The 576,716-nt window shown below is 39.5% G+C and overlaps 8 protein-coding genes across 19 annotated transcripts in view; 5 read left to right on the top strand and 3 right to left on the bottom strand.

Annotated features, from left to right (window-relative positions):
• The window catches only part of PHLDA1 (pleckstrin homology like domain family A member 1), a 568-nt gene extending 25 nt beyond the window's left edge, over nucleotides 1–543 (top strand). The window contains exon 1 of the mRNA XM_088522918.1: nucleotides 1–543. This exon is cut by the window's left edge and continues 25 nt beyond it. Coding sequence (XP_088379044.1) covers nucleotides 76–543 — 468 coding nt within the window. The 5' untranslated portion in view covers nucleotides 1–75.
• Nucleotides 544–129,331: 128,788 nt separating this feature from the next.
• Nucleotides 129,332–134,892, top strand: KRR1 (KRR1 small subunit processome component). The gene is made up of 10 exons (XM_088522975.1): nucleotides 129,332–129,450; nucleotides 129,913–130,088; nucleotides 130,558–130,692; nucleotides 130,878–131,003; nucleotides 131,110–131,193; nucleotides 131,950–132,006; nucleotides 132,563–132,733; nucleotides 132,896–132,973; nucleotides 133,074–133,167; nucleotides 134,750–134,892. The coding sequence occupies exons 1-10, from the start codon at nucleotides 129,354–129,356 to the stop codon at nucleotides 134,890–134,892; spliced, it is 1,161 nt and encodes a 386-aa protein (XP_088379101.1). The 5' UTR covers nucleotides 129,332–129,353.
• Nucleotides 134,893–138,750: 3,858 nt separating this feature from the next.
• Nucleotides 138,751–144,557, bottom strand: LOC104570944 (glioma pathogenesis-related protein 1). The gene is made up of 6 exons (XM_010218002.2): nucleotides 144,257–144,557; nucleotides 141,154–141,399; nucleotides 140,870–140,979; nucleotides 139,564–139,646; nucleotides 139,046–139,072; nucleotides 138,751–138,962 (listed from the first exon to the last, which is right to left on the bottom strand). The coding sequence occupies exons 1-6, from the start codon at nucleotides 144,434–144,436 to the stop codon at nucleotides 138,811–138,813; spliced, it is 798 nt and encodes a 265-aa protein (XP_010216304.2). The 5' UTR covers nucleotides 144,437–144,557; the 3' UTR covers nucleotides 138,751–138,810.
• A 1,467-nt stretch (nucleotides 144,558–146,024) lies between these two features.
• Nucleotides 146,025–151,581, bottom strand: LOC104570948 (glioma pathogenesis-related protein 1). The gene is made up of 6 exons (XM_010218005.2): nucleotides 151,361–151,581; nucleotides 149,991–150,236; nucleotides 148,850–148,962; nucleotides 147,931–148,013; nucleotides 146,675–146,701; nucleotides 146,025–146,587 (listed from the first exon to the last, which is right to left on the bottom strand). Exons 1-6 carry the CDS (start codon nucleotides 151,538–151,540, stop codon nucleotides 146,343–146,345), a joined length of 894 nt encoding a protein of 297 aa, XP_010216307.2. The 5' UTR covers nucleotides 151,541–151,581; the 3' UTR covers nucleotides 146,025–146,342.
• A 4,103-nt stretch (nucleotides 151,582–155,684) lies between these two features.
• On the bottom strand, nucleotides 155,685–162,552 carry LOC104570947 (GLIPR1-like protein 1). The gene is made up of 6 exons (XM_088522917.1): nucleotides 162,382–162,552; nucleotides 161,002–161,247; nucleotides 159,327–159,430; nucleotides 156,566–156,651; nucleotides 155,940–155,966; nucleotides 155,685–155,844 (listed from the first exon to the last, which is right to left on the bottom strand). Exons 1-6 carry the CDS (start codon nucleotides 162,550–162,552, stop codon nucleotides 155,690–155,692), a joined length of 789 nt encoding a protein of 262 aa, XP_088379043.1. The 3' UTR covers nucleotides 155,685–155,689.
• Nucleotides 162,553–163,277: 725 nt separating this feature from the next.
• Nucleotides 163,278–169,922, top strand: LOC104580732 (uncharacterized). The gene is made up of 6 exons (XM_088522944.1): nucleotides 163,278–163,413; nucleotides 164,838–165,043; nucleotides 165,272–165,338; nucleotides 166,496–166,586; nucleotides 168,571–168,680; nucleotides 169,255–169,922. Exons 1-6 carry the CDS (start codon nucleotides 163,278–163,280, stop codon nucleotides 169,533–169,535), a joined length of 891 nt encoding a protein of 296 aa, XP_088379070.1. The 3' UTR covers nucleotides 169,536–169,922.
• Nucleotides 169,923–171,904: 1,982 nt separating this feature from the next.
• Nucleotides 171,905–420,243, top strand: CAPS2 (calcyphosine 2). 3 transcript variants are annotated; one of them, XM_088522966.1, is made up of 18 exons: nucleotides 171,905–172,007; nucleotides 174,186–174,232; nucleotides 175,438–175,483; nucleotides 175,604–175,723; nucleotides 178,253–178,426; nucleotides 179,281–179,403; nucleotides 180,326–180,393; nucleotides 182,199–182,318; nucleotides 183,649–183,723; nucleotides 184,568–184,663; nucleotides 184,757–184,850; nucleotides 188,016–188,131; nucleotides 191,955–192,031; nucleotides 193,572–193,726; nucleotides 194,662–194,781; nucleotides 195,787–195,883; nucleotides 197,525–197,710; nucleotides 420,218–420,243. In XM_088522966.1, exons 1-17 carry the CDS (start codon nucleotides 171,927–171,929, stop codon nucleotides 197,698–197,700), a joined length of 1,785 nt encoding a protein of 594 aa, XP_088379092.1. In that variant the 5' UTR covers nucleotides 171,905–171,926; the 3' UTR covers nucleotides 197,701–197,710; nucleotides 420,218–420,243. The 3 variants fall into 3 exon arrangements, with proteins under 3 accessions (XP_088379092.1, XP_010226551.2, XP_088379093.1); XM_010228249.2 differs by lacking the exon at nucleotides 420,218–420,243 and having other exon boundaries at nucleotides 197,525–197,721; XM_088522967.1 differs by lacking the exons at nucleotides 171,905–172,007; nucleotides 174,186–174,232; nucleotides 175,438–175,483; nucleotides 175,604–175,723; nucleotides 420,218–420,243 and adding an exon at nucleotides 177,536–177,712 and having other exon boundaries at nucleotides 197,525–197,721.
• KCNC2 (potassium voltage-gated channel subfamily C member 2) lies at nucleotides 214,102–312,145 on the top strand. Of its 10 annotated transcripts, XM_088522958.1 has the most exons (6): nucleotides 214,102–214,883; nucleotides 301,421–302,351; nucleotides 302,675–302,806; nucleotides 304,764–304,931; nucleotides 309,898–309,992; nucleotides 311,030–312,145. In XM_088522958.1, exons 1-5 carry the CDS (start codon nucleotides 214,233–214,235, stop codon nucleotides 309,957–309,959), a joined length of 1,944 nt encoding a protein of 647 aa, XP_088379084.1. In that variant the 5' UTR covers nucleotides 214,102–214,232; the 3' UTR covers nucleotides 309,960–309,992; nucleotides 311,030–312,145. The 10 variants fall into 10 exon arrangements, with proteins under 10 accessions (XP_088379084.1, XP_088379089.1, XP_088379083.1 ...); XM_088522963.1 differs by lacking the exon at nucleotides 302,675–302,806; XM_088522957.1 differs by lacking the exon at nucleotides 309,898–309,992.
• Nucleotides 420,244–576,716: the final 156,473 nt, after the last annotated feature.

The following is a 576,716-nucleotide window of genomic DNA, read 5'->3' as shown; positions in this document are numbered from 1 at the left end:
GCTCCGCGGCCCGGGGCGCTGCTCGCCCGTCTCCGCCTCGGCCCGGGCTGGTGCCGCCTGGCGCCCGGGGCCGCGATGCTGGAGAGCGGCTGCAGGGCCGTGAAGGAGGGCGTGCTGGAGAAGAGGAGCGACGGGCTGCTGCAGCTCTGGAAGAAGAAGCGCTGCATCCTCACCGAGGAGGGGCTGCTGCTCATCCCGCCCAAGCAGCCGCCGCCGCAGCCGCCGCCGCAGCAGCAGCAGCAGCAGCAGCCGGCCGAGCCGGCCGCCAAGATGAAGGAGCTGCACTTCTCCAACATGAAGACGGTGGACTGCGTGGAGCGCAAGGGCAAGTACGTGTACTTCACCGTGGTCATGGCCGAGGGCAAGGAGATCGACTTTCGGTGCGCGCAGGAGCACGGCTGGAACGCGGCGATCACGCTGCAGATGGTGCAGTACAAGAACCGCCAGGCCGTGCTCGCCGTGCGCTCCACCCGCCACAAGCAGCAGCAGCTCCTGGCCCCGCCGCCGGCCCCGCGGCGCCGCAGCGCGTCCAGCTCCGCGTAGCCGCGCGGGACCCTCCGCGCAGCCCGAGCGCCCTCCGCGCAGCCCGCGCTCCGCCGCCCCGTGGACAGCAGCCCTCGGCTGCTGCTCCGCCACCCTCTGCGTGCCCGCAAGCATTTCAGCCCGTGTTATTTATGAGCGCCGTGAGAAGCCTCGTCGTCCTTCGGCGCGCTGGGACTCCTCCTTGGGAGACGCGATGTGCTGTAACTTGATTTTAACGTGTTTTATTTATTAGCTGTCGTGGGTTGTTTTGTTTTTTTTTCTTGTTTGTTTGTTTTCTAAAAAAAAAAGAAAAATAAGGCTTGTTTGCAAGACATTTCTGAATGTAGACCGTATCTGAAAAGGAAAGGGTCAAAAAAAAAAAAAGACAAATACATTACATATTCTCTCTAAAGAAACTAGGAAGTTCTGGGTAATTTGACCATGTGCAATTTGACAAGAGTTTGTCCTTTTTTTTTTTTTCCTCTACTTTTACCCCTGCTCATTGAATTGCATGGGAAAAGGCGGGGGTTCGGATGCTGGCTGAAGCCCTCCCTGTGAACGGAAACGCTTCTCTCTAATGAAAATAACAGTAAGAATCTGGGTGTAAAGTGGCTTTCTTATAAAATATATGTGTGGTGGAAGATGACTACAACTTTACGCACATCTGGGTACTCAAAAATAATGATCGTTGCTTCAGGGTTAAAAGTAAGTCAGTCTGATGTGTGAGTTGAGGGGAATCTGACCAATTCTCTTGCCGTATGTGACTTGCGCTTGGATCCAAACCGTCTGTGTTGTGTTTACTCATTCTAGGCAAGAAGACAGGAGCTGAGACGTGTTTACAGACACCCCTAGGCATCCGAGCCCAGGGCTTCATCTGCATGGTCAGTCTGTGAAGGGTCTGGCTTCTTGACCTCGGCTAAATTTTCATGCAAGTTTTCAGATGTCTTGCATTGAACTAGCCCCTAGCTTAGTTATCTACATCTTAGTGTGCAAACGGATTGTGTTGATCACAGCTTTCATAAGCTGCAAGTGGCTCTGTAGCCGAGATAATGATCATCAGCTGGTGCTGCGCGCTGTCAGAAGTTGAGATGTGTGCGATGTTGCCTCTAAAAATGCCGAGGAAGCTACGAAGCTGGAAAGCCAAGGGCTAGTGGCACCGCTGGCATCTCCTCCTGCGCCTCTCCGAAGCCAGCGGGGCTCTCGCTGTGGCTCCAGTGGGAGCCCCGGGGAGCTTGGAGGAGCGCGCGAGGCCAAGGGGAGCCCCAGGAGCTCGCAGGAGCGCGCGAGGCCGGCGGCCCTTGCTAGGACGGGGCCCTCCGTGACGGGCTCGCACAGCAGTAGCTCACTGTCTCCGTTGCATGTTAGATGCAGAACAGCGCAGCCTGTTATCGCTGGTTCAAGGTAAAAAGTTCCAGCTGGTGGGGGCTATTTATTTTAACTGATGTGGTGAAGGAAAACTGCTTTGGGGCCCTTTACAAGTTGTGTGAATGTAAACAAGGTCTTTGAAAGCTCTGCGTCCAGGCCTTTTTTCAGTTTGGGTAACCAAGGTGTAATTTGACTGTAAAATCCTGTGCTTGGTTCCAACCCTCTAAGTGCTTAAAAGTGACACTTGAAGGAAGGTCTTCAAATCAGTTACTGCTCTTCACTGTCCTATTCTGATTTCCTCTGTACCCTGAAGCGAAGCTTGGTTTTGCAGGAGCTAAATGGAGGTCTCTGACTCTGCAGTCCTCTTGGTCCCCTGCCATCCCTCTGCAGTCCATGCGGAGATGGCCCTGGAGAAGGTTGTGTGAGGAGCTCGGGGTGGGAGGTTGCAGCTCTCCTGGCTGTTACCTGGAGGCTGATGGAAGTAGAAGGTGCCCGGCATCTTCTAGGATTAAGATTCACTATCTTGGCAATCGTAGTAGCTGATTTCCCTGAGTCTGTGCATCTGCTGGTGTCGTTCTGCTAATGCTTGGATATTAGAGCTGCAAGGGGATTCCCTAATGAGCTAGGTAAAGACTCGCAAAATAGACTGCGATTTGTCTCCTCTCTTTAGAGTTGTTAATTACAGTTTACTGAGCAACTAATCTACCTTTTCAGATACACAGACTGATAACTCACCTACTAAAATGCGTTTTAGCCTACTGAAGAATAAATGTAACTGTTAAGAAATAATTTCTATGCGATCGGAGACACGCATATGCCTCAAGAAGAGGCAGTTATTCCTGTCCTGTGCGGACTAAATCCCAAACCTACTGAATGCCACCAAAGTGTATGGATCTGGTCTAAAGCTGAAATGTTAGTATTTTTTTTTTTTCTGAAAGTTTGTACTTTGAAAACAAAAGACGACTGTTTTAGGGTGATGTCGCTGACATTAAGGTTTGTAAAGAAATTTTGGAATGAATGTTGTTGTATTTTCTCGTTCACCAGGTCAAGGTCAGTGTCCACTTTCATGTTACGTTTCTTATTTCAAGATGGTGTTCAGGATGTGCTCCAAAACCTCTCGGAGTGGACTCGTTCCCAAACTTCTGCCTGTCAACGTTGCCCGCTGTGTTGTTTTTCTGAAGCACTGGCTTTGGTCAGCCAGTTAGGCCCAATCTCCCTCTTGCCCCTTGGGACTCTCTTGTGAGCTGCACGGGAGCGATCAGGCCACGGCTGCGGCCTTGCGCTGTGTCAGTGTAAATCAGGCTGAACCACCCCAGATGGTCAATCCATAACTTTATTGTGCTCTAAATTCACTGTTTTCCCCTACTGGTAGCAACTCTAGACCAACAAATTGCTGGGTTATGTCACATGCTGTTATTCCTGTTTTCTTCATCTCGTCCCTCTCTTACTGCGTAGCCGTCGTTGGAGCTCCTCGGTTAAGCACTGTCACTGCCAGGCAAGCAGCAGCTGTGGAAGCAGGTCCTGCAGGTCTTCCTCCATCCTAGTGGAGCTCCGTGAGAAAAGGAAACACGTTGCCCTCCCCTTTACGGAGACGGGGCAAAAGAGGTTTATGGCTTTAATGTAACGGAGTAAAAGCGCCGGTAAAGCAAACACAGGTATAGTTAGCAAAAGTATGAACGGTCACTTAATATAGAGGTCAGAATCACACGTCTTAAAGTGAAAAAGTGATTGAGGGGCAGAATTCAGGAAGAAAGTTCAAGCCGTGGCATCCATTTTGTACCATGATAATTTTGATTTGGGGGGCAAAGGTGGGGAGATCAAGTGGATGTTATCTTTGTGACATCCTGGAGTATTTCCTCTTTTTTAAGCTTCATGATATGCAAATGCCAGCTTCTAAAATATAGCTGCGGTGATGTACCAAATGTTTTCTAGCATACCCTATTGTGAGCAGGAATATCGGTGTCGTCAAAAAAAAAAGTGTGTAAATATGACTCATAAATAATTTGAGAGATGTGATTTATTTTTCATATTTTTCAAAATGCATTCCATTTCAAATAAAGAGGTATCTATTGAAAGAAATCTCAGTTATGCTGAAAAATGGTTCATTTGGGCTTTTTTCCTAGCTTAAAAATGGTTACGGCTCAAATTAAGTTTTTCCAAGGACTTAATTTTTTTTTAACCCATGCAGATCTCTTCCAAAGGAAAGACCCATTTCATTGACCATTTAATCTTTATACACAATCTAGTTACGATGCTCAGCGTCCTCCTCCTTGCCCCGTGTGCTGTGAGACATGTGGGACGCACAGAGGGTCCTGGGAACCCGGCGATGCTTGGCTGGGAATCCAACCCAGCCCACGCAGAGCAGATCTTCAGCACAGAGACCTCAGGCTGGTAATCCGGACCAACAAGTGCCTGGCTCTGTCTGACGTGAGGAGTCTAAAGTGCAGAATTAAATGTGGCTTCTTGCTATTCTATAGGCACCTGGAGTGCAGTGATGGAATTTCAAGTAACCTGTAAGTAGCCAGAAAGGACACTTCTAACACAAGGCATAGCCTTCTTCTAGAAACGTGTTTTTATTACTACCTCATGTGAAATGAGGTGTAGAAGAAAAATGCGTGATGATGACTGTTACTTTGCCACCTCTGCAGAAGTAGAGTTGTTTTTGTACCTCGACCTCCTGGAAAGTCAATCGGTATTGTAGTAGGGACTGTTTTTAAGCACCTTCTAGGAGTATATTAACTAATTGTATAATCTAATCCTTAGCTCCATACATATATATGTGTGTATAGCCACTAATGCTGTTGTCCTTCACTGGAAGGATATCAATAACCTCTTCTGTAAGAGGGTTATTTTAGTAACAGAAGTATAAGACACTGTTTTAAATAGTAAGTGTTCAATATAGGCATTTGAACTTCCTACTTGATCCATAATCAATGGATTAGATTGCCTACCTCTCACATACCCAGCAGTTTTGAAGAGTTAGGCACTTTTGATTAAGCATCTGTGGATTTGTTGTCTGTGTTAAGTTCCCACCATTGCTTACAGCTTTTTGAGAATGTTCCTTGTGAGCTCTTAATGGCAGTGATAAGTCGGCATCTCTGAGCACATACACAGAAAAGGGGCATAAATATACATAGAGCAAGAACTTTATCTGTCACTTTCTGTCCCTGCATCAGTGGTAATAACTGTAAAGGTGTGTAGATAACATGCTTCTCTGCTTGGTTTTGATTAAGTGCATGTAAAATAAGGATGCTCACATGTTCGTTGTACCTATGAAATGTCCCTAGAAAATGACCTCTATTTTCCTAGTGGGGAATTTTGCATTAATATGGTTTTCTCAAAGAGTTTGCTGTCATCTGAAATAGAAATGGGAGCAATTTCACTCTCTCTGTGAAACTCAGGAAGTTACAAAGTTAATATCTGTGGGCCTGAACCAAAATCCATTGAAATTAACAGGAATATTACAGCAGTGTTCTTGGCCTTTCATAAAAATGGTTGCTGCTTCTCTTTTTTTGTCTGATTTTTAAATCTACCGAAGCAAGACCTCTGCCCATAATTTGTGCCAATAAATGTAGTGATTAGTATACTAATATTCTGGTTTTGGCTTTCCTTTTTTTTCCCTAAAGAAGCAAGGCGGGGGAGTAATGCATTTTCTGTTCATATTTGGTTTCCATCAAAAATACATGCATCTTCCAGTCTGAACTGTTCTTTGCCCATTAAGCTAGAACCAGACCAGAACTATTCGTAGCACTTTTGTTGAATTCAAACTGGAGTTGAACAACTTCCTCTGTAGGCAAACCCAAATTAGAAATAAACCAAAGCGTCTGCTCTGATTGCCTATTTCCAAGCAGGAATATCTCAGCCCTTTTGAAAATGTACCTAAATGTCTTTCTTCAACTACCTCTTTTGAAGTCAGCTGAGAGCTTAAGAGTTTTATATATACGCATATATATATATATACATACATAAAGAAACAGAAGCATTTATCCCAATATAGACTAATCACAGACACTTTAAACAACTTTTTGGTCCTTCCACATGGCTCTGGTATTCTCGTATTCATGGCCTGTCAATGACAAAGCTGTCCCAGAAATGGTGGTTTGGATGATACTTTGATTTACCTTTTCTGTAAAATGATGTTATGACAACACTGGATTTTGCATAAACACCACTTTTATTCACCGTATTTCATAATCTTTATTTTGCAATAGTTAGTTTAATCTACGACTGCTGATTACATACCAATAAATACGTATAGAATGACTAAGCATTACAATGAAACCTACAGTGCTCTGGGGTGAGGAGAATATTTCAAAGGAAACAATTTACCACACGTTTTGTAAGGTTTCCAGTGAGATGAGGAAATAGCTGCTTTTGTTTTTAAGATCTTGTCAGTGTTTTGTAAATATTTTCGACGTTTATGGCTCTACATATGGTTTTGATTATAACACATAGGCAACTTGAGTATTGGGTCATGTGCTGTTTAGGAGGAGATTATTTCATTGATGTTCTTTCTCAACATTCCTGCTTTTTTTGCACCTACTGCAATTTTTTAAGCAAAAAATATATACAGTATGCAATAGCAGCAAAGCTAGAGCTCTGCCAGAGGACTAACGCAGCTTGAGCCCTGCTCTCCAAGGCTCTCCGTTTGCTGGTGCGGCGTTTCCACCACAGAGGTGAGCAAACACGGGAGCAGAAAGCTTGTGTCACCTGCTGAAGGTTATGCGGGCTATGTATGTGGTGCGTAGGTAGGTGTATATGTTAAATACTCCTGTATTCTTAGGGCTTCTTTTGAAGGTGGTTTCAAAGATGCCTACCATGATCCCAGGTCGCATGGAGACCCAGCTTCATGCCTCCCCTGCCTGGCTGGTCCTAGTGTTTAAAAGCTCCCGTGGGGCAGTTACTCACCTGCTAGAAATGAGAGCAAGATGAAACACAGCTACGTTTCACAAAGGATTTAGTACAGCCTTCAGATGACTTTAGGTTATTAAATGAGCTTCTGGTTATTACCAGCACTAGTCACTGTGCAAACAGTGTGCTAAAAGTGAAGGGAGTTGTGGGTTATTGCCAATTTCCTGAGCTATTAAGTTCCTCTATTTACCTCGAAATACAAGGACAGGGAGAGGTTATCGGCCCCATAATAATTTCAAAGGACTGTATAGATATGAATCCAGTGTTAATTTTAGCTTTTCCAGATGTGGAAAACTGAAACGAGAGAGGGGAATGACTTTCTTCTAATTTATTCTTTTATCCTTTGACCCTTTTGTTCAGCTAAATAAATATTTTGAAACAGCCTTTTTTTTTTTTTTTTTTTTTTTTCTGCCCCTGCCATTTGTCCAAATCATTTTTTTTTTCTCCACCAGGAAAAAATATCACCGTGCAAGGTTGCAGTAGCTCACAGGCACCGGGCTTATCTCCTGCCGAGGAGCTCTGCAAGGCTATCTTTGTGTGCCTTTTGCAAACAGCCCCTTAAACTGCTAGCGGAGGTGAAAAATCTTCCATGATCCCTTCTGTGCCAGCAGTTCCTGCACTACGCAGATGACCTCGTGAGGAACTCTCTCTTGTATTGCAAAGAACGATGAGCTCACGAAGAATTACTGTGCTCCTCTAAAAGTCAGCTTTTAAGTGGAAAAGTTATTTCTTTGTTTGCCTTTTTTAGGGCTGTTATTACTCTTAACCGGTCATGGACTGATGCCTGAAGCTGAATTACAGGCATGTGTACTGGCTTCTATTTTTTTTCCCTTTTATCACGGGTCGTTGCTGTTTCCTGTTCCACTCGGGCGCGTTTCCCCGCTCCCGGCCGCTGCGCCGTCGCGGCTCCATCGCCCGGAGCGGGCTGCGTGCCTGTGCTCCGCCGGGTGCCGAGTGCCGCATCAGTGGGAGGGAAGTAACGCTGACAGCTCCGCTCTCCGGCAGCGCATTGCCGGCATTCCTGCCCGGGGCACCCCGAGAGCCTGGGAAAAGCCTGGCATTTCTATGGGCCCTCTCCAGAAACTGTCGGCTGGGTTTTGGAGGTGGCAGGAATACGGAGCATCTCTTTTTGGTGCCGCAAAATGAGCATTGCAGGCACGAGGGGAAGGGTTGGCCGGGAAGATAGGGCTACCTCATGCCCAAGAGTGTCATAAGGTGTTACAAAGTGATGGTAGCCAAACACCACTTATTTTGGATTCTTAGAACAGAGAGTGACTTGTACAAAGTGGAGAAGATGGGGTTGGGGATGGGTGCACCTGTGATGCCACTGGGATCCTCCAGGCCGGTCAGGAGAGGCACTATGGCACCCAGTGCTTGGGCTGGCTCCTGTTTTGGCTTGGGCTGGACACGGTGGAGAGCAGCAGCTGCTGGGGACCATTTGACTGCTGCCCCGGGGAACTGCCAGGCTCACTCCCAGGCTCTTTGGAAATCACTCCTCTGCGTTTTCCCGAGGGCTTGGAGAGTCGTGAGCCACAGCTGCCTCCAGTTGTGAAACTGCAGCAGCGTGGTGATCCAGCCCAAGCCCTGCCACCCATCCCCCTTTGCTCTCCGTCACGGGGACCACCAGCAGAAGACTGGGAGCAGAGGACTCAGGGAGGCAGCAGGGAGTTACGCAGGGTTTGCTCTGGTTTTGTTGGTGCTTTAAATACATCTGGAGAAACCTTCCCAGGTGGCTTTAGCTCTGAAGGTGCCTGAGCATGCGGAAAAGGAACTGTCTTTGCCTTAGACCGTCTCCAAGGAGCTCACCGGTCTCTTGGGGATGTGCCGAGATGCTGCTTTGGCAGCGGATCTGCTAATGGCAATTTCCTCATTGCAAAATTGTACAAGTGCTAATCCAGCTCAACAAGAGCTTCTCCATAAAACTCAATAGGGTTCTCCAAAAGATCTTCAACCCTGCTCTGTAGCTGAATTCATAATCTCAGGACCTCTTAGCAGACCTCTCCTAGAGTGGGGTTGCAGTGGAAGGCTCTCTAAGGTGGTAATGTAGAGAAATGTTTAGGTCCTATCTCAGGAAGAGAGAGACCCTTTTTTAATAAACAGAGTCTTAGCTGGTTTGGGAAGGTGTAGTATCCATGCTTACCACCTTTATTCCCAGGGCTTGGGAAATCTGAGCAAAGGCAGTGTTTTATGGCAACCTTTGCCTGGGCATGTGGACCAGCCACAAATAACAGGGAAAGCTTTTGACTGGTAAGTAAAACCACGTTAAAGCTGAACTATCATTTCCAGAAAATACTTTTTTTCCAAGTGTTGTCTTTAGTTCTGACTGTTTCAACCACAGAGTTACCTTTTGGAAGGTAATTTTAAGCAATCCAGACATTTTCCTGCAAGACTTGTGTGCGAGAGTCTCCTTCACTCCCGGAGCTCACCCACCAACAAAAAGTGCTCACACAGGTATCCTTAACATAGCATTTAACTGTTCACAGCAAATGTAAAACTTGCATAAAAGGCAAGATTATATACATGCAAAAGTGGCACAGCTACAAATATGGCTTCGCTGGCTGTGATTTTCTGTTTTTTTTTTTTTTTTTATAATTTACCTGAATCTTCAGGGGATGTAATGGTTAATTTTCAAAGCTTTCGACTGAGGGTTTTTCACTGCATTCACTCAAATGGAGTCAAAACCTTAAATCAAGCTGAATTCAGGAGAAGTAATTTATTCTTGCTGAGCTCTGGATATGCCGAGCCCTCTTCTTCCTCCCTCATCTCTGAGTTGCACACACATGTTGGGTGGGAGAGGGCTGTAAAACACGGTGCCAGCAGCTGTTCCACAGCACCCGCTTGCCTTCCTGATGGATGAGGCTGCTGCAAAGCTTTGGCAAATATTAGAGAGGTGCAACTGTCCTTCCCCTCTCCAGCTGCACGCGCTGCATCCTGCACAGTGACTGATCAGTGTGAAATCTGGTTTGCCTTTGCCGCTGTCAGTTTTGTCGTTCTACTGCAGGTACCTGTGAGCTAAGGTGCACCGAGAGCAAGGAAGTGCCTAAAAACACTATTTATGTGGTTCTCCTAATGATTCTCCTAACCTCACACATTATGACCTTTCTTCAGCCCTGACCATGCAGCATCTATAAAATCCGGTAGCTCCCCTGACCTGCAGCCTGGTAAAGGCAGGCTTAAGCGGGTAGGGATCGGTATGCATCATTTTGAGGAAAAAAAAAATAACTTAAAAATCCCTTTGTCACGGAGAAATGCATCTCAGGGCTGAGAGTTCGTTCAATACTTGTACCTAGTCCTATGCATGTAGCCACTTTCTCTGAAGCTGGCAGGTTTAGCCTGGCTTTTAGTTATGACGCCACCACATGGAACTGTCACACTTGAGATAACAGAGGCTTCTAGCCATAAGATCTCTGTCCTGCCCTGCTCTGGGCTTTTGGGACTACTAAATCAGACCTTGTGCATGCGCATTAAGGCATCAGGACACAGTTGTTTTGAGCACTCAGGTGTTGACTGTGCAACACCAGAAGGCTGCATCTGCAGTTGGCAGAATGACAGAATGACAGAAAGGCCGAGGTTGGAAGGGACCTTCAGAGATCATCCAGTCCAACCCCCCTGCTCCAGCAGGGACACCCAGAGCAGGTGGCACAGGGTGGCATCCAGGCGGGTTTGGAAGATCTCCAGAGAAGGAGACTCCACAGCCTCTCTGGGCAGCCTGTTCCAGGGCTCTGTCACCCTCACAGGAAAGAAGTTCTTCCTCACATGGAGGTGGAACTTCTTGTGTTTCAATTTGTAGTTCATTGCAGCTGGGCTATTTAACAGCATTGCTATCGATGGCTGCAAGGTTAGTGGGCTAGAGAGTTTAAAAGTGCAGCTGATTTTTCTACATGTGCCCCCTCGCAGCCCTGAAAATAACTTGGCTACTACCAAGTAGCCAAGTGGCTCATCACTACTCCCCCTGCACCGCCTCAAGCTCAGTTTTTGTGTTCTTCCCCTCTCTCCTCCAAGAAACCTTGCTCTTTGGCATTGGCAGCCCCAAAGATGTTGCCAGCCCCTGGGTTTACCTGCTGGCTACTCACAGCATTCAAATCGCTTGTATGCTGAGACTTGCATGCAAGTGAATTGCCAGGTCTGAGTGGGGAAAAAAAGAGAGAGTATCGAGCAGCCAGGAGTGCTTGATAACTGCTCACCCTCAGCAGGCTCTCATGCCCCTAAATCTTGTTGTGGCTTAGGACTGAGGCAGCGTTTGTCATCAGAATTTTTTACATATGAGGTCTGCAGGGCTCTGTGGCCAGTTCTGCTTGCTGTCTATGCTGAAGTCTAAGCCTGTATCTTTCTGTGCAGAGGAATAGAAATATATGAACACTTGGGGCAGGTTGTGGGAGTGGTGGGGAATTTGGGGTTCCCACCAGGAACAGGGAGTCCCGATTCCTAAGGAAATAGCTGAATTCAACGGTGAGGTAGTTAAGAAATATCCAAGGTTTTTCCTCTGCAACTCCTTGCTGCCCTGCAAAAACTTTTTCCGCAGAGTGAGGCTATCGCTGCTCTCATTCGTGATGCCTGTCAATGTAAATCTAGCAGATGAGGAGTCTGCACAATTCACACCCCTTTCTCTAATTAACTGGGTGGCCTCCTTGGCAATCTGATCTCCTAATCATGCAGACTCCCTGCGAGGGAAGGGCATGCTGCACATTAACATTTGCCCTTCAGCTTGGGGCTCTACCCAGCAGCATATGGAAAGCCTCAATCCGTTGGTGGGAGGGATGCATTGGTGAGATGACTCAAGGAGCAGGGTCATCTCGCATGTTGCTGCTCCACGTAAAGGTCTGGAGGCTGCGGGGCACTACGGCCTCTCCCTACCATTCCCCGGCTTATATTAGACACCACGCTGATATCTGAGGGAGTCTTTCCAAATGACTTGGAAACACCCTGTTGGCACAATGGGCCTGGCTTTGCTTAGCCCTTGTGGAGGTCTTTCCATGAGTTTTTTGCATTCACAACCATCTAACAGCACCAAAGCCCAAAAACAGAGGACTCATTACCTCTAAAGAGTAAAAATCTCAAAGAAGTTCCAAATGACCATGACAAAGATGTTTTCATTCACAAATGTCATAGCTCATTAAACCTTCCCAAATAATTAAAAGGAATATGTAATGCAAAAACATGAGGTGTTCGGGAAAAACTAAAAAATAAAGCTCTGAGGGTGAAATTGCAGCACCACCCAAGTATGCGGCAAAATTTTCACTGACTTCAGCGAAGGACTTTGCCGTTACTGTTGACTTCTTTGGGAAGCTCGTGACGCTTTTTGCCTTTTCACTAGTCACTATAAAAATACATGAAGATTTTTCTTCTGTTGTGTGAGTCATGATTTGGCCTTCTTGGTTAAGGAGAGAAGAAGTAGACACCATAAAAGTTCAGCGTCAGCTTTTCAAGAGTTCACTCTCTAATATGATGTTTTCTTCAGATGATCTAGTCATCCAGGCCCCCAGGAGGAAGTGTAGAGATCACTTTGGAAAGTCTGATGCTTGTTTAGATGTTGCAAAAAGAGCATGTTTGATAAGTGCTCCCCACTTTTGTACGCCAGCCCCTTGAACAAACATCTGGCCTGAACTCCAGCCCAAGCAAGGTTGTAGCAGCAGTTTCAACCCTTAAGTCTGTTATTGTGCTCATCTGTATGGATTTAAACCAGCTGATGGTAACAAAACATGTGTTGGTTATTAATGACTGAATTCTGCCTTCTTCCCTCTAATTTGGCTGTAGGAACGGGCATTTGCCTCCTGCGAACAGCAGTGGAGAAATTGCTATTAGCACAGTTTTATGAGTCACTCATATTCCTGATAACACAAATAGGAGGCAAACAAAAGTGGCAGGGCGAGATAAGCGCTCAAGGAGAGGACGTGTACCCAAGGGAAGGGGCAGGCTGAGCCCAGCATTGAATGGCCGTGGCAGCTGTTTGCTTGCCGGCAAATGCCTCATCAGTCTTTTCTTTGTGTGGTATATGTAATTACTGAGATACTTCTCCTCTATTGCTCACCTGCCATTTGAGCCAGGTCCTGGGATTGCATACCCTCACACCCGTCAAGATCAAATGTGCCTGTCTTGCACAGGGGGCCACCAAACAGGTTTTACTCATTGACCAGTAAAGCCAGCACAGAGAGAGGAATGGAAATCTTGGTTTTGTTCTTTTTAGTATTTTAATTCCCTTTGTCTTCAGACTGAAATTAATTCTTGCACCTTTACACTGTGATTTTCTTGTCTTCGGTGTCAGCACTGCCTAGAAGTGGTGATTAAAACTGCTGTTCAGTGGAGAGGGTGGTTCGCAAGGGAGACCTTCCTCTGTGGCTTTGCATCCTGTTTGCTGCACCAGCCTCTGGAGACAGGCACTTTGGCGCAGGGTCCGTCTTCTGGTTGTATTTGTACAGCATGTCCATGGTGGGATGGTTGAGCAGGACTGATCATCCTGTGTTGTGACGATAACACTGACAATAACAGAGCATTAGTCGGTCGTCTTTGAAGAGGACTTATCTGCCAGTGCAAGTCATGCCAGCTGAATGCGGCATGAAGATTGTTGTTGTTTTTCTTATCCTTTAATGTAAGTTTCTGTTTCTCTGAGGAAAGACATTGACTTCATAGCATTGTGCAAAAAAGGAGACCGGGGAACTTCATCCAGCTCTGACGCTTCACTGTCTCCTCCGTTCTGACTCACCTTCTCCTCACTTAATTATTCTGTCTTGTCCCAAATCTGTGCTTCTGTGAATGTGCTCGGCTCATAGCAAGCCTCTCCACCATTAGCATGAGTGAGGAAATGGTTGCGTGATGTTGTTGTCAGTGAATGGTTTATCTAGTTATAATTCCCATGGCTCCAGTTCTGGGAGTGCTTATACATAGACCTCATTTTGCAGGAGTGGCAAGGGTAAAGGTCAGTATTTATGAATCATTTCCTCCTGGCTCTGGCAATGAGGTTGATTTGCAGAGTGAGTCATGGAGGAGCAGCCCAGAGTGGCGACAATCTCCCAGGCGAAGACCTTCAGGTCCTAAGTGACCCTTGGGCATTGCCACCAAGTTAGCATCATTTAACATCCCTAGTCATAAGAGTTTCTATTTATTGAGTACTGTAGGTGCCGTAGATCCTGTACGAGGTGCTTGCCAAATACTCTGCTCTCCTGGAAGTGTCACCAGGACCTGCATGTGTGAATGTCTGGGTGGTAAATCAAGGACTGCACAGCAAAAACAACAGAGGAGCCTAGAAGCTCTTCCTCTGTTCAGAAGAAGGCTTATATTCTGCTTGAGAATGCTCAAGTTGTTATGGAAGGGGAAAGATTTTACTGTGGGGAATAACACGATATGAGAAAGTAGTTGCCATTGGACTGATCACCACAGTGACGTTTTCTCCACGCTTGGGAGTTTTATTCAGTAAAACCACTTAGAGCTGTGTTTATTTCAGTGTTTGGAGAAGTTTTAACCCACCAACAACACAGCTTCAGTAAAAAGGGGAAACTGCTGCATCTTCTCACATCAGATCACATCAGATGTGTTTTCTGTTTCTCAAAGCTGTGGCTGACACACAGAGCCAAAGAGGGGAAGATCCATCAGTGTTATTAGCTCCTCAAAATCTGGTGAGAAATAGGATCCCAGCACTCAGGCAGCTATCCCTGCCTTTTCTGTTGGCTGACAACACATCTTAAAGTCCTTTACTGCCCTGGCATCTATGTCTATGACTGATTTGTTGCAATGCTCTATCTCTGACACAGAGGTCCTTGGAAGGAAACTGCTATGAGATGGAGCAGATGGAGCACTACCATTATTTTTTTGAGTATTTATTAGTGTCTAGGAGCCAGCTGAGCACTGGGTACTGCTGCGTTATGAGCTCCACAAACACAGAGCAAGCTCATTCCCTACAGAGCATGAAGCCTGAAAAGACTGAGAGGCAGAGAGAGGTTGCATATGATACCTTTGTAATTGCTCATGTATCATATCACCAGTAAATTACTACCTAAAGGATGCATCCTCTCACTCAAGAGATCCAGTTTCAGGGAAAACATTAAATTCCCTATGTGCTACAGGAGATCTGCAGGAGAAACATCTCCACTCCCTGCGCCTCTCCGTGCAGCCTCCTGCCGATGCCGTCACCTCTCTCTACCCCGATCAAAGCCGAGGGCAGAAGTTTTTGGTGCTAACAGCAGGAGGCAAGCGTGTTGACTAGCTGCAGCTCCCAGTGAGGTTGTTTGCATTGTGATCCCAGCTCTTTCCTGGACAGGACATCCATCTAAAAAACTGCTGGAAAGTCACCCTGAGATTTCTGAATGGCTTTGCACACCATCGCCACAAGGGCCTCAGTCTACAGTGGTAGCTGCAAGCCTAATCCTGGAAACCTAATTAGCAGGGAGACAAGCTACAGGGGAATTACATATGGTGCACTCACTTTTCGGGAGGCAGAAATGGATGGGCACAAGGAGGAACTGGTCACAGCGCTAATTCTGCAGCGCCCGAGGGCTGAGCAGCTCCTTCATCTGGGATATCTCACACTTCTTTCAAACTGGTGTGTGGATTTTCCTTCCTTCCTTCCTTCCTTCCTTCCTTCCTTCCTTCCTTCCTTCCTTCCTTCCTTCCTTCCTTCCTTCCTTCCTTCCTTCCTTCCTTCCTTCCTTCCTTCCTTCCTTCCTTCCTTCCTTCCTTCCTTCCTTCCTTCCTTCCTTCCTTCCTTCCTTCCTTCCTTCCTCCCTCCCTCCCTCCCTCCCTCCCTCCCTCCCTCCCTCCCTCCCTTCCTTCCTTCCTTCCTTCCTTCCTTCCTTCCTTCCTTCCTTCCTTCCTTCCTTCCTTCCTTCCTTCCTTCCTTCCTTCCTTCCTTCCTTCCTTCCTTCCTTCCTTCCTTCCTTCCTTCCTTCCTTCCTTCCTTCCTTCCTTCCTTCCTCCCTCCCTCCCTCCCTCCCTCCCTCCCTCCCTTCCTTCCTTCCTTCCTTCCTTCCTTCCTTCCTTCCTTCCTTCCTTCCTTCCTTCCTTCCTTCCTTCCTTCCTTCCTTCCTTCCTTCCTTCCTTCCTTCCTTCCTTCCTTCCTTCCTTCCTTCCTTCCTTCCTTCCTTCCTTCCTTCCTTCCTTCCTTTTCCTTCCTTCCTTCCTTCCTTCCTTCCTTCCTTCCTTCCTTCCTTCCTTCCTTCCTTCCTTCCTTCCTTCCTTCCTTCCTTCCTTCCTTCCTTCCTTCCTTCCTTCCTTCCTTCCTTCCTTCCTTCCTTCCTTCCTTCCTTCCTTCCTTCCTTCCTCCCTCCCTCCCTCCCTCCCTTCCTTCCTTCCTCCCTCCCTTCCTTCCTTCCTCCCTCCCTTCCTTCCTTCTTTTTCTTTTTTTTCTTTCCAGCAAATTCTCTGGAAACTGGTGACACTTTGTTGCCAGTAATCACACAGACTCCCAGAATGGTTGAGGTTGGAAGGGGCCTCTAGAGATCATCTAGTCCAACCCCCCTGCTCCAGCAGGGACACCTAGAGCACATGGCACAGGGTGGCATCCAGGCAGGTTTGGAAGATCTCCAGAGAAGGAGACTCCACAGCCTCTCTGGGCAGCCTGTTCCAGGGCTCTGTCACCCTCACAGGAAAGAAGTTCTTCCTCACATGGAGATGGAACTTCCTGTGTTTTAATTTATACCCATTATCCCTTGTTCTGTCACTGGACACAGAGAAGGGTTTGGCCCCATCCTCCCTACATTCTCCCCTCAGGTATTTGTACATATTGATCTGATCCCCTCTCAGTCTTCTCTTCTCCAGGCTGAGCAAGGCCAGCTCACTTAGTCTTTCCTCATAAGATAGATGCTCCAGTCCCTTAATCATGATAGTTGCTCTTAAAGGAAAGTCAGTAATGGACTGAGCTCTGCTCTATGGCTAGGGGAAGGCACCTGGCCTCGAGGACCCTGCAGTGTTTATGGCTAACACAGCTTCAGCCAACACAACTCCAGGAGCAGAGCGGTTTTCATACGGCTCCACTTGGGAGTATTGCCGCTTCCTTATTTTTAAAATAGCCAGCAGCGTGAAGTCTCAGCATTTCACACGTTTGAAGGCCAGATTGTTTCCTCTGAAAGTAATCCGCAGCCACCTCCAATTACTAGGGAGAGGCAATGGTTGTCTTACTAATACAATGTCCTATTTTACTAATACAATGTCCTGGGTTGAATAGTTCCAATACTGACAACTGTACTGCAATTAACAAGGAATAACTTCAAATCACAGAAGTAGTTGTCACACATGCATGAAGCTGTTCTTCATCCTTAAGGCCTTAGAGCTCAATGGCATAATGTTAATTAACTAAATCCTCTCCATTCAGTTTAGGGCTTGAAGCTTTTTTCATATATCTTCAGTATCTTCAGAACTGGTGGCCATGATTCACAGGGAAAGCCTGGATATGTGAAACACCTGTTTCAACAGAGTTTTGAACCTTCATGGTCAATATTTGACATGAGACAGTTCTTTCTTCCCCCTGGGGTTTGTCAGTACTGCTGTTCAAATGCAGATTAACTCCTCCAGCTCTGTGTTGGAAGGTCCCCTATCTACTTACTTTACTGGACCAATCGACAGTCACTGAGAAAGGGGATATCAGCTCATTCTGAATTTGCACATTGTTCTTTCAGCTCTTGATATGCTTTTTTTTTCTTAAAAGGTTTCAATTTTCTCCTGGGTACCCATAAATCTGTGACAGGAAGTGACTGTCTCTCACTCAAAAATTCTTTTGTGTTTTTCATTTTTTCCCCCATCATAGAAATATGGCATGCTTTTGTTTACATATTTTGACAGTGACTCCTCTTGTTTTGATATAATCTTGAGTGCCTTGTGCTTTAAATGTGCTAATAGTGTTAGGTATGCACGTATGTGTAGCCATAGTCAACATTGGGTCATTTTTCACATATGATTACTCACTGAATCAAGCATCTTGTGTACAAGTCAATGGTTTTTCAGCTTTTCTTTTTGGTCGATATTTCTTTTCTTGAAATCTTATGTCATAAGCCTCTTTGGAGAAGGCAGAGCGAAAGAAAACACTCAGGAGAATGTTGCCTTATTTGTGTGTATAAATTAAGTCAGAGAACACATCTGTGGCAGCTTGCTGTTCTTGGTTTTGCGTACATGGGGAGAATGGAGACAAGGCCATGGACACAGGATGAAAATGCTCTTCACAAAAGATTTTGAGCTTTCAAATCTGGCTTTAAGTGGGAACACCAGGATCCAGGGCCCAGCATTCTTGTGCCATTTTCTTTACGGTGAATTTCCCCTGCAATGTGACCGTTTTTCTTGCTGTCCCCATTCCCTGCCTTCCAGCACATTGTCAGAATAAAGCATGCAGATAAGTGTTCAAGCATTTCCTGTGCTCATAACCCTGTCTCCTGAGGGACAGTTAATCTGATCCAGCCGAAAGCTTTAGTACCCAAGTCTCAATGTGTCTCTTACGTACCCACCCTATATAGTTTCTTTACTGAATGGTATAAAACACTTTAAGACTCTTCCTCTGTCTACAACTGCCGGGGAACAGGGGCATTTTTGCTTCAATATTAAGTATCATGTATCTAAATATAATAACATTCTACATTATATATAGCTTCACTCTGTGTGTGTGTATATATATATATATAATAATATATATATACATATATACACACACAACACATTTTTTAAACCAGTGGGCTTAAAAAAAACTCCAGCCAGGGGCCAACATATCATGCACTGGAAAAAAATTACAGTTCTGAAAATGTAAAAGATTGAAACTTGTCTGTGGCTTTGTTTCTTCTGCTTTATAACTGTCCCTGGATTATTAAGGAAAGTGGTAACTGGACAACTGGCATGCATATATCTTTTAAAAACAAGACTCTCCCCATTTAGTGTCTGTTTCCTAAGCCTTGTCACAAGGTTAGGTCTGCTTTATGTATGTTCTGCTTGACTAACTTCACCATCCACTTTTTTGGAAACTATTTAGGCTTTCTGTAAGAGAAAAAGAAAGCCTCTTCTCTTAAGCTGAAGTTGTGCCAAATCTAATCTCCGGCCAACAAATATTTTTTTCTTCCCTTAATTTGATTTATTTACTTTTTATCCTAGCCCCGTATATTGTTTCATTGCATGGAGCTGTGAGTGTAGTAGGTTGGCAGGACACCTGTTGCGTAAATCTTTGTGATTTTTATAATGATGTGAACTCCTGCTGGCAAGGACAGCTGTATCTCACATTTAAACAGAGAGTATAAGGTATCACAGGAGGAAGGAGAAAAAAAAAACAGCATAAGAAAAATATGCATGAGTGGATGGAGTCTGCTGTTAAGACTTATAAGCTGAATGAGTTACAGTTGAAGCAGATAATAAAAGAAAACCATCCTGTTTCTTCTAAGACAAAGTGTGTTTTCTTACAGGAGTTTCCTGAGGGTTTTGCATTTCTGACAAGGGACAGAAAGGACAGCTGGTCCACACAGAAACACACATGCTGATTAACCTAGACGTTGCTTTACACCCAGAGGATATTCAACAAGCAGGGACATCGCTAAGGAATACTGGCAAAACTTGCAGGAATCCCTCATATGGAAACAAATTCCCCTAAATTCCTCAGACTTGTTGGCTTCAGCAAGATCCTCTGCATGGTCAAGGAGAGCAAGCCCTGAACTTTGCAAAACACAGGGTTTTCTCCTCCTGCTGCCCTTCAGCCTCATCTTCCTCTTCACCACAAATTTCCGTGCCTGGGAGCTGTGACAGACCCACCACGGTGGAGATCTGCTGGCCCCCGGTTTGGATGAGCTGTCCCATCAGTGACAGCAGGTGAAGGTTGCTGGCCAGGGCAGAAAGCCATTTCTTGGGTGAGATGCAGGGAGCTGCTGGTGCTCAGACCCCTCAGCTTGAGGCCACGTAGGAGGCGGCCACTGGCCTGCTCGGCCCTGCTGAGGAAGACACATTTTTGGCATGTCCAGCAGCATGTGGGGAGGGTGGACACTGGACCTCCCTAGGCTGGGAGGGTGCAGGCGGCTGCAGGGGCACCTGCAAATTATGAACTGCAATCACACATTTAAATCTGAGTATTTCACCCAGTGCAATAAGCAGCTGTCAGAAACAAATGTGAGAAATGGCACTCTGAGTCTGCAATGGAAAATTTGCCTGTACACAGAGCAAAATTGGACCTTCAGGGAACAGCCTGAGAAGGAAAGTATAATAATGATGTAGGAAGGGTGACAAAGGAAGAAGTCAATGTTTGCAACCAGATTATTTGGACTTTTCCTTCAGCTTTAGACTACTCGTGCTATTGGCTTAGATCATGTCAAGTTTACCCATAGTCAGATAGTATTCTCCACAAGCGTATCCCAAATATTTAATTCATTTATTTCTCTCATCCACTTCCCTTTCCTCTTCCATTTCACTAGCACAGATGTCAGTTCAACAAATAAAGTACGTGGGCAGAACAATGGAACTATTCTGTTGTAAAAAAGACGAGATTATTTCATTCTCCTGCTATTAACTTAAAAAGAAAAGGCCTTTTGTACCTTTTATACAAGCATGTGTAATGATAGGATTGTGACCCTCATCTCCTTAACTTCTGAGGAAATGATTCATGAAGGAGGGTATCTGGTTTGAAAGACTGTCGGTGTACCCTGCACTTCCTTTTCCATAGAAACCTCTTTCAAAGAAGAAGAAAAAATTAATTCCTGAGTGAAATGCAACACAGGCAACCTGGGCTGGGCTCCTTCCTTCCCCCATCACGCTGCTGCCTGATCCTAGCTGTGCTGTGAAGGAGTTTTAGGAGTTTGTCATCTATTTAGATATATAACCTAATTTTCTATGGTTCTGCATCATATTTTCTTTTATGGGGATAGTGGAATGAGGGAAATGGGAGAAGAAGTGGCTAGCAATGGGTGAAGGAGACATGTATTTTCCGTATGGAAAAAAAATACATGATTTTGAGGGTTTGCCTAAAAACACTATCTCTCTGGAATAATCAATGGCTAAATAAACATGGAAAGAAATAACCTCTTGGATATAAGAAGTTATTATTTTTATATGCGACAAAAATATTACTGTTGCTACTGTAAATATTGACTGTAAAAACAAATGTACCATCATACTGAAAACATGGACTATGACTCTTTCACTCAGAAGATGCAGTGTTTTTCTTTTCATGCCTTGAACAATTTTCTTTCTGTACCTAGAGATGCTGTGAGCGTGAGGCCTTCAAGCATCTCTCCACTTCCTGCACGCAGACGTTTCACATGGAGCCAGCTGGATGGCGCGTTGCTGCGGCTTAGCGAGGTGCGGAGGCCGAGGAAAGCCCAGTGGATGTGGCTCTCGCCCTCCCAGCTACGCACCAGCCCCTGCTCTGCATACCCCATCTCTGGCATCCTCCCCTGTCATAATTCCTGCTGTGCGTTTGGCCATACTGGAGCCTTGGAAGGGCTGACATTGCTCTAGGGTAAAAAAAAAAAAGGAGGGGAGAGAGAGAAAGAAAGAGAGAGAGACGGGAGGGAGGGAGGAAGGAAGGGAGGGAGGAAGGGAGGGAGGGAGGGAGGGAGGGAGGGAGGAAGGAAGGAAGGAAGGAAGGAAGGAAGGAAGGAAGGAAGGAAGGAAGGAAGGAAGGAAGGAAGGAAGGAAGGAAGGAAGGAAGGAAGGAAGGAAGGAAGGAAGGAAGGAAGGAAGGAAGGAAGGAAGGAAGGAAGGAAGGAAGGAAGGAAGGAAGGAAGGAAGGAAGGAAGGAAGGAAGGAAGGAAGGAAGGAAGGAAGGAAGGAAGGAAGGAAGGAAGGAAGGAAATACAGACTCTTTGGCATAGGGCAGTGAGTTGGCTTTGGGATGGGCTGTAGGGCTGGTGGAGGGACACGCTCCCGGATTGGTGGCAGTGTGGGCAGGATGCTTATTCCCTACATCAGCCCAAGTGCCTCATCCAGCCATCCAGGAAAAAAAAAAATGGAAAAAATGTATATATACATATGTATTTTTTGAGTGAACGCAATTGGGTTTTTCTCCTCCCTGAGCTGCCTCCACCACATAATGGGGCTGGTGGTGGTGTTTGCTGGCGTTTTGATACACTTGACAGTCCCATTTCTCTCGGTCATGAATCACATAGCGCATTGATAAGGACGGACATTACTCACCAGAAAACCATGGGCCTGATGCAGTGAAACCGTCATGGTCTATTTTGAAAATGTTATCTCATGCTCGCTTCCTTGTACATCAGGCATTAGTCTCAACAACAACAATCTGTTAAGAGAGCTCGTTACTTGTTTCTAGGAAAGCTCTTCTGCTATTTACTGTCATTCAGTTGTGTTTTGCTTGTGAACGGCACACCCATAAGCGGCTACAAAACATGGATTCAGTGGAGCCGTGGGGTGGCACGTCTCCAAGCGCAGAGCTGTTCAGTTTTCTGGCCACATAGCTGGTCATGCGCATCCAGCGGCCACTTTGCGCTGCCCTTGGGCCATTTTTCCATACTCTATTCTGTGACTGACATTTGCAAGGGTTTGAAATTTCTGCCTAGATTTTATTGAGAAGATGGTTTAGCAAGCCGTGATTAGTGTTTTCTCTCATTTCAGATCTTCTTGCCATTTATATCATGACTAGTGTTCATCTTAGCGCAGTACTTGGGTTTTAATTAAAAACTGGCCAGTGTGACCGGCCGTAACTTGGGAAATAATGTAATAAAATGAATAAGGACAAGGAACAGAAACTACTTTATTTGAGACTAGATTTTGACATCCTTGTGATGAACAATAGCCTAATCTTTGAATAATCCTGTTGCTTTCATTTTATGTATTCCTGAGGGACTCCTTCCACAGAGGCAGGTAAGACACAGTCCAGCACAACCTGGGCCATTGCAGCTGCTCATCTTTGGGTGTCCAGAAGGTTTTCTTGCTCCAGCATGCCAAGTATTCTGGATATTTCACAGCATGTTGCTGTCCCAATCTCCTCATCTTCCTTTAAAGGGCCGCTAGAATTGGACTGTTAGATTCCAACACTGAATTTAACGTTCTTTAAGTTTCTGAACAGTCATCAAAGAGGTCATTAATCATGTATCATGTGTCTTTAAGAGACGACTGACTTTCTCCATTTTAGGTCAATATTGAAGTACATCTACCCTATAGTCTGATGACCATTAGTGGTTAGCACAGAGCTATGGAGCTACTAGAATTTATGCTGGCCTTCCCACAACTAGGAAAATCTTAAACTATTTTTCCACTGCATGAGGGTGCCCAGGTCCTCCATCCCCTATAGTCTTTGATGAGGGTGGAGCCTGCTTTTGTTTTCGTCCTGCACAGGGGCAAGCACATATTAGCTATTTTAATATATTACATTTATCCTCATTGCTCTTTCCAGCCACATATATGCTTAAACTGGCCTTGCTTCAGCAATACAGCAAGGCAAATCCATAATCGGGGAGGACAAAATACAATCTTCAGGGGATGCCTGAAGAGAAACCTCATGCCAGGGCCACATCTTAGCAAAGGTACCAGTATGCTCCCCCATCCCATGTATCTACAGGTCCTTGTGGGGACACTGTGTGGCAATGCCAAGCTATGTGGGCAGAGTAGGGCTACATCAGCATGTAGACCAGCTCAAAAAGCATCAAAAATGATGTCAAAAATTGTTTGTACGTATTTGAGCATGGGTGTAAATTTGTCTCTGGGAGCAGTGAGTATGCAGGAGAAAACCCTGGCTATGTTGTTCCTAGATGGAGGAATGAGCTGCTCAAGGCTAGATCTACTTCAAAGTAGACACATGAAGGAAACAGATCTATTTATAGATGGCTAGGTTCAAGAGCAGCTTTATACCTTACCTTAACTTAAAGGTTAGAGAGAATACCCGAAGGCAGAGAAACCTTTTGTTTTTCTTCCTCTCAGCTGAATAAGATTAGTCATTTTTAGACTCCCCTGATGTCTTTTCTTCGCTGTGTGCTCAGTTGCACTCTGCTGCTTCCACTCCTCTACTATGGTTTCATGCTTTTACCTGTAGCAGAAGTTCATGGTAGGTTACAGATTATTCAGAAAACATAGACAGTCTTGGTATTTTCTCAGCCCAGAGAGCCTCACATTCATCCTTGATTGAATTCCATTAACTCAATATGTTATGCACATTAACTTCTGCTATGCTATCCTGAGTGCTTGACACAGTTAATGACACCAAATCCTACTCTAGAAGCGTAAATGTAAATCCATGTTCCTGCTTGCCCCATTCCAGTAATATTCATGCAGATGAAAGCTACAGTAATTTACAAATACACTGTTCAAGTGTTTTATATTCCCACTCAGCTGCTTACAGGGCCTGAAAATGTGGTTTCCTAGGAATTCAGGAAAACAACATTTTAAAAAAATGGGCTCATGCAGGAGTTTTGACGTAGTTCCTTTTTCTTCTTGCAAGACAATATATTTTTACAACTGGGCCTATCTATTTCTTCTGCTATTACATGCAATGCAAAATCTATATAGTAATCACATTTGCGAATCAGCAGCAGCCATTTCGATCAGCACCTGGAGGTGTTATCAAGCTCTTAGCTTGTGGCCTGCTTTAGTAAACAGGGAGAAACAGGTATTTCAGAATTTTTACTAGTGCAAAAATTAGGTCAAACTTGTATGAATTAAAAGACTATAAGCTGTGGCAATACCTGGTCTTGATGACAGCACAAAGCCAAAGTGCAAAGCAGTGATGGGGCTTTCACAGGCAAATGCAGCCTTCCCAGAATTGGGTGTTTTCTTGGCAGAAGCAACAGCCTGATGTGCAGTGCTGGCATTCCCCAAAATTTTGCTCTTATACCGGGTAGCAGGAGGACTTGAGTTTCACCTATGGAATTAATTCCAAAAGCAAAGTGAAGATAGCATTTCCCATTACAAATTCCTCAGAAATCCTAATTTAGGGAATTGATATTATTATTTTTTCTAGGTTCAAAATTTCTGGAGGGAAGCAATATCAAACAGGAGAAAGCATGTCCCAGTCTGCATAAACGGCCTGTGTAGCAAACGGATACACTTGCAGGAAAACAGTCTGTCTCTCCCGCACACACATCCAAAAACACCCATATACAGAACCATTTTTAACCTATTACAGAATGAGTTTGTGTGTCAGCTTTCATATTTTAGCATTTATATTTGTGATACTGATTTTATGTCCCACTGAGCAGAGGAGACATTATAAAAGCAGCAATCTTTTGGGAGCACATGAGTATTTTCCTGACTTCCTGCATATATTAAAATTCTCTTTGAATGGTAACAACAAAGAGATACTTCTTGCTCAGAATCTGGTGTTTGGGTTTTACTGCAAATAAGTTACTTGCAGGAAACAAACATGGAAGTTTCTATATTCCTCCAGAATGCAATTATTTCTTTATAATTAAGAAATCAGTTCATTGCTGCTTCTCTCCCTAGGGATAATTATTTAATGTAAACGAGTCCTTCCCGTGCAGACACTGCCTCTCTTTCTCAGGTTTTTCATCTTTGCCAGGGCTGATAAAAGGAGAGCTATGGCCGAGAGCTTGGCTTGTGTTTGGGAATACAACCGAAACCTCACGTTGCAATGGCAGCGGGATGAAGGGCTTCTTTGTGCTCCCCATCACGTGTGGCAAGGCTGCAACCTGCCTGCCCTGCAGCCTCACCCCGGGACATGTCCTTCTCCTGCGGTCTGCACTGCGGCCAGGTCACAAGCCCTGCCCCACCGCAACGAGGAGAAAACCACTGTAGCCTCCAGCATCTGCCTGGGCCAGCTGGTGCATCTCTCATCATGTTTTCCCACTTGACCAACAGACTAGAAGAGCCTGCTTAATTGTATAGTTTGTTTTATATCTTTTCAAAGCCTTGATAGCAGATTGTTGTTACGAGGGAAACAGCGAGCCCCCTCTAGGCAATGCTCAGCAGACGTGGGTTACTGTTTAAGGAGGTTCAAAGCACAGACTGTGTGCTGATGGTGTTCGAACAGACCAACATCACTGCAGATTTTGTGGGCTTTGAGTAACAGATGATGTACGAGTGGTCTCACATCTCTACTCACTCACCATACTCCCTTGCACGGCTCTCCCTGTATTCCCATGCAGCGCGAGTTGCCCATTTGGTAGATCAGGAGCTTTCCCACTCCTGCCCTTCCTTTTTCCCTGGGTTTGCTACGCTTCCCACAGGCTGCCTCAATAATGCCAGCCAGCATAGTGCTTGTAAGGGCTGATGGACCAGCCTGCCCTTGCCTCCATGGCAGAAGATCTCACTGGGACGATGCCACCAAGATCCCATGTGCCACAATGCCCATCATGAAGGAGGGGGATCCAGTGAGGGCGCATCTGGATAATGCACCTCCAAATTTTAAGAGTTTCTTGGAGTGAAGCTGAAACAAGAAATCTGTTCTGTGAACAGATGGATGCGTTTGGGGACTGCCCTCAATTTAGGGCACTTTTACTACTGCTATGAAATTCTGAAAGCATTCTGAAAGCATTATTACGAGGCATACATGTCCAATTCTGTAAGCATTTGAAAAAAAATTAATTATGCAAGGATCATTTATAATCCCATTAATCTTTGGAAGTCTTTCATTTTTTACATGGTCTGTACTTTACATGGATAAGTTTTAATTCAAGTAAATGAAGGTGAAACTATCATAGTTACTTCAAATTGGGACATAGATATTAGCTAATTAGTTAACATGATAGTTCAAATTCTGTGCTTTTTAAGGGCTATGGAATTTGGATGTACTTGTAGCAGCATTTAAGTGCATGTTAACTGCACAAGAATAAAGCTCATTCCTTGTAATTTTGCCAGGAATATTTTCTCAAATAATTAGGGTTTAGGCAAACAAATGAACAGGAACCACGCAAGAATTGTTGAAGGATCACCCGGTGAAAATTACAGTCTTCAAAGTCTTCTTGTGAAAATGCTGATTGATCTTAAAATTGCAAGGCCCTGAAGGAGTGCCCATGTGTGTGTGTGGTGGCCTCTCTGCCGAGGGCCGGCTGCCCCGAGGCACCTCTGCCCCACCAGCTCCCAGCCAAGCCACCACGACACCATGCCAGGGCCATCCCTCTTCGCCCTGTCCCACATCCCAGTAGCTGGTGGGAGTCCTGGCTCCCTGCCAGCTGATCTAGCTGGGAGAGCTCTCAGAGAGCTTTGTGAGTGCTCATCTGAGGTCTTTCTCCACCTATGCGTCTGTGAAGGACACTGCGTACTGACCAGGCATGTGACGTTTCCTGGTAATTTGGATATCTTTACAGCTTTGGGAGGTACAGTTCCATCTGCAAAGGTGCTGGTGCCCATTTAAGCATATAAGCATTAACATTTCCCTTTCTTCCTGGACTGCTCACTTGTGCTCTGCTCCATCAGGGAGAACCCATGACATGGCTCCTGGCTGGCAAGGCTTAATGTTTAGGCTGCCTAGTGCAAATATTTGTGGTGGCGTCTTTGAAACTCGCATTTTACAGATATTCCTTTAAGAGATTCATAAAATGTGAATGTCTAGTGAGCATCCCTGTCAGAAAGTAAATTCACCAAATGCTTGGGGGAGAGAGGGCTAAGAAGAGATGATAAGAGCAAATTCAGCTGCTAGCCTGAGTGAACGTTCTTAAACATTTCCATTTTAATTATCTACCTGGCTTTTAATCTCTCTTTTGAGGAGATGACTGGAATAATATGCACGCCAGCAGATGGGAATTAACTCATTCTGCACGCAGAGGACAACATCACCTTCTTGCAGTTTAGGATATCATGCTGTGAACAGTTAGGATCTGATTTCTCAAGATGGTAGATAAATCAATACACATGTTAACTGCAGAGCTTCCAAAGCACCTGATTAGGATCAGTTTCTTTCCAGATCCTCCTGGGTTTAGTAGGAGAAAAACCGTATATTCATAAAGGGAGTTGGGCATCTGTGCCTTCCTGACAAGGAGAATTCTTCCTTCTGGTTGACATATAGAGGTTCTGATTTTACATAATCAGGTTGTTTTCTTGCTTTATTTCTGTCTTGCCTCCTGGACATGCAAGCCCAGTCTGCCCAGCAGTTCTGCTTCACAAGAAGGGATGTGAAGGAGTGTTTTCCTCGCTGTCCTTTTATTATGCATTTATTTCAATAGATATTCCTTCATTAACAGACAAAAATGAGTGTGTGGGCTCTGGCCCCAGAGCTGGGTATTTTGGCACAACACTGAGGTCTCTTTGGATCTGGCAGAACTCTAACTAACAGAAAAACGATTTAATGGAAAATCCCACTCGGCTCTGCTATTGCTTTAAATCCTTAATTACCTAGCTCTATGTAGGCCTCACGTTCAAGAATAACTTTACCAACCACTGTAATTTCTTTGAGCTCAGTGGTACAAGCATTTAATATGATGCTGCTTCTTATGTCTTAATGAGACCTAAGCTATTTCATGTTGCTCTTTCCTCCTTGGAGGATGCTACTTGATGAAGAGTGTATGAATGCATGGAGTGGGTCCACTTTAACAGTCCTACTTCTACATCATCTTTCCTTAGTATGTGGGAATAAAGTATTAAAACTTTTTTGTTCTATAAATATCAAATATATGTATATATATTCACCTTTTACCATGTTTTTTTGAAACACTGCTCTTGTCCTTCCGTTGCAGTAACCTTTCCTGTTTGGTTGACTGTCTGCACAGATAGATCGGCGGCACCACTGACCAGACGAAGGCTGTTGGAAATGAGCCAGTTTGATTAACTGGTTAGCCATTTCCTAGCAGTAGTTTTAACCTAACGAACACTGGTCGGTCTGCAGTGGAACAGATTGCGGTGTGGTTTAATACACGTAATTATTCTCTGCTTAGACGGTGTTTTTTCAAGCTGGCTCCTGTTCCAGAGTGAAGGCTTGTCATAATTGATCAGCTTTTAAATCTCTCTGTAGTGTAGCCTTGTAAATAGCCTGTTAGTATGCATTTATTACAGCATGTGAGAATGCTTCACAAAATCAAATTTAGTATTAATTGCTTTAAGTGACTCTCTAGAAATAAATCCTCAGAGGGTGATGAATGTTATTAATGCAGTCATCACTTCTGGCTGGTTCCTTCTCAGCAGACAAAAATGAGTTTTAATTGTTAGGGGCCTGAGGCAAAGTCAAGATGCTCCAAGTGTTCCCAAAATACTAAATTTAAGATGACTACTCAGTGATGAATGCTTAGTAGAGGTACCGGCATGGTCTTAGTTTATGCTGGTGCAGCTATTTCAGGGAGTGTGAAAAGGAAGATTTTGGGGGACATTGTTATACTCCCCATCCTAGCAGCTCCCTGCAGATACACTAGTGAGAAGTATATAGGGAGCAAGGTGTCTTCATGAGTATTTCCAAGTCTGGGTGACAGGGCAGGAGGAGTAGGCCTCCCTTTTCTCCAGGGTAAGCTTTGCCTCCCTGCTGGAGGATGCCTTTTAGCCCAGAGCACGTCCCAGGGCAGATCAACCTTTAATGAAGACTGATGTGGAGGAGGCAGCTCTTTGCAGGATGGATCTCACTGAAATGGCTTTGTGCCCTCCTCAGCTGTCTGTGGTTGTGGAAAGGCAGCCTGTCCTGGCCAGACCCCTTATTGTGCAAAGGCTTCCTGGTTAGGAAGCCAAGCACTGCATTTATTGCATTCATATAAACAAAATGATGCACTTAAAAATCTACCCAAATGAGAGGATTTGATTTTTTTTTCCTAACATCTATGCTGTAGATCAAAGCTAAATTAATTTGAGAAATCCTAAGGCTTGCATTATGCAGATGAAATTAGATGATCATATTATTTCCTTCTGGCACCATAATCTATGAGTGAGGTTTTCTTAAATACATGACTCTTTCTTGATTATGCAGGTTTTTCTGAAAAGTGCTATTATTTCTTCATGTAAATACAGCCAGGGGAAGACAGCTTCTGATTTATACACAAATCAATACTCCCTTCTGATTGAACTCTGTGCTGCAAGGCTGTAATTATATTCATGGATTTTGTGTAGGTGTGAGACAGGAAGCAATTATCAGTCGCAGCCATGAAAGAATATAAAAGAAATCACACTTTCCTTTGGAGCCATAATGTTAATGACATTAGATAACGTCAACTGCTTTCACATGACTTCTGCTAACTGTTGTGTAGCCAAGGAAAAAATAACGGCAGATAGAACCGAAAAGCAGTGAGAGCTGTGGTTGAATAACATCAGCATGAATTCAGTGTGCTGCAATGTTTTGGGCTTTACCTTGCTGGAGGTAAAAAAAAAAAAAAAAAAAGAAAAAAAAACACGATATTTTAATTTGAATCAGAATATGTGATGGGTTTTAGTTCAAGTATTTTTTCCTCCACTTAGCTCCTACTTAATCATGGTTGTGAGCTGCTCCTCAGCAAGCCTCTGCAGTAGCAGGTGTTGCAGGAGCATTTAAAGAAAGCATCACCCAAGGCACTTTCACCGGGGAAAGAGCTAGCAAAATAAATGCATAAAAGTCTTCCCGAGGAAGATCTGAATCATTTGAATTATCAGCACTCGCTCACCAGTGGGCTCAGAAGGGATGTCACTGCAAAACATGCATGGCTACCATAGAAAACAGCCGTCACCTAAACATTGATGTGCCATGTCCAACACTGAAATGCATTTGAGTCACCAGGAGGACGTTGACTTTTCTTGTTTCTCGTTAGGTTTTGTGTGGGCTTTACAGTGCATATGTACCTTTAGTTTGTCCCCAGAGCAAGGCATCCAGCAGGGTGGTTTGCAGCAGCAAAGGCAGAGCCAAATATTGCAGGGCCCAGGGCTCACCAGTTAGCAGTAGTGATCAGCAGGGCAAACCAGCGCTGCTCAGTGGTCACAGCAAGGTCAAGCAAAGCTGGGCAGGGGGATCCCTCGGATACACAGGAGACCACATAGGGCTTAGGGGTTCTTAGAGATCACTGAACTGATTTGCCCCTTCCCTTGTTTTGCAAGGTGCTTTAAACGATAATGATGGACCTTGTATCACATCACACTTATGATATCATAGACTAAAGGGCTTCTATTTAAGGCTGTACCTTGTTTTCAGTTCTAAGGGGGCCACTTCCAGCCAGCTTGAAAGCTGATGTGCCTGAAGTGCAGTGGTTTTTTACTGTAATGATAGAAATTAACCTTTCAATTACCAACGTGAGCCTTGCTTATTCCATTCCACTAGTGCTTTTTTGTTTGTTTGTGTTTTGTGTGCTTGTTTGTTTGCTGTGTTTATAAAAATTCCTGTCTTTTCAGGAAACAGTGACTGCTAATGCCAGTGTTTGCACTTTACTGCAGAGCTCACTTAGGGTGTAAGGCCAGGAATATCCAGCCCTGTACGATGCATTAACTTCTCTTTTCCCCACCCAGGCTGAGATTTTTTTGTGTTATACCCTCAATTCCACCCTGAGATGCCAAAGCAGCTTGTCAATGACCATGCTCACAGATCTCACTGAAAGAGCACTTCTGAAAATCTAATGATTTATCTGGGGACTTAAAGGAGGACTCAGAAAGCTAATTCCCTCTCTCATATGAAATAAGAGTTGTGAGGGGAGGAATAACGAACCAGGACCCCTCCGTCTTTCAGGGGCTATGCAGAGGGTGAGTGATTTCACGATAAACAGCATGATGCCCACTGCAGCTCTACCAGGCTGCAGTAAAACGCCCTGAATACGCTCCGCTCTCCTTTGACCAAACTGCAGCTCAGGAAATGGCCGGGAACAGCCACAGGCAAACACTGAGGGCAGCTTCACATTGCGACCAAGCCCAGAATAACCGGAGCCTATATATATTTTTTTCTTTTACTATAAAGCAGGCAGCCACTTAGAAAATAAACACAGCCGCAGCGAGGAGGCTGTTCCACGAGAGCTGACCCGCTCCCTGGCCTCCCCTGTGGCCGGCTGGGCTTGCTGCCTTTTTTAATTTGGGAGTCACGCTGCTGGTGGGAATGCACATTCCTTGTGATTTCAAACAGCTGGATCCCTGATCAGGCTCCTGGGCCTCAAACCAGACACACATGAAGTGGACACAAACACGCAGGTGCTGGCGAGTAAACAAGTAAATAAATAGAAAAGCAAGCCCGGAGTCACTGTGCTGCTAACTTGGAGGGGATTTCATGGCCTCCAGGTTTCTGGGTAACCCTCGATAAACTAAGGAAGAGCCAGAAAGGCTCGGATGTCTGATTCCTGGGAAGGATCCCAGCAGCTGGGCTCCTGCACGTTGCTTTGGAAAGAGCCGTCAGCGTGTGAGCCTGGAGGGGGCCGGGCAGGCGCGTGTAGGTGTAAGAAGCGCAGACATGGGGAGTTACGTCAGCCTGTGAGCACACAGCCTAAATATTGGGGTTTTGGTGGTGGGTTTTGCTTTCTTTCTTCCTTCGGGGGGAAGGAGAACATATTGCTCCCCCCTTGCTCTCAGTTCTTGCCTTTCGTCATTCATTGCAATCTCGAGCTTCCTGTATTTGGGTAAATAATGTTATCATCTCTTTCCAGAAATGGTCCGGGACAAATTCTTCTTGGAAGTCCTTCCCACGCAGTTGTATTTCAGTGTCTTTTATTTCCCAGGCAGGCGGCAGGACCTCATGGCGAGCGCGTCTCAGCTCCCCCTCCCCGCCGGCAGCTGCGGAGGCAGCAGCGCCTCACAACACGTGCCCTAAAATGGGGAGCAGCCGCGTTCGCCATGACGCCCGGGGGCATCGCAGCGGCCTCCGGCCCTGGGGCTCCGGGGCGTCCCGCTCCTCACCATGCATCCCACGGCCACGCTGCCTTGAGGAGCTGCTGAATGAGTCACCCCATCTCTGGGGGAAAGAGCATGATGCTACATGCCTGATCCCGACGAGCCAGGTTAAAAGGTTTTTTTTTTTTTTTTTCTCCAATTAGAAGTATTTTTGGCCATGAGCACCTGTGAGTGATAAAACCCTCTAATGCCTCCTTAATGGGTGCAGTTATTCCTGTTAAGGAGGTTATGGGTGATCTTTGGCCCTGTGTGTGTGCAGGGCCTAAGGCCTAAGGCACAGCGTGTCTGGGGAAGCCGGAGAACAGCAGAAGGATCACGTTCAGAAAGGAGCATTTTTATTGTTTTGGGCTAGTTTTTACTGATTTAAAGCACAACATAAGGGGAGCAGAGAAGTTGTTGAGCCGATGGTGCAAGTACAGCTCAGAAAGGGCCCTTGAGCTTGCTTTGCAATGGGGTATTTTGCTATGGAAAGCAACAGATTCTTGGCTGCACAAATGCAAATTTTATCAGCCAGTGAGCTGGGAGAAGGTGAGGAAGGAGAAAGGAGAGCTCTGCCACTCTGAATATCTGCTTTTCTTGCAGTTCACACCTTGGCTGGTCACACCTCACGTCTCCAATAGCAGCCTCCCCTGTCTCACCTGTGCATCAGGCCTGTGCTCCACAGCTCTCCCGACATGCTGCAGTTACAAGCAGTGCAAGATGCATGAGCATCACCAGCAACAAAGACATTTCCTCCTCATTTTCCTCTTGTTTCCCACTTGTTTCCAGTTTCACTGGACGGCAGCTCTCAGAAGAAGCAGCTCGGTCTCTGAGAGGGATGCTAAGCCCCAGAATAGGGCATAGAAACAGCTGATATTTTAAGACAGATGATTAAAATAGACATCTGCAAGGCTGGAAAACTGCAGCTGCTTCATGCAGCTTTGGGAGATGAATCAGCAGGTTCAGGTACAGACACGGCCCTAACGTACTTAGCTCTGGTATTTTGATGCACATGTGGTCATATACGTTGAGACGGTAAAACAGGGTACACGTAATCAAATTAACACTGTTGATTGCAGGATACCTGGATACCTCAGTCCCCCTGAAGTCAATGCCTGGTCTGATGGGGGGTGCAGGCCGGATCTTACTAAATCATGTTTTCTGAGACAGGAGGAATGCCAACGTTTGAACTCGGATGGGAAAGGTTAAGGGACACGTGTGAGGGGTGATGCTAGCCAGGATGGCTTGTCTCTGCTTTGGAGAATAGGCCTTTTGCACCAGGAAAGAGAAGCAGGCTGCTCTGTAGTGCCAGCTTCAGCATCTCCAAGTGCATCCGCAGAGTGCCAGATCCTGTGTTCTTTTTTTCCCCTCACATCTCTTGAGATAAGAGAGAGGATATTTTTTTCATTTTCCATCAAAGAACTGTAGCAGATTTCTACTGTGAAAATCTTTGTAAGGGGGATGCCATGAAGGGCCATCTGGGCAAGCTGGCTCACAGGGAGGCACATGTGTGCTTTGCACACCACACTGATTAAAGGGGAACTTAGTCCCTTGGGGGCTGTCCCATCTGAAATAGCCAGCTATTCAAAACACCGGAAAGTGCCAGTCCCGTAATTAAAGTAATTTGGGATGCCTGCGGCAGCACAGCAACAGCAGCAAGGACGGGGAGGCTGCCCTGGGAGGCAGGAGGACATCCCATGCAATGTCCTCTGGGATAGTGCATGTTCAGCTGGTCATAGGTCACTAAGCTCAGCGCATCCTTTTCCCAAAACTGCTTCTTTTTTTTATTTTCTTGAGATTTTCACTGCCCTTTGCTGAAATTTGGGTTTCTGTGCTGGCCTCTCTTTACTCCTCAGATCTGACAGTGAGTTGTGTGAAGGGACAGTTTTCTCCTGAGAGGGTTTGGGCTTCGTAGCTGGGCTTTCAGGCACTTGCTGCCACCTTGACTCTGTTTATTTTATTTTATTTTATTTTATTTTATTTTATTTTATTTTATTTTATTTTATTTTATTTTATTTTATTTTATTTTATTTTATTTTATTTTATTTTATTTTATTTTATTTTATTTTATTTTCCTCTGCGTGGTGTCCTGTGGGGTAGGCATTCTCTCTGCTTGCTGACCCCTGGGACATGTATATTTGGGCAGGGGCACCAGTCCCGGGGGGAATGTCGGCTCGTGGCTGCATTTCCTCACCTGGGGACAAGTCATACCTTTTCATGCGTAGTCTGCCTCTCCGTGACACATGCCAGAGGCAACCTCTTGCCATCTATCAGTCCCCTTTAAAGACTGGTACTTAATCTTCCATCTTTGGCATTCATTTTCTTGGCTTTATTTTTGAGCTCCTGCGTTCAGTGCAGGTTTTTCTTTGGGGCTTCTGCTATGAGGGCTTCAAGGCACTGCTGAACTTTGCTGTAACAAATTCCTGCTTCCCTCACCCTCAGCCCCAATTTCTTTCTGCTTAGGATCTCTTGTCTTTAATCCAGTGAGTATTCTTAATATAACTTTGTCTATTTCTGTAAATAGTTTTGAATGAAAGAGAATGCTCTTCAGTGTTCTAGTTATTATAGAAATATGAGTTTCTAAATATTTACTAAATTAGCTAAAAAAAAAAAAAATTCCTCGGGAGGAAGAGACTGGCAGTAATATCAGCTCATGTTAAGTGTTTTGTTGGAAAAAATGCATTTTTATGCCCTGGAGGATAATTAGTATCTGCAACAGGATCTGACAAACGCAACTCTGACATCAGCAGTACCCCAATTTGTATCATCAGCAGCCAAAAACACCAGTTGACATGGGGACAGAGCTGGAATTGCAGCTTTCCCGCAGAAATGGCCTTGAGTGGAACAGGGTCAGTATGGGAGCCTGACCACCTCAGAGAAGCCCCGCTCAACCCTGGACCCGTCTCGCTTCCCAGGGGTGCTGCGGAGCTGGGACGGCACAGGGTGGAATTCTGGTATCCCTCCCAGCCCTGGCCAATAGTGCCCAGCAATATCCATCTGCTTGGAGTTTCCTTTCTTCGAAACTCTTAAGATTTGTTATCTTATCTCTTCTCACATGTTATTCAGAATGAACTGTCACTATGTTTTTTTTTCTTTAGCAAGACAGCTTTCCCTGTGCGTTGATAAAATCTTTGAAATCACAGAAGAATATTTTATATAAAACTAGAAAGGCAGTGACTATAATGTACAGTGAAATAAAAGCAGTAGAAGACAAAGCCAGGAGAAGCAAAATATTAAAAAAAAAGGTAAACCAAGCCTGGGCCTAATGTTAGTTTTATAGAGGTCCGAAGGGAGACACAGGGTTATGTGACTTGATGGAGGAGGTGTGATTAGCCACAGTGCAGACGGAAATTCCCAGGACAAGTGAACACTGCTCACCTCTGCTCCCTCCCTGGTGACCCCTGAGGGGAAAGTCCTGGGCCAGGGTTGCATGGTGGACCACAGAATTGGCTCATGGTGTGACCCTTCCCCAGTGCATCTTGCTGCATGCAACGGGGCTGCATGGCAGCAGGGGACATGGGAGCTCGCTGCTTCTGTCCCACCGCTTCCAAGGAGGCCTGATCTGAGTGCCTGGGGATGGAAAAATGTAGTTCATCGCCCTTGAGATGAACTTTGTGTCCCTGCTCACTCTCAGCAGTGTGTGGGGATGCCCCCGCTTTCATAACGGGGATTTTGTTGCATTGGGAAAAGTCTGTGATGTGCCACCTACACAGCACCCACCATGAGCAGCTACTTCTGCTCCCATTTCCTCAATTAGTTTGTGGCTACCATCATAAAGGAAGAAAAGAAAATCTATTAGCAAGATGCTGCTTTGCGAAAGTTGAATGCTGAGTGATTGGCAGCTGTATTTCTTGAAGCTCTTTGGCCTTTCCAGGAGAAATCAGTGCATGCAAACCTCTTGTGATGGATTAAGCAGTGGACCTTGGCAAGACAACTCTGTCCCTTGGATGTAGCATGTCCCTGTCCTTCTTTAGCTCTAGAGACTTAATATGTGGGTTACTCCACCGGGGTTGCTTGGCTTTGGACAGGGACCTCAGTGAGGCATTGCAGTAACAGAGCCCAGGTGACCTGTTTGCTGCCTTTAGCTGCACCACCCAGGCAAGGTCTGGAAGGACCCTCTCTCCAGGGAGAGACTATTTGCTTTCCTTGCTCACCTTCTTTTTCTGCCTTACCAAGCGGCAGTGATTTTAGCCACAAGCATGCTTGGAAAATGTAGGAAAATACAGCTGTGTGTACCTAGGTTAGCATATTCCCATGAGAAACCACCGCTCCTCGCAGGGGCTGCCTCCTCTGCCTGGTCTAGGTGGGTCCATCCTCATCCACCAGGCATCCTCAAGACCCCAGAGCCCGTACATTTCTAAGACTCTTTTTGCTTCTGAGAAGTCACCCCCACCTTGGTAAAGTTAAAACGCTGATTTCTAAATGCCTTTGGTGCCCTCCTTGCTCTGTGCTCTGTTGCTTTCTCGCGCTCTCGTCCTGGTGCTGAGTTCAGCCGGTGGCCTGAAGCGACCCGTACCTACGGCGTTATCTCACTTCCTCATCAAGCGTAATCGAGGGCAGGACATCCTGGCGGGCAGCCTCTCCTGCTGGGAACAGCCCCTGCTCTCACACGGCTCCGTCGCAGCTCTCCTCCGGGGAGGGCAAGGGGAGGCTGCCAAGGGAGCGCGGTTTCCAAGCAGAGCTTCCGAAAGATCGGGTGCTGTGGGGAGGAAAATTAAATATTGCTTGCCTGTGCCTTTGCGCAGCTGCTGTTTTCTGGGACGCGTTGACTTAGGAAAGTCTTTCTTTGTGCAGCCCGCTTTCAGATGTTGCTTAAGTGCAAATATGGGCTGTTAGTTCAAATTTAGTAACAATCAGGATTGATGGAAAATCTCATACTGGGATGCGACAAAGAAATTCAATTACATACATACACTTGATTTCTATGCTAATAAGTCTTACAGTAGTGCTAAAGAAGCCGCGTTCTTGACGGCGGTGGCAGCTGGGTTTTGTCACTGCGCACTGTGTTGGCAGCATACTAATGACTCATTGCTGACTGCCGACAGCTCACCGGGTGGCTTTGCGCCGTGATTCAAAGTTGCAAGCAATCAAATATGGCTGCAATGCACAGAAAAACTCTCCCAAAATGTGAAGAAGGTGACGTAGGCGACTGGACCTTGTCATTTTATCCAGTGTGGTACAGTGGAAGAATTTTTTAAATAGCATCTTAATTGTGTTTATTAAAAGTCAGTATTTATAACCAAGTTAAGGCAAAGACGCATCAATAAGCCACCAGCTGCTTGGAGTTTTCCCCCTTACCCTGTCCTTGAAGCCTTTTCCCTGCTCTGAGTACATACAGCTAATAAGTAACTGTACCTGGTGGCCTTTTGAAGATAAGGGCATGTGGCATGGCTAAAGCAAATGGTGTGTTGATGCAGATAATCAAATGCTTGGCAGCTCCCCGAATTTCAGGGATGCAGGTGGGAGCTGTGAATGCATATGGGTCTCCGTTGAGGTCTGAGGTGTTATTTTCCCTCACAAAAAAGCAAAGATCTTGGCTGCAGAGCGACCCCGGCGAGGGAGTGGGATCGTCACTGCGTATCGAAGCTGCTCCCGGAGCACCAACCCCGAGGCATCACTGCCTGGCCGGCAGGGCAGGCATTGGCTTCCGAGCGCTTCGGGATGAACAAATGTCCTTGTTCCCAAACACAAATAATGCTATCTCGGGGAAACTCTTTCTCACAGCTATTTGACTAAACAGGAAATCTGTGGCTTTGACTTGGGTATTAAAACAAACATTTTGCTATTCTTTCAGATGCCCAATATTTTAATGAAATCTGCTGTTTAAAAAACAAACAAACAAACAAAAAACCTTTCTATTAGATCCATGCTGTTCCATTATTTTTACCTACTTATAATTATATCTAGTTAAATCGAGAGAGAGAAAGGTAGAAAGACAGATGTGGCACTTATTCCCTTGCATTAAAGCTGCCCATACAGGAAAGCCATAGGTGCAGAGCAGCTCTGCAGGTCCATGACTCGTGAAAAGGAACGACGGGGAGGGAAGAAGGCAAGAGGAAGAGGGAAAATCCAAAATCTACTGCCTTCAACAAGAGACACCAGAGCCATAAGGGTTACTCAGCTGCTAGCCCGTCGCAGATGGGGCCTTGGCTCAGAATAGACACTGAGGCAGGCTGGGGCTGGCTGGAAATGTCCTGAGGTGAGGTGAGCACACAGTGCAGACAAGAAGAGTTAGGACTGACGGAGGTACCAAACTCCTCCAAGCTCCTCTGACTCACAGCACGGCTGCCATCCCACAGCACTGTGTCCTTGTTGGCCGTGGATGGATGGAGGGTCGATGTCCAGAATGTGGTGGCCTGGGGCTGGCTGATGCGAAGGCATCAGGGTGGCTGCTCTCAAGAGACGTGTTGGGATCTCGAGGGGCCCAGCCAGCGGAGACACATGGACCTGAGTCCCACCACTGAGGTACCCCAGGGCAACAGGGTTGCTGGGCTGTGTCAGATAGCCTCCCCCCGGAGGATGCAATAGCAGGAGCTTCATGTTTCTGCTAATTCTGAGCAATTTTCTAACAGCTCATCTCTCATTTTGACCTGATCAAGTTTCAAAGCTAATGTGCCATTAACCTGAAGCAAGAACCCTGCAGGATGACTGCAGGCTCCTAAAGTCGCTGCTGCTGGCCCGTTTTTTTTTTTTTTTTTTTTTTTTTTTTTTTTTTTGTGTGTGTGTGTGTGTTACTCATATCTGAATAGACTACAAAAACGCCTCCCTTCCTGGTGTTTCTCTGGAAAGCTTTGGGAGGGAGAACAAGCCAATTGCTCTTCCTTCTCCAAAACATCTAGATATCAGTCATGCCACCTACACACACTTGAATTCCAAACACAGCCAAATCACTGCTTGCCAATCTGAACATTAGTATTTTAGGGCAGGGCCTTAAAAAGGCAGGTACTCTCTTTCCTCAGTACTGTTGTTACCAATCTCTGCTGTAAATCACTGAGAGCTGTGCCAAATACCCATCAGATATGATATTTTCATGTTGAGTGTCTGTTTGAAGCCAATTTTTCATTTCAAATTGCTGCCAAATAGTTCCACTGTTCTCGGGAACAGAGTCAGGGAAGAATATACATTTTTGCCTGTGTTAAAACATCTCAGCAGAATCATTTGCTTATGTGGCACGTGGACATCCACCTGTGGCTTTGCTGATGCACCCAGGGAGCCACATGTGAGTCTGGAGTTTCAGGGTGCTTTTACTGTTAGTAGACATTGGTGCAACCCAGATATTTGTCTGTGCAAAGCACCTTGCCCCAGATTTAGGTACGGACCAAAGGATGTGCCACTGCCAGTCCTCCGGCAGCTGAAGTGGCCAAGGTCTGTTCACTTGATCCCTCAACTTCCCCCTGCCTGGATGGTGTCACTTGAACAAAACACACTGCAATTGGTGGCCTGGGGGGCTGGGTTGCTGCTTTTTGACCCCAGAAAATTACATGCAATTCCTTTAAAAGAATACCAGGTTTGCAAAGTCTGTGTAGCCTTCCTGCAGCCCCCTGGGGTACTTGGATAGAGCCTTTAATTACACGGTCACACGGTACTTTTCCCCACAGGATGCCTGAGCTTTTCAGGGCTCAGGATGGCTGGTGCTTTTCTAATGAGCAGCTGTTCAGTATTTGATTTTATCCTCCTTTCTCAGTGTGTGATTCTAGGGACATTATTCAAGCTCTGCTATGAATACAGAATTATTAATTTCTTCGTGAACGCTTTTCTGTGCTCTCCTGGCTTAATACATTTGTGTTTCACAATACAATTTTTCCAGCCTCAGATGAAGCGGGAAGAGGAGAAGCAAGGAGAAAAGAAAAAAAAAAAAGAAAAAAGAAAAAAACCCACATTTATAATGTGTGAGGTCTCCTAATCTAATATACATACCTTCTAAAATGAATATCCCAAAAATACAAAAAGTGAGTTATTTATCTTAATCTATCTACCTGAGAGGCAGTGGACATCCATGTGCATATGGTGGCAGTGGGATGACTCTGAGCAACTGTAGTGTAGATGGGTGAGTGGGGGCTGTGCAGCTCTTGCCCTCAGCATCAGATGGGGCTCCCAACGCTCTGCTAGACAGAAACTGAAGAATTCCAACAACTTTTACCTGACCTCTCTCCGCTGATAAAACTGCTACATCTATCAGCTGAAGGAAGAGAAGAAGACAGAAGAAGGAGGTGACAACCATAAGTGCTTCTGTAATTCATGGCTGTTTTTGCAGCATGTTCTAACAAGGTCAACAGTATTTTTCAGATGGGATCAAGTGGATTAGGCTGTTCAAAAGGGTTCCCCCAAATACTCAAACTCTCAAGAGAGAGTTTCCTAAAATCTCTAGACAAAATCACAAGCCTCTTTTGAGTTGCCAACAGGAAGTCTACGTGACCTAACTGGCCCATCTTGAATGGCAACCTAATCTACACATTGTCATCGAGCTTCAAATTAGTGAGTTCTCACAGTTGGCAAAACTGAATTGGAAGTACTTTAATTTTGTTTGGCTGAAGTCCAAGAACTGAGAGCTGTTTGAAGGGTGGAGTTGCACAAAGCAACACTGATTGACTCAGGTGATTGTTGTGCAAATTAAGCTTCTCCTGAAAACAGACCAGATCACCAATAGTTGGCAGTTGCTTTATATAATTATTACTTGGTCTAGTATTCAGAGTTCCTTCTGTTCAAACAAGTTTGCAATATGAGGTTTGGAGACAAGCGGACGAGGAAAGTTTTTGTCAAGAGGATGTAATAGTCATCATTAGAGGGTGGTGCTATGCTGAGTGTCTGCTTTGGACCAGCTGATTAGGAGAAGAAGCAGATGAGGTCTTCCTCACACAACTGAAAGGAGGCCCTGGGCATCATGGGAGAATTTATTCATGCCAGAGTCTGCTGGAGAGGCAATCTAAAGTTTGTGTTGTGCATGATGGTACTTCCTAATGAGGTTGATTGAAGAACCCATGAGGCAAGGTGATCTGCTGGACTTCATGCTTACAAACAAGGAAGAACTTGTTGGCGATGCAAAAGTCAGGGGCAGTCTCAGCTTAGGTGACCACAAGGTGATCGAGGTCATGATCCTGAAACAAAGAGGAGAAAAAAGCAAAAAAGCTGGATCCCAACCCTAGACTTCAGGAGAGCAGATTTCAGCCTGTCCAGGGAGCTGCTTGAAAGAATCCCATGGGATAAGTCCCTAGAAAAAGACAGCTGGAAAGTTTTCAAAGATCACCTTCTTCAAGTGCAAAGAGGGACCACTCCATGGTCAGGAAGTCAAGCAAATGTTGACAGGAGGCTTACATGGATGAACAAGGAACTCCAGACTAAACTTGAACATAAGAAGAAAATATTGAAGCAGGGGCAAGTGATCCAGGAAGAATACAGAAACACTGTCCAATCATGCATAGACAGGGTTAGGAAAGACTAAAGCCCCTCTAGAATTGTATCATCTGGTGAGGAAAGTGAAAGACAACAAGAAGGGCTTATGCAGGTCTATCATCAACAAAAGCAAGATGAAGGAAAATGTCATTCAACTGCTTAAAGAAATAAGAGGTCCTGAACCCTAGTGGCAAAGCACATGGAAAAGACTGGAGGCCTCCATAGATCCCAGGAGTTCCCAAAGGGAAAGCCTGGAACAAGAAGGAGTTACTCTTACTAGAGTAGGATCAGATTAGTGAACCTATAGACAAGCTGGACACATTTAAGTCCATGGAACTTGATGTGATGCAGCCATGAGTGCTGGAGAGCTAACCAGTGACGCCACCCTTGATCATCTTTAAAAAGATTATAGCAATCAGAAGACTGGAATCCTGAAGACTGGAAGGGAGGAAATGTCGCTCCTGTCTTCAAGAAAGGCAAGAAGGAATCCCTGAGGAACTGCAGGCAGGTCAGCCTCACCTCAGCCCTGGGAAAGGTGATGGAGCAAATCTTCCTGGAGGTCATTTCCCAACCTATGAAGGACAAGAAAGGACTGCAAGTTGTTTTCATGGATTTATAAAGGGGAGATAATTCCCAACTAACCTGATAGCCCTCGATGAGGAAATGCTGGCTTGGTAGATGATGGGAGATAGTGGATGTTGTTTACCTTGATTTTAGCAAGGCTTTTGGCACTGGCCTCCATAACTTCCTCACAGACAAATTGATGAAGTATGAACTATGCAAGTGGATAGTGAGATGGACTGAAAGGTGGGTGAATCCAAACATCTGGAAAACAGCTTTGCAGAGAAGGCCCTGGGGGTCTTGGTGGACAACAAGTTGACAGTGAGACAGCAGTGCACTTTTGTGGTCAAGAAGGGCAATGGTGCCCTGAGCTGCACTGGGTAGAGTGTTGCCATCAGGTGGAGGGAAGGGATCCTTCCCCTCTGCTCAGGTCTGGTGAGGCCACCACTGGAGTGAGGATTGTCAAGTGCTGGAACAGTTTGCCCAGAGACATTGTGGAGTCCCCAGCCCTGGAGACAATCAAACCCTTGGTGGACACAGCCCTCAGTGACCTGCAGTAGCTGAGCCTGCTTGGGCAGCGAGCTGGGCTAGACAGTCACCAGAGGAGCCTGCCAACCTCAGCCAGACTGTGCAATGAGTCAGGTTTTAGTGGCCTAACTTAATAGGAATGATTATATTTCCTATTCAATAGGCATCTCATAAAACATGTTCCTGCCTTTATGAGGGCACTCAGGGTAGTCAGAGGAGTTGCCTCAGCTGTCACTAAATGTTTCTTTGAAATGAGACTTGTGCCCTTGATGGAAATAGTGATAAAACCTTAAGTGAAAGATGGGCCTGGATCACACCATCAGTCATTGGCAGAGCAGCCTTTTCTCTCTATGCCTACTGTTAGCCCCACGCTTTCTGATAAGAGCTGGCTGCTGGGCTACACATATGGTGGGAATAGGGTTGAACCTACCCTCTCTCCACAATCCATGCTGAACTGTTGGGGAGAGAAATACGCAGCTGTGTGGCAGTGGGATGGAGATGTTTGTGTTGGGCTCCAATGGTGCTATGGGGCTCCTGCCTCTGGCAGGGGGTAGAAGCTGCCCCTTCTGGGGGTCTTCCTCCAGAACTGAGCCTAGCTTGTGGTCTCTAATGTGTGGACAAGAAAGGTGAGATAGGAAAATTACCAAAGAGGAATGAAAAGCCCAGCTGAGGCTCAGCGCCTGATAGGTCTGATAGGATATCTGCACCCTGGCGGGCTGCTCCCTTTCCTCCCCAGCTGCAAGAGAAAAAGAAATGTGAGCGGGAGCTCGGCGGGATGGTGGTTACTATGGCTACCCCACACCGTCCATCCAGGCATCCATCTGCTTGGCTCGCGGGGCTGGAAAAGATACACTGCTGCTTTTGAAAGCTGATGGTAATCTATCCTAGCCGGTTGGATAGGGATGATATCCTCTGAGATCAATTTTGCCCAGCACTTTTTAATCTATGAAAACCATTCTAGCAGCAAAGCCATGCCGACAAAGAAGGGTTTGTTTCTTTGCAATAGTTGTCTTATTGTCCGTGAGGAAGGGGGGGATAATGATAATGGACCAGTAGATCCCTAGCACGTTGAAACATCCACTATCTCTGGTGGGAATTTAACCTTTTGGATTTGCTTGAGAGATTTTATATTCTTGCTAGTGAGACATGGGGCTTGTTTGATATATTTGTGAAGTACAGAGAATGGAAGTTGGAGCTGGAGAGGCTACTCTACATATTCACCTGCTTGTGAGTCTTTTGGATAACCACATTACGCTGTGGGATAGGCACATGGATATTTTGGGACAGAGTGTGTCACTTTGCATTAAAAAATACTTGTTTCACTGGATAGCTTGGGACCCATTTGAAAAAGTGCCACATATTACAAAAGACAGTATCAAACTTTGATCATGTTGTAGACAATTAGAAACATTGAGCTAGGATAATTTGCTTACAAAGTGTTTAAAAATATTTTTAAAAATCTCTCTGCTGCAGAGACAATCCTTTAGACACCACATGCTGTTCCATTTCGGTGACCTTCCCTGTGAAGATGGTCTTTCTTTTAGTGACTGGTTTGTGATCAAGAGGTTCTGCCAGATGCTTATTTTTTTTTTTTTGCTCCTGGACAATTTCTTAGCCCCCAGCATTCCAGTATTATAGGGATTGTCCCATTAGCTTCTTTGCATGGCTATTCGTCTTTAGAAAAGTCTTGCAAAAGCAGAATTCCCAATGGACATGCATGGTTGATGTTCATGGACTATATGGAGCCTGTATTGTCCTGATCAGGTAAAAGTGAAAAGCGCAAATACATATACAGTGCAGGCTTATCATGTGCATATCGTATATTCTTTCAAACTACATGCCTTGAACGCAAGGTATAGCTCTATTTACTTCTCAGTCAATTATTTGCAACAGAGTAGTGACTTTCTCCACCCATCTTCAGTGTGTGCTGGAACAGTTGGGACTTCCAGAAAGGTGAAAACAGGTTCTCTAATTCCTTGGTTAGTGTTATCATGTGGAGGGAGAGATCATTTCACAAGACAGTAATTTGTCTTATGATTCTTTTTGCTGGGCGCTTTATCTAAGTCTGCTAGGAGGCTGATTTCTGTTGCACTAGCAAGGCAGGCTCTTCAGCCCTGAATGATAAAGGTGTAGGCTATAGATTAGAACCTCTTAAAATCATTTTAACTAGTATGCTTTTCTTGTTCTTGCAGTTTTCTGCTTGGTTGGTTGGTTTTTAGCAAAAGCAAGCAGACTGTAGGATGGTGACAGCAAACAATGATCTGTATTCCAGACTCCAGGCATAAATGTGTATATGTGTATGTGTAAATACACATGTATATAGAAATATACAGATTCATTTCTACTTATCAGCATAAATCCATTAAAAAAAGAAAAGACAACAAATAAACAGACAAAAAGAAATAGTTCCCTAGCCTGGCCTTTGGTGTAGCAGAAATTTGGCTTCAAAAACCAGTATTGTCTTCCCAGGGGAGAGTGGATTTGAGTCCCTTACCTTGGCGCCTTACCTTGACTGTTTGGGTGTGCTAACAGGCACGATGAAGTGTATGCTCTTCCTACAACAGTTTCTTCATTTTCAGGCTTGCCTGTTGACTGGTTCAGTGCGTATATAAAGGAGTTAGAATACAGTAACATCATTTTCAGATGTCTGATTTTTGACTTGGAAAATTGTTGGTTTCAGCTCCTCTGCCAGATGGCTGAGGAAAGAGCAGTCTGTTCTTTGTGCTGAATGTTTGTGTGAGAAGCGAAGGAAGTAGCACCCAATTAGCATAAAAAGCCATTGCAGTCTTCCAAAAATCAAGGGATGGGAAGTCAATGGGACAGAATGAGAAATCACCTGCCTAAAATAAAATGAACTGCAACTATAAATCAGAAGGGCTCGGTGAGTGAGACCTAGTTCAGTCCACAAATCTCAGAATTGATTAGCTTTCACAGATGACAGAAATAAAGGACCACTCTGGCTCTAACGCTAGGCTTCTTGACTGTGTCATTTACATGGGAAAGATTATAAGGGTGCCTTCAAAAATATTACTGACATCCAGCGCATGAATCCAGCCTCTGCCCTGGAAGCTGTTGGGAAAAATCAATGGCAAAAGGGGTCCTGAGCTAGTGGGAAATTGTACCCAGGACTTTGTGGTTCCCTGAGGCTCTGGAATAAGCGCTTCCTCACCACTCTCTGCCTTCTGAAGGCTGGCAGGGGCCAAGCTTTTGGGATGTGAGTGTGGAGTGAGGCACTGGGCAGAGGGTGCCTCCGCGTGACGGGGTTGGCGGAGAGGCTGCTGGCCCTCCACAGCTATCAGAGCGACAGGCCGTGCCCCTGTCCAGGCTAGGGCTACATCCACCTCCACAGTTCTGTATTTGGCTTTTTAAAAACTGCACCAGATTTGTGTGCAGGACCCCCCCCATCCTCATTTTATTGCTTTAACTTGAGGGGTACAAAATCTGTTCTTCTGTACCTATCCCAGATGCGCTTCCAGCAACTCCGGTCCTGTTTTGTCATTTTCTTCCTTCTGAAACATGATAGTTATTGCCAGCCTTCCTCTGAACATTTGTGCTCACGTGCACTCCAGAGCCAAAAGCTTTTTGTAGCAGCATTTCAATGGAGTCACTGTTCTAGGGACATCCCATGGGGAGTATGTTTCTGTTGACCTTTAGCATATAGCACAAGCTTTCCTGGGTTTTTCAAAACTGTGAAGGGAATGTGCTATGCACAGAGCAATTTGAAACAATACAGTTGTGTTTTTCTTATGGACAGGAAGTGAAAATGCTGTATTAACAACCCTGCAATTGTTAATGGCGGTAGCAATCATCTTACAGCATCAGCCAGAACTTAACCACAGTTAATGAAAACATTGCTGTGCACTAAAAGATGCCCTTAGACTTCTGGTGACACAAGCAAATAAAGTTAGGAGTGTCAGTGGAGCTGAAATGAGAATCCCCTGGATCATTCATTGCAGGGATGCACAGTGAGATAGAGGAGAATTAGCTGGGAAGAGGGAATGGGCACTCATCCCTGTGTTCATCTGCATGGGCATGCTCCACTCCGCACAGTGGAGAGCCACACTGGTGTTCAGATCCCCCTTGGATCACGGCTGGAGCAAGCTCTAGTAAAATAGAAAAGTCAGAAAAAAATATCCTTGCTAAGAATTACCCTCGCTTTGCTTTTGGGTAAGGACACCAGGACACAGGCCAAATAACACGACCAAGGTGAAAAAGATGTCTGGAGCAAAGTGCAGCAACCAAAATCTCCAGCCCAGCTCCGGGCCTTAACACTTTCCTCTCAGCTGGGATGCGTGTGCTGTAATGCTCAATAACAAACCAATAATCAACTTCTCTGCTGTGTTGCAGCTTATTATTGCATGGCTATCTTCTGCCATGCCAGCCATTTTCCAGACAAATTCCTCCCTTCCTTCTCTTTAGCTTAGGTTCCCTTCTCTTAGCTGGGGTAGGCTGTGGTGATTTATACAGGTCTGAGTTGCTTTTTCAGACCCCCAACTGGCAAGAAGGCTGGTAAATAGAAAGGGCTGTGTTTCCTGTAGCGGAGGAACCGTTTAGCTGTATCTCTAGATGCATGATTTATAAGGACATTGTTCTGGGCTCTGTGGGAGTCACGCGCCGCTGCCCTTCGCTCCAGCCACATCCGCTGCAGGTTTGGGTCACTCCTCAACTTTGCTGACTTCTGTGAATGAGTGCTGACAGCTCCTGAAACTGAGATCAGATGTATTCCTGCCTATAAAATATCTAGCTTTAGATCCCCAGAATGAATCTATCTATCTGTCACTTTGGGCCTGTTAATCATCTGTCTCATTTCTAGGACAAGAAAGGACTGAGTATTCCCTCCGAGTGTCCTATTAGACATTTTTCTTTCTTGACTGCCTTTTTCACATTTGCATCTCAAATACAGAAAATTGATAAGGAAAACACAAAGTTTTGGGAAGATAAATGAATATCTTGCACCCTTTAAAAGAATTCTGGGAAACATGGATGCCCAAAAGCCTGTAGGAGAAGTCCAAGGAAGAGCATTTTATCAAGTATTTTATTGTTTTGAGTGATTGCTCATCTCTCCGATACTCCGTTTTTAATATGAGGCTTACACTGTATATCACTCTGTGAAATGTGAACAAGAGATTTGATATTGTAACTGCAACTTCTTTTCCTCTAGTCCAAATTTTAATCTCTTCTCTTACAAATAGAAGCTTTTGCTTTGTAAAAAATGGCTTTAGCATAGGCTTTGGGCCCCAGTTTTTGGGCATTCCAAGGTCAGACTTTTAATCCCCTTGGAAGCTAGACATCTGTTCATATGTAACCAACCACACCTGGCATTTTCAAGCTGCTTCATGCCCAAGCCTCAGTGGGATCATCAGATCAGCTTTTCCCTGGCCTGTCTCATGTTTCATGTCCTTTTTCTTCTTCCCTTTTTTTTTTTTCCCCCCCTTTTTTTTTTTTTTTGATGTTCTCGGAGCATACATTTCAGGCTGGGCCTCATACAGGCGACAGCTAGAGGTAAGACTGGCTGTGTCTTCCCATTTTGTCCCATATAGCATTCATATATATACATATATACCTGCACCTGGTATATATGTGTACATTTATACTACACATATATATACACCACATACACCACTGTACTAGGATATATTAAGCCAGGATATTCTGCCCTGTTTGAAGCCCCTCTGCCCTAAACATACGCTTTAGTGTAATTTCGATGTGAGTTGTCCTTAACATGGCTTATTTCATCTGTTATACTTTGAATGATTCATTGAATTGTGAGCTTGACTCTGACTTTCAATCCTCTCCCAAGTCACTGAGGTTTTCATTGTAGATAACTGATTGGTCTTAATTATATATTTCCACAAGTGTCATCTCTCCTCGCAGCCTGCCTGGCTTGACTAGCTTCTATAAATCTCAATTTTAGGTAATTCGAGCTTCCTGCACACTGTTTGGGAATATCTCACAGTTTAGGGGCTTGAGGATGCCCATTGTGCAAGGGAATGCCTTGAAGTTAGGGAGTGCAGTGCTGAAGGCTGCAACACCAAAATGGACTTCCATTGCCTTCCATTCCAAGTCCTGGACTGAAAGTGTCAGCTTGTCTCCAAAACCCTACAGTGTCTCTGACCATATGTAAAACCCATAAGGTGAGGGAACTCTGAATCAGCTTCCTCCAGCGATCAGCTAATGCTCTGAAGTATGATGAACATGGAACACTGTTTGCTTGAATAGCTGCTAAAGTTATTAATAGTCCTAAAAAACATCCTGGAAATTCTTTTCAGTCCATTCTTAGTACTTGTTGACCTCAAACTGGCAACCACATGAAAAATGTTGGGAGGGTAAGCACAGATTAATACAAGAAAATAGAAACCACATGGTGGAGGGAGGGAAGATCAACAAGACAGTATTACTGAAACAGAGGACTCCTTCTTATTTCTCATCCCACTTCTTGTCCTCCTCAGCATTTTTGATCAGTGATTACTCCTAATAATTGTTCTTCTTTTTCCTATTCCTGTAAAAGGGTGAGTCTATCTGGATGACTCCATCTTTCTCCAAATAACGACCCCACAAAGATGGTATCTGTTAGTACCATTAATTATTACTTTTATTACTTACAAGGGAAGACCTGTGTTCAGCTTAGTATTCAGGACCTTGAAGAACTCTTTGGACACGACAGGCCATCACTATGAGCTGTAGCTTCACCAGATTTGTTCAGCTGGTTAGAGCTTCCTTTACATTTCCTTGCAGTATTACTGAAAAACCCTCTTCTTCCTCAAATAGGCAGTACCAAAGCATTCACAAGTTGCAGAGGGATGTGGCTATACCATGTCTGAGCTTCTCCATGAAGCTTTCAGTGGTGAACAGCTCTTGGTATCCTCTAGAGAGCTGGTGTTTAACACATGCTCCTGGATTCCAGGGGAGCTGCGGATTGCTTCTAAAAGACCCACCAAAAGTAAATGCAGAAAGCAACTCTACAAACTGCATGTCAATATGTAGGCTTACATATATATACACTCTCCTTTAAAGAAAGGAGAAAATCTCTGCCTGTTTTGCCCTGACCATATGTTTCAGGAGGAGTTTTGGCCATTTTTGATATCATGCACCTGGGTAGAGGCATATGACATTAATCCTGGTGAAAGACTTTGCAATAATATTTTTCATTAGGAAAGCTGCATGTTTGTACTATAGTTGAATAGTATTAATAATAGCTTAACTAATAAAGATGAGTTTTCAAAACACATTTTGCTTTCACTGCTCGGTCTGTAATTTTTAAATGGCTCTGTGCCAAAGCTTTGAAATCCAAAGATTATTATTTGTCAACTATTAGAAATTGTATGTTAAATGTCTAATCTCATGTGTTTTGTGCTGTGTGTACTACAGAATTAACCATACTACAGAAATATTATTTGGAGGCTTCTGATGATTGTACCACTGTTGGGAATTTGTTGGCTCTGGCCATAAAGCAGTTAATAACAGATATCTTAGCATGGATTTTGAATGCAGTTTTCCATCTATGCAGTGGAGAGGCAGGTATAGCTCTATAATGTAGCAGCGTGGTGGGCAGCTCAGCTGCTACCACCATACCATATGTCATTAGGGAATAGCCCATGCCAGGAAGAGCTAAAACTTCACAGTCTCCTGTGCGATCCTCACTCCCTTCCAATTTCCTTCTTTTATTCTTCCCTTCTTTTATTAGTAGATGAGTCCAACTACAGTTAATAATTTCCTTGCACTGCTTTGTAAGTGCATCTTTAAATAAATGATGGGACTGAGATATTGACCTCAGCTTATTACTATAGTTTCCTTGCTTCCTTTTAGATTTATGGAGCCTGCTGATACAGCAGGCTGGTAATGGGTTTTTGGATACTGCACTTTGCTCCTCACATATTTCATTAAGTAGACATTTAATAGTGTTGCTTAACAAAAGTATGACTCCTACAGTCGGAGAATCACCTTTTATCCAGCGTTATCTTCATTATACCTCTTCAGAGAAACACAACAAACACGCCCTGGTAATTCTTTTCCGCCTTGTCTTCAGCACTTGGGAGCAATGCATGCATCACCGCGCTTGCTCCTTTTGTTGTGAATCCACAGCAGTATGTAATTACTATACTTTTAGACATCCTTCACTTCTAGGGAAGCTTGATATAATGATGGCATTTGTTTTGTCATGTGATCGAAGGAGGAAGCTTCTGGGGTGCTAGCTGTATTGCAGACAGTCCGGTCTTCCTGGAAAAATGTCACTCGGAGTCCTCTAACCTAAAAATGAGGCAATGAAGTAGAACAGGCAGGGAAAAAAGGTGCCCTCCTGGACTAGGTTCATGATTTTTCTCATAACCCAACTTATTTTTTTACACTATCCAAAAAATGGGAAAATAACATGAGGAAAAATCTTCTTGTCTTTTCTTACAGGTGACTTTTACATTTTATCAGAAAGCCCCCAATACAGTATTTATAAGGGTCCTTGATCATTCCCATGGCTTTCTAATATAGCCCTGCGGTTAGTTCGGTTCCCCAGCTGAAAACAAAGCAAAAGGGAAACAAGGAGCCACCCAGTACTATTAGATACTGGAACACAATATTAGATATTGGGACACACCCAGTGCTTGCTTCACTTCCGAATTGTGCACATTTCTAAAGTGAGCACGAGTAATGTGAAAGCTGGCTGTGAACATAAGCAAGGCAGAGGCAGAACGTACAGATAAGCATACTTGCTTAAGAAACATAGCCATATAACTAGAAGATATCAAATGCGACTTTGTCCCAATGCACTGTGCATTTCTTTCGCATTATGGCCTCTTACTGTTCACCTTTCACAAAATACCCCCATGCTCTGGTTCACTGAGTGATCATGAACAGAACAAACTTGATGAGTATGAACTTAAAGTTTTCATTGTCTAATACTTTTTCCAGAGGGTTGGCTTGATTTTCAAAGAAACTTATGCATTTTTCCCTATTATGTCCAGTTTCTAGATAAACCAAATAGATCTACTCCAGATCGACTTTCTTTGCTAAAAAAAAAAAAAAGAATTAGTTTATATTTTCCACTGGCTCTTCATTGCCACTGACACAGGTTGTGGAACTTCTTCCAATGTTATGGGCAGATATCTTAAGAAGAACCCCAAAAGGTATCAAAGAAAACTGGAGCGGAAAAGGCTGGTGTGAACATCTGTAGCTTCTGCATATCTGTAGATGGTGCGACTTCATCTGTTGTGATCTTCCCTTAGTAGTGGTGATACAGGTTATGTTTGAGATCATAGAATCATAGAATGCTTAAGGTTGGAAGGGACCTCTAGAGGTCATGTAGTCCAACACCTCTGCACACGCAGGGTCACCTAGAGCACATGGCACAGGGTGGCATCCAAGCGGGTTTTGAAGATCTCCAGAGAAGGAGACTCCACAACCTCTCTGGGCAGTCTGTTCCAGGGCTCCGTCACCCTCACTGTTAAGAATTTTTTCCTTAAGTTCCTGTGGAACTTTTGATGCTTCAGTTTTCAGCCATTTCCTCTAGTTCTGTCAGTGGCCACCAGTGAAAAGAGGCCAGCACCATCCTCCTCGCTGCCTCCCTTGAGGTACTTATAGACACTGATTAGATCCCTTCTCAGCCTTCTCTTCTCCAGGCTGAACAGGCCCAGCTCCCTCAGCCTCTCCTCATAGGACAGGTATTCCAGGCCCCTGATCATCCTTGTAGCCCTGTGCTGGACTCTCTTCAGTAGATCCACATCCCCCTTGTGGAGCCCAGAACTGGACACAGTACTCCAGATGTGGCCTCACTAGGGCTGAGTAGAGGGGCAAGATCACCTCTCTCGACCTGCTGGAGATGCTCTTCTTAATGCACCCCAGGATCCCATTGGCCTTCTTGGCCACTGGGGCACACGACTCCCTCATGGTCAACTTGCCGTCCACCATGACACCCACGTCCCTCTCTGCAGAGCTGCTCTCCAGGAGGTCAGTTCCCAGCCTGTACTGGTGTCTGGGGTTATTTCTTCCTAAATTCAGGACCTTACACTTGGCCTTGTTGAATTTCATGAGGTTTTTCACCACCCAGTTGTCCAGTCTGTCCAGGTCCCTCTGGATGGCAGCGCAGCCCTCTGGGGTATCGGCTATTCCTCCCAGTTTGGTATCATCAGCCAACTTACTGAGGGAACACTCTGTGCCTTCATCCAGGTCATTGATGAATAAATTGAACAGGACTGGACCAAGGACTGACCCCTGGGGGACCCCGCTAGCTACAGGCCTCCAACTAGACTCTGCACTGCTGATCACCACCCTCTGAGCTCTGCCATCCAGCCAGTTCCTAATCCACCTCACTGTCCACTCATCTATCCCACACTTTCGGAGCTTGCCCAGGAGGATGTTGTGAGCGACGGTGTCAAAAACCTTGGTGAAGTAGAGATAGACGACATCCACTGCTCTCCTCTCATCTATCCAGCTGGTCATTCCATCATAGAAGGCTATCAGGTTAGTCAAGCAAGATTTCCCCTTGGTGAATCCATGCTGACTACTCTTGAGAACCTTCTTGTCCTCCATGTGCCTGGAGACAACGTCCAGTTTTATGCCGTTCCATCACTTTTCCGGGGACGGAGGTGAAGCTCACTGGCCTGTAGTTGCCTGGGTCCTCCTTCTTGCCTTTTCTGAAGACTGGTGTGACATTGGCTTTCTAGGGATCACTAAGGAGTCTGAAAGGCAGTTGAAGGCAGTGAGTCTCCAGCCCTTAACTTTGTTTTGCTTCAGATTTAGATACTCTTCTTATTTCTAAGAGAGTAGTAGCCTGCGGTATTGAGGATATTTTCTCACATTAAAGAATAGCATGGCAATATTACTTGGCAATAACTTGTGATCTTGGTGGGCTTGCTCCAGATTAGGCTCCCAGTTGAACAAAATAGTCAACTGCAGTGCTGTCCGCAGCAGTTTTATAAACATCTTAAGCTTCTAGGCATAGCTGGAATCCCCGCTTACAAATTTCAAAACTGATGTTCGCAAAGGTCATGGACCTGTTTGTTAATTGAGACCTGGATGTTTCCAGGCCCTAATAAGCCTATAAACAAAACTGCTGGAGAGAGAGGCGCTGGAGGGCCTGTCCACATGAAATTTTCATGCTGTAAAAAAATTGGAAGGATGCATTTGGAACTCACCAATTTAATGACATGTTTACAAAACCTCAGGATATCTAAACAATTATCAGTTGCTTGCATTTATTTAGACTGCTTGCTTCTACTTCTACAAATAAACTGTATTATCCTCATTCCATTACTCTTCTTGCTACATATTTAAAGCTTCCATATAACTGGCTGTTCATTTTTGTTTAATCTTGGATCTTGCGAGACAGATTTGGAACACATTCACACTGGGGAAATTCAGCAGAACTTTGCTGAATTTACTGGAAAAAAGTGAGATCAGATTCTTGCTCAGGGAGACCCCTTTGTATGAGAATATAAATAAGCCTAAACAGATAAATGAATGCAAGCAAAGTTGTCTTGGCAGCAACAATGCACCTCCTAGAAATTTTCAAGAGAGAAAATACTTTAAATAAATGTACCCTTTTCAATCAGCTTATGCTGAAAAAGTGAGTCACTTGGATATTTTAAATAATCATTAAGAGAAGGCTGAGGTTCAACAGGATGCCTTCAAATGACACGTTCCAGGTGTGCCTAACACCACTGGATCTGAGGTTTTTATTCCACATGTTGAAGCCTGCTGTTCTGGTCTGGAGCCCACGGGCAAGGAGCTTCTACAAAGAGCAGGGAGCTGTGTACATGACAGACTCATTACAGCAGGCTCCATGGGTATGTGCGCTGTACAAGCAATCTGTATGCACTTACCCAGCTGCATATCTGCTTTACAGCACATGCAAATTAACTATATTGATCCCAAGGGACAGCACAGGACAGTGCTTATGGACTTTGCCACTTATTTTGTTCTACTAACTCATGATGAGGTTGTAAAATTCAACTTTGCATTGAAGTCTGTTCTGCAAATGTAGCTTCTAGTTGTGTCTGTCTTTCCCTTTTCTTGCTTGTTTTTACTGATATGAGTACTGCCCCTGTGAGAGTATTGCCATGGGGACCCTGAAACCTGGATGAGGCTTTTGAAAAAGAGGGCCCTTGAAAAGCACATGCCCATCTGAGCAATGTGTAGGGTCTCTAAAACTAACATAAATATTTGAGACATTAGACCCAACCAAACTGTGATAGCAATCTGTGAAAGGACCCTGCCCCTTTGGCGGAGGCCTGAGCTGACTGTGTGGTTGCCTGGTATTAAATCTGGAATGCAAAAAATCACGGGCAAGTTTACGGCTGTCTAAGCATACTGGAAATTATGTTTTTTTGCTCTTCTTGACTATTTCAAATAGTCTCGAAGTGCACAGTGGAGAATGGTGGTTCCTGCCAACCTAGTTTGTATCGCCCTGGTTGAGTTGGGAGCCCTCATACAGAGAACATGGAGGAAAAGGCAGCCTAGGCCGAGAGGACAGCAGTGGTGACCTGGGGCAGAGTAGCTGAGCTCTGCCACCAGCACAGGGAAGGGGACATCTGTCCATAACGCACCTCACCCTTCTGCTCGACACTAATGAGCAAGCCGTAAGGAGAGCGCTGCCAGTAAAGACCTCTGAATCTGGAGGGGAGCCTGTGCGTTTCGGAGTGGAGGAGATCAGTGTGGCTCTGAGCTGAAATGCCCCTCTAGTCCCCGTGTGAGTCACCAAGACCTGGAGGTTGTGTTCAAGGTACCTTGAAATCTCCTGTAGCTGCTTTGGCTCTGCCTCGGTCACTCTACACACTCCCCAGGCATTTAAAGCTGGTTTCTTGCAATAACCACTCACAGTTTATGCATAATTTTAACTTGCTTTTTCTTCTGGAATCTTTTAATTGTGCAATCAATGTACTCTTCTCCCTTTAAAATCCATATGAAGGCTTGTGGGCAAAATTGGTATTCACTCTGCAAATGCTGGCATTTAATTTAAACAGTGTCAGGCAAACTCTAAAGAAATGATAAAGCTTTAATGGTCTCTTCATTCATCATTTGTCATTTATGTCGCCCCATACTATGAAAAGGCATTGCAGGCTCTTAACTGTCCCCAGGAACATTCTCCATGTGAAATTGCTTCAGAGATGATTGAATATTATTTAACCAGAACTTTAAGTGCAATAAATAGTACATTTTAGAGGCTTCTGGGAAGACTGCTGGGAAAAGATCTTGCTCTCTTTCAGAGTGTAAACAAAAAGCAATAAATTAGCTGGACTGATTTCAGCAATATGAGATAGATTACACTATATCAGAAGCTTTTATATGAGCTTGGTCTTTGAAAAAACAGACACTTGACAAAAAAAAAAAGAGCAGCCTAATGCATGTGGAAGACACTATGCATTGCCTCTTAAAATCTGCACGGAAAGCTGGTAAAGGCAGAAAATGCGCAAGGCAAAAGACTGCAGTGAAGTAAATGACGAAAGAGAGGCACTTCTTAGGTTAATTAGTGCCTTTAGAAACAGCTCATTTCAAAAATTATCATTGTATGATATATCAAATAAAAAGCTTGAGTTAAAAAAGTACAAAATACAAAGCCAGATGTGTCATTAGCAGCAAATATAATGGCCTGAAGAGACGATTTAAATCAACCTAGACAATCAGGCAGTACAATGGGTTTTTATTATCAGTAATGAAGAAAGCAGAAGAAATCACCAAGTAATTGGTGATTAGTAAACAGGGAACTGCCAACAAAATAACAGACTTCTATTTTTGCTCATCTGAAGCAGTGAAAAATGACAAACTGAGTGACTGAAACGTGTGAGATCTTACAAAGGTAATAAAAACTTTAATTGCTTTCTGGTATTGGAGTTTTTTGTTTGTTTGTTTTTTGCATAGTCTGTATTTTTGAAGCCAAAGGGCTAGAAGCTTATTTTAGAGCAGAAAAGAGAAAGAAAAAGAGAAGAAAAAGAAGACAAAGAAGAGAAGGCAATAGGCACGAGTTTCCCTCCTCACCCACATTTAAGTGCTCGCCTAGATGCTGCTACTCTCATAGTGCTTCAGAAAGGTCAGCAGAGTAGGTCCTGCAAACGTAACACAGTCATTGCCCTGCTGAGGTCAGGGCCAGAATATGCCCAGGGCAAGCGGCAATGTGGAAATGGGGAGCTGAGCTGGCTCAGATATAGTGGTGCTGAGCATTGTTGAAGCCTAATTTTCCTATCTGCTCTGCACCGCCACTTAAATCAGCTATGTGGCACATAATGTGGCCAAACTTGAGCAAGTTTTCACAGATATAAGCCTGAAACCAAGGCTACTACTTTCTCCCTCTGCCCGGCCATATTTCCCATCCTTCCCCCCTGACAGGGAGGTATTGCAGCTGTTCAAATAAACCGTGTCTGGAAACACTTACATGAGCAGGCAAGACAGTGGATGCTGATTCTAACACTCTTCTTCAGAAATGGCCAAAAAACTTAGCTGAAAATTGTCATAGAAATCCAGTTAGAAGTAGGACTTTCCTCTTCTCCCCCAGGATAAAAACTTCAACACTTACAATCACATACTAGTAAAGATTTTTTTTTTCAGTCTATATAGTAGGATGCAAAGATCTGCAATTAGCCCTGTATAAAATTATGAATTATAAGATCCCACCTGAACTCAGCCATTTATTTTAGGGCACACAATTCTTGCCCTGTAAAGTTCACAATCTCAGTTTAGCTATGTCAGAGTTAAGTGTTCAGGACTTCTCAGCATGTGCATACCTTAAAGCAGAGCTCATGAACAATCTCAAAATGTAAGATGTAATAAATAATTTAAGAATGCCATTATGCAAAAAATCTCTGTAATGAACTTTTAGCAATTTGAAGACTGGGCCTTGAAAATGCTAAGCTATGTCGACAGGAATTATCTTTAAAAGTTGATGTTAATCAGAACTGCATCTTTATATAATTTACGTTTTTACATTTGGTGGTGCTGGGTTGACGTGTTTGTTTTGCTTGTGCCATTTGTGCAAAGGGGCTGCAAAACGCGAGTTTTCAGATGCAGCAGAGTTGAGCATCCCTTAGGGTGAGGTGAAATGTCCACCCTGAGAGACATTGCTAAAAAGCTGAGTCTGTTCATCATTAGTGCATCTTGTGTGGCCAGCTCAAGCAGGGTTAAGAGTACTGCGAGATAAATTAGTTGCTCTGCATTGCTACAGGCTTGATGAGAAACTCGGGGAAGTTGATGCAAAATGACTTCCTGCTTACCTGGAAAACAGTTAAGACATTTGACTGAAAAATTCCTCAAGGGTAGAGCTCATATTGTATTGAGAAGCCTTGAATCATCCAGGGAATTTAAAATGTTGTCCTGCCAATGGCACAGGCAGGCTTCGTTGTGTTATCTACGCTTCCCACTCCTTAAGGTTACTTGTCGCTCCTGCATGTGGTTTTCCCCGCCAGGCTCGGGCGACGGCGGCTCTGATGACATCGGCTGTGACATGCTGGAAGGCCAGCGGAGCCCTTCTGCCGTGGAGGAGAGTTTAATCACCAGGGCAGAAAAAGAGAGAATGACAACAAGTTGCTAGGAGCGAGAAAGGTTCACTCTGCAGAGCGCTGCGGAGGAAGGAAGGGAGATGTCTCAATGTTATTAGCTGTGCTGGCTGAGGTGATTGATAGCTCTGTGGTTTTCCAGAAGAGGAGTTGAGCTACTGAAGCAGCCTTCCCATGCTATCTGTATAGATGTACAACAACAAGGCAATTCAAATCTTTCTAAGCCCTTCCATATCTCTTGGCACTTTACTTAATAACTGCTTCAAATGGCCCAAGGGTGAAGTCCCTGTCAGCACTGCTACAACAGCTCTAATGGCACATGGCTATCGCCTTAATGACTCCATGTACTGCTAGGTTTAATGAAGAATGTGCCACCTCAGTGAGGCCAAAGATACCAGAAAATAGGGTTTGGGAAATAACGGTGTTACTGTGGAAATGTCATCTTCTAGATGATTGAAGAAATTCATTTAAGAAAGTTATAAAAGCCTCATATAAATTCGACAGCTTTATGTAAATGCAATAAACCAAAGGGCACGGGGAGAAGAACTGAAACTCGTTCTGCATTTACGATGCGCAACAAAATTATAATTCAGATGAAGACAAAATGACCTATAAATGTGAAACACGTGGCTTAACACAGAGCGTGTCAGCAGCAGCCCCACAGGATGGACATGGGGGTGTTGTGATGGTGCAGATAGTGAGGAGCCATCAGGACTGCAGATCCTGCCTTTCCTGCCATCCTGATTTTCAGGACAAAAATGGTACCAATACTCTCCTCCCTGCTGGCCAGAGGAGCTGAGCCCATCGTGGTGACTCCAGGGCACAGTGGGGACTGTGAGCCCTTGGGTGCTGCAGCCCCAGCTGAACGGGTGCATGGTGCTGGTTGCTTTTGAGCAATAGTTCCTCAGCATAAATCAGAGCAAATTCAGATAGCACAGGCAGAAGGAGGCCAGAAGAAGATATAAACAGATTTGATGCTGCAACAGCAGCGAGCCTGCCAGGTTTCCAGGTAAAGAGCTGTCCACCACATGAGACTGACTCATTAGTAGGTATTGCTGCTCTGGGGAGTCTTGTAGCTCACTGGGTAAGAATGTAGAGCAGGGAGCAAAACCGTAAAGCAGAGAAGAAAAGGAATCAATGACAGAGGTGTATTGCATTTTAGACCTTTTTCTCATGCTCAAATCTAGAGCATGGCCAGCTACGAAGTTGTTTTGTCTTTATGTCTAGAGCCTGTTTCAAACCATGGGTGATTAGATCTGCAGATTGCAGCAAGATCTGGTATGCTTGTACATTGCACAAGCACACTGGGAAAAAAAAAAGTACTATTTTGGACGTATGACAAGGATAAAGCAGGTCATTGATACTGCTTAAGCATTGCAATCAAATCTTAAGCAGCATATGTAATATAGACCAGAGCAAATAGCACTGTCAGTGTCAGCATCTTCTCTCTTGATAATGAAATCCCTGATCATGCTGTCCCTTCAACACAGGTTTCTTTTGATTGTCATGTGAGTCCTCACCAAACCCACCAGCAACCTGATGGCCATGGTTCCTTCTTGGACGAGAAGAGGGTTGAGACTCACACCTATTGACTGTCGTGACCCTAGGGATCTCTGACTGTGACATTGCTGCTTTGGGAGGACTCCACGAGCTTTCCTGGGGTTTGACCTCATTTTCTGCTATGTAGGTGCCTGAAGCCTGAAAAAAAATAAAGTAAGTTACAGCTAGTATTTTTTGCAGTCTGTGGAAGGATGTTATAACGCAGCAGTGATATATGAGTGTTTTTCCTTTCAGGGAGATCCAGTAGCAGAGAAGTAAACACTTTTTTTCTTCAATTCTTGGATTTTATCCACCTGTCAATTAAGCAGGAAACTGAAAGCAACCACACCAGGCTTTTAGATCATGAAATTATAATGTTTATTTATTGCATTTCTTTACAGTTTGATTTAACCTCAATCCTGACTTAAAGAAGAAAGCACAAGAAGAATGGCTTCAAGCAAATACGGGTTTCTAGGTCAAACAGGCCTTAGGGGCTGAAGTTATGTGTATGTGTCTTACTTGCCCCAGCCATTTAGATCCACGCTTGTTTTTTTTTATAATGATTATTCATGTACTGGTAGCACCCACTGGGCAAGCAGATGTTGAAGCATAAGAAACCCTGAAGAATTTATGGTCTCCTTGCGGCTGAGGTGCAATAAGCTCGTGACACAAGGAAGAGGAAGGAAGGTGGGAGGAATGGCAAGGATAACAAAAACAGGATTGTGTGGTTTTACAGACAGAGTATGTGGGTCGACTGTGGTTCTGAATCACTTGCAGGAGTGACACTGCTGAAATCCAGAGGGCTGACACAGCGCTGCTCACCCTGCATGCCGGCAGCTCGCGTGGATGGCTGGATGGGACACCTGGAGCAAGGACCAAGCAGCAGACCTGGGGCAGCAGTGGCAAGCTGGCAGCCGTTCCTCTCCCATCCATCATGCTGTGAAGAAGAGGAGCTAGGAAGAAGGGAATGCTTCCAAAGCAAACAGCTAACTCTTTGGGAGAAAGGGGAAAAGAGGCAGAGAACCATATAACCTTTAGTTTTTGGCCTAGACTTTTGTTTCTATTGTTGTGCTTATAAGCTGATGGTATAAATTCAATTTTGCCTTTGATGTGTGCCAAGAATTTCTTTCCAGTGTATAAAGTAATTCATTCAGTTGGGAGGTCATGATAGTCTAGGAATGATCTTATCTGTCCGTGCTACAGTTTGTAAAATGCCTCTTTCTGATTCATACTTCTAATGTTTGCCTTTTCAGGTGGGTGCGTCCTGGCGTGCGAAGCCATATGAAACACTAATCAGTAAGGTTTTTATTTTTACAAAATCTCCCATTTCCGTGGCAATCATCATCATTGAAACTTCTGCGTGTAAGAGCCGTAGCTAGTTATGAGCCTTTGGAAGGAGCACAAAGACAGAGTATCAGGCCCAAAGAGTTTCAGTAGATTAGGTCTGACATTAGATGATGCAGTGAGAGGTGATGCCAAACTAGGAAGAAGCAGAGGTAGGTCTTTGTATGAAACAGTAAGTTTTTGACGTGTTTTAAGAAGGCGTACGTTGTTTCCTTTGGCAATAAGCACATGTTTTAAGATGTTTTGCCAAAGCACCCCTGCCAGAGGCACAGTGGGAAGCGGCTCATGCTGATGCTCTGAGTTTTCTCTCTTCTTGGTCATACAACCTTGTGATTATTTACTGGGGAAGCCATGTTCACGAGCTAGCAACTTGTGCCAGATGAACTCTAAAACCCACATACTGCCTTTTTCTCTCTCCAGACAGAGAAGCAAGGGTGAGGAGGAGGCATACAGTCTGGTCTGTTCAGATCTAGCTTTCTTGGGTGCTTGTTTTGCTTCTGGACTTGAGGGTAAGGAGAAGCTGCCGGACTTTCCCTTGCAAGTGTGCTAAGGATGTTTAAAAGATGCTTGAAGGCTTGACAGATGCTTTCCTTTCCTTGTTTGCTTTCATTATTAAAACTAAATAGCAGCAAAGCGCCAAGGGCCAGGCTGCCTGTTTACACTCCAAAATTCAAATACACAAAAGTGATTTATTTTCACTTTGAAGGAAGTAGAAAGAAGTTATGAGAAATTCACTTATCATCTCAGGTGTTTAAAAAAAATGCTTGAGTCCTGGATTCAGATGTCCTTTCCTGCCTCTTTAGCTTTTCTAAACCCTTAAACTGAACATCGCAGAACACTCAGTGTGATAGAGTTTAAAAAAATGGGAACGTGAGCATCCTGCCTTATATTCAATTCTGCAGCAGAGTGACAGGTTGCAGCTAAGTGAACAAGATACTACAATTCCAGCTGCAGACTGAGCCCCGGCCTATTACCACAAAGTGTTGCTTCCTGGGCCCATATTTGATTTCCATGCCTGAGTAAACCCACCCACATGCCAGACTGAGCCCCGCGGCGCCTGACATTTTTGTTCTGAACAGGTTCCAGGATTCGCTAGCTGACGGGGAAAGTGCACAAATATTCAGCCATGGAGGGCCTGTTTCCTCTGAATTTATGTTGCCTGAAGAGGAAGCCAAAAGGGAATTCAAAGGCAGTCTTGCTGTGATAAAACACCTGGAGGGGGTATCGAGAGTCATCCCCCTTGGCTGGACACAGCTAAAAGTCTCAAATCATTTTTTTTTAGAGAGTTACAAAAGAAATTAAAGTGGTTCATCAATAAGAAAAATACAGCATGGAAACGGCTGTGGATTGACTGTGCCCCTTTTGCACCGCTCCTGCACTTGCAACAAGATACTTGCACTCAGGACCCAGATGCATAGAGAGTGCTATAGCTGCACCCCAGCCCTGGCCGCTTTTGGGAAACAAGGATTTAAGAGTCTGTATGCTGCAGCTGGGGACTTCGTAATTGAGCACTTTGGAACATTATTAATTTAGAAGGCTGAAATCCCCAGCATCATCATGAAATCATCTTTTTCTTGTGTTTAGGTGGAAAAAGCAGCAAGAAGTGACAATGAAAATGGGAAGAGCAGTGCAATAAAAAAGGGAGAAGCAAGGGGAGAGAAGGAAGAGGTTGCAAAAGGGTGGTAGGGCACAAAAAACAGCAAATAGAAACAGAAGAGTGTTAGATTCAAGAAAGAGAGAAACAAAGCAGCAGCACAAATGCAAAAAATAAATGGATATGAAGAAATTCAATGACCACGATTAATCCAAGTGAAATCCAGGAGATGAAATAAGAGTACAATGAAGCAGCTCAGGCGGGAAGGAGAAGAGTGAGAGTGAAGGGAACAGCATGTACTGAGAGCTGAGTGCTCAGGCTAGCACAGATGATGGTGCTTGAGAAATCTTCCTGGGCTGCTCAGGATTGAGATGCTGCCGGCTCTGCTGCAGAGCGGGGGGTGAGCGGCCATCACTTCTGATCTGCTCCAGCAGTGCAGAATGACTCTAAGGGAATGTATCAATTAAAAAAAAAATGAAATTGCTTGTATGGTGCTTTACCTATCTTAGTTTACACCAAAAGCGAGGCGCACTGGAAAATAAATGAGCTGTGATACCGGTGCTGCAGTGATCCACCAAGCTCCTTGTGGAAAAGGTACAATTGCATCTTCTGTAGGTCCTAATGATGTCCACTGTGTTGTAAAAACCTCCAAAAGAAGCAGTGTAAAACCGTACTTCATGGATTTAGTAACCTTTTCCCCATGAAAATGTATGCCAAACTCCTACCAGTTCATTTCCTAAGGGCTTCAGCCAAAAAAAAAAAAAAAAAAAAAAGCCCCTGCTGTGAAATGTCAAATATTGGACAAGACTGCTCAGGAACAGGAAAACTGCTGATGTTGGCAGACTGCCTTTTCTTATGGTGACAGCGAATCGAAAGCGGACCGTCAGACAAGCGATGTAGAAAAGGAACTTACTCTGTCACTTACTGGCCCAAATATTACAAGCACTTTGGGGTTTATAACCACCACAAAACCTAGTGCAGCACCGCGTCTGGTTAATTTTGGTAGCGAGGCACCGCGGCACCCTGGCAGTGGGTTAAAAGCTCCATTTCTGATATACAGATGGGAAAAAAAGAGCTTGGGCCAAGAACTGAAAAACACAGATGCCTAATGGTAAGCTCCTGCTCTCATGTTCTTGCACCTAGGGAAGTGCTCCCCACTCAATGCTTTTATTTGCTTAAACAGAGACACTTCAGTAGGACTTTAAACAAGATTTTCAAAACAGAAACTCCCCTTTCCTTGTGCAAGACCACATAAATCCTGAGCAGAGATCAGACCTTGGATCCATGCTGTCTCGCTTCTCCAAACAAGAAATCATATAATCTACCTGTATCTTTGCCCTCTCATTTGTAGGTTGGGGTTGCTGACCCCTCCTGCTGGCAGCCGTGTGGATACTGGGTATACATGGTGGCTCACTCTGGGCAGACTGCAGGGCATTAGGTCAGGCAAGAGCAGGGAGGAGAGTAGTGCTACGGGGCTGGGACAAACACTGTGGCTTCCGAAACCTGGGCCTCTATATCTAGCCCTTACAAACTTATATGCAATTTGCCTATAGAGCAAAGAGCTTGGAGCCAAGACCTGGCTCCAGGTCTTGTCATATAGTTAGATTAATTTTTGTTTTGGTCTTTTTTAGAGGTAAGGATACTGTGTTCTGTGCAGTAGCAAATAACATTTATAGATTTATCATTTATTTTGTGGTTTCCTCTATTCAGAAATGGATATAAAATCATCAGGTAATACACAGTAATATACAACAATATACAGTAGCAGATTCAAATTTATTTTGCTGTGGAAATAAAAGACAGAAGTGACACCTTCAGTGCAATACATTATCAGTTTTCACAATTCTCATGAGGAAATTGTGTAAATCTCTATCCAGATAAAGTCAATAGACTTGTAGAAGAGTTAAACAAGGGTAATACCACATGAATCAAACAATGATTTGAGTATCCTGGATAGGAAAACAGTCTGTCTTTCTGGCTGAATGTACTGTGCAGTGGTTTTGCACAGGTGGTTAGACTAAGGGGAGTAGAACTGCATGAATAGCCAATGCAGTTGATAAAATATGTTCAAAATCTGGAGGGGGGGGGGAGTTTTTTAAAAAATTAAGGGAAAAAAGTATTTTTTTTGTACTTTCTAAACTAGTCATTTGTTAATGAAATGTCATTCGAGTTCAAACATGAAAACAATCCATTTAAAAAACAAAAGAGGTGAAATGAAGGAAGCTGAGCAGAGCTTAGAGAAGAGATTGCGTTATGGTTTTATTCTCCCATCCCCAAACAACTTGATAAAAATCGTTGTTTCTGTCCACCCAGACTGGTGGGTTTTGTGCAGAGAAAAAGTTTCAGCCAGGACTTAAGCCCAGCCCAGCAGATGGTTTATTAATAGCTGGGATGTTTGCGTACCTGGCTGCAACATATGAAAGGGGCTCATTAGGGTGCAGGATGGAGACTGCTGAGGGACATTTCTCAACAGCCCCCCAAGAGCAATGACCCAGCGTGGGTTGGACGAGGATGCAAACAAGCTGCAATAGCAGTCAAGGATTAGGATATGCAGGCCCGTCTATTTCCTCTTTGTGAATGCAAGAAGTGAGTAGTCCTCCTCGGAGTTACCGCTGTGTTACTCAGCCTTGCACAGGGCATTCAGTTTTTCAGCATAGATTAGATGCCTGGGAATGTGGCCAACACCTTGCTGACTGCTAATGTCACACCGCTGGGTTGCAATGTGGGACTCCTCTCAAAAGACAGCCACTGCCGTCAGCGCTGTGCCACCTTCCCACATAAAATGTGCTTTTGTGCCTACTCATAAAAACACAGGCCCTGGCCACGCTCCCCTCTGCGTATGTGCACGGTTCCTTCTGCTCTTCAGTTCACGTTGCCTCAGACCAACCGTAATTTCCCAACCTGATTCCTAAGGGGCTCCTTTTCTTAAGTCTTTTCTCCTACTGTCGCGTGGTCACTGGACAGTCTTAGTTGAGGAGAAGGTATCAGTGGAATTACCTTTGCTTAGGGAAATGGCTCCTAAAGCACTGCTTCTTTGAGCTTTCCACTGCAAAGTGATGAATTCCCTCTCCTGGACACAAAGGCAAGGTTGTAAGGGACAAGGTTGTTCTCATTTGACACATACTGCCTGCAGTGAAGAAAACAGAGACATCACTATCCACTGAACAAGCCCACTGGCTTGTATTTACATGTTCATTCATAGGGACTTTCCCTCCTTTATTGTATGTATCGATCCCTGTGCTTCAGAATACCACCTTAGATGATGCTAGTGGTAGTGTTTGAAGCTAAATACTCCTATACAACTGTGTAAGCTACAGCTGACATCTCTATTCAGCTGCTCTCTGTCCTCCTACATAATGGGCCTGATCGACACAAAAATTCTCATTGGCTTTGTTGATTTGTCTCCAATTTTCTAACGAGAGCACAGGAATAGTAAACCTGGCTATAGTAAACCTGGCTATAGTAAACCTGGCTATCTGGCTGTGCTGGCTATAGGGGCATGGGCGAAACATTAATGTTTATGCATGGTGTTGGACCTTATTGTGCAGTATTTGCTCTTTTAACTTCTCTTGTTCTACTGGGGGTGGAGTTACATCCAGGATCTCTTAAAGGAGGGGTATGTGCTCTTGAAATATTTTACTTAAGCCTCTTGTATCAATAGGAGGGAATGACCTTTTAACAATGTCTTTCGTCTAGCTTCATTCTCATGGTCAATGAATCACACTGAGAGCTTTGATCGACTGAGTGTGAAAATTGCACCATAAGGTCGTCTCTCTCTTTGAAAAAGCAGCTGTTCCGCTTTTTCTGTCTAATTGAGTTTGTCTTGCAGAAAGGACATGGAGTTTCTTTCATATTTCAAAGTGATGAGTTCTTTGCATGATTTCAGTGATTTTGACAGCAGGGGGGCACTTCGGCTTATTGCTGCTTCGTTCTCAGAGGAAATTTAGTAGGTTGCTTTCATTATTGGTAAAATGTAACACACACCAGGCTGCTTGATGGCATTCCTGCACCAATGTGGTGCATGGCACAGTGGGTGCTCTAAGTCCAATTTATTGCTGTCAGGCTGGCATTAGCAGGGACAGTTGCAGAGGCAGCATTTGGGTTCCCCAGGAGCAGAGTACCTGTACGAGCAGTGATTCTCCTTGGTTCCTATTTGGCTGGCAGAAATAGCAAACTGGTGGCTGGTTCCCACATTTCCCTGGAGCACAGTTCCAGGCAGAATGAAGAAGAAAATGCAAAAAGAATTAAAATAAAAAAAAAAGTGGCCAGCAGATCCTTTCCTTCCCTATGTATGCAACAAAGCCTTAAGCACCCTTTTTGTAGTAAGGAATATCCAAAGCTGAGTCACAGCAGGCCCTGTGCACTCTGCCTACGCTGAGATGAGCACATGGATAGAAGCAATGTCAAGGCAGGGTTCAGACTATGACTTAGGCAATTTTGGAGATAGGAAAGCAAAACTATTTCTCCTGGAGTTATAAAAGCAAAACTTGATAAAATCCAGAAAACTTTTCTTTAGCTCCAATAAATGAAAGCAATAAAAGCTATGTCAAAGCATTGGTTGGAGTCTCCCTACTGGAAGTGAAATATTTTCCCTACTGAAACTAAACAGCCTTAGTGCCAGCTATCTGGATGCTAGGTTTCAGCCAGAGGAAATAATTCTGTGTGCAGACTAGAAAGTGGTGCAGAGAAGCATAGCTTTATGGAGCCAGTGCTGCCTTGAGAATGGCCAAAAAGGTTCTGCGCAAGGGTCTGCCCAGCTCAGTACTCTCTCTCCAACACTGACCACATCTGGATGCTTAGGGAAAAAAATCATAAGCAACAGGATAAACGATCTTTTTGTGTGACACCAGGCAACTTTTGACAATAAGCACTGTAAGCTGTTTGGACCATCACAGACACATCTGCTCTCAGCAGCCACCTCACTGTAAAAATGAACTAGTCACACTGAATCACACAGAGTCACAGAATGGTTGAGGTTAGAAGGGACCTCTAGAGATCGTCTAGTCCATCCCCCCTGCTCCAGCAGGGACACCCAGAGCACGTGGCACAGGGTGGCATTCTAGTCCATACTCCTTCCCTCCTGCTTAGTCCGGCAAATCTCCCAGGTTCAGTGAGGAGGCAATGTAGGCTCAATATGCCTCTAGACCTTTAGAGATGATGTGATCTTCATCTCCAAAGGTCACAGGTCTTATTGCTTTTTTATCAGTTTCCTTGGCTTAGATATTTTGTCTCTGCCCTGGTAAAATGAATGTATGAGCTTCTTTTCAGGAAGTGATTCTGAAGGTTACGAAGTGCATTTTGATGCCTTGAGCCACACCATGATTATCAGATTCTGCAGAAATTCTCTGGAAGGACTGATTGTTGTTGTTGTTGGATGTTTTGTTGATAAAAAGAAATTGGAAGTCGTTTCTGAAGTCACCACACTCAAATGATCAATAAAAATTCTTAAAAGCTAAAGCTAGCTTCAGTTTTAATGAAAGGTGCATTAACTCACATCCTGTTGTTTGGCTCTATGATTGCAAAACTAAAATGACTGAACACAATGTGGCAACATGCATGCTTTAGTAGCGCTCCTGCCAACTGTTCTTGGCATAAAATGAGTTGACTCATCTTGAAAATAGGCCTCTGTTACTTAAAACTGGGGCAGAATGCAAATGCTCATCTTGCTGACCCTTACTGACATCATTATGGGTGCACACACTCAGAAGGGACATGCAAAGGATGTATTCTGCTAAGCCGATATATTGCAATAACATGAAATCAGTTGCATGATTTGATAAAGCTGTAGGTGAAATGGTGAGAGCTCATATTCAAAAAATGCGATGCAGACTGCGAGTGTTTTGGGAGGTCTGTCTGTGTAAACAACTCTGTCTGAGCTGAGCTCACTCTTCCTGGCAAGCAAAATGCTCTGTACCCATTTTGCTGGTTCCTTGGGGATGCACACTCTATTATCCTGACCTTGAAAATAACAGGTGTGAGGAGACAGGAGGCATGTAAGGGAGAAGAAGGGCATGGGGAGAAGGATTGCTAATGAAAGGTGGCCCACTGAAAAGGCTCGCTCTAGACACTGGCTACATTGCTTTTCATTTCTTTGTACTCTTGGCTAAGCTATACTATGTGAGAGAATAGATTTACATTTTCCCACTCGGTTTTATGCAAAGAGGATGGTAGCTATTCAGTTTTTGACAGATTTTCCTTCATTATTTTGTGTCACAGAGGCTAACAAATGTAAGATGATAATGCAGAAGGGGTGTAATCAGAGCTGTGCTAACTGTTGAGACTGAGCTGGATATGGCATGCATTTCTTCTCCATGCATGGGAGTCGTGTGAAAGCTATTCCCAAGGTGTATAGCAGCCTTTTTGTTCAGAGTAAAGCTTTACCTGTTAATACATGTAATTATTCCGATTTATATAATCCTGAGTAAGAAGCAAGGCAAATGATGCTCCAAAAGCACTGATTTTTCCTAAACCTGTGCACAGATTTTTGTCTCAAGCATTGGAACAGCCATGGCCTTTATCATGGTCAGATCTTCCTGGCACTTTCTGAAAATCCATTAGCCTAATAACAATGACAGTACTAAAAAGCAGATAAACTCCTGCTTCTACTGGAAGTATAAAAGGAACAAAAGGCAAGGGAATCAGGTAATGATAAAAAAATAATTGGGTAATTGGGTAAAATGAGCCTTTTTTTCCTTTCCTCTCCTGGATTCAGGGAAGCCTTTTCCACAATGTGGAACCAGGATGACACTGGACATCTTTCCATGTCCTCAGCTTCCTCCCTTCCTCCTCTTTACCCCATTATTATCCTCCCTGTATGAGGCAGCCGTACTAGTGTTGGCTTAATGCAAGCTGTTCCTCAGATAAAAGCTCTGAGACTGGGAAGTGGGAAATAACTGGGCACTCATCCCTCTGGCTGGAGTAATCATGTGCTGCTGGAGCTCAGATAACAAGTGACAGGTTTGGAAGGCACTGGATTCCTAGACAGTTTTGCCTAGAGCTCCTCATTCAGATGGCAGTGCCGGGAGTTATGACTGGGTGATTCCCACAGCACCTGGGACCTTCCTGTCCCCTGCTCTTCCTGTGAAATCGTGGGATTTCTGAATTCCTCTCTGCATTGCAGTGTGTTTCAGTGTCTGTATTGTGGATCTTTTAGGACAACATCTGGGAGAGATTGGATTCAGTAGCTCAGGATGATCCTTGTGGTCTTGTCTTTTCATCACTCAAAAAGGGACAGAGGCAACAAACCATATGAGGAAAGGTCTGGGGAATGATTGAGGACATCAGAACACTAGATGATCCCTCTTTTACCTGTGCTTTTGTGGGGAGTTGATAGGAAGCTTTACTGGTTTGAGAACTGCGGATAGTGAGGCCAAGCACCCTGCTTTTCTGAAAGCTGAATGGCAGACTGTGCTTTTCCACTCATAGCATCCCGCTGGAGATTTGGCAGTTGTAATTCCTCCAGCTATCCAAGGCAGACATTGCTTGTTTAATAAAGAGCAAAGTCTTGAATGAATATTTATACTTTGTGCCATCATGCACATGGCCGGACAGTGTGATCATAATTGTATAAACCCCTGCAGTGCTTTGTCTAGTCCAGGACAGAGAAAACACTGTTTTTCAGCAAAGCTGCTAAGCTGTAACTCAGCTGCCATCATAAGGCAAGTCCTGCTCTGTCCCGCCGAGTCCTCGACAAGAAATGCACCCTAAGGATCGAGGTGCATCTTCTCCTCTGTAGGTGGGTGTCTCCTGCGCAGAGTCCAAAGTGTTCTGTACTTTTGGCACTTATGTGGATAAATCATCCTCTTGATGCCGAAGTGTTTGGGGAGTACAAGCACATCTCCCTGTGTGATTTAGAGGAGTCAACACGCCGTGGCGGCAGGCTGAGGGTCATGCAGCTGCTGGCCATGTCTTTCTTAAGGGGTTTTTGTCCTTGGAGCAGGGGTGACCGAGGGCTTGTGAGTCAGCTCTGAAACCACTCAAGCTTGCGGCCCAGCGTGTTACGGTAAACTGCCGCCGATTTGGGGTCATGCTGCTAAGTCGTACTGTAAACTGCAGCTGTTTAGGAACTGATTCACATCCATTTCATCCCTTTCTGCTAAGCCTCAAGGTCTACCTGGTGACCTTGCTTCATCTGTCTTGACTTGCAGGTCAGTATGAAACTAAGAATGAAGCTCCCCTGCAGAAGCAGAAGCTGGTGCCCCAGTGCCTCCATTAGAAAGAAATCATTTATTTCCCTCAGTCTAATAGTCCGTAGAACTATCCATTGAACTCCCCACTTGTGACCTAAAATCTGGGCCTGGCAGATGAGCTTTGACAAAGTTATCTGTGATTTAAAGAGAGTCTTTATATTAGATAAAAATGTAGCAAATGACCAGTCAATTCTTTGAAATTTGGATCCAAGATTTTTAATTTTGGTGAGCTTTTCTCTGAACCTTGATGGGCCTAAAACAAAGAATTTTTTTTGTCTAATTCTATTCAAACACAACAAATTTCAAGTAATTGTGGGGAGAATCAAACCAATCTTTTTTTTTTTTACTTTTATTATTACAATGCTGCTCAAAGACCTCAACTGACAAACCCCACTGCACAACCACATAATGGAAACCTGTCCCTCTTTCAAAGAGCTTCAAGTTGACAGAGGGAATGATATTATTGAAATTCTGCAGTGGGGAGGAACTGAATCATCTTACTTCACTTAAGCTATTAAAATTGGCATCTATTGTGATCTCTGCTCCTAGTCAAATAAATTGCCTTTTTTTTTTATGATGATGATTTTTCTGAATTTTAGAGTCATGCTGTATACTGGGGGTCATGTCTCTTCATTGACAGTAGAGAGGAGGAGTCTGCTCAAGTCATATAGACCAGATGTCTAATTTTTAGGTGGCTAAATTTAAGTGAACTGAACCCCATTCTTGTCTCTGTTTTTGTTGCATTAGAGTTAAAAAGCTGTAACTATTCTCAGTTCACATAACTTGCTCTTTTGTTTCTCTGTCACTGCATTGTCACTTGGTTCCTTTAGCAGCCTTTCTGTAGTGTTCAGGGCTTCAGATCCAAGACTTTTGTTTTGTACATCAAAAGCAGGACCAGAAGTTTTTAAGCACTACTGATTAAGGAAAATCAACATCGTATTTTCACAGACATCCAAGAAATAAACTGTATATGAAAAATATAGAAAAGCTTGATGTTATTCAAAAAGTTATTTCACTTTTCCAGTGTGAATGTATATGAAGGAGTGCAAAGGAACATTTGAAAAGCCTAATGCTGGATTTCACATGACTTTTTGCTCTGCATGAGGAAGTAGGGTGAATATTTTGTCATACAAAAACTCTTTATGTCCAGGAACAGGTCCAATGCCCCATGCCATCTAATTGCTCCCAAAGCATTTCAACATGAAGGGTCAGATTAATCTACCTCTCTGTGGCTCAGTCTGTGGTCAAAGGGAAGCGACAGGCACCTTCTAAGAGTGAGCTCTTCAGGAGCCCGATTTTATCTCCTGGAAGAGAGAGGGCTGGGCTATTTCAGTCCCTGTGCTTCTGTGGCAGCTTTTGTAGCATATGGTTATGTTTCCTGTTGTTGGTAGTCTTTGCTTTGTGTCCAAATTTCAGTGTGTGTTCAGGGTGCAGGAAGGACCTTATATACTTTTCAAAGTAAAGCATTCAGCTTTGAGGAAAAACTGTTCAGCACTTCAAACAAGGCTTTGAGTAAGGAAGTGCAGGCAGCCAAACCATATGGATGTTCCACAAAACCCACATGCAATTCATATCTCTCTCTCTCTCTCTCTTTTATTGGTGCAAAATTTGAAAACTAAGCTCTGTGTTTGCCCATTTCTAAGGAAGAAAGGAAGAGAAGGTGAATTACAGACAAGTTGGCTCAGTTTCGGTCCCTGCCAAAATCCTGAAACCATCTATCTAAAATCTACAGGATAACAGGGAAGATAAATCACAGTCAAATCTTTAGAAAATAAATCCTTTCAAATGAAATTCATTTCTTTCTATGACATGGTAGCACATCTTGTAATGAACAAAGGAAGCAGATGTAAAGTATCTTGGCGTTAGCAAAGCTTTTGACATGAACTCACATCACACACTAGTGAAATATTGTCCAGATGAAGCTATGGTAAGATGAGCTTCAGAATACTTTGGAAAAGGGGAGTCAAATAGTAGTCATCAATGGTTTACTGTCTAACTGAAGACTACATTGTGTGAGGCTTGGCAAGAGTCTGTCCTGGCTCTAGTAGCCTTTAGTATTTTCCCTAGTGATCTCAGTGATGGAATAGACTCTATGTTTATTCAGTCTCCAAGTGATGAGAGCCTGGGAGGGGCTATAAGGATGCTGGCAAGATGACTGCAATTTTAAGGGGTCATGTCAACTTGGAGGAATAGCCAGTAGGCAGATCAGTACTTACTGAACTGAGTTCAATGCTCTTAGGCTTAGGAGCGATCTGCTTCAAGATAGGAGGCGAATATGTAAACATCAGTTCTGCAGAAAAGCACGTGAGAGGGTTGATAATGCATGACAAAATGAAATGAGTGCTACACAGATGTGCAAAAAAGCTAACATCAGATTAGGATGCATAAGTAGGAGTTGTATATGTAAACCAGCTGAGATGATAGCTGTTCCACTTCACTGGCAGCTTCTCAGCTGAAGTATCATGTTGGGTACCATTCTTTGAGAAAGATGGAGAACCTAGAGGAGAACAATGAATTACTCAGGCATCCGGATAATATAATCTACAACAACAACAACAAAAATGAGGAATAAATGGTGTTTATAGCTCAGAGAAGGAAAATCTGAAGGAAATATAGGCTACAGCCTTCAGCCATGCAGGGTGGTGGTTCATCTCCTCCATATTCTGGCAGAAGTGAACAAGGAACAAAGGGATTAAATTACAGTAAAAGAAATATAGCTTGGATGTGTGAAATGCAGGGGCATAACATTAACAGAGGACCCCAAGAAACTGAGGAACCCTCATCACTAGCAGTTTTTAAAAACAATGCCTTCTCAACTCTATTTTCTATGAATATATAATTTTATCCACTTTCTGGTATATTAACACTTATGCCCAAATACCTGGTAAGAAACAGCAAGTTATTAGCAATAACAAATTTCTTATATTGCTGGTTGCTCCAGCATTTCCCAAGAACTTATCTCCCCATCTCCTCTACTTCCATCTTCCACAGATGCTGGAAGGAATGATTTGCCTTCGCTTGCAGCCTGCATTCTGACTTAAAGTGCTTCAGCAGCTGCTTGTGCCGTCCAAACGCGTATGCTGGTCTGGGAATGGAGTCTTGTTGGCAAGGCCTTCAGCAGCGCCTGCAGCTTGCCATCACCGAGCTGAACTTCACCAGTGTAATTTCATCCCTTTAAACAAAATAAAAGCAGGTCTAGTAGTGGTGGAGAGGGGTGGAGTGTCCTAATCTTTCTTTCCTCAGTGTTAGCAGCATCTTTATGAGGACAGAGAAGTACTACCAGCTGGAGAATTAATTTAGAAAATTTCCTTTTATGGAATAAATCTTTTTTCTAAAAGTACCGAAGAGAAGCTTATAAAGAACGACACTAATTTGAAAAGCTTACGGTTTCCTTTTAGGCTGCGGATTCAGTCTAAATAAAGTGCATGCTGCCATTGCAGAACAGACATTTTCAAGTGCACTAGCAGCAACAGGGAGATTTCGGTTATTTATTCTGTATTTTATTCAAGTAACAAAATAAACATTGTCATTCTACATTAAACACCCATATCAGACTGGATGGATCCGATTCTCCTTGGCAGAAACAGTTCCAGCTGTGTCAGCGGATGGAAGAAAGGAGAAGGGATAAGAAGGGCGAGCTGTGCAAGTGAATGAGAGCAGCTACACTGTGCAGACCAGAGGAATTGTGCGTTTGCAGGAGTGATGACAACCTCAGAAAAGGACACTCCAGGCACCTTAGCACCCTGTCACTTCAGTAAATATGTACCTGGTCTGCCCTTGCTGGCCTCCAGACAACCATTCTCAGCTCACAGGTGGTAGCACTGCTCACTCTGCAGTGCTATGGTGATTTAGGAATCCTACTCCAAAAGACAACGTGGTTAATTAAAGTTGAGTCTAGATTGTGATTTTGTCAAGCATGGATGGCTTGCTTTTGTGATTTTTCTTAAATCTTGATGCTGAGCCGTTTCAGCCTGTGCTTTTTCATTATTATATGTTCTTCCTTGCATTTGTCATGTAGGCTGGTAATTCCATAATTTTTGCTGATTTGGGACCTGGCAACAATTTTTTGAGGTGTTTTCTACCCAGATCTCCAGCTGATGCTGGCTGAAGCTGTTTAATAGGTCTTCCCAGAAATGGGGCTCCTCCAAAACAAAAAATTTCAGATCGCCTCAGGTCAGAGCCTCCCTCCATCCTCCATGTCCTCCAGCTTTTCTATCTCAAGTGATGCTGTCATCTACCTCCTCTTTCATTAAGAGACTTGAATTTGGTTAGATGAAGTATTTCATTTCAACTGATCCAGAATGATTTCTTGAGGACCAGAAACGCAGAGAGCATAACCACCTGCAAAGCCTCAGGCTGATGTTTTAGACATTTTTAACTAAAGCAACAACCTATTGCATAGGATAACGTGAATGTTGAAGTTGGACTCATTTAATTAGTGCAGAGGATCAGTGCTAATTTTACATTCTCCTTAAGGAAGGTTTCTTGCCCTTTTCACATTGTGTCAACAAACCATGAACCTGTCAAATTCCATTGCTTCCCTGTAATTATGGTGTGGGCATGAGGAACGAGCCACAGAGTCAAAGGCAGAGATGTGGCTCCATAAATACATTTGTCAAACTGATCTCAAGCTGGCAGGCAGCGACCATGCCAAAAAATATTTAGCAGGTGCAAGCATGCCAGCCACTTGTGGTATGTAGTATGTTGCTTTAACAAGGAGATGGCCCTATGTGCTGCCTTAATATCTGTGGACAGTTACCACATGCTTCTATTTATTTGCCATGGTACTTTGAATGATGTTGTGCAGAGCTGAATTTGACAGCCTCATAAACCTTCTTTCTTCAGTTTTTCATGTGTGCCCCAACGGGAGGGATTTTCTCTCTCTCTCTCTTTTTTTTTTTTTTTTTTTTTTTGTTATTCCAGGTCATTAGTAAATTCATTTGCTTGAACAGGATTAAGTTCCTGTGAACAAGTGAACTACAAATGAGCAAAGAAAATGTCCCACCAGCCAAGCCCAGTGGAGACAGGTCAGGGAGAAAAAATAAAAGCAGTAAAGAGTCAGGAAGAGAAATACATGAAGGAAAAGAGATTGCAGTAATAAACTAATGTGTAGAGGGAATCATTCTTGATTGTGAAGGGTAAGCTTGATTAAAAGACCAGGGGAAAAAATTTCAAGACTAATTAACGAGAAACACAAAGCCACATGTGTGAGCCTTGCTTACAAGTATTCTTTATATGTCAGCATCTTTATTTTAGCAAGCTGGTTAACTACTTCACTAGCTTTTCAGCCTGGAAGGACAGAGGGGCATTAATGCATGAGGCAGCCAGAGTAAGAAGAGGGATGTGGAGCCTACAGTTTTGAATAGCCTCAGGCCTCTGTGAATGCACAGACTTCTGCAAAGCAAATAGACGGTAAGGCAAGTGGGGACTTTCGGTTTGTTTGGGTTTTTTTCTGGCAACCAGATATAAGATTTGCTGCTACTGTGAAGAAGAGACAGGGCAGGGGACCTGGGAAGCTAGTGGAAGAGAGCCAGTCATTGAGGGAAAGCAAAGGAAGAGACATAAAATGCTGCAGCAACAGAACACGGCAGCAAGCCCAACTCATACCTTAAACGTTCCCATGGTACCACCCACTAGCTTAATGCTGAGGGAAACTATGGCCGAAATTCACTGAGCACTTTAAGCTGGCGTGAGATGGCATTGGTGCTGAAAAATGGATGGCTTTGTGGTTGTGGCAGGTTTCTCTCTCACATTTAGCCAGAAGGAATGGGAAAGTCGGGACAAAATGGGACAGTCTGAAGAACAAGTCAGTATTTGTTCAAAATCAGAGCTTGATTCTGATCAACTTAGGGATGAGAAAATTGCTTATCTTCACATGTGCCTCCCCCAATAAAAAGTAGCATGTGGGGCCTGACTTGCTAGATTTGGTTGACTGTGTAAATCTGTTTAAAAGAAACTTCCCTTGCCGTTTTCTTGTGTCAAGAGGACACAGGACTGTCATGTAGTCTTGTGCCACTGTTTCTAAAACCAGTCAACAGTGCTCACAGAAATAAAGATTAAGGCAGGAAGGAATGGACACGATTGGAACAAACTGGCAAACAAAGCGGGGAGATGGTGGGGCAGAACCTAAACCAGAGCGCAGAAGGTGGATTTACACCAGCTCTCCCCCACGTCTCCTCTCGTGTCTTGCTCACCTTCTTCCCCTCCTCCCGAAGCATTTCTGAAGTTGGAGAGGACTGCACCTTGGGGCTGACTTTATCAGAAAACCCACCCAAGTTGTCACGGATAAATGTCAGCTGGATAGTGTTGGTCACAGTCAGTGAAAATGTGGGAAGGTAATTTAAACAGTGTGAATTCATGGAGAGAAATAAAGAACAAAACTTTTCTCCTGAAAAGGAAATGCATGGAACGCTTGCAGCCAGGCCTCCCCCATGTGTCCCTTAGGGTATAGCTACGGGGGCAAGCTGCCTCCTTTCGCTCTTCCACCCTTTCTCTCGGGTCCCACCAGTTCTTTATTTTTGTCCTACTCCACAGCTGAGGGTGGGTGAGAATTGGGGAGAGCAAGTACCTGGTCTCGGGTCTGAGGATGTGCCTGCAAGTGCTCAGGACAACTCGAATCCTGATTCCCCCTCCTTGCCAAAATCCCTTTGCCAAGAGGATGCTGAAAACTCTGGTCATGCAACACACTCGGTGTGAGTTGAGCAGGTCAGCACCTCCAGGTTGCCTGGTGGCCCCGTACAAGGTGTCTGTTCTGCAGATATCAAAGCAAGAGTATTCTCTAAAGAAAAGGCGAGATGCCCATGGCATCCCAAGCACAGCAGCTTGCTGGCAGGTTTTCACAGACTGCTATAATAGTCTGGTACCTGTCATAAACCTAAACTACATATGTGTAATTTACCTAAACTACACAAAGTGTTCTTTGGATCCTGTCCTGTTCATGCATATGGCCTTGGAAACACTGGTGCTTATGCCCCTTTGTCCTGATCTTTTAGGAGCATGTAAATAAGATACAGAGACACTTTTGTAGAGTATAATTAATGTCATCCATGCCAACAAATGCAGTGGCATAATTACTGTAATAAAAATCCCGTACTTGTTTCTAATTCTAATATTGTCTAATCCTTGATTTTAAAATTACATCTTATGATTTTTGGAGGATGGATTGAAGTCTTTAAACACAGTGATGGCCGTCACATTTATAAAGTGTTTCTCTGCACTCATTTGCTTTTTGTTCTGCTCTGAAGACTGCCTGAGAGCTGCATATTTCATTGTCAACAGTTTGGGAGCAAATGTGCTCCTCTATTTCTAAATCTGCTGTTATGTCTGTTTTGGAAATTCGGTATGTGGAATCCAGTGACTATTTCACAGATGTGGAGCAGGACCTCCCCATCAGCCATCAGATCTGACCAGATGAAATTCGTAACATCTGCTGCTCTTAGTCAGACACAGCTCTCTGTTATTCCAGCTGTTGCTGAGCATGCATTAAGCAGTTCCAATTAGCTAAAACCTTCTCCTAATGTTACAGCAGCCTGTTTTTTTGCTGCAACTGAAGAAATATTTTTCAAACCTTAAGGATTTATTTGTAGCCATTGTGGGGCAACACCCTCTAATGGACCTTCAGTTTTTTGGGACCTAAATACCAGAAGCCACTGACTGCTAGTAAGAAGAACAGCTTGCAAAGCATCTTTCCTCTATAGAATTCAAAGTGTGCTAGAAGTGAATAGCGAATTCTCTCTTCTACACTTAGGGGGAATTAATTATGGAAAGATTGAGACAGCAAACAGGTTGCCATAAATTAAGAAAAAGAAACATAAGACTTTTTGCTCTGTGATCTACTATATAATGCTACTTACTAGGGGCTACTTCTAGCTGATGCATCTTTTGCATCAGTTCCTGCCATCATTCACTGTTGTGGTGCTCATGCAGAGTTTGTTTTGAGAGGCAGTGGATTATTTTTGGTTTAGAGCAAGGATTCCTGATGGAACAGACCTTTTGGCAGTGTCCTCCAGCTCTCCAGGGCACCGTTGTGCTGCCCACAAGAGCTTCTCTCCAGAGTGCCTCCGTGAGCTGGAGCCTGCCCTGGTTGGCTCCTTAAAAGCTCTGTTTCTTTCCATTACAAGAGCATGAAGACTTTTAGTAAGGTCATTTTTTCTTGTTAGTGTCTCTGACAAGAGAATGAGGCATCATATTTAATGGCCAATATATTTTGTTAATTATGGCATTTCATTATTTTTCTTTGACCTTGTCAACAGTCAGCATTCTGGTCATGTATATGCATTAAATGCATTAATATCCCTCTTTCTAATGATCCAAGCTGTCAGGCAGGGGTTGAATAACCAGGCAATGGCTCTGTGGAATAATGGAAAGAGCAAAACCGTACAATGAACTTGCCCAATTCACAGAGTATATGAGGCATCCAGTGACTGATATTTCATCCCTGTGACAAGAGCCGGAGGAGAGCACCAGGCTCCTCTCTTCCCAGGGACCAGCACACATGGCTGGGCAGTGAGCAGAAGGGTTTGGCACTGGCATTGCAGCAAACAGAGGTGGCCAGCACTAAATGGCCCAGCAGCATCAGGTCAGAGGCTATGGCATGTACACTGTCAGGGGAAAAATGGAAATGCTCCCACTGATGTCAGAAAGTGCAGAGCATCGGGCAGGACCCCCTTAAAGCCCAACAGTTTAGCTGAAAGCCTTTGGTACGGTCCTTTGAAATGCCTCGGTATGGTCACTTACCTTCTGCTTTTCTCCCTGTCTATGCCAAGACCCTGGGCTCCTTTGTTAAGACCCAAAACAAAGAAAATTCCCAAATCCTCAATGGCAGTTCTCCCTTTTCTTCTTTTCTAATAGCACTTTTGAGAAAGTGGCACTTTTCATGCAATATTTGCCTGGGGATATTTTCTCCTATTGGATTTTTTTCATCTTATTCTTTTTTACTTTTGTTCTTTTTTCTTTCTTTTTTTTTTAACCCAGGAAAATCCATGCTGCCCTGATATAATATAAAGTTGTAGTGGCTTGTCAAATAATTTGTCATTCACTCTTCCGGTCAGTGAAGCTCAGCATCTGTGTGAGAGACACGGTGTTTTGTGTCTTGTGCAAGTTACATAGCAGAAGAAAGCCAAACAAAATGAGCATCTGTTATGGTTTTCCTTCCCGGTGTTTGGGATTCTAAATATCTATTATCACACACTTTTCCTGCATTTTATTGCTAAGCAGGCAGATAAACACATAGGCATGACTGCTGAGCTCCCTTCTGCAGCGCTATGGCGCTAATTAAAAATGGAACAATGCAATGATAACATTAAGGTTATAATTAAGCCAGAATCAATAAATCAAAGGGTTCAAATTATCCAGCCAGTAAATTTGTCAAGCATGTAATGAAATCAAACCAGGAGGTTAACCCCAGAAGCAATTACATTGTATTAGTTTTTCTTCAGAGAATTTAAGGTGGAGCGAGCTTCCCCTCCTTTGGATTCAAGCCCCCCCAGGTCCCATGCACTGCTCTGCACCAGCTCACAGAGATGCTCCATTCATGTGAGTGCCCACAGGGTATTGGCACCAGTCAGGTTTCTTCGCCTCTTAGGGAAGTTGTTTGCCCAGTCTGTGAAGACCTCAATTTGCTTCGTGATATGAGAGCTACAAGAAGTCAACAATTCCACTTGAATCTTTTCCATCACATATTTTTCTCATTCTGGTCTGTTTTGTCTTTTTGCACAACACCACAAGCTTAACTCAGCAATGAATTGATTAGCGGTTGTCGTAGCTTCTGAATATTACTTTTTAATCCAGAAGGTAATGGCTATTTTGATGGCATTTTAGTGTTTAATCCTAGGAACTCATACCCACATTCACACGTACTCCATACACAGGATTAAAGGAGAGGAAAGGGAGGTGTCTCTTCATTAAAACTGGGAGAGGAAAGGGAGGTGTCTCTTCATTAAGCTCAAGATGAAGCGATGAGTCTGCACTCCTGCCCAGAGCCTGCTAGTTCTCACAAGGGAGTTACTCGTTATCTGGGACAGGGAGACTATGGTGGCTGTGTTGGGATTTATACTTTGATGACTTTACTTCACAGAGAATAAAGTAAATATTTTCTTTTGTCCAGGTAAGGGATGGGGGTTCTGAGCTGTAGATGTTGTTCATTGATGGCACGTGTAAATGAGACAACTGTCAGTCTTCTGCATGGCCTTTGCTGTTAGAGAAATTGGTTCCACTTTACACATTCCAATCCCAAGGACAAATTCAGAGTAAAATATGTTCACAGGAGTTCATTTTTAGAGATGTTTCTTGTTTTCAGCACTTTTCTCTACAAGCAAGCAATGTCTGGTCCCACGTCCTTCTTAGGCTTCCACACTTCCTAGAACATAGACTCTCTCCTCATTTAGCTATAGACAAGGGCATCCATTTCTTGGCCTGCAGAACCAAGTGACTGAATCAGACTGAGCATGGTGTGAAGGCTCATATAGTCCAAACCAAACCTCCATATTTCTCTCCTTTGTTTTGCATTCTCATGTGCTTTTCCCAGCTGTCTTGCTCCTCACCAATGTATCAGCTGTCATCATGACAGCTCGACTAAGAGTGGCAGCAGCAGACCCCAGGCTCTCCTTCTAGGTGTTGCTAGACCACTCTTTGCCCTCCTAAGATGTACACCCTGCTGCATACTTGAAAGCAAATAGCAAATGGCCGGGATACTGCCTTTCACTTTGTCTAAAACATAATGTAATACTATAACATGGAATTGAATTAAACCATCTCCCTTTTCTCTTGAGATTATGCATGCAGGCTATGTATGTGGGTAGACCTGGCTGCTGGGACTCCCTGATTTCCTTGGTTGCCTCCCCAGCAAATTTGGCTATGACAGCTGCCTCTTGGCTCAGAGAGGGAGGCAGGGGCTGTCAATGAATGAAAAGGAGGGAGCACAGGAGGTTTAATACTGGCTGTGTCTGCCAGAGCTTCTCCATGGTCCAGAGGGAAAGACAGAAGACATGAGAGGGGCTGGAAAGCTGAGGTCTGCACCCCAGAGATGGAGGAAGATTTTGGAGGTGCCTCTGGAAGGTGCCTCTTAGTGCAAAGTGAACAGTCCGGGTGCTGCATCACCTGTCCTGTTCTTCAGCATGCTCTGACTCACATTGAGATGCAGTGACTATCCCTCCAGTTCTCTATTTTTAGTAGGGTTTATTTTGGTTTGAGCCATGATGCAGAAGGATATTTGCCTTAGGAGTGTCCTCTTCCCGCCCTATCATCGCCACTCCCCCAACAGCTGCCTCCTAATCTCCCTGTTTTGTTTTGGGCGGAATAGTGATGTGCATTTATCACCTATCAACAAGGCAGCTTCTGCCAATGCAGTGTGGTGTGGTGTTTGCATCCATAATGAGGAGGAATGATGCTTGGGAACAGCAGAAATAATTCCAGGCCAACACATGATTCAGGTTAGAGCCAAATTCTCTGATGACAATGACACATGGAAAAACTCTCTAGAAATCTAACTAGGGCATTTCCCTTATTCATAATGGTAAATCTCAATGAGAGTGCATGAAAAAGTTACCTCTACCTGCTTACCACAGTCTCCTTCTGCTAGATAGGTTTCATTTTAATAGGGAAAAAAAAAACTTTTATTTTTTTTTTGTTCTTGTTCTGTTCCTTTTTTTTTTCCTCTCATTCCATTTTATAGTTTCCCTAATTTTGCAGTTAGTTCAGCTGTGAGCAAGGTGCTTTGAAAAGAGTTTGCATGGGCAAAGAGAGGAAAAGAATGCTCATCTCTATATGACTTGTTTCTCCCACAAGATAACCAATAATGCCAGGCTGTGGGGGAACATTTACAAATTGTGGGGGCAGAAACCCCTATTGTAAATATCATACATATTAAATATAGCTCACTAACAGTGAACTCATCTATGTTGCAGATAGTTGCTTATATCACTCTTATGCAGCCAAGAACCATGCCAAAATTGGTGGCATTTTCCTGGAATAAGGTCACTCAGAGCAGGTCCTTGGAGTTACTTTTCAGTTGTAGTCTGACATTACATCTTGTTCATGAAGCCAATTTGGACTGCTATATCGGTAGACATTTTGAACCAAATAAAAATTTGTTTTCATGTTATCAAATCCCATTAATATCAATGATTTGAAAGCAAGGTTGCCTCTTTCAGTGGCTTTGACCTCTTTTTTAACTCGCAATAACACTGGCAGTGCTCGTTACTCCATTTTCAGTCTATTAGGGAATGGGCAGTGATAAGACCTGAATTGAAAACGTCATTCCTCCTTAACCAACTTAAACACACCAAGGAACGGATACCTTATTTAACTTTTCACTTATGTGCAGTGGTTTCCTCCACCCTCTATCATAACTTGGTCATTTGATCTGCAGGAGAAACTGCCCTTAAGTACGTGATAATATGAAATGCTTAACAACAGCCACCACTCTTTTTTTTTTTTTTCAAAACAAAACAAAACCTTGCCCGATATTTTTTTTAAAGCAACAAAATAGGAGCTTTGAATTCTAGCCTAAGAATATGATTGTGCAGGCAGTGTCATTTCCACTAAATAGGGCAGAATTTCAAGATGTGGTCACGTATCACCAGCGATGCCACTTAAACAGCTTAACGTCTCCTCCATGTGATCATGGCAATGACAGCACTGGCAACTAAAATTGGCAGCCCTTGAAACAAAAAGGTCTCTTACACCTTAGAAGTATAGGAGGAAGAGAGAAAAAAAAAAGAAAAACCTTAAATGACTGACAGGATAAATTGCGATAGATCCAAAGTTCCAAAAAAACTGTGAGTGACTAGTGACTAGCACTCTGGTGAAAAAACTGTGAGTGTGAGAAAAGAGAATCTCCGGTTCCTGCCAGGTGTAGTCCTGAGTTTATTTACAGATATGTCAAGGTAACTGCCTATGCAATTAGTGAATCACCTACATTTAAAAAGAAAAAAAAAAAAAAGCATTTTCTTGCTTTCCTCTCAAAGCTAAACAGCTTTCTCTTGAGAATTCTTCTGAGAAATGAAAATAAGTGCATATTTTAAAGAATGTGTATCGAGCATTTGAAATCAGGCAAAAAATAGAAATTTTTATCTGATAGAACACTTAGGGGAGGAATTTTCTTATACTCCATAGTAATGCTCTACACTAATGTCACTGTGTTCTGCGTAGCCTTTCAGAGGAATAGTCTGTTCTCTGATAGCTCATTATGTATTTCAGAACAAAATAAAAATGAAAAATAGAAGTGTGCATAATTAGTTAGCCAATGGCTTCTGTTGGTCCCATCCAGCAGTCTGAATATTTATCATACTCCGACTGACTGGGGAAAAGGGATGAAGATCTCAAGAATAAATATTTTCCAGACTCCATAATTAAACCAACCCTTTTACTAGAACCATGGCTCTTAATTGCAGCCGTACACAAGGAAGTTCATTGCTCCTCTAACACCAAATCTTGTTGCCAAAGACAAAAATGCACCATTTATAACATATGGTAAAGCTGGAAGAAAGGGACTAGGCTAAATCAAAAGTGCAGAAAGTGTCAAAGATTGGCGCACTTATCTATCGGCAGCTTCTTTACATATGCAGATTGTACATTGCCTGTGAGCTGGGCAGCATCTAGGGTTGTAGTACCCATGATAAAATGTGGAGCTACGTTATCAGCTGCATTAATCTCAAATGCTCCAACTCATCAGCTGCACCCTGCACAGCAATCCATCCCCTCCATGGGTGGGATTTATGTTCCAGGCTTTGGAGCACCTAAATGCCCTTGCATTTATGTTAAACCACTTGCATTGTTTACTCTCCAAAATGCATATTTTTCCCTTTTTTTTTTTTTCCACAGGAAGGTGGACATGGTGACAAGTTCAAGGTCAGTTAAGTTGTTAGCCATTAGGGTTAGAAACAGATACCATATTCTACTGCAGAACAACAGTACCTAAATAAAAAAAAAATAATAAAAAAAAGCAAAAGTGGAAGAATAAAAACAATGGACTCTATATTCCACTATGCTTAGCTACTTTAAAAAAGGAAATATATATATATATTTCCTCCATCACTGGTGATCTGCAACCTTCGTTGCAATGTTTGCCAATGGTGACTGCTATAGTATAAGCAGACCCAGGCTCCCATAGGAGTGCTATTGCTGCTGTATTCGTTCTTCTGCTTCGTGGCTCTCAGTTCAGTAGCTGCTGGCTTCGAGGTCACAGAGAGAAATATTTGCTTTTTTCCTTTGTTCCATCGAGACAATTTATTGGCTCTTCCAGATGATCATTGTGTCTTATCATGGAGCAGAACAAAATAAACCTGCGACTGCCAAGCTTTCTGTATTCTTCTCCACATTGTTCCATGGCGCTTTAGTTAATGGGTACGAGCCCAAAGTAACATGCAAAAACAAGAGCCTTTTTTTTTTGAAACCTGAGACAAGACTGAGAGGGGTGTTCCAAGACAGTCCTGATTCCTGGGGAGATGGGATTCTTTTCTCAGACCTGTCAAAATTCCCCCCTGTGATCATTGCCTTATACCCACAGCTGCTGCCAGAGTAGCTGATATTTGCAAAGCTGCCTCAGGTCTTCAAACTTATCTAAGAGGTATAAAGTAACATTGCTTCTGTGTTATGCATATAGAAAAGAAAGCATAAGAAAAGGAGGATGTGGGTGATGCATCCAGTAGCACAAAATACCTTGTTCCGTTGTATTTCAGTACACTCTCAGTTGAGTTAATTGGACGCTTTAGAATTCATGGTATTGGCATATTCTAAGAACCAGTACAGTTGCACTTTATTGACACGAAAGATTTTCCTTTTCATCAAAAACATTCTAGTTGTCATGCACAAAAGGGTTTCGGAGAGGGAGGTGCCCCAATCCTATTACAGCTGATGGGAATTAGAAGCTCTGCCCTCCTCCTTGCGCAAAGTGTTGCATGCACGAGTGCCCTGTGTCCATACAGCAGCACTACCGTGACTCTGGGTACAATGACAGCACTTAAAATAGCGAGCTGACCTCTTCCACATCCTGACAGGCTTTTTGCTCCAGTGAGTTCTTCTGATGCACCCTGCCTCGCATAAATCTTCTCTATTGCCTTTGCTTTTTTTCTGCCTTTTTTTTTTTTTCCCCAGCAGGCATGCGTGAATGGAAAAGAGAAAGGGAGAGTAAAGGATTTGCAAAACCAGGAGCGAGAGCTACTACAGAGACCATCATGAAAGCACAGAAGTGTTCTGTTCTTCCAGATGTGCATCTGATGAAGTCAGTGAGCATATGATGAAGGCTGCAGTCCTTCCTGCCTTCATGAAATGAGGGTACAGCTCATTGCCCCTGGGTCGCCAGGCTCCCGAGCGGGAGCACAACCCTCTTCACTGGGCTTAATGACACGTTGCAAGGCGTTTGAAAGAGAGTGAGGCATGTTTCAAACTGACATGTTCTGAAAGATGCATCTGGTTGGTGACAATTCATTCGTCTTTTGCCTCAAATTGTTTAAAATGATTGTAGTGAGAGAAAGGCAGAGGTAAAAGCCTAAGGTGCAGAGGGAAGGAAGAAGTCATCATTTCCAGAGGAATATGCACCAGGGCAGTGTTAAAAGCAGTCGGTGTCCCTGTAAGGGTACATACACCTTTTTAACCACTAAGCTAATAGTAGCACAGCGTGCTTGGCTGAAAGACTCAGGCTGGGATGTCCCATCTCTGTTTCTAGCTCTCTCTCCCAAAACCAAGTGGTTCCTCCTCTCCTGCTGGGACGGCCTACATCACTTGCTCAAGAAGAACCTTGAGGATGGCAAGGAGATCTAGGTGGAAATAGCACTTTGAGCACCCTCAGAGAGGGATGCCCTGTCTTTTGTCCATCTCTTCATGGCCGCTTTAGCCCTGTCTTCTCCTGTGGGACAACGATCACAGGGTCCTTCTGGGAAAACCATCATAACTTAGAGGTGCTAGTAAGCAAACATGTCTTTATGAATTTAACTCTTTGCCCTGCTGAAACAATTCTTCTTTCCATTTTAAGCTTGTTGGTTGTTTGGAGTGGACTTAGTTGAATCTAATAGGCATCAGGCATGTTTTATGTAGGCAACAAATGTAAATTAAATGGTGTCATCCCATTTGAGGAGGGAGGATTGTTGCAAATAAAGACAAGTAGCCTCTTTTGGAAAGGAAAGATGTATCTATCTCCTGCCTTACCAATGTTGCAGCCCAGTCTCTTGAGCTCCTGGAGAAAGTCAAAACATGAGGCTTAATCATAAAGCATGACTGTGTTGCTAATGCGTAACAGGCTAGTGGGCAAACACCTCCAAGGCCAAAGATCCTCAGCCCCGAGGAGATCTCAAGTGAGAATTCCTGCAGCCCAATGTTTGGACAGCTGTGGCTTTTCCTAGCTCCTGGATGAGTGGTTGAGAACTGGAAAGCGGGAATGGAAAAGAGATCTCAACATGGAGACTCCAGCAGTCTCTATTTACAGCTTCCTTCGCAGCACCCATGTTTTTACAACTCATTCTTGATCTCAGATATGACCTACTTGAAAAGCTAAATAGAAGTTTTCCTAGAACAGATCTACACCTGCAGCTAATGCTTCATATTTTACAGCTTATGTATTAAATGAATTACCTTGAATTACTTGAGCTAGTCACAGTATAGGCCAGCTCCACTAATTTTTTTTCACAAGTCTACTGATAATCTTCTATCCCAGCATGCAAAATATCTCTGCTTTTCCTGTCCTGGTCTCTGGAACAGAGTTCTTTTACCTTTGTCAACCTGCAGTGCAACTGCTTATGTATTCCCTCTGCCATAAACTGTTTGCATTACAAAGCAGACTTTTCTTTGGAAAACTTGTCATGTTCCATAGCCACAGGTGCAGAAGGTATATTAGCATGAATAATTCAAACATACAAATCAGCTGAGGGTATGCACTTTAATAATGTGTATTAGCATAGAATACACCAGCCTAGAAGAGGAGCCTAGGAGCCATGGAGCCTAGAAGCACCATGAACATTTCTGGTATTAGAAAAGAAAAGCATCAAATAACTTTCATTTGATACTGAAGAAACATTTCATTCATTCAAATGCCTAGGAAGTTCTAAATGTGTAGAATTCAAAGCATCACTCTATATCCAGCACTTTCAAGTGTTTCAGAGTTTGTGCTGCTCCTGTGCAGGTGAGAGGGATCCGTGGTCTCGGGCTGTATCATGAGCAGCAGTCGGGTGCAGAAACGGCCGCTTCCTTTTGCAGAAGCCTCTGATTTTCAGAAACCTGCACTGAAAGAACATATTGACTGCTTAAACATATGACATGTTGAAAAGGGTTGAAATTGCACATTCCCTGCTGAAAATGTCCAGGACCACTTTCATTTTCCTTGGTTTCAAATGTAGAAGACTACCTAGTTTAAATAAATAACAATAAGCTGCAAGTTTAAACTGTACCTGCTCTGTCTTCCTACTCTTAGATCTCTGCACCAGATATGTAGAGGAGACTCATGATTAGAGGAGACAGAAGGACATAATCTATCACCCAGAGGGAGCTTTTCTGTTGATTAAATGTTTTTGATCACTTCCTAATATGTCTGTCACTGTTTTGCCTTTTATGTTTCATGTCTTCTGCTCTCTTGAAATCTATCATAGGCTCTTCACCAAAGTGAATGCTTTGGAAGCTCAGTGTTTATTGCTAATACTCACATCTGTCAGCTGAACTCTTCTAACTTCTGATTTTCCAGGGTCACGGTTTTTGCTAAAAAGTATGTATTTGTTCATCTCTTTCATACACACACATTTCCCAAGATCGGGGACATGATTTGGTAAAATCAGTTCTGTGTGGGGGGTCAGAGTAACTGACTTTGCAGAGCACAGCACAGACTTCCCAAATGGAGATGGCTTATTTGACCAAATTGCAGAGATCTTCTCACTCAGGCTGTTTCACTTGGAATAATTTGTAAATATTACACAGCAAAATTCAAGAAATGAAAACTGTATTGTTCTTTATTAGCACAAGTCTACCATATCTATTCTCTTTAATTTTACTTGTTTCCTGCTCCCTGGAAGTATGGATTATAAAACATTTTAGCAACACAGAAACAATCATTTTTTGTGTATTGGAGCATTCAAAACTACCAGCAGAATTGTAGTAGCCATGCCTTCATAAGCACAATAAATCACTATGTAATCAGCTATCTAACCAGAAGCTTTGAAAATACATTTAAGTTTCTACATTAAGCTTAATCACACATCATGTCCAGATGGTAATATGAAGAGGATTCAATGTGCGGAACATGAAAATAATTTATTACTCAGAAATTATATATGAATTCTTGCATTAGAAATCACTTGCTCCTCTAGGGATAGTATCTGAGTATTTACACGGTTAAATTGGATTTCTCACCCTTCTTGTTGAACTGAGGAAATGTGCTATGTAATATTTGCTTAGATACTTAGACACATACCTAAAGCTGAGTATACAGCTAGTTTGTGAAAATCATGACTGCCTCACTCCTTTCTTTGTTGATTGTGTTTTCCCATCTATTATATCTCATCTTAATCTAAAATTTTAATCTTGTGGGCAGGTTACTTGTCTTTAATACCTACTGCCTCTAGCACAGCACTCCTGTCATAGCTGAGGTCTTTAGAGCTATTGGAGTACAAATATTTTTAAAAGCAAGCACTCAAGCACTACAAGGGCCTCCCTCCTCACCACGCAAAGATAAATACAGCATGAAGTTGAAGGATTTAGCTCTCCCTAGCCGGTATGACCTCTGGAAAACCTTTCAGGGCAGAAATACAGCATTCAGTATGCTTTTACTGTTAATCTTCTGCTGAGAAGGCACTTTCTAATGGTTTTGGAGAAGCAGTAATTCTCTGAGAACTAGATCAAAACTACCAGTTTGGAGTCACTCCATGCAATTGCAATTTATTAAGATTGAGGTTCAGCAGAATCCTTTTAGATTGCCTGAGTAAAATGACTCAAAAAACTAGGTTAGGAACCTAAACAAGTGTGTACTTCAAGGCTGTTGGTTACCCGCCACTAATATTCCATTTAGTAGTACTAAGCTGTCCTCACCATATCTAAAAATCAAATTTGGGCAAATATGGTTAAAGGAACCTAAAGAAGGCTCTATGTCTTAGAAAGGTTCTCTGCTGATTCTTAGCTGTGGTTCATGGGGCTGTTTCCAGGAACCCACCAAATGAAAGTCTGTTATAACCATTACCAGAAGCATGGCATTTTTTAAAGCCTTTTTTATTAACTAGAGAGCGGTTTTCATTGGACAGAACATCTGAAATGTGACCGTGCAACAGGTCCAAATCCAGCTGGGTTCCCTTTGCACTATGTATGTAGTGCCTGAGAGCAACAAGGAGGCCTTTTCCCCGCCTTATTTTTTCCTATAAGACAGCCATAGGTGTCTGAAAGGAATGGAGTGCACCAGGAAACATGGGGAAAACAAAGCAGTTCATAGGTGAGCCTTGATACTTCTTGGCTGTACCCAGTGTGGAATAAAGGGGTATAGCAAGCAAGCAGTTGTGACCCAGTGACAAGACATGGTGCCTTTGGAAATTTTCCCCACTCCTGTGCTATCTTTCCCCGGTGCAACACGTGCAAGTTGAGCTTTTAGAGAACACACATCCATATGGACTGCAAAAGCAGCCAAGAAGATGTAAGGGCTATGTATCTGGCTTTCTGGACTACAGCAGTTAATTAGGTAATATTAAGTTATACTACCTACCTCTCGGTTGATGGAAGGAGCTGCAGAAGACTGATATCAATTACATGCAGTGATTAAGGATATGACCCCAAAAGAACCCCATTCATTTTCTCAGCAGCTTCAATATCACCATTTTAAAAAATCAATACGTAACACTGAATTATGAATAAATTTCAGGTGGAAGACTTGCAAAATATTGATGTGGCTGCTGAGCAGTTGGTACCACAATATTAATGTGAGCTATGAATCTAATTAGCAAGACAGCAGAAAATTGACTCAGACAAGGTTAAAGTATATTGCCTGCTGCTTCTCAGAAAGATTGGGTAATTTGCTTGAAATTTCAGATTTGCTATTCTGCTGATAGGTTAAAGAATGAAATTATGAAAGAAACCGATAAGCCCAGAGCTAAAAGGATGCATGCGAGATAGCCGTGCTTTTGTTGTCTGCAAGGACAAATGACTAAATTTGAATTTTCTCTTCTCTTGAAGATCTCCACATTTCTATCAACTGAAGATTTTTCATCCCTGTATTCAAACCTCTTCCTGTCCCCCAATTACCTCTTCTTTTTCCTTCAGCCCTGAATGCATTTATGCTTTCCCCATCTTTTGATTTCTCTGTGTTGACCACATGCATGTATAACTCCTCTGTGAGCACATCTCCTGTCTTTCCATCCCCTTTAAATATAGGAGAGCAGCTTTTTGTTTAGAATACTTTTTAACAGAAAATTACATGACAAGTAAGTGTTGTGCTTGCTCCTTTCAGCTGCTGGTGGACAGTGGGCGATGCTCTTCTTGGGAAGCACAATTACTGGCACGACTTAGCACGAGCCCCACCAGCTGTGGTGCGGCTCGGGTGCCTCGCAGGAACAACGATGTGAGCAGGCACTGTACGTCCTCCAGCCCTCAATACCTTAGGCTGTTATAGTAAATGGGATATGAGGAAGTGTGGTTATAAATGAGGACTTGTCTCCTTTCCATCACCCACAATAAGTATATTTGTAAGAGGAGGGGAAGAAAGCGTGAAGATTCAAGAAAAGCCTGTTTATATCTCGTACGTGTGTGGTCCACAAGGGGTCAAATTCAGCCTTGCAGTTAGTGGAGCTTCTTCAGCAATGTGTCTTTGGGCCGCTTTGGGGCTCTTTGGGCCGCTTCAGGCCAGTGGTCTTTACCTTCAGCTTACTCCTGCAGAGCTGCCCAAGGTGGGCATGCTATTGGCATCCAGGACTGCACCATGCTGGGGCAAGGAGCCACCTTCCTGGCATCTGAGCCAGCCGGGGAGCGTGTGGTGCTGCAAGGCCGTGGGCTTGGAAGAGTTGCTCATGGGCGCCTGAGGACAGTGTGATCCTGGACACGTTCTGCATTGCCTAGATGTTCATGTGCTAGGAATTCCTGGTATTTTTCATAACCTTTCGGTGCATAACCATAACCATTTTGCAGGGTTGATATGGTTAGAGATGGACTTTTTTATCCTGTGAAAGGAATGGAGTAGGGAAAAATGTCCCAAATCTCTGCTCCAACAAGGAGCGGGGCTTTCCCACAGCTACAAATCAGTCATATCTAGCTGAGTGATATCCAGCTTCAGTTTACAGACGTGACAGATATAGGCACATCCAATAAAATAATACGGTAAGGCTCTGCAGGCCTACTCGAGTGGGCTGAGGCCAGTCACCCCATGTTATCAAGGCATCATCCGTCTAAACAGATCACTGTATTACTGCTCCGTGTCACCCTGTGCAACTCAGCCCCATCTCATTTTGCACCACTCGGACCCTCCAGCCTCCTTTGCTACCTGCCTGCTTATTGAATGCAGCCTCCAGCATGGGAGCAGCATAGGAGCCATGGGATGCAAAGTTGCTAGTTCAATCACATTTTATTATTTCCTGTTTCAAACACTAATCTCAACATTAACAGAGCCAATAGGATTTTTTTTTTTCATTTCTTTCCTTGCAACAAAATGCAAGAGATGTCAGGGTTTGTAATATCCACTTTCCCGTTCCCACAATCACAAAAGGCCATAACTCTGTGTTTTACAGTTCATGGACAGTGCACTTGGTATTTCATAGCTGCAGTCGCTCGGGAGAGCGGGGAACTGCAGACAGTCACATTGCAGATGACAGTGGAGACAGCATTGTTTTAATGTGTCAAGAAAGCCACTTTTTTGTTTTAATGTGTCAGGAAAGCCACTTTTAAAGTCCAGCAATGTATATGAATATCACCAGAGCCATCCCAAGAGGAAAAGTACTAGGCAGTGACTGTGTACAATTGTGCATGTGCTTTTGTCCTAAAGTTTATATTTACCAGAAGTGTGATAAAATACTTGAAAAGTCTTGCCTTTGAAAATCAGAATCCCACATGATTTTCCCCAGGACAATCATGGTGAAATTACCTCCACTGCTGAGGTGCGGATCTTTTTGGTGTGGTTATTACCAAGCTCACAAGACAGATGGACCGTCTCGTTATTTGGAACAAATGGGAATTGTCTTTACCACAGCATTTAATTGGTCATCCCTAGATGATACAAGCTGGGCAGGACATTCTCATACATAATAAATATTCATGCTGGAGAAGGATTGCCAAGTTCTCAGAGTGCTTTTTTTTTTTTTTTTTTTCCTCTCCTGAGGAGCAGCTCGTCTTGGTGAGACTCGGTCCTTCTCTTCATCCTCTGGCTCTTCCCTCTGGTCCTCTGTGCTGCAAGTTTCTGCCCCTCTCTTCTTTGTTCACAAGGTTTCCTCAGCCTATCAAATGAAATCCCTACAGATTGGGATTTTAAGGTCCTGTGGCTCAGTTGCAGCCTCTGCATGGTGCCTGTGAGGTCCAGGGGCTCATTCTTCCAAGCACATCTGCACCGTGTTATATCTGTCCTTGACTAACGCAGAGAGCAGAAAGGCAAGATCGAGCTACTGTCTCGGGGTGATATTTCTGCTAATTGCCACTGCTGAACACTGGAGTGCAGCCCAGGCAGAATTAACCTACGAGATTGCAAATTATGCACATTGCAGCTAGGAGCATAATTGCACTACTATTATGCACCCTCTTTCTGTAAAATATCATTATTTTATTATTTAGAAATATCCCCTCAGCAGCAGCTATAAATGTACTTTTATTCCACAGCAGGTTAATTAGACATCAATTAAAATATTTATTGAATAACTCTTATTAATTAGCTACAACTACTATGCTATATGAAAACCTGTTTAAAGACATGTGAAATCATCTTAGGCTCTTCTGCAGTTACAGCTGATGAAACTGTAATTTATATGATATGTTCAGAAGGAAAAGTCATATGCATTTTTAAACTTTATGATTTTGTCATCCCTTTTGAAACATGACTGCATTCTAAAATACAGATGGCAGATTAAAAAGCTGTCCAGGCATTTTCCAGGGCGCTTTCTGAGGCGGCCGAGGACAACCCAGAGGAGCGCTGTCTTGATTTGTGTAGCGTGAAAGCATTTCCCCTGCTTCTGCAGGGCGGCATTTGGTAAGGAGGAATCTTTAGCAGCAGGACTCAGAAATTACGGCCCCCAAGGCCCTCCTCTGGGTGACCTCCTAGCACACAAGCTGGCTCCACTGTCACCGCAGAGGTAGGAAGTGTCTTAGGACCAAATGGCTTTTGGCTGACAGCCTCCCCTTCCTGCTCAGTTCACTACCATGTCACTCCTCTCCTGCCCTTTCTTTGCTGCCTCTCACCTTCTATCTCTCTCTTCTCTTTTTTACTTCTTGTTTTTTTCTTTTTTTTTCTTTTTTTTCTTTTTTTTCCTTATTTCTCTTTCTTTTTCTTCATTTTCCCCCAATATACTAGGTTCTTCCAACCAAATTTGCCCTGACAGGGATGCTCACAAAAATCATCAGTAAATGGATTTCACCAGCCTTGCTGAAACAGCAGCACAGAATCTGCTGCTGTTCCCCCCGCTTCCTTTGGCAGGACCCCATTTTCACAGTCATAACCTACCTGCTATTCATAAAAAGCAGCTCAGCAGCAGTAAAAACAATGAATGCTGCAATCCATCGACCATGTGAGTAATCACTTCCATGACATTATACCTGCTCCCACCTCCTTCCACGCTCCTACTGCAGTCACGGTGCTCTTGGGGCAGGTCCAGGTTTCTATGGCGGATCTGGAAAGCTCTCTTGCAGCTTATCTCCTGCAAACTTCAGCACTTACCAGCTGCTGCAATTTTAATTGTGAAGGGTGTCCAGGGGAATTAGGGCCATTTGCATCTAGTAAGTGTGGGCACCACGTTTGCAGCTTGCCAAGCTTGCCTGATTGCACATGAGCACTGACACTCTCCATGCACATGCCCCTTCCTAGAAAAGATGTTAATAACTTCACTGCAAAACTCAAAGCAGAGTGTTTTGCTTGCCCCTAGTTTGGAAAGATTTCTTTTTCTTTTTAAATACATTTGTGAAAAACAAAAACAAGACCTTTATAATGGGAAGAGGTATCCTAGAGTTAATGGCAATTAGTATCCTACAGGGGAAAATATGATGTTATTGCTGTTTCTTTCTTGAAAGATTAACTATGCCTGTAGTTTAGTAAATGGCTGCTTGTAGAGGGTATGTGGCAGTGAACAGATGCAAGGAAAACTGTTTTTTAAATTCTCCTCTTGATGCACTTATTGAGACTGCGAATCTGAAAGAGATTTCCCCACAGACCACCGTGGGTTTGATTACTAAGCTCTGTTATTTTCACATACTTTAGGCTGTAGTCATGCGACAGCAGTGCTTTTGGTGAAAAATCCCCTATTTATTAAGCTTTTCTGCTTATTTAATATGAGGGCCTCCTTTCCCATAATGGTTTGTTGCAGACTGGAGGAAGAGACAGATTTTCTTATGTCTTGCTTGTATTTTTGTGAGTGTCTTCAGAAATCCAGAAGCTGATCTGAGATAAGCAGGCATCTCAGATCCTGCCTGAGACCTTGATATCTTTGAGCTCAGCGGAAATCTCCCATTTCAGCAGGGCCAAAGCCCTATCTTTTTGGCTATGGAAAGGTATGAAACTGTGTGCGGGGAACTGTGGGTCTCAGCGGTATTTCTTACCATGTGTATTTTGTTAAAATTTGCCCCTCGCCCCTCCTAAGGTGACTCTTGTCATTACAGCAGGATGCCCCTCAACCAAAGATCCTGTGCAGAGGCTTCATCCCCAGCCTCATTTCCCCCATACCAGGGGAGAGAGGAGATCTTCTCAGTGGGAAAGAAAAGGTTGATATGAGAAGTACTGAGAACCCCCTGATGAGCAATTTGACAGTCTATGCACTGAAGCAGGAGACCAGGAAGGACGATGTCGTGACTGAATGTAAGCGTTGCTGGTTTGAGCAGTTATTGCAGTTCTTACCTGTGGCTTGCACACTGGGTGAAGGGAAGCGCTTCTGCTTTCCGCGTGCACATGCAGAATTGCTGCTTCGGAGGGGTCCCACACAGCCAAGATTTTGCTTACCCAGTGGCACGGTCAGCAACTGGGAGCAAATGTGTGTTCAATTCCTGTGCATGACAGCACCACTGAGAGTATGTTGGGAAAGAAAATAAAAGAAAACTTGTTTGAACTGTGTTCTCCTGACCTCATTTTAGCTCTATGATCAGTGTGAGCGACAAATGGCTTTCTCGAGCTCAGCAACCGCATTGCAGCGGCTGTGATAAGTGGTATAAAAAATGGAGAGTCGCTTGCTGTCTCCCAGGGTGGTCGGAGATGCCTCCAGCGCACCTGCTATGACCACATCAGGCACCAGGACAGAGCACGAGTGTGTATCACCATCAGGCTTCATCCAGCTCAAGTGCAGCCGCGGGACAGTGCTAAGCATCCCATGTGTGCGCCCAGGGGCTCCGTGGCTTCAGAGAGAGCAAGGGCAGAGCGCTGGGTAGAGGAGCTGCTGCAGTGCTTTGGCCAAAAAGTAAGGGGCCCCTGTGCCTTTTCTTCCTAGCTAGGGAGAGGAAGTTTTAAGTCATGAGGATCCTGGGAAGTGGATCCTTCAGCTGCACTGTGGGGAGCACCAACTTTCTCTTCCTCCTGATCTGAAGAAGGAGTGAAACGAAAGACTTCTAGATGTGGAAGCAGAGCAGCAAGGGGATGGCAGCTGCTTTAGCCAGATGAAGTCCACCATTCTTCTCAGAGGATTGGGAAGTCAGAGTCATTGATTGCTTTCTAGCACTAGATTTGACTCCTCCAGGGTGTTGTGACTGGGGGGTCTGGCAGTGGCCTCTGGCCTCTGCATTTAGCTGAGGAAACCTTGCTCTGGACTAAACTGCCCAGAAAAGAGCACCTTCCTAAAAAAATCCTGTGCCTTAAAGAAATATCTTTGACTTCCCTTCCTCTTATTCCCAGCCTGCCAACACTGTATGTTCAAGTCATCTTCCAGCAAGTCTGATTAGCAGTGGCCAGGACCCCCCGCCTAGGATAGACACAGCTTGTTCCCTACTGACTTTGCTCAGATAATTAGCTCTTAAAATATATATATGCAGATCCTTTAACTACAGAAGGCTGCACTGCAGCATTTGACCCTCTGAAAACCTGCTTACTTTTCAACAGAGTTTTCTGCACATGCGCAACCCTATGTCCTGGGCTCTGATTGCTTCCAGCCTATTTGCTACTTCCTACCCCTTGTTCAAGGGCCACATCTGGGAAGTCCCTGAGCCCTGTGAAATCACCCCAGGCAGCAGTGTTCGGGTCTCCTGACCAAAGCACTTGATTTTGCAGTGTTTCCCCCTAGAGTTCTCCAAACTCTTAGAAGGCATTTGGTTCTCATGGCAAATTACCAGAAAGCAAAGTAGCTGCCTTTGTTTCTCCTAAAGATGCTGTTTGACAGAATCCCAGCACAGCTCGCTCTTCCTCTAGAAAACTGAAAAGAGGAGCTGCAGCTCAATAGTTTTGGAATCTTCATATACCCAACAAAACAGCAAGAACAGGGCAGACCAACATAGACCCTGCAGGGCATCTCCACTCCCTCTTTTCTTCAGCTTGATGAGGGCCTGAAGCCTGAAGAGGTACTAGCTGAACTCCACATTTAACCTCAGGGCTTGCAGGGAAAGGAGCAGCGCGAGAGGAAAGCGCGAGGGGCAGAGGCGCGTTTGGGGCGGGCTGGGCAGAGGTTGCGGGCAGCAGCAAGGCTCGCCCTGCTCCGACGTGCTGCGGTTTGTGCTGGCGGGGTGATGCCAGTGCATTGCTAAGATTTGCTGATTGGAGAATTCTGCACGTATATATATATAGCTTTTGGCTTCTGGGGTGTTTTTCCCAAAGAGCTGAGCAAACAGAAAAGCCCTCACAATCAAAGGGACTTTGACACATTTGGATGTGTCCGCTGACGGCTTCCTACTCGTGAGCCTGGCACCATGCACGTCCATGTGATATTTATGGACGGGATTCAGTGGTGTTTTAGGAAAAGGGAGCTACAGAAGAGCCATGTAAGGGGAAAAAATGACAGAGAGAAAATGATAGAAAGAAAATGCTAACTGCACTGGAAATCACAGAGATAGGAGAAAGCCACAAGCTGTCCTAGCTAACAGCTCCATTGCGTGCGCTGGTGGGAGAGTTTATAAGTGACCCTGCCTTTCCCCTGGGTGGCCAAGGGGTTGGGACGGGCCTGGACTACAAGACTGTGAAAATAGCTAGAAGCTGCTTTGTCCTGGGGGTCTATACTGTGCCCATGATGAGGCCACATCACATCATCCCTGCCTCTTAAGTCCTGCCTCTTGACTCTCTTTTTTATCCTTTCATCTGTTGGATCTTATGCAATGGGCAGGTAGTACTTGGTCTTTTTATTCCACAAGAATTCATCAGTTCCTGGCTTAGGAATAGTAATATACATCTTCAAGTAAATTTATACCATATTTAAGCAATATTGGTAAGACTTAAAACCAAATTCCAGATTCCAGCCGAATTCCTCCTTTTTGCGTCCCATTTACATCATGTGCACATCATGAGCAACACAAAAGGGACCCCTCCAAGCTTCTTTGGCTCTGTAATAATAGAAGGTTGATGACAGCAGAAAAAAACACAGAAAACTAAACATCATGCTAGCTTGTGTCATTTAAGTATTTAGCACAGTATTTAGCACAGAAAAATAACAATGCAACTTTCCAAGCAAATGCAAATAGGCTTGATTGAAAACTCCTGCAGAAGGCTGGCATATTGTCTAGGCCAATGAAATTCAAAATATTGCCATAATACCTGCCTTATAAAAATGCATGTATTTCTTCAGCTGTGTGTATTTAGACCTTTTAGCAGTTCTAATGAGCTTTCAGAATGAAGCTACTATAGCAATCAGCCTCTGTGTAACAAGCAACATTTAAATATTAAAAACGTAAATTAGCTAAGCTAGTTAATTACAATTTTCCAACTACTGAAAAAGTGGAAGTAAGACTATTAACTGCTTTGAAATTCAGATACCAGCTCCTCCCACACAGGGTACATCCGTTTGGTGGAGGAGATGAAGTTACAGAACAGTCTCCTGAGCTAGCCAAAACAATATCCGTTCAGCAGGGCCGAGCGCCCTGCATTTCAGAAGCCATTCAGAGACACGAGAACAAGACAGAAGCTTCCAGGAAGCTTTTTCCACCCTCCACACCTGCGTCGGGGCCAACTCCATGGCAGGAGAGTCGAGCGTCACCTCCACGGCCTCCCATGCCCACAATGGCCAAGCTGCCCATGGCGGGTTTCCTCTCTTGCAAGAGAGAGACCTGGAGAAGCAGTTGTAGTGAGGACATTTGTATGTTTTACCTTAGAGACGGACAGATAGAGAATGTGGGCAACCATAGGGTAATACTCAAGCCAGTGTTGTGGGCCTGTTTCCTTCAGTAAAAATAGCCAGATTCCTCTTAAATCTACCTGCTGGGGTTCTGCCAAAGCTCTGCATCTGGCTTTTATGCCTCTCTGCTACTCTTACAGCACTCAGCTGTCACACATAGCTCCACTTACTGTAAGCTGTGCAGTCACAGAGTAAATTGTCTATCAGGAAGGATGACAGAAATGGATCCAAAATTATAAATGTGCACGTCTCAGGGTGCATCATCCACCTGTGCTGTATTGTGTTTGAGAACAAAGAAGGAGCTCGGAAATTTCTTTTAGCTTCTTCTTTCCTGGAGCTGATTGAAGGCACTTAGAAATTGTTCCTATTAAAAGGGCTCTAAATAATTTTTACTCTCAATATTGCTAGAAGTTGTGTATTATTTCCATTTGCCGTTATAATGGGTTTTACTTTCTGCATTGTTTTAATTCAAAACTTATAAAAGATAATGTCCCAGAATGATGTGAATGTAAAGTCACAGAAGGAAAGTGAAGAAAATATATTTGAATATACTTTTTCCAAAGAGTAAAAGGGCTTTTTAAACTGTTGCTCAAGGAAGCTGTTTTGGAGTGCCAGTTCTTCAGAGGTTACATGAGCGAGCAGTTGTGTTCCTACAACATTTCCAGATTCTGCAGGTTGCCTTTGTTTTCTTTCAAGTAATCTGTAATTTTCCATCTGTCTGTTTGACCTACCCTGGTATTGATTAAAATCCCTTCTGGCCCATGCAGCCAGCAGGTAGAAATGAAGCTCAAAGCTCTTACATTGTGTATTGGAATCTATCAACACTGGGCGGTATCTTTTCATTTGCAAAGCCCTTGTTGGCTTAATTCAGAGTTCACTGTAGGCAAACTCCTCTGAAGAGCAAGTGACAAAATGACAAGGTTTGCTCCACTGACCTGCTTAATAGCAGTTGCACCAAATAACACTTGTGTTGTCCAAGTGGCATGTAGACCATAGCATTTTTTCCTGTTAACTTCTAAAAACATGCAGTACCTTGGAACAGCTGAGAGAACAGTTGCTTTGTGCTACACTGAGAAAATTCTCAGGTGAATTAACAAAAACTTAGTCATTGCAATGATAATCTCTTATTTATATTAGCTCACTGTCCATACTTCCCAATCCTGGAAGACCCCCTGGTGCCTCCCCAGTATTTGACATTGCATACAGTGTAAGAGGTGTCTTCTTAGTATAGATTATAAACTCTCTCAGGCTGGAACAAATAGAAGAATTGGTATTATTTCCTTTTCACAGATGGGAAAATGTGATTTAATGATACGAGACCATTTTAAACAGAAAGCCTGTGGCAGAACTACAGATAATCCAATTTGGTTCAATCTTATCATCCCAAACATCTCTCATCTCTACTTGTCGGCTAAACGTTACGTTTCTAAGGCATGGAAATGAATGCGTTGTGTGAAACTGTGTAAAATTATTTTTATTTTGCCTTAACGATGCTTTTTTTTTTTGGTCTTGATTTCTTTTTTAATTTTTGTTGTTGTTGTTACTGCTGTTGTTGTTGTTTTCCCCTCTGAAGGGCTATGCTGGTAGTAAAAAGCCATCACTGAGTCACTGGAGCAATGTTACTTCCACAACTTTTAGAATCAGCTCATTCTAACCAGTTGAAAGAATTTAGCATTTCTCAGCTGGAAAGGAGTGATTTTAAAGTTTATCTTTCTGGTTGCTTCAAATTGTGAGGCAAGAAGTCTATTACTGCTGGAAAGTTCAAAAGGACTCAGGTCAAAAGGAAAATAATTGGGGTCTATAAAAGCCAGGGCTGCAACAGCCTTGCTGATTTCTCTGCAGAACAGATTTTATCAACTCTTTCCAGTTAGTTCCCTTTAAAAGGATAACTTCAAAGATGTGCTCTGCAGAGACAGTGCTTCAGTGCCAAAATGCAGCAGCGAGGAGTTTATCAGCAAGATTGCTATTTGCAGATACGGTGCTTTTATCAAAGCAGCCCAAATCAATGTCTAAGTGAACTCCTAAAAAAATACCCGTATTTGACCATGGTGCTCAAATGTTACCATCTTTATGTTGTTCTTTGTGCTTGTGACTTAGGGCAGACATAAAAGCCACAAACCCTTCAAGAAGTCCATCAGTGGAGAAAGGCAGGGACAAACATCTGTGATTCATTGTCGCCTTCCAGGAGCGAGAACCCTCTGACCCAGGCAAGTTAAAAGCAAAAAGCATCTCCTATCATCTTGTTTTGGCTTTCCTTCCTTTCTCCCAGTTTCTTCTATTATTTCTCTGTTAATTACTGCATTTTCTAGGGCAGACAGCCACGTGGAACCACAAGCACTTGCCATGTTAATTCATGCTGGTGATTTCTAGCCAAGACCAAAACTCTGGCTTCATCCAAAATGCCCCTGCTTTCTTTACAGCCTAGTTTGGTAAGATCCTTACTGGATTCTCTTTTACCTTCTGCATCTGTCTGAGGGAAACATTTTTTGCCTGGAGATTCTGATCCAACCCAAAGTTCCTGTGGACAATTCCCGCGTGGATTTGACCAGCTAGCACCATCAGTTCATTTCCTCTGGGGGGACTGTGGGAGGATGAAGGGGGTTGTCGCCAGTTCAAGGACAGAGCCACGTGTTCACAGTAGATAGATGTGGGGAATCTCTGCTCATGGCACATTTCTATCTGCAGAAGCTGCTCCTAGGGCCACATGCATTTGGCATTTCCCTGGTTCAGCGGCGCTGCTGCCTTTGAAGGATATTGTCTTTTCAGAGAGGTGACTGTGTGTAACTACTAACAGCTTCATAATCAATAGACCTGATGACCAGAGCATAAATGTGCCAAGCCCTACTTGGTACCCATTTTCCTCTGGTAACTATTCCAAGTCAGCAAATCTGCAGGGAGAACCTTTAATTTTATTGAGCCTTCTAGCTGCTTGGTAAATTCATGGAGTAAATTCATAGGTATATATATATTTATATACTGGAAAAAAATGAGGTTTTTTATTTGCATACTGAATAAATTTTAATCAAAGGTCACACAGGCAAGCGCTGACTCTGTCGTTGTCATTTTTACAGTCTCTCCTTGGAGGGGAGCCACATGCTAAAAATCAGCGTAGTGCAGTCATAGACCTGTCACTGCTAAGTGGCCTTTGAAATAGGAAATGTGAGCTTGATAAAACCCAAGATGAACAAGGGCCAAGCTGACTGGCCATGCTGCTCTGAGCACTTAATCAGAGAGGCACTGCAAAGCCTGACACCATGACTGGGCTCTGCATGTTTAGAGTTTGTTTTCCATCTAGCCCTTGTGGATCACAGAGAGAAACATGCAAGCTAATTCTAAAAGACATTAGCTATTTTATATAACCCAGTGTTTTATGCTTCCTCTCTCTTTCTTCTGTCTGTAGAAAAGAGGACAGGACTGCAGTTCAATCCCATCACTATTTTGCTTGCCCAGCTTTTTGTCTAGGCTTGCAAGTATCGCTCAGCTAGTTGGAAATACTCTTCTAAGCAAGAGGAAAACTTTGTGGAAATGCCAGAGATGTGGGCCAATTACTTTTTTTTTTTTTTTTTTTTTTTTTTTTCTTGCCAGGACAGAACTTCCAGTTGGAAAAGGAAAGTACACTGAGGAAAACAGGAATGTCTGGGGCCAAGGACCGTTCCTCCCTATGTGGCAGCATTACTTGTGGTTCCTCCAAGTTGAACTTGGAGCATCTTTGGTGTGGTGCTGCCCTGCTGCTCTTGGCTTGTCCCTCAGGGTCAATTCTGTGTGGACCAAGGACATGTCCTCTCCACTGCCACCTGCTCTGCCACAGAAAATGTTCAAGCATTTTTATTCCTCTGTTGGGGTTAAGTTGTTGTCCAGATGACACCACTGTCTGGTATTAAATACTTCCAGGACTTATCAGCAACATTTGACTTTTTTCCCAAGCCACAGCAGCATGGTGCTCTTGGAGAGAAGAGGCATCTGTGACCAGTGTCTTAAACCCAAAAGGAAAAGGGAGGTTGGGTAGGGGGAGGAAAAAAGAATGTTACTTTTTATTATTATTATTAACAAGGCCGTGGAGTATCCTTCTCTGGAGATCTTCAAAACCTGCTTGGATGCAGTCCTGTGCCATGTGCTCTACGTGACCCTGCATGTGCAGGGGGGTTGGACTGGGAGACCTCTAGAGGTCCCTTCCAATCTTAACCATTCTATGATTCTATGATTCTAAAATTATTGTTGTTATTATTTATTTATTTGGACCCAGTGGAAATCTGAAATGACTGGGATATAGAGTGCCAAATGGCTTGCTGAGGAAAAAAGTAGCATGCTGCAGAAATAGATATTGAGTACAGAGATAAGGGGAATTGGTCTTGTATGTTGCAGATAAACTTGAATAATGGGGTCACACACTGCAAGCTCTGTAGTCCAATTTTGTTTCCTTCACACATCAGTCAGCCTTCATCTCATTATCTCCATCTAAATTTCCTTCTATTCTGCTGCATCCATTGATGGCTCTTATCTAATTACCATATGCTTCTGTAGCTATTCTTTGTGGGCAGCATTACCCTGGTAACAAAACAAAAACAAACGAAAAAGGAAAAAGATGCCTCATTCAGCAAGGCTGTGTCAAAGATAATGCTTGATTATTTATTTATTTATTTATTTATTTATTTATTTATTTATTTATTTATTTTGGGAAACAATTTTCATATTCTGTGTTAGTGAAGGAGAAGATAGCTTGCAGTTGGGATTTGTTAGAGTACAATTTTCTAATCTGAATATAATCAGGAAAAGTAGCTTTTTTAGGTGCAGGGAACAAAACCTTGATTCTTGCTGCTGATTTATTTTTCCTTTCTCACCATGAATTTGGTGTTCGGATGCTTAAAAGAAAAATATATTATACAGCACAAGCAGCAATTCCTGTAACTATATAAAACAGTGAGTTAATGTCTTTTTTTCACCCCCCTCTATTAGAAGACCTGATTTATTATGCTACAGTGGGAGGAATGTTTATAGTGGTAGCAAGTCTCTAATGAGGAAAATATTAGTTTCATTATAGCGCAGGTAATAAGTGAAATACGCATCTAACCTACAATTGGCTAAACATCAAAGCAGTTAAAATAAAATATCTGTAATTTTTTGAAGAGCAAGTTTTTAGCTAAAAACTGAGATGTCTTAACAGTGTCCTTTCAAACAGCCTTCAGAATGGCGAGCACCATTTCTGGAAGTCTATTTAAATTCCTGTAAGCATCTGAGCAACCAGGGGCAGAGCACACAGAGGGACAGATAATAAAAATCAATGCAGGCTTTTAATAAAGGACAGTGGTGAAGGAGGTAGATTTAAAAAGAAAAAAAAAAGAAAGATAATTGCTGCAGCTCTGGTAATATTTCAGTCACTTTCATCTGCTTCAAGCTGCAGCTTTCTCTCCTAATTAAGACCGGGAAGTATTAAACCTTTCTGCATTCAAGCGCGGGAAGGAGTGCAAGAGGGAAATAGAATGGTGAGGAAGGCAGCCTGTTTACTTTGAAGCAGGATACAGGGGGGAGACCTTTTTTATTATTTATTTTCTTGGGCTGAGAATAATTACTTTAAAAATAACTTCTTGAAATTTTCGGCTTTTGATTAGAGGTTTATGAGGAGTGTCTCTATTTAGTATATGCAAATATATGCATATACATAGAGTTATTGTCATGAATATGTAATATATTTGATATAGTATAATTATTTATTATAACTTAATGTAATATATATTAAATGTTAAAATATACTCTATCTATTATAAGTTGCATACAAAGGGCAATGCACTGATCTGTGAGGGCACAAGCTGACCAGTGTGCATCCTTCTACGCCGTCGATGCCCGTGCTGCGTGCCCAGTACTCCTCCAGCAATGATTTCCAAGCCTCTTACAAAGAAGGGCTTATTATATGGCATCACTATCACACGATTAAGAGTAAATCTGTTTTGCAACACGGTTTTGCAGCTCCTTAACAACAGACATCATTTTAGATATTCGCCGCTGAGCTGCTGGCATCGAGGGACGGAGCAGGAAGGGCTGGAGCAGCTTTGCTGTTTCCCACAAGCTTGCAGCCAGACGTGTTTTTTCCATAAGAATCGATAGTTTAAAACGTGGTGTAAAGTGCTGAGGGGAGGTGGGGCAGGAAAGGGCAGTCTCCAGGGTCATGAGACTTGCCTGCCTGTGCAGAGAAGACGAGCCCAGTGCTCCATTAGTCATCCTAGGCTGGAACGCCTGGTCCTCCCAGTGCTTGGGATGCTGTGAACCCATCCGAGCTGCAGGGTGGGTTTCTCCACAGGTGAAAGCTTTGCAATCAGTAAAAGCCTGGCACGGTCCAAATGTGTGTGTGAACGCAGCAAACAGGCACATATGTACCTATCAGTAAGTACGTTCTTCCAGAAAATCCTTATCCTTAAGGTGCTCTTTCATGGGCAGTATCGTTCGGGCTTTCCAAACTACAGCGAGAGGTTTTAAGCTTGCAGTTTGGTACTGCAAGAGCACTCATGTGCACCTGAGTAAGAGTAAGTAGGATGTATTACTTCCTCTTTGGTGGCGACAGCCAAATGAGTCCACTGCCGGCATCAGTGATTCAAAAAGGATATTGAAAAAATTGGAAAGGATTCAAGAGGGAATTAGCAGGAGGATAAAAATATGGAAAACATAAGGAAGACTCCAGGAGAGCAACCTATTTATCTTATCATCAGGGTGGCTAATGCAACCTGGGAGTATCTGCAGAGGGAGGAAATGTAAATTTATTAGCAGAAAATTATTTAGTCTAACAGATAAAGCTAGAGCATCATCCATCAGGAAGAGCTGAAGACAGAAACATCTTAGGTTAAAAATAAGGTGTGGATGCCCAATAATAAAAGCAATTAATAATGAACATCATTAATAGCCGTGTTAAATTAGATCTTTTTTTTTTCCTGAAGTAGATGCTCTGGCTCCAGCAGGTTAACATGGAAGTGAAGTTCATGTTACATAAAACATCAGAGCAAATGATCTCAGTGATGTTTTCTGGCTTTGTCTTTAAATCTTATGACATATTTTGTTCCTAGCTCAATATGGAAGAAAAAAAAAAAAAAAAAAGAAGTTTTACTTCAGTGCCTTTAATTTCTGCTAAATGCTTTTTGCATTCATCTTCCAGACTCTTCAACTTCCTGTAATGAAATTTCAATTGATCTTTAGCTCATTCTGTGTAAATGTTGCCACCACACAAGTAATGTGTAATGAGTTGTTTCCCAATCAGTTCGTGATAAGCAAAGCTTCAGAGAAGCCTTCACAACATCGCAGGCAACTACAGCAATAAATGAGCTGATTAGGAAGCTGCTTTTGTGACTGGAGGCAATGTTAGCTGAAATTCCACCCTTCTTAAAAAGAACTGATGGGCCTTTTCCCAGGGACTTGTGAGGTGGCTAGTAGAAGTCCAGCTGGTTTGGTGGATCTCCTGTGACACAAAATGAGTTTTGTTTGTAGTTGTGTTTATTGCAGGTGTAGGTTTAGGAGGATATAATTAAATATATATATATATCTTTAATTACTAGTTTGTGTGTGAGATTTGAGTTTTTTTCCAAGGTGTTTAGCTCGTTTTCTATTGGTAACCACCGCTCTGGGAGGCACAAAAGAGAGGTGGCAGGAGCTGGCTCAGCAAAGCAGGGAGACTTGCATAAAGGACAGGAGGCATTTTGGAGGAATTTCTGGGTTAGAGCATTCAGTAGTATTAATATATCATTGTCATTGTTTTGGTACAATGGCTTCTTACAAAATATTATTGTTACTGTTAGCCAAAGAATTTACACTGCTGCTGCAGATGTGTCCACAATAAATAGCATTTTCTTCACCATTCATGTACAAATTGACCATATGTTTGTGCTAAGGCAATCATAATATATAATAAAGAAATCATAAAAAAAGCAGAAACCTGTAACTGTGCTTAAGGAGAAAGTCTTGCCAAATGCTTCACTTAAAATTGAGGGAAGAGTTATTTCTCAGGCCAAGACAACAGATTAAAGATATTTGTCTGAATGACTTGTACAGCCTTTTCTACTCCTGCTGTGGAGTTGTTAGAAGCACTTTTAGTTTCCATTTCTTAAATAGCACGGTATGTGCAGACACACACGTTCCTAACCCAGATTAGGTTGGTGATTTGGGGCATTAAATGTAGGCAAAAACATTTTCCCCAAGAAGCTGATCCGTACTAGCACACCGACATCTTGTTTAACCAACTAACTATGCAGTTTTTTTCAGTCAAAGTGGAGGAAGAAGAGGAGAAAATCAAATGCTAACAGTGTGGATTATAGCCTGGACATCCAGAACTCACACAAAAGGACTGAGTATTTTGAAGGTTTTAGATTCAGTATTTCAGTCCTATCAGCTCTGTTATTAAAATCAAGTATTATTTTCTGTTCTACCATGGACAAACACACTTAATACAAATCCTCTGCATTTAAATAATAATATTTTTAGGCACCAATCAGCAATAGACAAAAGTTTCTACTGGAAAGCTTTCTTTTTCATACTTTAGAGATTTCCCCAAAGTCTTGTCTCAGATTTACATTTCTTACTTTTTAAGAAGCCCAGAGTCTTGACCAAGTTCAAAAATTGTACATTCTAAAATCAGAATTTGAGATGTTTTTTTCCTTTGGTATACTGACATTTTGAGACTGTCCTCGATCCTTCTCCCAGAAAAAGACAAATCAGGTTGGTTTTGCTGTGTCAATAACAGATTTTTTTCAGTCTCATCATATAAAGGCATATGTGGTTTTGTTGTTGCTTACCTCTTCTTGTTTTCCTTTTTTTTTTCATTTTTAAAAAATGTGACTCATGTCTGTGGCTGTATTTCAAAGCAACACTCCCCACTACAGGTCATCCCTGAGAAAGAAGACCAGCTGTGACCATACTGTCTTGCATACAGAAAATAATTTGGAATTTTTAACTGGATTTTATTACCCATGAGGTGACTCACCCATTGTAAATGAAAAAAAATAATAATTAAAACAATCATGTGCATGCTTGCAAACTCATAAGCAAGATTTCTTACTAGAAAACTTTTTACTAGCCTTCATTACTTACACTTTTTTGAGACAAGTTGAAGAATGCAAAGGCTAAATTAATGGTAGAGTTTGAATGAATGCACAAGGGAATGACTGCACTGCAAAACGAACAATGATGAGGGATAAAGTCACTAACTGTTCATTCTCTAATTTGTCAGGACTTAAATTCTGAGCACCACAGGAGAAGCTGTTAATATTAAGATTATTAAACGTCAGGTGGTGTAATTTAGTTCTTGGCGTTGTTAGTGGCATTCAAATTTCTAAAGCTACTATGTGCTGAATAACTTAAGCAGTTGGCTTCCCTTGCAGCTCGTTTCCCTATTTCTGATACTGGGCACTTAGTAGCTCTTTTAAATTTCCCTACGAAGGCACTGTTTTACGTCAACTGCTTTTCTAATCTTCATAATGCAACGATAAGCCTTGCTCAGAATTTGAATGTGTGTGAGTCACTCGGTAAGAGCCCACACGATATACGCATGTATCTGCCCCTTGTATTAGCAGGGAGGAAATAAATGCCTCCATGGCCCCTCCGTCAATTGGCAGCAGCTGTAAGGTTTTTTTTCCTGTCACTTCCAGGTATTTCAGTGAAAGGGCATGTGTGTGTGGAATTAGGTAGATGTCAAAACAAGTTTCCCTGAGCCAGTTCCAAAGTAGCCGCAGGAGAGGCAGATGCAGATGTGAACATAGAAATGCCTGAGTCTAACGATGATGTCCCATCCACTGCTCAGGAGAAAAAGGTGGAGGTGATATTGGATCGTTCCTATTGCATGTGAAAGCAGATGTTATCCTGGGATCCCAGGAGAGAAACGATGAGTTTTTGTTGTTTTACTTGACTTGGTCACTCTTTAGCAATTCTGTAGGCCACCAAACACAATTTTCCAAGCAGGAGTGAGTCTAGACTCACAAACCATACGTTTGATATAATCTGTAGTCTGAACAATTACGGTAGGTGTAACATGCAGCTGCCTCAGGCTTTAATTCTGCATGTGAGGCTGCCAGGGTTTAGTGTCAGCGCAGTGTCCTTGAAACAATTCTAGGGATCTGCTGATTTATATAATATGACTGACATTGTCATGTGGAGGTCACGCTACTGTCAGAGCAATAAGGTGCCTCCAGGACAGCCGGCGTGCGCGGGGAGCTGTGGGAGCTGCTCAGGATGGCAGCGACCGGCAAGGCAGAGATCAGCCTGGAATCGCCTCTGGGCTGCCCCTACCGCTTTTCTAGGTCCCTGTTTTGCCCTGTCGCTACATATTTTCAGTTAAATAAATACCACATCTCTAAGCTATGCATCCACTGGACAAATTTGAGGAAAGACCAACGGTCCCCGATATGGCCAAAGTGCCATTTCACAGCCATGCTATTAAGACTGCTCATGTGTGATCTTATATGGGAGCTAAATCAGTAAGGCATCTTTCTCCACATGCATCTTCTGTGTTCACCCTGAGATCTGTGCCTGACTTTCTAGCTCTCAGCTGCTCTGGGGGTGCTTTTTGTATGTTCCAAACAGCAAGAAGAGCACGATCAAAGAAAGATGTCATAACAAGAAATTCATCCTTGAGAAACTCTTAAATATAAAATATAGGAGTAATATCTACTGTGCTTTGGAAGCATGATTTGCACATGACTTTGTTTTGCATTTGTGTGGTTGACTCAGTTTGCCCTTATCTAACTTCCCATCATAGATGCTGCGTCAGGGTATCAGTAGAAAGTATCTCATTCTCTTTTATTCAGCTGGTACTTCCTAAGACATGCTAATAATTTGTTTGGTGTTAGATATATTCATGATGAAGGTTGGATAATTTTGCCCGAATGACTCATACTCACTAATACACAGCTCTGTGTATCTAGGAAAATGCATTTAGTACTCCTTGGCACTTGAAATATCAGCATTATAAGCATTAGAACAAAAGTATTGATGTGGTTCACCATGTGTCTTAAGCTCTTATTGACGTGGTTGCATCAGTTAAAAACAGACAGAATTCAGAAATACAGCTTTGTCTTGTTTTAGCGTTTGTGCTGAAGGAGGCCGAGGTAATTCACAAGGACGCTTTATTCTTCCAGTAATGACTCAAGCAAGAAAGATTCTTTTAATTACATTACAGTGACAAAAAAGCATGAAAACATGATTCATGATGCCCTAGAGATTGTACGCTATCTTGGTGGCAGTTGTTCTGCCCAAAGAAAATTATATAAAGAAACCTATTTACATTTTGTGTAAATATACTCCTCTGAGGATTAATATTTGCAGGGGATTTTTTGGGAAAGGAAAAAAAAAAAAAAAAGCAAGCCTCATATCAATGCAGCTATTTAACTGAGAAACTGGAGATCACAGGAAGGGATACAACGGCACCAGAAGATAAGTAGCCCTGTTTGCTAAGACAAAAAAATGTGGATGATGGAATTCAGCCTGGAAACATTATTCTCAGAGGCTGTATTTTAGCCAGCTCTGGCCCTGTTTTAGGAAGTTTTGGGAATGGGAAAAGGAGGCTGGACCCCTGAGGGAGACCAAGGCACATGGCTTTCCTCTTTGAAGGAGGCCAATGTTGTTTGCTTCTGCGGTTGCTAGTTGGGTGGAGCTGCCTCATTCCTTCGTGGGACAGAAACTGAGACATTGTGAATGTGAATACCCGAAATGCTGTCATGCAAAATTGCTGTTCTGGTTGGCAGGCAGCTTGACCAGCCCACAGAGATGGGCATTTGCTTTGTTCCAGGCAGCTTTGATCACATTTGAAGCCATGTTTCAGAAGAATGAAAGAAAGGAAGCAATGCGAGGCATGATCTCTTACGCTTCTTGCCAGGCTTGGGTCCTGCCTTTTGGCAGTCTTGTACCTTCTGATGAAGCAGCTGGAAATGGGACCTGTTGGAGGTAAGATGCTGCTCTAGAAGGAAGCTGTTTTTGTCATCTTCTGTATATAAAATGTATAAATTAGTCAATGTATTTTTTCTAAAAGAAAACAAAACAACAACAAAAACACTACAACCTTTCAAGGAGTGGAAAGGGGAGTCCCATGGGATTTTTTATTGTGTTTCCAAGTCATTAATTATTATCAGCTGATAAGTCAGAAAAACACGGCTCTGCTGGCTTGTAGTGTGTCTTAGTAACAAAGCAGGTTCCGGTAGCAGCCGCTCAGCATGACTGGGGCTTAGCCAAGCCCTTTGTCCCTTCTTGGTTTTGGGTTGTTCCTTCACCTGAGTCAAGCACCACAACTGCTTCCCCTTGGCCTGGGTCATGCTCCTTGGTGCCCCTATCCAACTCCACATGCAGATCCAAGACACATTTTTACAAAATTCTGCAGCATGTTGAATTCAGGGTTAGTTGTGAGTGAGGAGAACTGGCCAAGGGCAAAGAGAGAGAGCATATTCTTTGATCCTGCTTTGAGATGAGGTTGGGCTAGGTGACGTCCTGAGGTCCCCTCCAACCTACATTATCCTGTGATCCTATAATCTAAAACACGAGCACAAGTTCTTGTACCCACTAGCCTGACTGAGCCTGTCTCGCTCTCTGTTCTGCTTCCAGCTTGTGCCTTTGGCCATGAGTTTGTACCTACATCATCATTTTGTGACTTAAAAATCTGCCCTCTTTTGTACTTCTTCTGGATGTGCACACAAGGAAAAAGAGAACATTTGAGTTCAGGGAAATTATCCAGCCTGTGTTTTCTGATGGATTTCTACAGTTTGAGATCTGTATTTGCTTTCTGTTATCAAAAGTGAGAGACTAGATCGTCCCTCAAGAAAAATTAGTTCAAGACATCCGTACAAGTGCCAATTAAGGAACCTGAGAAAAGTAGCCACTGTGTGGAGAAAATACGTAATATTTATTCTTTATGCAGTTACATGACACACTGCTTTCTGAGGCTCTAAAACCTTGTGGTTAACCTCTCCCTTGACTAGAATAACCCTGCGATATTATCTCTCAGAGAAGCTGGGTGCAAATGTCTTCAGGATCACAACAGATCTGCAGATCAGCCTGTGGCATCACTATCTCACATCCTTTCCTCTTCAGTTGGGGTAAATCCACATTGCTTGTTTTGAGACTTTTCTTTTGTTTCTCCTATTAGTCTTATTTTCCTCCTGATGAAATTCTTGCTAGATGAAAACCAGGTAAGTTAAAAATCAGCTTATGAGAGTGTTCTGTTTAGCCTCAAAAATTTCTGTCTGACTCCATCTCTCCAAATTGTTAATCACTGCTGCTTGATGAGCTCAAAGGTAAGGAACCTAGCTGCATTTTACTTGCATTCAGTGTAAATCTCAGGCATATCTCAGTTTAATCTTAATCATTGAATCTGTTTTGAGGGGAAAGACTGCTCAGACTACTTACAATGTCATGATATATGCACCATTTTCCACAAATATAGAGCAAGCCAGGAGAGAGGACAGGAGGGACACAAATATTTTGACACAAATAGTCAAGAAAAGCATTTTTCTGGTAGTTAATTTTCAAAATAGATTCTTCTACATAATTAAATCTTTTGAGAGGTTCATCTGTATGCTTGTCCCAGCTTCGAGCCTGGTGTTTTGCTGTCCACAGTTATGCGTAGTTGGCCATTCCTGAAGCTCCATAATAAATCTGTCATTCCCTATGCATTCATGAGGGATTCCTTTACGGTGTTTCGAAATTGTGTGCTTGGAAGGAGAAGAGAGTTTGAGAGGAACCAACTGACTATTGAGGGAAGAAATGAACCCCCCAAGGGCCAGATTTTCACAGCAATGCACACAAGTCCCATTTCCAAGAGCATTGCACATGCCACCTATATTGTACACTGAGACCTTCAGCCTCAAAACACATGCTTCAAGTATGAAGAAAGACACTTATCCCATGCTCTGCATTGACTTGAGGTGTAAAGAAATAAAAGAGAAAAGCACTGCTGCAAACATGAGCAGTACTATGCACTAAAAATAACAGAGTAGTTTTGAGGCAGACTGTTCTCATACATGGGTGTTTTCCCTTCTGTTTCTCTCATGCAGTGCCGTTAGTATGTCCACATAAAAAGATAAAAAAGATTTTAAAAAAGTTGTTCCCTGAGGCATATATCCTTGCTTAGGAGCTCATCTTTAGATGTCTCGGGTATAAATTTTCCCAAATGCCCAAGCCTGTTATTGCCCAAGTCATTACAAGAGGCTAAGCCAGGCATCCAGAAACCTGGGGATGGGGACACGGGAAGTAGTTTCCTCCAGGTGTCGACCATCGAGGATGCGATTGCTGGCAGGCAGAAGGAAGCTCTTGCCCCCTTCACAGCAGGGCAGAAATGAAGAGCGATGCTCACTCACGGACAGCAGGATCTTACACAGCAGGCTCCCCCAACACCTCCTGAAATGCAGGACATCTGCTTGGGGTTTTGTAGGTATTCCATGGGGAGGAGCCAGCCCCGGGCGGAAGTGGGGATGGGAAGCAGCCCCCTCACACAGCATGGCTTTCCTGAGCAAGCTTCAGATCTGTGGCGAGCCACCACGGAGAAGCTGCTGCCTTTACTTATACGGCCGCCAAAAATGCAGGCGGGTTCCCAGCATGCCGGGTTTGGGTCCTCCATAGGGAGAGAAGGAAGGTCCAGGTGCATTAAAGGAGCTGATCTTCAAGGGACTTCAGGGGGGACCTGAGAGACAGCACGATGGCAGAGGGGAGCTCAGGCTGGTACGTGTGAGCTCGGTGCAGCTTTGCACAGTGCCCACAGCTCCGGGTGTCCCTGGCTCCCGCAGCAGCATCCCGGCACCTTCGCCGCGGTGCTTCCCCCGCCACCTCGCTGGTGCTCAGGAGGAAGCTGGGGGAGCCTCTCGCGTCAGGGAGCTGCTGATTTTCACTGTTGTCTTTCAAATGTTCTCTGGGCTTAAGGGTAGCAGATGGCAACATTTATTTCATTGCTGCAGCTCATATTGCCAGCCCTGCACTGATGCGAGCCCAGCAGGACAGAACAATCCCCCTCATTCATAAAATCCGAGCGTTTCTGTCCTTTCCTTCGCTGCCTGAAGATGCTCTTTCTTTTTTCCTTTTTCTTTTTTCAGTGCTACCGATTTATGCTCGAAACTGTTTTAGAGTTTTTGTGAAAAATAACAGGTGGCACAGGGTCAGGGACAGAGAGGCAAAAGCGTTTTTGTTTTTGCTCCAGTTCTTTCCTAGGCGGTGCTGGAGCCGCGTTACGGTCAGTGATGAAGTGCTAAGGCTGCCGGGGCATTCTGCTTAGCCAATAAAAGGAACAAAGCACATGTCTGAGCAAAAAGCAATATTTTTCATATCTGAAAGATTGATAGAGCCCACAAAGCATCGACACTTTGAAGTCACTGGGCAGGGGAAGGTTAAGTGCACGCTGCACTAAAGATGACAGCCTTAGAAGTAGGGAAACATAAAAAAAAAAAACCCTTCTCCAGTGGAACGGCAATGCATATGAGCTGTCTCGGATGGCACTTTGATCTCCTCAGGCTCTTTTTGATGCTGCATCTCTGCTGATGAGGTTTGTGTCGTAATGAGATATTACTTGTATTTGGACTGGGAGCTTACAAGGAATAAAATAACTCCTGCTGCCACTGCTTTTTAAGCGGAAATTAAAGATTCTATAAACTCCATATAAAATCTGTGGAGGCTTGTTTCAAGCGATTTCTGAGAGACTGCTCGAAAAGAAAAACATCCATTTCTGCAGCACGTTAGTCTGACTCTTGCTATGAAAGTGGCTACAACCAATAGTAAATGACCGTAAGAATAAAATGCTGTTATGGAACAGGGATTACACAACCCTTTCTGCAGCTACAGCACAGTTGTAACCTAAAGTCCTGGTTAAATGAGACTGTAAATATCAAGACTAAAAGGCTCTATTCAGGTAACATAATTGGATTTCTCAGTAGTAAAGCAGCAAATCTGCTCTGGGGTTCTTCAGCCTGGGAATTGCTGTGCTCTGGCACAGTAATTCAGAAAAATCCTGAGCCATCAGGCTTCTCAATGGGTAGTAGTAGCCTTGGATGCCTCTAAAACCCCGTGAACTGTTTTCAGCCCCCCCCGAACAGAGGGGCTGCTGCTGCTGCTGAACAGGAGAGCAGGGTCCTTCCTCCCACCCCAGAGGTGCCCAAAGTAAGAGATGAGTCAGGAGGAAGCTGCTGGTAGCGCGATGTCCAACATAACATAATACCTGTACCATGACACTGAAATTCTCACCTGAGAACCTGCATATAATCAGTGTCCTTACAGTAACTACTGTTCTAATGCTCTGCTGGCCCTGCTTTGGCAGCCTCCCCTATTTAGATTGCCCTAGGTCATGAATTTTATCACAGCATGCCAGGTAGATGCAGTGGAGATACACAGCAGTGTAACAGCTACCATGGAGGGATATCAAATATTAAATATGACTTTTGTTTGAATATAATATATTGCTTACCATCTTTTACTTAGGAAATATGTAAGATTTTATGGTTTAAACATTGAAAAATATGCATTAATTTTACTTAACTATCTTTTCCTTAAAATAAGTAAATTTGAAAGTTAATTCAAATTATGATGATCTGTTTTGAAGTTACCGTAAGACATTAAAATAGCACAGTAGAAGTTGATAGATAATATCCAAGAAATAATTGCTCTCTGTCAAAGTCTTGAAGACAGCTGGAGCTCTAAAAGCCAGGAAGCAAAAGCTAAACACCTTGACCCGAGTTTTACCGAGGAAATACTCCAGCAGCTTCCTCCCTAAGAACAAAAATATGTGCTTGGCTTTGCTTTATTTAATTTTGGGTCAATAATGAGCTCCCACAAATTTGGGAAACTGAATTGTGATTTTAGAAGTGCAGGGAAACCTGTCTTTCTTTTTCAACATAGTTATAAAAACAGTGAGCGAGAGACTCAGTTCTTAAATTTTCAAGGGGGCTAATTTCGACTGTTTAAATTCCTTGGCTTTCTTTAGGCAATAATGCAACAAAGCAGCTAATTTCCAGGGGAACATATATTTTGAGAAGGATAACAAAACACCAAAAATAAATATATCACAGATTTATGATTTCTGTGGGTTTTTTTCTGATTTCCAATTTCTATCCAGAAACAAGAAGGCAAAACACCTAAGATTTTTTTCTTTAATTTTCATGTATTTTTCTCTATCATACATAATGAAGTGTCTAAACAGTATATGTTAAATTGTGTAAAGGATTAAATATGCTCATCATGTATCTTCCTCATTAGCAAAAGCAAACACCGAATTCCGTATGAGGACAATATACAGTTTCAAACCAACCCATCTGCATGGTGTGTACAAGTGAGATCTACCTTTCACTTGCAGAAGAATTGAAAAATAGAAAGACAGAACAAGACTCAATTATTCTAATAACAATGTCTTGCTGTCTGATGTATATTGCAATTAAAACTCTTTATTATAAGCACTCTGGCTGAAATTAACCCATTCATATGCCCTGAACACTGAATATGTGTCACAGCTAATTATCACATATCCCAGTGAGCAGAAAGAAACTTTAAGGAAAATGTGACTGCACTTTTAAAAGCACTGATAAAAGTGGAATGAATTTGAAGACCAGATGAAAAGGCAGGGAGACAAAATCGGACATCTTGGGAAAAAAGCATCTTCTTGTTATAGGAGTGGGCGGGTGTAGCTGGAGGTTCATCCCCCTGGTTTTGGAGTATCAAGTTATTCCTGTGTCAAGCTTTACTCCTATTGCAATGTATGCTCTGGCTTTACTCCTCGGAGGCAGAAATGAGAGCTGCAGTCCCTTTGGAAGGGAAGGTTGAAGGGTTATGTAAAATATCCTTGCTGTTCTTTCTCATGTGCTAGGGGCATAAATCACAACGTAGTGTTTGCTCTAAGGTTCCTCATTCCAATTAGAGAGAGGTCACAGCCTGTTTGCTACCAAACACAATCTCATAAATGATAATGAGAGATCTTTCTTTTTTTCCTGACTGAGAGGGGGAAGAAGGAAAGGGATAAATGAGGCATTGTGGTATTCAAAACATTGTAGGAATCTTTCTACCACTTCCGTGTAGAGCTCTGTGGAATGGGCAGATGTTACTCCTAGGGATTTCATAAAAATTCTCTAGTACTTTGGGATTCCTTGTTTTAATTTGCATTGCTATACACAGAAACCAGCTTCGTGCTGCTTTTTTGTTCACCAAAAGAGCAAGAGACGCTAAAATATCCTACAGTCTTTTCAGAAACTGCAGAATACTGGTGGTTTTCCAGCAAACCATTTCACCTGACCTACCTGTGTTTCCCACGGTGCTTAACCCTTTGATTTTCCAGTTGGACTGACTCATGCATCCCAAGGCATCACCTGCCCTTGAGCGCGGTGCTCACCTGGTTTTCTGTCTGAGGCACGGATAGCTTGGCAAAGCTGCCCCAACTTCTGAATTCATAACACGTGGAAACCACGAGCATTTTGCCTCCATTGTGAATATTTTGGGTAAGTCTGTGTGTAAGCTTGTAAAGTCACAAGCCACCCAAGCTACTTAAAAGGAACTTTAATGTTCCATTTAAAAATAATCAGCTGAAATAGCTACCCCTCACAGTTGCTGCTTAACTGCTCCTTTAGATACTTTGGAGGAAGTAGCAAGAGAGAAACTGCTGAGTTTCTGGATGGGAGGAACAGTTGTGTGTTTTCTAACAGTGAATAAGAAGACTCAAGATTCTGCAAGAGGGTTAACCCTATGGCAATTCAGTACTTTACCCCACATTGCAAAATTTCTTTGCATATCCTTCTCCCAGTTCTAGGTATTTTAAGGAAGTGTTGGTCTAAATAAATAGTTCAAGAACTTTCACATCCTTATCCCATTTCCCATTTACTTTATGGTAAATGGAAAATACGTAAAATATTTGACATGTTTTAAGTATTTTTTGTCAGTGATGGAAGAGAATTACTGTTTCATCATTCAGCTCTGATCATCTTTTGGCCAAGACCCAAATACAGTCTGATTATTAGATTCCTACAGGGTAGATTTTGCTAAATACATTTGACTTTTCTTATTTGAGCAACAATCTTGGTAGCATTATCCCCCTTTCCCTCTCCTTTTCCCAAGCCTGTGGTGTCTGCCAATATCAGTGCCATGACCTTTATAGCAGTTCAGTTGGGAACATACTACCTCTTTCCTTCATACCTAATTTGCTGATCCTTTCCAACTGTGTAAGAGCCCAAGTGAGAACTTTTGATAGCAGTGTCTGCTGGTGCCCATTTTTTAACCCTTATCTAATTTTGGCAGGGCTGCAATTCCTGCTCTTGAACGTGATAAAAGGATCAGCACGCGGCCTGGCCCGTAGCAAAAGGCTGTGAGAGCTCTTGGGCAGATTGTCTCCATCCGGCACCTGCTGAAATGGGGCCGTTTGACCGGGGTGGTTGGCAGCGTCACTCGGTCCTGGTCAGCCGGGGTGACCTTGCTGGGTGCCCATGCTCCTAATTAACCCAGGGATTCCCATAGCTACTGGCATATGTCTTCATTGCTGCTTCTCTCTATTTCCTCTTTCCTGATCTAGAGAAGGTCCCAAATGCTAATAAGAAGCATTGCTTAACCAGGGAGATTTAGGAGGGTATTTTCTACTCTGTTGTTTCCGTAGTGCAAGCCTTAACGTGCAGAGCAATGTGGGGAAAGAACTGATACAGTCGCAGATCCGAAGGTGAGAAGAGACCATCAGATCAAGCATAATCACTTGCTATAATATAACTGCCTAACAGTTAGTTAGATTTTGTGTAAGTCTCCATATAATGAACTAAATAACTTGTGTAAGATTAAAGCATGTAATCCAGAAAGGCATCAGATCTTCAGCAGAAACATAAAGGAGCAGAGAATCTATTTCTATTCCAAAAAATTGATAGTCATTCTTCTTTAGGAAAAGGTTTTTGTGTAAAAATTTTATTTCTTCTTATTGCTTCTGACTCAAATTATCACTGAGTCTTTTATCTGAATTAATACCTTTTTAATAGCAGGTATTTATATACCCTGTAGAAGCAATCTCTGGCAACTTCAACAAGCAAATGGCATTTTTTTTTCTGGAGTTCTTGGCAATCTTCCTGTCTTGTAATTATTCTGGTGAATCTCTTCTGCGAGCTAATTTTAATTCTGAGATACATGCGGTCACTAACCTGATGCTGTATTCCAGGATCACAAGCCAAAGCTGCACACTAAAAATCACATCACAGCATCACAGCATTGACAACTATTTTCCTGTCCATACATGTATATTTTTGTTGTTGTTGTTGCTATTGTTGCTGGTTTTCTTTTTTTTTTTTTTTTTTTTTTTTTTGTCACAGATTTGTTTTGAGCACTTCAGCTGCCTGGATTGTCCTCTTTAATTCCTAACTCCAACACAGAGACAGTCCTTTCCAGATTCTTATAACCCCCTGCGCAGGTGCCAGCATTTCTTCTCCGCAGGGGTGCGCTTTTGCATTGAGCTGTGTTAAAATACTTCTTTTTGGGGGACAGCTCCAGCAGAGCAAGCAACCCAGCTAACTGCACATGACTCTTATCACCATCTACCCCCTTAGCAACCTGGGCATCTCCCAACCACTGGTTTTGCAGTGTTTCCCTCTTGACAAGCTTTTGGATACTTGAGAGAAACGCTGCCTTGGTTCTACCTTGATTGAATCAGAAATCTTGCAAATCCTTTATTTTATGGCTACTCCTTGCTGCTAATCACATAGGTCTTAATCCATGGGCTGTGTCCCGTAATATGTAGCTGCAGAGAGAAATATTTTCTTTTTTTTTTTTTTTTTTTTTTTTTGAGATTTCACCCAGGCAGCCTGTAGTGAAGTACATAGTGTAGAAGTCTCTCGTGTGTTCACAATTGCCTTTTATCAACCAAACTTGTAAACCTGAAAAGTGAAACGTGCATTAAAGAATGTAGGTTTGCTCTTATAAATCACTGGAGCCAATAACTAAAGGCACATCTTTTTAATAACTGAATTTCACGTCAAGCATATCTATAATTACACCTAGGATGAAGTTAGAAAGATAGCCTTTAGTTGTCAGCCAGTGACCTCCTACTTGTCCTTTTCAATTGTCACATCTCCACCTTGTTTTAAATCTTCTGAAGTTACTCTGTTATCACATAAGCTACTGAAAAAAAAAAATAAATAAAAAGTTATTATCTCTCCCTACCCTTCCAGGACTCTTGGGGTACACAAGATGCCTCTGCTCCTGCTACAGGAGCACAGTATCCTGCATCTTCCAAAAGCAGAGAAACAGGTCATTTTTTGTACCATTTTAAATATTCCTCTTTTCTCAGCTGTTGGAGATCCCCACTCATTTTCACGTTGTTTTTTGAATGTATTTGCATTTGATAATTTTCCTTGAATAAATAGTAATTCCCACATTTAGAAAATGAACCATTCCTGCGTTTGCCCAGGGAGGTACTAGTGTTACCAGGACTGGCTGCCCTTTTCTGAGTGTCTGGACAGTCCCAGGACACCACGTGTGCAACTATGAGCTGGTGATAGAACAGCTGTGATGCCAATGATCAGAAACTGTAGCAGTTTGAGCCCCCCACATAAACTAAGAGCTGTGCTAAAGGAAGGAAGCTTCTCAGTCCATCTTCTTCTGTCTGCCCCGTTTCTGTCCTCTGAGTCCCCTATTGCTTTTCTTTGGAAGCTACAAAAGCAACTTTTTGCATTAAAAGTGCAAGTTCATTTGAGAAATTTCCAGATGCGAAGCTCTTCCAACCTACTCAGACTTGGAGTCTCCTCATATGACAGCCTTTTGAAATGTCCACAAATATGTTTTCTCGCTGCCCATTCATGTATTAAATACTCATCTCCATGATGAAATGCCTGCCTGGGTTTCTCTTACTGAGCAACTGTCAGATGTTTAGCACCAGTAGACTTTACTGCTCAAAGGCACAGACTTCTTAAAGCTCCTCTCAGTCATTTCAAGCGCTGTCTGGCTGAAAGTCTTGGGGAGGGGGGAGAGGAAAAGGAAGAGGCTGTTACTGTCAATGGGATTCCAGCTGGTTTGTATATAAAGTCTTTCCAGGACACCAGAAATGCCTCATTCACCATTTGGACGTCATATTCTAAATAATACCAATTATTTGGTTGACATCTACCACCCTGCTGAGGTATGTGATAATGGTGCCCCTTGTCTGCAAGGACAAGCACTTGCCTTCCTCCAGCGGCCAGCGAGCCAAGCCAGCCCTGGCCAGGCTGGGCAGCAGGAGACCCCGCGGCTCCTCGGGGCACCCTCGGGCTCCCTGCGGGCAGCGCAGCGGGGCCAAGCCCACGAGAACACCCTGGCACAGCTTCCTGGCAAGACCTGTGATTTTTGTGCTGCTTTAGGGTAAATTTAAATTACTCGTATTCATGCTCATCTGTGGTTGGCTTTTCCCCCCACACCCCCCTCCTCCTTCTTCTAATGTTCTGATCTACCAAGCTGCAAGCGGTTTGCTTGACAATGTGGGGCGCTTGAAGAGCAGATGGTCCCTTTTCTTCCCCGCTGTGGCATGCAGAAATGAAATGCTATCATTCAAACTTCAGCCTGTGATACTCTTATCTGAAAGGTTGATTTAGCAGCTACTTTGCCACCCACCAGCTCTATTTCCTTCCACATCGGATATGATTTTATGACAGGCTTAATGTGCAGCAGCTAGTGACTTGTGTTACTGCTCTAGCAGACCATCTCCAATTGTCCTAGCGTACACACACAAACTCAGGGAAAGGTCTTGCCCCTGAGTGTTTACAGCTTAGGCAAGGGATGTGGTTTGTCCAAGCTCAATAGCGGATCTGATAACGCATCCCCAGGTCTCCTTGTTCACTGCGCGGTTTCTTACACTGAGTTCCCTTCATCAGGGCTGGTGTAAAATGAGTAATATTCAGCCTCTGAAACGCATTTAAGCCCAGACACAACATCTGGGAAAACTGTTTGCTTTCTCCATATGCTATCTCATGAACAATTGCCCAAAAGATGAGTAGCGAGAAAAGGAATGCTACATGCCCCACTGCTGCACCGGGTGAGTGATTTGCCTTTCTAGAGGGTTGACGGGTATAAATCTCACTTGCTACCATTAGGAAGCAAATAACACAACTCCTTGATACTCTTATTCAGAATATCAAGAGTAAAACTGGTGTTTGCCTAGGTCACCCTGACTATTGAGAAAAGGGTTACCTCCTTGGGGTCTGAGAAACTTCTTTCCCGGTTGCTAGAAGAAAATCAACAGACTTTCTCAGACATCCCTATGTGGAGCTCGCATAGCTCAGCTCCTTGAGGCTGGTGATAAATGGTGCAATGCTGGCCTAGAGCTAGATCAGCACATGGACATCCGAAGCTTTTGTAAGCCCTAAAAATGTATTTAAGCAGAGTATTCACGAGGCTAATTAAGCAACAGCAGCTGCTTTTCACAGGCCTGTCTGCAGGCAGCAAAGGGAGAGAAGCTCCTCTGGGAATGACTCAGAGCACCTACATTGAGCTCCTGCTCTGAAGCACCTCCTGAGGGAGCCTCTGCTCCCCATGTGGATGCCCCTCTCCATCGCTGCACATGGCTCCTCTTCCCAGCTGTGTCCCCGGGCTCCTCCATTGTCACTGCGGTTCTCGGCCAGAAGAGACATCTATAAGATCTGTTAAAGGTGAAAAGGATAAGCATCTTCTAAATGACTTCATAGAGTGAAATATTTTTGCAAGCAGAAAATACTGCTTGCTAAGTACTGGGTTTTGAACCTTGTCCTAATAGTTTGAAGTGAAAAAAAACAACGGCCATATGGGGTTTAGCAAGTCACAAGCCAGGTTGTGATAAGCTGCTTTGTTTGTCAGTTCCCAACTGCTACTTTGATAAATCACAGGGGAATTTTCTCACTTGCTGGACTGCTGGCTATTCCAGGGGTGGATATGGAGAACAAAAAGTTTCATGTTAGATTTTATGGGCTGGAGCCTGCAATCTGCTGAGTTCCCTGTGAGTCACATGAAGGCGAAACAAGCATAAACTGACTCCACTGAATCATTGTTTTCGTGGGGAGAGAGTTCTCCAAGGACTTAAAGCTGGTGGAGATACTGTGCCAGCCTTGGGCTTCAGACACGTGTCCTTTGGCATAAGGAGCAAGGAGGAATGGAGACATTTGGGAATGGGGCTTCTCCGTGCCCGACCCTCTGTTCATTTCCTCTGAATGTGAGTGATGTCTGCAGCAAGTTATAGGTTTAGAGCTGTTCCTGCAGCTGCTCGGACCCCGTTGCCTGTCGTCTGTATCTACACATGAGCACATTTACTGATGTAGACCTCTACCCAGGGCAAAGGTAGGTCTTATGTGCCTTTTGGCACAAAAAAAAAAAAAAAAAAAAGTGAGATTGTCCCACAGAGAGACAGCTGATTGCTGTTATAACCTCAGCCCAAAACACTGTTCCAGACTTGGCCGTTCGAGCTGCCTGGCTCTGCAGAGAGCAGCGAGCTTGGCTACAAAGCAAGGCAGGTCTCGGTGCTAGGAGGAGCAGCGCATTTGGCCTCTCTGAAGCTGTGTATTTCAATATTAATTTGTCTGTGATTCTGCTGACACCTTCTGATTATGCTGCTGTCCCAGTAAAATATAGGGTGTGCTAAAATCAATTTCCCACCCACTACTCCATGGCAGATAAGAGAGAAAATATATATCTCTAATTAAAATATTCTTATCTACTGGAAAGTTTAAGCAGTTTGTAGGATTGATTTGAATAAAACCGATGATGAGGCTGACTCAAGTGACTGGAAAATGACCTCTTCATCATAAAATCCCAGAATAATGTTGCAAAGCAACCTTAATTTCCTACAGTCTGTCAAAGGAAGGACTTCTCAGTTAGTTACAGCATATAATACGGATACTCCTGAAATGTCCTCTGTTTAATGAACAGCTGATACTGGCTAACCTCATGGAAATAAGAGAGAATTACTATCAGCTGCAAAATGCATTCACTGGATAGTGAAACTGGCAGTCGGTATTATGCCTGCTATAAATATTTTTAATTAAAAATTGTTTTCCATCTCTTCAATTGATATAATGGTGATGATGCTTACTGAGACTTACTGAAGATGTAACAGGATTCCCCTTCGCAGAGCTATTTATTCTGCTGTAATTTTGCAATAGTGGAAATCTGCATAATAATGCCTGGATTCTCGTGTAAGAGAAAAACGGGCAGAGAGAGTGTTTTATCTGCGCGTCCCCGAACAACCCACCCACACGAGCACTGCTGCGAATTCTCAAAAAGCCTCGCTGCCCAGGGCTGCCTGCCCAGGTGTGACTCTGACGTGATTTCAGGGAGCTTCTTGTGGAAATTCCAGCCCCTCCAAAGCCCATGAGGCACCGTGCACACTGGAGAAGGGATCTGCTCGGCGCGGTGATGGATCAGCGCTCGGCACTCTTGTAGAGGACAGGGCAGCGCCTCGCTCCCCGCTCCGGTTCCCTCAGCGCCTTGGCATTGGGCTGGCGTCGCAGGGAGGGAGGAAGCCTGCTGGGAGCGAGGAGCTGCTGAGCCCGGCTCCACAAAATCCACGGCAAAGCGAAGATATTGCTTTACCTAAATGGGCTGCAGAGAGGAGAGGAGACCTTGCTGACAGCTCTGCCGGGCCACATGTGGTTGCTCTCTGCATTAGGCAGGCAGGTTTCCAGGACAGACAGGAGAGATTGCTTTCTAATCTCCATTTCATTCTGTTTCCTTCCGTGGTTTAAGGTCAATATTCCGACTTAGACGTTTTTTTCCATCTCCTTCCTCACTTTCCCAGTCCCCTGCCTTCCTCCTCTGTAATTTCCAGTACATTTGTCCCTGATCCGCACTGAACTTCGCCCTCCGGTTTTGTTTTCTAGAGGATACCCGTGGCCCTGGTGCGGTTTGGTGGTTTGTTTTCTGACAAGCCTGGAGGCACAAGTCAAGACAAAAGCCCCACTCTACCCATCCCTCTATGAAAACGTGATAGGACATGTATTCATACTGTTCTACAGACCCTTTGATCTAAACCCACTGCTTTGATTTCACAATATTAAATTCTTTTTGCAGTTCATCTCTCATCCCTTTCTCAGTGACAGTAGTTTCAATAGTTTCAAGTCTTTCTCCAGACAGGGCTATCACCTTTTTTTCTATCATTTCTTCCTGGGCCTTATCCTTCTTCCAAAAATCACCATTGTCTGTCTTCCCCATCTAATCCTTTCAGCTGCTTTTATGGTCTGCAGTCCTCTCATTTCCCACCTCGATATTCCTCCTCAGGGTTTGGTGTGCGGTTTCCTCCGTGGTCTCTTTCCAAGGGCAGCAGTGTCCACGCTCACAAGCTCAGCTCTTCCTTAGCTCAGCTGAACTTATGACAACCAATGTCTGCTTTTCTTTATGTCTTCATACCGAGCTTCACAAGTGTCCTAAGGATGGTTTCGTCTCAAAGTTTGGCTATTAGCTCAGTAATATGGACCTTTATTTCTTGAAAACTCTTCCCTCCCCCTGCATTGCTGGCCTGGACACGTATATATATGTATAATATATGTGACTGTGTGAATGTTGCTTGTTTCTGCGTTTAGCCCAACTAACAGGGAAGGTGAGCTGTTATTTGTGCATCGCGTGCTTGCGGTAAAGGGCAGAATTGTTATCTGGTGAAAAGATAGCTCCAAAGAATGGGAATTAGCCCTATGACCAAATCCATGACTGCTTGCAGGTACGAAGGTCGTATTAGCAGAACGATGAATGAATCAAAGGGACTTTTCTGTAGGTGGCTGGGAGTTTCTCATTTACTCTTTTAGTTCTGCCAGGCTATTTTTCAGCAGGAGATCACTCAGTCCTTTTGTTTTATTCACTTAAAGAAAGATCTCTATATTAGCAGGAAAAAAAAAAGATAACAAAATTGTGATTTTTTTCTGCATGTAGTCTTAATTACCTGTGACATTTTGTGCAAGATGGATGATATTTTAAGAACCAGCCACACCAAGAGCAGTTTCCACTTGCCCGTGTGATTGTTTCCTGCTCTGTTGTAAACTAAAAGGATTAAGCACACCCTTAGCCAAGATAAATTTGAAATACAGTTCTCCAGTTATTTGAATCTAAAGGCAGTATTGATTATTTAATTATGTAGAAGTGGTCCAGATGCTGCGCATTTACTACAGATTAATGACTGTCCCAGAGCAGTTAATGGCCCTTCTCTCTGCCATCAACACAAGCTGCTTATTAATCCCTGGAAAATGGCTTGCATAACAATCATAACCTGCTGTTAAAAGTTTATAAATAGATAAAAGTGTCACACGGATTTACAAGGGGTGAGGCTGAGTGAGATCCGCGTGGCGTTTTGGTGAATGGATGCCATGGACATGAGCTCATCTGATTGCCTGAACTATCTCAAAATCCCAAGTTGCTCTTTTGGATTTGAAAATGTCATGTAAGAAAGTGCCAAGTGGCTGGAGTCCTATCTAGTGACTAGGAAATAATTCCCATGCTGCACACAACGAAGAGGCAACTTTGTTCTGATAGCAACAATCTGCCCTTTTTAACTTATATCCCAAAATGCACTTAAGGGAGGTTGCTCAGCTGTGCTGTTTCATTTGTTGACTTATTTTTAAAAGAAAAAAGCAAACAAACAAAAAAGCCTTTGCATATATGTGCACATGTAGAGCTGAATAAGTCCCTGGCTGTTCACTGAAGCACAGCAACTGGTTCAGGGCTTGCTAGGCTGAAATCTAAATTATTCACATCAAAGTGAATCAAAGGGGGTGTTTTGCAGGCAGGTGCCTCTGCTGTTTTCTGGGCTGTTATAGCAGTGAATAGGGTATGGGCTCAGCACTGCCAAAGAAAGCGGCTTTTGGAAAATGTGCTGCTGGCACAGCCAGGAGGGATGATTCCTGGTTATTGCTTCGGAGCAGCAGTGATGTAAACCTGCAGTCATTTACAGCCCTGGATGAATGCACCGAGGAATGGAGTGGGGTCTGCACGGACATCCTGCGCATGGGAAAAATTAGGGAAGTGGCTTCCTCATCAGACCACAGAGCCTGAAATAAGAGAAAAGTTGAGAAATTCCTGTCCTTTCCAGTGAATCAGACCGGAAGGGCTGCGAGGGACCTCTCGAACACTATTTTCCATGTCTGTTAGCACCATAGCCTGTGTTCACTATTGCTTTTGGCAGACCTGTCCGAAGGGGTTGGCACCATGTGCCCAGGAGGGCTCCAACCCCTCCAGCAGCAGCCTTGCCCTCTCCTGCATCCTCAGATCCTGCTGCAAGGAGCCTCTGCCTCCCTGCTGCTTCAGCCACGTTCCCTCCCTCCCTCCACGGGGCTCCCGGGTCTCTTCACAGCGAACACACAATTTGCCCCAGTCTGTGATTTTTCCCTCGCCCGGTGCTAAACCGGGAGGCGCAGGAAGCCCCGCTGCTCCGTGGGGGCCCCTGCGCAAGGAATTGCCCTGTCCCTCCTCTTGGCGTCCCCACACGAAACCCACCCCAGTGCAGGACGGCTCAGGTGGGGATGCTCTGCTGAGGAGCAGCGGTCACTGCCATCTAGTGGGATCCAGGAAGGGAACTATCCAACCATCGGATTTATCAGCTGCGGAAGGGACCCAACAACAGCCCTCATCTCATTTTTCCCTCTTTTTCCCCCTTCTGCTCTCAGGGGAGGGCCCGATGGCCTGATGTATCTTTTCCTTCAAGGCAGCTCCATGGGACGCAACAGAGCCCCATGTTTCAGGGAAGATCTCACAGGAGACACCCGTGGTTGGTCCTTCGTGGGCCCGCAAGTGCCATCGCCCTCCCTGCTTAAGGATGTGCACAGACAGGCATCTAATAATTTGCCAAAAAAACACGTATGGAATCAACAGCAAATGCACAAGTGGAGGTGACTCTGGGTCCTATTTGCCCTGGGAGATGAGGCTGGCTCAGAGCTGGGAAATGGAGCAGGCTGCAGGGAAGCAGGAGGAAGCCTTTTAGGGGCTCTGTATAGTCCAACGGGGACACAAGACTGGACACAGTGGACTTGTATTTTTTAATACAGGAAGAGTAGCAGTTTTGTTTTGAGGGTAAAAATGGTCTCATTCTTCTAGCTGGATAAGTTGCCAAAAGCTTTAATAACGCAGAAAGGAGACACTGCTCGTATAACAGGGGTGCTCCGGGCAGGGCAACCTCACTCGTGCCAGAGAGCAGGATTTTGTGAAAAAACTGAGACACGCTGGCATGGAGCAACCTCTTAGTGACACTCAACCATCAGGTTAGGAGGAAAGTTCCTCGAATTTTTGATTAACTATTTTATTTATGTGCAGGTCAGATAGGAGGAAAACTTTTCTCGTCGATGGGTCAGTTAGACAGCACAGCAGACCCCATTGGCAAAGTAGGAACACCCCGTGGTGTGGGCTTTTGTGAGGCTTTTACATATGTAAATATTATATGTATATATATACACTTAATATATTTATACACGTTTAATGTATTAAATATATATATATTTTATATATATATATATAATATATATATATATTATATATATATATATATATATAAATAGAGAGAGAGAGAGAATTGGTGCTTCTGCTCTGGCCCAACAACTTTCCAATGCTGTGATGCGGCTTATTTTAATTAGGTTTTGGAGGGTTTCTAATTTATTTTTTAAGTATGTGTTTATTCATTTTGTTAATGGAAAATGCTTGCCTGCTGCTTAGACCTTCTAAAACATTGGATTATTTCCTCACTTATTGTTTTTTAGGGGCATTTTTCAACTAACAGTCTCCAAAATGAAGGCTGGTATCAACATACTGGCAATATATTTGGAGTGTTACATTTTCGTTTACGTCCATTCATCTATTAAAAAATAATAACAGTAACGGCGCGAAACACCCTTTTCCCGCTCATTTTTACAGCACGGGCCGTTCCGGGGCGGGACGAACCCGCCGCTATGGCGGCCCCTAGGCGGCGCAGGAGGCGACACTACAACTCCCGGCGTGCAGCGCGCTGCTATGGCCGGGACTACAGCTCCCGGCGTGCAGCGCGGTTGCCTCCTAGTGGGGACTACACTTCCCGGCTTGCAATGCCGCCACTTCCGGCGGCGGGCGGAAGTGGCTGCTGGGAGGTGGCATGGCGGCGGTCGTGGAGGCAGAGGCGCCGGAGCGGGAGCCAGAGCAGGAGCCGTTGGCGGGGCGGAAACGCCCCCACAAGAAGAAGGCGGTGAAAGGTGCGGGGGGCTGTGCGTGGCCGGCGACCTCGTCGGGAGCCGCGCCTGGCGGGGAAGGCCTGTGCTGGGCCCTCCTGTGTGTGGAGCATGTGGCGTTTTATATATATATTTATACACACAGACACACATACATATAAATACACACATAATGCACATGTTAAAATGCAGCCGTCATGATGGAAACCGATTGGAATTTTTCTATGCGTGTGTGTTTGCGAGTAGCACGTAAATCTGACATATGCTTATATATATATATACGCACACACATATACATATACACACGTTTATGTGTAACTCTTTGGATCAATAGTTTTTTCAAAGGCAGGCATGACACGTAACTGGCGCTGCACGAGCCCAGCCGAGCGCCTGCTTCGGGTTAGTCCCTGTTACGTGGGGAGGGGGGAGAACGGCTGCTGATAACGACAAAAAGGGTTTGAGCAGACATTGCTGTTCTGTTCACAGTCGATGAATCTGAGCTCCTCACCGTCCCAGATGGATGGAAAGAGCCGGCCTTCACCAGAGAGGACAATCCTAGAGGGCTGCTGGAAGAAAGCAGTTTTGCAACGTTATTCCCAAAGTACAGAGAAGCGTACTTGAAAGAGTGCTGGCCACTGGTCCAGAAAGCCTTGAGCGAACACGTATGAAGAGTTGTTTGTTATAATACCGTATTTTATTGCCTAGGACATAGAGATACTGCATAAGTTAGTGCAAGTAGTGTGGGTCACCTCTCCAGTATTGCCATATTTATATTCAAAATATGCTTGCATTTACAATTTGTTATAGTGTAGTATTTCAGTGGAAGACTGTGTAGCTAGACCTACATTTCCTTATGATAGTTAAACTTTCAGTGAAGCTCAGTGCAGCAGCAAGAATCTAGAAACTCATAACTTAATTGCACCCAAGTAGAAAGAGATGGGAGAGATGTATGACATACATATTCAGTCACGTTTTTTTGATTTTTCTTAAGCTGGAAGTTATTTTAGAAATTCTTGAAAATGGATCTTCATTCACAGTATAGTGTTCTGTTTCTTAACATCTTAATGCTGAGCTGAATTCTGAGATATTCTTGTTTAGGGATTAATTCACTATTTCTCGTCAAATTTGCAGTTTGTGAATGCAACGCTGGATCTGATTGAAGGTAGCATGACTGTCACTACCACTAAGAAGACTTTTGATCCATATGCAATCATCAGGGCTAGAGATTTAATAAAACTTCTAGCAAGAAGTGTTCCATTTGAACAGGTCTGTACTAAATCTTGTCAGTTTGTAACAAATTGTATTGTAAGTGTTAAAGAATATTACATTTTCAAAGTTTGGGACTTAGAGGTAATCACCTGAGGTGAGAAGAATGATCCCTGGTATTTCCCTGACTGCTCTAAGTCGTGCGTCTGCATTCAAATGGTGTCATCTGCTTCTTGTGTCTTTAGGCAGTCCGCATCCTACAGGATGATGTTGCATGTGATATCATTAAAATAGGATCTTTAGTAAGAAAAAGAGAAAGCTTTATAAAAAGAAGAGGACGACTTCTTGGGCCAAAAGGATCTACTTTGAAGGTATTTCCTATAGGTGTAGTGACTGTGAAGTTCTTAAACCTGAATCTTTGTCAGCTTGGTGGCTTATTTCTTGTTCCTTTTCTTCTTTCTCTGCTTGTGTGTGTAGGCCCTGGAACTGTTGACAAACTGTTATATTATGGTGCAAGGAAACACTGTCTCAGCCCTTGGACCTTTCAGTGGGCTAAAGGAGGTAAGGGGAGACATGGATATTTTGTGCAGCGAAATTCTGGGCCCAGCTCTAGGGCATGATCATTAAAAGCAGGATCTGGCAACCTGAGAAGGGTCTCACTGATTTTCAGCTCTGTGTTAGTAACCTCTGTTTACCTCGGTGGCCATATGCTTAGCTGCTCATTTTCTTTTAGTCTCTGACTTCCTTCTGTCCTTGAAGTAAGGACGCTTTCTAAAATACCCCCCTCTTTTTTTTTTCAATTGGGAAAGAAAGAAGAAAAGTGGGGAGGATGTCTTCAGATGTTTCTAAGTAATATTTTTATTTTCCTCTATTTCTGCTTGTGTTTATGTTGCCTACAATGGGGAATTTATGTGGGTTTTTAAATAAGAAGCTTAGGAGTGGAAATATTGCAGTGTTAATGGCATGTAAGCTAAGGGAGCATCTAATGTTTTTTAGTAAGATGTAAGTAGGGAATGCTTGTGAAAAGAAAAATTTTCACACGATGCTGTAAAATCTATAGTAGCAAGGAAGCATTATGTGTGCTGGGATGTATTAGAAACATGACAGACTAGTGATATTTCTGAACTAGTGTGTCTTCAATTTGGCTGAGCAGGTTAGCTTTTTCAAGCTATCTACAATTTTGGAGTGATGGGGAATGTTTTTAAATTCCTTTCCAAGTTTCAGTCTGAGAAATTTTAATTCAATATCAAAATTTGATTAGAATTTGATATACTTGCTAAACTTTTTTAATTCTTTTTTCCTTTTTATTAAATATAGGTTAGAAAAGTTGTTCTGGACACAATGAAGAATATACATCCCATATATAACATCAAGGTGAGTATGTCTCAGTGTGCATCTTTGTTTCCAATAAAGTACTATTTCTTGCTGTAGGACAATAAACTACCACAAGGCAAAAAAAAAAAAAAAGTATATTTTTTTAGAACTTCTAGACTGGGCTTTTAAAAAAAATCTCAGTTTGATATCTTTCTCTTCCCTAGGGTATATTGCCATCATATCATTAACAATATCTGAGAAAACACCAAAGGAAAAGTGTGCATTGACTTTCCTTCCCCTCATGATTGATTGCCTGATGTGCTCTTGTAAACTGAGCATCTCTTCCTGGGGGTTTAGCCCCTGTCTTGAGACATGTTTGTTTTTCTGGTTCAGCTGTTCACAGTTAACCTCCCTGCGACTAATTTCTTTATTACAGTGAGAGGTGGAAGGTTCAGGTGATGAAGACTGAGAGTTTAATAAATGGTGAGATTAGAGAATTTAGTAAAATTTAAAAGTTGGAGATCTTGGGTACTATTGTAATAGCTTTTTTTTGTTTGGCTGGTTGTTTTTTTTGTGTTTTTAATAACTTCTCTATGATATTCTAAAACTACCGCAGACTTTGATGATCAAAAGGGAATTATCAAAAGATCCTGAACTGAGATCACAAAACTGGGAAAGGTTTTTGCCTAAGTTCAAACGGAAGAACTTGAAGAAACGGAAGGAGCCAAAGAAGAAGAACGTTAAGAAGGAGTATACACCATTCCCACCTCCACAGCCAGAAAGTCAGGTCAGCTGAAGTTGATTACACGGGCGTATGAGATGTTTGGAAATCTTGATCTTGGCCGCAACAAATTGGAAGCCCTCTTCTATCAAGTTCTGATTTCCTGATAGTGCATATATGACTGATAGTACATAATTATTTCAAGCTTCTCTTTATTTGTCTGTGCAGATTGATAAGGAATTGGCAAGTGGCGAATACTTCTTGAAAGAAAGTCAGAAGAAACGAAAGCGATTAGAAGAGATAAAGGTAAAGTTGTTCTCACCATTCATTTAACAATTATTTGACTGCTCTCACTTTCATTTTTGTGCCTTTGACCTGTGCTTGGTATCTTTATTGGTAACTTTAGGCAAAACAAGCAGATGCAATTAAGAAAAGACAAGAAGAAAGAAATAAAGCTTTTATTCCACCAAAGGAAAAACCAGTTGTGAAAGCCAAGAAAGGTAACTTTTTCTTGTTCTTAAACTTTCTGCAGTTGGTTCTTAGGCTAACTGATTATGTATCCATGTAGCTGAAGGCAGTAAAAGAACTGAAGAAAAGCAATCCTAACAGTTAAATCCAACCCTGGGTTTCTAGGGAGAGCAGAAAGATCAAACAGCCCATAGCTCTATACAATGGCAGTTTTCTGGGGAGCAGCCTCATGATGGAAGTAAAGAGGCTGCCTGAACTAGTCCTTTTGATGACATCAGTGCTGAGCTTGTGAGTTGTAGTGAAGCTGCATAGTTTTTGCACTCAAATGCATGCTTTTTGTTTAAAGAAAGCCAAAAGCAATACTTTCTTGGAAAGTTGTGTCACAAGTAAGTGTTGGTGTAAGATAGAGTAGTAGTTTTTCTTAAAGTTAGCAGTAAATTTCACGCTGTATGAAGGGTAAGAACTTTGTATTCTTCCACAGATATTTCTTTAGTGCATAAAATCCAATACAAGCTTTCTGGATTCGCTGATTTTACTACAGATTTATTGCAGTAGATATACTGTGCACCTGTTATTGTGTGTATTACACAAAAGCTTCTTACAGACCTCCCCCCCCACTTTTTTTTTGAGAAGAATCTGTGTTCTGATGCTCTTATTCATTATACAGCACTTGTGTGTGTGTGTGTGTGTGTGTGTGTGATGACAGTAAACTTTCAAAATTCTGCTATTTCAAATAACTCAAATACTGTGCTCTCCCAGCTGTTCTGTTTTGAACTTAAATCCTTTAGTCTTCCAAGAATAAATTATAACAATATTTTGAATTTAGAGGAGATCCTAAACGGACAGCTGATACCAACTGTTGGAGGTAGGAATTGTGTAGGGAAAAAAAGAGTTGGATCCAAACCCATGGCTCTTGCCCAAAAGGGAAAGCACCACAACTGGGCTAGCAGAGTAGATTATTGACACTGCTCAGCATTAAGCATCTACCTGAAGTCCCCTGACACTCTCTGCAGAAATTTCATACGAAAAAATCACAGAGTTGGATCAAAAGTGTCTCCTCCCTGCCCCACAGATTCTGTTTTCAACAGTGGCCAGTGGTGCATGGCCAGGGAAGGAGCGTAAGAATGGGACAGGCGTGTGTGGGAGCCCATCGTCTTAGTTAAATGGAGAAGGATGGAATGGCATGAATGGTTCTCCAAGTGTAAGAACTCGCTGATAAACTTCAGCCCTCGTCTTGGTGGGGCATAGCCCCAAAACAGTGATTATGTGTTAATTAGTGGAATATCTAAGGGGAGGATGATGATAGTTTGTGTATGTGCAGTGTGTGGCACATTTTCAGATGCAGATGTAGAGGTTTTTTGGTTTTGTTTTTTGTTTTTTTTTTTTTAATCTTCTCTGAATTTTGCTCAAAGATGCTTGTGAAAAATAGTAAAATAGTTTCAATAAAAGTTATTATAATGGCTTTTAGAATCCTTAGTAATATAAAGCAGAATCTCAACCAGTGCTGCAGGACAGAATTCAGTGTTTGTAGATGTGTAGTCATCTTGCAGACTGCTATAATGTGGAAAAAGTAAAATTCATGTTTATTATTCTTGTGCTTTTTTTACTGCATAGCCTCCACTGAGAAGAAAATTGATATTGAAGCTATAAAGGAAAAAGTAAAGAATGCAAAGAAGAAGAAATTAGGAGCGCTTCCAGTGGAAGAAGTCAAACTGAAGATTGCAGCAGATGAAAAGAAAAAAAAGAAAAAGAAATAATTCACTACCCAAAATGCTTACTTTTCTCCTATTCTAAAAAACATTTTCATATTTGGGAGATTTGAGACTTAAAAGTTTAACAACTTATTGATGTCAGCATATAGTGTACATGAGGAAGGACTAGGTAGAGATAATTCTCTTCTCCTAAACACGCTTAAATAATGGAGCTAAAGCAGCTGTATAAAATAGTCAAGGCTGATGAAGAAAACATGCTCTGACGTATTGCTTGAGAAAGTAAAACTGTATTTGGATAATACCCATGTTTCTAAAAGAAGAGTTTTGTAATACAATCATTTTAGGAGGTTGGCACAAACTCTTAGACATCAGGTTCTGAGAACTCGGTGGGAGGCCAAGGTAATCTTTTTTTGTGAAAGACTATTAAACTAGAAGCAGCCTCAGTTACAATGATAACTTTTGCAAAACAGACAAGATCTATTACTATATGCTTTTGTTTCTGTAAAAGCTAATTATTATTGTGTCTTGTCTTGGTGTTAATAAACTATTTTTAATAAATTTGTTCTTCAGTTGTCTAAATAAGTCATCTACCCCAAAACCTCTGTCTTGGTTTTCTGGAAAACATTTCCTAGTTTAAGGTGAGAATTAAACAGCTATAAAGTGTTCACAGAATCACAGAATGGCTGAGGCTAGAAGGGACCTCTAGAGATCAGCTAGTCCAGCACCCCTGCTCCAGCAGGGGCACCCAGAGCATGGGGCACAGGGTGGCATCCAGGTGGGTTTGGAAGATCTCCAGAGAAGGAGACTCCACAGCCTGTCTGGGCAGCCTCTTCCAGGGCTCTGCCACCCTCACAGGAAAGATGTTCTTCCTCACATGGAGATTAAATTTCTTATGTTTCAACTTGTACCCATTCCCCGTTGTCGTGTCAGCAGCCACCACAGAGAAGAGCCTGGCCCCATCTTCCCTACATGTCCCCCATGTTGATCAAATCTCCTCTCAGCCTTCTCTTCTTCAAGTCACCTAATCAACTGATTTGTGTTAATAAGCTTCCATGTGTTAATGTTGCCTTGGAGAGAATGTGTTACAAAGCAGATGTCCTTCCATGTTGAATAGTGCTACAGGATAAACTGATACCTTTCTCTAAGGATAGTTATTTTTGAATAGATTGGGTTATAAGAGATAGGGTTATGTATTTAACTGAGCCCCTTCTTTAAAGGAAGTTCAGAGGTTTTTGGTTTCCTGGAATGTGGTGTGATGAAACAGTTACAAGAACAGCTGATGTTATTTAACGTCTCAGATTAGAGAAGCAAATGTTACAGAGCAACACAAAATTCATGATCGTGTCTGAATGTTTTTGCCAGATTTTGGAATTCTGGTTGCCTGCATATGCAGTGCAAATGATATTGCTAGAGCACTGCACCTCCCTGCTTTTAGGTTGGTAACATTTTGTTTGAAATTAAAAGGTGAAAACACAACCCTTTCCTTGTCTACACGTATGAATAAGGACTTGAGGTAGCTGTGATTGAACAATCAGTACATGTGCACTGGGAAGCAGCTAAAATTTAGGGTGAGGATCAACAGTGGTCTTGAGTTTCATGATCACTTCTTGCAACAACTCAGTGAAGGGGGAAGAATGTTCTCAGTCCCCTTTGTTATCTCATAGTAATAGAGCATTCTGTCCTCTTCTCTGCCACAATAACTAGTTTCAGCAGGTGCTGTGCTACCAAAGGAGCTGAAGCATGCCAGTTTAAATGTCACAGGGTGATCTAGTGGCTTCTTAAAGGGTTACAATTAAGAGCAAGGCTGAGTATGACCCTGTGATCACCAATGGTTGCTTGAGTGCTAGTGCAAGCGCTAGCTTCATATCCCCTGCAAAATGTGGCTGTTTCCCAGCTCCGTGGGCAGAGCAGCAATGCAGGGATGCCCAGCTCGTCCCGGTGGCAGCCTGCTCTTGGAGCTGGGCCTTGGGAATTTTGGGCTTCTTACCCACAGCTGTGGCATCTATGCAGATTTTGCCTCAACTCTATAGTAAAATCCCTGGCAGACTTCAGGGAGTCTTTTCCTTCTCCTGCCAGGGGGTGAAAAAGCTTTTCATTGTGTTCAATCTTTTTAACTTGTTATGGCTGACAAGTTTCAAGGATTGTTGGCTGGATATTTACTTAGTTAAACTGGAAAATCAAGAAAACCCACTTCTAGCCCTTTAGACAAGTAATTAGTGTCTATATACAAAGGGAGACTGGCTGCATACTCTTAGTCCGTGCTGTTACTACTGGTGCTTTTGCCTTGCATTTGCAGAGAGAATGTGGCTTTACAATTTTAACACTTATTTGTATATAAAAAACCCCTAAAGAACAGAAAAAAATGTGAATTTGGAAGTCTGAGAAAGTATTTTTGGTATTGTCAGGAACAGTGTGAACTACTGCAAATCATTCCCGCTAGTTTTGGAGGTCAGGAAGTAGTGAAAAAGTAGTGGAAAGCTGTATTTTAGAGTGACAACTTACCACATTTTGCATTTATTATATGGAAGTTGAGAGCATATGTCTTAAAACAGGAATAGACAACTGAAGTGTTTTGGTGGTCAGGAGGGAAGTATCTGGATTTTTGGTTGTCCTTTAAAATGGTATTTTGTCTGAAAGATTCTGTGTTGTAAGGCTTGTTGATTTTGATGGTGTTTTTGTTTTTCCTGAGCTCCACTGACTTGTGGCTTTTTTTAATGAAGATTTTTATTTGGAATTTCCTTAGGGCTTCTGAAGTACGTGGTTAAAAATGCAGCACTGTGAATGTTTTAACCTTTAGCGGCTCTGTGTTTGTCCTGTTCACAGCCCTGCAGAACAAGCAAAGACTAAACGCAGCAGGAGAGATTCCAGCTGAGCTCATGCCGGCTCCCTGGACACCATAGCCCATGACCTTCCCTCTCCTGCGCTTCTCTTAGCAGTAGGACCTGGACGCTGAACCAGGCTCTGTACCAGTGTGGGAGCTCCTCTGTGCAAGAGCAAAGTCAGTTCTGCTGCCTCTGCGCTGCTTTTCCCAAAAAGCAAGAAGACACATGAGGAGGAAAGTAACTGCCCTTTTTCACAGATAGACCCAGCTTTGCTTTTGCAGTGAAGCTTGTATATTTTAAGACTTCAGTCTGCCTGGTTTGGCAGAGGGATTTGGGTTTGGCTCTTTCACAGAGAGGCCAGTAGGGATATTAAGATCGATGTTTTTAAATCGTTATAATAGTTTTAAGGTTGTTGAGAGAGAGAGAGAGAGAGAAGAAAGATTGAGGCGTACATAACCACATGTAAGCACAGGTGAAGCTTCCCGGTATAGACAAAGAAAGTGTCTGAGAGCAGATCCTAAAGAGAGAAGCACCAGCACTCTCAGTGCACAGTGAGACTGGGGAACGAACTGCAGGCTGCGGATTAAGAAGCTTACAGGGGTCCAAAACCAGCCTGGTAAATGTTCATTTAGCTGGCCAGCTACGGAGCACTGAGCTGCCTGTGGGAGCACCGGGGAGCCGTGGCCCAAACCAGCCTGGTAAATGTTCATTTAGCTGGCCAGCTACGGAGCACTGAGCTGCCTGTGGGAGCGCCGGGGAGCCGCGGCCGCCATGCGCGCAGGCCGGGGCCTCAGCAGGCCGAGGGCCGGGCTCGTGGGCTGCAGCCGCCCTGCAGCGGCTCTCGGTGCTGCGGGGAGCTCCCCGTGCCTCCGTGCGCGGCCTCGGCAGCACGTGCGGGCACCCCCGGGCCCCTCGCACACTGCTCCGCTTCAGGAAAACAAGAAAAACCAAGGGTGGGTTTGGAACATGGAGGCTGCCACCAGCCTTCCTAGCTGCAGGAGGGAACAAAGGTGATCATTTTGTATCTCTAAATCATCTGTGGATGCAATCAATCTCTCTATAAATCTTTCTGCTGCCAGTACCTTGTGCATAGGACAGGAACGAACTGACCTAACTGCTCTTGCAGTCTTCTGCATGTGTGTTATTCACTGGCAGGTGCTACGGACCAGTATTTCTGGACGATCCAGGTGGCTGGAATCACCAGTGTGAAGAATAACAGCCTTAAAACAATAACGGAGATGCAGTACTCATCACATGCAGGTCTGTCCCAGTCTGGATACCATCTGGAATCACCTACAAACAAAACAGATTACTTGTTTTCCGGCATATCTGCACCAGAGGCAACAAACAGAAGTAGTAATTTTGGTGATACTTACTAATGACTTTGTCACGCTCAGCATTTTCTGGAGACAGAAAAGAAATGAGCATAAGCAGACTGAAACCTCAGCAGTAGCTTGCGTCTAAGCAAAAGGCAATTAACTGTGAGCCTCTCAGTAAGCTAGGAAGCTTTATATGGGAGCTAGATTTCTTTCCTGCAAGCTACAGTTCTTTCCTCCAATCTCCCAGGTGTTTTCCCAAAATTACAGCTTTTACCAACAAATTCAGTGCTTCTGGCAGGGGAGGGGGAACAAATAAGGAGAACAACATCTTAAATGGCAGCCGCTGCATGACCCAGGCTGTGACCTGCATGACCAGCAGCATCTGGAGCAGACGCCATCCCACCATAGAAAACTGGCCATGTTCCCCTCTCCATAAGCACCACAGAAACCTTGACCTCGCAGTGCATCCTTCAGGAGCTGGAGGCTGCTGAGCATCATGTCCCACCAGCATCCTTTCAGGGACCTTTGCTTTTCTACGTGTCCCTGGGGAGGAAGGTTGCTTGTCTTGTACTTACTGCACAGGTTGTTGGCGCACTGATCGCCCTGGCACTTGCTACACGCTGGTCCCCTCTCGTACGGGCGCCTTGGGTAGTTGCCACTGCAAAGTAAAGCGACACTACTCTGAAACCACCCTCATGAGCAGAACGTTAACTGCTAGTCAACTGCTAGGTATTTATATATATTTATGTTATGATTTCATCAGCACCAAGGGAATCTTGATCCAGGCGTCCCCTTGCCTTCCAGCACTGAGAGGCTGCATAGCAAGGATCAAGACAGCAAGGGAGAGGACAACCTGGGCAACCACTGGATTTTAGCTAGGGAACTGACACCGTCAACCAACAAGATACTGGAAATTCTAAAAGGAATTAGGTGTCTAAGTCGGATTTAGCTGCCTAAAGCCTTTCCTGAGCAGGGCTAACCTTCAAAACTGACCTCAACTAAATGTCACAGTAAGGACTGGTCGTCCGTTTTTCTCCCGACCTACTAACATGGAGTGTAGGGCTGTGTGGGGAATGTTTTTGTGCTTTGGCACAGAAAAAGATCCGCGCCGTTTCAAGGCATCTTGTTGGGGAAACAAGGTTGGTTCTTTGAGGACAAAGGATGGGCAATAGCAACGCCAAACCTCCTTGAGTTCATGGGTTGTCATAGGCTTGGCCCAAAACATTATGTACATAAAGTTTTTAGATTTAGGTTTAAACTGTGGTGGCATTAATTAGGTGAAGAAGGTTTTAAAAAATCCATCCTAGTGGCAGTTAATATCCTACAAATGATGCATATCTAATGCAGTAACAAGCAGCACCACATCTTTGCCCTTTCAGAAGGATCTCTGGATGAATTTGTGCCTTGAGCAGGCCCAGCCACACAACTCCAGATTCTCATACTCATGCTAAGACTATGAGTTAAAGCACTGCACATTGCTCTCTCAATATTTATCCAAACCATTGAGCTACAGGCTTAATTATGCAGGCCAATGTGTAAATATTTGCAGACTTTGGGCCTGTGCCTTGGCAACCATCTGGGGCCCTCTTGGCACTCAAGAGCAATAGATCAGTTTTCAAATGATTGCTTTAGTATGCTAATTTCAGCATCTTGTATTTTACCCTTTCTGACAGTGCCATTGTTTTTTGGCTATGATCTGTAGTCCTCATTAAGCCACAAACAGTTTGGTGGTCAGGGTGAACATCTTTCTCTTTTGGACACCTTTTCCCTCCACAAAACATGACTGTTAGTGAGATGGCCTGATCACATAAGGCTATGAGCTGCGGGATGGCAGCAGCCAGGCAGAAAACTTGTAAAATTTTTGTAATAAAAAAAGCTTACGCCGGTCCATAGTTGCAAATAAAATGTGCTGCGTTGGTTCCAGAGAAGCCCGTCACGCTTGGACAAAAGTGAACAGCACAGCCGCATTTGTAACTTGTAGCCCAAACGATCTGAAAAGACAGGCATGTTAAGACCTGTGGCCAAACCCTTGTTTTGTCATCCGACAAGAAGAAGTCTTCTGGCAAGGCAGTAAGTTCAACCTCACATCCTGTATGCAGCTAAAAGGTTCTGTGTGTGACCAGCAACACAGGCTCATGGCTTAGGTAGTGAAATGCAATACCTACCTGCGTGTAATGACCGCACACTCGTCTACAGCTATTGGTCTCATAAGAGTAGTAATTGACCTCATTAAACCAAGAAGTGATGGCTTCTTTTGCAGAAAAAATCTGAAATGAGCCTGTCCACAGGTTTTCTCCAACAGGAGTGAATTTGGGGTGAGCTTTCCCTGGCTCTTTGAGGTAGATATTGTGTTCGAATATGCATTTCTTTGCCCAAGCTTTTGCAGTCTTCGCTAAATCTGGATCCCAGCTCTGCAAAATAAGGACAATTAAAAATCACAGAGGTATCTTACCAGAGCAGTAATTAAGCAGGAGTAATTCAGCTGTAATGTGGATAAAACCGGATATCAGTATCTTACATGTTGCAGTTTTACTTGTTTGTTGCTTCTGTTGAGACTCACAGAACCTTATGCTACATCATTTTACAGATTCATGTCTGATTTGTGTTTAGTTGCTCATTAAATATAACGGAGTTTTGGGGGTAGTTGGTCACCTTGGTCAGTTGTTCTCTTGAATAATGAGATGTGTAAATCAATCACATGGAGTATTCATAAGCATGTTGGAATTTTGGGAGAAATTAAGCTCAACCCTTTGTATTTTGTGACCCCAAATGTTAGAGCTGAATTTGCATTGGGCAATCACTCATTTGCTTGCCTATTCAGATTGTATAGGGTTATAGGAAGGTCTTTGTTTGTACTGTAGGTGTTTTCTCTCCTTCTTTGGAGATATTCAAAAGCCTCCTGGACCCAATCCTGGACAACATGCTCTAGGCGACCTTGCTGATGCAGGGGAGTTGGACTAGATGACCTCCAGAAGTCCCTTCCAACCTCAGCCATCTTGTGAGTCTGTGATTGTGTAATAGTATTAATGATGCTCATATAACGGTATTAACGATAATTCAGTTTCAAGATACTTTCCTTTTTTTTCTGTAAGTGCTGTAAGTCAGCTATTGGAGTGTGTGCAAACATTTATATTTACAGAGTTGTGTCTGATTGTTAGTTTACGAAGACTCATTATGCTGATTTTACTTGTGAAGTGAAAATACTAACCTGCATGGGGGGAAAATGCACAGGACATGCAGGTTTTCTTACAAATATCATAGCTGTTTGGGAAAAAATAATTGCATGTTTTTTTCCACCATGTATCTCTCAGAAATAATTCCACAGCTAGGATGAGCTGTTCTTTGATTTGAGGAAGGAAAATTGATCATTTGACTGCTGACTAGTAATGCAAGGCAGCAGCAAAGTAGAATATGCAAAACCATGAGGCGTTTGAAAGTCTCTTTGTGAATCCCTAGTGAAACTAGTGTGAATATTTCTGCTCATTTTGCAGAGCCTTGGATCAGACTTAAAAGCAATTTAGGAGAATGTGTAATACAGAACAGGAAAGAGGAGTCACCTTAGTCAAAGAAAAAAAGTGTGATTCAGCATTCTTATTTTTTAACAGAAGTGTTACAAATGTCGCTGGTTGTGTGTTGTTACTTGTAGTCTCTATTAAAAAAATACTTTTTCAATGATAGAAATGCCCGGAATTCACACTCTTCATTTTTATGTATTTAAACAGACAATTACCTACATTAAAATGAAGTTCCCTGTGACATAAAGAAATCATCTTGCTTCCTCATTTTCAAAATGCTAAAAGCCATTTAAAAATTAATAAACATGCTGTTTGCAATTCCATTACTTTTACTTTCATAATTGACTTTGTCATGCATTGTACTGCTTCTTTCACATTAACAGTTTCCTGGGAGAACTCATACTTAAGACTAGAAAATGATGAAAATTAAAGTTATCATGATTTGAATTATTGTGTTAGTTGCAATAACCTTTTTTTTTTTTTTAAGCCTTTTTTCAGGGAGAAGAATTTCAACTCTTTGGCATTTTAAAAGGAAAAATCAGGCACAAAATCATGGTAATTTTAAAAGACAAATGCTGTCCTCAATAAAATGTACTAAGATCTTCCTAGTGAAAGGCCAATAAAATAATCTTGATAGAGTCTGGAACAATATGCACTGGCAGCTCCAAATCACACTGGATATAATTCTTAATGTCCAGTTGAAGAAATCTGAAGCAAGAAGTAAGTGAATTGCCACTACCTTTGTTAGAGTTTGATCACCAGAAATAGAAAATGGGCTTTTTTTTAAATTATCTCTGGGGTTCTGTTCTGGTGGTGACTGTGTAGGATGTTAAAAGAAGCGACTGAAGAAAGGGAGATCAGAACTTGGCAGTAGCTACGATCCATATGAAAGATTTGGGGAGATGATCCCAAGAGGAAACACTGAATAACACCATGGTTACCCAGCAAAGCAAGAGAATGAGAGGCAGCTCCCAACCTTCTGGATCAGAACAGCTCCAGGATGGGCCTGTCCCCAGGTATAACAGCTTTGTGTATGCAGTTGCAGCCTCCTCCTTGCTGTACGCCACTTTCAGGGGATTTAGGATATATTTTTCTCTATGTGTATTTTATATATTTTGTATATCTTATGTATATATATATATATATACTTGCACTGTGCTTGTAGATATCATACTAGTGAGAAGAGAGAAAGCAGAAAGGCAAAATGTTGTGTGGGCGGAAGTCTCAGCAGTCATTTCTGCTGCACTTGTTCCTCTTCCCTTTTGAGCCCCCTGCAGCCCCTGTGCTCAGGAGCAGCTGTTCATAATTCTCGTTTGGCTCCCTGGCTGTGAGAGTCCTGCTGAGAAAGTGTAAAAGAAAGCTATGCAAAGGATTTGGTCATCTTCTCTGTCCTCACCACTTTGAACGTGAAAGTTTTGCTCAGTCTGCATCAAAATTACACCCTGGACAGTCGAACTGCAGTGCCTGGGATTGAGGAGGCTTTTCACAGTGCAAAGCTGCAGCATAAGGTTGTAGGTTGAAATCTTGACTTTCAGAATTTGGTAATTAAGCAATGCAAAACAATGCACAAATATATCCACTTACCACATCAACCTATCTGATAATCTCAGTCTTATTGTCTGCCTTAAAAAAATTGCTGTTATGGCCCTCCCCTCTTTTCCTTCTAGAGCCTGTAGTTACAAAATAATTTCTGAGTCTTTTAAGCACCATTGCAATGTTACCCACTTGCAGGTCAGCTGTGAAGGTCCCTTACCATGTAAAGCATGTTGCTAGCTTCCGGATTCACTGTGGACCGGAATCTGTTGTGGGTGCTCACACACTCCTCAATAAATGCTGGATCTTCAATATCAGGCAATGCAGATGGTCCATAGGAGCTGTAAGAAGGACAGAAGTGCAGTAAGGCCAGCACATGAGTAAAAAGTCTGCTTGCCATGGTTCTCAGCCTCTCATCTTCGGCTTTAAAAGAAGAACAAAAGTTCAGCTGTATAAGGTGCTTTTAACTGTGCAGACAGCGTCTGCTTGGAAGGCTTGTGGGCTGGACTTTATCTTGATGCATGGTATTTGTGTCAGGAAATGAGTCACTTTGAGCAGCGTTGCTATGAGAATAGGGAAATTAAGCTTTGAGTTCACCAGAGCTGCAGGAGCGTTCTTTCTCCTTTTTTCCCTTTCTTTCTTCCTTTTTTATTTATTTTTTTTTGAGGTGGGCAAGCTGCCACTCTCCTGTACTTTGACCCCCTGTTTTTAAATTCTTTTTTTGTTTTGTTTTTGCCCCTACATCTTTTTTTCTTAATGCATATGGTATGGGTTACAATAAAGTTTTGGTTTCCTGCATTTTTTTTAATGAAAATAACATTACTTTTAAAGCTGTTACTCTAAACTAAAATGCCATGACAAATCTATTTAGCTAAACCATGAATTTACTGTAATATGAGCAGTCACTTTGGCATCCGTTGAGTTTTTGGAGGGATAAGATTGGCTAAGGACTGCAAGTCAAACATGCTGCAGTCACGGGTGATTCTCTCCTGTGATCCCACCCCTGAGCTGTGTGTGAGTATCCATTTCTGCTCCCTAAATCATTCCCACTGATTCGACCGCCCCATAGAGCCGGGTGCCATGGGGCTTGGTGTGGCCGAATGTTGGGGTGTCCAGCTCTGGGCTGCACAACCCTGAGTCCCCCACTGACCTCCCACTTGTGGTGTTTCAGGTACCCAGCCCCTCCTGCCCAGACCCATCACCTCCATCACCCTCCTTTGGCGTCCTGTTGAAGGTCAGGCATTTAAATCTTTATTTATCTCTAAATATTCAAGATTGTGATGGACAAGAACTAACAATGGTGAAAGTATCCATCTTCTTGCACGGTGACATTCTGTAGCACATAACAAGAGTCTGAACCCTTAGGGACCATATTTATTCTGCTGGATGCTATGCTCGCTCTGAGCTGCAGAGACATTCAGGATTTGAATCACTGAGGGCTCAAAACACAGGACTAAGATAAATGAGGAGAAACAGCTTTAAATATTGATAGCACAGCTAAGCACTTCTGATTTCATACAGTCTATCTTAGCTTGAAATATGGGTTTGTTTACTTCTGTTCACAAATGAAGTAGATAAAAGGTGTCTGGGGGCTGAATGGGTATATATACAAACTGGACTCATCAGTCATTTGGGCTGTCTCAGAAAGGCTGAGCTCTTCATTTCCGAAAAAGACTGTCTTGGGCCCCTTTCATGCTCATTGACATCTTCATTTTCTCCCCCTCTGCCTGCAGGCTCAGACTGACTCTCTTCCCTCCTGCTTTAGCTCTATATCTTCAGATGTTTTCATCATCTCATATCTTAAAACTCAGCTGTTCCCAGACAGCCCATCTCAATCTTTGCTGTGTTAACCTTTCTCAATACACTGTTAGCCTTCCTTGATACCCTTTTAGCTATGGAGGACAAAGCTTAACTCTGAGAGGAGAACAACAGAATGTTAAGTGACAGTAACAGAATAACTTTAATGGAAATTGATACACAAAGGAAAATTAAGCATAGGACAAGTTTTAATCTTAATGTACTTAAAAAGCAGTAAATACAGTTACATATCCATTATCTGGGCCAGATCTCAGAAACTCTCAGAGGCATTAAAGTAGGTTAGAGCTACAGCCATGCTCATAAGTCCTACTAGCTTTAGCCACTGCACAGCCACTTGAATCTTGCCTTGAGTAGAAAAATAGCCTTCTCCGTGCTGGACAATCATCACCGGGATAGCAGCGAGAGAGGACCATGAGTGTTTTTTAGATGTGTGCGATTCTCCCACAGTGATGTGGCTGCAGGATAACTCTCAGCGTCCTAGATGCTCACTACACATACATAAACGCATGGGGATACCAGTGTTGTACTAGAAGAACTCCCCCGGCACTCAGGACCAAAAACAACGGCCTCAGGATCGCGACGCTGAGGCAGTAGCTGTCGCACGAGGTGCGAGGCCGCCCCGCGGGAGGCACCGCGGGCGGGCGGACGGGAGGCCACGGGGCAGGGGGCCGGGGGGGACGCGGCCGCGGTGGCTGCGGCTCCGCGTCCCAGTCTGGGTACCAGTTGGCATAGCCTGAAAAACAGCAAGGGAACAGCCGTTAAAACCCGCGAAATGTACCTGGACTTGTAGGAAAGTGATGAAGAACAACTTGATACATACTGATCAGTTTCTCACGTTCTGTGTTTTCTGTTGAGAGATCAGAAAAGAAAGCAATTGTGAGTATCAGCCATTAATTACCATTCATTAATTATCATTTCATTAGTAAACATTCATAAATGGTTATCAATGAAAATATGTGAGCCATTGCTGCTGCCTGGCTGAGGGCACCTTCAGTGCCAACCAGTGTTGAAAATTTCCCACAAGGGAGGAACTAAGTCAACAAGAGCAGGTTCCCAGCGCTTAGGTGGGTCTAATATTATTTTATTGAAACTGCACACAGTTTGAACACAAAACTAATTTAAATAAAGCAGTTACAGATGGACAAATCTCACTAAGTACAAAATTCATCACATCTTTGTTAAGAGCTGTGATGCATTTGCATAGCTTTCTGTGTGCAGCCTGCAGGAATTACTGACTTGCCTTAAGGGATCTTATGCCACTACCATGCAACTCCTAAAAGCTCTCATCTACCCCCACATCCTGAGAGGTTTGTGGTTATCCTATGGTGCATCAGTCTGTGCTTCAGCCAGGATACCACAGAAGGAAATCGGAATACCAAATGTTCTTTTGTTTCTACAGATGAATCTACCTGGGTGAGGGCTAGCAGAGAACTGCTCTAAAATCTTTATGATAGTTCATAAGTTCACATAGTTGTGGGTCAGCTGCATGTCATTCATTTAAAATACTATTTCTGACTCTAATTTGGAACTAGCGTAATCAAAAAATATCCACTCCTGCAAACTATTGTGCAAAAAAAAGGCTCTTATTGCTGTATTTCAGAAAATCACAGAAGTTAGAAATAGCTGTGTTTTTCAGTTGCTCACTCAGAACTCTATAGTTTTCTGGGAATGTGATAGGACATATTAAACAAAGCCAGAAAGCAAAGCTAAATATGCTGTTTTTTCCTAAGAGAAAGGAACCAGAGAGGAATATTTGTTGGGGATAGTGTTTTAGATTTAACTTTTTGATCAGATAAAGAGGTGGAAAGTGATTGAAATTATTTAACTTTCCATTGAAAACTGTAGTTTCTGTAACTGAGGGCCTTAAAGGGCAGAGTATTAGAGTATTCCAATTACTTTTTCTTACTCTCTTCTTAGCAGTGTTGCTTTTTGGTGGGCTACAGATCTGCTATGAAAGTAAGTAGTACAAATTGACTCACAACTGTATTTCCATTGATAACTATGGTACTTTTATTTATCAATAATTTCCCAATAATTTCCTTTTTTTTTTTTTTTTTTTTTTTGCTTTAGTCTTACCACAGAGATTGTTTGCACACTTGTCTTTACTGCATCCACTGCATGACTGTCCTACTTTATAAGGTTTTGTTGGGTAATTTCCCCTGAAAAGCAGAAGAATCATATTTTGTTATCTCTGTTTTTTTTTTTTTTTTTTTTTTTGAAGAGCAATACACTTTCATCAAACTGTTAGAATAATTCATCATGGGAAGACATTATGGAGGAAAAATAGCTTTAGCAAAAAAAAACAATTCTTACAGTAGTTTTAAATTGCTTCTGGGTCAGACTGAAGCTCTCAGTCACATGGGGATCGGGTGCGTGGTGACCATGGACAGTGATCAGGAACACTGCACCTCTCTGCATAGGGTACAGGGATCTGCACCTAGTCCCTCATTACCCTCATGCTAAAAAAAAACAACCCACAATCTGTAAAATCTATGTCCAGAAACTGCAATGCATAGGATAAACCAGAAGAGTGTCTTCCTTTTACTTCTTCATTTAAAATATCTAGTTTTGAAGTCTAGGGAGGGCTGTAGAGAGGTGGACTATTTGTTAAATGGAAAGTTTGCACTTTTTTATCTTTTCATAGAATCATTATGGTTGGAAAAGACCTTCAAGATCCTCGAGTCAAACTGTTTTCCTGCAGAGGCTGAAGTCAAAATGGATACAGTTCCACCACTCTTCCTAATGGTCAATGCTCTGAGTGAAATCTGCTCACCAGTTTTTTTTTTCAGAAAGGGATTTTCTGCAGTCAAGGCTGAGAGCAGCAGTCTCTACTTTAAACGCCTTGGGGAACTTCCTCTCAACCAGTTGTATTTTTTTGTGTGGTTTGTTAAGATTGCATCTTTGTTAAGATGTTACTGTTGGTAACATCTGATACCAGACCGGTTAGAGAGTGTTTCAAAAATAATGAAAAACCCAAAGGTTGTAACTGACTTACGCTGGTCCATAGTTACAAACAAAATGTGCTGCTTTGAAGAGTCCTGGAAAATTTTTAACTGTTTCACAGAAGTGAACTGCACAGCCAACCTTGTAACTTGTGGCCCAAACAACCTGAAAGGCAAAGTGAGATATGTAATGTGCCCATTGAAACACTGAAAAAGCTACTAGATTTCACAGGATTAAGAGAGGAAGCCATGACTAGAGTGAAGGGCTCTTGTGGGAGTTTAAAACAGTCAGCACAGAAACAACAGCAGGAACCTAAAGACATAAAGGGAAGCTGAGGCAAATGATTAACTGATTTTTCTGCATTTACGGTCAGGTTCCCCTGGAAACATGAAAATAGATGACTTATATTTGTAGCCTTATTAAAAGGCTATGGATTAAGAGAAAGCAATATATTGTTTTCTCAGCTTCTAATATCTCTCCCTCTCTCTCTCTATATATATATATGTATGTGTGTGTGTGTGTGTTTGTGTTTTTAATGGCCAAAACTGAGCAAGCTTGGTAATGAGCATCCTACCTTCAGGGTAAGCGCTGTCTAGATACGCTGCACGCTGCCGAGACGGTGATACAATCAGGACACATTTATGTCCTGTGGACCTCTTTGACTGTTTATAAATCTTTCAAATAAACATTATGTTTAATTAAAAAGAGAAAACATAAAGTCTCTTAAAAAGTCATAAAGTCTCTTAAGATTTAGGTCTCTAGTGGTGAGCTTCAAGCATGCCTCCTGTTTTTTCTAGAATGAATTTCTGCTCTGAAAGGTACCTAGTCTCGATACCTGTATCAGCACCAGCCACAGAAGCTTTTGTGTATGTGGTAGGACCCAAGAGCACGTCCTAGCCTGGCACAGACATGCCTTGTGGCAAGGAGCAAGGTGCTAATACTTGTGTTTTTTGTTAAATTATGAAGTTCAAAGATGACATCAGTTTGAAATTGCCAGGGGGATAGTCCATTTCCATGGTGAGAATAGGGCCCAGACAGCCCTCCTGCTCTTTTCTATTTCCAAACTCATCCAGCACTAGAACGGAGAAAAGAAATCCCTGTTGTAATTTCTGTTCCAAAGCACTCTGATCCAAGCCTACACTTTGATCCCATGAAATCGCTAGGTTATAAACCTCTGGATAAGTAAGACTCACCTGGGTATAGTGACCGCACTGGCCCGAGCAGCTATTGGTATAGAAATCATAGCTTCCAACTTCACTAAACCAGTCACTGAGAGCTACATCCACAGAGAAGATGGTGGCCGTGCCAGTCCAGATGTTTTCTCCAACGGGTGTAAAGGTGGGGTGCACCTTCCCTGGCTCCTTAAGGTAGATATTGTGCTTAAACTGGCACTTCTTTGCCCATGCCTTGGCAGTCTTAGCTAAAGCAGAGTCCCAGGACTGTGGAATGAGAAGAAAACAAAACATAACCCGCACTGCAATGATTCAGCTGAATTCAAACACCTTTAGGCAGATATTTGCTATAGGATATGGAGATAGTAAAAATTTTAATTTTTTCAGCTCAAGTTTGAAAAGAATCATCCAGGAAAAAGAAATCATACAGAGCTTTTAAATGTAATGCAACCACTTTAATTCAAAATGTTCTTGTATGTTTGTCCTGCTCATGGTAGACTTGGTGGATCTTTGGTCTGACCACCTACATTTGCTCTTGTGCTCTATCATTCTTAACCAAACACAGGTTTTAACAAAATGGCAAGAAATTAGAATTGCATGCAGTCTGAGTTTTAAACCTTTCTTATGAAGTTCCTTTCATAGAGTGAGCCACACCATTCCTGCGGTTATGCATTTGACTTCCTTTCCAGCTAAACTGCACAGTTGCAGGGCTCTAAGTAGTGGTATACACTGATAGGGTGAGTCCTTATTTAATCTTTTATTAACATATTCCTCTGAATAAGCTGAAAGGTACCAATATCTGTTATATATATATAGGAAGCTGTTTTCCAGGCCAAAAATTAGTATCCATACTCTCCAAACCATGTTATATCAAGTGAAGTCAGATGTCTGTAAGCACACCCTGACAAAACCAAAACCAAGAACTTTTTACAGCATGTGTTTTGGATTGGAAGAAACAAGGGGAAATCCTTGGATCTCCCTGGGAAATCCTGTCGGACAGATTGACTCTTCTAGGGCTTTTTAGTACCAAACAGCCTCCCTGTGTCATGAAACATGAACTAATGTAAAAAAAGTTACTATAACTTTTAAAAAGTGGTAGATTAAATACTGAAAGATGAGTAACATTTATATTTTTACAATACAGCAAGACTGGCTAAAGGTTAGCAGAGCAACCCATCCCTAAAGAAAGAAATCCCTTCAAGTTATTAAGAACGAACAATGCTGTGAAAAATATTCTTTCTATTCATTTTTTTTTCAAAGAACTATCGTATATATTAATGAAATCACTGACAGAAAGGGAAAGAAAGTACAAATCAAATGGAGAAGATAGATGGATTATTTTAGCAGCACAATCAACATGATTTTCAGGCCGATCACAAACACTGCCTTACCATGCGAAGCATATTGCTGGCTGGGGGGTTCACCTTGGATCGGAAGTCGTTGTGAGTTGCCACACAGTCTTCAATAAACTTAGCATCTGCTATGTCAGGCAAGGGATTCTGTGCATAAGCATTGCAGCAAATGAGGAGATCCAGGAAGAACAACACCGCACAGAAAAATGTGATTTTCATAATTCCTCAACGCTCTCAGGCTTTTTTTATATTTTTAACAGAAAAAAAGCTCATAGGTGGTGATAAAACTGGCAAGCAGTTCTTCGGTGTGTTTATCCTCTAGATGAGGAAACACTTGAAATTTTGAAAGCAGCAGGAAGTGAAATTGCTTCACAAGGTGACTATTTTGCCTGTCACTGGCACAGGCTATACCGAAACAGGCATCTGCCATGCTCATCACCAAGGAGTCATGCAGAGGCAAACTTTTGCCTTATTTATACCTGTTCCATTTGATTATTTGCTAAGGAACTCTGGAATTTTAGGTCTATCAAGACATACCGCAGTACAGCTTTCCTAACGTGTGTCAACCATGAAAATAATAGCTTTAACAAAATACAAATCTGCGCTTAGTTGATTATTTTATAAGACCTTTCCCCTGTTTCAGAAGTGCTCTAAGAATAAACAGAATTAGAGAAGCTGCATATATTGAAATTTAACTTCACTAGCAGAAAACACATTCCTGGACAGCAGCTTACTATGGAACAGACCTTCTGGCCTTCTGGTTTGCTATGTAGCAAAAGCATGATTTAAATATCCCAGTCATGAATATGTGTTGATTTTATTCTTTATGAACCATTGTTGGTAGCCTAAAATTATTACAAGAGCTTTCTGTGCTCCCAGAAAGAGAAACACTATCAGCATGGGGTGTCCTAGTGTAAAATTACAAGTCTGATCATTTCCTGAGACTTAGGGATTGACTGTGTTGGGATTTGTATGATCTTGTTGACCGTTCTACAAGTTAGATTTTTTTAATTATTATTTTTCAAACCTAAAACAAACTCTGCAAACACACAAAAGCATTAGAACAGTGTTGGGTGAGGAAAATAGTTATACCTGGGTAACGGGAGAGTTAGGGTTAATAACCTTGCGATCTGCTTCTGTATCTAGCTTGCATGTGAAACATTTTGTAACAAGGAAGTGAAAACAAGGGATAGCTGGGTAGTGCATTCTGTAACTGGGTCACATACTCTGCTTTTGTGGCAGCACGCTCTGCTCAAAACCATAGGGTAAAAATGAAAAAGATGTGACTAGATAATAAACCCGCAATCTGCTTCTGTAACTGTGCCTGCTTAACTTTGCGGACACTGGAATAAGAGAGAGTCTGCAGTGCATCCTGCACTGCATCCTGCCACCTGCATTAGCTGCAGAACTTGCAAAGATCAGAGGGAAGATAACTCGGAGCCCTTAGGAATGTCGCAAAAAAGTAACCACAGAAGTAAAAAAAAAGAACAGAGAAAACCCTATAAAAAGCACGCGGCAGTGCCTGTACAGCGTGGGTGCTTGGGTATTGTACAGGTCCCGTCGCCGGCCGGCGAATAAACCTTGCTTATAATCTAACGGGTTGAGCGTGTGGGTGGTCGTTGACATTTCGGACCTAACAACAGCCACCCAGTTGGAGAACCAAAGTCTGTAATTCAGATTTAGGTAAGTTTAAAATCTGTGGAAGACTGCAAACAGCATTCATGGATCTGACTCCCTGATCTTTTTCAGGGCAGGCCTCATCACGCCAAGCATTTGTTGAAATGATAGTTCTGGCATTGCCTTTCCTGGTTGTTTGATAACTTTTTTTTTCTCTCTTAAAAGATACTTTTGTTTTGCCTCGGAGAATTTATGAAGATCTGTGACATCTAAGCAAGCACTGTAGCCCTCCAACATGCTCACAACTATGTCTGTGCTATAAATAGGAGGCATATATCAAATACTTCTTTGTGCACATGTGTATGAGTGTCTGAATTATTCTCACTTTCCTCTTAGCTCTTCCCTGGTTCCTGGACAGATATCAGGAAGGTAGGGGAAACTGTAGGAGGGATGCCTGTTGGTGTTCTGGAGGGGGGCTTTCTTCCTATGGGTGATGTAAGCTTCTTCCCTACCTGTGAATCCCAGGATGTGGGTTTTCCTATCAGCTGCCTCCTTCTGGCCTGCCAGGACTCTCATCTCCACCATGTTTGTGCTCCTCAGAGGCCTGCAAGGAATCATGCAGGTGCTCCCAAGCGGATGGTGTGTGCGGGAGGGAATGCAGCAGCCCTAATTATGATGATTCATTTATTAATCTAGCAGTCCGGCACTTTTTTATTAGTACTGGCAAAAAAAAAGCTGTGTTTGGAAACTTTTGACTTGAGACTTTTGTGCGGCAGAAAGCTCCCCATGGCCTCTCCAAGCTGTGCTGCTTTTCTGCAGAGCTAGACTCTAGCTCCATCTAGTGAGACTCTCTGCATTGAAAGATGTGCAATCCATGCTCAAGATCTTCACAAAAAGAGAATGATATTTTTTTGCCAGCCTTAATCAGGCTTTCGTGTAAACCAGGATAAAATGAAGCCTTAAGATTGGCCTATCCACCTAATATTTGACAGGACAACCTTGCCTATCGCTGCAGGAGTCTCAAGTGAAATCTAGTATAATTAGGTAGGAATAGGCAGGAAGCTGTGTAAGATTTTGAGAAAATTCCCATGTTTACATCCACCTTTCTCATTTGTTCCCTTCTGCTTTCAGATTAGAGTGGCTGGAAACATAAAGTCTCTCTTGAGTTTGCCCTGATGTATGATTCAGTCACAAGAATGGGACAAGTGGGAACAGCTGGCGCTCAGCAACTTGCATACAGGGCAAGCTGGTATGTAGGAGCTGCCCGTTTACAGCTTTAGGTGTGTAATTTTAGACTTCTGGATCTGAGAATGTAATCTAAGCTTTAAAAAATAAAGCTTGTATTTGTAAAGTTTTGGCTGTGCTTTAGTAATTGTAGAATAGGCAATCTGAAGAAACAGTTAGCACTTATGTCTAATCGTTGTTTTCAACTTTATCTACAATAAAAAATCTAGTTTATTTTCTTTGAGAACCTCCTATCATAAGAATAAATATTCTTTTTACATAATCACTGTAATTATCATATAGATTTTCATAATAAATAACCATGTTTTGACCTAAACTTTCAAATACCCACCTAGAAAAAAAGAAATATGAGAAAAGTTATTTCTGAAAGTTAAACTCCTGGAAACTTTCCGGAAAATCAAATTCAGTCTTGAACATTAAGTTAATGATGGAATTTGACTGCAGGAGGATATTAGTTTGCTTTCAGAAATGGTGAAACTTTATCCAATAATAATTGAACTTCAGCAGTAATATAATAAATAATATAGGCATTTACCCTGTAAGACTAAAATAGTCATAAGCTTTTTTAGGGTATTTTAAATTGTCAGGATAGTCTTATCACTCTGCTTCATCTATAACCATGAAAAAATATATTGACAGGAAAATAATTTTAAATTCTTGTATAACTGTTATATGTCTTTCAATGAAAGTGAAATTGAAACATATTAATGAATAACTTGATATTTTGGATATAGAGTGGCAAAATCCATATTGATTAAAGAGACCTGAATAAGTTTACAAATAAAATTTATTATTGAAACTTCAGAACAATTACAAAGCCAGAAACATGCAATGCTAAGACAGAATATGCTGAACTAACAGTATATGTTAAAACAAGGAATACGCAAAGATTAAAATGAATCATATTACTATTTCAACCCTTTGACTAACTTTTTCTCTTCGGAGGGAGTTAGGAACAAAATAGTTAATAATAAATCTGAAACATCCCATTTTGAATAAGGGACAATAAATATATTAGTTTATAAATACTAAGTTGTGCTACCTTCACAAACACAGAGATTTCTAAAATCTTGTCTTGCTATACAATCTAATTTTTGCTTTTTATTCAGGATATTCTTTTGTTTTATGAAAACAGCACTGAGTACATAATATGATGCTAACTTTCTTTTGCATCTAAATTAAGCAATGGCCACTTTAAATAATAGCTTAGTGTGAAATCTAACAGCTGTTTAATTGACATTTTTCTCTTTGAACTCTGTAAGTAAAATATGGCTTTTCTGGCAAATTTGATACTGGTTCCAAATCTTAACAAATGCAATCTTAACATTTTCCCAGATAGAATTTTTCCCACAAATATTTTCCTAGCATGTTATCATGGTCTAAGAAGCATAAAATAATAACCAAATTATTGTCAAAGAAAGTTGTCTTTAAAATCATGCTAGTATGACCTGTTTGCTTAATTCACTAAAGATTACACTGAGGAGACAGTATGTATTTCAAATAGAGTTATGTGGACACATGCATGTTTACAAAACGCTTTTTTATAAAATAAACAGCTATAAAAGCAAGAAACATCACTGATGGTCTCAAAACTGCAACAGCAATACAAGCCTCATCACATACAATCCTGAATTCCCAGGGGGGATGCCATCTTGGATAACCTATAAATAAGCACATAAATACAAGTCTTACTGTGACTAAACCTATCTATAGTAACTAGACAATATAAGTAACAGTGTAAAAATATAATACGTACGGATAATTTTATCACGTTGTGGATTTCCTGGAAAAAAGAAAAAAAAGGAACAGTTCTAGCAGCCAGCTTTAATTTCTTTCTGCTTATCTTTATTAGTGAACTAAAGCAAATTAATCAGATTTACAACTAAGAAAATCTGACAAACTCTCAGAGTTCTCAATGATAAACCTTAAAAATAAAACAAAAGCTGAAACGTTTCCTAAAAGCTAAACAACAGTACTTTATAATATATTAATAACTCCATAAAGATATTACTGCTTATAACAATAAAAAAAAATGGAGGAGAGGGACATACTACAGGGTCTTTTTATTTTCCATTGGAATCCTCTTTTGTCTTTCTCAAAATAGCAAATACTTTTTAATATTCAGAATATACACATAAACTAGAAAATACTATCAAATACAATTTTATGGATGATAAAGACAAACTGATTCTCAAGTGGTACCTAACTCTGTGATCAAGTATAAGCTATTTCAGAGGTGTCTGGTACCTAAAAATTAAGACCCTATTTCTAAACTATACTACCATATATAATGATGACCAGCACTGAGTAAAACCATTTACAACATTCTTTATCAAGTAGTGGCTGACTTACATATTATACTTTGCATTTGCTTGTACTTACTGCACAATTTATTTTCACAGGTGTCCTCTTTTGCACACTTACTGCATGGTGCTCCCTTTGTATAAGGCCTTCTTGGAGAATTACCACTACAAAGGAAAAAGTTTCTATGAGATGAATTGCCTTATTCATAATTTTAAATAAATCATTTGTTGAAAAAATACATTGAAAACACAATGAGTTGCTGACAATTCATTAAAAACCTCAGAATAATCTCTCATTTTCATTGTTCCATCCCTGATACAGAAAACAGTCTCAAAAATGTTGTTTTTCTGATGGGAAAGGCTGTTGTTCTTATTCAGACTTTATATTGGTAAATAAATTATTAAAAAAAAAAAAAATTAAACAACATTCTGGATTGAGCTTGGTCTTAAATAGTGGAGGTAAAATACAAAGGATTTTGAAAGCACAAAACTTTAAAGCTGACACTCTGAAAACAGCTTAAGACAACTTATTCAGCCAAAAAAAAAATCTTGTGATCTATTTATTCTTGAATTATCATCTTGAGAGACAAGACCTCAATTCAGCCTTAGTGAAGACAGTAGGATCTGTACATGTTTAAGTACCTCATCAAACTGAAGACTGAGTGTTTAAGCATAAAGATGAGCCTGCAGTGCTTACTCTGATGACGTTCTCAAAATGGCCATTTATACAAGTAACAGCTGAGATTGGTAATTTTCAAGATGATGTACGTAAGTCTAACTGAAGCAAAAATCAATTTAACGAAAAATGTAGTCAGTAAATGAGTGAAGAAACTTACAATACAGAGGACAGAATCCTGTCTGAGGAAATAAAAGATAGTTTGTGCATATAGAAATCATCTTGGAGAGCTTTGTACTTTCTTTAGTGGCAGTTAACACACTGGAAATTCAAACCTAGTGGAAATCTGAGGTTTGGGTATGCCACATACCTTTTAATTAAAAATGAAACATGCTAATTTACCTCTCCTTGATTTTGAAGATGATCTAATTTGTATTACAAAATGTTGCGGAATCAGCATGTGAAATCTCCAAGAAGCCTACAGCTACAGAAACAGGAGAGATTTCCTATTCTTCTGAAGTAGACTTAAGATAAAGATTGCTACAGAGCAGTAAAACAGAAACAGTACTGATACAGCAAAATACTGAATGCACCCTCTCCTTGAAAAAGGAAGCAGAGCCACCACATGCTAGTGTGTCAGAAGACTTTGTTAAAGGGCTCAGTAGACATTTCCTTCACATTATAGAATGGAAACTATATGATTGTAAATGACACAAAAGTAGAAGGTCTCTGGTCCATCACGAAGAGGCCAGGGAAGGCAAATTCTAACTGCTGTTTAAAATAGCAATGCTACCAGCCAACCTGAGACACGAACAGTGTGCTGGATCCACTGAGACCAGTCCAGACACACAATTTGGCTTCACACAGCAATGCTATTAGGCCTCCAGGAAAAAAAAAAAAAAAAAAAAAAAGTGTTTTCTGGCCTCCTATAAATGCTGCAGCGCCATACATTCACATAATGCATATAATTCTTGGTAATTTAACTGGTAACCGTATTTCATAAATCACCATAGTCTCTATCTAGTCTTCTCTTCAAGACTCCCAAGCATGTTGGTACTTCTTGCCTTCAGCTGTGATTATCAGCAGTGGGAGTTAGATGTAAGTGTTCATTTTTTCTAGTTTGGACTTTTTGATGCACAAACTGAAGAGCTAAAATACTAAAGAGCCTGTCAACCACATAAAAGAAAACTAGCTGGGAAAGCTTATTGGGATGCTGGAGAAGACTGACCAGCAAGTCATATGATATCCTGATAGATCTATGAACATTTGTAGGGTTTTGCAAACCTCTGAAGCAGAATTAAGAAGACCATCATAAGGTCTTCTAGAGTCAAAGGTTCCTCAGTCAGAATAGATGAAGATTCACCTGCCAAGAGTAGGGTGGGTGGAAGGGAGAAGACTGGAAAAACAGCTTGATGAACTGGGCCTGGTAGCATGGGTGTGGAAACTAACTTAAGGCCTGAGAAGGATGTGAGGACATGTGCAAATGTAGTCTATGCTTCTGCCAAACACTGGGCAATTCACATACTGGTGGTCCTAGCAGCAGAATGTCTCTCTTCTTCAGTTACGGATCTACAAAAGGAGTAAAAGTTGTACACTGAATGGAGCAGCTTGCACTCTCATGGACAAGCTGTCCTTACACTGGCCAAGACCGAGAAGAAACTGCACTTTCACAGGGCAACTCTGCACTAAGGGCCCAAATCTCAGAAGGAGACCTGAAAATCAAGTGGCACAGCAATTAAATGGTCAAAAAAAGATAAATAAAATTTTATTTTACTCAATTATACAGAAATAAAAAGCAGTAACTGTGCTGTTACCAACTGATTTTTAAAGATTAAAAAAAAAGAAATGGAACATAAAGAGCTGAACTCCATTAAAAAAAAAAAGCTGTAAGAGGTAATTTGACCTGTGGAAACTAGCCTACAACAACATCGTCATTTCTTATGGTTCATATTTAAACAAAAATCAATAACAGGGGCCTAAGATAGAGTTTGGGGTTTGATTGCTTAGTCTTGGCAAAGAATGAGTTATCATGAAAGTTAACAAAATAAAAGCAAAGCTAGTATATTATCTAATACTTATGGTTCTTTGAATAAGCGAAGCAGCCCATCACCATTTTCTCTGATGGCATTTACAATGCTAGCAATAAATGGGGATCCTAATTTATTTCCAGTTAAATACTATTACGGTTGTTTTCATCCTGTTAGTATTTAAAATAACAACTTACCCTGGTGCATAGTTACATACAAAAAGTGCTGCATTTTTGAATGCTCCAACTTTCTTACAAAAAGCAACAGCACAGCCTACTTTATAGGAACGGTCCCAAACAACCTAAAAAAAGGTTTTTAAAATAAGTGAAAACTGTACTCAATGCTAACCTGTTGGAATATCTAGGTAATTTCAATTATTTTCAGAGATTCTATATATTATTTTTCTTTTGCAACCCCTGATCTGTTTACTCGCAGAGAATTTTACTGGTAAGCAAGCTTTTTAAGATGAACTTCTAAATATTCACACTGCAAGATTCAAATCTGTCTATATTATCTATTATATTATTACATTATTATATTCTATATTTATTCAAATTTCAAGATTAAGTGAACAAATTCTGCAAATTTCCAGTCACCTACAGAATTTTAGTAAGAGTCATGGGTTACATGATCCATGTGTTTTTTTCCAAGAAAAGAAAAGGCAATTAATGGCAATTTTCAAATAGTTTAATTAGTTTCAACACTGCTAACTCAGGACTCCAAGCAGGGATTTTCCAGTTTGAGAAAAGTGGTTTGGCTGACCCCAGCAGCAAATTTAACACAGCTTAGTCTGAAAGCTATGCAATGCTAAAGCTTTCAGAGGTATATTCCATAATGAAAAAAAAAAGATGGTTTACTATGTCTCACTGTCTCTGTTCTTGCTTGAATATCCTGTGCTTATTGCTGGAAAGTCTTCCTACACCTTTGGCATGTGACCAACTAAACTGTACTGAAGCCATTTAAAAACTGCTGGAACATATATCTAGATCTGGATGATCATATAGTCCACTTTTGGGAAACTCAGGGATGTAATGGATTAATCCCAGGATTTTCCCACCACAAAGAATACAGACCTATCAAAGTGATTTGAACAGTCTCAAAATTTCCAGCTCTTCAACTAGAAGTACTTATGTTCAGCAGATGCAATCGTTCTTGGAACAGGATCTTAATGTTTAATAATGTGTTACCTGGATACTGGAGCAAGGACTGAGCATTTCACAGGCCTCTGTGTAACAGTTTCACAAGCTTTTTTGCATATTTCTGTTGAGATTTCTGTCGCTATATTGGCAGCTCTACATGATCTATCTATGATTTGTGATTATTACTCAATTTCAAGTCTGAGCCTAGAGGTCTGTGATAGCTCCTGGATCATGCAGAGTCTTTGCCTATGGATTTTGAGGCAATGGTTAGTTACTTTTACATTTTCATTAGTGCTTAACTCATGCACCCTGCTTGTTTCTTAGTTTCTGTTGTCTCGTTCTGTTAACATTTTTAGCGAGTTCTCATAGCTATTCTGCAGTTACTATGATTCTTTCAAAGAGGATCTTTGAACTTAGAGAATTCAAAACTGCATGGGTGTCTGGCTGGTGATCTTGATATGATTTTATAGCGTTCTTGCAGTGCTTATACAATGAAATGTTGACTATGAATGGACATACACAGTGAGGATAATATTGCAATAAAGGCAATAAAATTAACCACTGCAGGGCACTTTGCAGTATAACTATAGCCTGAGATTCCAAAAAAAGAGACAGTAAACCGGCAGTTGCTACAAAACTTATATACAACTCTATTATTTACAGCCCCTGCTGTTTATCTGGTAGGCACTCTACTATGAACTATATAGAGCATTCTACAGCAGACAGCCCTTACCTGAGTGTAATGACCGCAAACTTTTGTACATTTGCGTGTGTCAAAAGTATAGAATCTGACCTCATTATACCATGTTGCAATGGCACCAACGACAGTGAACATCTGATGACTTCCGAGCCAAATATTCTCTCCAATAGATGTAAAATTAGGATGGCACTGGTATTTCTCCCGTAAGCGAGTATTATGTTGAAAACGGCATTTATTTGCCCATGCTCTGGCAGTCCTCGCCAAGGCTGCATCCCAAGTCTGAAAAACATGAATTTTGAAATAGTTGTGCAATGTGAATCATAGAATCATGGGATCATTATGGTTGGAAAAGACCTTCAAGATCATGGAGTCCAATCTTAAGCCCTTCACCCCCCTGCCTACTAAACCACATCCGTAAGTCCCCCATCTACATATTTCTTGAACACTGCCACTCTTTCTGTGTAGCAATTCTTCCTAAAATCTAACCTGAAACTCCCCAGATGCTACCTGAAGACATTTCCCCTTGGCCTATCTGCAGTTTTTCTGGAGAAGAGATTGACCCCCACCTCACTACAACCAACAGAACTTTTAACCATCAGGTAAAAACAGTCAGACAGAATAAAATAGAAATAAGATATTATATATTGAAAATAGAAACAAGGTATCACATATTGGAATTACATAAGAACAGTCTTTCTGTTACCTAGGCAAGTACTTGTGTTTTATTTTCAATAACTTTTCCTATTGCAAGACAGAAAAATAAACTGACTCAGTTAAAAATCTTTCATTTTTCTCCCTTACTGTCTATAAAAATAAACATTGTAAGAGCACTTGCTAGCAACTGAAAAAAAATGTTTGGAATGCATTTTTATCTTCAGATTAAAAAGCTGCTTTCATTTACATTAAGTAGAATTTGTTAATCATATTATTATTAACATTAATTATAATTGTTATATTTTTTCTTTGAAATAGATCATTAAGGATCTATTTTATCTACATAAAAATCAAGCCAAAGAATGTAGATTCAGATATATATATATTAAATATTTTTATCTAAAGAAGAGCCTCTGGCAGGGTTGCTTCATGGCAACATGGCTGCTTCATAGCATAAATATATCAATGTTTGTCCAATAACTCATTCTACTGTCTCTTATTTCTTCCCGATATGGTTCTGCCATACAACTTCTTCTAACTCCTGAACAGGCCACACCTTCAGCAGCGGCGTTCACTCGTCTTTTGCTACCCTTAAAGTCCTTCCCTTCTGGTACCCCCAGCACTACTGCTAACGTGAACCTCTTTCGCTTGTCTGTTCGGTCACATCCTAGTGCGTGTTGTGTCTAACTCAACTCCTTCAGGCGTTTCCTATGCCTGAGGATGAAGCAGCGATGTGTGTGTGACACCCCCGCTGCCTACCATGTAGCGCATGTTGCTGGCGGCCGGCGAGACCTTGGCGCGGCAGTCGTTGTGGCCGCGCACGCACTCCTCGATGAAGGCCTTGTCCGTGATGCTCGGCAGGACAGGCCTCTTCCCGCCCGCGGCGCCCAGCACGGGCCACAGCGCCAGCAGCACCAGCCACCACCTCATGGCTCCCAATGACCACACACAGGGGGCTGGGGGGCTGTTTCCAGAAGCTTCTGCGGAGATGGCGGGAGCCCAAGGTAGGTCTGTGTCCAAGAGGGGTCTCTTGGGACAGCTGGGATCCTGCTTGGTGGCCACGCAGGTGTCCAGGGCCCCCCGAGTGTACCTGCCCTGAGGGCGTGCGTGTGGAAGGGCTTTTGGGGACGGGTTATAAACGTGACGGGGAACCTCCTCCCTATTGATGTGGGAGGTAGGTGAGAAGGTTTTAAAATATAAACGTATTGCTGAGAAACGGCTCCTCCAGTGCGGTCACCGCACCTCCCTCCTCTCAGCACTGCGCGGCGGCTGCATCCAGACTCCCACGCGGCCACAGCGCCCGTCACCGGGCCCGATGAGCCCCTGCAGCGCCCCGCGGCGGGCGCCGTGGCGGGGGCGCGCTCGGTGCCCGGCGGTGCCGGCAGGGGGCGCCGTGGCGGGGGCGCGCTCGGTGCCCGGCGGTGCCGGCAGGGGGCGCCGTGGCGGGCGGCCGCGCTCGGTGCCCGGCGGTGCCGGCAGGGGGCGCCGTGGCGGGGGCGCGCTCGGTGCCCGGCGGTGCCGGCAGGGGGCGCCGTGGGGGCGGCCGCGCGGCGGTGCCCGGCGGTGCCCGGCAGGGGGCGCCGTGGCGCGCGTAGGCGGTGCCGTCGCGCTCGGCGCCGAGCGGAAGGCGGCGGGGGCGGCGCGGCCGGGCGGCCATGGCGCTCTCGATGGCGCAGCAGGTGCTCGTGTCGGCTGTGCTCGTGCTCTGCGTGCTCGTCGTGGTGCCCAGGATGCTGGGGGCCGGCAGGGCGGTGCGGCCGGGCCCCGCCGGGCCCCGCCAGCAGCGCGGAGGTAGAGGAGACCCGGTGGCCTGGGAAGGGTTTGGGGGGAGTGTGTGTGTGTGTGTGTGTGTGTGTGTGTGTGTGTGTTTAGGGGCACGTTTTACATTGCCTCGGTCTTGAGCGGCGTCCGGGTGTTTCCCGGGCCTGGCGAACGGGAGCGGCGTTGCGAGCCAGCCCCGGTGCGTGCGCTTTAACATATAAAGGTACTTGAAAGTTTATCAGTGTACATTCGGCTCCCAGCCCTCGGCGTCCAAAGGTCTCTTTTAACATTAGCAAGTAACAGCGTGTTTCTGTGAGGCAGCTCTGGTCGACTCGTAAGGCCTCCGGAGGCAGCATAAACGAAGCAGTGTTGGTGAGATGCTCCAAAGTGCACATCTGTGTGCCGCCCTGGCGGCGCTTTCCGGGGCGGAGGAGATGAGGCTCGGGCAGCCAGCAGCCTGTGCCAGCCGTGCTCAGGCCTGCCGCGTTTCGTGGGCTCAGCCGGGCTGGATAAGGGTCTTCTGTTTGGGGTTTTTAATAGAGCATGAGTCTTGTATTACACATGTTTAATTCTGAAAAAAATAAGATCAGCCAAACGCACAAAGAGCCTTGAAAGTCATAAATCCAGGTAACCTGTTGAGAGATAAGTCTTAAAACTTTCAGGAAGCCACCCCAGCCTCCTAATGATCTGCTGCCTGTTTCTGCAGCTTTCTGCTATCTTCAGCTTTTAGTAGTTTCTTTTATGCATGTCCTATGGACCACAGATTTAACTATAAAAAATAATAAAGTCCATGAAACCAGTTGTTTGGCAGTCAAATCACATGCAAAAGTATAATTTTTAAGAACTATTTTAAGGCTTGTGGGTGGTGTCTCTTCAGTACTTCATAGCTATATACTTGAATTGCAGAGGTACAGTATTTTTAAGCCTGTGGGAGTACCCTCACAGTCCTAATTTTATTTTAAAAATAACCAAAATAGTAACAAATATTTCAGCAACACTTTTTTTTTCCTTTGGGCTGAAAGATTCAGTTTTTACTTAACTCTTTTCTTTTTTGTGGGGAAAAATATTAATCTGTAGCTATTTGTAACATTATTGGTAAATTTCTCTGAGTATATTTTATTTTCAAGTTTAGAGTGTTTCTTTTGTTCTTCTAACCTTTCTGTATTTTCCCCGGAATTTGCTAATGTTGCTGTTACTGAAGAAATATAAAACTTGTATCTTGAAAAAAACACACAAAAGCTTGGTTTGAGAGTCTTTGTTACTTAGATTTAACTTTGAATTCTACTTAACAAAGAGTAGTGTGTCATAACTTTGATTTGAGTTTGAGGCTGATCACGCCATGTAGAGGAGTGATGAACAAAGAGGGCCTTTAAAAGAAACTTGCGAGTCTAATCGTAGCTTTAATTTTTTTTTCTCACCTTGTCTTCTTTTTCTCAAACATCTTTATCTTTAAGGTAGTCCTCAACCAATTTATCAAGCTCACCTGAATCCAGGGAATTCTGAAGGTAAAACTTACCAGAGTATTCAGCAGATGAGAAATGCAATGGAAAAAGAGATAAAGAGTGAAAGAAGAAGAGGAAATGGAAGAGACTTAGCCTTTACTTTGATGCCATTGTATGCTCTTGGTGTGGGAGTGTTTGCAGCATACAAATTTCTTAAGGTAAGCAATAGGAATTTAAGTCATAGAAAAGGAGAACAATCATGCTGTTGTCATTTATATTATGAAGGTTACTTTAAAATAGGGAAGAAAACAAGGTAGATACAAAGATCGTCTTAATGAAACACAAGTGATTGTGGTCATTATTTGCTTTCTGTAAAGTTTCTAAGTATTATTTTCATGTATGAAAAAATATTATGCACTCTTGTAATATAATTGTATTTATTAAAGATGAAATCACAGGAAGAAAGTCTGTCCAAGAAGGAAAAAAATACAGAAGACAAGGCAAAGGAAACAGGTAAGATACCCATTTGAAATGCTTACATTCCTGAAAAGTGCAGATTTCCTACTAAAGCAAAACTGCATGTTTTCATTGATGCGGTCTAGTCGAACAAGAACAATCTTATTTAAATGTCACTACTAACATACAAAAATATTTTAAAAGTATATTATTCTATAAACTTCAGTAGATAAGGACTTGTTTAAAACCCCAGATGATGCTATTCTTCGAAACAATATTCTGTAGTAATATGTTAAGACTGTTCCCCAGTAGAATAGGGTGTTTAAATAGGATATAACAATCTGCTGATGAATTGGACTGTAGTAGTGGTGGAACAGTATGGATAAAGAATTGTGTATGCTCTTGTATTTCTGGGCCAAATGATAGACGTGTCAAAAACATAAGACATTTATAGAAGACACAGAAGGATCAAGTGTTACCTTTTCATACAGCTTTTGAATGTCTGATTCTGTCTATTCTTCATATGCTGAGAATTAAGACTTTACTTGGAGAAAAATGGCATATCCAAATTCCACTGTTGTCCTACTCCCCACCTCCCAGCCTCCACCTCCTTCCTTATCTGGACATATTTTTATATTGATAAATATAAAATGTAAGTTTGATATTGCTAAAAGACAGAATCATCTACTCGTGTCTCTGTATACTATGTGCATACCAGTTTCAGCAGCACTGGACTTAGACTGCCTACTCACTATGTTTAGGTTTTGTTCCTCAAAACAGATTTGTAATTTAGGGGGAAGCATACTCAGCTCTAGTGCCTTTGCCTTTTCCAGTACTGTTGTAATAGCTGCAAGTCTGGCTGGTCAAATTAATGGCAGTGTAGTAAGTATAAAGATACTACCTCTGGCTCGGGAAGTCCTGGAACTGCATAGTTTTGGAGACTAGGAGAGGAGGAAGGTCCTGCATGCTCCCTCAGTTTTTGCCAAGGTACCCTGTATTTGGGCAATATTGGAGACAGTTTTTTTGGATGAAATGGACTTTTGATCACATGTAAAAATTTTGTTCTTAGCCCACTATTTCCCTTTCATTTTCTAGAATTTAGAGAGAAAAAACTATTGTTTTCCTATTTTTGCATATACCCAGTTAAAAATATGATTTAAAGTCTTTTTGGTAGTGAATTTCTTACACAGAATTTGTTTTTTTTTTTTTTTTAGAGCATCAGCTTTTAGAATTGGAGCATCATCTAGCACATACAGAAAAAATGTTAAACTCTTTATTGACTCAGTTGGATCCACTGTCAAACTGGTGAGTAGTTCTGTTAGCATTGTTTTTGTCAATTGAAATTCTCTAAAAGATTTAAAAGGTAGTGATACAAAACTGGGTGGAGTGGCTGACACTCCAGAGGGCTGTACTATGCCTGTGCCTAGACAGGATGGAGAGTTGGGCAGAGAGGAGCCTCATGAGGTTCAACAAGGACAAGTGCAGGGTCCTGTAAATGGGGAGGAATAACCGCAGGCACCAGGACAGAGTAGAGGTAGACCTGCTGGAAAGGAGCTCTGCGGAGAGGGATTTGGGAGTCCTGGTTGAGAAGTTAACCACAAGTCAGCAATGTGCCCTCATGGCCAAGAAGGCCAATGGGATCCTGGCCTGCATCAGGAGGAGCGTTGCCAGCAGGTGGAGAGAGGGGATCCTGCCCCTCTGCTCAGCTCTGGTGAGGCCGCACCTGGAGTATTGGGTGCAGTTCTGGGCTCCCCAGTACAGGAGGGACGTGGAGCTTCTAGAGAGGGTCCAGCAAAGAGCAACAAAGATAATTAAGAAACCGGAGCATCTCTCTCATGAGGAAAGACTAAGCGAGCTGGGCCTATGGGACCAAACTCTCCTTGCTGGTGGCCAGTGACAGAACAAGGGGTAATGGGTGCAAGTTGAAACACAGGAAGTTCCACCTCCATGTGAGGAAGAACTTCTTTCCTGTGAGGCTGCCAGAGCCCTGGAACAGGCTGCCCAGAGAGGTTATGGAGTCTCCTTCTCTGGAGATCTTCGAACCCACCTGGATACCACCCTGTGCCATGTGCTCTAGGTGTCCGGGCTGGAGCAGAGGGGCTGGAGTAGATGATCTCTAGAGATTCATTCCAACCTCAGCCATCTGTGAAAATTCCTTATGTATGGATAGGAATCAGTTTAGGAAACTTTTTAATTGCTCAGTGGTTCTTTAACCTTTTGTAGTTAATACCAACTCTGGCATTTGTCATCCTCACAGAGACCTGCTGCCTTTTGTTCACCAAACATAAATACAAAAAGCCCAGATCTATGATGGAGTTACCATGGCTTAACCAGGTTGTGTGCTCTGTTGAAAGCTAATGTGGACTTAGAGTAATACTAAACACAAACAAACAAAAAAACCACCAACATCCTCAAGCTTTGTAGCATTCACAAGCCTTTATGGAAATTAAATTTCTGCTAGCCTACTTCGTTTTTTTTCTTTTGATTAATTGACAATTAGAAGAAGACAGAAATAACTGTCAAGATATAGCTGCTTATTTTTTTTGTTTGTTTTGAAAGGAACTTAGTAAGCGATGGTGTAATTTTAAAGGAAGCTTAACTTTCGTTATAGTGCAAAATAAGGACATAAGAAATGTAATATTTAAGTATGAATGCAGGTGTGTAGGAGATCCTCAAGGAGCTAAGACCTAAACAATATTTGAGAAATACACAGGCTGCACGTGATGCGTAGGCTGACATCTTCTGTGAATCTTTGCTTAAAACGTACAGAATTTGATAATTGTTCTTTCAGTGTACACCAGAATTTAGCATGTGTTAAAACTTTTAAATAGTTAATTTACTAACCAATTTGGCAGCTTTACAGATTTCTACAGATGGAGAGGAGAGAGAGTAGACAAAGCCTGAAGTAAATGAAAAGAGTCTCTAAACTGTTATGATCTACATTAGACAATGTTGTCCTGAAAATACATTTTTTAGGATTTTGTTGTTGTTGTTGTTTTTTTTTTTTTTTTTCTATCTTCAGTAGTCACTACTCCACTTCTGCTAGCCTGTCAGTCAGGTTCCAGTCGAAGTGCAGTGACTGCATTAACTGGTAAATGTATGTTTTGGGTTTCCTGCTTTCCAAGTGTGCAGTATCAAAGACAACTGTGACCTAATCTTGTCATTAACTTGACTGTGCTATTTATCAGCTGAAAGAAATATTCCAGTCTTACATATTTACAGTGAAATGTTATCAGACATTCACTTCTGAGGCAGTCTTTCAGCTGTTGACATCTATCTGCTTTTCTAGTGTTAATGCTTTAGCTTGTGAGCAGAAAGATGAAATAATGACACAACTCCAATCAATTAGACGACTGATGAAAGAAAGTGGATTGGATAAATCGGAAAACAAGATGAAAGGTACTTGAATTTTCAGCAGGATGAATATTGTAGTATTTTGTAAAAGATTAAACAGATCTTGCTATAATACCTCTCAGTTCCTGCACCTTTGGTGATAAAGTATTGGGAATTAATTTTAATCTGGAGGAGTACTATTCTTCTTGCCTGCCGTGTATCTAGTTACAAGTTTGTGATGCATCATAGTTCTTTGAGAATAAATGTTAAAATACATTAACATTTATACATACTGGAAGTAGAATAGACTACATAGTCATGTTCTGCTATGTTTAAACAGACTAAATTAAAACTAACTTTAAACTGAGAGTTCCTGGACAGTAACATTGGGTAATCCTTACGTTGTTGTATTTAACAACAGAATGTATAGTAGTTTCATCTGGGGGCTTTCAAAAGGTGTGTATTAGTCCAGGAAGAACCTAAAATGTTGACTGGTTCCCTGGAAATTTTTTTCTTTGTGTAGTCTTTTTTAAATGAGAAAAAACAAATGAGTACTTTTAAATTGCCTCTGAAACTATTCACTGTTACACTAAATCTGTTACACTTCTTTTTTTTTTTTTTAATTTTGGTAAATTTTAAGATGCCAGCAAAATTTGTAATGAGAAACTTGAAGACCTCATTCAGTCATTTGCCGAGCATTCTCTAGAGAAAGAAATAGATGACCAAGAAGATAAGAATAATGAAGATTTGCTTGAGGATATTGAGGATAATGATTACAAAGTAGAAGAGGATCAATTATGTGAGGAATGTGATGTAAATCAAATGTTTGAACCAGATGTGGTAGAAGAACAAGAAATGATAAACGGAGATGGTTTTGAACCAGAAGAGATAAGCCTGAGGAGACGTATTAGATGTGAATGAAATAGGTAAAACATTAAAAGGCATATGTTATTTTCACAATATTGTATGCACTTTAAACTGTTTTGAACCAAGTTACATGCGCTGCTATATGCTTTAAAAAGAGAGTGAAATATTGTCTGTGCTTATATCTCTGGCAGTTTTGTAACTGGCTTCAATGGCAGTAGAATTTCACTTGGAATGTTTACATACTTTTTCTATTTATTTTTTTCTATAGAAGATATTTCTGTACTCTCTGTATATAATGGATTGTAATTATATCTGAAGCTTCAGTAAAATATTGGATTCCCTTGTAATTAAAATAGATGTTTCAAAGATGTTTTGTAGCTAATAATCTTATTGCATCCTTTAATTGTGAGTTTCTTGAGTTCATTTGAGTATTTGTACTGGTGAGTTGAGCTCCTCATGGAAAACTTCAAGTGAGATATGAGAACCAGTATGAGGTTTAATCTCAGAGATGATTTTATAGACAGATGAGAGAAATTTAACCACAGACGCTACTTCAGAATAATTACATCTGTTTGCTAAGACAGCATTGTTTCAAAACAAGTCCTGTAAGTTCACTTCTGCTGTTTCCTGAGAGTTGACACGTCGTTTTGTATGCTACATTCAACCTTATACCATAGGTTGGCTCTCTCTTATTTCTTACCCAGCTGTCACTTGTAAAACTCCTTAGCTGCCTAATAACTGACTAATGCCCATTAGAAGTATTACCTGTGTTTCATATGTATAATAAAATTACAGAATCCTGCCTTTGAGTTAATTGTACTCTTTTTCTTAATACTGATGTTAGTAACAGACATACTACTATATATCACTCAAGAACTGGAGTCTTGCTTTAAACCAGGTTGTAATACCTTGACCGGTGTTTCTTCAAAGGTTTTAGATCAGTGCTCAGAAAAGCACTTTTTTCCCTTTGTTTCATTCCTTTATTATCTGTTCAGTGGGTGCACATGCTTATGCCAGTGACACACTTTGAGGGCAGAAGTTAAGTTTGAAGGTAAGTTGACAGTAGAAAGCTGATAGATGAGCAGCCTCGGCTTTCTCTGGAGCTGAATGATTTTTTTTCCCAAGACAGGAAAATCCCAGTGTTGTCTGCCTGGGCCTGGTACTACTAGACGTCTTTGCTGGGTGCTACCCAACGCAGTATTTTTAGCATGCTTTCAGGGTGGGTCATCGAACAGGCGTAAGGTATTTAAATGGAACAGGTCTATCCGTATCTATATGTGTTATATAGGTGTGCGCTATAACCAACGCTGCGAGCAGGGAGCGGGCGCGGGGGGGCGCTCTCGGCCCTCGCCCAAAGGCCGCGCCGCCGTCGCCATGGCAGCGGTTAGCGGCTAATGGCGGTTAGCGGCGCTCGGCGGCCGCTCCCTGCCGATCCGCGCGGGTTCCTGCCCCGCTGCTCCCCCGGGAAGCGCCCCTGGTCCCCGCTCCGGCGCCCGGGAAGCGCCTCTTGCCCCCACGCTGCCTCCTTCCCCCGCGCAGTGTCCTTCCGGGATCAAGTGGCTGGATTAGCTGGCGTGTTAACGCCAGGAATGCAAGTGTCGTATTCCCCTCTCCCGCCTTCCGCTAGGCAACTCGGTAAAGGGGTTCGAGGTGATGTGAAGATGGAGGCGTTTTCCCTTTAAGCGCTTTGAAGAAGGGCCTGTGCCTGGAAGCCTGCTTGTTTTTTTTTTTTTTTTTTTTTTTTTTTTGTTGTTTTTGTTGTTTTAATCTTTTCTAGTCGTGTTTCACAAGCGTGTCTCACGTCTCTCAGAGGGATCATACCGCTTGGTAAAACCTGGGAGCTGAAACCCGTACCGTAAGTAGGAATGGGGGCCAGCCTTGGTGTGTGGGGACATAAAACGGGGACGTGTCACTTCTCGGGGCTAAGCGGCAGGGTTGCTGTTCACAGCTGGCAAGCGGGAAGGAGGAGGGAGCGGGATAAAGACAGGGTTTGGTGCTCCTGGTGGTTTCCTGGGAAGTGGCGGATCGGATCCTTGCAGAAAATAGTGCAGCATAGGTCAAGGGGATAGTTGTAAATCCCGAATGAAAAAGGATTACACTGGCAGGAGGTGACAGGCTGGTAATGCTGACATGAGGGTACCTAAACATGGACAAAGCTCTGGGAATGAGGGGGTGAAATTTGAAGCTAAGGGGGAAATTTGAGTAGACCTGTGGTATAGCATTAGTAAGGAAAGATTAAAATTAAGAGGCTTTGAAAAAGGGAAGCTAGCGATGTTTTCCTAGTGTACAGCAGAAAATACCCAAGTTATCAATGATAGACATATTTTGTTTTGTTTTCTAATGCAGTAATGTTTATTTACAAAAGTGTTTACATAGGAAATATATGATTTTCTAATAGTCGTTTCTATTTTTTCAGCTTACTCCACAGGTCATCCTCAAGTTTGCATGGATTTGGAGGTTAAAGGAGTTGCTGCATCCCCTCGAAGGCAGACTCAGCTCTCCTCGAGGGGGAAGAGAAGTAGTCAAGTATGTTAATGGGAAGCATTTTCCTGCTTTGAGACTCTTACAAATTTCTTAATTACATTTTAGGAGCTGTTTAGCTCAAGCTTAGTATATATACTGGAGAGAAGGAAACTTTAAAGAAATCCCCAAAACATATATTTTCAGGAGGCCTAATTACAGAATGATGTGTAAAATAAATCTCAGTATTCAGCATTTGTTATGAAGGGAATTCTCAGGAGCAGATAAGGTAGGTATGTGATCCTCATTAGATAACTGTAGCAGAAACTTTCAGGCTAACTTTTGAAAACCAGTAAATTACATGCTTGACTAATAAAAATAGATTATAAGAATTAATGCTTTTATAACCAGTGTAAATACCAGTATTTTTAATATCAGATGATGATTCTTTTTTTCAGAGATAATATGTACTTTATGATGATGAATTAAAAGTTAGTCTGTAATCTCTCCTCAGCCCCCCAAATACCTGTTTAATTTCCATATAGTTGGTGGATGACCATGATTAGAATTCCTGGAGTTCAAATGCCAAATTGCTGGTTTTTTTTTGTTTTGTTTTGTTTTGTTTTGTTTTGTTTTGTTTTTTCTTCATTAGATTTGGAATGTCAAGTTTTTTTTTTTTTTTTTTTAATAGTGTCCATTTTTTTTTAGGAAGAATGGAAGATTTGTATAAATTTACTGTAGCTTGTAAAATAAATGTACCTTTTTTTTGCTAATTTCGTGACTTTTTTTCCTTCTCTTCCTCATACCTATCTGTTTCCAAATGTAAACTTCCTGGTACTTCTTGGAGGCTTGTTGAATCATAGTTTTAATTAAATTAATAGTTAATAGTTTATTAATGGTTAGTAGTCAATAATATAATTAACTATATTTTTAATTTTAATCTATCTTATGCTACTAGTAGATTTGGACTGTCTTTAGGGTGATTTTATGGATGTGATTGCTTTCCTCATGGTTAGATGCCATATGGAAAATAAATTATTTATAAGTTATTATATAAATATATATGTCAGTTATATAAATATATAATACTTATATATTTCTAAGACTTCAAAATCTATAATGTGATGTCTTTATTTTAAGGCAGTTGAAATGATACAGAAAAAAATATAATTGTTATTTAAAGCACTGCAAAAATGTGTGTGACTTCGTGCCCTGTGTATTTATCTGTAAGCATGTTCTGAAGAGTAAAACTAAATTGTGTTACATCTTGATACAGCTTTTTACATATTTGACCACGGGGTAGTGGTGTTTTATACGCACAACCATCCTGAAGTGAAAAACAAACAAAAGCTTTTTTTAAAGGCACTAGAGGGTAGTGTTGCTCAACTGCAAACTTCATTTTTTTTCTCTTTTCCCCATGAGAAGGCTACTGTTCTCAAATCATGAAAGACACTGGGGCCACAGCTGGAAGCAGGATGTCTGCTTAATTCAGGTTGTGTGCTGAGGTCTTTGAGCTGAGCTGACGACTGTTCGTAACCGAGATGCCAGCCTCAGCTCAGAACATCACTGAACGGCAGGTTTTTTTCACACTGGGAGGCTCATTGGGAGAATTGTTACTATATGCTTGCCCCAGGTGCACAGTCCTCCTTAGGGATTTTCTGTTAGCTGCTCTCAAAAATGTGATGGTGGGATAGATGTTGTCTGTAAGCGCACAGCAGCTGTGTAGTCATCATCATGTGCTACTCTGTGAAGGCTGAGATAGTGCAGAACAACAGTGACTATGACTCCCTGGGGAAGTGTGTGGCGGGGGCAGCTGACTGTGGTTTTACAGGTTGGATGAGTGGTGGCTTCAAAGACTCCCTCAATGACAAGGAGCATATGACCTAAGATCTTGCCAACTGTGATTGTACAATCAAAGTCCCAAGAGCATGAAGTATTTTTTTTTTAATATCTTATTAATAACTGGCATGGACACTATTCCAGATCTTAATGACTAAAAAACTTTCTCTCCCGAGGAATATTGAGTGTTTTAATCTCATTTATAATCTATAGAAAACAATTTTCACTGAGAAATTTCTTTGTTTTGTGCTCAATAGTATCGATAGTTTTGTGCTTGATAGTATCAAGGTCAAATATGTCTCACATATTTTGAGATATCCACGCTCAATATTCTAGAGGAGCCTGAAAGGAAAACTGTTTTAGACCTGATCCTTTTACGTATGTAATAATGTATCATCCTTTCAGGGATGGAGACCAGATACACGGGCTACTCGTGGTCCTCGTCCACCTGAGTAAGTCTGCTCCTATTTTTTTTTTAATCAGTCTGTTTAATTATGCATTATTCTAAATATAAATCCTATCAATATTAATGAAAATATATTTTTATGTATATCAATGCTCTGGTGAAATTGATCATCATCGGTTTGTTTTCTATGATTTTATATTTAAAGTAGAATTTCTGAAGCATGTATAATAGAACTAACTTCACTTGGTTTTGGTAGAGCTTAACTGCAGAGTAGTACTCAGGGAGGGTTATACTTGAAGTGTTAATTTATGCTTAGCCTTTCTTGAGCATTTTTAATAAAAAGTTATTTTCTCTTTTGCAGACTATTATATTTTAATTGATACTTGTCTTTGCAGGTAGTAAAGTTATAGAAAAACTGTTGTGAAGGGCTTGTACAAGTGTGTGTGTATGTATGTGTGTAATTTTGTGCAGTTTGTAAAATTTAAAGCCTTTTTTTTCTTTTTTTTTTTTTTACAGCCTGATTATCTTTCTAGAGTATTTTTCATGTATACAGGAGCATGATCTAGGGTTTTTTATGTCTGAGAAAAACAACCTGTGTATGCTGTCAGTCATTCTCTAATGAAAAAGACTGGAGATTAAGACATTCTCTCATTCCAAAAAGCAATCTTGTTATAATAGGATTGTTTGGAAATATTGCTAGTAAAATAGGTAAAATGCACATTTTAATACTACTCTAGAGTATATCTGGATGTTTGGAAGAAGTTTTATCATGCTTGAAATTGAAATTTCCATATTTTAAGGTAGGTTTTCCAAGTTGTTTTATGTTGCAATAAAACTTGGTTACATCTTCTACACTTTTTTTTTTTTTTTTCCTGCTGTAGTGCTAATAGTGTAGCTTGCCTGTTGGGATACTAGCCATCTCTCACTGAAAGGGAGCTGGACTGAACCCTTTTCAACTGTCCTCCTTTGGGAGATTACAGTAGACAAAAAGTACAAACAAAGTTCACAAGCCCATTGCAACTGTCGGGGTGCTCTGCAAGTGGGCATGGAAGAAAGCTCTGTGGCTAGTTCTGCAAATCACTAAAGGGAGTAATAAGCGTTTTGGCAAGTAGGCCCTCTCCAATCATAGTGACACTATTTATAGTAGAGATTTTTTTGTGAAGGAGCAAATAATTAGTAAATGGTTGGCTTTTGCTGTAGTAGAAATATAAGAGAATGTATTGCTAATAAAATCATTTTAATGTCCTGCAGGGTGCCATGCCTAGATCTAGGGAAGCTGGGAGATTCTGATGAAGAGGTAATTATAGATTAATTTTGTCTTGAGTAGTTATTGAAATTCATGTGTTTCAGGAATTTATAAAATATAGTTTTGCTTTGACTCTATTGCAATTACCATTGCTTGTCCTTGTCGTTTTAGGATGGGGACTCTTGCATACCATATAGCAGAAGTTATCCTCATACTCGCCCTCTAGATTCATCTTCAAGGTGGAGAACTTCATTACAATCACCATATGCGCACTGTCAACATGCTCAACAAGTCAGTTTGTCATGCTAAATCTCTTTGCAGTATACCCCTCTAGGAATAATGTACAATAAAGCTAAGAATTTTTGTCTATAGCCTCTCTCCCTCTCTCTTTTATTTTTTTTCCATTCGATTATCATATCTCCAAGTTCTACTCATCCAAATTTATGAAGCAGAGAACTTGAACTGGGTGATCATCAGAGGTGCCTGACAACTCCAACTATTCTGTGATTCTGTAATTACCCCACTACTAAAACTATTCCTGGAATGCAGGAAAAGTTTTCCTTTTGGACACCTGAACTGAATTTGAAAAAAAAAAAAAAAAGGAGGAACGTGGCTTCTTTTTATTTGATCATTCATACAAGAGAGGTTTTTGGTAATTAACTTTTTGATTTCTCTTTTCCTTTAATGTAAACACATGTCTAGAAAGTCTTATCAGAAGAAAATGGAGGTAAAGTAGCTGAAAAAATACGTAGTGACGAAATAACATTAGCAACTCAATGGTGGAGTGCTGTAGTGTATAGTTGGAAAATGTAATATGTTTTAACTTCTTTTGTGTGACAGGAAGGAGCTTATTTGGAATACTGTTTTTAGTGTGCTGTCATTGTACATCAGTTAGCATTTTGAAAGTGTTTCAAATATGGTAATTAGATAAAAGGTCAAAGTGCTGCAAATGATATCCTTATATCTTCACGCAATAAGATATCAAAACTTTAAAATAATTCAGGAACAATACCACCTAAATGATTTTTTATAGGAATGTACAATACATAATCGTGACAAAATGTTATAAATATGATATTTGTATGTGCGTAGCTTTGCCACTGCCCATTATGTCTCTTGGGTCTGTACAGGGTTGCTCCTAAGCTGATGCCTGCGTTGCAGCAGACTCTAGGAGAGTTTTGCCTGAGCCAGGCTGCCAGCTCCTTGTAGATTTTCCGCCTCAGCTACAAGCTTTGGGCTGCGGGCTCACAGCTCCGGGCAGTGGCTCCCTGTCCTCCATGGTTGGAAACTCCTCCAGAGAAGGCACAATCTCCTCTTCCCTTCAGGGGGCTTCCCTTAACTGCTCTTATTGAAGGAAGTTACGAGAATTATGGACAGAAGCAGAAAACCTTTCCATCACAAAAATGAATAGAAATATTTGTCTGAAAAGGTGTTTTGAACATAGGTAACATTCCTTTGCAGCAGCTACGAGCCTTTTCTTTCATACTGTTTTAAACTTTTGCATGCTACTCAAAGCTTAACACTTCTTTCTGAGAATTTATAGCTAATGAAAACATAACCACTTATGCTAATTAGGGCTTTAATTTAGACTGTATGTATGCATAATGTATATGTGAATTTACTGATTCTGAGATTACTGAGATTAGTGGACTAAGAGTATTTCTCAGAGTATCCATGCACCTAACATAGATATTTATGCACTTCTTATAGTAGAAGTATAAACATTTAGCTGAAGATTGGTTTTGTTTCTCCCTGCTGCATCATAAGCAGGCAGTATAAACATACTTCAGTTTCTATACTCCTTTTAGCTAAAATCACCTAAAATTTTACCTCTTTACCATATTTTTAAAATATTAAGTTCATACATATAAATCTGTCCAGCTGCAGGAATGCTAACAAAAGGTTGATAATGCTTCGACCATTTTCTAAACTGTTTCTCTCTTTCTTCATTGTTCTCCTTTGTTTTGTCTTCTTCCTCCCTGCATTCATTATGTCTAAAATACTGTAGTGCTGAATTTGTGGGGATGCATCTTCTATGTACTTACACTCTTTTGCCATCTCTTTCCTTTTTCCTTTCTTTGATCTATTTTTTTAGTCTTTGTTCTTTTATTTTTCTTTTCCCTTTTTTTTTCTTTTTTTCCTGAGAAGATTTTCAAGCAGTCTTGAAATACTTTAATGTATTCCTCTGAGCGGCCTTTATTTCTGCATTGCTTGCTTCTTGGGTCCTGACTGAGCATTCCTTTAGCAAGATATATTCCAGCTTCCTCCATAACAGACTGTGTAAGTAAATCTTCCCAAAATAGGTCACTTTCAGAAGAATAATTTAAATATGGTCTTAACACTGAGGAAATTAACCAGTGAGAAGGATATGGGCAACTTTCAAGAATATCAATATGTGTATATATATATATATATATTTTAAAAGGATTTCCCAGAACAGGATGTTCCCTCCTGTTGTAGGATCAGAAGATGTGCCAAGCAAAGATGTTAGGTGAGGTCGTCTTATTTTTTGTGAGTATTGAAGGAATTTCTCCTAAATATTGAAGATGTTAATTACTGAAGAAGAGAAAAGAGAATGAAGTGTTGGACTTCTCTCATTTCTGCTGTTGTTATGTTACGTAGTGGGATTCACAGCCTTTTTGACCAGTGTTGCTCTAGGGAAGGAAGTCCCAAGGTTAAAAGACCTCTGCCACTTACTATTAGAAAGTTAGATTCAAAATAATATATCAGCCCATTTTCATCCATTTAAATCAAATGTCAGATCTCCAGGTTCACATAGTCCTTTTAATGTCTCAATTTTATTTTTTATTTTTTCTGTAGCATTCTTCTTTGGAGCAAAAGACAATACCAGAAAATCTGCCCTCCCCAGCAGACAAGTATAAAGTAAAGTATCAGCAGTATGAGGCAGAGATGAAGGAAAGATATAAGCAGTACTCTCAAAGAATTGCAGAAAAGAAAAAAGACCACAGCCAATGTCAAGAAGCTTCAACAAAGGTAACTAACAAGAAACAGTTAAATTTTAATGGCAAATGTGTGATGGTATTTCATTACAGTGTGTAGAGGGGTTTGCATATATGTGTAAATAATGTTCTTTTTAAAAAACTTCTTCCATCTATTGTATAGCTATTTCCATCTGTGGTTTCAGCAGCTGAAGTTGAATATGGTAAAAGCCATAGGAAGTTTACCAGGAAGTTTTATATCACTTATATAAAAACAAAAAATGGTGAAGGAGTATAGGGTTAAAATAATGGAAGATAATACCTGTCCTTTTTGCTTTAAGCCTGTATGAGATTGAGTACAGTGCTTTCTCTTGAACCTTTGTCTATATCCTCTGTATGGGAGATATTTCCATAATACCTGCAAACATGGACCAAGGTCTGTGCTTTGCCTCTTCACTGTTCACACTGTATTTTACTTCTTTGCTGGGCAAGAAGCAGCACTTCAGCTGAGGTGGGCTTTTCACTTTGTGTAAGATAGAAAATTCATTGGTTTTTGTTGGCTGTTGCTGAACAGAACAGAGAAGGGATGAATTCTTCTTCAGTGAGATACTAGGGGTTTATCTTCTCTGCTGCTATTTTTTCACGAAGCTTGTAGGAACGCAATATTTTTGAGATTTTCTGCTTTTATATGGTTGAAAGCTGGTGAGGATTTGAAAACTATATGGAGAGAACACAGCAAGATTCTGAGAGTTCTGTTTCTGTATTTTTTTTTTAGCCTGCCTTTCTAAGAAATTAGCACAAAGAAGAAGAATATAGACTGGGGGAAAAAGAAAAAGGAATTTTTAATAAAGTTTTTTTTTACAGTTATTTAACTTTCTTATGAAAAGCATGTGTTATATTTTTGTATAGGGTACACACCTTGAAGACAGGCAGAATGAACATATGGCAGCTCTTGATGAGAAAGCTCTCATTCAGCAAGGCTGTACAAGCAAGCCTTACAATATGCAGCACAGCATAAAGAAATCAGAAGCTGTAAGTTTTTTCAGCTGAATTTAGCCTGTATAGACTACTATCTACTAATTATCTGTAATACTTTTTTTTTTCTTGTAGCATGTATACAAATGAAAATGCAATTTATGAATAATAAATAGAAATAAATACATAGAAATAAGAAGACTAACTCTAGGTAACTTATGTGAACCTGACTATACTGTTATGTTTGCTCTGGTATTTAGCTCGTCTTTGAGCCTGTATTCCATGTTCATACAAAGTGTGAACACATCTGTTCTTGCTCTGCCTTGTTTCTAGAGCAAACAGTGTTTTCCCTTGTTAACTCCTGAGCTTGTGATAAGACCTGTCTTTGCAAGCAGTATGAGCTCTATTTTTACTATTGGATTAGGTCATTGGATTTGACTCAGTCTTAAAACTGCCAAGCATGGAGTTTCTGCAGCATCTCTACGAATCATATTCCTCTGCTCTGTTGCGCTCTCCATGAAGTAGTTCTTTCCAGTAACCATCCTGAGTCCCAAGGCTTCACCTGTGACTTTGACCAGCTGTTACAGTCGGCCACTGTCAAAAAAAATCTGGCTCTGTCATCTTTATTACTGTCCTTTGGTTGTAGGCTGCTTTTACAATGCCCCATAGCTTCCTCTTCTGCAGAATAAACAAACCAATAAACAAAGAATAAGTTTATTGGAAATAATGCAGAGATAAGGAAAGCTGTCTTTCAATAGAAATACTAGAAATCTCATGTTTATTGACAGCTGAAATTGATAGACCATTTAGTATGTAGCAGAGAATATTGTGTGGCTGTTCTTCATTTGAATAGGACTCCTCTATTCAAAAAAGGTGGGGGAAAAAAACCTTGAAAATACCAGATTAGTTGCAATATTATTAAGTTGTTGGAGTGTCTGTTGTTTTATTTCATTTACTCTCAGACATTTTTTCCTTACAGGAGGATGTAGCTGCAGAGAGGAGAAAACAAACTGTAGTAGAACAGGTGATGGTGGATCAGTTATCTAGGTGAGGGACTAATTAAATATGTTACAGTTTTCCATGGGGAGTAATTCAGATCTGTGAACATTTGGCATTTATTGCAAAGGAGGAGTTTTGACCACATCAAACTTTTCCACATTTTCGAGTGTGCTTTAGTAATCCTGGGATGTACTAAAATTGTCTGGTGATGGCAATATAGTTTGATGATGACGATATAGTTTGGTGCAGGCTAGTTCAATAATGTTTCTCATTATTTGTTTAAAATGAGCTGTGGGTATTTCCGCATTATGGTGCCTCCATACTTAGTTACTGTGCCTCTAATTGTTTATACTTATACACTATAAGTGTATAGTGTACACTTGATACTATAGCTTATCACATTTTGATCTTTTTGAGGTTGAAATGTTGTTACACTTCACCATTACTCTTTTTTGTTTCAGTTCCAACTGCAATTTAGCAATGTATATTGTAAAAAAGTCTGTTGACACTTTAATGCTATTTAAATATGAGATATTAATAACATGGTCGGAAAACTCGCATGAAGGTGCGAAGTTGTTCATCAAACATGTTTACATTCCAAATGTCATTGTAACAGGATTAAGAATATGAAAGTTAGAAACAGTGTTCAATACAGAACAATCAGTTTTCAAAAATAATGCTTGTACCTTGCCATATCTTTACAAATAGATAAGCAAAGCAGATGATTATGGGGATCATTTTAACAATACGCTGGTTATGCTGAAGTGGTTTTAATCCTATTGATGAAGTGGTTTTAATCCTATTGATGCTGGATTAAATGCTCAGCGTTGTGCTCTTGGTTCACTAATCGTTCTGTGCTTAAAATCCTTCAGCTGCTCCTCTTTTTTTATAATTCTTGTGTTTCTTCTCCTGCTTTGAACCCTTCTATTGACACTGTCAAAACAATGTTCAGTAGTGCCGCAGCTGCAGCAGGATGAACTTTTAATTTAAAAATTCTCTCTGTTTATGTTCCAAATATAACTGTGCCAGCACTGCCAAGGGAATTGGTAGCAGAGAGCAGGATGGTAATCGGGGAAGATTAGTTCAAAACTGTCACATGAAAAATCTATAAAAGGAAACACAAAAGTTTTTTTTTTATTTTGTTTTAATGGAGCTAAATTTGTAGTTAAGTCAGTGCAACTAATCTGTGTAAGGATGGATCTGCATAGATCAGAGAGTAGCTTTATAGATTATAAAATATAAAAATTATTAGCCATGCAAAACTATTTTTTACCTTTTGATTATGAACCATTTCGGTAATGTAAGAAAAGATGCAGTCTAATGTAGTTTTTAAGAGCTACCTCTTTTGCTTTGATTCTTAAACTGATAAAGAGATTATCATAATGTGCAGATTTCAGTTCATTTCTCTCCCACATCCTTGTTGGGACTTTGGGATCCTGCAGACTGGGTAGCCAGTGCCTTGAGATGAGAAGTTTCCGTGGGTGATTTTATTGAATGATGTCATTACCCAGCACTGATTTATTTGGAAGAGGCCACCGATGGAGAAGATAAACGAAACAGTGGGAATGAGGCAAAAAACTCCACAAACCTTTTGTTCAAACCTTTTGAACTGTACACATGAAGTTACTACCAGTGTTCCATTACCAGACTGTTGTTGCATATATTTGACTTTGAGTAATAGGTTCAGACTTTGTAAAAAATACACAAAATGAAGCATGATTAATGTTTATCTCCATATCTCCATGTTCTTACTGTTGCTTTTTTTTTTCTTTTTTTTTTGGAGTGAAAATATGTGAGATCATATGCTTCCTTTTGGTTCCTGTTACTTATTCCTACTTGCCCTTTTTGTTTAGGGCTGTTATAAGTGATCCAGAGCAATCAACACGAGCTGATATTGATTTGGCATCTCATGGACTTCCAGGACTTGGGACAGCACCATTACGCTTTAGAAAAAGAACACTACATGAAACAAAGTAAGTTTTCCCAAGTGGTATTCTTTAGAAATTCTTTTTTTGGGGCTCTGATTATTTTGGGCTCTGTTAAGCCTTCCCTGACAAGTTTGTTATTGAAAGCATGTCTCTACAAGGAGAAAGGAGTGCAGACTATGACAGGTGGGGGAAATTGTAATAATTCCCTGGCCTGCCTCCTTCCAGGCCCTTCACAGCCATGCTCACCTCCAGAAGCATAGAGGCAGGCAGGGGAAGCCAAATTGTCTGCTCTCAGGCAATTGTCCTAGTGCCTCCCAGCCCTGACCCAGGAGAGCCATCAGTGAGTTGGTATTTTTCCATAATCTTTTCCTAATCTCTCCGAAGTATTTTTACGTGCTTTGTTCCTGACTTAGATCCAGTAGCTTAATGCAAGTTCATTTTTCTTTTTTCTTTTTTAAATTTAATTTTTAGTTTTTATTTAGAGTTCTCATGCAAGCTGGGAGTGCTATCTTGCCAGCTGCCTTTGAGTTGGCTGCATGCTTACAATCTTGTTTTTTTTGATTCCCATCCTGAGGTGCAAAAATTGTATGAATATATATTAGCAGATACTGATGTAGATCTTCACAACATAATCAGACTTTCTCTCGTGTTTTGATTTCTGCTGAAATAGGTAACTGGGCATCTAAATATCATTTCTTGCTTGTGAACATTGAAGTGGTTACTCTATGATCTTGAGAAAAAGCAAGCAAATGCTTGAGAAAAGCATTTTGATAAAGAGATTGCTGTATAGTTCTTATGTACATATATTTTTGTTGATCTGTCCCAATATACAGGCAGACATTTCTGTTTTGCTTATTTTAATACCATGTTCTTAGGCTTTCTCAAAAAGTTTCTGTTTTATCTATATTCTTTTAAAACAAAGAAAGGCAATAAAAACTGTTATTTTTATGAACAGTTACCCAGTCTCAGTCTCTTACATCCATCATGTGGACATACTTCCTTTTCTGGAAATAGTGATCTATGCTCATGGTTGATATAAAGTATCTAGGTCAGTAAAGAAGACTCCACATGAGTATTTTGCATGAAAATGTATTGTGTGGAAGGAGCATGGTGGAGGTTTAATTATTGACATGAGTGTATCTAAAAAAGATAGATTTCTATAATTTTTGTGGATGCAGTCTTTTTCTGTGGTGAGCAGTTGTATGATGCAATTGCATCTCTGAGTTTCTTTCTAATTCAGCTGCAAGGGATCATCACTTCAGCCAGGTTGCCAAGGATACCATATTTCATATTTTTACTGTTTTGAAACTGCTGATTTTAATGTAATATTGCTTTGTGAGAATATAGGTGTTAACAAGTTGAATTGTTTTCACAGAATAAAGACCAAATCAGGATTAACTGAAAACATGCTTTCTAACAAGCTACGCTTTGATAGTAGGATTGTATCAAGGTAATCACAAATTTTTGTAAAGATTTTCAGTTTTATGAATTTATGAATGGTGATCTTTACCCTCTTGAAATAGTTAATTGCACTGAACCTTTCTTTCCGACCCCCGTGTTTTTAAAAAAAAAAAAAAAAAAAAAAAAAAAGCATTTGAGATGTGGATATGTATATATAAACATGTATAAATACAGATTTTGTTGTGGCTGACTTAGTGGTTTACAGTCCCATTGCACAACATTAAGATGCTTAAGTAATGTTATAATTACATGCATCTTATCTCTGTGCAGGACACAAGGGCTGTATAGAATAGTGCTCTTAACCATTGCACCTCAGTTAGTTAAATTTGGTTTTGGCCTCATTTTAACATGCAGCAACCATTGCATGACTTTGTTTGTAGCTCCTTGCATACACTGAACCCACAAGTTTTAGTATCTTTGTAATTAGTCCAAATTTTCTGAAGCCCTGGACTACGTACCCCACTTGTTACATGCAGGCGAGGATTCAGCCACATCGCTTTATACACCACAGTGAATGCAGAAGTCCTGATTTAGGTAATCCTTTAGTTAATGAATGAAAATTACATTGGTATCCTAGAGATGCAGTTTTGAAAGGTGTTCTTAATATTACGAAGAAATAAAATTGAATTAAGACATGTGTCCTAATATACGGATTGAATTACATGGTATTTAAGTGAAAAGGGTCAGGTATCTCATTCAAAGAAAAAGATTATGCAGTAAGTAGCGCTGAACATAAAATACATATTTCAAAATAGAAGCATTATTTCTGTTTGAGTTGAATGTGGTTTATATAAATGCAAAAATAAAAAGACGCTTTTCAATTTTCCTTCTAGAAATGGTCGTGATGCTTGTAGAGAATTGATTGGATTTTTTTTTGCATATGACAGATCCATTACTGTGTATGAATTTCGACAGTTTGGAAAAAATAGGTAGGATAAGTCCTATTTGGAGCATGTTACCTATTACAACAAATCTAAGAGGCTTAGCAGTTGTTTTAAGATCCATTTTGAATTATTTCACAGAACAAATGCCTTGCCTTTCATTCAGAAGGGAATTTATCAACACCAGCAAGGACAAAAGAAGGGAAAAGCTTATGCTCTCAGTGACTTTTATATTGTGAGTATTCTTCTATTGAACATATGTCAATTTTATTGATGATTTAAAAATAATATCTAAGTATTAGTGTGGCACATTGTGATTTAGCATTTAGGGCAAGACTTTCAGTTAATTTTGTTAGGCTTTTCCCATTTAAAGTTTTCAGAAGTCTGGATTATTTTGCTGTCAATGTTTAGAGCTTCCACTTTAGTTTAACCTACAGTTTGTACTTTTTTTCTCTAGAGGGCATAAGGTTGCAGACAGTGAACGATTGGTAAACATTAAAGAGTGTTAACATGAAGAGCTTAGGCAGGAGGGTTTGAAGATCAGATAGATTGAAGTATTTGTTCAAAATTAAGAACCTTTGCAAGGTCTGCTGGCACTTTTCACACTGAGGAATGACTGATTTTTTTTAAACCTGAGAAAATGTGTAGGATATATGAGTTTAACCTAAACTTTGAGGAGATTTACCACCATATGTTTAGGAATAGTTTTGAAAATAAACCTTTGCAAAAGGTATTCATTTGAATATAAAAAAACTAAAGTCAAGGCTAATCTTATCAGTGACTGTAAATGATATTGCATCTTCTGTACTGCTGGATTTGTGGGTTAGGTGTTCTTAGTTTATAAACATGTAAGCATTATTTTCAGGTATAGAATGTTTCCATTGATTTTTCAGACTTTAATTCGCCATCTAATCTTAAGCTTAGAGTAATGATGTATTTGAATATGAAAATAAAAGAACAAAACATTTGTTTTAGAGTAGTTCATCTGATCATCTACCTTCTCTTAACTGTTTACGTGTGCCTACCATGTGAAGTTTGAAGATGAAATAGATGACTTTATTGTATGGCAGTTGCAGCCACAGACAATTTTTATGGTCACTATTGATATGTTTGCAAGATGTAGATGCAGGTGGAAAGAATAAAATGTGTTCTGGACAGAGATGCTTCTTTAAGGCATCCAGAAAAATGTGTTCTTACTCAGTCTGATAGCTATCGGAATTATCTTGGCTTATCTATAAATCCCCATATCTGCAAAGGGGTTTTCTGGGCTAGCATTAAGATGTACAACTGCCTCTCAAAATCCATGTGCCTGGCAGAGTGGCCCTTGATACTTTATGGGTTTTGGAGACTTCACAACTGAAGCCTGCATGATATCACAGTTAGAGATACTGCTTTTGTGATTCTTCTCGGGGTTCTTTGCTCTTAGTCTGCTGCTTTTCCCTCCCTTCCTCCCTCCCTTCCTCCCTCCCTTCCTCCCTCCCTTCCTCCCTCCCTCCCTCCCTTCCTCCCTTCCTCCCTTCCTCCCTTCCTCCCTTCCTCCCTTCCTCCCTTCCTTCCTTCCTTCTCCTTCCTTCCTTCTCCTTCCTTCCTTCTCCTTCCTTCCTTCTCCTTCCTTCCTTCTCCTTCCTTCCTTCTCCTTCCTTCCTTCTCCTTCCTTCCTTCTCCTTCCTTCCTTCTCCTTCCTTCCTTCTCCTTCCTTCCTTCCTTCTCCTTCCTTCCTTCCTTCTCCTTCCTTCCTTCCTTCCTTCTCCTTCCTTCCTTCCTTCTCCTTCCTTCCTTCCTTCCTTCCTTCCTTCCTTCCTTCCTTCCTTCCTTCCTTCCTTCCTTCCTTCCTTCCTTCCTTCCTTCCTTCCTTCCTTCCTTCCTTCCTTCCTTCCTTCCTTCCTTCCTTCCTTCCTTCCTTCCTTCCTTCCTTCCTTCCTTCCTTCCTTCCTTCCTTCCTTCCTTCCTTCCTTCCTTCCTTCCTTCCTTCCTTCCTTCCTTCCTTCCTTCCTTCCTTCCTTCCTTCCTTCCTTCCTTCCTTCCTTCCTTCCTTCCTTCCTTCCTTCCTTCCTTCCTTCCTTCCTTCCTTCCTTCCTTCCTTCCTTCCTTCCTTCCTTCCTTCCTTCCTTCCTTCCTTCCTTCCTTCCTTCCTTCCTTCCTTCCTTCCTTCCTTCCTTCCTTCCTTCCTCCCTCCCTCCCTCCCTCCCTCCCTCCCTCCCTCCCTCCCTCCCTCCCTCCCTCCCTTCCTTCTCCTTCCTTCCTTCTCCTTCCTTCCTTCCTTCCTTCCTTCCTTCCTTCCTTCCTTCCTTCCTTCCTTCCTTCCTTCCTTCCTTCCTTCCTTCCTTCCTTCCTTCCTTCCTTCCTTCCTTCCTTCCTTCCTTCCTTCCTTCCTTCCTTCCTTCCTTCCTTCCTTCCTTCCTTCCTTCCTCCCTCCCTCCCTCCCTCCCTCCCTCCCTCCCTCCCTCCCTCCCTCCCTCCCTCCCTCCCTCCCTCCCTCCCTCCCTCCCTCCCTTCCTTCCTTCCTTCCTTCCTTCCTTCCTTCCTTCCTTCCTTCCTTCCTTCCTTCCTTCCTTCCTTCCCTCCCTTTCTTCCTCCCTTTCTTCCTCCCTCCCTCCCTCCCTTTCTTCCTCCCTCCCTCCCTCCCTTTCTTCCTCCCTCCCTCCCTTCCTCCCTCCCTGCCTGCCTGCCTGCCTGCCTTCTCACAACTTTGGAGTAAGTTGTAGAGTGTCCCCAGACCTCAACCCAGAGGGAAGGGGAGAATCAGTAAGACTTAGAAGGGGCTACATTGGGAATTGTGTATTACTGTTAGTATGTCTTTATTTGGAATTTATGAGTGAAATCCAGTAAATTTAAATAATTACTGTATATTTAAGCATTGCACAAATGATCTGAACTTTTGGATGACTACTCTTTAGTTGTTTGTAGCTGCTAAATATGATTTTTAGGTTGCTTAAAATAGCTATGGAGGGTTTCTTCTAGTTTGAAAGGAGTTTGTTGTCATAGAATCAATGTAGCACCTTCTACCTGGAACTGTCTTTTGTAATCCAGAGATTTCTGAATGCCATAATGATGAAAGAAGAAGGAGAGGAAAAGGAAAAGTAGAGCCAGGCAGTGAAGGAACAGTGCCCTGCAATCTCACATTCCTGAGCTGTGCATTAGGCCACAGGAGCCTCTTGTACTAGGCAGGAGCTGGATGTGGAAGATAATGAGTATGAGCTTTGAGCTTGGAGCTGTTTTGGGAGTGTGTTTGGTGTGTGTGTATGTGCCAGAAAGGCTGTGTTAAAAATATTAACTGGGCTTAGCTACACTTTTCTGCCATTTTGTACCAAGAATTATGCGTCCTGAAAGATGTGCAGGACATGGTGATGTGCAGAAAACGTATGATTGGCTTGTGATTCATTATATTCTCTGTCCTCAGGGAGCTAACCTCACTTTCCGGAGTGCTGATCATAACCTTCCAGAAAGTGTTAAGCAGAACCCCATTCTCACCCTTCGTGTGACAAGTATTGATGGAGCAGCTATGGATTATCTAAAGTACGTGTAGCTGTTTTTCAAATTACTCTTCCTCCCTTACAAAGAAGTTAAGTATATTGGATCTGCTAATGTTATTTTTTTCTCAACAACAGCCAAATTGTAGAATTTGTTAACAGTATAAATAATATGATAGATGTGAATGGATATTCTGTAATTCAGTAATCTTTTAGTATGATAAGGAGTAATTTTTAAATAAGAATTAATTAAATTATGAAATTATCCCATTTGCTTTGTTTGAAAATTTGAAGTCTTTTCTTTTTTTATACAAGTCATATATTGAAACTTTCCCATGATGAACTGAAGTGCTACATTTGGAGAAAGCCTTTAACTGATCAGCAGTATCACTGAATCTTTTATGACGTGTTTATGTTTAAAACAATCAAATAATTATGATAGTCAGCCATGGTAATTCTAGTGTTTAACAGAGGCAGGGGAAAAGACTATAGAGTGCCTGTGCATGCTTCCTCTCTCTCTCTCCCACTCTCTCATGTATGCTCTCTCTCTCTCGTTTTTAATCTTTGCCTTCTCTTCATTTGTTATTTACTTTCATTCTCCAGATATTGCCTCATGTGCCATGTGAAAACTAAGAACACTGGGTCATCATTCTTTATCATCTCATGTGCTTTCTCATTCCTTTGGGTATTGAACCCTATGTTCCAACAGAACCTTTTTTCACAAGCTCCTTTCGTAAGCCTCTGAGGTTCTCTGTATTTTGTAATTCTTTGTTTTAGTATTTTGGTGCAAAGTGATGTGTTCTGCTCACTGCAACATAGGGTGATGCTTGTCTCTAGCACCAAATCTGCATTTCTGATGAAGAAGAAAATGAGTCCTCAATAGTATCCTCTCTGCTGCTGTGTGTCATCCAGGCCATAAATGCTGGGAGAGCTGGAGTAGGGAGTATACCTAGCCCTTCCCAACAGAATGAGCTGTTGTCATAGGGAGAAAATTATTTCCTTTTTGTGCATTGCCTCTCTTTTATGATCAGTGAAATACAGGTATGATGTTGATACAGATCAGAGATAATACATTTATGTATCAGAAAAGCTCCTCTGGAACAGTGTTTCTGTACTTTTTTCTTTCAAAATGGTTTTGGTAAATTAGGTTGTTTCTTAGTCTGAAAGATGGGAATTTCTTAGAACTTTTAAAAATCGTTAGGTGAATGGGTAATATTTGAATATGCACTATTTTGTAGATAGTATTCTCATCTTACTATCTACACAGAAGTAAACTGTCTAGGGAATGCAGTGTCTTCCTCTGAGGTGTCTGGGTTTTATTGCTGGTTCTTATCACAAATAATATTTTGGCATTTATTAGGGTGTTGCCTTAATATTGAGGTTACTTAACATAATTGAAAAGTTGGAGCTCGGTGAATCAAATTTTGGTAAATAGTTAACCAAAGTTAGTTAATAGATGTTACAAGTTGGATTTTTGTAATAGAATCACAGAATGATTGATTTGGAAGAGACCCCAAGAAATTCTGTAGTCCAACCTGCCTTGCTCCGAGCTGGGACAGCTAGAGCAGGAAGTCAGGATGATGTCCAGTTGGGTTTTGACTGTCTCCAAGGATGGAGACTCTACAATCTGTCTGGTCAATCTGTTCCAGTGTTCAACTGCACTCAGAGTGGAAAAAAAAAATCTTCTTAAGTTTAAATGGAATTTCCTGTTTGTCGGTTTGTGCCCATTGCCTTTATCCTTTCATGGGTATTTCTGATAAAACGGCTCTCCATCTTTACTCTCTCTCCAAGCAGGTATTTATACAGAATAAGAAGATCCTCCCCCAAAGAATAATGGGATCCTCTCCCAAGATTTCTCTTCTTGAGACTATATCCCAGCAACCTGAGTCTCTCTTCGTATGCCAGATACTCCAGTTCCTTCTAGAGTAGGAACAGCAATAACAGATCCCCAGTTAAATACATTCGCTATATAAAGATTGCTTTAGTTAGAATAAATATAACTATTATTTTCTTTCTGCAAGTGCCTAGATACATGAAGCTTGTTCCTATAGTAATACTCTCTTTGAAGTCCCTTTACACTGAAAGCACTGCAAAGGAGCCGTAAGTGAGGTAACAGTCCATAAAACAGTAAATTTAAATTGACTTGCTTATAGAAATGTATAGTTTTATGATGCTTAATGTTAATTTTTCCCTCCCTGCAAGGTTTCTATGAAATGGAAAACAATACAATTTAATTTTGGGTAGTTTAGGCAAGACTTTGTGCATCTCTGAAGTGTATCCTTCTGTTACACAGCTCCCTTCATTCTTTGCTAATCTGGTACCTGTGGAGTTTTGAGTTGATCAAATATTATCTCTAAAGGCTCTCTTGAGAGATATCAAGACCTGCTCTTTAGGTCACAATTCACATCTGGATATTCTGCTATCTATGGCAGAACAGATTGTGTCTTTTTTATTCTCTCTCAGATTAAAGTGTTTTCTTCTAGATTTTGAATTCTGTCGTTCTCTTCTGAGGTGGGGGACTACTGAAATCTAACTCACTGCATTCTCTGGTACAACACTCTTGAAGTGACTTCTTGTCCACAGAGAATTCTGCTCACAGCGTTTGTTGCAGGTTTTCAGGAGGTTCTATGCCCCACTGTCACAGATCACAAAATCTCTGTATTTTAGATATGTTTTAAAGAAGATGAACTGTCCTTGTAGCTGGTTGTTGACTTTCTGCCTATAGATTATGGGATTTTGGTTAGACAGGCTTTTGCAGACTAAACTGCATAATGGGAATTGGCCAATTAGGAAGTGAAAATCCTTCATTAGCAGAGAGTCTTTGGCCTCAGAAGAAAGAAGAAAGTACTCTCTGAGAAGGCACTAATGAGCAAACAGCACAAAGTTGGCTGTAGTGCTTTTGCCTCTGCCTTCCTACTCCAACTAAAGTAGTGATTTTTTTTGTGTGTGTGTGTGTATTTTTTTCCATACTATTTTTCATCCAACTTTATAACAATTTCTGTGAATGGTGTTTCTCTATAGAAATGTACCCACAGAAAAGTCCTTCTATGGAGTCTCTTCTGAGGAACTTGCCAGACAAACCAGAAGTTTTTAAGTATAATTTCTAGACCAGATGTTCTGATGTAAGATGTTCTGATCCGGTTTTAGATCTGCAGTGTCGCTACTGTTTCTTGTCAGCATGGCCATACCTAGAAAACAAACTTCTTTTTTCCTTAGCTTTGAGTATTATTTTTGTTTATTATGTTATTTTTGTTTATTTTGACAGACCTACAAGTTAAACTATATGAATAAAAACAAAAAGAAATGGCGTCAGAAGCTCAGAACGGTCTTTGAGTCAGGATCCATGCCTGCAACTCTAGTTAGTACTGCTTTCTTCAGAAGATGATGCATCATATCATGGAAAGATACTTTTCTTCTTTTTATTGTCTCAGTCGCACACTTGAGAGGTCTTCATACTTGAAAACTCTTCATACATGAGAAATGCCCTTTCTGAACCGAATTCTTCCTTTACTGTTTAGGGAGACATTTCTATCTTTTTAGTTTAGCAGATTTCTGACAGTTTCTCTTTGGAGCTGTTTGTAGGTTTCTTGGAGAAAGTGCAGCCACTGCAGTTAAAAGGTTTGGATGTCAGTGATGGATCATGTAAGTTGAATCAGGTTTGTAGTATGGAGTACATGGAGTCCCTTCTATAAGGAATTGGTGACATCCTGTGAAATACGTCCACACAGATAAAGGGAAATGTTTGTAAGGGTATCATAAAAATGTAATGTAAAATTCAAATTTTGTACACCTTTTTTCTTTTTTTTTTTTTTCAATTTGGTAACATTACATGTAAATCCACCAGTGAGTATGAATTTGCTCTATTTCAGAGCTAGTTCTATGGAACTTGAGCAAGAATTTGACAAGCAAGAGACTGATGACAACAGAGTTTTCAGGAAGATCCAAGGTTTGTGTCTTCTAGAACGCACTTAATTTTTTCTGTTTTACAACTCAACACAAAGAAGAGTAGTGATATTTTAATAATTTTGTTATTAAATTAAAAGTTAGATATTTTAATGTTATGAATATTACTGGAATCTGATATCAGAATAAAGCAATCAAAAGAACACTGTCTCCTCTTACAGATATGCCTTTTAGTTTGCCTTCTTTCAATACAGAGATCTGCCTAAAGATCATGGAAAATGTACAGAATAATTATGAATGTAACCAAAAATGTTACTCTGTAATGACATAATCTATGAAAATATGCTAAAGCATAGCACTGATCTTGTGTTAAATTGTCATTGTTTTAAAAGTTACTGGCAAAATGTACAAAAGACAATCCTATTCCTTCAGTCAATTTTGTAATATGCTAATTTTAGATAGTTCTTTTGACCATTAATTATGTATATTGAAAAGTTATTATTTTTCAGTCTTTAATATTATATTAACTAATATGTGAGTGTGTCACAGAATACCTAAGTGAATTTTACCAGGTTCCTACCTACAGTCTTTTAGACAAGAGTGTGTCTTTGTGTTTAAAGTTATAGAAAGAGATTTGTACACTGTTGCTTATTTTCTCTATAACCTAACAAAAATTGTTGAATTTGGTCAAATCCTGATTTGCTCAAGTATTTACTGCCATTAGCTTCTTCTTTTAAAAAAAAAAAAAATTAATGTAGTCTTCAGTGACTAAAATCTGCTTGGACACTTTTAGAAAAATTATTGACTGATAAATAAATCTTCTAATTCTACCAATTTTTCTTCTCTGGCATAATACACACAAAGTATTCATGATTATCTGGTTATATCTAAAATACGGTATGACCTGGAGGAAGGTTACACTTACGTATTTTAAGACCTATTTTAACATTTTGAGTGTTTGATGGGAAACAGCTATCTTCCTCCATTTTGATTTGTAATAGTAAATATTAGTAATTGGAAAAAAAAAGGATAATAACAGATTACTTTTGTAATCTCTTACCTACAGGTTCTAATATGACCATCATTTTTACCATATAAATAATTCTGTGGATATTATTTTGGAACAATTTTGCCAAATCATTTCCATTTGTTCTTGTTTCAACATTCATTTAATCTTTTGTACAGTAAAGGAGTAGTTCTGTGCCCCATAATCAAAAGTTGGTAAAAGTTTGTATTGCTAAGTATGATGTTGGTATATTACTTTTTATGTTGAATGATGACATGTAATCATTTCTAGTGGAAACGAGCAGGATTTTTTACTTGCACATGTAGAGTGAAAACCATTCTTTCTTTCCTTGTGTAGCCTTTTTAATGGTCTATCAGGTGTGGCTGTCCTTTATAGGACTTATATTTAAATATTGAGTAACTGATAGTTTCATTTTGAACTAGTATTTTCTCTTCAAAGCTGAGGATTTTTCATCTTAACTAGTAGCATCATAAGTAGTTATGGTTTTATTTTTTTTAAGTCATCTCCAAAACATCATGCTAACTTCATGTAAATATTTTTTTCTCTGGATCCCCAGGTATGCTCAGAGAGACACTAAGTAAAAGGGGAGTTCGTGTTATAACAGGCTTAGGCAAGTATTTCCGACAACTAGACAAGAGCAGAAATGGATTTCTCTCTCAGGCAGACTTTAAAGCAGCTCTAAAATTATTCCATTTGGAAGTCCCTGAAGGGGTGAGTCTAGCTAAAACTGCTTAATAATTATTTTTGCAGGTGTGGTTTTTTTTTTTTTTTGCTTGTTTTTTTTTTTGCTTTTGCATTTTGTCATTTCTGTGTTCAGTCCCATGTGAAATTAAAAAATAAAGTTACTTATGAATGAAATGTGCATAAGTACTTTTTGTGTTACAAAGAAGAAAGTGGGACTGCTATCCATTTTTGTCTTTTTTGATCCTTTAGAAATAATTAATATGATTCTATTTTCTTCTTCAAGTTGCTTTTAACTTACATGACAGAAATTTTGTTAACACTATATATGTTTTGTTGTAAAAATTACCCACATATAGCAAAACTGCAGATAACTCAGATAACTTTTTTTTTTTTAATGGTGATCAGTGACCCTTATTAGCTTGCATTAGTTTGGTGTATCTTGGAGTCTTTTGGGAAGATATTGTAATATTCTACATGACAATTGCATTCTTGTTGCACATAGTAAAGACATCAAGACATTTATTGACACTTATCAAGACATTTATTGGTTCCACTGTGTAAAAAAAAAAAAAGAACTTTACTGCCTTGCATTAATATCAGAGAAGACCTAAGATATCCTTGTCTCTTAAGTGGTAGTGGTAGAACTTTTGAATTTAACAGGGATTGTCAATGTTTCACCATCTTAGAGTGGAAAGGGGCATGTCCTTGAACCATACTTTTTTTTTTTTTGCCTGCAGTAACTGCAAGTGCTCTGCTTGTTAAGAAATAGTTTATATTTTGTTATCAAAGTTTTATCTCCATCACTGTGGTATGTCTTGTATTTTAAATGCATTGAATTTCATCATGACTGAAAATAAAAAATGAGTGTTCTGTATTTTCTTTACAATGTAATAATGGCATAATTGTTGTATTCATATGTATTTTATAAGAATTGATGTTGGGAAATTACTTATACATTACAGGACTTTGAATCCTTATGGCTTATTCTGGATCATAGCAAGACAGATGAAGTTGACTATGGAGAATTTATTCATGCTGTAGTTGGAGAAATGAACGAGCATAGGAAAGCATTTGTAAGAAAAGTAAGTTTCATAGCAGATATTCTGAATGTAGATATTTTCTTCTGTAACTTTTTAGTTGGTTATTCACCACATTTTGATTTTTCTTAAAATGTGCATCTAACAACTCTTTAAGCTGTCAGATATATTTATTAAAATAAATGTAGTTTAGAAGACGCACATTATTCCCTTGTTGAATTAGTTAATTTTGAACTCTGCATTTTGGAAATAAACCTTTAACCATTTTGAGTTTATGAGAATGTGTGCTATTCTCACTGTTTGGTCTAGTGGATAAAGCATTGGGCTGTGTGAAACTAACTCTTCCAGAAACCTGATTGCTTGATTTTGGACAGATCACTATCTGTGTGCGTATATTTTCCTCTATGTGTGAAACATGGGAATAATACTTGCCTTCTTTGAGCTCTACTAACGCTTGGAGGAACTGTATAAGACATTTTGTAGCTGTGTGTAGACATTTTTATATGTGTAGCTAAAACTGAATCGAGAAAGGGATTGGTAATGTAATGTAGAGCCAGCTGCAGTATAATGCATTGATTACAAACTAGTCAATATTTAGGTGACTGGCTGTCATGAAGATCATGAAAAAAATTATATATTTTTATATTTCTAAGCACTGAGGATCAAACTCTCCTAGCCTTATATATCGAATATGTTTTTGAGCAAAACTGTTGAAATGAAAATGAGGCTGCTGTAAGCAGTGTTGAGGCTTCCCTGCTTACCAGAACGACCCCCGGGAGTCTTTGTAATTAGAGGATGCAAGAAGGAAGTAGCATACGTGCAGATTCTAAGGATAAGCTAGAAATTTTGGAGAGAGAAGACAACTTTTTGCGTTTGTTATGTGACATTTGATATGAAGGTGGTTGAGATAAAATAATCACGAGAATCCATATTCTAGATTCACTTTCTGGTATTCATTGACAATGCTGGCAGGTTAAACTTGCTTACATAAAGCAAGTTGACATAATCCTTTGGGTGGATCGAAACATACTTCTCTTCCCCCTTGTTTAGGCCTATATGAAACTAGATTTCAACAAAACTGGGACCGTGCCTATGACAGATATCAGAAAATGTTACTGTGCAAAGAAACACCCTCTAGTATTGGCAGGTAATTCCCTTTTACTTTTAAAAACAAAACAAAACAGAAAACCTTGTTAGCAGAGATATTGGATTCAGAACTTATTTGTTATAAATATAACCTCTTTTCTTATTGACTTAGACTGGAAATGTTGGACAAAAAGTTTTCTTTTTCCTCTGATTAGTTATAATGTGTTCGTTACATGACTACAAATTGTAATGTAGTTCATATACCAATTTTAATACTTGTTTTTTTTTTACTCAAATTACAAATACTTCATTTTTGCAGATTAGATTCCTTTCCCTACCTGTGTAGGACTTCATTTACATAGTTACGTCTCAAATTTTGCAAGCAAGTAATCCATGACACATATGACGTTACTAATTTTCACTTCAGAGGAGAAAGTGTTTTTTTAATGACTGTTTTTCCTGAAAACATGCAAGGCTTCCAAGTGTCATTAAATGTAGTTGGCACTTGAATTTCTGAATAAATTATTCATTTATTTCTGGGGCATGATTTGTCATCTTTTACAGAAGAAGTGTTGGGATCTTCATTATTTTTTCAGGACTCTCAAAAAGGTTCAATTTTGGCCATTGAAAAAAATAGGACTTTAAATCTTTGTAGGTTAATTTCTAAAATAACATCTCCATGTTCAAATTAGTTCTTGTTAAAGTCTCCCTTGTGCCCTACCCCTTGCTATTTTACCTGCAGAAGGGAGAATGTTTTCTGTATTGTCAGTGATTTTAATAGTAACACATGAAGATACAATGCCATGGAGATGTTGAACAGAGGAAAATCTTCATAATCCTAGCCCTCCATAATTCACTTCTTTGGACAACCATCCACTTTTTCTCCCTATCTTCAGAAATGAGAGATCAGTAAACTCAATTTTTCATCTGATCTGTCAGATTTTTTTTCTGTCCTGTTCCTGAAAGAAACTGGACAGAAAAAAAACAGCGATTGCATAAATTGCATGGAGATGGTCTCAGTAGTCTCACAGTTGCTTATGAGCAAGAACTGTAGATTTTAAAAACATTTTTCTGTTAGAAGCATATACTGCAATGGTGAATATAGTTGAAATCAGCAGAGTCATGTTCTAACAGTGAGGACAGTAATTCATTGCAATTGATATTTTCCAAAGGATAAGAACAGCAAATATAAAACTTATTCTCAATGCCATATAAATCACTTCAAATAGAATCTTTATGAAGTCACTAGTATACGTGAGTGTCACTTCCAGGACACTTTCCAAATGTAAACTCCAGTCTTAAGATTTTTCTAAAGCTTTGAACTTGTATTGCATTAAGGACATGTTTTTTTACAAAGATTACTTCTGAATGACCAAAATACTAATTTGGAAATGCATCATTCAATTCTTTGTCATTTGAAGAAAAATTTTCCTGCTCTTGTAATCTATTTAAATTGACTTTGGCCTTATGATTTTTTGTTCATATTTAATATTATGTCCTATTAAAGTAAGTCATTTCTGCAGCTGATACTAAGTAAGCCAATGTCTTCATTGGCTTCAGTGGAATCAGAATATTTTAACTTGTTTAAGAAAAAAAATGTTTGTAAGCTAAAATTGAAATGTTTATTGCTTTAAGTATATTGAGTGTTTTATATTCAGTGTTCGTGAAAATGTATTTAATAGAAAAATATATACTTTCACAGGCAAAGCTACAGAAGAAGAAATTAAATCATCATTTCTAGAAACATTAGGAGATTCCTGCAGCAATCCCAATGAAGTATCCTACTGTGAGTTTGAAGATTACTATGAAGGATTAAGTGTTGGCATCATGGATGATGATGAATTTGTTAATATCTTAAGGAACCCTTGGGGAATTTAGAGTGGAAGAAGTCAAAAAAAAGCGGGGAGGGAAAGAGACATTATAAAAAAGGAGCAAACTAAATAAGTGAGGATTTAGTCTTGACATGCATTACTTCACAATTAGTGTCTCACATTGTGCCCACATTCAAGTGCTGGAAATTTTACACGCTTTTAGAATAGTAAATAATGAGTTGCTTAATGTCCTTTGAGACTAAGTACTTCGTAAATGTAAATACTGTTCACTTTTTATTGGAAATAGTAAAGGCTATTCCCCATACCAGAAGACATTGTTTGCTTGATATGAGGAGAAAGCATCTTATTTTAAAGTAACAGGAAACTGGAATATTCAAATGTGTAGAAGATTAAGAGAAAATTTAATTTTATAATGCATTGTGGAAAACTTTAAATTTGACTATATAAATACCCATGGGAGCTTTTGTTCAGCATTTTCTGCTTATAAAAATATTTGTTCTGATAACATTCTTTTAGTTTCTTTTTTCTTATTATGGTGATTAACCTGAAAGAGAGTTCATCCTTCTCCCATTTTGAGGATGTCTGCAGTGCTGAAAGTGTGGAGAAATTCGCATCAGTTAGCTTTTGAACTGGTATGCAGACGACCTGTGCTGACTGTAATTATTCATCTTGGTCAGGCATCCAAGGCTGAGCATTGAATCCCAATGGTTTTAATAACAATCTTGTGTCTGCATATGCTGTGGAGCCTTTCACTGCCCAAATAGATTTTGTGATGCACTTAATTCTTTTCTATATTTTGCTAAGCTTTTTTCTTTTTAAGACAAAATTTAAATATTCATCTTTTATACTTTTTATGCTATTTTTTAAACTAAAACTAAGCAATTATATCCCTTATCCACACTGGTGTATACAATTTCATATCTACTTTGAAAGAATAAAACAGAAAAGTATAAAAAAGAACACTTTGTCACAAAAATTAAACCATAAAGTGAAATATTCCTTGCTGCTTTGAATATTCAGCTAGATATGCCTTTCAGTGTAATTAATCTTGTTAATTCTGTAAGATTCATTGTGTAAAGAAATTTAAAAAATGCATTATTAATTTTCTATATATTTTTGATAGCCTTTGTTTTCTGTATGCCTGTCACCAAAATTAACTGTGTATCGAACTGCATTCCTTGAGCCTATGCAATTCAAAATACAAAAGTTTTCTCCATGCTTGTCTGACTTTGTTTTGAATATATAGGCTGTGGCTAACAGAACTTTCCTCTGAGACAGAATTTCTGTTTTATGGGAATTTGAGGTGAGTGCTGAAATGGGACTTTGCTTCTGCTGTGAGTGGTTGGCTTATTTTAGATATTTTCTGAACTTGTTTTAATTACTTCTGCATTATCTTTTGATTATCAGTTTATTTGCACTCTGTCCTCACTTACAACTAGCATTGCAGTTTCTTCTCTAAATCCTCAAACGAGGGACTTTCTTAGTTCTTCTGGGGTTATGCAAGTCTGTACATGTTGGTTGTCACAGGAAAACAAATCCTGCCAAAGCTTCTGTAAGGTGGTAATTCTGGTGTGACTTGTTAACATTTCCTTCCTTGACACTCCTGCTGGAATTTCTCTTGCAGGAAATACTTTGTTAATTGGACTTCTCAGAATTAGTGGTTTTATGAACCCTGTCTTCAGCTAGTTTTATGGGGATCTGCTTCTTTCTTTGTCTATTCAAATAACTGACAAACATCAAGCGAGATTTTTATTAGTCTTTCAAAGAATCATCTGCTCAGCTTTGTTCACTTATGAGAGTTGGACAGTGTATAAAGTTGTAACTCCATTTAATGAATGTGAGAGTGATTTGAGAGTACCGTTGGTATTTACAATAACGAGTTCAAAAATATTTTGCTGGAAAAAAATGAAATTTTAAAGTCAAATTGGAAATGATTGTGAGGTTGTACTTGTTTGCTCAGGTAGTGATTTGCTCCTACCTTTAGGTTTTCACTTCATAATTAAGATATTTCAATGCATCTTTTGCATTTCCCTGTAGCTTTCAAATTTGAAATGCATTTAAATTTCTCTCCAGTGGTAAGGAGGACTCTAGATGATCTCCCTGGTGATGCTCTTAGAAATATTATGCCATGTTATCCTACGGAATGGAGAAAAAAAGCCCATAACAACAGCCTGTATCCTTAGTAGGTCAACTTGCAAGCAGAGGCAACATCTATTGCGAATTAGTGTGCTTTCAATTTTGTTCTGATCACTAAAATTAGGTGCTATTAAGTGATTGTTACTTCCATAGCTTTGATAGGTGTGCATTTTTTTTCTTCATCTGAAGATGGCTGTCTAGCAGGGTAATCCAGGATAAATTCTAAAGGTCAGGCTTAAATAAAAAGTGACTAAAAATATAGATAGGTATTTCTTGCTCTGGTGCTTCTGTGAAATGTAATGGGCATACAACGTCTGTTACCTGTAAGGTCACTTATGCATCGATGGTTGCCTCAGACCATCAGTCTGATGTCTGTGGTGAATTTTTAATAGAGTTTGCACAAGTGCCTAAAAGTCATTCTCCATCTGCCTTCTGTTGTCCATGGTGTAAACTCAGGAGAGGAGCAAGAATTGCAGACCAAAGTCCAGCTTGCTTAGTTATTAGAAAGGCACAGAAACTATTCAAACCACTCTCTCTGAGGTCTATTTTGGTTGGTTGGTTGGTTGGTTTTCATGACTATACTGAAAACTATATTGAAACTATACTGAAATTGGCAATGCTGGAGATTGTAGTTTGGATTATCACGCTTTGGAAATCAAATACTTCAGCAGGTACTCTGAATATGGTGCCTTTATGATTCTGTGAATCCCCTCCCCTCTTTTTTTCACTGAATATCTAAGGCATTTATAACTGTTGCGTGAAGATATTTGAAATTTGCTTGCATGGGTGAATCATTCTGAGATGAGAGTAACCAGATGTCATGCTCCATTCTTTACAGTTTTGTACATGAAAGTTCTCTTCACTTTTGTCATCCAGATATAAGAAGTGCAGCTGTCAAGATTTTTGTTTTCAGTAATGGTGATCTTAGTGCTATATTTCTGTTCTGATTTGCTTTTGTTAAATTATAAGTCACTTGAGGAACCTGAATCCCTTTTTGTTGATGGATACTTTGTAGCTTAAAGCTTTTCAGAGGTATCTGCAGGGATTTACTGCCTTTAAATATGTTTCAGATAAATGTAATCTTCGATATTTGCTACATTCCTCAGTATTGCCCAAATTTTTGGAATTGGAATATGTTCTCAGTTAAAAGCAGTGTTCTTGGTCAGAGAATCTGTCTACTTAACAGAAGAATGAGAAACTGGCAGCTTAATAAAGCGAGTTGGTGTTTTTGTACAATCCTATTTTACGCTTCCACTAAAAAGTCTTGGTTCCTTGCTATAATTGAGACTGTAAGAAGTGCCATACACTGCAAATAATTTTGCCCTATTATATTCACATACACTTAGAAGACAAGTATGAATCAATGAGATGACGTAACTCCTCATTCCTATGAGCTCCACATGCACTAAGGGTATCCTCCCTTCTGCAGAACAGTCCTGCTAGCTGCAATATTTTTAAAAGCAAAACATAAAGACCCCTTGCGATAAGACACCAGGATTAATGTGGTTCCTTTTGCAGCTTTTCCACATATTTTATGCCAAAAATCCTGTTTGGTTTTAAGTTGGAAGTGAAGCTCGCCATGTAGTGCTAAATTTAGGCTCAGAACAACTCTGTTCCAAGGATATCTCTTGGTATCCTCCTTTTTATCTATCCCATTTCTGGGGTTACTGTTGGTAATTCTGCAGATGTTCTTCCTTTGATAGTTTTCCCAAGGCCCTGACAAAATTCATTTTGGGATAAGCTCACCATGGTGCTATCTGCTTTGCACTGCTTTGTTTCATGTGTGGAAACTTCAGGCTGTTATAGGAAAGCACACCTGAAAATCACTGGAAGTTAAAAGAGCAGCTTGAGTGGTTTATCTTAAAGTAATATTCCCTTTTTTGCAGCTTGTGCTAAGTGAACATTTAATGTCTCCTATGACTAATTCTGGGATCCTATGTTTTGTCTTAGCATGAATTAAATCCTGCAGTCACACTGGTAAAATTATTCCCCTGAAGTCATTTCCTTCGACAATAGTACTTGTCTTGCAGATGTTAGTGATTAACTGCAGTTTTCATTTGTGATTAGTCCATGAAAACAATTGCAATAGACTTGAATTCTTCCCCTTTCTCAGTATGGTGGGACCAAGTGGAGGAGCAGCTGAGGCTTGGAAGCTCAAAGCTTTAGATAATGATGTTATAGCAGTCCAGGACCTCATGTAGAGTTCTGAGGAAAAAAGAGATTTAAAACACTTAATTGTCAATCCAATGATTCAATCTAAATCTTTCTTTTAAATAGTTTTTTGGAAGAGCCTGATGAACAACATAATTTAAAACAAGTTGCATTATAATACTCTGCTTCTCATGGGTTTGATAAGATTTCTGAGGAATAACTGTTGTGTATGCTATTGTTACATAGCTTTAAGTAACCATTGGGAAATAAGCACCCAGAAAAGCTTAATTATTATTATTATTATTGTTGTTTTTTGGTTATCAGTGTCACAAAACTAACTTTCGACACCATTTGTGGTCTTTCCTGATACTTACTTTTCCCAAACTCTGTGATTTCTAAGATCTCTTTCCAAGTTTATTTTGATATCCCTCCAAACCATATTTGTTCAGGAGCATCTTCCTTGTATACTCAGTAAAATCCACAACCCTAAAAACACCCAACAGCAAAAATCCCTGTGAGACAAGGAGACTGGAGAGATAACCAAAAAAGTCCAGACAAACTAGCTCTGATGGCATTGTTACCTATCCAGTTTGGGATCGTTCATTATCTCTGGACCTTGTCAAATGCCCTTGGAAGTCTGAATATTGTTCGGCGAGGAATGACTAGAGAAGGGCTCTGTCACTAGCCACGGGCTGGACAGCCTGTGTACAGGTGTGACTGCATGATGGAGGGAGAGAGCTCCTCCCCTGTGCGTGCTTCGTAAAAGCTGAACACAGTTTTTGACCCTTGTGTTCCAGAAAGTAAATCTGCTCAGTTCTCCATCTTTCTGTGTTACAGCTGAGATCCTTAGAAGAAATGTAATTTTTTCATTCTTCCTTCTGGAGTGTCATCCATGAAGAAAAGCCTTCACCCACTTATATGTCAGTATAAATATTCTCCCTTCACCTAGCATAGGTCAGTATAAACATTCTTCACTGGAAGAAATCAATCTGAAAGAGCTTTTACAAGGTTGTCTACTCCATTACCCTATATCATCTGGACAAATAGTGTGTCTAGTCCCTTCTGGTCTGTGATGGAGATTCCACAATATCCTCGGGTAATCTGATCAATTGCTTTGCTGCACTTATTGTTAGAAATGCTTCCCAACTGACTGACCTGAACCTTTCTCTTGCTAAAGTTTAAGCTGATTACTGTTTCTGCTATCTCATCCTTTTCTGACACTATAGTTTGAAGACCTCTCTGACCTGAGTTCTGGTAAATATGACCTCTTAGGAAAATTACATTAAGTGGACATATTTAGCCCACTTTCATTATTCTCCTTTAAACGAGCTGGTGCCTCTCTTGTCCTGAATGTGACAACCTAAACTAGGCACAATGCTCCGATTAAAATCTTACCAACGAGATACTTGTCCTGCAGATTTCACTTCTCAGAATGCTGTGGGGTTAGTTTGTTTTGTTGGTTGGTTTGGGGGTGGGGGACAACCTGGTGTTGTTAATTTTGAGGTTGTGATGAGATTTAATGTGTGGATTTCCTTCTTCAGTTATGCACCTCTTTCCATTTTCTTGTGCTGGGAGGTGTTCCAGCTGGAAAATCTTTAAGGACTCAGCCAGGTGGGAGGTTTGTACTTGTGTTTCTTTTCTAATGTTAATTTTTTCATTTTTCATTTTTCTTTTTTTTTTTCCTTTCAGATGTTATCATTGTGTATTTCTGATGGCATATGGAAAAATCTTTTCTCTTAAATGAAGCACACTTTTATTAGGTTTTGATATGCATACCTATCTCACACGTTATAAATGCAGGTATGCCACCTTCAGTCTACAGATATTTTACTGTAATTTCCAAGCCAAATCTGGCTTTCCCTGGACTGTGTTCAGTAAGTAGGACTTTTATTATTTCCTGCTGCTCTGTTTTCACCATTTGCTTAAATTAGGATTTCCCTTGCCTGGAGAACTAAAAGGTTTTGTTCAGTTAAACACAGTGAAAGAGCACTGTTACCAGGTGAGATTTTTCTTCAACCCCCTTATTAACTTACTAGCATATTTATTTCTACAGTGCCTTCTTCCTCCTCCCCAGTGAATTAATTTCCTCTAATAATACATTAAATTATGAATGCCTTTCAGACAGAAGGAGCAACCACAGGGCATTTTAGACATTAGTCAGGTTTATTAGCTAGTTAGTATTCTTTTTGGCTTAATTGCATTTTTCTCTCATTAAAATAAAATGAATAGTAAAAGCTGTAGTGTTACTAGTTCTTAATAATCACAGACATGAAACTGTTCCTTTGCCATTTTACTTGATAACTTATTAGATTGACTTGTGCTCTTAGGCTGTACAATTGCAATATCTGATTGCAACAGTTAATGTAGACTGTGTATTCATTACTTATATCTATGGGCACTTGAAAGGTGGAGGGAAATGGTTCTGACATTTTGAAAAACAACCCAGAATAACAACAGCACAGAAATGCTCAGTTTAGACTGTTGCCTTTTCCTAATATCTCTGCTGATACAAATTGTTGAGAAATATTGAACAAAAAATTGTTTTCAATTTAGTAATCTAAATAAAATGTCAATGGAGGTTGGCGATATGTCTCTGTGCTACTGGAACTGCATTATGTCAGTTCTGCACTGTGAAGCTGAATGGATGGCTGACAGAATAGGACACAAGTGACGCTTCCCCGTGAGGAGAGATGATGGATCCTTTTGCCCGTTTGTATTCCAGAACATATTTTGCCTAAGGAAAGGACAGGGCAGTTAGAACGTGAGCTTACACATGTAGCCTCCTAAACAATCTTAAAAATTAATGTTAAAAGCTTAAGCCAAGAAGATATTAAAAAATATAAATGATAAGTAGTGGCAATTTCTTGCAAGATTAGTATAATATTCACATTAATTATGATGCTAGTAGATTTTAAACTAGAGCTCCCTTTTCTGCCGGAGAGGTAGGAATGTTCAAATCGTAGTATTAAGAGAAGTTTAAACATGTACGTAAGATGACAGCTTTGTTCTCGGTGTATCTCTTTTTATATTCTGACTTCCACAGTTATTTCTCCTTTTGATACAGAAACTTTAAGCTGGGTCACATGTCAGTTACTGCAGTACTCTCTCTCCCAGCGTTGCAGCCCCTGCAACAAAGTCAATCATGGGTTGAGCTGTGCAAACAACTCTTGCAAGATCCAATGCTGGCCTCAGAAAGCACAAAACCTAAGTGCTAGAAAAGGTGCAAGAGAAAAAGAAAAGATGACAGGAGACGGAAGACAAATTAATGGTGATATGCAATGATACAGCTAATTTTAACATAACCACAAATATCCCAGCTTGCTTCTTTCTTAACAAATATCAACAATATCAATTTTTAGAAAGAAAAGATTATTGAAAATTCGGAGCAAATCTTCATCTCCACATAGGTTTGTGGAAATACCGAACTACAGCTCTGCATGGAAAAGGTTTTAAAACATGAATTTTGTTGTTTAGGCAGTTCCCAAACAGATGATCTTTAGAATTCATCCTTTTGTGGCAAGGTCCTGAGAATCTACCATGTGATATTTTTGTCCTTCACTGCACAAAGTTTTAAAAAATAACAACAGTTGCATGATATGGAAATGCGTCTTCCATTTTGTCTGTCAACATGACAAGCAACTACAATGGGAAGGATGTTGATGGGTTTTTTTGAGTTACTTTTTGTTAGCCTCCATCTTGTGAAAACGCAGATGAAACGTGAGTAGAACAGAGTGGCAAAAGTGACTTTCTCGTGCGTGCCCTGCCAACAGCTGTCTTGCATATACTTAAATAGCTTTCCTCACCTCAGCAGCGGTAGATTGACTTCTGTCTCTTTGCCAGTCTTGCTAATTTCCAAACTGCAAGCTAAGTAGAATGTCATAGGCTATAAAACTGACACCTTGAATTCCAGTGGGGACTCCCAGGAAGCTAGTAGTGATACGCAGTGTGCACTGTGTTCTTGAGGCGAAATTTTGCTTGTCAGAAAGCATGTAACGTACTCAACTCGTTGTAGTTTGCATGCAGGAGAGGCATGAGGAAGGGGCTACAGCAACCTCATCTCAAGAAACAGACACAAAGTGTTGTGGCAAGGTCTCTGTTAGTCTTGGTCCACAGTGTGCTGTCACAGGCAATAGTGCATTATTTAACCTTTGGCAGCTACTTCAGGTGTTTGTGATATGGTGTTAAAATCTTCAGGCTCTCTACCTACTCTGCAGAAGGAGCAGGGTCTTCCAGATTGGAGGTATCTTTTGGGCTATAGAGGATCTTTGGGAAATTACCACAGTTAAGCTAACTGGTGAATGTTAAAAGTGGTTCCTGCTCCAGTTTCTGCTTTGGCAGGGCAGATCAGTCTAAGGTCTAACCACATCTCTCTGTGCCGAGCTTCTATTGTAAAAGACATTTGGGACCTTGGGCAGGAATACCAGTGTATCAACTCCTCTGTTTCTCCCAGTTCATAGAAGTCACTCCACAGCTCCACTTATGTCACACGTGCAAAAGACAGAGGTGTGGGGTTGGTGCTTTACTGCCTATAACTGCCTTCCCCAATTCAGTGCACCAGCTATGCCGAGAAGGTGGTGGGCTCAGTGAGAGCTACATCTTAGTACTATCTGCAGTAAAAGTACTGCTGGGCCCACACCTGCCCCAGTTGCTCCAAACTCTCCCTTTGTGCTTTTGAGGATATAGAACAACTAGACCACTGCAGTTCAAAACAAATTTGGGGAAAAAACTCTCAAAGATATCAAATGTTGCTGAAATGCTTCCAGAGCGACTGAAGGCAGGTGAGTCTGACGACTAAGTGAAACACTTGTCCAGTGTGACTAGTGCTAACTAATTAAGTATATAAGCAGACTTGCTTAAAGACATGCCAAGACTTAAAAAAGGAACTTGCTGTTTTACAATCTCTTGTTTTCTTTTCCTCAAACCAAGAGATGGGTTACTAACTGAGAATCAGATAGGCTGCTTCTGTCAAGACTTCATTTCTTGAACATGACCTTGCGCAGCTCTTTAAGGATCACTGCCACCTTGCCTCTGAGGAGAAAATGCTGACAATTCGGCCCGGGATGAGTGTGGTATTTCTCATTCTGGCTTTCCCCTGCCAGGTAGGACAGTGATCCAGTTTACGGCTTATGGCAGAAATCTTTGCCAGCACCTCTAACTTTTGCGAGAAACACTGAAGCACAAGCAGAGGAGATGCAGTGTTTATCTCTTGAGAATACTGTGCTGTTTCCATGGCAGTAGACAGCTCAGGCCAGATTTGGGCAATCTTGTCTGCAAAGTAATATGAAAAAAATTCAGAGAGAAAAACTTGACTGTGGCTGAATGCAGACAGTCAAGATTAATCAAGCTTGCATACACTGAGATTGGGTCTGCTATAAGAGACTGCAAATGGTATGAACGAAGCTCTTTGCTTCCTGCATAGCTAAGCCATCTGATTTAAAACCTGCCTGCCTCAATCAGTGGAGCTCTGCATGAGAATTCAACCATTTCCACTCTGAGAGCTTCCCTTCTGCCACATAAACTATAACTACTACTACTACTACTAAGACAAGCTCGTTATAAAACATAACTATTAAAGTATGAAACAAGAGTAGAGAATTAAATATTACTACAAAAGTCTGTTGGAATGGTAAGAAAATGGTTGCTTCTTTAGGGGTGCATGAAGGATCATCTATGCAATCATCAGAAGATAAGAGATTAAAGCAAATTGTTGCCTTGTTGGCATAAATACACTGTTGGCTCAGGCTAAAAATTAACAAAAATAATGCAGTTTGTTGGTCACACAAGGTGTGATAGATGAGGTAGACTTCTTTTAGCTTTGCTGGAATTCAGAAACCACATGGAACAGTGCCAGAGTGAAACATGAAACCATTCCTATAGAATTTTAGTCAGTGGTCCTATTCTTAAAAACATAGACTCGCTGTTTAATCACCATTTGAATATTAATTGGTGATAGTGAGCGGTCTGCTTGATGATAGATACCCTTGTTTTTTGATATTGTTAATTAGAGTATGTTTTGTCCGGTGAGTTGAATTATATCCAACTGAATCAATTCACAGACTTAGAAACTAATGATTGCTCTAAGTTTCTTTCTGAGGTATCACTTGTACAGTGGTCCTGTAAATTGGCTGTTTCTTTGTCTTTGTCAGTGAACTGAAAATGACAGATGTTTCAGGGCAAGATATATTACAGTTTTTTTTTTTTTTTTTTTTGCTTTTTTCTGAAGAGACTGCTAAAATAGGTAATGAGGCACCTTGCCTGTTTAGACCGATATTGTACATTCAAGGCATGCTCTTCTGTAGCTGAAGAATACAGTTTGGCCAGTATCTTTTAGATGACAGTTGATTTTATTATTTGTGTTATTGGAGTGCTTAGGAACTCTATCGAGGTTCTCATTATTCTGAACACATACATAGTAACAAAGTTTTGTCATTGTTCATTGATAAATCATCCAAAAAGGTTTAGTAGCAATGAATGAGATGGATGATGAATAAAAACTTGCAGAAATTCTGGGATGGCATTTCCTAAAATCTTCGTGAAGTTTGTGTTCATGTGCGGGCTGACTTGCTGCTTTTTATGTTTTATGCTGTAAGAGAAAATATCAAACTTGGGCATTTCCCCACTTTTTTTTTTTTTTCATGTCTCCGTGCATTTTCATTGCATATGGAACGAAGATGAACCCATCCTGAATGATAGCAGCTTGTACCCGGGAGCCGAAATTAATTTGGAGATACTGTATTCCTTCCCTGTCCCTCAGGACTCTGTTTGACTAGAGTCATTCTGATACATTTTTCATTCTTTATAGTGTATAGAGGTCCTGACAGAAGCTCAGTCTCTATATTCTACATGAATTAAAGAGGAAATGAGGAGCTCAATAGAGGAGCTCAATACTATTCTTTTTAATTAATCTTCTATACAAAACCACTGTTTTTTGGCAAATGGCACTCCCTCAGAAGTAGCATTGTGTGCCAGTGAGTTATAAGCGAGAAAGATCACTAACCTTTAACTGGAGTTGAAGCAAATTGTCTGCATAGATCAAAAATACACTATTTCAGAATCAGTACTGGGGGGAGAAAAAAAAAGAAAAAGGTAGGTAGGTATGGACAGAGCCTGGGGCAATGCCTCCTTTTATAAGCAAAATGTAATATCCTGTTATCTCTTGAGAAAATATGCATCCCACAAATGTGAATCAGCAGTGACAAAGCTACTTGAACTACTGCAGAAACAGGTGAGTAATCTTTTGTTCCAGCACCTTTCATTGCTAATACCCCTGGCATTAGTAACGAGGGAGAGCCAAAGGGCAGCCTGTCGTGAATGAAAAAGACAGGCGCTATGAGAAGATCCTGTGGTGACTGACATTTGTTCAAAGGATGAGTGTGCTGCTTTTTAGGACTAGTGGCCATTCTGGCATCAAATGTGAAAGGTGACAGTTTCTAAGGAACTTGGTCCCTGTAACAGTAGGTGTTTTGGGTCTGGAAATTTATGAGAATGGTTGTAGGAGCTGATTGAATTGCATTATTATTATACATGCGTTCTTTTACTATGGTGGGTGAAGCAGTCTTGACTCGAGGAATTTCTTAATTTCTTGCCAATTGATTTGATATTGCCAGGAAAATTGGTTGATTCTAGAATTGCCTGACCCTTGAAAGCTCAAGAAAATGGCATAGTTTATGATACTGGATACACACAGACAGGGATGTAACTGTGGAATCTTAAAGAGCCTGTTCTTCTGAGCATTTGTGGGAGGACTGCAGAACAAGGAAGAGATCAGGAGAACATCTGGGTTGGTGTGCCCTAGCAAAAATGTGTAATGTAAAGGGAACCCTTCCAGTTTTACATTTTTCAGTGAGGGATACCAAATTCCCCAGAATTTCACAAAGAATTGAATGTCTGGCATGGGTGAAGTCAAATAAAGTACATCTGTGTTAATGCAATGCCTGGTAGGACTTCTATCTGCTACGGTGGGACAAAGAGACTGATTTCAAAGCGGCTGTTGCACTTTGTTCACTTGTCTTGTTCAATCTCAGTTTTGTTTGTATTTTTCTACATTAAGCCCTGTTTTCACCACGGATAAGACAGTTTTACATTTCAGCCTTATTAAATAAAAATGCAGTTGTATTTTAGACTTTAAAAATAGTAGCAACTGCCTGCTGGTTGGTTTTCAGTCTTGCGCAGTTTAACTATCCCATGGCTCCTAACAGTTGTGTTTCATGCTCATTTACATAAAACAAATGTTCATGGTTTTTCTTCACTTCAGAGTGAGTCTGACTTGGTATCAGTGTACTTCAGTGTAATGTGGCTCTCATGTTCTGCAAGAGTTGTTATGAATTATTACTTGTAATTGTAAATAGAGATGATTATAAGAAAGGGGGAAAAGTAAGAGAAACAAGTAGATGCTTAATAAAATGTTACTGGCAGTGGATATTTAAAATAATTATTTCATTTATTTCATGATCAACTAAACTGGTACAAGCTGATCATATCTTGGCTGTGTCGCTCTGTCTTCAATTTTAATTTTCAATTACAAAATTGATTTTTCTTTCCCAGTTACAACATGAAAAATATGGAATGCTTGCCTGCATCAGAAAAATTCAGTAGATTTAAGGTTTTGTGCCTCCCATGTACCACCTCCCCCTCCAAACAGCTATCTTTAGCTGGGCAAGCTAATCTTCCCAGGCATTCTTCCTTCAACCAGAGACAGAGCTCCTCCAGAAGGTGATTCAGAGCATGACTGTAACTTGGATGCACTGCATTTGTCCTTAAGTCTGTTTTTGTTTGCCACAAATCATGACTTCAGATAAGGCCTTTCCTTTCTTCCACTTGCTCCTTTATTGTTGGATAGCTGGTAATTCTAATGACTTTGCACTGTGGTACTTGAGTTTGGCTGCTAGCAAGTAAAACGCTCATTTGGCTTGAGTTTCTATATAGCCATCTTGACATCCAGGTTTATTGCTTTACCAGCTAAAAAATAACATGGGACTTTTTTTTTTTCCATAACACCAGTACATCAGGGAAAATTGGTTGTGCTTTGCTTAGTTTCACTCAGTTCTTTAAAGATAGCTCTAAATCCTCATGTACCAAAAGACTGCTACTAAACTTGAACATGAATGTTTTTGAGAGTTTATTTGAATTGGGTTTGTTTGTTTGTTTCCATTTGCCAATCTATTTCATGGTAAAACATATTCAGGAGACTCATTTCTAACACATCTCCCTCTTATGCTCTCACTTTTATTTTTGGAAATTAAGGGGTGCAAAAATTCAGGTCACAGTATTCTAGGGAAAAAGAAGAATTAATGAATGTAATAAGCTACAGTTATGTAGAATACTGTCTGCTTATTCCATGATATCATTCAAAACAATATTGGCTCTGAAAAGTCAATTCTAATACAATTTCATCCTTCATTAAGAAATCTGTCACATGCTGAAAATAAAAAGAAGAATGACACACAGAGAAATAAATAGCATTATATTTAGTAACAGATGTTGTAGAATATGGACATCTTGACTCGACTGAAGGACTATTATAAAAGAGACCATCAGACCACTCAGGCAGTAAAAAAGAAATGTGTTTAAGAAGCCTGAAGTGTAAATGAATTTCTCATAATACAGGCCTTTCTAAAGGCACTTGCATTACTATGTATGTCTGCAAAAATTTGTTTATGAGATGCTGTCCTGGTTAGTCTTTGGGTTATTTATTTATCTATTTGTTTATTTTTGGTGGAGTTGAATGATAGAAGTGCTGGTCTCTAACCTCTCCTGCATGTGGGACTTCAGCAGGTACAGGCTGATTGAGAGGGAGGTCCTGGTGGTCTGTGCGGATCATTTGCCTGGCGTTTGGCAGCTATGGCCACCCCACGGTTTTCCATAATGGATGAATGCTGCAGAGCTACAACACACTGCACTTCCCCAGACACTGCTTACAGGTCGGAGAGGAGACAACGTCTACTCATTTTGGTCTGCTTCCTCCTTCCGCATGTCCCCTTTCCACAAAAGTTCCCTTTGCAGAAGAAAGTATGGCATGAGTTGTGTTGCTTCAGTTTAGGATGGGTAAGTCTCTTCTACATATAACTATGTAATTGAATATTAATTTGGGCTCCCAGGAGTTTTCACTGATTAGATCTGCTGTGGCAGGGTATGTTCTGCCCTGGCTTTTCTTCTTTAGGACCTTCAAAATGTGCATCTGGAGTAAGCTTTAGAAACATTTCTTAAAAGTTGCTGCTGCTTTGGGATTCTGTATTACACCATGAGTGCCACATACAGACAGATCTGGGTTAAAGCAATCTGGTCGAAGCACGGTGTCCTCTGAGAACTGCTTCCAGCAGAGCTTTGCCCTCCCAGAGCCAGCACATCTCCCACCTCAGGCTCTGAGGCAGAGGGGGGACAGCTTGGCTGCTGTCATCTCACTCACTACCCTCCTGGGTGCCAGGGACTGCCCTTGGCACGGAAGATGAACCTTATTTTGAGGAAGTGGCAGCAGGAATCACCTCTCACTTGTCATATCTTCTTTCGGGGTTTGCAAGCTTCTTTTCCCAGTGACCAGCTCCCCACTTGGCTGAAGCCAGGCAGCCTTAGACCAGGCTGTAGAATATAACTCAGCAGCGTTGGTGGCAGTCCCGTGCAAGCCATTAAGAGCGGGTAGTTGGGATCTCTCAAATCTCTCAACTTCAAAACTTCTCCTCTCGCTCCTTCCCTGCCACTGCACTGAGGACAGAGTGCAGTGTGAACTGTACCTAGGTATGATACCTGCTTTCCTCGGGCTGACACAGAAGTTGGATATCCCCTCCTCGCCCCCTCTCTCCATCGTGCTCAAAGGGACCGGGAGGCAGGGGCTGCTCCAGCTGCTGCCTGGGAGGGCTGCCCGGGAAGCGAGGGTGGCTCTCCCCATTGTAGCCACCCGGCACCCCTGCTGGGGACACTGCGGGGGTCAGGAACCGTCTCCTGCAGCCGGGCGCTGCTCTCCCTGCACCCCTCCGATAAACAGCCTTCTCAGTCCCCATCCTTTCTTAATGTTTTCCTTACGTGAACGAGATTCACATGGAGCTGAGCGGAGGTGGCGCTGCCTTTTTGGGATGGCTGCGCTCTTTGTTTTCGCTGTCGCCTCCCTGCACCCCCAGCGCGGGGAGCGGGGGCCGGGGGTGCGGAGGGAGGGCTCCGCCGTCCCCGCCCCGGGGAGGGGCTACTCCCGCCGCGAGCGGCGCCTTCACCCCCGGGCTCGGCCGCGCGGAGCCCCGAGCTGCCCATGGTTGCGCGCCCTGCCGGGGATGCCCGCTCGCAGTCCCCATGCGGACTCACCGCGTCCCCCCTGTGACATGAAGGCGGCAGCAGCAGCTCCGAGCGGGCGGCGAGGGCGGCTTTTATTCCTGTCGGAGTTGAGCATGGAGGGAGGTGAAGCCGCTACCTGAACATGGGAAAAAACAACAAGTAGTTCTCTCTTGACAGCGAGAGGCGCAGATCGGCCGAGGTTCCGGCAGCCGCTGCGAAGGAAACGGCGTAGCAAGAGGAGCCACTTTCTCGCCCCTTGCGGAGGTATCTGGGGGCTGGCGGGGAGGAAGAGGGGCTCGTGGGGGTCGGGAGCGCCCGTGGGGAAGCTGCGCAGCCGGGCTCCACTGCCGGCGGCTCCTCCTCGAGGTGCCCGCTCATCCTCGGGGTTTATCCGAGAAAGTAGCAGGGCGAGCTCCCCGCGTTCCGGTTCTCCCAGCGTGTGCCTGCTGCTCGGCGGCTCGGTGTTTCCTCCCAGGGAGCAATCTCTCCCTCCTAAAGGAGAGAGAGAGGAAAGGAGGGAGAGGAAAAAAAAAAAAAAAAAAAAGGGAAGAAATCTCCAGTACCTCTTTGTTCCCCCCCCCCCCCTTCCTTATTACGCTGTTAGCACACTAAAAGATAGATGCCCATTAAATAATTAACTGCTCACTTTCTCTTCCAGTGGCTCCATTCACGCGGCCCCGAAGGGAGTCGAGGGTGGGCCCGGCGGCTGCCCCGCGCGCTGCGGTGCTGGAGCAGCAGCGCCGTGTCCCTGGGCTGATCTGAGGGGAGAGCGCCCGGGTTGGGCTGCGGGTCCCGGCCGGGGCACCCGCGCTCGGTGGCGAGGGGGCAAAGGGGGCTGTGAAGCTTGCGGGTCTTTTTATTATTATTTTTATTATTATTTTTGTCTGTTTTTGTTTTCAGGGCGAAGAGCAGCCTCCCGCCGATCTGCCCAGCGCCCCGGCGGGGCCGGCGCCCGCCTCCCGCGCTCCCTCCGCCGCTCCCGCGCCCGCCGCCATCTCCCGCGCCCTCCCCAGTCATGTCCGACCCGGAGCGATGGGGAAGCTCGAGGACAACGAGAGGGTGATCCTCAACGTGGGCGGCACGCGGCACGAGACCTACCGCAGCACTCTCAAGACCCTGCCGGGCACCCGCCTGGCCCTGCTCGCCTGCGAGCCCCAGGGCGCCGAGTCCCCGGGCGCCGAGGAGCCGCCGCCGCCGCCCAACCCGCCGCCCCTGCCGGGCGGCTGCCCCGACTCCGGCAGCAGCTGCAGCCCGCGGAGCAGCGGCGGCGCCAGCGAGTTCTTCTTCGACCGGCACCCGGGCGTCTTCGCCTATGTGCTCAACTACTACCGCACGGGCAAGCTGCACTGCCCGGCCGACGTGTGCGGGCCGCTCTTCGAGGAGGAGCTCGCCTTCTGGGGCATCGACGAGACCGACGTGGAGCCCTGCTGCTGGATGACCTACCGCCAGCACCGCGACGCCGAGGAGGCGCTCGACATCTTCGAGGCGCCCGACCTGCTCACGGGCGAGCCGCCCCCCGACGGCGCCGGCGACGACGACGAGCTGGCCGCCAAGAGGCTGGGCATCGAGGACGTGGCGGCGGCCGCCGGCGGCGCTGCCGACGGCAAGGGCGGCCGCTGGCGGCGGCTGCAGCCCCGCGTGTGGGCGCTCTTCGAGGACCCCTACTCCTCGCGGGCCGCCAGGGTAAGCGCCACTGCCGCCCGCCCGGCAGGGGCCGCCCGCGGCGGCGGCCGTTGGTGACGGCCGTTGGTGGTGGCCGTTGTGGCGCGCGCGCGGGTGGCGGCGGGGCGAGCGGCGCGACCCGGCCCTGGGTGTTTGCCCTGTCCCCAGTGCGGGTGACCGAGGTGGCCCCTGTGGGGAAACCGCGCCGAGAGCCTCGCTCCAAGGCGAGGGCTGCGGACCCGGGAGCCCCACTGGGTGCAGAGATGCTACCGTCGTGGTCACCATTTGCCAGTTTCATGCGGCACCTGGAAAGGTGACGGGAGTGCCACAGAGCGAGGGTGACCCTAGCACTCCTGCTATACCTGCTCCAACTCCCTGTTTGGGGTGTGAGACCATAAGAGGCTCTGCTAGGTTGCCCTTAGATGGTGATTTTTTAGGTTTTTGCCACTGAACGTTTTCGGGTTTTGATGGTGATTCGGAACCTGCTTCTGCATTTTAGTTGCTGCTACCAGTGGTGATGAGGGTTCGCTTTCCCAGTTGTGGCTTTGGAGCAAGTAGACCTTCCTCCCCTTGACGGGGGAAAAATACAGTGGTGTTCTCAAGTTTAGCAATGAGAAAAGCAACTAGTAACAAATCCGCTCTGCGATATGCCAGAAAAAAATAAAAGAGAAAGAATTGTCATGGGAAGTGTGCTTGATTTTTTTAAAATGTTAATAACTGTTTTGCAGTACGTAGGTACCAGGATTGTCTGTGAAGCATTCAGACCTAAACCCCCCGCCTTCAAAATGTGCAGTTACTGTCAGAGTCATCTCCACATGAGTTACAGGAATTTATTTGAAAATCTCATAGATGTAAACATAAGCATATGCTAAGGGATTCCTTTAATAGTACCTTATGGCCCCATCCATTTTCTACAAAAAAGTTAGTAACTCTTATGAACTTAGTAGGATAAGTTAAATAAACAACCCACAAAAGGCCTCGTAGTAATTACTGTCCTTTGCCAAGTGCCAGCAATGTTTACAGCTTCAAAAACTGAGCACCAGCTTGTTTTCCCTTGGCAGCTGGCTCCAAATGTTACTGAAATACATTTTCAGTGCGGGATTAGTTCTGCAGAAAAACTACCACAAGTGTCTATTTTCGCTCATCAGTGACATGCACGTGTTGCTCACATCTCGGCTGCCTGAATTTTAAAGCAAACGTTGCTGTCAGTTATCTGACAAAACACGGGTGTGCGCCGGGCTCTGCTGCGCTCCACCACGCGCTGCTGCCGCTGCACGGGTGAGCCGGCCTGGCTCGGGGGCTTTCTCAGGACAGAATCTTTGCCCTCCCTTTTTCTAGGGAGTTGACGAGTATGAAGTAAGAGTTAAATTGAAGATGCCAGGTGAAATAATGGAGTTAAGCAAGCTGATTGCAGTTACTCTATGAGATTATAGCTGCCACTCGTGTTTTCTATCCGTTTGAACTCCTTGATAGCACCTGTAAAGTTTGTCTTCCAAATTGTCCATCCTTACTAGAATATCCTGAGCATTTGCATCAGCGGTTTGAATTAAGAGTTCATCTTTCAGGAGATGATTCATTTACTTTTCTATAGTGGAAGAACTGCTTTTTAAATGTTAAGATTTCAGCTGAGTGAGAATGTGTCAGAGCTATAATAACTAGTTAGTGTCCAAGTTAGTGTTTTAATTCTCCTTGGGACTGCTACCCTGTATGTTGATCTTTCAGAGGGTAAGACACTTTGGAGAATTGCTGACCACTTCTAAAGCAGTAAGTAAATTTCTATTTAAGGGCTAGCATGCACTTAACAAGCACACTTGAACACATAATAAACCATTTAAGATCATGGTTAGTTTGGAGCGGAGATGTTACTTTCAATGCAGCAGTTCTGCACACCTGAAGCAGAGATGCGCCTTTCTGTGTGTCCTGGCAAATACAGTTTTGCTGTATGTCAGCTGAAATGGTGTTTGGCTCTGAAACCACTTCAGGTGAAATCCTGGCCATACTGAAATCAAGACAAAACTCAGCGGACATCTGTCCTTGCCTTGTAGTGTTACAGTGTTAGTGACTCGTACACACCTAAATTATGGTGAGACTGCTTAGGGGTAAACTTTCTTAATAATTGCAGTAGTTATTTATTTATTTATTAGAATTCCTGCTTGATTTAACTTCTGTTCTGGGAAGTGTGATAAAAATCATTTTTTTTTTATTAACAAATAGGCCCTTAGTATTTGTGACTTTCTTCATCCTGAAGTGTGATCTCTAAAAATAGAAATATACAGAAATTCAAATATAAGTTGCCATGGTAACCTATTGGGGGATAGTGCACGCGCGAGATTATTCTAGCAAGACCATCCAGTGATGTTATATAAATAGTGAAATTAGTTTGTTAACAAAAAGGTATATTTCATCTGAGGTTCTCAGAGATTTTCAACTTCTGCTGTATGTAGTTTGAAATTCAGATATTGAAATCTACTAATCTTGCTTTTTAATAGATGTATCCTGTAATATACCTATGTACAAGTGAGTTTAAATCTGCAACACCTTGCTTAAATTCAAGAATAGCGTTTTCATTTTATCATTTTGGGTTTTATACGCTGAATTGAAATTAAATAGTACAGTGGAACTCCTTTTGCTGCAGGCTTAAGTGATAAAGCAATGATTCACACACTGCTGTTTGACAGAATACTATTATGTATCTTCAGAAAGATACTGACATAAGATATTGGCATAGAAGGAGAAGTATTGGGCAACCACCTAAATCTTTCTGTATGTTGGGTGAAGGATCTGTGAAACAGGTACTGCGACGCTTATCTGAAACCAATGTGTGCACTGAGTTTGATATCCACAAATGTATTTGCAAAGTATTCGTTATACTTTAGAATAGTAAAGTCCAAAGCTATGTCTAAATAGTGTGTGAGAAAGTGCATCATTAAGCACTGAGTTTGAAAGACTGTCTGCAAATGCCCGTCAGGAGCTATGACGTCAGTGTTTCAAATTAATTAAGCTTTTCAGGCCTTTTGAGTGATAGTTGAAATATGATTCCGTATAAAGAAATAATTAATATTTGTCATTGATGTTTCTGGAGGTTTATGGGCTGCTCGTGTACTTACTACAGGAACTCTGAGGTGGGCCTGGGATTCATGAACGTCGTAGCCATATGCCCATCACTTTTTGCGAGGGCTGTAAATCTGTTCAGAGATAAGGGAGAGGGGCTACAAAGTTGGGTGGCTCTGCAGCAGCAGCAGAGCCTGGGTGGCCTAGGGCACGCCAGCAGCTACTGCCTCTAATTCCCTTTGCCTTTCCAGCAGCTGAAGGCAAGCTGCATAACCCCTTTGCTGCGCTTTCTTTATCTAGGAGCAACATCATAATTACTTGATTTACAAGGGAAAGAAAATAACTAATTGGCAAGTGTTTGTAAAGTTCCCTGTGTGTATTTGTAAATACTTACTAAAATGCAAATAAAACCTCCCAGAGCCTTCCAATCTGGGACTTAAGACCTTGTAAGTGTTCTTAAAGATGCTGATTTTACCCCCACTTCATCTTGATGTGAAGGCTGGGCTTCAGCCGTAGGCAGTATCTGATGCTGAATGCAAGTATGAGGTCCACGTGTACAGCTTTCTGTATAGTTACAGAAACTCAGAGACAGAGACTCCTGTCAGGGTCCCCTCATGTTTAAGCCAGCTTTGAACATTTTGTGATGCTGGTGATAGGCAGAATCATCTGAAATGAGCAAGGTAGGAGTGTTTTTTAGGGGGGATTTTACAGATCTGCTCAAAATACTGAAGTCGCAGAATACATTATTAAGATGACCTTATTACTAAAGGCATCTTCCCTCTTTATTTGAAGATTCGGTTCCATTTTTTTTTCCAGGCAACTAGATAACTGTCATATGCCAGGCTAAGTGATTTGGGTGGAATATATTCAGGACTTTGGATGTTAGTGACACAAGGCAGTTTTTATTTTGTGTCTGTGTGTCTGTGTAAGTGTAAGCAACACTGCTGGGGTAGTCTGATGGGGAACACTGTGAATGAAGTGAAAATATGTTCAGCTCGGAATACACATATGTAGATTAATAGTAAAAGGTAATAGGAAAGTCCTTTAATTTGTGAGTGCACGACCTTGACTCTTCATTTAATCTTCAACAAGGAAAGCAAATACATGTTAGGAGTTACCTTCAAATAATTTCTGAGTTTTGCAAAGTTTTTCTATCTGGAAATGATTGTAAGAGTATATAAAGAAAATAGTAAAGGATGATTGTGGGAAAAGAGACCATTAGTTTAGCTGGCTAAAACCATCATTCTGTCTGAATGAAGCATTTTGTCTATGGGAGCTGTACTTCCTTTTAAAGCAAGATTTGTATCTAATGACAGAAATGTTACATATATTCATACATAGCTTCACGTGTGTATGGGCTGACTAGATCACATTATAGGTGATTTCTATTAATTTATGCCTGCAGTGCTGGCTGTTAGAAGGGTTAATTTTAAGCTGCTGCTTAATAAATTACCTGTTCAACATAAACTGGCTTGATCTACATTAAATTTAGATGGTAGCTGATGGCACTGGTGTATCAGTGAGGTAAAATAAGAAAGATTTCTGCCTCCCTAACTTCTGCTTTTTTCTCTACAGCTGTTCTGCCTGCTGCTGCTACTGTTTCCATGGAAACAAGCCAGCTCTTGGCTTCCTTTTTTCCATTGAAAACAGCCTGTCGCTTATTAATCTCAGAAAGGCATTTGGTCGTGGCACTGACATAAATGACACAGAGATGATCTGTGCTATCATTGCAAGAATAGACACTCTTACATATGTGCATATGCACATAGCCACATTCATCCCAATGTCTCTAGAAAAAATTTGGTTAATGGCTTTGCTATGAACTGACTTTGGTGCAACTGGAAGTGGAAATGCGCCTAATGTACATAGTCTTTGATAATGACAGTGTGCGAATTATTTTTGTTTGAGAAAACTGATAGACAACATTCTGTTCTTCCCTTTAGTTAATACATAAAGTGCTGTCTGTCATATTTTGTTTACAATGTTAAAAAACTTAAATGATTTGCTTTGGAGGTGAGAACTTTGTATTGGTTAGATGGAGGGTTGTTGGCAAAGGAGCTCACAACTTCTTGTGAATACTGTAGGATTTTCAGTGGTATATTTAGTAAAGACACCACGTTATCATATGGTCACAGGAAATACTTAGGAGAAGAAAACGTGATGTAAGAAAAATGGAATTTTTTAAGTCGTTATATTTGTAAAGTACCCAGCCCAAGAGATATTTGTAGGTACTCCATGAAGAATTTGATGTTCTTGCAATGAATCATAATCAAGGAAAAGTAAAAGTTGGACTAATATGAAATCTTTGTTATGTATCCTTCACTATAGGAACTTAAAGATGCTTTAAAAAGAACTTTCTGTAAAATTTAGTTAACTTTTTCTCCCTGAATGACAGTGCACAAAAAGTGTCTGAATTCCCTTTTTTTTTTTTTTTTTCTGTGAACAGTTACCCTTTTAATCAGAATGAGAAGATTAGAGAAGAGGAAAGGTCTTCCTATACAAATTCTTACTAGTTTTATAATCTCTTGTGAATTGCTGTCCAGTTATTTTGCTGATGACAGGGACAAGTTCTTCTCGTTATTAAGTGCTGTTTCAGTGCTATTGATTACTACAGATAACTTTTTTTTTTTTTTTTCCCTGATGCTTCACTTCACATTCTGATTTGTCTTGGGGAAGCTTGGCTTTCTTCACCAAGTAAGTGCACAAAAAAGGGATTTATGCTCCCTGTACTTAGGACCTGAAGGGATAGTATGTTTCCTTCTAGTTTTCTTTACTGAACTCTTCTTTAGACCTTATTTTTCCAGCATAATTTCTAAACTTATTGATCCAGTGCTTAACTTGTGAGTTTTTATTTTTTTCAACTTGCTTTTTACCATGAGCAAATAGGCAAAAATACAGTTAGGATGTTATTTGGAATCTCAAAGTGTTGATGTAGTTCTACTAATGGTTATTTCTTGTAGTAATGCTATTTCTTTATACTTGCCTCGTCATTCTTTCACTCACATGCCCTTTCCTTTATAAAATAGAGATTGCACATGATCAAAAACTTGTTTTTAAATTAGTGCTAAGCAAGGCTATTTAAGATTTTTATGTAGGGAGCATGTTGAACCTATATACATTCTTACAGTAACCACTGCTTCCAGAGAGCCTTTAGCCTGGTGCAGGGAACATGAGGAAGATGCACCGTACATTAGAACTAATTTAAAATGGGGAATGCAGCATACTGGTGTGGAAATGTGACCAAGAATTCTAGTAGGAACTTAGTATTGGCAATATTTATGAACATGATAACATGGATTCAAGTTGTAGTGATGACCTGATATGTTACACAAGTTACTATAATTAAGTGGTATTTTGTCAGAAATACCTGTACAAATAGCTGCATAGAAAGAAAATGAAGCCACAAGCTTTTTAGTTCTACAAATATATATAATTGATACAATTGTTAGTACCTTTTGATGACTAAAGCACCTTTTAAAAACTATTTCCATCTGGTAAATCAGGAGCATTAGAAATTGAATGCTTTCTAATAAAAACCCCCACAAATTCTTGTTATTTGAAAATTTCTTTACAGAATTTTTGACTGAAGCGATGGCATGAAGCTTGAAAATTATCCAATTGTAAATTATAAATGTATATTGTTTACTGCTGTTGTTTGGAAATCTTGAGATTTCTCTGTGCTTTCAGGTCTTCATGCCAGTGGGTTCGTTTAGTCTCCTGTCTACGAAAGGCTCATCATTTTATAGTCAGCAAAGATCCAATTTCAATTATGTATATAGACATACATCTATGTATACATACTAATTTACCTCTTAAAATTAACACTGAGAGCCTTTAATTTTTTTCCAAAGGAAATCTTTCTTCTGACATTGATACATTTTTTGTTTTAGAAGCATATACTTTGTTGCAAGTTCTTATATGTACTTAATGTATATACTTTCATGGCAAAACTCTATTTGTTTGGTGTCCAGAGTTCTATTCCTGTTGTCCATCTACAAACGCATTTGTTGCTTAATTTACAGGAGGTAATCTTCTAGCTGAGTGCTCGGTCATTAAATTGAAGACCACTGTTTTGCTTTCTCCCCCTCATATAGGTACAAACTGGAGTAAATTTAAAATACTTGTGCATTAATATAAGTTTCTTGCTGATTCTAGGTGAATCTTAAGTATATATCATCCTCCTGAAATATGTTGTAAATAGAGGAGAACAATCTCTTAGCCTAGTGCTGAGTAGTATATATCATGTGTATACTGCACAATATCATGTAGACTTCTGAAATAAGTATAGCTTATTGTATAGTTTTGTATAGGTACAAATAGCTGTATCCCTTGTATAGGGACTGTGTAAGTACAAATAGGTGTATATTTTCTTCATTACATAGCATACAAAATTGTACCTTTTAGTGCATCTACTCTTTGAACAAGTTGCCAAAGTATCTCTTCAAAGTTGTGTTCCTGTTTTTGATAATGTATAGAATGCTAGTTCTTTAACAGTAATGCTCTTTTTGACTGTTCAATCTTTATCCTAAGAGAAATGTTTCTTTGGGAATGGTTTCCAGCGCACTAAAATGCTTTCACTGATAAAAACACATCAGTGCTCTAATACTAGAGGTCTGGATAGTGTGTGGGGTTTGAAAGCAACAGAAATGAAAAATTGAAACTTGATAAATGACTAAGACAATTCTCTTTCAGGGTATTGCTTTTGAGAACATGAAGTTTCACAGAGAGAAAAGGAAGACTGCAGAAGAGTAATGTAAAAAATACAGTAATAAGGAGCACTGGCTGAATTCTTGATGATTTTGAATCAGAGGCTTCATCAGTGCCTGTCATAGCACTGAGATGGAATGTTTAAGGATCTCAAATAGTGTCAGGCTGATCATGGTGGTCTTAAAGAGAAGGAAGAATAATTTCTGCTAATCATATTTTTATTGGCCTACTTATTTTTTTTGGAACACAAATGGTTACAAGATGCATTAGTCTTTTAAATGCTGTCTCTTGTAAAATCAAGGGAAATTAAGCATGCAGTAATTAGTGTTTGGTAAAAGCACTTGCAGTCACAGATTTTCCATCTAAGTGGTGGTAAAAATCTGTAAGGTAAAAGAAGCTTTTAAAGAATACAAACATGTGAGTATAAAATTTATTTATTTTTTAGATACTTAATACTGCAAGGAGGCTTAATCTTTAGTCTTTATTCTCAGAGGTATTCAAAACGTCACCTTACTTTTCAAGAAAGCTGTCTTTTTTCTTTTTATCACTGGCAGTTGGCAATCCTTTACTCCTTTGAGTGGCAATTTTGCAATAACTGGTTATTTGGTTATTTGAGATCATCTTGTTATTATCCCAGCTGACGTGCTATTTCTTCTGACAGCAGTTTTTCAGTATTCAGAATTGAATTCAGATTTGTTTTGAGAAGAACTTTTTTGTCTCTTTGTGTTTTTGGGAAAACAGTTTTCTTGCACTTTACCTTGTAGGTTTAGTGTCTGTCTTCAGATTCCAGGTTGAATTTTAGGATATAATTGATACGCAAGCATGTCTGGCTTTCATCTTGAACATGCTGGCATTAATCTGGAAAAATTACTTAAATATGAAATTTATTCTTTCTGTGTGCTTAAACAAATATTGAAATGTTCTGCTGGACTGGCAACTAAGGTTTGACCACTTGCAGGATCAAGTTCTGGTCTTCCAATCTTCTTTTTCCCTTACAATGGAAGATTAAGTCCTTTTACTTAATAACTATTCTATGATTCAAAATTTTATAATTTTAAAAATCAAATGTACATAGTAAAAGGCATATAATAAATGGCACCAACAACTTTTTTTTTGATATTAAAATCAAGCGGGGTAGGATTTCAGCCCAAGCCAAACCATTAACTTTGCTATAGTATATAAATACTTTAGTTCATCACACGGTACTATTTGATATTAAACAAATGGATTTACACATTTCGAGCATCTTTATCTTTTTGACCATGAAATTTTGTAGTGTCTATATTCTAGGCTTGGATTGAACCATTTGGCAGCAGGACAAAGTTGTTCTCCTGCTTGACTAGGTAAGAGGAGGCCTGTGCTGTTTGGAGGAAGAGTCGGCAAGTTTGTCATTTGTCCCCAGAAAAGACATAGGAGACTGGTGTCTGTGACACATGAATGTTCAGCAAAATTGGTTTGATGTATTGCAGCTACAGGGTCTCCTTGATTAGTCAGTATGTGTTTAAGTAGGTGCCTTAATAGCGGTACAAATTTAATAGGAGAATTTAAAAGATATATTTGCTAAAAGGAAAAATTGCATCTTGGTGGATAATGAATGAATACCAGTATAGAATGAAGCAATATTTTATATTTTATATTTTAAATTTTAAATTTTAATTTTTTTCTGTAATTTTTATCACAACATTACCAACAAAGCCTTAAAACTGGCTAGTGCATTTTGTGTTACATTTGTTTTCTTTCAGTGATATTCATTGTTTTTGAGGATGAAAGGTGTTGGTTGGTTTGAAACTACAGGTTGGTCTACCCAAATTTATACTACTTTTGTTGTGATCATCCCTTTCTTAATTTCAAAGTGAGAAGGGAGTTTTGATCTTTTTGAAATGACTTCTTTAATGACCAGATCTATTGTACTTTGGAAACAGCTAACTTAGGTGGTATCTTGCAGTAGTCCTCCACCTTAATCCATTTTTTTGAAAGCTGAAAGTGTCTCCCAAAACTAACTCTAGATTTCCTCAGTCTTTAGGACCACCTCTTTGCATGTCTTGCTTATCACTGAGCCAATGCCTAGCTATTTTAGTACTTGTGAATCAAAGGCTTTCCAATACTTTTGTAATAAAATGAGCCATTCTGCTACAGTTTCAAGTACAATGACTGCTCTAAATGCCTCTGTACTGCTACTGCTACCTCCATTAGCTGCATTAGCAACTTTTCTTTGAAAGCTTGGTAGCATATATCATCTATTGAAATCATAAGCCGTCAAAATTTCAATGATTTTGTATTCTCAACAATTTAATGAGTTTGGGGCATTTGATAGAAGAAATGTACCTGTAGAGAAGTACAGATTAGTTCTTGCTGGTTTAAATTTGTTAAAGCAACTTACCTGGCACTGAAATCCTGACAACTTCTCTAAGGTAAAGGCAGTGGTCTTTGAAATAATTTCTGCTTTTGTTAAACTAGGAATAAGCGACTTTATAAAATAATGTGAGGAAAATTATTATGGTTCAGTCTTATGTTACTGCTGTTTGTGCATTCCTTGAATAGATAGGTCAGGATGCGTGCATTAGTAATTATAGTGAACAAACATTACAATTTTTTTTTTGTTTACCAGCCATGCTATTCTAAAATAACAAGGTAATTGCTACAGCTTCTAGTCATTCTGTGAGCAAAATCCTGCTTCCAGAAACCAAAATCTTGTTTCTGAAAGCAAAAGTCCTGGCAATAGTGGAGGCTGAAGGAAAATGTGTGAGAGAAATTCCTCTTTTCAGTTCTGCTGTTCAGGCAAGTATGGTACCAGTGTGGCAATTACATGTATTGCAAAACCAGGTGTGGAATGTCCACCTCAAATAGGGACTGAAAAAGGTTGTGGTTCCAGTGTGGTCCTTTCAAACTTAAGGTGGAGTTTTTATCCATATAAGTGTACAGATACACATATATACATGCTATAGACATGCATGCATTTCTAACCTGCATTTAAGAAAGGAAGATTTTCTCTGCCCTTTTTTTTTTTTTTTTTGCTTATTCTTCACGACTTTATTAGAGGGCTACAGCCCAGATTTCTGTATTCTCAGTGTTTTTGGTTTTACTGGTTTAATTTAGATCCCACCTAGTAGTTCAAGTAGAGCTTTATGGACTCTCTGGGCATCCCGCTTTATAAGATTATGATGGATCTATCTTACTGGCTATTCTTGCATATTGGCTATATTGGTATATAGTGTTTTGTTAAACAGATTTATTAGATAGAATGTTCCATCCTTTATGAATTGTACCTCAGTAAAAATCGCAACAAACCTGATGCAGTTCTGTGAGCACTGGACTAAAGAAATCTCATTTTCTGTGAATATATGTCTTATGGTTGACTCAGTTCCAATTCATCTTCTTCTTGCTGTTAGTGTGTTATAAAGTCTCTTCTCAAATCGGGTCCGTTGCTGTCAGAAAGTCTTTAGCTTGCATTACAGATTTGTTCTCTGTCTGTATGATCCCTTATTTTCACAACTGGGTAGATTGTTTTCCTTTGAGATAACTTCTAAATGGCCAGCTGGTTCAAAAATACTAGGTGGAGGGCAGATAAGTCTTTTTTTTTTCCTTAGAAAAAAGACTTTTTTTTTTTTTCCACATTCGAGATGTTCTACATTTGGGATGCCTATTAGTCAGGAAATACTAAACCAGAGTGGAATTTGTTTTACTGTTTTTTTTTCCTCTTTTTTTTTTTTGGGTGAAAGCACATTAGTCACTGTTCATACAATGAAAACAATTTAGTATATTCACTTCTCATAGATTGCTTTTGGCCCATGCAGGTAAATTCTAGTAAAACTGAATACAGAGTCTTAAAACAAAATGTATTGGGCAGCCTTTCCAGTAGGCTTCTCTGTCAATTCTATCTGCAGCATATCTGAATGTTTGCTCAATATTTTCATGTTGATTCTTGGTTATGTTCTGTAACCGCTTTGGGAATACAGACTCTTCGTGCTCCTTAGGCACCAGCCACACTGGAGAGGTGCTTTGAGCTTGCACACAGTGATTCCAGTGGATACAGTTTGCCTGACTTCTCCTAAAAAAGAATTTCAAGAACATTCTGATTGGTGAGTGAAAGCTTGTTTGCTGTTGTGTGCTGCATTGTAATATATTAATGAGTGTGTTCAACTATATAAACAATCAGTTTGGGCTAAGCAAACTGCAGTACCGTGACCAGTTGCTCTAAGAAGGGTTTGGTAATACGGTTTCTTTATTTCTGAAATAACATTCATCTTTCTGTCCTACTTCATCTAAAAGATTGATGTGTAGCAGAATGCTAGTAGGGAAATCTTCCCATATAGATGAGTGAATTCTTCCATGTAGATGAATGCATTTTCATGAGTCATATGATGTCATATGATGTGTTATTGTGAATTGATGCCAGAAATTTTGCTGTCTTCTAAATTATTCAAAACGTAGTCAAAGTCAGTGAGAACAAGAGAACCGCCGTAAAAATGCGGAAAGTTATTAACACTGTTAGTTTGATTTCCCATTCCACTCCAAAACCCCTTCCTAGTTCAACACAGGCTTTTAAAGTTCTTGTATATACCAGGAGGTTGTGATGAGTTATTACAGAAAATTCATTAATAGTTTAACTGATGTATTTCTGTGCTGGAGAAATGTGTACCTGTATTTGGGCAAGATTTGGGAATGTGTTTAAAAGCACATCACAACATTGGAGGAATTAATTCTGAAAGGAAGGTAGCTGACAAGTGTTAAATCTGTTCTGGTCATGGACAGGCAAACCATTTCTTCATTCAGTTAATTCTTTTGGAATAAGAATTTTTTCGGAATTCATTCATCTGAAATGATCCCTGCCGGCAGTCTTGACAGGGAAAGCTGCATTTTTGGAATATCTTCTGAGGCTTTCAAAGTTAGAAGAACTCTCTCTATTATGTTTTCAGTACCTGCATAGAGCAGGGCTAGGTTTTAGCATGATTCCTCACACAATTCCTTACGTTAATAATATCTGATCTTGAAACATTATTTGCATATACAAGATTTATTTAGAATTGAGTGTACATATCCAAGCCAAAATCAACTGTCAAGTATTTATCAACAGAAAATATATAGAATAGAATCGTAGCTTTATAATTTTGCCACAGATGGTTTTTCATCTATGCATATGCTGTGCTGGTTTAGTACCAGGTTTTACGTTTGCCAAAGTTGGTTCTGGACCAACTGAAATGGAGTATGGGACATGCCTTGTTTCACGTTCAGCATATAACCTTAAAAAACAAATCTTCCATTACAGGAATTGAGCACAAAAAAGCATCTTTAAATATTTCTAGGGCTAATGACAAATTGAAAGCCCCGAAAACTTAAAATGTTTTCAAAAGTTATCAACGTAAAAACTTTATAATGGTTGCTGTTATTTTACTCTTCTTTCAAGATCAAAATTCAAGCTGTTTGTGTTTGTAAGAATGGCACTTGCTTTGCCTGCATTAGTTGGGCAACTTCTGAATGAGGAAAGGATTTCCTAACCATAGCTGGGAGCCTGACAAACTGTGCATTATTGGATTGATAAGCTAAAGCGTGCGAGAGGTTTTCAGTGCTCCTCGTTTATATTTATTGTATTTATAGGAAGTGAATTTGGAAAAAATATATATAAAATAACATAAAATGTAATACATATATATATAATGACATATATGAAGACCTTGTATAAAGATCTTGAGGAAAGAGATTCTTAAAGGGAAAATCCAATCAGGAGATGATGGAGAAAGAAGATATCTTTGAAACGGCACTTAATTAAAAAGGCCAGGGGAGAGAAATGAAAATGACTGTTGGAGAATTTGTTTTTTTAATCGCCAAGTGCGATTAAAAGGTGCAGAAGATTAGGGAGTGGCATTGCCTTGAAATGTAGGTTGTGTTGGTTATAGTTGCTTCTGGATTTGTTTTATTCTCCTGGCTAGGGAGGAAAAAAAAAGGTTAACAGTTTTGTAGGGTAAGAATGTTTGCATTTGTCACAGTCCTTGGGAATTCTCCAGCTGATTAAAATTAAGTATTTGGAGGGGGAAGGGAAAGGGAAATTGAGAGAAACCTCAATGCCCATTAGCACAGACTTCTTGGGCTTAATTATACACTGGAAGGTACTTGAATTAAAAAAAAAAAGTATTTAAAATCTTTCACTTTACAATGAGTCTTACTGAAGCTATGTGTGAATGGGAAAAATTCTGTTTACCTCAGTAAGCTTCAGAATATGGGCCTGTATATGTTGGCTTTTTATTTTTCTAGTAAGGATCAGTAACTTAGAATCTTGAGATTGTGCTCCTGCATAATCTCTTTATCAAAACTGGTCATTATTTTTAATATTTGTAGCTTTTTAAACACAAGATTTTAATACTAAATGTCTTGAAATATGTGCCATAAATGGCACTGAACTGTAACTGCTTTGAACAAAACACTGTCCTGGAGTCATTAATGGTCCTAATGATATGAGTACTCTACCATGATTTTTGAAGAAAAACTTAACACTTTTTTTTTTTTTTTTTTTTACTTCATAGGAAAGTGAAAAACAGGTCATGTTACAGGGACAGAAGATGCCTATAAGATAAATGTTTAATATATGAAATTTGGAAAAACAGCTAAGTAGCATATTTTTTTGCATAGGGAAAAAATGAGCTAGAAACAAAACAGCGTTTAACAAAATTATCCTGAGACAGGCTGTATTGTAACATTCTGAATTGACCTACTCAAATCAATGTTTTTCTTAATCTCAAAACCTCTCTTTTTTAGGGCTGTAGTTGAAAGAACATGGTGCTAGAGCAGTAAGAAAGGACACTACTAAGGCTTTGGAGAAACTCAAACACCAGGTATTCCTCTACTTTTTTAAACAATGAGAATCATTTTGAAGTTACTGAAGACAAAAATATGTGACCCGTAGTCTATTTTGGGCTACTTTTCTGCAAAACTTTCCTTACGTAGTATCAGCTAACAGTACTTCTTTATTTTAGTCTTTTGGTAGAGAATCACAGAATATAATGTGAAGAATGGCTAAAATCATACTCTGCAGAGAAAATGTAAAGGCATCTATAAATGATGGGACAAAACTTTTAAAAAGAAGATGACATTTTTTTCCACATTTTCCTGGGATTCCCATTCTTAAAAAAAAAAAAAAAAAGTGATCAATTTAAAGGCAAAATAAACATGTTTCCTAAGTCTTTATTCCTCCTTTAATCTTTCTTACTTTATATCTTTTTGTAGTCAAGGATAAAGTCTAGAAGGAACCACTAAATGACATGAAAAGGCCTATTTTTTTTTTTCATAATTATTATCTGGAATACAGAAACGTGATGGCCTCTGGAGTCCCAGGCTTGAGCTAACGCAATGTACTGGTTTTTAGGATCTTAAAACAGCATCAGAAGCTAGGTCCTTTTCTTTAGATTTTTTTTTTCATAATAAGTTTATATTACAGCAATAAAATTTTTGTTTGCAATTTGTCGCTTTTATTTTTATGCTCACAGCAGTGACAAATCGGTGGCTTGCTTCATCGCTTGTTTAATGTGCTTCTCTGTGATTCTGATTGTAGTTAGTCATGCTTCTGTGTAATCCAGAACAGAAATCCTTTGCTTAGCTGTTGGAGCCTTACCTTATTTGAGGGGCATTTCACAGTGAAACTATTTCTGATATGGATTAAGAACATAAGAAAGTGGAATTGTCCTTGACTGTGTCATCAATTTGCTGTCTTTGAAGATAGCGCTGCTAATGCTGGTAGCTAATGTTAGTTTGACGTGAAGAATGAGAGACAACAAACAAACAACAGAAGATCAAGTGGTTTGCAATAGCATAGAAATGCCATGCTGTTTGACCTTTAGGGTACGTTTTTATTTTTAGGCTTAGGAAACTGAGTACGCTTCAATTAACATGAATGCTCAGAAAAGGTGAGGGAGTAGTAGTAATGAAGGTTGAAGATATGCAGCACCCCTTTTCATAAATTACTGATGATGTAAATTAAAGTGTTGGACAGTCTTGATGAACTGCCTTGTCTACGACCATAATCAGAGCATTTTACGAAATTCGGAGTTGTTTTGGAACAAATAGGAAGAAATGAAACAATCCAATATATGAAAAACAGTATGTGTGAATTATGATTTTATGACACCTTTCTCCAGGGCTCTGGAGTGCATTATCAATAGTTGCTTATATGCAAAAGTCTGTCTAGATATGCAAAATCAGTTACAGAACTGACTGGTTAAAGGCAATTCTTCTCCAATATTAAACCTCTGTTTTTCTTTACCTTTCTTTGTTCAAATATGTGATACATTATATCATCCTCATTTCATAAGTTTATTCATTTCTGGAAGAAATTAATGTTCTCTTTCCTATTCCTTTTCTATTTTTCTAGTTCACTTACTGGTTTTTCCTAACCATTTTATCTACTTTCCTTATAATTTGAGGACTTGCTAAATTTAAGTGACCCTTGGCTCCTTTGCAGAAAGTTCCATCAAGAAGACTCTGTAAGGGAACCGTAAGTGTGGTCTTCACCTCTGAAGAGCTCCTTCGAACTAGAAGGGCACCTCATTAGCTTACATCTCTGATCCTGCAAAATAGAACACATGAGCAAGAGTCCAAGCTGTTTTTTCTCTCTCCCATTTAATATGTAATGTAAAAAATCTCTAGATTTTATTAAATACAATAAACAGTATTCTTTTGTGTTTTTAAAATAGATTTACAAGCTTAAAAGTACAGGGAAAAGTGCCTTTACATTTTATCCTATCTGGATCACCATTATATCTCCATAATCCTCCACACCATTTCTGCCTGAAAATTCTCAGGTGTTGCAGTATATAATTTATCAGCTAGGTGGCCAGCAGGTGCAATTCAGAGCATCTGAAATTAGGGGTCAAGTTCTCTGCTCTTAATGTATAGAGATACAGGATGGATGATAAAAATAACTGAGGGAGATGCATACATTTGGACAGAATAAATTCCCCTTTGAGTGTTTTAAATATAATTCTATTGTTTGTGACCCAAATAGGCGTTTATACTGAGCTTATTTCATTGTGATGCATTTGTTTTTACATAAACAGTACCATTAAGAAATAGGTAAGATGAATAGTGGAAAAGGAACAAATAGTTGTACTTATGGTATAAATACAGAATTGGCATTGATTTAACAAAATTTCTTGCTAAAGCTGACTTAGTTAAATCAGCATAGCAAGCTTTGATTTAACAAAATTTCTCGCTAAAGCTGACTTAGTTAAATCAGCATAGCAAGCTTGCATGACCAGCGCTTGATCAAATTAAAAGTATCCAGTGTCTGTTTAGTTTAGTTTGGATACCAGACCAATTTTCCCACACTTAACAGAATACACCAGGGGGTTGCTCTGATCTAAGTAAGACAATTTCCAAACCAGTTTTGCTAAATGATTGCAATTTCTGTGTAATTTCTGTGTGGACCAGTTTTCATATTACAGTCGTCAGACCTTAATGGTATATTCTTAGAAAACCATTATTTTACAATTAGAGTTACCAGATTTGCTCCCTAGCATGTGCCATGTCTGCAGCATGCTTGCTTTGCATGTATTATATTTTTCTAAAGTATTTGGGTAAAGTCCAATTGAAAGGAGGCTCACACACCTGCTTCTGTGTCACACTGCCCTTGTTTATTATTTATCTGCTCCAACTCTTTGCCTTGATCTATTTCAGCTGTAAGCTCCTTGTAAGCACAGACTCTCGTTTCTATATATATGTAGGTGACTTGTGCACATGTTGGATTTTGCAGTGGAAGTGTTGCTACCAAACAGAGGGTTTCTGTTTGGTCTTGCAGTGCGGGTAATAATGATGACTTTCAAATACAATTCACTGTCAAGTCTGTGACCTCGTCAAAGACAAGTGCAGTTGTAGGGAGCATGAATATTCCTTTAGAATAGCAAAAAAAGTTAGCGAAATCATCTTAATTCCACTCTAGCAGGTCTTATTAATGTAAATATGGAGTAGTTGTGACAGCTGCTTTATTGCAACTATAACCTCACGTAACTGCCAAGTGATGTTTTTGCTTCCTTTGTGTCCATGCTGGATTCCCTCCCTGTTTGGTATGATGTCCCTCAGATTCACAACAGAATTATTGCATGCTCTTCATACATGCTGTGACTGCATGAACTCTATTGAGGTACAGCTTCAACTTTGTTACTTCTAAAATAGGGATTTCTGTCCTTCTCTCCAAACATCTGTCCTTCTAAACCAGTGAGCAGAGGCTGGGGTGCTTGCACCTCACAGCAGGATTGGTAACAGGTTTCAAAATCGTCAGAGAACTTCTAGGCAATTGCGGGCCTGGGTTTTTGTGGTGGATCGCACGCAGGAGGAGGGAAGAGCGAGGATTGTCTGCCCTCTGCCATGGAAGAGAATGAGAGTGGTGCAGAAGGAGTGGGCAGAGGCAACTGCCTGGATGTGACTGGGGAGATCCATGCAGGTTCAGTCTTGTTTTTATCTTTCAGGCCTTGGAGATAGGATAAGAGACACACCAGAGCATCAGCAACCTCAAAAGCTATTTTCTTCATAAAACAGTAACAGCAATCACAATCAAAAGAGAAGCCAACCTCAGCCCAGGCACGTTTCATATTAAAAGGTATGTAAATAGTCACCGTTCAAAGGAAAAGTGAAGGAGGGGCTCAGCAGGAAACATTACACTAGCTTGCAGTAGGCACCTAGCTGCTCAGCAGTGCTGATGTTCAAGTAGAAAGCAGCATCATGGTAGCTCTGCTCCTTTCCCTTTATGAAGCTTTAACAAATGTATATCTTTAATTTTGCTCTTGTAGTTTTTTGGTAATAGAAGAAAGTATTGGGACTGAATATTGTCTATTGCCTACTTGATTCTTTCCCCTCTTCTATACCTTCCTGAGAAAATGAATGCATGAATCTATGTTGTGAGTGAATAACCGCATATAACCTCTATGAGGTTATATAGTTTCAGCTTTTATATCATTTACTCAGTCTGTCTCTGCTTCCGGAACAGAAACCCCAAACTTTCTTAAGATGTTTTCTTTCTTTGTAGATAATAATCCTTTGGTTTTTCCTGTGGGGAATGTTTTCATACCCTCTATGTAATATTTAAATGCATAAAATACAGTGAAGGTACTTACTAAGTTAATAAAGTTAGCACTCTCAAATTAGAGAACGTCAACATTTGGCATTTATAAATGACTGTGTGTTTAAGATACAAATTCTAGTGTCATACGACACTGTTTATCCAGTCAGTGTAGATTGTTGCTACCTTCACAGTTTGCTCACCACATTTCACTCTACGTATGGTGCAGATAGCTTAGCTGTTGTTTGTCATGTCTGTATTCTCCCTCAAAGTGTTCTAATGAATTCAGTACCTATAGAGTAGGCAATCTGGGATAATCAAAGGCATTGCATCCCAGTGTGTACTGTAAATTGGGACCATTTGGGACTACTGCGGTGGGGTTTTTTGGTGCTAAAAGGGTTTCACTTTCTTTGAATGATGCCTATTCCAGCTCTACGGGAGTAAAAATGTTCTCATAATTTTGAGAGTTATTGAGAAATATGTTATATTTATAGGGTGAGTTTTAAAGAAACATTCAGAGGTTGGATAAATGAATCGTAATATAGTGATGCTGTGAAGACCTGGTTTCATCATTCAGTGTTAAAATTCATTTTCAGCACTGCTGTGGGCTTCTCTGATTTATATCCATTCAAGCTGCTGTTTCATTCAGGATGATTGAATTATGCATTGGTTTGAACGGACAGTTTGCTTCAGTTTAGCGTTCAGCATAGGCAAAGAGGCTAGTGAACAAATAAAGAATTTCTATCAAAGGCCAAGAACTCTCCTTCTTCAAATATCACCAGAAATTGAGCAGTAAGAAAAACTCCTTCTGAAGTCTGGCTGCCCATTGTTGTTTTGTTTTTCCAAAAGATTTTTCTTTGAAGCTAGAAGCTAACTGCATTTGCTTGACTGAAGTAAGTGGCTTTACCCATTTCAGAAGAAACTGTGTTGTGCATCAGAGATTGATTTTTTTTTTTGACTAAAAGTCATTAGAAATGTCGTAAACATGAAAATAATTGCCTTTAGATTTCGAAGCTATAGGTCTTGCTGGTGACCATTTCATCCAATTTCAATGTATTTTATTTCATTTTAGTTTCCTTCAAATGAGAAAGGTTGGGCAAACCATGCTTTTCTTGCTTTATTGGCTGTTGGATGCTGATGGAAGGTGTTGCCTCATGCTGATAGGTTTCTCTAATTACATTTGTTCTTAAATGTAGTAGCATTTATTACATTTTCAAGTATTAGTAGCCATTGTAGGATCCTACTTAGAGCAAGTAATGTTCCATGGTTTTGGTCTCTGAGGACCTACAGACTTCCCAGGGTTTGGCTACTGCAGAGAACAGGTGTGATTCTGGATCCAAAATGATGCTTTGTATAGTCTGTAGCTAGGTAAGGTAAGCAATAATGTTTAGGAGGCATAAACCTTTTCATTCACCCCAGTGAATGCTAAAACCAGGTTGTGACCATGTCAGTGCCAACACGATTAACCCTTCAACTGATGAACGCACATCTTATTTTTCTAGTTACTTGTAAAATCTTAGCAAAAATGAAAAAAAAATCCATTAACTTAAAAATATTCTAGTGGAAGAAATAAGACTGATATTATGATAGATATTATTTTCATGAATTTAGACTGTGAAATATTTGATAGCATTTAGAAGATAACACCGTAGAGCTTATGCTGTGCAACTGAATCCTGCATGATTGTTGATCTGAGCTGACCCGTTGCAGCTTTTAAGGTTTTGTGGATTTTTTGTAAAACAGTATTATATCTAGACAGACACAAACAGTTGCTGTTGAACATTTGTATAAATATTTCCACTTCTGAGAGACTTCCTATGGACAAGTAAGTGGCTGTTGCCAAGGAAAATAATCAGGGATAATTCTTTTTTTTCCAGGTAGTTTGCATGAACAGGCAGAGCAGGCTCATGACATCTTCTGTTTGTCACCAGGGCTTCTACTGAGTTGTATTCGAGTCAGACACTTAAATGTCTCTACCCTGCTTTGAACTGACTGATAATGACATATTTTGGGGAGGAAAACAGGGAGGACACAGGACTTATTCTTATCAAACTGTGTGTGTACACAGGTATTGCTTTTTTCTCAAAATTCCTTTTCCTGTAAGTATGAGTTTCTGTTCTTATTTATCTAAATGATGATGAAGCAAAGATAGAAAGATGTGGACTGATGGAAGAAAGTCCAGATGACCAAAGTAATCAGAGATTTAGAAATCATGGAGAAGAGTGAAGGACTTAATAGTGTTAGGTGGTGGAACAGAATACTGTTGCTGTTCAAATAGGCTGCTACAATGAAAAGAATAAGCTTTATTTGGTGTCCATATCAAAAACAGTAAGATGTAATGGGATTAAATTAGAAGTGGAAGAATGTAATACAGATTTAGCTTAATTACAGTTTAGTTTCATTTTAGAATAGATATAGTTCCAAAGAATAAAGCTAAGAAGGTACTAGAGAAGGTGGCTTGGGGAAGTTGTAGAAATGTCATCCTTTGAGACTTTTAAGATCAATTTTGATAATGCTTTGCTACACTGCATACAGTTAGATATCTACAATTAGACAGCCAATATATGGGTGAGGTGACTTTTTTATGCCCTATCCAATACTCTGTGAAGAGACAGGATTGAAAATACAAGGAATCACAATTTATTAGTCTGTGCATCCACTCCCATGACACTTGGCTTTGGTTTGTCCAGAACAGATTCTAATGAAATCAGACTGACCTGAGGCCTTAAGCACAAAACATCAAACCTCAGATTGTTCTCATCTCCCTGCATTTTTCCAAATTCTTTGGGGTTGCAAAAAATTAACAGTTTTTAGGATTTCAGGTTCAAATTGTACTTTGGTAGCTGGAGAGTTACAGAATAACATGTGATTACCTTGTGATAGTAGGAGAGATGCATTTAAGGAGATAAGGAGGCCCGGAAGTCAACCTAGAAGGATTGCTCTAATGAAAATTATATGCACCTTTGGGAAGTTGGAACATTATTGCTCTACAGCCTCTAGTTGGAGTCATGAAACAAGCTTTATTTTTTTTAACAAGGAGATTGAAAGTTACTCAAGTGGGCACTGGGCACCACATCCTGTTGTTTTGACCATATCAAATCCAGAGGTATCATTTGCCATTTTCCAGTGCTCTGTCACCATCACAGTCAAGAAGTTTTTCCTCCTGTTCGGATGGAACATCCTGTGCTGCAATGTGTGGCCATTGCCTCTTCTCCTGTCACTGGCAAACACTGAAAAGAGTCTGGCTCCATCCTCTTGTCACCCTCCCTTAAGGTATTTATGCACATTTTTAGGTCACTGCTCAATATTCTCTTCCTTAGGCTAAACAGGCCCAGTCCTCTCGGCCTGTAGTGATAGCCAAAATTAAATAGTTACAAACTAGTCAGAAATTTAAACGGGAAATCTTATTTGAAGATTATTTACTGGTTACTAGTTGCAGAAAAATTAAAAAAAAAAAAAAAAGGTGGGGGGGAACATCCGAAGAAGTTGCTGACTGCTTCCTGTACTGTTCTAGAGGAGGGTTACTGCTGCAGTATCAGTTCTCTGCAAACTTGTGAGTAGTTGTTTTGTGCATTGTGTAAAGAAGCAGCCACCAAATAATCCTTAACGGGAGCATTAAAATTTTGTTCTGAAATTAATAGAATGTTTTTGCAGTTCTTCCGAGCACTATGCCCAAAGCTGTTTCCCAGTCACTGTAACAGAAGTTAAAATAGGAGTTAACCCAGTTTGGTTATTTGTTTGATACTGTAGTGAAAATGGAAAAAGATGGAGTTGGCAGCCTTCTGGACAGGAACATCAGCAGACACACATGCTCACAGTGTAGGCTTCTTTTATTACTAATGTTTTGTTCACAGGACTGTCAAGGTTAACTGTCTCCAGCAGATGTTCTAGCCGGGCTGCTAACTTCTTCGTGTTGGGAGGTTTTCATCCCAACACGAGAGATGCAGCAGTCTCTGGCACTTAAAATACTAGTTTTTCTCCTTTTAGAACGTAGCAGTCTTACTGAAAGGTGACGGAAATGCTGAAATAATGAAAACACATATCTTAAATGCCACATATCTTAAAAAGTTCCATGCTTACGTGAATGTTTGAAGCAGCAAATACTTCAGTCAAAAAGTAAAATAAATAAATAAATAAATAAAAAACCAAACCCCGCAAAGCAGCCTGAGAACTATGTTCAGAGGAAGACAGAATTGTATTGTACAGAGTGACTGTATATTCTGATTTCTCAGATCAGTCCAGGGCTTGGGAAGTGCCGGTTCTGACAGTTATGCAGAAATGGGTGTTTTGGCTACAGTGTGATGATCCAGCTGGTGGTCTTCTGCTTGCAGCTTTTCAACAGGGCATTCATGTTCTCTTTTCTTCACTTATTCCTCTACCTTAAAAATTAATATTTGGTTTGTAGATCTGCATACAGAATACATTTGAATGTACATTTGTGAGAGATGTGAGGAGTGCTCCACACAGGGACTGGCTGTCAGTGCTTTTGAACAGCATTAGGTGCCTTGTAGTGTAAAGTGTATCTCACAGTTGTGTTTTATCCTAAGGAAAAATATTTTTTTCAGTAGAGGAAGGGTTGCATGTGGGGGAGAGGGAGGCACGGAGGTCTCCCTCCCTGCTATGGAGGGAAAATGGAGGGTTAGAAAATGCGCTTGTGGACAGGCTGAGGCATCACTAATCTTCTGCCTGTCTCGGGAATAACAAGCAGCTTCAAACAGATGCATTAAAAGCTTGTGGTACTTTTTGCTCCTTTATCCTTTTATGACAGATGAATGATCTCACAGGTCCCTATGGGAAGCTTACCCATTCTATTCAAAGTGATAGACTATCTCTACTTCATAGCATTCCTGGGACGATGAACCAGCTCTCTTTTGGAAGAACGCAATTTTGCATCAGTCAATAACTAGTATGGATGCAACCAATATCCTTAAGACAGTAAAGTTTTAATGGTAGAGTTTTTGCTCTATATGTAGTTTCAGGATGTAACCAGCAAGACTAGTCTTTGGATTGTGATAATAAGGTGTTACACTTTTTTTTGAAGGATAGCAGGCGGTCTAATGGGCGAGTGGGAGAAGTGCTACACAGATCTTCAAATCCTGAGGAAAACCAGGATGCTTTTCATGGCAAATCATTGTTTGGAGAAGCCTGCCAAAGTAAAGGCACATATAGTTTATATAACTTTTTGTGGTAGAAACCAGAAGTTGAAATTGTACTTTTTATGTCCATCTGTCCCTACATATGAACTCCTACTCATGAGAACAGTAGAACAATTAGAAATAGAAAAAAGTTTTATTATTTTCTTGATGTAATATCATGTCTGGACCAGCTAGACTATAGTGAGGAAATCTAAGAGATGTAAAAACACACTTTTTGCATTTTCTGTGTGTGCTTACATCTTTTATATTTAAGTGTCTATGAATAACAGTTTTCTAACCATATTTTTAAGTGACTTCAAAACAAATGGGCTACTAATAACAGGAATAGAATTGGCAAATGACTACCCCAAAAAGGCAATACCATACGTTAAATCTGTCATTTTTCTTTCTTTTGCTATAATATAATAGACCTTGTAATCTGCATATATTTTCTATTCAGTTGAGAGTTATAACTACTATAATTATCAACGCAATGCCAGTCATTTAAACATGTGGTATTTGGTATGAATAATAGTCTTTCTTTTAAAACATTTTTCACTCCTACAGTAATAATTTCATTACTTCGTGTCATGTTATTATTAAATGGAGTATACCTAAATGTACTTCAGAAAGGATATTGCTGACATTGCAAATTAGTTTTAGTCTAATTAAACTTCCACCATAACAGATCAGACACTCAGGGATTTCCAAATGTTCGTCTTTATAAAGAAGCAGCTGAAATGCCACTGAAGCAGGGAGATATAGGAAAGCAAGTTGTCGTGACAAAATATATTTAATCACACCTGAACCCTTCTTCTTTGTAGAAATGTGAGTTTTAAGTGTCTCAGGACACAACTGAAAGTTAAAACTATGGCATTACGTGTGTCACTAGTCAAATGGGATCTCACAGAACTTTAGGAGGCAAAGCAAGAATCTGACATGTTGACGCCAATGGGAGTATTAAAATCTGGAGAAACTCTTGGGATTTTTTAGTAGTAATCACTGTCTCTAAGATCAGAGACTGTAAATTTCCATTAGCAGCAAGCAGTGAGATTCAATACAAAAGGCAGGAGAAATGAAGTATTCCTCCAATGAATACTTCATCTTGGTGCAGATGTGAAAGGTCTGAACCTCCTGATCTTCATTTGAAAATTACTGCCTCAGGCCTTTGAAATGTGCCAAAAGAATGCCCTCCTGGATGGAATTGTAGAGGCCTGGTTATGTCTTGCAAATTTTGTGTGCTTGTATTTTTAATGCAGCATGAGCTTTTGAATTGTGGTATTTTCTTGTTTTAACTTTTAGCTCCGAATCAGAAGTATATACTGAGGATGCATTAAAATATTTAAGGGGGAAACATTTGTGGAGTGTAGACCTAACTGTGCTTCATAACTTTGAAAATAACAGGAGCTTTTTTTTTTTTCTTATCCTACTTGTAATGAATAAAACTGATACTATGTGAGACTTTGTATTTCCAAAATAAGATTTAAATAATACTTTGGTTCTGTATTGCTGAAATTCTCTATGGTTCATAGCTATTTTTTTCAGAGGTGAAAAAACTAAGTGCCGGTATCTTTCATATGCCGATAGCTTTTCAATATCTAACTCCATTAAACTCCTCTGCAAATCTCAGCTGTCAAGTCCATAGTCAAATGTATCACCCATCCTGTAATCCTGGGGGTAGTTCAATGGAACTACTCTGGTTTATAGAAGACTAGAATCTCTCTTTTCTGCTATAGTGGATGCACGAGAAACCTATCAGTATTTCTTGTTTCATGTAATGTTTTATTTTTCTCAAAATCTCTGTCCTTTGTTAAGTAGGAAAAAGTTACAGTTTTGTATGTGAGAATTCTATGGATTTGCTTTTAGTGAATACCTGTATCCTCAGTTTTCTAGAGTGTGGATCAGGCATTGAAAAGTAGCTACTTCCTTTCATTATTCAGTATAAAATTTTATTCTTACTTTATCTTAATTGACTTGGGAGAACATTTTAATTTTGAGAGTGAAAAGGAAACTGTTATTTTACACCAAAATAAGGTGCATGAGAGGCATTTGCTTGAGTGTTTGGCCTGAGGTGTTGATGGGCGTATCATCAAAGCTCTAGAAATTAATTTAATATGGGATTGAAGCCAAAATGCAATCCCATTTATAAGAGTGTGGACAATCTAGGTTTGCTGTCAACTTCCTGTTAAATGTCATTGTCACAAGTGATGGAAATATTTCCTAGACCTGATGAGGATATTGATTTCTTGCCCTTTCTTCTTATTTTGAAAATTCCTTTTGTAACTCGATGATGCATTAAATCTTTTGCCATACATATTATTTATTTATTTTTCTTCCTAAGTTGTCATTAAATGCCTAGGCCATGTTTCTTTTCTTTTCCCTCATGTGACGCAGCTCTATTTATAGTTCTGATCTAGTGAAAGCTTGAATGTACTTTAAGTGAGATTGTAGCCAAAAGGAACTGACTTACTTATTTGGGCTAGAATAAGAGCTGAACTGATTATATATACATAGAAGATAAATAATCTTCCTTAGGACTAATTTTGTTGTGATTTTCTTTCATTTTCATAGGGGCACTGTGAGTCTTGTCAGGCCTAAACTTAGCTTGGACAGGTAGTTCATCATGATCTACCTGTGTCAAGTTATTTGTATAAAGAGGTACAAAGCATTAAGATGCAGTTCCTTTTAGATTTTTGTAAGACCATATGGGAAAACAGTGATCTATTCTTAGTCTTCCATTTGCTGTGGTTAATTAAAGTTGCATTTTGATGAGTCTTCAGTATTCAAAATCAGTTATCAGTCATTTGGTAAAAAAGCATTGATTATACTCAAGAAAAAAGTGTGAATCTGCTTAATTTATGGTTTCTGAAAGTATGACACTTTCTCAGTGCACAGATCCCCTTCTGATGTCCATCAGAACATGTCCCTAACTCAGTGAATAAAATGAATGTGCATTTACTGTAGTGCATATGTAAGGTGCTTTTAGAGTACCACTCATGGGTAGAAAAACTGATATCACAGCATCGTAGTGATGCGGGTCTAAATGCACTGTCATTTGCAGGTTAAGTTACTATTTAAGGCTTTCAAGGCAAACAGCTGTTTTTTAGTTTTCGGTCAGTGGGGTGTTTTTGTTTGAGTGCGAAGGCTCTATTACTTCTCTGAAGGGAAGAAATACAGCTCGGAAAAAAATCCAGATTTTTTTTCACAACATGAGAAAGAGTCTAATTAACCTAACCTGCAACGCCAATGTGTAAGATAGAGTTTTTCTCAGTTAAAACTTGTGTAGCCATCATAGGTTCATAATTGCATAATCTCTGAAAAATGTATGTGAAAATTCTTTTCTGCAGGAAATGTTTCAATAGATTTTCATGAACCACAGTCATAGTACAGTAACAATAGAAACCCATCTCAGATTATTAAGAAATGTTTGTGTTTATGTTTTCCTCATTGTTGAGACATTTTCACAATATGCAGAAAAAATTCATAGCATTCTAAAGTGTATTCCATTCAGAGATTGCAAATTGCTGTTGTCAAAGCTCGTCTTTCTTGATGCCTTTTTCTTGATGTAGTCTGTAATCTTTGGAAAATCATATTGGTTAAACTTATTCTTTTGTATGGCATCTCTCATTAATAACCACCACTTTCCATGGTTACCAGATATTCCTAAACTACCAAAACAGTTCTTGGAAGCAGACTTCTTAATCATCCCGGTGCTATTTGTGGCCTTTAACAATTTAGGATGTGTCAGCACTTCCATTATAACTCCTGATTTTCAGTATTTAACTACACTAAATAAGTATTTTCTAGTTGAAATATGATAGACAAGATCTTGGTATGTTAGCAAAATCATTTGACTTAATTAATACATTTTAATGGAAAGCTTTTGAGAGTGGGAGAAACTGGTTTTGACACAGATGAAAAACTCCTCTGCTTCCCATCTCTTGTGATGTGACTTCAGGCCAGTCACCTACCCGAGCTGTCCCACTGTGATTTCTCGTGTGGAACTGTCTATGTTATAGTGAAGGGATGAAACATTGATAGGAGGGCATGTCTCTGGTGGGTGTTTAGGTTAAAAGCAAAGGCCTTAGTTTCATCCATACAAAATGTCAAATTCAAATCTGGTTTTGCAGAAAAAAAACAGTGCTGTCATCAAGACATTTAAAAACAGAGTTTCCAAGTTGGCCAGTTTTTGTGTTCTGTCAAAATAAAAATATTCAGAAAATGGCTCTTTAGTAACTCAAACACCATTATTAATAAAATTACTGTATTTTTTAGTAAGTAGAAATCATGACATGACTAAGGGAGCAAGAAGGACGTTAAGAGAGAAGAGTTTCTAGCACCATAGTTTGTTCATTGTAGGCCTGCAGATTTGTGTAGGGGCATGTGGCTTTGTATAAATAATTTTTGTTGATATAAAAGGACGTATGTCTTGAGATGATTGCTCCTTGAGAAGAACACCTGCAATCAGTCTGTCAAAGAATTAAGGCAATATGAAATTAGCTTCAGTGGTTGTCTCTTGCAAGGAGCCTATAGACTTTGGCTCTGGAGAATAATTAAGTTCTTTGGGGAAGTAAAAATCCTCTTTCTTCAATAGCCACAGAATATGTGATTAGGTATCAGGGAGCATTGCCTTGGATTCTAACCAGTTTAATTGCAGTCTGGCAATCTGGACTGTTAAAGGGCTTGTTGTTTAGTTATGGCTCTCTGTCAGGACTCATACTGCAGTGAATGGCTACTAAGAGCAGAGGTATCAAGGCTGCTATTAGCCTTTAAAAATGCACTTCTGTGGTCTGTAAGGATTGTATATACTTGTGTCTGTGGTGAGGGAAGAATGAAAATCTTCAGTTTACAAAGTGTAAACAAAACTAAATGCTCATTGAGTATCTGCTGGTACTTGGGAGTCTTTCATTAGCAGCGCATCCATCAGTAGGACTGCTCAGGAGAGCGATGTTCAGGAAGTGTGGAAGCCAGGAGAGATTGCTTTTATGCTTTTCAGTATTGTTTTTATTGGCTCCAATGGCAAATTGATGTTGGTGTAGCCTGGCTTAGCCTTTATTCCCTGTAATTAGGGAAAACTCATGCTATTTAAAAAAAAACCTGCAAAGATGAAATTTTTTTTTAAGGTAGAGCTTGGTAGGTTTGGTGACAAAAAGATGATGCTATTGTTAGATATTACACCAAGTAGTGGAAGCTACTGGATATCCAGCTTTGCTAGTATCCCCAAGGAGAAGTTGTCAGTATTGACAGTGAGCCCGTTCGTATCCTTTTAGTATTAATCCAAACCCTCAAGTCTTCTGTTATTTGCTTGCTGTGTTTACTCGTCCCCTGACCTGCACATCCTTGCATATCTTGTCTTTTGATTTTTGAGAGTTTTCACTTTTATTTGAGGCATATGGGAATAGCTGCAGGAAGTCAGAACTGGTGGGAGCTGCTGATGCTGTGAGAAGTATGACTGTCCTGGATGCCAGGCTGGCCTGTCACGCTCCCATGATTGGACCTATCACCAGATTTGGGCCTGGGGGAGTAATTTCACCCAGCTTTGAAAGTCAGGGTTCACTGGTTGATTATTTTTTCTATTTCCATTATAAGATGCAGTCTGGGCCGAGTCCTTGGAACTTTTGGTCTTTTATAAAGTAGAACTGTAAAGACTCTTTTATAGGCTGTTGTGAAGTGCTTATTACCAGCAAATGTGGGGTCACTTAAAAATATACATATATCTACTGCATATTTACCTGCAGGTATGAGGGATTAGGCTCGATGATGCAGGTAACGTTCTATTGCCATGTTTCTATGAATGGAGGCTGAACAAGTAAACCTGGCATTTTCCATCTTCTGAGCATTTGATTTTATAACCTTATTAACACTTTTAATGTATTTTGTTATGAGTGGAGTATATGTAATACAGAATATTGCTTTATGCAAATTGTTTTTTGAAAAATACTGAATAGAAAATGAAAATATCTCAGAGTTTTTCAGTTATGAAGAAGAAACTTTCACATGTGGGAAATATCTGCAAAGATGATGCAGTAGATAATTTTGCTATTAGAATAGAATATTTATATTTTTCCTCTTGAAGTTTTATATATTTTTAGCAATATTTTTATCAGGCAGTAATTATTATGAAAGATAATTTCTATTTTCATTAGATGTTACATATGAATAAAACAATATAAAAGCAACAGACATCTGTTTCAACAGTTATTCTGCTATTTATATTCCAGTCACTCATGAAATTCATCCCTCACAAAATATTTTTGAGTCCTGAGCTGGATGAATCTCTGAAAAGAAACGTAAAACGTTGTAAAATAAATTGATTTAATACTCGATCCTTTTTAAACATTTGCAAATTTACTTTGTGCCAAGGTAGTGTATAAATATTTCACCTTCTCACTCAATGGGTCTTTTATTCAAACATATTAACAGAAATCCATGTTTAATGAGAGAATTTTTAAACCTCCGTTGTCCGTAGATAGCCTGCAGCTGTTAGAAAGAGTTCACTAATGATTGTGCTTTCATCTGCATCGGTGCAGGGGCTGTTTCTGAATGAAGCATTGATCTAGGCAGTGTTTGTCATAGGAAATAAAGCTGATGCCTCAGCAAGTTTGGAATATTACTTAATTAACTGGCATGCTGTCTTTTTGCCAGGTACAAAACTGGAAAGTGAGAGCTATCAAGCTGTCAGAAGGCAGCATCACAGCAGTTCTTGGTAGGCTGGAAAAGTGCGCTGCGGCCTTCTCTGAATTGAGTTGGGTTGTACCTGAGAATGTCTTGAGAAGGGTATTGGGGCTTTCCTTGCTTGGGGCAGAGATCAGTCTGAAAGACTAGGTTATGGAAAATATGTATCTAGATATAGATGTTAAAGTGAGAAGTACAATTTTCTGCTAAACGGCTTATACGATCAAAATTCTCATCAGCAATAAAATCATGGTTTGATGATTCGGTAAGTTTTGCAACTCAAAGGTTGGGAAACTTTTCTTGTCAGCTTAAATTTCCCTCCATGATGTTTTTGACTTTGTAAGGTTTTTATAAAAGAGGTATTTTCTTTGGTTGAATTTTGCTCTGCTGTCTAAAATGAATACTGTCTTTTTAGCAGTGTTTCCACTTGAACTGAAAGAGAGAATTCACCAATCTTCTTTTCCCACTTTCCATGTGCTATAATGCCTTTTGTGAGAGGCATTGGCAGACAACTTAGGTGCATAAAACTGTGAAATACATGAAAATCCTAAAAGCATCATATAAAAAATTGAATGTCTAAATGTATAAAACCCACACAGCATATCATCCTGCTACATATTTAACAGTGTCTCTTGAGCAGTAGGCAGCTAGTGTTGGAAAGCTCATGAATATTTTATTAATTGAGATGAAGAGTAACCATGTAGCAAACATACAGGACCTGCTGCATTTTTTATTTTGTTTATTCCTTTTTTATTGTTTTTATGTTTTCATATGGATGAATCAGCCTTTCATCACCCACAAATCTAAAATTATTTCCATTGACTTAGTAACCCTTATTGAAGGCAGACCTTATTAGCTAGAGGTTTGCATAGTGTAGAAGTGAGTTAAGAAGCAGTTCATTCCTTTCCGCAACAAATAGTTCAGTCTCTTTAGTCTTAGTGGGCATATGGAGGGGAAAAAAAAAGCCACAAAATGGGAATTCTGAAATGATAATGCTGAATGTCAAAATGAAGTTTGAACCCTTTCTGCTCTTGTGGATTGTAATGCAACCTCCTCAATTGAGGACAGTTGGTAAACTTCACTTTTTGACAGATCAATGAGCTAAAGGAAAGCCAGCCATCCTCTGTGAGAGGTTCATTTGAGTTCTGCAAGTCAAGATGTTGGAGCTCTGCTGGACTAAGATGGAAGAGAAAAAAAGATTTGCAGGAGGATAATATCTCCTCCTAGATCAGAAGATACAGATGGGAGAAAAAGGTAAAGGCTTTGAGTGCACCTTGTTCAAGTGAGGAACAGAAGAACAGAGTTAGTACAGGTTGCAGACAGGTGCTGTGAACTTAACTGAATTATGTAGATCAGCTAGGATTCAGAGCAAAGGCCCTGTCCTACCTGAGCTTTAACTCCAAATCCATAGGTATATTAGGAGGAATGCATCCTTATAATCATTTTTGTCTTGGCAATTGTTTTGTTTTCATGCTGGAATTTCTTTTACTGCTTGTTGACAGACATCTGTCTGTTGAAATTATTTGAATGTAATTTTAGAATATTGTTTTATGTCATTTTTTTCCTGAGAACTCCTGAGAGCTTTTGTTGCTCTCTTTTCTCCTTTTTTTCTTTTTAAATAAAGTTTTTTTTTCTTTTTCCTTCCTATTGTAAATCTACTTAGCTTACAGATCACTCTCATTTTTCATGTTAATCAGAGAGTTCTCTCTTCTCTGGCAAAATGTCAGGAAAGTTAACTGAACATGCCAGTACAAGTTCTCCAGATGTCATATCACATGCATGATATCTAGAACAGGAGTAACGAAATGATCTTTATGTATTGTAATCAGAGGCAGCAGCAAGGAAAGCCTTCAGCAGCTGCCAGCATCTATTTCTTACAAAAGCTGAAATCAAGCAATCATTCTGGAGCTGTAGCTCTGAGGTGGCCAGGAGATCATCTGTAGAAGGGCCAACAGCTGAATACCAAGCTGTGCTTTTTTTTTTTTTTTTTTTTTTGTTTTTTTAAAGTAAGTACTAGTAACTAGTCCCTGTAAGCAAAACACAGATAGACTAGTAAAACCAGGAGCATCTGAAGAATTCATGGCAGATGAATGGGAGGGTCAGAAATCAATGGAAAATTGACAATTTATACAATTTATAAGTTTGTGTTTTACTTCTGTAAATGCTGAAAGGCATACTAGTGATCTGAGTGTTTTCCCTGGAAATGAGAACACGGGATGAACCAGAATACTTTGTACGATATCCGTTATTTGCCATTTATATAATTAATAAAGTGTATATGTCTTCACATAGAGCAGCTGGGGGAGAGAAGAGTAAGATTTGCTTTTTTTTCAGCCTGTTGAAGGGATAGTGTGTTATTAGACTGTGTGAGGAGCAGCAGTGGCCTACCTTCTAAGTCCCATGGCCTGAAAAGAAGACTATAAATGGATCTGGACTTGCCTCCCTTAAGAGACTTCTACTTAGCAGACAAATCAATAAAAATGAAGACTGCATTTACAAAGATGTAAAGTTAATACGCATTCTCATTTGGACTTTTTTTTTTTTTTTTTTTTAAGAGTGGACGTATTGTGGCATAGATATGTTGGAAATCCCATCACTTCTTTAGGTTTTCAAGTCCCGATCCTTTTTCTTCTTCTATTTAAGCTTGAAAATACTACAAATGTTCTGAAGCCTTCAGGCGTTTCTCTCAGCATATGGCTATATTGGTAAAGTACCTTTGAGTATTCACTACTTCATTACAGCCATGACCCCTAATCAGTACTGAGTCTGAAGGTAAAACAGATGGAAATTGTTTGCTTATGAATTATGCAAAATTACAGTTTATTAAGTTCCTGCATTTTGATGGGCAAACGAGCTAATGGCTATGTGGGTGGGCTGAGTATTACTCTGTGCACTGATAGACTGTAATTGTTTCAGTTCACAGGCTCTGCTTTCAAATACACCTGTTCCCTATTGCAATTTTAAGCTGGAAGACCTGCCATCTGGGTTCAGATGGTATTTTTTTTGTACAAAAAATGAATTTAGGTTAAAACTTCTTTTTTTTTCCAGCTAAAAGGAAACTTGTTTTTGTTGAAACTGTTTATAGAAACAACTACTTGCTGGAAAATCTAAGGAAGATAGAAAGTAAAGAATTTCATATCATATGCTAATGAATGCTAAAAACTGGAACAGAGGGTAATTTGTATTGATGAAACTTTAAATTTTGCAGCTTGCATTTGACCAGAACCTGATATGGCTTCAAATGGCCGTTTATTGAGTTTTTTTTTTTTTTTTTGTATCACGAGGGACAGAATATAAAGTTCCACTGATTTTTCTGATACAGAGGGAATGAACCAAAGAAGCTGTGAAGCAGCAGATGACAGGTATGTTATTTGGCCATTGCTTATCTCATATAGGAAATGAAGGGCTCATCTTTATAACTAGACAAGGTTTGATGCAGGCTGTTTTGAAAGAAGTTCCTCTTGTTCTGATTTTGAAAGACACTACTCCAACCCAGTTCCATATTAGAAGCCCATGGGCCGAAAAAGCCTGAGCAACAAATTGCTCAGTATCTGGCAGTATCAAAAGGCGATATATTTAAGATGGAAAAATTAATCTTTTAAATTAGGTTCTGTATTCTTATAAGCAGGAAGAATTCATGACTACAAAAGTGATTTATTAAAAGGAATCTATATGTAAAGAGAAACAGGAGTAGCCAGTATTAGCAAATTAATGCTTAGTGGTTAATTAATTTAAGCTCTTTCTTTTTGGTGAGAGAGAGTCTAACACAGAAAACATGAGCCAAAGTATGCTTTTATATACCCTGGTGCCAGTGCATTGACCTCAGTGTGACTGCATAGCTGTAACGATTGCTGAAATGTGGCCATAAAAAGGAAGTTTGAATGACAAATGCTTTCCTTGTCTGCTAAGGGCAAAGACAGATCCTCTTTCCTGCAGATGCCGAAGATGTTGTTACAGTTGCCTGTGTTTTACCATCGAGATGGAGGTTATTATGGCCAAAACATCTCAGCTACAAGGAGGAGTCATTCAGGTCTTCTTAAATAGCTTGAAACAAAAGCTGTGCTTCGAAAGGAAGTAAGGTTGCTTCCACAGTCTTTTCCTATGTGCAACTGGTAGGCTCTGGGAGAAGACCAACAAGCAGCAGCTTGGGGAAAGGATGGTAACACTGAGCCACTCTCCCAGGTTCCAAAATGGTCAAGAATCTCCCTTCCATAACTCTCCAGTCAATACTTTGTGGTGATTACTGTTTCCTGTTGCTATTTTTATGTGAAATAGATTGATTTTTAGGTGTTGTTTTGGTATTTTGAAAACTCTTTTTTTTTCCTTCAGAAAGGGACTGTTTGGCTGGCTGCCAATGCTGAGTGATCTTAAATGCCAAACACTTCTGACAGCTGCTCATTCACATTTGTCATCATTATATAAACTGCCCTCTGTCAAAAATGGGCACTGTCCGAACGAAAAGCCAAAGAATTCTGCTAACTCTCAACCACTGTTATCTGGTCATAGAATCAACCTCATCCTGTTGTGTTTGTTACAGCGATGGTCTTATGAATGGAATGACTGTGCCTTGATTCAATTAAGTGTCCATTCCTTGTTTCTGGTAACTGGGCATCCAAATAGCCAGTAGTAAAGAGCTTAACTGATGATGCTAATTGTTGGAAATATTGCCATTGACTTTGGGACCTTTTTACCATGTTCTGTACCATATTTGGGACTAGCTACCTAGTCATTGATTTTCTGCGAATCAAAATGGGAAATAAGTAAACTTGCTGTGACTGCTGTGGGTTGAGTAGAAGTAAAGAAATGGTGCCTTAGAAAGAACCTAGAGAAAAAGCGGGAAAAGCAGGAGGAAGGAAGAAAAGGCTGCTGAACTGCATGGTGACTTGTGGACCATGGAGCCTGGAAGTGGAAGCCATGGTTGGTGGAAGCTACAGTTCCTGATATCCAGTTAATCCTCATGTCCAGCAGATCATAGAATGATCCAATTGCAGAGTGAGGATGTGTGCTGGAACAGCGCTACACCGCAGTGCCCAGGTAGTCCAGTGGCCAAGCTGAGTGTAATTTTTGTGTACTGTATAGGTTTACCTCTCCATGTGGACAGTGATTCAGTTAATGCATCCTGCTGGATTTCAGGCCATTTAAAATGTAATTAGTGCATTTAGTCAACACCTAAATATAAACAGAAAATAGCCATCCATATAAAAATATGTGTGCCTGTTCCCCCCGCCCGGAGTAATAATTTAGCCACTAAGAGATTTCATGCAGTATTCTGACGCATGTTAGCTACTGTGTCACAACATACTTGAGAACAATTTGACTCACAGGAATTTTATGAAGCAGTAGAAGATTATTTATTTGAACAGTTTGTATCCAAAGGTCCCATATGTCATGCCCTTACATGCCCCTACATGGCATGTCTCTACAGGAATCAGTAGTCCTCATTTTAATTTTTTTGTGTGTGTGTTTCTTCATCAAATACTCAATGTATCAATAGTACTTTTTATTACAGTTTGCACTTTTTCTCAGTTACCTGAAACTGCAGATATTGAATTAAGTAGTTTGGAAATAGTAGTGCAGAGTCTGTAGCTGAGCTTGTAGCTGAAAGTAGAAATGCAGTAGAAATTTGTAGCGGTACAAATTCTTCCTCATGGTGCACACCAGCAGCTAATTCCCAGTGTGGACAAACAGCACTTCCAATTTGCAAATCTTGATCAAATTTTATATTATACACCAACAAACATCATAAGGTTTTCCCACTGCCTGCTGGCCATAACCTTAACTTTCGTGTCAAAAAGTGACATAACACCTTCCCTCTTCACTCCAGTGTATTTCTGTTTTGCTGCCAACTCTTTCCCTCAATTTTTCCATAAATTACATAGTCAATCTATTTATTCCTTCTTTTTGTCTGTACTAGAAGGCTAAAAAGCAGCTCTTTTCTTTTGCTTTGGTCTTTTTTTTTTTTAATAATAATAAAAGAGCTTCAGGTATAAGGGCTGCCTCTGCTTTTGTCTGCTGGTGATTTTAACTCTCAAGCTGCCTCATATTCATTGCTATACTGGGTGCTGTGCATCTTAAAGTCTCTGTCTTCTGCAATGCCTATGTTGAGTAGTGTCTGCTGTCACGATAGCTTGGAGCCTAGGTTCATGCTTGGGCTGAAATTCTGGGTTGTCTTTGCTTGTTGTTTGAGTGGATGTGTCCCTTAGCTTGGCAGGAGAAAAGGCCCAGACTCCTTAGAAAGCCAGGGCTTTGCCCTGCACAGAGTCGCTGCCGAAATTGCCACGCTTAGTGTTTGTCTGCTCCATGGAGAACCTTCAAACCAGAATATGAACGCGATGATTCAGACTTTATAAGCTATTCATAAAGTATCCAGATTATTCTGACTTACTCAGACACTTAGTGCTCCTAAGGATTTAGGATAAAAAGATGGAGGAAACAGCTGGAATAGCTCTGTGAGCCATTTGTGAACTGTCCTTTGTCAAATACTCAAGTTTCTTAGTTCCTAGTGATTTTGTTTCATTTTTAGCTAGAAAGAGATGATATTTACAGTACTTTTCCAGTGTTTGAAATGGGCCAGTAGTCTTCATTCTTGTACAACACTTAGAGCAACTTCATTTGTGGTGAATTTATACATTATATATTTATTCCTTTCCTCCTTAATTTTCCACCTGAGAACTTATTCGGAGGATTTGTTAAATCTTTATATAGCACGTCACATTTGGTCTAATGCTAAGAATTGTTTAATCTTGCATTTTCTGCTGCGATAAAATAAGCAAGGGGAAAAACTGAAAGATGCTTTGCAGAAATGAACCTTATTACAGCTTTCAGGAAATGACACTGATTAAAGCTGAGACAGACATTTCATTCAAATCCCTCTCTTCAGCTGTTCATAGCATATTGAAAATAATGTTGTGATAATTTATCATAGTTAAACTCCTTAATAGGCAGTTTCCAGATGAAATTTTTACTTAATTTTGAGAGATAAAAGTGATTTTCTTCTACTTCATATATTCAGACTTGGTTCTGCATACAGTGCCTTAGAAACTGGCTTTGAAGCTCTTCTGTGTCAACTACCATGTATACTATTCCCATGGGTATTTCCCTGCCCATGGCATGTCTTTTCTTCTCTCTCATCAAGTGCCAAAAAATTGTAGTTTGGATTTTGGCATTAACGCATGTCATGTTTGTTACAGATTATTGATTTGTGTGCAAGAGGAGAGAGAAAAAAGGAAAGGAAGCAAGGAGAAAGAAAATTCAAATCAAAACAGCTGATGTTGGTACATGATTTGTTGGTATTGAAAGGTACAGAGTGAATGAGGCAGAGATTCTGTTTAAAATTTGTAAAGACAAAAAAAAATGTCTTGTGTTTTGGCTTGAGCAGTTAGTCAAATTTAAACTGTGGAGAAAAATTGATAACAGAGCCTCTGTCTCTTACGATTCCTTTTTGTTTAGCAACAGAAACAGAGTGCTGTTTCTCTGGACGCAACAAGAAGCAAAGCAACCCAAAGCTGTAACCCATGGTTACATCCCCCATTTGTTTTCATTGCAAATCCCTATCTTAAATTCCTTATATTTTTGTCAAATTAATTCAATACCAGTATGTACAGAATGAATATACAGTACGCAGAAGGGAACATTGATCCCTCAGATCCCTCTCCCAGCAGAGAAAAGGGAGGTTTCTGTTCGTCCTCCCTTTCTGCTACCACTCCAGCTGGTATCCATGCCTCCCTAGGAGCAGGGAGCACTTGCTCCCATCCTGCTGTGCAGCCATGGAAATGCTGGCACTCCTTCCACAACCACAATTTATGGAAGGTTACTGTGCATCTATTCGCAAGGAACTATATTTCTGAAGAGCTTTATGTTTAAATGAGAAGTTACATGCACGAAATATATTTCATATATCCTTCAAAAATATGCAATGTAAATGCAAATATAAATATTTGAAGAATCTAACCCTTCCTAAAAACACTGAATGTTGTATTTGTAGTAAGTTATTATTTTTATAGGAAAAAGTAACAAATACATTTTTCAATGTCCTCTGTTGGTGTACGACAGGGGTTCCCAACTATGAGAAGCCAAAACTTGCGGTAGGAAGCTGCTTCAAAGCTGCATGCAAAGTCTTCCTGGGCAGCTAAAATGCATCAAGGTGAGTAAAAGGGTGACTTTCTGCCTTGTCTTCTCAAGCTGTACCATGAGATTAATCACAGGCTTTTGACTGAAAACTCATAGCATGTTGTCAAGTAGCATAAGTAAAATAGTTAAGAGAGAGAAAGGGGTTTTGTTTCAAAAGTAAAAATAAATAAGTAGTATAATAATAAGAGAGACTGGAGAAAAAGGTTGTACATAGAGGAGAAAAATATTAAGGTGGAGTTGTGAAATTTGTAGCTTGGATGAAATGTATAGCTTGGGAGATGTGAACAGTAGCCTTCAGAAAGGCATTTTGGTATTTTTTTGACACAAGGCTGTAAGAACGATACATTTTGATGTATTTATTTTTTAATTCTCAAATGTATTAAAATTACCTTTTTTCATGGTAATTCTTAATGTCTTTAATATATTGTTGCTGAAATCTGCAGGCAAAAATAAAAGACAAAATGACTGCTACAGAGTACTACATAGCTAAAGCTATAGTTTGTTAAGAGCAATTTTCCAGCAAATCTGTTCTCCACTTCAGCTTTACATACCCTTTACAAGACTTTTCACAGATAATTTTTAAGGAGGAGAACTTCCCCAGTACAGTTGCTGAGCTGGAGGTCATGCCTGATGACATACCTGATTGGTAACTCTTAACAAGCCCTGACTGGTAGCAGGGTGAACTCTTACTGTCGTATTGGTCTGTCGAAACATCTATATAATGAAATTCTTTGAAGTTCAACAGGCCAAAAAGCTCAAAAGTCTGGGTATAGCAGCAAATAACTTATTCTTCATGCTCTGTGTTAAGAGATGCATTGAGATTGCTGAGATCATTCTGAGATAACTATCGGTAGTGCCAGGCCCCAGGAAGGTCTGCAGTGCTTCAGAGGGACACGCAAAGCCCAGGGAATGCTCAGGTTTCCTGCTGTGTGTGAGTGCAGAAGTCGTGAGGCTTGTGTAATTCAGAAGTCAGAACATGCAAAAGGTCAAGCAGTTGCACAACTTCACCTCCCCCTTCTCTGCTTGTGCAGTATAGCAAATATAATTGCTCTATCATTTTCATTTCTTCAGGGCTCTTCCTTTAGCAATTAAGAGAGTTGATGAAATTCTTAAATAACATTTCTTGGTACTGAGTTTTATAACCAAATATAATTTTTTTTTTATCTTAATCCTGTTTTTTGCCTTAACAATCCATGTCTGTATGGATTGTTGACCTATGTTGACTATGACCTATTAAAGATCCCTCTTGTCTATCAAAGCCAGCCTTTCTCAAATCTCTATACATCCTGGTATTTCGGTCCGTGATTAGAGTTTTTATATGCTACTGTAGCTGAGGAGAAATTACACATATCTGTGAATACTTAAATATAATCAATTAAATGTGTCTGATTTCCATACAAAAAAAGAAATATATCTCTCTTTTCTAACAAGATAAATTCCTTTCGGTATTTGTGACACTGAAAAGAAGAAAGGTACTGTACTGACTTTGTCCATATGGAGTCAAGTAGTTTCAAATTAATGGATTCAAATGGGTGCTTTGGATTACTGGACATTTAAATTTCTTGCAGAGTACTTTGTGTAAAGTGATAGGCAAAAAGTGGAAAAAATATTCTTGTAAAGTGTTTTTTATGATGAGATGAAGTAGTCTAAACAAGTTTGGAGTGTCTAAATGGTTTTTAGGCAGGTGAAATTTGATGGATTTGACATCCATAGTAAGAGCCTCCAGTATTGCTGACTAACCGGTTAGTAAAGACATATACAGTGATGTCATATCTATGGATACAAACTATATTAAAGTACTTGAATTTGTGTTCATAAACTGTTCTTTTCTGCTTCATATTGAGCCCATTTACTTCCATTCTTCTGAATTGTCATGTTTTGATGGGACTGCACTTTTAGGCTGATTGATTTCATCAAATAGTTCAGGCTGTTTTTTCCCTTTGACAAATCTATAAAGTTAATGGTGAACTGGAATCTTAACAGTGAATGAGGCAGAAAATGTTGGAAATGTTATTTATGAAAAAGTATTCTAGAGGGGGATTCTAAGTATTCTAAAAGTATTCTAAGGGGAATGGCTGATGACTAAAGCTAGGAAATAATAATTTTGGTCTCTGTTTCCATCTCTGGCAGAAGCTTTTGCAAACTACCTAACCTTTTTACAGGTATTTATTTCCAGATCTGTAGAATGACATGATAAGGGTGTATGGGAAAGCTAAACAAATTCAAAGCTGCAAATATTTTGAGATGTGTGAATGCATTAAATGAGAATAACTTTTTTTCAGAATAAAAATTTACCCTATTTAAATAAACTTGATTACCATGCTAATTAATTTTTTATCTAGTGTGTAAGGTGCACTATTGAGTAGCTCATGTGTATCGGAGTAATAACATAAAAATTTGTGGAAGAGCTGGACATGAATTTCATTTCCACATTATACCGCAGACCAGTTTTATAATCTCTGTTTATTCCAACTGTGAAATAATTTAGAATTTTACTAGGAATCACCACCAACAGTAATTCTCAGACATTATCCAAAAAAAAAAAAAACATAGATTTTCAGGCAAAGCAAAATTTGTTTGGAAATGCTGATTACTTGAGCTCAAAAAGTTTATTTGGAAACCTAAGGGTTCAGCTAACTTGCATAGAATTTTGGTGGAAGATCTGTTTCTTCATGGCCATCTCACCTATTTCATTTTACAAATGATTTTCATGTTCCCCTGAGGCACTGTCATTTGGGGGAGTAAAGAACTAAAATTCTGCACAGATACTTTGAATGAGATATTTGAAACAATGTGTTTTCTGAAATTTGAATCAAAGATTCATAGTGTAAGTAATAGACTAAAGTTGGTTGTTCAAGTATCTCTCTAGCTTAATAAATGTGCAACATTTTATCATCCTGCATCCTTCAACTCATAGAACCGCAGCCATTTATTTCATTTATATGGGCTAAGTGATCTACTTTCTTCCTCTTGCATTTTTAAAGCTAACTGTACAAAAGAGGGACATGTTTTAAGTTTATACTTGAAGAATTTTAATTACCTAAACTCTGACTCTAAAAGTACTTATTTCTGTCCAAAAGAAAAATGAAAATTAAGTTGGCTTTTCAAAAAGTTGGATATCGTGAATGAAAGACAGGTTTATTTGCACATTAAGGACTTTTTCTGACCATGACATTTTCTGTTAGCTATGAATAAATGATTTCTTATACTGACTTTTTCCTGGAAATAGTGGTGACTTTAGGGGGAAAAAAAGCATGACATTTAAGTGCTTTGCAGAAACCCTGTCCTTAAATATTCTAGTTCTGAAGTGTTTAAACCACACATCGTGCTGTATAAAGCTGTCATAAGGTGTCCAGAAAGGAAGATTTTAAAATACCATATGCATTGAAAATTTACTGAATGATAATCTGAACTAACAGACAGTTGTCTATAGCTGTTTTTTTGCAGTATCTCTGGAGAATTTTAAAAAACATGCATTGGGGATGTAATAAAGGAAAGTTTTTTTTTTTTTTTTTTTTTTTTTTTTACTTTTTAAACATAAAATCAAAAATTAAAGGAGGCAGAAATCTGGGTAATGGTAAATTGTTGGAATTAGAATGCAAGGATTTTCTATGAATAGAAATGGAATTATTAGCAATTTCTGTAAGTCTTGTAAAAGATCTACTATTCATCCAAAAATGTAACAACAGAATCACCCTGAGTTCAAACAAGAACTAGACTTTCAAGGATCTTTGTCCTGTTCTGTTGCTAATAGATCGAACTCCCTAACTCAATAAAGAGAGTAACTGCTTATGCTGGAGAACCCAGTGATTTAACTGTGTTCCTATTAGGTATATCCTGCTTTTAAAAATTCCGTCTCCCTGGTCTCTAGCAGGAGGTCTATAGCATTTGTCCTGGATTCTCCGTGGTGAAGGGAGAACCATCTTGGGGAATGAACTGTAACAAATACTGAGTCATTTATGAAAACAAATGTAATGGGATTACAAAGAGGCCTTCACGAACCCCTTCATTGAGAAACCCTTTTCCCAGAGAAGACATGCAGCTTGCATTGAGTGGGGGCCTGGTGAAGTCTCACCACGGGCCTGCAGGGCTTAAGCTGGGCTTAACCAATAGGCCAAGAATAAATATACTTAGTATTAGGGTCTATATTTCAGGTATTTTTTACTGCCAGGGGAAATATGTGCTGAATTACAGTTCTTCATGGAAAATAGCAGTTTCATCTAAGAAGAAAATTACCCTATCGATTTCAGTTCCAGTTAGCTTTTCTTTGTATACATATGCCATTACAGACCACTGAATGTAGGAACAGTTTTCAAGAGAAAGATGGAAGTCTGAAGAGCCTTAAGATTTTAGTTATCTCTTAGCCAGAAAATCAAATAAGCAGACTATTGTACTTGCAATCTTTTGAAAAATTATCATAGAATCATAGAATGGTTAAGATTGGAAAGGACCTCTGGAGATCACCTAGTCCAACCCCCCTGCACATGCACTGTCACCTAGAGCACGTGGCACAGGACTGCGTCCAAGTGGTTTTTGAAAATCTCCAGAGAAGGAGACTCCACAATCTCTCTGAGCAGCCTGTTCCAGTGCTCTGTCACCCTCACTGTTAAGAAATTTTTCCTTAAGTTTCTGTGGAACATTTGGTGTTTCAGTTTGTGACTGTTACATCTAGTTCTGTCGGTGGCCACCACTGAAAAGAGGCCAGCATCCTCCTCCTCACTGCCTCCCTTGAGGTACTTATAGACACTGATCAGATCCCCTCTCAGCCTTCTCTTCTCCAGGCTGAACAGGCCCAGCTCTCTCAGCCTCTCCTCATAGGGCAGATGTTCCAGGCCCCTGATCATCCTTGTGGCCCTGCGCTGGACTCTCTCCAGCAGCTCCACATCCCTCTTGTACTGTGGAGCCCAGAACTGGACACAACACTCCAGATGCGGCCTCACCAGGGCTGAGTAGAGGGGCAGGATCACCTCCCTCGACCTGCTGGAGACGCTCTTCTTAATGCACCCCAGGATCCCATTGGCCTTCTTGGCCACGAGGGCACACTGCTGCCTCATGGTCAACTTGTCGTCCACCATGACACCCAGGTCCCTCTCTGCAGAGCTGCTCTCCAGAAGGTCAGTCCCCAGCCTGTCCTGGTGTCTGGGGTTATTCCTCCCCAGGTGCAGGACCTTGCACTTGGCCTTGTTGAATTTCATGAGGTTTTTCACCGCCCAGTTGTCCAGTCTGTCCAGGTCCCTCTGGATGGCATTGCAGCTCTCTGGAATATCAGTTGTTTTCTGCCTTCATTGCAATTTTCAGGAGTTATCCCTGAAGTTTTAAATGCGTTTGTTTTCCACAGACAGGAATGTATTTCTATGTTTATAGAAACATAGTGTGCATAAACATCATGTAATCTCTTTATGATAATGGCAGTGTGTTCTAATGATGATTACAGTGCTTGTAGAGATATTTTATGCAAAGTGTGATGTTTCTTTGTTACGTTCTATTCATGAAACTGCTTATTTCCAAAAACTTCAGTAGAACTTTCCAGTTTTCCTATATATTTAACGGAGAAAATGTAAGGTTAGTAATCATCTCCTCCCTTAGAAGATTTTTGGTTTGTATTAGTGAGCAACTCCTTATATTCTGTGAATCAGTTTGATATTTTTGGCTTTGAAACATTCCTCTTAATCCCTTCTGCTACTGGAAAGGTGTCTTCCAGCCATTTCAATAAGCATAGGGCTAATCAGAGGATGTTAGTGAAGCTGAGTGTTTCTATGGCGTGTACTCAAAGATCATACTGTTACACTGCTGCTCCCTACTTCTAGTTGTATTTTTTTTAGTGTGCTGCGTTTTTCTCACTGAGCCATGTTACAGCTTTTCTAAGGGAAAAATAAAGGGATCCCTAGGTGTGTCAGATGTACAAACCACAAGTATCAGGTATAGAAATGGGTAGTTTCTAATCTTAGACCTGGGTTATACTCAACTTGTATGATTTGAAGGCAATCCACAGGAGAGGGAAAAAAAAAAGACTGAGAAAAGCTGAAATCTCTTTAGTAGAGTTTTAGCTTCTAATTTCTTCTTTTACATGGCTTGTAGTAGTTGTGTACCATGCATCACTGCTCTCAGTAGTGATATAATTTATCTAGCATTCTGCATATAAGTCACTGATATATGTAACTGTATATAATACTTATATTTAGCCTGATGAGATGCTGATTCCAACATATAATATATGAGGCACAGGGGACATTCCCATTCAGACTCATGGGAGTCAAGTAGCCTATGATTCTTTTCACCTAGCCTAATCTGTCTAAATGTTTTTTGTCTAGATTTAGTTACTGGTCTGTACTGCCACTGCAATCAGTGAAAAGAGAGATCTCTTTCCTGAGGGATCCATCTTTCTCCATTGACTATACAAGCAGCCAAGACAATTAACATTGATAAGTAACATTGTGTGGCTAACATTAGAGGAAACTAATTCAGTTCAATGTCTAGAATACTGTGCTATATACTGTGCTTTTCTGGAGGCATCTCTGCTTAATAATGATGTAGGACAGAAATACTTGCATTTGTTCCAAATTCTTTCCTCTGTTTTCTGTATTATATGCAACCAGATCTATATCCAAGGGGATATATTAGCCCAACCTGTCTGGAGTGGCAAATTAATCTCTTCAACCTAAATTCATCCCACTCCACAAGATATCCATAGCTGAGGGCCTATCCAAGCTGGAAATGTAGTTACTATCTGGTGTTTCCATGGCTCTTCAATGGGCAGAACTCTGCATGACTTCCACCTGAGATGGGGATGCTGCTCTTTAAATGTGAGGCCTACTTCAGTGGATATGCTTTCTCACTTGTCACTTGCAGGCCTCTTAGAAGGATTTTACAGATCCCTGGAGTCTGTTGTCCAAATGTTCAAAACCAGCTTTTCTTGGGGCAGATCATTCTTGGGGGCTACCTCTCCTTTTTCTTTGGATACTTAAGTGAAGATGTTCCATGGCATTGAGGTGAACCTGAATGTAAGTGTAGCCAGTCACTTCTGTGATTTTTATCTGTGCTATCCTTTTTATCTGTGCTACATCAATTTCTTTTTCCAGTTACTTCTCAGCTGCCTCTTGTTAACACTAGCTGATCCTCAGTTATCTGGTAATCAATTCAGCTTCTACTAACTCCTACTTCAGGCACTTCTCATTTTTATTTAACATGATCTATTTGTTGTCCCCTTTCATCTTTGCCACCACATTATTTATACAGTACCTTACAGACGTTTTGCAGGGTGTGCTCCTAAAGTAACCGTAACACAGTTGCACTTCTACTGTGCCTAGTATTTCAAAAGCTAGTGCCTATATTTCAAAAGCTACAACAATCCTTGATTTTCTTTTCAGTTTTGAGACCCAGTGACACACAATGTCCATTCTTATAGCATGAGTCCTTCACCAAGCTCACTTTTTTTTTTTTTTGGTCGTCTCTGAGAACAAGTAGCTCACTTTAAATACAACATTCTTCCTGGAGACCTAGATGGGTGCCTCGGGCTATGTTGAGGCTGACCAGTTGCTACCTGAACAGATCCTCACACCTTTGCTTGCCTGTCTGTCCTTCCTGGGGAAACCTTGTGCAACAGGGAAGAAAGGGAACTCCTGCCTGTCTGGGTAGGGTCGGGATACACGGGATAAGGGTCAGGACGAGGCAAGCCAAACATCTGGCCCCAGCTCCACAAGTCTAGCCACAGCTTTAGCCTTTCAGCCAAGAGGCAAGAATTCTTTTCTAGTAACACTGTTAAAACAAACTTATAAAATAAACTGGATTTTTTTTTCCTTCTGACAAAGTTTTAATTAAGATTTACTTTCATAAAATTTTTCTGAGAGCTGATGTTTAGCAGAACTGCTGTCTGCTGAGAGATGGGACAATTGAGTGCTCTCTTGAAGTCCCTTAAGCAAAGGTTAATTGTCCAAATTTGATAAGGACAGTAAGTGCTGGAGGGGAGATGATGCCTGCAGCCTTTGTGGTAACAAACCTAAGATTGGCTAGAACACAGAGAAGGTAACCCCTGGCTAAAGTTAGACTCACATTGTCTGCAAAAATCTCAGCTTAAAGCAAAAACACATGGCTTAATGGTTGAGGGTTTCTGCTAGCTATAAAATCTTTTTAGTAAGAAAACAAGGTCTGGCAGGACAGTGCTACTTTTAGCAGAAATTATGCTCCAAGGTTCAGACTTGGGCTAAAGATGGAAGCTGTGACTCTCACTCTCTTCTGTGAGTTTTATTTTCCTGAGCTACATTTGGGTGTGAATAACCAATTTAAATTTTCTGAGGCTGTATGCCTTGCCAAATGTTTCGTTCACCTTCAGATAATCCTGCAGACTGCGTAAATTCCAGAACAGAGATTTACCGCACTGAAGCATTGCTACTGAATTTAGAAAACTTGTTAAAAATATATGAACACCAGCCTTTATAATTTGCAATTCCACTGCTTTTGTTCCCAAGAAAACCCTTTAAGGTTTGAGATGTAGTTCTAGAAATTATTTTATTGAGTACTTATTAGAATCTGTGTCTTTCTACAGTTTTATCCAGGCTCATGCCTTCTGAAAAATATTTGTTTTGGAATTGGTCATTAAGAAAAATGCTAACGAGATAGGGATGGATGTAACATATGATATGACATAAACATACAATACACAATATATTTATATCATAATATGCAATCAATTTGGGAAAATATTTGATGGATAGTTTGATCCACAGTGTATGCAAATGTCCACTTAGGTTGTATTAATATAGGAAGCATTAATACTATGACATTTTCAAAGGTCCTACTATGTGTAGGCCAGGAGCAAAAATAGTGAAGAGAATACAGAAGATCTGTGAAACTATGGTTAATTTTAGTAAGAATGTTTTCTTTCCCTATCCTGCGGGAATTAGCAGTTACCTTTCCCTTGCCCCAGTTTAAAACATACACTCGGGAAAAAGAGAGCAAATGTCAAGCAAATGTTTTAATTTTCTACTCTTTGCTTGCTCCAGGACTGCTGTCTCATCTCCATCTGGCCTGTAATGGAAGGATAAAATCTTACTTTGAGCTGATATGAAGCCAGTGATTATGAGGGGAACCTAGATTTTGATGTTTACAACAGAGACATCTATGTTTGTTCATTAATGCCTACATAATGCTGCACATGCACTTCGTATTCTGTCTGGATTCCATAAGAAATAACCCAATGATCTGAAGAAATTGCCTTAAGATTAAGAGAGTATTTTTTTTTTCCAGATTTACTATTCTAGTATCGTTTGATTAGTGGTAGCCTGAGGATGACAAGGAAGCAACTGTGTGACAGGGCCTGCTGGTTAAACACTATGTTAAAGTACTATGCAAAGTCTTGTTCTGTCTGGCTGCAGAAAAAACTGACTGGTATGTAGCTAGAAGAAAGTGTCCATAGTGCCAACTAGAATCAAATTCGAGACAGCTGATGGAGTTGTTACATACATTTTCAGAATAAGCACAATGAGAACTTAATTTTTTTCTAGTAGCTGATTTAAACCACAATGAACATTATCCTCATAATTGTATGTATACGTGCATGCATACATACAGATATACATATAAAAATATGGTTTTTTATATATGTATTTATTCTTATAGAGAAAGTGAACTACAGAGTAACAGGTTTACTTTGCCATAATCCCTGCCATCTAGTTCCATTCTGCATGAGTAATAAATGTTATGTACCTTTTAAGTATGTAACTACAGAGGTTAGCAAATTAATTGCTATGATGAAAAATAACTCCGCAGGCCCTCAAGATCATGCCTTGTAAAATTTGCAACTAATTAACATTCACTGACTATCCAGGTTGATACAAATAGAAATAACTATATACAATACTATTTTTAATGAAATATTCAAATGGTGTTTGTACTAAACTTACTCAGAAATGTCATCCTTGCTTTCATCAGATAATTGGTTATATGCATCCTCTCAAATTTTGAATCAATTAGGCCATTACTGATTTTATGTATTCAAATTACATTGGAAACTCTCTGGGGCAGGGACTTGTCACTTCAGTGTTCGCAAAAATATACTTTGATTGCAATTGAAATTTTGGTGTTACCACAATTGAATTAATAATTATAATAGCAGAAGATAGGAATCTTTTAATTTCATATATTTGGGGCATGCATTACATATTTTATAGACTTTTGTACTTCCTCCGATTCACCTAAATTCAGTGCCAACTTCATCTGAATCTGAAAGATGCTATCAGTGCTTTCTTAAAACTTTGGGCATTTCCTCCTTTTTACCTGCACATGTACTTCCCTAATATGTCATGTTAATATAGATTCTCCTGTGTCATGTAAGAGAGTGCAGAACTGTAAGATTCCTAAATTGGCTCATTTCTGAATTACTGTCACTTTCATAGAGGCTTGTTTTCCTTTGTTACCTAAAATATTTCTTCTGAGATATAAAAAGTGCATTTAAAGGCAAGGGGCAATATATAAAAATGAAATAAAGCTTAGAAATGTTTAAGTTCAGTCAAGTTTTACATGTTTTTGTATTTGAACAAGTTCTTGTAGTTAGAAAAAAAATGGTATTAAGGTAGTTGAACAGTGGGTTTATATTTACTTGATGGCCATTCTTTGTTGCCATTAACAACAACTTAAAATACAACAGTTGTATTTTAAGGAAATACAGATTGCTTCATTTATGAGTGTTTACCAGTCCTCTTATTGTTTCCTTAGCAGCAGTCAGATAATAAAATGAACAGATGTCTTTTCCAAGCTCCTTTACAAGAGCTCAAGAAGAGGGGGAAGTGACTTAATAAACATAACTGATGCTAGGGAACATCTCTCTTCACCAGGGACTATTTGCATGGGGAGGCAAAGTGGTTCTTGTTATGAGTAGATGAAGCCTTTTCCTGATTGCATCCTGACTGAGGTGCATTTATAGTGCTAACCCGGCGCGTGGTCTCTGTGGCATAGACTTGTTCAAGATGGCTTTTTGCGTGAGTTTTATTTTCATGCTCACAGATAACCTTTTTAGGTTATTTGGGGATTTGCAGAGGGGACCTGCTCTGAACTGGGCATTATAGTGCTGCAGAGGATCAGGAATCTTGCAGAAAGGAATTGCTGCTGGTCTCAGCAGCTCCGAATATTCATAAGGGACTCAGGGAAGATCTTCTTACCCTCTCAGGTCAATCTCTGCGGTCTGAGAGGCAAGGTGACTCTTGGGGACTGAGTCTCCTGACACGTTCCCCAGTCATTCTCTCCAGTTGGGTGACTTTTCATAGTTGCTGATGCAGGCCTCTGATTAAAAGGCATTAGCTCAGAATGTGTAGTTTGTTCTAGAGGTTTGTATAATGTACTTTGTATAATGCATAATCATCCTTGTCTTGCTTATCTAATATGGGTGGAAAATAATGCAGGTTATGAAATTTGCTAGAGACTTGAGAAAGACTTTGTGAGAGGCCACAACATTTTGAAAATAAAAATGCCTCATGACTGTTTATGCTGTTGTTCTCCCATATGCAAATTGGCTGATGATAAATGAATGCAGTGTTTTTATTCTGCATGCAAACTGAAAATATATGAGACATGAAATCCTCTACCCTGAGAAACTCAAGCTCATCAGTAAAGCTAACTGAATGTTTACTTCTTTGGTTTCCTTTTCTGTGGATTGGCATGGAGAAGGGCAAAAAAAAATCTTACCTCTGAAATAAATCTGTCACTACCTAATCATCATACAAATGGTATATTGGAAATACTTTGGATGTGGGTGCTTGTTTAGAAATTTCCACCTCTACCTTTCAGTATGTTTCACATCAAAGAGTTCTGTCTCTGTGCTTCCCCTCTGAATAGTGCCAGGACAGTCTTTCTCTGTTAACTGCCTTGCTGAATAAGCCGTTACGGCCTGTCCTGGGACGCAGGAGGAGTTACTGCATGACATAGCTCTGCTCTGCATTGTGCCATACACCGCTGTACTTCGTGGCACCTCAGTGTGTCTTTTAGAGTGCTCGCCTGTATCCTTCCTAAAGGGGCACAGTTGCTCCTTTCCTTCAACTCAGCCGTGTGCTAAACATGCAGTTTTATCATAGGGTTTGCTGTTGTCTGCTAATCAGGGATCCTTTTGATGACCATCTTTGACACTATCAAGCAAACATTAGCAATGTTTTGCTGGTATCTCTGTCACAAAATAGGCTGCTCATCAGCAGGGATCCAGGATTTATCCCATTTAATAATGCTGTATGGTATCTAATATGGAACATTTTGTTAAGGTTAATGATTAAGTCCAAATGTATTTAATATTTTGTATTTTTATTAGTCAGTGTACCATTCTTGTCCTCGTTTTACTTGGCAGGAACAAGAAAATCAGTGACAGCAAACCTTGTTTTCCAAGTATGTCATTTTGTGCTAATGATAGGTGTATTTCATACTTGCCCACCTTAATTGAGCATATTAGGACCTATTTCATCTTCTTGCAGACTGTTTTCTGCATCCAACTGCCATGTTGGTGTCCATTTCCATATTTATGTCATGTGTGGCCTTCCTTCATAATATTTTTATTTTTTTTCCAAAGCCATACCAGTTGAAACTGAAGCTCTCTGATCTTCAAAAGTCACTTGGAAGTCTTGTAAAATTTACACTATTTCAAGTTTTTAATATATCTAGAAATACAATGGGAAATAATATTGTGTCCTTAAGGGCTTTGGTGGCAGATAGCACACATGAAGATCAAGAGAGAGACAGACTAACTGTTCAAGATCAACTTTAATTGGAACAGTTAGGTGCTTGGATAGGAATAACCCTTTTTTTTTTTTTTAGTCATGGGAATTCTGTTTTGGTAAGTGTTAATGTTATTGAAGATTTCAAAACAGAAAAATCCTTTCATCTCCCAGACCACTAGATGAGGCAGCGCTGTTTCATACTCGGCTTCTGCACACTGGGTAAAACCCATACTGCAGAAAGTGTTGTTAGATCTTTGGAAAGGTTCTGATCAGCAACCCCCTTCCACATGCAGTTCTTGCAGAGGAAGCAGTGGACAAGACTACTGCTGATCCTGTTCTGAGCTTGATGCTGTCAATGATGTGGGCTTGATCTGCTGCTTGAATTTCATTTTCCTGCCCAGGTGTCTTCTCGCTTATACTTCCAATAATAATGATGAATTCTTGGTCACTCATTTCAAAATATATTCTGTACTTTTGATTGGATTGCACATTTCTCTTTTTGCTGGATTTGCTGCAGAATGTGACCTTGTCCTCCTCATACGGTTCCATCTAGGTATAAGCCATCTTTATAAACTGACAGAGATTGCTTGCTTGAGTTTGACAGAACCTTGTAAAATATAATGTAAAGTTGCATGGACCAAAGTTTTCCAAGTGTTCATTGAACTTTTGAGGTATCTTGTGGGTGTCTAGCGGCTATACTGACCATTTTGGAGCCTTTTGGTTTCATCTGCATTGCGGGCATGCATCTGTGCAAAGCACACGTGCCAGGTCTCTCAGTACGGGATAGTGGATTTTTGAAAAAGGCAGCTCATATCTTTTAATAGTACTTTATGTAGCCGTTGTGACTTATTTACAATGGATGTGTATAATTCAATATTGAATTTTGCTAGTCTTTTAAAAAGCATAGTACATTGCTACAAGTGTTAGGCCTACTGGGGGAAATACTTTACTGGACTCCTGAGGATTTTGGAAACTCTGCACACCTGGCACAGGTTCTTGGACTAATCTTCCCTTTTGTCCTTTTTCCTGTTTTTTATCTGAACAGTTGGAATTCATAAACATGACGTAAGAATAAACTCTGCTGTTTGGGTATTCCAGTATTGTTCTGATGGAAATGATGTTAGTATATAAAGTGGAAAAAGAAAACTTTGCAGAATGTGCTGATTTTTGCCCATAAGAAGTAAATACTATATTTCCTGGTTGTTCAAAGTATTAAATTGTATTCATTCAAGGTAGTTAATCGTTTTTATTCTTATTTGACCAAAACTTAATAGAGGCTGCGTTATTCGTAGCACTTGAATGAAGGAAGCCATAATTTTCCTTCACAGTCAAAGAGTGTTTGGACTTGATGATCCTTAAGGTCTTTTCCAATCATTATGATTCTATGAAACTATGATTCTATGAAATGCCAAAATGAAACTTATACATTGTGTAATGAAAAACAAAAACAAACAAACAAAAAAAGATAATCACAAGCCTCAGATTTATGACAAAATCACTGCAGAAATTACTATATTTATCAGAATACAGAAATCCTGTACAGAAATACAGAATTTGAATGGAATTTTTGAGTAAAAAGTAGTATTTTAAAAGTTTAATACAAGTTAGATGAGAGGTTAAAAATAATCACAATATTGACTATTATTAAAAGAACTGACAGAATAAGCCATACTGGCAAATTGATGTATTTTTTTTCCACCAGGTTATATTGACATTGTAGATACTCATTCCCTTAAACTTTCCAGGGAAGTTTCGTTGGAGGATCAGAGAAACAATGAAGTAAAAGGATATAGTAAGTTAATAAGAAAAGCATAATGTTGTAAGGAGAAGAATAAAGTAGCTTTGTGATTTATATAAATGAATAGATCACCTATACATCTGATTAGTTTGAAATAATATCATGGATAAATAGAGACCGAACAATTACCTTGCAAAAGATGGGCAAAATTGAGTCAAAAGATTATGTAACAAAATCCCTAAACAAAGTAACAAGAAAAGCTGTCATTCAGTCTCAAAATACCAATCTTATTTTCAGTAAGATTTTACTTGTGTATATGTACATTAATGTGAGTTGGAAACTAAATGCTTTTAAACAGCTTTCTCCAATTTTTCAGCGATTGAGAAAGATCTTATGTTTCTTTTTGGACTATGTTATTCATTTTCAAATGAAAAGAGTTAAGGTGAGAGAAAGAAACTATAGATGTTCTTTTCTGCTGAGATTCGGGTAATTCCATTGAAGAAATCAGGCAGTGACACATGGAAAAGGAGCACTGTATACAAATAAATCATTCTTGACATATCCCTTGGGCAGTTGGCTTTCTCATGCTATGCAGTTCACTGGGATGGTCTATTATTATTTTCCATGTGATTATATGAGTGCATATGCTGTCACTTTGCATTGCTGGAATAAGCTGTTTGAGCTGGATTGTTTTCTGTGTTCAAATACTTTCCCTTTTATTTCTTAATGAAAAGTTGGTTTTGATGCAAATTTAGAGCTTACTAAATTTAGTCAGTAAACAGAAACATATTCTTCCTTTCTTTGATTGCATCTCCAGTTGTAAAAAAGAATCAGCAATGGTGGCTGCTATTAGATGGTATCTAATGGTATCAGATGCTAGAAGTAGTGCGAAGTAAAGTGAACAAAAGTGAAAATTTATATTTGTCCATTTCCAATTTCAAGGCCTGCTCTTGACTGTATTGGCAACTAGTACTGACATCAAGAGGAGCTGTGTCTCCTCAGATCAGACTTAAAGAAAGATGTCTTGAAGAGATAACACTTCACTTTGTAAGCAACCAGATGATGCCTTGTGTGGTTTTCAAGGTGGTTCAATTTCCTTACATCTTTCCTTCCCCCTGCTTTTTACAGTCTGACTAGATAATCCTGCTTTTGCTGTACTAGATCGGGACTAAGACCTCTGTGACTCCTGATCACAATCTCATCTGATTTGTCCTGAAGGAAAGAAAAGCCTTGTTATGTTCATCTGTTAATGCCCCCTCCTCTATCATACTTCATTTGACAATTACTATTCCTCACTGACTGAAGATACTCGTTAGAGGGGCAAACATAGTGCTTAGCAGCCTTGTCAGCACAGAGCTCAATATTTAGTACAAATCCTTGTGCTACAAAATCCTTTAGTACAAATCCTTTACTAGATCCTTGCCAGCACTGAGTAACATGTTCAATATTTGGTATAAAGACCAGAAATACTAGTTATTCTGTGGCAGATTGATTATTACAGTAAATATTACTAAAATATTACTTCATTTTTCTGTTATTTGTTGGATGTTTTAGGACCTGCATTGCTGTGGAGAGTCATAGAGATTATACAGGTTGGCAGCAGTGAGAGAGGGGATAGGCTCCAAATACAGAAAGTCCAGGTAGTCTTTAGGCCTACAGTGTTATTTGTCACCTCTACTACTAGCATGTGACCAAGAGAAGAGAGGAGATTTCATCACCCAAATTCAGGCAAGTTTTTGCCTTGAAGCCAAGGTTTTGTAAGACAAAATCATATGTACAGTATTGGCCTGTGGTGCTCATACTTTGTGCTCAGCTGTTGGTTTCTCCTCCTGCAACACATCACGTTGCTCCCTTGGCTGTTTTGCCAACACACTTCGTGCAGCTGTGCTGTGCATTGAATTTGGAAATTGATGACTTAGGCTTTTTTTTTTTTTTTTTCTATCAGCTGGGAAAATTCAAGCCATCATTGCAGAATTCTCATGAAACCACAGCCAAATTCAGAGGATAGTCTTCCAAGGAACCTTGTGTAGCAAATGAAGAGAAAGCAGTATTTCTTGGAGGGGCTCTCTAGTCATTACAAAGAGAACTAGCTGGCTGAGTCAGTAAAGCTAATCAGTGTGAAGATGCCTTATAGAATGACATTTTGGAGGAAGCCTGACTCTGAATTGTCCTTTGTGGATTTGAATAAATATTTTGTTTTATTAATCTTTCTTATGCTCACAGAATGTGTAGGGTCATGTATTTTGTGCAAACTAGGTCATCACCAGTGTCATATACACACATATTAGTACATACACATTTTACAGTAATCGGTGCAAGTACAGCACCTGCCTGCTCTCTTGGGGCCGTATGAGAGGAAACACTGGAGGTTAAGTGATTTTGTGTTTCTCCTTTAGCAGCACCCTGTGCCTGCAACTTCAGAGGTTTTCCGCTGGCCCTGGCAGTTCTAAAGGCTTATTCTGATCACACCACGCTGCGTGGTGACTGTAAAGACTCAGAGCCCCTTCAGAGTCTGTTCACTGCTCTGGTGGTCTGGGCAGAGGATTTAGGAGAAGCTACAGCTTGAGCATGTTGCCTTAATGCAGCTAGTGTGTTGAATATTGTATTTCAATCAAGTTCACTTACAATATCACTGACTGTCACTGGCTGTGTAGGCATTGTTAGCTCTCAGTCTGTTAAATGTGCATGCTGGTATGTCCCATACACTCCTCAGAAGGTTATTTCACAGATCTATTGTTAAAGTGTTTAAAAATAAACTGTGGCTTTGAGCCACAGTCCAAGGTTAGAGGACTGTGAATGTGCCCTTCCCTACTAGAAACACAATGGAGAGCCAAGGTATTCGGGTCTTACATTGTCAGAAGGAGCTAAAGAAAAATGTCTTTTTATGTATCTCTTTTTCATCCCATAATCAATTCTTGGACTTCACTTACCATATTATAACTCCAGGTACTTGGAAGCAAGACTGCTATTGATGGTATGAGCTGCATGGAGTTGCATGTAAGAACTGTCCAGTAGATTGAATTATGGGTCCCATCTAGTTAATGCTCTTTAGTTACTTCAGTTCAGCCAGCAGGATTTCTTCTGCTTTTCTTTGCTTTCTCCTCTTTCAGCACAGAATCCGTCTTGAGATGGATTCTAAAAGACAGAGAGACAAAACTGATGTAGAAAAGGGAGCTTTTTTACACTCACAAATATTATTATGGCAGCACTTCTACAAAATAATTCTAAACATTTAAAAAGTTTAGAATACTTGTATAGAATATTTTTGGAAGTGTGAAATATGCATGCATATTGCATATATATATATTTATGAATTGTTGAAATGATTTAGTGTGTAAGGTTGAAATGATTTAGTGTGTAAGAGTATGCATACTTTCTCTTCAAATGTTTTTCAGAACTTTCTGCAGAGGGAAAATGGGGAAAGAATAAACACATCAATGCCTAATGTTCACACTGGTGTGCTGTATTGCCATTTTAGTGTTTGTGTGTATCTGTGCATTAACAATGCTATTATTCACATTTTTAGAAGAAAATTATTCAACTTTAAGTATAATTCTGCCGAAATCTTCTAAATAGAAGCTTGCTTTTATTTTTTAGCCGCTCACATGTACCTAGAGGGATTGTTGTGGAAATGTATGTTTTGCATAAGTCTTTATTTCACAATTTCATTATTTTGTATTTCATGATGAGTTTCATGATGAGTCAACTAAAGTATGAAATTATGAGGAGCAACCATTTCAATACCAAACAGAAAATGCACAGTGAAAAGAAGTATCCAAACTTCCTCCATTATTCTTTGTTTAGATCACAAATGGTACCATAGATAAATGATGTATAAATAAAAGAGTCAAGTAGGACTGAAATCATCTAAACACCATCTGTTGTCACTTGCAGCTCTCCTTAAATGGAATCTTGTATGTACCCTTCACAGACAGTAGCAGAAATGTTTCCCTGTCTCTTTTTAAGACTTGAAGGTAGGATAGCTTGCTCTTGGCCAGCTTGGTGCAGTGATCAATTCAAAGGGGATTCCCTCAAATGATGTTTGCAGAGTTAGAGTGAATGGTGTTGCTGGAAAAGCTTCTGCAAGCGCACAAACCTAGATGAGAATATAATTGATTGTGACAGCTCTTGAATCATACAATGATATGCTTTTCAGACATATCACTTAGGAGCTAAAATTGATATAAAATAATTAACAAAATCGGAAACAAAGTTCATAAGAATCTGAAATGAGGGCAAATGATGGTGCTGTTCATTATCATGTTTCTTTCATTTATGTTGTCCATTCACATTTTTCAGTTTCAGCCCCAGGCTGAAGTGCATGTTCTCAGAATGGAGGCCTCCACACCACTTAAGCAAGGAATTATGGTTGGCATCTTGCCATCTGTGTAATCTCTGTGCTGTAAAATGCCTTATATGGAATGTGGATCTACCTGCTGAATTATTTTATTCACCTGTAATAATGTGTTTAATTTCTGTGAGAAACAGATGGTAGCATGTCATGGGCAGATGTTTCATGGGGTGGAATGTGACCCTGTGTACTTGGGACCTGCTTTTCACAGATCACTTGTCTCTTGCACTGTCTAGGGAGTCACTCACAGACGGCTGTGGGGAGTGGCAGAGAAACCATTACTTTTCCCATTTTTTCCCCCCTGCATTCAAGGAGGAGATGGCTGAAGCTGAGGAGGAATAGCAGATCTGACAATAAGCGCATTTGCCTTTTTACCATGCAGGGGTGAAAAGGGCTGAGAAGCTTCAGGAAGGTCTATTCATTTCTTCTTAGCTCTGAATGATGAAATATAGAGATTCCTCACCCCTCCTGTTGCACGGTGGCAGGTGAAACAACAGAAGAAATGCTGTTTCAGTATTGCATAGAACATATACAAGGTAGTTTCTTTCCATTGGTTTCCTGTTGGTTTCAGAGGACACTCAAAATATACCACTCTCAGTTCCACAAACCCTGAGAAATGTGTGGCTAGGATAGCAATTGCAAGTGTAATAGCTGTTTATAGGGAATTTTGAACAATCCTGAAGTTCTTAACATGATCAAAGAACCCTCTTAGCCTTCAATATCTCAGAGAGCAACGATGTATTTCGCATATTGTCCATCCTGTAGGAAAGGAAGTCCCTAGTCTTCTACTGTCTATTGATTCATATTAAGTACCTGTAAGCAGGCAGGGGCATTCAATGCAAGGGAAGAAAAGGAGAACCTCCCTAGAAACAGAAAGAAAATTAATGGAAATACAAAAAGAGTATGGGTATTTTAATACACAGGTAAAAAGCGCCTGTAATGAGAATTAGTACTTTGGAACTTGAAATCCTTTTAGTAATTGAAAGCAAATTTAGAAGTCAAACCAAACAATATTGTACTACTGCTCCATTAAAGACCATCTTCCCTGAATAGGAACCCTTCTAGGTCACTACAATAGTCATTTTTATGTGCAAAGGAAAAAGCATTGAGCAGCAACATTCTTGCTGTGATTTTATGCCTGAATTTTCAGACGTTTTTTCTAAGCAGTTTCACACCATTAAAGATACAGACAATTAATCCTTACTGACCACATAAAAAGCAAGAAATGAAAGTCATTTGAAACTGCAGCAGTTGAATTCACACAGAAGCCTGCCTGTCAAGAAACCTGGGTTGTTTTTTTAACCTTATTATGTGAAGCTCAGGGATGAAGGACAAGGGAAGCAAAGTACTAAGTACTTTAAGAATTTTGAGAATTCCTGAGGCAGTAGTTCATAATTCAGACATTGCTTCCCCTTGGGAGGCATACCGACGGAATTAAATGAGAAAACAAAGTGCCTTCTTTAGTGGTGTACTCTTACTTGTGGAACAAGAGGGACAGAAGTTCATCCTGTGCTGAATTTTGCTTTGATTTTGCTCTTTCAAGTCAAGCATTTTTATTGGTTTTTTTTTTCATTTTGTTTTGGTTTGCTTTGTCTTGAATTGATAAGTCAGTGGAAAGGTGCAGGCTGTATATGTATGCAGTCAAGATGTAAAATTAGTAGGAAAAGTATCTTTTTAATTTTAGATCCTTTTAATTGTATACAAAGATTTATTTAATTGTTGGAAAAGTTGGCTAATGCCCTGGAAGATTAGCTAAAATGCATACTTTTTTAGATTGATTTCGTTATTTAAGAGGTACATGGATCTTAACTGCTGATAATTTCTTATTTTGAAGATATAAGGCACTGCCTAAAATGCAATGTTGGCTTTTTTTGAACTTTGTTTGTTATTTTCTTTCATTTATTCTAGAATAAGAGAATATAGAGCTTAAAGATGCACGTGCCAGACAGAAATGCAAAGTGCTCTCATATGCTGTAAACCTACAGGTATAAACAGTCATCAGTAATTTTAAAGGTTAAAAATTTGTAAAGTTATTTTTTCTTCCATAAAGACAGTATTTCCTGTAATGCCTACACCTAGTAGTTATAAATCTGCTCGTGCTGGTTGATACTGTTCTGCTATTTTTTTTTACACAGGAAGAGTTTATAAAGCAACAGTACTCATCCCTAGTTCTAGGTCCATTAGATAGGCAATGCTCTGCCATTAATTTGATTTTTTCTATTGTGAGATTCATATAGAGACCTACTTAATTGAAATAAGAAATGCAAAATATTTCACAGCTAAATATGTCTATCTTATGAAATTATAGCAATGGAAATTATAGCATTGAAAATGGAAATTATAGCATTGATCCTCGAGAACGGGGGAGGTGCCTGAGGACTGGAAGAAGGCCAATGTCACGCCAGTCTTCAAAAAAGGCAAGAAGGAGGACCCAGGCAACTACAGGCCAGTCAGCCTCACCTCCGTCCCCGGAAAAGTGATGGAACGGCTCATACTGGCTGTTGTCTCCAGGCACATGGAGGACAACAAGGTGCTCGAGTAGTCAGCATGGATTCACCAAGGGGAAATCTTGCCTGACTAACCTGATAGCCTTCTATGATGAAATGACCGGCTGGATAGATGAGGGGAGAGCGGTGGGTGTCGTCTATCTCGACTTCACCAAGGCTTTTGACACCGTCCCTCACAACATCCTCCTGGGCAAGCTCCGGAAGTGTGGGATAGATGAGTGGACAGTGAGGTGGATTAGGAACTGGCTGGATGGCAGAGCTCAGAGGGTGGTGATCAGCGGTGCCGAGTCTAGTTGGAGGCCTGTGGCTAGCGGTGTCCCCCAGGGGTCAGTCCTTGGTCCAGTCCTGTTCAATTTATTCATCAATGACCTGGATGAAGGCACAGAGTGCTCCCTCAGCAAGTTTGCTGATGATACCAAACTGGGAGGAGTAGCCGATACCCCAGAGGGCTGCGCTGCCATCCAGAGGGACCTGGACAGACTGGACAACTGGGCGGTGAAAAACCTCATGCAATTCAACAAGGCCAAGTGCAAGGTCCTGCACCTGGGGAGGAATAACCCCAGACACCAGGACAGGCTGGGGACTGACCTTCTGGAGAGCAGCTCTGCGGAGAGGGACCTGGGCGTCATGGTGGACGACAAGTTGACCATGAGGCAGCAGTGTGTCCTCGTGGCCAAGAAGGCCAGTGGGATCCTGGGGTGCGTTAAGAAGAGCATCTCCAGCAGGTCAAGAGAGGGGATCCTGCCCCTCTACTCAGCCCTGGTGAGGCCACATCTGGAGCATTGTGTCCAGTTCTGGGCTCCACACTACAAGAGGGATGTGGAGCTGCTGGAGAGAGTCCAGCGCAGGGCCACAAGGATGATCAGGGGCCTGGAACATCTGCCCTATGAGGAAAGACTGGGGGAGCTAGGCCTGTTCAGTCTGAAGAGGAGAAGGCTGAGAGGGGATCTGATCAGTGTCTATAAGTACCTCAAGGGAGGCAGTGAGGAGGATGGTACTGGACTCTTTTCAGTGGTGGCCAGCAACAGAACTAGAGGTAATGGCCACAAACTGAAGCACCAAAAGTTCCACAGGATTTTAAGGAAAAATTTCTTAACAGTGAGGGTGACAGAGCCCTGGAACAGGCTGCCCAGAGAGGTTGTGGAGTCTCCTTCTCTGGAGATCTTCAAAACCCGCTTGGACGCAGTCCTGTGCCACGTGCTCTAGGTGACCCTGTGTGTGCAGGGGGGTTGGACTAGATGACCTCTAGAGGCCCTTTCCAACCTTAAGTATTCTGTCATTCTATGAGTAGCACATCTAGGAAATAGAGGGTGATGCCAGATATTATTACTGATTCATTTACTAAATACTGTGAAGAGAAGTATTACTGTGCTGCCCTAGTTGGGCTCTATGTATGACACATATATATACACATTGTGTGTGTGTGTGTATATATATATACATATATATGTATGTATATATTTTATCCATCCAGTTTATAAAAACATTTAGGAGTATTTTTTCTGGAGGATCTGAATATCATGCTTTAGTCTTTTTTTCTAAATGAGATTCTCTATGAAAGCCTGAATTTCTGTAATAGCAGCTATGTAACACTTTTTTTTTTTTTTCCGAAACATTGCTATGATGGAGAAAAGATGAAGCACAAGTATTGCTAAAAGTATTACTATGGCTTCCTGTAAGTAATGTCATTTGACAGCACTGTGTCTCAGTTTTTTTCTTCTTTAAAACATAGGAAGAGATATGTTGTGATGATTATCTAATGTTTGTAAAAAGTGCATCTAGACCCAAGGATTTTATGTTAGAATCACCTTTATTTTCAGCAGCATATTGTCCCTGAAGATCCTGTTTGTGGGTCTGAGGTCTTCTGAAAGGATCCACATTTGAGTGTCCACATTAAGATACCTTTCAAATTTTAGAGGAAGGGATCATTCCCTGAAGATCCACTCTTGTTAATAAGTCTTTGGGGGGACCTTCAAAACTCATGCCCCACCCCAGCCATGATTTACTGTAGAAAATGTAGACTATAACACTTTTCTAATACTTCTGCTTTCTGCATATGTATATAAGCAGAAATGTATACATGTATCAAGCTTGAACAGTAGAAAGCCAAAGCTTACATTGGTTAAAAATGTGATAGTGTAACAGGGAATATTGCTTGTCCTTAGAGTTATAAACACCCTTTAAATCCAATTATATACACTTTTTTGGTGATTTGTTTTCTGTAGAGCAAAATACTTCCATTTTTTAAAATAAGAGATATTATTCATACAGTACTTAAATTGTCAGTATAGTATAAAAAATGATTGGTAGACATGCTATTTGTTTTAACTGGTAAATTTTCTACCCTAGGTTGTATTATCTCTGTTTTAAACAAAAAAGGAGTAAATGGCCAGTCATTCAACCAAATACACTGTATTTGAAGGTCATATTAAGACTGCACATTTGTTTCATGACCTGATAAAATTGCAGTGTTATTCTTTTGATAAAAAAAAATCTTCTGATCTGACTTTAACAATCCATTGGAAAAATTCTTTTGAAATATGCCCTTATATTACAATTCTCTTTACTGCCTTATCTTAGAAATTCTTTCTTTCTTTTGACATAATTTTACGGCTACAAATGGCTTGAGATACAACAAGCAGAAACTGTTCTGTTGTGCTGCAGGGCCCAAGAGAAACACTTGGGAAAAAAAATCAAAAGGGCATTCAAGGATATCCAAATAACATGATGCAGCATTAACATGAAATATTTCAGGGGAAAAAAAACTTTTCAATTTGATTTTTTTATTGAGTGGAATAAATATTGACCATAAGTATTGCAAAATTTGTTATTTTCTCTAAAATACATAACTTTTTAATCAACATTTCAGACTTTCAGACTTAATATGAATTTCCTATCTATACTTCTCCTTTTCCTATCCTCAAAATTAGAGTAATTTAAGCCTAAGAGATATAACTAGACTTGATCCCATTGCCAAATCTTCTTTCTGTGTGTAGGATTTAACTAGACTTGATCCCATTACTAAATCTACCTTCTGTGTGTATGTGTCTATCAGTATGAAGTATCTACTGATAGATAAGTTGACAGATAAGAAACAAGTTGTTCATATAGAATTAGCATTTCAGATGAGTTAGATGTGAGATGGGAGTTGTCTGCTCAAATATTGGTGTCTTTACTGGGCTTGTGCTGGGTTCTTTTTATCATCAGTGGAGGTAAACAAAAACTTGCATGCTCTGCTTCAGTTCCTCCTGAAGGAAAGATCTTTACAGTTCAGATAAATTGTAACCTAAAAATGACAAGCTCTCTCCACCTCTCTCTACCCAAGTGTAATGGGTAGTCAGAAGACAGGGTTTCTGCAAGGACACCCTGTAGATATGAGAGAATGCCTGTTTTCTGGAGTCTCAGTCAGCTTAAACAGGACAGAACCCTTGAAATACCCCAGGTGAGACTGGTCTGGGTAAGGAGGATGTGAAGAATCCCAGATGGCCAGAAAATTATGAATGAAACCAAGGGAATCAGGCAATTTGAGGATCCTCCAAAATTTTGTGATTGATGAGTAGGCTTTTTTAGATCCTTGATTTGGTGTTTGGTGGAACCATAAATCAGATGTGGTGTCCATGACCTCTGACTCTGGCCATGAGAACCTGGAAACTCAAGAAAAGTAGAATTTATTAGCTAAGGAGAAATGTAAAATACATAGCTGCTACTTCAGAAAAATGAACAGGCAGTAGATTTTCAGCACAGGCTTATTTCCCTCTAAATTTGGGGAGATTTATTAAACTTACAATAACAGGTGCTTACAAGGTTTAAGAAAACATCCTTTAATAAGACTTTTTTGAGATAACTTACTCCTTGGTCAAGGATTCTGTAACATTTTCTATTCAAAAAATATATGTGCATGACATTTACATTAAACAGTACATTTTCATAGTATTAGATGCAGTTTCAGAACTTTTTTTTTTAAAAAAAGAGCACATCAAAGAGTTTTAAATCCTACCAGTTCTACCAGCTCTGTTTCCCCCTTTCAGCATAATTAAGTTAATCTTTCAAGGCAACTTGACATATGTAGTCAATTGGTTACAGGGTCTTTTTAAGATTGTATTTCATCTTCTTCTAACGGACTAGTAACTGTGGTGAAATCTAACTGAGGAAATTTTCTAGCTGTGCATCATGACAGTTCCTTATTATGAAACTTAAAACAGATATATGCTGATCTATTTCTTATTAAATCCTTGTCTTAAATCTTGAATTATCAAGACAGTTTCTTTTACAGTCAAATATGAGAAGTAATTCACCATGTTACATGCAACTATTGCAACAGTGATATGATAATAATAGTGATATGTTTCCAGGATTCTAGATATTGGCAATATAAACTGCAATAAAAAAGCATTATCTTTGTCTATTACAATTTTATTCACATTGAGGTGCTCTCACTTCATTATTGTTTGAGGTATGAAATTTACAAGCAGCTTGAGCAACTAACAGCTACTATGTATGAAAGGAGAAACTTGTTCATAGTGACTGGCATGTTGTCATCTTGACTGATGTTCTGCTGTGGTTAAAAAAAAGTGGTGTATAAACAGTTTACTAATGAGGGGAGAATGTTTGGTGAGGAGTTGGACCAAGGTCAACAAGATATTCAGAAGAAAGTGCAGAAAATTGATTTGCTGATAAGTAGCATGATCATCTGCAGAATGAAATCAGGGACTTTGAATGACTAATTGCCAAAAGGGAGAGTGCAATAGAGTCTTGAAGATAAAAGATTTAATAGCAGGCTCGTGAAATGACATTGGATCAGATACTTCTTCCGTTACACCACTTTCTGAAGTCACTGAGCCACCCTGGGTTTCTACTCTCTGATTTTCACCATTGCAAAAGTATTTCTTTACAATGCTGCCTGGAAGACCTGTAGCTGTCTGTGTGGCTAATTCCAACTTATTCCTGAATCCTGAAGGAGAAGTATCTAAGGGGGAGCTACCGGAGTAGGAGGGAGGGATTGTGGCCAGGACTGTGTGCTGACCCTTGCCTAGCAGTAGGGCTATTAGAGAGCCTTTCCGGCTGGCACTGTGGGAACAGCCACAGTGAAGGACACATGTTGGGCTGTTAGATTCAGTGGAATATCTCCAGACTCGCTTTAACTCAATTGGCCCGTTGCTGACCATGGCACAGCTATGTTGCTATGAGAAACCAAACACATACTGGCCAGACTGGATATTGCAGATCAAATACTTCGTATCATGTTTATTTTACACATTTATTTACCTTTTCAATAGGAAAAGAAATTAATTGCTTAATGGCATAGTTGGGTTAAAGACAGGATGCTGTAGTTTTTATTGTTCCTAGTTAAAATATTGACCTCTCTTCAGATATACTCTTAAAAAAAATCTCCTGAATGAAGGATCTTGCATGCTGCCAAAGTTGCAGAGGAACCAGCAGCAATGGCCTATTTTCAGCTATATACATTTAGCAGAGAGGAATCCTATCTTCTAAACAGCAGGTCTTTCTCCCATGCTTTGTAGCTGAACATGCAAGAGCATTCCCCAAATCTGTTGCAATGATGGAAGGAGGCAGTGATTTTGTTGCCTGTTTCCCAGTGATGTGAAGCTATGGTAAATGTGGTAATCTCCTTCCTCACAATTTTTCAATATTCACTATGACACAGACATGCCTCTGATCTGATGTATGTACAGCTTGTGATGTGAGTCTAAACTAGACATCCCCACCTGTTTTTTCTGTGGAAGGTGGTAGATGCTTATGGACAACTTGGTTTTGGCAGTTGTAGGGGACAAGACACGTGTGAATGGCTGCCATATTACACCAGTGCCAATCAGAAGAGCAAAGGTTCTTCCCAAACCTCTTTTTCTCCACCTGGGGAACTATTGTGCTGTCCTCAGGGAAACACCATACATTACCTCCTGGATGAATGTCAACCCTAAAAAATTAGAGATATTTCTGATGCACTTGTACACTGCAGTATTAAAAACAGCTCAGTTTGACTTGAGGCCTGCAGCTCATGGGCTGCTCATGATACCTGTTTAATGATGGACTAACTGCTTTCTTTAAGTGATGGACTCACTCTTTCCTTAAGCAGGCTGAAACCTGTTCTTCTGTTTCATTCCAATACCTAGCATAGCTCTGATGGGATCTTTCTTCTTTCTCTATATTCACAGTCAAAAAAAAAATGTACCTTTGAAGCCTGGGATTATTCTTCCCTTTCAGCAGGTGTTGAGTAAATCTCTATTACAGCAGTCAAAAAAAAAAAAGAAAAAAGGAATGGATTATTACACTTTTTTTTTTTTTCTGACAGTTTTCTCCTTAATGTTAATGTGGGCTGAAAATGTAAAGAATTGTAAGAACATAAAAACACATACAAGCACAATTGCACCCTTAAAGATTGGAAGAAGTTTAGAAAATATAAACCTGTGCCTCACTGTTTGCACCTTCGGATTAAACTCGCTGGCCAAATTATTTGTATTTGAGAAAGAGGAAATGCTGAAGAGGTGCAACAGTAGGAACAGCTTCAGTCTGGCAGTGTTGCATGAAGGCAGCAATCAGTGAACTTAGCCAACCTGCCCTGTTTGCAGGTAGTGTATTAAAAAATAATAGGACCCAGTTGAAAAAATATTTTGTTTACCTCTGGTTTAGATTGCGAGTGTAAGCCCTCCCCTCCTCCCTCGCTAACCTAGGGATTCCTCCGATCTCTTCCTTGAGCTACTCGCGCACATTCTGTAAGTAGCTCTCAAATCTCGCCTGAGGCTTAGAGTATGTTCATGCTGAAAATCAAAATGAAACTTCTAATCAGATGAATGCCATTAATTCAAAACATCTGTGCTGACATTTAATCTGTTTGGGTTGGATCTAGTATAAAAATAGCGCCAAGAGATTGAATATGGACACGTTTACATTTTGTTTTACTCTGAGCTATGTTTTTTGATATAATTATTAGTATTATTTTTAGAAATTAGGAGTCTCTTTACAAAACTTGATTTTAGAAAAGGAAACATTTTTTTACCTATCTCCATTAAGTCTTTTTAGCTGTTAATCTTAGAAATGTCCCCGTGCAGACCTGGCTAAGTTTCATTTTACTAACCTTCTCCATTACCTGGGGAGCTATCCACATATAACTGTTCTACAGTGATGATTGAACGCAGTTAGTTTGTCTGATTAGGTATATGTAAAGTTTCCAATAGCTTATAGTATATGTCCCAAATAGATTTAGTTTAATAAGCATTTTTGATAATGCTAATAGAGTCACAGAGAAATTTACCAGAAACCTGGAAGAAGCGAAACCTTTTCATTTGCCCTGTCACCATTTTGAACTGCATTTCAAACTTTATTCTGAGGTAAAAGAATTTTAACTGATGGTTCAGAACCAGCACCACACTATGTCTGCATATCTTAAAAACCTGCACTGAAACTTCTGCAGGCAGCTCTAAATTGCGTAAGCCTTTACAGATTTACCTTGATAAGAAAGATGTCCGTCACAAGCAGAATCTTGGATCATGTAACAATGAATTTGAAAGTTTGTTTTATTGATTTTCCATAAAATTACAACAGCTAGTAGCTGTAGAACAATGCCAGTGCACCAGTGTGTGCATGTTTGATGAGCTTACACACACAGGGTATGCCAAGTCAGCATTCCCATAATCTCTGTGTTTATCCCTGGGTCAGCAAGATTTATAAATATGTGCCCAATTCAAACCTCTGTTTCATCATATTGCCTTCAAAAGAACAGCACCGTCACTATCTTAGACTTACTGACATTGCTGTACATTGTCTAAAATACATTTTGGGTACCTCTTAAATTTCCCAAGTTCTGTGACATTTGGTTTATTTCTGATCCTGATTATAACAGCGTGCAACTCCAAAGTTGCATTAGCTTATTTTGAAATTTTATCTGTGCAGCTGCATTCATAATCAAATCTTGCATGGTAATGATCAGCCACTGAAGGAATTCAAGCCTCAATCAACCTGTATTTTTGGAAGAGTGTCTTTGATAGCAGCAAGTGTTGCGGACCGCCTGGTTCTGATTGCTGGAAGGGAAAGAGGTCCTTTTGCCACGGAGGCCACTGCTGCTTGCATATAGATGGGTGCATGTGTACCTCATTAAGCCTTGTCTAATGGCTTACTGCCTGTCTAGCACAGCTTGTAAGCACACAGCTGGATGACACGTACTTGTTTCAAGTTTCATTTGCTCTTGAATGTTGCTTATCTTATTGCTTTCTTTTATCTTTCACAGGCTGCGTTTTCAAATGGGGTACTTTGGACCTCCATATGTACCTATTCATATATGTAAATCTTATATGACCATATTTTGCAATGAGTCATTTTTATGCACTGTCATTTCTGCAGCCCCCCTCAAAATACTTTGTGGCCCCATTTACACATAATTAAGTGTTCTTTTACTTGCATATATGAAGTAGTTTCAGATACCCCATATTCTTTCCCTGTAAGTGCAAGCATCTTATATGCAGGTAGGGCAATAACACATTTTGACCTTGTGTGCCTATTTCAGTAACACACAATTCCAAAAAAGATTTTCTTCACATAGTACTATTATCAGATAGGTAAAATAGAATAGTTCAACTCAAGGAGTGCAGGTCAATGACTTCATTTTTCTGTTCTGAATATCTGATGCAATCATGGATGTGTGATAAGGACTAATGTAGTATATCGACATTCTGTCCTTCCCGAGTGGGCATAGGTCTATCTACAGATGCACCAAGCCCTTCTCCGCCCATCCCCAGTTTTTAACATCTGAGTGTTAGAATCATCAGTTGTTGGCAGATAAAAAGGGAATTAATAATAGTCTCGGAGTGCTGATTTATTGTTATATCCAGCATCATTTTTCATGCATTTGAAGAACACTGTTAATGATTATGAAGCTATAAAACTTAGATTTTTATACTGTTGCTCATCAATTTGTATCTGAAGCATTATATCACTTGATAGCCTGCTAATGATCGTAATGTTTATCTTTAATGAAATCGCTACTAGTGACATGGGGAATAAAATGTTCAGTATCTTTTTTAAATATAGGCTTCTATCCAGTGAACAAAACTCTATCTATCTGAGCTGGCCTGACACATATTTCAGTTAGGAAAGGATATGCCCATAACCTGTTTTTTTTGAAGAAGCACTCTCAAAATCCATGGCATATAGGTAGTCTTCTAAAAGGAAAACAGTCTTTAGCTGTACAAAACAACTTCTTGCTGTCAGTAAGAAGTTTCCAGAACCTCACTGAATAGCTAGATATTTTTCACTGAATAGATAGATTTTTTTTCAGATAGAAATAGGATTGGCACCAGCTGTGCAAAACAGAGGGGAAAAAAAAACAAAACAAATTAATAAAAAAATCAACAAAAACCTTGCTTTGTCTCATCCTGCATCTGGAGAGAAGCTCCTGTGCTCAGTGAGCGCTTGAACAGGCCGTTTGTCTGAGGGCCAGTTTTTGTTCTGGGCTGGCAGAACCTAGTATTTTTGGAGGCTTCCCCCCCCCGCTATCACTGCAGCTGCACCTGGCAAGAAGCAGCAACTCGCCACCTAAAAAGCTCATTCGAACAATAATGTCTGCTTCTCTCTTGACAGGTTAATTAATTGCATGCCATTATATTTTGTGTGTGCTTTTGGATGGTTTTGATACTTTTATTTCAAGTGTGTTTCCCAGTAGAGTCTGAAATGGCTCATGCATTGTGTGCCTGTCTGTCAGCTTAGATGGTGCTTGATACAGAAAGGAGAGAGGGAGAGGAAAATTGAGAGAGGGGGAGATAGACTATGCATAAGGTATTATGGCTGGAAATTTTAAATCAGGAAACAGTGATATAATCCTGCAGGATACAAACCGAAAAAAAAAACAGCTGTTGAAACTTCAAGGAAGAAAACCATTAAATGACAGACAAATAGAAAGCTTTTCTTGTTAAATGTTGGTAAAAAGTAATGTCCTAGCCGACCATGTAAATTTTTAATGCTTGAGTATTGTTAGGTGGAAATGGGGCAAGAGAAGTATTCTGGTTCGTGTTGGATGAATATATTTTAGAATATGAGATTCACTGTAGTTTAAAACAACTTCTAAGACTTTCAAAGTTACTCATAAAGTGGGCCAAAAACTTCATTTTAGGACAGTTTCTTTCAGGTTGCTGGACCTGTAGATGCAAGCTTGGCGTCTCACTGAACTGCCAGGAAGGCTATTAAGGTGGTAAACTGGCTAGTTTCCACACTATGTTGTTGCATTGGAAGTATCTGCTTTCAAAGCAAATTTGAGAGGGCAGTATCTACCAAAGGGGAGAGAAAAATATAAATGGGAATTTATTTGACTGAGTCTTCTGCATGAGATTGTACAACATCTATGATTTGCATGGTAGTGAAGGAGGGATTTGAAAGTAAGACCATAAATTATTGTTGTTGATCATTTTGGTTCTTCACAGATAGAGTTTAGAAGTAGGAACAGTTCCTCTGTCTTCCGTGAGAAAAAGGATGGAAGGAAATAAAATAGAATATATTCACATCCTGTTAATACTGTGCCATCCCCTATTTCACTGTAGAGAATGATTATGAAAGTTGTTTGATCAACAGGGTTGCGCATAAAAATCTTTAATGTTGATGATAAACAGCTTGTGAGTTGTGGCAGTAAAATTATTTAAATTATCATACTGGAAGAGCAATAGTCTCAAGGGTCATTGCACGATGACATTATAGTGTTTTCTTTGGTCGTATTTACCTGGAGCTGACATGGGATCATGATTATGGCTAACTTGAAGACAGGAATTTTGTTTCATGAAACATTTGGGGTTTGAAGTCTTTTGCCATTCAGCATAAGCCTCTGGAAGAAAGGGAAATATAATCCCCCTCAGTCCAAAACTCCTGCTCTAGGATAGGGGGACTCTAGTCTGGGGAGGGGGGAAAGGTGGAGTTGGAGATGGGATCGGGAGAGGAGGGTGGAATAGAAATTCAGTCCTGGCCCAGGGAAACTGAGATTTATACTAAAAACTTTGTGAACAGTTTTTCTGTGAATGATTGTGGCCTTTTGTATCTTGGATTGTGTTATGCTAGAAACCAAAGTAGCATCATGATAATGAACTAGAACTAACAGACTTGACCACATGTTAGGATTTTTGAAACTAGAATATTTCCAGAGATTGAATAACATCTGTCTTGGTCTTCCCACTCCAAAATATGTTGACACTTGGGAGATGAGGAAGTTTAATGGTTTTCAGTATGCTTGGAAGATTCACTACAGCAGAAATCTTTTAAAAACAGAAGCCCCATATTCATGTGTTAAGACTGTCTTAAATCAACAAGGTAAAATGTCAATGTTCACACTAGGCATAAATGAAGGTATTATTAGAAACATGTTATTCATATGCAAGTGTTTAGGTTTGGGGAGTGTGTGTCATATGGCCTGACACAGAAGAGTTGCCTACACACAAAAATTTTGCCAATGAAAGACCCTGCATGCCATGCACTGTGCAGCCCTTCCAAATGTTCTCAGTAATGTGCAAAAGTAACGTGCCAATGCGTTAAGAGTTGCGAAGCGCTGTATCAAGTCTCTTCTTTCGTTTGCTGCTATATAATACCAGTGCAGAAAGTATGCTCTAGCACTGGGGGTTCCACCGGTTCCACCTGTGCAAAGTGATCTCATAAACTTTGAGGCCTGTTGATAATTTTTTTTTCATTGGCTTCCAGTTCTATAAGACTGTTGCATTTTTGTCCACAACATTTAAAGAGACTTTTCCAGTGCAATTGTGTCTTGGAAAGCAACATGCAGTCACATGAATGAAGCAGGTGCAAGTGGACATATTTAGATTATAACAAAACACAAACCTAAGGCAAATGGGGCTACCCAAGCACACTAAGTTATAACTGGATGTCATTAGTTATGCAGGATTTTTTCACTGAATCTAGCTATAAGAGATAAATCAGAAGCTTGAAGGTCTGGAAAGCTTCCTGAGACATGTGGAAGACAGCTTATTTCTATCTAGATTTCAACCATTTTCCTCTCCTTGGTATATGAGGGAGATAGAAATAGTTGGGCTTTTTCATTTGTTTGGTTTTTTGACACTAGGATATCCGTAACAGTGTTGTGTCCTGTTTTGGGAGCTGCCTGCCCATCTGGTGGCAAGATCAAGATCAAGAAGTGGAGGGAATTGGAATCCAAAATCTCTGCCCACCTAATCCTGAATATCATGAATCATACTAGAGGACCTGAACTGAGTCAATGAAAAATACTTTCTGCAGTTGGATTTCTTTGCTGTGAATTCTTTTTCTATAATGCCTGTCTTTATTACTGTTTTCCTCTGGAGATCAGGGGAATTGGATTTGCCTAGTCACTACTGTTGTTTTGAAATAAGATGACTAGTTTTTTGCAGTTGTAAAAATGTTTTTGTAGCAACATTCTTCCACTTTTCCAGTGTACCTGCTGCTGCCAATTTTGGCACCTTTGGGAGTCCTGTAACGCACTCACCGGTGGTCACTCTGTGTCTCTCCCTAGTGCTCAAGGTCAGATTTGCTTTGAGAGGAATCCACAGAAGCTGCCTGTTCTAAAAATGGAGGTCAAACAGTGAATATAAGAATGAATATAAGAATCTTTATTTAAACAGGAAATTGCAAAACTAAATGTGGCGTAACGTAAGCTATAAACATGTCACATAAGGTAAACATTGCATACGTAGTAAACTGTGCTCACAATGGATATTTTTTGAGCTGTTCATGTATTGAGACCAGGCAAAGTACCTGATTGGCTGGGATAACATTTACATTATAGCATATTCTTTAGGAGAGGGAAACAGCCTTTTCTTCCTAAATTGGAGATGAAAGAAGATGACCTCTCCCTGCCGTGTGCTGCAGAGCAGAAAAAGCTCTCTGGCTGTTTTCCCCCAGTCATTCCAGGTCATCAGATCATCAGTTTCTTAATGTGACTCTGCTCTAGCTTAGCAAATGTGTCGTGCAAGAGGTAACTTTATGTTAGATTGTTTTATTGAGCATCATCTCTCCTGCTTGTTTTAGTGTAAAAAGAATAGTGAGTAGTTAACTAAAAGGAATAAAAGGTGGCATTTTAATGTTGGTATTATCATACTGAAGATCTTAAGGAACAGAGAGTCTAAAATTAAGAATCTTTTGTAAAAATTAAGAATCCTTTGTGAGAACTAGACAATATTTTTTGTTAGGAATTAGGTGACTGTAAAGAATAAAATTGCCATTAACATCCTCCTAATCTTTTGTTTTTGTTTTCAGTTTCCCCAAGATTTACCAGGGCAAATCTCATTAGACACCAGGGAAATGGGCTTATATTCAACTCCAGAGGAAGCAAACCATCTGGAAAATTTGAATGAAATGGCAAGTCTGCCTTTTCTGTATCTAGAAATGCAGAAGGATAAGAGTAGGTGAAGTGGTGAGAAAGAGCTGAAGAAACAAAGTGAAAATAAAGTCACATCGTTCCCCAAGGCCCATCTTGCTACTCCATAAACACCATCAGTGACTGGTGTCTGATGGTATGTCCCATGCATATTTCAGCAGTGACAAGGCTTGTAAATCCATGTACAAGTGACCTGCTCCTTATCTGAGGGAAGTGTTCGGATAGACTTAACCAGTCTTGAAAGCACAATGGTAGCAGTATTATATCCCACACAGACCTGAAATGGGAAATGGAAACTGAAAACTGTGCCTCTGTGCAACATTGCTTGCCATTGCTCTTGCAGATTAAGTTTACAAACAGTCTGTAATGAGCAAAGTCTGTCTAGGGCTGGCAGCAGTTACCATTTCTTTGCTCAGAGTTCCCAATCTGAATAATCAACAGCAAAGTCTCAAGTCTTACCAAGAGTCATTTTCTGACTGTGGTCTTCACCACAGAAACTATCCCCAGAGAATTGTGTTCCTTTAATGCAAAGCTTACCCTACACCTACAAACTTTGCCTGTGTGAGGATCATTGTAAAGATAGCAGCTCAAACTGCAAGCATTGCCATTATTTTCCTTCCAGTAGCCTGAAATGCAAGTTGCATGGAGCAAGTATGGTCCTAGCCATCTCAATAGCATATTGACTTTGAAACATAGATGATAATATTGCTGAGTGCTTTACCGATGAATTTTAGTTCTCTAACAAATCCAAATATTTAAGCTGTTTAAATTACTTCCTACACCTGTCTGTGTGGATAACCTAATAAAAAATATCATTGAATGGATGCACTGTACATATTCTACTAATAATTTCCTAAAGTAAGCAATTAATATAAGTTAAAAAATAAACAAGTTTTAGAATCACCTGAAAAAGGATTAAAAAACTTATATATACCACCATACCTCTGAAAGAGATGAAGTTATTGTACTAAGTAGAATTATGACAGATAGACAGTACCTTTCCCAAGCAATTTTACTATTCTAAAGACTGTCAGATTGGGACAAACATTCTTGTCCATCTAAGCACCTTATGGTTCTGAAGGAATAAATACATGGTGGATTAACAGGTTTAATAAATGAATTCATGCCTTGATACTCCTTAAATTAACAGGGCAAGTTCCCCATAGTTCCCCTTTGCTGCTAGCAAACTCTCACTCATTAATAACAAGCCCTTGGATAAAGAAATTTTCAGCAGAATGCTGGCCCATGCTCAATATCACTGGGGTTTGTTGTTACACTAATTAGTCCAACCCTGAATATAAGGATAAGTGTCAGCCCTTTGGGCAAACTGGTGATAAAGCTGTAAGAGAATGTATAAACCAAATAATATTGGCAATGCACATGCCTCTAATGGGAATACATTTGAAATAGTGCTATATGCAGCTTCGCTGCTAATACTTGCAGTTGCAATAGCTTCAAATATAATCTGTGTGCTGAATATAGTTTGTGAATTGGATTTTGAAATATCCACAGGGACAAAGAGGTAGAGGAGCCTCTTGTGTCATTCAGTCCAGTTCTCTGTTATCACAGGCCAAATGTCATATAATCCCTTTCATAAATTTGTATAATCTTTTTCATAAACTTAAGCCTGCTTCTCCAAAGATCTGGAAGAGGGACTCAAACTGTCTTTTGTCTGAAATCAAGTGTTTGCTTTGAACAGGGCAACAGTTCTGTGTCACAGTCTTTTGATGATCCTAACAGCTATCCTAGTAGAGGCTTCTCTTTTTCTTATCTTGCCCTTTCTTGGTTCAGCTGAACAGTCACTTCTGCATTCCTGGTTACAGAGGTAAATTGAATTTTAATGCATTGAAAACTGAATGTAAACTTCATATTAATTTTGGCCTTTCTTCGGGAAAAACCTCATCAGGATTCTGGGCAACTGGCTGAACCATAATGCCATAAGTCAGATCTGAAAAAATAAGACATACGTATGAAATAAACTCATCTCAGATGATGTACCCAATTCCTGAGAGTCCAGATAAGCTTAGCTGACTATTTTTGCAATGAATAATTCACTGTCTCTAAATTTAGCTTTGATCCATGTGACTGTGTTATGAGTTTGGGAAGACATTCACATACACCATGCAGGACCTTAAACTGTTCTCCCTTCTGCTCTCATAAAACACCTTCCGACCTCAAACTGTTCTCCAAGTTGTTATGAGTTTGGGAAGACGTTCACATACACCATGCAGGACCTTAAACTGTTCTCCCTTCTGCTCTCATAAAACACCTTCCGACCTCAAACTGTTCTCCAAGTGCATCATTATTTAAGCTGTACCAGAATGCACAGTTCATAAGTTTAAGTATCACAAATATTTTTTTTGTTTTGAAAGACTTTTCATGGCTTCTGTGAGATCATGGAGGGACTCCAGTGGTGCCATCTCACCTGGCCTAGGGAAAAATTAATGCTGGGATACTGTTTTTGTTTTATAGGAAGTCCAGTGTTTTGATGATAGAAAGGCATAAATCTTAATCTGAAGAGAAACTCTCTTAATTCTGTTAGATAGTAGATTTGTTTAATTAAAGTCAGCATTTATCCTGTGCTCCCTTCCTCCTTTTTGGCGTCCAGCTGAGGCGGGTGGAAGCTTTCAGATGCAGAGTGAGGTAAGGTTTGGAGGAAGAAATAATATCTTTCATTAGACCAATGAATGCAGTTGGGAAAAAGCAGATGAGTTGGCAGGCACATGTACCCTGCAAATATAAAAGCCACAGACTCCTCACAGGGACAGTCAGAGTGTTGTGGCATATAAATCCCAGTGAGGTTGTGACTGGAAGGTTAGAGCAGCTGGACCAAGAGCTGGTGTTAGATAGAGGCCGAAGAGCAGAAGAGGAAGCTGCATTTGGATATAGAAGAAGGGGAGAAAAGAAAGATTTGAAGAGCCTCCACAAATACGGAGGGAGGCAGAAGGATCAAGAGATTGAGACTAGGGGACAAATAGAGTTGACTCTGTGAATAAAAACTGGGACAAATAACTAGGACACTGTGTGAAGTAAAGGCTGAGCCTGGAGACGGGTCCTGGAAGAAGGGGCTGAAACAGTGAGAGCCTAGAGAGATGAACAGAGGTACATTTGTGGCCGTGTATGGAAATATGGAGTGGTTGGAGGTGCAGATTATGGATATAGAAGAAAGGGGAAAGATACCTGCAACTCCAATCCTGAGGAATACAACTGGGACTGAGAAAAGAAATGGAGATTAGAGAAGAGGCAGTGCCAAGGCAGGGGCAGTCTGCAAACTAAATGGTAGAAAGGCTCAAATTGTTAACAAATAACAAGGAGAGGAGGGGAGAAGAAAGGAAAAAAGAGGAGAGAGAGGAGAGCAAAAGGAGAGGGAGAGGAAAGGAAGAGGAGAGGCAAGATGAGAAGAGAGGAGAAAGGGAAGGGAAGGAACCGGGAGGGGAAAAGTGAAGAGTGCTCCCTACAGGTTTTTCAGGTCAAAGCTGGGAAATTTGAAATTCTCATGTCTCAGCTCCGTATGCAGCAGCATGGGTCAGTTCAGTCTATCCCCACTGCTGGCTGCTGTGTTAGTGCACATTGCAGAGGGGTCATGAGTGCTGGCTTGCAAGGTTCTGCATCTCTGACAGCTCCTCTGTGAAGCCACATGATAAAGTTTATGGGATCCTCATTCGCTTTTATGAAACCTAAGTCACAAAGCACAACTTGCTGCATTGAAAGCTTGTCATTAAGGCTGCCATGCCAAGTAATAAAGATTTAGGCAGTGCCATAATCAGAGTTCATGTGATCAATTTTCAGCTGTGTAATAAGGACTGTATCCTAATCCATGCACCCCCACTGGGACAGAATAGCTCCATGTAATGTCATTGTAGGCGCTTCCGAACCTTTAAGTGCTTGATTGCAGTTTTTGTAATGTTATTTAATTAAGTCTTTCTCTATGTGTTTAATTAAGTATAGACTGCATTAATCTGCACTAAAAGACTATTTAATCTCTCAATATTTTAGCTTGGAACTGTTAAGAATCTGTTAAGAATCTCCGTTTCCATTTTGTACTTTATTCTCTTCTAACCGACAATAAAAGTACTGGTTAATATCATTTCAGTGCTGCAGCTATGATGAATTAAACCGATGCTGCAGTATAAGGAATAAAGGAGATCTAGTGAAAGGAAACCTAGTAATCAGGTATTTGAAGGCTGTAAATGATTTTGAACAACATGGAGATGGCTCTCTCTTTTCAATTTTTCAGATGTATTTTGGCAATTTCCATTTCAATGATTGCAGTACAAGTCTTACTATGTTGTACAGGAATGAGGCAAGCTCAGAAAAATTGTAAAGCAATCCAGTATATTTTGATTAGATTGTGGTTGGCAAAGAAAGTTGTATGATTTGGTTATAAGACTTCTCTGGTGAAAGCTAAGATGGTGTCTATTAAAAATCTTAATGGATGTCAAACCTCATACTCATAACATTTTCTAATTTTGTCAAAGTGTAATTTTGAGTTACGTCAGACTTGTGAGAGTGAGAGAAAAATCAGACATAAATGAGCGTAAGTGCTCAAATGAGAAGGAGATGGCAGGGCACAAAATGTTTCTGTAACTTTAATGGACATAAGATTTATGAACTGGATAAACTCCAGCATAATAGATTTTTTCATAAATTTGTCTTCTACTTAAGGGCTTCTCTCTTTTCTTCATTGGTCTGCACAGGTGTGAAAGTCTATGAATAAGAAATAGTATTATACTGAATGCTTTCCCCACTTTTTACCCTCTGAGCCAAATAAAACCTTTCATAACCAGTGAAATGAGGAAAGGTGGTGTGTACGTGCTGCTTCAAGTTGCCAGGTCCCGGAGCCAGATCTCTGCTGTAGTGGTACGAAGAGCCTAGGGCAGGAATATAAAGCATGCAGAGAAGCTAACTTGACACATTGGGCGTAAATTTGGGACAGAAATGAAGTGGGTCCTTCAAAATCTGCCTTTTTCAGCCATTCAATGAGTTTTAGCTTGTTTTTAGTAATAAGAAACCTCTGAGCGTCTGATACCAGAACTGAGAACAGTGACTGAGAGAATTCTCCTTTTTCTTACCATTCTCTTAACTCCAAAAACAGCATGTATTGCATTTTTGCAGCTGTCGCAATTTTTTGCCCATTTTAGTGCATAGATTTCTAGCAATGTTTAATAAATGAGTGACTGTAGTTTGCTTATCAGTCCATGTAACCGTGCAGACATTTTCAATAAAGCAGAGTCGAAATCAGCCTTGCTGGTGCATTTTTAAAAAATGACTGCTGGATTGGAAATGCCAAATCTAGATAAAAACAACTGGCTATAAAAACTAGTATATTGTTGGAATAGTCACAGTTCAGAAAGACCGTAAGTAAAATAAGCCTGATTGATAGATTCAAATGTATGAGAAAAGCAAGCTTCTGGACCAGTGCGGTTGCTTCTCAACCAGAAGGTCTGTTGCATCTTCAGGATTAAAAGACTTAGGCAGTGGGTTCTGTGCAGAATATGGGGTGTTACATGGTAGCCTCTCAAAACAACAACAAAGTCAAATAATTGTGGTTTGTCCAAAGTAAAATGACTCTAGTCATTTGGGAAATTCATAACTCTCATGGAACTAAGGCAAATGAGGGATGGAGTTTGGGGGATGTGTAGGAATGTCATGAACAGAAGATCTGTGTTGTCCCTGGGACTTTTGACCCACCACTGACATGCACTGTCACATCATTTTTCCAGCTACAGCAGTAGCAAAATTGTCCATGTTGAGCAGTAGAATATATGTATATATCCGGATATGTTTGTAAATTGTTTTTTGATCCTTCAGGACAATATATGTCATTTAAATGCAATTTAAAATACAGCAAAATTTATAACTCTGCAATCTTTTATTTGTGCTCCAGCTGGTGATGAAAGAAAACTGCTTTGTGAGACTGTAAGGAATGGGAAGAGAACGAGCAAGCAAGAGAACATTTGTGTTCCCACTATGATACGCGGATGGTAGCCAGTCTGAACTGTAGATACCCTCACACTATAAATCTTTGCATATCATATTACTGTCTATCCTAAATGCTGTTCTTAAACAGTGTATCAATAACAGTGTATCAATGTATAGAATTTTTCTTTTAATATGATGGTGCATAGAATTATAACAGCAGAATGTAAACTGTTAGACTGAATGCCAAATAATGTTAACAGGGGAGAATACAAATGAGAAATAACTCTGCTGGGGATTTAAAAACAGGAGGCAATCCAGATGAAAAGTAAAATACTGGCAAGAGCTCCACCAACTGTATTTTCTATTTTTTCTAACATGTTTTTGCTTTTCTCTTGAAGATTTCATTAAAATGCTATACCTTTATCTATTCTTTACTCTTCAAAGAGGGGTTATATGAGAGACTGTGATTTATGAGTGATGTTGCAAAATGATAGTGCTCACCTATTGGGCTCCAAATTCCAATATTTGGTAAACAGCTGCTAATGATCTTTGGTTTCCTACTCGATATACCCAGATGAAATGCATCAAACATCACAGCTCACAGCATAAAGACATCTGTGACTTTTCTTTTTTTTATTCTTTCTTTTTTTTCTTTTTTTTTTAGTGAATGAGCTTATACTTGGAGAATAATAATGGCTTTGAGAAATATGAACTTTAAGTCTTGCAGAGACTGATTTGTTTGGTGAGATTTTGGAATAGTTTCTGTCTTTGGTGGGATTTATGCAAAATGAACTTTAATATTTAAATTTCACCTAAGCAGATCATTAAGCAATGCAAGGAAGTAAGATCATCAAAAAGCTCATTCTGAATTTACATTATGATTTTAGCTGTCTCCGGATACTCAGATGAATTTAAACAGAGGGAAAAAATCTGTTTTGTTAAAAGCAAAAAATGAGAACAATCCATCATATCTGAACCCAGAGACAACTTTCTTTGAAGCTGGAGTTGATATCTAATTCTATGGTTTTGTTCCACAGCTAACTGCTGGTCATTAGCGTGAAGCATGTCATGTGCTTTACAAATACTGTTTCTTTCCCTGCCAGTATAATATCCATAGTTACAGTTTCTTGAATTCCCTAAGTGCTGGGGTTTACTGGAATTCAAGTGTTTTTTTTTTCCTTTAGGTTTTGATAGATCAGTAGCAGTACATGACATTGGCTTTGTTCCCTGTTTGATTGGGTCTCTCTTCTAGAGAATTAGGAGGATTCCAAAAGTAATTGGAGGTTTGAATTCCTGGAAGAATTAAAAAAAAAAAAGATTTTACATGAAAAATATAAGGAAAATCTACATGAACATAGGCTTTTCTGCCCTGAATCTTAAGAGGGAAAAAAATGTAGATATTACATTATAATGTTGATGATGGGAATGTTTAGAATTAATTTTGATACAACCTTTGCGTTACAAGGTTTTTTTAATCAAGACATAATGGGGATCAATCAGTTTTAGAATACATATGAAGAAAGACCTTGTTGTAAAATGCAATTTTGCAATTGATATATATGATCAAATTGTCAGTTATTGAGATTGGATGTATTTCACATGCAGATTATTTGTACTTCTGTAGTCTGGGGTTAATTGGAATGAACAAATGCAATCAGTTTTTTTTTTTTTTCAAATCATGTGATTTGGTTTTGATTTTTCAGAATGGCTGTGCTATTAGGAAAGAAATAGATCTTACTTTTCTTTTAAGCATTTTACTGTCATTGCCTGAGAGAAAAGTTACTCTGTGTTTGCCATTTTTTTGAGTATGAATGCTCTGCTGGGAAAACGAAGTACTCATGAGAGATGAGACACCACCACCTCTCCTCGCCAGTGCTTATTTTGTTTGGGAAAAGATAAGTAAATGCATGTCTTTTGTAATGCAAGCAAAATCTGGTTTCAACAGCATACAAACCTTCAAAGTTGGTTTCTTTAAGAAATAATAAGCAATTTCTTTGTCTGTCTGTCTGCGGCAGTATTATTAGGCCTGAAAAGACCTGATAGGCCTGATGAGGGAGATGATTGTTCTTTTTTAAAATTGTTTTAAATTTTAACAACTTGTACAGATGATTACTGCTAGACTTATTTATCAAGTCTTACAATGTGTCTGCGAATATACTTTAAAGAGACTTTTTTCTTAAAGTCAGCACTGTACCTGCATTAGAGAATATAAAATGTAGTATTTCCAAGAGCTTATTAAATATTAAGTAGTTTTCTTTTTCTGTAGTTAAGTGTGTCAAGAAAAAGCCTTGCGAGTCCTGCAGTGAAGTTCAAATGAACTAAGTGAACCTTAAAAGCTGCTGCTGAATACTCATGTTAAAAAATATACCTTACACAGTGAGGGGAGTTGAAGGAGGAGCTATTGAGATCCAACCTAGAGTAAATGGTATCCAGACTGATCTTTCTGATAGAATACCATAATTTTATTTAAAATTAGAGTAGATTTTATTTTATTTTAGAATTTAGAGTAGATTTTATTTAACAAATTAACTATCAAATAAAACGTAAGGATATTAACAACAACTGACAGTGCATTAACCACTTACCTGACTGTGTTCTGTTCATCTTAGAATACAATAGTATGTAGAAACAGCATGCTTTAAGGGAAGGAAAAAGCATATTTTGAATATGGAACAGTGAATATGAATCTGATTTGGTGAATATGAATCACACATCTGAGTGAGATGATCAATTTCTTGACATGTTGCTGATTTATTTGGGCTATGTCTAAGGTGGTAAACCTTAAAATAATTGAGGCCATTCCCTGACTGATCATTTTAACAGGAAAAAAGCAAGGGGTGTCTCATTACAATGTCTTGGTTTGTGTTGGAAGGTAATGTTGGACAAATGGCTGAATGGGCATCACAGCATCCTCTGACAAGGCACCTTCTTCTCCTGTGAAACCAAGAGATGGCCTAAGAGACTGTTGACTGGTTATTTGGAGCCAAGGTTTTTAGAACTGTGTGCACACAGGAGATACATGCAGATAAACCATCACATTGAATGCATGAAAGTTCTGATAATCCAGGAATTGTGCAATTTTTATTTCTTAAAACTATCGTTTGAAAATGCTTCAAGCTCTGAGTGGCTCTTTCACATGGAATGCATATCAAAATAGACACTGTAAAGTTATCTACCTCCTACCAGTTATCAGCAAGCATCTTCCAGTTGTTTTAGGTTTGTATGCTTCACTGAAAAACAAAGTTATGGGTTACAAAACCAGCTATCATGAACATTAATAGGTCTTGGTAAGTGAACTTTGTTGATGAGCTCATCAATGAGAGCTGGAATTTGTAATAGCTTTGTCTGAAGTATGATACTTGTACACATGAACAAAAGTGGGTTTTGCCTTCAAAATGTGAGCAGAGGGAATTGTCAGCCTATGGGGAGCTTTAACTACTTAATGAAGAACTTTCTGCATGCTTTGTGTTACATACTAAACCTTTTCCTTTTCACTATGCTCTCTCCAGTCCAAATGCATTAAAAATGTCTTTATTCAAATTCCTGGAAATGGCTACTTTTGGTGCCACTGGACTGTCTATACAACCATTCCCTTATTTAAGAATATTTTGTTCCCAGAAAAAAAAAAGAAAAAAAGAAGAAAAAAAAATCTTGCCCATTGAAATAAACAAGAATCAGTTATTTTGGAAAACTGTTAAGAAATGAGAAATTAGTCATAATTATTAAATTCTTGTTTACATTTATTAAGCTCTTATTTGAGACTCTATTTTTTTTTCCATTGACCTAAGACAATGGGTCTTGGGTCAAATTCTTCGTTGTAAAACAAGAGGTTGAGGAAATTAATTTGCTCTACACCAACGTGAAATTTGTCTTACAACTGGTCAAAACCTATGTTTTCAGAACTTCCCACAATGAAGGGTGGTTAATGATCCAAACAAACAAACAAAAAACACATTTTTTCTGTAGCCTTTCTCAAATGATGATCTGTAAATCTCATGTTTCATGAAATATAAGGGTTGTGGATGGTACTGTAATTACATTGTATGTTAGCACTACTCAATAACAGAATTCAGCTGGGTGTCCCATCCACAAGAGAAGTTGCGAGTTTGAGTCTCCCGACCAACTTTGTTGGAAATGTGGTGGTTACTCATATGAACAAAACTGGGTGTGTTTTTCTCAAGGCTCATTGCCTTCAAAATGAGAAGATGAAACTAGGATGAAGCAGGAAAATAGCAGTTTCTACCATTGCAACTGCTTATGAAAAGGTTGATAGATTCTTTTCAATCTATTACCTGATCCTGTGTAATACAATGTTAAGAGAATGATTTTGTTAATACGAAATAAAACTCTAAACTTTTTTCTTTTTTTTTTTTCATTGAGAATGGTTCCTTATTATGTTGGCTGCCATTTTCATTTTTTGTGAGCCCTCCGACCCTCTGATTATTGTAGTAACATCCTAGATCCCTTGTGTGTATGCAGTTTCATTGCGATAGGTGCTGTACAAACTGCAATGTCCTAATGCCAGGAGCTCACAAACTAAAGCAATGTACGATAGGAGATATAAGGAGTAACAGAAAAGAATCAGTGGCTTTGCTCAAAATCTGAGGCATATATGTGGCTGTGTACATGGGTAAATGAATGTGTACTTCTCAATGTCTTATACTGTGATGAAGTTGTAGGATTATCAAGAAATCTGGCACCCAGTTAATACATAACCTTTTTTTTTTCTTTCTTTTTATAACCTCTGAAAGATGCTTGCCGTCAAAATCATAACAAGAACTGTCATAACAGGATACTCAGCTGATCTTGAAAATAACTGAATATTTTTCTCCTTTAGGGATAATAAAGGACCCTTGAATGTAGGTTCACAGTTGAAATTTCTTAGCTTCTTTATCAAGCATCGAGTGAACTGCAGCCTTTCATAGTGTCAATGTTATACATAATAGTAACAATAGAAAGTTTTTCAGGCACTTTGACCTGTAACTAATCTCACACTGGTGATTTTGGAAAGAATTTGCATCAGAGAGGACACTTTCACTGAAAGACAACTCCAAAATAGGTGCTGTGCTAATTATTTAACTATGGCTATATTCATCATATGGATACTCATATAATATTTGTTATTTCCAAGTTGTTCGTAAATTTGGGGGGGCGGTTTTTGGCTAGGTTGAGTACAATTTCCTGTATTTCTCAGGTGAAAAACATGTATAATGGCCTGAAATAAAGAGGCATGTTGCTTCTAAAATTTTAATCTATTAAATTTTAATATAAAAAAAATAGAATAGATTTCATCTATTGAAATTCCTGACCCAAATTGAAATTGTTCCTTAAACTCCATGGATTCATTTGCCTTATACCCTCTTGTACCATATAAAAGATTCTGGAAGGTGCTGTCATAGCATCCCAAGGGTCATTCTTAGTCCACTGTTGGCATAAAGTGTAATAGATTCTCTATCCATGTTACAGAGAGCATTTGCAAAGATCCACTGAGATTAATTCACTTAGGTTATCTAAAAGTGTCTGTGTTTGCTGACTGTAGCTGTCTTGCACAGGACTAGGACCTGTGAGCTTACACTGGTGTCAAGTGCCAGGAATTAAATAGCTTTGAACGTGCAGCATTTTTGTAGTTGTGGCAAAGGCAGAAGGCCTGTTTGGTAAAAGTCAGCTAGATGGATTGTTTGCTTAGTTTGCAGCAAGAAATTTGGAGTGGATGATAAGTGGTGTTCAGTTCAGCCCCTGAGTCAGTCCTTTCTGAAAGAGATCAGATTGAGAGTGCAATTGAAGGGCTTGGTGTAATGACTTAGTTCCATCGATCGGTAGAAAGGAAGCCATAACCAAACTGCAAATAGATAGTCTGGTATGGATAGATATACGTTAGATGTATGATTTTTAGATGGATAGATAAAGCTTGTCACTTTGAATATATATCAGGCCCTTGCTGCAAATTTAAACTTGTTACATGAAATAATAGCAATTCTCTCTACAGGTTGTGTAGGCAACATTTTGTTGTCTACCTAATTTTCTGTGTAGAGAAAATACAGCCATGCCAGTCCAAATAAACTACTCCAGCACACAATTCTAAATCTTGATTAAATTAGTAATTGATTACCAAAGTATACAAAGTTGGCTTTACAATAAGCCAACTGGCCTGGACTAAAATGGTGGAATGGAGACATTGTTGCTTATGGCTGCTGCTCTGACCCCACTGTAACTAGATTTTTTTGGCGGGGGGTTTGAGATTCAATGCATTGGTGTGCTAACATGCCAACATCATGCTACTACATAATTACTTCTGTCCGTAGTGCTGGGACTCAGAACCTAAGATGTCTTTTTCATTAGGTTGGTAGTAGAGAATATGATTTCCTTAAAACATAAAGCACATTAAATCTATTTACTAAAATAAATAATATTAAAAAAGAATGAAGAGCCTGCTTCATATGTGTTAAGTTCTGAGATTATTATTTTACTACTACTACTAGTATTAATTTATTTTACTAGTAAAGAGTGATTAAGAACCGCCTTGGGCATCATTCTGTCTCTTTTGGCGCTAATACCTTTGAAAACCTTCAAGTCTTTAGAAAGTTCAAGGGTGATGGTGGCTATAAAATGCCTATTCAGTGGGAAATCCAGAAAAACAAGCAGGTTTGAGAACATGTTAGAAGTCCTAGCTCAGAGAGGCATTTAAGCACATTGCCTATATAAGTACCATGCATTCACTATTGGATAATATGCAGGTAAAATGTTGTAATTTAAAAGAAGATAATGATTTAGCAGAGGAGCAATGGCCCTCAAAACACCTTTTCATTCTATATATTCTACTGGGTGTAGGTATTTTTATCTCCCCCTCCAGCTTTTTGGCTCAGTGTTGATTTTTGTGAGATCTTGTCTTGGAAATTCTGTTTTTCTTCTGTGTTTGACTGTAGGAACCTGCCTTAAAGATCAAATAGTTCCATTTTTTTAAGTCCTTAAAGATCCTAGAGAAGTTCTATGGTGTCTCCAAATTAATGGTACTTTATAGGTTCAAGTATCCTTATTAGAATACTTGTGTTTTGATTTCCCTCATACTGTGTGCAAGCTGTCTGCTGTTCTCCTCTGGCCTGAATGCAAAGATTCATGTGTAGAAATCTGTGAATAAACTGGACAGTTTTTTGTATGAATCAGAATAAATGTTGTGATGATTTTGGTGATTTATTGTTATTGTTAAAGTGAAGATCTATGTGGTTCTGATGTAATCTTTTTCCTCTTTTTCTTCCAGTTTATTGCTTTTGCTTCTTTATTCTTCATCTTAGTCTCAATCACAACCTTTTGCCTGGAAACACATGAGGCTTTCAATACTATTATAAACAAAACCGAGCAGGTCGTCAATGGGACAGAAGCCATTCTACAGTATGAAATTGAGACAGATCCGGCTCTGACGTACGTGGAAGGAGTCTGCGTGGTGTGGTTTACATTTGAATTTTTAGTCCGCGTTATTTTTTCCCCAAACAAACTTGAATTCATCAAAAACCTGCTGAATATCATTGACTTTGTGGCCATCCTGCCCTTCTACCTAGAAGTGGGCCTGAGCGGGCTCTCCTCCAAAGCTGCTAAGGACGTGCTTGGTTTCCTCAGGGTGGTAAGGTTTGTGAGAATCCTGCGCATCTTCAAGCTCACCCGGCACTTTGTGGGCCTCCGGGTGCTGGGCCACACTCTGCGAGCCAGCACCAATGAGTTTTTGCTGCTGATAATATTCCTGGCACTAGGTGTTTTGATATTTGCCACCATGATCTACTACGCGGAGCGTGTGGGCGCCCAGCCCAACGACCCCTCAGCGAGCGAGCACACACAGTTCAAAAATATCCCCATCGGCTTCTGGTGGGCCGTGGTCACCATGACCACCCTGGGGTACGGGGATATGTATCCGCGGACCTGGTCAGGCATGCTGGTGGGGGCCTTGTGCGCTTTGGCTGGGGTGCTGACCATAGCCATGCCCGTGCCTGTTATCGTTAACAATTTCGGAATGTACTACTCCCTCGCGATGGCAAAGCAGAAACTGCCGAGGAAGCGGAAGAAGCACATCCCTCCGGCCCCTCAAGCCAGCTCCCCCACGTTCTGCAAGACGGACTTGAACATGGCCTGCAATAGCACGCAGGGGGACATCTGCCTGGGCAAGGACAACCAGCTGATGGAGCACAACAGGTCATCAGGTAGGACCCCACTGGAAATGCATGTCCTCTCCAAACACTTTATAGACCAGTATGTTTGGTAGGTGTCAGAAAGCAGCCAGTCTTTCTGCCGTGAGCAGATAGAGCTCCTACCCTTCTCCCCTCCAGTGTTTGCGTGTTCTTGTAGAGGACAAAATAGTTACAGTGATGTTCCCAATTCTATATGTAGCTGGTCTATACAGTTTTGCTTGCTCTGTTGTGAATGCTTTCCTGCTGATGATATCAACCTTTTTTTTTGCCTGTTGTTCGTTGTGTTGTATTGGTGTTTCTTGTTTTTTTCTGCATGACTGTGACAATTTGAACAGCCACCGTGTCCCACCCTGTTGAATTCCATGGTGTTTTGCCTCAGTGTCTGTCTCTTGTATCAGCTTTGCCTATGCCACATAGTGGGCTGTTAAACAAGATCCTAAAAAGAAGCAGCCACTTACAAGGAACAGGTGCTTTACATAAAAAGCCCAGCACTCAAAGGAAATAAGAGGAAATTCTCTTTCTAGCTTTCTTTTCATTTGGTTCTGCTTCCCTGGCAGGAAGAACCTCCTTCATCTGTGTTAGAAGAGAAGTTGCATGGTGTTCACTATTAATTGGATGATAATAGTAAAGCTAATGTAAAGTTTGTCAGGAAAAATGAAAACGGCAATCTCCAACAACATCATCAATTGGTTTCTATCAGTGTTTATTTCTATGGTTTGTATTACCTTAACTCTTAGAGCCCCAGGTTATGGATCTGGAACGTTTTGTACAAATTTCTGTAAAGAAAACATGTGAAATGATTGATGAGCCTCTATCACTCCAAACCACTGCCCCAAATTCCATATTTTTTGAAATTAAAGAGTGTAGAGTATCTTACAGTATAACTGAAGCAAATTTGTAGCAGCAAGGATTTTTGTTTGGTGAATATTGGATGTAGTTATTCTTAAGCCAAACTGAATATGGAAGTTGGAATGGAAGGTTGTTAAATGCTAATAAGACTTCCCTAAAACATGACTGTCATTCAGTAACTGAAATTTATCTTTTTGGAAGAACAGTCTGGCAAATCTGTCTCTGAACAATATTCTTCTTTGTTCTGTTGCTCTGTTGCTGAATAGCATTTATGTTCAAAGAAGCTAAGTTTCAGCCTCTGAGTGAGCGCTCACAGAAAAAGTTAACACAGCTTTTTGAAAATTTTAGAGATGTTTAAGAGGATGGAAGCCCTTGAAAGGTCCTGTGTTGTGGGTGGAATATAGTTAGTTTTACAGTTCTTTTGACTGATGCACACTTTCAGATAACATCTTTAAAGTGTTAATGAAAACTGCTTTTTCATGCTATCAGGTACTGCTCTGGTATACCAGAGTGGAGGAGGCTCAGTGTGATCAGAGCAAAGAGGCATTTCTAGTGTGTTTGCAGCTTTACTTACAAGGTGTTATAATCCTGGGGGTTAGAGAGACAGCAGATATACAGAAAGGAGCAAATGTTAAATGTTAGCTTTCTCTTTGGTGGTGCCACCACTTACATTGTTTGTTCTTAGTTCATTCGGGCTGAAGAATTCTGTTTGACTAATCAGGAATTTTGTGCAAAACCTCAAAACTGAATCTGTATTCTTGCTTAGCCCTTTGCATTACCATTTCAGAAGAGCACCTGCTCAGCTTTAAATGCAAAGGTAAAGTTGAAATCAATAACGCCATTACCTGTTACATGCCTTACTGAGCAGAGATTTTTTTCTGGAAGTGTCAGGCCGGAGTCTGAAATAGTAGATAGTTATGAAAAGAGTCCTTTGGGATCCGTAGAGGTAAAAGTTTTGCCATTTGACTAAATTAACTACACTGATCAAAGAAAAAGCATTAAGTATTGGGTAATTGTGATGACAAGCAATCCTCACTATGATAACAAGCATAGAAATGAATGCTATATGTGTATTTTGAAGGAGGTTTTAGTGCCAAATGTTTCCCAATTTAACCATTCTGATGAGATTTTCTTAAAGTATGCTAAGGAATATGTTCTAAGCAAAAATGACTAGCATGGCTTCTTCTTTAATAAAACGGATAGCCAAAGTAATAAATTCATTTTTGAAATATATGAGATTGACTGTATTCAGTAAGATTACAGTCCATAAAAGGCAACTAACTTAATCTTGAATTGATAATTTTTTATTTCGTGTTAAATTAGTGGAACATTAAGCAAGACTTTAAAAGAAGAACAGGAAAGTCAAAAGATCATTTGTGCTTGAAAAAAAAAATACGTTTTTGCCATTTTGTACTGATGAATGAATGATGAATTGCAATCTTGTTTTCTTCCAATGATTTATCTTATATACTATTTTTTGAGTGATGGGAATATCTGTCATTCAACGTAAGCTCTTTGTGATGTCTCATTTCCTCATTCATTATTGTCTGTAAATGGGCATGGTGCTTTAACCAGTGTTATCAGGTGAAGACAGTGCAGGAAGTGAGCAGCCACTCTCACCTGGTGAAAGGCTCCCTCCCATCAGACGCTCTAGTACCAGAGACAAAAACAGAAGAGGGGGAACATGTTTCCTACTGACAACAGGTGATTACACGTGTGCTACTGATGGAGGGATCAGGAAAGGTATGGACTTCTTTCATTAGATCGTAAAAGGTCACTGGGCAATGTGCTTGTGAAAAAACGAATTTTGAGTAAAATCATGTGCACAATGTTGTTATAGGAAAAATTGTATACTCACAATGTATTTTTTTTTCTTCCTAGTCATTCTTTCCTTGCTTTCCTTTTAGAAACACACCTAAACTCTCAGTTTTTCTAAAAAAGTGCTTGATTTGGACCATCACTCTACCTGTGTCTTCATTTGTCTGTTATGGAAAAGCATGTAAATCAGACCTTTCTCATTCAATCACTCATCACTCAATACCATGTCATTCCAAAGGACAAATTAATTAGTTAGTAACTCCATTCTATACTTAGTAGCCTTTTTTTTTTAGTAAAAATTAAAACCAAATAAATTACACTCAAGCATTGAAATATCAAAGGTAAACAGTATATTTGTTCTGAACAGGACATATCGTGTGAGATTCTGTTGAGATTTCTGCCACAAAATGCCACAAAAAAAATGTTTCCTATTTTCAAAACGCTGCGAATGCTGAAAGGTGACTGCATAGCACAGTCTACCCCAACTAGAATTCAACTAGGTTAAAAAAGGCCTGACCTTGCAAGGTGCAGAAAGTGTCCTATGTAGTAATTCATCCTGTTCAAGTCTGGTTACTTACTGTTCAGTAGGTTTGGGTTCTCTGGGTGGCATTTGCAAAGCCTTCTGGCGTAATGAATCACTCACGCAATTGATTATGTGACTATCTGATTAGGCCAAAGCTAACCTTAGGGCACAGCACAACAATCAGCAATGCCCATTTCCGTAGACAAGAATAGCTCTGGTTTCTTGGCAAATTACAGCATTCTAATAGCTTTCCCTTTCCTAGTCACTGATGTGCTGTTTCTCAGCATTCACCATCTGCGGTAGCCATGTGGCATTGGACAAGCAACTTTGGCTGGGATTTTTCTTTTTTTTGTTGTTTTTAATTGGTTCTGTTTGCAGCAAATGTAGCTGTCCTAGCCAGCCACAGACACTGAAAGAAATTATATTGGTTATTCAGCAAGCAGTTGGTTATTCGTTCTTTTCACATTTTAGAAACATGAGCACAGTAGGTTAAACCTGTGAAGACAGATGTGCACCACGGTGCAATGTATATAGTATTTGTAAAGAATAGAATTGTCCCCATTCTCCTGCATCTTATGCATTCCTATATATAATGTTTATATGAAACAGTACTTGGTTGTGAGCACATTTTTGCACACAGATTTTAAGGCCCTTGTCTAATGAGAATATGTCTTGTAATGACTTCTTGGCACTTGGAATTATTCACAGTATCTGTAGTGGTAAGGGTCCGGTCTATTGAGAAGGTTAGGAACACCTGAATAATGCAGATGATTACCATGGCATCTTGCAAGATCAGGCTCTTTGCTTCCACTAGAAATGGTAGGATAAAAAATTTAGTCCTGTTCAGTAGTTAGAACAAAAATAATAAAAGAAGTCACTTATTAATTTCTAGAGATAAATATTCATGTAAGATTGAAATATATGTTGTAGTGGGACTACATGAACATTTGCCTTTCAAAATGTGGATTTAAGAAGAAATTCATTGTTTCATAGTTGTCCTGGACAAATGGGGCTTGAGTTCAGAACTGACATTTTCTCAATGAGAAGAGTGGACTTCGACTGACTCTAATGACAAACTTAACCCAGCCTGAAATGTTTTAGCCACCGAAGTTTATTTTAGACAGAGAAGGGAGGCTAGCCCATAAGTAGAAAACATCTTCAAACGACATGCAAGTGGTTTTGAATACTTGAATTTAATTGACACATGAAGTCTACTATGTTTTCATCCCCCCCACCTTCTTTTTTATTATTTTAATTTTATTTTTTCCCCTTTTGGTATATCCTTCTTGTTTGGTTGGTTCCTCGATTGATACTTGGTTGTGTCCAGTGATCATTTATACGGAGCTTTTTTGCATTAGCATCTTATCTCCATCTCTAAGGTGGTACTGCTTCAGAGCTGATCCAAACTCCACTGAAATACCCAGAAATGACCAAGTTTGGATTACATCACTATCTCTATTCATCTTGTGCATCTGGTTTTCTTTCTTTTATTTTATAGGAGTTCCTGCTTTCTTTACTATTTTTACCATCTTGCCTGCCTTCCTCTTTCAGTTCTTCTTTGCTTTTAAAAAAGAAAAGAAAAAAAAGCAACAGGAAGAATAATAAAAATATTAGTTTCCTCATTCTCAGAAGCTGTTTTTTTTTTTGATTATCAGATTTTTTAGATCTTTTTGTCAGCATGAGGTTTACAGGAGAATTTAAATAAATACATGCATTAGAATGGTGCTTTCCTTCTGTTCCCCTTTCAAACATTATTCTTCCTAATCTGTGTAAATGCTGAAAGAGACTCAGAAACTGGAGTTTGAATTTGAAATGTGTCAGCAGTCTGTGAGGCATCACAGTCCAACCTGCCCATGCAATCTGGAGATAATACTGCACAGTGTTGAAGCAGACATGAGATTATACGTTTGTTTTAAGAACCGGTTTGCAACATGCAATTTTCAAGAAGAAACATGTAAATTGTCTTTTCCTATGACTGCATGTGTTTTCAACATCATACACAATAGCCTGTGACTTGTACAGACAGAAATAGGAGTGCAGTGACTGTCTAAAAGACTATGAATTTTGGAGAGGATGTAAGACCCCCCCCCCCCCCCTTTTTTTTTGTAGAGATTCTGATCACCTCTGATCTTTCATCTGAGACCTCAAGTTTGAACCAGTAACTGTTTTGATAAGAAAGAGAAAATGCTTGGTGGCATCCTGTGGTGTTTAGGTGTATTGTCGTTTTATGCTTACTGCAGGAAAAATCTCAGTATTTCACTGTAACCAATTTACACCAGAATACCTTAACGTTGCAAATGTTTAGATACATATTTGGCTGCAAGCAAGCAAGTAGAGCCATTGAAATCAAAGGGACTTCCCATGCTTACTGTAAAGCGTGTACCTCAGCCCTTTCAGGAGTGAGGTCCTGTCCAGCAATATCAGGGAAAAAGTGACACAGGGTGACGAAAGAGTAGTCCAGAGAGGCTTGATCTTCCCTGTATTCTCCCTGCTCTTAGATCTCTCCAGACCAATTAGAGGATCCTTTTCTTCATAGGTGGAGTTATTCAGGCATTACGGAAAATACATAAACATGAAGATAGCAAAGGAGTGAATATGCAATTCTGGTGTTTTATACCATGGCCTTAACAAAACGAAAACAATCTATATGTCACATAAAATAGGCAGCTGGAGTTGACAGTGTATTTGAACAGAAATGTCTGCAAGTGCAATGTTCCCTCCAAATTGTGAAGCATTATTATGTGATTGCCTCATTTAGTGATTAATTCTTTACTACTTGCTTATGTAGAATAAAACTGTATTTCATTTGAGTCAGCTGGATAAGGAGCACAAATACGGTGATTTAAATTTGCCAGCGAGGAAGCAGTTGCAGATATGTCAAACTGCTATCTTATTATACTTTAATATTAGACAGAAAATCTTAGAGTTAATAAATCTGAAGATGTAGGAGGGTTTTTTTTTTTTTACTGTAATATCATTAAGTCCTCTGCAGAAATGACTTATACTTTATGCATTTTCATCTGGGTTTCGTTTTATTTATTTTTAAGGCAAAATGTTCCTTTATATGGCATTTGATTTGATAGACTTTATATTGTTCTAGCAGTTTTCATAGTCTGCCTTCGTTTCAGTGGGTTGTTCTGCACGTGCTTGGGCAGATAGCTTACCCCAAACCCTCCTGGCATCCTGTGTCTGGCACTCGGTGCAACCCTGCTGGAGCCAGCAGAGTGGCTACGAGTGCAAGGTGGGATGTGGAGGAACAGGCCAGAGCTCTTGTGCAGTGTTCTGCTTTGTTTCCTGGGGAAAAAAAAAAGAAAAAGAGCTGCATTAATTTGTGAATTATTTCATTTATTAATATCTTTTGGTAGTAATTTGTGTCAGGATTGAATTTTCTTGCAGGCAGATCCCCTTTGAGTTCCAGATAGCTCCTTGGATGACATTACATTGTACTGTTTGTCTTTGTCTATTTTTTTGGCTGAATTCAACTGATGTCTGTGCATTTTCTCATACAAGGCTACGAAAAGTCTCGAAGCTTAAACAACATAGCTGGCTTGGCAGGCAATGCTCTGCGACTGTCTCCAGTAACATCACCCTACAGCTCACCTTGTCCTCTAAGGCGCTCTCGGTCTCCTATCCCTTCTATCTTGTAAACCAGATGGCATCAACCGGCTACATAGTATTAATTCAAATACTGTTTACGCCTAATGGAAATAAATGTAGCATTAAATGTAGGCTCCACAAATATGGTATAATTCCTGCATGATGTAACTGTCAGTAGTAAAAAATGCCACTTGGGTAGCTGAAGGTTTCTATCTTGGCTTTTAAAAATTACCTAAGGTAATTTTCCTAAGGTACCTTCTCCTCTTATCTACTATTGTCCTACTTTCCTGTGGCAATAAAAGGACAATTAGTGGACGCCATTGGCCAGTATACTCAATAAATAAGTATATTTTTCAGGGAGATATATTTTAGTGCTTCCAACTAAATAATTATCAATCACTCCATTGAACTTTCATTTCTTGTGACTCTGCTCCATCCCGAAGATGTCTGGAATCGTGTCTTGGTTGCACACAATGTGACTCAGGTCTGCTCATTTGCATGGACCATCCTGTCCCCATCACTTGACAAGCTGTGTTGCCGATTACGGAGACCACAGATGGCTCTGGATATGTGTTCTTGCATTGTACCATCCTGCTGAAATGAAAGCACTGATAAACTGGTCTGCATGTGGGATTGTTTTTATTTGTTTAACCTTTTTTTTTTTTTTTTAACAAACTACTTGTTTATAAATGGCTTTATTTCTTGATTAACTTACTTTGGTACTAGATTGCTGTATCAGAGTTCTGAATGTCTCCGGTTGTTTGCACACAGATAACTGCAAAGAGGTTGTCATTACTGGTTACACGCAAGCAGAAGCCAGATCTCTTTCTTAATGGCTTGGGGAAGGCACAAAACATGCAAGAAAGGTAAACGCCATCCAGGCTTGCAATTTTAAGCTAGCAAGTGCTGCTTGGTGCTGTAGTCATTTCTCTACTCCAGGGTTCTTCAACATTTTCAGAGGCTGAGTACCAAGTAAATCAAGATTATTGGGTTATTTTTGTACAACTGTAGGAGGGTCGTAGTTCTCAAGTGGGGTTTTTTGGCCAGCCTTATACCTCTGGCTCATAAGCTTCAAAAATTTCTTCAGTCAATGTTTTCTGAGGTGCTTTGTCCTATATGTTGTTTGTCTGTCTGTTTTGCAGCCTGTCTACTGTATTCTCCATCTGTCTCCATACAGCACTGAGATACTGTTAAAATGCCCCCTCTTTTAAGACTAAGGATATTTTTCTCCTCTCTTTTTTCATGTGGACTATACATATATGTATAGATAAATATATATATAATATATATATTTCAAGTGCAAGTTAGTATCATTTAGACTAACTCATGTGGGCACTATGAAGATTTTTGGAGTGGAATTTAGTAATGATTCTATAGTTCTGACCAGTTGCCTATTGCATGACCATCAATCCTGCTTCCTAGCAACCGACGTTCTTTACATTTTGAAACCGTATCTCCTCTTTTTCTTTCAATCTAAACATATGTTTATGCAATAGGACAAACACCATAGTGGATTCGATATTCTGGGCTGGTGAGGAAAAATTACCATATAACATAGAGATTTAGAACTACATGGGGAAGACCATAACTCACCAAATCTTATGATATCCTTGAGATTGTTGAATAATCCCTGATTGTCATGTTTTAATTTTTGTTAGGAAGAGAAATATAACTTACTGTTGACCATGTAACATCTTCTCCTGTATATAGCCTAGCCCAACAGCATGACCTGCATGTCAAAATTGTTGTATAATAATGTATTTATCAAAGTATACATTTCTGATATTTAGAGATGTACATTTGTTTAGTTTTGGTAAAATATTGTCAATAGAGAGATAATTGCAAACAGCTTTTAGCAAAGGAATTAATATAATATCTGGTGCTGCTGTTATATTAACTACAGTGTTGTACAGAATTTATCATGGATTTTTGACTGCTGAAAAAGGGACAATGGAATTTAGCCATACCAAGGACTGTACTGGAAAGAGACTCCTGCTGCTGAATGGGCCCTGATTAACAGCTCACACCCTGAGGAGGTCACTGAGACTTTACATGGGAAGTAGACCTTGTGAAGGAAGATTAAAGATCGCTCATGATTACTGCTGCCAGAGGAAGGGGTGCCTAGTCACTGTTGAGTCAGCTGTAAATAAAATGTGTGTGCATGGAATATCAGTTTTTATCTATATCAAGGAAAGCTGAGTTCAAGTCATCATTGCTAAGGCTCCATGCAAAGACCCACACCCCTGTGTATATCCTTCCTGGTTCCCGCAGTAAGTTGTGCTGTGGATCATACAAAGACACACGCCTCCAATGATAGTGATGTAAACTACATCTGTCTTGACTTGCATCATAATAATGGTATATTTTGCAAAAGTCACAAATATGGACAGAGTATGTTTGCATAAATCTTTGCTTCCTCCGTTTGCCATGATCTATATTTATATGAATTCTAGCGTACCTGCCAAATCTTAAATTTACTCTTCACTTTGATAAGAGAAATGTGACTGCAGACAAACATCACTGACTTTGTTCACAGCACACAGTCTTTTTTCATTGTTACCTCAGACTATAGTATTATGAGAAATAAAAATCTGGCAGCAAGAATTTCTTTTTTTATTAAAAGTGTTGCAAACCCAACATCAGTAAGTATGTAAGATGTATTAAAATAATATCCGAAAAAATGTATATTTTACATAAAAGAGATATTCTTTGATCAGTTACTTTTTGTGATTTTTGTGGTAAATGGAACCAGTCTATTCTATGTTTATGAAGCATTGTAGTGGTACGATGTGATAATTGCGCTCTCTCCATCCTATTCAATGAGAAATTCTCCAGAATTTGTTTGTCACCCTGGTGTCCCGATTGCAGGGACATATCCCAGTTGTGAAACTCTGTATCGTGGAACTTCTGTGAACATGTCAAGGTGCATGCACAATCCTGGTGGAAGCCAGTGGAAATGTACTATCTATCTGAATTGGAGAATAAAAGGCGAAAGATCTGGGGAGGAACTTGGAACATACCTTCTGACGTGGCTCCTGCTCTTTCTTTAGCCCCATTGGTCCTTTCTGTGCCATTGGCCATCCTTCTGATTCTCACACCAGTTTCCTGGGTGTATGAGGAGCTAATTCAAAGACTAGCATCAACTGGCTTTTACACCAGTTAAGTTCTCCCTTCTTGTTAATGATGCCATACCTTGTGCAGAAATAGTAATTGGGATAGATATAATTGATTCAGTGCAGTTTTAGCATGTCCTGGTGTGAACTGAACCCCCCCCCAAAAAAAGACTTAGAGATGATAATTAATTAAAACTCCTAATCTACTGTTTGGGTGATGACTGAAATCCCTGAATACCCAAGCAGAATATCAGAGAGTGATGATCTGAGAGACCGTCACTGCTGTCACTGGACCATGTTTGGTTCAGAAGATATTTCAGAAGAGGTACTGGGATGTAAGAATGATTCTAGAAAGCAAGCTCAAAGTTGCTCACATTTTGGTAAATATGTTACAGAGCCGCACTACAAGAGCTCAATCTGCTTAGTGTACTGAAATTCAAAAGGTGTCTCAGCTGTCCTATGAGTAGTACCTGCATGAAGGAGAGTTTTGGTGGTCAGCTGCTCCTCTCTTCCAAACCTGCTTACCGCTCCTTCCGGTCGTGCATATTTCACATCTGTCCCCCAAAGGGGACTAAGCACGCAGAGGGAAGGGGCTTTCCTCAGTGCTACCTGGGGATAGTTAGTGTCCAAAATGGGGTCCAGATCAGTGGTACATGGTGCTGGGCAAGACAGTAGGATGCGGTAATGGCCATGGTGTGGCTGAAGCCTTGTTTGGCATCTGGAGGGAAGGAGGTTGAATCAGGACCTCCACAGATAGAGGACATGGAGTCCAGACTGACGTGATTGCAGCTGCTTGTCTTTCTTGAGAGAACTAGGCATATTTAAAAAAAAATGTATGGAGCACAAGGTGAGTCCAACAACTGTTCATGCATCAAACTCCTATGTGACTTCCCTGAGAGGAAGAAAGCGTCAGCTCTTAAAGGCCTGGACCCGCAAAGGTTCATGGAGGTAGCTCGTCTGTGTCTGAGAGGGATGGGGATTTTCATGGGAGATGGAACAGCAAAGTTTAAGTCCCTCTGTCTGAGGAAGACTTTGAGCCTAGACCTCCCATTTTGGGATAACTCAGTTCTTATAATGCAGTTACTGTATAAAAGTCAGGCTGGACATTTGCATCCACTTTCTTTCTGAGCCATCTTTTAAAAATATATGAGTACACTGGTATTTTGTAAAGGAGAGATGTCACCCTGCCAGTTTGTTGGGCTTAGAACATACCTACCAGTCCCCTAGCCATTTCAGCCCTGAGGATCAAATGGTCATGGAAGAGCAGCTGTGGGAATTCCTGGGCTTTCTTGAAAAGTATAAACAGTTTTTCAAGCATTGATGGTTATAAGGCTTGATAGTTGGAAATCAAAACTAGACAAATTCAGACTAGAAATAAAGTTTGAACCGATGTATCCATTAAGACAAATTACCAAAGGCTGCTATAAAGAAGCTATAAAACTATAACATTCATTGAGGGGATGAGCAGATTATGGGACTTTGAACACATTTATCATTCTTCTGAGAAGATTCCGCACTGAGAAAACTTTGCTGTTCCAGCTGATTTTGTGACACAGTATTAGTAATCTTGTAGGTGTGTTCTGCAAACTGGAGCCAGAATTGCTAAGAAACATGCAGCTAAATAAATTGAGATCAAGCTGTGTGTCAGGGGGCTTTTTCATGTGTGAAAAAAGTATTGCTCTAAATGTTGTCTTACAAAAGATATGGATGAATTTGATATGAAGGAATTTTAAGGAAGCCTCTGTTAAGAATGGTTACTGAAAACCAGAGCTGGAAGAGAGCTATCTAGCAAGAGTAAACTTGCTGGCATATTTTAATGGGAAGATGTGAATTAAGAAGTCATGAATGAATGAATTAAACTATATGAAAGAGGAGGGCACTTTATCATCAGAATAAATCAAGCAGAAGTCAGATAAAGAAAATTGGAATGGAAAACTGCTGCTACGAAGTGAAAATTAATATATTAATATGCTTTATTACAAGCAGTGGCTTAAACAATTCTGTAATAGATACTTTGAGCACTCTCTGAATGAGAAGAAATTAGAAAAAAAAGCAAGGGTTTCAGGCAATTTGAAGTTACCAGAAATATTAACATAATACATTATTTTCTATTTGGAAATGCTTTTTATTAATTTATAAAGAGATGAGTCATTTTAAAAATGATGATTTCTTTTTTTAAGTAAGTGAAGAATTGGCTCATGAGCAAAGACTGAGTTTTTGGTGTCTGTACCCTAGTTCTAGATACTTCACCCTTGTGATCATTACCAACATTTTCTTTCTACTTAGCTGAATCTCTTGAGCTGCTGCCTCTGGGATGGGTCGAGATTGCAAAGCTCTCTAATTCTTGGATTCTTGGATTCTCTGTCACACTCTGGCTCTGTGGGAGTGAAATCTGTGCATGGAGGCTGGCTGGGAGCCCTCGTTTGAGAGATGCAGAGCCCCAGGCAGTGGCAGTGACTGTGGAAAGCCCCAGAGCCCCAGTCTCAGAGCAGCTTCTCACTGCCTTTTAGCAAAACATACGTCAGCCTCTGCAGCCTCCTCCCCAAAATCCAGCCTTCTGCTGCTTGTATTTTTTTCTTCTCCTGCACATGTTGATGAACAGCTGACAGGTTTCAGAGTCATACTTTCACAGTTTCACGGTTACATATGGTAATATTCTAGCATAGGTTTGGGGTTTTGTTTTTTTAAAAAAGAGATGAGGTGGGCATTTTTTGAAAATTTCTCACATGCAATGCATTTCATTTTAATACCTTAATATCTGCTGTAGGACTGGAGATAGATTGGAGGTAGTCCAGGTGGTAGACTGGAGATCAGTGTAAAGCAGGCGACATAGCTAGGTTATATTGAAACTTAGAGAGGGTTCTCACGTTGTGCTCTGCAGCTGGTTATAGTAGAACTGCATCTGCATTTTACTGTCACATGAAGCTCTGAATTTTCTCCCCAGATGGGATTTGGGGATGAAGTGCTAGGGCATGTCAGAGACTCCTGTACTATATTCGATTTCTTCTCTGTAGAATGATTGTAGCTCCTACTGGACTGTAAACATGAATTGTAAAATGAAGAAAAATGCTTTTTTGGGGAAATATTAGGAGTGGAGATGGCTATAATCCATCATTGTCTTACAGAATGGTACAGGCACCTTAAAAAGCACTGAAAGCAGATGATTTTCTGTCAGCTGCTTCAAAGCGGCATTAGATCCGCCTGCCTGAGGTGCTGAAAAACTGAAGCAAGAAAGTGGAAGTTGTTCCCCTTGCCCTTAAAACTGCTATTTTGCAACAGCAGCAAGATCAGTCTTATTTAAGAAGCTTGGGCTTTGCAATGGAACAATGCAAAGATCCATCAGTCTGAAGAAGAGTAAACCGTAGCCACATTATCCCATTTGTCTGACTCTAAAAATAGATATTTAGGCTTCTACAGGGATTTCCTTGCTTTGTGACTAAATGCTGAATTGGGGATTTATGGAAATCCTATTTTATTCATAGCTATAAATGTTGTTGGTTTAATGCAGCATTCCGAAAGTCTTAAGACTTTGTTTACTAGGACTTTTTTTTCGTATTTTGCTGGAGTAGAAATCAGGCTTCTTCTCAACTGAAATGTTGGGAAGGCAGGAAGATGGAGCACTGAATGATGTAGTTTTCTTGACCTCATAAAGAAGCTTCTGTAAGTACCTGGAGCTACACAGTAATCAAGACACGACACACAGCTTTCTCTGTGTCAGTGTCTTGACATGGGCTGTAGCTTTTCTGCTGCGAAACTGCCAAACTTAAGAGTTGGTTAGAAATCACAGCAACAAAATTCATTGTTTCTGCTGTTTGTAGCCCTTGTTCAATCCTTGTTTGTTTAGCTTTAAATTTGAGAGTACTGGAGCAATATAGAGCTTAACCACACTTAAGTCTGAGCCCAGCCTAAAGCTCACAGACAACCCTCATGCCAAGCCCAGCTGTAGTGAAGAGTTTTCTTAGCCCAGGGTGACGAGTTCTTGCTTTGAAGCAGCCTCGCTGAAAAGAATGGCAAAATCTCCTTTTGCCTTACTTACTTAAGAGAAAGCAGATGTGGGGAAGCACCTCGTCTGTATCACAGATCTGTTGTGGTGGTCACCATCCTTTTCTGGGTGCCAATAGCCTTAGGGATTTGCGGCCTGCAGCTTTGGTCCGTGTTCCCCTCTGCTTTCCTGCATGTCCCAGCAAGGCTGCGGCTGCAGCAGAGGGGCCTATGTGCAGGGCATCCCTGTGGCTGGAGGGCCCCAGCTGCAGGACGAGGAGGAGGAAAATGGGACTAAAAACACCTCAACCAAAGGGGACTAAATCCACCTCAAACAATTACCTCCGCTCTCTGTGGATGGCAACACCGCGCTCTCTAACATGCCTGGTGCCTCCTTCAGCCAAATCACTTGGCTTTCTGTAAGGCTAAACAGGAATGATGGACCATCTGCAAAATTCTGTTTCTGGGTGGAACAAATAGATCACTATAAGTATTTATGGACCAAAAAATGTAGCTGGAACTGGAAGGTTAATGTGAAGATGGCAAATCTTGATGAGTCACAACTCAAATATTTGTCTAGATGGGGACACCAAAGAAATTGAAATTGTGTCAATTAAAAATATGCATCCAACCTGCCTAAATTAAACCTCTTTAAATGCCCCAAAGGCGACTTTTACTCATGTCATAGCATCTCAGAAGTATAGGGACCTAAACAATAACATTATACCCTCAAAGCTTTATATCAGATGCTATAAAATGACTCTGTGCAAATGTGAGTAAAGCTTCTTCCTAAATATTTTGGTGATAAACTCTTCTAAAGATACCACTGAATGTAACACAAAGCGATTTTTTTTTTCTGTTTTCCCTCTCTTCGGATAGATGATTCAACTCTCTTCATAGGGTTGTCCATAGAGAGGCAACATGCTCTTACACCAGGACCTGGCTTTCCTGCTGCCTTAGGTGCTCTGTAGAAGCGTGGTGCAGATCCCCCCTCGCTCCTCACAGAAATACTCTCTTTTTCATCTGTTATATTTCTGTTAGAAGAGGAAGGGAGGTTGTTGTCCCTGTCCACTTTTTCATGCCAAAGTGTTTGGCTAAATAAGAAGCCTTCGCAGAGTTTACATTTCTTGCATGATTGCTTACTTTTCTCCTGCTCCTACTATATGGATTGCTCTTTCACTACTGTCTGCCTTCCAGGCCTTCCTTAGCTTGGACTCTGCCCATCCTGTTAGCAGGATTTACACACAGACCCACTTCTCCTTTCTCTTTGTTGGAGTGCAGCTATGGACAAGCACAGGAACTACTGGAAGGAACTATGAGTGATAAGGTAAGGAGAATTTTGCCCTTACTCCTAAAAGTAGAAGAACACAGCACTTAGTCTCCTAGTAAAGCTTGTTGGAGATGTACCAACATCTGTGTGAGTTTCAAAAAACCAAACAGCTCCTTCTGTTTGGTCGCCACAGCTGGGAATATCAAATCCATCGCTGAATTTTGTAGTAACAAAGCCATGTGTTAATGTAGCACCACTGTGAGTGAAGAAGAGTTTGCAAGTGGAACATAGCCAGTGCCAAGGACGCTGCAGAAAGACATGCCAAACACTCATAGAAAAGATCACTTAGAAACTGAATTCAGAAATTAGATTTTTTTCCAAACATGTATTCACAGAGCTATTGATTTACCAATCAATATGATGGTACTGAGCAGACTGATTGGAGTGCTGAATATATTCAAATTTATCAGAAATAATGGCAAATACTAGCATGATTCTTCATGCTTTTTGTAAAGGCTAGTTGGAATACTGAAATGCCTTCCGACCTGGAAATAAATTCAATGATGAAAATATGTACATCAGCTAAATTAATGTCAGGGGATAAATATTTTCCAAGGATAACTATAATTACTTAATTTAAGAAATGTTTTTATATACTAGCTTTAGAATTAAGCCATTTATTAAATTTTATTTATAGTCCTCTGATATTAAAGGGTATAATTTCCAAACTACTACTACAGGAAAGCATGTTTTGCTTGCTTGAATTTGAATCATTAGGCAGTAGCTGGTAAGTTTTGGATTCAGCCATTCCTGGATTGCCTCTGACCACTGGAATTGCTAGACAACCTTCCGGCACATGCATGACTTGTGCTTATGCATCCACCGTTAAGTCGGGTGCTTCCTCTAAGTTTTCGGGTGAGCATGAGAGCATCACAGAGGTGTTTTGAGACAGGCACCACAGGGGTGCACAACAAAGGCAAGTTCGTGGTTTGCAGGTTGCAATGGGACCCACGGATGCCTCGTCACACTGGCTGTGCTCCATGGGGCTGTTGCTACAACACCTAGGAGAACGGAGGAGCTGGGACTGCAAATGTCCATCTTGTTGTAAAGGTATCTGCATGTAGAACTGAGAGCAGCCAACACCTGCATACAGCCAGTGCCAAGATTTAATTTTCTGCATCACGGAAAACATCAGACCAGGCCATTGCGCAGGGTGGACAACCTTCCTTCTTTGGGTCTGATTATAGACCTGCAGATGGATATCTTTTGGGGACCCAGTGGTGGTGTGTAAAATATAGTAAATGTAACAGCATTCAAACTTTAATGTAAGTCTGTGCAATTACTAACAGAAGTTCTTCCAAGTCATCCATAATGTGCTAGTTGAACAAGAAACAGTGTTATATGACAGCCACAAAGCTGCGATGGAACAGATCTGTTTCCTCTTATCCTGAGAATTTAATGAGTGTGTTTTCTTCTGTGCAGCTCTGCGAGCTTCACTCGCAGAGTCACTTTTAAGCAAGCTGAACTCTCTGCTGCAAGCACTGAAACATGTCAGCGTCCTCTCCCCAATTCCCGTCTTGCCTCAGTTGCTTTGCATAAAAGTCTCATCATCATACAAATATTCTTGAATAATGCCACTTCCCTGTGTTTTACAAAATCATGTATGCTAGTTGGTGTAAACTGAAAAGTGTACAGCATGTACAACAAGATAGTGGGAGGCACAGGATCTTCATTAAATCTAATTTCGTGATTACACCCTTTGAAGTTTAGCAGTAAGAGTGATAAGACCACTGACATATTTTTCATAGAGGGAAAAGGAGTTCACCGTTTTCCCTGTTGTGGAAAAGCAGTGCATTTGGAAGCTTGTGCCTGGCTAGGTAAACTGAGGTGTTGAAGAGGACGCACATAGTGGGACCTGTGTCCACGTGTTTTCTTGCCTGCACCAAGGCCTGAGGGAGCAGTCAGAGGTGATGGGCCTGTGAGGAGCAGTGACAGCATCCCCCAAGTCAGATTTTGTGTTGTTGGCTTCCCTTCTTCCCTTTTGACGGAGTATATAGTGCAATGTCACCAGGAAGGCACCTTACTTTCGGTGCATTTGGCTACCACAACTAGCCCAAAATCAATGTGGTCATGCCACCTTTATGACTCTTTAAATGGCTCTGTGGACTTCAGACCTCTAGAGGTGCAAATTCTAGTGTGCATTTTGCACATGGCTTCAGCTTCATGCTGGGATGAAAATATTCTCTTAGGATCTACTTTTGGTTGTGTTTGAGATGACAGCAGGGCTTGTTGGTTTGGATTTTTCTTCCTCCAATCAGTCAAGAACAAATGTCTAATTTAGCATCTACCTAGGAAAGTCTTTTTCCCCTTTTGAAACCCTGTTTAATCTTCAAGATCAAATTTAGGCAGTTTCAAGGAGACATCAAAAGCACAGCAGGTGAAATTAAAATGTGAGTGCTGGCTCACGCTGTAGCAGCTGCATGTGGTCTTTAGCCTCATCAGGATTACAAGGCCACCAGTGTTTCCAAATTAATTTTACATAGCTTCAGATGAATATGGGTTTCTGTTAAAAAAGTACATTTCAAGATAATACAAATGGCCTTTTCCCTCCTTGTAGGATTCAAACCATAAATAATCAAGGAAGAAATTCTGTCAGTTCATTTGAACTGTGGATGTTAGGTAATAGGTTTTAAAGACAACATACTTTTTGTCAAATGTACGAGCAAGGATCCCAGGAGCTCACCCTCCTACCAGTGTTTGAAACTGAATTCACATTTCTTCTGCTTCAGAAGTAACAGCTCCCCAGAGGAAGATGTAGTCTGGATACAATGGGGGGTTTCCAACTTTAGGCACTCTCTGCTACAAGCTGCTGCCTTGGTGCTGGCCTATATAGAAGCTCTCTCAGGTGAAAACATTGGGCTATTCTACTCTTTAGCCAACATCGGGCTATTCTACTCTTTAGCCAAAGGGGGAAAAAAAAAAAAAAAGGAAGCGAGACCAAAGAATAAAAGTGGAGACCCTCGCATTTAGGATCCTGAGTTTCACTGGAATCAGTGGGCTTTAGGCTCCTGAATGCTTCTTGATTAGGTGGAACCATTGAAGGTCTCACCATTGCCCAGACCCTCACGGGGCTTGGGAGCTGCAGGGCAATGCTAAATCCACAGCCACATTGCACCAGTGTTAAATGAAATAAAACATGGGAAGGGGCTTTTATCCTCTCCCTCAGAGAAGCACATGCTCAAGTTGCAGCAAACAGCACTTGCATATACATATATTGTGCGTCATGCATATGAGAATTCACATTTCAGACCTTAGCCCCGAGTCACACGGGTTGATTTTTACAGCAGTCTGGAACTGTGTGGCGTGACAGAGGTTTCCATCACACTAGACAGAGCTGCCCAGGAAGGACAGGAGTGCCCCAACACCTGCCTGGCAGCCAGCACTGTCTCATCCACTTACTTGGTGCTTCAGACCGTGGCAGGTCCCATCCCCTTCTCCTAGGAAAATGAGTTTGCCGTGGAGAACAAGGAGCAAGACACGTGTTCACTCCTCCTTGGGCAGCCTCCCCTCTAGGGACTCACGCATCAAAGCGAGGGGAGCTGCACTCCAGGGAGCACATCCTGGGACTAGGCCTTTGGCCTGTAAGCCCTTTGCTCCCTGTGAATCCCTGCCTTAAATCAGACAGACTCATCTCTCCTTTGGAAGACCTCCTCTCTGCACCCAGCCTGCAAATCAAATAATGAACACTTTCTCTTTTTTTTTGCAAAAAAAAAAAAAAAGAAAAAAAAAAAGAAGCATAGACAAGCAAAGCTATACTTGCAGAACATTGCTCTGTGGCTTTGAGCTGCTCTTTTATGTAATGGTTGTCTAAAAATAATGTTGACAAAAAATCCCAGAAAAGAAATAGTTTAAGGAAGCAAAATTTGTTTAATCTGCCCGTTAGCAGACTTGCTTAATTTTTGTCCTTTTTGGAGTCTTTAATTAGAAAGCCAGCTCTTAACTGTTATTTATATACCCCCAAACTACAATAACCACAAAAACAATCTTTTTTAAATAATATTCACGAATGACCAATATGATTTTTTAAATCAACATGATCAAACTGACTTAAATATTTTATTTTAGTCTTTCCACTCAAGTATAAACCAGAGAAAGAATTCAGTTTTACTTTCCCTCAATATATGATGATATTGAAGCTCATTTCTTTCCCCTGCAGAATACAGAGACCGCTATAAATTGAAAGGGTATGGATTTCACCAACACTAAATTTTAACATCTATCCTATAAAGAAGCAATGCCATAATGCATTACAAGGCAATAAAGAAGCTCTCTACAGTAGTAACCAAAGCGTGTGGACAGTGTTAAGGGTTCTCAGCCTTTGCACTCTCCTTCCTCACATGACAAAGGCTTAGTGAAAGCCATTATGGGACTATAATGCTAGGAAGTACTTCTTATAAGCAGCTGCAGTAGGCAAGCAGTATTTTCTATAAAAAGTCTCCATCTACCTTCCATTACAACAAAGTTGTTATAGAAGGTGTATGTATTATCCCTTTCCTTTGATACTCCGCTCAGTTTTCATTAATGCTGCTAAACATTTGCTGACATTTGCTTTCTAGGTAAGCTGTTCCTGCCATGACAGGGAAATATTTGTCCTGTTGAAGATGAATAGCTCAGGGCCCCAAGTATGAGTCCTGTTTCACCGGCGCAGGGTGATACCCGTTATTGGGCTGGCTCTCATGCATGGGCTGAATCACAGAATGGTTGAGGTTGGAACCTCTAGAGTTGAGATGAACTCTAGAGATCATCTAGGGCTGAACACGAGTATATGGCAAGTACTGAGGAGAGATTATCTCTCTGCTGCAAATGAATGACATGCAAACATTTTCACACGAATCCTAATAGTCATTAAAATGTTCAAACAACCCTAATCTGTATAAATACTATTCAAACACTCCTAATCGACACAAATACTGAATGTCTCATTTGCTCCTCTATTCACAGCACAGCCCCCCTTTCTTTCTCGGGGAAGATATGCTCCTGCCTCGTAGGATTAGGAGCACAGTTTCAACATGAGAAATCAGAATGTATTGATGAGAGCAGTCTGCATGCTATGAGAGTGTGCAGTGCCAGGCCACCCACACACTGGCAGGAGCCAGCAACAGTGTCAGCTGTGAATAACGACCAGGGCCAGAGCAGCCCAGATCAGCTGTACATGGGGCTGTTGCACAGGTGGATGCAGGGTCAACAAACCCAACTGTGCATTCTGGGAAGGGGATAAAAATTCCTTCACTTATAAAATATATGAGAAGAATTTGAGAATCTTGCCCAAATGATGGGCAGAACTTTAAAAACGTTCTTTTTTTGCATAGTAGCTATATAAAAACTCAGTTTCCAGTTCAATGAAAAGAAAACATGGAGGTTCATGGCCAAGTTTGAGAACTGACATAATCTCTCAGCTGAAAACCTTGTGGTGCAATATTATATATGCCTGGACACTGTCCCTGCCTTTAGCTGTGGTCATTATCAGATGGCCTTTGGGGCTTTGTGGATGAGGTCCCAATTTTAAGCATGATTGGTGTCATGCTTATGGTCAGAGCAAAGTTGGACTACAGGAAAAACAACTAAGAAACAAGAAGAAGTTCAAGGAAAATAATGCTTTGCTCAATTTATGCTTTTTTAATGCTTTCTTCTGTCTTTCAACATGGAGTTCTTTCTTATTTAACTGTAGCTCTCTTGGCCACCATAAGAAAGGTGTAAATGGGTTTGACAGATGCAATCAGACTGAGGGGCTGTGAATGATGCCTACTGCTTTACACACGGCCGCTGAGTTTCAGTCCACACTTCCTGCACTACTCAGTAGCAGCAAGGTAAGTTTAGAAATGTGACTCCTTCCGAAAACTCCCATAAAAGTACACACAAACTTGCAGACTGGCCTCAGGCACCTTTTGTTATTCTCTTCAAAACAGCGTCAAAATGGCAGCTGCCTTCTCATTTTCAAACCAAAATGGCATGGTGATACTTTCTTGGGAAATTGCAAAGACATGAAGAGCACTAGTGCAAGATGAAATAAATACCTATTACTTACAATAGAGGATGAGAATCAATGATTAGGAAAAATAAACTTGCAGGAAATAAAGCATTAGAGAATACTGTCATGTTCAGAGCATCTGAAGCCAACAGCTAAAATGCCGTGTGCTGAAGCAGGCGTCTTTGAACTATAGATGCATCTCTGTGCAGAGTAAGGAAAGAACAGTAGAGGTGCAAGAGAGAGGGAAAAAAAAGCATGCTCAGTCTTGAAGTTTTACTGTAACCCACTAATCCAAAGTCTGCCTCTGAAATGATTAATGTTCTGGAGATGTAACTCTGAAAAAAAGAAATCTAGGCACCTAGATTGCCTTTTCAACTCTGAAAGTGTAAAAAAAACTAAGCAGTAAACAAAAAAAAAGCTATTAATTCAGCACTAATAATTCAGCTTGTAAGTTTGGCTTTTCTTATTACTTTTTTTCTGGGGGTGGGAGGTACAAACAGATGCAGAAAATGGTTTCCTGGAATGGATATGGCGGAAAGTAAACAATACACATATTTTTTAACATATGATTAAAGTTTATGAAATCTTATGCACACGTTCTGGGCCAAATTATTATTCTCCTGTTCTTGCAAGGTTGCTGCCTGTTCTATAAATATTCATGCTGATATCAGCTGGGAATGCTACTAACATAAGAAAATGGATCTAAATTTGGTTTATTTTGAGTATGGAGTCCATGGGGTTCTGGGAGTGAAATATCTATGTTTCATCTGTCTGTGGGTATTTGGGGATTTATTACTTTAATATATTCCTTTCATTGGGCCATATCCTCAATGGACCAACACTTCAGGAACAAGTATTATCATTTATGTCATTTTAAAGTTCATTTTCTGTAGTTATGTGCATCCACAACTTTGCATTTTTAGTAAAGACCACACAATAAGTATTTACTATCCTAAATGTTGCTTTTTCTTACTGTGATTGAAAAGTAGTGCTTTGACTTCATGTCATAGGCTGCACAAAGTTGTCTTTCTCCCAAATTAAACTGAGGTGCCAGTAAAATGCAATCACAGAAGTACTGGCTTAGAGCAAAACGAAAGAAGCCTTACAGGTATGACTTGTATTAAAAAATAAGTGATTCTTCATGTAAAATGTTTCACAGCTTAGACCCCTATCTAGAAAGGAGAGTCTGCTGTTTTTTTAAAATATATATAATCAAGAAGCATTTTTGTCACCAGCTTAAACAAATTTATGCCTACTTTGCTCCAAGCAGAAGTTTTCCTGTGCCACCAAGATAGGCTATTTCACTTGACTCGTCTTGTATGTTGGCATATGTGACAAACCTAAAGAGTTTTGATAATGCCAGAGTTCCTCTGAGGCCAATTTAAAATGTCTCTGGTCCTCCTCTGAAAAGTTTCAGCTCCTAAGTGACCTTCACATGGTCTTTTCAATATATTTTTCTTTAAGTGTTTGAGAATGAGGCACTATTTTGTGCCTAAGGAAAAAAAAAAAACCCTTCTACTACAGAGAGCTCTCCCCTTAGCTGGTACCAGGGCTAAGAAGATGCCCAGCCTTGGGGTGTTAATTACTTTAATTGTCTTCTGCCAAGGCCTCATCCTTAGCTGCACTTCGGAAATCTCTGGAGGTGCCGGAGATGGTCCTGCCCTGAAGAAGCAGCAGTGAGTAGCTTTGGGCATTTCCAGCTAATACTGGTCTGCCAGAAAGTGCCATGAATTTTTTCATATGATAGGCCAAGGTCCTTGTGATCTGTATTTAAAATACCCAGGAACATACTGATCTGTTTTGCTAACACTATTGTAAAAGTTGCACAGCTTTTCATGAAGAGCTTAGAGTGTGTTTACAAAGCACATGCTGGTAATAAATGGTCTATCTGGCACTCATTTAATAAAATCAGTCAGCATGAGCTGTTCCCCTGTGCAGGTGACCAGTGTAATAAAACTACATTTTCTCTTGCATCTGAGATGATAACTTTTTCAGCCTTCGTGTATCTTTTCTTGTGTGATTAGTTGTTATTGTTGTCTTTTGCTGCCACAAAGCTTCACAACTCATCCCAGGTCTACTGGATGTCTTTGCATAAGGATTGCTCTTGGTCACAAATGTCTCACCTAGTTCTCTGTTTCCAGGAATCTCTGGAGTCCTTCTTCAGTTGAGGAATACCCACCCTAGAAAAGGCACCAGTGTGTGTTCCCAGAGATGTTTATCTTTTAGGGCAATTCAAAAGTCTTAATTTTTCCATTAAACGTGAGCACTTTGCTCACGGCACTCCTGACCCTGTGCTTTTCATCAGCTACATGTGACCATCCCTTATCCTAAAATTTTGCTAACTGCTTTTTTTTTTTTTTTTTTTTTCAGAAGTTGAATGTGTGGATCCTTTACACAGTGCATGTTGCTGCCAAAACCACTTGGTTGCAGACCCAGCAGATGAATGTCAGGGCTAATATCTAACATCCTGGTTCTAAGAAATTATCCTCTTCTACCAGAGTAGCTAAGTAGACTCAACTGTGTGGACTTATGCAAGACCCACTGACTTTAAACACATTTAAAATAAGTGCCTTGATGAATCGCAATGGTGATTATGATCTAGACTGCCAAAAAATGCCCTTTGGATGCATAAAAGTCTTATAGTATATTTCTCTGTGATACTTCTTTAAAGATTTCTTCCTTTCCTAATTCTTCAGTCAGGCGCCTAAGCAGCTTCTGATCATTTACAACAATCTGCTGGAAATGTTTAATGAGGTCAGGAAAATTCTGGCAGCTTCAGACTGAATCTCTCTTTCAAGGGTGACTGCAGTCTCTGCTTACTAATAATTAGGTATCAAGAAAAAAATGCCAGCCATAAATTAACCCAGAAATAGCAACATTAAATGTTTAATGGCTCTGGAGACTGCACATCTTTGGGTTGTTCAGTTAGTTACATAATTATACATACCATTCTGTCCAACAAGATTTTCCTTTTGGAAAGCTCATAACGTTATACTTCTAAATGGCAGTCATTTTATACTTCTAAAATCAGTCAAAAATGACCTACCAAGACTTGAATATTTTCCCTTACCAGGGCAGCATTAAAGAAGTAACTCTACTTCTCATAGGGCCTTCCTGAAATCCCTAATAAACCAGCTTTGTTCCAGCTCAGCCTTGGGAAAGGATGTACAGTTGTCAAAACTGGAGCAGAATGAGATGTCTCTTTGCACTTTGAAGCTGGTCACTCACATCCTTCAGTCACCCATTTCCTGACCTCCTGGGTGCAACAGCTCCTGGCCAGGACCCCTAACTCGCCTCTGCTGCTGCCCGGAGCAACTTGCTTCTCCACTTCCCTAAATGGTAGGATATTGCCAAGTTATGCAAAGCAGGGCCTTACAATCTTCATGCACTTTCTTCTTAATCCCTTGGTATGGGTGTAATATAGAGAAGAGCTGATGATATATTATTTTAACCACATTAATCAAATATTCGTAAACTAAAATACAATTTCTTAGAATATCATAGAGCTATTTCATGCAAATGGAGCACTAGTAAATTTTTAAAACACTCAGGCCACTCCAGGCTACAAATTTAATAGGAGAACCTGAGTGACAGTTGATTTTCATGAAGAGAAATTCAACTCTCAGAAGGAAAAAAAGTGATCATCAGGCTGGCCCACTTTGAGAAATGGATGTCTATCTAGAAGCAGGGATTCAGAGGCATGGAAAACATGTCACTTGCAGAGAGGCATGAGGAAAACTCATATGCCCTAAAGCTGCTGTCTTAATCCATCTCTTTCCTGCCTGTGTGGAAAATCCCGCTGTCATGCCAAACTTCCTTTTTACAGCAGCTCAGAGTTGCTGCTGTGCTTTCTGTAGCCATCTGGAGTCAGTCCTGTTCATAGAATACACTCTCTTGAAATTTACTCTTTCTCCAGTATTTATGAAATATCTGTTGACTGTGGCCCTGTTTCCTCTATCTCTTAGTGCCTTCTCAACCCATTGTGCTAAAGAATATACTTAGATAATTATTTGTTATGTACTTATAACTGTACCTTATTGATAAAGTTCTTTCCTTCTTTGCTTCCCGTTCAGTTTGACTCCCTTGTAGCTCATGATCTCTTGCATAAGGCAAGATCTTGGTTCAGGAACTACTGTCTGCAGACTCATGGTCTAAAGTTTCTTTCTTGTAAGTAGTAGCATGCTTTGAGGACCTGAGTAGTACACCTGAGGACATAATGTGGAGAAGGTGACCAAGATCTTCAGGAGGGGCGGATGTGACTTGGCGCAAAGGCAGCTGGCAAGTCAGAGTGCTTGAATTGTCTTCCCTGATTTGCTTCTGACTTTGTGCGAGATGCTAGACTTCGTCTCTATCCCAGTTGTTATAATTGTATTATCATTGTCATATGCACTGAGGTCTTTATCAGAGTGAGTTTTATAAACGTCAAAACGATGATTATTTGGCTCCATGGCATTCTTCTGAAATGTTTACTCACATGAAAGATGCTCTTCTGTTCAGAGGTTTAAAAGATAATTTAGCTAGATTATTCCTTTCAAGTAAGGCAATATCACATTTACTGTGGCTGGAAACAAAGTTGTTCAGTAATATCATTGCATTACTAGCTTACAATTCATGTTCTCAAAGAACATCAAAAAGGACGCTTTAATATACTCACGAACTCCTTCCTGCTGGTGTATACTACACAGTACCCGTGTTTTTTTGTAGCAAATGCTGTGAGATTTTTAGTGTTTTATCAACTGCCTCAAGAAACATACTGAGCTGTGCCTTTTGAACAACACACAGGAGCTGGATAGCAAGGTGACAGTCATAAACAGAATATGTGCTTCGACAGCAAAACACTCTGTGTTCCTGGAAAGAGCCAGATGTATATAAAATCTACACTCCATGTTGCTCCTCCTTAGGTTTCTATGGAGGGAAATGGCAGTGGGTGGCATCCCAGTTACTTCAGGCTTCCCATTTCCTGTCTCTCTGCTTGCTGAAGAGGCTTGATGAAATTTCAGTGATCAGCTCTTGGATCCATGCTTAGAGATCAGGGATCCTGCAGGCTCCTGGGGCTGCTGACAGAGCTGTGGTCCCTTCTGGACAGCAGCAAGGATACTAAAACTTCTCTCCGCAGGAGACAAAAGCTTAAAACTGGGAAAGGACCCAAGGAGAGCTAGGAACAGTTGTGCCTGGTGAGAAAGCTTGGCTTGCAAGCCAAAACTGCATAGTGCTGGCTTGTCAGATGAAAGGAGCATGAGGACTGGTGTTAGTCTGATGCGGGCTGTCACAGCGGGGACACAGAGCCCTGTCCTGCAGACACACAACGGATAGTCTGTGTCTGCTCAGCAGGTAGATGCAGTTAGTTCATGGGGCTGGTGGCTAATTGCTAGGCTTTAATCTTTGTTTTGAACTCAAGCCCAGAATATCCACAAAATGTCTGGATGTTCAGGGGTCAGAACCGAAGCTGACAATTGTGACCGACTGGCACAGGCTCTGTCATCTGTTGTGGGCAGGGAGCTTTCCTGGTGGTTGGCCCAAGACTGTGTGAAATTACTGGTGCAGGAGCTGAGGTCCATCACTACCCTGGACACCATGTGCTCTGACAATAAGGACAATTACTTTGACTTGCTTTCTGTAACGAACACAAACATGTTAAAAAAAATCCAAAAAACAAAAAATAAACATATCAAACCAAACTAGATAAAAACCCTATTACAACTGAATGCTCCATGTAGTCCAGACTTCTACCTCAGGGATAAAAGCCGAGAAACTAAGCAGGGTGTGACTGATTTTTAAGTCTGTTACCTAATGCACTATGGGCCTGTTGCTCAGATGTTATGATGATGAACATGTTATAAGAGCTGACACAGAATAGAATGGGTCTGAAAAAATTCAGACATCATGTTGAATTTGCGAATCAGATTGAAGTGCATTAATAATAAATTGAATACATGTATTATATATGGAGGTTCCCATTGAAACATTTCTTGAGGGCAGATGTATTTTAGTGCCTTAGCAAAATGATAATAGTTCTAAAGGAAATGCAGATTAATGCCATTTCTCTTGTAAATTGTGCTAAGCAATAATTTTGAACAATGGTGGGTCTTATAGAGGGCATATTACAGGAATGCTACCTGCTGTTAAAATGCACATTCTCACTTCCAGCCACAGAGTCAGATCTGAGCAATGCCTTTGGGGAGGGGGTGGTTTGAAAAAGATACTGCAGATCATACAAGCCCCCAAATCACAAAGAATAGGGCTAATGATTTTGAAAGTAAATTTATCAATGCTAGAATTAGAGAGTTCTAACTGAAGTCATGTTGCTCCCAGAAACCCAGTCTACTCCTTCTATAAACAACATATGAAATGATGAAAGCTTTCTGAATGCTCATGTATGAGGTGAAGGATGAGGGATTGCAAGCTTTATCCAGAAAGATTTTTTGCATCCCACCTGGTCATTCCTTCCCTGAGAAGGCAAAGAGAGAGAAACATGGAGGGCAATCATAAGTACGGACAGTCACAGTTCTCCCCTCCAATCCCCTCTCATCCTTCACATCTCCCTCTGCCCAAAAATCTCCATATAAACCCTTTCCTATTGTCGAGTTTCAGAGATGGTTTTAATGTCTAGCTTTTGTGTGGGTACTATCTGGATCATGATGGTAGATTTGGGCTCTCATTGCTGAGTGGGATCTCTGCTCACCCTTTCAGATCTTTATCCTTCCCTAATTGTACATCAGAGAAGAAGAGGCCTAAGAGAGGGCAGTTCCCCCATCACCCTGAGAGACCTTTGAATTTTCAAGCATGAGGAACATCACCAGCCTCAGACAAGACATCCTCATCTAGCTCCTGGTCTCTCTACCTCAGCTGCTCTTGCTACCTGCTTACACTAATAATATTGGAAATGTTCTGACCCTTCTCAGCCACCTTGGCCCTGTCTTTCAGCTGTCTCCTCAATGACTCTTGCTTTGGAGCCACATATGTTGAGCAGGAAGGAAGTTGTTAGTGGCATTTTTTTTTCCAGAAATGTTACCTATGCACAGGGGTTAGATGCGGGAGGAGGGGTGGGAATAAGTTTCCTGTGCTCCTTCTGGCGCTCTGTTTATTGGTGCACTTGACCTACTCTTGCACAGTTTAGGATTCCTGTGCCAAATATGTGAGCATTATGTGTTTTCAAACACTTACCCATAAAGCTGCAATGACTAAAGTGCTTTTTGCATATTTTCTTTCTTTCTCTCTCTCTTTTTCTTTCTTTTTTTTTTTTTTCCTAATGAAATATATGACCCTGGTGTAATTTTAGGACTCAGGATGAGAGACTTAGGGCTGAGCATTAGCCCTAGATTCTCAGATAGGTGTAGGTATGTAGATGATACTCAGCCGGTCTGGGATTTGGCATCTGTACCAGTAATAGGCACTGCTTTTCTGGCCATCTATTTTCAGTTTTTCAATCATGACAATGAGGGCATGATTTCGATGTCATTTACAACAATGTCATTTACAACACCTTTGAAGAGCCTAGGCTTCCTGATGGGTCTGCCAGAAATGTCACAGAATCTATGGGAGACCTTGGGAATTCTGCTGTGGCTGCTGGAGGCGAGGTGCACACACAAAGGCATCTCTAATGGCACCAGAAGGCTGAGCTCAAGTAGTTAAAGGGTCAGTAATTTCCTAATGTTGCTAACTCTCTTCTTAAAGTCTGTCTAACCAGACCTCAAATGCTCAGGATACCTGACTCAGACCCAGGCTGCCTAGTTATGCAGCCCAGGTAACTTGTGTCTCAGATTTGCATATCTCTAAAATAATAATGATCCTGGTCTCCCATGTAAATTGTCTTAAAGTGTCATGAGGAAAAATTTTATACAAAAATCAGGTGAAAATAAGGGCTAGATGCCGGTTACTACTTGGTCAAATATAAACTTACAAAGAAAAGAAAAAAGCAAGAGATTGGTGAGCAGAGAGTGATCATCTTGTGAGAGCACATCTAGAAGTCTTCAGATTCAATATCTTTCAGATGTTAGTACACAGGTGCCTGAGATAATAGCTAATTTCTGTAGCCTTTTGATTTAGGAAACCATAAGCTAAATGTTATTTGGTTTTCTTTACAAGTGGAAGAAGTTGGACTTAAAATGGAGCTTCTTGCTAGATCTACGGTTTCTAATTTCACAGCAAGACTATTGGGACCACTTAATGAAGCAAAGTTGCAGAAAAACTTGATTTTTTTCACGTCTAGATGGGGAGTCCTCACTCATCTGGGTGCCATTAAGCACAAGACAGACTGTAATGATAAACAGCCCTTATTAAAATTTTATGTTATAAAGAAAGTGTATCACACATTATTTCATTGGCAAGTCATAACAAGCCTGCAGGTTTAAAAAGGAAAAAATATGATCTCTGGATGGAAGCAAATTAGATGGAATTTTTGGAGCTTATGTCTTTCAAAATGTAATTCTAACTATAAAATACAAGAAGGCAAAAATATACTTACTATGTAGAATGAGTCTTAACTTTTGGAAAATTCAACAAGTTTTTTTATAGCTGACAGTAACAATTGGTTTCCAAACCCACATCCTGACAACATTGTTAGAGAGGTCACATACCATTTTAAGAGTCATAGCTCATTCTTATACATTTTGGTTACATAGTTTAGGGACAATGGACATGTAATAGATACATTAATAATTCAGGAGGGCATTTCTCCCATCTCCAGCTTCCACCAAGCTTATCTGACCAGCAAGGCACCAGTCTGAAGGACGTGCTCTCTTGCACCAAAATCAGAAATATCCCTGACAATTTTAACGCCATCTTGCAAATGCCAGATTGCACTGAAACTCCACCATTTAAAAGCTTGGAGTTTTTAAATTAAATAAATAACTGTCTATACATGAGACATTTGTTCTAGAGCTCTTCAGTCAAGCTTTGACAGATACTTTCAACACACAGTGGCCCACCCTTGTACCTGGCAGATCCACCTGTTGAAACCTTGAAGACATCATTAGGACACTGACAGCGGAGATAGCACTTTTCCCTTTGTAAGGATGGATAATTCACCTAAAGGCACCCTGGAGACATCATTGGAGGCCAGATATGCAGTCTCTGTCACACAAGAATTATTTAAAAAAACTTCCTTCGAGCCAGTAAAACTCTGGGCAAATTATCTTTGTTATTTTCTGTTAGATACCCCTTAGGCACGTGTTCCTTCGTGTCTCAAAACATGAGGTTTCTCTGCTTCTCTCCTTCCCTCCTCTGGTCAGCCCCACAATCCAGACAGTGTCTGTAACTCTCTGAAGAATTACTGATCTTACTGAAGGAGTTCAGGATGGTCAGAAATGCAAATATAGCTGTCTCTGAGGATGGATTCCTTATTTTCCTCAAGTGATGGTGACACAAAACTTTTTATTCTCTGCACCCTTTCTCCAAATGTCCTCTGTGTACCAACAAATGGTGCTGGTGCTTTCTCTAGCTTCCTTTCTCTAACCATGCTATCCGTAGAGTTATCCAGAGTGCTTCTTGCTCATGATCACATTTACTCATTCTGACAGCTTTTCTTCATTTTTTTTCTATTCCTTTTCTTCCTTTGTGTTCCCATTTTTCAGTTGGGTTCTATTATCCCCAAACAGGAGCTCTTTCAGCATGAAGAGAAGCCAGGCCACAGCCTGTCTTAGCTAAGGTTTATTTGATAGAGCACATATGAGATCCGGGCAACCAGAACCAAAATCGCACAGGTGATCACTGCACTGCTGGGCTGTCCTGAGCAAAGGACTTCTTGGGGACTAGAAGGATCCCTTCTTGGAGGTTGCTTTTTATTGCAGATAAAGCACCAGCAAAGATCTTCACTTGTACTTCTTTACTTATATCCCTATTTCACAATTAAAAGCAGGCATCGGTCCCCTTCTGTTATTCAGCTGCTGACATTTTTTTTGCTAACTTTACTAAACACATATTCCTCATGCTGTAGCAATATATCAGGAAGAGGAAATTCCCAGGTTTGCCAGGGTGAAATGATGTTGGTGAGGAGGCAGTTCTGAAGGCTGAAGACACAGTGAGGATGGAGTTGTGAGTGTTTCTGTAAATGATACACCTCATACTTGAGACCTATGGAAAATATACAGCGTTTGAGAATGTGCTAAATCAAGTCTAACTAAAAGTATCTACAAAGTAGATCTTTCCCTTCATTACTGTTCAAACATTCATGATGCTTATGAATTGAAGTCCTGGCAAAATGTCTATGACTAGAAGGAATATGACGGATTGCTTTTGTAGTTCACCAAATTTTCAAGCACACTATGAAATGAAGACTCTGCTTCATTTAAAATTTTATGCTAGACCTGGGTAGACTTCTTGTGGCTGAGTTATTGTTCTTGAAGATGATAGTGTTACAGAACTGCCCCTATTTATGAGATAGTATGAGAGACTATAAGAGAGCTTGGAATTTTCATTTTGAAATTTCTAATCAATTTTTGTATTACTTTTCAGCCCCACTGTTAAGATGATGGTTTCTGGCTCCTCATTACCTTTTATTTAGTTTTATTTTAGCTTTGATTTAAAATCAAAACAATAATAATGCACAGGTAATAGTAGTGTTCACACAGCAATGAAGTTGTTCAGCTAATTACAGCCATTTTTCAGTCTCTGTGCTTTCAGCAGCCACTTAAGATCATGCTAAGTTATGCTTCATAGCTACCTATTAGAGAAAGTGTTTTCCATTATTCAAGAACATCATTATATTCAATTCCAGCAAATTTAACTGTGAATTTACAAAGGAAAAGCCACTATAAATATCTTTCTTTCAGAACAAACCAAAGCAAGTCAGTAAGCTTGAACTCAAAAACAAGTAAATAAACCAATCCATACTCATGAATTAAATAATACTAGAAGAATGAGGAAGAAAGTGTAATGTCTAGGAAAATGTCTGGCTCAATTATCAAGTCTTTTCGTATAGGCAATGGGAAGTGGAGCAGTGTGCTTCCTGTAGGCAATTTGTGCCATCTCCTGAGCGAGGGGTCTAAGCCTGCTTTGAGAGGTCTTTTTACTGAATGGAGAGGGCACAGATGTCTACCTTAGATCAGATACCTGATTTGTAGGTGGTCACAGTTAGGTACCCAAATGTTACCAGCCGTGATAGCAGCTGCCTTCTGAACGTTGCTTCGCTTAAGCAGCTAAGTCCTGGTGTCTACTCAAACCTCATGCAGGTCCTGATACTCTGCTTAGGTTTTTGTGAATGCTTTTATTCTTCTCTCTGGGCTTGACTTTACTTGGGAGTGCTCATCTTTTTTTTCCCACTGCTGGGAAGCAGGTGACAGAGAGGAGCAATAACTCCTTAAGTCATCCCAGTCTATTCCTAAGTGAATGTATATCTAATTCCTGGGGGTAGAAACCGTTGATCAGAAACCTAGTAATTTTAAAGATGTTTTAAAAAATAAAGATTTTAAAAAAGAATGAAAGGCTAAACCAAAATATTCAAGCATGACCTTTTCTGGGTTACCTACCGACTAGTGAAATGGAGGACAAATTGTTTTTTTTTGCCTTGTTCTGGAACACCTTAAACTCATCCAGTGCTTCAAGTCTGCCAGTATTCAAGCAGAGAAACAGATAGTATATGATAGTTTAATGCAGAAATTATTTTAATAATAATCCTAATATTAATATATAAAACAGAATGTCAAGGGCTAATGTAGACTGTTAATCCATTTGATGAAAATAATAAGCTAACATGCCCCTGTGGATGAAGACTGAAAGCCAATATTATTAATACACGGCTGATGCCTGGTATACACATGCAGCAATTAAATTCAGTTAATTGCAACTACTTTGAAAAGATTTTTCAATTTTAGTCTATATTTTTTGATCTCCTGAGGTCATACATCATCATTTTCTACCACGATACTGTAATTTTTTCACTATTTTCTTTTCACCCTTGGCTTACTTGTATGAAAAGATGGAAATGTGCATTCCCTGGTGACCTACAGAACCTGTGTTAACCGAGAATGGAAAGTGACTGCAGGTCACCCTTGCAGAGCAGCTCAGATTAATGCTTTTAGTATATGTTTCTTTGAGGAACTAAACACTTTTCGCTTTGGAGACAGGTGGCAGAAACAACCACTTTTTGGTTACAATAGGCCAGAGGATACAGGACTTCTAAATCTAAATGCTTATTTTTGATCAAGGAAGATCAATCTGAGGAATGAGTGTCCTAATTAGTTCATCCACTTAGGGATTATTCTCAATTGATAAGTCAAGTTCCTGAATATAGCATTCCCTAAGAAATGACAAGCTGTTGGGAAGATTTACCTACAGAGTAGAGCAAATGTGGGGAAAGCAAAGGAAATGATATAAGACACAAAAAGGAGAACAAAGCAAGCCAAAAACCTCAGAATGACATTCAAGTATGGTCAAGCTCTTCTTGAGTTTGATGAGAGCAGATGGGTTTTCCCAGAGACATGTGGAGGATAGTCTTGGAGATGAAAGGGCAATTGCTTCAAAATAAATAAAATCAAAAAGATGGAGAATAATTAAAAAAAAACAAAGTCTAAAGATGGAAAAAAAAAAGGAAAAAAGACAAACAGGGTAAGAAAAGAATTGGCTTATGTCATTATGTCAGAGCCTGAGTTTTCAAAGCAGACAGGAAGGCTTCTTCTAAATATTACCAAACAAGTGGCATCCCTATGCCTGATGGCTCAAGAGTTCTTAATTTCATATTTTTGTTTTAGCAGCAAAATCAAAAGAAATATATTGCAAAAACACCTTTTTTGCTTTATTGATTCACAAAATGTTTTTGTGAGATTTTTGTTCTGAGGAACAAAGTGACCTGAAAAATACACAGAATTCTTTATCAAGAGAACATCAATATTAATAATAATTATTGTCATTAATATTGATATGAGAGAATTTCTTTTTGCAGTCTGTGCGGAACATCGTTTATAAAAACTGATGAGTAATAAAAATGACCTGCTGCAGAAGGTAATATTTCTGTACATTAACTAATAAATCACTTGCTGCAGTTCAGTATAACAGCCATTCTGCTACATGTATGAGGAAGTGTCAGATCTTTGGCATTTTGTCACCGGGCCCCATTCCTTTACAGTACTGATTCTTCTATGGTATTTAATGTTGCATGTCAACTAATAAAACACAACTATTATATACTTTCCTCTATGGGTATCAAATACGTTGCTGTAATGAAAGTGTGACCTCCATGAAAGAGGTTTGTGAAGAGTGGATTTTAATGTCAGGCAATGCCCAGAACAAATTTTTAAATAAACTGTGAAAATATATTTCTTTTATTCCATGACTGACCTCTGCATAAAAATCTTGGTGATTTGTCATCTGTAGTGATTTTTCCTTATTTACTTAATTAAGCAGATGATAATTCATTATCAGACCTTCCCACCAGCTGCCTTTCTTCCCGGAGGTAACTGGTTTCTGCTACCTGCAAATATGGTTTACGGTTGAAATTTCGAGGAAAAAAAGAAAAAAAATCCTGTTAACAGAGCATTGACTGATTATTCAGTACAGCTGAACAGGTAGGAAAAGGCAGCAAGCAGGCTTGAAATACCACCCACTTGCAGGGCAACCTGCACTGTTCAAAAGCTTTTGAATCCTGAATACTATAAGCCTCGCATCCTTCATGCTGGCCAATGTTAACATTTCCTTGCACCTTATTTGAGTTCTGAAGGTGGCTACAGAAATTCTTGAAGCTTCCCTTAAAGCTTCTTGAAGGAAGAAAATAGACCGCCAGGAGGCAAGATTGTTTAAATACAGAATAAAAAATGAATGGGAAATCTTAAGAACTTTCTGACTTTTGTTTCCTCTACCCTGTTCAAATCAAGAATGCTCAGCCAGTGTAATGGGGGATACCTAGAAAAGCTCTGTAATGATCTATATAACTGTTTTGTCTGAGTGTTTGCAACCATCAGCTTTGGCAGGTGAAACTTCCTCAAAAGCCTCCCCAATTGCCTGCTGTTGATTCAGAGGCACGATAGGTGTTCTCGTCAGTAGAAGGCTGAGCTCTAAATGTCAGTGGTGTTCTTAGACACTAACCATGCCGAGGATAAATGCTTCAAAAATTAAAAATTTTCTCATAGCAAAATAAGACTGTGTAACCTGAACATCAACATAGCTTGAATTACTGTTTAAAAGTCTGGCTGGTGGCAATAAAAAATCATATTGTTAAATTCGATTGGGCATGTACATTTTGAATGTTGTATCTCTTTATTAGAAATACCTTTCCTCCCAAAAAAAGGGATTTTGCGCAAGCTTACGCTGCCTCTTTATGGACAGGCCTATTAAGCACTACATTGATCCAGGTAGTAACTTAGCAAGACTGCAGCCCACTCTGCTTCTTAAATTAGACCAGTATAAAGCACCCTGGAAAAAGATGGGAAATCTTTCCTTTCAGTTGAGAGTGGACTGAAGTTATTTTGATTTAATGTAGAAATGATCTTTAATTGCTGAATCTGGACTTTTCCCTCTGTGTTATTATATATAGCACCTTTGGTGTAATTCAGTCTAACTTAAATAGGAGCTTTGATTTGAAATGTTGTTGAATGAGCTTTGTAAGCTTACCAAGTTTTCAGAATGAAAAAAAAAAAAAAACATAAATTTAAGAATACTAGTTATGGAAGAAGTCTGTATTTCTAATTTGAATTTAATTGCAAAAAAATCCTGTATTCGTTATTTTTAAGTGGTTTAAAATTGAAAAACAACAACAGCAAAAGCAAAAAGCAATTAAAAAAAAGGAAAACATATATATGTAAGACTAGTGATATTAAATTTTTTAGATTTGATTCTTTGGCAGAAAGGAAGGATGTAATCCAGTATTGCTGAAGTGTTTTGAAGCAAGTTGTTGGTGCCAGTTTACAAAGCCAAGTTGAAATACCAAGGGAGAGGTAGTTAAATTAGTGTATGTGATTTGTGTACATTTCTAAATGCTCATGAATCTATTTGAATTGCAAGTTTCTTGCTAAGATCTGATTAAAAAAATCCCTCAGCTGAAATACACATTAATTATTTGCAGTGCTATAATAGAATTATAAGTGGGAAGAAGCCTGTTATGAAGCATTTATGATTTTTTTTCTGTCCTCACTGAGTGAATTCAATCCACTCGGTAGTGTCAATTTTCCTTCAAGATGGATGGGACTGTGATGGAGCATTAATGAATGAAGGAGGACATGGGCGATGCAAATGAAGAGATGAGAAGGAAAATTAGAATGTGCAAGGCAGTTCAATACTGCGTGGCACAAATCTTCTACGCTGTTGTTCCTTCTCCTGGAAATTAAGGTCACATTTAACAGACAGCCTAGTAATTGTTGTGAAGAACTGCAGAGTGAAGCTGCTCAGGCTGAGCTGTATTTTCTAGCTCTGAATGAAGTGCTTTCTTCTCCCAGGAGTAGTGAACATCAGAACAGATTAAAAGTTTCTTTTGATGCGTCTGTGCTTCTACAAGCAACCTAGAAAATGTTGTGTGCTTTCCTTCCTTCCCGAGTGAAGGTAGCAGCACCAAGAATCTAGAATGACAGGGCCTGAAGGAGCCTCTTGAGTACTGTCACCTGGGTTCCACTTCTTCCTTCTATCAAAACTAGTCCAGAATCTTTTATTGTCTTGCTGAAATGACTGTATTCTGCTTTTCCCAGATCCCCCCATCCTTCCATGCACATCCAGAGGTTTTTTGGTCACGTCAACCTATTCCCGATCACAAGTGTAAAGGGTATTTTTAATCCTCTTGAAAATTGCAGTAGTGGAGTTATAGAGCAGGTGGATTTTGGGTGACATTATTTAATTGTGAGTTGTTTGTCTTTCAGGGGTTCTTTAAGCATTGTGTTACGTTATGACAGAAGAAAATGCTGTGTTCAGAGGGAAGAGGCATGTTGTGCAGATACGATGTTCAAAAGGCAAAAACCAAGATGTTCAGGACCCACTCAGGATGGAAAGCAACCATCCTGTTTTGTAAAATAAAAGTTCCGAGTTATTTTTACCTTACATTTGCACAAGTACAAACACTTCCTGAATTAAAAAAAGAAAAAGACTGTCTGACTCTTCTGGCAGAAGAAAATGCCAAAGGCGTTTGCCTGCTCTGCCCAAGCATGCCCTCCTGCAAACAAAGCCACACTGCTGCCCATGACAGCAGTGCAGGAGAGCCCACTCACTTCACCCTTAGTACTTTTCCACCAGAACAACAACAAAAATGGAAGATTTCCCTGCTGATGAACTGTCAGGGTCCTTTCTTAATGATCAAGGTTTCCGTTCTTTGTCAAGAAGCATCACTGAGCTCAGATTTTTCTTTTGCTTCTAGCTCCTGACTGTGTTAATGGTAACCCCTTTCCTTTGTACAACCTCCATGCTCTTTCAGTTACACACACACTCACTCCTCTTTTCACTATGCCTCGTGAAAATGAATGGCTTATTTTCCTTTATATTCCTTTAAAGATGATAGAAATATCAAATGTTTTGAAGGCTACTAGTGCTTTGAAGGCTATGAGTGTCAATTATCATATAAAGGACATTTATTGCAAAATATCAGATATATTGAAGTTTTTCATCAGCATGGCAGCCTGCTTGTGATAGTCAGAAGTGGAGAGGACGTCAGGGCTTCTTCTGTCACTTCTTCCTAACTCTATATCACCTTACCAATCCCTTCAGAGTGAGGGATTTCTTCCTTGAGCTTTTTTAATTCGAATCAGTGCATGTTCTTGACATTTAACAAGCCATACCACAGCCACATATTAAAATGTACTTAAACACCTAGGTCTAGGTTTCCAGGATCTGCTTCTAGATCCTCAAACAGCACCTTTAATCCCTGTACTACAAAGCTCTTATCACAGGTGGGCAGACACTGTTACCCACCCTGGCACATGATTTTTGGGGGAAGGTTCTGTTTACATGATGAGTTAGTATTAAACTTTAATTATGAGAGGGTTTACACACATCAAAGCGAGATTCTTCTATGAGAATGAAAAAAAAAAGTATAGTGAGAAGAAATCCAGGGAATTCTGAAAAATATAAGGAGGAGGACACAAAAAGGCATGCAGATCCAGAGAAAAATATTGGATGCTATGCCTCATTTCTAAGAGGAGAAGGAGCTTGTACCAGCTTATTTTAACTGGGTTTTGGAAGAGATCTTTGAAAATTACCTTTTAGTTCCTTGGGCGAGTTATTCCAACATGCACAGGAATTGTAAGCCCATTTGTTCAAGCAGCAGGCTCATGTGCAAAATGTTCCCCCCAAACACCTCCACCTCTCTTGGAGGCAAAATCCATGCGTGTCTTGCCTCGCCCCCATAGAAATGCTTTTGCATGAGTCATGAAGTGTGGAACTATTAACCCTAATTGAAATGCACAACTAAACTGACATTTAACCCTGTTCTTTTTTAAGCTGCACATGCGACTGTAGGCAACACTGTCTTATCTGGATAGCACCTTGGAGCCTGAAGGCTTCAAAAGTGTTTTATTTACATAATGTCTCATTTATTTTGTAAGAATTACACTCTTCTCACCACTGCTAAGATCTTCTTTGGCATAGAAAATATCCAGCAGCTGTTTATCAGCCTACAGAAATGCTGTGTAATAAGAAATAAAAACAGAATATGCATCTCACTAAAACTATGAAATGAATTAGGTAGGGACACTATTGGGAAAAGAAAAGAAAAAAAAACAGAAAACCACAAAACAAAATAAAATACAGTCACTAAATTTTTACCCCGGATTTGTACAGTCCTACTGGTGACCAGTAGGCACAGAGCAATAACACATAGAGACTAGGCTGGGGGATCTGTAAGGGAAAATTTATTACATAATCTGAAAAAAAATTCATTGGCCAAGATTTTGAGAAGTGATAAATCCTTTGGCTGCTAAATATAAGATATTTTTAAACAGGATAAGAGCTATATTTTTCTTTCAAATGCAAGTGTTTATGATGGAACACTAAATTCACCAGCCTGGACAGCTGTGACAATCAAAAGAGTGCAGAAAATAAATTGCAGGAGAGAAATCACACAAACCATTAGACCTAATACACCTGCTAAACTGTTTTTCATCTTTTTTTTTTCTTTCTTTCTTTTTTTTTTTTTTATATAGACTGATCAATATTCTTGTTTGGGCTTGATTTGGAAACCTGCACAGGAGAAACATCAAAACTTCATTAGTTTGAGGCCAGTAGGTGGTGAAATCTTATTATAGCTTAAATGTGTTGAATTACCTCAGATGTATAGTGGGAGACCTATTTACAGTACAACAGAGAAAATACTGATGGTATCTTATGGCTGGGAGAATATTTAGGCACATAGAAACTCAATACAGTAAGACTTAAAGTTATAAGTCTAATTAAAGAGAGAAAAGTTAAAAATATAAAATTAATCCTAATGAGAGTATTGAAAAAAAAAACTGTCAAGATACTTTTCAAGTAAATAATTTGAAAGTCAATTCATGTAAACTTGCCTTAAAATAGAGAAAAGATTGAAAGTTAACTGAGCAGCATTTGGGGGTGACAGGCTTTGCGAATTTTTATCTTCAGGAAGAATGGAGCATTTGGAAAGAAGTATGTTGCTATTTATCATTATCAGCTGTAATTGAAATTGGGGCAGCTCAACACTTTGCTCTGAAACCGTGAAAGCTGTGTCATCAGGTATTGGGCTAACAAACCAGAGACCTTTAATGCTCACTGACAAGAAAGCTTTGGAGTATTTATGTCCTTCCTCATCAAAGTTCTAGGTTATTACATATGACAGTAGAATATGTATGTAGGGGGAGAAAAGCCTTGACAATAGATTTTACATCTCTTTAAATAGTGCAGTTCTTGCAAAGGTCTTCCAGGTGCTCTTGTTGTTACTGATACACATCAGTAACTTTGTCTGGGGATTGTGTATCACTCCAACATCAGCCAAACATATTTAACTGACTACATGAAAGAGACAGAATATATAAATTCCAGACTGACAACAAAATATAACAGTTAAGTGGAAAAAATAAACATTAAGGAAACACATACTTGCAATTTTGAAATTATTCAGATCCTCCAGGCTGAGGTATTTTGTGTCCAGTGCAAAACATCAACGTTGAAAGGGAAGGGTGGTTGCTCTTATCGTTATTCCCAGCCTGGCAGCAGAGACTTACTGGAGGGCAGAGGGGCTTGCTGTGAGCATGCAGTGTGCAACCTGTGGGCTACTTAGCTGGCTTCCCTTTTCTAACATTTTTCCATTAAATCCTTTTCCTCTCTCTTTTTCTTCGGCTTTTTGTTAAAGAAAACCAGCATTCAGGGCATAGATGAGTTTACAAGGAAAGCAATGCCTTTGTTTCAACATGTGGTTTTTAAAGCTGCTCTGAGGATGACCTGCCTAAAGAAGAGGCATTTGGTCACATTAATCACCTGGGTTCCCTCTATAGCTCTAAGGAAAGAGCATTTCTGGAGTGTGATGGCTTTTCCCTGAAAACGAGGATTTAAACTTGGTTGAATTGGCCTCTGAGGTATCTGGTTCTCCTCCATTGACTGTAGAGGAAATCAGACAGCTCCCTTCCATTGTATGTCTGAGTTTTAGATGGCTGAAAATAAGATAATTCCCCATCTGAAATGAGATAATTTCCACATTTGGAGGCCGGAACTGCTCTTTAGGTGTTCTGTGCTGGCAAGGAGAAGAGCCTGACAGCCTCAGTGATGAGGAAGGTGTCCCTTCACATCCAGAATTGGAGAAAAGTGTGACCTCTGTCTTTTCCTCATGTCAAGAAAGATGAAATTCTAGAGGTTGAGCTGTATCATCCTTCTTTTCTTTTCAGAACCTTTCCTAGATAATTCAGGAGGGAAGATCAGAATAGTCTATCAGAAAGTGAAATGTCATTTACAATAGCAAAATATTTCTACGTATATGGGGGGAATATGTGAAAACTTAATGCTAATGTATGCACCAAACCAAGTGGCTGTCAGATATGCATAGAACCTGTAAGCTGAATAATTGAATTAGGAATGCATTTTCTATTCATGATTCTAGTTTCCTGAATGTTTCACTTGGTCTGAAATAGAAGAATAAGAACAACTCTTCCAAAAATGATATTAGATTAGCTAGCTGCATTATCTGGTTTTGCTTTGGAGAGACAAAACAGTTCATCTTAAATGTCATCTTTTTATGAAGCTATGATCTTATTAATTTTTATTTTAAAGCAGATTCTCAGCATTGCTTTTCCAAAATGGTAAAACCAGACTGTTCTCTATAATGCCTTTTTTTTATTTTTCCAAATGAAGGGCTGTCAGTACTGACACACAGAAAATCAGTTCATTGTGGGTGTAAATACTATTTACCCAGAGTAAAAAAAAATCTGACTAAAACATTCTGACTGGCACAGCTATTACCTAAGTCCATGCTTTTCCCTAACTCCTCCTTGCCACTGCTAGGAGAGCTGGTTTTCTGTTCAGAGACAGATGCAGCAACCTGCTGGGTTGGTGTCACGGCCGTCACCTCTGTAGTCACTATGGTTACATGGCAAAACTGGAGCTCATCCTTCTCGCTCTTGTTATTCAGCTGTCCCTTTTCCACTCTCCACCAGGACCATGCCATATCAACAGGACTGCATCACTCGTGAGCTTCTCCTTGGGTGTGAAAGGAAACCACCTCCTTACCTTCCTCTTCTGGTGTAGATTCCCTGAGCCCCATACATGGGTCTCCAAAGAGACTTGGCTGAGGGCAGGCAGATGCAAAGGATGCATGTGGTGTGTGAGATCCCATCGTAGGATAGCAGTCCTGCAAGAATAAGATCATAGTTTTCAGAGTCTTTTTTTTTCTTTTTCTTTAAGTTAGCTGTGCACTCAGGCAAGAAAAAAGTGATTCTGTGGGCATTAAGGTACAAACTATGGACAAACCCATCAGAATAGAATACACAATAATAATAATGTATGAGAATCAGCTGGATAATGTACTTGAAAGGCATATTAATCCAAAGTCAAACCTCTTCCAAACATGTTTTTTCGTGTGTCTCTTTTACATTTTTCTTCTGACTTTCCATTTCTTGTTTTGGGCCAGGACCAGCAGAGCTGCAGTGAGTTGCCTCAGCGAGCATATGGTGCTTGTGCTATTTCCATCATTAACCACCCAGGAGGCAGGGAGCAGAGCGCCCGGCTGAGAACGCTGCGGGAGGAGGATTCCTGCTACTCGAAGTGCAGGAGTTTGTGAGTCAGTCTGGGGTATGCCTCCCTGCCAATTAATATCTGGACAGAGCCAGAAATTCAATATTACAGGACGTTAATAAAATTTTGACACGTATTACCCAAAGAGTCTCTTCACAGATAATTATGTTTTCCCTTGTTAGAGATAACTATTCACAAAAAGAAGCATCTGTACAAGGCTCTTCCAACTTCAGCTTAAAGTGGTGCCTGTCATTACGGAGCTGACACATTGCGTACACCCTGCCAACTTGTTGGCAAAAAAAAGGGAAACACGTAATTTAAATACAGCTGTTTTACTGCAAAAAGTATCAACAACACATCAGCCTTTTTATTTCAGCCCTGTCAATCAAAAATATCCACTCTACCAAATAAGTTAACATGCCCTGGAAGAATGCTTGGTTTTGACAGACTTTCAGAACATGGTGTGACATCTTTTTTTCTGTTTTATTCTTTTTTTTTTCCTTTAGTCTGTTTGCACATCTATTTGTTTGGATGACTACAGCTCTCCTCATTGACTCCCATGGAGAATTCAGAGAAAGCTGTGAGTGCATCATTACAACTTCGCAATTTCTGCATTGTAAATAAGCAATTTTGTTTATATAGCAGATTGCAATGTATATATGCAATACATTTTGTTTCTGAATGTGAATGTATGGGACAGGTACAGCTGTTGCCTTGTTCTTATAAATTTATCTCTTCCTTTACAAATAAGATTTCTTTGAAGATGAGATCACTGATGTCTCTTGGATAATTACCTGTACCTGCTTCTCTGCTTTGTTTTCACTTGCATATTCCAATGACCTACTTAGTTTTCTTAGCATTGATGTTTCTGAAAGTTTGGCATCAAACTCTTGTTTGATTAAACTTTTTCTTTTCCTTTTTTTTCGTGAAACATGACAAGGTGTTTTCTTCATGGCAATTCTGACATCTCAGTAACCTTTTTACTACTTTCCTTCTCCCTCTTTCTTTCTAACTGTTCTGGTCTATCTTTAGTTATTTCACCCCTAGACTTTGTAAACCCTGCCATCCAAAATTCTGAATGAGTCTGTCTCAGGATGAGTATTAGACTTCCCTATCCTGAATAGGAAACTGGTACATAAATATGGACATTACCAGGAGCAATAGCAGCTTAATTCAGCAGTTTACTTTTAAAAAGGCTTCCCCCTACCTCCAACATACAGTTGATTTTTAATTTTTCCATCACATATTTTTTAAATAAGAGAAAAATAATTTTGGAGACTACCAGAATCTTTCTAATCTATGAGCTGTGTTTAGCACTAATTCCTAAATTAGCAATATCGTGGTGCAATATAGCAAACCCTTAGTAGGCTACCTGTCAGCAGGTAAATAACTATGGAATGATAAAAGATTTATAATCTTATTTCTAGTTGAAAATGATGTTTCTAGAGAAAAAGACATGTATGCAGTAAGCTAGGTTTTGACCTTCCTTACAATGAGTGTTTGAAACTATAGGGAATCTGAGAACTTTTTGATTATTTATTATAACTTCAGTGAGATTTCAAAGTCTGAGATCTCTGGCACTAAAGATGGATATTCAACCTACATAATTCTTTGTGAAGTTAATGCATGAAATTCTTAAGGAAAAAACTGTACATTTTAAAGTAATTCAGAAGAAACTGTACTGCTTAAGTCTTTTTTTTTTCCTGGATTCTGTGATGAAAGAAGGAATATTATGGGCCTGGAAAAGGTGTGTCCTTGGCAAGTGCCAATGCATTTTAAATTCTGCTTCTGATAGAGCTGTCCTAGTGTGAATTTTTCCTTATCAGTAATGAATTTCAGTTTTGAAACCAGTGCTAAAAATATTGCCAATTATGCGCAGAAGGCTTGTTAGGACCAAATTTAGTTGGCCAAGGCAGGTCCGTGTGGTTGAGGTGGAGACCAGCAGAGTGTTTGGACTATATCATTTTGCCTAAGACAAGAAACAGAAACCCATAAAGGTGCATAAAGGATATATCTGAAAAAGACAAATACAAGACAAAGATACAACCGGCACTGGAAACCATGGCAACAGGTGGGTGCATACCAAGAGAGCTGTAAATCCAGGATCAGGCGTTAAGACTGAAATATATTAATCTCCTCTTTATGAACCCCCTGTGGTCTGGGGAATTGTCTTTTTGCAGCTTGCAAGATTTCACGCTGAGTAATATTTTAAGAACATGTTCATTTCTCTGAAATATTTTAGGCACATAATTATGAGCCAAGTATTTATGTGGAATAACTGCCTCAGGGTGAAGATGCGCAGACAGGACTGCTGTGCCCCAAATGTATTGTACAAACTTCATGCCTAGTAAATCACAAGAACGCTAGATCTGTCCCCGAAGTAAGAATTTAAGGAAGATGTGAGCAAATGGCAATGTTGTGATGACAAGGCTGAACAACAGGGACGTGCCAAAACTAGAGAGCATGTTAGGAAAATAACTCGGGAAGGAGGGGATGGACTCAGTGTATTACACTATGCAGAAAAATCCTCAAAGGTTCAGTGAATCATAATTTCCCTCAGCTACATTTGTCTAAGCTGCCTCTTGTTTTACAAAGAACAGGTCGGGGCTGTTAACAGTATTACCCTTTCATCGAAGGCTTGACCTGCCAGAATTGGTAATTTAATCGTTGCCTGACTGCGGAAGGAACATCCTCGGGGATGCTGACCCCAGGTGGATGAGAGGACCGGCCGTGGGTCCTTTTCGGCGTGGGTGAGATGGAGCCTGTTGGGGACAGGTTTCCACACCCACCTGCATGATAAAATAGACATCAAAAGCAGTCACCAATGGGTGGAAAATGAAGAGCCTGCCTGAAACCTTTTGAGTAGAAGCAAATTGATTCTTAATCATGCACTTAATTCATCATTACTATTATAGGTATGCAAAATTATCATGTTTTAATTTATGGAGCCGTGCATGACATTTTTCAAAGTCTTGCTACTTTGTACTCTCAGCAATACCTGTCATACTTGGTAGCAATATTTTGATCTTGTATTGCACATCTAATTTAGTCACAGGATCCCCAAGCTTTTTTCAACACCAAGGTTCTCAGAATTTTTTGCATGGAGACAACAACAGATGTTTCTCCAAACATCTGATCAAGGTGCTATATCCGCTTTTGAAAGATTTAATACAACTGCGCAAATGCAATAGTTCAAACACAGAGTGAAACTAAGCCAATGAGTGCAATTGCCCTGGAGTTGATTTAAAAAAAAAAATGCCACTAATAATTTAGGCACATGTGAAAGAATTTTAATTCCATAAAATGTTTTAAAATACCACACAACTGAAATGATGTTTTTAATGAAAAAAATTCTAGGCAGTAATATAGCCGAAATATGATATAAATAACATTTTTTCTGGCTCTCTTTTTATACTAATAGTCAAGCTGATAGATGGCCCAAAGATTTTGCTCCATTTAGAAGAGTCAGCATCATCTCTTTTACTCACAAGAGCCAAGCCTTTTGAAATTTAAGATTTTATGGGATTTTTTTTTCCATTACATGTACATTCCTAAAAATTTTGGCTACTCTATTACCAAATCCATGTTCACCTAAAAGGATAGTCATATTGCTGTTGCACCCGCACTGCTGTTCTCCAGAGATTCTGTCTTGTAAAGTACTCAAGACTCAGTGACTTAAAATTCAGTCCATTCTGGCTGTTTTCAGATAATTTCCAAATTTTGAGGTTTGGCTACACATCTATTCAGAGACAAATATACACATCTTTTTATCCTTTTATCTTTTTTTTTTTTCTTGCTAGATAAATCTGACTGGTATTTTTTGAGTGAGTTGCTGTTTTGGCCCACAGTATGTGTTAGTTGAAGTAGATCTTTGTACAGCAGATGTCAATGCCCCTCTGACCTAGCTTTTGATATTTGCAGAAGATATCCTTTCTTTATATTTTCTGCTGATGACAGCAAAATACACCTATCCAGCAAATACTTTACCATTTAATTATCTTCGAGTTTATGTCTTAAACATCAGTTCTTTCCCTGACTGCCTGCTGCAAGATTCACCAAGAAAATGAAATGTCCTGGTTCACACTCTGTTCCCTAAAAATAATAGCATGCAAAGTGTGACAGACTTGTCCTAAAACCTGTTTAATAGGCCTGCTACTCCTGCAGTTTAATAGAGGTTTTGTAAATGAGATATCTGAAAAACGGTTAAAGGATTCTTTCATAAGGGTAAAAAGCCCACTATTTGTCCATCTATCTATCTATTTAGTAAGTTTTGAGGAAATAAATAGTAGGCAAAAGGCTGCTTCCATCGTTGGGAGTTCTACAACAAATGCCAGTAAGCCCAAATTTCATTCACAGGGAGATTTAACAGTGGGAGATGTGCCTTCTGTCTTCAGCATTGTCAAGTGACCCACTCTATGGATTTAAAATAATATACTAATTAAAAAAAATCTTCTCATAAATTCCTTAAGCTAGTGGGCCAGTTCCTTCCCGCAATTATGGGAGACGACGATGCTTCCTATCTACCTGTAAGATACTAATTTTGACTCATGAAGCATGAATTCTGAATCCTGTGCTGATTGGGTCTTCTCAAGTGTCTAAGCCAGGAGACTTTGCTGCCACTTTTAGCCAGGCAAAGACTAGATGTCTGAAGTGTATGAATGGTAAAAGAGGCTGAATTACAAGTGGAGGCTCCATCTCAGCTCCTGGGGATGCCCCTGCTTTCTTCTGGCACCTCTGGGCTGGCACCCAGGGCTGGTGGCCACTGTGGGGCTGATAGGAGCTGGAGGACTTGCAATAGGTCATGTCTCCAGAGAAGGATCTGCTACCAGAGCAAGGCAGAATTGTTGGCAAGATGTGCACACGATGTGTGACTGATTCACAAACCTACTATAACCGATCAGGTGACCAATCAGATGTCTAAACATAAAACAAAACTAAAAATTAGGTGGAAAAAAAAGCTGAAAATAGAAAGTATGAGCACATGTCTCCAAATAGCTGGACAGATGGCAGCTCTTTAAGCAGGGCTAATCCATATGGCAAGCTAGTGTATTGAATCTGAATGCTGTATAAGATCACAGTAGAACAAAATGTGGATTTTTGGACTCCGAGAGTGTATGCAATATATCTTCCTTTGACTTACATGCCAACATAAGCAATTTCCTGCCATCACTTTCTGGTGGTAGGTACAAATAACAAGAGAGAGAGAGGGCGAGAGATTAAGAAACATGAACTTATCAGGGAAGTAGGAAACTCTCCAAGCAGAGATTTGAAAAAATAGAAGTAAGCAATAGGAGGAAAAAAGTTCTTACCTGTTGGATAAGCAGCTTTTGCAAATGGGGAAAAAAAATGTAGTTATTGAGACAAATGCAAATGGTGGTTTCCCTCCCTAAAGTGACTGTCAGCTTCTCACCAGCTATCTAGTAATAACACCTTAACAAAACACGCGTGTTCCTCTCCACCGCCGTTCTCGTTTAGCACTGACAACCATCAGAATTCTGCTTTACCAAAAAGTACATGCTGCTCCGGGAAGGCTTCTGAGGACACTCAGTTCCTGTGAAGACTGCCCAGGTATAGAAGTTTTTAAAATCAGAATAAGCACATCCCTTGTCTGTTCCTTCCCCCAAGGAGTTTAAGCATTCAGCGGGTGTTTGTGATAGTGTTCCTGAATCTCCAAAGTGCTATATTCCAGGCATAAAGGAAATCCTGTAGTTGAGACAGCATTATCTCTACTGGCACTGGGATTATGCTCCTTGAGCAGGAGCAAGACAATCTGCCTTGCAGCTTTATGGTGCTGGAGAGCTGGGAGGAAGGCAGTTTTATATATGACTAAAACACAGAATATACTTGGACCATCCATTTCAAGGCTGGAAATATCCATACGCTTTCAAGTGTAAGGCAGGGATGCTTTGACCTTTGAAAACTAAAAAATCAAATACATCAGTATGGAATGTTTGCATTTTAATGAAGGTTTAATCACAGGAGACTGCTGACTAGTTTCCATCAACCCTTTTTCTTGTTGACATGTCAAGTGTTGAAAAAATATTTTACATTTTTAAATTTGAAAAAAAAAGCAAAAAAAATCTAATAATAGAAAGAAAGTAATTCAAATATCTCTTACCTAAGTAAACATGTGTATCTATACATCTGATGGAAAGCCCAACTAAATGTAAATAGTTTTTGTGGATGAGATTTCAGTTTACAACCTGGGTAACACATCCCACAAAGCCTGATGAGTTTCCATCTCCATCCATCCTGCCCTTTATAATCATTCACAATATACATCAGTTCTGTTTTGGGATAATTTTGTGTTCTGTAACAAGTATGGGTGCCACCAGAAGCTATAACTACCAATAACTATTACTGGCCACTGTACTCTTACCAATATAAGTTCCCCAAACACAAGAGGCATCTGTGATCTTTCTGGGTGGAGATGAAGTCCAAAGCAACCATTCAGTTTTTCAGTGCAAGGGAGACTGAGGGCAGATGGCTCTTTCCTTATGTCATTTAACACTTATAGAAAGAGGATGTAAACCTGTGAATGTATGTCATGGTGGTGAGTCACATGTATTAGCAGTTATTTAGTCAGGCTCATTTGCTTAACCTTAATGCTTGTCAGATGTCATGCAGCAAACTCCACTGTGTATTACAGTGCATATGACATCATGGAAGCAATTATATATAATTCTGATAGATTAAAGAAAAAAAGGGTCAATTTGGCCCTAAAAAATGTCTCTAATGAGAGTGTTTCTGTGCCTGCAAATCCATAGTCATGTTTTATTTATAGCCCAGCTTATGATTCATCATTAGAGTTTCTTTCAGATTTTTTGGAACAAAAATTGTTCTTCCATGCACGCGTGTTTTTAGATAACCACAGCTGCTCCTCGCTAGCTGCTGTTCCAAAAGCAGAAAGCCTCACACCAGCATCCTTATGTATCTTTGCTCCTATCTGCTTGCATTCACATCCTTTTCACTGCACACAATCAGCCCCATTGTAAGCACTTCAGGCAGCAGCCACTGCAGCCAGGATTTTGGCTTGTCAGCAAAGCAGCCCCTTTTCTTTCCAAAGAGGAACAGCTGATGGGATGAAACTTTGCGGCTGGCTGGGAATCCTTGAAAGGAGCATACTGCCACACCTCTGCTTTCATATTCTCCCACAAAAACATTGCCTGTGCCAAAAAAAATGAAAGAAAGAAAGAAAGAAAAAATAAAAGGGAAAAAAAGGCTCTGTAAGGTTTTAAGGCAATTGTGAGGAGCTCAGCTGGATCCACAGCAAGGAAAGGCAAAACACGTACCCTGCCCTTCTGCTGCACTGCTGCCAATGTGTAAGATTTGAGTTGCTTTGTATATTGCTGTCTGGGTGATAAATATGATCAATGATCTAAATGATCTAATGATCGATCAATGTGCAATGACCTAAAGTGCTTTGTCACTGAAAAAAAAAAAACAGTTTTCAGAGGTCTTGTGATTGCAGTTACCATTTCCACTCCCTCTTGCTTTCAGAACCTTTCCTGCAAAAAGCCTTATAGGTTGTTTATGAAGTAAAGCTTATCCTAAACTTTTCTGGTGGTCCTGTATCAAACTGAATGTTGTTACTCTCTCTGCATACACTCATATATATATAAATACCTAGTATGTTTTTTTTCTCTTTTGACAGCAAGACAGAAAGAACCTTGTTAAACCCACCGTACTGCAGGGCTATTTTTCATCAGGAGTTTGCTTCTGTGCTTTCAGGCTCCATGCTGGGTGATCATTTCCCTTGCATTTTTTCCCTTTACTAGCGTCTGATCAGACTTGAATCTAGAGAGCTTAGAGGCTGTGCCTGGGCTAATCTCCTCCTCGCCAGGCTGCTGCTGAGGAATGGGGCTAGAGTCATACCCATTCCTGGTGTAACAGCACAAAGTGCAGTTGTTTCGTTGTTTCACCTTCATTCAGCTAAGTGTGGCTGATGGGTATGAATAAAATGTTCATGCAGGTGCCGGCTGGTCCTGCGCTCTTACACTTCCACATTGTGGTGCAGATGCAGCCAGAAGTTTGCTACAGGCAATGCAGAGCCTGCAGTATTCTCACGGCTGTGTGGGTGAGTAGGCAGCAACTGAGGCTTAATGACTCTAATTAGTGTGTCCAAGGGACCTGCAGTCTGAGCTTGCAATCTCACCTTTTGTCACTTACTACCACCTGGCACCTTGGAGAAGGCAGAAAATACTGAGGGGAGTAGCTAAGTGGGTGACTTTGACTCTCTGCAAATAGAAAATGAAAAAATGAGGTTTTTGAATAGTTCTGGGGCTCCAATATGAAGAATCTACAGGTCTGCTCTCATTTTCATCCCTGAAGGCATCCCAAAGTTTTGTCCCTTTATATTACCTCTTCAACACTATTGTGATCATATGGACCTACAGTACAGCCCTCCTCGTACTGCAGAAGCTCAGGTCCCACAGCTAATAATATTTACACAGATCCAAGTAGAAGAGCTTTGTTTCTTCTTTAAAAAACACATGAGCATAAGCAGCCAGTAAGTATATATTCAAAGAATAAAATAAACATCCTTCAGAATCATAAATTTCTTTCCACAAAAAAAGGAAATAAAGAAAAAACAAACGTGTGCCCCTTGCTAACAGTTTGCACATTCCAGTGAAACATGTCTGCATGATCTGTCATGTCACTCTACATTTCTCCCGGTTTAATTTTTGCTTAAATAGATTTTGCTGAACTTTACTTCCTGTGCCACATTTCTATGCAGATTACCTCCTAAATATGCTAAGCGGAGAGGTCAGAGCTTTCCATATTTGTTAGACAAATTAATGTCCGAGATCTGAGGAATTCTGAGGCAGAAAGTGCAAGAAAGGCAGTGAGGGAGAGAAGCAACTAGAAAATCCCCTGAAAATGTATTTTGTATGACAAAAACATTAAAGTTGCCTCCAGCCTTTTGAAGCAGAAAAAAAATACCTTTGTTTTAATTTAAAATATGGACTTCTCTCTAGCAGCCCCAATCCAGAACATATGCTAACTTTTTCTTTAAAATATGACCTGGCAAAAATGAACCTGGTAATTGGAGTGATGGGATTGCTGCAAAAGATCCTGGGTCTCCCTGTAGTTCAGGTAAGGACCCACATGTATCTGGATATGTAGCTGACGGTTTCTTTACCTCATTCATGCCGTCTATGCCTTCCTTCCCTTCTAGCTAGCAAGAAACTTGTTGGTCTGGTCTCCTTCTTCCAACAGGCAACCAAGACACTTGTGGACTGCCTCCCTCCAGAGGTGCCTCTCTCCTGAAATAAATTCCCAGCCAGAGGTGCCCCTGTGCTGGATCCATATGACTCTGGTGCCGTGAGGCTGAGCATATTCCCAAGGCACTAGGAGACCTGAGCATCCCTCAGAAGATCAAGATGCCCAGGGGTTTACAGCCTGTGCAGGCTGTGCCTTGTGGAGAAAGTGAGGCAGGGAGGGCACCTCTTGGGCCAGTCCAGGGAAGTCCCACCATATTGCTAGATTAAATGAAGAAGAGGCGGTGAGATGGGGATCAGTTGTAACAGAAGAAAAGGAGATCTTCAGAGAGAGGAGAAGGAGCTAGAAGGAAAGAAATGACATTTGATTAGAGACTGTGGAAGGAAAAGGGACAAAAGATAAAGAACCAGCAACCCCAGGGGCGGAAAAACCGGCTGAGAGTCAGTGCTTTCTGAGGGACTCACATATCTGCTTGGTCAGGTGAGGTGGCCAGACAAATAGGCTTTTCACCACTGGGACAAAGTTTTGGGAAGGTGATATACTTAGTATTCATTACTTAAGAAACAAAATCAAGGCAATAGAAAAACTTTTAAACTCTGATTGCAAAGCACAGGAGAACCAAGTGGGAATCATACTGCGGCAAAACTCATTCATTTAATGAACAGCATTTCTGTTTCATGTCTTCTGTCTTTGTGTGAACTCCCTCTGAAGCTTCAGGGATGAAGATATGGCCTTCAGTATTTCGACTGGGCCTTTTTTTTTTTTTTTTTTTTAATTTTCTCCAAACCATAACGCACAGAAGTTACCAGAAATAAAAGGAGAAGTAGACAAAGAACATGCATCACAGTATGACTGGTATTGTATCTTTTGGGAAAAAAAACATAGTGACATATTTCCTTTCTGAAAGTTAGAGGATTTGCTTCTGTATCATTGAGCCCTCATTAAGCTTTTTTTTTTCTATTAAAAAAACCCTATAAAAATAAACCCTGTGAAATAAAACTCCTGTATACTGTTTTTAAAAATATAATCAGTTGCATATGGTTAAAGTTAAGTCTAATGTGCTGCTTTGAATGTTATGTATATTTTATAAACTCATTCAAAGATATATTTGAAAAAAATATTGAGAATAAAAATAGAATCTCATCATTTATTCATGACTCTTTTATATGGATATGAAGATTTATAATGATTTCCCCCAAATCTACATGAAAGCAGTGGAAAAAGAAATTATATCGAATATTTAAACCAAAATTTTAAAATCTGTGTCTAAAATTAGGCTCCTGACTTCATATTTACGTATCTAAATATAAGTAGCCTGATTTTCAGAGCTGCTGAGCAATCCCAGCTGCTACTGAAATCAGTGGGAGCTTTGGATAAATAACAGATTGTATTTAGGCTCATTATCATGTAAAGACTAAACAGAGATTAGAACATTTCAGCAAGTATTATTAATAAGGTCTATTGTGGTAGAACCAAGATACATGGAAGCATATAACAAACTCTCACCAAGTTTCTAGGAGGCTGAGTTCACCTGCATTCCTGCTAGTGTATCGCTTCCTAAGTCATCTTGCACATTAACTAAAATCTCACAAAAATGGCCCCATGTCACTTTTTAAAGATCTTTAGCAATCGGGTCATAATTATATTCCTAGAAGAACCATTATACCAACTATCGTTATTGTCTAAAAGCATTTCCTAATATATGATAGGCTTAATTTAGCCCTTTTCAGCTTCTGCTCATTGCTGCTCTTTCAAATGCAAGGTGAACATTTTATTCCTTATTCCACAGCTGATGCCTGCCATGCTGCTCTGTGCAATATCCTCAATCATGTGCCAGGTTTTCTCAGAATAAAACAACACTCTTCATGTTCTCTTCAGAAGTCCCACCTTGCAACAGGGGTTAGACCCCGCTGGACTTTATGCAGTATTTTTTTAATGTCGAATTCTCATGAGAACAACACGCAAACCTATGTTTGAATGCACTTGCTCTTAGATTCTGGGTGGAGACAGAGCAGGATAAAAAGTATGTTCATCCATTTGCCCCAGCACAAGCAGGAACAGCTGGGGTGGGACTTGGATGCCCACCTGTGGATTGTCAACGCTGTTTTTGGGTGCCCCAGGATCCTCCCTGTGGGGCTGGCCAAGGACACAGAAGGGGACCATGTGTGCCCTCATGTCTTCCTGGAGAGGCAGCTGGACTGAAGCCTGAGGGCATCTGAGGTGGCATCAGCCACCTACAAGTGGACAACTAAACCTCAGCTCAAGCTCCTGAGGGTAAAGCAGGTGCAGCAGGAGCACAGTCCTCCCTGTCCATGTCTGCTGTCCACACATGTGCATGCATTAAGGCCTGGGAAGAACCTGTGTCGTCTTTCTGCACCTTCTGGGTGTAGCATCCCCCTTTCAAAGGAGCCCTCTCTGCGGCTGTAGGTTAGTGTAACTGTGACTTCCACCCATGCATTTCTTCTGTGTAAGGTGGTTCTAAGTGATACCACACAGCTCCTACACTGACTGTGTACCTCAGAACAAAACAAGCTTTCCTGTATAGACACTGCATGCACAACTGCATTTTATGCTTGTAATTTTTGAAATTATACTGTGCTATGTTGTTTGCTCTCCATATTCTCCTCAAGCTTCTTTCGCTATGATAAGAGTTGCCTTGTGTTTATCTTTATTCCACAGAGCTAAGGAATGCCTCAAAAAGCTTTTTCTGGGCTTTCTGCAGACTCAGGATGAGCAAGAACATAGTTGTCTCCCCTCCACTCCCCTCCTTTCCCCTCCCTGCAGTGACTGGGTATCACTGATCATGAAATAAAACAAAAGAGAAACAGCTTCCATTAAACATGAATTTGATGCAAAGATCAAAGTAGAATATAACAAAATAGGACTTGAAAGAGAACAGTTCAAGGAATCAAGCAGATGCCTTTTTTTTCCCTTACCTTGTGGTACAGTTGTAGAGTGAAACCTCAAGTCACTGAAGTCAATATCCAAAGTGACAGGAGCCAGGATCTCACTTCCAGTGTTTTCCTCCCTGGCTATGCTAGAATTGCAAAGTTCCTGACACATTTTTTTTTTTACTCTCATTTCATATTATTTTTAGAGGCAATGAAGCTCTCTTCACTTTTTATCACCTTTCCTAGTCTTTCCAGAGAGTAAAATGCATCCTCTGCCATGTCTTTGTCAGGCTTGTGACCTCCAAGAGTTATATTTCTCTTTAGCTTCTGAAAGCTTATTTAACTGTCATGGTCTCATTCGGGGGCCATGACTCTGAGTCTGGGAAAATCTAATTTATATTTTAAGTTCTGGAGCGCAGTCATTACTGAATGTTCTTTTTCATGGTTTATAATTTCACCAGGCTGTAGCCATTTGTGTTCAAATCTTCCATGTAAAGTGTCTGCAGCTTTTTCATATTATTTATTCTTTTTGGAAAAAGGCCAGAGAAGCAGGATTAATATTTAATGTAGGAAGAAATGAAAAATGTTTGTTTTGCTTACATTAAGAAGAAAAATAGGCATCCATTTAATTGAGAGGCTTAAATGCCTCCATGCCAAGGAGCAGAAAATTCCTTGGGGGGTGGGGGGGGAAAAAAAAAAAAAAAAAAAAAAAAGAGAACCTAAACACCTTTCTTTTCTGTACTAGTGTAATTTACAGTGTTTAAGGCAAGTGAAGTTTGCACCTAAATTCAGGGGAAAAATTGCAGTACTTACAGATGTCACATAAGATGAAAGGGGGCTGAATATTTTCAAAGGTAACATAGTGTGAATGTTGATGGGCAGAGCAGAAGACACCAGCTTTTCTGAAGGGCCTGAATTAGGAACCTGACTCCCACTGAGTTTCAGTGATGACTTGGAGAAGTCAGTCAGTTCTGTGTCAGGCAGGACTGGGCAGTGAGATTATTTCTGAAATCTCTGTGAACCTTGGGGACCTGTGTATGAGGAATGAATGGGATTTGTATAATGCTTTTGTCCCTACCAGTAGAATATCTACTGCAAAGTTAACCCTGCTTACTGGTATTTCACCATATTGGGAGGAGTTCCTCCACTCTAGAGATGCTTAAAAGCAGAGGAGGACTCCTCAGAAAACAATGCATCTTTATGCGTGATAATGTGGAATGAAGGACAATATGAAGCAGAGGAGCATTGGGAAGATGACTGTAACTTCACAAAGATGTCGGTGTTGCCTGTTTTCTTTCCCTGGGGAATAAGTCCTGGCAGTGGGGAGGAGGGACCCCAGGATCCCAGGCTCCATCAGGAGTGAAAAGGTTGTTTCTTGGGCAGCGGTGTCATCCTGGTTGCAACATGCTTTCCGAGGATGCTCCTGAGTACTGTGCTGGGTGGGAACGCACGCATGATGACTCAGTGAAGCCCATGAGATCCTTCAGAGCACATTTTCTTTTGAGGCTGTAACTTTTGCTTGGGAGTGTAGGACCAGGTGTCCAAAGGGAATCGTTGATTTTGGAGGTGATAAGTGATGTGATAAAGCATCAGGCTTTTCGTCTTTTCCTCCCTAGAGGTGTTTGCAATATTCTCCCTGAAATCCTGCCACCTTCTTCAAGAGAAAATTAACCCTTTTCCCAAAGAAATTAGTAGTTATTTTGAGAAGTTTGGTTTTGGAATTTTGATATGACAGACTTTAAGGTACTATTTTTCAAGGCTTTTCAGAAGTGTTTTCATGTAAGAGATTTTCAGTGAACTAAGGCCTAGGTTTACTTACTGAGGGAGAAAACCTTAGCCTTTCATCTACTTTACCCTCTAGCACAGCACAGTAGTATGTTCTGGCCACAGTGACCTATACTGATTGTTTACTCCCTTTTTTTGTATGCAGTTGTCCCTGCCCCTTCAGGGAGTGAAAATATGAAGTTGAAACTTCATGATAGCAAAATGCACAATACATGGAAATGTAAAATGACAATAAAAAAAAAAGCTGCAGGTATTGACAGCTAATCAATAGTTTCTGTATTTCAGATAATTTCATTTGTTCCAAATGGCAAACAAATTTTTCAATATACTGTGCATAGAAACGTCTTTGGATACATATTCCTGATGGCTGGATGTGACTGTCAGAAAACCAGCGGTGAATTGTTCTCCACTGTTATTTCTTATGATAATAGAGATTATATTTTCCTACTATAAATTATGAGAGAATATAATGTCTGACAAGATTCACTCCATCTTTTTACCTTAACAATATTCTCATCTTTGTTGCTAGACTGGATGGCTTGCGTTTCATGCTTCTTTGTCAGCTCTTACAAAAAAAGTCTGACATCTGGCAAAGCTGAACTTTCTACCTCCCCAAATCCTTTTCCTACCCACCACTAATTTCACCTTCACTTTCATAGCCTGTCTTCAACTCTGAGGTCTGACTCCTATTATCTGCCTCTAACCCCTTCAGCTTTCCACGCTATCTCAGGTTTCCTTTACTCCTTTATTTCTGTTCTTATTATCTCTGCTTCACCTTCATCTCTCCTGGCTCCTGTCCCACTGCCTGCAAACATGCTCTTGCATATTCTACATCAAAATAAGGCTGCTCTATTCAATCTGCCTACTTACAATCCTATCTCCTCCCTCACCCTTTTTTTTCCTTTTTTTTTTTTTTTTCAGTATGCCAGGGCCCAGATCCAAATATCTATTTAGACTCTTGACTTGTCCTTGAATGTTTAAAAGTATTCACAATACTTTTTTTTCTCTAGTTCTCACAAAGTACCTTTTTAATTTCTCCTGTACCTTCTCCACTATTTTGTGTAAAACGCTTTTTTGAAGAAAGAACCTGTCTTTTTATATATATGTGTGTGTGTGTGTATTTATGCAAGGGACATTGTAGTTGCTATATGGATTCACCTCTAAGCTTAGTTTGAGCGTTTTATCTCTGATTTCTCAGATGGGAGGAAACAACATCTTGTGCAAGTATCCTGGTCATGGAGCACTCAGGAAGGCTCAGTGTTTTACTACTTATCCACGTGTGATGGCTGAATGTCACATTTGTGTTAGTTTAAGGATATTATATAGTGCTTCAATGGAACATAACAATAACAACAACATCTTCCTTTCTTAGAAATGAGACAGCATTGTAACAGACAATGTTTTAAGTGATGTCAATAGTTATATTTTCCTAATATGATTCATTTGGATAGATCACTTGCTGTCTGTTTGTCATGTCAACCACAGAGCAACATGGTTCATTAACAAAACAGAAGAATGTAAAACATAAACCATGTCTTAAAAATGCCATTACCATATCACTAAGTTCACCTGATTTTGAGAGTGTGCATGTATTTGAACTCTTTGTTATTAAGTTATTAATTATTAAGTTATTAAGTTTAATTATTTGTTATTAAGTTATTAAATTATTCTGGTCGACTAAAATCCAGTGTCTTACACAATAAGTGGAAAATGGGAGATCCTATAGCAATGTGGTGCAAGACACAGCATTCGTGACAGGGAACAAGATGCACTATTTTGTGAATTTAGGGCTAAGTCAAGGTTGAATTTTCCACTCACTCTGTAGGACTGTCAAATTCCACAGAGCTGCACTCATTAACTCTAGGAGAGGATTATCTGATAAAGATAAACCTCCTTGGTTATTTCTTTTCTGATCTCCTTGGTTATTTCTCTTCTGATGATTTAGGCTGACTTGCTCCAGCAGATAAAGAATTGGAGGGGAAACAAAGTAAAATCAAGGATAACAATGTATATTCTAGCAACCCTTTGCAGAAAGAATGAAAAGAGATATAAAGATGGAAGGTGAGAACCGAAGGAAGTATTAATTCACCTCCATCAGTATATGAATGAATGCTGACTGCAAGCAACTTCCTTTTTATTAGAAGCCTTTGGTTTCATTAACTTTTGAGGCAAAAGAAATACACTTTAATGGAAGTATTTTTAAACCCCACAATTTATCACAAGACCTAGTAATACTGTTCTCAGAAAGGGAATCATAGAATCATAGAATGGTTGAGGTTGGAAGGGACCTCTAGAGGTCTTCTAGTCCATCCCCCCTGCACACGCAGGATCACCTACAGCACATGGCACAGGACTGCGTCCAAGCAGGTTTTGAAGATCTCCACAGAAGGAGACTCCACAACCTCTCTTGGCAACCTGTTCCAGTGCTCTATCACCCTCACTGTTAAGATTTTTTTCTGTAAGTTCCCATGGAACTTTTGATGCTTCAGTTTCTGGCCGTTTCTTCTAGTTCTGTCGGTGGCCACCACTGAAAAGAGGCCAGCACCATCCTCCTCACTGCCTCCCTTGAGGTACTTGTAGACACTGATCAGATCCCCTCTCAGCCTTCCCTTCTCCAGGCTGAACAGGCCCAGCTCCCTCAGTCTCTCCTCATAGGGCAGATGTTCCAGGCCCCTGATCATCCTTGTGGCCCTGCGCTGAACTCTCTCCAGCAGCTCCACATCCCTCTTGTACTGTGGAGCCCAGAACCAGACACAACACTCCAGATGCGGCCTCACCAGGGCTGAGTAGAGGGGCAGGATCTCGACCTGCTGGAGATGCTCTTCTTAACGTACCCCAGGATCCCCTTGGCCTTCTTGGCCACGAGGGCACACTGCTGCCTCATGGTCAACTTGTCGTCCACCATGACACCCAGGTCCTTCTCTGCAGAGTTGCTCTCCAGAAGGTCAGTCCCCAGCCTGTACTGGCGTCTAGGGTTATTCCTCTCCAGGTACAGGACCTTGCACTTGGCTTTGTTGAATTTCAGTGATGTAGCATTGAAAACTGTCTACCCTGCACTTCAAAGAGAATTCATTTGGGAAGTAAAAAGAAGAAACGGAGAAATGAGAAACAGATCTGAGAGGAAAAAACAGAAATCTTTCCTTTTTCCTCACAAGATTTCATGTGAGATGAAGGGATGGTGCCAAGGTTCACCCTGTTGAAGCTGGGGTAGCAGCTCTCCCTGAAACATCCTTCTTGATGTAAGCTGAGCAAAGTTGTTGTTGTTGCTGCCAGTATGAAATCTTTGTGGTGTTTGTGCACTTGCTTAAATTGCAGAATGAATCCCTTCTTTCTTTATGCTAGGCAGGTGAGTAGGACCCATGTGCTTGGGCATTTTGCACTCCTCTCCAGAGATGGCCAAAGGTGCTGAAGGAGCAGTAAGCTCTGTGGGAGCACGGGAACAGCAAAGCAGTGCTCCCCTAGGGATGTGCAGTAAACTGAGTTTCAAATCACATTCACAAAACCACTACTCTCTTTGCCTTATCTTGATTCAATGCTTTCAGTATCCACTGATCTGCAGAAGGATCAGTGCACCAGGAAAGCGGGGAGTCAGGGAATGGGGTCCTGTGGTGGGCACAGGAGTGCAGATCCAGAAAACTGGAAAAGTACAGGGGGAAGAGAGTCCTTCTGCAATATCTGGACATTTATTCTGGGCACCTCCTTTCACTCAAGATTCATAAGATATTATGAAATCAGCTTCCTAAGGCTTTTCTTTGAAACTGATGCTAGTGATGCTTCTTGTTGAGCTGGTAGGTCAGCATTCATCTAGGATGCAGGAAAATATTTTTTTTGTGTTTTTTTTGGTTTGTTTTTGTTTTGTTTTGTGAGGACCTTTCAGTCTCACATTTACCCCAAAGTATTCTGTAACAGAAGCAGTACAGGCCCTTCACAGGCACCACTGCAAGGAAGGGAACATCGCATGTGCACATTCATGGGAGAAAAAACACTTGAGATATGGTTCTTTTTCCTGCTGCTCTGGGTACTCATTTGCAAGTGGGTCTGGGCTTCAGTAATTGCCCCTGTTAATGTTTAGGAGCTTTACTCAGTGATCACAGAATAAATGATTTTTTTTCTTTGTGTTTTGTAAAGACAGGACCATTCACCACTGAGGAGCTTCTGGAAATGCTCAGATATGGTGCCATTCATCACATTATCTAGGTCCTGAATCAAAATAAAGTGATCAGATATCAAAAGAGGTCACCCAAATGCTAAGCTTTGTTCAGCCCTTGGCAAATGTTGGATCTGATTTGGGAGAGGTGCTATTTTTGGTGCATTGTTATGTTATTTGATATCCAGAGTTGGCAAAGTACTTGAAAAAAAGTTTTCACAGAAGTACTCTCGAGTCCATAGCATCCAAGGTCACAAGGCTCTCACAGATAAAAGAAATGCAGAAAAGAAGGAGCTGGCATTTGTCCTAGAAAGATCCTGTTGGTGAATGAAAAAAAAAAAAAAAACACCAGATCAAGTCCCTAGGCATCTATTTTCTACATTTTGGAAACTAATGTTAAATTAAGGTTTGAGCTTTTGGTAAACTTTTTTAATGGCAGAGTTGATACAACAACATATTACCACTCAGAGATAAACCTCCTATTGAGATGCGCAGAGACAAAAGTAAGAGAAACAAATAACAGAAAAACTCATATCAGAGTGTTCCTGTGTTTTGTTTTGCTCCTCCTCAAGTCCTCATGCCTGATTTTTCAGGCCAGTTCTGCGTCCCAGGTAGCTGTGCATAATGCAAGGGACCTCAATGAGCAGGATTTGTGCCCATTGATTTATGTCCTATCACTGGGCACCATAGAGAAGACTGTCCCCATCCCCCTCACAACTTTGCATCAGATACTTATGTAAATTGTTAACATCCCTCCTCAGTCTTTTCTTCTCCAGGCTGAGCAGTCTCTCAAACTTTACTCATAGGAGAAATGCTCCAAGCCCTAGATCATCTTAGAAGTCCTTCACTAGACTTGTTCCAGTAGCTGCAAGTCCAATGGAATTACTGAGTCGCCACAGTCTGAGGGAGTTTTTTTTTTTTTTTAATTGAGAAAATGTTGTTTTACCCCATTTTAATGAAAGGCGGCTTAAGAACACTTTTTTGGCACATTAAAGACTATTTAAAACAATTGCCTTGGACAATGGAACTCATCGAAATTCTCAGCTGGAAAAGGCCCTTAGCTTCCTCGTGAATGCTATTGCCTATTGTGGATAAATTAAATGCACACAATGTTTGAGGCGTAATTGTCTCAGGAGACAAATTTCACGCTTATTCTGTACAACAGCATCTTCTAAGACCTCCTGGAAAGGTGGGAGGGATACGTGTTACAGGGAAGGCACTCAAAGCAGTACCTTTGTGCTGATACCAATGCCGTACCCATTACTTGCTCCATTTCATTTTAATCACCGAGTTTGTTTGACCCAGGATGATGTAGGAGGAGGAAAGAAGGAATCCAATTACTGTAGTTCTACTCAGCAGAAATTAGAAATAAAAAAGAAATAGAATGCTGAGTAAGTTTTTAGTCTTAAATAAAACAGCAATGACCTGCCTAATCTGGAAAGACAGTTACGAATGAGTGTCTCTAAATTCCTGTTGAGAAGGAAACTGCTCAGAATGAGTAAACAAGAATCTGTATCAGTTTTGGAAAATTGCTTATTTCTATTTGCCATTTAATTGTTTTATTAATGATGCAAATTGAATATGGGATAAAATGCTTGTCAGATGCTTGCTTTGTCTGCAGCAAAACTGATAATGATTGAAATTCTTTCCATGCTTCAGTTGAAAGGCACTAACTGAATACATCTGAAAATGTGTTACGGTGTATTCTAGTTCTCACAAAAGCAAATCTGCTGGAAATTCTATTATAATACCAACAAAGCATGCTTTAATAAAGAAAACTGATGGTGCAAAAATGGTGCCAGCTTCAAAGCTCAGGAGATAAGTTTGCTAGAGTCAAAATCACTTAAAAAGAAATTCTTAACGAATCAAGTCCCAAGTCCTGCATGTTGCAGTGCTTTATGCAAAAGAAACCCACATGTGGTGAGTCCCAATAAAGGCAACACTGTCAGTATTTGTGGTGAGTAAAGATTTCCTCGTTAATTAAGGCGAGATCTCACTGAGTTGTTTACAGACTGAGGACTTCAAGATTCTCCCTTGTCTGCACAGCAGCTTTGTCAGGGTCCTGCTCGTGCTGCTGTTTTGAATTGCAGTTGCATGCTGAGGGGAGCCTGCAGCCTTCACTGCCCTGAGTCCCTTTGAACACCAGGAAGGATCCTTTTATTTCTAGATTGTCATGAGAGCATATCATTGCTCAGTGTCTTAACTACAGACACCTTCAGGTTTGCTGTCCTTCTTATCAGTGGTTACCTGTCACTATTACTTTTGATTCTGCATCTGCTAAGAATGTAAAATCCACTATTTTGGTGATCTGGAGCCCTAAGCTCCTACTGTCTTCCAGGTCTTCTTGAGGGCAGGATTACTTTGCAGCCCCAGGCATGAAAGGTGTTTGGTTAGAAGGAAAGATGAAGAAAGCCAGAGGAAATCTGAGGGTCTCGTGTGCCCTAGATGCCCTTTTTTTTTTTTTTCCTACAGCCAGACTGGGTAATGGGAAGTATTTTTCTGATACCAGTGATGAGGACAATATCACTAGCAAATGAAGCACAATCTATCACAGTCTAATCAAGAGATTAGTACAATATTTTTGAACAGTGAGAGCAATGTGATGTTATATAATTGCCAGACAAATTTGGTCACCATAAAATTAACACTTTCTTGTGCTACACACCATCAAAACTAAGGTCAAATGAAAGCTGATAGAAGTGATTTGTCCATTTTTCAGAATACCTATTCACTTTCTTTTTGCAGTGTTTGTCTCTTTTATGGTTCACGGATCATGATTGATAAGTCACAGCTTGAGCCAATACCAAGATTAGTTCTTTGTCTTTGCTCAAGCCTTAGAGCAAGGAACAGACTATCAGTGTACTGATGATCAGGCACATTCCTACTACCTGTTTTGTGACCTGAGCCCAAAGACATCCTGGCCCCCTTTTTATACAACCTGTTTCCTGTACATCATACCTCACATTTGCTGAGTGGTTGCACGCACATGCATTGTACTCTCATTGCTCCAGGCTCATGTGTCTGGCAGCCAAGTTGGCAACCAGGCTTGTATTTTAAATTCCCTTCTCAAATTATTCATGCTTGTCGGTAATATCAGCAGTAATACCAGTCCAGCTCACATCTGGACTATGGAGTATCAGACTGCATAGCTCTCCTTTTCATGGTGACGCATATACTAGCAGAGACAGTGACATTTCAGTCTATCACATTTTCCATGGATTGAGAGAAAATTAAATAGTGGCTGGTTAGCAAAAAAATGTGTTCTCTTGGTAAGGAGCCTGTATTCTGCTGATAGGAAGGCTTGTATTTAGAACTAGGGATGCCCTCTTTCCTGCTAGCAGCCTGTTTGAATGGTGCCCTTCCCTCTTTAGGGGAGAAAAAAGATGATAATCAGAGGTATGCCTGGGCCTTTGGCTATCCTTGTGCCTGTTCTGCAGCAGGTGCTATGCAAGCAACAGATAAATGCAATACTTCCTACAGAAGTAAGAACACCAACAGCACGTGAGTAAGAAGGCATGAATTTGATATAAGTATGAAGATATATTTTAATACGGTACATGTTTTCGTAGTGGCCTTGATTATAATTGGACTTGTCGTTGTTTGTGCTAAGTTACTGATGTTTTCCAGATATGTTCCCATTGATTTTAACTTTCTGTACAGTGCTATCCTCCTAATGGTAAACTTTTGCCTAAGAATAAACTGCTGCATGTACTTATTTAATTCTTCTGAGGAGAGTTATTCTTATATTCTACTACTAGAACATGTCACCCCAAAGGGGAGGGTTTCAGTGAGTGCAGAGGTTGGGCGCTGATACGTAGCACGCAGTTTCCCCTGGCAGCTCTATCTCTGCACCGTTATCCCATGTGGGCCTGGCTACATGGCAGCTCCACAAGTGCCATCACTGCCTGTCTGCTCCTGCATGACTGCAGAGTACACAAGTCCTAGCCGTGGTTACCTGACACCGACCTACAGCCACTCACAGTAAGAGACTTTGCGAAATTGTGACACTTCTCGTGGTGTTGGGTGACGAAGATCACAAAGAAGATGATAGAGCGAAAATTAAGAGACAAAGGAGGAGAAAGGATAGGGAAATACTGTATTGCATGTTCGCATGTATGTGTTCAACAATTTGCCTTTCAGGAATTTGGCAAATAACTTACTCTTTTCATTACTTTTCTTTTTCTTTTCAATTAATTTAAAAGTTCGAGCATTTCATTACAAAATGCAATGGAAGGACAACTTTCCAGTAACTTGGTAATGTTTATATCCATGGCTAATGAATCTCAGCTGTGTTCATTGAGGCTATTCCACTGATACAGATGCTACCTAATAAAAAGACTGTAGCCTCGGGTTATCATTTAATAGAAGATGCTTTGTTTTACTCTTCTCCACTGCTGTATTTTTGATGTACTTATGAAGCCTGACCAGCTTGCTTGTGATAATTTCAGATCCGTATTTCAACCTTAAATGATCACAGAATGTCCAGTAAAAAAAAAAAAAAAAAGAAAAAACAGGCCTGATGGACTGTTGTCTTTGTCCATGTGCAGGGTATTGGGTGAGAGTGGGACTTGGGCTTCTCCTAGCCCTCTCACAGAGTCATTGTCATTTTCTCTGCACCTTGATCTGCCTCCCCTCCCGTTTGCTCTTATCTTCTCCCTCTGAAGAAAACCTTTTCTTCAGGTGAGTGGGGAGAGAGGCCCGTTCCAATGCAGGCAAAAATAAGTGGCATTGAAATAATGGGATGAAAGAGAGAGAAAATGATAAAATGATACTCCATGGCAACGGCCACATTACTGTCGTGCCGCTACTCCCCCAGCATGACAAGGACTCCCCCAGCTCTTCCACCACTGCCTTATCTGCAGCTTTCAGGCATCTGCCTGAAGCTCTTCCCGCAGCAGCCAGCTCCTGCTGAGCAGATGAGACCGCAGCATGGAGCAGAGCAAATTTCAGGTATTTCACAAGCTCTCTTTTTAGCCTGCCTGAGGAACACAAATACCAGGACAGAAAAACAAAAGGTTTGCAAGTCACAGCTGTCATCTAGGTCAGGTGTCTTCTGCTCTGCCAGATGCCCCCGATGATTCTGATCTGAGGGATTTTATTTTAACCCAAATCTGACAGTTGTAATAACTCCAGTAGCATAAAAAGAGATAAACCAGCCAAATATTTCCAAGATTTAAATATCATTAGGAGTAGTCGTCCATGTCTCTTTCTGCAGTTTATCTCTGTGGTCAATCTTCAGTGCTTCAAGGAAGATAAAAATCTCCCAGAAACCAAGGTATCCAGCAAATAAATATCTAATCTTGTTCCTTCTTCAGAAATATTAAAGCTTCATTAAATACTTCATTAATATAATCCAGTTATGATGCATATGTATGCCATAAGAAACTAGTGATCAAACGGGGAGTCATAGCCTCAGTCAACTTGCAACTAGGACCATGGGCACTTGTGAAACTCTCCAAATTTCCTCTGCAAATCTGTCAAGCCCTGACAGGACAGGACTAAATCCTCTGTCCTTCATGCCTGAGAAATATCCTGTCCCTGTTTCCCAGGGCAGTCTTGAATGATCTCCAGCTGATGAGGTGAAGATCTTTCTGTGGCAATTCTGCTCTCAATCTGAAATACTGTGGCAGCTCTTTGCTTTCAGAAGTGATCCTTTTGGTACATTTATACTGACCAGTGTAGCCATATGCTGAATGTGTCTTACAAGGGTGAGTCAGATAGCTGCCTATGGATATTCCAAGTCACACTGTACTACAAAAGCTCTAATCTGTATTACAACTGGATTCACCCCTACAAAGATCCCCATCTCTCCCCAAATGCTTTAGTGCTGGAGTTGGGGGCAGTATAGCTCCTCTGGCAAAATGCCCACAAACTAGCCAGCCACATCACCAAGGACCTGCATTTAGGATTCTAGATAGTGTGTCCGCGTTGCATGACCCTGTGCTATGGAGATATTTTGGTCCATCTGGAAACTTCTCAAGTTCACTTGAGATGAACTTGAGACCTCATCAAGTTCATGATGAGAACTTGATGAGAGAAGAGATGCTTCCTTTTATATTATTGGCTTATCCTTAAGAGGTGAGAAGTTTCTAGTTAGTAAGGCCCTTTCTTTCAATGCGGTGATGACATTTGGACACAATTCACTTTTGCTAAAAGCTTCAGATTTTATTCAGACCTCTGTGCTTTGTTGCATCTGCCTGACTTTTACAGATTCTGATTTTCATTAGTGCCCTAGCTGAAGCAAAATTTTCAGATGCATGTATATTATTCAAAAAGCAAAGTTGCTTCTTAAAAGAGGTCATGGCTACAGAGCATATGAGTAAGGGTCTACCTAAAGATTAAAGAAGGAGCTACATGGAAGAGCACCAAAGAATACATCCATGTTTAAGAACATACCCCATAAATCTCCCTATCACCATCATTTGTTTTTTTCTGTTACAATATTGATACAACATACAAATTGCAACTGACCTGTATGCAAATCCAGCACAGGAAGTAGGGTGTTTTTCAAGGAAGGAAGGTTTTAAACTGATTAGATATTTTTTAATGACACATTTTTTAGAGAGAAAAGACCATGAACCCAATTTTAAAAGTTCACTTTAGTCAAAAATGGCTATATCTTTTTTGACTGGTTAATCAGGCTGTATTAAAGCACATGATTCATGTCTGCAGTCAATTTTCATAATTAGTCAGAAACTCAAATGACAAATGCAGGAAGTGAAAGGACCAGATGAGGGCATAATAGCAATGAGTCTTCCACTTAGACCTAAAAATACGATTTACCTATGAACTTGCATATACTGAAACTCTGTGGACTGTGAAATAAAAGAAGGCCTCACATTGTTTCCACTTGCAATAATTTTGCAATAATCAATACATTATTTGGAGAAATCATTGCCCCATAAGAACTAGTGAATGCAGTCCTTGCAGCTTGTGCACCAGGGACGCCACTCTGGAGGGCTGAAGTTGGCTAGGGAAGACGGATGGCAGTAAATCTTGCTTCTGGATGGTTTCAAGTTGCCATGCTGTAATGTCTCACTACTGAGCATGGGACCACTGAATTCTCCAGTTTCTGTATGATATCTGAATGCAGTAAAACTGGTTACACTGATGCTGGCCTTTTAAAGGCCATAGGATGAGAAGGGCAGGATTTGTCCTGAATGGAGGGGTCAGAAATAATCCAAAAATGGAGTGCAGAATGATGTTGCCAGCAGCACCTGTCAGAACAGCAATACAGAAAATGGTATCACAGTCATTCCTATCCACTCTTAACCTAGGCGATTTGCACCTCAGGGACTGAAAATGCTAAATTCACCTTACTAAAGTTCTGCAGGTCCAGGTCTTTTAAACATTATTTTTATCCTTTCCTGCTCCAAGCCTTGCCTTACTTACCACTCATTTCCCTTGAGCCCTCTTTTCCACTGTTTTTTATCCTTTGCTTTGCCTCCCTTTACTCTTTGTTATTTTCCTTGTTTTGACCTTTTGCTTTTCACAGTCCTCTCAACCTTTCCTCACAGACACTGTCCCGTTTTCTTCCCTCCTTTGCTTCTTGGTCATAATTTCCTCACTGAGAACCAAGTCCTTGTGCTTCACTGCAACATTGCATCTGGCCACCCTGTCCTCCAAACATCCTGCAATGAGAAGACATTCCTGTACTGGCTTGAAAGAGCTAGATCATCTCAGCACAGCAGTGACAGGTAGAAGGGGAAGACTATTGTCACATGCAGAAAGCAAAACTATGTTGTAGAGACATGGATGGCTCACAGGCTATGTCTAGAGTGATGAAACTGAGCCACTACATGGACCCAAGCAGTGGCCTGTGGCTTCCAACAATGTTTAATAGCTAGCACAGCCAAAATGGTTTTGGACTGTGCCAAAGAGCATTCTGCTGGCCAGTGCTCCACACAATCCATGAGACATCACCCAACAGGCAACCAAGTTGTGGTGCTCCTGCCTGGAGGAAGAATATGGGTATGGGAAAGAGTTGTGGACTAATGCTGGATACTCTGATAGCCACGGTCCCTATGGTCTATTCATTTTGCTACAAGAAAAGAGGAAGTACATTTAAACCTTCTCAAACCCAAAAGCTGCAGGGTCCTCTTGTACAGCACTTATATAGCTTTCAGCAGAGGTCTAGAATAACATCTATTTTCAAAACTTTGTATTAGAAAAAGCTGATCACACTGAGTATAGTCATCTATGGAAAGTAAAACAAACACATCCACAAACAGCTGCTTTTACTCCGCCACTTCATTTGGAACTGAAGCACTAATAAAAGTAATCAGAACACATTACAAGATGTGCTGTAAGCACAGAAATGTCCCAGCATCCTTTACCGGTGCACCATTTTCTGATTAAGAGCTAGTGTTATCTTTGATCAGGAAAACTACTCATTCTGTATTTTAGAGTACAATTCCTTACATGTTTGGGTGACATCATAAGCATGTCACACGTTCTGTATTTTAAAGGTAGGAATAGGGTGGAAGGGAAAAGAAACACCAGAAACATTTTTCTGGCATTGATCTACAATGTGTAATGATGAAGAATCTTGACTCCTGGACTCCTCTCTTGAAAGAGATTTTTTGGTTCTCCTTTGAATGGCAGGAACGTCAAGAATGAAGAAAATAAGTTGGGAATGTGATTTTTTTTTTTAATCTCTAGAGAAGTGTTTTGGCACCTTGGAGACACTATATTCACATTGGCTTTCTTCTCCTTGCAGCAAACATAGCATGCTCGTCTCAGTTCTATTCCAGTTTTGTGGAGACATATGCTTCTCTGTGGGGCATATGCATATGTTTGTCTGAAGGTACCGTGATTTCATGGTGCTCATGGTGGCTGGGTGATTGCTACTGGAGTAGCAGACATGGTTGGCTGGAGGAGAGGTGGTTCTGCATTTGCAGTGGAAATCATGGAAATATTCTTGAGGATGATGGAGGTGTGAGGTCTGCACCAGCTGCCCACCACAGGCTTGGTTGTGCTGGCTGGCTCAGGAGATTGCACATTATGGGGCCATCTTGGAGGTAATGGAAATGAGAGCAAACTGCCAGCACAGAACCAGGTGAACTCACACAGGACAGAAATATCTCCCCAAATGCAGGAAATAATTTCCAGTAAAAAAAATCATTGCCTCCTAACACTCAGGAGATATACAAAATATATTCAAAAGATATGATATGGAAATAAAATTAATAACTCCATTTTCTGTATGCTGAATACAAAGAATAATGGACTTGATAAAGATACAAGTTTTATGGCAGAAAACAGTTTCTCAGTCCCAATTAAACTGTCTACGCTCCACAAGCAATTTTTTGTTTGTTCGTTTAATGACGATAGAGATATGGATGAAGGAGAGACTTCCAGTGGCTGAACATCACATAATTCTTTTGAAATGTGCTGAGCGTGGTTTCTTCATACAGCTTTCTTTAGAAATAATCTTCATTTAGCTTTCTTAGAACAATCTGTGCTAAAGGTTCTGATAATGCATTAATTAAATGATAAACATTTTTTTTTTTCATAAATTAAGCTTTTGTCTGGAAAAACACATCATAAGAAAGTAGGGAAAGTAGGAAGAGTTTTCATTCATTTCTGGGTATTTAAGACAGCAGTATATGACTTTATATTTCGGCAAAGTAAACTATTTAAATTTGATCCAGCTATTTCTCTGACTTTTTAGGAAATAATGAATATTACTGAAGTTCATAAAAGTCTTGACATAAATTTTCATATGACGCATGTTATGTAATGCAAGATCCATGGAACTTATTTATATTTATATGCTTCAATGTCTAGAATAGGTAATTAGTCTAATGTTCCATCTTTAAATGGTTGCCTTCTCAATTAATTAAAAGTCATGGAATATATTGTAAGGATTTAAAGATTCCCAGCTCAGATGCAGCTATGTTTTCCTTCTGTATACAGATTAGAATAGATTTTAAGAACTTGTAAAATATTGATTTTTCAGGCTTCCAAATTAAGTTTATTTGTAGATGTAAAGTGTTTAATAAACTGGTGTTCAAAAATGCTAGATATAATGAAATATATAAAACCTGATACTAATATAATATTAACAAATAAATTGATTCATGATAATCAACTTACACACTCAAGCACAGTAGAAATATACCTTTGAGAACAGAGTGGGGAAAAATGAGTCAAATGTTTTTCTGAGAAGATATTTAAAACAAAATCCTGTCCTTTATTTTTTTCTGAGGATTATTTCTCATTCCAGAGAAGAAAGGTCATCATTCTCTGTAGCTAAATTTGTTTACTTAATATTACTCAGAGTAGTTTTAATTCATGCCGAGTTGCTTACTAAATCAGGCAAACTGAATCTTCTATGGCTTTTATTTCTATAAATAGCAAGAGATACTAAAATAAGTTATTTGCCTTTCACAGCTAATTTCACATTCATCTGATATCATGTGTAAGATTTAGCTTATCATTTCAATCCAGCCTGTACAGATAGACCTTTGAGATCAACCCAGGAGGCTCTGGGCTTAGATAACTAGATATAAAATTAGAGAACGTCTTTTGCTTTGTAGATCTGAAAGTACTGGGACAAAGCTTATGCAGACAAGGTCATTGCGGTCACTGTCTCCCTGCTGTTTTCAAGTACATTATTCTGAATATACACTCCCATTTAATTTTCATGTGTATGTATTTTACAGTGGAAAATAATTAAAAATGCAACCTGCATGGACATGGTACTTTTTACTTTTATCATAAGGACTGAAAGCCTTTTTATTCCTGTAAAATAGTAGTATAGCCTGGCCTCCATACACATGCCTAGAAGAGAAGTGGCACATCACAGCGGCCTGAAGTCTCAGTCATGCCAGCGTGCAGCACATGGTCATTGGTGGAAAGCAGAATGATGGTGCACAGGGTCTTTCTGGCAGATGGGATTTCCAGGACAGAGATGCTTTGATTCACATGCTGCTCTCTGGATTTCAAGGACATGGAAAATTGATGGCAAACCCACATCAAGGGAAGCATAATCTCACACCGGAGCCTGCATGATTCCTGTTTCAATGCCATACTCTGGAGGGCTGGTGCAGATCAGCCTTACTGAAATTGAGGATCAAGGTCATACCATCTTTGTGTGTGAGTGCATGCACACAGGGATGAATTCAATCCTTGGCTGTGTTCGCATCAATGATGCTAAGAGAACCCACACTGTTTTCGGTATCATAGCAAAAACATTTCCCAATAACCTAGAAACCACTCCACTTTCCAGAAGATAAGCAAGGTAATTTTATGATTGCCTTCTCTAGTAAGAAACAGATCTACTAAGGCAGATTAAAAAGCAGCTTACTAGAATATGCTGATGAGTTTTGTTTGATTAGTCTTTCCTGCATGTCATTGTCATCTTTATTACAAATAAAAGCAGGACAGAGATTCCTAAAAGAAAATGTTGTGGAGTTAAAAGTAAGCAATTTCAAATAAATAAGCATATCATCACAGCTTCATTTAAAGGCCTAAGATGAAGGCAGCTAAGAAGTTTGAGGGTAGCACACAATAAACCTCATGAAGGAAAGTGAGGGAAGAACTGCTTGATATTTTCTCTCCTTTAACATTTATCTGATAAGGAGAGGCAACCTACTTGATGGTCTGTACTTCCAGTTTCCAAGGGTAAGGAGCATCAATGTTTCAAAGGAAGCTGATACTACTGTATTTTTTTCAGCAGCAGAGGGTATTTATGCAACAAAATTACTAGAATTCAGCCCCAATAGGAATATAGCTACAGGGCCATGTGCAGGCAGGAAAAAGGATTATCAACCTTTTGCAAAAAGTTATTCTCTGATCTTATTGGTGCACAATTGTAGTTTGAGCCATAACTATCCAACCATTTTTCCCAACTTACCTAAGGTATCTCAACAGCTTTAATAGCTGTCAAATGGACTTGCATGGCCTCTGCTTGCCTGGACCCAATTTGAGTGACAAATTAGAGAATTCTGTTAATGGCATGGAAATTTATGACTACTTTCAATACTTGAGCAGCTATTGATCCAATGAAAGTTTTATTATAGCTTTGAGTCTTGCTGCAGAAAGAAATTACCTTTGTAATTATCCATAAGCAACGGTTCTAGTACGCATTCCACTAAACTTTTGTGGAAGGAGTGAGCAATGAGAAAGTTTTCTCTTGTTTTTCACTAGTTTTTATGTGGTGCAATGAGAAACTACCCATGCAATGGATTTTTCACTAAGAGCCTGGAAAAGATGCTGTGGCTTCAGGAGAGTCAGCGGAATTTTGGAAACCCATTCAGTGACACAAACAGTAAACTACCAGGCTTGTTCTGGATGGAATTTTTTACCTTCAGGAGAGTCTATAACCAGAGATACTGGTGAGAGGAAATTTGCAGAGAGTGTTTAGCTACATGTAGCAGAAATATTAATTGGTATCATGGCACAGGAAGGGCTGTCATGAAGGTAATGTCAGAAGTATTAGCAGTCTCTTAGGTTGGTCTGAATATTCATCGTCCACCACATTACAATATGCTAAGACTATATAGTATATATTATATACTATAATATAATAAATTTAATATAGTATAGTATAGTTATATATATAGTTTGTAGATTCACATTGGCAACAGTGTGCCCCCTGGCCTTCTTTCTACATGGAATCCTTAAGAAAGCTGGACTTATTTTAGGAAGATGTTTGAGTAACTAACTCAATCATTTAATCCACATGCCACAGTCTTGTGAACTCACTACAGCTACAATTAATCTCTTTTGTTGCCCAACTCAAACATAGCTGAGGCACAGCAATGTGAGCAAAAGGGCCCTATGGGTTCCCTGTTATTCACTTCGTCTTTTGTACCAGCAACATGATTAACTTTGCATCTGCCATTAATAAGGAAGATAAAAAATACAGACATTTCTTACAGAACAATCGCATTTCACTGGCCCGTGAGAATTTCCGTCCTTATTATTGCTTTTGTTTCAGAAGTGTTTGCTGTCACATCTGTGGATTTAGCATGGGAAAATACCCCTGGCTGGCAATTGTTTGTCATTTGTGCCTGCATCAACCAAAAGACAAGGCTAGCTAATTTTCTGTAGGACGCAACTGAAGGGGAAACACTGTCAAATTCCATCTGTCTGTGTTTCAGCTGGAAAGAGCAGAAACACCTGCCTGGAGGGATGGAGCTTCGCAGTGCTCTGACTCCACAAGATTGGAGCACTCGTACTTGGCTGCCTGAAACCTGTCAGGTGCAATTTGAAGAGACCTTTTCAAGCCTTCAGACTGCGACATCACAATACAAATTTCTCAAAGCTGATCAGCGACAAAACTCGTGAAAAATCAGTTGACCTATATGTAAAAAGAATTTTGTCCAGAAATAGCACAAAATGAAGTAGTTTCAGGTCTAAACATGCATGCTGTCTGAGTAAAATTTTCCATGCAGGATACTTCATTTTCAAGGGAGCTGAACATTATTTTGTGCGAGAGATTGTGACTCATGACATTTGCCATTCTTTCCTGATTTTCCCCATTTCTGTGACAAATTGAATCTCTGCACCTTGCATTTTAAATGTAATGCTTAATTTTTGCAGTTAGATGAAACAAAAGCAATACATTCACACTTAGGCACATCTTCCTCTCACTGCCACACTTTTCTCTGCATGTTTACAGTAATTTGCCTATTCATACATACAGTATTTCACGGGGTAATACATGGGGCTTATTAGCTTTTGACACAGCTCTGAGGACAGGAGCAAGTCCTTAGCTTTGCCCTTCTCTTTGCTGGGTCTACATGGAGACCTCCTGCGGGCCTCCTATGACAGGAACGTCCCCACAGATTCAGCTGCCCCATTGCAGCTGAAGGCAAGGGATTGTTAAGAGCAAGGACGTGACGTGACCGAGGTCTGAGGCTGTGTTCCCAGCTGACGTTAAAGATGGTTATTTCTCACCCAGATTTATATAAAGCTATGACATTATTTGCTCCTAAACTGTGCTCTGTTAGACACTGTAATAAGGTGAAAATGGCTTCTGCTGAGCAGAGAAGCTTCCTTCAGTTGGAGAAATTAATTCAGCTGGGAGTGTGTATTAGTGGCAAGTTTGCCCCCAAGGCCTGCTCCAAAGATTCGAGCTTGAAATATATGTTGAGAAGCAACGTGATGGAAGGTGTAGATGCAGTTAACAGGAAATATTCACAGAATGCTTCAAAAACATGAAAAAAATAGGCTGCACTGTGGCTGGCTCACAGGTAGGGAAAACACAACGCAATGTGGGCTGGTGTTGCTCTGCTTTGGACTGAAGGGTTTGCACAGAGCAAACAGAAGTTTTTCTTCCCCCCAGAACAAGATACTCAGGGTGATGAGAAGATGCCATTCAGATAGCTTCTGCTGACCTAAATACAGTTGCCCCATACATCTTACTAGCAATTAACAGATTAAACAGCTGAATGAAACTTTTCTGCATATTATTACAAAACTACCATAAGTGCCTTTGTCATGATCTGTAACTCTTTCTCACCAACAGGAAGCAGATAGCCCAGTTTTCTTGGTACTTGCACTTCATAAAATAATGTGCAGATATTTGTCTAACCACAGTGTACCACCATGACTGTACTGATAGGTTGAGACAGCATGGGCAAGCCCTCTGTGTCTGTCTCCTTCTATAATCATGGAGACATCTGAAAATTTCTCTGTGTATTTGCATCTCTGTTAGAATTAATTCTGAATGCATTTAGTTTTTCTTTTCCCAAAGAACATCTTCCCTCTCCACAGAAATGAGTCAGGCCTTTCTCCTCTGTGATGAACCTACTCAGCAAAAATATTCGCACTTAATAAACACTTGTATTTGGTCCTGCAACATCCATTCCAATCCTGAACATGCCTAAAAATATGTCTGGCTGACAGGTTGGTTTAGTGTTAGGAGGAAACATCAGGAAAGTCTCTCAGAGTGGTAAATTTCACTCACATGCCACAGAAGTGTTAACACCTCCAATTGTGTAGAAATTGCCTCCTTTTGTGCCAATAAAGTCCAGTTTACCAGACACTTTGCTCAGGTTTTCATGCTTGCTCATCTAAACTTTCTCCCAGGGACGTGTACCCAGGAGCTGGAACCCACTCTGTCACCTCCAGCTTTGCTGTAATCCTGGATGGGAAGGTGGTGGTACCTGTGGGGGACATGGTCAGATCAGCTAGTCAAGGTCCTTGACCTAGAAGAGGCAGAGGCCCTGAAGAGGCCCATGAAAGACTCAGCACTTAGAGACGAATGGAAACAATTTCCTCACATTCATTAGATCAAGTGGGGTAGGTAGCTGTGCATCCACGGCCTGAGGGGGTCTCTGCTGCCTCCAACAGGCCATGAGTGGTGGCTATACCTGCATCTGAGTGAAAGCTCGTGGCCAGGCACCATAGTCCGCATGCCAGGCAAAACACTTATTACTCCCAAGGTTCATACCCATGTGAAGCAGATCTCCCATCATGTTTTTTATAGCCCAGAGAGCAGACATAATCACGAAAGAGCTATTCCATGTCAGGAGAGAATGGAACATGAACCACTTTCTCCTTCATTGCCTTATGAAAGAAAGCTGGAAGTATATGCATGTCTTTAGTCATGGTGGCCATTTCCATAGGCCTCCAGGAAGGAGAAAGCCTTTCTGCAGAAGGCCATTTCACAACATGCCTGTGAGACAGTTTTCAGCAGCCAACAGATAGTAAGTTCCTGCTGCTGAGAATATGTACTGAAAAAAGAGAAGAAAAACGGAAGGGAATCCAGCAAGGACAGGGCCACTGCACTGTAAGAATTTCATAGAATACCACAGCTAGCTTTTAAAAGTAAAATACATCAAATTTTATGGAAGGAGATCAAAAAATATAAGGTAGCCTTTATTTACCCAGAGACTTGAGTAAAGTCTCTGAAGAAACATGTTATTACAATTTGAAATTATGACAGTATTATAAGTTACGTAATAAATCATTAATTTAAGTCAATATGCTTCTTTTATAGTTATGTGAATATAGATAGGAAGGCATTTTATACAGTGCTAAAAACAAGCAAGGGAGAAAAAGCAAGAAAATGAAATGTATTCTACCACTAGCATGGCCAATATTTTATTATGGCTTCATAAATCTAACTGTCCCAAACTGTCCTTGATAAAAAAGTAAAACAAATTACTGTAGTCAAGTTCCCTGTAGGTGTTAATGTGTGACATTACTGTGGTCGCAATTCTCTGCATGGTATTGAATCCTTCAACTGGAAACGCAACATTACTTTCTTACTTTGTAGCTGACTGGCATTATTTTTTGCCCAGTCAGAATCTGGCAAAATAAAAGGTTTAGAGAAATATCATATTTCACTGCAGTTTCTGAAATAAAATTCCACAAACATCAAGGAACATTGCACTGAACTTGTTTTGCTAGAAAGTCCCAACCCTAACTTACTTATGTAAAGATTTTGTTTGCTTTTCCAAGAAGGTTAATAGAAGTAACCCCCCTTTTATATCTACAAGGGAATTTTTCATTCAGAATCACAATGTTATGATCAAAAGTCATAGGTCATACTCATTCACATTCAACCGAGACTAATTTGGAGTTGAATGGAGAAAAGTCTCTGCTTTTTCTCTATAGTTTTAAATTTGCTACACCTCTTCTAGTGCTACAAACTTATCCCACTAGTAAAAAAGTTGAAGGATGTAGCTTAGAACTTCCCCAGCAGTATGGTTGGCTGTCCTGCAGGGTCCTTCATTTTTCAGAAAGAGATCTTAAATTAGCTATGCAATCAGTTTATTGAAGCTGAAAGTGAGTGAATGCTTCTGAACTCATTTTTTCACAGGAACATAAAACACCTGGTAGTACTTGAGGAAAAGTCCTAGCTGCAGGTGATGTTGTTTGCTGGAAGGGATAACAGGTTAATAAAAGGGTATAATAGATTTTCTCAGGAGCATTCAAAAAAATGCAAAGGTAGTTCTTGAACTTACAGAGACATTCAGGCTTCACTGGAGTATCAGATGCAATCTACTCTCTTCTCTCAATCATAAAAATAGTGAGATTTTTATCAAAGTATAGACATTGATTTAGAAGCTGCCTTAGCACTTGAACAGTTCCAGGAGTAACTGGTGAAATACTGAAATAAAAAAAAAAGTTATATTTATATAACAAAATCATTAACAGAATCATGTATGACACTATTTTAAATGTCCTCATCTATTTGTTACCATGATTCAATACCACACACTAGTGTGTTCAGAATTTATGCACCTGCCCATGGATTTATATCACCTACATCACAACTGTGTTAGTTACTATCTTTCATTGGTAGTCACCACGAAGAGACTAAAAATTGAATCTTTGGGTAGTGATCCAGCTCTGCAGTCCTAATCCAACTGTCACTTTCACTGGTAACTCCAGGAAAGGGTTAAACCATATGGTGGGCTGTGATGCAGAACAGCTGCTCTGAAGTCACAGCTGTATAGGAGACAAGCTACACAACAAAATCCCTTAGTCTATTAATCAAATATACTGAATTTTCTGAATAAATGTTTTCTTTTTAAATAATATCCTGAAAAAGAGATGAGTAGGAAGAAAACATTTTCACGAGTCACTTTAAAAACAATTCAGCTGGTTTTATCTTACTAGTGACACAGCAACCTCTAAGATCAGTCACCTCTAGCAATATTTTATCTTTTAATTAAAAGAGGCATCAGCTGAGGTTTGCATTTCAGCTTCTTCTTTGCTGAATACTTTCAAACCAAAATGCTTTCCATAGACACCGAATTTGATATGTTAAATGTTACTATAACTAAGGTCTTCTGGTATAAGAGCCTGATTATGACAAAAAAAATACAGCATAACTCATATTGATGTTATCTTGCTATTTTATGCAACAACTTTTCCAAAAAGAGTTGAGAGAGTTTCACTTAACTGCAAAGAAAAAGCATTCAATGTTTGTAAGAACTGAGAAGGCAAATGTCTATAGTTTACTAAGCTGTGCTAAATATTAAAGCTATTTTTCCAGTGTTTTCCATTTATTATTAATAACAAATGCTTTATTTGTTCCCAGATTGTCACATTCTCCTTCCAGTTTCAGCAGTTGGATAATGAAGCCCTACAAGAATGAATGAGATCTGAGGATTACACTGGATTATATACATATGTATTCATACATACACATATGCACAGAGAAAAATATATAGAATGTTCCATAGAACTGCTGTACCTAGCAGAAAGAAAACTATTTCCAAACCTGGACTAAGAGAGATCATATATACCCACAGCCCGTCTGTGGAAGCAGAGGACTCCTCAGTTCACAGCGGGTCAGAAAAGATGACAATGCCTCCTGTCTGCTAATTTCTTCTTATAAATGCACAATGATTGGAGGTTATCTACAGCTCTCCAATGATTGACTCAGCACTGTGTTTAAAAAAAAAGAAAAAAAAACAGAGATAATTCATTAAATACCAAGTAACATCAAAACACTGTGGTAATCAAGTGCTCTTGCTGTAAAAATTAGAATGCCCATGGCTTTTTCACTACCTGCTCCTGGTATACTCAGATATTCCATAGTGGGATCCATCACTTTTTGGCAACCATAACAGGGGATGATAATCCACTGGTGAAAATAGCCTCCTCTCAGGCTGCACTGCAGTAGGGAAGGATATGTCAAGGGCACGGCATGAGTATGCTGTTTACTGAGCTCTTCTTCGGAGAGAATCTCTATGATGTACCCAGTGATTTCAGGCATATTATTGAATCTCAATTGTCCTCTCACCGAACAGACAAGAATAGACTTGGCTATAAAAAGAAAGGACCTGCCACTCAGTATTCATAGTTTGCTCCTGTGTGGAAAGATACACTGACAAAAACGCATTGCTGGGTGAGGGGAAAAAAATATTACTATACAAGTGCTTATAAAACTCACTAATATAGATTGTCCAGAATGACCTGGAAAACTGTAGGCCCAGTTATCTTTAGGAGAGCTGGATGCTAAATATGCTTTTGTTTGGGCTGTGTGCCAGGATTCACATGGCAAAGGCTGAGCCCTCTTGAGCCAAGGCTGAGCCTCCTTGAGCCAAGGCTGATGGAGATTTGAGAACTACTTTCTACTAGCTTCTGTAATTCAAAAGATGACAACGACCTTTTCTGCCACTCTCCTTTAGAAATTTAGGCTTTGCCTTAATCCTCTGCAAACTGTCTCTTCCACACTGGAAGTGTTCTGTGCATTTATTCATGACCTAGGGGCAGGTCTATAGGGTCTCACCTGGGACCAGATCCCACCGTAAGTACTGTAAGAGGTACTTTTCAATAGTCTTTTCATTGCAGGACCTGAACAACCACCTCCCCCAGCAAACCCCCCCAGGCTTTCCAAAGGCTGACTGGAGTTACACACTCTACATCTGAGATGAATACTGCATCTCAGACTTTTGAATTCAGTAGGATGTTTCACAACAAATTTAACTTTACATGAACCTAGTGCACTACTACTTTCTGTTGCCATGTTCTTTTGAAGATATCTGATGGGAGCAATGTAAATCATTCATGGGGACTAAAAATATTGGTAGTATGGAGTGATGTTTTCCCTTTGGTCTCAAATGTTTATCAGCTACTTAGTTCTCTTTGCTGCTGTTAAGGATTTTAAATTTAAAATAAGCAAGTGAAATCAAGCCAACATTTCCTTAAGGACAGACTTTTTTTTTTCCCCCCAAATGAAAAGGTAACATGTGAAGTACAAATAATGTATTTTATTAAATTAATATTCAGGAATTAGATCTAGACTTGGGCTTTGACTTCTGTTTAATTAACTGGTGACATTTTAGAGATCATCTGGTCCACTAGTATCCCTCTTTCCCCCTTTTCAGATGTTATATAACTGCATTTCAATGACTATGGTCTACTCAGGTTAATACCAGTGTATCTGAGAGCACTCAGTTTTCTTCACTGGGTTGACCCCTGATTTGCCTCAGTTTAACACCAAAAATAGAATATGGCTTCTACGTACAAGATACCAATGTATTTTATTCCTTATATTTTATTCCTTATATATAAGATTTAGACGAATACCAAATAGGTGTGTGGGGAAGAGATGAGGAATTTTGTTGCTTGGGATTTATGCATTATAGCTTGCAAATGACTTTATTTGCTATACTGTATTATATTCTAAGCTACTCTTGTTCAGAGAACTGTAGGGCAAAATTAATCATTAATCAATAATTAATGAAAATATATGGCATACATTTGTGGCATAAAGGTGGATTATTCATTCAGAAAAGGGAATTCATTCACATTATACGACTGCAAGGAGCTGTGCGTGTCAGGAAGAGCAGCATCTGTGAAGGCAGAGCACCAAGGTTCAGGTCTGCGCTTCTCCCCTGCATTGGAATGCTTATGGTATGGTTTGCATGGAGAGATGGAAAAAGTGTCTCCTATGTCCAAACTCTAATGGAACAGACTGTAAAAGAGGAGTGGGAGGAGGGTTTATTGGATTTGGATATTCTTCTTGATACCTGATGATCCCAGCAATTTCCTGTGTTTCAATGTGTACCCATTACCCCTTGTTCTGTCATTGGCCACCAGCGAGAAGAATTTGGCCCCATCCTCCCTACATCTCCCCTAAGGTATTTGTACATGTTGATCAGATTCCCTCTCAATCTTCTCTTCTCCAGGCTAAACAAGCCTAGCTCACTTAGTCTTTCCTCCTAAGATAGATACTCCAGTCCCTTAGTCATCTTCCTTGGTCAAGGCTAAACCCTCTCTAGAAGTTCCATGTCCCTCTAGTATTGGGGAGCCTAGAACTGGATTTTGGGTGTGGCCTCAGTAGAACTGAGTAGAGAGGGAAGATCACCTCTCTCGAGCTGCTGGCAACAAAGGCCACCAGGCCTAGGGCTAGGTCAACAGCAAATATGGTCCTAGCACAAGTCTCAGTATAGGGCTACATTTCCTTTGGCATGCCCTTTCTAGCCCCAATCCCCATGGGACTTTAGGCTTTCTTTCTCTCTTAAGCCTAGCCTTAGCCCTAACCCTAACACTAGCCCTAAGTGTGGTCACTGGGTCTAATGCTGGCTTAATGGCAAATAAGTTCCTGGCTTGAGTCTCTATATAGTTCTACATTTCCTCTGGCACGCTTCATCTTAGCAAAATGAATGAAAAATCTCTCAACATTTATAAGGAATACAATAGTAAAAGGGGGAGTAAAAGGGAATGAATTCAGTGGATGATCTCCTTTAAAATATAAATACTCTGCATTGATTCCTGATTAAATCTGGTTTGGCTGATCCAGTTCAATCAATAAACAAAAGTCCTCCCAATTCAGCAATCAGGAAATAAAGAGCTTGTCTTTTTTTTTTTCATAAAGGTGAGCCCTTCCATGCAGGTTTAGAGTTTGTAAGAGCAGCTCATTGAAGCTCCAGTCCTAACCACCAGTGCATGATTAGTGTTAAATATTCAGTGATTTGTATAATTCTTTCTGCCTTTCTTTCTGAATGGTTTTATGAGTGTTCATGTTTGAATGGGAGGAATGACTACTGTCAAAGCTTACTGCTCAGAATTAAATTGTCCTCCTGGAAGTCAAACTATGTATAAGAAAAAAAGTGAGTCTGTTTAACATATAGCCCTTCACTTTAGCTCATGTAAATGTGTCCTGTCTTGTTCCTAGTTTCTTTTATGTCCATTTCTTAGCCCTAGTGGCCAGACATTCACTCTTTGTACTATTAATGCATCATATAGGACCAGTTGTTTTAGCCTGATTGAAAGTGTAAGGAATGTTCATTTTTTGCAATATGCAGCTTTTTAACTACAGAAAAGTTTGAAATCCCATTTTAAAGCAAGTCATGCTTGCTCAACATCCTGAGACTAAGTTATGATTCATCATAATTTTAGCATTCATACAGGCAACAAAGCAGAGGTTTCGTAGTTGAAGGAACTGCATTTTGGCATCTCTTCCATGCATCATTATCTGTTCCTTAACTACAAAATTCTGCTTACATCTGCTTATCTACTTCATATTGCATCTATGGTTGCACTAAACGATGAGCCTGTATGTCATACGACTTTGAGAACAGCAAGGAATCTTGCTTTTTATAAATGAGATGTAACATAACAAGAGTTTGTTGCAGCATTAATTGTAGTTTTTGTGCTGAAGGAATCATATCTGAAGAAAACAATCCTGTTTTTAATTCTGAATTGGTCAGTCACTTGATTTTATCACCAGTCAAGGTACCTTTACATCCAAAATCTCCTTTCTGTTCAAGCTGATAAAATGCAATCAGATAGAGGTGTTAGCCTTTATGTGCTTCTTTTTATCTTGGGCATAATCCATGAAGCTATTCATTTTATCCCATTTGGCTTTTCCCGTAACTGATTGAAAGAAGTTCTTGAAATAGCTTATCACGCCAATGCTGTGCAGAAATAAACAGCTTGCGTAATATCATTTCCTTTCAACTTTCTTACGTTCACTTGTTCTTCTATATAGAAGTCTGAGCAGAAAAAATCTGATAAAGTAAGTCATTGCTATGCCTTTTTTCATAAGAGGGCATGGAATTACATGAGTAACATATCACTTTGAAGTTGTATGGTCTTGCAAGTTCTCCTTTGAGACATGAAGTCTGTCCAAATAAGGAACATAAACACGTTTTTTTATTATGCAGTGGTCCTTTTTGTTGGGCTATGTGCGTGGGAAGCAGAGGTGGAATGAACACATTATGTTCATCTTGCAGGATGTAGGACAGATTGTACAGGCTTCACCAATTAAAGATCATTTTTGATTGTAGTCAGTTTGTTTCTCCATGGCCAATGACAGGTAGCATTATTTTGAAGCAATGTCATTTCTAAAGTAAGACGAAACAGGACTTTGTTTTCATTTTGGAGCTGATCTTCAGTTTCATTAGAGATTATATTCCAAATCGTTATAGTCTTATGTTATGTATTAGAGTGATAAAAAGTGGGAAAAAATGTGTAAGTGCTGCACAAAAAGCATGTGGTATCCTTAATGCAACTCTGACAGCCCTGGCTATTTTCAATTTTCCAAGTCCCTTTAGTGGAGTAGAGGCAGAATTGTGGTGCCTGTTTGCCTAAGCCTGTATTACAGCATTGAATTGTTTCTACCTCTGTGATAGTGGGGTAATTTCTACAACTATGGTTTGTCACTGAACATTATAAATGTTAGTATGTACAGAAAATCTGGAATCATAAGGATAAATTATCATCCATTCTCTGACTTTATATTTAGCCCTTGTTTTAAATTAAATTTTGCTTTAAACATCCTCTTTCATTTAGCTAAACTTAACTACAGATCTCAACATTTTCCTGCTCTTTTATATGGGATCTGTGGATTGAATTGCTTTTTAAATTTCTGCAAACAAAAAATTATTCTAGCTTTTCACCTTTAATTGAGCTCAGAATCTCATGGGAAATCATTGTAAAACTTATACAAGAAAAATATGATGGTAGATATCAAATAGGGCCATTTATGATTCTCAGCTCCAGTGACTATGACGAGTCAGTTTATGAGAAACAAAGTAAACAAAACACAAGGCTAAATTAGATTAATAGTCTCTGTACTTTACAGAAGGAAGAATAGTTTGTGCAACCTGAGAAATCTAAGCAGAAATAATTAGTGTTCTGTTAAGAGCTAGTGTTTAATTATGGTTGACAAGAACTCAATTATTTAATCAAATAAGGTTCTATTACTAATGCATCTATCTTTAGAACACCATGACAGAAAGAGAAGATTTTTAAAGATGTTTTTGCAATAATGTAGGTTGACAAGTTCCAAATATGATAAGGAGCTTGATGTAAGCTGTTGACTTTTTATTAATACAAAAGGATTGATCCATGAAGCAGTTGGCTTTTAGCAAAACCCTTTATTGTATGAACTTCAATAACCTCGCCTTCATTTTTCTTGTTAACAAAAATGTAGGAATAAATTGAATATGATACTCTGTGAGGAAGGAAAATGGAATTTGCAGATATGAGAATGGATCAAGAATAGTTTGGGGATTTTAGGAAATGGAACCTTTTGCACTTAAGAATATTAGCTGACACCCAAAATGAAGGGGTTATTAATATGCGTGCCTTTAGCATAATAGGAGTTATGTACTTATATCAAGTGGAGAAATGACCCTACATTTCTTCGGAGATGAAATGGGTCAGCCTTAAAAACACACAGTCCAAAAGCTTGTGGTATCTCATTTCCAGTGATAGTGAAACAATAAAAATGGGAATTACACAGGAAGTGGTGAGTTCTCACAAAAGGCCTTTCTCTGAGCAAAATGAAATAACCAGCTGGATTACAGAAAATGGATTTTATTGTGCCTGTGGATTGCTCCTTAAGGCCCTGAGACTTCAGAGTTCTGAGCTTACTATTTTTTCTAAATTCACAGTGAAAAGAAATATCACACTGTCATCAAATGACTGGCAAGTGTCCCAAGACTATAATGATTAATTAGGTTCCAAATAAGCAAGAGAGTGAGTTACATCTTCTGGAGGACTTGAGCAAGGGCATTCTGTCTTCATGCAGGAGCCATATTGCCGAATAAACAGGCAGGATGTACTGCAGATGGTGCTCATATGCTATTTGCACTGGCTAATTTGAATCTGTTCTCCCCCCTTGAATAGTGGCTTCCTAAATTATCCTTTCAAAATACTAAGGCTAAAAATTGGAAGAAGGAAATATTTCAGACTCTTTTAAAACACCTACAAAGTGGCAGTTTCATAAATAATCAATCAACTCCTCTATTCCCATGCATCTCCCAAATCCAGTGATCTGATATCAAGATGTTGTAAACCCCAAACTTTTTGACACTGAGGAAACTCAGGATGATGTAGAGGCTGAAAGTGCTTAGATATAAAAATATAATGACTTCAGTAGAGCCTTTCCCCTTGCATTGCTGCAGATCGAAAGACTACCTTTTCCTTGGCTGCTGGGAGAACATTCTTCAAGTGTTAAAAATGTGGATTTATTGAAAGGATCATCAACTATCTATTATAAATCTCCAGAAGAAAAAATGGAACAGATTAATCCTGGCTATTCCACCCCTAAAATGAGGAAAAAAAGGGAAGAGGAGAATTAATTGTTGAGACATAAAAAATACTTTATCATAGAAGAAAATTGCTTCCATAACTAAACAGCTACATCTTGCCAATTTCATTTCTTTTTGTACAAAAATTTGTTATGTTTTTTTTTTAGATTTCTTTTTCAGCAACTTATTCCAGTGTTATCAAAATCTGACATTTTTTTCTCTTGATGACACTCAAGCTGCAGGAGTGTTATGTAGATGCCTTTTATCTATAGAGTTACATACTTCTGGTCAAGAAAGAAAGTTTCTTTATGTGGTGTTGAAAATTACAATGATTAGTACTGGCAAGAGGAAAATCTCTCACATTGAGGTTTTAATTTCCTTTCTGTGATGTTTGCGTCTTTTTGCCAAGAGCGCAATTGAACAATTTCAATTGTCATAAGCAGTTGGTGAGCCCTTGTCTTACTCCTTCTGTGCTGTTATGAAATATGATTGAAGTATGATTGAAACTTATCATTTCATTTTTGCAAGGAATTTGATTACATGTTTTCTTTGGAAATGAAAATTAAACAAAAAAATCCAAGGAATGAAAATAAAATATTAACAAATATTGACATGTCCAAATTACCACAAGCTGTTTGAGTAAGCACTATGTTGCTTTAGGACCTGAGAGCATTGTTTGAAGGACATTGTAAAAATTAAGGTCTGTGGCATTCACAAAATGCTTTAATAAACTTTGACCTAAAGATTTAGCAAAGATAAAATAAGAGTGGTAAAAACCAGAAAAAGAAAATCCCTGCCTGCAAATTCATAGCAGGCCTTGTAGACTTACTTCTCTCTGAGGCTGCATGAATGTGCAACCAGCCAAATTTGTACCTTTTGACCTTGTAAATACCACTGCGGATGGAGACCTGACACACTGAGCCTCACACATGGGATGACGGACAGTCTCTGACCTTGATGTATCTGCTTACAATGCTATGAAAGTCTATAAAAAGTCATGTAAGACAATTCTTTTTTTTTTTGCATATAGTATCGTATAACTTTCATATATCAGTGTTTTCCACAGGCAATTACAAAAATGCCTGCATTTGCAAATGTATCAACTACCTGAAGATGCCTAACCCATCTTCAAATCTTCAATATTTGCCTCATACTTTTCATCACAACCTGTCCAGGGTTTTCTATTCCAGCTGAACCTGAACGCAGGATAAACAGTAATGTCTTTGCTAGTAACATCACAGACTTTGTACTAAGCTTACAAGCTAACAAAGAGAATAAGCTGCTTAGCATATGCCAAACGCACAGTATGTAGTATATGAAGATATAATGTACAAACCAAAGAAGAAAGATAAGGGTGCAGATTGTGTTAGCAAACTTATACTGTAGCATGAAACTCACTTCAGAATGAGGAGGAAGAAACTACCGATAGGAGCAGTATTGTACTCCTTCTGGAAATGGAACTGGGATACTGATGGGTCATTGTCACCATCCTGCCCCAATGTAACAACCTTCAGACCTGAAAAGGCTGTAGGGTGTGAGTGTGAAAGCAGAAAAAGGTATAGATACTGGGAAGTATGTATAATGGTTTCCACTGTATTATTATTAAGACATTTTCTATAATGGTATTCTTTTTTCTATTTGCTTAGATGAGATTTGAACAACATTAACTCTAAATTGTTGGCTTGGCCTATAAGGCATGTTCCTTTTGCCTGTAATAAGGTAGCAACCCATTTTGATATATACTTTGGAGAACTACAACATATTAAATTACAAATTAAAATTGCAATTATCACTCACTTCATGACTTTCTAGTTTTCAGGATGGCCTTTAAGTTATTTAAATTTTGTATCTACATTATAAACTTGGTCAATGGTTTAGATTAGCCGTAAGGAACTCCTTGATGCCGTGGCTAGACTATTCCCTCACTTCTAAATTGACTGTTTAAAATTTACCTTGGCTGTCTATTGCACTGTAATTTTCAGTGGTTATCTACTCACAGTAGATATGTAGAGAGCAAAACAACTGAATTTTTCATTTGGCTTGCCTACAAATAATCAAGTAATTTTTCCATGTGTTTTTGCTGCAGAATGTTCATAACCAAAGTATGCTGAGAGAATCTGTTTGACTTTTAAGGTCTTTTTATGACTGCTAGCTTAGCTAAGAGGACGCATTCATGGCTGCAGAGCTGCAAATTTACTTCAGCAGGAAAATCATCATTGAGAACCAGCTGCTCTACATTTTTTTTCAGGATAGTCCTGCTGAGAATGGAGTATGCCTCAGTCAAGCACAAAGTTTAACTATCACACTTGTGTGACTTCACTACCCTGGTAAGTGCTACCTCAGGAGAAAACAGATATCAAAGACAGCCACATAAAGAACTCTTGCATCCCAAGCTCTTGCTAGTTTCTACCCATCTTGAGTCAACATCACAAGAGCACTCTGCTGTGGACAAGCCTTATCAGCTTAATGTGGCTCATGGGAGCTTCCTGCAAACAGTCAAAAAAGTGTCTGATCCAAGTGTTCAGTCTAGCTATGGCTCATCATGTGCATTACATGACCCAAAGATGCTCACCTTGTTGTGGACAGTTTAACTTGATATTTCAAGTTGACTCATAGTCATGATGAAATTGGTCATCCCTGCCTTGAGAAGTGAAATAATAGCATTAAAACGTATAAATAAATGCCCTAAAACTGAAGTGTTTGTGGACACTAAGTGACAGAAAGGGAAAGCAGTTCTGAGACCTCACATTTATTCTGCTCTGGGTGAGCTGATAAAATAGGAGGAACATTTTCAGTGACTGTTGCAATATCAGTATACCTATCCAGGAGGTTTTTGAAATAAAGGTGGAAGTTGGAGACATTGGAAGACACTAAATGTCTCTAGGGAGAGATATCTAGATACAACATCAGTAATGTTGTTAATATAAAATAAATGAGCAGAAAGAACTAACTTTTAAGACTGCAACAATATATAACTTGGTAGGCCCTTTTTGGTTCATAAAAAAAAACCCCATGATTTTCAGTTTACAAGGCCTATTCTTATAGAATGTTTATACAGCTTAAAGCCAAATGGCAAATAACTTGCCTGACTTTGTTTGTATTAAATATAATAGCTGCTACGGCATTTCAGTCTTTTCATTTATATTTGATACTGAACCTGCAATAATTGTACTGCTTTGCACTGAAAATTGCAACTGGGGATGAATAAACTATCACACATATTGAAGGTTTTTTTTTTAAAAAAGTGTCAGTCAAGTGACTACAGTGTATTTCTTACATTTTGTGTTATTCTTGAGAATACTCACTTGAAAGCATTTTTGTTCACTTAGTGTGGAGTTTCTGGGGTCTGTTGCATAAACATTTCTCATTTCATGATTCACTGGTCTGATGAACCACAAAGGCCCCTTTGGAAATGTTACAGTTGATCATTTCCATCTGCCTACCATATATGCCTGCAGTCCACAGATGCTACTTACTAAAATCTGTAGAGCATTTTAGAGAAATACAATATTGGCTTAATAATACTGCAGGCAATTTCTGTAATTTCATCCTTGTTTATTTTACAAATACGACACCTTTGAGTCCTACTGGGAATGAAATAACAATTTTTTTCTTTAAAGGACTTTGCTTCTGTGCTTGTTACTAGTAATATTTCCTTTGCAGGTTTAATTGAGGAGTGTTCGATTCAAGACACTGGAAGAAATTTTAAATTTTGAATCTTAAATAATGACAAAGCAATCAACTTGCATCATGCAACATGTTTGTAAGTGTTGTCTTTTATGTACTATTCAATAGTCCTCTTCCCCGGATTACAGTTTTAATAACATCAGCAGCATATTACTTATGCATGGGGATATTTCCATTTCATCCTTGCCTTTATAAATTACACATTTCACCTCCATGAATCCATATCCCAGAAGTCTAATATTTTTTTTAAGAGCAGCTTCCCTTTGCAGTTAGAATTGCTTTTATTTCTAAGAAAGAGAGAGAGAGAGAAAGAGAGAGAGAAAGAGAGAGAGAAAGAAAGAGAAAGAGAGAGAGAGAGAGAGAGAAAGAGAGAGAAAAAGAGAGAGAGAAAGAGAGAGAGAGAGAGAAAGAAAGAGAGAGAAAAAGAGAGAGAAAGAGAGAGAGAGAGAGAGAAAGATAGAGAGAAGGAGAGAAAGGGAGAGAGAAAGGGAGAGAGAAAGAGAAAGGGAGAGAGAAAGGGAGAGAGAGAGAAAGAGAAAGGGAGAGAGAAAGAGAAAGGGAGAGAGAAAGGGAGAGAGAAAGAGAGAGAGAAAGAGAGAGAGAAAGGGAGAGAGAAAGGGAGAGAGAAAGAGAGAGAGAGAAAGAAAGAGAGAAAGAAAGAGAGAGAGAAAGAGAGAGAGAGAGAGAGAGAAAGAAAGAAAGAAAGAAAGAAAGAAAGAAAGAAAGAAAGAAAGAAAGAAAGAAAGAAAGAAAAAGAAAGAAAGAAAGAAAGAAAGAAAGAAAGAAAGAAAGAAAGAAAGAAAGAAAGAAAGAAAGAAAAAGAAAGAAAGAAAGAAAGAAAGAAAGAAAGAAAGAAAGAAAGAAAGAAAGAAAGAAGAAAGAAAGAAAGAAAGAAAGAAAGAAAGAAAGAAAGAAAGAAAGAAAGAAAGAAAGAAAGAAAGAAAGAAAGAAAGAAAGAAAGAAAGAAAGAAAGAAAGAAAGAAAGAAAGAAAGAAAGAAAGAAAGAAGGAAAGAAGGAAAGAAAGAAAGGACAAGTAATAGTAAGTTAGTGATACAGCAGGCTAATATCTCCCAGGAGATGCAGCTATAATGTCAGAAACTACCTGTATTAAAGGCTTTGACCTCTGTGGGGGAGAATCCCTCCAAATCTGGTGTTTGTATCATCTTGGAGAAATAATATTCACTCATGATTTTGGTCTAAGTCAACCACTATGTGAAAAGCATACCCACGGTTGACTTGGGGACATCTTGGAGTTGAGAGAACTCTCAGGGCATATGGGATATCTTGGAGTCTGGGAGGAGAGCTCCTGAATCCCGAAACACTGCAAAGGATACTTCAGCTGTCTGCAGTGTATTGCTTGGAAGAAGTCTCCTAGGGACAGCAATGGGTGTTTCGTCAAGGTATTTCTCCTGCAAGTGGGAAGGTGCCCAGGGACAGCTTGATCTGAGGAAAATTGTTTAGAGATGGGAAAAAAAATAAATGAGTCTGTCCTCAGCAGTGGCAGAGGGACATTGACACAACAGACCAGACTTCTCCTCTCCCCTTGTGGAAATGCCCAGTGCTCTCTTTCAAAAATGTGTCATACTTTTATTGTTATTTTTATTATTATCATATTCAGAATAATGTTAGACCATCTACAATAGGCTAACTGATTGGATGTAAGAGAATAAGGGTCATCATCTGTCAGAGATTTTTGCCTGCTCTGGTAAGAGACTTGCTTCCTTAGGGGCCACAGACCAAGAGCAGGGACATTCTCCACGGTTCTTACTGTTTTATATTCAAAAGCATGAAAACCCTACAAGAGTTTTCCTGAGAGCATGATTGTGTGGATAGAAAACCCCCTGGGAAGAAGCAATGCCCCAGACTCCTGACTTTCTTCCATGGTTTCTTTATGTATTTCACATAAATGATCCTTGGAGCAGTGATCATACATTAGTGCTCCCTTCTCCGAAAGGAATACCCTGAAAGATGGACACACAAGATACATTTCCTTGAGTAATCTGTTTAGTTTTAATCTAGAGTAATCTGTTTAGTTTTAGAATTAACTTCAGAAATTAGACAGTTGTTGCTGTACAATATTGTAAAATCCAGGTGCTGAGGCAGAGCTGGACTTCCACAGAATTCACCTTGTAGTTTGGATAGCTTCTTCTTTTCCCTTCTCTTTCCCTAATATAGTGTTTAGAGACTACCTAAAACGGATGGCAGCTGAAGGCTTCAAGAGCCTAAATTTGGACATAAACAGTTAAAATGAGACTTATCCAGAACTAAGTACACGTGTCAGATTTAGCTCCTGCATGGCACTCATTGGATATCTGTGTCTTAACCCACTTGGGTATTCTTCTGTATCATGCTGTCTACCAAGCATTTAGACAGCTAAATGGTTTGTCCCACAGTGTCCTGACCAGCATTAAAGATCTGGTCAATATCCAGAATCATTCATGGCAGGATTTACTGAAACAGGGATACAACCCACTGGATCTGGAAAAAAAAAGAAAAAAAAAAAAAGCATCACACTGGCTTTTTCTTGAAGGTTGCCCCTTCGACTGCTATGTTTAGAACTAGTCTTCTTTAAATTGTATGAAATAAATGTATCATAGACATGATGTTAGAGTTCCTAGCCTCTGTATCATTTTCATTTCCTCTGTTTTCCACAGATCTATCTAGTGTCGAATTTACTACTAGTATCAGAGGAAATGGTGCTGCTTTTCTTTTATTAAACATTTGGAGACAGCTTTAAAAATTCCCTTGGTGGAAAATGTACATTTACAGCTGCAGATCAGAGTGCTTTCGGGTGAAAATAGTCACTCTCAGACACAACCAGATGCTGAAAGGCACTTTATTGAGGTCACACTGTTGACTGACAAAAACTTTGACTTAAAAAAATGTAAGGCAGGTGATACAGGTATATATTAAAATCATAAATAAAAGCAGAATGAACACAAATCACAGAATCACAGAATCACGGAATGGTTGAGGTTGGAAGGGATCTCCAGAAGTCATCTAGTCTAACCCCTGTGCTCCAGCAGGGACACTTGGAGCACGTGGCACAGGGTGGCAAATGAACCGCTGTTTGCTTAACCGTACATTGATGTATGTATTTGGAGAAAATAATTACTTGAAGCTTGAAGGAGGATTGGGAGATGATTTTAGGGGTATGGTCCTCAGAGGAAGTGTCCTTACAGCCATGTGGGGCCCCTTGGAGGACATTGTTGTTGCTAAAAGGTGGTGTGAATGTGAAAACAGGAATTTCTAGAAAAGAGATCTATTCAGAACTTCTGAAAACAGGAAAGAAAAAGAAAAGAAAAACAAAGAAAGGACTGAAAATGATTGGAGGCTGGGCAAGTGCTAGGGAGAAGCAGCAAGAAAGCTTGCCCTACACTTTTACTCTTCTGTAAGCATATATTTATGGCTACCATTCAGAAGCATATTGCCTGACCCAGTGCAGATAGTTTGTAAATCAAAGGTCTAACTGAGATTTTTGATTTTACTGACTAATCACTAACAGTAATAAAATATCCATCAACACTGGTTTTAACTACACTAGAAATGAATGTTCTAAAGGTTAAAGAAAAGACAGAATGATTTATTCTACACTAGACAGAGTCCACTGGGCTCATATGATTTACAAATAACCTAAAGATATGGTGGATTTTTCAGAGACAATGAATGTCTTACTGTAAAACCTCTGGTTCAGAGTCAGACCTCTCAGAAAAGGTGCTTTCTGGAACGAATAAATTTCTATTGGTAGAATGACTGTTAGTGCTGCACTCTGGCTGTGGCAGGAGCTCTCTCTGCAATGGGGCAATGTTGACAGTAGTGGTGAGACTGAAGAACTGCAGTGACCATATATCCATATGGTCATACGTATACACACACACACATATATAGGTATGTATAATTAACATTATATAAAACCAAAGAGAAGTATCTTCAAAATATGAGTGATCGGTTTCTTGCTGTGTTAAGAAAATACACCATTATTTCTATTGGTAATGTTTTCTCACATTGATGGAGTAGTTTACAACATACTAGAGCAAGAACAGACCCATTCGGTAGATTGCACTTCCTGAGTGAGTCCTTTAGAAATACCAATGTCTTTCCACTTTAAAAGGTAGTGGGAAACTTAGTCTAGAAGGGCTCATTCAGTCCCCTTTTCTTCCCAATGTCAAGAGCTCCAAAATGAGGTGCTCTAAAAGCCAGATTTGAGCTGCCTTGGATGTGGGCCAGGGCTTTTACTGTGTATTTTTTAATGAGGCATAGGAAGATAGGTGAGGATAACAGCATTCAGTGTTAAAATGCTTCAGATGAGTATCTTGCATGGCACAGCACAAATACTGTTATTCCAAATTTGTTATTGCTGACAATAAGCGTGAGAAAAGAAAATCTCAGCTGTTTAGTTTTATGACTGGCCTATTTATCCAAAAGCTGACCTGCCTCACACGGAATTATATATGCTTGCTAAATAAGTAATATGTCTGTGCTACACCTGAATAAACCCTTGTCATTAGAAGAAGACATACTGCACTTCCCAAAGGCATAACAATGACTAATCAAGGTATCATACTCCAATAAAAGGAGTAAATACATCAAATTTCTTCTGAAGCTATACTGTTTTGATGCAAGCATCCCTAGAGTATGCATGTTTATCAGTGATAAGTGTTACTTGCCTTTCTATTAAACCTCAGTAACTAAACTCATCAGGAAAGAAATGACAATGGAGAGACACAAAACAAGCTAAAATAGGGCACAGCAACAAATGAACCATTTTGTTGATGGAACAAATTGATACTTCACAGCAAATGCCCCCACAGAAGGTGTGACCAACTCCTGTTGAGCTGTCTAATAGCATCAGTGTACCAGCCCTCGGGATGGTTGTAGGCCAAAGGCTAGACACAGAAAGGGAGGACAACAGAAGGAAGCAGATAGATTTAAGAGATAACATAAAGTCACCTAGATTTTTCCTGGTAGGTTCAATGCTGACTATTTGCTTTTCATGACAAAACAGGAATTATCATCTCCATGTTATTGTAATTAGTTCTTTGGCTTTTGTTAGTTTCCCTGAACCATACTGACATTATTAAGTCTCTGATTAAATAAAAGTTTCCTACTCTGTGAAAACAATGCAAAGTGTGACAATTCCCATTCACATATTATTCAGCATTTTTCTAAGTATGACTACCAGAAATCTAGAATGACTCAAGTCAAATGTATAATAATAATAATTTTTATTATTTTATTTGTCTTTATGTATTTGATTAGATTCAGGAGAGTGGACTTCTTTCAATCAGTTTCAACTATTGGTGGACACAGTCAACATTATTCAGTTTTCTAAAATGCAACCAGCCTTAAATGTTTCTCAGAAAGGAGAACCGTCATTATAAAGCGCAAGCATCTGTGCAAACTCATTCTCAATTCTGATATACATAAATGATAAATTAAACATAATAGTAGCTGTTATTTAAACACTGTGATGAGAACACACAAGGAGAAGACCTGGGCAAAAGCTGGTCTGACACTGAATTTACATTGGAAAAACAAAAATAGTTTTAATCAATTTAATCAAACTGAGTATGATGTCATATAATCTTGCTTCTTTATATGATTTAAGCCAAGACAAATTGAGTAAAATTATCAGACACTGTTTGTTATGTAAGTCTTCAATGATTTAATAAATTAACTAATTCTGTTGATTCTAGTTTGAGTCATCAAAGCTTTGGTAGGGATTTATCTGTTAAGGCCTGTAGAAGCAGTATGAATTCTTAAACTTCAACTTCTAGCCCCTTTTTTTTTTTTTTTTTTTTTAATTTTTACACTTTCGGCAAGGTTACTGGCAAAATATTCAATACAAATGATCCCCGAGGGTCCTCATTAGAAACACATCTGTTCAATGATGGCAACTAACTGTTTGCAATTACTCTGACACCTATTCAGCTAGCTAGTTTGGAACATTTACACAATGTTTATTTTGTGGTTTCTTTTTATGATTTTGTATTTTTCATTTCAGTAAAAGCATCACACAGAATGAAGACAAAACCCTTTCTAAAGACATTAAGAAGACACTTAGTGATTTAAATTACCAACAGTGCCATTCTCAACTAAGCTTTACAATCTCAGAGAAAAAAATGGCAATCTAGTTTGGCAAATTTTCCCTTTGAATCAAAGTTAATTTGATTTGTTCCCCTCTTTAATTCTATGTTAACAGAATGCTATATCAGATGTTCATTATTTGTCTGGTATTGTATCAATATGATAAATTGACAAATACTTTAAAAATGTTATCAGCAGCTGTTTTCTTTTTTTTTTTTTTTTTCATATCACTAAGATTTCCTATTAACCAAGATTGTTAAAACTCTGCATCAATGTTCACACATCTCCTCATCTTATTCTTTGAAGACTCCTAATTACATGTTATTCAGACAAGCTAGAAAGTTTAACACTATTGCCTTCTCTTTCATATCCTTGGTCATTGATGGAGTGGGTTGTATGATCTAATTGAAGAAGTTGTTTTCTGCATTATTAGTCTTCTATCATTTCTGCCTCATAACTGACCTGAACTAGGCTTCCTTTTTTAAAAATTCATACAGATTTATATATATATATATATATGTATATATATATATTCTGTAGTCAACTCTCTGCACTTTTTTTTTCTTTCTATAACTGTTTCCTCCAGTTTCCATATAAATTCCCTATAACTTTTATGGATTATTTCCAGCATCCAATGTGCTGTTTGGATTTTACTATCTCTGCTTTCCTCCTAGTTGGGGCTGAGCTATTAATGCTGTAGTCTTCTTTCAGTGGGAGATGTTAGACGTTTATTAAGACTTTTTTAACATGACTCCTGTTATCACTCTTTTTGTTTTCCTATTAAAATTCTTTATTGCAACTGACATGGGTTATAGTTATTTTCAGTTTTGTGAAGCTGAATCTTTTAAAGTGCAAACTTTCCTTGCTGGGGCTTCATTCTGCTCAGAAACAACCAGTATAATCAAGTCATGGCCACTTAACTTGGGGAAGGATAACTTTGTTCAAGGCTAAGGCAAGTCTAGCCAGTGAGATGAGCTCTAACATAGGAGTTCTTACAACTAAATTATACATAACATGCATATATATGCTTTTCAGTGTTTTATAGGCGGTAGCACCGGTACACTGCTTTTGAATGGAAAAACTTTGTTGGCAAATTTTGGTTGAATGGAAACCTTTTAAGGAAGGATGATAAAAAAGATTTGACCATTGTTTTGCTAAGGTTAAAACATCTTGTCTTTCCCTGTTTGGCTTCTAGTTTTTTGAAACTCTTGCAGTAGAAAAACATACTAAATAAAAACACCTAATGTAAACACTGTATACTTACAGCTGCTCCCTAAACAAAAATAAAAACAACAAAAAAGCATCCCTTTGTCTAAGCATCTAAGAGACCAAAACAGACCACACACAACTTTCTAATCCTCAAATTCCCCGGAAGCCACGATACATGAGTTTTACTTCCTCATGACACTACGTTGTACTAGGTAATAAGGTTGGAGTACACAAACTGGAGGAAATGAAGAACCTTTCTCTTGTACTGAGGCAGTTTATCTGAGCTTTTTATTTTATATTATTTTAGTTTTGTCTTTTCACAGAACAAATAAGTTGAAAAGGGACCATGGATGAAATATAAAGAATGGAATTGAGAAAATTGAGCAAAATCTCCCTGGCTTTTTGCATGCATTAGTTGCTATCTGGTGCCACATATGTCCTAGTTCATATCCAGAAGCTGCAATCCCACCAGGTCTGGCAAATCTCTCTGCCCCATGCAGCTCATTCTTATATTTACCCTGATTCTTCCTATTTCTATATGTCTTTTTTGGCATGCATAAATCAAGGGATATTTCTATGAGGATATCAGAGGATATCGATACCAAAAAAACAGTAGGCAGATTAAAATTATAAATTCTCTGTAAGTAAAAAAAAAAATAAATGAAAAGATACCTCTTTCAATAAGAGGCTGATGAACAGTATGCAGGAAGAAAAGAAGAAAGGATGACAAATGTCCTGATTTTAAGCCAAAAACATCCCTGAAAAGTTCCCACTTCCCATAAAAACCTTGAGGTTTTGTAGAGCAATACAAACAAGTGGTGTTACATATAGCTACAGCACGGAGGAATACAGTGAGCCAAGGGAGGAGAGTGGGAAAACTGCAAGTGGGGAAGGCAGTGGTCCCAGGGCTGCGGGAGAGGAGGCCATCACCGTCTCAGGATTTCCAGGTGCTTCTTCCCAGGCAGCAGAAGGGAGCTATTTTTAGCAGTCATTTGATCTCTCCTGAAAAGATTTGATCTCTCCTTGATGTTGCTGATGCCGTAATCAATGGTAACAGTATAATTGTAGGGCCATAGAGGTTGAAGTGAGAGGCAGAATTAAGAGCTTCACTTTAGAAATCATTTACTACTATCTAGTGCTTATGCACACCAGCAGCAGCAACAATCTGTGTATGTTTTCAGGTAATGTATTGTCAGGTGATGACTGAAAATAGATGAACTTTGAAATAAAAATGTTATAAAGAATCTAAATGCTTATAATGTTTCAAAAGAGCTTCACATTTTAAGTGACAGAGAATAGCACAAATTTTCATTATAATGTACAGTTTTGGCCCAGTAGAGTTTAAACCAGAATCTGACAATCCAAAAGAACTGTCACATAAACCTTAGCAAAGACAAAATATGTCACTGAGTGATCTAAGTCCATGAAAGGGAATATAGGAATATTGCTTTTTGTACATGTAAATTCATAGCCTGTTTATCTCAGAAAACTCAACCTCTTCCTGCTCAGATATGGTTTATTAATGGAGGCACTGAATTTAGAGATATTAATTACAAAACATATCTCTTAGAAACCCAGAGAGAACTTATTACCGTAAATCAAAAACATAAACCTAGCTCCACACCAGTCATCTGCTGTCAGTCACTTTCAAGCATAAAAAAAATTTTTTTTTGCAGTCTCATAAGATGACAAGTGTCAATAACATCATTTGTCCAACAGATATATTGAATTGAAACAGCCACATCAGAAAGCTTGGAATAGTTTCCCATCGGATTGTGGAAACTTTACAGTTACTATACTTTCCAGGTGAAGAGCTATATTTGGGGAAGCTTGATACAAGGTCTTGTCCTTGTTTCTTTTCCATGATTATGATCCTGATACTTAACATACTCCTCTGCTATTCCTTTCACTAGTGTTGTGTTGCTACTGCCAGCAAAGAAGCATTAACTCTTCCAAATATCCAATGGTCTAGTCAGAGGCAACAAGAAAGGAAAATATGGAGGAACAAAACACTATAGCTATAAATTAGCTACGGATATACAGTTATTTTGAATCATTCTGGGAACAGGTTGGTTTAAATTCACATACTGAAGGAAACTATTTTAAAAACAAGAGGACATGGAAAGGAAATAACTACCGAAAGGCTCACACCAAGAACAGATTACTGGAAACATTTAAAGTCTTTCCGTCTAGGTTACTGAAAATATTCAAAACATGCAAGAATTAGTTGTATAGCCCTCAGGTCTTGTCAAACTCATATGGAGTGTTTTATAAACTACCACATTTATGTCTATTCAGTATTTAACTTTCTTTTTTTTAAAGGCATTTATAAAGTGCATATTAATACTTCCTTATCTTCCACTATATATTCCCTCCCTACATTGTATACTAATATTACAATAATCACATGAATGAAACACGTATAAATTTTTCTTGTATGATGGGAATATCTTCACTCAAGTTTACCATATTTTGATGATACAGGTTATCAAAGTCATAAATAAAGAATAAATAATAACAATTAGCAAATAATAAAGAATTATTATAGATAAAGTATAGGAACATTTTATATCTCAGTTATTAAAAATAGCATTTATGCAAAACAGTTGAGTATAGAGTACTAAAACAGCACTCTTATAGCATTTAACTTGTATAGGAGTTGGATCTCAATCAAAAAAAGCATGAACTGAAAACTAAATTCCCTAGAAAAATGCATGGATTCCTTATAGGAAAAATAGATGCCAAAATTACTTGAGAAGCCCTGTTCAGATCATTATTTTCTATCATGAGGATCCTCTGTGAAGTTTGAGCCTTTGACATCCATCCTCTGTTAGGCTGATTAGAAGTGAGTTGCATTCCAAGATGTGAGATGATACCTACAGCTGATACCTTAGACTCCTGCAGAAAATCAGAAGCTTTTCTGTTTTTACCTTATCCTGTGGCTGATTAGTACTGTTGGTTGATACTCATGTTTTAGAGGAAAATAAGTGAAAAGATGCTTGAAAACTTCTGTAACTGCACCACTTTACTGTGAAAACAGTGAGGTGGTCTTAATGAAAAAGGTTTCATAATACTGTCAGGGAATGATTCAACTGAAAAGGTTCTGTGTTAATGTTTCAAGGAGTGACTTCTAAATGAATAGCTGCATTGAAATTTCAGTCCTGATACCTTTTGTGAGACACCTGCGTTACTTAGCAGGAACAGGAGAGCCAGCATATTTCCTCGGAGTGACAGACTTTTTGAAAAGAAAATTTAACAAAGTGCAACAGAAGACCGTTTGCTTGCAGAAAAGCATTTTGTGCCTTTATTGCTTTTGCTGTCTCTTCAAAAAGAAGCAAATTAGAGAATCGTAGAAATAAATCACTCAGACCTCTCACTAGGATAAGTTTTGAGTAGTCCTATTTGTAGTCCAAATGGCTGCAAAACAAGTTGTCAAACATGCGCTGACAGTGAAGGAAGGCTGCTGTTGTGCTGGTAGTGTGAATTATGAATGCAATATTATACCTACTTTATATCTAAAAAACAACAGCGCAGCCTTGGCATTCTCAGCTTGAAAAACATCAGTGACTTTTTCCTGAAGACTGAATTCCCTTAAGAGCATGAGATACTACATAGCGTGTGTTCATATTTTATCAACAAATGGTTCATTTTTTACTTAATGCTACCAGATGCCACTCTTTTCCCCTGGGAGTTATATGTTATTTACAGAGAGATCTGCATGTGTACAATTCTTGCATGTATAGGACTTGGATGACAGTTGCATAGAATTGTAACTAATGAATTTGTTGGGCTTTTGGGAGAGTAAAAGTGTGAAAGGTTCACATTGATACACAGAAGGCTGGTGGCAGGAAGGCTCTGAAAAGCTTTGCTCACTCCTCTCCTCAGGGATCATTTCTGCAAATCCCCTGTGCTGTGCTTGATTTTTTTTCTAGATCAGCTGGTCATCTTAAACAACACTGCTAGAAAGACACCAGCTGAGCTATTTCTGCAATGCCATGTGCTGATGTGCGGAAGGAAAGAAGGGTGTTTTTCCTTGGCATCTTGATATCTATCAGTGCACTCACACCTGCTTCAGACTAGGATCTCAAGCTGTTCCAACCTGCAATATAAAGGAGTGATTCAAAAGTATGATGTCTTTAGAAGAATAGTTTCCAGTTCTCTGCCCCACAACAGTGGCCTTTGTCATGTTTGTGGCAATAGCCCTAATGTACTAATAGCCCTAATGTACTAATAGCCCTAATGTAATGTAAGGTGTTTAGTCAGTGCTGTGACTTCTTAGCTCACCCTTATCAGATCCCTAAGATACACATGAGGAATTTGCCATGGGGAAGGGTGTAGAAATTACCTCTATTGGACAGATTCAGCGGACAGAGTATGTCAGAAAAATAAAATCACACTCCAGAGTACTTAGATTATCCTTGATTATTTATCCCATAGTGCTTCTCATTCATGGTTCAAAGTGCTTAATAAAAAGGTGATAAATTAAACGCTTCACAGGTTAGGGAGTCAAGCCAAGAAAGTGATGTATCTTGCATAAAAACTTTCTGATGGTAGCTCAACTCAGAAGAGTCTGAGTCTTGCAGTTCCTGAAGTCAAAAGGCTGGTCTGTTCTGACTCATGTGAATGCAAGTCACATAACATAGAGTGTGCACCTACAGCACTAAATATTTATAATCCCTGTGCCAAAAGTGCTTCATAAATTATAAATCTGAAGTTCTGTCTTTTCCAGAACAGCAGCCCCTGCTATATAGCTTAGTGTAGATGAGGATATATTTGCTAAAGGCAGAGAAGTGAATCTTTTTTTAAGAAAAATCCGAGAGCTAGATTCAGGGTGCCCATGAAGGACACTAGCACCTGAGCACCTGATGAACAATAGGGGATACAAACAGTGTGTCCCACCTGCAGTGCATCTGTAAGTTCATCCTAGACATAGAATGATAGAATCACAGAATCATAGGATCACAGAATCATTAAGGTCGGAAGGGACCGTTAGAGATCATCTAGTCCAACGCCCCTGCACACGCAGGATCACCTAAAGCACGTGGCACAGGATTGCGTCTAAGTAGGTTTTGAAGATCTCCAGAGAAGATTTCACAGCCTCTCTTGGCAACCTGTTCCAGTGCTCCGCTGCCCTCACTGTTAAGAATTTTTCCTTAAGTTCATGTGGAACTTTCGATGTTTCAGTTTGTGGTCATTTCCTCTATTGCTGGCCATCACTGAAAAGAGGCTGGCTCCTCCCTCCCTTAAGGTATTTATATACACTGACCAGGTCCCCTCTCAGCCTTCTCCTCTTCAGACTGAACAGGCCTAGCTCCCCCAGTCTTTCCTCACAGGGCAGATGTTCCAGGCCCCTGATCATCCTTGTGGCCCTGCGCTGGACTCTCTTCAGCAGCTCCACATCCCTCTTGTACTGTGGAGCTCAGAACTGGACACAATACTCCAGATGCGGCCTCACCAGGGCTGAGTAGAGGGGCAGGATCTCGACCTGCTGGAGATGCTCTTCTTAACGTACCCCAGGATCCCATTGGCCTTCTTGGCCACGAGGGCACACTGCTGCCTCATGGTCAACTTGTCGTCCACCATGACACCCAGGTCTTTCTCTGTGGAGCTGCTCTCCAGAAGATCAGTCCCCAGCCTGTACTAGTGTCTTGGGTTAATTCTCCCCAGGTGCAGGACCTTGCACTTGGCCTTGTTGAATTGCAAGAGGTTTTTCAGCGCCCAGTTGTCCAGTCTGTCCAGGTCCCTCTGGATGGCAGCGCAGCCCTCTGGGATATCGGCTACTCCTCCCAGTTTCACATCATCAACATGAATGAATGAATCAGTCACGAAACTTGCTGAGGGGTACTCTCTCCCTTCATCCAGGTCATTGATGAATAAATTGAACAGGACTAGGCCGAGGACTCACCCCTGGGGACACTGCTAACTACAGGCCTCCAACTAGACTCTGTGCCATTGATCACAACCCTCTGAGCTCTGCCATCCAGCCATTTCTCAATCCACCTCACCGTCTACTCATCTAACCCACATTTCCAGAGCTTGTCCAAGAGGATGCTGTGAGGAACAGTGTCTTGCTGAAGTCTTGCTGAAGTTGAGACAGATGACATGCACCACTCTCCCCTCATCTACCCAGCCAGTCATTCCATCATAGAAGGTTATCAGGTTAGTTAAAGATGATGGTGAATCCATGATGACTGCTCCTGAGCACATCCTTATTCCTACAAAGTATTGGCTGATACGTGAGGAATATGTGCTGCTGAGTGTAAGAGAAACCTGGAGGCCGACAGTGCTTATGGCTCTCACTTCCCAGTTTGCTGATGGGGCCATACAGATGTATTTTTCTTCATTTGGAAATTCATGAAGATGTCATGATTTTTGTTTTAGAATACTGAAAGGCTTATCCTCTCTAACAGAGAACAGTGGGCATAAATGGTGCCAGGTAACGTGTTGACTGATTTTGATAGTTTTATAGACTACAATAACAGATCTTCAATGAGACCACTAGCAATCATAAAAGAAGAATGGGATATATAAAAAGAAGAAAAGAGAAGCAATAAGAATGTGCATTATGTGAGTATTTGTGTGAAGCACAGAGAAAGAAAAAGCTTGACAAACATGTTTAGTTCTCCAAGCCTCTTCTTAAAGATCAGTTATGTATTTGAGAGTCTTCCAGACAAATATATAACAGTTAGTCATGCCAAGTGTGATTTTAAGTCAATTTGATTAATTGCTGAGCAAATTAATTAAATCCTATGCAAAATACATATTGTAGGATTGAATTCGGGGATATGAAATAGGGTTCTTAGAGGTCACAAGTGGTAATAATGAGACAGCAAAAATCTGAAACAAAAAGTAAAATATTTTCTACTCTCTAATAAAAGGATTATCTGGATATTGTATCTGTTCATACATCTGTTTTCTTGAGCTAACAAAATGAGAGGATTCACTGGAGAGTTATAGTTAATATTTGTATTCAGAATATTTGAGTTAGCAATTTTAGCTCTTGTATTCTCATATCTCTGAGAATTCTCAGCTGTTTTTGCATAGACACTTACCTCCAGTATTTGAATTTCTTTCGCCATGAATAAGGTGAAGTAGAGGAATGAATAAAAGCTGGACAAAGACCATTTTTTTCAGATAATACATTATGAAATACTTGGATGCTCTACTTAGGACATGAACAATATGAAATGCCTTTACAGTGCAATGTATCCATCACACATTTGATTAATATGAAAAACAATTCATTAACTACAGAAGAAGCAGGTGCAGATTATCAGTTTGGCCTTCATCACTGTATTTATGCAGGAGAGCCTCAAGTGTTTCAGGAGTCTCTGCTCAGACATTAGGAGTGTTATGAATCCAGTCCAAACTGAGGCAATGCTCACCAAATAAGAGGCTGGAGCAGGTAAGGAAGTCTTACCTCTTGGGAATGTATAAAACAAAAAGGTCTGCTGACATTGCCAACACAAAACAGTGTCAGGAAGTGCCAGGAACTTTGCTGGTTCCTACATCCATCACCCCACTAGGCGGGCAGGGGACTCACAGAGCCCAAGGCAGGTCTACACAGGTCTAGCAATATCACAACTGGATATCAACCCTGCATTAAGCTCTCAGGCACTCAGCGACCCTTCCCCTCCAGATAATGCCCTGGAGACCTCATCATTGAGATTTGTTTTCAGACTCACTGTCTGCTCAGAAAATAAGCCTGACCTTGAAAAATATCTCGAAGGGACAATCTAGTAATGCCTGTTGGAGCCATTAGAAAGCCCCTGGATAATCTGAAACTGTAAGATAGCAAGAGTAAAATTAATGTCCACACCCTCTAAAACAAAACAGGGCTGCAATATAATTTTCTTTAATGTCAGTAATTACAGTGATCTTTTAATGAAGAAAATATACATGGAGCAACTCAGACCTCTCCTGATGAATCCCAGTGATCTCCTGTGCTTGATACAAACCCAGGAAAATCCTCTCTTTAGCTTCTCTGGTAGTGAAACTATTAATCAAATTCTTCATACATTTTTAAACAAAAAGCAGAGTGCCGCAGGTTTTCTGCTGCATTCAAGCTGTTTATGATAAAAAGGAAGATCAAAAATGTTTCCGTGATGGAGCTCTCCACAAAATGCCATATCTTTTTCGCTAAGCAAATCCCAGTGTTTAATGTACACTTGCGCTTTGATTAGGAAAATTGCAGTATGAGGGAGTAGTAACCTAAGAAAAATAAACTACTCTGCTATTATTGTATATGTTCCTGCTGGCAAGGATCCATAAAAAGTTACTGCTTTTCAATTATCACTCCCTAACTGATCTTTGAGAAAGCAAAGCTGTTAGTCACAGGAATGATAGTAAACTGTAGAAATAAATCAGGCAGCTTGGTTTTCCTTTAATGCAGGCAAATAACATGAACGTACTATTCGTTCAATGAGAACACCGCACATTACAAAAATGGGAGGAGAAAGGGTTATTCTGTTTGTTTTTGTTTCATCTTGTAAGTGAAATCACTCTCTGTGTGGAATAAACTGGCATGTGAGTGTCAGTGATTTGGAGCATGCTGTGACATCATTTGTATAGTAGTGATTACATACCATTCCCTCCTTTCCTTTCCTTTCTTTTTTTTTTTTTTTCTTTTTTTCCCTGGACATATGTCTTAGACCTCACTTAGGTTCAGGCACTGATGTTACTTTAAAGATCTCTTTGATGTAAACTTTCTCCTACTACCCTATTAGGGCCAAATCAATTATCACAAAGCAAGACCGATGTCTCCATTTGCATGAGCTGGAGAGCTATGTAGATAGGTAAATATATATGCTAGAAATGTTGGTCCACCTAGGGAGGTAGAAGAGACCATTAGGGAAAATGTGACTCTGACCAGTACCAGTATCTGGAATTTCCTTTATCAGAATATTCGCTGGAAGTGAATGCGTCCACTGTCAGTGCCAGATTAATGTGCGTGCCATATGGAATAACCTGCCAATGGGACAAATTCATCTACCATTGGGAGCTAAACAAATGTACCTAATATTGGCAGTGAATCAGAGGATTACCAGGTATCAAGAAGGTTCTGTGCATAACTTCTTCCTACCTTTGGATAAAAAGGGAAAGTTTTTCACAAAAGTCCCCCAAAACAAGAACGCAACACTCAACAGCACACTTGAGATTCATCTTCAAAATTCCATCTTACAACACTTCTCCTGAGAATGAAGATTGGGAAAACTGTGGATTTTTTTCCTTTCATCACCTTCTTCTTCTTTTTATTTTATATTTCAGAGTTGGAGAAGGCCAAAACTGCCTTTGAGAATCAAGATGTTCACTTTTGCTTGGTCACAAAAAGACAACTGCCATTGCCTTTTAAACTCCCCTTCACTGATATTCATCTTCTCCTTCATGTGAATGAGGGACAGGTCTTTGCTGAAAACTTTGTCTCCTGTTTCAGGCCCACTTTAATGAATGTATCACTATAGAAACACAGATGTAACTGTTACAAATATGCTTTGTAAACAAAATGATGTTATGACTGATATTCATAAAAACTCAGAAGGACTCAACAAACTCCCGGGCTGACTGCTGAGAAACACGTTTGATCTATGCAGCATGGGCATTCTTTTTTGCATAAGAGCTGATGGCTACAGCTAGTTTGTAGAACCTGGAAAGAAGTCAACTTTCCAAGTCCTTCTAAGGAGGCTGCCATTTCCAAGTATGCCATTTCCAAGGTATGTTACTTCTCCGAAGCAGACTGATTTTTACTGTGCACTGATTTAGTTTCTTGCCAGTGTGTTTGTAGGGCCTCCACTGTCATCATGAAAGAAATTCTTCTCTTCAAAATATCTCCTCCAATATCATCAGCCCTCACCATCTACAAAAGGCTGGAAAGAACAACCAGTCCATTTTACAGATGTAGAATGGGAGTACACATACATTAGCACACATACATCAAGGTTATTTCTCTACTGCACAGCTAAATCTGCAGGAACAAAGTGATACAGCAGATCTAGCAGAACAGCATAAACATGCTGCTAACATAGCCCTCCTGAGAAGCTGTAATGTTTCTGTCTTTTGCCTAGATTTGTATCCCTGCTCTGGCTTGACCAGTTACATACATTACAGGTGATGCCCTCAAAAATATTTTGTTTCAGCTGAGCTGTGCAGTGATTTTTCACCTTTCTGAATCCATAGCCTGGGGCTAGGTGTTCTAGTGTAAGAGCTCCCTTGCAAACTACCCAGATGTTTACACAGGCAGGTTTTAAAGCCCATACTGAGCTTCAGGGTATATGACGAGACAGTTTGGAATTATTACATCACAAGCTATTCCGAAAAAAGGATTGTATCTTAAATCCCCACCTTCTCAAAGATGTAGGCAATTACTGTGACTGAGGGAGGAATACCTCCTTCCAGCTAGAATTCATCATAATCGTCAACCATGCTCTGGAGCTGAGTGCTTGACTCACATACTAATGTGACATGTCACTGATGCCAGGGCACTTTTGTCCACACTCAGTGATTGCTTGGGATAAAGAAACTTAGATTATTTACCCAGCATTTTGGAGACTACTTATGAAAGCTCTTAACATGAAACTGCAGGTCACTTGGGGGCAAGATGTTCTAAACTGTTCCTGCTAAAGATGGAAATTTTGAGGGAATGACATTTAATCTCCCAAAATGTAGGCCCTAAAGTCATTTCATGACTACCTATAGTTGCAAAGGAAGATACAGCAAAGAATTTCCAGACAGGCCCTTTAGAACATAAAATTTCTGAACAGAGATCATTTCTTACTGGGTGCTGTATGGTGCTAGGCATAACGGAAGCCTCCTATTAAACGAGGCATCTAATCAACTGTAACACAAATTTCAGTCATAGATGCCTTCCCTTGGGGGGATATATCTCTAGAAATAATTTATGTTTTGCATTGACTTCCCGAGAATGTCAGGAAAAATCAGCATTGGTATACTAACCAATGAATAATTTTCAAAGCAATTTTTAACTTTTCCAGGAAACTTCTAATATGATCTTGAGAAATTCAGCCTTTTTATTTTTCATAAACTTTTATTTCAAGATCTCCACAAGAAGGAGAGGCCAATTCAGCTTGTTATATAAGATTCAAAAACCTCAGCCAGAACTAAAGATGATTTATTACACTGAATGGGATGTTAAACTAACAAAATCATGATATAGTGCTCATGGCTTAGATCAGCTTCAATGAAGTAAATATGAGAAGCAATATTTAAGAGTTATTGCTATATTTATTATTGCATTTCAGATGGTTAATATTAACAGAAGAAGGCTGCCACCACTAGTTTAACTATTTCCCACCAAAAGTTATTCATGAGAACTGGCATGAGAGCACAACTGTGGATCATTTCCTCAGCACCGGCTTGAATCCTATACCCACCAGGACATGTACTGACCAACCCTGTTCTGATGCAAAGAGAGCAAATGGGACCAGTCCAGGGAAATGGCATGGGTTGCACAGTATCCACTACTTTTTAGCTAAATCCCTAAAATCTGGGATAGGAGGCTTTTGCTCCCTCTCTCCTTCCTCCTGTGCCTGACTTGTGTATCTCATCTCACTGTTTATTCTTTTCTCTTTTTTTCCCCCCCTTTTGCTTTGTGTTTTAGGAGAGATTTCACACACCTACCCTTTTACAACAGTGCCATGAGCTGGTAAGAGAGGCGGATGAAAACTGCCCTGCTCAGCCTAGGGTGAGCATGGTTTTGGCAGGTCTCGATGTGGGTGATAGAGCACATGACCAAGGGATTCTCCACTGGAGCAATTGCAAAAGAAGATCAGGAACATAACTGATACCTTTCTTACTCTGCCTGCTGCTCTCTTATTCCCTGGTGGGTTTGCTTATTGCACCCAAGGGAAAAGATCTGGGCTTTAGCAGAAGCAAGCTGGGACTACTACAAATTTTCTTTAAATTAAGAAATTATTGTTATCTCTAATATGATGTAAAAGACTCAGAAATAAGGGACACTTCTCAAACTCTCTGCTGCCAAAGGGAAAGTGAAAAAAGCCAATATTGTTACTATGGAAGTATAACTTAATACCAGAAAAATTGAGAGTTGTAGAACTACTTTTCCTTCTTGTATTGTTTTCCCTTCAAATCCCTCAGGATTATCAGAAGTCTCCCCACGCAAAGCTCTCAGAGAGCTTCTCTCAGCAGACATAGCTGACTGCTATGTCAGCTGCGTGCTGAGTTTCTATGCTCCCAGAATAACGAATAGAAAAAGCAGCCAAGGAAGAGAAATGCTACTTGTCTCACGAATGAACACAGCAGACACTGCACTTGGCATGGCTAAGGTCTGTACTGAGGGCGATAGGGGCAGACTTGCTTGACTTTACAAAGCTGCGAGTAATGAGGAGCAGCAGGGAGATGACATTTTACCTCTGTGTGGTGCTGCTGAGATCAATAATAGAACAACATACTCACTCTGGGTGGCCACCTACCTAACAAGATGTTGAGAAACTGGAAAACACACAGAGAACAGCCACAAAATAACTTGGAGCATAAACCAAACGCTTTTACCTAACAGTTTTAAAGTGTTTAATTCAATAGAAAAAAAATGAATTAATGATTTCACCCCTATGCAGCTACTTGCAGATCATCATAAAGAGCCTTTCAGTCTAGTAGTGAAAGGTGTGGTAAGAACTGGTGTCTGGAATTGTTTGGAATTAGGAAAGTTCATACAAGAAGCAATGCATGACTTTCAACAATGAAACGGTTTTACTGACTGGCAGAGGTTATCAGCAAAGCTGATAGGCATTTACCATTTCTTCTATTATCCAACAATACTGGATATTCCTCCTTATGTATGATTTAGACGCAGCCCAAAGGTTGCCTAGGTTATTCACCAACCACTTATTACTGTGTTTAGTTCATACTCTAAGCCCTTGGCAGGGCACAAGAGGGAACACCCATCCACTTGGGAACAGTCTGCACGAAGCACAGGGGTAACCAGTTCCTTTCCAGTCACGCTGCACTGGGATGCAGCATCTCACAGTCCCAAGTAACCACAGTTTCAACTTACTTTTCACAGAGAAGAATCAGTTTGTCAGCAGAGAACTTGCAGGGAGCACTTGTGCTAAGCATATATTGCAAAGAGCAGTTTTCTTCATAGAGACCGTAATGTTGGCAAAGTAAGACAAATACGGATTTACTTGGCCTAGTTTTGTGGAAGACTTCAGCAAGTTTAGCCATTTCTTCCCTTGTTCTCCACAGAGTCAATTAAGTTAGAGTTAGGATTTTATAGCTTCTTCCTGATCCCCTGAGATCATGTCTCCTTTAGACCTACCCCCTCACACACCTAGAGTCCCCAGGAGAGTTTGGAGTTACCAAATCCTTGCCTGTCCAGTGTCAGCAGAAGCATGCTAAAATACTGCCACCTTGTGCTGGTTTGGTAATAAACTGCAGGCTTGCAAGCTTTTGAATCCTGCTTTCTCATCTGGTCAAGAGGCTCTGGCAAAGGTCTATGTAGAAGTGGCATTTGCTTCCTAAATAAATCAGAGGTGTACCTGTGTGCTTGCTCAGCATCAGAAATAGTAGCATTTTTCTTCAGATACAGATCTGATGAGTTGCATCCTTTCCTTTCTTAGTTGCTTTTCTTCAGTCTAGTCATAGGGCTCAGACCACACAGCTTCCTTATCTGAAGAAAAATAAAAACAACAACAACAACAAACAAAAACAACCCCCCCTCAAAACAAACAAACAAACAAACAAACAAATACCCCAGAAACCTCCCAGCATTTCAGACCCCTGGCAGAGCTCATAGGCAGCTGGAAAAGAAAGAAACCTTATGAGCCAATTTCTGATGAAATGAGTGAAAGGAACACTTCATTCCTTCAACTCAGCATCTTGCAACATTAATACAAGTACAAAACAATCATCTCTCCTGATATTGGCATGAGCCTTCTAGGAATAGATAACTTTCACTTTGGCATACTTCTTGAATAAACTGTACACAGGAAAGAATCTAGAGCAATTTTCTAGCATTTGAAATGCATATTAACATTAGAAAATTATACATGTGAAATGAGAAGTAGTATGTTAAGCCGATGTTATTTCATCATGCCTAAAAGTTAAAGAGCTTATTTCCTTTGACCCAGGAAGAAAATGCATTTTCAGGGGACTTGCTGTGGTTTACTGGTTTATAAGATACAGGTGGCAGGCAAAAAATATATAAATTGTTGCAATTACATCTCCAGCAGTCACCCCTAGGTGCTAACACTGTATGGGAACTCAAAGCTCAGTGTTTGGCTGAAAGACTGCTGATTTCACAGCTCTCTGCTGCAGAAGCCTCTCTAGCTGAGTAACAGCTAGTGGCTAATTTATCTAGGTGCTGAGCATCTCCCATGGAGCTGATGGCTATTGTGAGAGCTGAGGCGCTGAGTACCTGCAAGTCAGACTCCAGGAAAGTTGTTAAGGAAATCAAAGCAAGTGTCACTTTTCTTTTTGTTAAGGTAAAACATAGTAAACTCCGCTTGAAATGCTTCTACAGGAATCATCAGTAGTCATATTTTTTCCCCTTGCTTCTTGCTCAACAGAGGTTTCATTAACTGAGCAAAGCATGCACACGCATGCAAGCACGCAGTTATCTCCTGCTTTGAGTAAAGGTCAGTTCCCAACATTAATATTTCTTGTCCTGTTTCATAAAGTGCTAATCACTCAAAGCATAAATAATTCCCAGGCAGTTTTGCTAACATTAGATAGGATGATTACGTTAGTTATTTTTTCTCCTGTTTGGCAGAACTAATTCTGTTAGGCTATAAGCAAACTGCAGTGATAGTGTTTAGTCCAAAACGTCTTCTCTGGTCATTTGTGTGCTGGTGTGCAGGTGTCCATGAGATAGCCAGGGTCAGCACCGTGGACAGTGCCAGAGTGGGACCACCGTCATGGCTGGGATCAATGAGGCTGCTTCTCTGGCATCTTCAGTCTCCTTTTCCCAGGCCTGACACTACAGGAAGGAGAAAGCAGTGGAGTCCTTTCCACCAGAGAGAAAAGCAGGAGGAGACAGCAAAGCTGCCTTGAGTTTTTAGGCTCTTTGTTCCTCTTTTCTCCTAAGAAGGATATGAGTTACCTTCTCCTACCAGCCCTCCTTTCCCTCAGCTCTTGTAGGCTCTTGTAATAGAAGCGTGTCAGGAGCCTGCAACATTGCATTTGGCTGCCTCCATGTGATTTCTGGGGAAGAGCAATCAATAAATTGCCTTCTACCTGCCTATTTGGCTCCTAGGTTGAGCAGAAAGGCACTGCAGGCCCAACTTTCCCTGTTGCACTAGTCCTTTGGGGGGTTAGTGATAAGCTCCTGAGTGCTGGAGCACTAAGCATCTAGGATGCTCTTCCTTCCCTTTGCTTATCAGGGATCATTCTCATTTCATAGTAAGACTTATCCCTGTTGCTGGTTTCTGGAAGCCCTGATTTCTGGAGTGAATAGATAAGAGATTACTCTTACCTATGCAGAATGCAGACACTCACAAATAGGTTTGAGGTGGACATTTGCTGGACCATCTCCATGCCTTTTCAGATATCATTGTTCAAGTACCCCAGATCTATGTGACTGATCTTAAATCTGTGACAACTAAAAATGAACATTTTGGGGGTGGCAGAAAGCCTTTTCTTCTTCTCTTAGTTTTAGAGCATTTAAGGTTTCATATTGTTTTCCCTCTGTCTAGACAATTTCAATATGGAGAGCCTAAGCTTTGCATTTAGTAAAAAGAGGAAGGACTCTGAAACTGCACAAATAGTATGAGGGTTAACAATTCTGAGACTTCTGACTCTGGCCCCTTTGCTCAGAGGGTGGAAAGTAGCCAGGACTCAGTCTTACAGTGAAAAGGATTTACTTAGTCCCATAAATATGCCAGTAGATGTCCATGAGCCTATGCACAGAAGGACTATTTATCCCTCAGTGGATGTGAGGTGAAGATCTCTGCCCCAGGCTTTTGGTTAGACACTCTGGACGTTACTCAGGCTGTCAGTTGCTTATATATCACAGCTGCAATATTGCAGCCAGAAACATGTGATAAGCCAGGCAGAACACAAAGAAAACAGTGTCTAGTTCTTAATATTATATGGGTTTACCTAATTCAAATAATTTATTATTCCTTCTGTAACCCCTTCCTCATATGTCAAAGGGTAACCCTGAGCTGTGGACAGGAAGTCAAAGATTAGAGAAGAATATAAAATACTCCAATTTCCAGTTATAGGCAGGCAGGGGAGTAGGGGTGTGTGTGTATCTCTGCCTTATAGAATATGAACTAGCTGAAAGAAATAGATTATGGGATAGGGCAAAGAGATAAACTGCACAAATATATGGGAAGCCAAAATGCATTTGGTGTTGCGCTGAACAAAAGGTTTATAATACGTGCCATACAAAAAAAGTTGTTAATTGCTGTTTCATTTGCTGATTGCTACATGGGACTCCAGCTCTATACATTTTTTTACAAGTATTGGAAGTCTGTTCCTGTTTCAAGGGACAGGATAGAAACAGGCAGTCAGGTCATTCATTGAATACATAGCACCTATAAATATTTCAGTGAATTATGTTTCTCTGTGTACTCTCATTTGGTTTAACACTGTTATTAATGTCTACTTTTTGTTTGTTTGTTTGTTTGTTTTTTCTCATATCTGTCCACATATCTATTCACATATTTCTGTATATGTCCACATATACTTTACAATTTCTATGTCAATACAAGATAGTGTCAGGAAAAAAGGAATCGCATGGACTAATTTCTTTCTTTACTGACCCATTGAGGCCAATTGAGCTATTCAGCTGCGTTGCTCAATTCTGGCTGATCAGTGCTACCCCGCCACCCTGATCTTTGATGGATACATTGAAGGGACTTGAAAAGTGATTTCTAGCAACAGCTCAGTACAATCAAGTGAAAAGTCCCTCAACACATTATCAGGAAGCTTGGAAAATTTCATATTCACTGAGAGGTTGATAGCTGGAAGCCTTGGACAGGCAAAAATGAATGGGTTTAACAAAGATGAAAAGAAAATTGTGTTAACAGGGAACATTCCTGATACTGCCTTTCCCTAGAGAAGCATGCACTCTTGCAAGGGTTTGTCTTGCAGCTGCAGGGTGCACAAGCCTGGGGCAGCATGCCCTGACAGGGCACCTTGCTGACAGTGGGCACATCAGGTGTGTCATATTATATGATGCTTAATGAAGAGCTTTTAATAGAACTGCTGATTGTCAGAAGCTGTTGAGGTTCCCTATCTCTGCAGAAAGCTCTCAGGTAGGATATTGATTTCCCTTTGAAAGTTAGAGCTGTAGTGACTTCTATTAGTATTATTTTTCTTTTTTTTTCTTTTTCCCTGTAGCAAAAATATAAAAAAAATGCCGTAGCATCTTTGATTAAGTCACTTTTCTTTTATATAGCTGCAATATTTCTAACTTAAAGAACATTGCAATCTCCTCTGTTTCTCCTTTTTGTCTCCTTTCCCTCATTTAGTATTTTTTTTCTTTTTTTTGTTGGTGACTTTTGTGATAATTCCTTCTTTTACCAAATGTATTGTCCTCATTTTTCTAAAGCTAACCTTAGTAATTAAAAAAAAAAAAAACTTCCTTTTTTGACTTGTATAAATACTGTTTGGTCTATTTTGTTACTAAATGTGCTGGATCTGTGCTACAAGTAAGCCAGTGAAGCTGAACTGAGGGAAGCACTCTCTGCATCGAAAGAGGAAAGGATGCAAGAGTTGAACAGGAAGATTGAGAAGATTAAAACACAGGAGGTCATCAGAGGTATCTGATGGAGTGTGTCCCTTGCATGTTTGCTCCAGCTTTGCTCCCTGTGTCGTCTTATCATAGTGTGTGATGATTTTACTAAGCATCATAGTGCATAAGCATTTTATAAGAATGTGTGTGTATGGTGGATGTGCTGGATGAAAACTGGTAGCATTCTCAGTATTTGTGAGTCATTCTCTGCCCTGTGATTGCCCTAGCACTGCTTCAAATTATGTGGCATTGAGCAAGAACTGATGGGGAGCTGCTGCTCTGGGACTGATCCTGCAAATCCCAGGGACTGTACAGCCTCATGAGGGCCCAGCTGGCTGGTGCTCACCCACCCAGGCCAGGAGCAGCTTGGAGAGGAGGAGGCTACTGCAAAGACAGTGCAGAGATAATAGAATGTAATAAACTAATACTGAAGAATGCAAATCCATTTTAAAAAGTGCTTTCATTTCAGCTCTAATCCTGAAATTTTGTTTTGTTGTGTATACAAGGACAGACAATTCAGGTTTTTTTTCTTCATTACGCTCTTTCAGCATAATGAAGTAAATTCAGGGAAAAAAAAATCTCTGTATTTGAGTGTTTTCATGCATTAAGAATTCCTATTGTTCATGTATCCACAACCACTTCCTACTTTTTAGCCTGGTATTTCATTTTATACGGTGCTTTAACTCAAAATGTGTTGTCCTTTTTTTTTTTTTTTTTTTTTTTTTTTTTTTCCCCCTCTCTCTCTGAGAATATATATATAAAACTTACTGCTAGTGTTTCCATACTTGCATGAAATATGTGGAAGTACAATCTTACGGAATTTGATATGCTGAAGAGTCAATACTGAATTCTGAAGTCCTCACGCTTTTATTATTTTTCCTTTGTATATGGTTAAATATTTTATTACAGATGTCACATACTAATCATTTAAAAGCCTTTAAATAAAGGTGTAAATGTGATGTTTAATGTTTTGGACACACTTCTTTTGGAAAACTTTTAAGAATTGCAAATGCAAGACCCCCAGAAAAGAGACAGAAGAGCTGCAACAATTTCACTGTTGGCTTTTGTAGATGAAAGGACAGCAGCACTCTGTCTCCATGACCTTGTCTTTGCAGCTGCATTGCTTTATTTTTTTTTTTTTGATGCTTTAGTTTTCCTAATCATTCGAATTGTTCTCCCTCATGTGCATGATGCCTCTAAAGTGCTGGCAAGACTACAAAAGCAACTAATCATTACTAATGTAGGGACATTAAACACAAAGGAGACAAACCTGGATATTAGAATGAATGTGAGATATCCACTCAACATGATTCGTTTCCTTTTTTCTAAATTAATTATTGCAGAATGAAATTAACACCATCAAGCAGCTGAGGGCTAAAATTTAACTCACCTTAAAATTGCTAGGGCCAAGGGGAATACATATTCAACACTTAAGTAACCAAAAGGATAAAAAAATGAAATAATGCATTGATTCTAGTAGAAAATATCAGGAAACAAACCTTCCATTTTTATTAGCTTCCTAAATACTTTATCCTCCCTTCCATACTCTAGATGCATCTTTATTATCCATGCACTAGCTTGTGATATTTGTCAGAGAGGACACGATCTGAAATTTCCTGCATGTCTGGTGTACTATCTCAGTTTGGAATGCACACATTACCACATTATACAAGCTTATTTTACTTTTTAGAACTATAGCTAGATAGGCTTTTCCTGGGGGGGACAGGAGGTGGGGGAATGCTGACACATCGGCATTTGGTGGGGGAGAGGAATGACACTTTTCAAGAAATGTTTTGATTTGAGAATGCTTTCCAGAGTGAAATTTCTGGTTCACGAAGGAAAACCCACTTTGTGATTATAATATCATGCATGGTGGCTTATGAAAAATCCTTTATCTTTAGCAGAGATCCATACCATTAGAGTAGAGATTATGACCTGTGCCTTTTTGACCAGTGAAAATAAAGAACATAATAACTAGGCAATTACAGTGAGCACTGAGCTCCTCTACAGCATTGAACCTCCATGCACAATGATCTTTTTCCACCAAAATTGTCACCTCACTCTTCCCCTACCACTGTTGTTTAATATTTTTAATAATAAATAAAAATGCTGAGCAGAAGGTAATATAGAGGTTCCATGTTTCTCTATTTACAAGAATCCTTCATTGACAAATGAGAAATGCATAAATGTTTTATAATTAGAAAGCTTTCCTAAAAGCAAAGAGCCTGATTTTTAGATTGAGCAAAGTGTCCACATCTCAAAAATGGGCACCTCTAAGGCATGCCTTGTAGTGCATTTCAAAATGAAAGTATCAAAATTTAGGATGTGCCTTGAAAAGTCCTGGCTAAATCAAAAACATTTTAACCAGAGTTTGGATTACTTAAAATCATCCTTCTTGTTGAATCTTGAATAATGTTGTGTATTTAAAACAGCAGATAAAGATGTGTGATGTTAACACAGCTGTGCAAATTAATATTTGAGGCTTGTAGTCAAGGTGATTTAAAAATTAAATGTTGGCTTTTTATTTTAATTTTTTAATATAACTTCAGAAATATAAATAAAAGGCATGAAAAAGTGAAATACATTTAATAGAAATAAACTTCCATGCTGCAGAAGTCTCAATAGGTGCAGGGCAGAAATGATTATTAGAAGTTGTGTTGATATTGGCAGTAGAGTTGGGGAGAAATATCACTTTCATGCTGTGTTACTTCAGAAATGCCTGGATGATTTATACCTCAGCTGCCTTGTTCATTTGGCATATTTATAGACAAGTCAAAACAGTCTGACCTTTAAAACTAACCAGTCTCCAATTTAGGAGAGAACTAATCAGACTGTCTCAGATTTGTAGCAACTTCTGTGCTGATAGCTTGCTCAGCCTCCTTTCAGATTATGTGTGCATTAGTCACTTTACCCATCTTTTATGGCCACAGTGTGTTAGCAAGGAAGAGGTGATGCACTCAGCATCTGAAACTGCTGGGGGAAATGGAGTTACTAAAGGAGCTTATTCTTACAGCTGTGAGGAGTGCAATGAGGACTGGCTATTGACATAGGTGGTTGGGTCACCCAGTCTGGAAGATCATGTCTTTGCGCAGGAGAGATGCTACAGCAATTTTTTATGAAGCTGAGCTTTCTTGCTTGGGCTTTTTTACCTACAGTCCTGTTAGGAGACTGTACCTGCTCCAGGTGTTTCCACAGAGCACCGGTTCACAAGCGAAGTCCTGTTACCTATAACAAAAATGAAGGATCTATAAAGCAGAAGGGTTCACTTGCCACCACACTCTTTGTGGCACGGCTTATATCAAGTGGCTGTGCAGAGTGGTGAGAACCCTTTTTCTTCCTGCCTTAGACCTGTGACAAACTGGGACTTGTTCTTAAGTGGTCGCAGCTAGGAAATATAGAGCAGCAGATGTTGGCCTGCTGCCATGCAGCCATAAAGCAAAGTACAGATAGAGATTCCAGTTCTAAATTATCTGAAAGAAAAACTACAGAAGCATGATTCAGACAACCAAAATTTGCCTACATCCAGATACAGATAGACAGTACTTGAGCACTGTATAGCCATTTTCATTGTAGTGAAAATAAAATTGAAGCTGAAAACAAAGAAGTAACTGCACAAAGGCCATCATAAACTTTTAAAGCCTAGTCTTGGGAGAATGGTCAGTTCTAAAACCACCTTAAATGGCTAAAGAAAGTTGCACTATATTCTTAAAGACATTGTAAGATATTAAAAACATTGTAAGATCAGTGACAGAGGTAGTTTTTGTAAGTTTGTGACCTTAGAAATAAAGATGGAATAAAGTATGGTTAGCCTGAAAGTCAAAATTAGATCGCTGTGTAATATGGTTCATTTTGGGTAATGTAAAGAAATCAGGCCTGAGTCAGAAATAGGAGCTTCACCAAGAACACTGTCTACAGAGAGGAAAAAAAAAAAAAGAAAAAAAAAGGAAGGAATATAGCAAGATGAATGACCAGTCATTTTGACTACATATCAGATTCAAAATTTCATAATTTTAGAACAAAATGGAAGAAAAGGATAAAAGGAAATAAAAGAAGATGAGAAATGATGGACTTCTTTCTGAAACCTACTTTTCTGATGCCTTTATACTTGCATAAATATGAAATCAATAACTAAACCCAACTTTATTTATCATTTATAAGTAATAGATAACAGGGTAATAATAACAGAGCTTCAGTATTTTATAATCACTTAGTTGACTCATCTTTGGGACTCACTTTTTTCCCCGCATAGTTCATTTGTGATTAAGCTGCAAGAAACTTTAAACCATTAGACAGAATTACAGATAAGAAAAACTCAGCTAATATCAGTGTGTACCAACTCACCGACTACGCTGGCTATCTGCTAGTCTCTGCATCTAAGGATTCCCGTTAAAATGCTAAACCCTTTTTGTTCCCTTTCTCTGAATGTCAGCCAAAATATTCTTTCTACCATTTTTTTTTCCCATTTTTTAAGCCATTTATTTCTGGGTTCTAGAAAAAGAAAATAGTACAGATGTGAGGTCACTAAATCCTTGTTGCCAAATTCTCTCTCTACACTTTGTGTTTGCTGCTTGTGGAGAGCCAGCTCGTGCCCTGAATTCTCTCTCAGCATGGTATCTTGTCACTCTGTATGGGATTTTGTCCACTTTGTGCATATGTCTGTGCCACACAGTGCATGAAGAAGAGTTAGGCTGACCTCAGCAGATTGAAAGCACCAGTTCTTATTCACTCAGAAGTTTTATTTTCAGAACTACCTGTACATAAGCTAGGAGAGTGCATCTCTTCCAGAGATGTGTTCGTTTTCAGGCACAGTCTTGGAAGGATGCATGTGAGGTGCATGCAGCTTACAGCAGGTAGATGTGAATGATGATCCAAAGCTCTCTGTGATCAGCTCAGCTGTGAGAGTCTGTCTGTTTAAGGACAGCAAGGATACTGGATCCATAACATCTTTTTTGGCATCTCTGGCCTAAGTACTCGTGTGCCTTAATCTAAACTGCTTGAGAGGCCACCTGGACTGAGAACTGGCTTCTCACCTTCTCCTCATGATTTTTGTGAATAAAGAAATAGTGAGAAATGTGATGCTTACAGGAAACATTCACTTTTACTGTAGAAACACAGTCAAATTAAGGCCTTGTATTCTTTCTGTTACATCATCTTAATTGCAAATGATCTACTCCTGTTGAAAGCAGAATGAGGGAATGCACTGAGTGAAATTATCTGTCACTTAGGTGTCTCCAGAAAACATGAAGTCTTCCAGAGAGAGAGAAGGTTATATTTGTGAAAGAAAAACATACCAGCTGCGCAGAATGAAATTAGGGAAGGAAAAAAAAAAAAAACATTCTAAATGTTCCAGATTTTGTAAGGGTCGTGTGAGGCATCTGTCTCACATTGTCCCTGCTCCTCCTTTTATGGTGCCATGTAACATCATTTTGAAAAGAAAGACAGCATATTATAAACCATCCTGCAGAGGAAGCCGGTAGTTTCCAGAGTTTTCTTGGTGAAAAAACCAATCAACAAACAAAAATAAAACCAAAATCAAATAAAAAAGGTACTTAGTCAATAAAGCTTTCTGCCTATCAGAAACTGACTTCAGAACCAATCCAAAAGCCAGGTCCTTAAAAAGGACTAACAGAGAAAACAGGGAGAAGTCCTCCATGTCGAATTAGATATTGGGGAGATAAACACATATTAGCCTGTAAGAATAGATTTATAGAGTAAAAGGAGCTGGTGCTGAAGACCTGATGTTTACAGCCATTGTATATAGTTTTACATATTTTTACTTTGATCTAGTTTTAATCTGGTCCTGTGGTCTAATGACCATTTGCAGCTGGAGTGTACCCCGGGAGGATGGAGTGTCCCGGAGGATATCTTCCTGCCTAGTTCCATCCAAAATTATCTATTTGTGCCCTATAAATACACAAAGTGGGTTGGGGTGACTGGGAGAGTTACTTTAGAAATGTACTCTAGTTCTCAGCTAAAACTTCTGTGTTAACTACAGCATGGAGACTTCCTAGGAAGATAGATGTGCCTTGGCATGAGATCTGTCAAAGCCTTTTGCTATTGTAGCTACTCTGCTGTGAGGTGTCAAATGCATTTCTGTACTCCCTGCACTTTTCCAAGTGTTATGTTAGAAGCCCATTTGCAAACTCTTTCTTCTGCTCTAACATTACTAGCCATTAGTTCTTCCAACCAGGTTGCAGCATTCTGAATTCAGCAAAGTTCCCAGTCCTGAGAGAAGCTCCCTTGTCTCCCCTCAACAGCAATTTTTGCATCACAGGAGTTTTCCTGGGGGGGCTATGGGATACTTGTATGCTGCCTTAGAGCAATTTGTGAGAAAATCCAGATCTCTTCACAAAGTGCGTCAAATGCTGTTTATTTCTTCTCTGCTTATTTCCGTAGAAGGACTTTTCGACATTTTTTTTTTTTAGATGGTGTTTTATCTCTCACTTGAAAAAAACCTACTTTTTACTCCTCATCTAACTCCCTTCACAGTGAATCAACAGAGGCCTTCACAAATGAACCTTACTGTTGTTTTCGCATGCAGCATGGTTATTTGTGTATGCGCGAGGCCAAACTTAGAACGCTGAGACCCTAATTTTGAAATGCAGCGGAATACCAACAATTTTTAACTATCTACTTTCGTGCTTAACGTTTCTGAAATGATGGAAAGGAGGATACATTCTGTCTTCTGCTGTCTCTGGCTGGGAAAAAATAAAACTACTTTTCCACCAGAAGTGAGCAGAAATATGAAATAGTTTATTAGCCTTGGTAAATGCAGCAAACACAATTCCGTGTAGATATGTACAAGACCTAGAAGTTTTGTTGGCTTGGAACAACTATGTTATAATTCTAACAACTCCTTGATACTGGAAACATAACATTTATTCTTCCTTCTTCTTCTCGTTTGGTATATTGGCCTTGTGTTAGCTGTCTCACAGCAAGGACATATGGAAGCTGCCTCAGAACCTGTAAGTGCTACTACAGTGCAGACAAAGAGTGGTGAAAGCAGCAAGGACAACATCTGTGCCTGTGAAGTAACAACCTCATTTTCACCTTTTCCTTCTTTTTATCAACATATGTTAGTTGCTACTTTCAAGTAAAATTACAAAGTGGAAAATGAGATTAGAGACACAGTCTGCACTTTGGATTTGGCAATAGACAGGCTTAGAATAGAACTAGCAGATTGCAGTTGAGCTTCATTTAAGTATAAGTACATTTTGGTGAAAGTCCTGAACAGTGTTCCAGAAACTAAGCTTTGTATCCTCCACCTTCTCTTCTGTCCCTGCAACTGCACCGTTTATACCATTATTCCATTTTCCCGAGGAGGACGAGGAACCTTTAGTCCAGACCACTCTCCTGGCAATGCAAAACACTGCACTGATTACTCATGATGCTTGTCCAGACTTCATGTGATCACATCATTGTTAAACCTGTGGGCATTAGAGCTCCTTGGTGCCATTTTAAAGTAGTCAATTAACCTTTCTCTAGAATGGCTGCAATCACTTTCTGCATGCTATGCTTGTTACATCCTTTATTACTTTTATTTTGGGTACCCTTTAAGTTCAGTGAATGATTTAACAATAAAGTTATATGTATGATAACATTTTGTTTAAGCTGTTTATGGAGCCTGACTCAATTTGTTCATAGTCACAAAAGTCATAACAAGCAAAACCAGTCTCAGTACTTTAATGCTCACATTTTCTTCCTTCCTGTTATTAACTTGTCTTCAATCTTTACAGCTTCTTGCTTGGTAGGTTAGCTATAAGATCTCCATCAAGGGAACTCATAATAACAGAGAAAAAGTCTGAAAAAGCGTGACTGGATGAAATTAAGAAGTGGGAAAAAAAGAAAAAAAAATTGGTGATAATGGAAAAACTAAGTAACAGTGAAACATTTTAGAGAAGATGACTTCAGGGAAACAGTGAATACCCAGGCCTGGATTGATCCACCTATTTCGTAAGTGCCTTACTAAGGGTCATGAGTTAGGTTTGCAGCTGGAGACCACTAACACCCCTGTGACTGAGTCTAGTCCTGCTTTCCCCCACCTCCCTGCAGTGAAGGTCTGGGAAAGTGGCACTGGGAATGGTCAGTGTTTCTGTGATTGGTGGCCGGGAGTGGAGAAGTTATCAAAAAGCCTCAAAAAAAAAAAAAAAAAAAAAAACTCTGATACTTTTGAAAGATAGTGGTTAGTGGTCTGTTCAAAAACCTGTAGAAAGATTGATGAGAAGCTCTACTTTTGCCAGGCTGAGAAGACTTTTGCCTTATCTCTAGCACCAAAACATCAGCCCATGAGCATGCATAAGGTGAAAGTTTTGGAAACATGTCAAATGTGTCTTGATTGAGAAAAAGAGTTGGGGATAACCTGCCTGATTCAAAAAGTGAACAATCCATCTTTCTCTGCAGAAGCAAGAAATAATAACCTGGTGGGATTCAGATTTCTTAATTTTAAGAAAGCAACCTATTTTCTGCCCTGCCTTTGACTGCAGAACCAACCAAAGGATATTTCACAAGAGAAGCCTTATATTTGTTGTTTCTACCATCGTCCTTAAATTTCCAAGTGCAAACCGTCATTCCCACCCCGTCCTCTTTTTTTTTTTTTTTTTTTTTGCCACATTTGTGGTATGCTGTGTCAGTCTCAGGACCTTGAGATAACACAGGTCATTAAATTATCCTTTTATGCTTATTTTAGAAAAGTATTTAACCTGACATTTGTTAGGTTGATTTTTTTCCCTCTCATTTTTTTTGACATTTTCTGCAGTCTTAAAGCAGATTTTGAGCAAACATGAAGTTAATAGCAAGTTGTAAACAGAAAGCAAGGAAGTAGCGAAAAGAAAGTCACCTGCTTATAAATGTTAGAGGACAAAAAATATGATTACAAAACAAAATGAACTCTGTGATTTCATCCTCAAAGTTGTTTTTTGATGTGAGAAAAAGTCAAGAAAGTGATTCAAATCTTAACAACTTCTGGTCTGCCAAGGCAATAGAAATTGTGGTGGAATTGCAGACTGGTTGGAGACTGGTTGGAGCCATTGTGAGTATTTTCCCATACTATGCTAAGCACAGTTCTTTGTTTCCCTCAGTCTTTCATATCCATGAATATGAAGGTTTTTTCTTCTCTTCTTTTAATAATTTTTTTTTTAAAAGTCAGGTGAAAAGGGACTACAAAATAATTTTGATGAACTCATTGCTATTGACACTTGTTACCAAACAGTCATCTGCTCTTCTTCCCCTGACAATATTGTTGATTAGATAGGAATGTGCACCTTCTGTGCCACTGTGAAGAGTTTTGTATAACTTCCACACACATAAAAGCACAGCTGATTTTGTTTTTTCCTTTTCTTTCCCTAACCAGCAGGTAACCATTTCATGTATAGCAGGATCAAGAATTTAGATGAAAGTAAATTATACTGAGCTTGAAGATCAGACAAATAAAGATTTTTTTTTTTTTTTGTGAAAACTACTTCAGTTCTGAAAAGCAAAGAAGTATATGCCCAAGGAAAGAAAAATTAGTTACGGATCAAGCTTCTGCAGCAATCTTTGATGGTCCAAAAATAGAACAAAATCTCCAAATTCTCTGCACACTAAATTCATCTGCAAACATGTACTTTAGAGGCTACTACTTATTTTCCTTTTTCCCTCCAGTAAAAACCATATGTTATGGGTGAAGGCAGCAGAATTAATTCTTTAAGTGATATCAACCCTCCACAAAGAAAGTGTTCCAAAATCATCCTAGTATTCTGTAGGGTTATTTTTGTCCATAACTCCATATTTTTGAATCCATAGGTTCATTCTTCACCAGCTTTATTAGGATATAATTTTAATATAATTGTAAACAATCCTTCTGACCCTGCAAAGAGGATGAAGAGGCTCATAAACTTTCTGCTAGGTATGTTTGAACGTGCTTAACTGGTTGCTCTTCTGAAAGGGGTCAGAAAAAATCATCAGGGAACGTTTCAGGACTAGAAACATCAGCAAGAGGTGGATGAGCTCCCTTTGTCAATAATCATGTGAGGGTCGAATCAAGGAGTCGTAAATAGCAAACGGAACCTATGTTGCTCTTCAGAGCTTGAGATCAAAATAAACCCAGTCTGGGAACCATGTCTTAAGATCCCAAGGCCAAGGACCTAACCATTTTCAGTGATGCCCTTCGTTAGCTGTAACATTGTGGGTCTTTTTCCATTTGAAATCTTGAGTAAACATTATTAAATGCAGACTAAATGGATGTCAGGAATTGATTTGAGGCAGTTAGATAAGCTGCCTGTTCTGCCTGTTTTTTTTTTTTTTTTTTTTCTTTTTCCTTTTCTCTTTTTAAGGGCATGCTCAACGAATCAATGCAGCTCTGGCCGTCTTTAGAGCTATTAACAAAAATATGGAAACTACATTTAGGAAGCCAGGCTGCTTACTGATTTAGACAGTGTCTTGCTACTACTCTGGTCCCGATTATAAATGAGATCTGGCTATGGTCCAGCTTTGTACGTTCCAAGAGCAGTGTCCGCTTCTTCCCTGCAGAAGAACAGACCTGAGGGACTTTGAGCTCCTGGAAAGAAGCCTGGGAGATGGTGAAGGGAGCCTCCAAAGAGAGCTTTATAGAGGGAGTGAAGTGGGTGAAAATAATACTTTACTGTGAGATTCTGGTGCAGGAAGTGCTTGAAGGCACCTGGAGGAAAAGAGAAAAGAAAAGGTTATTTAGAAACCAGCCCGAGCAAACTGCAGAAGACCCATAAGGCTGAGGCACCGTGACCATTCTGTGCTAAGACATTCCTCAGTTCCTCGTAAGACCTGTGCAATATGTGGATTCAAGGGATTCCTGCTTTCTTTGACCACAACATCCTTTAGCTATCCGCCTCCACTAGATGCAGTCCCCCTGGTGTGCCAAAAGACTGATAAATAAAAATGTAATAAGGAAGAGCATAAGTAGTCAGCATGTCACAGCAGGATTTATTTGCCTTTTAAAGTATCTCATCCCCAAAACTTGAGGGAGAACATGTAAATGGCATGAATGTTTAAAAAGATTGTTGAGGTGTCATAAGAAAACTTCTCCATGGGTATGGGGTATCTTATTAGATACCCCATATTATTAGAGGTTATGAAGGGACTTTATCAGCAAATTATATCAGAATAGCCTACTTTGTTGTGTCTTTCTCTTTGGTATGGTTATTAGCCTTTGCCAGTTAAAGGAGTGAAAGGCTAATTACTTAGTGCTTAATGCACTACTATATAATAATTTCCAATTGCAGGAGTCAGATACTGTTTCTGAACTAAAACAACAGATAAGCAACAGAATGGCCCCATTACTACAAATCAGGACTGAAAAGGCCTTTCTTTAAAATTTAGTGTACAGGATAATTTATCAGAAAAAAATGCTCAGTGGGAGAACTAGAAAAAAAGAAAATTTTCTGAAGCACCTGAAGCATCTTTCTTTCTGTTTTCCTCCTCTCCTCTGCCAGGAATGTTTTTCTGATTGAGTATATTTTAAGAAGGATCAAACTGTTTCAGCAGCTGCTCAGATATAGGAACAAAACAAGTAATCTCATTGTCATTGTTTGCTCTGACTAGAGGTAATGAGAAGTGCAGGCTAGGAATTATACAATCATATGTGTGAAGGTCCTGCTGGAAGCACAGAGTAGTAAAGAATGGTAGTGAATAGAGGTCTGTGTTCTGGATTTTTTTCTTTCTGCTTATCAAATCACAAAGACTTGAGATCTTTTAAAGATTTCTTATATAGAACATTAGTTAAAATAAAATTAAAGCACAAGATAAAATGTTTTTTTCTCCAGACCTAAAAATTTCTGTGTTAATTGGCCTCATCTGGCTGTGCTATTCAATTTTACATGCTTAAATAGAAGTGGACAAAAATGTATTTGAAAAAACTCCTATTTGCCTTCCAGTCACATCTGAGAATGCCTCTAAACAAGTAAAATGCTTTTCAATGCTGTTATTTTGTTATTATTTTTAATGTATGGTTTTTCATGATATATATACTCTTTATCTTAGGCTTTTATCTTTGAATAAATATAGTGACTCACTTAGCTGTTTCTTGCAAAATGGTTCTGGATGAGATGCTGTGTTTCAATCACCTTTTCTGGACTATTAAAGCTAATGATAGTTTATTGTCTTTACCTAAACATGTATGTCATTCCAGAATAGCATTTCAGACTCAGTCCTAGCTGGAAATAACAGGTTTGCTGCTGCCTGGAGTTGAATCTCCAAATGTAGAAAAAAAATGCGACCTGGGTCTTTATTTCACCTTTTATTTGTCTTGCTTAACTAATATTTGAACAATTCTGCAACTTGCTGTGAAGTACCTATTGCATAGTTATTCTATACAGACTTCTTTTTGCTCAACCAGTAGAGTAGATTCTGTTCTAGGTTTTGCTAAGAACAAAATAAATCAGTTAATGAGATGCTTAACAGCAGTTTTGATAACCTTGAGTAATTTATCAAGATCACAAATGCACCTTGTAGCATTTGTAGTCTTTTATACTGCCAGTTAACCCTGCTCTCAAAGGTGCAGAGGACTTTGTGTTGAATCACAAACAACACCAGGGTCTCATATTCAGTCAGTTTTTGCCATTGCAATTTTGCTGCATTACTTGCCATCTCCTGAACCCATTGTTTTTTGGTGAAAATTGTGCCCTGCATTTTCCTTGAGGACTTACTACGTACCTCTGACCAGTCATCAATGATCAGGTAGGTTCCTCGGAAACTTTATTTGCCCTGAAGAACCTGCTAACAAATGAGGAAGAATAATTCATGGAAGAAAGGGATGACAGTGGTCTGTTAGAGTTATATAGGCCATATTTTGCCCTGCTCAACATGCAACACTAACCGGCTGCATGCTGGCTATGAAACCATTCTTGGGGAAGGCAGTCGCTTCTTTTTAAAAAACTTCTATTTCTATTTCTAGTGTACTACCAAGAAGGAAATCCAAGGTCTAACCTGGTAAAATGCCTGAAACATCTCATTTGGACACAAGAAACAAGTTAATGTGACAAAATTGGAGATATTATTACACTATCTGCCACAACCACAAGAACAAATATTTCTTCAAAAAGCCCAGGATATGTTAAAGCAAAATACAGATACAATGTGTAGATATATGTCTTTAGGGAAATGATACAGAAAAAAATGCTTGTTCTTTGAGCATCCATTGTACCAATAAAAGCATGTGGTTTAAAGTGTTCTCCTAATACAATTTTGGTAGTAATTATATAACATTCTTTATGTGGGGCATTTCCGTTCTCTGACAACACTAGAGAAGTTTCTTACTACCACATTTGCAGGTTTTATCAGATAGTAGTGCTACATTCCCTCTAAATCTGCTACTTAAAACATATAACTGCTTACTGTAAAAAAAAAAAATCTGCACTTGACAGAAATCATTTTCTGAAGCTTCATAGTATGAATTAAGAACTCTTGTGAGAATTGTGTTAATTTGTGAAAGATTGTGTTAATTTGCGAAAGCCTTGTATGATTTGATGGAAAGAATAATATGGTTGTATTTACTATTTTCCTTTCTACTCTCCTGTGAGTAAAGCATCTAAATTTGGGGTTCTCAAAACATTTTGTAAGCCTCAGTCCAGCAACTTTAACAACACTAATATAAAGAGAAAATTTTGACTTTCAGATTTTCCTTGTTGCCTCTTTGGAGCTTCTGGAAGAATGAAACTGGCTAATAGGAATGTTTTCTCCTCCGCATGTTTGCATTGCTTGTGCTTTTAGTCCAAAATGAAATTCTGTTGGAATGAGAGAACAACTGTAGGATGAGTGGGGAAGGAGGAATGAGGATACAAAGATGGAGCATGTGTTAGAGTAGATAAATGATACAAAAGCCTAAGTCTACCAGCTCTTTTATTATGAACCTGAATCCTCTAAATAGAAATGAGAGGCTTCAGACAAGTGAACTCTTTATGACAGTGGGAAAGACCTTGTCATTAGAAGTGGACATCAGGACAATGTACGACACATATGCCATAGTCGCAATAAAATAGGTTCTGCTTTCAATCCACTGAGAAGATCTGAAGAAAGCCTGTCGGCATTGCTGCGACTTTTTGTTTAGGTTACTCTGAGTTCTTTTCTGCTACTGTCTCTTGTTGGAAAACCTCACTTGCAACTGGGGTAGTATTCTTGCATTCTTTTTAAAATTGGCTACATTTAAATAACTTTGTTTAGAAGGGTTGAGTTTTACAAAATACATCTGAAACTGTGTGTTCTCCCTCTTAACCTTTTCTTTCTGACAGGTACATCTTTCTGATCGAGCATACCTGTCAGTATTCCTTACAGTAATTGTTACCATGCCAATCATTCTCTTACTTCTGAAGATTAAATAGTATTTACATATCCCTGTCCAGAAGCCATTGATGGGGATTAAAAAATTATGAAAGTACTTAAGTGTATATATGGGAAGACAGTGTTGGAAGCAAAAAATAGAGACGACAGCACCATTTTTAAGACCTATGACTCAGCCTTAGATTTTACAAGATATATTCTATTTAGAAGAGAAAAATCTTGAACTTTTTACACACCTAAGTAATGTCAAAGTCTGGAGTTGCAAAAGTGCTTCTGGGTAGGCTTGTAAGAAGTGCACTTTGGACCCCATACACTTCATGTTGTATGTCCCTCAAAATGAGATGAATTTTTGCAGTTCATAGTTCTACTGAAGCAATGGCAGTGAAATTGGATTTATATATTTCCATCTGCTTTCAAGTGGAAATGAGACATATGTATCTGCCTTTTGTTACTGGCATGTAAAAGTTAAGGCATGAGCATAATATGTATCAGGTGGCTGCATGAAGTGAGCATCCAGGTCTTTTCCCGCTTGCCCTGACAGGCTTGTCTCCACGAGGATGGAACAATCCTGTGGCTGTACTAAGAGTGCATAACATGGCTTTTCTCACTGACTTGCATTGCCTGCTAGACACTAGTGCATATAGAAAGAGGCAAACATAATGTTCTTTGTTGCTGTGCCTTTCCAGTCCAAGTCTAAATTGGGTAGGACTGAAACACATCCTTCAGTTTTACCAGGCATCATTCACTATAATAGTCCTTTTGTGGGGCATATGCAATCTGTAACTACTTCAGTAGAAGGTGATAATAACAGAGATTTGTCATCTTAAAAAAAAAGCATCCTAACAGATTCCAGCCATGAATAGAAGTTAAACTAACAGGAATTGCTGGTGTTATGCCAGCACCACAGATAAGAAGTGGCTTGCATGCTGAGATGAGAAGAAAAGCAATGCTAACAAAAGTTACTGGCAACAGAAGTATACCTCAGGCCACAGGTCTTCAGAACAACATTGTGACAAGACAGCAATGGGGAGCTATTAAGAGAACAGGAGCAACTGCTCAGTCTCCAAAACATTATTTTTTTTCTATGTATATGTATAGTATACAGTGTGCTCATCTAGATGAGTACAATCTGATGAGGCTTCCCCCATCATAATCTGTTGACATTTCAAAATATTGACTCCCACTATCTTAACAATCATAAAGCAATAAATGAAAGTTTTTCTCCTCTGTGTATGAAATACTTTACAGAGAGTTTTGAAAAACTTTTACTGGTTAAAAAACACAGCTTATAAGTATGTAAGAAATCATTATTTGCTTTTAAAAGGGTATGCTTTTTAAACATTTATTCTTATCTGAGAATTAGTTCTTATTTAGGCGATCTATGGAGACAGAAAAAAAATCAAATTGAGATTTACCAAACTAGCTATCTGAAAAATGTAAAAGCTGTGTTATTAAGAAATCAGGTCAAGGTTATAACTTATGCTTTCAAAAAAATGCTTTGTGTCTTTTAATTGATATACTGACCAATTTTGAGCTGTAATGCAATATTGATATTTAGACAGATGGTTTTATTCAATTTTCTGTCTCAAAATGAAAATTGCTACCAAGAAAGCCATTCCTAAAAAAGACAGATTGAAGGAAGGTTTATATTCTTCATGCATAGATGTGAGATGTGTATAAATAAAGTTCCTAACATAAAAATTCCTAATATCTTTCTTTCCTATGCATTGAATTTGAGAGAAGAAAATGACCTTAAAAAGTCAGGCAAAAAAAGCTCATGAATTTCCCATATCTTCCAAAACTATAACTTCTACTAACAGTGTTTCAGTCTTAGGGAAACCTGGAAGTGTAGTAATGAGATGTTACAAAACATTCTATGCAACTTGTACTCTGTGAACGTCTGGGTTATACAAAGTCATAGGAGTTAAGTGGAAGCTCTGCCACAGTCCTGGATTCTACATGCTGCAGGAGTGGTAAAATGCTGTTCAAACGTGCAGTGTCACTGCTCACTAGCAAGGAAGGCTAATTCACAGGTCAGCTTCAGCATCAGGGAAGAGGGCTCACAAAGGTACTAGTTGATCAAGTACAACAGTGCTTCTTTTGGTCTGCATTAGCTACAGGAAATGGAGAAGACACAGAGATAGCCCATCATTTTACATTTTGCCCTACAGTTGTAATTTGGCCAGTCAAAAGCATAAAGAATACAATAGCCTGTCATATTATTGGGCTTTTTTTTTTTTTTTTTTTTTTTTTTTTTGTGATTAGGAAGGAGAGATTGGGGAGAACAGCAGGAACCTCATTTGTAGCTGAAACAAGAGAAGGAAGGAGTTTCTTCTAGTTGTCTTCAATTCAAGACCAATTAAGCATGTTTTAATCCCTTGAAAGGTCTTTTTTGTAAAGCTGTCCTGCAAACCTGTGACTTCAGATAAAATATCTGTCGAACATTGTTGTTAAAATAGCTGAAGAGAAAGCAATGACCAACACAGCCAACTGCGCCTTGGGAATCACTCCTGTGGTGGTGATTTTAGTATAGTCTCACTTACAGAATATATCTGTACTGCTGAGCTGGCTCAGACTCTGCCTCCTATGCAATAAGAGTGACCGTTTTGTTGGGATAAAAGCTCAGATGAGTGTAATAATACAGTTGAAGCAAAACAAAACAAAACAAAAAACCACCTAACCAGTGGCATAAAAAAAAATGGGAGGTTCATTCAAGACCTAAATGAATCAAGTAAATTTAAGTAAAAAATGGTCAGAAAAATAGGAGTTGCAAGAATCAATCTTAATTGGCTTAGTATTCAGCTATAAAACCAGAACAGTTGTGATATGACCTTTTCTTGTGCTCTCAGCTTCCTAGATAAAGAGAAGCATCTGCCTGGGGTAACTGGGAGGAAGGGCAGAAGGAATGAAGAATGTTATTGAGAATAGTGTCCTTGGAACTATTTGCAATCCCTCTTATAGCTACTGTGACTTGTGCTGTGATATACTGGTTCCTTTAAAAGACCAGGTAACACGTTGCATGAGGTGTGTATTTAGAGGCAAAAACTGTTAAAATAGCTGTGCTTCTGCATTCATGCCCAAGCTTATGTGCTTTACCATATGTGATTTCCATATATGTGCTTTGCCATGTGGAGCTTTGTTATTTAGATGAATGGAAAAAAAAATTATCAGTGGAGCCATGGTAATCTGCTTTTAAAATAGCTTATTGGGCAACTATACCAACTCTGCCCATGGGATGAATACAGTCTGCATACAGAGTTGGAGGCTCCTAGAGATCTTGTCTGGTTGCCTAATGTTTAAATTGGTGAGCACTTGACGTCTCCTGAGCCTTTTTTATACATTCCTCAATCAATTCCTGGCAGTGCCTGGAGAATATGCAAGACTGTTAAATTACACAGTCGTGAGAACAGACACGTGGGCCAGAAAGAAACCACAGCATATTTCCTGTCTGGACATCTGGGGAGCAGGATATTGGGGATGCTTGTGGAGGGAAGCTGCCTCTCAGTTCATGGGTAGCTCATGTTGCTCTTGTGCATCATTCCCGCATGGGCTATGGGCTGGTACTTTCTATCTGTCATAGCACATAATCTTTTTCATCAAGAGATTGAAACCTCTCCCAGCCTGGGACAGGTTTCTTCCTTTCTGTTGAGGCCATTCCCTCCCCCAGGCTGTTGTTCCTCATTCTAAACTCTAAAGCAATAAATTCCCCCCCCCTCCTTTTTTTTTTAATGAGTAACTCCAGTCCTTATTGATTAGATTGTTTCCCTGAGGGCCAAATATCTTTCTTTTGCAGTCAAATAGCCTATTACAGAACCAATTAAATAGGAGGAAGTTCCAAAGAAGATATCTAGTTAGTGGAAAAGATCCTGTTATAGTTCAAGCTAAAAATTCTGTGTTTTAATGATGTGAAATGAAATCATTTAATAAAGCAGTATGAAGCTGCTCTACATGGAGTCAAACTTGGCTCTGAACAAAGGAAATCTAATGTAAAGTTGTAATACTAGCAAGGATTATCAGTCCCTTACTGAGTCTCTGATAAATGTTCTTCCTTTATAGGGAAATTGGTGCCTGTGTTAACTTCATTTGTATTTAATATTTCAAATAAATATTACATGCTGGGTAATTTCAAGTTATAATAAAAAACAGCCCCTACCTTCACCCTTCATAAAATCCCTCTATAATCCCCATAACAAAAAAGTAGGGATAAATAGTATTTTTGTATTTTCAATTAGATTTTCCAAATGATGAGCTTTTCATATAGCAATTTTCTCCCTAAAATGCTTACTATGTAAAAGTAACTCTCTAAACTGCTCGAAAAATTATTTGTAGAAAAGGTTTTCAATAGTTTGCTTAAACAACATTAAAAATACTCAATTTCCATCAAGCATATATCCTTCCTTTGCTGCCAACAAAATCTGATTTTTATTATTACAATTTTATGATCTTCAAAATCATTGGCAACATAAGGTTGGAAATACTATGGAGCAAGAGAGGGAGAGAAATACCAACCAGCATGTGAGAGTTCTTCATTTAATATTTACCTTTATAAGCTGCATCATTCTGCTGGAGTCAGGACCTTGATGAGAAGTAAAATACAAGAGGATCATTTTTGTAAATTGAGAGCTTTAATTAATAACCTATGTAAATAATTCACAAAAGCATGCTTCTGGCAGCAAAATTTCATCTAGAATTTTTTTTTCCTTCTGGAGGAATCGAGTGACTAGATTCAACAGATAACATTTTTCCTTAAAAATACATAATAAATATGAATGTGTTGGGTCCTTCGTATCTTTCCACATGGGGTAAGAGGAAGGATATTAATATGACATGTCTCAGAACAGCAATACAGGTACTCTTTACTCATTAAGGCTTCTACCTTTCCAAGCAATATTGTTATTGATTGACTATAAAAGGACCATGATTTCATGGATGTTATTTATATTTCCGAAGGCTAACACCACATGATTCACGGAGCTGTCTCCAAAGGCGCATGATTTGGAGTTGTAGGAAGAAAGAGCAAAATTTCAGATTTCAGTTTGGTGCTAGGCAAGTCAGAGACAGTGCAGGCCTGCATCAAATAAATGCTTCAGTTGAGTCTGTACAGAATCATAGAATCCTTATGGTTGGAAAAGACCTTCAAGGTCATCGAGTCCAACAGTAAAAAGGCCAGCCCTCTTAAGAATATTAAATACCAGCAGACATGAGCAGCAGACCACAGAATCACTCTAACAAATGGTGGCAGATTTCCTGTATTCAGGAACCTGGGACAACTTTCTTGGCTCAGCACACAGTAAGGAGTCAGAGAGACCAGCAATCCAGAGGGCTGTGAGAGTTGGCCCGGATCTGTCTCTCCCATCCTCTTCCAGGTCACTTTGGACAAGCTACTTGACATGCTTCCTCCTGGACAGCTCATCTCCCTCTTAACAGAGCCGAGAATGGTTTTATTTTGCCATGTAGGATGTTGGAAAATGTCTTGGGAATGTTAGGTTTGAGGTAGCTGCAAGAAAGACCCACACCATTTAGTCACATATGCCAGATGGTAGCTTGGCTTTGCACATAGCTCCTCCACCTTGGGCTGAGCCTTCTGCAGTGTGTTTGACATCTGTGGGTGTGTTCCCATCAAGGGACTACCCTATTCACTATTTATTCCTTTCTAACTAGATGGTCAGCATAAAACGCCAATGTCCTTGTTGGTGAAACTCTTAGGCTCTCTCCTAAATGCAGTCAGCAGTTGTTGTGTGGATTATTACTAACTTCTGGCCACTTACTTCAGTTAGGCTACAAGGATACAAAATTCTCAAGAGTTGTTCCATGCTTCCTTGTTCTTTTCCTACACATGCTTAAACCACTAGAGCATTACCAATATAGCCCAAAGCTTTTGGGTAAGCCTCTCCCATAACAATTACTTATGATTTGTTTTCCCAGCAGGTAACAGAATTATGTAATGGGTGAGAGCTGGGCAGGTGTATTTGAGGTCTAAATTACCTGAGCTGTTTTCTTCCTGTAAGCTTCACTATGTGACAGTAAGAGATTACATATTTCTTTCTTATGGAACTCTAAGGGGTTTTCAATGCATAGTCTGTGAGTAGCCCTGGAGGCAGCTGAAATAAAGACTACACAAGTGCTGCCTAAAAAATCCTGAGCTCATATATATGAGATATATAGTGAGTTACAGGTATGGCATTTCTAAAAAACATCTACAGCAGCAGTGAAGAATGTTTATGTGACCACAGAATCACTGGTTGCTGCTAGTAAAGTCAGCAGACATTATATCCTCAAATTGCATCTGCGCTTGGATGTTTTGCAGTTCTCCACAGCAAGCGCTACCCTTCCCGGGCCTCCCCATAGCCAGCCAGCACAAAGTGGGGCCAAGCAGTCTGTTTTCTTGCAAAGGAAGCACGCATGTGGTCCTTGCCTTCCCTGCCTGTCTTTTTTTATTCAATGTTTCTTCCCCAGTCACCTGCTGACCTTTGCTTTTCAGAGCAGCTGACTTCAGCGAGGACATGCTAAATGGAGCTGTGACAAAAATAGCCTGCACGTAACCCATCTCCAGGCTATGGAAGGCCAAGAAAGCTATGGAGCATTCACAGAGGAAAACAGAATACTTGATATTCAGATTAGATATTTGATATCACAAAATATTTATTTGGCAAATTATTTTTAAAAAAAGTGTGGAGGTGGCTCCTATGCACTCTACATGAGATGATAGACAAAAAAGCAGCAGCAGTGACTGGATAATCACTATAGTCCTCTGATATCCAAATTGCCTTTGTTTCAAGTCTTTGATATGCTAATCAGACCCGTCTTTCTGCAAAGAAGTGAGAGTTCTTCATGGGAATTAATATTCATAACCAGGACTCTTCTAGTACCCAAGGACCATGCAGCGTGACGTATCAATATGACAGCTGAAGGGGTACTTATTATTCATCAATACTGACTTTTTAAGTGAGTTTACTGGCTTTTGTGGGGGCAAGTTGGAAGTGGGAAGGTTATTTGTCAAATAGCATAATTTAAAATCAAATTTGTAGGTGTCTCCATCAGAGAATGAAACAATCAAAAGAGGCATGTTAGCAATCACCTGTCAAATGAAGCTGAGTCACATGAAGCTCAAAAATGATCAAGTTTAATACAAACTATATTATAATCTGTTTTTAAATGAACAATTCCCAGAATGAAGAATTTCAGGATTTCTGATGAATTACAAAAAAAAAAAAAAAAAAGGACCCCATAAATTTTGTAATCTGATTTTGTTTCATCAAGAGGAACATTTCAGGAAGGTTGTGAGTATGGTTTGACCTTGTGATCAGTACGGCTGTGTGAGAATATCAGTTACAAAATTCATATTTTAAAAATAATAAAAGGACCTGATTCTCTTAAGAAAACATTTCTAGTATATTTGGAAGGCTTACCATCTTAAAAGAAACAAATATTTTAGAAGGATTTGGTCGGGGCTAGATCCTTTATTATTCACAAAGACAAACAATTACTCATCAAGCTTTGGTAAGGCAGAAACTACTCGGAGAACAGCCGACATTTCATAAACAATCATTTTGCCTGGCCTTGGGTTATAGGATGTATTTACTCATGTTACATACTCTATGACCCTCGTTTGCTTATTGCTTATAGGACATTACCTGTGGCAGAGGCTAAATTAATTAGAAAGCCTTGAGTTCAGGTATGCAGGTGAGCGTTTTGCTTAGGAAGGACACACGCCTTGCACCAACCTCATGTCCCCTCGTGTCCCTCCGTCACCACTGGGACCTGCCTGTGCCAGCTGGCCTGAGGCAGCCCCCAGGAGCGCAAAGGGAGAGGAAACATTTTGCAGGCCGCTTCTGCAAAAGCCAACAGCCAGACACTGGATTCACACCAAATTAACTTCCTTTGCCAGGTCAGTGTGCAGAGCAGCTTGTCAACTTGCTGCCAAGAAGCTTGTTTTTTTTTTCAGATTGCTGCACTGATTTATAAAGGTGAGCAGTATATACAACCTGAATGTATAGCTGAATTATTATTCTCTCAGAAAAATGCAAAAATGGCTGAATGAAATAGCACCCATGAAGGGACGTTCTTATTTATTTAATATGCTTTTATAAAAAGGGTCTTTCCTTTTTTCTTCTTTTTTTCTTTCTTTTTTTTATCTCTTCTTTCTTCTTTCTCTTTCTTCTTCCTTCTTCTTTCCTCTTTCTTCTTTCCTCTTTTCCCGTCTTTCTTGCTTTTTTCTTCTATTTTAGCTAGGTATTTTTGAGGTGTTTTGTTTCCCCCTGCTATTTGGCTGAGAAAATGCAATAAACAAAAAGCAACAATATCGTGGATGTAGGGTGCAGATAAGGTAATGTTAAAATATTAGACTTCCTCCTTTTATATATCTCTTAATTTATTTGATACCTTATAGCACACCGTGGACCTTGCAAAGACTGTAAATTTAGTCACTAGACTTTAACCACAGCAGAAAAAAGAACTTTATATGAAAGTGGATGATTCATTGAGGCTGCAATTTAAGACCATATTTAAGGATAAAAATGCCCACAAATGATTTAAAATTAGTTACCTGCCAAAGGAACTTTGAAAACCTAATGTAAGAATATGTAAATACAAGATCACTGTTTGCTTTCAACTCTGAGAGCTTTTTTTTTGTTTTGCCATTTTAAATCTATTTTTTTTTTGCTTTTTATTAAAGCATAGAAGTTTGAAAGTTTGGATTGCTTCTGTTTGAAGCAATGATTTCTACTTAGTTTTGATATTTTTATTTCAGACACTGCAGATGACTGGTGATTCTTGTCCTAATATGGAAGTAAAAGAATTTAAATGGTTTTCTGATTTTATATATGTAATTCTCAGAAAGTGTTTCAAGATTTAGAACAAATGTTGTCATGATGAAACAGCATCCTATAAAATGTAGCTATAATGACTCATAGGGCATTTTTAATTTGTCCTGAATAATGCGTTCTCCTGGTTGCTTAAATTCTGTGCCTGGACCTATCCAAGACTCTCATCAGGGCTGACAAATTTAATTTCTACCTCAAGGCTGCAGCATAGTGGTTTCCATACTCTAGTTTTGCCATCGCATATATCCTCCACAGGCAACATCTGTGCGGACATTGAAGGCTATGTCATCTGTCAGACACTGGACTAAGAAGATTGTTCAGTTCTCTCCCATGAAGACATGGTTTCTTTTGGTACCTTGAGCATCCAGAATGTTAGGTGAGTCTTTTTTCAGATCATAGAAAAGGTTCCTCTATTCTTTTTTGTAGCAATGTTGAATAATGCTTAACATAATGAGCCTCTGATTCCCGCAAAGGTTTCTGGATGCCGATTAGACCAGTTTATAATGGTGTTCTACTAAGGACTAGATCAACAGGAATTTAGGCTCCTAACTTCTGCTGAGACAATGAGGACTTGGTGGTATTAACAGATTTGGTGCCATACTAACACACAGCAGGCAGACAAGAAGCTAGCCTTTGCCACAGCTTGTCCTAGAGATCTTTGGCTGAGACTGGGCTTATGCATTTATTGTTGACTCTGGATTTCCCTTTTATTCTGTGGGTGCTATTGACATTTTCATCCTCCCTGAAGACACAGATATCAAATTTCAAAGTCGATGAGATGAACACGCAGACAGCAATCCTGACAGTGCAGTGGAAATGGTGCAGGGCAGTTGGTGACTTGCCCCTTGCCCATCACTCTCCCGGCTGGGTACTCATCACACCATGAGCAGAACAGGATCCAAGCTGTCTCTGTTCTTTAAAACTGAGGTGGTTATGAGAACGTGCATTGTACATAGACAATCTGTTCTACCTGACCAGGAATGCATTAGCACTCAAGAAATACCATTTTAGGGGTCTTGAAGAAAATTCTAAGTGAGGATGTCTTATACGTTTAAATAGGCAAGCTTCTCATGTGTACTCCTGAACTGCTCACTGTACTCCTGTACTGGACAAAATTGCCAAGAAGAGTTAAAATATTTGAATAACTAGGTGAGACTGGGGAGGAGGGAGAATAAAACCAAATAAACCAATTTTCCTTGAGTCTGATGGTTGTGGTATTAAACTAGTTTGCCTTTCGAAAGGTTGGAGGAATGTGTGACATTAAATGGCAGACACCAGGTGGCTCCACCTCATCAGAAATCAGACTACCTGCAAAGGAGGAAGCAGGTAAGGTGAACCTTGCAGGGAAATACTCTGAGCACAATGTACTTTGGAAATAGGGCAGAATGGACCCTAAAATTGATTTAGTAAATTTGCACTTTGTTTGATATACTTACAATTATAGCCGGGGGATATAAAAAAGAAAGAGATTAAATTAATTGAATAATATAATTTGATGGCTGAACAGGATAAGAAAGTCAATGAGGGAGCAGTCTGAAACTTCAGGAGATATGCAAATTCCTGGTTTAAGAGTCATATTGGACCTACTTGACCTATTAATCTGTCTTGGCAGATAAAGTTCTGCCAAATTTAATATTTCATTACTATTATTTTTAATTTAGATTTTATGGCTCTGAAGACATCTTCTGAATGTGAAATACTCTTGTGCAATCTTAATGACTCCCAGGAAAAATAATATGGAATATAAAAAACAGTAAAAGACAATTTAGTGATTCACCATACAACAGAAAATCAGCTTTTTGCTCTCTCTTTTTTTTTTTAAGGACTAAAGAAACCTGATCTTGGTATGTACATGACATCTATCCTGTTTATTTCCTTTTATAGTGGGAATGATGGAATGGAGAACAGCAGACATCAGTTTTGCTATTGTTTTTGTGATAAATTCAGTAGTTTTGTAATACCAAGGTCAAGGAAACTAAATCAAGACCTGAGACAGCTAATAAAGAGGCTTTCCATAGAGCATAGGAGCGAGCAAGTCTAAGAAAACTCCATCCTTACAAATATTAGATTACTCCTTGTCTGGGTGACTGAGCCCAGTGACAGAAGACATGTAGGGAAGAACAAATCAGCTCTAAATTGAGAGTGGCTATTACATAAGCAGCAAATTTCTGTTTGAGTTCATACCTCTTGATTTATAAGCATTAAACACCTGGATAGGAATAATACTGTCATCTTCTCAATAATATATGTTTTATTAAAAATTTGCTAGGACACAAGTCATCTAAAGCTGAACAATTAGTTCTTTAGAGGTATTCATGAAGGAACATGCTCTTATCTCTGAGCAGTGAGGTGGATCTGAATTAAAGGAAAAGGAATTGAGAGAAATCAACTGGACCATTAAATTGAGTCACTTTGTCCTCACTTAATTGAATCAGCTGGCAGTCCTCCTAAAACACCCCTGCTCACCAGCACTTGGCTTTGAAACCTGTCTTGCAGGGCAGCAGGTAGGATCTGGAATTCAGTGCCCAGCCCCAGGCAGAGCGGCACTGAGCTGCTTGCACACAAAGTTCCTCGTGTTCAGAGGTGAAACACAAACTCCAAAATGATGGTTACAGAAAAGTGACCAGCGGCAGCAGCCACTACACGTATGTGTAAGAGACCCTATCTGGTAAAACATGGTTGCATGTAGTAATGTGACATTAATAAGAAATAATAATTTCTTGCTTTTGAGCACTTTGTTGAGACATCTGTCACAGAAAAACTCAGTCACTGAGGCAAAATTCATAATTGAAAGAAGACTCTAAAAGAGGCAGTCTTTGCTATTTCCTTCTGCCTTTCCAATTTAGAAGGTTAAATATTTTTCTGGTTGTCCAGGCTCCTTAATATTTTACATTTAGGAGTTTCTTAATATTTTACAGTAGTTTACATTGCTTGATCATTCAAATATGAAAATAATTTATATATTTGTTGTTGAAACAGTCAGAAAAATAGTAGTGGATCTGCCTGCGAATGTAGAACGTTCTTTGCAATTTGATTTGGATTATCTACGAATCAATCACCTTTTCTTTTCATCTGGCTGACAGAGATTTGGTATAATACCCACTGCGTCTTCGATACAGAATGAGAGTTGACACAGAGATCCTCAGCTACACCTGGACAGAATTTCTATTGCTAGAATTGGTACTAAAGGCACCCCCCCAAAAAATTAGGGCATTTTTTAAAAAAATTGGAAAAAGAACTGTTGTTTGTAAAACAAATTAGTTTGTATAAGGATTGTATAATACTCACTCTCCTTTTTCTGAATACTGTCATATATTTAAAATAATGAAATTAATTATATCTGTTTTAAAAACCAACATTTAATATAAAAATAAATTTCCTCTGAAGACTACTTGTAAATATCATAACTTTAATTTTGGTCCTCTTTAGAAATACATTTAAATATTCCATCACATGTAAATTTTAAGGATAAGACAAAGTAGATTTCTATTCTTGAATACAGGTATCACAAGCCAGAATAATAAATATGTTATCATAATTTTTACAAGTATGTTACAAGAGACAGTATCCCAAATAGCCTATCTGCATATAAAACTTTCCATGACCTTCAGTGCATGACACTGATTCAGACAGGAGAACCTATCCATGCACCTTTCAACAAGTTAAACTTAAATTCATTATTTTTTACCTATGTTAGCTTTTAAAGCTGATACTTCTGTCTGAGCCCTAAAGATAAGCAAGAGGTTCTCCACATTTTTCGTTCCCTAGGATTATTTTAATGATCTTGTAACAGATATTATTGCCCCATAAATATAATCTTACCTCTCTCCTTAGACTGTGACATCTAGAAAAGCACATCCTCTAGCTTTTCTGTAGCTAATTGCCTAGGTGTGATACATGCAACCTTTTCTTATCCTGAAAGATATGCAACAATTTCTTAACCTTTCTTATGCCTAAAACAGTCTTCAGAAATTAGCTGAAGTCACTGGGCATGTTCTTACTGTTCCCAGTGAAATTTGGATTTTGTAAAAACCATTTCAACTTCTACTTCTCATATTTAAGCCCAAAATATATAACTGACTCTTTTTTAAAGATGGGCAGATGATTATATGGTATTATGTATTCTAGGACTCAGCAACTTGTAGGGTGAACTGTGTGCTTTTAAATTCCCCGATGAAAACACAAAATCTGGTAAGATGGCTGAAAAATATATAAACTAGAATATTGCACAAAATTTATATAAATTACACTCCCCAGAAGAGTGTTTGAATAGGCAGATGCTGTAGCAGGTAGCTCCATTGGATTGCTTATTACAGAATAAATGATAGCATCAAAAAATAATACAGCTCAACGATACAGGTCATTGACTTAGACATCTCCACTGGGAATGATTAAAGTGGCATTTAGCTTTACTGGTTGACTCTCTAGGGCACTGCAGACCATCACATCAATACAAATCTGCTTAGCTGCTCACAAAAAGAGCCACGTCACGGAAGCATAAATAAGTTACTGCCTCCCAGCAGCAGCACAGTGGGAGACAAAGCAAACCAGCTAATCAGGCCACCTCCGATTTATGTTGCATTAAGAAATGCTATCTTGACAATGGGTCAGGCCATTGGAGCCTCATTTCTATGCATGACTGAAGAGGCAAAACTGCCGCTAGTCAAAGCATGAATATTTAAAAAGGTGCCTATGAAAAAGTAACATAAAGGACAATACAGGAGATGCTGGAGGGGCGTCTATAGATATCTCAAGTGTGCCAGGAAACACTGTTAGAGCTCATTTTGCCTGTGGATACATAAGTAGTGTGTGTTGTATTTAATTGAACTTTATTTCTACCTCAGCAAGAAAAACTACACTGTAATTACCAATAATTCTGAATGGGCTGTATCTCTTGAGGCAAGGACAAGATCTAAGACATTACTCAGCTCATGTATGATATCATTTCTGGTAACAAGACTCAGTGGAACTGAGAAGTAAATTAAACCTCAGGCCTGATCAACCTTATATACAGGAAGGTTCTGGATTAAAAGATGTGCTACTTTTTTTACTGTTTTTTTCTATCTAAATCAGAGAAGTTAAATCAAGTGTGTGCTTTTAGGACAATGAATGACTATATTTCTCTGTTATTCTTTGAAAAAAAAAATAGGCAGATTCTTCTCACTTCAAAGTCTGACCTAGTTAAAGAATACTCTTGCCTTCTATTCAGTGATATTATATTTTCATAGAAGTACTAAGCAGAATGTAGTACTTCTTTAAAATCATATATAGTGAGCCAAATGAATACTTATGCAACTAAAAATTCCTTAAGAAATCTGTTGTAATTTTCATTACGATGCAGGGTGATTCTTTGTCCACATGAAAATCACTGAAGCTGGAGTTTTGCAGTAGAAGTCCAAAGGCTTTTTTATCCTTTTTAGAGGAGCAGAAAGATGGTGTTTCTTTAAAGATAAAGGGGAAAAAATGGTATGTATGTTAGAGTTAAAAAATACATTTTTTTGATAATAGACCAAAATATTTTTCCAAGTAGTGCATATTGCTTTTGCAATCACACCAATGGCAAAGGGCAATAAGAATAGTCAACTTGCACCCAAGGCATGATAATTGGCGAATATAAGCAAATGAACAAGCAGCAGGGGTTATATTTAGAAAGTATGAGTTATATGATGTAGAAAGAATTAAGTTTCTTGGACATAAAGCTTTCTGCTGCCACTGTAACTTCAATTGTGAAATTGCCAGTTATTCTGCTCTTGAACAATAACAGACTTATTAAGAGGATGACACCTGTATATAAGTTTTTTTCTGAACTGATCCTTGTAGTTCTGCAGCAGATTAACTTTCAGAAGGAAAAATAAGCTTCATGATCATAAGAGGTCTTCTTTACATATTTTGAAGCACTCCATACTCTGTGTTGCAAGGGGGGAAAAATATGCACATATGGAGGATTCTTGTCTATGCACAGGTCTATGCATCCTGCTGCAGTAAGACCAATGTAGAATGCTAATGACTGCTGTGCCACTAGGAGATGTTTTGATCCAGTCTGTCACGTAATCTGATTCCAGTATATTTGGCCTATGCAGATAGAAAAAAAAAAGTTATTTGAAGTAGAGTTTTCACTGGGTTCTGTGGAGCTTGGATGTATGGATGAGTGGCTCAGTAGATCTGCAGGAACTCATGTCTGTGTGTTAATTAACGGTATCCATATTCTTGTTCACCGAGTTCTTTACTGGTTTATTTAGCAACTCTGACGTTGTAGAATAAATATGGCCAGTTATCATATCTCATCTGATAGGGGAATAAATAAACTTTTTATTCATACTTCATAGTAATGGTGTAATGTAATACGATTCCATCATGCTAGGTTTTTTGTTTGTTTTGTTTGTTTGCTTTTTCCATAAGTCTTATTTGGCAAAGGATTCTGCATCTGTTAAATTATAAATATAAGTAAATCTATTTGTGTTTCTGCCAACAAGTGCAAACGTAAGGTTTTGTAGATTTTGTAAGGCTTCTTAGGCTCTCAGGTTTGAGGCTGTTTGAAGTATAATGGTATAGTTAGAAGATAAAGGACATTTCTGGGGATCTTCTAAATTTTTATGAGTAAGAATGTGCTACCTAGGACAGCTTAGCTGAATTTCAGTTTATGTACCTGAATAATACCCAATCTTTAAAAATTCATTTAAACAGCAAGAATTCTGAACAGTAATTGTATTTTGACATCAGGTCTGCTTCTGCATCATTATCAAATACTTTATTCCCCGCCACTCTGTACTTCCTGCAAAGCAGGCAGAACTTACACTCTCCGAGCAGTACCATTAGTTTCTGCTTTGACAGACAGTCTCTCTGGTGTTTATTGTAAACATATTTCACTGAGGAGTGAATAATTAGTTTCACCCAGGGAAATTATGGGTTGATCTCTGATCTGTAATTTAATATTAGTAAAACATAACATTGACATGTGAAAAGTCATAATTTCTTAGGTGTTTTTCTACCATTACACAATATACAACTCTGTCTTCCAGTAAAGATATAGAGATAGAAAAGCACCACAGCATGCATATAGTTTGGGAATATAGTTATAGAACGGAAACATGATGAACAGACTCATCTGCATCTGTGTTTATAGCAAAGTACTGTAAATGAATACAGCATGCATCAAATATGCCAGTTTTGCAGCTGCAATTTTAAATTAAATTTAGATGACACAGCAAGAAGTCAGTCACCATGCAAAGAAAATTTCCAGTATAGGAAGATAATTAAAGCGAATATAAAGACCTGATTTCAATCAGGGTAAATGGTAAAATAGAGAAGGGAAAATTTTACTAAACCTTTTTTTAAAAGTGTCCTAGAAGATACTGAGATAATTCCTCTGCAGATTTTGAAAAACTCTGGATGCCACAAACAGAAAAATCTTATCTTCATGAAAAACAAATGCACAAAACCAGCTGAAAAGCAGTGTAATTTAGCTTTGTCTCAGGACTTCATGTCTACGGCCACATTACTTCTGGCTGGACCAGTGTGAAGGAAGGCATGACAAGCATCACATTTTAGTATATGAAATAGTTGTGCCCTGCAGTTGGACCCTGCTGCACCAATCCAAATTTGGGCTAAAAAAATTAGTCCTGGCAAGGAGATAACTGTGCAGCAGTGGTGGAGTTCTGTATGGGCCAGTTGCCTCATGTTTGGGCCACCTTCTTAGATTCATTTTGTTACCTGTGCAGGGTACCAGGCTCGTAAGCAACTGCCAGTTCAAAGCTAGCTTGGATATGTCTTCATTAAACCATGGTCACAGTATTGGGAAGTCATCCTTGACCAGGCACTGAAACCTGCATCTGAGCTAATCACTTGGCGCACACAAGGTTATTAGTCTCCATTACAGTCAGGGGAGAAAAATTGCCACTTTTAGGCATGATTTGTCTTATCCTAAAGTAGCCTTTTGGAGATAGGTGAGATGAATCACATGCTGCAAGTGCCTCTCTCAGCCTGTCCGTTAATGCAGCCTTGGTGCATATATCTGCCTTGAGGACGACTCAGAGCTGCTGAGGTGAATCTTCCCTCTCTGTCCCCAGGGCAAGTGTGCACAGGACACAAGTGCGCATCCTTATGTGGATAAATGGCAAAAAGTAAGGTTTTTTACATGAAAAAGGCAAGGTAAACTTGAGGTTAAGTTCCAGATCTCAGGAAATGAGAAATATCCAGTCCACAGATTGATTCATAAGAAATTAATATTGAGTAAAGACTTTTTAGAAAGCATTCATATTCCATTTTACCTGCTTATAAACGATTTTCAGTAGCTGCTGCAATTGGTGTATATTGAACATGTTTTTCCCCAAGTTTTCTCTCTTTCTGTATGTGAGATGATGCAGTAAAATACTAAGGACTTTAATCGAGCAATGTCTGAGACTCAGGGAACCCTTTGCACTTGAAGCTCGTCTTAATACAGAGATACATGGGAATTGTTGCTTAGTACTGAAAAATAAAACCCCATTTCCTTTTAGTGGTCAATATTGTTGGACCTTTATAAAATCTAGAGGGTCTCTAGATTGCTTCAAGGCTTCACTTGAGAATATTTTTTCCAGCAAATTCTACTTAAATCTATTAGATTGCTCCTCAGGTCAAGAACGCTTGTTGTTTCATGTAAACGAGGAGTCCTGTTGCCAGTTTCCTTGAACAGATTTTCTGTTTTCAGAAAATTTCCTGAGTAATGTATCCTGTTAATTGCTTCCAAGAGCTGTTATTCCAGTCACTCTTGAGTTCAACCCTACATTACTCTGTTGTACCCATGGTATACCAGCATATCCACCTGGCTGGTACTTATACACTGTTACATGTTCAGAAGAGTAATTGTTTATTTTCTTAAAACGAACCTCATTCTCCTGCCTCTCTGCTCTGCTTCCTCCCTTCTGCTTTTCTCTCCTGCCTCCCTGGGACTTCCCAGGGGCCTCAGGCATGTTCTGCTGCTGGTTTGCAAAATTTCTAGATGCTGCTTCATGCGCCTGTGCCTTGTTCTTGTCCCTGCCATAGGTCATGCTGCATGGGCGGTTGGTGATTGCACCACCTCCTGCTGTCACTGAAAGGTTTTCACTGTGTTTGAAATCAGCTTATTTTACTTGGGGAGTTATTTGCAATGCAGCTGGCATTCAACAGACCAATTTCTCCCTCCATACTTTTCCATTCTCCTCCCTCCAGGGTGTTTGCTGCTGGTAAAATGACAATGGAGCTGAATAGTTTTCACCAGGTTGTTTTGGAGCTTGTGACTTCAAGTCTGCAAGAGACATAATGGAAAACACGACACTGCATCTTATTTTTATTTTAATAAAACTGATAGGGGTATGGACAATAATCAACATTTTTTTCTGGTTTACAGAATCATCAGTTCTTTCAAGATTTTATACAGAATGGTAAACTCCCTTTGTTTTGCGTGAATAATAAATGACCAGTGTTTCTCTCTAAAAAAGAGTTACTGTTATTTGATGTTTAATCATGTTTAATTCAAAAGGAACAATTTCAGGTTATAAAATGTCTTATGTCTTACACATATTTATAATGATTTACGTTAGAACACTTCGAGAATTTTTGGGAAAAGGTTGCCTATGCTCAGAGGCTTGCTATCTTGCATATAAATTCTGTCCTATATTTCTGTATATATAACCATATGCACTCAGCACTAGAGAAACAGAAGCAGAAACAAAGTAATCTTTGTCTTATCAGTTGAACATTTGGTGACCTGTTTTCATCAGCAGCATTTAAGCCCTGAAGGCCTCCTGTAGGTAATTTTCAAAAAAAACCTTTTGAACTAACTCTCATCCTCTTCTATTCACCTCTCAGCATGATATACACCATAGGAATAGAGTTTGACAGTAGGCTTTTAAAGATATTTGAAATATATATATTTTTTATTTTTCCTTAGCTCTAAAACTGAGTACCTTCACTACCACCTGGCCAATTCTGCAGACAGCCATAAAAAAATCTCAAAAATAACCTGAAGGAGTTTGCTCTATGCTAAAATAAGCAAAGTGTTTGGTCTCTTTCATTTTGGTACTTTTCTAGAAAAAAGTGATTGATGGGAAGCTCTCATTGGGGAGATAAGAAAATGACTTCCCTAACAGTTTAAAAGTGACATTTGAGGTGTGGCAGATCCATAAGATACAAGCTTTTAAATTTGCATGCTTAAAATATATATTTTTAAAAAGTAATACTTGATTCAATTTGAAAACTTGTTCTCTGGCGTATGGACTTGCTGTTATATTTTAGGGAAATTTCAACATTTTGAATGCAAAAAGTGGTACGGGCATCTGGATTTTAATATGGCAACAAACTAGTCAAAACTTTGGAATTTCAGTAAGCTCTAGGGGAGTGGATCAATGAGAAGCAAGAAGTGCAGGTGAAATGGTATGAATTTACCTTACGTTTTTGCAATCTTCTGTTTGTAATTTCCAGTCTTCTGCGTAAAGACCAGAAAGCCTCACATTAAAATAAAACATTTCAGATTAGAAGCATGTGACTCAGAATTACTCCAAGAAGACCAAGTTAAAATGTCGTGTTGAAATAGGAACTGAAACCATTTTAAAGGAATGCATTGAGATTTCACTGTTACAAATGAATTACTTATCCTAGTTTTCTTTGTATAACGAGGAATGTCTTGGATCTTGCTCTCTTTGCACATTCAGCAGTGAACAATCCTAATGATTTGATTCAAATCTAATTTGGTTGCTTAACTGGAATAATTTAGACAGATATATGCTATAGATCTTTTTCTGAGTAACTATTGTCAAGGAATGAAGCAGAGGTGAAATATTATCTCCTCATGAAGTATTGACCCTGAAGACTGGGCTGAAAGTCACTGTACAGACAGTCATGAGGACAAACATACAAAAAAAAAGAAAAAACAAACAAACAAAAAGCACATTTTTCTATGACTGCTTTCTCTAATAAATCTGAGAATATGTCTTCTGTAATATTCTTTCCTTAGAAAAGAGTCATTATTTTTGTATTAGTAGCAAAGTCATAATATTTTTTTAAAGGAACGTCAAATCTAGGTTGTTTGGTTTAGTGACAAAACATTTTAAATGTCACATTGAAGAAAAGTAGCACATACTGCAATACTTAGAGAAAAAATCACAGCTTTGGTGTGCCTGGCAGGCTGCTGTCCCATAGGAGACAAGCTACAGTGTATTTCTATAATGAGGGAGATAAAAGGAAGAAATGCCACATTCAGAAGCGGTATGAAAGAAATAGCTTGATAAGTGACTTCTGGTCTGCAATATTTTGCTGTGAGTCATAGCCTACAGCTGCCTATAAGAAAAATGTCTTTTAAAACATCAAGAAGCTCAAGAGTGAACTATGAATGCAACCGTACTGCTTGCATGGCTGCGCTGCCATGTCAAAGAGGTAAAGGGATTAGATGGCTCTTTGAAAGTCTACTTTTTTTTTTTTTTTTTTCTGAGCAAAATGTAAAATAGAAAGATAATTGCTTGAGTAAATTGCTAGCTCTAACAAATTTAGGTGGACTGTGTGCTTTCCCAAAGCAGAAGATGACATGAAGGGTTATGCTAATATTGGACCATGATTTTGCCAGTGTTGCTAGCATCAGTTATTTCTGAATGCAGTAAAATTCTAAACTAAGACATATCTTCTAATGCGTTATATAGAAAGTTTGGTAGGCACCCCTGGGAGTTTATTTTATTAATGTGCACATCACAGGATCATCTGGGTGCATCTTACCCAAAGGAAATAGCAAGTTAATGAACTCTAAATCTGCCAGAGAAATTAAGCTCTCACTACTTCTACACTTATTATATCTGAAGAGAAGGTGAATTTTAGAAAATATGTAGGTTGATTTGGCATTGAGTGTAGGCTTTCTGATTGGATTACACTCTAAAGTGAACGAACCAAAGAAAAACTCATCATTTTAAAATGAAATTTCAAAAATAACGGATACAAGGTGGGAAACCCTGTTAGGGAAGCATAAATGAGCTGTGAGGGCAACTTTTACTTGAATCATCTGAGAAAATGATGACTCTCAATAAGGTGCGGGAAGTGCAGCAGAGCACTGGCTCCAGCACTACTCATACAGCATTTTGGAGAGGCACTCTCCTCTTTCAGATCTCAGTGACTGTTTCCACCCCAGAGGTAGCTTTCATTGTGCTTGGCTGCTGGGAATCTCAACAAAAAATGAGGCTTTGTATGGGTGCACATTAAGGGAACAATACTATACAAAACCAGAAAAGGATAGGTTATTCCGTATCGAGGTAATTTTAAATGACCATATTAATTTGTAATATATATAAATATATATGTGTGTATAAATATGCATGGAAGCCTGAGGCACTTTATAGGGGTTGCTGCGGGTTGCTGCACTATCCTAAGAAGTTTGCAGAGCTTGACGTTACCTCTGCTCCACCGCAGGTCTCCTGTTGTGTCATGCCTTGCTGTATGCAGAATGACTGAGATTGCAGTGAGGTTTATAAGTTTCCAGTAGGGACAGATCGCACTGTCCCCAAATAAAGAGTTGTCATGTTTGCAGCGTACACTTTTCAAATTCAGTCAATGTGAAGAGACCTCTATTAGCTCTCTATTTCTGCCCCTGTAAGAAAATACATAAAGGACAAGAGAAATATCTGACAGAGCATTGCTTGTTATGACGCCATTTTTTCTTTTCAGAAGAGATGCGGGAACCCCCTTCATTTTTATTTTTATTTTTTAAATATTTTTTAAAGTTTGAACAAGACCAGAATCTTGACTGGGCCATTGGGAGGTTTGCTGTGGTGCCAGCTCTGTGGCACTCACATAAAAGTGATGTGAACAGAACATAGCCTCAAGAGGAGACTGTTTGGAGCTGAAAGTGTTAAAGATTCCCTCCATGGTTTGTTGCAATGTTTCCATGGCAACTCGGTACTATAAAAAGATTCTTGCTAAATGTGTCACCTCTGCTCTTTTCCCTCTTCAGATTTTTCTTTTTCAGCTTTCCGCTGCTGTAAAAAAATGGTCTGTCTTGATGTTTATTTATTTACACTTATGCAAATAAAATCATACTTGTTTTATTATTCTATCAGGATTAGAATTAACTGCTCACGTTGTCAGAGGCTCTATAAATGATGAGTCACCATGGCATAGGAAAATGCGAAATGTCAGTGAAAAAATAAAATTCAAGGTGAATATGTACATCAGTAAGTATCAGAGACAGATACTTTTCTTAACCCAGATTTTCTTTTTCATTCTTGTTTTGCCATTTGATATTGTCTTATTTGATCCCATTAGGTAGACGCTATTAAGACAGAGCCAGACAGAGCAGCCATGACAGAGTTTCCCTTTCCAGTGCTCTGTGGTGAGTGTGTGAGTGTGGATGTTTCCTGGCAGTCAGCAGGCAGTAGCAGTGCAAGCCAGAAATGGCACAGCAGCAGATGTTCAAGAAGTGACACATAACTGTGTTCCTTACACATACAGTCATGTTCTTTATCCGATAACCAAACATAGCCTGACTGTTTGCCAAGGGTTAACTATGGGACTAACACTTTGTAGCTGGGGAGTACTCAGTCCTACTCAACTAGCAGACATGCTGGTGATGGAAATTATTTAATGACAATGTTAAACTGGAGAGCAGCTGGAGCACCACTCCTCAGGGGGGCCAAGCCATCACCGGCTTGGGAAACATCTCTCCTTCCTCTGATGCCAATAGCCAGTACCAGGCATGACTTGAGTAGTTACTGACATACACAGATTAGCAATATAGGTCTTCCCTTGCCTTTCTGTTTAATATTGCCGAATCTGTTTGTTTGTGAATCTGTGACGAGTTTCCTCCCTACTTTGCATGCCAAGATGACTTCCAGGAGTCAGCAAGGCAAGCCCTGCTGTCTGTGTTACCCCGCAGCTCTCTGATGATAAAACACGGACAGGGAATGATGATCTCACTAACATCAGCAAAATAGGATCACTCGCCTGTCATCTGAAAGAGAAAAGTTGGCTCCCTGTGATTCCCTGGTGTCCCAGTGAAAGGGCAATGAGAAAGAAGAGACCCAAAGCTCCACTGTCTCGTTTTGCGAAGGGATGGTGTAAGAAAACTGGGTAGACAGATCTGCTGTGGTTAGGTACTATGGTCCTTCAGTTCCCTGAAAAATTAATTGAGAGTGTATCGCTTTTGAGGCAATGAAACAGCAGAAGTCTCAAAGGAAGTCAGCCACAGGAGTGACTAAGCATGAGCAAAGCAGGTAGGGAACACAGCAGTGCCACTACTTAGCTTGTGTGCAGCTCGTGTCCTGATGAGACGGAGAGCTGTTTCGGGGGAAGAACCTCCGAGTGACCTTTGGACGTGGTCACTGCTGACTGGGAGAGGACCATGCTGCATTTATTGTCTCCAGACTCATTTACCTACCCACTTAGCAACAGCTCTGATCATGCCTTGCCACCTTGCTCCTCATCCCAGATCATGTCCCTGGGGTAGGATTGGCCTTGGGTCACTTTGTCACATCCTTTTTGGGAGATAAAATTATTTTTTATTCTAACTTGCCAAGAAGTCTTGATTCTTCTGTGACCTGTCATAGAGTAGTATTGGGATATTGGGATAGTCATTCACCTATGTTGTAATAGGTGAATTCCTTACTATAAAATTCTCTTCTACCCTTAGCAAACTCATCTTTTTGCTTAATATTTACCTTATTTAGTTATTTATCTCTATATGGATAGCATGTTCTTGTCCTTCCTTTTCCCATATGCATACACACTTTATTCTTACCGCATTACTTATTATTTAGTCAATGTATTACATATTTCTCTTTCAATCATATTTCAATAGCTAATTCCTTCAGCCCTCAACCACTTATCCTTTTCTGAGTTCCTTCCCATTTGTCAATATTTTTTTGCTAACGGACCATCTAAAAGGAGATAAGTTATACATGCTGAGGCATCACTATGATATGACAGAAGAAATATGGTGTATAAAGTATATACTCTAGTGAAATAAATTATGTGTGCATGAGTGTATAAATAAGTTAATATTATTTTCAAAAAGCCATAGAGAACTGGAAAATCATGAAAAGTTAAACAAACTTTCATGGAATTTGGAATTTAAAAGAATGACGAATAACCCCTCAGTTTAATTCCAGATATCGTATTATGTAATAATAGAATGAATTTTGACAGATGATGTTGCAATGATGATGAAAGTGAGATGAATATCTTCCCACTGTTCTCTTTAGCTTTGAGTAGGGACTAAATACTTAGAGAATGTGGCAGTAAGGCTCCAATAGTGGTAATGTGAACGTAGGTAATTCACTATCCTATTGATAAAGATTCCTGTGCTGCTCTCTAGAGAGCAGGCTATAACGTGGGCAAGATGATCAGGAATAATTAATAGCAGAATCTGCAATTAACATTAGGTAGATAATATCTAAAATCAAGAGCTAGGTTATTTTGGTCCAATCATTGTATGAAAAAGAAGGGAGAACATTTATGAGGAAAAAGAAAATTAAAATAAGGACTGGTTTGCAAATATTTCCTGAAAAGTAACTAAGAAAATTCTCTCTGTCTTTCAATTGTGCTTGACACAAGGAAGATGAATGATGCTTGACTAAGAGGCTGTGCATCTGTTCTGGTTAAGAAGTTGTGATTTTGTGTTTTCCTTTACTGTTATAAATGGCATGACTGCTGCTCCTTTGCCTGGCCTGGGTTTTTGAGGAATGGCACTGTCCTTTTCAGGTTCCACTTGAGGCTCTTTCCTATATCTGATGCATAGTATTTTTCTAGTAGGTTTGCCCAAGAAATGGGCCATGTTCCTGGGAAGGAGCCATAAGGCTCAAATCTGCGCTTCTCAATGAGTTGCAAAATCAAGCATAGCTCTTCAACAGTTGTTCTATGTATTGAAATGTTTTGTTTTTTTTTTCATTGGTGTGCAATAGGGTTCTGTTAGATATCTTACTTTATTCAGTCACTGAAACTCTACTCACTGACATAAGAGAAGAAGAATTTTCACAGATCACTATGGAAATGCAAGTATGTTTAAAAAACAGACAAGATAAGATTACTGTAAGGCCTTATCCAGTAGAATACTTTACAACGTGATATTTGAATACTTTAGCTAACAAAGTTAGAAAAAAGCTTATAGTTTTTTGAATCAGTTCTCAGAAAGTTTGTTTTCTAGTGATATTTCTGAGGTATTTCAGCCAGGTGAAGAGTAATTCATTTTTAAACCTATAGTTGAAGCATTTCAAACCAAAATAACAGAAAAGTCTAACTTGTGCAAGCTTAACTGAACTTTGAATTGCTTCATACAGCAAATAAAACCTAAATAAAATTTTCCTAATAAAAGTTTCAGTGGACATGAATTAGATGAAAGTGAATGGCCATTAGCTGTGGTGATAAAATCTTGCAGGCAACGGATTTAACCAAAATTAGTTTGATAATTAATGCTATCAAATGACCATGTAAAACTGTTTTTCAGGGGCCTGAATGTAATATGTGAAGAAAGAATTTTGTTTTTCTTTATGGTTACTTTAATTTAAAGAATGTTGTTGTATGAAGGCAACCCTGCCTTCTTAATGTAAAACTTATTCACTACAGAGTAGTCCTGACAGGCTTAGAGATTGTATTTAGGTGAACCAAATTTATAGAGCAATGTGGTCTCAGGGGTAAAGTATAGACACTGACATGTCAGGTTATATTCTTGCACTCCTGCAGGTGCTTCTACTTATAGTGTCCACTTGGCTAACCACTGCTCTTTGAGTCTCTGAAATGTGGATAATCTTGGGAGAAATGCTAGCAAATTAGCAAAGACAGATAAAAGTGCTTTTTAACTGGAAGTGGCTTTCATTTATGTATTCTTTGTGCTGCTAAGGGAATATGTTACTTTATTTTGTTAGCCAGATCTGACTGATTTTCTTCAAACTTTACTTCAGTGTTTCTAAAGGAAATATTGTACAAGTAGTGGCATGTTTTCAACAAATACTAACTGAGCAAAACTGGAGACCCTACATATTGTATGGTATATTTTGTTATATTCTTATATATACCATATATGGTACTAGTATACTCTTTACTTCCAGTTGGGGTGATCTTTTAACTAAGTAAGTGGTCAAAGATAAGTAGTAAAGATTAAAGATTCTAAATAGGAACTCATCATTTTTTAATCTATTACATGCACCACTGATATTCTCCAGAGGGGTCACAACAGATCTTCTTCTGCATCAGTGAAATGGATAACCCAGTTTATTCCAGCTGTGAGTAAGGCCTTCAAAAATCACTTTCATGTTTGGCTGAAAATTCTCTCATTTTTAGCAATCTAAAGCTTAAACTTCCCACAGGTTGTGAGTGGAAAGAGATAGGGACATTCCCTCAATTGCTCCTGGAAGTAAGTGCTTCTTTTTCTCTCTGAATACCTATGGAGTCTAAATGACAAAGATTGGCAATTGACTTCACACAGATGCCTAGTTGCACAGCTGTGAAACCAGGACCACACCAGTCAGCCTGAGTGTTATTTCAAACTTAGCACTCCCTCACTGGCATTTGAATTGGTTTATTTTGTTATTTTTCTTTATATTATTATAATTTAGCTATAAAGACCATGTATTTGTAAGTAATGATTATAAGCATGATATTTGTGCCTTTTGATTTAAAGTATTGCCAGAATTTCAGATAATGAATAACTCAGCAATATTTGTTGTACAGGAGCAGCATATGCAGTGTGATGGCTTTATTAAAAAGCATGAAATTGAGTCATTATGTTAATTATTACCATATGCTACAAATAGTCCCCACATTTTAAATGCATATTTAAGATTATTTAGGCCAGTCTCTAGAACTATAGGAGTTGACCTCTGTTGGAACTTTGATTGCAGTAGTTAATAACATGTTTTTAAAGTATCGAAACCAAAACAACTGTGTTGAAGTAGCAAATGGACACTCTCTATTCTCAGTCTTTCCCTTCAATTATAATTTACATGTATTCATTAGGAATAATTTGCCTTGCCTGGCAACTGCTTGTCATCTACAGTGCCTATACTGGAAAAGTGATTCTTCAGCACAGTTATTTAAAAAAAAAAGACAATAATTAAAAGTGGCCATCAGTATTTGTGATGTGTGGCTTTAAACACTCACTTGTACATCAACTGGTTTATACCAGCATCATTTTTGTGGGACTCTGTGAGGCTATGTCAATTTAAAATTTATTATAAGTAAAATCAGAATCTGGTCAACCACCCAGTAATTCGCTACTCCCTTTTTTTTATTTGAAAAAAAACAAATCCAAAGATATATGTTGTCTGGCAGAGTCCCACCTGGCAAAGGACCAAAGAAAGACTATCTTAGCTGCCAGGGAAACTTTAACTTGTGCCTAGAGACAGCTCATGATTGCTCATTTTGGCAAGAAAGGCTCTTTGGGACACACTGTCCCAAAGTAGCAATTATGGGTCTATCAGGACAGGAGGGAAGGAGCCAGGAATGATCATCATGAGACACAGAAAAGCCTTTATGCAAGTTAGAGCTTCTGATTATGGAAAATGGGAGAGGACATGAGAGTCCCATGAGGGCACAAGCAGTAAGAAAGGGTCAAATAAGAATCACTGACAGAATAGGAGTGACAAGGCATCAGGGGAAACAGACAGTGAACAAGTCCCTTGTGTGCAAGTTTGCAGCTGAAAATAAGCTATTAGACTCACTGTTCCCCTATGGCTGATTTTATGTTCTTATTCTATCTTCCCCTTCCAAAATTTACTAGCAAATCTATTTTTGGCAGAAAAATAGCAGAATCAGAATCTGTCCCTCCATCTGGTTAGAAATACTAATATTTAAACCATGAACATCAGAGGAGTGGGTGCGAGCATAGATTCCCTCCCCCAGTTCATGTACAGGAGTTGCTGCTTGGGAGCTAAATCTGAACGAAAAGCATTAGCAGTCCCATCATTTTGCCATTTTTTTTTTCACGATATGCAAAGAAGTAAAATAATGTATTATATTATGATTAGGAATTTATGAGAAACATGGGTATTTATGGGACTTGATGTTGTTCAGGATACATGCTCTTGGAATTTGGATGTACTGCTGTGTTCCTGAGTATGCTGCTAGCAGTTCAGACAGGGAAGGGTCCAGTTCTCATGGTGAAAGTGATATTTCTCCATCTTTTCACCTCATTTTGCATTTTTCCATTAGTTCCTACAAATGCCCTGAGGTAAGCTTCCAGCTCATTAGGCACATTTAGCCACTTATGTAATGTGCTGTACTGAGTGGGGATCTAACTCCATTCCGTGTCTGGATTTTACCAAGTTGGAATAGGCAGAACCTCTGTCTAGCAGTACAATTTGTAATCATCTGCCTCGTGTTACTGGATCTTGTAAGGTATTATTCCCACTTCTTTGTTTTTCAGGCAGAGCCTGACAGTAATCACTGGCCTGCATTAACACAACACAAGATTTCAAATATTTGCAACTTTTTTTTTTTTTTTTTAACTAATCCAACTTTGTTTATTTAAGGCAAACCATAGAGTAGCTCCTTCTGCTCCTGAAACAAGAGGGGAATCCCTCTTTTTGTATTCTAGAGTATCTTGCACTGTCTTTTATAGGCAAAATGCATTTTGTCTTGCTCTTGTTTTGGCTTACTAGAAAATAATTCATTCTAGATCAGCAGGTATTTGCTGGCACTGGAAGAAGGCTGGATCTATGCTCTGTTTTGCATGTTCGTTCTTTAGTTCAATTCCTCCTCTAGACCCAGTTTTCCAGATCTGGGCATGGCAGGTAACAGAAAAGTTTTGGCTCTCATCAGCAGTCTGCAAAGTCACAGAACTGTCCTCAGCATTTTTTAAAACTCAGAGGTATATGATTGTACTTTATATTCTGTGATTCTATGTTTGTATATTTGTATTATGTTTGTATTTCAAAGTCTAGTCCCTGCGTATCTGGGAAGGACTGGAATTAACCCAACACCTTTAAGGAAAACTTGCATGTATTCAGAAACTGAGCCGAGTTTAAATTGTCAAAATTGTTGCTAACAAAAGTAAGAAGTATTTCAATAACAATAGTAATACTATCTATCTTGTGTGTTTCTATATCTTCAAATTTTAGACAATCGTGTTGCGTGTTTTATATGCCTCCAAACATCGACTCTGCTACGTATTGGTAGGTCTGTCACATCATTCCTTTATCTTACACTGCAGAGGATTCTTTTTCCTGTTTTTAGTGCTTTTAGAAATTCTTGTCTCACTGCTTTTTTTTTTTTTTTTTCTTTTTGAACTTGGCCAGTATTGAACTGTATCTGTAGACTTGTTCTGCTCAGTCAAACCACAAGAAAAGCACAGCACTGCTGCACTTGTGTTAATAAGGTGCCACCTTCTGATTGCTATAGAGATGTGCATCTAACACTGCTAGATTTTACAGTAGGTAAATGTTCTTTTTGCTTGTACAGAGAAATTCTGACTACAGAAAAGTCACAGTACCTTCAGTGACTGGAACTTCTGGATTTGAAAAGATTCTTTAGATACATGGTTATGTATCTAAATAAGATACAAAATAAGAATTAGAGTAATTTTGAACTACATTAAGCATAGTTTCAAGGAGCCTTTTGGGATATTTCCAAAATCCTGTATGAATTTATAATTTTATGATTTTTGCTGACTTATCCTAAATTTGTGATGGTCGAATATTTTCTGACTTTCTGACTTCTTTTTTTTCATTTTAATGTCAAAAGACAATATTGGCTGAACAGGAATCTGTAGGAGTATCTCATACCACAGACATTAAGATTCAGCCCATTAGATGGTCATGAGGAAGAATCCTTACTGGAGATCATCTCTATTTTTCAGATAGATGAAGATATTACATTCTGTCATTCCTATGGGTAAGGATGTTTAATATGAAACCAGCTTCTACATTGAATCTTTCATGGGCAAATTAATATGTTTTGGAAGCTTTTACCTCATACTCTGTAGGCATGTAGGTATTTGAAGCAATCCATGCCTAAGGCTTACTTGGAGCTAATATGGTGTTTTTCACCTATTTATATGTGCTAGAAATTGGTAGAGACAATAGGGCATAGTGAATAGTGTTTTACCCATAAGCGTCAATAATAGAAGCCAAGCGTGATACCATGTACAGGCCTTAAGCTGAAAAAAACCCCTATCAAATACAAGCAAACACCACACAAACTTTCAAAAGTATATCTAGGATTTCAAGTTTGCTTGTGAGAGTGCAGTATTGACTTTATTCACTCTATTGCCTTCAAAGACTGTCTTTAAAATAATCTTTGAAGGAAATCAGTTTTCCTTCCTCTTTCCCAACGCGGAAAGAAGGATTTACCTACATTCACCTCCTGAAGAATGATCCCATATGAGTCTGTGACAAGCGACAGGCTGTGTGTCTGTAGGGGCTTTGGGCTGAGCCAGCTTCTTCACTCTGGGACAAAAGCTCTTGAGCTTAGCATTGCCAGGACAGGCTGCGGGCCATATTTCAATCTCTTCTTGAGTTCTGCAAGAAAACTACTGTCCTTTCTTGCCATTACCAGAACCTTTCCTCCTCTTGGCTCTCCAAAGTACCTCATTTATGGTTTGCTGTTCTTGGTCATATGAAGATTTCAGAGTGTGGTTCATAGGGTCACGAGGAGTCGTGAGCCCTGATAAGGCCCTCTCCCTTAATTTACCATTCCTGAATACGTGCAAAATCAAATATGGAACAGCTCAGAGTTTTTCTGAAGGTTACAGCTTATGGTATATATGTACATTTCACTAACTCTTTATTTGAGTTGACAGACTTTTCTATAAAGTGCAGTGCCATGGGCTACTGTTTTTCCAAAGTGACATTTCTACATTTTTCAGTTTAACCTTTAGACTCCATGTGCGCATGCCAGCCAAATGCAGGCTCACAAATTCCCTCTGCATCTATAGTTCTCTGCATTCTTGTCTGGTCTGTAAATGGACTGCTCTTTGAGAAGCCCAAAAGCATCACCAAATGGACATGCTCCATCCTGTGGCTACAGGCATTGTCTGACACATTTTTTAAAAACGTGGAACTGTCCTTTAAACACATACATCCCTCAGATGGAAACCAGTTTATCCTTTGGATCTATATTCATCCCAAAGACATTTATAAGTGGAATTGCTATTCATTCATTACATTGATTATCTTCCAACTATCAGTTACATTTTGTCCCTTTTCTGTTAAATTTGGAAACACCACCAGATTTACAAATGGAGAAAGACCAAGTTCTTCCAGTTAAAGCAATCATGTGTGGACATATTGTTTCTAAAGGCAAGGAATTATAAACACTCCCCTATCAGTATCTCCTAACAGTACTCCCATCAGGAGTTAAAGTTCTCCTATCATCACATAGTTGAAAGCGAGTTCACTTTTAGTTATAATTATATAAAGGCAGTGGAATAGGAGTAGTATAAAGAAACATATACAGTTCTGAATCCCATTTAGTCTCACTTTCTGAGGAAGCTGGAGTGATCTAAGGGTGGAGAAGAACTACTGAGAATTACTGACACCAAACCAGAGCTTGATTTGATAGTTTAGGCTTTCAGTAAAAGCTGAAACTTTTCAGCCAAAAAACAGGGAAATACTTTCTTCTTAGAAAAGCATTTCTTGATAATGAGTCTAGTTCTTGTTTCAATAGAGTCAATAGGAGAATTTCTTGCATTTCAAAATGTGTACTGTAAATCCTATTTTCCATAGCTTGTCATTTTGATCACTCAGCCTTTGTAGCCTGCTCACATCAATTGAATGGATAAAATTAACTTAAGATATATGGTGGAAACATTCAGTGAATTTGGATCTGCTTCATCATTTATTTAGAGAGGCTATTTCATTCAAGCATATAAAGAAATGGCATTACAACTTACAAGAGGTATTCTACTTCCATGTCTCCATCACTCTACCATCACATTACCTCTCTGGTTTGTAAGACAATAGTCCAAATGATTGGTGCCTATTTTTTTTCTTTATGTTCAAATTGTTGGAGTTCAGCTATGCCTCTAAGAGCACAGTTTTTGAAACACAGTTAAATCAATTTAAAGAAGCAGGTGAACTTTACTCTGGAAGTTTTCATTTGTTTCTGATATTTTCTGATATTGTCAGTTGTTTCAGAATTAAGAAAAAAATGTTTATAGCCGTGCTACTCTGAAATCAGGAGGAGGGAGGGAATTATAACCTCCAGAAATAATATTCTATTATTTAGGGTAACTCTTCAAATTGCACAGTTCCAGGTGTGGAGAAGATTGAACCAGAGCACATTAAAAAAGAGAGTTAAACAGCGTCAATAAATATTGAAGTACAGAGTCTGCCTTGGACATCAGTTATTTTTGAGGTTTCCCATGTATCGCTATTAGTTTCTCTGCTTCATTTTCACATGCCATTCAGACATTCAAGTTCCTGTTAAGTATCAAGGGAATATTAAACTTCCTAAGTAGACTTGGATTTACTCTATTATTTACTACAATTGAATTAAACTCAATAATTCTTGCTTCTGTCTTCTGTGTGAACAGGGATATGAATTATCACATCTTCTGGGGATCTACTTAGTATCTGATTACTTTCCTTCACTCTTTAGTCCAGTACATTTGCGGTCTACTATAACAAACATGCCTATCACTAGGCTTGCTGGCTGAGGAGTCAGGAGAGCCGCTAAGTAAGTTACCAAGATGGCGCGCTTATCTTATGTCCTGTATTTCGTGCAAATTTAATCATATTTGAACTGCACCTAAAACCTCATGTGTTTGTCAAGTGCCTGAGGCACATTCTGGGAATGGTGGGCTTTGTATCTGTGTGATAAAGTCTGGAAAAATACAAGTCAAACCAGGAGTCTGGGTCAAGTACTTTCTTAGTATGCATTGCTAATAAATGCGTTTAGAAGAAATTAACTTTTTCTGGCTTTGTTGTACATGTAACACACATTATGTTGTAACAGGACACATAATGACTCTCTCTGATCAATATGAAAAAAATCTCTTAAAAAGGATTGAAAAAGCATTTGTAAAAAGCAATGGACCAATTCCATATTTTTTTCGTTTGTTCAAAAGCTTCTTTGAATGACATACGCATGTATGAATGGCTGCTCAAAATTTTCACAAATAGAGCAGGGCAAAGTCAAGAGCTTAATTTGCAAAGTACCTAAGAAAACTAAATTTGTTTATAGTGACAATGTTCCTTAAAATGCTTCAATGTTAAACAGAAAAAAGTAAATGCTACATTTCTTCAACAGCTTTCTCAATCTAACCCACCCGAATAATATGTACATCATTTTAATTAGAATTGGAGAATTACTGTTTTTATTAAGTAGTTTTAGTATTAAGTTTTATTAAGTAGAAGCTTGTGTTGTTTCGTACTGACAGAGTTAGAAAATGAATAATTAGTCTCTGCTCTAAATCACTCAGTTCCATGACACACCGTTAGCAGTGCAGCAGACCGTAAGAACCCCTGAAAATGATTATTAAATCACCGTTTTATGAAAGATATTATTTTTTTGAAGATTTCACCATGAACCTGCATTCATTTGTAAAGGTGTTGCAGCTTGGAGCGGGTCAGGAATGCCAGACAACAACTTCATAGAAGGTGGAACTGACTTCGTTTATTAGCTTACATGCAATCATATTTTAGCTTACATGCAATCATATTAGCTTACATGTAATCATCATTTATATGATTCTAGCAGTTAGTGATGTAATTACACAGGATCCTAATTGGTAGACAATGATCTAACTAAGACCCTTACAGCCCCCCTCACTTGTTTAGCTCATCCTTTTAGTTCAACAGCTCTTTTATTCCCCCTGACCTTGGTCTGCTTCCTTATCTCCTGGTTAGCAGTCCCTTTGTTCTTTCACTGAAACCTGAAGGCTGGAATTGAGCAGGCCTGCTGGGCAGCCATGTCCGCGGCTCTCTAACCATTCCTCTACATAAAGGCACTATCTTAACAGCTCTGTCCGTTGACAGTGCACGCAATAGGTAAAAAGTTGTCATAACTAAACCTTAAGAGTTACAGAAAATGCTGAAACCCCATCGCAGGGCTGACACAGGCTCCACTTAGTTCTTCTGAATGCCAGAAAATCCACCAGCCATGGTCCACCACTGAAGTGGCTAGATGCTGTGCAAACATGGAGCAAAGGCACAGTTCCCATTCCAGCTAGATTATAAGCTACAAAATATATATATATATATATATATATATATATATATATATATCCTTCATTTATCTCTTCTTTACCATGGCCTCAAATAGAAATAGAATTAGACACAATGAGTTTTTGTCCATATAGTCATCATTTCTGCCCCAGCTACCTATTGCTAGATGCAGACACTGGCTGCTTTCATTACTTGCTGTACTGTCATAGAGCTGGTTTTAACTACTTTAGAAACAGTCGTGGCATGCTCACTCAGCAGGTGCTGATCTAGTTAAATCCTCCCTGGTTTAAGAAGGAAGATATTGCTGAGAAGCAATATGTGACAGTCTTGTAATGCCCACCGTGGTGTTGGGTCCCACAAGACAGGTAAAATGAAGGTGCAGAGCAATGTCCAGGGTGAGATCAGTGACTTCTATAAAGATGCTATCCCTGCTGCTGGTAGCCACAAAAGGCTTGCCTGAAATCACTATCTTTGCTTGGAGTATACTTAAAATCTTTGATATGAGACATTTCTGCAGCTGAAAACGATACCTGTTTCACTCAGTGGCTCTAGCAGAAAGTCATTGCGGTTAAGTAGCGCATCTACAATTCTTTGCTGGACCTGCTATCTGATTTAGCCCCAGGGGCATATTTCCTCAGCCCCAGATGACATATGTCCTCTGAATTTGCCATGGCATGAAAAGGATGTTGTGTTTAGGAGACTAAAAGTTTGCAGTAATGCTATGACTGGTTTTGCTTGATAGCAAAAGGAGCAGCCTAGATTTCTTTACAGTCTGGCTGCTCTTACAGCCAGACAGATGGCTGCAGGTGGCAGCACTGGCACCGGTTTGTGGAGCAGACAGAAAACTCCATCGGGAAAAGGCGCTCAATTCCAAATGATTTTGCCTTTTCCTTCCACAGATGAAAGTTATGAGGAAAACACAGCTGAAACATCATGCTGGGATCCTCCTCAGGATTTCCTTCCTGCAAATTATTCTTAGCATCCTCAGTGGCAGTCTTCATTTCTCAAGACCGTATGTTTTGTTTGACTGAACTCAACTTAGCCAAACTGAGCTCATTGTTCTGATAAACCTATCACGGAAAGTTTCCTCAGAAGTCAGAAAACAAATGGGTTTAAAACAATTTATCCAAGAACATCTGAGGTAAATCATGTCCTTATTTCTCAGAAAGCACCAGCCATTTTATCGCTCTGTATAGCAGTAGTAACTCTGTTTTCCTTGAAAACACAAGACTGGAACAGGATTCCTGGGTCCCAGCATCCTCCCATCTGGCAGCTGCTTGCTACCTCAGACACAGAAATGTGTATTTTCCTGGATGTCTTCTGTTTTTTCCCAGGCTTTCTCTTTGGGCAGTGTGACAGATGTGCTCCTTCCCCATCTCAACCTCACTTTTCACAGGCAGCCCTATTCAGGTGTTCACCACCACATTATCTGATCCTCCATTTGGTTGCCTCACTGATTTCTTCCCCCACTCAGACATTAGCTATCAATAACAGTCCTGATGGCTGCACCCTGACGAGGAGATAAGGCTAGTTGTGCATACACCAGCCAAAAGTCCCCTGAAATGAAATAAGGACTATAAGTCAATCATCTTATGCCATAAATATGGGGACAGCTGGAGAGCCCATTAAGCTCTTTTTGCATTGCAGCAGACTGCACACCAAGATCTCCCCTTGAGCAGGGTTGCCTCTCAAGGATACTCATTGGAGTTAAGAGATCCTTGCCAGATCCTGATAGATTCATGGTAAATGAATCAGTGCGCTCTCTTTTTGAACTTGTAAACTTTACTGACACAACTTTGCACGAAATATCTTAGCCATAAGGTCTGGGACTAGGTCTGGGACTAGGATTGGATCCAGTCACACACAGACTCCTCTCACAAGGAGTTTGGAAAGTAAGAGGGTCCAATCTGAACCCTGTGACACGATGGGAGGGTCTCCTTGATAATTCTGTGTATTAGCTTGAACCCCATGCAGTAAATAAGAAGTGATCTTGCCATAGAATTTCATGAAACCGTTGTCCATATCAATAAAATGTATTACTACTTCTTTCACACAAGTGAAGTGCATCGTGCCCCTCACCTCCACCACCTCTTGTTCCTTGACAGGTGGAGAGATGTGACAGATTAATTATTGAAAAGAAATGTCACATCTCTCTTGCTTCTGTTAGCATCAGAGCAAACATATTTTGCCCAGTTATTTTTGCATAAACAAAAAGTGAAATGTGTGGTTCATTAAAATCTTAAGAAGGTCCTTATGTTTGCTTTGGAGGGGCAAGGAAATGGATTCAATGTTCAGAAGAGGAACAGAACAGGAGAAAAGCCTCTGCTCAAGGGCAACAGCAGAAAAATGATTCTACTGGCTAGACAGAGAAAACATGCTCTTTCCTTAGCAAATAACATGAAAGTAGTCTGTAAACAATGACAATTTTCAATTAACTGCAAACATCATCCCTCTTCAGAGTGTGATTTCCATTTCCTATTTCTTGGTGCTCAGCTGCTGCAAACTATTGTTTCGTACAGTGTAAACAGCATAGATTGAAATTCTTATAATTTCAAGGTCTTTTTTGAAGTAGTATTAAGTCAGTCTCCATACGATTTGAAAATTTGGAGGCTAAACACAAGTATTCTGGGTTATTTTTTCAGAAAGATACAATTTTCAGTCAAGTAGCACCTCAATCAGATTCATTAAATGAATCTGTGCTCTGTTAATCCATTAAATGAATTAATGTGCTCTGTTGAACATGATGCACCTTTGGCTGCCTCTGTTTGGAGAACTGCTTTCTGAGGGCTGCTCATCTGAGCTAACCTCATGCATGGATTTTTTTCAGCTTCTAGCATTGGGAGTATCTGAACTGCATCCTACTCTTAGAGCTTTCTCTCTGGAAATTTTTCCATCCTGGGTGCTCTCCTTCAGGATTAGTGCTCAAAAAAGGCCCAGAAACTGATGATGGACATTACTATCAGACTTTATTATACCACAACTCCTAACCTTACTAGTTGGATTCTCTTAACCAAAACCGACAGACTAAGCTTATTTTTTACAGTATTTATTAAATGTGTACTGTAGTATATATGTGTTAAAATGAATGTAGAGTAGGAGATAGATGCTGTTCTTACCTCAGAAAACTAACCCTTTCCTAGGAGACTTTGTGGGATGGTTTAATATGAACCTTGAAGATTCACCCATGCATTCCAGTGACATTTAACCACTGTGTGTCCTGTACCAAGGATGCAGAGTCACTTTTAAAACTGTAGTGATGTATATCAATACAAAAACCTTTCCTTAACTAACTTCATAAACATGAATTTACACATGAGCTAATTTGTCTTGCTAGAAGAACAGAACAAATAATAAAAATTTGCCTTTCTATGCATTCATGATTCCAGGCCCTCTTTATGCTTATTTACAACAAGTTACCCCCACAAAAGTAGGAATCTTGTATTCTTTGTATCCTTGCATCTTGTATTCATTTCTTGCACTACGTTTGTCTCAGGTCACAACCTCACAGTTATATGCTCTGTTCTTGCAACAGTTTGCTATAGATTCTAATCAAATTCCATACATCATTTGAGCAAAACATGCAAATCCTGTGGGCCTTTTGAAATGCTATAATGACAACTGGGCAGAATGAAGGACAAAAATCAATGGAATGGAAATATTCTGTCCCATTAAAGACATGATAAGCGCAGTCTAATTTGCTGCATTTGTACTAAACTAGTCATCTGCCTTACCCATGTCAGTAATTTTGCATGGGTTACAAGAAGAGCTTTCAGATTATTATCAGCAAAGCACTTTTTTTTTTCTCAGATTGTAGTAAAGTCAGAGAAAATAAAAAATAAATATATCTTCAAAAAAACCCAGTTCTCTCTCCATACTCCAGAGTTTTGAGGACCTGATTATTCTGCTCTTTCTTTCTGCTCTCCTAGGCCGGGCAAGGGCCTGCCTGGCTATGGCAGACTGGCTACTGGCTATGGCGCTTATCAGCAGTCAGAGAGCACAGAGGCTTAATAAGATGACAGCTATAAAGTTAGAAAATGATTGATAGTGTGGCAAAAAATGACTATTTGTATCAATTTGGGGGAAGGATAATGAAAGATTTTGCAGGTGTATAGCTGCTGTGCAACCCTGGGATTGGATTTAGATAGACATACCTATGCAGCTGTTAAAAAATATTACTAGGATTTGTGCTATTTGGGGATACTAACTGCCTAGTCATAGCTGGAAGAACAAATACCTAGAAAAAAAAAAGGGGGGGATTATATATCATGCTGGCTTGCAACAGCAGAGATAAAGTGACCTAGCATAGCCTAATAGTTTTATCTTCTTAATGTGACCCAGAGTGAAATCAGCCAAGTTTCCTTAGTTTGTGTAGACAGGATGATGTGGATATATCCTCACTATTGCAAAGTACCTCCCACAAATGCCCAGCCCTTCTGGGAGATTTCCTAGGGGACTCCTGGAACGGGGCACCATCACGGACTGAGAAAACTAACTTCACATTTCAAAAGCTAGATATCTGAGGAACACGGGGGACTGTCTTCCTACATAACCAGGCCTGTGGTGAGCCATGATATCTGACTTGATGCTCGCTCTTAGCAGGAGCCAAGCATGGGGGTTCCTGTGCCTCCAGGCCCAGGAGGGTACAGTAAAATATCTTTTATTGCCTAAACTAGATGCCTTTGTATTTATATGTGTGTAAGCAGTATTACCAGAAAAGAATTTTGCAAGCTGCTTCTTCCTCAAAAAAAAAAAAAAATCCAAAACCCACTAAGTATCAATCAAAAAAAAATCAATCCACACAGTTCTAATGCTTTGCACTCCAAATCCCAGCTGACTTCTGAAGGTGAGGTGTTGGCACTTACCTTCCAGAAAGAGTTTCAGTAAATTCATTTACAATAATTCCTCATATCAACCCATGTGACAGGGATAATTTACAGCACAACTTTTGTTTTAATGTTTCTATGAATTTATGAAATGCCCTTAAACTTCATTCAGTCTTTTTTCTTCCAGTAATTTTAACCAGTATTTCTCATCAAGTCACTGGGGACTTCCTCCTTAAGCACAAAAACAGTAGTTTCAAAATGCAAGCTATAGATTTGAAAGTGTGATAGAAGGAAGGCAGTGGCTTATGCTGGGGGAAGACCAAAAAGAAACTAAGCTTTTTATCTAATGTACAGCTAAAATTTTTTGCCCTCCCTCCATTTTTTTTTTCTGAATTCACTAAGTTTCCTAGTCTTTCTATTTTTCCCTCTGTAATTCATTTTATATCTTTTACAATGACACTGATGTCATGCCTTTGCTCTCCGCTTTCTTGGTCTTTTTTTGTTGTTGTTTATTTTTTGGAACTTCTCATTGTACATAGTGCTTCTCAAAAGCTTTTCTTTTCTTGAAAAAATCTTCGAGTTGCTGCTATTTTCATCTAGAAGATAATCTCTCTATTACACTTTCCGGAACCTTGTCTATCTAATAAAATTATATACAATTTTGTAATTCATACTTGCTATTGCAATTATCGTGTTAGAAAAATGAAGCCAAACTGACATCTGTTTCATGTTTGACAAGAGTCTGAGAAATAAATATACTGGAAAACTTCTCATTCTGTCTTTTACTGTTCCTGCACATCCAGGAGCAGAAGCTGTACAGGACTGTACAATGTACTCTTTCCGTAATCCTGGAGTGGAGCAACACAAGGCTGCTCTATGTAGGGTTCTATAACGCTACCAGCCCATGGAGCACATCTTCTGTACGGTGAGAAAATAGTTATATTCACAGAGATGCAATACGGAAAAATGTTCTCACACCCTTCTACTGACTACAGTCTCAGGCTGGTATATTCAGAGGTACAAAATTCCAATATTTCCTGACATGTCACTCTGACAATTTGCTAAATTGATAATTTACATTCCAAAAACTTATCCAAGAAGATTAAGCCTTGTGTATTAACAGTCAGTTTCTTGACATAGTAGTGCCCAAATCCACACTAGCATTAAATAAAACTCTTGCAAATACTCTCTTCAGATTAGATGAAGATGAAACGGACTCTTTTACTTTTCAGCTTCTCTAACCATATTCTCTAGTTACTCTCATGTTTGCTCGTGCAAAACACAGGTTGTAGAACCTCCCATATGAACTCAAAACTTCTGTGTAGCCAGCACAAGGTTGGAAATAGCTACACCTTGACAGCAGATGACAAAAGATGGAGAGCCCATGTATCCTTGAGTCAAACTGTTTCTTTGGTTGAGTATCCTCCCCTTGAAAAAAAGAGCATTTCATTTCTACTTAAATTGGCCTAGTTCCAGCTTCCAACATCATTTCCTGCTAACTTAAAGACTATCAGAAGTTTCTTCTTTCAGCTGTAGACAGTAAAAAAGGCACTCTCAAAAGTTTTTTGGGAATACCTTTTTTCCCAGCTATAGGAAGATCTCAAATCCTTCCTCTAATTTTTTTTCTAAATAAGGTTTCCAAAATACATAGAAAATATTAACAAATATTTTGTTTATTTATGCCATTCATTGAGATAAAGTAAATCATCCAAACCCATATTTCCCATATTTCTACATCCAAAACTCTTTTTGATAGCATTAAACTAAGAGAGTAAGTCTCATTATTTATCAGAAGCCCAGAATTTCATTTGCTCTTCATCATGCTAGAGTATAGCCCAGAATCTAAGTGTGAATCTCATTCGCCTTCCTGAGGAGTACAGCTTCTACTATTTTTTGCCTTGGGTCCAATACCCTGTAGATTAGGTTGTTGTGAATATTATTTCCTAGCTTAGCTAGAACCACGTCAGCCACTTTCTGTTCCCTCAGTGGCCTCTGCTGTGCTGTGGAACCTTACCTTCTGTGTTCTTTATCACTATCTTCTCTTGGCAAATAGCAATATTTTTTATTACCAACTAAAATCATAAGTGAGATTTCAGTATAGAGTGCATAAGGCATAAATAATTATCAAAATTAGGAGTTTAATGGTATTGCAACATTCTTTTCTTCTATGCTAGTCACATGCTGTTTTATGACCTGATTTAACATTCAACATTAATTTTTAATGACAGAAAATTTTCCGTTAATGATACTAGAAAAGCATAGTAAAACTTGAGTGTGGACACAAATTAAATATCAACTTTCCCCACTCTTTTAAAGAAAGTAAATATGGTAATACTGACAACTTGATACCCACTGCTCCAATTCTGCTGCCGTTGGAAAGGGACAGCAAATGTTATCATTTCGTGTAGGTTATGAACATTAAACTGACACAACCTTCTAATTATAATAGCTGTTAAAGATTTCATAGGAGTGCATTAATATCTGTAAATCTTGCAGGTGAAATATTGTGACATTAACTGACAGGTCTGTTCACACTGGAGGTTATTTATTGCAGTGATTTCACTGTAGTAAGATTTAAAGGAATTACATGATTACATATGACTGAAAAATTATCATATCCCTGTGGTTCTGACTATTCAGCTACATCCTGTAGTGTGAAGTCTCCCAGGTGTATGACTCCTGAATTATAATCAAGGATAGATTGTATATATATATATAATATATATACATATATAAAAATATATATATAAATATATTCCTAGATTATATACATATAATATATACATCTAATATATACATATAAAATAGATTATATAATCAAAATAATTAAATTATTCCAATATTGGAATTGCCTTTGGACACACATAGTAGAAAATTGTGAACACAGTTTGCACAAGAAAAAAAAAATCTGCTGTAAACCTTGCAGGCTTCACACTATTTCAGATCTACTATTTTTTCAATGAATAAATATTTGTTAACAATTCTGACTGAAACATGATTTTAATCAGATTGTTTTTGAAGTCATAATCTGCCTTACTTTTCCCCAAGCTCTGCACATTCCTCCTGTGCACTGTAGAATAAACGTGTCATTTAAGAATTCAGGGAACATATATATGGTTTTAAAAACCTTCTTTATATGTTAGAAATTATGGTTGATGTAGACTGTATAAACTTAGAACTGCAGAAAAAAAGAGAGACATATTGTTAAAGTCCACAAAATGCCTTCTCAGAGAGAAAAAAAAAGTCTGAGAGTACCAGGATTTCTTTTTGGTATCAGGCATACATTGAGTTTTTCATCAGTGCAAAATTACTGTGAAAAAAAAAAAAAAAACAGATGAGACATATTTCAAAAAGGTCATGCAAAACTCAGGAACATTCAAAAAAAATAATAATTTTTCTGCCTCTTGAAGACATCTGTAGTATGGGCAAAGAACACCAAGCTGTCATTTTGCATGATCTGAAAATAATTATTGTTTGCTTAGCATTTGCATGATATAATGAAAAGTGCCATAGGAAAAAAAAAAAAAGGAAATCAATATTTGTGTCTTCAGAGAATAACAAGAATGGCATGAGTTAAAATAAAGCTTGGGAATGCACACTGAAAAATGAATGTCAAACAAAATGTTGAATGGGTGCTCGTTAATTGAGCACCATTCATTGTATGCCCTGGTTGAAGCAGAGTTCCCAGGAAAACATACATAAAAGACCTCCAGGAAACAGTTGAATCTATTCCTGTTCTCAACATGGTAAAATAGAGAGTGAGTTGGCAGGGGAGCCAGCAAGAGAAGTAAAAAGGTCTACAGAGATAGATACAGCTCTGAATCTTTTTCTTTTCTCTACAGCATTCTTCTATGTTACATACATAAGAAGGCTGAATTACATTTGCACAGATAATTTAAATTCTTCAAATTAATAGCTATTGAGTTCTTGATGTAGTATTCTCAATATGCTGTGTGTTTGTGCATGCTCTACAATATTACAATGTAAATAGCAGCAATGAACAGAATAGCAGTGCATAACCAAAATTTCATAACAAACTTCATCATTTTATGTATATTAAATTGTAAAGCTGTGTAATCTCTTCCTTCATAGAGGCATGCTGGGCTCATTGCTGTTCTGTCCTTCATCTAAAAAGAGGAGGAGACCCAGATTCCTTGGTCTCAGGCTTCTAGTATGAGAATATGAACTGGTTTATGACAATATTACTTTATGTACTGAGAATTTAATACACTTGGTGGTGAAAGTTTCTTTTACTATATGACATACCAGGCCTCAGAGAATCTGAAGAAACTACGTCAGCAAAGAATATACAGTACAATAAAAAGAAAGCACAGAAAGGGAAGAGATAATACTTCATAAAATAAATCTTACATAGCTCAGTTTTCTTATTCGCATTCTGACATGAGGCCTCTGAATCAAAGGCAGGTTACACCTGGGGAGAACTTCATTACTTACCTCAGTAAACCTTAAGCGTGTTTTCAGGGCAGGGGAAGTGGCTGGGGACAAAAGTTGACCTCCAAAGGACTGCAGTAGGTGGTGGGATGACCTCCCATTTCACATACTTGTGATTGTATCTGCAGATGACCTGGGCATTACGAATTTGTGGGATAGGCACCCCTTTTAGATTAGGCACTTGGATGCAGTGCAACGGTAGAGATAAATGATGCGATTTTAGGAATCTCCGCAAACTGGGGGAGAGAGTTACCACAATGCAACCCCAGGAAGCTGAGCCCTCTGGCAACACATTTTTGGATCAGCAATGACCTTTTCTACAGGATTATCTGAACCTCAAACTCAAAGAGAGATGCTGCTGCAGGAAATACTCCGTGGTACTCCAAAATACATATTAGCAGCTCACTTTCTCTCAGAAACAAATGGTCAGACCACTGCAGGCAGTTCTTGCTGGTACTCCACAGGAGCTAAGGGGAGTTTCAGAGAGATTTTAATCTGCTAGCAGATCATATGAAGTTTGCTGTAGATAAAACACACCGTGCTAGCACTCTGTGATGTGGAAGCTTTTGCAGACTCTTTGTGCTATTCTCATTCCTCTTAGGACTGCAAAAGAGGGGAAGAGTTGTCAAGAAAGCCAGGGAGAAAAGATTCTACAGAGTAGTGCCAGGACTCCATATTTCAATATTTTAAATTTTCACTTTATGTTAGCATCTTCTGATCACAAGAGGAATATACGTAAAGAGAAATCAGTAAAGACCACAATCTGTTTATTAATTTTAAACAGACAGAAAACTGCATCTTTTTGCTGCATGAAAAACAGACAGCTTCTTAAGAGGTTAAGATTAAAAAGTTTCTCTGCTAGATCTAGCTAACACCTCTGAAAGTACTGCACATTGTGGCCTATATGAGCCTTTCAGTCCAAGGAACTAACACTCTCTTGCTGAGCAGTTCTGCCAACCTTGTAAATCTCAAGTATTCCTTTTTCGCCTTCCACAGCAGACTTCAGGGTGTAGCATATTTACACCCTGTAGCATCCTTCTGAGTTAATCAGGAACATATTCTGTTGAATCATCTTGGAAAGTGCAAGAATTTCAAGAGATTTCACCTCAAGGTAATGAATTAGGATATTATATATATATATATATATATATTTAATTTAAGGAGTTATGATTATCAGAAATTCTTTGGTCACCATCACAATTAGCCTCTGCTTGGTGCCCTATTCATCGCTAGTTTAATCAGCCTTCTTCCCTTTTCTCCATGATCATCTATTACCTCCTTAAAATGGACTGTAATCTCCTTGGGACAGAGACCGTATTATGCATGTTTTTATGACACATTGCAAAATAGATACTGACACTGTCATTTCTAATCAGATGAATTTTAAAAAGTCTTGAGGCAAAAAATTATGAAGCTGCCTTTCAACACTTACTTGTGTAAAAAATGTGCAGGAGATGGGTGAACTGTCTACAATGAAGGGAGAACTGGGGGAAAAAACGCCATTTTTCTGTGTTGATTTCCAGTGTGTGTATGAATTATCTGATAACAGAAATGAAATTTTGATTCACTTGATTGTCTCAATCTTTTTTTTTTTTCATTTGAATATTTATTCTTTATATTTTTGGTCCTATCACAGATATACAAAAACAGCTGAACAAACAACTAGTATTAGTAGGAGTAAATACTCTTAGTGATGAGGCACTTGGGGACGTGGTTTAACAGGCATGATGTCGAAGGGTTTGCATTTGGACTTGATGATCTTAAAGGTCTTTTCCAACCATAATGATTCTATTATTCTGTGATTCTATGATTATGCTGGTATTCACTTTGTATTGACAGGATGGACTGCTTCATCCCTGTACATAGAGACATTTTTAATTGCAGCATAATTCAACACAGAACATAAAAGATTTCATTAATTGTTTTTTTTTTCTGATCCTGTACTCCAGTTAAACTTTCCATAGTAATAAACTTTCCATTTTTTTTCCCTGATGTGATAAAAAGTTTTGCCAAGTGTTAACAGTCTGTAGTAGATCAAAGTACCTTCATATATAGTGGGGATACCTTGTTTAAATGTTGTTTTAAAACCATTAAGTTTCCAAGTGCGAATCTTCTACACAGTAATGAGATCTCGGATAAATAGGAAAATGTGAATTATTCTAATTGACCCCATCAAGTATTCTGTGTGTGTATTACTTTATATTTTTATTATTTTTAATTAGCTTTTATCTTGGTTGAGCCATTGAAATAAAAATTCTTCATTAAAAGTTATCTGAATATATATTGATAAAAAAAAAATTTGGTTATGTGATAGATGCCATTGGGACATTCAGCACACAGAATTTGAGACTCTGAAGTACAGTCTTCGATAGCATTGCAAGTAACTAAGAAATATAAACCCAGATTAAAACAAACAAACAAAAAAAGTAGGCATGTAAAAGAGCAAGTCCCAATCATTTTTTTTTTCTGTTTGTTTGTTTTGTTGTTGTTATTTTTAATTGAAATTGCCTTTTATTGTGTTTGTTTGTTTGGGTTATTTAATTCTGAAAATGTTACCTCTCTCATATCTATTTTAATGACCTTCTAGTACCAGAACACAGGACTGGGTTGTAGGACTCAATCATCCACATGGTTATTTTACTAACATGGTCCCTGAGACAGTTTGCATAAAATCCATGCACTCAAGTCAGGGAGTAGGAAAAGCTAGAGACTAAGAGACAGTATTGCAATATTACGTTTCATTCAAACAAGGAACAGAAGATTTATTGGGAGACTTTTCATGCAGCGGTTAGGAGGGTGGCTCAGCAGATACTGTGATTTCTTTCGTTTTTGTGGCTACTGGGTTCTTTGGATCTCATAGAACAAACAAGAGGGCTATCTGTCTGCTAGCTAAACCTTATCTTTTAGTTCACCACAAGCCTTCCCTTCAAAGAAGAAAGCAAAAAGCATTTTCAGCCTCTTAATATTTTGTTTTCTTAATTATGACTTTTCTGCCTGCTGCTACATTTTTCTGTTTGAATGTGCCATATGTCAGTCATAATATAGTAATGCAAATCCAAGCAGGAAACATTGCTTTGAGACGACATGATAATAATTATGATACACTGCTTCTCACCAGCTTAGAAATCTGCATGCATTAAACACACCAGCTTCCCCATAAAAACTATGGGGACTCCGGTGACGCAGAGGATCATATAACCAGGTGGGATGATCCCAGTGATGAAGTTCCCAGCAGTTGCAGGAAATAAACTGAAAGATTGATTGACTACCTACTCCAGAACACAGCAGGAGCACAAGGCACTATCCCAAAGCCTCTAAAAAGTGCCTGGTTAGCAGTGAAAGACTGAAAACATGACTATAGGAGAGCAGGAAAGACGAAGGTCACTGTCAGTGTCAGAGCTGGTATTGTGTCCCTGCAACAGTGGGAGATTTGATACTGGAGTTTCGGTGACTTTGATTTCTGTTACTCTCCTTATACAAACAGAGCAAATCTTTTACTAGCCCTCAGAACTATGTTTCTAAAAGAGTAAGAAGCTGAGAAACTGGAAATTAATCACTATTTCCTGTTTAATACTTCTTTTTTAATATAACTTCCAGTTATGAGATATATGAGATATCTCAGTCATGAGATATCTCTGTCATGAGATATATGAGGTCTCATAGACTTCTCTTCACAGTGTTCTCACATCTTAACTGCCTCTTAACAGAACATAACTGAGACTGGAAAGAGAGACTGGAAAAAGAAAGAAAAAAAAAGTCAGTCGAAATCTATTACCCAAATAAATAAATTCTTTTTCTCTTGTTTCTCTGAGCAGTGATCTGTTTTACTGTTAGCTGTCTTATAAGAGTAGTGCTCACTGATGACACCAATATTTGGGAAAAGCATTTCAGCAAAAATCCTTATACAAACTCATGGTTTAAGACCTAGACCACAGCAAAAGTTTGTCCTCCTTCATTGAGGACAAAACAGATTTACAGCTGACTGAGAAAATCAGATAAAGATTATGTGAAGCACACCAAAATACATAACACTGCCTTAGACTCCTATCTACCTGCTGAAATTACTTGAAAGTCATCTACTCATAGACTTTACAAATATGCTTTTTCTGCTCCACAATCCATGTTCCCTCTATATTACACTGTCTTTGGAAATGAAACATGTGGTGCAATGGTTGTTTGGTATATGAAGCTCAGTATACATGGCATATATACTGGTGTATATTTGGTATATATATGTGGTATATATATAGCTCAGTCCAAGCAAATGTTAACTTAGGAGTTTTAGCCCCATGCAAACATGAACTAACACGGTTGTGCTTTTGACGAAACTAGATGAAATAACTTCAGATAATCCAAGTAGTTGTGTGTGGGCAGCTCCTCTGACTTAACTATTACCTGGTTAAGTCATTGTGGCTTTGTGCACATTCTTTTAGAATAACATTGATGCTGTGAACACCAGCATAAATTATGGGGTTTCGCTAGTGTTGTGTCTATGTTCAGCTGTTTTGAATGATTGGAACGCCCAAATGATAATAGACAGAGTCTGAAGAGTCCATTTTTTTTCACTGAAAGTTGACTTTAGGTAATAAAATGACCTAAACCATCCCTTCCTGTATTAGTTTTTTTCAGGAGCCTTTATCCATGTGTAAAGAGATTTTGTAAGCAGGATAGATACCACTTAAAAGTATAAAGCAATTGCTTACTAGCTAAAATATGAAACAGACTATATTGAGCATTATTTTACCTATCAAATAATACTATTAAGGTAATGACTTGTTTCTCTGGAGAACAGGAACCTGAACTGCAGTGGAGGGAGGAGTGTTATAGATAGTGGGTCTTATAAGGCTAATTAAGATTTAGTGATACACACCAAAATAATTCCATGAAAAAAATCAAGTTCTCTTCATCCCTTCTTTGGAAGATGAGGACTGGTCTAGGGGTCATTCCAGATATGTTGGCAATTGAAGCTGCTACTTGACATGGTATCCACCACTTCTTAATACCAGGCAGGTGTCTGGTTGCCAATTTTTGTCCTAGAGCATAATTGTGGTAAGTCAAAGTTGGTTGTCTCTCTGAAAAAAATTCTCTTTCCATTAATGCATGTAAAACATTAATGTCTATGTGTTTTTTTTTTCCTGAGCAATAAATACTTTACTAAATTTGCTGTGAAAAGAATAAATAGTAACTATTTTTTGAAATAAGATTTGGTGTAGAAAAGTTTCACGTGCTGTCTTGCTAGTACATTACATACTTTTTTATATTATTCATCAAGTCATTGGTAATTCTTTTTACTAAATGGACTATATAGCAGGTCTTTAATTATACTGCTGTAGCTCAGAATGCATGTCTAAAATGTTGTCACATGATTTACTGGTGTAATTATCCACTCTACTGCCTTCAAACTGATGCACTTCTGACTTTTTCCTGAAAAGAAGCTAGTATGGCAAAAAATGGACTCTTAATGTAAGTATTTGAAATGGAACAAATTTGATATTCAAGGTAATTTTCACTGGAAATTAAGTCTCAAGGAAATATATGTTTGCGGTTAATAATATGTGGGACTCCCTATTAGCTCTTTATTTTATTTATGTGATAAATCAGACTACATACTTTGGTATCAGAAAGCTCATATCTTTATGTGAACCAAATCAAAATTCTGTCAGAAGAATGTGAGAGATATTGTGATTCTAACATCTTTCAAGTCTCTACATCCAACATTAGTTAGTTGTCAGAGTAAACTTTTATGTTAAGTAAGTGACATGTCAAAATAAGTGGCTTATGCCAGAAACTGCAGTGAACTTGCTTCTGGCCAGCTCCTAGAATCATAGAACCACAGTCCATCCCCACCTCCACACGCAGGGTCACCTAGAGCACGTGGCAGAGGACTGTGTCCAAGAGAGTTTTGAAGATCTCCAGAGAAGGAGACTCCACAACCTCTCTGGGCAGCCTGCCTCTTTAACACTTCTGGCACATTTCTGATGCTGTTCCATGGCATTTTGAACATTTTTCTTTGGAAACTAACAGCTTATACAGGTTTCTAGCTGAAAGCTTTCATCAGACCTCTCCATGCTGGAGCCCAAACTATTAAGAAGCATTAGATGCTAGTTTATGGGCAGCAAAATCAGTGAAGTTTGGTTTATATATATATTAAGGTCAAGAATAGATTTATTGATATTTAATAATATATGAATTCTTGAAAAAAAAGAACAGGGTCCCTCCTTTCTTCATAGACCTGCTTCTACATCATATAACTTTTCCTTAGTATTTTTTCCTTTAACGTGTTTCCATTATATATTATGCTAGAGGCAAAATCCAATGTTGAAGCACTAATCTAGCTCGCATTAAAAATCTCAAGGATGTTAAAATGACCGTCTTGGTTTGAGATTTGAAATCTTTTGCCTTCTACGAGGAATCAGTCACTCCTCATGCAGGTCAGGCTGAGTTTGTGCTTGCATTTTAGGTAATTTAAAAAGACTAGTGAATCCATTAGAATGGGTTAACTCCTATCACATTGCGAGCTCTGTCATTCTTAGCTCATTAGAGGCTGCTTTTGCTCTGAATTCTTTCATCTTCCAGACTAGGCACGTTTACACTTCAACCACACACAAATCTCATTTTTGATGCTTCACAAGTTGTTAAATGACTGAGCATTACAGAAACCAAATGTCTCTAAAGTGTTAATGCAGCTTTTGGAAGGGAATTGAAGATTAGCAGCAGGGCTACTACCTGTGGCTGGAAGAACAAGAATTAATACTTTGACTGAAGAAGCAGTGATTATACAAGAAGCTGAGCTGATCTAATGACCATTGTAAGGAGGTTCTCCCTATTCCTTTCTCCTGTATTCCTGTCCTTTCCCCAAGAATGGTTTGGCTAATGCTTGAATATTTCTGTTTAAATAAAGACACTATAAGGTACTAGTGCAATTGAGTTGTCCAAACTCTCTGAGCTCCCCAGAGTCAAACATTTTGTGTAAACAAAATGAGATGTCTGGCTCTTGTCTGGGACTCACATAACTTAGGGAGCAATAAATGCCTAGTAGGAATGACTGGAGGAAATATAATTTAAACTTCACCCGTTTTCATCTTGTTTTTTCTTTCTTTAAAAATTCAAGCAGAAAAAATCAGGAAAAAAAGGCATCTCCTTTTGTCTGCTTTTTGATTACAATGAAAACAGGTAAAGAGAATGGAAAGTGAAAGGAGTTCATGGGTCTATAAAGATCTTTAGTTCCATTTTTCTGCAGATGGTGTACCGTTTCAACATTCAGTTTAATACTGTGTGTATAGTATGGATCCATGCTTTTAATTAACTTTAGTTTATTAGTATTAATGTTTAGTAAATAGATATTCAGACAAGGTTTAGCACTGCAATTAGAAAAGTAGGGTTGGATTTGAGTCCTACTGTGCTAATTAAAATACCTTTGAGATCTGTTTTTCATGCATTAAAATGTCAAGCAACTGACAACCCGTAAGTGAAAAATTGATCCAATTATCAACCTAGTCAAAATGGTGTCTTTTTCTTTGTTGCTGTTGTTGTTGTTGTTTTGGTTTTTTTTTTAGAGTTAAGATTTATTATGGCTATTAGAAATACATATGTTTATATGTCTATGTCTCAGAGGTAGTTCAGTTTTGCCCTTCTCTGATGCTGTACTTCTTACTATAAGGAAGAATTATCAATAGTTCCTTCAGTGAAGGAAGCTACTGAACCTCTTTCAACTGATATTTTGATCTGGAAACAAATGATTGATATTTCTCACATTACCGACTGCGATCAGGAACCTCCCACAACATTCTATGGTAACCAAGAAAATCTTACTGAATGCTCAAATTTATAATCAGGATCTGTCAAGGTAGTTAAGGATTGCATTGAGGCCTAAATATATTGCAGCTAGGTGAGAGAAACAGTGAGGAAGGATTGCTACTAGTATTCAGACATATTCATGTTTTCAAAATGAATTAATCTGTGATGTAGAAAAAATCAGCGTGTCTGACTTGCTATCTAACCAGTAACGTAGTTATCATAGACACATCATTTTATAGTTCCTGTACAAAACTTATGTAGATCTGTTTTACAATCAGTTGGGTTTTCTGGAGCCATGACCCTGCTAGGAACATTCTCCTAGAGCCTTGCCACTCAAACAGTCAGGATTTTTATTTGTTTGTTTGTTTTGTTTTGTTTTTAATTCTAATTTCAAGCCTACCTACATTAATGTCTCTACAATACTGATATTTTTCCTTCTCACTAATATTGCATTTTAGCATCATTTGATGAAATTCCTAGCAGTTTTATGGACTACTGCCATGTTCCACCTCAGCTTTAACTTTGTTAGGTTTGTTAACTTTGTTAGGTTTTACTTGTGTAAAAGCCTTTATTCCGTTTCTACAAGACAGGCTCTCCATCTACGGATCAGCATATTGGCACTTCTTAGCACTACTATACCATAGACTCCAGCTTCTCTTAAACTTTCATAAACTTGCATGACCAAAATTGTACAAAGCTTTAGACATTTCAGATGATGGCTCATCAGTGCCCAACAAAGTGGTAATAACAATCTCTGTCTCTCCTGGAAAAACCTCATCAGAAGCATCCTTGGGATCACATTTGCCTTTTTTATGACTGCAATACTCTGGTGATTCACAGTCCTTCCCTGTAATTAAGTCCTTCTCTTCCTTTGCCTCCTAGCTGATGGATTCCCAATTGAGTTTATAGCAGACATTTCTGTTGCTGGTTCTTAAAAGCATGACTATGCATTTTATACTATTGAATCTTGTTCTTTGAACGTCATCAAAAATGAATTCCATCTGGTTTTATTTACTTGCTTTTTATGTTCATTTTCAATAAACACTAAGCAAACAACTGAATCTGCTTGAATGTTTTCAGATTGAGACTTTCAATTAGTACTTTTGAACTCCCTCTTGCTAATATACATATATGCATCTGCTAACATAGCTTGTTTGCTCAGCTAATCAGGGAATGGCAATAACACAGTCTGCATAATTGACCCACTCATTAACCAAGATGCTTCAAAGTTAGTAAGTTCTGAAGATGTACAGACATAGTGCGAGCTCCAGTCTGGCTGCAACAGTCAATAACAAAGTTCTCATTATCTTTAGCGGAAACGAACTTTCTACGTTGTAATTATGCTATTTGTTCTTCTAATTCCATATTGTGCAGATTCTTCCCATATGTCAGTCAAATAGAATTATCTATCATCCTGGATAACAGGTAGTATCCTGCATTACCTTTAGGGCATTACCTGTAGGGGTTTATAAAGCCAATTGCCAGTATTGTTGGTTATTTCATGGTCTCAGTGTTTAAAAGCAGTTCATGCTTTACAAAGCAATATTCTGTTTCAGTAGTTCTTTCTTTCTGCAAAACCAGTCTAACCAATCTATCTTCTGTGTTTTTTTGTATTACACATGCATTTTTGTCCAAACATATCTTTCTGATGTGGGATGTAATTTTGTGAAATCTCAAAGCTTTTAGGTTTTTAACACCAAATCTTATGTTTTTCACACAGTTTTCTATAACTGTTGGCAGATTATAATGACCTTTGATGACTTCTGCATGCTGTAGATCAGTGAACTAATGGCATCAAAAATCTATCCCCAAATACCTATTTTCCCATGTTTTAGCATCATATTATCTGTCCAAATGTTCTGCACATATGTGGAAAGTTTACTGTCTTTTTAAAATTATGCAAAAATCACTAGTGTTTTTATTATTAACAGGCTTATGGAATATACGCTGAAATCTCGTTTTCAGTAACTCCTAAATCATCCAACTTTAACCACATCTTTAAGCATATGGTATTTGCTAATTTTATTGTTTCTTTCACTAAAGATAAAACATAGCAGGTATTTTGGGAAGGTGGTTTGGAGATGGTTCTGGTTATGTAGAGGCCAATTAAAAGTCCCTGAGACAGACTTCTGTGAATGAGCTGCCGAGTGGTCCATTCCAAGAGTTTGTTTGTTTTTTTAATTTTTTTTTTAAAGTATTCTAAATTATGCATGAAACGTAGATGCCTAAATTAGTTCTCAGGAATACCAAATATGGGTGCCAGACAGGAAAAGGACATACTCTGTCTCTGAAGTTCATTTTCCAACCTGCTGAATGGCACTAATATCAGCTCTCACCTCTCTGGTGTTTTATGAAGATAAATTAATTACAGCAATGCTTATTTGAGCATTTAGACAGTATAGCAACAAATGCAACAGAAAAGCTCACGAGGAACCTAGTATTTCTGTCCTCAGAAATAAAGTTTCGATACTGTAGAGTGAATAAGTTAAGAGGTCAAGTAATGAGAAAAACAAACCACTAATGTCACTGCAAGCCTTGTAGGAAAAATACTACCTTTGCAGAACTGCATAGAGGGATCTGTGGAAAAATCATCATCCTATTCATTAAAGGCAGCATTGCAATGTGTCACTCAGTGCAAGGTATTAAGTAAAAGTAGTTCTAACAATCTCAGTCTAGACATATATCCTAACTTTGCAGTGGTCAGTTTTTACCATCTTTCTAGGTTCTCGCACATAGAGTATGTGCATGTATGAAGCAGTAAGAGCACTCGTTTGAAAAATGGGCTATTGAGAAGAAAAGGTTAAATCTAAGCAGTTGTTTAGATTTGCTTTAGGTGATTTAACATTGGCTATTATAAAGCATCCCCATTTTAGGTGCCATGTTTTATATTTGATATTTCAGATTACCATATAATTTTTACATATACAGGTACATTGGGATGTCTTTATCTTAAAAAACTTGGTACTAAAAATGTGAGGAAAAAGTGAGATGAGCACCTACTTCAATTTGTTATAGTTGCTTTTGAATCTCATGCAAAATTCCTTGTTGCTGCTATTTTTTAATGCTTCCCTGCAAAGTCTACAACGTCCCCATATGCCATGATCCTCACATGCACAGCCTAATCTACTGTCCAATTTCAGCCTTCAGCTGAATGTACTGGGAGGCTGTACTTATAGCCAAAGCCATCTGGACCTGAAACATGGGTCCATGCTTGACTTCTGCATTCGGACAGCTCTACAGGAGTCCTGATGCTTTTCACCACTATTTGTCAAAGTAGAAAGCATCTCTAATGTCATGTTTTTCCACAAAATCAGACAGACAAAGTTCTCTCCAGTGCTGAATTAAACATCTGAAATGCTGTTGGCATTTCCCGCTGCCCAGAGCCTGGATAAGTGAGAGCAGAAAACTGCCACCATTTAGCGCTCCATCCTCACTTCCCTTTTGCACCCTACACCTGGGACTCTCTCGAGCAATTAGTGTGAGACCTTTTAAATAACATAATTTCACACCAAGTGAATCCATGCACTCTGACAATGTATTATTTTTTCTTTCTGAAGGTCTATTATTTTAAAATAGATACATGCACACACAAATGTCTATTTGTCTGTCTGTCAATCAATGATGTATTTTCAATGCCTTGACTTTCTTTTGAATACCCATCACTTAGACCTGGTGATAAACGGGAAAGCAGTGATGTTCTATTCGCAACTAGAATAAAACTTACTATACAGGTATGCATAATATACATTAAGATTTGTGCACGGGTTGGTGTCATTTGATGTCAAATCTCAACTTTTTTTTTTTCCATTTTGAAAAATATGAAGCCTATTGAAAGTCATGTCCATGTGAGCACGTTGTGCTGTGGCAGGTCCCTTTTCAGAGGGACTGGTCATTGACCTGATGTGCTATCTGCTAAAATGTGTTATCCAGCTAACCAGACAGGGGTCAGGATAGCAAAACAAAAACCACAGAGAAAGGGATTTTATTTATCCTTTTCTTTCTCAAGTAGAGCAAGCCTTTATTTCAGCTTGGCAGTATTCTACTGTTTGTCTACCAATCTGACTGTATGGATCGTCCAAGGCATCCATGGGTACAGACCACTGATGAAAACTGAAAAGTTGACAATTTGGCTCCTTGTAGGTTTAACAGGCAGAAAACTATCTTCATGGTCCTGTTTGGTGCTTCCAGCAGAACAACGGTTCTATTGTCCCCTGCTACCATCTCTACCTAACAAAGACAGAAATTTAGTTGTCTACCCCTTCCCTTTGAAAATGCAGCTTAAGTTGTATATGCAGGTGTGAATGCAGCCCTGCAGCACAAAAACCAGTCACGTTTTATGGGGAGAATATGGTTGGAGTGAGTGACCCTTAATTTCCCTTAACTGTTTGTTTCTACAGATTTTGCCAGAAGGCCAAAAAAATCATATCTCTTCAAAGGCGTGTCTACATCTTTTATTAATAAGGACAGTGAATAAATATAGGCTGTGCATTTCTTTTTTCTCGTACTTGTTAATTACTCAGATATATGCTTTCACGGCGGAACAACGCACCTGATGTGCCAGCCTGTGTCACCCTGTTGCCATAGAAATTGCTCAGAATTAATGTCTCCTGGCTCTGCAATTGCTCTTGCTCCCTTTGGCCATCAGGGAAAGGGCAAAATGAGCCTGCTTTTGAGTTTTACACTGGGAACTCAAAGCCACAGGAAGGGCCCTGTACAGCTGATTGAATGTTTCAGTGGTCTTGGGTTGTGACTGGTGGTGGGATCCACCATCCTTCCAGTACTGCCAAAAGACAGTTGTACCATGCCAAGTGTTGGAACACGTATGAGAGCACATTTTTATATGCAGGATAAACTGCGGAAGGGAGGATTACAAAATTGATAACATTATAGTAACCAATCTTATAACAAAATTGCATATAACTTGCAATTTTAAATAAAGTCATCACAATAATAAATAAGGTATACAAATGATATCCCCAAAAGTTATGCTACTAAGAATTCACTATATAGTGTGTACTACTACATGGTAGTCATAGGAACATTTCGAGGATTTCTCAGTGGTTTCCTAATCTTACGGCACAAGCACAGACAATGATTTTTTTAGTGTCATTAATAGAAGATCATGTGAAGTATGCTAGGGAGGCTGTCAAGTGGAGGAAAAGAGTATTATTTTTTCTAGAAACTCTTATTTAAGAGTGAATGAACAAGAAAATTAATTTCAATAAATTACTCCTTTTTTGGACTCCACTTGTTTTTCTTGGTAATGTGGAGCAGGCATTTTTCCAAATACTGAGGCAATAGTATTGTCAACAAGACAGAAAATCTAGATTCCTTTTTCACAGACTTTGTTCCTGTTCTTCCTTTCCTTAACTATGCTTTCAATGTTTGAAAGCACAATGAAATGGAGATCAATAATATTTTAAATTACATTCATTGTTTTTGAGACCATATATGCTCCAATATAGTGTTCTTTGAAAATAAATCTGCTAGGAATAATTATAAAAAGTTCTTGTTTGTTCAGTAGCCCAGGCTCTGTTATCTTTACAGTAGCAAACTATTTCTAGTCTGAGATTTTTGATCCTGAAGATAAGTTTCTGTTTGGCAAATGAGATAAGGCCAAAGACAGAGAAACACTAGAGAACATAAAAAGTTTTCATTTCAAATTTATTTGAACTGGATTTAGGATAGGATGTATTTCCTGCTGCATGTTTTTCTTAGTGTACTCTTCACATGATATGGAGCAAATCCCATATGGGACCCATAAGCAATTTTCTGATACAAATAAAGAAATTGAATGAGAACATAGAGGGGGGAGGCAGTGAGTTCTCTCAGTTTTTGCTGAGTCTCACATTTCTCCAGCTACTGATAAAATGTTTCAGTTATGCTGGAAAGAGGAAAGGGAAGGGAAGGGAAGGGAAGGGAAGGGAAGGGAAGGGAAGGGAAGGGAAGGAAAGGGAAGGAAAAAAGAAAAGAAAAGGTCTCTGTCAAAATATTGTCAATTGTAAAGTTGGTTAAGTTGAAAAAAAAAAGATATTTAGATAAACTACTGAAAAAATAGGAACTATTTGCACCTGGGAGACAGGGAAACACAAGATAGAAAATACCTTTTGCAGTTCTCTGAACATTTCTGACTTTTTAAGTATAGTATTCCATAGTTTAATTAATCATCTGGTCTTTATATGTTCAAAATAGTATTTGTTCCAAATCTTCTGGTTTGTTTTGTGCATTACTTGAAAGAACCTGTTCTGTTGATGGTGATGATGAAGAACACTAAGAAGAGATGCAATAAATCTGTGAAGTTTAAGGGACAAGTGCACTGAAATGATACTTCTGAAGCAGTACTTCATTAAATCAAAGTCAGCACTTTTGTCAATTGAGCTCTGACACTTAAATTACAGAGCTTCGGAACATAGCTGAAGTGTACACAGGATTTGTAGTAAACCAAGATATTTTAATTCATGTTGAATTACATATTTTATAGGAAAGAATATTGCATCTAGTGTCACCTCCACATGGAAATTAATAATCTAAGCATATCTAGTCAGTCTTAACTGTAATCTCAGCATAATCTTTGTATTTTTTCAAATTTCATTTTATAATAGGGCCATGTAAATGTGTATTTGTTGTTCTTCTAATTAAACTCATAAAAATACACACAACTAACTTATTTTATCAAATAGTAATGAGGGTCAGACAAAAAAAATTACACAAGGAACCTTAGTGCCAGTCACAAGTCACATGGCTGTGTTTCCAGTAGATTTGCCTTTCTTATTTATGGAAAAGGCAAGATGTGCTGGAGGCTTCCTTTTTTTATAAGTTTAGACCTTGAAATGATTAGAATAGCAAACTGCTTTTTTCCTTCAGGGAGTAGGTTGGTAACAGAGAGAGTTACACAAGTCTTGCAAACTCTTTCACAATCTGCTTTATTTCTTCAGTGTGAGTCTTTTGGAATTTATACCTTGCTGGACATAAGAAAGTTTCAGGTTTTGCAGACTCCCATGAACCTTATACCTATTATCTGGAAATAAGTATACTGGCCAAGAACAAAGCAACACAAATTGTCCTGCTGATCTAAAACCCGTGAATGTGATCCGGTGATGTAGATTCAAAGAACAAAGCTCATATTTCCTTGTCCAAAGACTGCATTGTATATTTCCACTGCAGATGTAATGACATTCAAGGGCTGATCATAAACTTAACTTTTATATAAGTCTGTCATTTACAGATGCAGATAACTTGACCTTCACAATTAATTTTTTATTTAAATATATATTTATATTCAGTAAGTGCTTTGTAACTGCTTTGTAACTTAGACTCTTCAAAGACTTAAACAAGCACTATAATTGATGTGATTACAGTGTGCTAGCACATGGAAAAAATATGTTCTACAACTTTACATAATTTACATTTTTAAAGTTCATTATTTAAGCATCCTGCCATTTAAACACCCTGCTGTGAATGTCATCAATAGAAATAGTATTCTGCTCTGTATGCTTTGAATGAGTAACAGACAGCCTCCATAGGAGCTTCTTTAATTTCTGCTCAGCCTTGCTGTAAACATGTGCAGGATAAAATTGAGAGAGACATCCCAAGGTCTAAAACTTACTTCACTGAATGGCAGTGTAATGGACTTGTGATACCTCAGAATAAAATTACAATATTTTAAGAGTTCTTCTGAAGCCCCTATAAGAATTTTTTCATGCTCCAAATTCTTGTTGTCAATGCTAGGTATTTCTCCAGAATGTGAAGGCTGTTCAGCAGCAATTGCTGCGAGATGCCTGGAGTCACAAAGGATGTATTCGCCTTCCCTAACTGTAGCCATCCAAGGCTACTTTGGGATCTAAGCCGGTCATCCAGAAGCCTTCTGCAATTAAAGGAAAAAGGAAAAAAGAAAAAAAAAGAAAAGCATGACTGCTTCCATTCTGAGACATATATCCAAAGACACACATGGTGATCTGCTGATCTGCCACTTACTTTGTTCTGCTGAGGGAGCCAAGCTGACCGTATTGGACTATGCTGAACTTAAGGAGAAACAAAGACATATGAAATTAGTTACCAGTGTTCTCTTCGAGGCTTACCTTTAGTTAGCATGCACGGTTTATTCCATTCAACTTCAATAACCTTCTGTTCCTCTAGCAACCAGATGACAGGAGAGGGGTGATGACTTTTAACTGCAATATCTGCATTGCCAGTCTACAATATTATCTATTTAAAAAAATCCATTGGATGGAGAGTTGAAGATTTTGAGCAACTAGGACCAATAGCAACATTTGTTATGATCTTTAATGAATGACAAATATGGTCTGTTTGCCTGAGAAATCAACAGATACAATGGGAAGGTGTTATCCTAGAGTAGGAAATTGTCATGTTGCAAGTTGCTATCTAAAGCGAATGTGTGGGATTTTGAGAGCTATAAAAATGAAAGCCAACTTTAGGTCTCCTGCTTTTGTGTGATGCTTCATTTTTACAAACTCAGATGATTGCACCCATAAGCAAGGTGATCTAAGGACACTAGGGTGCATTCAGAAAAGTGCTTGCTTCAGATTACAGAGAAATGATTATCAGAAGCTAGAGAATAATTAGCTGTGCAGAATAGCAAGACATTCCCTGGTGAATAATCAGTGTCACAGATAACACATTATTTCTCAGGATTTTTATATTTTATCATATTTCAGACTGCTTATCCTGATTTTGAACCAATGTCTGAAAGACTGGTAAATCTGATTGTCCTCTGATTTTAAACACAGCAGACTATGAACAGTATGTCTCTTACTTTAGGAAAGCATAATTTTATAAACTTTAAAAATATATTCAAATTCAGTTTTGACAAGTTTATTGACGGTTTCTTTTTTTCTTTTTGCTTTTTCTTTTTTAGTAGAAAGACACAATGACCTTTCTGCCTAACTATTTGGGACAAAATCAATTTGTGCTCCATCTCCTGCATAGGTAATTGAATGATCACTAGCCTGAACTCTAAGTTACATAATTGTAATTAATTACACCACAACTGACCTGGAGTTCTGCTTCTCAACTCTCCCTATGCCCTTCTCAAAATGAGAGCATACTTTCAGGCAAATGATACTCCACACTTTTAAATCCAAAGTGTAGAAATTGGATTTTTATCAATAACAGTAAAAAATACAGCAATTTCAATTTGCTTCTTTCTACCATTTTATTTCTTTGCTGAAGCTGCATTAATGTCGACTAGTGTTGGAGGCAGAAGCAGCCTTTGAGAAATCCTGGCAGGACAGCTTGAAGAGAAAGCATAAGCGATACCCAAATAGAAAGCTGATGTGGGAAATTCTGACTGATGTCTGAACGTGACTGATAAGCAGATGAAAGGCAGGAGGAACAATGTCAGCTGATGCTTAAAATAGCCCAGAGAAAATGAGAGAACAGTAGGATCTGTTGAGGATGGGTCAATGCTTTGATAGCATTTCTAAATCAATGTCACAGACTCCTGATGACAGTACAGCAAAGGACTTAAGAAGTCACAGAAGTCAAGTTTCCTGTTAAGCCAAGTTGTGAGTCCCCTCATTACTAATCAAGGTCCATTTTTAAACAAAGGATAGGATACTGTGGACTAAAAATCATATTTTTTTTTACCCTGCTTTGACATATGACAGTATGCCCATTCTTAAATAGGAGATTGACTATTTTATATCCCCTGTTTTCTATCTAGTATTGAATTCTTGTAGACATTTCACACAGCAATTCTGATATGTAATGAAAACTCCATAGCTTGTGAAGCATCAATGAAAAGGGTAATATGTGATATTTTTACATTTCTTTCAAACTTCAAAGACTTGCTATTAGTGTTTGATGAATGATGAACACTCATATGTATATTTTATGATTTCATGACTTTTGAGACTCAAAGGAGAGCACTACAATTTTCATTGTACTGCCTACAATAAAAGTAGACTAATTTTTAAATTAAACAGTGGGATGTTCTGATTTCATAAAAGAATAATGCTATATTGTCAGCAATCCTCTTCCTCAGACTAGTGTGACTTTATCGCGTCAGTGGGTTTGCACCCTGCTTACACAGTGATGAAAAAGAATCTGGTCAAGACATTATTTCTCAGTTCATGCACTCATAAGGAATTGCTCTGTGCTAACATCACATGGAGATTATCTGGCCCTCAGTGTTTCCTGATTTCTTTTTTTACAGAGCATCTGAATTGCGTTTTCAGCACTGAATCTCAGCTGTGCTCAGATTCAGTTTTATATCAGTGAGGTGGCTTCTGAGAAGTAGTTTGGGGCTAAGCATAAACATAGTTATATTCAATTACTTATCATATCTTTATCTGTACTCTTGCAGTTATAAGCACTGTAACATTTAGAGTTCATAGGCAAGATTTTATGTAGGTAGGATTTTGTAAAAAAAAGAGAGTCACAAAGGGGGAACTTCTGGGAAGCGAGTAAAGAAATAACAGAGGAAGGATTGTTTTGGGTCATTTGTGGCAAGGGGGAATTTTTGAGGCTGTAAGGACTGTCTTTTAGGGTAAATTTCCAATCGGTCTTACAGGAATGAGGCAATATGCAAGAGTTGAAGATCACTCATCAGAGGAAGAGGACACAGAGAAGGCAAAAAGGGTGTCAAAGGGCCTTGGGGTCCTCACAGGAGAGGAAGGATCAATGTAGGTCTTCAGCAGCTGGTAGGAGATGATGTCAGGCGAGAGTTTATATGCAGTGTGGACACTGTTCAAGGAGACATGTGCTATGAAGCCATTGCTCTATAGTCAAATCTTTCTGAAATAGCTGCTCTTCCAAGTTCAGAGAGAAGACCGTGGAGGACATCTCTGGAGTTTGGATCCTGCTTGTATTGGTCCATTTTAACCACAGACAACAGGCTGCTTTGCCAAGGAAGGCCCAAGAAAAATTGAACTTTCTAATCTCCTACAAAATTAGAGAGATGCCTGAATTACAAGGAGACAAGAAAAACTTTTGGAGTGAATAAAGCCAGTATGTAGGTTCTTTGCAAGCTTTTAATAGCATCTTCGCAAAAAATAACTGGACATTTGTGGTTTCTGCATGATTAGATTTATATTAAAAAAACCCCAAACTTTGGATTTATCAAAATAAGTTTGCATCAATGTTGAACACTGAATAGAACACAATAGAATTTGGAAGCAACACAGCATGGTATATTTTAACTCAGGACATTTTATTGCATGTCTGGGACAATTTTAAAATAAAAGCTATGTGTTTTCAAAAACTATTGTTTGGAGCTTGGGACTCAGTCAAAATGTTTTGGGAGGGAGTGTGTTTTGTGCACTCATAATTAATGAACGAATTTTTATTCACATCCAGCTAATTTTTTCTCATGTGGATAGTGCCCTCTGCTTTGATAAGCTAGGCCAGATCTTTATGATCTTGGAGAATACAAAAATGGATTTTTTAAAAAATTATGTGTTCCATTTATCAAAGAAAAAAAAAACACAAAACTGGTATATTGAAATACAGTATTGAGGCTAATAATGCAAAATCTAGCTTTCTAGAATCATCTTTTCAGATAAAATACATTTTACCTAATTTGACAAGACTGAGGTGTATTTTAGTGTTATAATACCTAGTTCAATATCTCATATTGGACAGTCCATTATTCCAGGTATCAATAGCAGGTTTTTGCCTTAAAGACAGTGTTATTCCAGACTCAGTCTGTAGCAGGTTCAGACACAATGCAGTCTTTGAATTATATATGTTGAAGGCATGGTTCTAGCTTCTTAGGCACATATAACTAGATGGACTAATTATCTAGAAGGCAGCTGAAATCGAAGCTTGTTTGGCTCAGAATAGCACCTGCAAATTAATATGTGAGAAGTCTACTGATTAAAGTAGACCTTGATTCAAATTAGCTGAGACACTGCTAAGGCATGATTTATCTACGTCACTCTAAGTACAGAACCTTGTATAACTGGATGTGCATTGAAAAACTTACTAGTGAAAGGTATACATTTTTAGAGGATATTTCAAGCTTAAAACTTCCCAGCATACTTTTATTATAGTTCTGGGAGTGATTTATTGGTATAAATCCCATGGCCTATGTTATCAGAAGTGACACATACATGTCCTGCCATTCTTACATCATGCATACATAAGCAGGACATTATGTGAAGTACCACAGAGCTAGACTGTGTATCCATTTGGTTTAGCATCCAGTCACTGACAGTTACCAAAAGTGCACAATCAAGGATACAAGACCAATGTAAGAGAATATAATACTTTTTTTTTTTTTGAGTACCTTCCCAAAATCTGGTTATCTCTGACTCAGGGATATCCAGAAGGAGTCATTTTCACCTCAGACTGATGCACTTTATTTTAGAACATCCATATTCTGCATATTTCCTTCCTTATTTTGAAAGCTGAGTTTCTTCTTTTTTCTGGAATTGCAATTCCTTTTTTTATTATTCTTTAAATTATTTTTAATAAGGAAGAAAATCTTTTCATACCATGGTCTACTAGTATGTCTCTTCTGTGCTTTAAAATACGCCATAGCTAAGAATCACAGTGGCCTAACATGGGTGGTGGTAGGAGATGGTATGAAGAGGGTCTTCCAGCCTATCAGAATGTCTCAGAAAAAAAGAGGAAAGAAGAGATGAGAAATTAAAACATTTCGCTGACAGCACAACACAGTGAATGCATTTCTTCTTTCCCTTTGCATTTGTTATTCTGTATTTGTCCTTTTGACATGAGGGTCATAAATTTGTTATTTCATTTGCCATGTACCTGTATGGTTCAATGCCATGTGTGCACATCCACCTGAGCTTGCACTGAGTGAGCTATCAGCTTTATCCACCTGTGACACTACCTGGAAAGTGTTTGCTTTTCAAGGGGATTAATTAGCTAGTGCAGTGCACTACTTTCCTGCTTCATTTTGACATGTCATTCATATAGACATTTGGCTTTTAAAATTAGGATATTTTGTGATTTCTGCTTTATTTCTTTCACTGGTTTCCCAAAGGAAATCTATACAACAAAGAGAAAAAGAGAAAGACCCTCATGCTTCAAAATTATTACCTACTTAAAATCATGCTTATAATCTCAACAGAAAAGAAAGAATTTGGCTCATACGAAAACCACTGTAGGAACATCTTCTTCCACCCAAGGTGACTGCTGAAGCACTCACACAACATATATCCCTTAATTCATAGCTCAGTACACGTACTTTCATTTATATCAATAGGTCTCAGGCTAGGCCTTTTGACCTAAACTTGTATTTCTAGAGAGTCTGAACATTTCAAGCTGTAGAACTTTTAATAACATCAATGACCTGACCTGGAAATAGAAATGTACTTTGAGAGTAAGCGAGAGCAGGCACATGAATTGAGAAACCCTGCAGTAAGATCTGTAGGGATGCTTGTGGGATATCCTTCTCTTCTGTACTGCAGATATTTTTGTTCCCATGAAGGGCCCCTGTGATTGCAGTGGGATGGGTAGGTATGCATAATTTTCTGAATTATAATGTCCCACAGAAAGCAAAATAATGGAAACCAAAAAAAAAATGAAGCAAATGCCATTTTGCAGTATCGGTTCCATATAGAGGATAATGACAGCTGCTTGGCTCTTTAGGATGCAAGTGTATGACTGCAAACTGCAACAGAAATTTAAGCTGAAGGAGCTCTAGTGAGAATCCACAGTAGCAAAATTGCTATAAAAATGGTGTTTATGCTTTTCCATATGTCTTTATTTCACTAGCCACATGGTTGGACATCAAACAAACTTCTGACTTTTTGTTGTTCTTTTCTTTTTTTTTTAATATTTCAGGGTGTGTTTGCCTATCTTGCCTAGAGTTTGTACGTTAAGCCTTTTAAATAGAAAAATCTGTTCTAATAAATCAAGGCTTCTCTAACTTAGCTGGACATCTGGCACCCCTGTTTATGGCTTTAGAGGGAATTTGAAAGCATCTGTGCCTGATAAATTACCATAAATGCACAGTGGCTCCTGCAGCAGGAATAGTTCAGAGGTGCAGATAGCTGGTAATAAATAATTAATGAGCACCAAAGCTATATCTTTCTTTTATTGTTGGAGCTAAAGTGAGCAAACAGTGAAAGCTATAAACCACTCCTTGCTTTAGAGCTGGTCTTTCCTCTTCACTTGGTTTGCTATTCTGATTACCAGTCAGGACAACTCCAGGCCTCACAGGAGTAAAAGGGCCCATCTTGTGCCTCCTTACAACATCTCTAATGTCAGAACTAGTCATCTCAGCTGACTAGTCCTACCACTTAATACAAGGAGAATGCTTGTGGAGGGTGCTCAGGAGGTCCTTCTGCAGGAGAGAGATACACAGTGGTTGAAATGAATCTGTCCTCTCTCATAGTATCTCTAAAATATTTCAGCATGTAGGCAGCTCAAAAGTCAGATATGCCTTTGCTGCTGCCTAGCCATTTCTTTATTCACACAGTGCCTGGTTATGAGGATAGAAGAGTATCTTTCAGAGGGTTTCAATAATGGCTTGACGAACCAAGCTCAGGCTGCAAAGTAGTTTGTGGTATGTATAAAACTCTGGACCACACTTCTCCCTGAATTACTCTGGTTGCCAAAGCTGCCAGTATAAGAATGTCAGTTGAGCACGTTGTGTCTGTGAAGACAACACGTTAACTGGAGGCACTTGTGCATATAGATGCAAACATGGAGGCACAGATTCCGCTGACAAGAGCCTAAAAATGTTTGATGGAAATGAGCTCTTTTTTTTTTTTTCCAAAGAGTGTGTATGTTTTTATAACTCCAGTGCAATAAATATGTGTGCAAGAAAGATGGGTGTTTTTCAGATGACATTCACGAAGAAGCAAGAAGTCCTTCACATTATGGTCTTACAAATATTTATTCTAAAGGATTCTATATCACCCATATTGCTAAACTGCTATTCATACTGACTTCAGAAAAGGCTAAGCACAAAATAACATGCTCTGGTCTCATGCACCCCTGGCAAAAATGTATAACTCTGCAAGGTCTCATTGCAAGGAAGAGGTTGTACATTTGTACTGCAGCTTGACTGCTTTTCCTTTGTAGAGTCTTTCTCTGACGTAACCTAAGGTGTCAATTAGACTTTTTAAGAATCTGTTTTGAAGGAATAGAATTTATCCACCATTAAACATTTTCAAATCTCTACTTTTGACTTGTCAATACCATGCATATTAACTTTGAAGGATTTAGGAAGTGGTAGTAAAATGCCTTACTTGGTGGTGAGTATTGTTAAAAACACCAATACGATTTAATGTGTTCGTATTTGTGTGTGCATATATTATGGGACTTGACTTTTCGGAAAGGACACATACATTACTCTGAACAACTTAATATCTTTTGCAGGCATTAGTATGAAATATACTTTCCCTGGGACCTTTTCTAATACTCTTTGGAGCAGTTCCTCTCAAACTAACAGGTGGAGATGGAGTCTATAAAATAAATAGTTTAAATCATGCAGTCTACTTTTTGGTAACACTAGGAACATCTGTGAACTTTTTCACTTTAAAGACACATGAGAAACATTAGCGGTTACTCTGTTTTTTCTAAGCTGAAGCCCAAGACTGATCTCTGACTGTAATGATCATTAAAGCCTGTGCCTCAAATTTCCGTTCAGGTTTCCTTACTTTGAGTTTTAACTTTGTCCTTGGCAGGAGTCCTACCACAGGGGAGCTGTGCTAAGGGATAGCTGGGACAGAGAGCTTCTAAGAATAATGAAGCATACTAGGCAGTTAGTACGAATGGCAAGACAACTTCTCAGGAAATAACTCCTGACTGTTAAAAGCAAAATCAGAAATGAAAGTTGCCTCTTGCTTTTGAAGTGGGCATGGACAGTTAGATTTCAAATGGAGTAACAGATCAGGGAAAATATCTTTGTTTGAACTGTTTATACACTGGCATTACATTTACTTATTTGTTTAAACACAGTTTAGGGATTTTTTAATGTGACTCTAGGAAATGAAAGGGAATTTTGCTTATAAAAATGGTAGCAATGTCAAGATTAGACTGCTACACTTTACGTAATCTGGCTGTGGTAGAGGAAGTAATAAAAATAAAACAAGAAGCTCCCTTTTTTATATTTTTTCTGGAAGTAGCTGCTATGGTTAATCAGCAGTGCTTAAAAGAATGAATGCCAAATTGTAAATACATCAATACAAATCAAAAATAAATCACCTAACTTCAGACTTGATAGACCGCATCTATACTTGTTACCTAACGAAGCCCCCTGTTAGCCCAGATGGACTCACTCGCCAGCGTTTCTTCTGCTATTGTTGCTAATGCGAACTGATTGTGTAACTACTCAGAAATGTTTCACTCTGCTCACAGTGCTCACAGTGAACAACACACAGAGTCAAAAATAATGATGCCGTGACCCATAGTGCAGCTGGGGAGTATGTGGGAAAGCTGAATTCTTAGCACAAAGTGTGCCTCTTGCATTTCTACTGTGAACATCTCTCACACAGTGGCAAAGCAGAGGACAAATGCGAAAGGCAGAGTGGGGTCAAAGTGTTCTTAAGTGAAAAAAGTTGATATCTCCTGTCTGGAAGCACCATTCCTCCAGATAACAAAACCACTTTCAGCAAGGAGTAGGATACTTCCAGCAGTGTGTCACTAATTGACTCTGGTGAAACATTTCTCCAAAAGTTCACTCATTGCTCTGCGTGTGAAGGAAGGAACTGCACTGTATGAAACATCAAAACATAATGTCTGGCAAACATACTGAACATTCATACTGTTTCTTTCAGTGGCATGATGGCAAGTCTGAGCTCAAGGCTCCAGGACTAATTAGGAAACCTGGACATATATTGATAAAGATGACAACATTCCAGACAACTCTCTTGGGTAACTCTAATTATAGGTTTGTAAGCTGGTTAGGAATTACTACTTGAAGAAGGGAGAAGGACCTCGTTAATTTTAGGAGTGGCTGAATCCTTTAGCCCAACGGAGGTGAGGCTGCTGTAACTAAATGTCCTCAGGTCTGGTCAGTACCAAGGCTGAGCATGTTATTCTCAGTTAGGCAGATATGTATGCAAACATCTATACGTATGCACACAGTTGACGGCACAGATCAACTCAACATGACATAAAGCACTCATGCAAATGAAAACAGCAGCAGCAACTTCATCTTGATCCCCTTTCTGGCTGATCAGGATGAAAACTCATGAGTGGAAAACATATACGCATATGTTTACATATGGATCCCTCCAGTAACTGACTGGACACTGAGTTTATCCTTTAGCTGGCCCTATATTGCCAGGTCTCCCCAGCAGCTGGCTCCTGACCATGCAGGCCCCAAGTCCTGCTCCAGTTAATGGTGCTCTTACACTCACATGCACAGACATACAGGCACAGATGTACGCACTGTGGACCACTCTAATAGCTTAGACACACAGTCGACCCAGTAGTTGGCCCTGCATTCACTGGTTGCTCAGCTTCCTCATGCACAGATACATGCATGGAAGTGGGTCAAAATGGTCTCTGATCCAGACATATGATAGCCAATGTCAGACTTATGGTAGCTTAGAGTAGCCAAAACCCAAGCCCCACAGTCCGTTGTGACGGAGTTGTTGGCTTAAACCTGCTGTTTAGAGCTCCAGTATCCAGTGCACATTTATGGCTACTTCAGTTCCTGGCTCCTCTACCACATTTCCTACTCCGTGGCTAGCCTGACTGAATGCTTTCTGGAGTTTACACGCTAACATGCACATCCACTCAATACGCGTGCACTCAGAGCTCCCTAGTTGCTCTAGTAGTTAGCACTTAGATGTCCACAACCACACATGCACACAGAACTGAGTTCCTCACCCAAGAAAATAGTCATAAATGGAGCTGAATAGGGTGACAGGCTGTGCTGACAAGACACAGGGCATGACCAGATAAGCATACCAGCTGCCTGTCTGCATTTGTTTGGCCCCTTTTAGCCCCTTATGCCTCCACAGAATCACAGATTCACAGAATGATAAAGGTTGGAAGGGATCTCTAGAGGTCATTTAGTCCAACCCTCCTGCATAAGAAGGGACACCTAGAGCATGTGGCACAGGGTGGCGTCCAGGTGGGTTTTGAAGATCTCCGGAGAAGGAGATTCCATAACTTCTCTTGGCAACCTGTTCCAGGGCTCTGTCACCCTCACAGTAAAGAAATTCTTCCTCATATGGAGGTGGAACTTCCTGTGTTTCAACTTACATCTGTTACCCCTCGTCCTGTTACCGGCCACCACAGAGAAGAGCTTAGCCCCATCCTCCCTACATTCTCTCCTCAGATACTTGAGCATGTTAATCAAATCTCCTCTCAGCCTTCTCTTCCTCAGGCTGAACAGGCCCAGCTCTCTCAGCCTTTCCTCACAGGACAGATGTTCCAGGCCTCTGATCACCCTTATAGTCCTGAACTGGACTCTCCCCAGTAGTTCCACATCCCTCTTGAACTGGGGAGCCCAGCACTGGACACAATACTCCAGATGTGGCCTCACCAGGGCTGAGTAGAGGAGCAGGATCACCTCCCTCGACCTGCTGGAAACACTCCTCCTGATGCAGGCCAGGATCCCACTGGCCTTCCTGGCCATGAGGGCACGTTGCTGACTCATGGTTAACCTGTTGTCAACCAGGACTCCCAAACAGCTCTCTGCAGAGCTGCTTTCCAACAGGTCACCCCCTAATCTGTCCTGGTGCCTGTGGTTATTCCTCCCCAGGTGCAGGACCCTGCACTTGCCCTTGTTGAACCTCATAAGGTTCCTCTCTGCCCAACTCTCCATGCTGTCTAGATCTCTCTGAATGGCAGAATAGCCTTCAGGAGTGTTGGCCACTCCTCTCTTTCTGGTATTATCTACAAACTTGCTGAGGGTGCACTCTGTACCCTTGTCCAAGTCATTGATGAACAAGTTGAACAGCACCAGGCCCATGACTGACCCTTGCAAGACACCACTGGCCACAGGCCTCCAACCAGACTCAGCCCCATTTATCACCACTCTCTGGGCTCTGCCATTCAGCCAGTCCTCAATCCACTTCACTGTCCACTCATCCAGTCCACACTTCCAGAGTTTTCCTATGAGGATATTATGGGAGACTGTGTCGAAAGCCTTGCTGAAATCAAGGTAGACAACATCCACGGCTCTCCCATTGCCCATCCAGCCAGTCACCCCATCATAGAAAGCTATCAGGTTTGTCAAACATGACTTTCCCTTGGTGAATCCATGCTGACTGCTCCTGATCACCTTATTTTCCTTGACATATCTAGAGATGGTCTCTAGGATGAACTGCTCCATCACCTTTCTAGGGACGGAGGTGAGGCTGACCGGCCTGTAGTTTCCCAACTCCTCCCTCTTGCCTTTTTTGAAGACTGGAGTGACACTGGTTTCTTCCAGTCCTCTGGCACCTCCCTCACCCTCCATGACCTCTCCAAGGTGACTGAGAACAGCTGAGCAATAACCCCTTCCAGTTCCCTCAGCACTCTTGGGTGCATCTCATCTGGGCCCATAGATTTATGGATGTCCAGTTTGCCTAAATAATCCCTAACCCAATCCCCCTCGACCAACAGAAAGTCCTCCTCTCTCCTGGTTATCTCGGGGCTCAGCAGTTCATGGTCTTAGCAGTAAAGACAGAAGCAAAGAAGGCACTTAGTAACTGCCTTCTCTGCATCCTCTGTCACTAAGGCACCCTCCTCATTCAGCCCCTGACTGACATTTTCCCTAGTGCTGCTGTTCCCTCTTGCTGCTGATGTGTTTGTAGAAGCCCTTCCTGTTGCCCCTGACACCTCTTGCTAACTCTAATTCCAAACGGGCCTTGGCCTTCCTCGTTGCATCCCTGCATTCTCTGACAATGTTCCTATATTCTTCCCATGTGGCCTGGCCCTTCTTCCACATTACGTACATGCTCTTTTTCTCATCAAGATTACCCGACAGCTCCTTGTCCATCTGAACTTATTTCCACACATTTCTTCCTGGATCACCTCAATCCATCCTTTTCTCTCCTTTGGTTCTTCCCCTAAACACCCTGTAGTAAGTCTTGTGCAACCCCCAGATGCTCTTCCCTTGCATCCCATAATGCATTTCATACCCCTGGCATAAACCCCACACAATTCGGAGAGCATCTGCTGTTTTCTTGTCTGTCTCATCCCAATGGGTTTTACTCTGGCCCATGGAACTGAGGCCCACCCTGCAACAGCCCTAGGTGAGGCTGGGAGAGGATGTCCCTTGCTCTGATAGGATGATTGTCGTCGTTCCTCTGCTTTTTCATGTTCATAATCATACAACCTCACAATTCAATTTAATTGCTTTGTCCATATCTTCAGGAAGTATTTAGAAATATTCCACAGCAGTTCTACACTCTTCCAGACTTAATCTAAAGCTAGGAACTAATGGCAGGTGGGAGAAAGGCCCTTAAAAGCTACTGCAAAGTTACTACAAAGTACTTGTCCACACAGACTAAGGGTACCATTTTGCTGCTGATATGGTGAAGCTGTGAGGAGCCAGGATGCCCACCATGTCATAGCATGTCACAGTGAAAAATAATAAGCCTCTCAAATGTCTTATGCTCCTGTATTATTCTTCTGCATTGTTCTTGTAGTAGCTGAAACAGTGGTTTGTTTCTTGTGTGGAATTTTTAATAACTTTTGATGTCAGCATCAAAAGTATTCTGACAAAGGGGCTAAAAAGTGTTTTACAAACAGTGTTCAGTTAAAGCCTTGACTAATTACTCATAGTGAGTAGGATTTGTGTTTTATAAAGCATGTAGTAGATATTATCTGTACTCAGGAATACTGCATAATAAATAGTCATTCTTCTGGTCACAGTGGCTTCGAATAATTAAATAAAAGTTAAAAAATGTAGTATCTGTTTTGCTAAGTGACCAACTTAGGCACAGGTCAGGAATGAGGTTGCTCAGAGTGAAGGCTACACCTGTACCTGCCTCTGTAACAAAGCAGCAGCATGGTAGAGAGAGTCCTTGAGAAGCATGAAAGAATCACAACTAGTGTTGAATGAAGGGGGTACAGATTTTCTTCTCCCATCTTCACCAAGCATCGCTTTAATCCTCACAGACACCACTGGTTTCACTGAAGCAATTGTGTGGTTTCACTGAAGCAATTGTATGGTTTAGCAAAAGCACTTATAAGAGCTCCGAGAACAATATAGGTTGGAAGTGAGCTCTCAAGGTCATTTGGTCCAGGTCCCTTCTCAAATCATGTCCAAATAGTCCAGCTGATCAGAATCTTCTTCAGTCGAGTCTTGACAGCCCACAAGTGTGGAGACACGCCAACCTGTGTGGGCAACCTGTTCTGAAGTTTTACCACCCTCAAAGTGATTTGAAATTTCCCTTGTAGTGGCTCTTGTCTGTTTCCTCTTGTCCTACTACTGCATTCCTCCAAGAAGAGTCTGCCTCTGTCTTCGCTATACTCTTCAATGGGTATCTGAAGACAACAATCTTTCCTTCCTTAGCCTTATTTCTCAAGACTGAACAAGTCTCAAAATGTTCAAAATCTTGTTTGAACTTTAGCGGTACAAGTATGATGTCCGTATACTTAGTTCTTAAATCTGCTGCTTGTTTTATAAGAGAGGGAACCTCGAACTTCAGGGATACTTTTGTAATAGTACTTGGAATTTGTTAGCAGCCAGAATGCCAGTGCTGAAATTAGTGGGCAGCTCTGAAAATATACAGTAGCATTTTCAGAAAATAATATATCCTTAGAATTATAATATATCCTCTGAAAAATTACCTTCTATCTGGATATGGTATAGATTTTCTAAGGAGTATTTTTAATAAGCAACTTTTTTGCTGATACAGAATGCGGCCAGTTACACTTCTTTTTTCCAGAAAGAGTGAATCTTATCCAAAGGTACTTGCTGAAGAGCAGGAAAATGCAAGTGAACAAACATCAGATATGCATCATGGTTGAGTGAACTGCTGTGGCTATAATAGGGGGAAAAGAGTTACAGGTGGACAGGAACAGCATAATAATGCACTGGATATTGAATTCCAGAATTCCAGATTGACATGTATGCATTATGGAAAAAAAAAAAAAAAAAAAACAAATAAAAAACAAGAGCAAACTCTGTCTTATATTTTCATATAAGTTGTCTACCCTCATAAAAGAGATTCTGAATCTGTGAATAAGTTCATACAGTTGATGAATTTGCTGCCCATACATTATCAGATCATATACTTGTGAGCTGAAGATGTTGCTGAAATCTTCCTATCAGATACGAAAAGGTATTCATCATTTGAATCTGGATAGGTCTTTAAGTGACCAGGATGTGCTCATTACTTCAGCAGATCATATAGAAGTCAGTGAGTTCAAAGCAGTTCAGTCTTGTCATGTTGTATTTAGCAAGAGTTAGTCACATTTTAATAGTATACTCTCTTTTTGTTTAATTTAAGCTTTCCTGATGGAACTAGCAAACCCATCTTCTAGGCCACCCCTTAGCTTACATTTTGAGCATCAAAGATAGTTTCCAGATCATAAGGTAATACAGTCACCAGGTGGGGCATCCAAACTATACAGCTCGAATGTCAATATGCATGTGTTAAAAGGGGAGAAACCTCATGAAGATCAACAAGGGCAAGTGCAAGGTCCTGCACCTAGGGAGGAATAACCCCAGACACCAGTACAGGCTGGGGACCGACCTTCTGGAGAGCAGAGCTGCAGAGAAGGACCTGGGTGTCATGGTGCACAACAAGTTGACCATGAGGCAGCAGTGTGCCCTTGTTTCCAAGATGGCCAATGGGATCCTGGGATGCATTGAGGAGACCATCTCCAGCAGGTCGAGGGAGGTGATCCTGCCCCTCTACTCAGCCCTTGTGAGACCACATCTGGAGTATCGTGTCCAGTGCTGAGCTCCCCAGTTCAAGAGGGATGTGGAGCTGCTGGAGAGAGTCCAGTGCAGGGCTGCAGGGATGATCAGAGGCCTGGAACATCTGTCCTTCGATGCTGAGAATGCTGGGCCTGTTCAGCCTGAGGAAGAAAAGGCTGAGAGGAGACCTGATCAGAGTCTATAAATACCTTAAAGGAGGGAGTGAGGAGGATGGGACCAGCCTCTTTTCAGTGGTGGTCAGTGATAGGACAAGACGAAATGGCTGGAAACCGAGGCACCAAAAGTTCCACAGGAACTTAAGGAAAAATTTCTTAACAGTGAGGAGGAAAAATTTATTGACAGTGAGCACTGGAACAGTTTGCCAAGAGAGTTTGTGCAATCTCCTTCTCTGGAGATCTTCAAAACCCGCTTGGATGCAATCCTGTGCCACATGCTCTAGGTGACCCTCCGTGTTCAGGAGGGTTAGACCTTAATTTTTCTATGATTCTTTTCCTTCACACGTTTAGAGATGGTCTCTAGGATTAGCTGCTCCATTGCCTTTCCAGGGACAGAGATGAGGCTGACCAGCCTGTAGTTTATCACAACCCTCTGAGTTCTACCATCCAGCCAGTTCTTGAGCCACCCACTGCCCACTCATCTAACCCAAACTTCTTGAGGTAATGAAAGGAAGTATCTTCATGCCTTGAATCTGTAAGCTTTTACAAGATGATTAACTGCAGGGCAGCAACACCCAGATTCATGCAGACTTCTTCAACACAGACCTTGTTTATGACACTTCTTATGGATGAACTGTAGGACCTCAGAAGCCGGTGCATTAGACACTATGAATGTCTTTCCTAGTAACCAAGCTGTCCCTATGCAAAGAACTAAGAACATAACAGACAGCTCTACCGGTAAATCCACTTGCCAAACTGGGATTAGTCATACCCATATCTCTACATGAATGTCAGCCTAAATACTCAAATTTTTGTATACATAAGAGCTCTCATTCCTTCCTATCCCACTGTGACATCTACTTGTCATGGTTAGTCAGACCATCTTGTTGGTCATACCAATATGAAGTCATTGATATTCCAATTAGCGGGTCTTGACTTCTTTAATTTTCTCCCAGAGGAAATTTATCTAGAAATAAGCCTGTTTGCATTTTCAACATATCTCTGTCCAGGCTTTCCATTACTGCAGATTTGGGAATTCTTGGCAAACAGTTTTAAAAGGTTATTTGCAATTAGCTTTCATAATATGTCTATATCTCACAATGAAGTCAAATTCATCTTCCTAGTTCTCAAGTGACTTTGAAGAAGAATTTCCAATAAAAGTCATATTAAGTTCTTCATTGCTTGTTCTATTCTGTTGTTTTTGGCATGATCAATAAGACACTTCTCCAAATTATTTTTTTAATTATTATTATTCACTTTTCTGCTAATGTAAAATTTCTAGAGAAGAAGCAAATAAGCATTGATAACCAAAGCCATACTGAAATAAAAGTATTTATACAAAACTTAATAGGGTCTTATGTGACCTTTCTGGAGCTGAAAACCATTAGGACTATGTCTACATTAAGAAGTAGTGAGGATTAACTGGAGAGGAGCTCAAAAATGAAAGAGGTGATTCTGATGTCCAACAGCTGTGCTCTTCCTTTCTTTCTTTCTGAATCTGAAACAAGACAGAACATGGGTGTTCTCGCTTCATCAGATCTTCAGCCTCTCTTGCTGTTGATTGTTTGTTCATTTACTTTTCCAAGTGAACTCTTAGAACTTGATCACACTGGGCCATGCTCTTTTCTCAGGAAGATATGAATGGGATGACAATGAAGTTGCACATCATGACTTGCTTCTCAGAAGTCCTATTCACACCATTGTGTTCACGTTTTTTTTTTTCTGTCTCTCATGTCTGTGACCAGGAAGAAGCATCTGAGTTCTTGGGAAATGGATATAGGAGCTTGAATGAGAGTGAGCAAAAGAAGAAAACTCAAATTTTTGAGGAAATTAAAAGGAATTGAAAAAGAAAAGATGAAGAGAAAGAGAAGGGGAAAGAAATGGACACATCTCTTGGATTATAATTTCAGATGGAATGGGGAGTTTTGGACCTCAAGTCAGGTCTATCCCCAGAAAGAAGTTAGATAATTCAGGTGATACAGAGGTTTTTCTTTTTCATTTTTCTTTTTTTCTCTTTTCTTCTTCTTTTTTCTTTGTGATTCAGGTAGATAACCTGGTGTGCATCCTGAGAGTGTTATAAATTATGCCCCAGGTACAGAGCTGATTGCACAGATCACTGCAGTGTATTGATTTCATGGGGCCCTGTTTCTCAGTTATATACACTGAGTTGGTGAGAAGGAGAGGGTACCATTCAGCCCTTACTCCAGTGTTTCTTTTGCCTTTAGGAAAGTTTGTCAAATAGAAGGCATACACCAGTGTAGACAGAGATGGGAGTGAGTCCAGAGTCCAAGAGCTTTCATATATGTTGGATTGCTTAGTATAATCCACTAAGCTCTGCTACTTTTCTGAAATACAAAGTCAGGTTCTCCCTCTGGAAAAAAAAGACATTGACATTTCAAACTCTCTAGTCTTTCCCAGCCTTTCATCCAGCACCAGTAAATCCAAAGATAAGACTGACAGATCCTGAGCTACTTCTTTATAATGGCATTGAGTGTTTCTTGATTGGAGATATGAATCAAATCCATGGAAAATGGTGGTAGATAGTTCCAATAGATAGTCCTTCATTATCCTACTTAGCCAGCACAAGTTTGTTCTGAGCGCTTCTCACAACAATACAAGAGATGCAATGCCTGATGCAAGGATAGCCCTGGTGCTTAGAAGAGTGAAACAGCTGCCATCTGTCAGAGTAAGTCCTGACAGTTTTCAATATTCTCGTGAAGGAAGTATATGGTGCTAATAAAAGTATGTGGGCAGAGCAGCCAGCTAACCTTTAACTTGATAATGTAACATCCTTCCTTTGCTCTGCCTGACTATTGTCCTGATCAATCTCTTTTAAAATATCTGGATAAATATTAAGGCAATAGTTAGATCAAGTAAATAGGTTATGAAATATATTGATATTAAAAATCCACATAATCTACCCACATATCACATTTTAAAATGTTTACACAGAATACATATTTTGTACATATGTTCTGCTATTTATCAGTGTCTGTCAGTGACTCCATATGACTTATTTTCAATCAAATAAAGACATGTTAGAAGTCAGGGGTTCCAGATGGCCTTAATTAGATTTTTTTTTTTTGGCCTTGAGCTCAGCAAAGACCTTTAAATTGCTTTCAATACCCATAATAGAAAACTTAAAATACTAACATTTAACCACTATATATGATTGTCCCTGTAAGTATTAAGGCTACATCTATATTTAGGTATCAGGTAGTACAGGTCAGTGGGAGCAGATTTGTAGAGGAAACCAGTTGGTACTTAGGGCTGGTATCCATGCCATATGTATTTCAGAGGGATTACTGCACATTGCCTCTCACCTGGACCCACAGGCTGAAGTCTCATTAGCAGCCGAAGCTCATTAGGGGAAATCCTGGGACGCATTTTCCAGTCAAGTTTCATCCAAAAAAAAAATTCAGTGTGCTTCAGGACAGTTTCTGCAATGTGAATTAGTGTGGCATGTGGGGGACAACACTGAATTTCTTCCAAAAGTGTGCTCCTGATCCAAGATACTAATGTAGAGGCATTCATAGAACTTAGCTAAGGCACTGATCTAGCTATCGTTAATGTGGAAAATAGAATCATAGAATCATAGAATGCTTAAGGTTGGAAGGGACCTTTAGAGATCATCTAGTCCAACCCCCCTGCACACGCAGGATAACCTAGAGCACATGGCACAGGGTGGCATCCAAGCGGGTTTTGAAGATCTCCAGAGAAGGAGACTCCACAACCTCTCTGGGCAGCCTGTTCCAGTGCTCTGTCACCCTCACTGTTAAAAATTTTTTCCTTAAGTTCATGTGGAACTTTTGGTGCCTCAGTTTCCAGCCATTTCCTCTTGTCCTATCACTGGCCACCACTGAAAAGAGGCTGGTCCCATCCTCCTCACTCCCTCCTTTAAGGTATTTTAGACTCTGATCAGGTCTCCTCTCAGCCTTTTCTTCCTCAGGCTGAACAGGCCCAGCTCTCTCAGCCTTTCCTCACAGGACAGATGCTCCAGGCTTTTGATCATCCTTGTAGCCCTGCACTGGACTCTCCCCACTAGTTCCACATCCCTCTTGAACTGGGGAGCCCAGCACTGGACACAATACTCCAGATGTGGCCTCACCAGGGCTGAGTAGAGGGGCAGGATCACCTCCCTCGACCTGCTGGAGATGGTCTCCTCAATGCACCCCAGGATCCCATTGGCCTTCTTGGCCACGAGGGCACACTGCTGCCTCATGGTCAACTTGTCGTCCACCACGACACCCAGGTCCTTCTCTGCAGCTCTGCTCTCCAGAAGGTCGGTCCCCAGCCTGTACTGGTGTCTGGGGTTATTTCTCCCCAGGTGCAGAGTTTTCTGGGCCAATTTGTCAACAAAGAAAAGGGATAGCATGGCTTTTTTTTTTTTTCTTTTTTCTTTTTTTTCCCAAACTGACAAGTATCAAAATGACAAAAGTAAATGTTTGGTTTGTGAAGAAAAAGAACAGCATTTTCTAGTTACTTTAGTCAGTAAGAGGAACCTCCAGGTTTCCTTTGTGTTTCCTGATTCCCTCTGGAAGCCAGGAAGGATGCTAATTTAATTAAGTGACCTTTTGCCTGCTGCTCTTTTCAGTCAATGTTATCCCTGTGAGTTTTGTAAATCATATTACTTTCACCTCCAGTGCATGCCAGCTATCCCAGCAAGTCTTTTCTTACTGTCTTTTGTTAAGGACTCCCCTTTCTTGCAAGCCCTTCTCAGGAGAAGGGCAAATTATTAGCAATGGAGTTTTTTTTTTTTTTTTTTTTTTTTTCCCATGAAGCAATTTTACCATTCACTGCGACTTTCATTGTACTTTGAAATCTCCTTGTGATTTATCTGATTTCTATTTCCATAGTCAGACGTTTGCCTTTTTTATTTTCCTTGTCTCCCTCCCAGTTAATCAGCCATGCTTTTCTTTTTAACATCCTTCTGTCTCTGTGGCTTCCCAGATGTGACTGCCTGAGTACATCTGGTTTTACCTTACTCAGGTGCCACCTTTCCACATCTCATCTTGTTATCAGCATTAAAAGAAGGGTGGTGGTAGACCTCAATTTGCAGAGACTGCAAGCCATGAATTACCTTCTCTGTGACCTTATGTTCATACCAGCTTTCTCATATTATCAGGGTCCCCTTTTCATCTGGATCTCAAGTCCATGGAATACAAATCACCTTCTCCTTAGAAAGGCAATATAGTTAATATGTTGAAATTCTGTTTTTGGAAACGTGATTATATGAATTGTTAATAGTATTTCATACTTTCCATTTGTAATTGCTTTTGACTTTTAATCTGGTCAGAAGTTAGGTCTTTTGCATCCTGTTGTAAATGATCAAAGTGGAAATTGTATCCAGTGAAATATGAACTTATTATTTTGTTAACATTCAGTGCGTATTTTTTCTACGAAAAAAAAAGGATTCAAGAAGCACCTGCCATTATTTTTATCACACTCTCTTACATGTAAAATTTGCTCCAGGTTATAAATCTCTTTTTCTTTTTTTCACTTTCTTAATTTCTGAAAGCAATTCCTGAAACAAGTCCATATCCTTTGAAAGGAGTTCATATGGAGTCTGCCAGCATCCCTCTTGAAGATTACTTGTTCCTCATGATTGCTAAATATTAATTAGCAATTGTTTCATTTGGAAAATATATTGGAAAATATACTACAGTTTTCAGAGTTATTTACAGAAGCATATCAGAAAAAACTTCTGGATTTCCAGCTGAACTTTTTTTTTAAGTTAATATCAGAATCTTTTTTGTTGTTTCTACTATGGGAACTTAATCAGGCAGGTGATAAAGTTTAATCACAAAGTCACCTTATGAGAAAAGAAAAAAACTGTATTTCTTCTTAAGTAAGGCAAAATAGATTTGCAATGGTATCAGTCCTAATAATCTTTTCACCGTAAGATATAAAAGGGTTTGGAAGCACTTGGGCATTCTGAAGATGACTTAGGAAAGGAAAGTGAAATTGATTAGTGATCATCAGGGTTCATACACAACCTTGAACAAAGAACTTAAGGCTCATTTTGTTTGAAAGTCTCATAATTTCTTACTTTGAATATTTTTATAGTTTTTACCCTATGCCATATAATACAAAGCCAGCCCACTTTGTAGATTTGTGTGCATGAGTTATAAAATGTGTTTTAATTCTGAATATATGTTAGATCTGGATTTTAAAACCTAACAAGATCCTCACTTCCCAGGAGATGGGGTATATCTGTGACCCTGATACAGCACAGTACCGGTCCTAAGTATTCTTCCAAAATGATGAATCAAATAGATTAAAAAAAATAATAATAAAAATAAAGAATGACTCTTTCACATGTATAGATGTTAAGTGTAAAAAATTTAAAAGGTCTTTGTAGCAGGGATTCTGTCTTCTCTGTTTTAGTAAGTAAGTTGCTTAAGAATTGCTAAAAATTCTCATAGTTTCTCAATTAATAGAAATACTTTGCATTTAAAGGGATTGCTCATGTATTAGTAATCAGTTATGGCTATTTGTTTTGCTATCATTTGTCAGATACTAATAATACAAGCAAGAAATAATAGCCATGGTCAGGAAATCATTTTGCTAATTCTTCATATTTTAATGTAAAACATTTACACACCAGTATCATGAAAGTAATCTTTTCATTTTAAACATTAAAGGCAGAAATGGAGGCATAACTCTGGAGACAAATAAACCTTTTGATTTTGCTGAGAATTTCAAGAGCTTGCAGTGTAGTTTCTGTTCTTTTAGCTCACGGGGTGTCCTGAGCCTGAAGTAGTCTGCCTGACCAGCTGCCTGGGAGCACTGGCCTGCAATGCGCTACCTGCTTAGCATCTTGGTTAGCCAAGGGCTGATGACTCAGGTGGCAAATTGCACAAAGGCTGGCTGAGTCCTTGCAGGATGCGTGTGAATTTCCACTGCCTCCACAAAATGTTTCACTTTTCCTGAACCAGGGAACTCTGCATGAGTTCTCCAATCCGTCTCTGGGAGGAGCTGTAAAATGAGCCATAACCAAAATATGCCCCATTTCACTTAGTTGTGTCTTGAAGCTCAATGAGTATTTGTTGTGCTTATAAAGTGAATCTCTTCTCATATGAATATATTTAGAATTTTATGTCTGTGCATGCATATGCATATAAAGCTTTTTGTTGTGTCAACAGGAAGGAGGAGGAAAAGGTGACACAATCTTAAAAAGTCTTGAACCACTGCATGTTATACAGAATTTCTGGGCTTTTAGAGAAAAGATAGTCTTTACATTCCTTACCCAGGAAGAAAAGACCCTGACTTGTAACTTGCTTTTTAGCTACACTTTTTTGAACATTACAAAGCACCATGAATTTATCCATGATTCCCCAAAACAACTCCTTACTCAGGACTTGGTGCAAAGTAAAATCCCCAACTGCTAACATTTAACTATATGTATTTAAGAAAACATTAAAACAACTCAGATGTAATGGTAAGGATAAATAGAAATTCTTAGAGCTACATTCCCAAGGAGCAATTTTTTGGCTCAACCATGTTTATCATGCCTGGTCTTTATGTGGAGACATGGTAATTTCCTAAGAGTATATTTAATTGACCTGATCGTTCATGCCATAATATCATTAAGCAAAATTGTAGGCCTATGATATACTATCCTCCAAGTATGAAAGTAATTGGAAATAACACATTAAATTCTATAAAAATAAAGTCAAATTACCATAATACATTGTTTTAATTTTGCATATTTATTTGCATCTTTATCCTATCTGTTGTGAAAAACATTCTGGTCAGTGTATATAACTTCAGTTAGTTATAAAAAAAAAAAAAAGGGAGGGGGGCACATGGAGAGGTTGACCCTGTTCTTTCAGAATTCCTGATCCCAAACACAATTTTCACAGAGGAACTCAACACTTTTATGCACAGGGATTGACGCAACTGCACCTAGAGGCCAGTTCTGCAGTGTAGCCTCAGAATGACAATTCTGTCACTGAGCATCCACTTGCAAGAAATAGTTCATGTGGAATTGTACCAATATAATGTCATTTAAGTCATCACTTTTCATGGTATTAAATTCCATATGCTCAGGATCTGCAAAAATGCTCCAGAGGTAACATAGTAATTGCACTACTAGAAAGCTTTTTATTGTCTGTTTGCATTATTAAGAAATACTTCTTTTGGTGCATGTAGGGAATGCTTATAATGAAGTTGTTTAATATAATGAATGTAAAAATTACAAATTTAAGTCCAATTTGATGATTTCAGGTACTATTTTTGGCAGGCCAAATATATCTGCTTAAAAAAGCAATTATCCTAGCAATTATCCTTTCTAGGTGATGGTGTTAGTTACTCTTACTGAATATTGTCACTGCCATTTATTTCTGCTGGCTTTGCTCACAGTTCAGGACTCCTGCTGTATGGTTATGTAGCTCAGCACTCACAGCTAGATTCTTGCAGCCGTGAATTTTAAAAAAGCATCCAGTAGAATAAGAAAGTTGCAGAGTCCTTATTTCCAAAAAGAGCTTTCCTGCATCTAGTGTTTTTTACTTTATTCTTACTTTTACCTAAATCACCTCACATGCATTTTTGCTTTGAACTGCTCCACTGCCATGTAGAATTTGAGTGTGGTAACTTCCACATATTTGGATACAGGAGAATTTTCCATGTTCTTCTGTAACAAGTCCTCCCACTTCCACCCCACCCCAACGTTACAGCTTCACTATTCTTGACAAAATATGTCTCCCTTATGACTATATACATATATATACACACACACACACAAAGATTAAGCTTTTTTACATTGTTCCTTCCAGCCTTGGGCACTTCCGTCTTTGATAGATGAAACTGTAGCACTGTCAGACCCTCCGAGCACTAGATGAGGATTGCTTTTGCCCTGGTTCATGATTACAACTTATGGCAATGCAAAAAAAATAAATTATGGTGACTCTATATTTGCTACAGGAAAATTTTCAGCATTACTAGTGCAGTGAGTATGAAATGAGTGGAGGGCTATCAGTAAAGCAAATGGTGTTATGTCATTAATAACATTGCTGTATTGCAAATGTTTGCTGTAGTGATTGCTTTTCTTTGTTTGCTGTGGTTTAGCTAGCCCCAGCTTTTCCAGTTAATATATATGAATACTATCACTAAGTTTTCCCTGTATGCAGACTGACACCTTTAATTAAGAGTTAAACAAAGAAGATTTAAAGATAAATCACTGTGAAGTGTCAGTATTGGTAATCAAATGCTTCAGTTCCCTTTCTTTATCTGTAATATGCAGCCTAATATCACTCCTTTTAATTCAGTTGCAATACTAAAGTGCTCTCCAGGGATTAGGAACTAGTAGGAATGTTAATCCTGTTCAGTCTTCCCGTAAGTTTCTAAAATGTAAGACCAGAATGATCTTCTCTTTGGATTTTCAATATAATAACTGACAGTTGATTTAATTAAAACTGATTGAAGGAAATTTTTGCCCAGGCTCAAAAAAGAGCAGAGAGCATGGTAAATCAGTACATCTTGACCTATTATTTGAATATATATAAATTCCTGATACATGAATATGAATGAGTATATATATATATGCATACATATATGGCCTTGGCATGTATTAGAGTGTTTAGTATTTATGAAATAAAAGCAAAGAAACACATTCTCCAGAACGTGCTCTGCATGCATATCATGGTCCCTCATTGATCAGATGGGCAGCTAAAAGTGACTAGAGATCTTAAAGCTAATCATCCAAGATATCTTAAGACAGCTATGTCAGTACTCTCTGTAGCTGATGGAGAGAGACGAGCACCTCCAAAGGACAATTCATCTCACCTCTCTGACAGTTACTTCAAGAATGAAATGAATCACCCTTAGAAGCTGTCCACAAGAGCTGCATCAACTACACAAGGAACCCGGTTGACTAACTTAGGGAGCTAAAGTTAGGTGAGATGAACTACCCTTTCTCAAGAGGTTGCTGACTTTGCTATTTATTCAATTGTACCTCATATAGAAAATGTTAAAACTAAAGCCAGGTATTATACAGACAACAGCTCCTGGAGATTACTAAGCTATTCATCTGATTTGAAACTGGCTTTGGAACAGTACAGAACTATTTGGCTTATGAATTGCAACCTTTTCAAATGAGAGAAGCAAGTGAATCCTAAAGGAACATTACCAAAGGAATAAGATGTGTCTATAATGTACTAGAAAAAACAGTCTAACATTTTTGATTTGCTTTCAGTAAGGTTTACTGAGTGCTCATGTAACTGAATTAGCTTTATATTTGCATTTTTATTGGAGAAGATGGCATTGAAAGCAAACTTCTAGGTAACCCACAAGTACTCCGTCAAATTATTTGCTTTTTACATCTACTGTGTGCAACCCATTTAACATCAGACTGTGCCTTAACAACTTTCTTAATACAGGTGCAAGTCTTGAGCACTGTAATATTTCCGTATAAGTACTGAAAGCCTTGCTCAGAAGTTAGAACAAATTCCTCATATACAAGCTCACTTCCACTTTCCTGCCTTTTTTTTTTCTCTCAGTGGCCCCACAGGATGGCTTTTTGGCAGCATTAAATACTGTACACCCAACACACCATTTTGAAGATGTCAGGCAGATTGTATTATTCATTCACCCATGTGTATTTTCATGGTATGTCTGTGTACTTTGTCAGATGAACTATTTCAGTCTGCTCTTCTCTTTTTGTAAGGCATTTCATAGAGTTTTCAATTCATTTGTACTCAGTGAATTGGTACTCAGAAGCAATAATAATTTCTTCCTCTTTCCATTCCCCTGGATAGCTCAGCATGATAGAGGAAAGAAGAGAGGACAAGTAAGCAGGTAAAGAGCAATTGTTTTATGTGCAAATCCAGATTTAAAAAGAAAAAAATATATATATAGTGTATCTTTTTAATTCTGGCCCCGTTCCTCTGACCAAGTGTGTGCCACTATGCAGTGAATAAAGACTACTGCAAAGCCAGCAGTGCTTTACAGGTCCACAGGTCCAGGCAGTCCTTTCCTAAATCTCATGAGTGCAGCCGCTGGTTTGTTCATGCATGTCAAGCAATGCTTCTTCACAGACCCCTGTCTTCTCTCTGGGACAGGCTCATCCTTTGGAGTCCACTTCCAGAGATTTTCAAAGAGGAAAAGATAATGAAAAAAGGATCTTGGACAGAGCCCCAGGTGCAGTGGCAGATGCTAGGCCAGCTGCAGCTCTTGCCCTGTCCTCCTCTCCATCTGGAGCCTGCCTATCTTTAGAACAGAGTACTTTTCAGTCATCCAAAGACATCATTATACAGTTCAACTTAAAAGCACAGTGTAAACCCACAGGATAGATCCTCATCCAAGGCGCATATAACATGGGAGGGCAGAAGGAAGATGGAAAAGAGGCTGAGATCTTGAGAGAGAAGAAAAACAACAACATACGAGAGGAAGCTAGAGAATAGGAAAAAAAAAAGCCCAACATTTGGAGAAGATGATGTAAATAATTCAACCAAATTTTCTGTGTTTTGAGAATTAAGTTTATTAGGGACAATTTATTATTGTCTATGAAGGAATTGCCAAACCTTACTCTGGAGACAGGTAGGTGTGTAGCTGCACATCTTTAGGGAAAGCGGCGTCAAGACCAATACAGACCACTCAGACAATAGACCCAGAATTAAGCAGGAGCTGGGAAAGCTGGTGCCAGAGATTATAAAGTTTTATAGATATTTTCAATACCTCCAGTATTCATACCAGAGCCAATCACACTAGACTACCTTTAAACTCAGTAGAAACAAACAGACACTTTTAAGATGTGATATATCAGAGCTGAGATTAATGGAGTCCCAGAAATGCCTATTTCTTTTCACAGACTGTAATGGGAGTTGAAATAACTCTGATGTAGTCACTTTCCCATAAATTCTCTGATATCCAGGGGTCAAAGGAAATTTACTCAAACCTTTTCAGTAAGCATAGACTTCTTCTATTTGGGCTGTGATCTGACTTTTTTTTCTATGCTAAGATAATTCTTATTTTTAGGTAGGAAAGCACTTAGGCTTGTACTTCACTCAGTCAAAAATATTGGATTTCAGGGCAACAGGTAAAGATATTTTTGTGTAATTTATAGAAAAAAAATCAACTCTAACCTGGTGTTTTTAGCAAAGAGATGTTATTTTGGTATTCCAATGGAAGAGAGTGAAGAAAATATGTAATAGACAGATTCCATGACAAAACTATAGAAAATACTAAACTTATAGTTACTATAGTTTATAACTATAAGCTATAAACTTATAGTTTCTTAAGGAAAGATGAAAATACCAAGGTACTTTTGTCTATATACAAGTGTATTTCAATAATCTGTGATCCTTGCTTCTTTTTCTGACTGTTAGTCAAAGGGTGAATTTGCAAAATTGTTCTGCAGTAGCTGCTCTCTGCATTGTGTGAATTAGTGGTGAGGTTTTACAAGGTTATTTGCTTTTTTTTGTGAGGACTGCAGGGGAAGGAAGGATATGTGAGTCAGAGAAGCTAGAACAAGATCAAAGTCTAATTTTGGCAAATGAAGAGGATCTTGAGAAGCTCTTCATCTTTAAGGTGTGCCCAAATGATGGATGCACTACATGGTGAATACATTTAGAATAATGCAATATTTATGAAGAATAATTAATTAAGAGCCATTTAGTGTTCCCACATTTCAAGTGTAAAATATTGATACGCAGTGTTTTCATTAACATTGTCCTTACATGATTCAGGATTTCAAACACAGAATTCTTTTGAAATAATCCATGCCAATTCTGTTATAGATAGTGGCATTTTCTAATTCTCTTTCCTTCAGCATATTGAACATAATTATGCTTTCACGTCTGAAATCATCAATATTCCCATGACAGAAATAGTTCTTCAGTGCAAGATCTGTTAACTGAGGTTAAAATGCTCAGGCGCATGATCCAATAAGACAGGAGGCCAGAGTTTCCCGCAGAGTAAGTAGGCCTTGCCATGCACCTCCATGCAGCAGCCTCAGGCAGGCTCTTCTTCACACAGAGGAATTAGCAGCACCTGTGTCCTAATGTCTTCCTACACTCTAGCTGAGTTCTCTGTTGTCTAATGAGATGCTAAGTCCAATTACAGGTTATCTCAATGTGGGAGACTTACATCACTTTTTTCTTTCGTAGATTCTCTACTAAGAGCTCAGTCAATATTTTTTCCCTTAACTTGTCAAAACTACCAGCATTCTGTTTTCAGGAAACTCATGGAGCTGTTATTTCTTAGCCAGATGTTTTGCTATCAGATGTAGAAATTTGTCAGGAAATGCCTGGAAATATTAGGGAGAGGTAGATTTTATTTTGCAAGTTTTTTCGTTTGTTCCTGTTATTGTTGTTCATTTTTCAGCTGGAGGGTTTTGGGGACAGGTACTGACTCATACATATATCATATATATCATATATATGTAGATAAATGTATGCGTAGATGCATGCATGTATTTTACATAAAATACACGTGAATAAATGGTCTCACCAGCCACCCTCTTCAGGCTATTAAGCTAAAACTACACGCTGAGAAGGGCTAAGCAGATTATCCAGAACTAAGCACTAACCACAGCGGCTTAGGTGCAGTTCTCTCCATTTCCAGAGCACAGCTACTTGAGCCAGTGTTCCTGTCTGGGGATCTGAACCGAGAGTCCTACCTCAGTGTTGCTCCTGCACCCTTCTTCCTGAAAAGGAAGATCTTTTATAACAACAGCTTAAGGCTTGATGTCTGAGTCTTTCTCTCACTGATGAAGTTCAAATCTGTCACTTTTCTTTTACAAGTAGCCAAGAAAGACTAAAGACCAAGTTGTCTTTGGATGAGTGAACCTGGGAAGGAGTGGAGAGGACTCACTGCTCCCGCTGTGCTTGAGAGGTTATTCAGAAGGAAATGAAAGATTTCTGCTGCCAGAAAGGATGTTGACAGCCTGCAGCCCAGTTCTTCAGTCATGCAGAAGACCCATGGCCTGGTTTTCTTCTCTTTTTTTTTTTTTTCCTATCCCTTTTGGAGAAGCTTGGGAACTGTACCCTTTAAAGCATGTAAAAAAAATAGAAAGAAAGAAAGAAAGAAAACAGAAAAAGAGAATAAAAGAGGTAGATAAGGAGGAAAAAGTGTCCTGTGAAGGATATGAGTCAGAAATCACTCAGAGCTGAGGAGTTTGCTGGGGATCTTCATCCTTTTCCTCATGCTCCTCTCTGACCAGCATTTTGCAGGGGGAGGCGATACATTGCATAAAGCACTGGATTCAAGCTGCAGTCTCTGAAAAGTACCTCTCTCTTCCCCTCCCACTTAAACATAGCAAATCAACAAGGATACCAAACAAATCAACAATAGGATTGTATCCCCACTCCTGCACTTTTCCTTTCTTTGAGACCCAGGCACTCCTGCTGTTGGGGGGCAATGGGTCCAGGCAGACCCACAGTGGCTTGTCGTGGGTTCAGGTACTTGGGCCCAGTCTAGTTGCTGCCTTCTTGACCATGGCAGCTGGCTCAACCCCTGAAAGCAAGACATGGTGATTTGGAGATTATGTCATCAGAGAGCTCCATTTTCTTGCCTGATGTCACCAACTGTCTGAATTATTTGGCTAAAACAAGTTGGTGTGAATAATTTCCTAAATTATTAAAATACAAGGTTCTACCACATCAATGACATTACAGCAAACCAAACTTTGTTTTCATAATTGCTTGTTAGTAGAAATATTTTAGCAGAACTAAACATAAATGGTAATATCTTAGCAGAACAAAATAAAAACGGTAATTGCCTAGGAAAACTGTGTGACTTTCAAGTCAAAATATGTACGTCTAGATCTGTTTTGCTTCTGACAGCTACAGCACATCTCAAAGAAGCTTTTGGACAAGTTTGTGAATTGTGAAACCTACAATGTTGGAATTTTAACATATTATTCATCGGATGTAGGTATTTGCACAGAAATTAAAAAAAAAGGAAAAAAAAGGAAAAAAGTTCTCAGATAAATATATATAAAATCTTAGAAAAGAACCATGTGCATATTCAAGTCTGGTTCACAGGAAAGATATGGGACATTTCTTTTTCGTATGTAAGTTTATGTCTAATTCGGAATAGGTTTTTGCAATTACACAATAGGAAAAATGTTTATGGTGGGTCGTTTTAAAATTTGTTGTTCATCTTCATCCCACTGGTTAGGCATAAGGATTCCTTCAGACTTAGAAGTGCATGATCAAGTACACTGGTAGCTTTTGATAACTGAAAGATTTCAAAAGCTATAGCTTCAGTTTTAAGCTTTAACTTTATCATGATATACGCATGGCAATATAGATGATCTAGATATATGCACTGTTGCATCCTGTTTTGTTAAATCTAAAAAGGAACTCAGATGTATTCCAAGAACACAGAGCATGTTCAGGGACTAATCACAGTCTATGTTCTGTTTTAAAAATATTATTTCCAGGACAGGGAAATTTGCAGTGTACTAGTTTTGGAGAGAAATGAATGTTTGTGGAGTTTTTGTAAGTTTTCCAGCCTTATTTAAACTCTGGTTTCTTCTTGTTGGGCTTCTGACTTAGAAAACAACTCCTATGGAAATGCACACAGGCTACCCTGAGCCAAGCTAAAGCAGTCTGCAGTTCTTATGTTAGTAGTATGCCTCTCAGACAAGAAGATGTTGAGGTACTATGAGCAGTGGCTTGGGAAAGCAGACTCATTCCTCCTTTATCTCTCTTGCCAGCTTCCTACTCTCAAGATTGTCTGATTTACCAGAGGGACTTCAGGGCGAGCCTGTAGCACACTGGGTCACTGCTGCTTCCTACCTGCCCAGCTCAAGGGACCCTTCCCAGAACTTCCTTCCGCACTCATGCCTCAATAACACTAAACAAGCAGTGTTTTTTTATGCATAAAGTGTATTCTTCTCTTTCTATGGCTTTTTCTCTGAGGGGAGAAATCATTCTTATGCAAAGAAGAGCCTGGGCAAGTAGCATCACTCCAGCTGCAGGGGAGGGAGAACACGGAATTCAGCTGGTGAAGGTGGTAGAGTTGAGTCTCACTGAGGCTGGAGGTCTCACATAAAAGTCTAGGATGATCAATAGTAAGATCAATTAGTGCCTGCTGATTTTGTGTGCTGTGACACGTTCTCTCTTGCTATCCAGCTGAGATAGAAATGTAATGCTCAGCAACATCATTTGATATTTACACATACAAAGAGAATATTTTCTGTCAGTAGAACGTTGTTATTCTGTGAGTCAAGCAGGAGAACAAACAGAACTTGAAGACACAGGGTTAATTCTGTCAGAATTCTAGGGGCCTGATTTTATTTTATTTTCTCCCCAGTAAGCAGAAGTCATTTGAACAAAAACCTTAAGGACACCAATAAATCAGCTCTGACTGTGCTGTGTACTATGTGCATACGTTGTGTTGTGCTTGCAGGCACAGCTTTGCTGAAGAATGGATTTGGTGTTTACTCTATCAGTGGAGGAGGAGGACAGACCATATGAAGGACATGGAAATCACTTCTTGGCCCTCTCAAAGTGGACAAGTAACACAGAGAAACTCCTGTAGATGGTCTGCATTTGTTAGTACTGGTAAGCAGGAAAGAAACAAGAATGGGCTCTCTATCTGCCATCATTCTGCTGGGTTACTCCCTGAAGCCATCTTATCTCCCACTTAATTAATTTATTAGTTAATGTTTCTCACCATTCAAGTGGTCTTGGTGAGACCAAGATTATTCCTTTAACATATTATTTAAGCAAGTAGAAAATCTTACACCTACCTCATATCTGTGCCTCTAGATTTACAAAAAGTCCCACTTGTTCGTAGGAACAACTCTTGTATCTGTCCGTGCAAGTCACAACTCTAATTCATAAGAAATACTTAAAGAGAAATTGTCTCTGCAACATGTTAGCAGACTTGGCTGATCAATAACAGGTGGAAGAGGAAGCTGTGAGAAATGTCTCATCTAAGTTAGCCATCTCCTTTGTGTCTAAGCTTCCATTGCTGTCAGTGGAGACACGGTATGGCAGAATGAAAATCCATTCCTTGAGATAAATTCAAGTTTGGCAGAATTAATTGCCCTTTGGTGGAGTCTCCCTCTGCCCAAGGAGTTTAGATTTCTAGATAAATACCTAAAAATCAGCTGACTGAACTTATGAGAAATGAAGTAAAAGAAGTACAAAGAAGTAAATATTCTTCTGAGTTTTCTCCCTAAGCAAGATGTAGCAGAGGCCCAAGAGATGACAGCAAGCCATCTATATGTTCTATATGTTTCCAGTGGCTGCCAGCATTACCTTATTTATAGCAAAACCAGTGAAAAAGTATCTGCAGCCTTGTGTGTTTAGAAAAAAAACAGACTGTTGGTGCCTTTTAATAACATCACAGACTCTCTTGATGATGGTAATTTGCATGGTATCATGATAAGTATTATCATGCTCTACAAGAACTAGGTTGTTAAAAGAATGCAAGAGAAGCATTAATGCCCACAAGGCTGAAAATTAAAATATATCTTGTTATGACTGAAATATTTCTTACTGCACTCCCAGTTATAAAGATATATCTGAGAAGCAGATATGCCTGCTATAAGCTTCTATCAAAAGCTACCAGGAAATTGCATTTCAACTGAAGGCCAATCAAAATGCGGTCTTATGTCACCTCCCTGCATAGTTTTCTGAAGCTAATTTGAGCAATCCTCTATTGAAGCTTTCTGAAACAGGTGGAAATCCTGACTTTTAAAGAATAGGCCAGACAGGCCAGATATCAGAGACTGGGATCTGGAATACAGTCTTGGCTACTCAGAGGGCCGAGGAGGGGAAATTCACAGTGATTTCATAGGGATGAAGTGAGATCTAGTATCAGCGTAATGGTGCTAGCAAAAGAAACGGGTGTATTGAACCAGGAAGAGCAACTGTGAACTATGGGGAAGAAGAGCATCAGCGGCGCTAACTGGAGGTTCTTCCAAATCTTTATCTTCTTTTTATTCTTCATTATCATCATCACTTTCATCAACATTGAGAAACTATTTCCTGGCACAACGGGATGAAAATCCTTCAATATTTTTTTTTTATCAGAGTATGGAAAAGCAACCTAACAGAGCTCCCTAAACCCCTTTTCATCACAGAATGACGTCACCAACTCATCACTGTCTCATCAATGCTGGAGGGACATAGAGTGCAGAGCAACTGCTTTTGCCATCTCTGCCATATCGACATCTGAAGTCATGAGTCTTCAGGTCCACCAGAGATGTTAGGTAGAAGAACAGAAATGAGACCACCAGCTTCCTGCCAGAAATGTGCCTTCTTTGCCATACTCTGGAACATCTCTGCCATCCTCCTGCTCGCAGCTCACTTCTACACAAGCTCCTGTGAATTCTTTGTGTTGCCAAAATCTCTCTAGGGATCTTTGGTAGCCTCCGCTCTGGGAGTTTTTAGGGGAAGAGCTACAATCTTAGGAAGTCCCAGAAGGATGCCTAATCATTGAAGAGACTTTCTAAGAAAAAAAGAAGGGGATTTAAAGTGGCTTTTCCTTAAGCTTAATTCTATGCATGATGATTTTTGATCATGATTTTATGATGATTTTTCTTGCATGCTGAGAAAAACAGCTCTTTATGTGCGTAGAGCTGAGGGAGATCATAGTGTGTTAGGATATGGGGCCCAGAAGTACAGAGGGTACCTAAATCACATTGAATTCATAGGTCTTATGTCCCTAAACTGTAATCTTGAGTGGATCCCTAAATCTTAATAGTCATCCTGTCTTATTTCATGTATTATACAATTAAGAAAAAAAAATCCCTCTGTATAATTCTGTTGAAAAGGACCCCAAGTAGCAGGAAGTGACTCTAGACAGATGGAGTTTTAAGGCTCTGACTCTGTAGCATGAGATTGCTCAATTACACACACCATGATGCTAACTTATACAAAAAGCAAGGCACAGCAAAAAAAAAAGTTGATCCATTTTAATATTTTGCCATGTTAATTTCAATATATAAGACTAATTTATGATCATTTTACCGTTCAGGGGCCATCTGTTTTTAATTTAATCCTAGAAATTAAGCACAAAAGCTAAATTAGACACAGTTGGTAAAGTAATTCTTGGTTAATTGTTAAGCAGACATGAATGCACAGAAATGAGACACTTACAGCATAACAGTTATCTAATCTTTAAAAACCAAGTTAAATCCCAACTAAATATAACTTTTTTGGCAAGGAAGTCAAAAGACGTAGAAAGAAGCTGGGTTTTGATTCACAGAGGTCTTCTATTCTGAACAGAGATGTTTGCATCTAACTTTGATTGAAAATTACAGAATTTATTTTACTGGAAAATAATCAAGTTCATTCTAAGATATCTCTTTTCATTTTATTTCATTTTGAAGCAAGTAGCATAATATAAATGTGTTTAGTATCATTTATTCCATATAGGATAATTTTTGTGATCTTCATCAGCATCATTCAAGAACACCACCCAAACAATGAGCCAACCCAAATGGGAAAATTCATCAGAGAAAATTAAAATGGTTTTTTTTTTTTTCTTGTAGCATAAGTAAGTCATTGTGACCCTTCCCCTTTTTTATTAGAATATAAGATTCATGGGATATAAGATTTATGACCAGTATAAACAACTTCTACACAATGAAATGGCATGTTGATGAGGAGGACTATAGTTGAACAAATAATATCTGACAAAATATTTAGATATGCAGCAAGCCATATTATTTAAAATTGAGGAGGTCACATTATGCATGTATAACTATAAGGACAGAAATAAATGAAGAAAATAGCAAAGCAAATAATAATTTTTGATGTATTTTAAGGCTGTTTTACTAGAATATTATTACAAAATGAAAGACTGTGAGGTAAATGTAACAGTTCTCAAAAATATTAAAATGTCTGCAAAGCAAAGGATAGTTTTTCATCCTGATTTAAATGTTTGTTCAAAGTGGGGAATTAATTTATGTGTTCTTCTATTTTCTAAGGAAATAAAGATTCAGCATGTCATTGAAGTGAGCCATACATGAGTGTTTATATTAGTGAACTTCTTCTGGAGGCATTAGTGTCTTGCAAAAAACTCCTGACAAGCTGCAACAGAGTAGAACATCTTCAAGCATATATTACTGAGCATTTACAAAAAATATCCACCAGATGGCACAAAGAAACAAATTACAGTACAGCTTTGTGTAAACCATTTTGTCATTTTAGCACATATAAGAGAGTGGTGGGGAAAAAAAAAGAGAAAACTTTTGCTACAATAAGCTCTCATCTCATCTCATCTCATCTCATCTCATCTCATCTCATCTCATCTCATCTCATCTCATCTCATAGAATTTCTAGAGGCTGACATTGTAAACGCTTTCCTCACAAATGTAGGGAGAAGAAAACCCTCAAAACCTTGCTCATTTAAGGGTGATCTTGAGAAAGTGTTTGGGGTAGCCTGTATTTGGTAAGCGCATATGCCATCACCCATGGGCTTTGAAAAGTAAGCTTTTATTTCAACAGGAGGATTGAAATCAGGTAGTGGGGACTCAAAATATTAAATCTGAATGTCATTGAAGCAATGGAAAATACATATGAGAATGAAGGCTTTCAGCAGGTCTTCTGGTCTTTTCCTCTGCTTGAACTCCAGTCTAAAATCATCTAACCCTTCCCCTTTAACATGCCCCTGAAACTCTTCAAACCCAGAGACCCTACAACTTCCCGTGGATCCTGAGTGAATTGCTGGAAAATATTATTTGGCCCTGCTGTGCCAGGTGGCCCTCTTGTGTCCAGATCAGGATGGGTGGTCTCTGGCCCTAATGGAATCAAAATAATTCTTCTGATTCACTCTGTCATCCAGCCATCCATTCGCTTTAAGTTGGGTTGTGGTTCCCTACCACAGTAAAGCACTTTGTAGATCAACTTTTTCATGCTTGTGGGATATGCATATTCCACAGGTGCCTAGGTAAGGATAATAAATAGTAGAATTTGGTGGACAGCGAAAAAAGACCTTTTGGCTACTCTTACACACCAAGCTCCTCCTGGTACTAGGAAGGAGGGGAAAGGATTTGGAAACATCTATAAGTAGCAAGCAGAATTATTTACATATAAATTAAAAGCAGAAACCCATACATAGATGCACCCATATATACGAAGTTTCATCTGAAGAGTTTCCTGAAATTGCTTATTAGCAATTTCATATGTCATGGAACATGTTGTTTTCTAGGATGCCTCAAGCTATCAGGTGGATGTGGCCAGAGCAGCAGTTGCAGCTTCAGATGTATTTATTGTTCCTCTTTGATCACCCTAATTCTACAAGCAAAAGGGTCAGAGCGTAGTAACTTCAGTTGCACTTTAGACCCCTTGTGGTGCCATGGCCCACAGAACTGATGTCCTGCTGGGTCAGGGGACCATGGTCCGGGTCGATGGCGCCAGCCAGATACAAAAGCGCTTTTATCAGCACTGGAGGCAGGCCTATTCAAACCCTAGTGCTCTCTTGAACGTGAGGGTCCCCTCCTCTGCCTTGCGGTGGGATTCAATCCAGCATGCAACTGCGAGTGCCTTCTACACAGCATCATGGTGTGCTTTTGTGCAGTATCAGTGAAAAGCATCAGCATCACCCTTAACTCTGTGAGGTTAAGTCCAAGTATCCTTAGATACTGCCATGGTTGAACACAAGGTGCGCGCGACCTAGAATTAAATCAGTCAAAATCTGTGTTCCAGTGGGTCCCTTAGGAAAAATGACGTAATGTATGCTTTCCTCAGCAGGGTGGTGTGCAAATGGAAAATTGTTTCTGAACCACTTTGAACCTCTTAGATGAAAGATGGAACTACAAACGTATGCATTTGGAGATATGAAATGTTATTGTCAGAAGCAGTCGAACATTAATCTGAATTTTTAGATATTTTTCTCATCCCTAGATGCATGGCACAGACTATTCTGCTTCGCTCCATCTGACAGCTGAAAAACAAACAGTTAAGATCATTCATTTGTTCAAAACCAGCTGAGTATTGTAATTAGTCTTACTTGGCACTCAGAAATGTATCATGCAGTTGGTCAGTTCTAGTTTAGTGAATAGAACTTGGCAATTTGGAACTCTGGTAATCATTGCATACCTACATGCATGCATGCTTATATGCATATGTACATACTTTATATACACATATTTACATGCATTTACTTATTTACATTTTATCCTGAGTATCTTTCATAAAATCTCCATTTCAGAAAAAAACTAAATTTCAGTAGGAATGCTGATGCAAACGTATTGCCATTGGATTTGTAGGATAATGAAATCAGGACAGAAACCTTTCCTGCCTTGGAAAGCAACTTACACATTAATATTTTTGCCTAGTAAGTTTGTATGGGAGCCTATCTTCCCTTTCAACAAATACGTTTTTCTTCCTTCTCAAGGCACAAAGTGGATTTGAAATCTTCAAAACCTGGCAATGGTTTCCTTTAACAAGGGAACATTTGTTGAACTATTTGGAGATGCTGGTTCTGATCTATGTTTTTCTGGCTAATCCACTGGAAGAAATTGTTCAACAAGATTAAGGACAAGATTAAGTATATTGAGAGCATCTCTGAGATACTTTGAAATTCCATGAGTCTGTACTAGTCCATAGATACTTCCAGGACACACAGTATAGGGAGTGACACAGGTCACCGTTATTCTCTCTTTTCTCCACGTGCTCTGAAAATCACGAATGGAGAAAGGCATTACCTTACTTTTTTGAAGTGATGAAAAAAATCCACCAATTAGTGAAATCAGGTGTAAGTAACTCTGTGATTCAGAAAGAAAATCAAAAATGGATACATTATTTCATTATTCCTGCATTTGCAAGTTCCTAGCTTCGGGGAGCTTCAGTGGAGATAGGCCACATATACCAGAGTGTGTAGATAATGAAAGTGATAGAATGAGGCCCAGCCTTATACGAACAATCATAGAATCTAACTTTTTTTTTTTACCAGTTATTTGAAAGCTCCTAAAGTCTACGTCCTAATTAAAACTCAGGCACTTTATAGAAGTTGCAGAATAGAGCAGTAACGTCTCTGTTTGAGGATGCACAGACTGCTGTATTTCCATGAAATGCTGACTCAGTCACCCAGTAATTTTGAAACACTGCAAAGTCTAAAATAAATTAAGAATGTTTACTGCACGCGGCAGGACCAACTTTCCTTTAACAATGCAGTGCATGAAGCACAATTTAAAGATGGGGCCTAAAATTATCCTGGAAAATCTCAGTTTATTTGTCCTCCCTTTTAGCAACTTGCAGTCCAAAGCCCCATTCAACTCCCCCAGTTTCTTACTCATGCTCTTTATTCCCCGTAGTACCATTCTGTTTCCTTATACCAGGATGCTTGTTTCTGGTGATTAACCCCTGACAGACTGGTACCAAAAGGCTGGAGACAGAAACATATCCCTGATTTGGGGTGGATAGTTAGTTTGAGAGAGAAAGATTGCAGCTCAGTCCCAAGCACTTTGACTGCAATGCTGCTCTAGCTAAAGTGATGGGGTAGCTCTACAGTACAAGAGGGATGTGGAGCTGCTGGAGAGAGTCTAGCGCAGGGCCACAAGGATGATCAGGGGCCTGGAACATCTGCCCTATGAGGAGAGGCTGAGGGAGCTGGGCCTGTTCAGCCTGGAGAAGAGAAGGCTGAGAGGGGATCTGATCAGTGTCTGTAAGTACCTCAAGGGAGGCAGTGAGGAGAATGGTGCTGGCCTCTTTTCAGTGGTGGCCACCGACAGAACTAGAGGAAACAACCAGAAACAGAAGCATCAAAATTTCCACAGGAACTTAAGGAAAAATTTCTTAACAGTGATGGTGACAGAGCACTGGAACAGGTTGCCAAGAGAGGTTGTGGAGTCTCCTTCTCTGGAGATCTTCAAAACCCGCTTGGATGCAGTCCTGTGCCACGTGCTCTAGGTGACGCTGCATGTGCAGGGGAGTCTAGATGGACTAGATGACCTCTAGAGGTCCCTTCCAACCTTAAGCATTCTATGATATGATTCTATCTGGCAGTAGTTCACAGGATGCATTTCTAGAAAGGACGGCGCAGTTTGCATTAATGTCACATGCTTAAGGGACTTATTGACATTCTGGACTGCATTGAATGGAAGACTTAAACTATCTCAAATGCTCTTTACATATAATCAATCTGAAGAGAGAAATTTTCTGCATGGGTTTTTTACCTATGCAGGAGCAAAATATTTTACCTGAAAAATAAATGTTGTTTTGAACACCAAGTAGTCTCAGTTCTAGTTCATAAACCTCAAATATTTTGATTGGTTTTATAGAATCAGGCTTTAGTCAGAACTCTGATCTGACAGAAACATAATTTTAATTAGATCCTTTGTCCCTCTCTGGCCCTATTAAAATAAAGCTTCTCTTTTGCACATGCCTGAGTGACTTTTCAGGTGGAGATTAAAGATCTCATAGCATTTCTTAATTTCTTCCCTTCCAAAGAATGGTCTAGAATATACAGAACTCTGGAGATCTATATTTTTCCTCATTTTTTCTACTAGCCTTTTGGGTGACCTCGGGCAACTTTCTGGAAAAAAAAAAAAAAAAAAAAGAGATAGCATGAATATTGGCTGACCTTCTTCGTGAAATATTTTGAGATATTTTGAAAAGTTCCACATCTGGTTGTTACTAGAAGAGATATGAAAGGTTAAAAAATTGGTAAATAAAACTATCATTTTGCAACTACAGTTTTCATTGAGGAATCATCAGTGACCTAGATGGGATCCTGAGGGAACTTGAAGGAAACCTGATGTCTTCACAAAGAAAAATTAGTAGTCAGTACATATATTAAGAGGACAGGCAAGTTGTGAATATGTAGATCTCTGTTGCAAGGTGATCTGTAGATCAAGAAAACATGGTGCAGGGAAAGAATGTGTGATCTAGTGAGGCCAGGTACCAAGTCATAGCCATTAAAACACAGTAGGTAGGACAGTCTTGGAGGGTAGCATGACTCTATTCCTGATCTGTAAAATGAAACTCATCTTACAAGGTAGTCAGTTTAGGAGGGTTAAGGTTGTAATATGTAACCTCCTGCTCTCACATCATTTCTCGGCTCCTGCATGCAGGAGCAGCATGCACCTCACTAAGTAGGCCAAGACACTCTTCATATTTCTGTCCTTAACAGATGATTTTAGAATATGTCCTTCTTTTTCTGTTATGTAAGTGTTTCTTAGGGTGTTTTGTATATAATACCCCAAGCCAAACAAGCAGTTGCTCAATCTGTTGAGGGAAAAAAAAAAAAGTCTGGATTTACTTATTACTCTCTTACAGTTCATTTCCAGAGTATGATAGCATAAAGGTGATGTAAAAGGACACTTCTCAAATTACCCGTAGAGGATTTTTTTAACAGCAACCAAACAAACTGAAGAGATAAAAACAAATACCCAGTGATGTCTGCCTAACGATATTCTGCTTCTACTAGCATGTGAAACGAGAGCTGGAAGAAATTAACCTAGAATAGGAGGAATGACAACAGATGAGAAATGAAGCAAAATTACAAGTGCTCAGGCTTATCTAGCAGAGTGCTTTGGCTGAAAATTAAAAAAGGAACATGCATTTTACAAAGCTTGGCAAGTAAAACCTGAAGTTTCAGCAGCTATCTGTTTAGGGAATGGAGTTCAAAATGGTGAGGTATGTGCCCAAATAGTGAGTAAGAAAAAGTAAGTGTATAGATTGGAATTCTGCCTAGTAAGCCCCAGAAGGAGAGGTGTACATAAAATTCTGTCTTGGTATGGACTGAAATATCTCTGTAAAATCCAGTCTGTATGTCTGTGTAACTGCAATTCAGACATAGGCTTGAGAAGCCAGGGCCTTTTTCTGTTAAATTGATTATGATAATGGTGGATTTTTCCTTATGTTTGTCCTACCAAGTAAATTGGGCCAGGGCTCACAGTTTGTGTACAAGAGCATATGGCACGTCACAGCATTCATTTGTATGTCTAACCTCTTTTTTTCTTGCAGGAAACAAGGGTAGTCTCATTCATTTTAACTGTTGGAAACCATGTCTTGCCCCTGAATCATGTCCAGACATCATCTGAGAAATCACTGCTTGATTAAAAGATGACAGAAAACATGATAATAATTAAACAGTATGGATAATTATGGCCTAGTGCTTGAGTCTCTGTTCCAGCCCTGTTTAATTTACTACTGCAGATACAGTCCGAATGACTTGACTAGAGAGCAGGAGATCTGTTTTGGGGGGAAAAAAAAAAAAAGCAACCTGTAAGGGATTTGAGCTCCTCAGAAATCAACAAGAGAGTGATAGCTAAAGTCAGACTTGCTTGTGTTTGATGCTGGTTGCATACAAAGCTACAAAGTACATGAAGAAGGGTCAAAAACATCCTAGAAGAGCACTGAGCTACAAGATATCTTCCCCTTTGTCAGAACTCTTAATATATTTTGAATTTAGACAGTCCTAGTTTTTTTTTTTTTTTTTAAAAAAGGAAGGTTTCAGAAACCATGACCTCAGATTTCCCCATTGCTCCAGACAAATTTAAGTTCATTCTTGCACGTCTACATTTATTTTCTGAAATAAGAGGACCCTGACCCTGAGGGAAGTATTGTATTTTATGTCTCACTGCCTTCTGTTGCTCTTTTTACTCTTCCTTTCAGAAAGGATAGCAAGAGTCAAAATTTAATATGATACAGAGCATCCTTAGAAATAAATATGAGAGCATAAAGAATTCAGACATTAAAGGAGTTAAAATTATTGAAAGGCAACTTTCAAACTGTTTTAATATGTGGGACCTTTTTACAAGGTCTTAAATATTCTGGAAAAGATTTTGCAAATCTCCTAACAGCCCACTTCTTCCTTTAGGAGCTAGCCCAAATTTCACTATTTTTCATAGAAATATTTTCACTGACTTCTGTTGGTTTTGTTTTCAGGTCAGAGGAATTCAATCAGACTCACTGAAAATGACAGAAATTTTTAGTCTCATATTCCATGTTTGGGGCACTGGGCTTTTTTGGTTGTTGTTTCTTGAATGACTTGAGGTCAGCCACATCTGCTCATGCATTTAAATTAAAGTTTAAGATCTCTCTCTGTTTGATGTTTTTTTCATAATTTATACATGTCACACTGCTCTGGAATCATTTGTTCAACACAGTAAGTTCTGTTTTATCTGTCTGTTTTATTCTTCAGTCCTTTAAGATGTGCTATGCATAAAAACAGTGTTATAAATAAAAATTTATTGCTCAATATCATTCCTGCAATAAACTAGGATTCTCACAAAAGACTGCAGAAATATATATAAAAAAATATTTATACATTAATAATAGCATTACCTATCTTGCAGAAGTTTTTGGTGTAGTGAGTCTGGTAATTGCTAGTCTTTGCTTGTTCTTGTTTGTGGAGAAGCTGAATTTTGGATTTGGTAGAAATATTTAAGAAAATATTTATTTTAAAAATATTGTTTTTTTTTTCCCTGTAAGGGAGCAGGGATAAATATTAAGGGAGAACTCTGTGTTTAAAGAGATTTGTTGTTGTTGTTGTTGTTTTCTTTTTAAATTAATCCTGTTCCTATTGTTACTAATCAGCTTGTTTCACATCATGCTAAACAGCACAGCTGGAGAATTTTGTTCACTGATTGAAAATATCATCTGAGCAGAGAGAATGGGCACCAGTGGGACTGTGGTGGAAATGACTGCAAAGAGATTTCACATATATTCTAAGGAGGTGGCAATTTTTTGACATCTGGGGATGCTTGAGGAAGGGAAGGAATAATAAAAAAAAATGGAGGAGGGTTAGAAAAGATCTATCTGGGAAATGAAAATAAGGAAGAAAGAAAAGGAGGATTTTTGTTTATGCCTGGGCAGTCAGCTTAGCAAATTCAGCTCAAAGCCTGTGCTAGCAGCAAGTCCTGTCCTACACATGTCCAAAACTCCCAGCACAATTGGAAACAGAAAGAAAAAGAGGAACATGTGACCAAGCAACAGGGAATCATTTGAATTTGCTCCTGCTACATGTTGTTATGAAACCCATGGGAGAATTAACGTTCCTACTGCTCTAGAAAGAGCACTCACATTTCATGAACAGTGAATTACACTAAGCCAGAGGCCCACATGGTACAGGGTGTCACTCAGTCGTATGACAACCACATGGCACATAGAGAAAGAGAAGGGAAGGGTGAGGTAGTCTTTTACTTACCTGCACTTTGTCTACCCTGTGCACTTTCAGTTATATGTAACTTTTAAAAAATTATTTTCTGAATTTCTATGGTATCCAACAGCTGGATTTCCCATCCAGCTCCAACAGTTATTTGCTACCCAAAAGCTTCCTCCTTCCCCATATAGAGTTCCTTCTGCTCAACAGAAGCATATGGGGAGTTGTACAAAAAGAGTTTGGCCTGTTGCATTGGTGAGTTTTGGGCACTTGACTTTGGGTAAAGTGCTAAAAAATAACAAAACTGACAAGAAATCTAGGCCAGCTTATTGTCATTTCTTACAGGAGACATTAGTAGGACTGCCTGTAATTCACATTGCATGACATTTCCTGTCGCAAAGCTCTGTTTTCCTTGTCTTTCAACTCTGCTAGACTTAAGTTGTGAAGGCAGAACTTTTGTTACAAAGTACTGGTTCCAGGATGTTCGCCTTTGTTTATAAATTTTTGACATTCTTTTCTTTTGTAAAACTTTGGGAGAGAAAACAATTATCTGGAAAAGAGTGAGAAAAAATGAGAAAAAGGAGAGAGGGATTTTTTTTTTTTTTCTGTGATGGTAAAAAACTTGTGCACGTCGTTAATGAGGTATCTGAGTTTTGGCACGTGAGCTGAAATCTGGTCAGATCTAGTTCTGCCAAGGATGAGTTTTTTACCGTCTCTGTTGGAAACTGCCTAAATCTGGCAAGGTAACATGGCTTTGTAAAATTCCCCTCACACACTCTCAGAAGAGACTCTGGTGGATCCCGACACTGAAGCTCCCATCAGGGCATGTGTTCTCCACTGCTGTATGGGCCGAGCTAGATGTTCCTATCTCTGTAGCTTGAGTCTTCTGGAAAGGGAGGCAGGGGCCACCTCCTTCGTGCACTCTCTGTTCCTCTCTGTGCCTCACTCAGTTTGAAGGAAGAAGGTATTTCACTAAAACACAGGAAAAGGCTGGATGTGTTTGGCATGGCAGAGGGAAGAGATTAGGATAAGGATCTGGGGAATGATGTGGAGAGGTGAGTGGGTGCAAAAGATTAAAGGACAAATAGACTAGGAGCAAGGGAGAAAAAATGAGATTGGGAGATATAAGACTAAAAAATTGGAAACTAAGACAAAAAGTAGGAAGAAAGTTGGGAACTACGATGAGGATCCCTGGAAAACAGACTTGGCATTGTAACAGAGAGATGTGGATTAGCATGGAGAGATTTGCCAGCCAGATTAGCATGACCCAAAGCTAAGGGAATTAGAGGGAGAAGAAAAAGGTGAAAGGATGGTCATGCATGTGCTGGAGTGGTCGGGTAGAGTATAAGAGTTCATCAGAGTGACAGTTCAGTGTCTCATCTAACCCAGCTAAACATGTATTGCAAGGAGCCTTGTGACAGAAGCTCTGTGGTCATCCAGGAAGCAACTGTCCCTGCTATTTGGGAGATTTGATTCCCCATGCCAGCATTACCCTATGCAAAAGATCCCAATAACACAGGGTTGTTTCTCTTACAAACACTAGGTCTGTGAGCATCTGTGCAGCAGAATCACTATAATGACAAATATTATAGAAATGTCCATGAGAAAGTGGATGTGTTTGCATAAAAAATATTTAATTATGTGTCATAAATGAGGACAAATGAGATATTGTATAGCTACTTCTTTGGTAAGCTCTGTCCTTCCTGAGAATTGAGTGAAGCAGAGATTCTGTCAGAAATATGAACAGCTGCATCCTAATGCATATGCACAAGAGACCAAATTAAAACTACACAAGCAATGTTAGCACTGGAAATCTTAGGACTTAAGCACGTCTTTAATGTTCTTTTAATGTATTTTTGTGTGTGTGCAAAAAAAGCTCTGTGGGAGTGAATTGCACATTGAAATGTTCCTGCTTAAATGATATAATAGTATACAAGGTAACATTAAGACACAAGACAGAGAAAGGGGAAAAAAGAACTTTATACAGTTTAATTGCTAAAAAGTAAGAAGGTATCCTGCATGTAATCTGCCTTTCTCACTTTCTGCTGCCAAACATCTTTGAATAAGAATGGTATAGCTAGATTTTATCCCTCTGGAAAGTGTAACACTGTTAAATTCAAAAAGAGATGAAGCTTTCACATGAGCCAAAAATACGCATAGTATTCCTTGTTTTCTTTTCTATTGGTTCCCTCTCTATTATAACAGGGCACACATGGCAGTGTGCATGCTTGTTTGCAGCGCATTGTTCTTTCTGCAGAGTGCTGCGGCTGTAGCGTGCGCTTGTTGCTCTCTGAGCCATGCAGAAAGGGAAGGAAAAGGCTGTATCTCCTCTGGATCATCTAAGCCAAATAAGAGACTGGTCACACAAGGGAGAAGACCGAGATGGAAAACGGGCTGTGGAGAACAAGGAACAAAACAGGCCAGAAAGCTTGGAAGAAGAAGCACTGCAGAGCTTGCGGTCTGCCGAGAGAAAGAGGGAGACAAGATGCTGCTGGGCCTCTGCTGGCACGGCAGAACTTCACCAGGACTCATATAGGACTGTGCAAAATGGACCACTGCCCAGAAAAGGTTTATCTGCTGGTTTCTACCTCTCCTTCAGCATTTTGGAAGTGTCTCCAAAGACCTAAGGTGTTCCTCTTCATGTCTCTGTCCAACTTGTCCTCCTGTCAGAGGCAACAATACAAAAGTGAAGGAATTGATGGAATATTGATGGAATGTTATGCAATCCCGTCCAAATCAGCAAGTTCAATATTTATCTTCATAAGAAGAATTGCTTATTTAAGTGACCTTAGTATTTTCTCCCTTTTGCCTTTCTTTTCTTTAGGTGTTATTTAATCATATACCATCATGAGTGAAGGAAATTACTTCTAGGACATGGTAGTGATGAGTTTATTTACCAGGAAGAAAAAAACCTAAAGAAAGTGAAAGGAATCTACAGTGAAAGGATTGTGTCTCTGACGCACTGAGTGAGGAAAGAAAGGACAAACTGTTCTTTTCATGCACACAAATGTAACAGCTTTAATACTAGTCTTGCAGTTCAGGTAAAAATGAATCCCAAAATGTAGGGCCTTAAACATTAACTTCTTGCAGTCTAAACTCTCTCCTGATTATAGGTGTACGGTTTTGGCTTAGCCTAAAGGTCACCTTTTTTATTCTCACACTTGAAGTCATGAAAAGCGTGAAGAAAACAAAGGAAACTCAAAAAATGAGTCTCAAGAATAAAACACTTTATCAAATAAATAACATGTCAGACCTTAGTGTCCACTGACTGTTTGTGGAGAATGTTAACAACATTGGCTAGACTAACACTGCTTCCACCAGCAGGCAGATTTCTTACAAATACAATCTTTCAACTATTTCATTAACCTTACACTCCCACACACAGAATTGAAGCTTAAAGGTCACGTTTAGTGTGTTCAGTGTTTTCAAATCATTCCTATTCCAAACCTGAAGCTTATTCTTCCAGTAAGACCATTTAGTAAATTTAAGCCCTGAATCTTTTATGCTTTAAATATATTTTTATTAAGATACTTCAGTTTTGTTCTAAAGTATTATAATTCTCCTTTTTAAACACATAGTTTCCTATTAATTTTCTTGGTTTTCTTATGTCAATAGCAGTGTTTTTGATAGTCTAAGAAAAGCATTTTACAAATAATCTAGCACAGCTAGTAATAGTGACTTTCTGAAAGTAGTGCTGATATATTTTTAAAACACACACACACACACACACACACTTAATTACTGGTATTTCCTCATTTACATTATCTTACAGTTGTCATTTTTTTTCCTTCCCAATTCCCTGAGTGCTTTGTAAATGGATGCATAACTGAAGATATTTAATGTCAAATTGCCATCAGAATCAACAAAAATGATTTCCACAAAGGATACAGCATATGAAGCAAGTATCTAATAACATAGCTTAGGGAATTCCTGGCTGTCAGTATTGTACTGAACTTATTGCAGAAAACATTCTGCATGATTCACACAGGTTGCTTTAGCAGATCTCTGCCCCAGTTTCCAAATTCTATTGATAACAATAAATGTTCACTGCCTACCTCTTTTTAGGCAGTCTGAAACCAAGTGTTTGCAGCCTTTCTCTGCATTTCTGTAGAGGTAAAGTATGGAGATAATAGGAGATAATAGCGACTATGATAGGTGGGAATCACTCCCAGCTTTGACTTGGTTACAGAATTATTAAGTCTGTGCTTTCATTTCTTTGTAATGAATGAACACTGTCTTTCTGATTTTAAACTTTCTAGACTAAGCATATTTATGCATATGTGTTCATATCTTATGATAGGAATGAAGAACAGCAGCTAATAAAAACATACATTTCAAGTAGATGAACTTAAAAACTTCAATGTTTTGTTATGTAGGATCTTTAGTAGCAATAAAAGCAGAGTAGTTTTGTAGTAGAGTAGTTGGTAGTTTTGCAGTAGAGTAGTTGCTGGCAGCTCTTAAAAGTCATAATGACAAGGGCACAAAGTCTATCTGATTGTGAAGACGGGTAATGCAAAAAAGACTAATATAAAACTATGATTTAAAAACAAGAGACACCAACTATTACAAGAAATGTTCCAGAAAGATATTGGTATCAAGAGAAAAAGTGAAACAAAAAATTATTTTTCTACTTACCAAGTCAGGATAGCATAAATAGATGATTTTGAGAAGGCTGAGTAGTTTAATGCCTTTTTTAAGCATGTGATGAAGTGGTTATCATACTGATCCATTGATAAAGGACAATAATTCAGCATATGGATATGGGACAGAGATTGACCCAGTGGAGGGCCGCGAAGACAGTTGGAGTAGAACTAAATGATGTATGAAGTGAGGCTATGGGAACTGGGTTCCTTTAACCTGGAGAAGGATAGGAGAAGTGGGGAATCTAATTGCAGTCTTATATTGTGGTGATAGAGAAGGTGGAGTGAGATTCTTCTCCCAAGGGCACAGTGAGAGTACAAGGTGGAGGGGTCAAAAGTTGTAATACAAGCAATTCTCGTTAGTCATAAGGAAAAAATAATTATAAGAGCATGCCTAGAATAGCTGGGGGATTGCTGTCCTTATAGACTTGAAACATCTGAAAAAACAAGTTCATGAGTAGCCTGACCTCCCTTTGATCTGTAGAGGTCCCTCCCAAACTATTTTTTTCTATGATTCTGTGATTTTTGTCCTGAATAAGTTAGATATTTTCAGACAAACAGAATCTAATGACCTTTCTTCTGGGGCTCTTTAATGCCTTAAAACCTGATGAGCTTTCAAGATGGTGGTGGTAGAGCTAGCTACCGACCTATGTATTCTTGATCCTGAGGGTTTGGGCAACAAAGTATATGATTTCTTAGACCCCTCCTAGCTCAGTGATTCTGTAACAATTGTTGATTATAGGACATTTCAGGAAAAATGACTGTCTTTCTCAAAGCATTTCTTCAGAGAAGATATGTTACATGACATCCTGGGAAAATAGATCCTATCCTACCCGAATCATCCTTGTATTGGATGTAGCCCTTTTTATGTAGATGCTTGCTAGCTGTGACTTGTTTCCCTTGGTGTGTCCTCCCAAGGATCTGGCTAGATAGAAGAAGAGCTGAGCGCACTTAGCTGGAATAGTGGTCACAGAAGCTTGTCTTTGAACAATAAAACAAGTGCTGAGCATTCTGAAAAATAGAGTTTCAAGAGTTGCTGAGGTGCTACAAGACCCTTCCTTCTGGAGCGGCTATGAACATGCTCCAATAGCAGGAGGTGAGGCAACCCAGAGGTGCCATCAAGAAATGAAACCACCATTGTTCCTTCTGACATGTATATTGGGGAAGAAAGCCCGAAATACCTATCTATATTTCCAAGCCAGTTTGCACTTTTTCAGAAAGTAATAGGTACTTTATTTAGTGGGCTTAGCTAAGTCTGATTGATAGCATATCTTTTTGCTTCTTTTCTTCATGGATTCAGGAACTAATATAGATTTTTGATCCTTCCAAGGACCTTCAGCTCAAAATCCAAGTCTAGTCAGGAGTTATCTATGTGAACAGTAGTGCTTCAATTTTTATTTCTGATGAACCTGTAAGTAACCACTGATGAAATGGTTCTAAGTGAATTAAGCTTTGGAAATATGCCAAGCCAATCCATTCACTTCTCAGACAGAAAAAAATGATACTGCCTCAGGATGCTGCATCCTGTTATCCAAAAAGACTCATTTTAATATCAGGTTGTTAGGCAATTATTTTTTTTCTTTTAATCTCTGATTCACTTCAGTGTTTAACAGACTGATTCATCTCCCATTCAAGTCAGCAGAAAGATTTTCAATGACTTCTAAGTGAATTGGAAAAGGCATCAGTTTGATTTAGCCAGAGGCAGTTTTTTTCATGCAAACCTTGTCAGTGTAGTTTAAAAAAAAAGTTAATGTAATTCTTGTTTTTACTTGCAAGTGACTACCTGACCAAAATTGTGAACCATGGGTAAAATATGGAAGTGTTTCAACTTTATCCTAGCCATGAAAGTTCATATTTTCTTATATGACCCTTTCAAATGGGAAGTTCCCTTCAAACAGAAATATAACATTATTCTGTTAAGTGATTTTTCTTCAAATGATTTACTGATTAGCAAACACTTGAATTTTAATGCAAACGTGTCTGTGACGAGTAAACTGACAAGAAAAAAAGATCTAGAAAAGATAGTCAAGTGACACAAGAAGTGTACTGAGAGATGCTTTTTATGTTTGCCTCAATCTCTCTTATAAAGTGATTTTAGGAACTACTGCCCACTTTGAGCAGATTCAGAGGCATTTTATTAAAGTAATAGAAAATCAACAAGTTGAAGATACCCTGAGCCCTGAATAACACTTCCGGTCAGCCTACAACTGCCATTGCACTATGTGTGGCTTCTCAAGAGATGTCTTAGGACACTCTCTATACTTTTAAGAATGCACTTACCTTTTATCATGTAATTCTTTCAAATGTTTCTTTTGCAATAAGATTTTTCAGGGCATCTTAGAAAGTAACTAAATATTTTCCAGTGCGTGGGCACTACAATCATTGGTAAATTCCTGCCAATTGGTCATCAAGAACTTTTCTTGTGGGGACCATCTGCTCTCAAATACCTCAGCTGGTGTCCAAGGTGTCTAAACATGAAGATGCTAGGGAAGGTAATAGTGTATGCTTTCCTATCATAGAAAGCTATGATGGATTTAGACACAAGATTGCTAAAAATACATATAAATTGGCATAAAGATGTCAACAGAAATCCAATTCTTTTGTGTGGTCTTTTATCCAGAGCTGCTTAGAATGAGTCTATTCAGTTTTATGCTTGGATATGGGCTGATGACAACAGTCTTCCTCTCATGGTAGCTGCTGCTCAGACCTGGAAGAAACCATGGGTCATTAATTCTAAGTACTGGTATGGATCAAATAATTCAAATAATAGGACGAATTGAAGTAGTTTAATATGAATGGAATACACAGCTGTATTTCTTTCGATTTCAGTTTTACTGTCTTCCTGCTTCTTTATTTCCTGCTGTTATTATCCATTGCTTTGCATTTATATGTAAGCCAGGCCAGACACTACATTTGTATGGATTGCATATAATTTCACAGCAATTAAGTTCCTTTTCTTTGAAGATGGAGCACACTACTTTCACTAAAAAACTCTCTGGCCTGGAAAAAAAAAGAATATATTTTTACATAACACAAATGCATATTTTCAAAAGGTGATTGCAGCATCCACAGTATAAATAGGCAAACTGTTACTTCTTCCAAATCTGCTTGCTGGTTGCTATCTAACTAGGGGCTAGTGAAAAGCAAGCCTTGGACTCTAGCCTGCACGCCAGCCACCATACAACTGCCTTGAGCTGGCTTCAGGTGAAACTTGATATAATCAGTCTCTCTGATAACCAGGCTCTGAGTAAGGAAACTGTACTTTGTTAGATAAGTAGGATAAAGTGTTACAAATATTTCTTCAATAATTAAAGGTCTACATTGTACCCTTACATACCACAAGTGTGAGAAGTGCAGAGAAAGGAAAGGTTATGTTGTTTTAGGAACCTGGAAATTTCTGCCTACACCATTTAGCTCACACTGTGAGAAAAATAAAAAATCACATTGTTAATCCTGCTAATTAGTTCATCAGGTTTTTGTGCTAAATAGTAAGTCTTTTTTTTTTTTTTTCCTGACATTGAACCTATTGGAAGGCTGTTCTAGAACTTCACCACTTTGATATTTATATGCTACCTATTCTTCTCTTGAAATGTATTAATAATCAATGTATTTGTATTTGGTCTTAACAGACTTTCTTAGCACCCTGTACTAGCAGTCAATATCAATCAGATTATGTCTCAGACTTTGCTAAATTTGGGTAAAAGCCAAAGCTTTTACTGTGTGCTCTTTTTCTGTATCAAACTCTCTGCTCCTCTGCTTATCTTTTTATGAACAAGATTCACTTAGAAGTCCTCTTCTTTGAGCATTTGTGTTCCAACTTTCTATGGGATGGGTCAAGTCTCCCTACTTCCATGTAAACAAATGGTGTTTTAGCATTACTGGAATTCTCTTGTAATTCATCATAGAGTTACCTTTCCCATGGTACTTAACACTGAGGACTGCAAGTCATCTAATGATCAAACCAGAGCACATTTTATTCTTAACTATTGTTTTCTATTTTGTGGATAAAACATTTGTTACCAACATGGGAACCATTTGCCTGATGCAGCCTTGGTGACCCTTGTTATGTTATCAGCTAACGAACTGCTCAAAATTTTGTGGTAAGTTCTGTCTAGCTATGTGGAAGACAGTCTGGTATATATCCTAACTCCTCAACTCAAAAGATAAACTAAGAATTCACCCCCATGCACAAGGGAAAAAAAGACTAAAACATAAGAAATAGTTTTGCTTATCATTTTGACTCTTAGCCACAGAATACCTTCATAAAGTATCAACTTAATCTTTATACAGTCATTTGAACCATTATGCTGACCAAAAGCGAAATACTGTTATTTGAATTTATTTCTTTGTGATTGAAATGCCTGGCTCTCTGATGTTAAAGTCCCTGAGAACTGGATGAGATTAAGACCACAGGTTTAAGCTTCATTGTCCCAGTTCTTCAGCTGTTTATGATAATGACAGATGGAAGCAAAACATGCATAAACATCAGTAGCATGGTTTGAATTCTGCTTTGCATTCAGTTTACCAGCATATAATGACGTAGAAGGCGACATGGTCACCATACTCATTTAAGGATATTTGTACATCTGTGTGCATACATAGACGTATATGAATTTAAAGCTTATATGAGACTGGCAGGATTCTGATCAGAGGCTAAGGCACCCACCTCACCTGCAGACGAAGTACACTAAAGTGTTGTCTAATGAACCTTGTCACCCTTCCTGAGTGATATTTGCCCTGTTTGCTTCCTGCTAAAACCAGCTATTATATACCCTGTACTGCATTTTATTTTCTCCCATTTCTAGAAGGTTGTTGGGCTAAAGTGCTGTACTTATTTTATTCATAGCCTGAACTTAAATAAGTAACCTTCTGTTTCTCTTTGTGCAGAGGTAATGATTGATCATTTTCCTTCTCAAAATAGAGCTTGTTGCCTGGTGTTTCTTATCAGCTCTGTGGAAACTCTTTTCTAGCACAAAGAGTCTCAGATTGCAAAATACCCTGTCTGACATCTTTAATAAGAGCAACCAAGCTGAAGACTTTTTTTTTTTTTTTTTTTTTTTTTTCAGGAAGTTTGCCAAATGCAGAAACTAAACGAGGAAAAGTGAGGTCAGAGAATAGCAACTTAATGTCCTCTGGAGAGCTGAAAATTAATTGTTCAGATTATCCAGTTTTGTTAAAACTTCTTTGCACACTAAGGATTTTTTAAGGATCTATCGCTGAACCTCTTTCACATTCAGTCATACAGAGAAAAAGACATAAAGTCTCTATTGCTGGAGCTCTTTTGGGATCAGGGCATGTATTTAAAGGAAAATAACTTAAACCCTAGCTTGGGTGTAGAAGGATAGCAGGATACTACATCAATTCTTTGTTACCCAACAACATCTGAAAGGGGACAGCCACTGGCATGTTGGAGCTGGACCTCTGGCATGGGAGTGTATCAATCTCACGAACTATAACTGCAATGACAAAGAATATCTTCTCCATGTATTTAGTGTTTGCCAGAGTGCATCCTTGGAGAAGTCCTAATGAGAAAATGAAAATATCCACCAGCATAGCAGTAATCATAATGAAATATGTTTTATCAGACACCGAAGAAATAAAATAAAGCAGAAAGGAAACTGAGAATTGGTGACATCATACTTCAAAGGCAAGCCTACCTTACGGTAGGGTTTAAATGGGTTTAAAATGGGTATAGAATTTAACAGCTTTCAAAATGCTGTACAGTGATTAATTGAATGGGTGGTGAGCCACCGGCATGGATGAGCACATTAATCAATGCAGCAACGTGTCTGTCACACACTCCTTTCAGTGCTTTCCCCTTCCTTTTTACATCTAGAGATGCAGAATTGCTAGACAACCATTGATAAAATGCCATCTGGGAAGGAAAAAAACAGAACTGAACAACTCATCACCACCCAGTACTGCAGGGAAAGCTTTTGCCTCAGACTCTGCAGAAGACCTGAGTTTTCTCATCTTTGTGCAATATATACCAGCAGAAAGGCCAAGAAAATCAGGAAACAGTGGATGTGCAGGAAACATATATATATAAACATACATATATATATATATATATGAGGAGAATCCAATTAATAATAGAATATTTGTCATAGGTGTCTATGTGTTTGCATACACGCACATACAGGCACACACACATTATTATACCATCAAGAAGATTATTTCAACTCTAAATTATGTGTTATTTAAAGTACTGCTGCAATAAGCCTATAACCAGAAGGCCAGATAGAGCCTGTGTACTTTCATCTAGTTTGTATCTCCTTTTGCTGGACAAAACCAAATTGGCTCTTAATCAGCTCGTACAGTGGGTAGGACTGGCTGCAGCCTCCTGCCCTACCAAAACTGGCTGTGCTGTGTCTGCTGCTCCTGTTGGGTTAAACTGGGACACTTGCATTCTAATTTAGCCCTAATTTTACCCTTTCTCTATTCCCTCTACGGAAATAGAGCTATCCTGTCCCTTAGCATCTCAGCTGTTTTCTCCCTTTCCAGTCCCCTCTTCCAGATCACACAAGAGCAACTACAGGAGAAGGAGGAGGATAGTGACAGATGCTGCTGGTTGGGGACAATTGCTTATTGCTTGTGTGAAATTACTGAGCAATACAGAAGAGGTGAGGAGGCAAAATAAGCAAAATAAACTGTGTTTGTAGGGGGGGCACTGCTTGCTCAGGAGACATGTAGGTAAACATTGGCATGTACAAGGAATAAATACTCACATGGAAGTGATCTGGGGGGAAGGAGTCTAAATACTTTTATCTTCTCCTCAGAGCTTCTGAGATTTGACAATTCCATGTTATTTAGTGACACTTTGCTACTCATTTTCTGGAACAATACAAATGTTTTAAACTGCACATATGTTTTAGCAGGGGATTAGATGTCAGGATATTTGAGTCTTCTTAAATACACAATTAACTTACATAATTTCAGAAGTCTTAACAAACTCAGTCTTTTTATTCATCTGCTTCACTTCCTGGAAAGTGGGATAAGAACTCTTCCCTTGGACAATCCATCACAGTCTCCTTTTGGGCAAATTCCTTTCTGAGAGAAATGGGATGCCCTGCTTAATTAAAAACTGTCAGCTTCTGGATGAAGGATGCTAGTATAAGCAATCTATGTGTATTTAGAAATGTTCTGGATGAGAAAAAACACAAGCGGTTAGCTTTGTAACCCTAAACAGTATGATTTCCCAGATGGTATTTTCCTAAGTGAGCTTGTGATTTCCATTCATATCAGTCTATGCTTCCCAGCAGAGAAAAAAAATCTTTTGGAACAATGAATAGAAGCAAACATTTATTTTACATCCAAGTATGGCAGTAACCAAACATAGTTTTGTTGCACTGCATCAGCCATATTTTGCGTGTTGGATCTGTCAGAGTAATACTTACACAGATGGAAGTAGGGCTACAGAGTAATGGTCAGAAAAAGCACAGAGAGGGTCTGCCTCTCTGGTAGACAGACATTAAACACTCTCAGTCAGAACTTTATTATTTCAAAAGGATCATATATGCCAGTCTGTTAGATCTGGGGATGGCAATCCACTATTCATAAGTCCTCTGATGGTGAGGTTATAACCGGAGATAGGCCAAGATAGATGTTTCTAGCATTAAGTTCAGATCCATCAGTCTCTCCAGCCTCCCTCCAGCTGTGGACTGGAACACGGTTTGGACCTCGTTTAATTGTGAGGAACTCCGGACTTTCAACAATAATTAGTGACGTGGTGTCAACAAAACAAACAAAGAAACAAATCGGTTTCATACAAATTTTACCAGCAATAGAAAATAGTAAAAGAGAAATCTGAGACATATCATACGTGTAGTGCAATTTCTTCTGAGTTAAATGGCTTTTGGTTTGCCTGAAGTGTTAGCAGCTGTTAAGTGCAAATTTTTATGAGAAGGGACCAAGAACTTGATGTGACAGGAGTAATTTGTAACTCTGTGGAAAGAAATAATTCAAGTCTCTCCACATTTTTGTAGGACCTCTTGCATGTGAGTATAATGTCTAATTAAATGAAAATGATTTTATTTGTTTCTTTCTTTACTGCAGGTTTAATAATATTGAGAACCCGGATCCAGATGCAGTAATGTTTGGATTCACTGTTGTGTAACTCTGTGACTATTGCAATGCTTTCCTCTTCTCTCTCCTGCCTTACCCTGCGTTGTCTGTGCTTCAATTTTTTTAGGTCACCACACTAAATGGTTATGAAAGCTATAAAGAAGGTGAACAGGCTTTTTATTCTTTGCTCAAAATGCTTGCCATTCCCATTTGAAGTGTGGTGAAACAGTATTGCATACAGATCAGTGAGAATTTAGCTGCATCTGGGGAACGGAGTGGAAGTATCTCTGCTAAAAATGTCAATTACAGACATGCTCCCTTCTGCTGGCATTTGGTCTCCATAAACCAGTTTTTCTACATTTATAATTTCTTTATAAAAATATTGATCCACAGAGAAATAGAGTTGTGGTTATTTCAGGTATGGCTCCTGAACTAGGTAAAAAAAAAGATGTATTCCATAAATAAATATGACAAATCAATTTCCTATGTTTCATAGGCCAACCAATTCAGTCATGTGGATTTTCATAACTATTGGGTATTCACAGAGATGCCTGTGAATTTCTGCAGCATCCAAATCAGCTGCATACATGGTATCCCCAGGTAAGCAGGTTCCAATGATTTAATTAAAGACTTTCAAAGTTAAAAGAAAGATTTGCTGCAGTTTACTCTATAGATCATGTGAAAGGGCAATGCACTCAGATCCACTATAAAAATATGACAGAGGACAACAATATTGAACCACAGAAAACCACTCCAGGTCCATTCAGTCTAATTTCCAAGAGTAACAAGCACTGCATATCACAAAAGCAGGCATCTTACGTCACTTGCACTGCGCAGGAGAGGAATCCTTTAAAGACATGTCCTCATCTTGAATGCTAATAATTAGCTGAAAGATATTTTAGACATCCTGTAACTCAGAATGTTCTTTGCTTTTGTAAAAAAATGACATAATGACCTGATTACAGCCTATGAGCTAGATATGTTCATTAAATGCAACTCATATACTGTTTAAAATCTCAACTTTTTCATTCAGAGGACAAAATAAATGCAGTATGACTAAAATAGTGATTTTTTCAATATAAATAATGGATAGTAAATAAGCAAAACAAATAGAGGGGTTGCTTGAACGCTATTCACCCAGACTGTTTATCAAACAGTTGTAGATTACAAAAAGAGTAGCTGAACATTATTTATATGGCAACAACTCCAGTATCCCTTCACAAAATGTTAATGTACAGTTCTATTGATCTGTACAAGAGGTCAGACCAGCTGTTTCATCTCTTTGTTATCTTCCTTTTATCACAGCTGACTTTCAGAGTCATGTCTTCTTTGACAACAGACATAAAAATTTGTTTAGCAAAGTTGGTAACTATGTGAAAGCTCCCATTAGCAATGGAGCATAGCATAACAATACAATATGCCCAAGCATTCAAGTGCCAGAAGCGTCACATCACACTGATTTTCAGCTTAATGGATACTTAGTATAGAGTAGATTATTTAAAGCTGTGTTATTCATGTTCCTAAAATATAGGGTGATATACAAAGCACATAAAAACATTTTAAGACTCCACTTTTTAGATAAAGAACTATTACTACTATTGCAAGTCCACTTGAAAGTCTAAATGGAGAAAATGTCCTTTGGTAGTGTGGGACTGTAGTACAATCTAAGCGATGTGAATGTTCCTTAGAAAACATGAAATTCAGGTATGATCTCAGACCAGTTATGATTCAGTTGTGTGAGTGCTATGCACTTAATCAGCATTCTCCATATTGTATTGGAATAAAAGTTTAATTATTAACTCTAATGTAAATAAAGCATGCACTTTTTAAAAAGATTTATAACCATACCACATAGGTTATATTTTTGAAGTAACAGTTTTCCGCTTATTTAGTTGTCCATCATATGTTCAATAAATTAATATGCCAGTAGAGGTAAGAGATTGCAGGTATAGTACAATCCATAACCATCCACATGGGCTAATAAATATTAAGGGCTAGAGTCTTTTAAAAGTCTATGTTCTTGCCCATATTTTTCCAGTCTTGACTAAGTTTTTCTCATAAGAAGTACAGGATATCACTGTCTTAGTGTTAGTAGCAAATCACAGAATCACAGAATCACAGAATGCTTAAGGTTGGAAGGGACCTCTAGAGATCATCTAGTCCAACCCCCCTGCACATGCAGGGTCGCCTAGAGCACGTGGCACAGGACTGCGTCCAAGCGGGTTTGGAAGATCTCCAGAGAAGGAGACTCCACAACCTCTCTGGGCAGCCTAATGGAATATATTCACACACATTTTTTATGATTTTGAAGAGTTTGTCGTTCTGGAGAAATTATTTCATTTCCCTGCTTTTCTCTATGATTCTTGGAGATGCACCACTTAGCATTGCCTGATTTTTCAGTAAATAGTAAAATATTTAATTCCATCATATGTTGCGTAGCTGTATGCAAGCTAATTTTTAGTTACCTGTTAACACAGTATCCCACTTCCCACAGGCCGACGTGGGTTGCTCAGACTGCAGGCTGCACACTGGACCTTAGCAAAGTAAAGCTATACCACGGCAATCTGCTCAGGCCCACTAGTTCCAGCTGGCTGTCAATCGAAGACAAAACATAGCCTTTGAACTGCCACGTGGAGAATCCTGATCCATATTTAATTCTTCAGAATACAATGTCATTCCACTAGAAGCTAAAAAGCTGAAGGTCTCATCAGAATTTAGATATTGTGGTATGAAAATAGTTGAACCCACAGTGACACTCAGAAGGCTAAAATAATTCTAAAGGAGGAATGAGAAAAATATCAACTAAATCTGAAAATATCATAAGATGTCACTTTCAAAATGCTGTGTTTGAGTCTTTGTTTTCATTCTTAAAAAAGCTGCTGAAAAATTTATGAGAGAAGAAATACATGAGTGTTGTGTTTTGTGAAGCAAAAATCACTGTATTTGTTTATCCCAGAAAAGCTAAGGGATGATAACATACCTAAACAGGGAAGAGATTTGTAATAGCTAACAGAAGGAGAGACAATGAAATTCAAAGTTTACATGTTAACATTTTGTAGATTCAGACTGGATGGAAAATGTGCTATTGAGGTGTGGTGAAATCTGAACAATTTTTGAAATTCAGAATCCACATATACATTAGATAAATGTGCTTATATCAAGATACAGAGCTTAAGAATCAGCTGGTGGAGTGGTACAGCTGCTACTGCATGAATATTCACGACTACCTCCTCAGCCATATAAAATCTGAGTGGCTCAATAGCAGGGCAGCCCTAAAGAACTGCAGAAAAGCCAAAGATGTCAAAGAACAGACAGTTCTCTCAAAATGGCTGAGCTATTCCATCGATCTTTGTGAGACTGAGGCTTTAGGTTGCCCTTAGCTAAGATATCCAGTGTATCCAATTAGCTGCCACTTTTCCAGCTTTAAGAGCACAAATGGCCATCAATTTATTTCTGACAGAAGCATATATTCACCATTCCTCTGTTTTTCTTTTGTATGTGGATATAACATATTAGTTAGACTATACACTGCAATATTCCCTAATTGACAGAGATAGGAATGATATGTCAGGATACATAAATGTTGACATGCTGTATAATAGTCTAAAGACAAACTCAAGGTTATGATCAGAAACCACCAATCAGGTGAGAAAAATCTGAGGATTAGAAACATATTATGCTTTTCTGCAAATCCATGTAACATGCTATTTACCCTCAGTTAAAGAAGCTGTCAAAAAGCAAGGAAAACAGATCAAAGCAACCTACTTGCATCAGCTGGTTGCCAACCCAACCATTGATTCAGAACACAGACTAAGGCTTTAGCAGGACTGGAAGGAAAGCAAGGTGAATAGATGGTGGGATCACTGGTATAGGCATGTATTCCAGTTTTCCTCATATACCCTAGTATATGAGAAACGCATATTGTACTGAACTATGAGGACATGTCACTCAGAAATTTATCATATGAAGACTTATTTTAAGGCATGTGCTAAATTTCTTCAGGTTCAGTATATGGTAAGCAAAACCCAATTTTTATTGGGACTCAAGCCAAAGCTTTTTTTAAAAAAGTAAACAGCAGGTTATCCAATGCCTCTGAAAAAGAACAATTTCTTTGTTCTTTTTAGATGTATTGTTGCATGGGTTCTTAACAAAAATCTTAGCATTTTGCTTTTAGTTGTGCTAAGCAAAAACTAACGATATTTTCTATAACTCTGTCAGACAATTTCCTTTAAAAATAAGGTCTTCATTAAACATTATTTGAATAAGCCAGTGGGGTGAACTTAATAAAAGGGCAAGGAAATAATTGTCTTGTTAGAAAAAATAGAGTGTTTGTGTTTACTGAAAAATATCAAAAGCAGTTCTGGTCTGACAACCTGTGGGATGGGATGGGTTGGGGCAGAGCTGGAACTTTTAATTGAGAGAAAAATTGGAGTTCTGAGACAAATAGCTAATAAGAGCCAAAAATAGAGCTTCTTGATGGAGAAAGGGATAAAAAACACTTTTCCTGCAATATAGTTGAACAGTCTTTCCAAATCTCACAGTGAAATTCTACTGAAATATGTCAGACAATTCTAAAGCCTGTCAAAGTACAGAATGAGTTATGGAGACAGGGTAAGGGAGAAAGTGCTGGAAATTATTGAATAAATTATATATCTATTTAAATTTAAAAAAAAAAATTGGTAAATTGTCCATGTACTATGGGCAATGCTTGTTCTTCCCAGCATACGGACACCAGCATTTGGGGTGATCTGTCCAGTCAGTGGTGATTTTGGGTTGCATGAATGTCCTTGGAGAATTGTTTCATGGCTCAGTGCCTCTTGCACTGGTGCAATTCTATTTTGCAAGGACAACCATAATTTAGTGCCAAATGACAGTTATTTTTGTACATGAGATTAGGATAGCTAAAATACATAGTTCATTGTAAGTAATCTTGTGGAAGTTGATGTTACTGTCTGTACATTATGTCACTACTCAGAGTACATAAGTATTTCAGTTTTGTCATGATAGAAACATCAAGTTTTGGTAAATAATAACAGGAATTCAAAAAGCTTTCCTAAAGTCTAGAAAACTAAATATTTGCATTTGACCTGGCCATTATCAAAGTAAATCTGTCTTTGATTAGTTTGAATATTATTGGTACTGACATGCTGAAACAACAACTTTCTGTTACCTCCTGGAAAACCCTATGTTATACAATCATAAATAAGACTCTGTATTTTTACAGTGAATGTTATCCTGAGCAGAGGGATGTGTGTAGACACAAAGTGGTCCAATTAAAAAAGCAGGTGACCAAAGTCAAAGGTCCCTGAAATGGGGACAGCACAGCACTACTGAATCCGAGGCATTTATCAAACTGTCTCACAGAAGTGTTGTTAATCTAAATGTGTCTGGTTTAAAGTGCTAGTAATTTATTTGTCTGTTTCATCACTTGTGAAGTTTGTGCCAGTAGTATTTAATCATTTTGGATTCATAACCATCCTCCCTTCCTGCTATATACCTCTCAAGGACAATAAAGTTCTGCAGTTTTGTCTTTCTACTTCTTTTCTCCCTTCAGTCTGGAGTCGCAATGAAGCGTTTTAAAGATACCAAGAGTTCATTCTGCAAGGCTGTAGCTTTGGAGCTTATGAGAACATTTTTGCTCGCAAAAATGTCTAGCAAAGGCACAACTTGTTTGTTTTTTTTTTTCTTTTTTGATTGCACATCACTAGATTTTCATCCTCAAGCTTTGGTAGGTCTTCCTGAGTGCATCTGGGAAGCAATGCCTACTGAAATGCCCACCAAAGGCACACCGGATGATAGCACATGTTTGAGTATTAAATATTTCAGTGTCTCTGGTCAGCACCTCTGTGCTGGTTCTTTTATATGTTGATTCAGACTAATTAATTCAGTTTATATTCTTTTGGAAAAGATGTATCTGCACAGGACGTATTAATAGGCTTCCAGAAGTGCAAAGGAGGCACAGCAAACTCTGACATCTTTACTCTGTATTGCCCAGATAGAAATGCACTGTTACACTTGATATACTAACTTGATCCAAATATCTGACCTAGCTTGATATGCCTTATCAAGGAACATAACTACTGAAGTTGATATGTAGTGAGCAAGGGAAACAATCTCCTTCAGACAGCAATTTAATTTCAGGAACTGCAATTGTCCCTCTAGAAAAGCCACTCTCTCCTTTGACAAGAAAGGGAGTCTAGGGTAACTAGACATCATTTAGATGTTTAAGAACATAGCTGGCAGATGTCTGGAATGTATTTCTTTTATGCATCTTTAGTTTAAGTGCTTTGCTGATGGGAATATATTGGAGAATATACTCAGCTGATTTCCTGAACTGTGCCAAGGATGCAAAAGAACATCTGAATATTAAAGTCTATTATCCATCCAGCATGCTAAATTTGGGGACTACAAGAATCTGAGAGTGTAACATATAATGCAGCACAACTCTCAAAACTTCTACTGAAAAAAAACAGATAAGGCAATAGTGACACAAAGCAGGAAGATAATTTCCCTTGAAAAAGCATGTTTGGTGCCATGCATGCAATTAGAAATTAATTAATTTTCGTTCCTTTCTAATGTAAAAGTAAATTAGTATATAAACAAATTCTTCCTACTTCACAATTTTAGGTATCTGAGTATATATTTGCATCATATTTGAGAAGATAGATCAGCTTACTCTTAATCATGCCTTGTTTATAATGAACATGATATCATGATTTTATCAGTTGGATAAAATCACTAACATTCATTTTTTACAATATTTCCAAAAATAAACTGTGCGTAAACTTATACAGAAAAAATCCAGTGAAATTCCCAACTGATTACTGGGCTGTGTATATCAAGACACATATTTGTCACTGCATTTGTATCAGAATTATGTAAAAAATTAGAATTAAAATGTCATTGTATAGCTGTTTCCCTGAAGTAATGTAACTTTCTAAATGCAGTAATGATTCTGGCTTCTTTTGACAAGTTCTTGAACCCTCACTGGTGAAAATTTTTGTAGTCTCATTCTTAAAAGCATAATTTCTCTGTATTATATATAGAGTATAGGACGACTTTTGGCCCCATATCTATTGAAACAAGCATCTATCTCATATTGCTTCTTGAATGACAATGTATTTTAGATTATAGTGGAGTCTCAGATCTTCTGTTAGCAGAAGAAATTTCTGTATCATTAAGAATCGATACTACAAGAAGGTGGATCAAAATCCATGCCCTTTTCTCAGCTAAACTATTCATCACTTGTCTGACTTTGTTCAAAGTGCTTCATGTCTTTCTATGTTAGTTCTTTGTATACTCTCTTATCACCATAGTTTTAGAACAGCTGGCAGTAAGGCACTAAAAAAGTAATTATGCATCTGTTTCTCATCCTTTGAGAAGTCAGAAGTATGTTAGTGGATTGTTTGCTTTGCATTTCTTATATGCATATATCCATAGGTTTATGTTAGAAGGGATTAAGTCAAAGAGAATTGCCTTGTGTTTAAGTAAAGACTGTGAGGTTTGCCCCTGAGAATTTATTTCCTAATCTTAGGCTCTTCCCAAGACAATTGTCTGACTTGCTTATGATATTGTCACCATTTGTCCACTGGGTTTTCTGAGACTGTGTTGAAGGACTTCAGTATACAGGGTACCTCCATCATGTTGTGTTATCGAACTTCCTCACTAACAACAGGATGCTGCGCAAGGCACTCTGGTGCAGAGTTTCCAAGTAGGTGTCCTCAGGAAAGAAACTATCCGATGCTGGTCAGTGGCATGTTGCTAAATTAAACTACTGTATCACTTATAGCCATGACATGGGTTCAATAAATCAGCAGAGACAGAGAGAAATATTTTAGTTGGGCAAAAATTGTCAGAAAATGAGCAGTTCTTAAGCAGTAGTAAACTGCTAAGCTTATGTAAACCATACAAAGGAACCCAAATTTTGTCACTGGCAATTTCTGGAAGACTGCTAATGTCATAGAGCACTGAAAATGAGGAAGGTGAGACAACAATTTGAGCCTCTTGTTAGATGTTACATCACCTCTGGAAGAAATACAACATGGAGATCCCATTCATCTCTGAGAATGGCTAAGGTTCAGTTCTGCTTGATGCTCTGCAGCTGGCAGCAGCCTGAGCTGCAGTTGCTCATGTGGCCTATAAAGGAGAGGAGAAGCCCTGTTACTGGGGAAGAAGAGTTTTGTGGTGGGGCTTTCTTTACTCTGACTCTCCTAAGGTTTTTGGGAATGAGCTCATGCGCATCCAGCAGCCTGGGGAAAGCTAGAGTGAAAGTCACCAGCTGTGCCGGGATCTTGTGTTCTGAAAAAATAAAACTGATGAATGATTTTGCCTAAGCTACCAAATTTCTACTTAGAAATAACAGAGAAAACACTCATTTTGAAATTTCAGCGGACTGCTTGCACATCAGTGAAAAAGGGCTTGAACTGAAGTAAGCTTGCTCCTGCCACTTCCTTAAATGTCTCTTTAGCAAACACTGACAGTCACTTCAATGGTCCTCTATGTCTCTTCATAGACCACCACTTCTCCCATTAGCTGAAGAAACACACGTGTGTCTGTAGGGGAGTCACTGTCATGCCTTTCCGTTTATTTAAGGTGGTTTCAAGGTTCTGTGTAGTGCCACAGTTAGATTTTTCATGTTACTAACACTTGGATGTTGCCTGTAATGATGGTATTGTAATGACAATAGTTGAGGCAATTGAATGAGATCGTAACAGCACTTTTTGGCAGCACAAATGCAGTTGCACTTCAGATATTTGCTTTCTTTTATCTTTCAGTTGTAATTATTTTCTCTGTTCATTTCATATTGTTTTCATCTCTCTCTTGTATCTGATTAAAATATTTTTGCTGAGCTCTTCTCTTATCGCTTTTACTTTTCCTCTACACTTGCAATCAGGTTCATTCTCCCAAGCCTTTCACTATGTCTGCCTTTTTAACTTATACCATGTTTTAGGAGATATCATCAGTTGTGATAATCAGGGGGTTAGGTTACTTTAAATTATTCTAGCATAGATTTGTACTCAGATGTGGAACTGTTTCATAAATTAGATCATCATTTTTTTTTGTAGGGGGAAAAGCTAGAGTTTCCTGCTGGTATGTATATATTTTGCTTCATTTCCATACAAGAATATAAAACAAAATAGGTGGGGATCCTGTTAGCCTGAGTCTGATATTTGGTCTAGCTTGTTGTTACATCTAGTTCTCAAGCACTGAGATGTATTTTTGTCTTTATATTGTGACCTCTTAGATGATGGTTCTTTTTAAAAAAAGTAATCAAAATGAGAAGAGAGGTTAAAAAATATAATCAAGTAAAAATATTTCATGCTTGTCTCAGATTCTTTTCATTGCTCCATGCATCTATTGTGCCATCTCCATCTTCCCTCCTTCCCTAAATTCACATGATATGTTACCTGCAACGCATGTCTTCTTCTATCCTTGATCCTCCATAACCGTATGACGTTCTCCCATGTTGTCAGAAAAGTTTTTTCAGAATTTTCTAATGACTTATTTCTAGATGTATCTTATAATCTCGTGTCAAGTCCTTCCTGACCAGTCACTAACCTTTTGCACATCCACAGTCTCTTCTCTGTTCTCCCTTTTTTGTCCCTTAGTTCCCAGATATAGGTAGATGGTGAAGTGTTGGCATTTGGAAAAAGAAATAGGAAAAAAAGAAACAACAGGAAAAGGACAAGGAAATAAAATCAGATTTGTGCAGAGGCTTGAAGGAATGGGACAAAACAATTCAGATTTAATTGATGTAAATTCAGAAAGATGGGTGACTAGGTGTAAGTAAGGAAACAATATGGCTGAAAGACTGAGCCTGGAAAAGCCTTTTAGTTGTTGTGTGATGGATATAATAGATGAAGATGAAAGTGTAGGCTGAAGATGACATATGGAAATTTCAGAGAACATAGTTGCAATGAGTTTTAGCAATGGAAAATGTCAGGAAAGGGTAAAATTTACAGAAGTTGTAGATGAAGAGAAAATGAATACCTTGAGTACAGACCCAAAAGACTGTAAGTCTGTCATACAGCCAGGCAATAACTCTGACAGAATTTTCCTAACAGTTAAGAATTTGTAGATGTTTTCTTTGAGTTTCTGGATCTCTCTTCTTCACTGCCATTCTGAGCATTGCTTTAAACCCTACCAGATGAAGTTCTTGATTTTCAGAGTAAAAAAACAATGAGTTAAAATAAATTTGTTTTATTTATTTCACTATGTTCAATTAAATAGAATAGTTAATTCTTTACATTCAAGTCAAATGTTAAACTGTGAGACTACTGTGAGATTAAAACATTAAACAGTGAGCAGGGGAGCTGGACTAGATAATCTCTAGAGTTCCCTTGCAACCTCAGCTAGTCTGTGATTCTCTGTTTCTGTGAAATTTACAACAGAAATATGCTAAAAGTCTCCACATGTTCAAAAGTAGGTGTTTACCTCTTTACACAGAATCATAGAATCACAGAATGGTTAAGGTTGGAAGGCACCTCTAGAGATCACCTAGTCCAAACCCCCTGCTCAAGCAGTGGCACCCGGAGCACGTGGTGCATCCAGGATGGCATCCAGGCAGATTTGGAAGCTCTCCAGAGAAGAGACTCCACAACCTCCCTGGTCACCCTGTTCCAGTGCTCCGTCACCTTTACTTATTGAATAATGTCTTGTAATAATGCCTGAATTTCACAGGGTGACAATAACTCACTTGAAGGAAGGGATCAAGTTGTCCTCCATGATTTCTGCTAAAATGTCATGTTCATTCAGTTTTATTACCTCCTCACTACACTTCCGTTACAGAAGAAATTGCAGGGTAGATACACCTTAATCTTATATTGTGTAGCTGCTTGCATTTTGTGGTCAGCAAGGACTCTCTGGTATTACTTCTTATTCTAAGTTAAGAGACATCCCATGGAAGACAAAAACCTGAGACCATCTCACATTTCACTCTAGTGTGTGTATGGACATAAGACCTGTCCCACAAATCCTACCTACCTTTGTGGCAAGACCTACTCTTATCTGGGTCTACCTCAACTCTTCAGCACAGTGTGCACTTGAGACCCCACACTTGTAACTCTTCAGCCTCCACTTTGTAGGTTACATCCACGCTTTTAGGAGTAGCAAGTTGTGGTAAGCTTCAGCTTTGAGATACTGCATGATTTCTGTTGGTGCAAAATGCATGTATCCACCAAGGAGTGAATAAAATGGGTTCACCTACAAACTAAAAGGAAACATGTCATCTTATCTTTAGCACCTGGTGATGCTTTTAAGTCAGTCTTCCTCCAGACAAGGGGCTCGACATGTCCAAATGTACCTCATTTGGATTGTTTTAACTTTCACAGGCACGACCTGACAGATTAGTTTTCCTGAAGGAAACTGGTTAACTAACTTCAGAAACAAATAGTGAGCACACTCAGAGGAAGTAATGCCCTTTTTCTGACAGTAACCTTGCCTTGCTATAAGTGAGTGTGCAAAATATTCCAAGATATCCTCTATGTCCTCTCCAGGTTTTTCTACCTTTCCCTATGATCAAGTCAAATTCTACATTGCAATTCTTGCAGGTTATAAAAGCATGAGAATATAAAAAAGGCAGTCACTTTGTCCTTTCATGCATCAGACATCTCTCCAGGAGATGTGACCCCTTGATAACTCATGGGAAAGGAGGAGACAGCAAGCGGATGTTGTAACAGCCATGCACAAATCTTCTAGGAGAGCAGGGCAGTTGTGCCTGAGTTCCCTGACAGATACTCTGGGTTTTTATCTCTGCGGCAGTCTTCATTTGGAGGAACTGATAGATTATGCAGAAGTAAATGAAGAGCATAAAGTTAAAGGGCATGATCACAATTATGCAGTCCCCAAGCAGGGAGCCAGTCCAAATGACACAGTAAAATCATTCTTTGTGCACTCAGGAGCTTGAGCAATTCCTGAAGGGAAGCAGGGTCACTGAAGGCATGTTTATGTGCAGAGGGAAGGAAATCATTTTACGCTGGGTCATCAACAGTGCTTTTTGCTGCAAAAGCTAAGTCACCGCCTTCTATAAAAATCTAGACTGTTCTCAGAGTAAGGGGAATAGATCAGGGTTCCATACAGATCCCACCTAATCAAAAGGATTCATTTTAACCATTTTGCATGGATCAGACCGTCCTTTTCCTTTCCTTGAGTGATTTAGTTTGCTGGAGTAAATCAAAATCTGGCTTCTCAAGTTTGATCCTCTGCAATTACAATGAAGTACTTTCAAGTAGATCTTACCTAGAAGGTTTGATCTAACATTTGCTTGAAGGTCACCACACATTACAAATGGCAAAACCACCATGGGTTTGAAGTGATTGTAAGACTAAATGCTGGCATGAGAAAAGAGCAAATTGGCTGATTAGCTTAGTTGAAGCTTGCATTCCTATGGTGCAACATGTTGTAGCTAATCTATCTGAAGGCCATGATTCGCCAAAGAGCCCCACTTGAAAGCGCACACTGTGGTCTTAGCCTCGCACCTCTTCTTCAGTGTGAAACCTTCTTGCAGGCAGGAATGCAACCAGCCCTTCACGTCAGATGCATGCACTACTCTATCACCCCACATCACGCAAGAACGGAGAAACTCTGTAATGCTAGCCTCAAAACAGGGACCACAATAGAAATAAGAAATGATTCAATACGGGATAATCAAATAAAAACAATGAACGCCAGCATAAGAAGAACTACCCTGTGACACCACTTGACACATCTGGGGAGCTTTTCTAAGTCCATCATATGTCAGAAAAGTGCATTCTAGACTGCCAATGCCTACCTTTAAGTGCACAACTAACCTACTGTAAGTTGCTTCTGTGAGTGTCATATTACTCAGGTGCTCAGGATTGCTGGGCTGACCATGAAAAGTGTCTACAAGCAATGCAAAGCCAGTAAAGAGTTGTAAAAATACACAGAGGAACTGAAAAAAACAAATTTGTTTTTAGAAACACTGAGGAGTTCCTCGGGTAATGAGGGCACAGGTAATGAAACCTAAAAATTAGCTTTGCATCTTCTGTCCTGGGTGCAGGACAGATTGTTCTTAGTGTGCATCGTTAAGTAATCTTATTTATAAGTGAAAACAAAGAGCTGTACTATGAAAATCACAAATCAGGAATAAAAACCAAGCATAATCACAGATCACAGAAAACAAAATAAAGCAAAAATATCAAAATAAATGTGTAAACTTCTTGGATTTATCTGAGTAAGAACATATTTAAGGCCTTGTTTCTCTCAGAATATGTCATTTTCGTCACCAAAAGCCCATAGCACCACAAGGTGGCAGTAAAAAATTACTTTTTGCAACAACTGTAACATTTGGTTATGTAAACAGTAAATACACCTGTTGTCCCAATGTTGAACTTATGCAAATATCAAACCTCTCTCATCTACTATAAAATTGACACATATGGTCAAGTTCTAACATTTGATTGAAATAAAACTAAAATTACTGAAACAATTAAATCATCTTACATCAGGAATTATGAATCTAAATTTACAATATATGAAAATATGTTCCAAATAGTGAATTCCTTAAACATTTAGAAAAATAAACTATTTTTCTTCTTCCTGGAAATCACAGCCCTTGAAATGAGAAAGCAGAATGGTAATATTATCCCTGTTTAATTTACCCTATGGTGCAATAAAATGAAAAGAAGGCTGGATTATGATGAATCTGGTTGCTTATATCAAACATAGTAGAATTACTTTCCAAGTAAGGTTTTCCACAGTGCCAGGAAGTGATAGAATATGTTCATTAAGAAATAGTGTGAATTCCACAAGTCTTACTTTTGTTGGAGGAAGCTGCAATTCATTCAATGGATTTGGTGTAAGAAGAATTAGCTTCTAAATGCTATTGGATATAAATGCTTGGTCAAGCAGGAGGACATGCAGAGAGACACAATGAAGAGAAAGTTTTTGCTGAGATCAGCCAGAATTTCTTCTTATTCTTCCTGTGTTGCATACTCATATGTCAATTCATCCATCATTTTACTCTTCCTATGGCTATTGACCTCTGGTAGCCAGATGTAAAGTTGGAAGGGATTTGACTTTTTCAAATCATAGACTCAAAGTGTAGCTAACACCTCAAAAGGGCAGAGTCAGACTTTCAAGCAGAAATGACCTTGGCAGTATGCATAAGCAGGAATTTGTCAGTCTCATGTCAAAAATAAATAAATAAATAAAAATTAAAAAACCTCTCAGTTTGCAATATATTGACTATAGCATATTTTTTTATGATTTAGGCTGTATCTTTTCCTGAGTATTACCTCTGGTTTTGTTATACGGACATTTCATGATTGCACAAGTACGGAAAGGTATGTGTGTCCTGAGAATACTGTAGGTTATCGAGAAGTAGCTTCACATCCACATGTTTATGTGCATCAGATAACTAGTCTACATTTAAAAAATCTTAACATGTATGGCAGCAGTAAAGCTTATTTTGGTTGAAATCACCATCTATTTATGGAGAGCTACAAGAAACACTGTATTTCGCAGCATACTTAAACAGGCAGAACAGGAGTCTGATCCTAACCCTACTGGCATCGGCATGGAGATTCACGCTCCCTTCCCTGGCATATAGATCAGGCACCAGAAGTGAAGACAGCTTTGAGTGAAGAGCCATTTTCCTAATCCTCCTGACACGCGACTGACAGGCTACAAAATGAGAATTAGGTACTTGGCTGCTCTCCCCACAAGGCCTTTGCTAATGAGCTACTGCTCTTTGCAAGGACTCATACGGCTGTTTCATCTAGTCTCTAGTAAAGTTTCTTCAGCCTTGTTGAGACTGTCAATAGAGCAAAGCTTTTGGACCTCCTATAGAGCATGGTTATTGGCATCAGGCCCTTAGGGGAGATGCTCTCCTGCTAGACTTGAAAGCTGGAGGCACTGTCACTGCAGATGCTGCCAGTTCTAGACCACAAGGACAGATCACAGAATGATATAGCACATCAGTGTTTGTCTCTGCTTTGATGTAGAGGAATAAGAGAGTCATTTTCCCAAATTATGGATGACAGAATGGCCTGTGGCAGAGCAAAACAAAATAAAAAGCTGTTCAAAAGGTGTATAATTCTATAGTGCATTTGGCTTCTACCTTGCTCTGAAGGTAAAAGCCGTGCAGAAAGGGTAGTCTTTTTTTTGTTGCTGTTGTTCTAAGTTTTACATTTGTGGGGAAGTGTACTGAGAGAAGAATGAATATACTCCAAGGAATTGTATTTGAAAAATTTCAAAGAGAATTCCTGAAACCTCAAGGTCTTAAGCAGATGTATTTTCCTCTAGGTTTGAATCACAGACAGCTATAATTTGCATGTCCTGAAGCTGCTTTCCTCACAGGATTTTGTATCAAACAATAAGAAAACAAAAAAAGCCCTGGGTTTATCTCCTAAACAAAATCCATGCTGGGATTGAACTGCTAACTGGGGTGTCCTGCAAAGCTGAGAAGCTCCAGGACTGGTTTGTGGAAGTTCAGAGGAGCACAACAACCTTCTAAGCACTGCCACTCAGCTCCCTGATGCTCTTCATACTCCCTGGAGTGCAGGGAGCTTTCCAGGGCAGGTTGAGACAGGGGAAAGGAGTGTAAGGAAGGGCCAAAAATGGTGATAGATCCAGAACCATCCTCTGCCACAGGACTACTGGGAAGGAGTATAAAGCATACCAGATTGATTGCATAAGTGCTTACCTTGCCCACAAACAAGCTTTGTCAGATTTGAGACCTTAAACTCTCTGTTTTGGAACCCTCTATTTTGGAAAACCATCACTAGTAGTAATTTTTAGTGGTAGGGGTTGATCTGACTTTTACACTGGCCTTTAACTCTCTCTCCTCCCAACCTTCACATCAAAATAGGAGATTGATGATTTTCATTTACAAATGGGCATAATGCTCATCTGCGGCAATATGAATCCACCCACCGCTAAAACACACCCTGCAGGTGAGCTGCACCCCATACAGCGTCTCATAAAATCTACTACTATATTTTCATATGCAATCGTAATAGCAGATTTTGTCAAATGCTTCCAATGGAGCCCTGTGAAACCCAGATTACCACCGAGGCCTTTGATTCATGCAGACACCAGCTGAAACAAATATACAGGGTTTGGATTCTATTATAAAAATGACAACTTCTCCTTTCAGTGGGGTGTGCTGAAATAAATAGCTTTTCAATGTAATAGGAAGGAGCTCTTCCATATGATATTTATGTAAGGATGTATTTTAGGCTTTTCAGTACTCTCAAAGGAGGGGTGCTTGAAAAAAAATATTAAAAAGTAATTGTATGTGTTAAGTCACTAAGCATTTAGGAATATAATATGTGTTACAACAGGCAGAAAACGTGGCTTAACCCTACTATAACTGGCCTTCTTTTTCCCTCATTCCTCTCTTGCAATGAGAACAGAATTTCAGATGGAGGATGGATTTAAGGAAAAAGGAAGATACTGGCAATTTCTGTATATTTTACAAAAGGATATAAACTTGTAAGTGCAAATGGTCTTCTCAAATGCATAATCTTAATAATGATGAAAACTTTTGCTGTTCATATTTATTTATGTTTCAAAATGTTTCTTCTCCTCTGGTAATGTTTATTAAATTCTTCCAGATGAAGGCGTGTAAATTCTACCTGGCCCAGATTTGTCTCCACATAATACTGCGAGAAATCGGTGAAGCCACAATTAGATGTGATTGAGAGATGATAGTGCTATCAGTGTTTGCCACTGCTACAGTTCCAGACCACCACAGACTAAATTGATAAGTGTCATGGGTCAGAGGTAGCTACAACTGTGATCCTTTCACAGTCCTTTTCAGATGCACATCCTTCAGGTATCTTCCTTCATGTCCACCGATATGAAGGCAGAGTCCTGCCATTCAGTCTCTCTATCTGCAGGATGTTCTGATTCATGAAAAATTGGACCTCCTGTGGCAGTATGGATGTAAGTACTTAGCCCATGACCACAAGATTCATGGGGCTGAAACTGGTCTGTTTTGAGGCTTGGGGTCTTTCCAGGGCATCTCCCTGTGTGCTGCATTTAGCAGAACAGGAAGGATAGCACTGTGTGATGCCTGCTGATGGCACAGTGTATGGAGTGGGATGTACATTTTTTGTCCCAGGTTTTGACTGAAATGAAATCAGATTTCAGAAGCCACCAGGGAACAAAAGCAGATGCAGATGATCAGGGATTGATACTGATTGCAACAGTTTTGCTACAAAATGCTCATGTAGAAACATCCTGAAAGCATAACAGTTCACCCTGGCATCAGACCATTTCTGTCAGTGTGCTTTTTTGCTGGATAGATCAGTTTGAAACCAGACTAATTATTAGACAAGCTTTAAGGAAAAAGACACATGACATTTTAGAAAAACACATGATACATATATGACTGTAGAATTGGAAACATGGAAAAGCAAGAATAGAAAGAAAAAGTGGGGAATAAAATAAAATAAAATAAAATAAAATAAAATAAAATAAAATAAAATAAAATAAAATAAAATAAAATAAAATGTAAATTAAAGAAAAGTGGAAAAATAACAAAATGCCTATCTGTTCCTATCTGAGGTGATGGCTCTGTTCTACAGCTTCTTTTCAGGACCCTTTTTCAATGCATCATTCAGATATTTGGTTGAGGAGAGCTTCTATGAGGAATTTCTCTGCTAGAGTGTTACTGCTGAAAACTGATAATTTCTTTTGCTTGTAATTCTTACTTATACTCCATCTCAGCAATAACTTGGGGGTACAAATAAATATCTGTTGGCACTCCAGTGCTCTCTTTTTATCATGCTCAAATTAAAGAGAGCATTGCATCCCAGTAGCAAGTGATTTCTTTCTTCTCCTGCTATCTCATCCAGAAATGTTATTCTGTTGGTTATGTGTGTCAGTATCAATGCAAAGAAAACTGTCAAGTTTGTTTTCAAACTGATCAGGCAACCTGGTTCTGATTGATGCAGGCCTCTAATGCAAATGTAGAGTGCTTCATTCATTGAACTCTAAGCATCCATCATGTTGGCTAAACTAGTCTATTCTTTTCAACACAGACAACTCCTTTAGCTTGTTACAGAATTTCAGTAATCACATTTCACAACACAAGTAATAACTAAAAACCTCATTAATACCATGATAATCAGCCACTGAGTTCACAGAGAACAAATGTGGTTTATAAATAGGCAAGCAAATGGGCTGGAGAATGGGAGGACTTGCGTTTTATGTGATGTTTGTTTTAGGGGGTACATAAATCACCTTCATATATTCATCCTGTCAAAGGAATTGAACCAGTACATTTCAAGCAGCACATTTCAAGTACTTCAAATGTACAACAAAAACATGATTAGAGGAACCTCCATTATGTGGAATTGCAATTTTTGTTCTTGAATGCACTGGTTTAGACATTGCCAGAGAATTAGAACTACTTCAGAGGTCTGTGAAGTTAAAGCTTTACTTCTTATTTTCTGTATTTCTCTTGATGATGTCTGAACTGGGGGAACCCAATGAACTTCCAGGCTTGCACATTCAGGCATCTGATCTGCTCAGTCTTGGCTCCACACTTGCCTGGCACCAGAGTCCATATGTACCTTTTGCCTTCAAGTGTTACTTCCCAGGTCTGGTTTTCATGAAAAAGAAATTCATGGGTATAATCCATGTTAGAGCCATGGTGCACTCTGTGTTCCCAGTATGTCTGTTTGACTGAAAATTTAGGACCTAGTGATCCCCTGCAGATCAAGTCAGATACAAATTCAGAGACTGCATGTTTATTTGGTCTTTGGATTTAGGTCAGGATCTTTCCCTCTGAGCAGAGTTGTAAGCCTATAATCATTAATACATGATAGCACTGAAGTGTTCTACTCTAACCCAAAGTAACATGATTAATTCTGTACTATAATTTATTTGTAGTTATACATTTTTATCAGTTAAGTTAGGGAGTTTGCTCTCTCCAAAAGACTGTAAATTAGGGATTTCAGAGTGAGATCAGTGTAGGATATTAATTTACTGCAGTACTTCAGAATAAATCCATTTATACATTTAGAGACTCAGTCTCAAACCTCTAACGTCACCAGGTCAAGTTCATCTATAATATGATCTTGCATTTGAAATGTCATCTCTTGAAATCAATGGTGATGACATTTGAGACTAATCAGGTGATGATGTGGCAGATGGGGATCTAGGACGTGCAAATTGTGGAACTTGAGATTTCTGAACCTGTTAAGATATACTAAAGTGTCCTATGAACTTTTTGTTTTTCAACTTCTACATTTCTCTCATTTAAATATACATTTTATAAAGATGACCTTATTTAAGCCAAACATGGGTTTGTAATAATACAAGTTACACTATTTCTGACATTTTCTGCCCTGGAATGGAAAAATCGATTTGACCACAATTGGGTGAACACTTTTTGAGGGTAGGAATTAGGAGTTTGTGTAAGGACGTTCTATTCCTGCTAAAAGTCTTTAGGTAGTAGTGTCACTTAAATAAAAAATGTTACTTTCAGTTTAGTTCATAAAGTTTCACAGTTAAAGAATTTCCTTGTGTGAACTTATTTGGTATGGACAGGAATCATACTATTATATTTTACAATAATTGAAATTACAATGCATTTTTCCAACCATAGAATTATTCAGGTCAAAAGTGAGGTCATCTAGTCCAACTTCCTGTTCAAAGCAGGATCAACACTGACTTCAGACTAGGTTCCTCAGAATGCGTCCATCCTGAAGGGGTCTTGAAAGCCTTCAAGAATGGAGATGCCACAGACCCTTGTTCCACTGTTTGATTGTTCTCCTTGGGGGTTTTTCCTGCTCTTCCTGTAAAGAGTTTGACTCCATCTCCTGATAACCTTCCCATAGGTACAAAGGGGTTGCTGATCCTCCTGAAGTGATCCCTCCTCCAGGTTGGACAAGCCAAGCTCCCTCAGCCTCTCATCACATGTCAAGTGCTCCACCCCTGCACCATCTCAGTGTCCCTTCACTGAATTCACATCAGTTTGTCAACATCTGTTCTTGGCACTGATTCAACTGGGAAATCAGAAATGTATTTATTTGTGAGAGAGATATATTTAAGGTAATTTTCATACTCAAAGAAGACTAAAAGTGTGAGGAAGCTGTAAAGGAATAGCAGGGAATATGGTTGACCCACTTGATCAAATAGCAGGTCAGATGGCTCCCAAACCCAAACTTATTTTCCGTGTCTTCTTCAGATACACATGGCCCAATATTGTCTGAACATTACTTCAGTATGTTACTACATTGGTTACAGTAGCAATATCATGTCTTTTACATACGCTGCAATTTAACAGCAATTATTGATTTATATAGACACTAAATGAGAAAGAAACTTTATACTGGATCAGAATGTAAGCCCGTCTCACCCAGAATCCTCTCTTCAATAATATCTGCAAACAGAAGTTTACGAAAGAATCCAAGAATATAGAACTCACATGACAAGTCCTCATATATTAATTCCAAGCTTTCTGCAGTCTGTGCATGAGTGATGTCCTGTGCCAGAGGTAGGATATCAATAATTGAATTTAATAAACATCAATAGATTATTCTGAACACATTTATTTTTTTTTAAAAAAAGCTTCCAACTGCAGCAAGTTCCAAAATTTAATCATGTGTTGTATGAAAAAGTATTTACTTTTGTTTCTATAAATCTGCTATTTCTTCATTTGACGGGGTACTATTTAGTGTGGTGAGAAATAGGGAGCCTCTAAACCAGCTCCACATCTGTCATGATTTTATCACCTTTTATCATGTATTTTTACCTATTTTCCTTTATTCTCTCATTTTTCTCTTTTTATCCTCTCCTTTTATCCTCTCTTATAAAGCTATTTAGACTTCTGTCAGATGGAAGCCATTCTACAGGTTAGATTACCCTTTATACTCTCCTTGGTTCAATTCCTTGTTTCAGTTATAGCTCTCCTAGATCCTTTGTTTGCAGCTATATTCAACCCTCACTAAAAGCAATGTCAGTGTTTTCAAATCATTTAATTTCAAGTGAGACTAGCTTGATGCGGCAAGCTACAAAAAAACAGTTTGTCAGCTATCCATCAGAAGTGAGATACGTGTGAATTGTCTTCTGAATCTATCCCAAAGTCATTCATCAGGACTTGATTGTTATCCAACCAGTGAAACAGAAGGACGGGTCTGGATGTGCCTAAAGGGCAACGTCCAAATCACATGGCACATTAACATTTTATGTGTAAGGCACAGTGTAAGGCACCTAAGGCAAGGATAACCTAATGGGCTTCTGGGAAAGGCTATGTGGTTACTCTACAGCACTATGTTACATCCCGCAAGTCCTACATTTGGACAAGAAGGTGCAAACTGGGAGAAAACTGTGTTCCTGAGACTTCTCTTCTAGGGAGGTGTAGACTTCCCTACTGTGCTAAAGCTGCCTCTTGAGTATGTATTAGTTACTGGAATCCATTGTTAAGCTAGAACCAGATTGCTATGTACCAATACTTCATACGAAAGTAGATTGAGCTTTACTATTATCTATGGGGAACAGTACACAGTTAGCAGTGTGCACTGTAGTTCACAAATTTGGCAAATAATACACTTCCATTCAGTTCACAAAGCAAAGTGATGTCTAATGGCGAAAAAAAAAAAAGATACAGTTTATCTGTCACCACAATGCAGTGAAACTAAAAGAATTTCAACCAAATGAATAACCACTCACCTTTTATAATAAAAAATAAGAACGCTTTTCAAATTAAGTGTGCCAAAAAAAGATATATCTATAAAGAGTTCTAGTAAAAGAATGTGTTGGTCTACTCCCTATAGAATATCAATTATTCCAAGTGAAAGAGAAAAAAAGTAATTCATTTGAAGTGATAATCAAATTGTGCTAAATATATATATACATAAGTATGTATATATAAAAATAATGAAACTCTCGGTTTTTGTATGTGCCATGTGTGATCTCAGTATTGCCTATTTGAAAATAGAGATGTAGCGTTGCAAAGCCAGTGAACGTATACACTGTACTAGCATTTCTTCTAGGGTTTGCTTCATTTATGTTGCTCAGACAGCACAAATACTAGGATAGAGCTAGCAGAGCCACTTCCTACAGCTTCATCTCAAGACCTGTGCTGTGTCTGGAAGAGTAGCTGCACATCACTGTTTCAGTCCACTGAGTGAGGGCAGCCCTATATTTCATGGTAACAACAGAGAATTAGCTTCCTAGTAATGCCTTTTTCAAACGCCTCCATTCAGTTTCTGTAGGCGTTTATGTAGGCCTTTAAACTAATAGAGAGAGAGATTAGAGCATGTGCACTTTTCCAACTCAAGCATTCAATGAATAGTCAATATGAGTCATACTTTAGATTCTTCCTAATCCTTTTTTTTTCCCATCTCCTTTTCTGATAAAGGGATGAGCCAGGCAGTTCTGAGAGACATGACCACAAACTGTGTCTCTAAAGGAAGTTGCCTATGACATCTGTATGGAGGGGGTTGACGTGAACAGTTTATTCATATTTGGAAGCTGAACAAATTTCATAATAACATAAAATCCGCAGAAGTAATAATGAAAAAGACTAACAGCAAAGCATAGCATGTTAATGTTAATGTTAGACTAAGCCAAGCCCAGGGATTTGGAAGGTTTTAATTTGCTGGAATGACAATGTAGCAGCAACATAAAGTCAATAGCTTGTTTTCTTGCCAGAGCCTGGATGAAAGTGGCAGTAGATCCTGAAGACACATTCTAATGCTTTAAACCAATATATGATGGGAATAAGCTCGCTGAAATCATCCATCTTTCAAGCACATAAATAAGCAACAGGGGTTGTTAGGAGTTGCAAATAGGGAAGTGAAATTCCAATTACATTCTTATGTTGCTACCAAAATTCCGTAATTCTTCCATTCCCAAAGGATTAATCAATTCTGAAATAATTATTTCTGCAAAGATAAGAGTACCTCAAGCTGGAGAGTTAACCAGTAACTGGAAAAAAAATGAGTTATATTTTCATGAAAAACATTTGAAAACTTGAAGGCCAATGAGATAGAAAATACATTGTCAAGAAATGACTGGCAGGGACAGGAAAATAAATATGGATCAAAGGCAGTAATCCAAAGATTTACAGTATAATTCCTTAGCTGTGGTCCAGACAGATAGTTCTACACAGTCTTAAAATAAAGGAAGATTTGCTTTAGGGGAATGAAATAAACAGTTCGGCTAGTAAGGAAATATGAAGCTTGATGAGAAATAGCTTTCTGAGAAAAAACACTGATAACTCAGCTTTCCAGAGAGATTCTCTCAGAATGTTTTCATCTTTGAACACTGAACCTGCTTCTTCTGCAGTATCCTTCCTCAGCCCCGCATTCCTCAAATAGCCCAAAATTTGCAAAAATTTCACTGACTGCTGTGGAGAAAAAGTCACTTTTTTTTTTTTCCTTGAAAAGTCGCAAGGAAGTCAGTTGTATTCAGTCAGCTTGATAAACTGCATTTGCCTGTGACTCCCACTCTGTTATAGGTGTATGGAAAGAATGTTTGTGGGCAGCACAGCTAGATTACTGCAAGCCTTTCCAGGGCATGCTCTTGCATAGGTCAGGTGATTGTATGCTGAATATCTTTGTCTCTTCTGTGACCATAAGGGAAATTTTTCAGGGTAAGTGAGAGAAATCCCAAGCATAGAACATCTGTAGAACTGTTCGCAGTTGAAAACAGGGAGTTCCAGCTGCGTATGTATGGAAGCATCCTTGTAGCTAGTGATACAGATGCTTTCAGATGAGGCAGGTGAGTGCTGCTGGACAAGGACACAGTTATGGGGCTGTTGGTCTTGCAGGGCAAGGTAGACCCAAATCTTCTCCCTTCCCTCGTAGCTGTTGTATGTTACAGTGATTTGGTTGTTGCACACAAATGGGGAACATATTTGGCTTGAAGATCAGTCTCAGAGCTACTGCAGCAAACTAGTAGGATGATTTGCATATTTTTTTGAGCCACATCATGACCTGCCTGGAAGGGGATCCAGTCAAATAAACTCTAATTTTCATGCTGAACAATGAAGCCTGAGCAATGCCTTCAGTAAAATGTCTTGATCTTAGTAGGGATTATCGACAGTTATGATTATTCCAGATCCACATCTGATATCAGTAACATTTTTTAGAGACTAATAGACAAAGCAACCAGAGATTTCAAGCTGTCTTCATTAAATGATCTTCGCTGTTGTTTCTATACAAGAACACATCAGAACCGTACAAAATAAAAAAAAAATCAGTACAAAGTTCTGTGAAAGCAGCAGTGAGGGGGCCAACTGTGAAGTGTTTTCTAAAAAAAAAAAAAAAAGAAAAATAAGTGCAGTAATAATAATTGAGAGAGTGAAATTAACTCATAGGATGGTCCTCTTTAGGGAAAATTGCTCGAATTTACCACAAATGACAAAATAGACCCTGATGATGAATTTATTTAAATGTAACTTTTTTTTTCATTGTGCATCAGTTATTGCCATGGACAGAAAACCCTGACACAAAGAATTAACCTCAAAGAATTAAAACTCAAAATTAACAATATTTATATGCACAATTATGCATCAAACTATAAAATGAAAATAATTATCCTTTTTTTAAAAAGGTCTTTAATGGTGTTTCATATGAAACTGACATTCACAAAGTGAAATCTACTTAAAGTTGAGCCCGTTAATAGCAAACAGTGTTAGTGTGATTACAGGAGCAAAACCAGTAATGTACTTAATTCAGGAAAGACTGGTTCCTGTTAATGATGGCTTCTCAGATGCTTTTTATTCACATTTTGGAAAACACCTGTTCTTTCTGATATTACAAACTGTTATCTACTGATTAACTATAACCTTCTCTAACAATCTCTGCTCTTCCAATCCAGGGGCATGTGTGGGCAAACCACTGCATGCACTGGATTTGGTGGATTCAAAAGTACATGGTGAGAATCAATTCCTGCATATAACTGTGGCTAGTGTCTTAATTTAGTGCACAACTTTCAGTGCGTTATACTTTTAAGACAAAAGGTTCCACTTTAAGCAAAAAAGACATAGAAGTCTAAGACTCTCTTTAAGTGACCAATAAACTAGGTCTCTGAGTAAGGGACTTAATTAGGATCCTCCCAATTAGCAACATCAACATGTCACTTAATGATTGTAGTTATGTATAGATATTTTTCCAGCCTTTCAGATTTCACAAAGCTTCCATTCTTTGCTCTGCACATGCCTGGCTTTATCTGTTCTTTTTAAGTTTGCTGAGTTTCGTTGGTGTAGTACTTCTGGCCATACCTGAAAAATATATCCTCTTTGGAGTGAAATCACTTGAATTGTAGAATTTTTCCCTAATTAAAATAGAAGAAACTATTTTTTAGTTCTTGCAAAGATTTTTTTTTTGTAAGCCCAGTTTTTCATCTGATTCACAGCAAAAACTCTAGGGAAACTGTAGGACTAGCTCATAAGTATTTAATACCTGCTTTGTCCATTTGAAAATAAATTATCCTCTGGGTATAGTCTGAAAATCCTCTGAGATTTCCAATCCCATAATAATCAGGTAGAGAAATAGTGTAATTTAGTTTAAAACTTTCATTCTTCTCATAATCTTTTTTTCCCCCTCTGGTTGTTGTTATTAGTGAGAAGAATGTAATTTGCTGCTTTTAACATAATCATTTCATTTGCAAACTTTTTTTGTAATGCACCTTCTTATTAAATGCTCTTTCTATTATTGTCATTTTTTGTCTCATAACATCTTCCCAAACTAGTCCTTCTATCTTTGGAGTCCCATTTTGTTTAGACCTTGTTTTTCAAACAAACAAGAGCTTTGTATGGTGTAGTGCGATCCTACAGTAATAGCTGAAATCCACATCCTAGGATCTTCACTGCCGATTAATTAAGCAAGTAATGTCTCCGGTTCCTTTTCTGTTTCAAGAGGCAGAAATCCAGCTTAAGCTATTCATTTTTTTTCTTTGTCTTAGGGCAAATGTCTAGGCTTAGACAGGCAAATGTCTAGGCTTCTGCCTAGATCCTGGTCTGAGTGTCCACGTTCAGTGGAAAGCTACTGGACATGCCAGAAGAAACTGTTGGGTATGCCTGATGCCAGTATGAGAAGCTGACAAATGTTATGCGTAGTCCTATGAGCAATGTCTGGACTTGGAAGACAGTTGAGGAGAAGTGACGTGAGAAATGGCCACAAATCAGAGGGAAGGGGAGCAATGGAGATAGTCGGGGGAGCAGAATCATGCAAGGCCAGAAGGCGTGTGTAACTGCATCATTGATAACATATAGGGCTGAGATTAGCAATATAATATCAGAAATACCTTAGTTGGGTAAAAAGGCAGCAAAATTGGGACTGATAGGGAAAACATAATTGGAGCAGGTTCTTCATTTTCTAGCAAAAAAAAAAAAAAAAAAAGGAGGTAAAGGAATGAAAAAGATAGTCAAGAAAAGGGATAATAAGGTATATAATGCATGCGCCTGGTTCTGTCTGGGGCTTGATCACCACAGCTGCAGGAGGAAAAAAAACAAACCAAAAGTGTGTCAAACCTGCTCCCACGGTGAGGAGGATGGGGTTGGCTTTCCTAGCTAAACAGAGAAGAAGATAGACATATAGATCGAGCATCCTGGTATCATCATGTCAGTGCCAGGTCCAGGTTTGACAGCACTGGCAACTCCCCACAATAGCATTTTTTTCATATAATTTTTTAAAAATAAGATGTGGCAATAAAACAGATCTACTGATGATAGGAATATGTTCTGTCTACTGTGAAAATTATTCAGGTCAGACTCACAATCCAAAGAATGATGTGAATAAGAAGCAGGGACTGGAATTGCTAGTTAGTTTTGATAAAGTATAAGGGCAAATTTTGTGTTTGACAGTAGTGGGACTGGGGGTGCTGAGATTCCTTTATTTGTTCTTTAGCAGGGTCATGGGGACAGGGTTTTTGAATACTCCTGACAGGAAATGTGTCTATTTTTCTGCAAAGATTGTGTGACTGCACTCCCAGGCCTTTTCCTATGCATTATTACAGATCTGAGCATTAAATCATCTTTATTTATATTTACCTTATCATATTTATAGGTGAGAAGAGAGTGGAAATAAGGGAAAATGGAACTTGAATATTGAAAATTAACACAGAAGTCTACAGGTTAGGTAAACTCCTCTGGCAAGTAAAGATGTTTTCTGGAAAGAAAAAAATAACAGATTCTAAGTCTATGCAGTGCCATCACAACCTGCTACAGTGACCAGCAAATGAGGTAGCAGTGGTGGAAAGAATAACCTCTACTTATAGTTATCATTGTCATCTGTGCTAGAATAACAGGTAAGGCAAGCAAAAGTTAAAGTTGCACATGTACAAAAGACACTGAAGAACAGAGAGAAGCCCAGAAATGCTGCCTACTAATGGATCACAAATATTCTGAAAATGTAACAATGGCAGAATGACAAAATTTGAAATTTTCAAAAATAATAGCAAAAAAAGGAGATATTGTCACTAAACACTTCTGCTCTGCTTTCTTTGGTGTAAAGGAGGAGGAAGATAATTTAGCAACATTACTTCATAGTGAAGTAATATTTCCACTCCAGCTATGATTAAGGTGAATATTGCACATAGAACATTTGGTTAGTTTTATGTAGAAATATCTACTTAGTATATATAGTACTCCCTATTGTATTCTTTATAAACTGTCTGAAATTCTCTCTGGGCCACTAATATTAATTTATGAGCATAAGGGAATAGTAGGTAAGTTTTACAGGCCTGACCAAAGATAATTTTGGACCAATCTTTATTAAAAAAAAAAAAAAAGATGCCTGTTTTAAGCAAAAATTAGCTTAAATTGCAAACACTAGCAGATAGCAGATAACTGGATATGTGTCTGTGCATCCCAAAGTGAACTTTGGAACTGCCAGGCAAAAACCTGCTACTTTCCAGCTGCAGTTGGTAACAGGCTGTAAATTTTGATTGCCCTTAACTAAAAAAAAGCGGAACATCTCAAATCATCTGGTTAAGAAAGAGCTATGAGACACGACGGTGAATTAAGAAGCCCATCATTTGTTCTGCGCATACAATCTTTGGAGTAGGAAAACTAAAAGAAGAGGTCATGCCAGAAGGAAGGTTCTGAGAAAGAGGGGGTGGTCTCATAAAGAGGGGAACCTGGAGAGATGGTGAGAGAAGATGGAGGAAAGATCCTGGGAGTGGGGGAACGTTCTGGAGCTGGGAGAGATGTGTGGAGATGAATGCTGGGGAACACCCAGGGACCTTGGCTGGTAACATCAACACCGTAAGTGCAAGGGGCAGCACAGCACAGACAGACATGACTCTCTGCCCAACCTTCCCAGGAAGGAAACTGAAGTCAAAACATAATGAATGTAGTCACATTGGCGTGAGAGCAAGTGAGTTCGTGTGAGAGACAATCTAATAGGGTAAAATCTTTACTTTCGGTGACTGTTAAATAAAGACGCACAGTAGCCAGATCCACTACGGGCTGTCATTTGTTCTTCCTTGCCCAAGACAATGGCTCAAGCTTTTATGCAGAACATCTGTTCAATTGATAACTTCCTAAGGAAAATAAATAAATAAGTATATAAGTAAATAAATAAATAAAAGATTGTTTCAACTCCTGAAGCTACAATAGAACTATAATATAATCAATTTCTATCTAAACAGTTTATGTAAAATAGCTTTTGTCAAACTAATTTGATATCTATTGATAAAAATGTTAGTGTCAATGTAACAGAATCCTTTATTGGTTTTGACTTAGTGCTGCCTAACATTTAATTAGAAAAGGTTGACATATAATAAAGACAGCAGACTTGTACTAACAGCTGTCTGGTAGACAGGTCTCCAAATGCCAATGTCAATGAGAAGTCATCATGATGTGGGTTGGTATCTAGTGGAGCCTTGTGGAAGTCAGGTCTTGCCCTTGTACTGTTCAACTCTCTTTTTTTTTTCTTTTTTTCATATAGATGTGGAAGGAAAACATTTAAAATTCTAATTTCAATGGGTGGGTGACAAAATAGCTGGATGACTGATAAATAATAAGGAAGAGAGACCCACGGAGCTAGGTGTTCTGCAGCGTTTGAAAGAAGACTGAATGAGAGCATAGTGCAAGGATAATATACCAAGGATGCTACACTGGAGATATATGTATCTGGTCATTTTGTTCTCCCTTGGTAGTCAGTGAAGAAAAGCATCCATTTCTAAATTTTGACTCTTCTCATCACAGAGTAAAAATAAATTAGGTCAATAACAGGCATGTTATAGGATTTACAGTTATGTGTCGTAAATCAGATCTGTTGTTTTAATGTCAAAAATATGTCTTTGTTCAATAACTGTGCGTTTGAAAATATTCAGGAAGGTAAAAGCAGATACACACTTCTTGGCAAGCTTTTTGAAAGAGAGCTATTAAGCATGAAATATTTTTCTAAAACCAGTAGGAGTTACCAAAGTTGTTTTATATAGAAGTTCCAAATTGAGGAAAGTTGGATCAAAAAATTCTGGAATAACAAAACTGCAATTGCTTATAACAGCCTCTAAATGCTACTTTGCAGAGCGTAGAACAAGATGGAATCACTTAGAAATCTTGGTAAGAGACAGACTTAGTTTGACTTTTACTTATTTTTTCTTGCATTATGGTGTTTTATTTTTTTTTAAATAAGCTTTATTTTCCATTATTCCATATAATTCCATAAATACAAGTGGGAGAATCGCATAGCTGCTCACCTTTTAGAAACTTTTCTTTCTCTTCTGTATTTCCAGTGTCCCTTGTTCTGAAGAACATTATTCATTAGTCAGGCCACGACTTCTCAGTGACTCACACATGTACCTCTCCATTCAGTATATTGTTTCTGTTGAACAGAACAAGAAGCAGAATCTAAGACTAAAGAGGCAAAGTCTTAGCAAAACGTTATAATGCCATTCATTGGATGTTGCCTGCTCTGCAAATTTTTTTTGCTTTGATCTCAGGTCCTTGTCACATACTGGGTTTATATTTGGGCCATGACATATTGAGAAAGGCACTGTTTGAATTCTGATGAGAGCTACCGAAGTAGTGCCTGAGGCTGTAGGCAGACATATTCTTCCTCTCAAGGGCTTTGAGGTGAGCTCATTAAGGATTATGCAATGAAGATTATAGATGGCAGTGAAATAAATTTGCAATCCTATCGTGCTCAGAAATGTATCAAATCATTGTCCTCCCTATGTAGGTTCTTCTCTGCAAATTTAAATCACAGGGGAAGACGCATGTTGCCTGTGGAAAGTATTTCCAGGAGAGTATTCCTAACTCTGGACCTACCTTCCCCTTGTCTTCAAAATTAAAAATAATGGAATGCCCTGTTCATGATGCAAATGCTCTTCTGCTATCCTGATTATTCTCTTGGCCGTTAATGAAAAGATGAAAAGTAATCCTGGAAGTCAGATAGCACTGTAGGAAGACACAATTTCTTCTTTGTGTTTGTACTTTCTGTTTTGATTAAATATTTCAGGTGCAGCTTTGCAAAGCAATAAACATATAGGAGCAAAACAACCTAAGTGTATGAGAATCTGAAAATAATACTGGCAAAATAATAAAGGAGGTATGAAAGAAGAACATGCCATTAAAGCAAATATAATAGTATCTCTCTAACACTTTTATCCATCATTTTCATAGTTTATTAGAAAAAAGGGAGTTTTATGTATTAGAATTTAAAGACATGTATCTTTGCTTGGATACATGGCAAAGAACATTGCAGAAATTGTATATGGATCACCGTAGCTGCTTTGCATGCAAGAGGCATTAAGGTTGGCACTGCTTCAAAAAGAATGTAAACAGAGCAAAATGTGTTTGATTCCGGATCCTCTTCTGATCAACGGATGCAAGACCACTTTCTGGAGGCTTTGCACCACTCTATCGCATGCCTCAAGAGGGAAAAATTTGTTTACGTGTTCCCTTGTACCTATTTACATGCCCTGAATCTACGACCGCATATCCCAGCTACCTTAAAGACAAAGTCACATCACCAATGTTAGCTGGACAAGACGGATTCCAGGCACAAAGGCAAGTGGGATCCAGAGGCAGTCTGAAATTAGGCTGTTCTCAAATGCCCTCCTGGCTGCATACAGCAGAGTGGTGCAGTTTACAGAAACTTTGACCTGAATGACTAGAGCAGCTATGCGTGCAGGCGACACATGGGCTGGGGATCACACACTGCCCTACCTTATTCACAAAGAATAACCTTAACTTTCCAGTGGAAATAAAAATTGAAAGATAAAGATCCCTCCAGATGCACAGAGGCTTTTGCAGCAGAGTAGTGGAATAATTTTTATTTAGGTGTCTCCATGCTGAAGGTCTAAAGATTCATTGTTTGATACAGAGGCCCTGTGACATTCCCTTTTTCTGACTAGTTCATTCCTATTTGTTTGTTTTTAACCTCTCTCTTCATAAAGAAGCACCCTTCATGCACTATAAAATCTAGATACTGACTGTGGGAATCGATGCCCCTTATTCAACTTCCCTAGGTGATCCTTGAACTGTTCTTAATGGGAAGTTCATCAGGTTAAGGCATGACCAAAAGAGGTATTTTAGAAAGGAACTCTTTGGCTTAGGACTTCAATTAGATGC

Source organism: Tinamus guttatus, unplaced genomic scaffold (genome assembly GCF_059628265.1).
Source record: "Tinamus guttatus ecotype Peru unplaced genomic scaffold, ASM5962826v1 Tinamus_guttatus_pri_ptg000171l, whole genome shotgun sequence".
NCBI classification, from domain to species: Eukaryota; Metazoa; Chordata; class Aves; order Tinamiformes; family Tinamidae; genus Tinamus; species Tinamus guttatus.
This window is presented reverse-complemented; position numbering and strand designations above follow the sequence as displayed.

Coding starts and splice junctions, on each gene's coding strand:
- LOC104580732 (XM_088522944.1), top strand. CDS start 163,278: ATGGCGCTCTCGATGGCGCAGCAGGTGCTCGTGTCGGCTGTGCTCGTG. Junction 163,414..164,837: donor GCCCCGCCAGCAGCGCGGAG/GTAGAGGAGACC, acceptor TTTATCTTTAAG/GTAGTCCTCAACCAATTTAT. Junction 166,587..168,570: donor TTGGATCCACTGTCAAACTG/GTGAGTAGTTCT, acceptor CTGCTTTTCTAG/TGTTAATGCTTTAGCTTGTG.
- CAPS2 (XM_088522966.1), top strand. CDS start 171,927: ATGGATTTGGAGGTTAAAGGAGTTGCTGCATCCCCTCGAAGGCAGACT. Junction 172,008..174,185: donor GGGGGAAGAGAAGTAGTCAA/GTATGTTAATGG, acceptor TCATCCTTTCAG/GGATGGAGACCAGATACACG. Junction 175,484..175,603: donor TGGGAGATTCTGATGAAGAG/GTAATTATAGAT, acceptor TTGTCGTTTTAG/GATGGGGACTCTTGCATACC.
- KRR1 (XM_088522975.1), top strand. CDS start 129,354: ATGGCGGCGGTCGTGGAGGCAGAGGCGCCGGAGCGGGAGCCAGAGCAG. Junction 131,004..131,109: donor CAAAAGGATCTACTTTGAAG/GTATTTCCTATA, acceptor TTGTGTGTGTAG/GCCCTGGAACTGTTGACAAA. Junction 132,007..132,562: donor ATCCCATATATAACATCAAG/GTGAGTATGTCT, acceptor AAACTACCGCAG/ACTTTGATGATCAAAAGGGA.
- LOC104570947 (XM_088522917.1), bottom strand. CDS start 162,552: ATGAGGTGGTGGCTGGTGCTGCTGGCGCTGTGGCCCGTGCTGGGCGCC. Junction 159,431..161,001: donor TTTGCGGTCATTACACTCAG/GTAAGGGCTGTC, acceptor ACCTTTTTTTAG/GTTGTTTGGGACCGTTCCTA. Junction 156,652..159,326: donor GTATGTAACTATGCACCAGG/GTAAGTTGTTAT, acceptor TTTCCTTTGTAG/TGGTAATTCTCCAAGAAGGC.
- LOC104570948 (XM_010218005.2), bottom strand. CDS start 151,540: ATGAAAATCACATTTTTCTGTGCGGTGTTGTTCTTCCTGGATCTCCTC. Junction 148,963..149,990: donor AGTGCGGTCACTATACCCAG/GTGAGTCTTACT, acceptor TTTGCCTTTCAG/GTTGTTTGGGCCACAAGTTA. Junction 148,014..148,849: donor GTTTGTAACTATGGACCAGC/GTAAGTCAGTTA, acceptor TCTGCTTTTCAG/GGGAAATTACCCAACAAAAC.
- KCNC2 (XM_088522955.1), top strand. CDS start 214,233: ATGGGGAAGCTCGAGGACAACGAGAGGGTGATCCTCAACGTGGGCGGC. Junction 214,884..301,420: donor ACTCCTCGCGGGCCGCCAGG/GTAAGCGCCACT, acceptor TTTTTCTTCCAG/TTTATTGCTTTTGCTTCTTT. Junction 302,807..304,763: donor CAGCCACTTACAAGGAACAG/GTGCTTTACATA, acceptor TGCTTTAACCAG/TGTTATCAGGTGAAGACAGT.
- LOC104570944 (XM_010218002.2), bottom strand. CDS start 144,436: ATGGCAAGCAGACTTTTTACTCATGTGCTGGCCTTACTGCACTTCTGT. Junction 141,400..144,256: donor CTAGCAACATGCTTTACATG/GTAAGGGACCTT, acceptor CTTATTTTGCAG/AGCTGGGATCCAGATTTAGC. Junction 139,647..140,869: donor ATTTGCAACTATGGACCGGC/GTAAGCTTTTTT, acceptor TTTACTTTGCAG/TGGCAACTACCCAAGGCGCC.